Source organism: Molossus molossus, unplaced genomic scaffold (genome assembly GCF_014108415.1).
Source record: "Molossus molossus isolate mMolMol1 unplaced genomic scaffold, mMolMol1.p scaffold_m16_p_21, whole genome shotgun sequence".
In the NCBI taxonomy this organism is placed as follows: domain Eukaryota; kingdom Metazoa; phylum Chordata; class Mammalia; order Chiroptera; family Molossidae; genus Molossus; species Molossus molossus.
The window spans coordinates 9452014-10004787 of record NW_023425357.1 but is presented as its reverse complement, the minus strand read 5'-3'; the positions used below and the strand labels follow the sequence as shown (position 1 = coordinate 10004787).

The following is a 552774-nucleotide window of genomic DNA, read 5'->3' as shown; positions in this document are numbered from 1 at the left end:
AGGGGAAATTAACTCTCTGCGGGGTTGGGGGGTTGGAAGATGGACGATTTGTAACCTGGTGTTAATGCAGTCTCGCTAGCTGGCCAGCCCAGGTGCAATTGAGTGCTTCATTTGCATGCGAATAAGATAAGGTTTGCATGGGTGGACTAATGGGTCCTAGGACTCAAGAATGCCCGTGTTTGTTATCTTTTAGTTTCAACTGTCTTTTTCCACTGTAAAAAGCACGAGATAAAACTAGGCTGTATAGTCTACAGAGAAGCCATCTCAAGGAAATAATTTACATAAATCCACTTGAAACTATAACCTGGGGGTACCAATCTGCAAATAAATGGGACGGCATCCTAAGATCTGGAGCATTTGCTGCCTTGCAAAGCTCCCCCTACACTCCAAGTGCTTGTAGTTTCGTTGCGTTGCACAGATCCGGCAGGCCGGGAGACGGCAAATCTCTAGGCTCTTTAGGGCATGGGCATTTGGTTTGGTTTGGTTTGTATACGTATCCGAATGCAATCCTTAATCAATACAGATACAAGTCACAAGTGCCCCATTTTCCCAGAGGAGAGGACCTGGTTGTCCACCATTGGTGTAAATCTGTAGGGGAAATTCTATATGTGGAAGAGACGCAGAAAGAGCATGATTCAGAGGAGAGATGGCAGCGAAGGAAGCCGGGATTGGAGGCACACTCAGTGGGTGGGGGAGGGGCCCAAAGCCAGGCAGCACAGAGCCAGGCGGTGGGGTGCCACTGGCCCTTGCTGGCTTTGGAGGTGGAAAGGGACCATGAGCCTCTAGAAGCTAGAAAAGGCCAGAAAATAGACTCCCCTCTGAAGCCCCCAGAAAATCATGCAGCCCTGAGGACACCTTGGTTTTGGCCCAAGGAGACCCACTTCTGACCTCCAGAACAGTCCGAGGACAAATTTCTGTTGTTTTCAGCCATTACATCTGTGGTAATTTCTAATAGCAGCAACAGGAAACTAATATAGAGGATGAGGAAGAATTCACAGAAGGGAAGTTGCATCTCCTGCGGCCTGGCACGCAAATACCCCCCATGAAGGATTTCCATCTTCAGACTCCTCAGGACACCCAACGCCTGGGCCTCTGACCTCCTGCTTGTTGAGAAGGTCAGTCAGGTCAGCCACATGGGCAAGGCTCAGCCCCAGCATTGGCTGCTCGGCTCCAGGGTTTGGGGGGACTCTGTTCAACTCGACCTCACACGAGGAGAACCCACGTGTCTGTTTCCTCTTCTCTGTGCCAGACTCTGCTTGTCAAACCCCAATATCTGTTCTCTCCTTTCTTCAGTAACAGGATTCTATGGCTGCCGAGCATAAAATCTACATTTCTCAGGTTCCCTTGCAGCTAGGTATGGCCATGTGACTAATTCCAGGCCAACAGGGTGTGAGCGGGAGTGAGATACAAAATCCTCAGGTCTTGTCCTTAAAGGGAGAGGATTCCCCTCCTCTGATCACATAGGCTGGAGAAAGGTATGGAGGTAGGAGCCACCTGGGATCAGGTGGATGAGGGCAGCTCAGAGCCAAGTTAGAGAGAGCCTGGACCACCACACCAGGTAGACAGTTACCTGAGAGAGAGGCTCCTCTGCTGTTTCGGGTACTCTTACTTAGGGACTCTGTTCTACCCAGCTCCTACCAAATCCTAATAGAATCCCCACCTCCAAAATGGCAGTATTTCAAGAGTAAGTCTCTGAGCCCGTGTGGCTCAGTGGCTGAGCGTCAACCCATGCACTAAGGTAGCCGGTTCCATTCCCGGTCAGGACACATGCCCAGGTTATGGGCCCAGGCTCAAGTGGGGGGCATGCAGGAGGTGGCCAATCGATGTTCTCTCTCGTCAATGTTTCTATCTTTCCCTCTCTCTTCCTCTTCCTGTAAAAATGAATAAAGAAAACAAAATTTTTTTGAAGAGTAAGCTCTCTGAGCCTGACTGCCTGCTAACTTGGTACCTGCTCTTATAGACTAAACTGTGTCCCCCAAAATTCATGTTGAAGCCCTAACCCCCAGTACTACTGTATTTGGAGATAAAACCTTTAAAGAGGTCATGAAAGTTAAGTGAGTTCTGACTCCGGTTGGTGGTGGGCCGGTTAGAGCCAGAATCCACTGGAGAAGAGAGATCTGGGTCTTGGGCGCCCTGTGCGCCCTCCCAGATGTGGCCCTGGGAACACCTCTGGAACATCTGCCGCAGACCCCTGAGCATCAGGTGGGCCTGGATTTGGACACTCTCAGTAGGAGTGGTTACAGGCTGGTGGGACCATGAAAAGATGACGCTAGATGGTTGATTGATCCTCTAGTTCAACTTCATTCCTAGATAGAAGCTGGATTCATCTGATACCTGAGAAATAAAATTTCAGGAGACCGAAACTGGATCTGAGTTCCTTTCGCGAAACTTCTTTCCCAGCCTTGAAACACTTGGTGCTGTTAAGTCCTACATATACAGTAAATGACAACATGTTTCTCTTATGTATGAAGATGTAAATGATTCTTCCAATTAAAGGTAGAGCAATCCGGCCGGTTGGCTCAGTTGGTTGGAGCATCGTCCCATACACCAAAAGGTTGTGGGTTTGATCCCTGGTCGGGGCACACATGGGAGGCAACTTCTCACATCAATGTCTCTCTCTCTCTTTCTCTCTCCTTTCCTCTCTCTCTCTACAAATCAATATAAACATATCCTCAGGTGAGGATTTTTTTTAAAAAGATGGAAGCTGACTTTTCTCACCAGAAATGGTTTATAAAGTCAACTTGCAAAAATATAACAGGTGAGCCCGGCGGTGAGGCTCAGTGGTTGAGCATCGACCCATGCACCAGGAGGTTTCTCTCAGATGGATATTTCTCTCTCTCTCTCTCTCTCCCACTCTGTCTAAAAAAAAAGAAAATTTTTTTAAATATATATCAAATGTGAGAAAAAGTTACAGGAGGTCCTAATGCAATAAGACTGGTTTCGCTCAGCTAGGAGGCGCTGTCTGCCAGCCCAGGGGAGCGGCCTCAGGAGAAACCAGCCCTGCCAACCCCGCGATGGGGCATTTCCAGCCTCCAGAACTGTGAGAAGAGAAATACCTGTGCTTTAAACACCAAGCCTGTGGTCCCTTGCTATGGCAGCCCTGGCTGACCAACGCAGGCTCCTCCTACCACAGCCCCAGGAAACGGGGTGACCAAAGGGGTTTTTTTCTATAAAACCAGAATTAAGTATAACAATAATAGCCCTGGCCAGTTTGGCTCAGCGGTTAGAGCATCAGCCTGTGGTCCAGAGAGTCCCGGGTTCGGTTCCCTCTAAGGGCACGTATCTCAGTTGCAGTTTGTCCCCGGCCCTGGTTGGGTCGTGCAGGTGGCAGCCACTCGATACTCTATGTGTCCCTTTCACATCGATGTTTCTCTCTCTCTCTCTCTCTCTCTCTCTCCCTCTCTCTCTCTCTCTCTCCCTCCCTCCCTCCCTCCCACTCTATCTGAACAACAACAAAAAAAAAAAAATGGAAAAAATGTCCTCGGTGCCCTGGCCGGTTTGGCTCAGCGGTTAGAGCGTCGGCCTGCGGTCCTGAGAGACCCGGGTTCGGTTCCCGCTAAGGGCGCGTACTTCGGTTGCAGTTTTTCCCCGGCCCTGGTCGGTTGTGTGGGTGGCAGCCACTCGATGTGTTCCTTTCACGTCGATGTTTCTCTCTCTCTCTCTGTTCCTCTCTCTCCTTCCCACTCTACCTGAACAAAAAATGGAAAAATGTCCTAGGGTGAGGATAAAAAAAATAAAATAAAAATGGAAAAAAAAAAATTTGAAAAAAAAAAAAAAAATGTCCTCGGGTGAGGATAAAAAAATTAATATAATAATAATAACAATAATAGTAGCTCCAGTGAGAAAGCCTGGCGTCTGTGCCAGAATTTCTTGAATTCTCACAATCGCCTTGGAAGGCTGGGACTGTTATAGCCCCATTTTGCAGATGGAGAAATGGAGGCTCAGAGAGCTGAAGTGACTACCCGAGGTCACACACCAAGTATAAGGAAAGACCGGCACTGCAGTCAGAATGAGCTGGGTTGTGCTGCAGTAACAACCCCACAATCTCCGTGGCTTAAACCATCAAAGATGGATTTCTTGCTCATGCTACTTGTTTATCTCAGGTAGGCAGGTGTGACCAGGGTCAGGAGAGCTCTGGTTCACATCTACTCATTCAGAAGCCAAGCTGACAGAGCCTGTCACTGGGCGGGCAAGGGAGGGACCATGGCAAATCAAGCACAGGCTTTTCAAGGCACCCAGAAGTGACACGCCTACTTGAATTTCATTGGCCAAAGCAAGTCACATGGTGCACTCTCCTGTCAAGAGGGCTGGGCAAGTGCAATCCTACCATGTACCAGGGATGAGAATTGAAATATATATGAACAGCCCAATCAATACACCATTGGGATTCACACCAGAGCCCATGCTCTCAACCACTATGCTTTCCTGAGAGAAACTCCCAGGCATGGCCGCCTTCCTCCATGCATTTGTTCAATGACTCATTCACTCATGGGGCAGGTGCTAGGCCAGGGTGTTGGGGGTGCCAGGGGGAAGAAGTACTCGGAGCCAAAAGATACATAGAATGAAACATTGATAGAATTTGGTCCCGGATTAGCTGTGAGGGATTGGGGAGAGGGGTGTGTCATGCATGTGTCCCTTCTTCAATGCAACAAATTTATTGACCACCTGCTATGCGCAGCTGTTCTGGGCTCTGAGGAGACAGCTGTAAACACAGAGGCCCAGTGTCTGCCCCAGTGACAGTGAGGGAGGGAGGTGCCCATGTTTCAGGCCTGTGCAGCCGGGTGGACTCTCTGGCACCTAGAAGGGTGAAGAAAGGGGCAAAGGCTGGGAACAGGAGCATGGACAGCAGGCCTCACACAGCCAGGAGTCCCGTCCCAGGGTCTGCACGGTCCTCTGCTGCCCCTTCCTGGCTCCACGTTGTCTCCAGACCTGTCTGCAAGTCCGGCAACAAAAACAGACCCATAGCCCTTTCGGTGTGGCTCAGTGGTTGAGCGTCGACCCATGCACCAGGAGGTCGCCGGTTCGATTTGCAGTCAGGGCACATGCCCAGGTTGTGGGCCCAATCCTCGGTGGGGGACATGCAGGAGGCGGCCAATCAATGTTCTCTCTCATTGATGTTTCTCTCTCTCTCCCCCTCTCCCTTCCTCTCTCTCTAAAATCAATAAATAAATACAAATTTAAAAAAAACAACAACAAAAAAAACCAGACCCAATTAACCCAAACCCCAACCAGTGATAAAAGGTGATGTTTCTGAAGTGACCGTGATGCAGGGCACAACATAGCTGTCACATGTGATATCCCAGGGAAGCTAATGTTAAGAAAGAGAATAAAGCAGGTTCTGAGAAAGCTGAGGTACTGAAGTCAGGGAACCCCCCAAGCATCTGCTTTGTGCGACAGGATGGCAGGGGGCAGTGGTGAGGTTCACACTGCAAAAGGACCCGGCTTGCAAGAAATTAAGACACACCTCCACCCAAACGCGTGTGCACAGATGCTCACAGCAGCATTGCTCATAACAGCCGACAGGTGGAAACAGTCCAAACACACGCCCTTCAGCGGAGGAAAGGAGAAACACAATGTGGTCTATCCAGACCGTGAAATATTATTGAGCCATGAAAAAGGAATGGAGCTTGGGCCACGCTACAACAGGATGAACCTTGAGAACACTGGGTTAGGTGAAGGAGTCAGACACAAACGGCCACATACGGAGGATTCCACACAAATGAAACGTCCAGAACAGGCAAATCCCTAGAGACAGAACGCAGGCTGGAGGTTCCCAGGGGCCGCGAGAGAGGAGTGGGAAGCTAATGAGTACAAGGTTTCTCTTGAGGATGACGGGAAGGTTCTAAGATTTTTTTTGGTGCCCTGGCCGGTGAGCTCAGTTGGTTGGGGGGCATCCCTCTCACCAAGAGGAGGACTGCAGGCTTGACCCCCAGTAGGGGGCGTGCGCAGGCAGCCTATGGGTGTGTCTCTCTGTCCCTCTCCCTTCCTTTCTCTCTAAAATAATAAAAACATATATATATATATATTTTTTTTTATCCTCACCCGAGGACATTTTTCCATTTTTTGTTCAGGTAGAGTGGGAGGGAGAGAGAGGAACAGAGAGAGAGAGAGAAACATCCATGTGAAAGGAACACATCGAGTGGCTGCCACCCGCACAACCGACCGGGGCTGGGGATAAACCGCAACCGAGGTACATGCCCTTAGCTGGAACCGAACCCGGGTTTCTCAGGACCGCAGACCGATGCTCTAACCGCTGAGCCAAACCGGCCAGGGCTAAAAACATATTTTTTTTTTTTTTTATCCTCACCCGAGGACATTTTTCGATATTTTGTTCAGATAGAGTGAGAGGGAGAGAGAGAGAGAGAAACATCGATGTGAAAGGAACACACCGAGTGGCTGCCACCCACACGACCCAACCAGGGCCGGGGACAAACTGCAACCAAGGTACGTGCCCTTAGCGGGAACCGAACCCGGGTCTCTCCGGACTGCAGGCCAACGCTCTAACCGCTGAGCCAAACCGGCCAAGGCTAAAAACATATTTTTTAAAATAATAATAAAAATAGCCCTGGCCAGTTTGGCTCAACGGTTGAGCGTCAGCCTGGGACCAGAGAGTCCCGGGTTCGGTTCCCGCTAGGGGCACATACCACACACACAAAAAAATAAATAATAATAATAATAATAATAAAATTGATTGTGGTGATAGTTTCACAACCCTACGAATATGCCAAAACCATTGAACTGCGTACTTAAAAAGGGTGAAGTATATGGTATGTGAATTATATCCCAATAAAACTGCGGGTTTGTTTCTTTTTTAATATGGAACGCTTCATGAATTTGCATATCATCCCTGCACAGGGGCCATGCTACTATGCTAATCTTCTCTGTATGTTTCTATTTTAATGTATGTATGGTTTTTGTTTTGTTTTTTTAAAAGAATGAAGAGGGCGGGGTTTGGGACGCCAGTCTGGAGCTCAGTTCCACATGTTAGCAGGAGATGGCAGCTGAAGACGCAGGTCCAAGGTGTGGGTGGGACTGGGGACACAGGTCCGAGGTGTGGAGGGGGGGACTGGGACAGTAAACGTGAGTGTGCCCTGCTTCACGGTCGCTCCGGAAATGTCCTGTTATCACTGCTTGGGGTTTGGGCTTATTGCGTCTGTTTTGGTTGCCAGACTTGCAGACAGGACTGGAGACAACATGGGTCCAGGAGGGGGCAGCAGAGGACCGTGCAGACCCTCGGACGGGACTCCTGGCTGCGTGAGGCCCGCTGTCCATGCACCTGTCCCCAGCCTCTGCCCCTTTCTTCACCCTTCTAGGTACCAGAGAGTCCACCCGGCTGCACAGGCCTGAAACATGGGCACCTCCCTCCCTCACTGTCACTGGGGCAGACGCTGGAACCTGCCGCCTAGGTCTCCTGAATTCAGTGTCCCCTGGTCACCACAGCCCCACCCTGGGCCAAGCTGTTCCCCCCAATCCTCTCTCCAGCATCCTACCTGATCTCCTGCCCCCTGCCGTCCTCCCACCACAAGGCAATCCAAGACATCTTTCTAAAGCCCAAACTCAATGCTACCCTTTCCTACTCAGAACCGTCCATGGCTCCCCTGTGCCCCAAAAGTCTAGACTTCTCGCCCTGGCCGGTTTGGCTCAACAGTCAAAGTGTTGGCCTGTGGACCAAAGGGTCACGGGTTTGCTTTCCCCTCAAGGGCATTTACCTGAGTTGCTGGTTTGATCTCGGCCCTGGTTGGGGTCATGCAGGAGGCAACCAAAGGATGTGTCTCTGTCACATCAATGTTTCTCTCTCTCTCCCTCCTTCCCTTCCACTCTATCTAAAAACCAATGAAAAAATATCCTCAGGTGAGGATTAACAACAACAACAACAAAGTCCAGACTTCTCACTACAACCTTCAACTCCCTGCAAGTCCTGGCTCCTGGGGTCCCCTCAGCCTCACCTCTCAGCAACCCCTGACCCTCACCTCCACCCTGTGGTCTATGGTCCACTGAACTGAACTTCCAAGCCCTTGCACATTCTGTTCCCTCTGCCTAGAGCATGTCCCCAGGCACACCACTCCACCCTATCTCCAGGTTTCAGCTTAGACACCTCTTCCTCCAGGAAGCCCTCCAAGACCCCCAAGCTGGGTCAGGTCTCCCCTGAGTTCATCCACCTCAGCCCTGCCCTCTCTGGCTTGTTACTGTCTGAAGACAGGTTTGTCTCCCCACTGGATTGTGAGCCCTGGGAGAGCAGGGCCTGTCTTGGTCACCAATGGGTCCCAACACCACCCAGAATGGGGCAGGCACAGGGTAGGGGCTCAAGAAATGTATGGGACTAAGTGAATGTGTGTCGATTCTCATTGTCTAGATCCTTCTCTTCCTGTATGTAGCAGCCTCCATTCATTCACTGACAAACGTTTATTGAGCAACTACTGTACACCAAGCTTTGCTGATTGAACTCAATGGGGCACCAGAGACATGAGGAGAAACCAGACCAGCTCCTGCACCCAGGAAACTTGCAGTCTAGTGGGGCAGGCCACCTGGGACCCATGTAATAATAACTAATAATAAATATTTATTGAGCATGTGCTCTATACACCATGCACTGTGCTAGGTGCTGTACATTTATTTACTTTTATCCTTGCAACAGCTTTGTGAAGGAAGAACTCTATTATCGCCATTTTACAGATGAGGAAACCGAGTCAGGGTGTACATGGACAAACTGAGAATGGAACCCAAGTCTTTCTAACACCCAAGCTTTCTCTTCTGCTTGTTCCATTCTGAAAAGAAGAAGGGCCAAGATGTAACCTACCGCCGCAGACGACGCTGGGGTCTGCGTGTCGGGGCAGAGGGCTCTGCCGTCCATCAGAGGGCGCGAAGGAGCGCACACGGCGCTATCACAGAGGGTGGGATTTCAGGCGTGGGGCTGTGTTGGGCCCAAGGAAGAGACCAGTGTCCTTGGCTGGCACTAGGACCTTCCAGGAGCCCTCGCTCTGCCCACCAGAGGTCACTGCCTGCCACCACCACCCCCTTCCTTTGAGTCCTTGGGCACCACTAGATTCTCAGGGCTGTGGCTCCTTATTTTGCAAATGAGGAAGTGGCTGTGTGGGGAAGGAAGTAGGCTGGGCCGTGACCAAGAGTGATTATGATTCATGGGGAAAACCCTTCCCTCCGGAGTCCAGCCCCTTCGTGAGCAAAGGGCAGCGCCCTCTGGACGCCGCTGGGTCAAGTACAGGTAGACGGGCCATGAATGGGGTGTAGGCCCTTTCCTGGACGCGGGGGAGGGTGAGTCTGAATTGAGGTGTTCCTCGGAAGATTTAGTTGGAGGAAAGCAGTCCCAAAAAGTCGAAATAGTGAACCTTTTTTTTTTTAAATCCTCACCTGAGGATATTTTTCCATTTATCTTCAGATACAGCAGGAGGGAGAGAGGGAGAGAGAAAGAGAGAGAGAAACATCGATGTGAGAAGGACACATCAAGTGGTTGCCTCCCGCATGACCCCAACCAGGGCCGGGGACAAACCTCAACCAAGGTATGTGCCCTTGGCCAGAATTGAACCCAGGACTCTTTGGTCTGAGGGCCAACACTAACCGCTGAGCCAAACCAGCCAGAACGTGAACTTTTTTTTTTTTTAATCTTTATTGGTTTGAGAGAGAGAGAAAGGGAAAGGGAGGGAGAGATAGAAACATAGAAGAGAAAGAACATCGAATGGCCGCCTCCTGCATGCCCTCCATGGGGGATCAGGCCCACAACCCGGGCGTGTGCCCTGATGGGGAATCGAACCAGCAACCTCTTGGTGAATGGGTTGATGCTCAACCACTGAGCCACACCGCACAAGCATAATATTGAACCATTTTGAAGTGCTGACGTGAGGAAACTTTCCAGCACGGTAAATATTCTAAAACTAGATTTCGGTGATGGCTGCCCAAGAGGAATTTTCTGGGATGGAAATCATGCCCCAGTAAAGCTGATAAAGAGATTATGATATTTTTTTTTTTTTTTTTGTTCGGGTAGAGCGGGAGGGAGAGAGAGGAACAGAGAGAGAGAGAGAAACATCGATGTGAAAGGGACACATCGAGTGGCTGCCACCCCCAGGGCCGGGGACAAACTGCAACCGAGGTACGCGCCCCTAGCGGGAACCGAACCCAGGTCTCTCAGGACCGCAGGCCGACGCTCTAACCGCTGAGCCAAACCGGCCAGGGCGAGATTATGATATTTATGAGACAGTTGGAAATTTGAAAACTGACTGGGTATTTGAAGATACTAAAGAATTGTTCATGCCCTGGCCAGTTTGGTTCAGCGGTTGAGTGTTGGCCTGAGGGCCAGGGAAGTCCTGGGTTCGGTTCCTGCTAGGGGCACGTACCACAAAAAAAAAAAAAAGAGTTGTTCATTGTTGCCCGGCTGGTGTGGCTCACTGGTTGAGCATGGACCCATGCACCAAGAAGTTGCTGGTTTGATTCCCAGTCAGGACACATGCCCAGGTTGTGGGCCCGATCCTCAGTTGAGGGCATGCAGGAGGTGGCCAATTGATGTTCTCTCTCATCGACGTTTCTATCTCTCTCTCCCTCTCCCTTCCTCTCTCTCTAAAACCAATAAAGAAAGACATTTTTAAAAAAAGAATTGTTTATTGTTTTCTTTTCACTTTTTAGGTGAAATAATGACACGTGAGTGTGGATTTTTGGTTTTTGTTTTTGTTAATCTTCACTGAAGATATTTTTTCCATTGGTTTTTTTCTTACAGAGAGTGGAAAGAAGGGAGGGAGGAGGAGAGAGACAGAGAGAAACATTGATGTGAGAGAGATACATCAAATGGTTCTCTCCCACATGAACCCTGACCAGGGCTGGGGATTGAACCTGCAACCCAGGTACCTGCCCTTGACCGGGAATCAAAACCACGATGCTTCAGTTCATGGATGCATGCTCTAACCACTGAGCAACACCAGCCAGGGCTGTGAGTGTGCTTTTTCCATGAGTCCTTATCTATTAGAGATACAGGCTGACGTATTGATGAATAAAATAATATAATGGCTGGAATTTGCTTTCAAATAACATGGGAGGGGCAGGGTGGGAAAGGAGAGACAAGATGCTCTCTCTGTAATCACCTTCCACTGTCCCCCTCCAAACTCAGCTCCAGCCACACCAGCCTCCTTGCTGTCCTCACACTCACCAAAGACCTTCCTGCCTCAGGGCCTTTGCACTTGCTACGCCTTCTGCCAAAATCCCTCTTCCCTGAGATGTTCACCTCCTTCAGGTCTCAGCTCAACACCACCTCCTCAGAAGGGCCCTCCCTGACCTCCCTAGTTACAAGAGCAACCCTGCCACTCCCGATCCTCTTGCCCTATTTTATTTTTATAGCACTAATCTCTCCCTGACATGATACGCTGTATCAGTTGTTTGGTTATTGCTCATCTCCCTCCAATAGGATTTAGCCCCACAGGGAAGGAATGTTGCCTGTATCCTTGACACAACCTGGCAGATAGTCCGCACTCAATAAATATTTGCTAAACGATTGAATGGCTTGGAAAAACCCAGGTGAATGAGGTGAGAGGGGGAGAGGGAAGGGGGAAGAGATGGATACCCACACCAAGGGAAGTGTCTGTGCAAAGGTCTGAGGCTTGCTCCTGCAGACCTTTGTCCCCTCTTGCACAGTGGTCTAGGTGCTCTTCCCAGGGTGAGGAGTTAAGGAGGCTGCTCTTGGGGAGACCGAGCCCACGGGCGAGCCCAGACCTTGCCAGGCAGCACAGGAAACCACACCCTGAGGTCAGATCCAGGAGTAAATATTGCAGCACCCTGACGGAGATAAGGGGAGGAGAGGGTGGGGTTCAGAAACCTGCTAGCCAACCCCTCAGCTTCCAGGTCTCTGCCCAGGGAGGACAGGACAGAGTCCTGCCACAGCGCACAGGCCCCCATATCTAACAAATATTTAGTCTGGTAGGTGGGGCCTTGGCCAGTGGACTGAATGAGGAGGCCCCAGGCAGCCTCTGGCTCCCTAACAAACGGATGAGGTGGCTGGTGAGATAAGAGGGACTGGAGTGGGGGTCGTGGATAAAACAGGGTCAGAGAACCTTGTCCCCAGCTGGTCATGTGGAGAGAAGACCTACGCACTCCAACCTCTTGAGGCAATGGCCCTGAGCTTCAGTCTCCTTGTCTGTCAAATAGGCTCTAGCCTCACTGGCCTCACACTTTCCAAAACACTCCTGCCTCAGGGCCTTTGCACTTGCTGTTTCCTCTGCCAAGAATGCTCTTTCCCCAGAATCAGCATGAATCCCTTCTTGAGTCTCAGGGAAAAGTGAAGCTAGAGAATACATAAAATGGAGTTATTTTAACCCAGCTGCTAAAACTATTAACGTTATGAAGGTCGAGACACAAGGAAAGACTCCATTCTTGTTTTAACTAGCCTGGGAACTTCAACTTTTTTGAACATTCCAGTCCTGCTTGAGTGCCTGGACCTCCAGGTAGCCCTCTAATTGTCCCCTGAAGGAGTCGCATACCCAGGCCACCTGACACCTATCATTCAGGTCTCCTGCCCCTGTGTTCCAGACTACCTGAATCTGACTGGTCGCCGCCTGGATCATCACCAGGGCCGTGGATGCAGGACTGATGGTTCTCGAGAGAGCACTTTTATTTGCTGTAGGAACTTCTCCCTTTTCTCTCTTCTTCAGGAGACTTCTGGGTTTTCACCCAGCTGTGTTTCCAGATTGCAAATTCCAGGACCCTTGAATAAATCTCTATCCTGGATTTCCATCAAAGCCTCCAGATTCTTTTTGAGTTTGCTCAACAAGTCTCTACTCCAATGTCACCTCCCGCACCACCTTCTGAGTCCCAGCACCAGCCACTCGGCCTCCCCTGCGGGGCGGGCGTTGTTGTCTGTCCTATTTAAGGCTGAGGCCCAGCACCCAGCACAGTGTAGGTTCTCAATAAATGCTTGTTGAAAGGTGAATGAACAGTGGTGTCCGCATACAAGTGCCCACCACGCGCCTGCTCTCCTCCACCCTCAGGGGACCCCCTCGAGAGGTCAGTGTCATGATCACTTCCCACCCACTTCACAGAGAGACAAGGGACCCTGCCCAGTTTCCTGGTCTACTTTCAGCCCGACTCCGGGCCTGGCACATAGTAGGTGCTCAAGAAACGGCAGCTGTCTGTTAGACCGAGCATCTGGGCTCATGTCCAGGAGCACCAGAGGAGGGTGCAGGGAGGTGGGGAGGGCGGAGGACAGCAGAGCAGGGTCGGCGTGCCGCTGGGGTGATAGGGAGCCATGGCGGAGTCTGGACACGAGCCGGGTTCCGCCCTAAGCCACTTGGAGCCAAGGGCTTGTCATGCTCCTCAGCCAAATCACCAGAAACCAGGGCGTCCCTGGAGACGCCAGTCTCTGTGAGTCATCTACACCTGGTGTCCAGTTCCACAAACACTCCCTGTGCCCAACCCTGGGCTGGGCAGTACCAGGGACACAGTGGTGACCACACAGCCCTGGTCCTGCCCTCCCAGGACACACAGTCCAGCTAGGGAGACAGACCCATCACCCTGACAGTGAGAACTCAGGGGGATCAGGGTTGGAAATGGGGGTCCCAGGCCACACTTAACCCAGCCTGAGAGTCCAGGAGGGCTTCCTGCAGGAGGAGAAGGTGCTAGGCAGGTGATGAAGCAGTAGAGGGAAGCAGGGGGACATGCTGAGTGGAGGGAGCGCAAGTGAGACAAAATAACTGGAGCAGAAAGTTCCGGAAGGAAGGGGTATCCCAGGAGGCTGTGCACCATGGTGAGGGGGGAGGGGCAGGACCACAGAGGAGCTGGGCGGGAAAGTTGGACAAGAGGCAGGAGGTACCTGGACCAGGGCAGGGCCCCCAGGGAGGGAGAGAAAGGCACTTTAGGGCGCAGGTGCCTTAAATGGTGTGTTGAGGAGGTGGGAGGAGGCGTCAGGGACGAGGCCTGGGTCTCTCTGTCCTAGTGACAGTGGACGGTGGCGCCATCCCCGATAAGAGGACGGGGAGCAGGAGCAGATCTGGGGAAGATGCCAAGGTCAGTTTGGGACGAGGTGAGTGAGAGGTGCCCAGGGACGTGGCGGAGGGGGGGCATCCTGAATGACACCAGGATGAGGTCCCAGGGCTCAGGGAAGGGGGCTGGGCCAGGACAGAGAAGGGTGAGGTGAGGTCACAGGCGGGGTGGGGAGAGTAGGAGGTACCATGTCACCGCACCTCTCACTCCCCCCATCGGAGCCCCGCCCCGCAAGGGCAGCTCAGGACAGGGCTCTGGAGGAACAAACCGGGACAGGTGAGCCACCGCGTGGGCCCTGCCCAGAAGCCGGCCAGGGGCCTCGGCTGGACTGAGACCCAGAAGCCGTCAAGACATCGATAATAACGCGTCTCTGATCATACTGTCAGGAACGCTCTCCCCCAGGTCCTCCCCAGTCCCCTCCCCCACCTCTGCCCAGCATCACCTTCCTAGAGACACCCTCCCCCTCCCCAGTATCCGCCCTTGCTCCCGTTTAAAAATTGAAAACCCCCTTCCTGGCTTTAGTTTTCTAGACATCATTGATCTCCACTCAACATGGAAGGGATTTTGTGTTATATTGGCTTACCCCACGAATGTCAGCCCACGGGGGCAGGGGCCACCGCTGCCAGAGCCCAGGACAGTGCCCGGCGGGCAGGAGAAGCTCATTTACTATTTGCTGAATACATGAATGAGGGGTGTATGGAGCGTCTGCTCTGTGCCCAGCATTGTTGTAAGTACTTAATTCGCACAGCAACCCTAGCAGAGGGGTGCTGTCATCGTTCCCATTTTACAGACGAGGAAGCTGAGGCCCAGTGGGCTCCATAACTTGCCCAGAGGCATGGAGGTAGGGGACAGTGGCGTTAGGGCCAGGCCTGCAGTTGGGGTAGCAGTCCCAACAACCAGACCTGGCCGTGGGGCCCACCACTGCCAGGCGCCGGCCGAACCCCTGGAGTGTAGCATCTTGCCTATGGCTCTCGCCGCCCTGCGCAGGGTCCGTCATGTCCCCGTCCTGCGCCGGAGGCCAAGCCGCACAGCCCCGAAGACTATGCAGCCACCCGGCCTCGTGTCTTTGTGTGGCTTCCAAACGGAGCAGGGTTCAAATCCCCTCTCCCTGCAGCAACTCTGGCAAGTCAGAGCCCCTGCCCGGTGCCTCAGTTTCCCCACCTGTAAATGAATGGAGGTTCTAGCAGTGCCCACCTCACAGGACATCCACTGAGTTGACAGCGAAGGTCACCGCCAGCAGTGAGCCTGGGAAGACGGCAGCCTCTGTGCCTAGTTTTGTTCCTCAGTGACCCCTAAGCTCAGCAGAGAGGCCAGGGCCTGGGCCCTGGGTAAGAACCGCCCTAAAATCTTCCCCCGCGTCCCCCTCCTCCCTGGCGACCTGGTTCTTCTCCTGGTACCAAACCCAGGCCCTGGGCACAAAGAAGGTTAGGCAGTGCCCCAGGAGGCCTGGCCAGGTCGTGGCCCCTGGCCCGTGCCTGCCACGCCAGCTCTGGTACCCAAACAGGGCCCCAGATCCTTGGTGACTCGATCCCTCCAAATTCAGGTGATCTCCCCCGGCTCCAAATCACCGAACCCTCCCAGGTCCTGCGCCAGACGGAGCCAAGCCCCAACCAAGAAGGGCCTCGGAGCATTGGGACACCAACGCCGCGGTCTCCAAGAGCCAGGTTTGGGGCAAAATATGGCACTGACCGGGTGCAGCTGGCTCCTCCTCAGCGGTGAGCAAGAACGGTGCCCCCCAGAACCTCAGCCCCCCATTGCCTCAGGGAGGGAGGGGCTCCCCAGCCGGGAGAGGGAAGGTGTGAGCAGAAGTCCAGCATGCTGAGTAGGGAGGGCAGCTCCCTTCACCCAGGCTCAGTTTGCTCTTCCAAGAAGCCCCAGCATGGGCTGGTCCGGGGACAGCCCCCAGAGAGGTAGGCAGGGTGGACTTTGGAGATTTCTAAGACCGGAGCATGAGCTTGGGCAAGGCAGCCGTGGTGAGGGTCTCATTCACGTGGCAAACCCTGCCTGAGGTCTGGAAAGAGAAGTGGGGTGCGTTCTAACCAGCAGCTCTGCCCCTCCCTGAGGACATGGCTTTGGGCAGTGGCCTTCTCCTTCTCAGCCTCAGTTTCCTCCTCTGTGAAATGGGCCTCACTCGCAGGGTCGTTTGAAGGTCATCGTAAGCAGCATTGCTGTGTACTCTGCAGCCAGAGCTGTTCTAAATGCTTTCCTTGTGTTAACAAGCTCACTGTGGAGGAGGCCCACTCGGGACCCGCACTTCACAGAAGAGAAAGCTGAGGCTCAGAGAAGTGAAGTCACGGCCCAGGGTCACACAGCCAGGAAGTGGCAGGGACCCAGAGCCCTCACTCCTAGCCATGCCCTGCCAGCCTGGAAAGCCCCGCAAACCAGGCCAGGCCTGTGTGGACTTCTTACACGAGCAACGCCACGGTCCCTTCCAGGGAAACACGCCGTTCAGACCCGAGCAGCCCTGACCAGCTAGTCGGGTTTGGAGCTCATTTGTCGGGTTAAGAAGAAAAGGGGTGGAGGGTAGTAATTATGGGGAGGCAAAGGAAGAACGCTGGACTGGGAGTCAGGGCCGAGGGTCTGGAGGAGCCGGCTTGACCTTGTAAGACTCGGTTTGGTGACTCTCACTGCAACGTCCCGTGGGCTGAGTGTGGTTATGCGCCTGGCAAAGCCTCATGCTAGGTCCTTGGCACAGCCCATCAAATCCAATTCTCAGAACACGCACCCCCTCCCCAGGACAGACTCTGCACCCGGTTAATATTTATTGAGCACTTACGGCATACCAGGAACAGACATGCCGGGAGCCCACGTCTCCTCCCCCATCAGATGGGGGACCAGCCAAGCCTGCCTCATCCCACCCCTCTGGCTCTTTTTCCTCAGCCGTGTTCCTGAGCACAGGGGCCGAGATCTCTATCACCCCCGAGCCTGACCAGCCAGCTGAAGGGGACAACATCACATTGGCTGTCCACGGGCTTGCGGGGGAGCTGCTTGCCTACAACTGGTATGCGGGGCCCACGCTCAGCCTGGCCTACCTGGTGGCCAGCTATATCGTAAGCACAGGCGATGAGACCCCTGGTCCGGCCCACACGGGGCGGGAGGCTGTGCGCCCCGACGGCAGCCTGGACATTCAGGGCGTCCTGCCTGGGCACTCGGGCACCTACATCCTTCAGACTCTCAACAGGCAGCTTCAGACGGAGGTGGGCTACGGACACCTGCGGGTCTATGGTGAGACACCCCCCAGCCCCGCTCTTCCCGTGCCTTCCCACCTCCTTTCCAGTCCCTCTTAAAAAAGGAAAAAGAAAAAAAAACTCTAAAAAGTTTTAAAACCATAAAAAAGGCCTAAAACAACATTAAAATGTTCACCTCCTTCAGGATGGCTTCCAGTATTAGACCTGCCTTTTATCCCATTCTTCGCCACTCTGGCTGGGGTTACAGGGGCACCACCAGGTCCAGCCATGCCCCTTGCCTGGGAAGGGGGAGGCCCTGGGAGCAGGGGGTGCCCGGCGCCCTCCCCCTCTGTCTCTTGCCCCACAGAGATCCTGGCCCAGCCCGTGGTCATGGCCAACAGCACGGAGCTGGTGGAGCACCGAGACACCCTGCGTCTGCTGTGCAGCAGCCCCAGCCCTGCGGAGGTCCGGTGGTTCTTCAACGGCGAGGCCCTGCCCATTGCCATCCGCCTGGGCCTGTCCCCCGACGGCCGGCTGCTGACCCGGCATGGCATCCGGAGGGAGGAGGCCGGAGCCTACCAGTGTGAGGTCTGGAACCCGGTCAGTGTCAGCCGCAGCGAGCCCATCAACCTGACCGTGTACTGTGAGTCCTCCTGGCCCCACCCGAGACACCCAGTGCCCAAACCTCACAGATGGGGAAACTGAGGCCGAGAGAGGGCACCCAAGGGCATACTGTGTGTCAGTAGGTGTCCCAGGGTTAGGAAACAGGAGACCTTCTTAAATAAATGTGCTTGCCCCATGTTCTAGGACTAACGACACTTTTTAAATGGAATCACCCTCCAGTTCGAAGCAATGCCTGTAGGGAAGGGACAGTAGTGGCCGGTTTCTGAAAGGGAGGCAGGAAGTGAGTGGTGGATCAGGAAGGGGAAGAAACTAAATCACTACCAAAGCGCGGAGGGCTTGCCAGGGGCCGCCGGTGTGTGCCAGGGAAATGAACCACCGGGTACTCGAGGGCCGGTGATGCGGAAAGACCTAAACCCTGCCCTGGCCGGTTTGGCTCAGCGGTTAGAGCGTCGGCCTGCGGTCCGGAGAGACCCGGGTTCGGTTCCCGCTAAGGGCGCGTACCTCGGTTGCAGTTTGTCCCCGGCCCTGGTCGGTTGTGCGGGTGGCAGCCACTCGATGTGTTCCTTTCACATCGATGTTTCTCTCTCTCTCTCTGTTCCTCTCTCTCCCCTCCACTCAACCTAAACAAAAAATGGAAAAATGTCCTCGGGTGAGGATTAAAAAAAAAAAAAAAAAAAAAAAAAAAAAAAGACCTAAACCCTAAGGCCCTGCGCCCAAGGAACTCTGGATTTGAGAAGCACTGAATTCTAGACTCTGAGCATCCCGGTAACTTTAGAAGCAGAGATTCTTAGACTCTTAGAATCTAAGCCTAACACCTTCGAGCCACCCGATCCTAGAATCTTAGAAACATAGGCTTCTAGAATCTTCCATCACCCTCGGAGCCTTAGAATCCTCGGCTTGGCCTGGCTTATCAGAAACCAATCGCTTAGACCTGCTCGTTTGCCCCTGGAGCCGTAGATTTCAAAAACACCTTGAAATTTCGCCTGGCTCAACACCCTCTTTTTACAGAAGAGAACCTGAAGTCCCCTGAGAGGGACACCTGGAGCCAGTTAGAGATCCCTGTGGGATCCGGAGAGGCCAGAGCCCTTTTTCCCTCCACTAGGCCCAGACGTTCCCAGGGGTCCGGCCTGGTGGAATGAAAGCCAGGGGTGCCCACCTCTCCTCCCCTCTCTCTCTCCTGCCCCCTTTCTCTCGCCCGCGCCCCACAGTTGGCCCAGAACGAGTGGCCATCCTCCAGGGCTCCACCGCCCGCACGGGCTGCACCATCAAAGTGGACTTCAACACGTCCCTCACCCTGTGGTGCGTGTCCCGGTCCTGCCCAGAGCCCGAGTACGTGTGGGCCTTCAACGGGCGGGCCCTAAAGAACAGCCAGGACCACCTCAACATCAGCAGCATGACAGCCGCCCAGGAGGGCACGTACACGTGTATTGCTAAGAACCCCAAGACCCTGCTGTCCGGATCGGCCTCCGTGGTGGTCAAGCTCACTGGTGAGTCACCCAGCCTGGCCACCGCCCCTCCCCACGGAGCCCCGGTGGACTGTAAAGGTTTGGCTGCTCCACCAGCTGGGAGGCCACCATTTACCCAGCGAAGGATGGGAAAGGGAGAGATTCTCAACCTATTTGTTGGCCAAGCCACAAAGTGGCATGTAGGGTGGCCCCCTCTTCATCCAGGTGACGAAAGGAGACAGTTCATCCCATCGCCTGGAAAACAAACGACAAGCCTGACTCTCTTCCTTGAGAAAGAGGCCACGTGGCAGAGTGGGCAAACATCCAGATGCCCCTTCGTGTGGTGCCTCATTCTTCATTCAGTTGCCAGTTGTTAAGGGGCTTGACCCCACTCCCTGCCACACAGGCAGCTGAATTTCTGGGTGGGAGGCAGATTATCTGGCCCAGATGATGGTGTGTGCACACACTGGGCCGTGCACACACACGTGCGCGCGCACACACACACACACACACTTGAAAAATCACAGCCAATTGTTGGCAAATGGAAAAACACAGCTGGGGAGGCATTGTCTCACCCTTGTCCTTAAACGACCTGGGGGCTGGGGGGGTGCAGTCACAGCTGGTGTTTTCAGAGCCATCAGGAACCTCAGGGGACATTTTCTCATCCCCTGGGGAATGGTGGCTTTGAACATTAGAGTCCGATTAATTTCGCCTTGGTTCCCTTCCAAATAGCCACCATCCCCTGGGGACAGTGGGAACAGTCCTCCCCTCCCTCCTCCTCCCTTCTTCTCCTCTCCTTTCTCCTCCTCCCCTCCCTCCTACTAACAGGCTGGGTCTCATCCAAAGGGTGGATCCTCTTTCACCCAAAGCAGAAATGACATCCCCGGAGGTAAGTGTTCCTCCTGTCCCATCCCACCTGGGCCCCGGCAGCTGGTCTTGGCAGGAGACAGGGGGTGGACCAGATGACCTCAGGGGCTGCCCCCAAGCCCTGCCTGTGGGGGTATCCAAGCTGTGCAGGTATGTGCAGGGAGTGGGTACAGTGCTCCCAAACGACCTCCTGAACTGTCAGCAACCCTGTGGCAGGTGCCAGGAAAGAGACAGAGGAAAAGGAGACATCACCCTTCCCCCAGCTGGGGGAGCCGCTGATCTGATGGAGGACACATGGTCTCTGCCCTTAAAGAAATGGCCCTGGAACAGAGAAGCAGGGTCTCCTCTTTCAAGGAGCTGCTAGTCAGACAGAAGAGGCCATGGGTTTTCAAGTAGTGATGGAGGAGACTCAGTGAGCTTCTGATCAGAGGGAGGAAACAGTCCACACTTAGGGCAATTTTCTGTTCTGATGGGAGAGACATGGTCTTGAGGAGACATAGCTCTTTGATTTATTTATTTTTGAGAATTCCTAGTCTGATGGGGGAGACACCTTTGGGGTACTCCCAATCTGATGGGGGAGTATAGGCCTCCCACTTTCTAGGAATTTCTGGTATAATGTTCCAATTCAGCCTCTGGGGTTCCCAGCCTGATTGGAAAGACCTAACCCAATAATCTAGAATTTCCAATCTGATGGAGGAGACATGGCCTCCAATCCCCTGGAATCTCTGGAATCATTCAACCTGATGGGAAACTACAGCCCCCCATTCTGAAGTCTCTCAGTCTGACAGAAAAGGCCCCCACAGTCTAGAATTTCCAATCTGATGGGGGAGACATGGCCCCCACATTCTAGAATTTCCAATCTGATGGGGGAGACATGGCCCCCACATTCTAGAATTTCCAATCCGATGGGGGAGACACGGTCCCCCATATTCTAGAATTTCCAATCTGCTGGGGAGACATGGCCCCCACAGTCTAGAATTTCCAATCTGATGGGGAGACATGGTCCCCACATTCTAGAATTTCTAATCTAATGGGGGAGACACGGTCCCCCATATTCTAGAATTTCCAATCTGATGGGGGAGACATGGCCCCCATATTCTGAGAATTTTCAATCTAACGGGGGAGACACGGTCCCCCATATTCTAGAATTTCCAAACAGATAGGGGAGACATGGCCCCTATACTTTGGGAATTTCTAATCTGATGGAGGAGACACCGCCCGATTCTCTAGGGTCTTGCACTTTCATGGGAGAAATATCCCCCAAAGCCTGGAAATTTTTAGTCTAATGGGGGAGAGATGGCCCCACCCCCCGGGGCCTCCCAGTCTGATGGGGGAAGACATGAATCCTTGGTGGGCATTGTCGGGACTAAAACTCTTCGCCACTATCACAGTAGTCACCTTCTTCCTCTGTCTCCTTCCTAGAACCCTGCTTGAGGGGACACCAGCCCGCGGGGGGAGGCCTAGATGAGCCAGCTGGGGGCAGGAAGGAGACACTGTGCCCATTGCGCCCGGCTGACCCGCTTCCTTCACTCTCTCCGCAGCGGCCGCAGTTGCCATGTCCATCGTGCCTGTGCCGACCAAGCCGATGGAGGGCCAGGACGTGACACTGACCGTCCAGGGCTACCCCAAGGACCTGCTGGTCTACGCCTGGTACCGCGGGCCTGCCTCCGAGCCCAATCGGCTGCTCAGCCAGCTGCCGTCGGGGAACTGGATCGCAGGCCCGGCGCACACAGGCCGGGAGGTGGGCTTCGCCAACTGCTCGCTGCTGGTGCAGAAGCTGAACCTCACGGACGCCGGCCGCTACACGCTCAAGACGGTCACACTGCAGGGCAAGACTGAGTCGCTAGAACTGGAGCTGCAGGTGGCCCGTGAGTGTGTGGGAGGGTTGGAGGGAGCCTCTTTGCAGACAGGGGCTCCCAAAAGAGGACTTTGACTCTTCCATAAGGCTAGGGGACATAGGTCAAGATGGATATGCCTTCCAACCAGACTGCTAAAAGGGACCTCGCCTCCTCCATCTGACTCGGGTGTTTCCAGATGAGCTCTTCTGCCTCTTCTGTCAAAATAATGACCTAGACCAGGGGTCCAGGGGCCTCCTCTATCAGACTGTGGGCGACTGAAGGGGGCCTGCTCTCTCATACAAGAGGTACACCAGACTGAACGTTTAAGGGGACATAGCCTGCAGGGCAAGGCATCCTCTTTCCCACACACGAGTGGACCCTAAAACATACAAGATATTGCTTCTACCAGCCTATTGGAGAAATAGGCTTATGATAGATAGGAGTTTACTTCCCCCATCAAACTAGAGACACAGAGTCAGGGTGAATCTTGCCTCCTTCTTCGGACCGTCATCCTAGACCATGGGGATCATGTCTCATCCTTTGTTTCACAGTGTGAATGGGGACAGGATTCCTTCGAGCAGAGGGTGGAATTTATCTCTCAAACTGAAATAGGAATAACCTACTCCACTGCGATGGAGGTTTCTGGGTGGTGAGAATCGTGTCTCCTCTATCAGACTGGGAATTCCCAGATGTTGGGGACTACAACTCCCAGTTAGATGGGGAATGCCCAGAAGTTGGGAACAATGTCTCTTCCATCAGACTGAGAGCTCCCAGGTGTTGGGGACCGTGTCTCCCCATCAGACTGGGAGCTCCCAGAGTCAGGGACCAACCATGTCTCCCCCATCAGACTGGGAGCTCCCAGAGTCAGGGACCGTGTCTCCTCCATCAGACTGGGAGCTCCCAGAGTCAGGGACCATGTCTCCTCCATCAGACTGGGAGCTCCCAGAGTCAGGGACCAACCATGTCTCCTCCATCAGACTGGGAGCTCCCAGAGTCAGGGACCAACCATGTCTCCTCCATCAGACTGGGAGCTCCCAGAGTCAGGGACCACATCTCCTCCATCAGACTGGGAGCTCCCAGAGTCAGCGACCAACCATGTCTCCTCCATCAGACTGGGAGCTCCCAGAGTCAGGGACCAACCATGTCTCCTCCATCAGACTGGGAGCTCTCAGAGTCAGGGACCAACCATGTCTCCTCCATCAGACTGGGAGCTCCCAGAGTCAGGGACCATGTCTCCTCCATCAGACTGGGAGCTCCCAGAGTCAGGGACCATGCCTACCCCAGCAGACTAGCATCTCCAGAGGTCTGACAGACCATGTCCTAGAAGCAGGGCCAGGTTTCACCCATTAGACCAGGAACTCAGACAGTATAGACTAGGTTATTTCTCAGGCTGGAGTCTTGCCTCCCCCATCAAACCAGACACTCTCAGAAGCCATATCCCTGAGTCAGGGACAGTGTCTCCCTCCCTCAGACTTGAAGCGTCCAGGACCAGGGACTCAATCACTGGCAGGCACCCCTAGACCTCCTCTTTCATCCACTCTCTCATCAAGCCCTGGTTTTCTGGGTCAGTGTTGGGGGAAGAATGCTGTCCAATGACAGCCCCCCCCCCCCAGTGAAGCCCTGCGATTCCCTCTCACCTGTCTCTCTCCTCACAGTCAAACTCCCTCCCTCGCACGAGGACCAAGGCCACGTTCCTGAACCTGAACCTGGCACAGGCTGAGCGTGGGGAGGGTGGGGCCGCCGGGAGGCTGGGGGCGGGCAGGGCAGCAGAGGGGTGGGGGCACTGGGGACCTGGTCCTCTACCGCCCTGATGGCCTCCTCTGTCCCTTTGCCCCATCCTCCCCCACAGCCCTGGAGTAGCAGCCTGGCCCTGGAGCCCTCCAGCGAGAAGAGATCTTCACGCCATCCTCCCCGTCTCCCCCGGAGTGGAAGATCGCCATGGTCTTGGTCGTCTGTTCTCCTGCTTCCACAATAGAGTTAGAGCCGACAGGGCCCTACTCCTTCACTGAGCTGTCGGAGAGCCACAGAGGCCATAAACGTCCTGGTTAACACAAGTGTGTCAGCCTCTCCTTCCACCATCGCCAATCCTGCCGTTTCCTGGTAGCCTCCTGCTTCCTTGCTCACCCCAGATTGGCGTCAGTCTGTGTGCGTGCGTGCACAGGGCTGCCCGAGGCACAGGGCTGCAAGCCCCCACTGCTCAGTGTCAGAACCCAGGCCCTTTCCACGTCTCCCCAGTATATCTGAGGGTCTTGCTTCCCAGTGGGCCAAAGACTGCCCCTTCCTTGGACACCAAACAGCGCAGGGCTCTGTAGGACACGCCTCCCCCGTGCTATACTTTACTCTGTCACCTGAACCCTGAAGCAAAGCTGCTTCTGCACAGGACAGGCAGTGACCACATTTTTCAAGAAGAATTCCATCACCTTCTGGCCCTCATCCATTTAACTAAAGATGCCCCCTTAGTGTCCTCCATTGTCCTGGGATCCCCCATCCACCCAGCATCACTCTAAAACATCAGCAGCACAACCCTAAAAAACTCCCTCCTCCTCTAGCCACAAAAAAAAAAAGATCCTGTGAATAAATGAATGTAAACAGGGCAGGGGCTGAGTGAGGAGTGGGGTTAGGGGAGTGGGTGTCAGAGAGAGTGTGTCTTTTAACTCCTCTCATTAGCAGGGTCTGAGCCACAGGCTCCACCCAGCCAAGATGCTCCACTAAAGAGAAACTCTTGATGTTGGTCAGAAGTGGTGATGGGGTAGAAAGAGAGGTTTGGGTAGGAATGAAAAGGCCTAGCAGAGAAATTTCCCAGAAACTTTCTAAGGATGACTGTTGAGTTGGGACAGTGGGTGATGAAAGACCCCCAAAATGAGTTATAAAACCTGGGTCATAATCTCACATTTGCCATGGATTCACTAGATGCTCAGTTTGTCCAGAATATAGACTTTGGGTAGAGTTTCCCAAACCATTTTTATTAGCCTCGGAGCTCTATCTTCAAATGCAAGTATACATGGTAAGTCAATATATTATTTGAAATAGCAATGCAATAAAAGTAGATATCAGTTTAAAAGCTATAACCTTCTCTCCCCCAAAATTTCCACACACTTGAAAACAACTTCTTAAATTCAAATAATATTTAAATTATAGAGACCATTAAAATGCAAAATATCAACCAGAATCAAATGGCAGTGAAAACATTATATATAGAAATCTGTGGGATATGGCCAAAGCCACACTTGAAGGGGGAATGATAGCCTTAAATGCTTAAATGCATTGAAAGTAATAAAAGAAAAGAACTTGAAAGCAACCCAAATAAGCTTTCCACTCAAGAAACTAGAAAAAGTCCACGAAATAAATCAAAGAAAAAAGGTAAGAAATTGAAAACGATAAAAGCAAAAATGGGCGAAATATAAAACAAAATTAAAGTTGGTCAATAAAACTTAAAGCTGATTTTTTGAAAATTCCAATGAAATAGATAAATATTTGCAAGGGTGATGACAGACAGAGGAGACTAATATATAAAATAAAAGAGAAGCTGCTCTGGTTGAAGTAGAGGGTTTTTCTGTCCCAGGTTAGGTGCTCATTAAATATATACCGAGGGAAGAAAGTGGGGCGGGTTTGTGAATTGCTCCCTAGCAGCTACTCCCTTCTCTTCGTCCATGATGGCAGGCACAGCCTCCCATGAAAAAAGCTGAAAATGTCAGGTACTCACTTTCCCAGACTGCTTCACAGCTACATGTGGCCATGTGACCAATTCTGGCCAATGAAGAAAAGAGGGAGCCAAAAGTCCTGTCCACTAACTCTGTCCCCTGCCAAAGGGCACTAAGAATTTGGAAGCTATTACCTAAATCAGTGGTCTCCAATATGAGGTTTCCAGGCAACCACACACCTAGGAACTGAAAATGGATTTGACCTCATACTCTTATTCCCAACACTATTCAGCCCCAAATGGGAAATAACATCCATATTCTCCCCCACCCTTCCAAGTTCACATGAGTCAGTGACATAAGTAGGGCTAGAGCCTGGATGTATCAGTTAGAATTTCTTTTTAGTGGCCAAAAGAAGAGACTGGAAATAACACAACACGAGCAACAAAGAGAAAATTAATATAAGATAAAAGAGAAACTGGTATTATATGTAAGAGTAGCTTGCACGGATAGAAGATTGCTTCTCTCTCACATAAAAAAAGTGCTCATAAACAAATTGTTAAGAACTGGAATGGTGGCTCCGTGGAGTAATTAGGGACACAGTTCTTTCTATCTTTCTGCTCTATAGTTCTTAGCTTGGGGCTTCCATTCTCATCATCACCTCGTGGTCCAAGATGGCTGCAGGAGCTGCAGCTGCCTCATCCATGTTCCAAGCAGGGAGCAGAAAGAAGGGGACAAAGGGCAACAAGAGCCCCACACCAGTTTATGGACTGTGCCCTTTTTTTTTTTTCCCTCACCCGAGGACACTTTAGCATTTTTTGTTCAGATAGAATGGGAGGGAGAGAAAGGAAGAGAAAGAGAAACATCGATGTGAAAGGGACACATTGAGTGGTTGCCACCCGCATGACCAACCAGGGCCCGGGACAAACTGCAACCGAGGTACGTGCCCTTAGAGGGAACCGAACCTGGGTCTCTCTGGACCACAGGTTGATGCTCTAAACACTAAGCCAAACCAGCCAGGGCTGGACTGTGCCCTTTTTAAGGAACCTTTCTCAAAGTCCCATCCTACATCTTCCACTTACATCTAATTGGCCAGCTCTTAGTCACGTGTTGACCCCATCTGCAAGGGAAGCTGGGAAATAGAGTCTATTCTCTGGGTACACTGCTGCCCCAAAGAACAGCAGGGTCCTGCTACCAAGACAGAAAGAATGGATCCCTAGTGGGCAGAACTACCTCCCAAGCTGGACAAAACACCTTTTCTCACCTACGCCCAGTGGGAAGGAGCCACAGCCCCGGTAGCAGGGACCTGGGAAAGACTGTGGTTGTATTCAGCTGGGCCTTGCTTTGTGCACTGCAGAATGAGGCCAGGGGGAGGGGTGCAGGGAGCGAAGGAAGAGGCGGCTCAGGTTTCTGGGTCAAGCCAGATCCTGTGTCCTTAGGGTGTAGTGGCTCAGATGTCCCCAGAACCAAGTCTCCCATCTCTCTAGGCATCTCTGGGCTCCTTGACTGGATCCTCCAGGCTGTCCAGTTCCCTCTTTTCCCAGGCCAACAATAGCTACAAAATAAGAGTAGCTCCTGTATCCCAGACATTGATTTGGTCAGGCACTATCTCAACGAATTCCTACAACAACCCTTCTAAGTACTTACTGACAGTCCCTCCATTTCACAGGGAGGAAACTGAGGCACAGTTCCCACAGCTGCTGTGGGGAGGCACTGGCTCAAGGCTCGGAGCCCAGAGAGAGCTGAGCTGGCCACTCATAGCTGTGCATACATTGCTTTGCTCACCCGTAAAAACAAGATAATAATAGCACCCACCTCCTAGGACTGTTGAAAAGATTTAATGAGTCAGTACAGCAAAGAATCTAGCACGCATGTGCTTGGTAAAGGCCTTTGACCCCCAGTGAGGTGTCTGTTAGCTTTTGGCAAGAGGCAGATGGAAAAGCCAAAATCGACCATTTTTCTGCAACGCCGTCTTCCTGGGTGACTTCATCAACCCTACGGCACAGGCTTGCCTCATTTCGTGTAGTACGTGATGTTCTTGAAAATTGTGATTGTTGAAAATGCCTTACCAGAAAAAGATAATAAATGTGTATGAGACTTTGCCTTCAGGACATTAATCATCTCAGGTTCAGGGGTGATATGCTCTCCACACAGATTCTCTACCTCGCTCCTCACTGCCCTCCCACCCCCGCCTCCGCCCCCAGTCTCCTAGCTGCTTACTGAAAATACTCAGGGCTGCCTGGCCAGCGTGGCTCAGTTGGCTGAGCATCATCTGTGCACCAGGAGGTTGCTGGTTCAATACCCCAGTTGCAGGCTGGCTCCCCAGTCAGGGGCATGCAGGAGGTGGCCAATGTTTCTATCTCTCCTTCCCTCTCCCTTCCTCTCTCTGAAATAAAAAAAAAATTTTTTTTAAGTATTTTAAAATAAAAATACACAGTACCCAGAAAACCTGCTTCTCCAGAGAAGAGACCTGAAAACTGAATTCTTAAAATAAATAGCCTGGGTGATTTTTGTCAGCTGGGAAGTTGGGGGACCCAGATGCAGGGCCAGGAATTAGCCCAGAGAGGGCAGGAACTGGCCCAGCATCACACAGCAGTTTTCAGACTAAGGGCTGAGATTCCACCAGCCACGGTTAGGAGCTTGTCTGGGCCTCCAGGGCAGACTCTGCCTTTCTCTGCCCCATTCCTCCCCCCTCCCCCTTAGATGCCTTTTCTCAAGTAACCCTTCTGCAGGGGGGAGGGCAGGGAGTAGGGGCAGGAATGACCTTGAGGCCAGAACACACAATGGTCCAGTCACTGTCTGGAGCCCTGCCAGGGAGAGGAAGGAAATCTGCCTTGTTTTTCTCCCCAGGGCTGGAATGTTGATTGAGGATGGAGAGAGGGGAGGAGAGAGAGGGAGGAGGAGGAGGAGGGCGAGAGAGGGAGAGGAGAAGGTAGAAAGTGGATAAAATGAGTAGGAAGGAGGAGGTAAGGAAAGAGGAGGAGGGATGAGAGGGAGAAGGAGGAGGAGAAGACAGAGAAGGGGGCGCCTGGCACCAGGGTGGCAAGGCCAGACTTTGGAAACCACACAGGGGGTCTGGTCAGCTCCAGCCAGTCCTGACACACAGTGAAGGGTCCAGAGAGGGCATCCCAGTCGCCCTAAGATTGCACAGGACCAGGGCAGCCAAAAGGTCTCACCTGTGCTGCTCACAGGCAGGAGCCCCCTGAGTTCCCACAGTGACCTTCAGAAGCAGGTGCCAGCCCAACCATTCCTCAGAAAAGGAAATTGAGCCCCCCCCCCAATAAGGTCACATTTCTGAAATTATCTCCCCTTTGGATCACAGTCCATACCCTTCTTTCACTCCACTCCAGCCACACTGGCCTTCTGGCTATTGTTTGGACAAAAGCAAGTCCTGCCTCGGGGCCTTTGCACTAGCCTTTCCCTTTGCCGAGAATGTTCTTCCCCTAGATACCTGAATCTCTCCACTCAGGTCTCTGCTCAAATGTCTGGCCTTGTTCTTCACAACACTTATGACAAACCCAACTATATTATATCTTCCTCTCTTCACTTCTCCGCCAGACTGAGAACTCCGTGAAGCAGGTATTGTATTTCTTTTATTCACTACTGATGTATCTATCACTTAAATCAGTGCTTGGGACACAGTAGGTGCTCAGTGTAAAAAAAGTAGTAGTAAGGATAAGGAGACTCGCTCTCCCAGCTAACAAAACATATTTTAGAACTATTATATTATTTGTAGACTACTGCGTAACACACTCAACAGCTTTATCTCACAGTTTCTGTGAGTCAAGAATCCAGGAGTAGCTTAGCTGAGTGGTTCTGGCTCAGGGTGTCTCATGAGGGTACAGTTAAGACGTGTAGGAGGCAGCTGGGCTATAGTCATCTAAAGGCTTGGCTGGGTCCAGCCGGTGTGGCTCAGTGGTTGAGCATCAACTCATGCACCAAGAGGTCCCCGGTTTGATTCCCGGTCAGGGCACATGCCCAGGTTGTGGGCCTGATCCCCAGTGGGGGGCATGCAGGAGGCGGCCAATTGATGTTCTCTCTCATCGATGTTTCTGTCTCTCTCTCTCCTCACTTCCTCTCTCTGTAAAATCAATAAAGGAAAAAAAATAAAATAAAGGCTTGCTGGGGCTAGAGGACCCACTTCCTGACCACTCACATGGCTGTCAGCAGGAGGTCTTTGTTCCTGCCACATGGACCTCTCCACAGAGTGTCCTCATGACCAGGCAGCTGATTTTTCCTGAGCAAGTGATTTAAAGGGAGAGGGAGGAGGAAGCCACAATGCCTTTTATGCCTTATCTGAGAAGTCACAGACTGTCCTTTTCACCATATTCTATTTGCTAGAAGCAAGTTACTATGTCCAGCCACATCTGAGGGGCGGGAAATTTGTCTCCACCTATGGAGAGGAGGATTGTTGAGGAAGTTGTGGACATACGTGAAAACCACCGCAGCCCAGCCGGTGTGGCTCAGTTGCTTGGGCGTCGTCCTGTGCACGGGGAGGTTCCATTCTGAGTCAGGGCACATGTCCAGGTTGCAGGCTCGCTGATCCCCAGTAGGGGGCGTGCAGGAGGCAGCCAATGGATGGTTCTCTCCCATCAATGTTTCTCTCTCCCTCTCCCTTCCTCTCTCTGATATCAATAAAAACATATTCAAACCACCACAGCTATACCAATTAAAACAAAAGAACCAACAGGAAGACAGTGGATGTCAGAGAGTGTCCTTGTCAGACCGGGTGGCCACGACAAAGTACACAGCCAGAGTGACTTAAACAACAGAAACTTATTTCTCACGGTCCTGGAGGCTGCGAATGCCGGCAAGGTGTGTCATTCGAGACCTCTTGTGGCTTGCAGGTGGCTGCCATCTCAGCATGTGTTCACACGTCCTCTTTGTGGCTTCACAGGGACAGAGAGAGAGCAAGCTCTCTGGTGTCTCTTCTTACAAGGACCCCAATCCAATCTGATCTGGTCCCCACCCCCTGGACTTCATTTACGCTTAATTACCTTCCTATAGGCCCTATCTCCAGACACAGGCAAATTGGGGGCCAGGGCTTTAGCATATGGATTGGGGGGGGGGGGGGTTAGTAAACACATTCAGTTCATAATAAGGGACAACACAAGAGCAGAATCACTGCCTGCACCCCCAGCTCCAAGAACAGTGCCAGGCAAGCAATCGGTGCTCAATAAACACTTGATAAGTAATGCATGAATGGATGAATGGATGAATGGACGAACGAATGAATGAGAAATACCTGTTGAGTGTGTACCCTAAGCAGGTACTGTATAAAGTCATGGGCGCACATATACTGACCCACACAGCTGGGTCCCTAGCCTCCTGGAGCCCACAGCCCAGAGTGGAGGACAGAGGCTAACAGGCCAGTAGACAAAGTCATTACATTACAAAGTGTTGTGATGCCCTGACAGAAAAGTGTGGGTTCTAAAAGAGAAACAACGGAGCGTGAAATTTGCTAATCCTCACCCGAGGATATTTTTCCCATTCATTCTTAGATAGAGTGGAGGCAGGGAAGGGGAGAGAGAGAGAGAGAGAGAGAGAGAGAGAGAGAGAGAAGCATTAATGTGAGAGACACATCGATTGGCTGCCTCCCAGGTGAAGAGCATGAAATTTAGGTGGAGACTCCAAAGCAGCCTCCCAGAGGGGTAAAATTTAAGCTATGTATTAGTTCCCTGTAGCTGCTATGACAAATGCCACACACTTCTTGGCTTAAGAGAGCAGAAATGTATTCTCTTACGGTTCTGGAAATCAGGGGTCCGAGATGAGGCTTACAGGGCTCAAATCAAGGTGCCAACAGGCTGGTTCCTTCTGGAAGCTCCAGGGGAAAATCTGTTCCTTGCCTCTTCCAGCTTCCAGCAGCTGCCGGCACTCCTTGGCTTGTGGCTGCATCACTCCAATCTCTGCTTCTCTCTCACCTCACCTTCTCCTCTGTGGTCGAACCTCCCTCTGCTTCCTTCTCACAAGGACACTTGGAATGACATGTAGGGCCCACCCAGATAATACAGGGTCATCTCCCTATGTCAGGATCCTAAAGTTCATCACAACTGTAGAGTCCCTTTTGTTATACATGGTAACATTCGCAGGTTCTGGGGACTCAGACTTGGATGTGGGGGACATTGTTCAGATCCGCAAGGTGAGACTTGAAAGATCAGAGGAGCTGGGTGGAAAGTTGGCAGGGAAAAGCATTTCAAAGAGGGCACAGAATGTGCAAAGTCCAGGAGGCAGGGAAGCAGGTTCAAGGCCCATGTGGCTGGAGTGGGGGAAGCAAGTGGAGAGTGGAGGAGGTGAGGACAAGTGGGGGCAGGGATCCTGCAGGGCCTTGTGGGCCACGATGAAGACTTTGGCTGTCACCTCAAGTGAGGTGGGAGCCACAGGAGGTCTCTGGGCCGCATGCGCAAAGGCCCAGGGCTCTATCTTGGGTTCTAACAGGATCCCTCCGACCAAATGTTGGAAGAGACTGTTGGGGGCAGATGTAAGAGCAGAGAATGCAGCAAGGAGGTGACAGCAGTAGGGACAGGAGGTGATGGCAGCTGGACCGGGGTGGTGGCCGCAGAAGGTGGGAGAGATTTTGAAGGCACAGCTGAGAGCATTTGCTGAGGGACACAAGGCAGCAGGAAGGCAGAGGTCAAGGGGTGTCTGAGCTCTGGGCCTGTACTGGCACAGGATGGAGCTGCGTCCCTGAGGCTGCAGGGCCTGGCTCTGGGGGAAGCTGGCAGCCAGTGCGGACTGTGGTTTTCACCCACCTCCAGGGGCCCCTTATCCTCTCCCCCAACTTCCCCTCACGCCTGGGTGGAGCCAGTCTTGTTTGCTTCCCCCTGGTTATCCGTTTTATGATGGGGAAGGCTGGTTTTCCCCTAACCCAGCCGACACCTCTTCCCTCTGCCTGTCCCTGACCCTCCCGCTTTGGGAAGCCCCGAGCTGGCCTCCTAAAATGTCCCAGCAGGATGGGGCCCTTGCTGCCTGTTCACCCAGCCAGATGGGCCCCGAAAGGGGAAGTGGGTCACCCGCAGTCACCCGGCATGTGGTCAGCTGAGGACTTCAGGGTCTCATCTCCTCGATGCCCCACCACAGCCCTGGGAAGCTGGGGAGGAACGACCATTCTTTCCACATTTCACACGAGAAAAATGGGGCTCCGGGAGAGGCCTCACCCAAGACATTCCTCAAATAGGGAAGTCGAGGCTTAATCCCAGGTCCTGACGGGGGTGTCTCTGCGGTTAGCTCTGAGGAGAAAGCAGAAGGTCAGCAGAACCCAGCCCTGTCCTCCCTGAGCCCATTATCACAGACAGTGACAACCCAGCATGGTCAGGGCTGAGATGTAGGAGCCCAGGAGACTGGGTAGGGGAACGCCTGATCTAGCTGGCAGGGAGGGCTTCCTGGAAGAGGGGACTCCTTGAGAAGAGGAGTGGGGATCAATTGGTGCAAATGTTTCAGGAAGAGGGACCAGTATGTGCAAAGGTTAAGTGGGAACTTGGGGGCTTCTCAATCTGACTGCATCTCTTCCCTGATTAAACTCTCCTTTGGTTGCCCTTGTAAACTCTTTAGCTTGACAGTCGTTCATTTATTCATTCAAAGAAATAATCCATGGAGTATGTTAGTGTCGGGCCCTACAACAGCCCCTCAGAACTGTGACCTTGACCAAGGGAGTCAGACCGGGGCTGTGGAAAAGGAGGCATCTACTCTGAGACCTGCAGGAAGACTGAGAGATTTGGGGAAGAGACAGGGAAAGGGGAACAGCCTGTGCAAAGGCCTAAAGGTAAGTTCTGAGAATGACTTGCTCCAGAAACAGCTCACTGCTCAGCTGAACCACAGGAGAGGATAGAGGCCAGCCTTGTGGCCTGTGTGTGTACTTTCTAACAAGGCACTGGGGAGCCACAGAAAGGTGTGTGCAGAGGAGAGGCAGGGGTAGGCTTGTGAGTCGGAAAAACACCTCCAGCTCTGGTTGCCACATGGAGGATGAGTGTAGCGAAGCCACAGATTCACAGATGGGTTTGGGGGTGGAGAGTGAAGGGGGGACTTGCATGCAGGTCTTCTGGGATCTCCGCTCTCCTTCCGCTCTGGACGGGAGGCCTGGCCTACAGCAACCACTAGGGGGTGCCAGTGCACCACCAGCCAGGCGTGAGCACCGTACCCTCTGCCTCTCTGCCCTTTGGTTCTGGCCCCTCTGGAGCTGGGATTTCAAGCGTGCAGGGTCTCTCTGACTCTGGGGCTCAGGAAAGAGCTGGCTGGGCTGCAAGGGATGTTCTTCATCTCTGGTCACCTTGGAAGCTCAGATAGGAGCTCCTTACCTCTCCCAACAGACTGGAAATCCAAACCAGAGACTCGTTTTCCATCCATGGAGCTGGCACTTCTTATCTTTTCTGTCCCACTTGGGAAACCCTGTCTCCCCCATCAGACTTGGTGAGGGCTCCTTATGGCCTCCATCAGACTGGGGCTACTTGTCTCCCCCATCAGACTTGGTGAGGGCTCCTTATGGCCTCCATCAGACTGGGGCTACTTGTCCCCCCCATCAGACTGGGGAAACTTTTGTCTCCTCGTCAGACAAGAGGGAAAGTTTCCTCCACCCTAGCAAAGTTTCGGGGGTCCTTCTTCCGCCCATGGAAGGAGCCTCCCCTGGTTTACCAAGAGGGAAACTGAGGTATGGGGGAGCAAAACAGCATGGCCCTGGAAAGCATGTTCCCCTTCCGCCTGTGTCCCCATCCACACCTGCCCCCCACCCTCCTGCACCCTGGGTAACTCCCCTGTGGCACTCAGAGTAGGGGAATTCTGCCCAGCGGGCCTCTGCGTGCTTGTTGCTGGTGGCCCAGGGTTAAAGTCCTTAGCTGGGCTTGGGGCTCAGGGCGGGGAGGGAGTGAGGGGTGGCGGCCTTACCCCGCCCGGGGACTCCCAGGAGGTCAAGCCCTCGAGTCTAGGAGGGTGAGGCATGGGCTGGGCCCACGTCCCTTCCTCTCACAGAGAGGTGGGGTGTGGGTTTGGATTTCTCGACTTCAGTTCCTGACTTGTGGCCTGGGACCCAGAAACCGGCCGCCTCGCCAAGCCTCAGTTTCCCCAGCTGTCAGGAGTAGGCAGCATGGAGGTGTCAAGGCCCTGGAGTCAGACTGAGTTCACCTCTTTGGGCTCCAGTTTCCCCAGCTGTGAAACAGGAACACTGCTCTGTGTGGTTGTGAAGACGCGCCGAGTTCACACAGGAGAAACCCTTGGACAGGGGCCGACAGGGGCCTTGGAAGTCAGCGTGGCCCCTACCATCTCCCTCCCCTCAGGGTTGCCTCCTAAATCTCCGAAACTGACCCGCTTCCCTTCTGCACCTGTGCTCCTAACCCGAGCCACCTGCTCTCTTGCTGGGCAGCTGGTCTTCCTACACAGCCAGAGGGGTCTTTTTAAAACTCAACCTCTGGCCCTGGCTGGTTTGGCTCAGCGGTTAAAGCGTCCACCTGCGGTCCGGAGAGACCCGGGTTCGGTTCCCGCTAAGGGCATGTACCTCGGTTGCAGTTTGTCCCCGGCCCTGGTTGGTTGTGCGGGTGGCAACCACTCGATGTGTCCCTTTCACATCGATGTTTCCCTCTCTCTCTCTTCCTCTCTCTCCCTCCCACTCTGTCTGTACAAAAAATGGAAAAATGTCCTCGGATGAGAATTAAAACTCAACCTCTGCCCGGCCTGTGTGGCTCAGTGGTTGAGTGTCAACCCAGGCACCAAGCGGTCCCCGGTTCGATTCCTGGTCAGGGCACATGCCCAGGTTGTGGGCCCGATCCCCAGTGCGGGGCATGCAAGAGGCGGCCGATTGATGTTCTTTCTCATCGATGTTTCTATCCCTCTCTCCTTCTCCCTCCCTCTCTCTCTGAAATCAATAAAGAAAAAGAATAATAAAACTCAACCCTGCCCTGGCCGCTGTTGCTCAATGGTTAGAGCATCGGCCCGCACACCAAAGGGTCACTGGTTTGATTCCCAGTTAAGGGCACATATCAGGTTGCAGATTGGATCTCTGGCCTTAGGGTACATGCAGGTCGCAAGCAATTGATGTGTCTCTCTCACATGAACGTCTCTCTCCCTTTCTCTCTCTCTCTCTCTCTCTCCCCCCTCTATCTAAACAGTCAATGGAAAAATATCCTCAGGTGAGAGGATTAACAACAGATAAAGCACCCAAGGACTGTGCCACAGGCCAGGGGCACTGCGCGGCCTGACCACTGCTGGTCTCCACCACCCTCTCTGTTTTTCTAACAGACCCTGTGCTCCCTCCTCCAAACAGGCCCTCGCCTCCTTCGGGTCTCAGCTCACACAGCAGGGCCCTCAGGGTGTCTTCCCTGATCTCTACAAACCAGGCCTGATTCTCTCATTCCTCCCCGTCCTGCTTCCCTATACAGTCGTCCCTCGCCACTTTGCGCTTCGACTTTCGCGGTTTTTTTCAAATATATTCATTAAAAAGTTGATTGAGACAGTGAAAATGACACAGCGCGTGCTCGTTTGTCTGAGTCCATTATACACCCCTGTATTACAATTAAAATTAAAATGACTGTACGTTTGGACTGTAGGCCTATGTATTCGAGCACCCCAGGAATCCTTCACCGCCGGGGCAACCACTAGAGTCTGGAATGGACTAACCGCGATAAACGAGGGACGACTGTACCTCTCTGCTTAACCCCTACCATGGATAGAAGTAAGATCTGCTAGAGTGACCGTCTTCAAAATAGCCTCTGAATTCAGCCATTTCTCATCTCAACTCCCCCCGTGGGTTCAGCCACCATGGCATCACCTACAGCCTGGACCATTGTGGTCACCTCCTCCCTGGGCTCCCAGCCTCCATCCCTACCCCCACATGCAGCCAGAGAGACCAGTTAAAACTTAAGTCAGACCACAGCCCTCCCCTGTTCAGAACCCTCCATGGCTCCCATCTCCTTCTGAGTAAACGCCAAAGTCCCTGTAGTGGCCCACAAGACCCGCATGATCCCCTCAACATGCACCCCAATCTCCTGCTTACTCACTCTGCTCCAGCCATGTTGGACTCACACAGCCAGTACAAACCACCTCAGGACCTTTGCACATGCTGCTCCTGTGGCCTCCAACACTCTTCCCCAAATGTCCACATGCTCCTTCTCTTACCTCCTTCACCTCTCTGCCCAAGGGGCTTCCCTTGGCCACCAGATTCTTTTTAAAAGGTTTTACACCACTCCCCATCACCCTGGCCGGTTTGGCTCAGTGGTTGGAGCATCGGCCTGTGAACCAGAGAGTCCCGGGTTTGGTTCCTGCTAGGAGCACATACCAAAAAAACCCCCACAAAAAACACTCCCCATCCTCCTCCCCTCAGTCCCTCACTAGCTTTATTTTTCTCCACAGCAAATATGTGACACTGTCTCTATTTCCCTTGTCTTACTGACATTCAGCCTCCAGAACTGCCCTCTGACTTCCCAAGGGAAGAATCTTATTTGTTCACCATCAGAAGAAAGGCTGAAATATCTGTTGGCAGAGCAAACGGGTTGCAGGTGTTTATTTTGGAGAGGTGAGACGTTCCCAAGTTTCAAAATCGAAAAAGCACAAAATGCTTAGCCCCTTCCCGGTCCTGCTCCCATCTCCTAGTTTCGCTCCTGGTTTATTGTTTTATTAATTTTTTTTCTTTATTGGTTTTAGAGAGAGAGGAGGGAGGGAGAGAGATAGAAACATCGATGAGAGAGAACATCGATTGGCTGCCCCCTGCATGCCCCCCCCCCCCCTGGGGATCAGGCCCACAACCTGGGCATGTGCACTGACCGGGAATTGAACCAGCGACCTCTTGGTGCATGGGTCGACGCTCAGCCACTGAGCCACACAGCCAGACTCGCTCATGAAATAGTCTATCGTGAACAAGGAAACATGTCCACACATTCCTTCCCCGTCCCTCTATGCCAATGACAGCTCTCTCCTCCTGTTCTGTATTCCCCTCAGCAGTGCATCTGGGAGAACACACCACATCAGCCAGGAAGTCCTTCCTCATTCTTCTTCTTCTTTTTTTTAAAATTAAGAACTCTTTTTTTTTTTTTTAAATATGCTTTTATTGATTTTTTAGAGAGAGAGAGAGATAGAAACATCGATGTGAGAGAGAAACATCAATCAGCTGCCTCCTGCACGCCCCCTACTAGGGATCCAGCCCACAACCCAGGCATGTGCCCTGACCAGGAATCGAACCCGGACCTCTCAATCCATGGGGCGATGCTCTATCCACTGAGCCCCATCGTCTGGGCTCTTCTTTTTTTTTTTTTAATATTCACCCAAGAATAAGTTTGTATTGATTTTAGAGAAGAAGAAGAAGGAAGAGAGAGAGAGAGAAACATCAATGTGAGAGAGACAACACGGATCAGTTGCCTCCCACACGCACTCTGACCAAGGATCTAACCTGAAACCTAGGTATGTGCCCTGACCTAGAATGGAACCCGCAACATTCTGTTGTACAAGACAACGCTCCAACCAACTGAGTCACCTGGCCAGTGCTCATTCCTTTTTTTTTTTAAGCAGCTGCTTGCCTGATGACTAAGGTGGAGAGAGCGTCTGTCGCCATCTGTTTTTTCAGGAGCGGTGTGACTTGGTGGCCCAGAGCTCAGACCCGTCTTGCTGACGTAGACACATGGCAGCTTTGCAACCACACGCTGCTGGTGGGAATGCAAACCGGAGTAGCCGCCTTGGCAAATAGTTGGCCCATTTCCCCTGAGGTTAAACATACACTCCTCACATGACCAGGCAATTTCATTACTGGGTATTTACCCAGAGAAACAGGCCTCTGGTCACACAAAAGCGTGTCCGAGCTTGTTGACAGCACCTCTGTTCAGAATCGCCAACTGGAAAGAACACAGACATTTCCAACTGGTAGATGGATAAGCGAAGCGTGGTCCACCCACACCGTGGAACATTACACACCAACGAAGAGCAACAAGCTACACGACAGCACAAACACATACAACAGAACGACACACACAACAGCACGGACACACACGACAGGACAGGCACACACAACAGGACAGACACACACAGCAGCACGACACACACGACAGCACGGATACACTGCAAATGCATGAAGCCAAGTGAAAGACCAGAATCAAAAGACGAAGTTAGGCCCTGGCCGGTTTGGCTCAGCAGTTAGAGCGTCGGCCTGTGGTCCAGAGAGACCCGGGTTTGGTTCCCGCTAAGGGCACGTACCTCGGTTGCAGTTTGTCCCCGGCCCTGGTTGGGGTCGTGCGGATGGCAACCACTCGATGTGTCCCTTTCACAGCGATGTTTCTTTCTCTCTCTGTCCCTCCCACTCTATCTGAACAAAAAATGGAAAAATGTCTCCGGGTGAGGATAAAAAATAAATAAAATAAAAAATAATAAAAACAAAAACAGATGAGTGGCTGCCAGGGACTGGGAATATGGGAGGGTTTGACTGCAAAGCAGCACAGGGGTAATATGGAGAGATGGACAAATTCTCCGTCTTGATTGTGACATGATTATATGACTCTAAACTTTTATCAGAACTCATCCAGAGTACACACTTAAAATGGGTGTGTTTTATTGTATGTACATTATACCTCAATAACTTGATTTTTAAAATCGTATCTCCCCTTGCTTTTCCCGGCCCTGTGACCTTAGGCAAAGCCCCTAACCTCTGTGCCTCGGATAAAGGAGAGATGGGGCAGGAGGGAATGCGCATGCACGGTGGTGGCTGAGGTCTCGGCTACACAGAAACTTTTACAAACCAAACAGAAGTGCTCTGTGAGCCTTCAGGGTGGAGCTGGTGACAGAGACCTGAGCTGCTGCCAATGGCTTCAGTGTCTCAGGAGGGCAGGTTCCGGGCTGAGCACTGTCAGGCCTTACCTGGGTCCCTTTGAACCACTGAGCACCCCTTTGTTGACCTAGAAAAGCAAGTAGAGCCATCCCTGGGTCCCAAAGGGATGGCCTCAGGGGGCACAATTCAGAGCATTGTAAGCGAGCCTTTTTCAAAAGTCAGATGGGCCTGACAGACCGGGTCCCTGAGGTCTCAGCTGTTTGGGACAGTGCCTGGTTATACACAGCAATGACAACCCAGGGCCTGCCCTCACAGGTTCCCACACAGGGGAGCCTGGGCTGCCCCCAGATGGTGACATTCAAGAAAGGTTGAGGAGCTCTGGCCAGTTTGGCTCAGCGGTTAGAGCATCGGCCTGCGGTCCGGAGAGACCCGGGTTCGGTTCCCGCTAAGGGCATGTACTTCGGTTGCAGTTTGTCCCCGGCCCTGGTTGGTCGTGCGGGTGGCAGCCGCTCGATGTGTCCCTTTCACATCGATGTTTCCCTCTCTCTCTCTCTCTCTTCCTCTCTCTCCCTCCCACTCTATCTGTGCAAAAAATGGAAAAATGTCCTCGGGTGAGGATTAAAAAAAAAAAAAAAGAAAGGTTGAGGAACCCAGAGGGGGACACCTGACCCAGCCTATGAGGAGAAATCCGGGAGGGCTTCCTGGGGGAGAGGCTGCCAGAGCTGAGACCTGATATGTTTATTTAACACCTACTGTGTGCTCTGACTTGGATCTCAGAGATGAGACATGTGTTTGAGGCTGAAGTTACAGTGGTGTGTGTGTGGGAGAGACACTGCTGGAAGCAGGGATGTGGGTGGGGACAGAGCAGCGGGAGATAAGGCAGGAGAGAGGTGGTATCTAGTGCAGGGCTTGCAGGCAGGAGCCTGGACTTTCTCCCGCTGACTACTCCAGCTTCCTCAGATTCCATCCCCTGCGCAGGAAGGACGAATGGGAGGAGGCCAGGGGAGCAAGGGGGGCGAGGCAGCTCCTGAGGGTGTGAAGACAGAGGCCTTGATTCTCAGGCCGGCCAGAGACCCGGCTCACCCAGTGGGCCTTCCTCGTTTCCACAGCTTCAAGGCAGCGAGTCTTGGGTTTGCCAAGGGTGCATTTTATTCCTCTCCAGTTCCCAAGACTGTCCAACCCGATCAATCGTCATTTCTTAAATTTCATTAGCCTTTGCTCTTAAAGTTCTACAATTATAAGCGTCTTTGATCCTTTGATTCGAGGACTCATTCATCCAGTAAATATTTATTGAGCCTTTATCCTGTTTTAGGTGCCAAGGATACAGAAAAGAACAAAATGGATGAAATTCCTACCTTAAGGAAAACCATGTTTATTGAGTATTCACTACATGCCCAGCTCTGTTCTAGGTGTGAACATGTCACTCGTTAGATCCAGTCACTAGTCTTGTATTAATCCCATTACACAAATGAGGAAACGGAGGCACGGGCTTCCATAACGTCTTGTTTCTAAAAGTCTGGGACTCTAGAATTCCTTGCCCCTAAGAGTCTAAGGCTCTAGAACAGCAGTTCTCAACCTGTGGGTCGCGACCCCTTTGGGGGTTGAACAACCCTTTCACAGGGGTCACCTAAGACATAACAGTAGCAACATTACAGTTATGAAGTAGCAACAAAAATAATTTTATGGTTGGGGGTCGCCACAACATGAGGAACTGTATTACAACATGAGGAACTGTATTAAAAGGCCGCGGCAGTAGGAAGGTTGAGAACCACTGTTCTAGGATATTTTGTTCTAGAGATTCTGTCACGCTTGGATTCAAGTGGACAAGGGACACAGAGAAAATGCTCAGCCACATTACTGAGCCAGGAATTGCAAGTTAGAACCACCATGAGATTTGTGCTCACAGACAGATGACTCATATTTTAAGTCTGGCCAGACCCAGTGCTGGCAAAAATGTGAGGCAAATAGAACTCCCAGCAAACCTTGGAGATGGGAGTGAAAATTGGTGCAGCCAGATGGGAAAGTTGGCCACTTCTTCCACAGCTGGACATGTACCCACCCTTCGCGCCAACAGGTCTACTCTTGGATAATGCAGAAAATCATGCTCACAGGCACCAGGAGATGCATTGTGCAAAAGAGTCAGAAACTGGAAACCGCTCAAGTGCCCATCAACAGGAGAATGCATTAATAAACGGTGGTATATCCAGGTGGCGGAATAGTATACAGCCACAAAAATGGAGACACTCCAGTAGATGCTGGAATATGAATGGACTCCAGCAGCATAAAATTGAGTGGAAGAAGCCAGATCCACGAGATTGCACTATAGGACTCTCTTTATTAGAAACTCAAAAGTGTGGTGGTCAGGCGTGTCTTCATAGGTAGAAAAAGTATAAAGAAAAGCCATGAAAGCATTAAAAAATATGGGTTTCCTTGAGAGGAAGGAAAGAGGTGCGATTTGAAAAAGGTGTGGCACCTGGCTGGGTAGCTCAGTTGGTTAAAGTATCATCCTGTTATGCTAAGGTTTCGGGTTCGATCCCTATCAGGGCACATACATGAATCAACCAATGAATGTATAAATAAGTGGAACAACAAATTGATGTTTTTCTTTTACTCTCTCTAAAATCAATAAATTAAAAAAATGTTTAAAAAGAGCCCTGGGCCCGGCCAGTGTGGCTCAGTGGTTGAGCGTCAACCCATGCATCAAGAGGTTGCTGGTTCTATTCCCGGTCAGGGCACATGCCCAGGTTGTGGGCCCGATCCCCAGTGCGGGGCATGCAGGAGGCAGCCAATTGATGTTCTCTCTCATCGCTGTTTCCATCTCTCTCTCCCTCTCCCTTCCTCTCCCTCTCAAATCAAGAAAGAAAAAAAGAAGAGCCCTGGCTGATTTGGCTCAGCGATTAGAACGTTGGCCCACAGACTAATGAGTCGCAGGTTTGATTCTGGCCAAGGGCATGTACCTCACTTGCAGGTCAGTCCCCGGCCCTGGTCGGGGTCACGCGGGAGGCAACCAGTCGATGTGTCTCTCTCGCATCGATGTTTCTCTCTCTCTCTCTCCCACTCTGATGATAACTAGAAAATATCCTCAGGTGAGAATTTAAAATAATATATTTTTTTTAAAGAAAAGAAAAGAAAGAGGTGTGAAGGGTTCCTGAGGAACGGGCGACACTCTTTATCCAAACCTAACTGTTCCTTTTCCAATAGCTGGCGAAATGGAGCCTTACATTTTCACGCAGTTCTCCACTTACAGTTCATGACTTTCAACCAGAGCTTTGGCCCCACGGTTCCACCTCTTTGTTCCTCGGGTGGCGGGTTCTCCAGGGGCCGCGTTCCCGAGCCGGGGCCTGGAGAGGAGCCTCTGGGATCTGAAACACAAAACACAACTTGATTTTCCCAGAAGTGAGTAAATGTGCTGTGACTGTGTGACCACAGGAGGCGGGGGTGACAAGTTCAGAGGTGGGTAATGCCCAACCACCGCCACCGCCTCCCGGGGAGTCCGCAGTCAGAGGTCCCCTTCATCCGTCTCTCACCAGCCGGGCCAGAGCCAGGCCCCTGGGCACCAGCTCACCAGGGACGTGCAGACGGAGCCTGCCCAGGGTGGTGCAGCTGGGAGGGGGCAGTGCAGGGGCTGCGCTGACTGTCACCCCGATTCCAAGGGATGGGTACTTAGGACACGCCCACCTGGTCCTCCCTCTTGTGAGAAGGTGTTGGAGGGCAGGGATGGCCCTGAGTGGGACCGTGGTTGGGGACAGGGGAGGTGAGACCAGTGTGACCCAGGCTCAAATGAGGAAGGGCCTGGCGTAACCTCAGCTTTCCCAGGAGCCCAGGGGACTTTTGCATCTGTATTTTTAGGCTCTGGTGGCCGTGGCGGAGGTTGTGGCCTCGGGCTGGGGAGGTGCCGACTTCCAGGGAAGAGACTGGCTTTTCAGGTAAGGTGCTGTCCCTGCCACTGGGATGGGCTCTGCACTCTAGGTCACCGGGGAGGCTTGGCCCGTCTCAGGGAGGGACCGGGCCGATGGCGGAGGCACACTTCCCCAACTTCAGGCTCCTGCGAAGGCAGAGGGCACCGGCTAGCTCCTGAGCCCTTCGAAGCTCACACTCACTACTGGGGACAAGATCATGTCACTCTCACAGCGCCCCCAGAGTGATGACTAATCCCAGCTACACAACTTGGTGAGCTAGTCTGACGGAGGAGGCAGGCCCCAGACTCTCCCTCGGGGAACTTCAGCATGATGGTGGAGGCATGCCCCCATCTCCAGGAAGCTTGGTCTCGTCTAATACTCATCCACGTGTCCCCTGGGAGAGGGCAAAGTTGTCCCCTTCGGCTGAGAACCCCTGTCCCAGACACGTGAGGGAAGCGTGCGGCCCATTCTGCAGGGACCTCAGCCAGCGGGAGGCACACCCCAGCCACCCACCCAGGGGGAGTTCCAAGTTCCAAGTCCAGGTGGGAGAGGCATCACCCACTGTTGGAAATATCTAATCTGTGGAGAGGACACGCCCTCGTTCTCAGGGAGCATCTGATGCGATGCTGGAGGAAGACACAGGTGGAACCTGTAAGGAACTCCCACAGGGAAGGCAGTGGTCGAGCTCAGGGCCCTTCCAGTCCGATGGCCAGGCCTTCCTCCCACCCCGGGGAAGCTCTGGTCTGATGAGGGAGGCTGCCTCTGTCTCACACATTCTCCCTCCTCCCCCGCTGACCGCTGACCGAATGAGCAGGCAGGGGCTCCCCCTCCTCACCTCCGAGTGTATCCTAGAATCGGGGAAGTTCTCTAGGAGGACACCAGTTTCCCAGCCCCGGGACTTCCCTTTCTCAGCCCAAGACCAGGGCCACAGGGTATCAGATATGCCCACCCTGCAGATACCTGCTCCCCTCCCACCCCTGACCCGCCCCCTCATGGCAGTCACAGTGGGGCCCCTACCAGGCCTGGTGGGGGCTTCCCATGCCTGACCTCACCCGTGCCCACCTCACTGACCAGACTCAGAGGGCCAAGCCCTTGCCAGCGGCTGCACAGTTACAAACGGGCAGCATGGAAGGTAGACCCAGGCTCATCTCCCTCCTCACGGACGAGCACCATGTGTCTGTGCCAGGCTGCTGTGCCAAAGGCGTTTTTTTTAAAAAATCCTCACCCAAGAATATTTTTCTATTTATCTTCAGATAGAGTGAGAGGGAGAGGAGAGAGAGAGAGAGAAACATCAATAGGGTGAGAGGGACACATCGACTGGTGGCCTCCCGCACAACCTCAACCAGGGCCGAGGATGAACTGCAACCGAGGTACGTGCCCCTGACCGGAATCGAACCCAAGACTCTTTGGTCCACAGGCCAACGCTCTAACGGCTGAGCCAAACCGGCCAGGGCTAAAGGCTTTATTGCTGACTCACTGGATCCTTTCCATCATCATGTTATTATCCTCATGGCTCAGAGGGGGAAACTGAGGCCCAGAGAGATCAGCTGCGAAGCCACCCAGACAGAGCCGATACTCACACACAGGTTGTCCGACTTCAACAGCCATTGTTGCAGGTCGGATCCTCCAGAAAGCAGATGCTCAGGTGAGTTACAAGGGCAGTAGGTGCCTTGGCCGGTTTGGCTCAGCGGTTGGAGCGTCGGCCTTCGGTCTGGAGAGACCCGGGTTCGGTTCCCGCTAAAGGCACGTACCTCGGTTGCAGTTTGTCACCCGCCCCGGTTGGGTCCTGCGGGTGGCGACCACTCGGTGTGTCCCTTTCACATCGATGTTTCTCTCTCTCCTCCCACCCCCTATCTGAACAAATTATCAAGAAAATGTCCTAGGGTAAGGATTAAAAAAAAGAGGGCAGTAGGTTTGCCAGGAGCAACACATGAGAAAGGGAAAGGGTGAGCAGGATGGGGTGGCAGGACCATCAGGCCATGATGCCCGCTCAAGGGGGGAGCCCCTAAAGCAGAGACTACCCATTAGAGGAATTTCACAGGAGGCAGAAGCTCCAGGCCTCCTACCCCATCTGGCTCAGTCAGTGCCAGAGGCTGTCCAGGAGACGTGTCCCCGCCAGCTGACCTAGCCCTTGAAGGAGCCATGTGGTGGAAGGCTGTCGGGCATCCCCACCACTAGCAGCTGGGACAACAGTCTTTTGTTGGCGGGGGATCCAAGCGGTGGACCTCAGTGGCAGTCACGCTCATCTCTAGATTAATAATTGTAATTGTTTAGCCCTGGCCGGTTTGGCTCAGTGGTTAGAGCGTCGGCCTGCGGTCCAGAGATACCCGGGTTCGGTTCCCACTGGGGGCACGTACCTTGGTTGCAGTTTGTCCCCGGCCCTGGTTGGGGTTGTGTGGGTGGCAACCACTTGATGTGTCTCTCTCACATCAATGTTTCTCTCTCTCTTCCTCCTTCTCTCCCTCCCGCTCTGTCGGAAGATAAATGCAAAATAATAATAATAATAACAATAATAATAATAAAAAATGGTAATTGTTTAAAAATACTATCTTCCATTTACTGAGAACTCATTCTGTGCCAGCCTGGGCTGTGTGGTAACTCCTCTGACACTCACACAACCCCATGAGGCATGCACTATTTTTTCTCCCGTTTTATAGATGAAACTGAGGCTCCGAGAGGATAACTCACTTGCCGTTAGTCATAAAGTTGGTAAGCGACAGAGCTGGGACTCAAACCCACATAATTAGACAGTGAGCCCCATTTACACATGAGGACACTGAGGCCCAGCATTATACTGCCTGACTGTCCACCATCACCTTGCTGGGACCCTCTGTCCTACACTTGACCTTCCCAAACAGCCCCCCCAACCCCGCCTCTGCCTCCCACTGCATCAGCCCTCTCTGGTCGAGACAATGCCTGGGGGTGGGGGAGAGGGTATCCAGTCTCCAAGCAGGATGTTGCAATCCTCTGACTCAGCATTGTGCGTGCAGACCCAGCAAGAAGGAGAAAGGGGAAGATTAAGTCTTGGCCTAGTCCCCAAGTGGGCTGATCCTGCTTGGTATCAGGGGTATCAGCAGCTGCCAAGGCCCCAGGGTGGGGAGGAACCAGGAGGTGCAACCCATGCTCCAGGAAGCTGGCCTGTACTCACCCCTGGGAGTGGAGTAGGGGCCGCCGTGGGGAGCAGAGCTGTCTGCAGACCCAGACTGGTCTTCCAGCACAGAGCCCAGATGGGAGGCTGTGTGACCTTGGACTCATCCCTCCCCATCGGGGCTCCCAGTGTCTGTCTTCCTGTCTGTGAAATGTCCGTGCTCTCCCTGAGCCTGTCTGGTCTTCCTCTGTCCTCTCCTACTGCGATACTCCATCTGTCTCCTCCACCCTCGCTGTGCCTAGGAGTGTGGACCACGCTAATCCACAAAGGCGCTCCTGGACACAGGCCTTTGCCTCAGTTCCCCCATCTAAACCATTCCTTCCCAGGGAATAAGGGTCTAGAATTGAGCTGGGAGGGAAGGCCTATAGTCTCTGCGACTAATAATTACCCCTCCCAATTCATCAGGTGCTGCAAATAGGGTGCTGGGGTCATGAAGACCTGGCTTAAAGTCTGGGCCCTTGTAGTCTGACCCCAGGCAATGACCTCACTCCGCGTGCTTGTTTCCTTCTCTGTAAGATGGGGATTTTAGTTACATTTTCCTCACAAAGTGTCAAGAGGATTAAGTGGGCCAATTCCTACTGGGAGTTGGGCCCAGAGTGAATAGGACCATCTTATGTCATCTCTGGGCCGAAAAGGGTAACAAAGAAGGCCTGCCCCGCTGGGTCCAGTCAGGCTATGTGGAGACAAGAATGGCTATCATTCATTCATTCATTCATTCATTCATTCCGCACACCTGGTCTCACTTCATCTGCTCAACAATCATGGGAGGCAGGAGCTGTTATCATCTCCAACTACAGTCATAACGGAGGCAGAGAGAGGGAAAGCCACCTATCCAAGGTCACACAGCAAACACATGGCAGAGCCAGGGCTCAAACCCATGTCTCTAAGCCCATCATGTTGAATCCAGCTTCAATGAAATGAGTCATGCTGTTGAAAATTTTGGTTAATTGATGATAATAATAATTATTATTCCTATGGCTATAAGAGGAACAATAGCAGCTGCATTGAACTGAGCACTTTCTCTCCTTCGGGCCCTGGAGGATGGAAGCATCCTTTTCTTGACTGAATCTGTCTTATACATCAGGTAGCTGAGGCTCTATAAGGTTAAGTCCCTAAGCTAATGAAAAGTGGGAGACAGGATTTGCACCCAGATCTCAGCCAGAAGCAAAGCAGGACAAGGCCCAGCCTTAATCTCTCCTCATAAAAGGGAAAACGTAGACCCCACGAGCAAGAACGCTGCCCCAGGCCCACGGCCGTCTAGCTGGGACTTCCTTTCCCTCTTGTGACCTTGAACAGGTCCCATCTTGGCCGTTCTTTCCCCAGGGGGCTTGGGGAGAGGATGAGGGGGAAAGAAGCAGTCAGATGGGAGAAGATGGGAACAGGTACAAAAGGCAGCCTGAATAAGGGAAAGTGGTTAGACACCAAGCAGGTCTTCCGGGCCTTCTCTGGGAAGTTTCTGGGACTCATCCAGGGGCTGCCCCTGCCAGCAGGGGGCCTCCACAACTCAAGGCCCAGAGAGGGGAGACCCTAGTCCTCCCCCCCTGGGGCACAGGGAGTCAGGGGGGAAAGGAGGGGGTAGCCATCCTGGTTGCACATCCTCCATTCCCGACACTGAGGGAGGCGGCTGTGGGAGCTGGGACTTTCCTGAGCAGCAGAAGATTCTGGGAAATTAGAGACAGCTACAGGGCGGGGCTGACTCCAGGCCTCTCTTTTCTTCCCTCCCCTGAGTCCCTGATGGTTCCCTAAGCCAGCGTTTCTTCCCTCACCCCCAGCGAGGCTCTCCCCCAACTGCTCCTCCTCCCATAGACCCTGCCTTCCACCCTCAGACCCTCTCCAAATCTCCTCTTCCCTCTCACCCAATCTCCTCACTTGCTCCTTCTCAGACTTTCTCGGACCATGCCCCCTCCCTCGGACCCTCACCCCTCCCTCAGACCCTCTCCCCTCCCTCTGACCATGTCCCCTCTTGATTCCATTTACTTCTCTCTCAGACCTGTCTTTCTCCTTCAGATCTTCCTCCTTCTGACTCTTCTATCCCTCATCCATTCTCAGACTGGGAACCCCCAGCACCCTCTCCCTCAGCCCCCCAAGTCCCACTCTGGACGAAATGCAGACGTCTCCCTCCCCAGTCCTGCCTGGGCCCAGAGCCATTGCTCCACCTGAGTAGAAGGACCTTGGGTGTCCTTCCAACCCTACCTCCTAGGGTCACCACCTTGATGAATTCCACCCCTCTAAGGCTCAGTTCCCCTTTTCTATACTGTGGGGACATGTGCTACATCCCACCCCTCTCCTGTGTTTCACGGGCCCCAGAGGTGAAGTCTGGGTGGGCAGGGACAACAGCACCCAGACTTCCAACCTCTCCTCTTGTAGCCCCCACAATACTGAGAGACACGGGTTGACATCAGCCCCATTTGCCAGAAGAACAAACTGAGTCTCAAGAGGACTTATCTGAGGTCCAGGAAACAAGGAGTGAAGGTGGCATGTGAACTCAGGTCTTGCCCCGAGGTGTTCCCCATTACAGGGGGTGAGAGGGAGATCCAGAGAGAGACAGAAGGAGGTCAGGCCTCTCTGTCCACAGCTGCTCCGGGTTAGTGATCCACTGGGGTGGAGCCCCTGTCCTGGGCAAAGTCTCTTCTTGGGGACCAGGGCCCCACACTCAATTTTGGGGTCCAGGAGAGACACTGCCTGGGAAACAGATACACAGACTTATGGGGAGACAAAAAGAGATGGGGCAGCCCAGCCAATGTGGCTCAGTGGTTGAGGTTCGACCCATGCACCAAGAGGTAGGTCACCGGTTTGATTCCGGGTCATGGCATATGCCCAGGTTGTGGGCCCAATCCCCAGTGGAGGGCATGCAGGAGGCGGCCAGTCAATGTTCTCTCTCATCGGTGTTTCTATCTCTCTCTCCCTCTCGCTTCCTCTCTCTAAAATCAATAAAGAAAAAATAATTTTAAAAAAGAGAGAGATGGGGCAGTCTGCAGACAGGAAGAGGGAGAGAGCTGCAGAGACATGGGGAGAAGCGCAGACCCGGGGTGCAGCCCCTATTCCCTCGCGCCCCCCCCCCCCCCCTGCAAGTCCCCAAAGCCTCCCTCCTGGCCTCCTGCAGCTCAGTGACCCGGACTCAACCCCAGCGGCGGCCCCGCCCCCAGGGAAATCCGGGAAAGCCCCGAGCCGCTGGGGCCCCGCCCTGGGGTGGGGAGAAGGGCAGCAGGGGAGGGGACCGGGAAGAAGCCCGCCTTCGCCCCTCCCTCTCCAGCTCCAGCTTGCCTCTGAGTCACGTCCCCCAACCCGCCGGGCCTGTTCCTCACCCATCAACCCCACCCCGACCTGGGCGGGGGACTTGGGGAAGAAGGGGAAGCCAGACTCCCCCCCACCCCCCACCCCACACACACACCCTGGACTTTGATCGCTCGGAATCTAGTCTGTGTCTCTGCGCCTCTCGCTATCTGTCTCTCTTTACCTTGGTCTCACGATCGTCTACGCCTTGTCGCCACGTCTCTTTCTGTGTTTTCAGGATTCCCGGTGCCCGGCAGCACCAGCTGGGTGCAGGGACGTCGCGGGGACAGACACAGTCAACGTTTCTCTGAGCACCCCACTGCACTCCACCCCCCCCCCCCAGCGAAGTCCAGACCCCCCACTGCGGAGGCACACGGGAGGCACACGGGGGGCACACGGGGTGGGGGCGGGGCAGGCAGCGGGATGGTGCTTGGCGCCTGCGGACCGTCCCGGCCCTGAGCGGAGCGAGTCTTTTCGTTCTCACAAAGGAGGAAACGGCTCCGAGAAGGGAAGTGCGTGGTCAAGGTCACTCGGCGAGGAAGTGGGAGTCGGGACTCGAACTCGCACCCTAGCGACCCCCGGGAGTTATGGAATTGCTTCCCCTGGGGAGAAACAGGAGCAGACAGCACTCGAGAGGCAACACGATTGTGAGACGCAGAGACAGTAGACAGACAGGACAGATAGAGATAGAGGTAGAGAGGGAGAGACACCGAGAGAAACTCAGAGACATCTCTCCGCACCGGAGAGACAGAGACAGCCAGAGTTACAGAGACTGAGATACAGAGATAGAGGCATAGCCAGAAAGACAAAAAACACAGAGACAGCGACTGAGCGAGGCCTGCAGCCGCGGGGGTGGGGACCCCCAGTCCCCGACCCCGCCTCCTTCCCGCCCCCACCCCACTCGCAGCCCAGGCCCAGCCGCCTAGGGCGCCGCGGGGCCAAGAGGGGCGGGCGCGGGGCGCGGCTCAGGCGGGGCGCGCGGCGGGCTGCTCCGCGGGGCAACGGGAGCGGCATCGGGTCCAGGAAACCCCTGGAGCGGACGGGTGGCCCCGGGGGGGGGGGGCTGGGGGCGTGGAGGCGAGCTGCCGGCACCGCCCCGGCTGACAAAAGTCCCTTCAGTTCAGCCCGCAGCAGGGGAAGTCCCGGCGCCTTGCTCAACCTCCCTCGGTGCCGCCGAGCCGAGCTGAGCCGAGCCGCGCTCCGGCCGCCCGCTCGGCCGCCGTCCCCGGCGGCCCCATGCCCCGATGCCCCGCGGGGGCCATGGACCAGGGGCCCGTGGACCTGAGCACCCGGCCCAAGGCCGCCGGACTCCCGGGCGCCGCGCTGCCGCTCCGTAAGCGCCCGCTCCGCCCGCCCTCCCCGGAGCCCGCCGCCCCCCGCTGCGCTGCGGGCCCCTTTGTCACCCAGGATCCCCTATTTGGTGGCTCCAACACGCCGGCGATCCCCGCGCCCCGCCAAGGCCTGGCCCGGCCAGAGGCTCTTTACTACCAGGGTGAGTGTCTCTCTCTGGTCAAGGTCGGGTTGGGGACCAGCAGGGCACTGGGTCACCAGAGCCGGGCCATAGCTCAGACAGAAGTATAGGGGGTTCCTGGGAGCTGAGGGGACAGAGGTAGACGCCAAGGTCCCAAAACACAGATATGGGGCCCCTGAGAAGCTAGGGGCAGGCCCTGAGGTCCCAGGGGTACAGATATGGGAGCATCAGGGAGCAATGCCTTGGGACAGAGACATGGAGGTTCTAGGAAGCCGAGTGTCAGGGAGCTCTGAGGAACCTAGCCTAGGGTCCGAATGCCACAGATATGGGGACCCAGGGGACAGTGCCTAGCAGATTTGGGGTCTCAGGGAATCAAGGAGGCAGAGGCAGAAGTCTCAGGAACCCAGAATTGCAAACTCTTAAGAACCCAGATAATCTAGGGTTTTGGGGAATCAGTGCTCTGGCCCAAGAAACAGTTTTTTGGCATCCAAATATGTGGGGGTCAAAGGAAGCCAGGGGAATAGAGACAGATATTAGGGATCCCAGGGCATCGAAATCTCAGGATCCAAGGCATCAGGGGACTTTGGGAATTAGGAGAACAGAGTTAGAGTTCTGAGCACCCATGTCTGGGATCACAGGGATTCAAGGAAACAGACCCAGATACCAGGGTCCGAATGAGCCACCAGGACAGGGACCCAGCATTCTAGGCACCCAGTTATGTGTGTTTACCAGGGATCAGGGTTTCATCTGGGGTCACAAGACCAGGTGGTATTAGAGGGCTTGGGGACTGTGGATTCTAATAATAGGGGACAGCACTGGGGAAATCTGGGACTCAAGAATTTAGGACCAGGATGAAGGATTCAGGGACTCTTCAGGCAGAAGGCCTCAGGACACAAAGGCCTGGTACTGGAGGTACAGGGACCAGGAAACCTGGAAGCATTCAGGAATGAGGGTCCCCAAAGATCAGGAGATGACAGAGAAGGCCAAACACCATTCTCTCCATCCTGTCTCCATCCCTGATCTCAAGGAATGGGCATCCCCTGCCATAGCTGTGCCCACCTCACCATCCCGAGTGGCCCCCAAAGTGGCAGAGCCCATGCCTAGTGCCTCCAGACCTTTGCCCAGTTTCGGCACCTTCCACCTAATCAGGGTACAGCCTCAAGCTGTGCATCAGGAAACTGGCCACTGGCATCCCCTTTCCCATTCCCGGGGTGAGAACCTAGGCCTCAGTTTTCCCCATCTACGTGCTGAGTAGATATGGATTTTCCTGCTGCCAAGGTCCCCCTTCCAACAGTGTGATCTGAACAGGCTTCCACAGACTTCAACAGCTCTGGCATCACCTCCCCTCCTGTCCCACCCATCTTCCCAGATGGTCCAGGTATTCATCCCACACCCCACACCCAGCGCTTCATCCTGTCTTTGTCTCCTTAAGACACAGATTCACTCAGCAAACAGGCCCCAAGGTCCCCTGCTGGGTGATGATGGGGTTCAGTACTTGAGGGACTGCCTAGCAGGAGATGGGAGTCAGAGACATGAAAAGTACCTCGAGAGTGACCAGGGCTGAAGGGCATGGATGGGGAGGGGAGTTGTGGGAGCCCAGAGGAGGGACTTAGAAAGGGGCTTTGTCTTGAGCCTTCTGGACCCAGTATGAGATGCAAAAGGGACCTGGGAAGTAAGGCTGGTGACAGTGCAGGAGCAAAGGCCTGGAGGTGGGGAGAGGGTTGAAGATCTGTGGGCTCACCCATGTCTTTTCTCTACCCAGGACCTTTACTGCCGCTGTACCCCACCCCGACCATGGGTTCCCCCTTTCCTCTGCTGAGCCTGCCTCCACCCCTGTACCCCATGGTGTGTTCAATGGAACACCCCTTGTCAGCTGACATTGCCATGGCCACCCGTGCAGATGAGGACGGAGACACGTGAGTACTGGTCCCCTGTTAGTGGGGAGTGGGAATGGGGAGGCCAGTTCTCCACCAGCCTCACCCACCACAACACAGGTGCACTCAGCTTGGCCTCTCTAGTTGACTCGGCTGCTGGCCGTGTGACCAAGCAAGGCCCATTCCCTCTCGCAGCCTCGGTTTCCTCTTCTGAAAAATGGTTGCCCTAAGAGCACTGGCCTCCCAGCACTCTTTTTTTTTTTTTTTTAATTCTCATTTATTTTTTAATCCTGTGTGTGTGTGTGTGTGTGTGTGTGTGTGTGTGGTATGTGCCCCTAGCGGGAACCAAACCTGGGACTCTCTGGTCCGCAGGCCAATACTCAACCGCTGAGCCAAACTGGCCAGGGCCCAGTACTCTTTTGGGAGCAAGGGGCTTCAAGTTCTTTATCACACCCCCAAAATTAGAAAGACATTTCACCGATTGACTTATTATACAAATTGTACGTGTTCAGCTCCTACTACTGAGCCTGGTAGAATGTGAGTGCTCAATAGGTATTAATTAATAGCATTATTGTTTTCATTTTATATTAAACCTAGCACAAACACACACATATAAACCAGAAATAAAAAATGTACCAAGCCCTGGCCTGTTTGGCTCAGCAGTTGGAGCATCGCCTGCAGACCAGAGTCCCGGGTTCGGTTCCTGCTAGGGGCACGTACCAAAAAAAAAAATGTATCAAACAAAACAATACTCACCCTTAGTACGTGGAATCTACTTTAGTGGGTTTTTTAAAAAATATGGTTTTACTGATTTTAGAAAGAAAGGGAGAAGGAACCATCGCAGACTGGCTGCCTCCTGCACGCCGCTGCCTCCTGCACGCCTCCTACTGGGAATCCAGCTACAACCTGGGCATGTGCCCTGACCAGGAATTGAACCAGCGACCTCTTGGTCCATGGGATGATGCTCAACCAACTGAGCCACACCAGCCTGACTACTTTAGTGTTTCCTATTCTAGTGTATTTCATTGTTTCGTGGTTATAACCCAGTAAATCAATTTGACGATCCTTTAAATTGATTTCACAAATCCCATGGTTTTATCACCTACTCTTGAAGCTGCTGAGAAACCTGCACAGCAGGGTTTAGCCCTCTGCCTAGCACATAGGAAGCACTCAACACACTTGACCACCATGCTTATAATTCTGTTGACCTCAGTTTGAATCTCAGCTGGCCACTTTCTCACCGCTCTCTGCCTCAGTTTCCCCCTGTCAAAACAGGAACCATAAATGTGCAAGGGTCTCTGTGAGGCGGAAATGAGATGATTTCTATAAAGCGCTTCTCTGGGAATTGGTTTGGGGACTGCAAACCACAGGTAGGGGCGGATTGAACCTGCCTGTGTCTGCAGGGGTGGGGGGGGGTGCTCCACTACTGGCCAACTGCTGGATGTGAAGGTGACTTCACATCCCTGAGCCTCAGTTTTCCTACCGGGAAACCCACAGCTCACAACAGCATCTATTACAGTAAGGAATCAGTGCAACGGCGGACACGCACACAGTGCATGGAACAGGGCCCAGCGCACAGTAGGTGCTCAATACATGTGGGTGGATGTTGTTGGAACAGAGCTCCCCAGGCAGTTGTGGGTCATGTGTGCACCCAAGCAGGAGAAAGTGTCTGAGATATATAAAGGGCTCCATAAAGCTAGTTTCCTCCCTCTCTGGCTACCTCTGGGGTCATGTGAAATAGATTTAATGTGTATCTGCCCCCAGGGGTGAGTTGTTTGTAGCCTGTGCAAACAGGGTGCAGAAGGAGACCTAGCACCCCAGTCTTTAGCCCCGTGCCCCACCCGCCGTTCCCCGCCCTCCCCCGCGCTCTCCATCTCCCGCCTCTCCCCCCTCTGCCCCAAAGCAAACACTTCTGCCTCAGCTGCTTGTCCGGGGAAATCCCTTCCCGCAGAACTTGACCGCAGCCCAGCTGCTCTGCCTCCCCCACGTCAGCACCCGTCACTCACTCGCAGCCTCCCCCTCCCGGCTCTCCCTCTAACCTTAACCCCTTCCGCTGGCGCTGAGTCTTTACCGGAATGGGCAGCTGGCACGGGGGAGGGGGGCATGCTAAGTCTGGGTCCCCAAAGCTGCAAAGCTTGGTTGGGAGCCTAGACTTCTAGGGATTCAGGGAGCAAGAATGTCAGGGCATCTGGACCCCCGTGAGGTCGGGCACTGGCCAGCTGGAAATCTAGGTCTCCAAGAGGGGCGGAGGGGCAATGAGTCCCAGAGAGCAGAGTTTGGGGTACTGCGTGGAACAGGATGCGGGGCACCTTGGGGATCTCAGAGGGACTGGAAAACCCGAATCAGCAAAGAGGTGGGGTCCCAAGAGACCTTGAGGTGGATGCTGGGATGTGGGGGACGAGGAGCCATCTGGAGTCTGAGCCCTGAATGGTGGTGATCCAGAGTGGCCACCGGGCTAGAAGACTTGGGGTCTTCCCCCCAGAAAAAGCGAGGTCTCTTTGTGTTGGGCTCCCCCTCTACCCCATTCGAGGATGGAAGTGGGGGTACCGGGGGTGACCAGGGTAGATCCCCGGCGAGACAGGCTTCCCTCCCCCGGGAACAGGAAGCGGAGCCCCGCCCAACAGACCTGTTACTGGAAGTCCGAGGGCAGGGCCGCCCCTCCCGTCCCCACTTCCTCCAGCCCCGCCCCACCCCCTGCGGCCCGCGCATTTATGGGAACTCAGGCCTGGACGGTTTCTCTGAAATCATTCGCTCCCTCTGCCCTCGATTAACCCCGCCCGCCCGGAGAGGGACCCAGGCGGGCGTCCCGAGAGAAGCAGGGAAGTAAGGGACCCCTTCCCAGGGGGTCCAAGTTCAGTCCCTTCCCCAACATTTCTTTTTTAAATTGGGCTTCCAAGGATCAGAGTTCAGGTTCAGAGTCTGCATAATCTCCTCCTGGGAAGTGGATTACAATTCACAGAAGAGAAAACAGAGGCTCAGAAGGGACACGTGACTTTGCCCCAGCACCCACAGCTAGGGACAAGGACAAATCAATTTGCAACCCTGGCCTCCTTAGCCACCCTAGGCCCTCTGGGCTGCAGGATTTCTCCATCCCAAGCCAAGCACCTAGGGAGCTGGTTTAAAGTGTGGGTCAGGCCCTGGCCGGTGGCTCAGCGGTTAGAGCATCGGCCTGCTGACCAAAGAGTTGAAGGTTCAATTCTGGTCAAGGGCACCTTGGTTGTGATTCAATCCCCCGCCCTGGTCATGGATGTGCGGGCGGCAACCAATCGATGTGTCTCTCTCACATCAATGTTTCTCTCTCTCTCTCTCTCCCTCCCTTCCTCCCTCCCACGCTATCTGAAGATAAATAGAAAAATATCCTCAGGTGAGGAGTTTAAAAAAAAAAGGTCCAGGATGCATTTTGCACAGCTGAGAGGCCCTGGTCCTTAAGCAGACAGTGGTGGGTGAGAAAGCAGTTGATTCAGTAAATGGACTTGAAGGAAATGTTGTGCGGGCTATGTGCTAATGTCCCCGACCCTGAGCAATAGGCATTGGCCCATGCACAGTCACCCCAAATTGAAATGGCCCTGGGAAGCTGGCAGGAAGTTTATGGATAGACGGAGGGAGAAGTTGAGCTGTTGTGTAGTCCCACAGGGGATGTGGCAGCTGGAGTGGCCTTCGAAGTTGAGGCCAGAAGGCTGGGCCCACTATGCTACTGCATGTTGGCTACTCCACCCAAGCAAACAGTGCTTTTCATCGGAGGGTAATTCCCAGAGAATGTCGAGAGCTGACAACCTGCCCAGAAGCGGGAGGAATGAGGCCTTCAGTCCAGAAGGGGAGATCTAGGTTGCACAGCCCAAACTCTAGAACAATGGCCTCATCCCAGCTTGTCCCACCTCCCTTTTGGGCAAAACTCCCTCCACACAGATACTCTTGCGGCCAATCATGATGTGGAGTCACAATTAACAGGGACCTTAATGGCATCCCCACTCATTTCACAGATGAGAAAACTGTGGCCCACAAAGGAGTGGGAACATGGTCACCAGCTTCAAGGATGGCCAAGGATCACTGAGATGGGTTCATTTATTCAGCACATATTTACAGAGCACCTGCTCAGCCCTGTACATTGGGCAGTGACCAAAGCAAACAGAACGCCCTGCCCTGATGGAGGAGTTGGCCTTCTAGTGGGGGGATTCAGACAAGAAACAAGTAAATTGTACAATGTCAGGTGATGATGTGGAGAAAACTTAAGCAGGGTAAGGGGGAGGAGGAGCAAGCTGCTGCCCTGCCATTTTAGCAGAGGCCCTGCAGGTATCTGGGGGAAGAGTGCTCCAGGCAGAGGGAACAGCCAGTGCAAAGGCCCTGGGAGGCAAGCATGCTTGTTATGTTTGAGTGACAGCAAGGAGGCTAATGGCAGAGTAAGGAAAGCAGGTGGAGATGAAGTCAAAGGGATTGAAGAAGGGGAGACAACCCACAGAGCTTGTGGGTCATGTGAGGACTTGGCCTTTACTCTGAGGGTTCTGAGCAGAAGAGGGGGGCATGACCTGACTTAGGGTCTAATAGGGTCCCTCTGGCTGCTACACGGGTACAGACAGTGGGGCCATGGTGGAAGCAAGGAAGCCAGTGAGGAGACAGTCCAGGAGGAAGATGATAGTGGCTGAATCAGGACAGAGGGAGTGGAGGGTGGGAGAAATGATTGGATTGTGGAGATGCTTCCAAAGTATCCAGCACATATGGGAGTTAGCACTGCTAAGAGAGTGGGAGAGGTGACCAGTCCCTAACATCTGTGACCCTGACCCCCAGGCCACTCCACATTGCCGTGGTGCAGGGCAATCTGCCAGTTGTGCATCGCCTAGTCAGCCTCTTCCAGCATGGGGGTCGGGAGCTGGACACCTACAACAACCTCCGGCAGGTGAGCCTGGGGGCCTGGGCCTGGACTCGGGTCTGAGGGAGGAGGGGCCTGGGGGCTCAGACTTCCAGGTCCTAGGGGAGGAAGGGCTCTTGAATCTGAGGGAGGAGGTGTTCCAGATTTCTGGTTCCTGAGTAAGACTGCAGCTGGGGTTCAAGACTGGGAAATTCTGAGGGAGGCAGGGCTGGGACGCAGGGCAGGGCACGGATCCCTTACTTTCTCTGTTCCCCAGACACCACTACACTTGGCTGTGATCACAACTTTGCCATTTGTGGTCCGGCTACTGGTGATGGCTGGTGCCAGCCCCATGGCACTGGACCGCCATGGCCAGACGGCAGCCCACTTGGCGTGCGAGCACCGCAGCCCGACCTGCCTGCGGGCCCTGCTGGACAGCGCGGCCCCAGGCACCATAGACCTGGAGGCCCGCAATTACGACGGTAAGCACCGACCCGGCGCACAGTGGGGCCCACAGGACCTGGAGTCCTTCTGGGGCTGCAGAGTCCCAAGCTCATGTTTGACTGAGTCTCCCTCTCCTTCAGGGCTCACTGCCCTGCACGTGGCTGTGAACACCGAGTGCCACGAAGCAGTGCTGCTCTTGCTGGAGCGGGGTGCAGACATCGACGCGGTGGTGAGCCGGGGAGCGCGGGCCCGGGATGGGGCCAAGAGGGGCGGAGCCCACAGAGGGAGGGGCTGGAGTGGGAGCGCGCCCGCGTGCGTGGGAGGGGCTGGAGGGCTCTAACACCATTGAGACGCAGGATCCGGCGGGCCGCCGGCTCTTTGGTCAGAGCTTGGAGAGACTCAGGACCTTCCCTCCCTCCTGCCGCAGGACATCAAGAGCGGCCGCTCGCCACTCATCCACGCCGTGGAAAACAACAGCCTGAGCATGGTGCAGCTGCTGCTGCAGGTGGGTACGGCCCTGCCCTTGGCCTCTCGCCCACTCTTTCTTCTGGCACCAACCCACCGTCGCCCCGGTCCTTCCAGCTCTGACCCTTCCTTCTAGGCCTTATTCTGGCAACTCGATGACTTGACTCCTTGGCTGCAAACTTGTCCTGGGTCCTCTCCTAGTCTTCTCCCGGCCCCTAAACGGCTCCGGCCCCGTCCAGAGAGAGCCTTGCTGACCCTGCTTTCCGCCTTGGCCCTGTCCCTGCGCTGTCCTTCCGCCCAGACTCGACCCCGGACCCTTCCCTTCTCTGACTCCGCCCGTACTCCGGCTGGACCTCGGAGTCTAGCTGTTCGACCCAGCGCCGCCCGCCCTGGATTCTAGCTTCCATCCTTCTATCACCCCATCCCTGGGCCGGGATGGTTCTGGATGGTTCTGGACCATTCCGGCCCCGCCCCTTCCTGGGCACACCCCTGTCGCCCCAGACCTGCCTGGGTCGGGGCGGACAGTGGCGGTCCTGACCCGCTCCTTCCACCCCCGCAGCACGGCGCCAACGTGAACGCTCAGATGTACTCGGGCAGCTCGGCGCTGCACTCGGCGTCTGGCCGCGGGCTCCTCCCGCTGGTGCGCACGCTCGTCCGCAGCGGCGCGGACAGCGGCCTCAAGAACTGTCACAACGACACGCCGCTCATGGTGGCGCGCAGCCGCCGGGTGAGTGTGCGCGCTGGTGGGGTGCGGGGCTTGGGGGCGTCTGGTCCCGAGTGCGGGTCCGTGGATGTGTGTGTGCAAGGGAGCAGGGGTGTGCGTGTGCGTCTGTGCCGGGGCGTGGAGGCGAGTGGGTGAGTGCGTGGGTATGAGGCCCAGAAAGGAGGAGAGACTGAGGCACAAAGAGAGGAAGCGACGCGCACTTTGAAAGAGACCATGCTCACTGACAGACCCCAGGAGCAAGCCCAGACGGAGAGAGGGAGTGGACTGGTGGTGACCCCCATCCTCCTACAGGTCATCGACATCCTGAGGGGGAAGGCCACTCGGCCTGCTCCTGCATCGCAGCCAGAGCCCTCCCCTGACCGGAGCGCCACCACCTCCCCTGAAAGCAGCAGCCGCCTCAGCTCCAATGGTGAGAAGCCAGCTCCCGGCCTCCAGCCCCCCAGCTACCTCCTTCCTCAGAACTTTCCAGGTCTGGGCCCCCTTCAGAATCCAGGAGTCGGGCCCGGTCCTCTTCTCTCTGGATCTAGTCTCTCACTGCCCTTACCCCTCTCTCTTCTTTCCACAGGTCTTCTCTCAGCATCGCCATCCTCCTCACCCTCCCAGTCTCCCCCCAAGGACCCTCCTGGATTTCCCATGGCTCCCACCAACTTCTTCCTTCCTCCCTCATCTCCACCTGCCTTCCTGCCCTTTGCTGGGGTCCTCCAAGCCCCTGGCCGGCCGGTGCCCCCCTCCCCAGCTCCAGGAGGCAGCTGAGAGGGATGGGGGGGGGCAGATCTTGGACTCATGAGGAGGGACCTCCCTGCCCTGTGGAGTCAACCCTCCTGGAAACTGTGAAGATCTCACTCTGCCCCCCCCCCCCCATCTTTGGAACCAGGATTTGCACAGAGGCACATTTACCCCCTGTTTTGAACACACATGTTCCCCCCTCTCGCCTCCCCCCCAGGATTCTTTCCTCTGTTATTCTCAGGCACCAGTCTCCTGTCTGGACTTCCACTCAATCATGTATTTCCTTCTCTCTCGCTGGTGGACCCAGGGAACAGCCACGCCCCTGCCCTCTGTCATGAGGAGGGAGGGGCGGGCTGTTGTGGGGCACTTACAACATGTAAATTATAAGTCATTTTGGTAGGGTTTCTTTTGTAATAAACTATTTTTGTAACATAGCCCCGGCTTGGCTAGACCTCTTTCATGAGGAGGCCTGGAGGAAGTGTGTCTGTGTGTGCACACACCTGTGTGCCGTATCCAGCTGGCTCCACGCGTGCCCTGAGTCGCAGACTGATGACGACGTGTGGGTGACGCTAGGACTTTCGGTGTGTTTGAGTGTGCCGTCATTTTGTCACCGCGCCATTGTTTCTGGGGAATGACATAATGTGTGACATCTTCCAGGAGACCCTGTTAGATTCCATAGTGACCCTGGGTGTGTGGGTGTGGGTGTGTGTTCATTTTCCAGGAGTGCCACAGCTGACAGTGGTGCGGCACTCCGGTTGTCTCTGGATCTCTCTGTGTGTAGCATTAGTGAGGCCTGTGGTCATCGTGTGATTGTTTCTATGTGACTGCCTCACTTGGTGTGTCACATTTTACTCAGCGGCTCCAGGCCCCCCTGACATACCATGTCTGTGGCTGGACTCTGCATTCATCTCTTGTGAATCAATCAAGGTCGCGTTCATTTCCTGTTGCCACTGTGAAACAGCACCACAAACGTGGTGGTTTAAAACAACACAGATGTATTCTCTCACTCTTCTGGAGGTCAGAGTGCCAAGTCAGTTTCACTGGGCCAAAGTCCAGGTGTCGGCAGGGCTGGTTCCTTCGGGAAGCTGTAGGGGAGAGGCGGTTCCCTTGCGTTCTGCAGCTTCTGGGGACTGCCTGCATCCCTTGGCTCATGGCCCCTTCCTTGTGCCTACAACCCTGTGCTTCCATCTGGACGTCTACTCTGACCTCCTGCCTCCCTCTTAGGAGGACCCTGTGATTACATTGGGTCCACCCAGGATAATCTCATCTCAAGATCCTTAACCTCATCATGTGTGCAAAGTCCCTTTATTTTTTTATTTATTTTATTTTTTTATCCTCACCCGAGGACATTTTTCCATTTTTTGCACAGATAGAGTGGGAGGGAGAGAGAGGAAGAGAGAGAGAGAGAGAGAAACATCGACGTGAAAGAGGCACATCGAGTGGCTGCCACCCGCACGACCAACCAGGGCCGGGGACAAACTGCAACCGAGGTACATGCCCTTAGCGGAAACGAACCCAGGTCTCTCCGGACCGCAGGCTGATGCTCTAACCGCTGAGCCAAACCGGCCAGGGCGCAAAGTCCCTTTACCATGTAAAGTGACATCACAGATTCCAGGGATTAGGATGAGGATATCATTGGAAATCTTTATTCAGCTTACCCCAGGCTTCAATCAGAGAATCAACATTATTGACCTTCAGGAAGGGCAGATGGATGTACAGTGGGGACAGCAAGGACAAGCTGGAGCCCCGGAGGGAGGACAGAACCCCGTCAGTCCCCATCACCTCCACCCCTGAAAAAAGGGTTGCCCTTTGGGAGAAGCTGATGACCTTGGTCCCATTGTAGTGGTCTTCATGAGTGACTATATGTTCCTGTGATGGCGATGTTTTTCTTTCGTCTGGGGACCTCAACTGGGCCCTTGGGTCTTTGTGTGTCTCGGCACTTGTGAACATCTTTCTGGGAGGCACTGTTGGGTCCGTGAATGGCTGAGTGTACGTGTGTGAAGATGCGTACACACAGCCATGCACACCCACTTCCGGGCCAGCTCTGACCGGGTGACCTGTATTCACTTGGCCCTCCTGACTTCGGTGGCCATGCATCTTGGTGCGTCTCTGTGACCATGTACCTGCGTTTCTGACCCTGTCTCTGGGCTATGATGTCCCTAGAGCTGCCTGACTTGGAAGGTTTATGGGCTTCCTGTGACTGCCATGACAAATGACCACTAACTCGGTGACTAAAAAACATAAATGTATTCTCTCATGGTTTTGGAGGCCAGAAGTCCCAAATCAAGGTGTGGGTAGGGCCACACTCTCTCCAAAGGCTCTAGGGGACAATTCTTTTTTTTTTTTTTATTTACTTATTTATTTTTAATCCTCACCTGAGGATATGTTTTTGTTAATTTTTTTTTTTTATCCTCACCAGAGGACCTTTTTGCATTTATCTTCAGATAGAGCGGGAGGGAGGGAGAAAGAGAGAGAGAGAAACATCGATGTAAGATACATCTACTGGTTGCCACCCACACGGCCCCAACTGGGCCCGGGACAAACCGCAACTCAGGTACGTGCCCTTAGCAGGAACCGAACCCAGGACTCTGGTCTGCAGGCTGACACTCTAACTGCTGAGCCAAACTGGCCAGGGCTGTTTTTGTTGATTTTCAGAGAGAGAGAGAGAAAAACATCAATCAGTTGCCTCCCACACACACCCTGACCAGGGATCAAACCTGCAACCTAGGTATGTGCCCTGACCTAGAATCAAACCCGGGATGACGCTCCAACCAACTGAGCCTCTGGGCTAGGGCTAGGAGAATTATTTCTCTCCTGCCAGTTTCTGATGGTTCCAACCCTTTCTCAGCCTGTGGCTGCATCGCTCCAATCTCTGTCTCCGTCTTCACACGGCCTTCTCCTCTGTGGTCTGTGTCTCCTCTTCTGTCTCTGATAAAGACACTTATCATTGGGTTTAGGGTTCACCTGAGTAATTCAAGATGATCCCATCTCAAGATCCTTATCTTTTTTTATTTTTTAGAGAGAGGAAGGAAGAGGGAGAGAGAAACACCAAAGTGAGAGAGAAACACTGATCAGTTGCCTCCTGCATGAGCCCTGACAGGGAATTGAACCTGCGACCTTTTGTGTACAAGATGACGCTCCAACCAACTAAGCCACACCAGCCGGGGGCAAGATCCTTATCTTAATTACATCTGCAAAGACCCCTTTTCAAAATAAGGTCACATTCACAGGTTCTGGGGACATATCTTTGTGGGGGGCCACCATCGAACCCACTACAGAGGGTGACTGTTGGGCCCTGCAAACCTGTGTGTGAGAACTTCCCGCGTGGTAATCCTACCACACGGGTGAGGTCTTGTGCAATGACTGTCTCTCCTGCAGAACTGAGCTCCCGAGGGCAGTGCAGGGCCTCCTTTGCGGCTGCTGCCCTTCCCACAGCCGCCAGCACACCGCCTGGCACGGAGCAGACGCTTGAGAAGTCACGGCGAAATAAACATCAATCTCTCCCCACTGCATTCGGGTGTCTGCGATTCTCTGTAGTGGAGACCGGTCCCCTGTCATACTGTGTGACCAATTTGAGGATATGAACAGAAATGCAAATATTAGCAGCTACTGACTGACCAGGGAGGGCGTCCATATTCCAGATGAGAAAACTGAGGCTGAGAGCAAGTCTTTTGTCCAAGCCCCAGTTTGCTGCCTTCGGGACCCATGCTCATTATCATTGGGCCCTCCTGCCTCTCAGGAAGGTTGTATGTGGTTGTGTCTATTATTTTCAGTGTGTGCATGCGAAAGTACAAGCAGATGCACACATGTGAGCTACTGGAAAAGGTGTAAATAACAGCCGGGCGTGTCAGCACTGGAGTCAGAACTGAGTTCAAGTCCTGCCTCCTGGCTCCCAGCTGTGTGACCTTGATCAGGTGACTTTACAGCTCTGAACCTCATTGCCTCATCTATAAAAATGAAGACACAATAATAGCATCTACCTTGTAGTGTTGTTGTGAGGATTAAACTTGAATGAATTGTGTCTAGTGCTTATAACTGGGCATGGTTCTGAGAAAGAAGTTGATACATAGGAATTGCTGTTCTTATCGTCTGGGAATTGTCTTTTGAGGACACAGAGGGGAAAAAGTAGAGATGATGGGACCTAGTCTTTGTTCTGATTGGAAAATGGGATAATAAGGCCCAATCTAGGTGTACATGTTATAACAAAATGTGTACATCCTGCTGTCAAAACAAAAACTAAAAATATTGTGACTTAAATGAGATGGACATTAATTTTTCTCTCGTGTAAAGACCTAGTTTACAGCCAGGCCTGAAATAGTAGCTTGATAATGTCAAATACCCAGGTTTCTTCTACCTTGTTCTTCTGTCTTCACCTCAAACTTCCTTCCACCATGTGGTCCAAAATGGCTGCTCCAGTTCCCACCATCACATCCACATTCCAACCATTGGGAAGAAGAAAAAAGAAAGTCAGTCGTATGCCCCTTTATGGCTACAACCCAGAAGTCATACCCATCACATTTTATTGGCTAAAATTTAGTCATGGGGCTATGTCTATCACGAAGGAGGCTGGGAAATGTAGTTTTATCTGGGCAACATGTACTCAGCTAAAAGTACATGAGGTTCCGCTAAAAAATAGAAAAGGGGAGCCCTGGCCGGTTTGGAGCAGTTAGAGCATCGGCCCACGGACCAGAGAGACCCAGGTTTGGTTCCCACTAAGGGCACGTACCTCAGTTGCAGTTTGTCCCCGTCCCCACCAGGGCCGTGTGGGTGGCAGCCGCTCAATGTGTTTCTCTCATATCGATGTTTCTCTCTCTTTCTTCCTCCCTCCCTCCCTCCCGCTCTATCTGAAGATAAATGCAAAAATGTCCTCAGGTGAGGATAAAAAACAAAAAAGGGAGAGATAGTTATTGAGAGACAACAGTGTATCTGTCACACCAGGGCTCTGCCACCAAATGGCTATGTGACCCTTGGGCAAAGTGACTTGACTGCCCTGAACCTTCATTTCCTCATCTGAAATAATATTCACCTTTCAGTGTTGATGGGCTGATGAGCATTTAATGAGACTATAGGTACCAAGTGCTTAGCACAGGACCTGGCCATTATCACCTGGAATGTGTGTTAGGAGTTTCCTTGTACCTGTGGGTCCGGGCTGTAGGTGATAAGCTTGTTTGTTTGTGAGAAACTAGCCCCAGGTTCAAGAGCTGAACCCAGCACTGACCTTGGTTAAGTTACTTCTCTAAAACAAAGAATCTGGCTTCTCCACACATGGAAATCCCCTCTCTGCCTTCAGACCTTGGGACTGGGCGTGTATCCTTCCACACCCACCCCCCTCCCCCCAGAGAAAGGCAGACTCCAAGGAAGGGGGAGGAGGTTCATATTTAGGGTCTCCAGCCCCCCAGCCCTAGCAGAATTAAGCACCCATCCTTAACCAATGCCACCAAGACAGTTCTCATCTGTGACGGCTATAGCTTTCTAAAGCTAGAAGTTGTATTTTCAATGCATTTCTCAGGGGGCCCCAACACTTGTTGCAAAGTTTCACTTGTTATCAGCACCCTGGGTAAACCCAGACACTCAGTCAGAGAATGTCTCTTCCAGGTGTATGCATCACTACAAGTCTTAAATGTTGGCATGTTAAAAAACAAAAAACCATTTTAAGAGCCTTGGAGCTAAACTGAACACATCTGCTGGTTAGGTATGTTGCAGACCCGTGTAAGCCACCACTCATTTTATTTATGTATTTATTTTTTAATTTATTTTTTTTCTTTATTGATTTGAGAGAGAGAGAGGAAGGAAGAGGGAGAGATAGAAACATCCATGAGAGAGAACATCGACTGGCCGCCTCCTGCACGCCCCCCACTGGGGATCAGGCTTACAACCGGGGCATGTGCCCTGACCAGGAATCGAACTGGCGACCTCTTGGTGCATGGGTCAACGCTCAGCCGCCGAGCCACACCAGCAGGACCATTTTATTTTATTTTTTAAATATGCCCTGGCCAGTTTGGCTCGACGGTTGGAGCGTTGGCCTGCAGACCAGAGAGACCTAGGTTCATTTCCCTCTAAGGGCATGTACTTCAGTTGCCGTTTGTCCCTGGCCCCAGTTGGGGTTGTGTGGGTGGCAGCCACTCGATGTGTCCCTTTCACATCGATGTTTCTCTCTCTCTCTTCCTTTCTCTCCCTCCCACTCTATCACGTGGATGTTTCTCTCTCTCTTCCTCCTTCTCTCCCTCCCACTCTATCTGAAGATAAATGCAAAAGGAATGTTCTCAGGTGAGGATAAAAAATATATATAGCCCTAGCCAGTTTGGCTCAGAGGTTAGAGCATCAGCCCGTGGACCAGAGAGTCCCGGGTTCGGTTTCCGCTAGGGGCACGTACCTTGGCTGCAGTTTGTCCCCGGCCGGGGTTGGGGTCGTGTGGGTGGCAGCCACTTGATGTGTCTCTCTCACATCGATGTTTCTCTCTCTCTCTCCCTTGCCCTCTGTCTGAGGATCAATGCAAGAATGTCCTAGGGTGAGTATAAAAAATATATATATATACGTTTTGGTTGCCCTGACCGGTTTTGCTCAGCGGTTAGAGCATCAGCCCAAGGACCAGGGAGTCACGGTTCGATTTTGGTCAAGGCACACGCCTCCAGTTGCAGTTTGGCCCCCAGCCCTGGTCCGGGTCATGCAGGAGGCAACCAATTGATGTCTCTCTATCACATCAATGTTTTTTTCTCTTGCTCTCTCTCTCTCCCTCCCACTCTATCTGAAAATAAATGGAAAAATATCCTCAGGTGAGGATTAAAATGTGTCTGTGTGTGTGTGTGTTCACTGATTTTAGAGAGAAGGCAGGAGAGGGAGACAGAAATATCCATTGGTTGCCTCCTGCACACCCCCTGCTGGAGATCAAGCCCAGAATCTAATTACAGGAAATATCAGACAAACACAAATCTAGAGGGACATCTTACAAAGGAACTGGCCTGTAATGTTAAAAAATGTCAACTTCACCTGGCCAGCATGGATCAGTGGACTGAGTGTCCTCCCATGGACTGAGGGGTCCTGGTTCCATTCCCAGTCAGGGCACATGCACAGGTTTCAGGCTTGATCCCCAGTAGGGGGCGTGCAGGAGGCAGCACATAGATATTTCTACCTCTCTCTCCCTTCCTCTCTAAAAAAAAAAGTCAGTATCAATAGAAACATTTTCTGCCCTTGCTGGTTTGGCTCAGCGGTAAGAGCGTCGTCCCGCGAACCAGAGTTTTGGTTCGGTTCCCAATAAGGGCACGTACCTCGGTTGCAGTTTGTCCCCCACCCCGGTTGGAGTCCTGTGGGTGGCAACCAGTGGATGTGTCTCTCTGACATCGATGTTTCTCTCTCTCTTCCCCCCTCTCTTCCTCCCACTCTATCTGAAGATAAATGCAAAAATGTCCTCAGGTGAGGATTTAAAAAAAACACATTTTCTTTTTTTTTTTTTTAATCCTCACCCGAGGACATTTTTCCATCTTCTATTCAGGTAGAGTGGAAGGGAGAGAGAGGAAGAGAGAGAGAGAGAGAAACATCGATGTGAAAGGAACACATCGAGTGGCTGCCACCCGCACAACCAACCAGGGCCGGGGACAAACTGCAACCGAGGTACGCGCCCTTAGCGGGAACCGAACCCGGGTCTCTCAGGACCGCAGGCCGACACTCTAACCGCTGAGCCAAACCGGCCAGGGCAAAAAAACACATTTTCTTAAAAAATGTCAACTTTATGAACCACAAAGGAGGGCCGAGTAACTGTATCAGACATGATCTCAGATTGGATACTGGACTGGAAAAAATGTTTTGCTAAAAAGGATAGTTTGGGGACAGCAGGTGATTTGCCTATAGACTGTGTTATATGCCAGTGTTGTATCACCGTGAAATGTTCTGCTTTTGGTAACTGTACTGTGACTGTGTAAGAGAATGTCCATAAACGTGGAAATGCACACCAAAGTGTTCAGATGCAAAGGGGCATAATGTCTGAAACACTCTCCAATGGTTGGGGGGTGGAGAAGAGAGAAAGGGCCGGTGGTAAAGCAAATAGGCAAACTTAACAATTGATGAACGTGGATGAAGGGTATACAGAAGCCTTGGTCTTATTCTTGCAATTTTTCTGTAAGTTTAAAATGATTCGAAAAAAATGATTGCAAATTAAAAGTAATGGTTCTAAGGCTCTGTGTTTCTGAGAGTATCCAGTCTGTGCTTGCACCTGTGGTCAGTTTGGGGCGCTGGGAGGGTGAATTTGCTGTTTTAGACACTACCTTGGGTAATCCTGGCTGGTTTGGCTGAGTGGTTAGAGCGTCAGCCTACGGTCCAGAGAGACCTGGGTTCGGTTCCCGCTAAGGGCACGTACCTCGGTTGCAGTTTGTCCCCAGCCCTGGTTGGGTTGTGTGGGTGGCAGCCACTCGATGTGTCCCTTCCACGTCAATGTTTCTCTTTCTCTCTCTCTCTCTCACCCCCCCCCCCACTCTATCTGAACAAAATATCAAAAAATGTCCTTGGGCGAGGATAAAAAAAAATTCAATAGACACTGCCTTGGGATGTGACCATGGACCTGGGGTGTGGCCAGAGTCTCAGAGGCGTGGTTGGAATGAGGGGCAGGCCATATCCTGCGGGGAGTTCAGAACCTCGGGGTGTGGCCAGATTCTCAGAAGTGTGGCTAGAGTTTGGGTCATGGCTAGAGCGTGGGTCAAGGCCTGAGAAACTCCGTTCCCAAGGGAGGAATTAAGTCTGTACTTAGAGCGCCCTCTTGCGGCTACTGTGGGGTTTGGCCTGCCTTTTAAAATTAAATTAAATTAATTTATTTTTATTTATTTATTATTTATTTTATTTTTTGGTACGTGCCCCTAGCGGGAACCGAACCCAGGACTCTGGTCCGCAGGCCGACGCTCCAACCGCTGAGCCAAACCGGCCAGGGAAAATTTATTTATACACATTCTTTGACAAACACTGTATACATTTGAGTGCCTCTCCCCTTTCTATCCTCCAGAAGAGAGGCCTGAATATAGAAGTGGTCGTAGATTGTTGGGTATCATATTTTCCTACCCCCTTTTTATTTGCAGCTTTATTATTATTATTATTATTATTTGTAATCCTCACCCGAGGACATTTTTGCATTTATCTTCAGACAGAGCAAGAGGGAGAGAGGGAGGAAGAGAGAGAGAGCAACATCGACGTGAAAGGGACACATGGAGTGGTAGCCACCCACGCAATCCAACCCCGGCAGGGACAAACTGCAACCAAGATACGTGCCCTTAGTGGGAACTGAACCCAGGACTCTCTGGTCCACAGGCCAACGCTCTAACCGCTGAGCCAAACCAGCCAGGGTTATTATTTTTGTATATATACTGTATATATATATATACGTATATATATGCAGTATTTATACAAAAATATAAATATATATATACATATATGTGTGTGTATATATACACACACACATACATATATATTATTTTAAACCTCACGCGAGGATATGTTTTTATTGATTTGAGAGGGAGAGAGAGAGGGAAACGTCGATGTGAGAGAGAAACGTTGATTTGTTGCAATTGCCTCCCACCCGCACCCAGACCCAGGATAGAACTGCAACCTAGTATGTGCTCTGACTGGGAATCGAATCCACAACCTTTTGTTGTATGGGACAACGTTTCAACAAAATGAGCCACCCGGTCAGGTCCTGGCCTGTCCTTTTTTGAAACAGTGTTATTGAGATTGTCCATATACCCAGCAATTTAACTATTTAAGGTGTACAATTCAATGATTTTAGTAAGATCAAAGAGTTGTGCGATCATCACCACAGTCAATTTTAAAACATTTCTTAACCCAGCCCCTTTCAGCCTTAGGCAACCCTGAATATACTTTCTGTTGCTATAGATTTGCCTATTCTGGACATTTTATATAAATTGAATCATACAGCATGTGGTCTTTCATGACTGGCTTCTTTCACTTAGCATAATGTATTTGAGGTTCATTCACATTTTAGTATGTTATTTGTAATTTATTTTTTTAATGTTTTTATTGATTTTTTAGAGAGAGAGAGAAACGGTGATGTGAGAGAGAAACATCAATTGGCTGCCTCCTGCACGCCCCCCACTGGGGATCCAGCCCACAGCCGGGGCATGTGCCCTGACTGGGAATCAAACTGGGACTTCTCAGTCCATGGCTCAATCCACTGAGCCACGCCGGCCAGGCAGTAATCCATTCATTTTAATGGCTGAATAATATTCCACTGTATGGGTGTACTGCATTTAATTTATCTATTTATCAGTTGATGAAGAGTTAGGAGTTTTCACACATCTTTGTGTGGATATGTTTTCTGTTTTCTAGGATATATATGCACAGGAGTGGGATGGCTGGGTCAGATGGCAATTCTCTGTTCCACCTTCTGAGGAACCACCAGACTGGTTTCCAAAGCAGCTGCACCGTTTTACATTCTCACCAGCAGTGTGTCAGGATTCCAGCTTCTCCACAGCCTCTCCAATACTTATTATTGACTGTCTTTTTTATTATAGCCTCCCCTAGTGGGTGTGACGTGGGGTCTCACTGTGGTTTGGATTAGTATTTCCCTAACGGATGATGCTAAGTATCTTTTCCTATCACACACTTCTTTTGTATCCACTATGCAACCATATGAACTGTTAACCATTTTGCCACATTTGATTCAGATTTTTTAAATTACAGCACGAATGATGTTGTTGAAGTCCCAGTGTACCCTCTGAGTCCATCCTCTTTCCTCTCCATACCCTGCACTGAATGCTCAGCCTTCCCACACACATTGTCATACTACTGTCATACATACGTGCCCCCAGATAATTGAAGGCATTGGTTTGCAGGTTTTCAAACTTGGTATAAATGACATCGTGCTGTGTTCATTCTTCTACACTTGCCCCCCCCCCCCCCCCATGTATTAGTTTCGTAGGTCTGCTGTAGCAAAGGACCACAAACTGAGTGACTTAAACAACAGAAATGTGTGCCCTCACAATTCTGGAGACTCGGAACCCAAACTCAAGTTGTGAGCAGGGCTATGCTCCTTCTGAAGGCTCTAGGGGAGAATCCTCCCTGGCCTCTTCCTAGCTCCTGGTGTCTGCTGGCAATCCGTGGCATTCCGTGGCTTATAAACCCATCATTCCAACGTCTGTCTCCATCATCATCATCACCTGGTTTTCTCCCTGTGAATGTACCTGAGTCTGTGTCCAAATGTCCAGTCATATTGGGTTTAGATCTACCATGATTCAGCATGACCTCATCTAAATTTGGTTACACCTGCAAAACCTCTATTTCTAAATAAGGTCACATTTACAGAGGACATGAATGGGTGGGGTTGGGGCACTATTCAACCTAGTACACTCATCATTGTTTTTACAATTCATGCTTTCAGTATGTGTGTCCAGTTCATTCATTTGAACTGTGTGGGAGTGTTTTGTGAGACTATATCACAATTTATTCATCCTTTCTCCTGGTGATGGACACCTACCTTGTTTCCAGTTTTCTCCATTTCCTACAAGGCTGCAATTAACATCCTGGAACACGTCTCTTGGAGTTTCTTAGGTCAATAGTTTTCAGTCTGCCCAACAAGGTCCATTAGTGGGTTGTGAAATCAATTTAGTGGGTTGTGCAAGTAACTTTCCCTTTAATGAAATGGAATTACACAGAATGGAAGATAGTAGAGTACATGCTCCTAGTCGGGGTAAGTTACCCTGGGCAACTGTTTCGGGTGCATAATATCCCGATGCGAGCAAAAGTGTTTACAAGCCGCATCCGTGAAGGAGCCACAGGCTTGCCCTGTCAAAGGTCTGATGGATCCTACCAAAGTGCTCGCCAATGTAATTTGTCCGTTTCCACTTCCATCAGCTCTTCGTCAACACTTGGCAGAGTAAAAAAGTTTCCTATTTTCTGGAGGGGGAAACTGAGGTCGATCCAGAGAGGGCAGCAACGCAAGGACCTGGGAGGCCGACCCGGCCATCCTGAGTACAAAGACCCCGTCTCCACTTAGTCTAAGGTGCCATGTCCAACATTCCTCCAGTTAATGATTCTCGGGTTCTAAGAGATGGGGGTGGGGCCTGAACTCTCATTCTAAACTCTCTCCCCCGCCCTCCCCCTCAAAGGAATTTTGAAAATTCAGTGAGAAAATGTAATGTTTGACGTACAGGTCTCGACAGTGAGTGTTCAATCCATGCTAGCCATTACTGTTATTCTCTGATTGGAAATTCTCTAGGTAGGTGCCCGTCCGCGATGGGAACTCGTGCACGAGCAGGTGTCCGCCTGCACGTCCAGGGGCGTGGCCTGGAGCGGGGGGCGGAGAGACGGCAGCGCCACAGCGCCCCCGGTGGCCGCGCCGCGCTCCGCCGGGACTGGGCACCTGCCACCGGTAGCGCAGGTTCCGGAGAAAACCACGCCCCCGGCGCGGAACAGCCTGGTTTCCCGCAGGCCCGTAGGAACCCAGGAATTAAGTCGCCAAATTCTTGCTCACTCAGACACCTTCCACCCAAACCCTGCTCCTGAGGGACTCAGGGGTCTGACCGCGCTGTCTTCCTTCTCGGACACACAGGGATCGCACTAGCTCCCTGACCTTTCCTCCTAGGAAGTTCAGCTCATAGACCTTTAATCCCATGCCACGATCGAAACCTTCACCTGACCCAGGAGTGCTACGTCCCAGCCCCATCTCCCTGCAGAGTCCAGATAGGACCCAGACCTACCCCCGCCCCCAGCAGAAGTCCGGGTCTCCCCACCCGCCCCTCCTCCACTTCAACCTTGGGGCTCAGGCACCCTTCCCGCAACTCCCTCCCACTCAGGAATCACTTCCTACCAACAGCCACCGAAGCCACCCTATCGGCTGGCCTTTGGGGATCAAACTTCCGAACACTATCTCGAGGGAACCCAGGTGCCAGAGCCGCGGACCCCGCCCTCTTTGGGGAAGCTGGTACCTGCTGTCCCCTCCTCGGTTCTCCAGGGCCCGCCCTCACCTGATCTGGGCAGGGCCGCGCCTCTCACCGCAGCGCCCGTCCCTCCCAAGGCACCCGAGCAACCCATGGCTGCGGCTGCGTCCCCACGGGGGTGGCACTGGGGAGAGTCCCGCTCGCTAGGCCGGGCGGTGAAGCTGCTGCAACGCCTGGAGGAGCAATGCGGGGACCCCCGGCTCACCTCGGGTCCCCCGTCGCTGCGGGACTTGTTGCCCAACACCGCGAAGCTGCTGCAAGCGGTGGCCCACGCCCGGCGGGCGGCCGGCAGAGGCGGTCCCGAGAGTCCCGGGGGTGCCGAGGAATTTCTCACCATCTACCTCTCCAACCTGGAGGCCAAGAGCAGGCAGGTGGCAGCACTCCTGCCACCCCGGGGCCAAAAATGTGCCAAGGACGAGCTGTTCCGAGAGGGATCCATACTCAGGTGAGTAGTCCTTGTCGCCCCACCCCCGATAAAGGTGGGGTCACCAGGGAGGCCCAGGTCATACCCCCACCTTCCTCCCTCAGACCCGGGAGTCCAGGCCCCCAGCCCTCCTCCCTCAGACCCGGGAGTCCAGGCCCCCAGCCCTCCTCCCTCAGACCCAGGAGTCCAGGCCCCCAGCCCCTCCTCCCTCAGACCCAGGAGTGCAGACCCCTGGCCCCTCCTCCCTCAGACCAGGAGTCCAGGTCCCCTAGAAGCTCACTGGGGGGCGGTATAACACCTCTGAGAACCACTGTTCTAGATTCAATGGGTTCTAGAAACTAGGAAGCTTGGAGGCTTAGTGAGAGTCTAAGTGGGTGTTTAGAGCCACCAGGGGCCTGGCCACTATTTGAAGGAAATTCTAGCCCAGCACTCTCCACTAAAACCTAATGCAAGCCACACGTGTAGGTTTTCACTTTCTAGTAGACATAGTATTCACAATATCCAAAATATTATCATCTTAACTTGTAATCAATATAAAGCCATGATTAATGAGATCATTCACGTTTTTATTTCTTTTGCACTGTTTCTGAGACCTTATATTTCCCATTTGGAGCTGGTCCAATTTCTCAATTGGACCAGCCGCAGGTGAATAATGGCTGCATATTAGACTCTGGGAAGAAAGGCTGCTTAGAAATCGTCAGGGGTGGCCCTGTAGAAGGTATCAGGAATCCTACAGACTGGTCCAAGGAGGTTATTAATATAAAATAAGAGCCCCTTCACCAGCCGGTGTGGCTCAGTGGTTGAGCGTCCACTCAGGCACCAAGAGGTCATGGGGTTGGATTCTGATCAGGGCAAATCCCCAGTAGGGGGCGTGCAGGAGGCAGCCAATCATGTTTCTCTCTCATGGATGTTTGGATGTTTCTGTCTGTCTCTCTCGCTCTAAAAAAAAGAAAATCAATAAAAACATATTTTTAAAAAATAAAATAAGGGCCCTGGCCGGTGTTCTCAATGGTTAGAGCATCAGCCTGTACACCAGAGTCATAGGTTCAATTCCCAGCCAAGGGTATAAACCTGGGTTGCAGGTTTGATCCCCACCCTGTCTGGAGCACATGTAAGAGGCAACCAATCAATGTGTCCCTCTCCTCCTCCCTCCCTCCCTCCCTTCCACTCTCTCTAAAATTCAATGGAAAAAATATCCTCCGTTGAGGATTAACAAAAAATAATAATGTGCACTGAGTCTCAACTGTATGCTAGGTGTGCTGGGCATTTTGTGTGCTTGTAAGAATCCTTGTCACTCCCCCTCTGAGAGAGGGACTGTACTTATGCCCATTTCACAGTCGGGGAAACTGAGGCTTAGGGGGGAATAAATGAACTTGCCAAAAATTACAGAGCTGAGCATCAGAGCTACCCTCTGCTGCTTCCCACATCCCGAGTAGTACCTCAGGGAGGCAGCGGGCAGGAGAAAGCCCAGGCCACCACCCAGTGCTGCTCAAACTAGAGGCAGGCTCGGAGCACGACCTGCACACAGACACCCCGAATGCCCTCAGCGCCAGCGGTCCCTGCGGCCCGGCCCGCGAGGTGCGGCTTCTCCTCTGGGTGAGGCTTCTCCTCTGGGCCCCGTGGCTGCAGGCGGAGCCTAGGATCTGTGCACAGGAGGATGAGGATACTGGCCGCACCTCCTTTCCTTCCCAGAGGATGAAACTGAGGCTCTGAGAGGGGAGGTGTCAGGGCTGCAGCAGACCGTGTAGGAATAGACTTTGCCCTGCACCGCAGTATCAGAAAGTCTGGGGCCCCTGGGTGTTCACCGCAGAGGGTGGAGGTGTCGGAACCCCATGGTTCGGCCAGATGCTCAGAGCCTATCCCCACAGGCGACAGCTGGCCAAGCTGGCCCTTATCTTCAGCCACATGTACTCGGAGCTGAACGCACTGTTCCCTGGGGGACAGTACTGTGGACACACATACCAGCTCACCAAGACTGAAGCCCACACCTTCTGGAGAGAGCACTGTGGAGCCCGGTGAGTGAGCATCTGTCCCAGGAGCCTCTGGAGCCGCATCCTGCCCCTGCCAGGGGACCCAGGAGTCCTGGTCCCCAGCCCTTCCTCCCTCGGACCCTGAAGTCCAGGCCCCAGCTGCTTCCTTCCTAGATGTCCTCCATCCTAGGCTCCCAAAGGCCTCACCTGTACCCCTCTGGCACCCCTCTACCCAGGTGTGTGCTGCCCTGGGCTGAGTTTGAGTCTCTCCTGTACGCCTGCCACCCCATGGAGTCAGGCCCCGCCGCCCTCGCCTTGCGCTCCACCATCGACCTCACCTGCAGTGGCCACGTGTCCATCTTCGAATTTGACATCTTCACCAGACTCTTCCAGGTCAGGGAAGGCAAGGCTGGGGGCCCAGACTTGGGTCCTGTGGGTGGAGGGGGCTGGGGGCCTGGACTCCTGGGTCCTGGGGAATAAGAGTCTGGAGTCTTTTGTGTAAAAGAGAGATTCCTGAGGCCCACTGTGGTATGAGCAAGGTGGCTAGGTTCTTGGACCCTAGGAAGCACTCAGAGAGGGGGCTGTTCCATTGGCCCATCCCTGACCCACGCATCACCCTCTCCAGCCATGGCCAACACTCCTCAAGAACTGGCAGCTTCTGGCGGTTAATCACCCGGGCTACATGGCCTTCCTCACCTACGACGAGGTCCGAGAACGTCTGCAGGCCTGCAGGGACAAGCCAGGCAGGTAAAGGGCGGGCCTCAGGAGGGGGAGGCTGCCAAGGGGTCTGGGCTCTTGGTTCTGGGCTGAGGGGTAGTAGAAACCCAGACACCCTTCATAGATAACAAGAACTGAAGAACTGAGGTGCCAGAGATCCCAGAGAGTAGAAAACTCAGAGGTAGGACGTTGAGTGCGCCCCACCACCTCGCCTCTTCTCCTAAGATCTTCTGGGCCTTCCCACAAGCCAGGAGCTAAGGGGACAATACCTGGTCTGGCAAGGGGCTTGGAAACCCCGCTCCAAGATAAGTTCTGTTTCTGATAGATCAGAGCCCACGCTGTACCATTTATTAAATATTTTCATGGCAATTCTCACTCTTGCTAGGGTAGGAGACTGGGAACCAGACACCTGAGTCCTGAAATTATTTCAAGCCAGGAACTTTGAGCTGTTGGGTTCCTGCAGAGGGTTAAGAATGGAGGGACTGCCCAGCCGGTGTGGCTCAATGGTTGAGCATCAACCCATGCACCCAGAGGTCACTGGTTCGATTCCCAGTCAGGGCACATGCCCAGGTTGTGGGCCCGATCCCCAGTGGGGGGCATGCAGGAGGCAGCCAATTGATGTTCTCTCTCATCGATGTTTCTATCTCTCTCTCCCTCTCCCTTCCTTTCTCTCTAAAATCAATAAAGAAAAAGAAATAAAAAAAAATAAAAAACAAGAGTTGAGGGGCTGAGCTCCCTGGAACACCAAGAAGTCAAGGGAATAGGAGGTCAGATTCATGAGTCTTCTTCGCAGTGCTGGGGGGCAGGACCCCCAGGACAGCAAGTGTATTAGCACTTTTCCAGTTACACTGCAAACTGGTTTAAAGGGAAAGAAAAAGGGATGAATTAACACATAATTGAAGAGACCAGGTGTTTTTTTCAGGCTTCAGGCAGAGCTGGATCCAGGTGCTCACATGCGATAATCAAGAATCAAGTCCTATTCATGCCGTCTCTGCTTTCATCTGTGTTAGCTTCGTTCAGACATGGGCTCTGCTGATGGATTCTAGAATCCCCAGCTGTATACCCTACCACCTTAGTGAAGACTTAGACACTGGATCCCCAACAATGTAAGGGACTGTTGTCCCAGAAGGGACAGTGGTGACTACTCTCTCCACCCGCAACTTCCCTGTGTGTTCCTCCAGCTACATCTTCCGACCCAGCTGCACTCGCCCGGGACAGTGGGCCATCGGACACGTGACCTCAGATGGCAATATCCGGCAGACCATCCCTCAGAACAAAACCCTGTGCAAGGCACTCCTGGAAGGACAAAAGGAAGGCTTGTGAGTCCCCATCCTGGAGGGGTGAGGGTCTGCCGACTGCACTTCGCACAGGGGACATCACAAACTTGCAATACTGCAGTGTTCCAGCAGGTGGCAGATGAGGGTCTTGAGAAAGGAGCACCTTTTCTAGTTCCACAAAGCTGGGCCAGCAGCAGTTCCCAGAAGGGAGTGAAGAGTTGAGCACAACCCATGTGTGGCTCCATTCCTTGCAATTTCCCTCCGAGCTTTTGGTTCTGGGTATCCATATCGCGTTCTGGAATCCAGACTGATAGAGCAGAAGGAGAACTGGGCAAACAGCTGGGCTGGTGGTTTTCCTTCCGTAAGACTGGCAGCCCCTCTCTCTGAGAAGCTGCCTTGGGTAGGAAAGGAGGGGGGAATGGTAGGTGAGGTTCCCAAGCTCCACCCTGGACCTTTAACCAGAGCCTCCTTGGCAGTCATACGTGTATGATACAATAGGAGATACATAACTGTGCAGCCGGTTCTCCTTACCCGCGGTGGTTCTGTCCTACAAAGTCTCACTGGGTTAAGAACACTGAGCCCTTGCTCCCTGGGAAGTACAAGGTCAGGCTGCTGCAAGACTACTGGTCACATTTCTGTAACCTTTCTGTGTGTTTCTGTTTAATTATTTATTTTCTTTTTTTATTTTTATTTTGTAATCCTCACCCGAGGACATTTTTCCATTTTTTTTTGTTCAGATAGAGTGGGAGGGGGAGAGAGGAAGAGAGCGAGAGAGAGAGAGAAAGAGAGAGAGAAACATCGATGTGAAAGGGACACATCGAGTGACTACCACCCGCACGACCAATCAGAGCCAGGGACAAACTGCCACCGAGGTACGTGCCCTTAGCGGGAACCGAACCCAGGTCTCTTTGGACCGCAGGCCAACGCTCTAACCGCTGAGCCAAACCGGTCAGGGCTGTGTGTTTCTGTTTAAAGACACCTTATGTAATATAAATTATTGATTCATTAACACTGAACACACAGCCAACTTTAAACTGTGCCTGGGGCATTTTAAACAGCAAAATCACCCAAAATGTGAGAAGCGTGACATAAATAGACAGCAAAAAGGACACGGGTTTACAGTATGAGAGTTTGGAACAAGGTGGCCACGTGTGGCCTCGTTCATCCCCACCTGGCACCATCCGTGTTGGGCTCCTCATATTTTTTGCCACTGTGAGCATATCATTGAACGATCACCGAAGTCCCAGGGATATTGACTTGGGGATTATAAATACATTTGAACGCACAGGTAAATTTGCCAATACAGAATCCATGAATAATAAAAATCTATTGTGTGTGTCTGTGTGTGTGTATATATATATATACACACACACAGACACACATATTATATTGCTCTTTGACAACCGAGGAAACTGAGGCACAGAGAGTCAGAACCACTCACCCACTTCACACAGCTACTGAGCTGCCGAGCGGGGATTGAAGCCAGAGAGCTAGGCTCAAGATATGGGCCCTTCCCCACTATAATGCCCTGAGTTCCAGGTCAGATCTCCTGGAGAAGAGCACTCCAGAGTTAAAGTAAGTGTGAACAGGTTTAAGCTTCCTGCCACACACACACACACACACACACACACACACACCATCACCACCACCACCACTTCATAGTTGGGAAAAGCAAAGCCCTGCGAGGGGAGGGGACACCAGCTCCGTCCACCCCACAGCGAGGCGGCTTCCCGGGTCTGACCCTGATCCTAGCTGTTCCCTCTTATTGGGCGCTTACGTGCGGAGGAGGGTGCTGCTGTTTCGTGAGCACTGTCTTATTTCATCCTTACCACCCATTTTTACCCTAAGCGTGATTAGGTCCATTTGACAGGAGGAAAAACTGAGGCCAGAGAGGGAAAGTTGCCCAGCCCAGGACACACAGTGTGTTTGTGGGAGAGCCGCCCCTGTGTGTGGGCCCAGCTCAGACAGAGCCATCAGCTTCAGGGGACTTCTGACCCCATTGTTGGTCTAAAGGTGCAGCTGTGACCTGGGTGAGAGACCCACAGGGTGCCAAGCCTTCTTCTCGGCTGTGCTGGAGCCCAGTGCTCGGACCTGCCCGCAGCCCTGGCCCGCGTCCCTCTGTCTCTGTGTGGCCTGGGCAGTCGCCTCTCCCTCACTGGGTCTCGGTCACCAGCTATGAAGCAAGAAGTAGCTTAGGTGTCCAGGAGGGTCCTTGTAGCCACACCAGTCTAAGACTCTAGGTTTTGGTCGCTCCAGGAATCTGTGACTGAGATGCTGTCATGCTCAGGCGACATTCTGGGAGGACAAGGCCTGGATTTTGATCACTTTCCTGGTTCTCATTCATCTTGATCCATGTTCCCAGAGCTTGAGTCACCTAGGTTACGAGTACCCATCTGTGGGGGTCTGAGGAGACATGGCCCTGCCCTAGTGGTTTGAGGGGACACAGCTTGCCCTAGAGAGTGTCAATTTGAGGACAGAGGGAGAAAAATATCCCCAGGCCAGCAAGAGATTTGGAGCAACTGCTCATTCAGGAGCTCTGGGCCCCGTGATGGGGGTGGGGGAGTCGTTGTTAGTGGGGGGGGGCAGGCGGGGCCCCCTTCGTAGCCCTCTCTTCCCTCCTGCAGCTACCTCTACCCAGATGGGAAGAACCACAACCCAGACCTGACTGAGCTCTGCCACCTAGAGTCCCATGAATACATCCATGTGTCAGAGGTGAAGCCTGGGCCTGTGCCCCCTCTCCCCTGGCCCTGCCCTGCTCCCGCCCCCCCACCCCGCACCCACACTCGGCTCAGGAATTCCTTCACACCGAGTCAGGCCCTGGCATCCCCAGGGGTTTGTGCTGCCATGATGGCCATGTCACCTGAGGTGAATCACTCGGCCTCTGTTCCTTCTCTGGAAAATACAGCTCCTCCTGCCTCTTCCCCAGGGGTTTTCATGGGGATTAAACCGGGGAGTGACACTCCCAAGGTCATCAGAGCGGGGAGTGCGCTTGAGCATCCCCAGCCCTGTGTGCAGTCTGCACACTTACCCGTGGGCGGGAGAGAAATGACAAATCATTTCTTTAACTGGGAGTATATCCCACACAATATTTGGGATATACTTATAGCAAAAATGTTATTTTTTGTGTATCTGAAAGTCAGGTGTAACAGAGTGTTTTTTGCTGTTGTTTTGTTTTCTAAATCCTCACCCGAGGACATTTTTCCATTTACCTTAAGATAGAATGGGTGGGGGAGGGGAGGGGGAGAGAGAGAGAGAGAGAGGGAGAAACATTGACATGAGAGAGACACATCATTCCGCTGCCTCCCTCATGACCTCGACCAGGGCCGGGGACTGAACCACAGCCAAGGTACGTGCCCTGAACCAGATGCTCTAACCGCTGAGCCAAACTGGCCAGGGCTGTTGTTGTTTTTTTAATCCTCACCGAGGATTGATTATTTTTTTGGAGAGGAAGAGAGAGAGAGATCCCATATGTGCCCCAACTGGGGGGTCGAACCTGCCACCTACATATGTGCCCTGATCGGGAGTTGAACCCAAAACCTTTTGGTATACGGGCGACGCTCCAACCAACTGAGCCACCTGCCAGGGCGCATCCTGTCATTTTAGTTGCTAAATCTGACAACCCCGAGAGCAGTCCGCCCCAGAGAACACATCGCATAAGACCAGGTACCTGTAGGAGGCAGCAGACACATGGCCTGGACCTTGGGAGAGGGTTGGGGCTGGCGCCAAGGTTTGGGACTTCCTTTCTGTAGCCTGACCTGTATCCCCGGGGCTGTCACCACCCTTCCTGCCTCCCCATCTTCTCGCCTTCCAGGAGCAGCGGCAGCTGTACAGGGCCATGAACTCCACGTTCGAGCTCTGTAAGATCTGCGCAGAGAGCAAGAAGGATGTGATGATCAAGCCCTGTGGGCACCTGCTGTGCAGCCGCTGCCTGGACACCTGGCAGGTGGGTCTGCCCGGTCTCCCCTCTCTATGGCCCGAGGTACGTGCCCTGAACCAGATGCTCTAATCGCTGAGCCAAACCAGTGTTGTTGTTTTTTTAATCTTCACCGAGGATTATTTTTTTGGAGAGGAAGAGAGAGAGAGATCCCATATGTGCCCCAACTGGGGGGGTCGAAGCTGCCACCTACATATGTACCCTGATCGGGAGTTGAACCCAAAACCTTTTGGTATACAGGCGACGCTCCAACCAACTGAGCCCTCAAGGATCAGATGTGGAAACTGAGGCTCAGGGTCACTCAGGAGCAAGGGCCAGGAACCCACCTGTCTGTGTATCTGTCACTTTTACTTCTTCCCCGGCTACATTATTCGTGGAAAGAGCTCCTAGGTTCCCTCGGCAGGCGATCTGGGGCGGTGGCTGCCCCCTCTCAGCCTTAGCCTCAGTCTCTGGAGAAGGGAGCTGAGGGCAGGAACCTCCCAGGGCCACCGTGAGGGTCCAAACCCCGAAACCCTCAGGAAAGGCCCCCCCCCAGGGCAGGACGCTGTGGCCCAGGTGACCTCAAGCTTTCTGACTGTGACGTAAATACCTGACTTTCAGCTTTTGATTGCTGAGTCATCCATTTCAAAGACATCCATCTCCAATAAACAGATGGTCACGTGTAGGACAGCTTCTAGCTAAATGAGTAGATAAGGAACAAGGCTGCCCTCACCTTTAGAAAGCCCTGCGTCATCTGCTTAAGGGACCTATGCTTTTCCCTTTCACCTTGATTCCCGATCCTGTGCTTTGGTATTGTTTTTTTTTATTTTATTTTGTTTCCTTTATTGATTTTAGAGAGAGAGGAAGCAAGAGAGGGATAGAAACACCGATGAGAGAGAACATCGACTGGCTGCCTCCTGCACGCCCCCCACTGGGGATTAGGCCCACTACCTGGGCATGGGCCCTGATCAGGAATTGAACCTGCGACCTCTTGGTGCATGGGTCAATGCTCAACCACTGAGCCACACAGGCCAGACTATTATTGTTTTTTTAATCCTCACCCGAGGATATATTTTTTAAATTATTGATTTGAGAGAGAGAAACAAACATCAATTGGTTGCCTCCATTTCCACCAACCAGGGATCGAACCTGCAACCCAGGTATGTGCCCTGACCAAGAATTGAACCCAAAACCCTTTCTGTGTACAGGGCAATTCTCCAACCAATTGAGCCACCCTGACAGAGCCGTTTCTGTGCTTTAAATTCACCAATAAAAAGTGAACCCATGAGCCCTGGCCAGTTTGGCTCAGCGGTTAGAGCGTCCACCTGCGGTCCGGAGAGACCCGGGTTCGGTTCCCGCTAAGGGCACGAACCCCGGTTGCAGTTTGTCCCCGGCCCTGGTTGGTCGTGCGGGTGGCAGCCATTCGATGTGTCCCTTTCACATCGATGTTTCCTTCTCTCCCTCTTCCTCTCTCTCCCTCCCACTCTGTCTGTACAAAAAATGGAAAAATGTCCTCGGATGAGGATTAAAAAAAAAAAAAAAAAAGTGAACCCATGAAACCCTAAGCACCCCACTTGGCCCCTAATAAAGGCAGAGCCCAGGTCCACGCACCCGCCCCGCTTCTCTCTCTGCGACCTCGCTGTGTGGCCGTGGGTGTGACGCGTACCCTCCAGCATATGAGCGATCAATCTTGTTCTTCCAAGTTCCCTGAAGATGTTCGCTGGGGTGTATCCTGTGACCATAAGAAGGACCGCCAGGCTGCTCTGGCCACAGCGCTGGCCCCGGTGTTGGTGGGGGGATGTCTCTGGGGGCCTTCCTCCCCATAGCATCACTATCGATGGCTGGAGCCCATGCGCTGGCTCCACTGGGCTCCCCATTTGTGTGCCCCCTGGCCTCGGGCTCTGGTCCAGTTGCTGTTTCCCATCCTGCATCTTTCTCCCCTTCTCCCTCTCTCCTCCTCCCTCTCTCTCTCCCCATGGGCCTCCCTCTGTCTGTCCTCCCATCATTCTGCTGGAGATGAAGGCCCTTGTAGACCCAGGGGACTTGGAGAAGAACAGGGAGACCCTGACCTTTCCCCACCACCCCAACAGCAATCGGACAGCCACACCTGCCCCTTCTGCCGCGGCAAGATCAAGGGACAAGATGTCGTGCATATCCATCAATTCCAAGCGAAGCCAGTGGAACCCAGGGCCACTGCTGAGGACCCAAGGAACAGCAGTGACCAGAAGCACAGAGAGGAGGAGCTGGGGCAGGTAAGCAGGGCCAGGCAGGAGCTGAAACTAAAATTCCTGGGTCTGAGGGAAGAGGGCCGGGGGCCTGGACTCCTGGTCTGAGGAAGGAGGGCTGGGGGCCTGGACTCCTGGATCTGAGGGAGGAGGGCCGGGGGCCTGCACTCCTGGATCTGAGGGAGGAGGGCCGGGGGCCTGCACTCCATGTCTGAGGGAGGAGGGGCTGGGGGCCTGGACTCCAGGTCTGAGGGGGGAGGGCTGGGGGCCTGGATTCCTGGGTCTGAGGGAGGAGGGCTGGGGGCCTGGACTCCTGGGTCTGAGGGGGGAGGGCTGGGGGCCTGGACTCCTGGGTCTGAGGGAGGAGGGGCTGGGGGCCTGCACTCCAGGTCTGAGGGAGGAGGGACTGGGGGCCTGGACTCCTGGTCTGAGGGAGGAGGGCTGGGGGCCTGCACTCCAGGTCTGAGGGAGGAGGGGCTGGGGGCCTGGACTCCTGGTCTGAGGGAGGAGGGCCGGAGGCCTGGACTCCTGGTCTGAGGGAGGAGGGCTGGGGGCCTGCACTCCAGGTCTGAGGGAGGAGGGGCTGGGGGCCTGCACTCCAGGTCTGAGGGAGGAGGGGCTGGGGGCCTGCACTCCCGGGTCTGAGGGAGGAGGGGCTGGGGGCCTGGACTCCTGGGTCTGAGGGAGGAGGGGCTGGGGGCCTGGACTCCCGGGTCTGAGGGAAGAGGCTGGGGGCCTGCACTCCAGGGTCTGAGGGAGGTGGGGGCTGGTAACAGGATTCTGGGGTTCTAGGGGCCTGGACTTTGGCTTCCCTGAGGGTCTGGGGCTGTGGCTCTCTCCAATCTGAACCCTCCTGAGGGTTAGGACTCTGTCTTATTCTCCATTGTATCTCCAGTGTCTAGAACAGTGTCTGAACGCTGGGACGCCAGGCAGGAGGACATGTGGCTGAGAATGTCTCCACCCTCTGTCTCCCCAGGTGGTCCCCTCAGCTCCCCCACTGCCCCCTCACCTGGATCTGTCGCCTGAACATCCCAGAAGTAAAGGCCAGCTGCAGGTGGTGAGTCAGGCCCTGGTCTGAGATGGGCAGCTCGGGTCTCTTTAAACCACAGGGTCCCTGGTCTAGCTAGGCACTCGGGGTGCCAGGCCGCACACTCCTTCTCTGAACCGGTTTACAAGGTGGTGTGTCATCCGACATCCACACCTCTGAGGCCTGTCCTCTCGTGCTGTTCCTTACTCATTCCCCATCACTGGTTTCTGGTTCTCCTCCCTGCATCCCCGGCATGTCCTGCCCCAGGGCCTTTGCAGAATTGTTCCTGGATCTCCTTTATCCAGGCTCACTTTCTCATCCTCTCCTCAAGGAGAGCTTCGGTGACCACCCTGTTGAAAACAGTTCCCTGGTCCTTCCAAGCTCCTGCCCGCTGCATTTTCTTTTCATCACATGGCAGAGAGGACGGTTTCTATTATTTTCTGTTTTTGTTTTTTTTTTATCCTCACCCGAGGACATTTTTCCATTTTTTGCTCAGGTAGAGTGGGAGGGAGAGAGAGGAACAGAGAGAGAGAGAGAGAAACATCGATGTGAAAGGAACACATCGAGTGACTGCCACCCACACAACCGACCAGGGCTGGGGACAAACTGCAACCGAGGTACGCGCCCCTAGCGGGAACCGAACCCGGGTCTCTCAGGACTGCAGGCCGATGCTCTAACCGCTGAACCAAACCGGCCAGGGCCATTTTTCCATTTTTTGTTCAGATTGAGTGGGAGGGAGAGAGAGAGAGAGAGAAACATCGACGGGAAAGGGACACATCGAGTGGCCGCCACCCGCATGACCCAACCAGGGCCTGGGACAAACTGTAACCGAGGTACGTGCCCTTAGCAGAAACCGAACCCGGGTCTCTCTGGACCGCAGGCCGACGCTCTAACCACTGAGCCAAACTGGCCAGGGCTCTATTGTTTTCTGTAACCATCAGCAGTGTCACTGTCCTGAGGATTTAGGTCTTTGCCTTCTTCTCATTGTCCCACCAGAGTCCAGAACAGTCCCTGACACATAGTAGGTGTGCAATAAATAGATGTTGAAGGAATCAGTTGAGCTGAGTCTTCCCAACAGCCCTATAAAGTTAAAAATGTTCCTATCCTGCCCTGGCCGGTTTGGCTCAGCGGTTAGAGCATCGGCCCGTGGACCAATGAGTCGTGGGTTCGATTCCAGTCAAGGGCCTGTACCTCAGTTGCGATTCGTCCCCAGCCCTGGTTGGGGTCGTGCGGGAGGCAGCCACTCGATGTATCCCTTTCGCGTCAATGTTTCTCTCTCTCTCTCTTCCTCTCTCTCCCTCCCACTCTACTCATATCTCAGAGGAAAAAAGCCCAGGGAGGTGAGTGCAGCTGCCCAAACCCACACAGCCTAGGAGAGGAAAAGCCAGAGTTAGGGGCCTTATACTCGGCTGCTTATGTTCTAAGGGAGCTCCAGCCTTGCTCTCTCTCCCCCCACCCCGCACCTCCCCGCCAGGGTTTTCCGAGACCCTGGCACACTGCAGAGGGGCAGCTCTCCGATCTCTGCTAGCATCTCAGACTGAGTACACACAGATTCAATCAATACAGCGACTTCAAACAAACAATGCAGGAAGTCCGGTAGCATTATTCAACCACAGCAAACAAGAGAGCCAGCAGGAAGGGAGGGGGGGGTGATGGTGAGATCAGCCAGGGAAGCTAAAAACAGATCCCGACCTGCAGCCAAAAGCAAATGGAAACATTAGGAGGCACTCAGGCGGCTCCCTGAGGACAACGAGGGGGCACAGCCAGAACGGCAGGCCGAGGGGCACTGCTGGCCACATGGCCGCCCGTCCGCCTCGGCGGTGCCCTCCACCCACCTGGCATGCCCTTTCCTCTTCTCCCCAAACCCTGCCTGATCAAAGTCCAGGCGACTGCTACTCCTTCATTCTTCAAAGCACTGCAGGAGACACAGCCTGGTGATTTCCCAGCAAAGTGACTGTCATAGCGAGAATAGTTCATGTGTGTATCACTTTGCTTGATGATGACTGGCACTGCTTTGTTAAAAAATACTTCTTATGTCCGGCCGGTGTGGCTCAGTGGCTGAGCGTCGACCCATGAACCAGGAGGTCACCAGTTGAGTCCCGGTCAGGGCACCTGCCCAGGTTGTGGGCCCGATCCCCAGTGTGGGGCATGCAGGAGGCAGCCAATCGATGTTCTCTCTCATCGATGTTTCTATCTCTCTCTCCCTCTCCCTTCCCCTCTCTCTAAAGTCAATAAAGAAAAATAATTTGTTTTAATATTTCTTATTAAAGTAGAGTTGACACACAGTGTTGTCTCACTTTCAGCTGTACAATGCTGATATACCTTAATGCGGTGACCACACAAAGTCTGGTGACCATCTGTCACCATGCAAAGTGATAACAATATTATTGACTATATCCCCTGAGCGGTACCTGGCACTGCTTTTTAATGTATTCATTTAATTGTCATGACAACCCAGTGAGATGGGTACTGTTATGATCCCTGTTATACAGAGAGGACACTGAGGCTCAGAGATCTCAAGGTCACCCCACTCGAGGGTGACGGTCAGAACTGAGACCAAGGGCCCTGGCTCTAGATTCCAGAGCCCGTCCTCTACTTGTGTGGGCCTCGATTCCCTTGTCTGTAAAATGGGTGTGATGCCAGCTCCCGCCATGTGGGGCTGTGTTAATGGTCAGGTCACAGTGGTTTGCATATGATGCTCCCATACAACACATGTCTCGATCTGAGAAACCCATCTCTAGGAGGGTGCCACCATCCTTCAGCAGTACCCTGGCACCTGGCTGACCACTAGGGACCTCTCCATGCTCAGTGTCTCCACGTGGAGAATGAGGACCAGCCTGGCCTGGGCCCCACAAGTGTGTATGGGCTCAGCAAGATTGGGTATCTGTAACCTGAGTCAGATCCCCCACCCCGAACTCGCAGGAGCTCCCCAAGGCACCAAGAATTAAAGGCAACATCTTCTCCAGGGCCCACAAGACCTGAGGATCTAACCCTGTCTCTCCAATGACCTTCTACCACCATCCCACAATTCCTTTGCAGCAACGGTGGACCCTTGCTGTTTTGTTTTTGTTTTTATTCCTCACCCAAGGATATTTTTCTGTTTATCATCAGATAGAGTGGGAAGGACAGAGAGAGAGACAGAGAGAAACGTCGATGTGATAGAGCCACATTGACTGGTTGCCTCTCGCAAGACCCGACCAGGGCCAGGGATGAACAGCAACCGAGGTACGTGCCCTTGACCAGAATCAAACCCATGACTCATTGGTCCGTGGGCTGACGCTCTAACCGCTGAGCCAAACCGGCCAGGGCAAGGACCCTTGCTGTTTGAACAGGGCCAGCAAGTCCAACACCCGCCCCAGGGCCTCTCCCCATAGCCTTCTTCTTCTTTTCTTTTTTTTTTATCCTCACCTGAGGACATTTTTCCATTTTTTGTTCAGATAGAGTGGGAGGGAGAGAGAGGAAGAGAGAGAGAGAGAGAAACATTGACGTGAAGGGACACATCGAGTGGCTGCCACCCGCACGACCAACCAGGGCCGGGGACAAACTGCAACCGAGGTACGTGCCCTTAGCGGGAACCGAACCTGGGTCTGTCTGGACCGCAGGCCGACGCTCTAACCGCTGAGCCAAACCAGCCAGGGCCCCATAGCCTTCTTGTTCTCAGGCTTCTGCTCATTGTCCCCTCCTCCAAGAGGTCTTCCCCAGCGCCCCTCACGTCTGGTCACCTACACACATACACTCCCCTACTCCAGGTCTCTGAAGGACATCTAACCCTGCGACATTTCCTTCATGCACTGATTCCCCATGGTAAGCCTCTTGCTCAGTAGACTGTCAGCTCCGTGAGGAGAAAGCTTCTTTTTTTAGTCTTTCTTTTTTGTTAAGCCTCACCTGAGGATATTTTTTTCCATTCATTTTTAGAGAGACGGAGAGGGAGGGAGAGGGAGAGAGAAACATCAATGTGAGAGAGACACATTGATTGGTTGCTTCCTGCACGAGCCCCAACCGGGGCTGCGGATTGGACCTGCAACCCAGGTATGTGCCCTTGACCGGGAATCAAACCCACGATCCTTTGGTGTGTGGGCCAATGTTCTAATCATGGAGCCACATCAGCCAGGGTAGAGAAGAGAGTTTTTTGTCTGTGTGGTTCATGATCGTCTCTTCAGAGACCAGAGAAGTGCTTGACACACTATAGATGCTCAGGAAATATTTCTGGAATAAATGAATGGGCCAGAGGGATGGATGGATGGATGGATGGATGGATGGATGCATAAGTAGAGGAAGGAGGGAAGGGAGAGACAGAGAGAGGGTGTGTAAGTGGATGAATGAATGAATCAGTGGATGGGTAGATGGATGGATGATGGATGGATGATGGGTAGATGGATGGATGATGGATGGATAGGTTTGTGGGTAGGTGGATGGATTGAAGGGTGTGTGTGTGTAGATAGATGGACAAACAATTTAAAACTTCTTCCTACTTAAGCCAGAGGTGTTAGGGGAAGACAGCGTGGGCTAGAACAAGACCCTCTCATACCCTCCCTGCCCCCCACTGTGCTGCCTCTGTCCAAGCCTGTGACATAAAGCACAGTGGCAGCTCGGTTGTAACATTTCTTAATCTCCTCCTCTCCAGGAGCCTCCGGCCTTGCCCAAACTTCGGGCCCCTCTTATTTTGCCAAGAATTAGGACTCTAGCCTCAGCCTCATGGGAAATCACCCTCCGGCCCCAGGCCAGGGAAGGAGCCACAGAGTAAGTGGAGAGGGCAGCTGGGGTCCCTGACTCCTGGGTCTGAGGGAAGAGGGCATAGGGTTGGAAGGGAAACACTGGTCCTAAGAAAGTTACAGCCCCCCTTCAAACTCTCCCCGTTACAGAAACTCCTGAAGGGAAATCCACCCCTCCAGCTGCCCCTGTGGGGCCCACGGTTGCTGCCCAGGCCTGGAGGCCAGGTGAGTCCCCCTCCTGCCGAGGTTCCCTCTCTTGGCCTCCCACCGCACCCTACCTGGATTTGATATTATCCGAATCACCTCTTTTTCCGCCTCACAGGGCACCAAGATCTACTGCTAAAGGGAGCCTGCTGGAAGGGGTTTGTGAAGCAGAAATAAACTACCAAGCCTGGTCTGTCCTCTGGTGTGTGGAGGAAGGGCGTAGCGGCCACTAGGGGGCAGCTTGGCATCAGGAACATGCAGGGGCCAAGCCCTGAGCCCCACCTCATTAACCCCCGGGGTCTGGGATCAGAGGGCCAAGAAGGGGGGACCCAGCTCCTCTGGATCCAGGAGTCCAGGTGCCCAGCCCCTCCCTCAGCCCCAGGAGTCTGCACCCCCAGCCCCTCCCTCAGCCCCAGGAGTCTGCACCCCCAGCCCCTCCCTCAGCCCCAGGAGTCTGCACCCCCAGCCCCTCCCTCAGCCCCAGGAGTCTGCACCCCCAGCCCCTCCCTCAGCCCCAGGAGTCTGCACCCCCAGCCTCCTCCCTCAGCCCCAGGAGTCTGCACCCCAGCCCCTCCCTCAGCCCCAGGAGTCTGCACCCCCAGCCCCTCCCTCAGCCCCAGGAGTCTGCACCCCCAGCCCCTCCCTCAGCCCCAGGAGTCTGCACCCCCAGCCCCTCCCTCAGCCCCAGGAGTCTGCACCCCCAGCCCCTCCCTCAGCCCCAGGAGTCTGCACCCCCAGCCCCTCCCTCAGCCCCAGGAGTCTGCACCCCCAGCCCTCCCTCAGCCCCAGGAGTCTGCACCCCAGCCCCTCCCTCAGCCCCAGGAGTCTGCACCCCAGCCCCTCCCTCAGCCCAGAGTCTGCCCCCCAGCTCCTCCCTCAGCCCCAGGAGTCTGCACCCCCAGCCCCTCCCTCAGCCCCAGGAGTCTGCACCCCCAGCCTCCTCCCTCAGCCCCAGGAGTCTGCACCCCCAGCCCCTCCCTCAGCCCCAGGAGTCTGCACCCCCAGCCCCTCCCTCAGCCCCAGGAGTCTGCACCCCCAGCCTCCTCCCTCAGCCCCAGGAGTCTGCACCCCAGCCTCCTCCCTCAGCCCCAGGAGCCCAGAGCCTCAAGTTCTCAGAGAATTAGGCAGCCAACCCCATTTCCCCATCATAGCAAAAAAATTCATGCAACCAGACCCAGGCATCCAAGTTCTAAGTCCCCTGGTCAAAAAGACCCCACAATTCCTTGAGAGTTGTGTGCCTAGTCTTGCCACATCTGTTCTCATCCCTCTCTTCAGTCCTCTCTGGGACCCTTCTCCCAGTTTAACAGTGACTTTCAGCCCAAATCAAGCTGAGAAAGTGTCTCTCACCTCAGCATGGAAGCAAACCTCCCTCCACTTAGGTTTAAAGCAGTTCGCATCCCCTGAGCCCCTGCCCTGTGCCCAGCCCCGGGACGCCCTTGGGCTCACAATCTGGTGGAAGAGACTGACCTGTCCCCAGAGGGGTGATCCAGAGTGGACAGGGTTAGGATGGGGGAGCCCAGAACAGGCAGCTGACCCAGCCGGGGAGGTCAAGGAGGGCTGCAGGAGGAAGGGCCATCCAAGCTGAGATGGAAAAGATGAGGAGAAGGTGTTCCAGTGGAAATAGAGCCGGAAGCCTGCATCACAGATTTAGTTTCAAGCACCAGAAACAGCCTCTGGGCAGAAAGGAAATGGATGGAGAGCACTTGGGATCACTCACAGAATTCTGGAAGCGATCAGAGCACCAGAACTGGAAAGTGAGCAGCAACCCTGGCAGCTGGCCTCAAACCATGGCCCAGCCACGATCATGCTACCAAACCGGTCGGATGAGGATACACTGGTGACCACTGGACACTTGTCATCTCGCCTCTGCTGCCCCAGAAGCAGGCTGTGTCTGCTAGCTGTTGCTCAGAACAGATGACGCTGCAATTTATTGATGAACAGTAATCATTATTACCTATCATGGGTGCTGTGGGCCAGGATGTGGGGAAGAGCTTGCCTGGGTGGTTCTGGCTCAGGGTGCAATCAAGTGGTGCTTGGGGCAGGGCGGCCGGGGCTGGACAGCATCCCTCTGCTGTCTCCGGCCTCTCCATCTGCCCTCACACTTGTGAGTTTGTGCTTCCCCACAACATGGCTGCCTCCAGGTAGTCGGCCTGCTTCTGTGGTGGCTGAAGGTATCATGGACAGTGTTCCAGTGACCCAGGCAGAAGCTACGTGGCTTTTCTACCTAATCCTGGGAGTCCCATAGTCATTTCTGCCACATTCCATTGGTTACATGTGAGTCACACAACTGCACAGATTTTTTTTTTCCTTTATTGATTTTAGAGAGTAAGGAAGGCAGAGGGAAAGAGAGATAAAAACATTGATGAGCGAGAACATCGATTGGCCGCCTCCTACATGCCCCCCACTGGGGTTGGGACCCACAACCTGGGCATGTGCCTTGACCGGAAATCGAACCGGACTTATTGGTGCATGGGTCGATGCTCGACCACTGAGCCACACCGGCTGGGCTGCACAGATTTAAGGGGAGGGGACATAGACCCCACTTGGTGGAGTGTCAAGGTCAGATATTAGAAGAGCAGGTAGATGCCCTGGCTGGTTTGGCTCAGAGGTTAGAGCATCAGCCTGTGGACCAAAGAGTTGCAAGTTCAATTTCGGCCAAGGGCACATATCTCAGTTGCAGTTCATCCTCAGCCTTGTGTGGGAGGCAACCAATTGATGTGTCCCTCACATCGGTGTTTCTCTCTCTCTCTCTCTCTCTCTCTCTCTCTCTCTCTCTCTCTCTCTCTTTCTCTCTCTCCCTCCCTCCCTCCCTCCCTCCCTCCTTCCCACTCCATCTGCAAATAAATGGAAAAATATCCTCAGGTGAGGATTTAAGAAAGAAAAGAAAGGGAAGGGAAAGGAAGGGAATGGAAGGGAAGAGAAAAAAGAAAAGAAAAGGAAAGGAAAGGAAAGGAAAGGAAAGGAAAGGAAAGAAAAGAAAAGAAAAGAAAAGAAAAGAAAAGAAAAGAAAAGAAAAGAAAAGAAAAGAAAAGAAAAGAATAGCAGGTAGGATGAGAGATACAGTTGCAGCCATCTTCAGAAAATAGAATTTGTCCCAGCTGCCATGGTGGGAATAGATTCGCCAGTCTCTGCTTCTTGGATATGATTGGCTCCTGATTCCCAAGTAGAGTAGGATTTGCCAAGGTCACCTTAGCACCAACAGATGCAGAAAGGCAAACGCATCCCTGTTGGCTTCAACAGAGGGCAACGGGCTTTCAGACAGCAAGGATTTATTCTAACTGTGGGAAGGGAGGGTGCAGATACTAGCTAATCACCACCCCAAGTCCACTACAGTCCACCCCTTTGAACACTCAATATCAATGTGTACCCTTTGTTCTATGTTTCCATTCTATTCTTATCTAAACTCCCTAAACAACTAACTCTTGTCCAACCAAGAATGCATTCATACTGCCCCCCAAGACAACACAAATTCTCAGCAGTCAATTTTCCAGATGCCAGTCTGGAATCATTGGGAAACAGCTGTCAGCTTTGAAATGTGTCATGATGCTGTATTCCACCAGCTGTGAACTAGTTTTAAAGTTAATTGTCACAAAAAAAGAAAAAAGAAAAAAACAATAAAGTTCATCGTCACAGCCCTGGCCGGTTTGGCTCAGCGGTAGAGCGTCAGCCTGTGGACCAATGAGTCCCGGGTTCAGTTCCGGCCAAGGGCACGTACCTCAGTTGCAGTTCATCCCCAGCCCTGGTCCGGGTGATGCAGGAGGCAACCAGTTGATGGGTCTCTCATGTGGGTGTTTCTCCCTTTCTCCCTTTCTCTCCCTCTCTCTCCTTCCCACTCTATCTGAAGATAAATAGAAAAATATCCTTGGGTGAGGATTAAAAAAAAAAAAAGTTAACTGTCACACGTGTAAAATAATGGATAAAGGTGGAGAAAAGATAAGGCTTGTTCCTTAAAATGTATAAGCACATGCACATGAGACAACACAGATGGAACTGGAAAGTTAATTTATTGAATTTTTGCTCAGCTCCTCACGCCAAACACTGTCCTAGGCACTGGAGAAAAAGTGGTGAAAAAAAACACTTGGAGCCACAAAAGTATGTGGCCCTGGTAAGTGCTGTGGAAGAAAAATGCAAAATGAGGGGAATAAGGAGTGGCTGGGAAAGCAGGAATTGCTATTTTAGGTAAGGAGATCAAGGGAAGCTATTTGACAGATGATGTTGACTAGAGATTTGAAGCAATTATATGGGAAAAGAATGTCCCGGCAGCAGGAAAAGCAAGTGCAAAGGCCCTGAGGCTGGAACATGCCTAGCGGTGGAGGAACTGCATCGAAACCAAGAGAGCAATATGGCAAAAGCAGAGCTAGCAAGTGGTAAGAGAGAGGAAGAGGGGGTCAGGGAGGTACCAAGGACCAGATCGAGGGCCTGTGAGCTGGGAAGTGGGAACTGCTTTTACTCAGTGAAAGGAGTCAGGGGAGGAGTCTCAGACAAGAGCTATGTGAGTTGATTCACACTTTAATGGCTGTTTTGTGGGAATAAATTATAGGGGACAAATACACATGATGTCATGGTACTAGTTCCTGCAAGTCTGCCGGGGCTGTGCCTAGTATTTATAACTTTGGTCCTTCAAACACACTCCATCCCAGACCCCCCTGGCCTAGAACCTCAACTGGTTGGGTTCTTAAGGAAAAGTGGAAGGGGCTGGCTGATGAGGTCAGGGTCCAGCCCAAGCAGTAGGTGCCCAGGCCAGGGCAGAAGTGCTGGGAACTGGGTGTCTGGGGTCACAATGTGTGAGGTTGTCTGGGAGTGCGACTGCATTTGTCCACGAGTGAGTTTCTATCATCCAGTTCAAGTGGGGTCTGCGCAGGAGCCTGTGCGCTCCTGAGTTTGAGTCTTGCAAACCTTACCTGAGTGCCTGCTCTGCTGGGGACGCAACAGTGCCCAAGAAGGTTCTGGGCCTTACCCTCATGAACTCACAGTCCAGTGGGGGTGGGGCGGCCTGTCCCTAGATAGGGACGACCCAGTGTGCAGGACTGCGGATGGGGAGCTCTAGGGGCTTTGGGAGCCCAGAGGGGACACCTGACCCAGCCGAGGTGGGGGGATGTTACTGGAAATTAGGGAGGACGTCCTGGAGGAGGGAATGGTGCGGCAGATACTGAAAGGTCACCTCTGCTGGTTTAACAATTGCTCTTCTGTATCACTGATGGATAAAGGAGCTTTGCCCAGTCTGACTCCCAGGTGGACCTGTAACCTGAGCCTTCCTTCTGTGTCTGATGGGCAAAGCCCAGTCTTACCAGTGAATCCCCCCATTCTGACCACTACCCAGGGCTTAATTTCTCCCTGGTAACCAGTGACCTCACCTGACCCTCAACTGCTCAGGCAGCAGTCGGGATTTTGTCCCTATCAGGCCTGGCTCGTGAGGAACCTGGGCGCTCCAAGCGGTGATCCTCAGTGTGGCCAGTGATCTCCTCCTGACCCAGAGGCCTGCTCCTTCCCCTTCCCTCAGGTGCCCGCCCCCCTCCCCTCTCCCCTCTCCCCTCACCTGCTGCTGCCAGCCCGCTTCTCCTCCCCTCCGCCCTAGGTGCGAGGGAGTGAAGGGAAGAGGGAGGGAAGAAGGAGGGCGGCATTCCTGGGATTCCCTGGATGGGGGAAGAGAGACAAGGCCCTACTGGGGAGAGCCAAAGTGAGAGGCGCTCACTCACCCACCCTGGAGATCATTAAATATGAGATTAAACTGAAGGGTTCCAAGCCAGCGGTCAGACAGGAAAGCAGCTTGGAGCACTGGCCACAAGAGAGGGCCTCCCGGGGCATACTGGGAGAAGCAGTTCTAGGCCACTGGTCAGGCTGGGCGCTGCTGGTTGTGCTGGGGTCAGCTGGGTCAAACACACAAGGCCCCTGGGCAGGAGGGGGAGCGGTGGTATGGCAAGGTCCGAGCTGAAAGCACACTGGCTGGACTGGTCGGGCAAGCCAAGAGCCTCGGGTGCTGGGGTGCTGCTGGGGTGCGGGTCAGCAAGGGCGACAGCCTGGGGCTACGGGCAGAGGGAGCACCGCTGGGGGCAGAGTGCTGGGAGGTCCTCTCCCGGCAGTGGGAGGTCCTGGCCCTGAGCCCAGGTTTGGGGGGACCAGGGGGGCCGGGAGGGCGGGGCGGGGCGGGGCTTGGGGCGGGGCCTCCTCCTCCCAGCCTGGCAGCGACCGCCCAACCGCAGCTGGGGCTTAGTTGCTGCAGCCACCGCTGTGGACATGGAGCCCCGGGACGCCCGGGCCGAGATGCGCAGGGCCCCGCGGCTGCTGGTGCTGGTACCGCTGCTCCTGCTGGGGGCGCTCCCAGGTATGCTCGGGCCCAGAGCAGAGCTCGATGAGGGACGGCTTCTGGGGTTCCCCAGGGACTGAAGGGGAAAGGGAATTTTCCCCAGCCCAGGAAACCAAACCTGGGGACCGCGGGAAGGTGGGATCTGGGAGCGTGGGGCGCGTCCCTCCCAACGAGAGATCAGGGGACAGCCAGACGGAGGAGCTGGATACACCACAGCAGTGGTTTAGAGACCACCTGAGAAGTCAGGGCCCCCTCCACATTCAAACATAGGAGCGGGCCCTCCGCCCCTTCCTCTCTCAGCCCCTGGATCTGGGTCCTGGGACCCCTGCTCCCTCAGACCTAGGGGTCCAGGCCTCCAGTGGCTGGAATAGCTTCCTCCAGGACCCAGGAGACCAAAAGCGCAGGGTTACCCTCCTGTAAGAGTCTCAAGTTTTGAGAGGGCCGGGACCCTATGGCTAGAAACCAGTCAGTCACAGGCATTTGAGGGTTTCAGGGCCCAGACGCTAAAGAGCCCGCCTCCCTCACCTCCCTCGGGCTCCAGCCTGCACAGTGACAGTGGAACAAAGTGTCTCCAAGTGACAGTGCCCCCTTCCCAGGGCCCCAGATTAATGCACACACCTGCGTGGTGGTGGGCGGGGAGGAGGCCCTGAGGGCTGGCAGCAGAAGGACAGAGAGGAGAGGGACAGAGGGACGGGGAAGAGAGGGTGATCCTTCTGTCAGCCCTTGCTCTCTGCTGCTCAGCCCCAGCCCCAGGCAGCAGCCTGGCCCCCACGCTCCCTCCTCTGGGACAGGCCTGGGCCAGAGGTGGGTGCCTGGGAGTCCAGGCCCCTGGCAAAGCATGGCAAATAGTAGGTCTCCAGGGGGCAGGGATGGGCCAGGCTGGGCGGGGAAGGGAAGGGAGGTTCTAAGAACTGAGAGCTGATGCCAGGGCGCCAGCCCAGAGGGTGAGAGAGCATGTTTCTTGATGAGAGCGGCTCTATCTGCCAGGATCTTGGGACAAGACTCCAGGCCCAACCTCCTACTCCCCCAGGACCCAAAAGTGCAGACCCTCAGTCCTTCCTCCCTCAGACCAGGAGTTCAGGCCCCCAGCTCCCTCTTCCCTCAGACCAGGAACCTGGGCCCCCAGCTCCCTTCACCCCAGGATCCAGGATGCAGGGCCTCAATCCTGTCCTGTCCCGAGGTGACACACCTTACTCCTTTTCCCCCCTTATTTTTCCCCACTCTTCAAAGAGGCAGGGGGGCCTCCGGGGGAGTAGGGGGCTCTGGCACCAGGCCGGGCATGCCTGAGCCAGCCCGTCCCTCCCACATTCCTGAAACCTGCCCAGCCCTGTCCCCCCTCACCACCCCCACACACCCATCCTACCTCAGCTCCAGGGCCTGCCACAGCCCACAGCCCCCCTCAGCCCCCCACTCATGAGGGAGAGGCCAAGAGGCTGAGAGAGATGGAGAGAGGCAGAGACGGTAGAACCAAGAGATGGAGCCCCAGGATGAGAGACACACAGGCAGAGATGGAGACATTTAGCCCATGTCACTGTGTGCCAGGCCCTACACAGGGTGCTGGAGGCAAAGGGATGAGCCAGCCCTGGCCCTGCCCTTAAAGAGTGTTTGGTCTAGTGGGAAAAGCAGGGACAGGTGCAGTGTTACCCCCGAGGATGGAATGGGGGCCACTAGGCCCCTGTGTGGCCCAAGGGAGGAGTCTTTAATTCTGCAAGTGAAGGCAGAGATGGAGAGAAATGCTGATAGGGTCTGAGTTCAGAGACACTGATGTGAGAGATGGAGGAAACAGGAGCTGCTGAGTCTAAGGGAGGAGGGACTGGGGGCCTGGACTCCTGGGTCTGAGGGAGGAGGGTTGGGAGCCTGGACCCCTGGGTCTGAGGGAGGAGGGCTGGGGGCCTGGACTCCTGGGTCTGAGGGAGGAGGGCTGGAGGCCTGGACTCCTGGTCTGAGGGAGGAGGTGCTGGGGGCCTGGACTCCTGGGTCTGAGGGAGGAGGGCTGGGGGCCCGGACCCCTGGGTCTGAGAGAGGAGGGCTGGGGGGCCGGACTCCTGGTCTGAGGGAGGAGGGCTGGGGGCCTGGACTCCTGGGTCTGAGGGAGGAGGGCTGGGGGCCCAGACCCCTGGGTCTGAGGGAGGAGGGCTGGGGGCCCGGACCCCTGGGTCTGAGGGAGGAGGGCTGGGGGGCCTGGACTCCTGGTCTGAGGGAGGAGGGCTGGGGCCCGGACTCCTGGTCTGAGGGAGGAGGGCTGGGGGCCTGGACTCCTGGGTCTGAGGGAGGAGGGCTGGGGGCCCGGACTCCTGGTCTGAGTGAGGAGGGCTGGGGGCCTGGACTCCTTTGTCCTGGGGAAAGAGGGGCTCTGTCTGGAGTGCTCTCCCTATTGGTGGCAGTGGGCAAGAGCTCAATTGCTCTCCTGCAGGTGGCCAGGCTGAGATGCAGGTGTCTGTGCCCCCCCTGGTGGAGGTGATGAAGGGGGAGCCCGCCACCCTGGACTGCACCCCTTTGGGGGTCAATAACCAGTTCCAGCTGAAATGGTTCCTGGTGAGAGCTTCGGGCTGGGGACCAGGGGGTCATGGAAGGGGGGTCTGAAAGTCAGGGCCCAGTGAGGCTGCAAACATTCATTCCTTTATCAGAATCTGAAGGGCCCTAAGAGCGCCACCTAGCTGCCTTTCCATTGACAGCTGGGGAAATCGAGGCCCAGCAAAGACAAGGCATTCAGGTTCCGCTGGTGTCTGCGCCCAGCTGAGGCTAGTCCTCCAAAGTGCTGGCTGGAGAGAGAGAACATCCAGAGACTGACACCAAGAAAGCAAGCCTCGGGTTAAGAAGCAGAGGGACAGGGTGGAAGAGGGAGATGGGAACAGAGGAAGGTGGAGAAAGAGGGAGCCAGAGAAAGGAAAATGTGACGGCAGATAAGAAACAGGGGCAGGAGGGAGTGGAGAGGGCCAGAGGGGCCAGAGAGAGAAAACAAGAAGAGACAGAGCCACAGAGCAGCAGAAAGACAGGGACATGGAAAGAGAGAGACGCCGAGAAGGGTGGCTGGGCAGCCCCAAGCTGAGGCCCTCCCCACCCACAGACCGAACGCTCTGGGGCCCGCTCTGGGGCCCGGACGCTCCTGGCAGAGGTCCAAGTGCAGGGCTCTAAGATCCAGCCCAAGGTGCACAACCCTGCGAACCGCAGCCCCCCATACGAGCTGGAAGGCCAGGGGCGCCTGGTGCTGGCGGAGGCCCAGGTGAGCGACCAGCGGGACTATGTGTGTGTGGTGACGACAGGGGCAGCGAGCACCGCAGAGGCCACCGTGAGGCTCCAGGTATTTGGTGAGTGTCTGTGGACACCCCGAGGAAGGGTGTGGGGCAGGGAAGAGCCCGGGAAGGGGGTCCTGACAGTAACATCTCCCCCATAGCAAAACCAGAGACCACCGACGTCTCCCCCAACAGAGGGACTCTGTCTGTGATGGATGACATTGCCCAGGAGGTACCTCGGACTGACTTTGATTCCAGGGTCCTAAGGGAACAGAGGGTTGGGGAGGCCTAGAATCATGGGTCGTAAGATTGGAGGGGGCAGGGGTGCCAGACTCCTGCATCCCGGGGGAGGAGAGGCTGGGAGCCCAGAATCCTGGATCTGAGTGGGGAGAACTTCTGAGGGAACAGGGGAACCAGAGTTCAGAGTCCTGGCTCCAAGCCCAGGGCCATGCCCGTGTCTGCCTCAGATCGCCACCTGCCAAAGCCGCAACGGGAACCCAGCCCCCCAGATCCAGTGGTACCGGAATGGGCAGCCCCTGCAGGTGCCCATGGAGGTGAACTCAAGTGAGCGGCAGGAGCCCAGCTGGATGGGGGTGGGTGGGGTGGTGGTCGAGGCTGGCTGACGGCCCCCCTCACCCCCTCTCCCCCAGACAGCTACATGACCAGCCGCACAGTGCGAGAGGCCTCTGGCCTGCAGTCTCTCACCAGCACCCTCTACCTGCGGCTGCACAAGGAGGACCGGGACGCCAGCTTCCACTGCTCAGCGAACTACAGCCTGCCCCAGGGCCGGTATGGCCGCCTGGACAGCCCTGCCTTCAGCCTCACCCTGCACTGTGAGTCCACACTGGCCCGACGCCCCGACCTTGGCCCCACAGCCTGGCCCTCCATCCCCTACCTTATGCTGAAATGTGACCTCAAGGAGTAGTACGAGCCCCACCTGACTTCCGAGCCCCGCAGAGCACTCTAAACTCCACGGAGCTTAACGACCACACGTTGTACTGCATCTCCCTGTACCGAAGTGGGTCCCCGGATCTCACACTGACCTGTCCCCACTGCCCTTCCCCTTAGATCCCACGGAGCACGTGCAGTTCTGGGTGGACAGCCCGTCCACCACAGACGGCTGGGTCCGTGAGGGCGACTCCGTCCAGCTGATCTGCCGTGGGGACGGCAGCCCCATGCCGGAGTACACGTTCTACCGCCTTCAGGTGACCCACCGACCTCCGTGACACACTGACCTGCACCAATGTCTAACATCTTCCCTGGTGGCCCTGGCTTAGCAAGGAACCTAGCCAGGAGCTAACAGGACTTCTGGCCCCTGGTTTGCGAGAGTCCTGACTTAGCGCAACACCTGGCCTGGGAGACCTCTGGCCTAGCCAGACCTCTGCCCCTTACTTGAGTGGGCTCTGACCCGACACGACACTAACCTGGAGCCCCTGACCTCTCAAGATGCCTGGCTCTGACGGAGAGGCTCCTGACCAGGGTGCCTTCTGAGCCGGGTTCCTCATCCCTGGTCACCCAGGACAAGGAGGAAGTGCTGAAAACAGACCTCGAGGGGAACTTGACCCTGGAGAGCGTGCAGCGCGGCCAGAGCGGAACCTACGGCTGCAGGGTCGAAGACTATGACGCCGCAGAGGACGCTGAGCTCTCCAAGACCCTGGAGCTGCGCGTGGCCTGTGAGCGCCCTGGGGGAGCCTGGAGGGGGGTCCTGGCGCTGGCAGCCCACATCCCTTCACCCCCAGTCCTGCATGCAAATTTACAGTCCCTGCTTTGGTCCAGAGGCCTCCCTGAGGACCCTGTCCCAGCCCCCTCCAAACTCCCACACCAGGCAGCTGGAGAGCCCTTTCCAAAGCACAAACCTGACCTTCTCCTGCTCCAGTGGCTCCCCAGTGGCCTCTGGGAAGGCCCAGGTACCGCACCACGGCCTTCGAGGCCCGCCTGTTTGGTGTCACCTGTGGGTGACCCTTTTCCCCACCAAGGCATTATCCTCATCACACCCACATGTCTCTCATTCCCATGATAACTCCTCAGCCTTCTGCCATCCACTCCTGACCAGTCTCTTGGGTCCCCATTTTCCAAAAAGCCTTCTCAGTCCACTAGCCCCCCAAGCCCTGTGCAAAGGCTCTGCTCCTCCTCGGCAGTCCTTTCGTCTCCAGATCCTGTGCCACATGTTGGCGACACACCAGTCCCCACTTTCACAGAGCTCCCGGCCCGGTAGGGGTGACATATGGCAAACGCTCAACGAGACACTTTGGGGTAGCAATCCTACATCTGCAGGGACTAATGCAGAACGATGAATAAGGAATTGGCTGGGCAAGCAAGGAATAGTTGGGGGGGGGGGTGTTGACAGGCTGCATCCCCAGGAAGCAGATTCTGACTTGGAGATTTGCAGGCAGGAAGTGTATGGGGAGTGCCTTGGCATCTACTCTACTAACGGTGGGGAGGAGAAGGAAGCAGGACGGGGCAGAGGAAAAAGTGAGGCTGCATTCTAAGGAGGCCTTGGTTGGCCCCACAGGGCACTTGGAAACTGGGATGATCCCAGATGGGGTGAAGGGGCCTGGCTTTTGTACCCTCCCCCCATCAACCAGTCATTGGCTGTTTGGCTGCCTGAGGAAGGGGGCATGACCTTGAGCGAGGGGCTCCCTGCAGCTGAGGCAGTTCCCAGAAAGGGCTGACAGCTGAGGGCTGACAGCTGATAGCCCTCAACAGCTGAAGGGGAGATCTGAGTGTGCACACTAGGGGGTTAGGGAAGCCTCTCTGAGAAGAGGACATTTGAGTAAGAAACCATAGAATGGAAGCAGAAATGCAAAGAGCCAGAAGAAGAGCACTCCAGGTAGAGGGAACAGCAAGTGCAAAGGTCCTGAGGCAGGACCCAACTTGGTGTACTAGAGAAAAACAGGAAGAGAGCAGGGTAGCTGGAGCTCAGGGAGCAAGGAAGGAGGGCGGGAGATGAGATTGAAGAGGTGGGCGGGGGTCAGACCAGGCAGGGTCTTTTGGCTTTGTCAAGGAATTTGGCCTCTATGCCAGGGGTACTGGGGAACCACTGAAGGATTTTAAGCAGAGGGAAGGGCTGACCAGTGTGTTTTGAAAAGACCCCTCTAGTTGTGCCGTTGAGAGAACCAGAGTCGTGCCCAGCAGGGAGGCCGGTGAGGAAGTGACTGCAGTGGTCGTGGTCGTTGGACTGGTGTCCAGAGATGGACAGAAGTGGAAGGGTCCATTTTGAGGGCAAAACAGAGGAGGACCTGATGAATGAATGGGCAGTGGGGAGGAGAAGGCAAAGATCTGGGCGTGAGCAAAGGGTTTAGATGGTAAGTGAGAGGAACACTTCACACCTGCAAGGTTTCCCATTGACCTTGGCCCAGACGTCAGCGCTGGAGGAAAGTGGTCCAGGTGGGCGCGGCCTTTAGAGTTAGACTCCCCGATGTGGGTTCAAAACTTGGCCTGGATGGCAGGGTGGAGAATTCATGGAGATAAGGAGAATGAGGAAGAACGCTTGGCATTCCCTGCTGACTAGGGTGCATTCATGGCTGCACCCGCAAAAGCCCTCGAGTGCCCCTAACCAACTTGGTGAGGGTGTGGGAAGGTGACAGTCTGTACCCTCCTTCAGACCTGGACCCCATTGAGCTCAGCGACGGGGAAGAACTCTCCTTACTCTTGGGCAGCAAAGTAGCCACGTCCTGCTCCGTGCAAGGCCTGCCGGCCCCTGCTCTACGCTGGACCAAGGTGAGAGGGAAGGAAGACCCCCGCCGTGGGACCCGCTCCCTCATCACCTCCTCCCCTTCTCTCACCTGGCCTCTCACCCCCTGCCCTGCCCTGCCCTGCCCTGCAGGACTCGGTGCCCCTGGTGGATGGCCCCACACTCTCACTCAGCTCCGTCACCTTCGATTCGGCTGGCACCTACATATGTGAGGCCTACATGCCCACCGTGCCCCTCCTCAGTCGCACCCAGAACCTCAAGCTGCTGGTCGAAGGTTTGGGGGTAGGGGCAGGCTGGGATGGGGACGAGGAGTGGGGGGCCAGGGCCAGCGGGCAGGGACCATGGCTGGTCACTCTGTCTCCTACTCTAGTCCTCTGCACCCGCTTCTCTTTCCTGTTCTCTTCTTTCCCCAGTGTGCCTCCTGCTCACTCCCTGCGTCCTCGCCACCCACAGGGTCCCCCGAGTTGAGGCATGAGGAGACTCAGAGGGCACAGGGCAGCTGGAGAGAAGGAGATGAAGTCAAGCTGGTCTGCTCTGCCCGCGGCTACCCAGAGCCCAAACTCACCTGGAGCGCAAAGGGTGACAGTGTAAGGGACCCTCCCCTCCACCCCGAACCCTCTGGGACCCAGGTGTCCTACCCAAACCCCCAGGGGACGCTGCTCCCTCACTGTGTCCCCTCTCCTACTCCCTGAGGGAATGGACATCACCTCTGCCCTCACCCCAGCCCTTGAGCCTATGGGCTGGGCCTGACCCAAGTCTCCACAGTCCACAGAGCCGGTCCCCGGAGGGCAGGGCTGGGTGAGCAGCTCCCTGACCCTGAAGGTGACCAACGCCATGAGCCAAAATGGCGTCTCCTGTGAGGCCTCCAACCTCCATGGGAGCACCCACCACGTCTTCCACTTCGGCCCCCGTGAGTAACCGTGGTGGTGGGCCAGGAGCCACGGGGCAGGGGGAGCCGCGGGCCAAGCTCCTCCTCCTCTGTCTCGCCCGCAGTGGCCCCCGAGGCCTCCCAGGCGGGGATAGTTGTCATGGCCGTGGCCATCAGCGTGGGCATCCTGCTTCTGGTCGTTGCTGCCTTCTACTGCATGAGACGCAAGGGGCGCCCCGGCTGCTGCCGCAAGAGGGAAAAGGGGGCTCCGTGAGTGGTCTTGCAACCTCAGAACTGACCTCTGTAACCCAACCCCATCCCTAGGTCTGACCTCGGCCCCAAACCCAGCCCGCGACCAACCCCACTCGCATCCTGTCCTCAACCCAAACCCAAATGCAATGCAGTCCCATCCCCAACCTCAAACCTAGTGCATAGCCGTCCTCCCCGCATCTTCATCACCAACTACAGCAACCCCATCCAGCCCATACCGTCCTCAGAACCACCCCAAGCCCAAATTAACCCCACCCCTAATCTCTCCAACCCTAATCTCATCCCCTCCTCCAATCCCAACCCTAACAACCATCATCAAACCCAACTTAACCCCATATGCACCCCAGTCTCCTCTCCAACCCTCATCTCACCCTCATCCCCACCTCCAACCCCATCTCCAGTCCCAATCCTCCCCTCATCTCCAAACCCATCCCCTCTAACCGCCTCTCCAACCCCAACCGTATCCCCATCCTCAACCTCGACATAATCGGCCCATCTCAAACCTAACCACACCCCTAACTCCCTGAACTCAGGAACTCCAACTTCTTCCCCAATCCCAACCTCTCCCCAACCACATCTCAGCTCCAACTCATAACCAGCACCAACTATATCCCCATCCCCCGGTCCCCCCCAACCCAACCATCCCCATTTAACCTCACCTCCAACCCCAGCCACACGGTCACCCTCAACTCCAATCCATAGCCATCCCAAACCCACCTCCAGAACTGACCCCAACTACAATACCATCTCCAACTCCAGCAGCATCTCTGACCCTACTCATCCCTAACCCCAATGCCATGACCATCCCTACCCCGTTCCCACCCCTACCCCATTCCCACCCGCCCTCCAAGACTATCTCCATCCAACACAACCCCATCCCCAGTTCCTTCCCCAGCCAGGAGGGACCACCTTCACCATCCTGCCTCTTCTCCCCAGGCCAGCTGGGGAACCAGAGCTGAGCCACTCGGGGTCCCAGAGGCCAGAGCAGACAGGCCTTCTGGGAGGTGCCTCTGGAGGAGCCAAGCGTGGCAGTGGGGGCTTTGGAGATGAGGTGGGTGAGGGCCTGGGCACCCTGGTGAGAAGGGGACCCATTGAGGGTGGAGCAGCCTCCCTGCGCACAGGCTGACCTCTCCATCTTCCCCCCAGTGCTAAGCCTGAGGACCTCCAAGAGACAGTCATTGGACCCAACCTGGAGTTGCGGCATCAGAGAACCAGCCCTGCTCACGCCTTGCCCGCCCCCGCCTTTTCCCGGCCTTCCCTCTTCCCTCTGGCCCTCCCTTCCTTCCTCTGCCGGCAGGGCAGGGACCTACAGACACTGCTGGGAGGGAGGCGGGGAGGGTACGCTCATGGGTGGGAGGGAGCCTTCCTCCAGGGAGTATGACTCTCCCAGGCCCCAGAATAGCTTCTGGACCCAAGCCCAGGGCCTGGCCTGGGACAAGGCTCCGAGGGTCGGCTGGCCGAGGCTATTTTTACCTCCGGCCTCCATTGCTGGTCCCCCCACCTGACGTCCTGCTGCATAGTCTGACACTGGATCCCCACCCCTGCTCCGCCCCCTCATCATGGACACTGGAGTCTGGAATAAATGCTGTCTGTCACGTCGACACCTTCTTGTGACCAGAGCCTCTGGGGGATGAGACAGGATGGAGTACAGGTGATGCTCCCTCCCTGCTGCCCCTCCGCCCCTGGAAGACCTGGGAGATATCTGACGTCGTGGAGAGAGAAATGAGAGAGAGCAGAGGCTGACCCGGCTGGCCCAGGATGGACGAGAGAGATGCCTGGGGTCCAGAGGGCGCTGGGCATGGCCCCTGAAGACCAGTGCCTGCTTGGCGAGTGGGGTGCTGTCCCCTTAAGTAAAAGTTCCTAGGCTCTCTTGCCCGTGCCCCAGAGGGAATTGAAGCTGTAAAAGGAAAAACTCTCCGAGGGTAGAATGCATGGAATTAGAGATAGTGCTGCCTCCTCTGGGTATAACCTCATTCCTGCAGCTGGGGGAGGAGGGCTGGCCTGGAGGGACCCACACGGAGGGACCTTCATCAGGGAGAAGAGACCAGGGACAGCCAGGCCAGCTCGAGAGACTCCCTGAGGTAGAGGAGGAGTTCGGAGGAGGGGCAGAAAGACCTGGGTGTGGGGCAGAGCAGGGATGGACTGGGGCAGCTCAGAGAGAGCCCTAGAGTCAGACAGACAGAAAGAGTTCGGAAGAAGCAGAGACCGTCAAAAAGAGACCCAGAGAAACAGAAAGAATGGGGATGCAAGGAGATAATAATGGTCAGAAAAAATGTTCAAAGCTGCCCAGAAGCAATGGTGGAGGTGGGCGTGTGTGACCCCGAGCCCACCAAATGGCAATAAATCACACTTGGGCCCGTGGAAAGCTGCGGGGAGGAGCGCGGGTGACCATCCCTGCGCAATGCACACACGGGGAGGTCTCCACGCTCAGAAGCGTCTCATCGCATCAAGTGACTTCACCTCACTGTTCTGTTTGCTCAGCCACCAAATGGACAAAGTGGAATCTTGGGGCCACCGGAAACTGATGAGAGGCCATGGAAACCTCCTGGTAGGTGATAGAGCAGCCTGCCCTGAGGTCCCGGAACAGAAGAGCTCACCAGTCTGATTCAGGCATTCAAATCAGTTTAAGACAAATGCAAGAAGCAAAAAGAGATGAGCCAGGTTAACACACTTAGTTCGGGGCACAAGTGATCAAAGGTCCTAGCCACCTGAGTTTCGGGGTGTGCACGGCTTTGTGTCCATCTCTGTCACTCCATGGTATGATTTCGACCCCCAGAGTGAAAGGTGAGGCACAGGGTTCTGCACCTGGAAGGTGCCAGGGTCACGCCAGGGATAAATGCGCCTGGTTTTGACCTGCATGACTTGGGCACAGGACCATGGAACAGAGCTGGGGTCACCAACAGGGAAGCACCTTAAGGACTCGTGGAACCCGGGGCTACTGGATCCTCCCATCCTTCCCATGTTTAGCTCACATTCTTAACATGTCTAACAGGCCTCATGAGTTGCTTCTTAATATCCGTCCTTGTTTCATGTCTCTGTTGTGTGGCTTTATTGTTTTCTCTATGACAGAATTGAATCTTCTTTAAAATATATATATATATATATATATATATAGACACACACAGAGGGTCATAGTGTGATTGGGAGAATTTGATGAGACAACAGTGGAAAGTGTTTAATACAAAGCCTGGCACAGAGTATGTGCTCAGTACATGTTTAGTAGTAGTAGTAGTAGTATCCAAAGGTAAAGGAAGGACAGAGAGAAAAGCAAAATAGGGTCCCTTGTTCCAGGGAAGGGACCAGGTGGTGAGGGATCCCATTCTAAGAGCAGACATTGGTGAGAGGGGATTTGGGGAGCTGGAGGGGTAGTGAACAGATGTCTGGAGGAAGGGGAGAAAGGGGACTCCAGGGAGGAAGGGGTTCTCCTTCAGCACCTGATCCTCAAGTTAATGAAGGGAAGGTCCTGGCTCTCCTCCCAGGAGGGCATACATTTGCATTTGGTTCCTCATCTGCATAGCATCCCAGGAAATTTGCATGCAGATGGCAGCCTGAGCCCTCCTCAGTCTAACCCCTACTTCCACCTTGGCTGAGGGTCTGGGGAGAGGGGAGAGGGGGAGGGGTAAACTACAGGATCTGGGGCTCCAGGAAGTAAAGGCAAATTTAGAGTAGACTCCCCTTGCTCATCAGCCTTCTGTGGCTCCCTATTGCTCTCAGGAGCATGAGCCACCTGGCATTCAGGACCTTCTAAGATGTTGCTCCGCATACGCATCCACTTCTCCCTCTCTCACATATGTCCCCACCTCGTGCCTTTGTGACTTTACCATTCCCCTCACCTGGAATGCCCTCGCCGTTTTCCCCTGCTGTAGCAAAGTTTGCCTGTGCTTCAAAGCTTGCGCATCTTGAAGGATTCTGAAAAGTGTTCCCTCCCCTTTCCCTGCCCTTGGAACTTTACAAGAGTCTGTACCTCTTCTGAACTTCTATAGATTTTATTAGTAAGAATATGTTTGGATGCCCAGCCAGTATGGCTCAGTGGTTGAGCGTCGACCCAGGCACCAAGAGGTTGCTGGTTCAATTCCCGATCAGGACACATGCCCAGGTTGTGGGCCTGATCCCCAGTAGGGGGCATGCAGGAGGCGGCCAATTGATGTTCTCTCTCATCGATGTTTCTATCTCTCTTTCCCTCTCTCTTCCTCTCTCTCTAAAATCAATAAAGGGAAAAAAATTTTTTTAAAAAAGAATATGTTTGGTTGCAAATGACAGAGAAAAAAAGAGAGAGAGAGAAATTTGTGTAAGTGAAAAGGAAAAGTTATTCACTCATAAAACCAGGAATATCAAAGGCTGACTACCTTCAGGCATAGCTGGATCCAGGGGCTCAAAAAGTCATCAGAAAGCTGTCCTTTTCCATTTCTCAGCTCTACTGTTCTCCATGCACAGGCAGGATCTTTCGTCTCCAGTACCCTCCATAGGACCAAATTTCTACCCTACCAACTTAGCAAACCCCTTCTAAAAGGGGGTGTCCCTTTCCTACTAGTTCTAGCAAAAGCCTCAGGGCTAATTCTCATTGGTGAGGAATGGGTCCTACACCCTCAACCCTGGACCAATCCTTGTGGCCAGGGGATCAAATGCTCTGATTGGCCAGGACTGGATCAGGCTCACTCTGAACCATAAGGACTGAGTGTAGGGATTCCCAATAAGAAAATTGGCCCTGACCGGTTTGGCTCAGCAGTTGAAGCGTTTGCCTGCGGACCAGCAAGTCCCGAGTTCGGTTCCCGCTAGGGGCACGTACCAAAAAAAAAAAATCATCCAATAACAAAACTGGAGGGACTGCAGAAGGGGAACTGAAACAGGGAAAGAGGTTGCTGGGCTGGTAAAATACAGTCGACCCTTAGACAACATGGGGGTTACGGGCGCTGACCTGTGCAGTACACATTTGCACATATCTACAACTTGGCACCAACTCCACAGCTCCTTCAGGAGGCCTTTGGCCCTGTGCCCCAACATCCTCGTGGTTATGACTCTTCAGTGCCTGCCATGCCTTGATTTGTTGATACTGGAAGTTGGCTCCCTAGGCATGAGACCCACCCAGTCCTTTATCAACAAACATAGCAGTATTCGGCTTTATACATGCGAGCTGGGGGGGTGGGGGGGAGTGAAACTCCAGCCTACCCTCCTGAGGCTTGCCTCCTGGGCTCACCTGTGCCCACAAAGAACAGCCAGGGGAGCTGAGCCAGGAGGAGACTGGGTCCAAGGGGGCCTTCCTGGAAGAAAACTCTTGGAAACTAGTTATTTTGCTCAAGGGAGAAACGGGGGCCAAGAATTTTACAAAGCAAGTTAGTAGCAAAGCTGGCACTCAAACCTAGGGACCCTGTGGTAGGCAGTTAGACAGACATGAGCAGAGCAAGGACGATGGGCCCCGGGTGCCTAGCGAGGGGGCACAGCTGGGAAAACAAGGACCTCACCCTCAGAATAACTTTTCCTCCCCTTTCATATCGCTGGTTATGCAGTTTGACCCCCTGACTTTTCCTCCCTAAAGACAACATCTAGGCCTCAGTTGTACTGCAGCTCCAAGCCCAGAAAAGAAGCAACACCAGGCAAGCAAAGCCACACTGCCTCAGGACCGGCTGCATTGACTAATGACACTCCCCTCCGCCCCGCCCTGGTGCTGACCAATCAGTAGAGACCAGGTCCCTGAAAGAGCACACCTGGAAAACTGATGAATATTCTGCTGGAACCCTCCCGAGACCTCCCCTGAGATTCCCACCTGCAAGAGCGGAAATAAACTCTCAAGACAAAGGACCCAGCACTGTGCTCTCCCTCTGGGGAGCCTGCGCCTCCAGCCATTTCCTTCCCCCATAGGACATAGCTCCTAAACTCTAAGAGATCCTCTGAGACTTGCTACCAGGGGACCAGCTGGGCCTGGGCTAACCCCCTGAACCTGTCCCCAAGGCCCCTTTTTCTCTGACTTCCCACTGAGCCAAAGCAGCCCCGCCTGGGCTCTCCTGTTGCTTCTACGCTGGGCCCTTCCTTGTTTCACTGTCCTCAGCGTGCTTTTGCTGCGGACAATAAATTCTTGCTTGCTTTGCTGCACTCTGTCTCTTGACTGAATTTTATGTTTCAAGAAGACAGGGACTGAAGTCTCGTCGTCGTCTCGCTGGTACAGTCCTGGCCCCCGACTGGGGAGAGAAGGACAGAAAGATCTAGAGCACATTTATTATGCACCTACTTGTCCAGCCGACCTCATACCAGGTTATGCCAAGCCTGAGATACACATTATCTGGAGGTCCCAGGCTGCACTTCCTTGGTGGGTAGCTTGGGGGCGAATAACCACTGTGTGCTCGGTGTACCTTTCAGTGAAATGGGGATCATGAGAGTGTCACCTTCAAGGGGCTCTTGTGAGAAATTAACAAAGAGAAGTCAGTCAGTTCTGGATCTGCCAGTTTGTAACTCTGTAACTTTGGGCTAAGTCACTTCATCTCTCTGTGCCTCAATTTTCTTATCACTTAGGGTGCTGCATGGGTTATATGGACTGAGTACACAAACCAGTAGCTGGCACATAGTAAGTGCCAAATACATTTATTAATAGTATTAATACCAAGACTTGAATACTGGTCAAAAAGAGTCTCCAGTACTTGAGACCTTGCCCTTCTGGGAGGAAAGTTCAGGTGTATGGCGGGTGGCGGAGGAGGGCAAGTCTAAGGGGTCCTCTTTGCTAGGAAGCTCCCAAGTGTCTGCTCCCAGCCAATCAGCTTAGCGCCTCCTCGCCCTGGAGAAACTGGAACGGAGGGGTTGCAGGCGCTCAGTGGCACCCCCTCCCTCGCCCTCCTGCTTCCCGCTCTCACCCGACACTCTAGGAGGCCTCACCAGCTCCTGCGGGCAGCCCAAGGAATGTGAAGAGGTAGGTGGGGTTGACGAGGAGCAGGAGCCGCCAGAGAGAGACAAAGGGGCAGAGTCACAGCGAGAGACACGAAGACGCGAGGAGGCTGGGAAGATAGAGAAGTGGGACAAGGACACGGGGAGGGGCAGGCAGTGTCTGCAGGCCGGACCCTAGCCCAGTTCAGCAGAGAAAGAAAAGCGCGGGGGCCGGTCTGTGCTGCCCCCTGGCGGGCGGGCGCAGTAAGGAGGCGGTGCGGACCAGACGTAGGAGGACTGGGAGATGCACCGAGGGAGGAACAGAAAACAGAGACCGGGGCAGAGACATCGAAGGAGACACAGAGAAAAACCAGAGACGCTGAAAGAAAGACACAGTGACACACACAGAGACAGGGGCAGAGAAAGGCATTGAAAGAGACAGAGACACCGAGGCAGAGACACAGACACAGAGACAGAGTCAAAGGGATGGAAAGAGACACGGGGACCAAGTGAAACATGAACAATGGCAGAAAGACAAAGAGAGTCCAGAAACACAAAGAGACACCAATACGTTAGAAATGAAAGGCTCAGAGACAGAGAAATATAGAGATGGAGGAGACCCAAAGATAGTGAGACACAAAGACGCACTAAGAGAAACAGAAACCTAGAAAGAAACGATGCAGCGACTCCCAGAGTCCGAACTAAAAATGAGAAAGACAAGAGGATACGCTGAGAAGCCCCCAAACGCGAAACCGACCCACCGAGAGGGGCGAGAACAGAAACCGAGAGGCAGGATGCAGGTGGGATCTTGGCGCGAGGGCGGGGCTTCAGAGGGGCGAGCCTATGAGAAGCCACCTGCCTCACGCAGGTGTGACAAGAGGGCGGGGACTAACTGAGAAGAAGGCGGGTTTAGAGCTTTCGATGGGGCTGGGGCTGGGCGTCCGGCTCTTCGGGAGAAGAACCAACCCAGAGAGGATGGGCGGGGGCGTGGCATCGCGGAGTTGGGGCGGGGCACGGAGACGGCCGTGAGCTCCGAAGTGGGCACGGCGTGACCTTAGTGGAGCCGCCAGTGGACAGGAAATGAGGCTCGGGGTGGGGGGTGGGGCTCCCCAGGAGAAGGGGCGCGATGAGAACTCAACGGGTGGGCCTTGAACACTAGCGAGGGTAGAGGGAGGTCTGGGGGATGGGCGAGCATAGAATCCCGGAGGGGGCGAACAAGGAATCCTGGGGAGTGGCAGGTGTAGAATCTCGGAAGGGGGCGGGCACCGAATGCCGGAGGGCAGGGCGTGTAGAATCATGGGAAGGGGCGGGGAAAGCGGGGAGGGCCGGGCGCTAGAATCCCGGGGAGGGACTACATGGAATCCCAGGAGGGGGCGGGGCCGGAGCCCAAGATGGCTTGGCAGGGGGGGATAGGGAAGGGGGTGGGTCCTGTGACGTCAGCGAGTCCGAACAGCTCGAAAGAAGCTAGGGGCCGGGGGCAAGGAGCTGGGAGAGCCGAGACGGAGATCAAAGCCGGGAGAGAAGAACGCAGCGGGAACCGGCCGGGAGCCGGAGCCCCCCAGGCACCCGCTGGCTCGCCCAGACGATTGGTACACGCAGAGTGGCCCACAGGCTCCCGCGCGTCCCCAGTCGCTCCCCGGGCCCCCGATGGCCCGGGCCGCAGCCCTCCCGCTGTCGAGGTCGTCGCCGACACTGCCGCTGCTGTCGCTGCTGCTGCTGCTGCTGCTGCTCCGAGAAACCGGTGAGAGACCGTAGACGCCCCCCTCCCCGCGCGGACCCAACCCCTCCCCACCTCCTGAGTGGGGGAGCCGGAGCACCTTTCCCCACCCCTCCCCCAGTTCACCGAGCCCCCGTCTCTCGCGCCCTCTCCCGACTGGCCCCACCGGCTCCGACCCCACACACCCCATTCTCTCTCTGAGACTCCGACCCTTACCTCTCTGCCTCCCTCTCATCCTAATCCCCACTCCCCCACCTATGCCGGACTTCCGTTACCCCGACCCTTCCCCAGACGGACGCCGAACGGGTTAAATCCGAGGCCGCTCGCCCCGTCCCCACCCCGCGCGGTTCAGTTAATCTGGGTCTGGATATCCGTCTCCGCTTCCCCCCTCAGGAATGTCTCCCACTCCCCCCCAGCGGGAGGGTCGCGAGGACGAGGCGAGACATCCCCCCGCCCCCCATTTTTGTTTTCCCAGGGTTGGGCCTCTGAGGCCCGGGGAGTGTTGAGGGCTGGGGGCCAGATGTGGAGGTCCTCCAGAGGGGTGGGGAGCTCTACTTTCGGTCCCTTCGGGAGACGAGGATGAGAGTTGGGGCGACCTGGGGAGGGGCCTCAGGGAGCTGAAGCCTCTGACTCCCGGGCTCCAGAAAAATTAGGGGCTGGGGGCCGGTCTCCTGGATCCCAGGTAGAATGAAGGCTAGGGGCTATGTCTACTGTGTTCTGGTAAAACTGGGGGCAGGAGCTCGAATCTGTGGGTTCCAGATTAATTATGAGCAGGGGACTCTGTCTTCTGGTCCCCAGGTAGAATCGGGGTGTGCAAGAGGCCCTAGATCGTGGGCTTCAGATTTCATTGGGGGCTATAGGTGTCCTCAGGTCCAAATATGAATATGGGCAGGGGCCCTGCCTTTGGGGTTCTAGATTTAATCGAGGGCCAGGGGTTGTTTGGAAGCTGGAGGTTCGGTCGGCTGGGCGGACTGGGAGGTGGGATAAGAGGCCGAGTCTCCCAGGCTGGGAATTTTTCCTTTTTTGTGAGCGGTCGTCAGGGACGTTCCTGAGAAAGTTTATCCGGTTTCACTTTCACTGAGCCGGAGCCGATACCGGCGGGCACTCTCCTGGCTCCCGGTTCCGGACTCCTGAGTTTCGGGACCTTATCTTTCCTCTCGTAGCGCCTTTGTCCTCCGAGCCTCTGCGGGAGGTGGAAGCGAGGAGACGCCGCCCTAATCCCCCGAACCTCCCTCTGCTTAGCCCCGCAGCCCCCTCCGGTTTCCCACCCCCAGCCCCGGTGGGGGAGGGGCGAGGCCCCCTGGGAAGGGCGGGGCTGGGAGGAAACAGGTGAAGCCGGCTGTGGCCCCGCCCCTTGCTGGTGACCCGGCTCTTTTTATTCCCATTTAGACGCTCTCAATTCAGGGTTTCCTGAGGGTTTTGCCCAAGGCGATCTTGGAGGAACCTTGAGTCACCTCTCTAACCTCATTTTCCCCAGCATGTCTCTGAGTTGTCTCCCAGCCTTGACCTGAGCTGGGTACTGCCTTTTCCATTCCCTGCCTCTCCCTTCTGGGGAAATGCTCAGACTTTGAGGCCGGCCTTGACTTGGTGCTGAATCTCATGGAATGCTCTAGATCGGCCTAGGAGACAGGTTTTGCTCCTGTTTCCATTTTGCAGATGAGGAAATAAGGCTTAGAAAGGGCAAGCCACCCTCCCAGGCTCCACAGCCAGCCCCACCCTGAGAAGCCAGACTTCAGACTTCAGAGCCTTTCTTGGCCCTGCTCTACTGGGTGGGCTCCAGAAAGTGCCCCCAAGCCTCCATTTCCTCCTTTGTAAAATGGATCACATTCCTTCCTATCAGGGCCACTGCGAGGATTCAGAGGTCCCACTGATCCCTTGTGAAAGCTCTTAGCACCTGGGGAGGGAGCCTTTTCCCCTTTCTTGACCCTTTATCCTTGTGCCTTTGCCCACTGCTATCTTTCTCTCTCTGTTCCTCTCCCTCCTTCCCTTTCTCTCCCTCTCCCCTTCTTTCCTTCTTTTCTCTCCCTCTCTTCCCCACTTCATTTCTCTGTGCTCTGTCCCTCATCTGTCTTCATCTCAGAGTTCTTTCTGTCTTCCTTTCTCTCCATCTCGCTGTCTCCTTTCTTCCCGTCTCTGTTTACCTGTTTCCTTCCCCTTGGCCTGCAGGAATGAGGGTGCTGCCTGGGCCTCCTGCTGGGTCTGCTCCCTCCCCAGTCCGCCCAGCTTTCACTGCCCATCCTTGTCAGCCAGGCCGCCCCACAGTCGTGGAGGGGGATGGGAGCAGAGGGGACTACAGGCCTGCTGTCTCTTCTCATTAGGGAAGGGAGACTGGCAAAGGGGGTGCATCTGCTCACACACTGGGGAGAGGAGAGGGATGCATGGAAAAGAGGAAGATCCAGGGATGGGGACAGAAACCAACAGAGGGAAGGCAACAGACACAGATTTAAGGATGGGGTTAGAGACACAGGAATGGGGCCAAGAGACAGGGGAAAGGATTGGGCAGAAGAGCACTGGGTGGGACAGAGAAAGGCAGGGGGAAGGGAGCTGGACAGAGACCCCAGGAAAAAGGCAAAATAATCTAAGGAGAAAGACTTAGAAGTTTGGTGATAGGCAGGGAGACCAAAAGAACCCCTTTGTGACTGATGGCGATGGTATGGCACTGAGAGGTCAGGGCACAGGCTCCTCAAGGCCAGCAATGTGTGGGGGCCACAGGGAGTGATGGACATGGGAGGGACAGGGAGTTGGGCATGCAGGCCAGCTCCCCTGCCCCCGCCTGGGATGCTGTTACATTTTTAATGTCACTGAGATAACAGAGAAATGAAGCAGGAGGGGGAGGAGAAAAGGGGACCTAGTGATGGCCAAGGCAGAAAAAAGTATGTCAGAGATGTGAAGAGACATGGGGAGACCCAGGAGGAAGGGAGATCCCAGGGTCTTAGACAGACAAACAGAGACCCTGAGGATGTGGACCAGAAAACCTGGAGCGATTTGAGACCCAGGGAATCCATGCACAGCCAGATTCCAGAGACTAGAAGACCCAGAGCTAGGAATACTGGGACCACAGATGTCAGAGATACAGAGGAGAGAATATGGGAACAGCTAAGGAATGTGGGTATCTTGGGTTAGTGAAAATGTTCTGAAATCGATGGTGCCTATGATGGAGACACGGGGTGTCAAGCCGCTGCGGAAAGGGCAGGCAGGTGCAGAGACCCAGGCTGAGCCATACAGCCGCGTATCCTGACTAATGTTCACCTCCCAGACTATCTCCCGGATGTCCGATGTGGGGGTGGGCACTGTGATTAATGCAATTAATTAATTAACGAGGTGGCTGAGGCAGCAGCTGAAGCCAGTGCTCAGAGCGCACATGCTAGCCTTCTAGGTAGGGCCTGCTGGAATCTGGACGCGCCCTGTGGGAGGGGTGGGTCACCCTGGGGCTTTCTAAGTCCGGAGGGAGTAAGCCAAGCCCTGTGGAGCCAGCCAAGTAGGAGCCCAGTCTCAGACCCTGAAGGCCAGAACCCTAGCACCTTCGCCCTCCAGGGTTCCATAAGTCACTGTGTCCCCTCCTCTCTGCCTTGATCTACCCTTCCCTGGAACTCAGGGTCTCAGGCTCTGTGTCTCCCCCCACAAAGTTTGCCCCTGGCTTATACGATGTGCCCCACTCTGCCACCATAGGAAGCCTGTAGGCCAGGCCACAGAGAAAGGAAGTGTGTCTGGGGAGCCAGCTGACACCTCATGAAGCTGTCAGCAGTCCGACATCCTCAGGGAAGCCAGTGTTCCCATGGTTTCCATGGCCACTCTCCCCCGATGTGGGGCTGGCCATGTCCCGGCCAAGGTCAGAGCATGGGCACACGCCCAGCAGGCCAGCTATCCTCTTGGCTGTATTTCCCCTGACTCCACCTGAAACGAAAAACATCAGGGTATCGGCCCACACCCTGTCCCCTCACTCCACAGCCTGTCAGCATTGATGTCTTCCCAACCATTCCAACACCTGAATGTGTTCCGGTCCAGTTCGTCCTCCACCCCCTACACTGGTCCAGGTGCTTCTTCTTCCCCTGGGTCCCAGCCCCACTCCATTCAGAGGTCTCTTTCTTTCTAAAGCCCAAACCTAACCTTGTTTCCCCCTGACTCTAACACTCTATGGCTCCCCATTGCCCTCAAGAAAAATCCCAAGCTTCTACTCAACCTTAGCCTGTGTGACCTAGGATACTGTTGATTTCCCATCCTTATCTCATTTATTCATTCAGCACATTCTTGGAGCTCCTGGGGTATGCTGGGCACTGTGCTAGGTTCTAGGGACGCCGCAGAAAACAAGACACAGTACGAAGATCCCTGCCTCCTGGCACTGATACTCTAGTGGAGAAGATACATCAGGTGCTAGAGGAAAAATAAAGTTTTATTATCGTTAGAGTGGTAGAGACCTGAAGGAAGCGAGCTTCCCAGGATCAGGGAACAGTACGTGCAGAGTCCCTGAGGTGGGACTGCCTGACAAGTTTGAGCGACAGGGAGGAGGCCAGTGTGGCTGGAGCAGAGTGAGCCAAGGGGAGAGGGTGGCAGATGAGGTCAGAAAGAGCTCAGGCCACGTGGGGCCTTGTGGGCCACTGTAAAGCTTTTTGTTTCTGAGGGGAGGAGGGGCTGGATCTGCTGTGGCTTCTAACAGGACCCCTCTGGCTGCTATGGGAACAGATTGTGCAATTGCCATTCTCCCTGGGGGGAATGACCCAGGAGGTAGGTGACAGGGTTAGACCCGGATGTGTGCGGTGAGGAGGTCAGATGTGGTCTGCTTGTTGATGTGTTTTGAAGAGGGAACTGACAAGGTTTCCTGACGGATTGCTTGTGGGCTGAGAGAGGGAGAGAGGACTCGGGTAACTCCAAACCTCTGACCCTAACCCTTTTATTGAAGTGGAAATGCTCAAAAAGCGGACTGTTAATACACAGGGACTGAGCCATCCTGGTCATTCATTCAGAATCAGAAACTTAGAATGGGAACCTTCTAGCAGCAGGGTCTTAGAACCTAGTGAGGGAGGGGTGAGGCGTGTGGCCCTCTGGGACAGAGTCTTGGGGGTGGACACTACATGAGGAGTTTGCTTCACCAGAAGCTAAAAGTGGGTTGTTGGGTTTTTTTTGTTTTGTTTTGTTAATCCTCACCTGAGGATATTTTTCCATTGATTTTTAGAGAGAGTGGAAGGGAAGGAGGGAGGGGGAGAGAGAGAAACATTGATGTGAGAGAGACACATCTATTGTTTGCCTTCGGGGGCGGGGATTAAACCTGCAACCCAGGTACTTGTCCTTGATTGGAATCGAACCTGAGTCCACAGCCAGGCCAACTCTCTAACTGTGGGGAACCAAACTGGCCAAGGCTGGTTGTTGTTGTTGTTGTTTTTTATTATCCTCACCTGAGGACATTTTTCTGTTTTTTTGTTCAGATAGAGCGGGAGGGAGAGAGAGAGAGAAACATCGACATGAAAGGGACACATCGAGTGGTTGCCATCTGCACGACCCAACCAGGGCCGGGGACAAACTGCAACCGAAGTACGTGCCGTTAGCGGGAACCAAACCCAGGTCTCTCTGGACCGCAGGCCGATGCTCTAACCGCTGAGCCAAACCGGCCAGAGCTGTTGTTGTTTTTTAGTCCTCTGGAGCTGACAGTGCTGAGACCCACCCTAGGTGTGGCAGAGCAGCCTCCCTTAGAAGAGAGATGGAAACATCTTGCAATCATAGGGACCCAAAGACAGGTGTGGGGTTCTGTGGGCCTCGAGCTCAGTTTCCCTTGGAAAGTAGTTGGGTCCTCTCCTCCAGGAAGCCCTCCCAGCCTCCCTCAGATGGGTCAGGCTCTTGCTCTGGGTTCTTCCCTCACCCCACCCCCATCCCCTTCAGTCTTTACAGCATCCTTAGTGATGACTGTTTGTACAATATTTGTCTTGCCCACTGGAATGTCAACTCCTGGAGGATAAGCACCGGACTTGGCCTGGCACAGGCTGCCGGCACAGAGGCTGATACTTAGTCAACAGTGTTTATTGAGCATCTACTACTTGCCAGGTTCTGGTGTAGGCTGTGGGGATACAGGAGGAACAAGACTGACAAATGCCTGTCTTCAGGGCTGACTGTAACACCCAGGGCCTGTTTGTTGAGTCGCTATTTGGATTTGCATAGATGGGAAAGGTGGGCTGGGGAGAAGATTCTCCCAGGTTCTGTTTTCTCCCCTTCCCTAAATCCCCCAGCTCTACACCAACTCTCAAGTCTTGACTTCTGCATCTTTTTATCCACAGCTTTTCTCCAGGACCTTTTGCTATCTGATAATCCATTTCTGTCCGGCTGCATCCTAAGCCAAGTCATTCTCCAACTGAGGGACCCTCAGTGGCTCCCACTTGCCTCAAAGAGAAAGCTTAGCTCCTTGGACACACCCTACTTTGCTCTCTGTAGCTCACCGGGCTGGATGTTTTTTCCTGACTGCCTTCTCACCCAGCTAGAAAGGGGCAGAGCCTTTGGGGCCCTTGTCCCACATTCTGCCTCCGGGGGCCAGGTGGGCAAAGGGTCCTGGCACGTGAGGGAAGAGGGCGGCCCCGGCTCAGCTCCACCCAGCTGTATCCCCCACCACGTCCTTTTTTGTCTGGATTTTGACATTTAATCTCCTGACCCTGTGTGCTGCTGGTTCAGTGTGAGACAGTGCTGCGAGGGCCAGAAGGCAAGGCCGGAGAGCGACAGCTGACCGCCTGCGCTGGACTCAGCCAGGCTGCCCCGCGCTCGCCGAGCGCCCGGGGAGACAGTCATTGTGTGTATTTCACAGAAAACCATTCTGTGCAAGCAGCTTAAGTGTCCCTGTTTTACAGATGTAGGAACTTAGGTTCAGTAGGAACTTGTTCAGAAACAAGGTCACGTGCCTGAAAAGAGCCAGAGGGAAGGCCAATGACCTGCTGAGTCCTACACTCTTGAGTCCATAGTGCTGCCCCTCCAGAGGGGAGCAGCCCCGTCTCCCGAGGTGGCACCCTTGGGTTTGAGCTGTGGATGTGTGGGGCTATTTAATGAGATTGTGTGTGTATCACACGATGGCCTTCACTGATAGCTTCTTTCCAAAAGTCCCTGGGACACTGGCCCCACCCAAGAGGCTGCCTTTTGCCCTGTCATTAGGGTCACCTATTATTGTGCCCTGGGTTTCTGTGTGAGGCCAGAGGCTAGGTCACAGAGAGCTGAGCGGCAGGTGCCCCTTGAGAGCTAGGTGTGTGCCCTTGGCCTTGCCTCAAGGCTGAGTGTCAAGGGCCACTTGAAATTATACTTAGCTGGCTGTGTTTATTTAACAAGCAGTGGTCTCGCACTTCCTGTGACCTTGAGCCAAGTGCTCTACAAATATTCCTAAAAGCTTGTAACAACGCTTAGGAGGTGGACACAGTTATTATCCTCGTTTTATAGCTGAGGAAACTGAGTCACAGGGAGGTTAAATGACTTGCCCAAGATCACACAGCCAACAAGCGACATGGTCAGGTTCTGAACTCAGGCAGCCTGTACCCTCAGTCACCATGCTGTACTGCTGGCACAGCAGAGAGACATTTGCCTTTTCTCTCCCTCTCTCCTTTCCTCCCTCCCTCTTTTCCCTCCCTTCCTCTCTCTCTAAAATCAGTTTTTTAAAAAGTTTTTTTTAAAAAGAGAAAACAGCTCTGGCCGGTTAACAGCTCAGTGGTTAGAGCATCGGCTTACGGACCCGAGAATCCTGGGTTCGGTTCCCGCTAAGGGCACGTACCTCGGTTGCGGTTTGTCCCCGGCCCTGGTTGGGGTTGTGTGGGTGGCAACCACTTGATGTGTCTCTCTCACATCGATGTTTCTCTCTCTCTTCCTCCCACCCTCCCTCCTGCTCTATCTGAAGATAAATGCAAAAGTGTCCTCGGATGAGGATAAAAATAAGTAAAATAAAAGGTAAGCTGAGAAATAAAAACATGCAGCTCGGCTGGTGTAGCTCATTGATTGAGCACCACGCACCTAGAGGTCACCGGTTTGATTCCCGGTCAGGGTACATGCCCGGGTTGTGGGCCAAATCCCCAGTGAGGGGCATGCAGGAGGCGACCAATCAGTGTTCTCTCTCATGGATGTTTCTATCTCTCTCTCCCTCTCCCTTCCTCTCTCTAAAATCAATAAAGAAAAACAAATGTATATTAAAAAATAAATAAAAGCCTACATTCACACAAAAATTTGTACTCAAATGTTCACAGCAGCTTTATTCACAATCACCCACAACTAGAAACAACACAAATGTCCATCAACTGAACAGATAAAAACAAAATGTGATATATCCAGACAGTGGAATATTATTTGGCCATGGAAAGGAATCAAGTACTGACATGCTAAAGTGTGGATGAACCTTGAAAACACTATGCTGAATTAAATAAACCAGTCACAGAAGGCCACGTGTTTACATGAAATGTCCAGAATAGGGCAATTTATAGGGACAGAAAGTACACTAGTAATTGCTAGGGGCTGAGGGGAGGGGGAAACATAGTTTAATGGATACAGCAATTTCTGTGGTGGATTATAAAAATGTACTAGCCCTGGCTGGTGTTGCTTAGAGTGTCAGCAGACTGAAGGGTTGCAGGTTCCATTCCCGATCAAGGGCACATACCTGGGTTGCATATTCGTTCCTTGGCCCCAGTTGGGGCGTGTGCAGGAGGCAACCAATCAATGTATCACTCTCACACTGATGTTTCTCTCTCTGCCTCTCTCTCTCCCCCATCCCTTCCTTCTACTCTCTAAAAATCAATGGAAAAAATATCCCTGGGTGAGGATTAACAACAACAAAAAGTCCTAAAATTGATTATAGCAATAGATTTACAAATCTTGTGACTACAGGAAAAGCCACTGAATTGTACTTTTTTTTTTTTTAATCCTCACCCAAGGTCATTTTTCCATTTTTTTGTTCAGATAGAGTGGGAGAGAAAGAGAAACATTGAGGTGAAAGGGACACATCGAGTGGCTGCCTCCTGCACGACCCCAACCTAGGCCAGGGATGAATCGCAACCGAGGTACATGCCCTTGACTGGAATTGAACCTGGGACTTGGGCCGACACTCTACCGCTGAGCCAAACCAGCCAGGGCGATTTGCACACTTTTTTTTTTAACCTCACTCGAGGACATTTTTGCATTTATCTTCAGACAGAGCGGGAGAGAGAGAGGGATGAAGAGAGAGAGAGAAACATCAATGCGAGAGAGACACATCGACTGGTCACCACCCACATGACCCCAACCAGGGCCGGGGACAAACTGCAACCGAGGTATATACCCTTAGCAAGAACTGAACCCGGGCCTCTCTGGACCACAGGCTGACTGACGCTCTAACGGCTGAGCCAAACTGGCCAGGGCTGAATTGCACACTTTTAATGGATGAATGGGAATTATATCTCAATAAGCCTAGGCTGAAAAATAAGACAGGTTAGGCTTTATAGTAAAGTAAGGGAAAGTATGTTACTGTGTAGAAAAAGTTGAAGACAACCGTTACAGTTCAAATTTTTTAAAAGTTAATTTTGTGACAGGTTTTTTAAAAATTTCATTTTAGAGAATTATTTTCCTTCCAACATTTGATAATGAAAAATTTCAAACGTATACATATGAGTTGTAAGAACGCTCCCCCCACCCGCGACTACCCTTGACCGTGGGTCACATTTGCTTCATCGCTTTTTCTCTTTTTCTTTTTAGAAGGTTGGTATATCTCTTTTAAGAAGATTTTTAAAAATGTGTATTTAGCATTAGAGCTGAGGGTGTGTGTGGATGGAGCTTCATCGCTTTTTCTTTTTTGAATTTTTTGTTTCCTTTTCTTTATTGATTTGAGAGAGAGAGGAAGGGAGTGGGAGACAGAGATAGAAACATCGATGAGAGAGAACATCGACTGGCCGCCTCCTGCATGCCCCCCACTGGGGATCAGGCCCACAACCTGGGCATGTGTCCTGACCAGGAATCAAACCAGTGACCTCTTGATGCATGAGTCAACCCTCTACCACTGAGCCACACCGGCCAGGCTCATTGCTTTTTCTATACCTTTTTTTGATTTTTGCTAAAAAAAAACAAAAAAAAAAACCATTTGGGAGTACGTTGTAGACATGACATTTCAACCCTGTGTATTCTAAGAAAAAAGAATACTGCATAACCATAATTTATTTATAACATCTAAAAATATTAACAGTAATTTCATAATAATATGTAACATAGTCTAGACTCAAATGTCCCTAGTTTTCTCAAAATATCTTTTCTGTTTGCTCGTTTTGGAATCAGAACTTCTAGAAGGCTCGAGCATGGTGTTTCCCCACGGGGCCCCCTCAGTGACGGCCCACCCCACCTGGAGGTGTCTGGGTTCTCTCCCCAATACCTACCTCTCTCTCTGCTCTCTCCTCAGGAGCCCAGAATGGGCCAGTTGGCATGCCGCCCGAGGTGCGGGGCCGCCTGGGGGACTCGGTGCAGCTGCCGTGCTACCTACAGTCACATGGGCCTAAAGGCAACATCTCACAGGTGACGTGGCAACGCCTGGACCCGTCCGGGGCCATCCAGAGTGTGGCCGCCTTTCACCCTTCACATGGTCTCAGCTTCCCCAGCTCGCAGTATGGCAAGGAGCGGCTGTCCTTCGTCACACTGGGGCAGAACCCTGGGGCCATGCGGGACGCCACGCTGGCCCTCCAGGGGCTGAGAGTGGAGGATGAGGGCAACTACTCCTGCGAGTTTGCCACCTTCCCCCAGGGCACCAGTCGTGGGGTGACCTGGCTCAGAATCATAGGTGAGTGGGGGGGCAGGGAGGTGGGAGGGGCACGGTGTGGGAGAGCCGCCTGGCTGGTCTACTTCTCTCTCCTCAGTCTTCAGTCAACTGGCAGATGGTCATTAAGCAAATACTATTTGCCAGGCGTTGTTCTGCCAGTTGGGAATACAGCAGGCCACAGGGCGCTCAACAGACATTGAGTACCTACTGTGTGCCGGGAAGTATTCTAGGTGCTAGGGATAAAGCAATGATAGGCAGAGTTCCCTGTCCTCCTGGAACTTATACTCCAATAAGGGGCTGCCAGAGAGTAAATACAAATAAGAAAAAGAAGAGTAAGTCGGATGGTTATAGGTGCTATGGAAGTTGTGGGGGAGCAGGTTACAGTTTTAGCTAGGGTGGTCTGGTGATACTTGAATGAGGTAAAGGAGCCCTGCAGGTCTGTCTAAGAGAAGAGAGTTCAGGCAGAGGGAATAACAAGAGCAAAGGCCCTGAGGCAGGGTGCATCTGGACAGTCTGCGGAAGAGCAAAGAAGTCTGTGTGGCTGGAGATGCATGAATCGGGGAAGGAGGGAGGGACAAGGTTAAGGAGATGATGAATCATGGATGGCCTCATAGACCACGTGAAGACTTTGGCTTTAGATCTAGGAGAGCAAGAGCTATGGAAAATTCTGAGCACAGAAAGGTGTGATCTCCCTTGGATTTTCCCAGACGTCTTCTGGTTGCATGTGGGGGGCAAAGGGTGAAGCTGGGAGACCTCATAGGAGGTGACTGCATAAGTCTAGGTCAGAGGTGATGACCACTAAACCAAGGTAGAAGCAGTGGAGGGGGTTGAGAAATATTTTAGAGGTAAAGCCAGAGGATGATTTTTTCTTTAAAAATTTTTTTTGTTTCTTTATTGATGTTAGAGAGAGGAAGGGAGAGGGAGAGAGAGAGAAACATCAATGAGAGAGAACATCGATTGGCCTCCTCATGCATGCCCCCACTGGGATCAGGCCCACAACCTGGGCATGTGTCCTGACTGGGAATCGAACCGGTGACCTCTTGGTGCATGGGTTGATGCTCAACCACTGAGCCACACCAGCCGGGCCCCAATGGCCTTATTTAGATAGAATGTGCAGGGAAAGCCTCTCAGCCATGTCCTGAAGTAGAAGGCCACCCATGGGCGTGCAGCCAAGAGCAGAGGAATGGATGTGCAAGCAGGGGAACAGCATGTGCAAAAGCCGGGACATGAGAGTGAGTTTGGCATGTTCCCGGAACAGAAAGGGAACTGGGAGGCTGACAGCAAGTGCCTGAGTGACCCTGAACAAAGCAGTGACCCTGAACAAGCAAGTGCCTGAGTGACCCTGAACAAAGCTGTGACCCTGAACAAAACAGGGCCGGACTGCATGGGCCTCATAGGCCAAGGCAAGGAGGCTGGACTTCATCCAGAGCCATCGGAGGGGTTTAGACCACAAAAGCACCCTGATCACATTGCTGACTTCATTAGAAGATAAAATTGGGGGCATTAAAGGGGGAGGCAAAGGTAGATGGAAGCTAGGAGACCAGACTGGGGAAGGCATTGGCTTGGAAGGGGAGACGCGGTGGAGGCGGGTAGACAGAAGTGCGTGGAATAGAGGCTCCTTGTGGGAGATAGTAGGCGCTTGTCCCTGGATTGAGGGGGGAGGATAGGAAGGACTAGCAGGCTTCTGGCTCCATCAGGAGGGTGACTGGCACAGCTACTTCGTGAGCGGAATGGGGCAGAATCAGGGGAGGCCTTTTTTTTTTTACAAAGGATGCCAATTCTTGCTAAATCTTGGCATTCCCCTGGAATCTTACCTTTTCCTAGCAACTTCCCAGAAGCCATGTCACCCTGGACACTGTATTTTCCCCTCTCAGCCCCAGAGCCCTACTTCGTACAGTTCCCGGGTAAACACTTCTCTTTTTGAGAAGCTGGAACCACAGTTGTTTCGCGTAATTCAAAGCACAGCCCTTTTCTCCCTGCCCTTCGCAAAGGTTTCCGTTGTGTAATCATTTGTTCTGTGCAGGAGATACCTAGAGGGCACCTGCTGGGGCAGGAATGCAGGACAGCCAAGCCTCTGCTTTCTTTTTTTTTTTAATATGTTTTTATTGATTTTTTTTTTAGAGAGAGGAAAAGGGAGAGAGAGATGGAAACATCCATGTGAGAGAGACACATCGATCAGCTGCCTCCTGCATGCCCCCCACTGGGGATCGAGCCTGCAACCCAGGCATGTGCCCTGACCGGGAATCCAACCGGGACCTCTCAGTCCATGGGAGGACGCTCCATCCACTGAGCCACACCGGCCGGGTGAGCCTCTTTCTTGGAGGGAACAGGTGATGCGAGTGATTGCCACTATCACGGGAGAGCCAGGTGTCTGGAAAGTTCCCTTGAGGAAGTGAGGTTGGGATCTGGAGAAGGAGGAAGAGCACGACAAGGAGAAAGGAATCCAGAACATTCCAGGCATAGGGTTGCAGCACGTAGGAGCGGGGCGGGCGTGGGGGGCTGGAGTTCCCGGAGCTGTCAGAGGACAGATGGGAGGGTGATCAGGGGAGGTGAGAGGCCCATTGGAGGCTCTGTGGTGGTCAGCGGAGAAAGGGGGAGAAGAGGAAAGGAGGGGAAGGAAGGCTATGCCGTGTTACGAAGCTGGCCGGTGTGGCTCAGTGGTTGAGCGTCGAGCCATGCACCGAGAGGTCGCTGTTTCGATTCCTGGTCAGGACACATGCCCAGGTTGTGGGCTGATCCCCAGTGGGGGGCGTGCGGGAGGCGGCCAGTCAATGTTCTCTCTCATCGATATTTCTCTCTCTCTCTCTCCCTCTCATTTCCTTCTCTCTAAAAATCAATAAAGGGGAAAAAAAATTTTTTTTAAAGAAGCTCAGGAAATACCCAAATGGAGAGGTCCAGAAAGCAACTAGAGATGTGAATCAGAACTCGGGACAGTCTGATTATGGATACACAGCCATAACTATTGGTTGGCATTGTTCCTCAGGGAGGTTTTTAAATAATTTTTCTTTATTGATTTTAGAGAGAGAGTAAGGGAGAGGGATACAAACATCGATGAGAGAGAACATCGATTGATCGCCTCCTGCATGCCCCCCACTGGGGATGGGCCCACAACCTGGGCATGTGCCCTGACCGGGAATTGAACCGGTGACCTCTTGGTGTGTGGGTCAGTGCTCAACCACTGAGCCACACTGGCCGGGCATCAGGGAGGTTTTTATTCCTCCTAATATTTTTCCATGTTTTCCAAGAGGATGGGTGAAAGGGGCAAAAAAAAGTTCCGAGCTTCAGGTTTCTTCTTGCCTCATCCCACTTCTGCCAACACAGTCTCACGTTGGTCACGGGAGAAGTAGGCCTTTCAGCTGGACTTCTGAACCACATTATTCTGCTCTGCTTTGCTTTTTAAATCCAGCCTCTTCCAGGCTCTTGGACACTCCCTGCTTTTCTAGCAGAGCAGAAAAGATGATAATGGCTGTGTAATATAATGGCTAGCGCTTAGGTAGAACAGTGAGTTCAGTTTATTTGGATATCAATTCATTTAGTCCACACAACAATTCTATGGAGTGGGTACTTTTGTTATCCCCACTTTATAAAAGAGGAAAATGAGGTACGGAGTTGGGAAATTACTTGTGCCCAAAGCCACAAAGTCGCTAAGCAGCAGAGCTGGGATGTGAACCCCGGCATTAGGGGCTCCACTGCTTGGCTCCGCTGCTGATGTGTTTGTTGAATGACTGCAGGTGAGCAGTGACCACTCCTTTTGTTCTCCTCCCAGCCGAGCCTGAGAACCACGCGGAAACACAGGAGGTCACACTCGGCTCGGATTATGTGGCTGTGGCTCGCTGTGTCTCCTCAAGGGGCCGCCCACCCGCCAAAATCTCCTGGTTATCGCCCCTGAATGGGGAGGCCAAAGAGACCGAGGTGCCTGATTCCCCGCCCGGCACAGTCACTGTCACCAGTCGCTACACTTTGGTGCCCTCGAGCCAAGCAGATGGTGTCAAGATCACCTGCAAAGTGGAGCACGAGGCCTTGGAGGAGCCCGCCCTGCTGCCTGTGACCCTCTCTGTGCACTGTGAGTGCCTCGGGGTTGACTGCACCTCTCCTGCTGTCTACACTGGCTTCCCTAGGGCACTGTCTACACTGTCTCTCAGTGTTGTCTTCCTTGGCCTGGGCCTCGCTCTGCACTGCCTGCCTGCCCCTTGTCAGTACTTCTACACCGGCCCCCCAGGCGACATCCGCACACTACCCCCCTCACTGTCTATATCAGCCACTCTGAGCCTACACCGCCTAACCTAACGCTGTCTACACACACACCCCCATTCACACTGTTTCTATTGACTCTCCTGGGGTCTCTACACCAACCTCTGCCTCCCAAAATGATTCCCATCAGCCCCACTGGGCCCTCTCAGTACTGACCCCTTCCAGTACATTCTTTGCCAGCTCTTCCCAACACTGCGCACACCGACACCCCAATACTACCCTAGAGGTTCCCCAGCACTCTTCCCACTGGACCCATCTTTTGGTCACCCTCCAAATACACCCCATTCTGCAACACTGTTTACTACTCCCCGGGCAGTGTGTCTGTTAAACCAAGGTTTAGTCCCCTTATTCACTCCGCGGGTGGAAATAGCACATGTTATCTATAGGGGCTCCCTCAGGTACTGCCTGTGCTGAAAAATCTTTCTCAAGTTGATCCAAGCAGTGGCCCTGGACAGTGTTCCTATATGGCCCAGGTGGGTTTGCCCCTGACAGCTTCCATGGGTTCACCTTCTGCCGACCATTCCGTTTCTATAGGATTCCATCCATCTGCTTACCTGTTACCCCCTTTGGGATTCTCCCATCTCTGAGCCAATCCCCCATTTCCTCCAGACCCCCCCGAGGTCTCCATCTCTGGCTATGATGACAACTGGTACCTCGGCCGTAGCGAGACTACCCTGAACTGTGATGTCCGCAGCAACCCGAAGCCCACAAGCTATACCTGGAGCACGTGAGTCTGCGTGGACCTGGATTACTGGGTCTGTGGGAGGAGGGGCTGGAGGCCTGAACCGCGAGTCCTCCGAAAGGAGGGAGCTGGCAGTGTGGGGTCTCCAGAAGTAAGTTTTACGTCCCTGGAGCTTGGCTCCTGAGGCCTGTGCTCCTCTGTGGACCCTGCTGTCCCCTTCATGTGACCTCCACATCCTCCAGGACTTCAGGCACCTTACCAGCCTCGGCAAAAGCCCAGGGCCCCCAGCTGATGATTCACTCAGTGGACAGGCTGGTCAACACCACCTTCATCTGCTCCGTCGACAACGCTGTGGGCAGAGGCCGTGCTGAGCAGGTGGTCCTCGTGCGAGGTGAGCGGGTCTTGGGGGCAGCATGTAATGACCGGGTCTGCACCCCAGGTGTTCCTCTTTGGCTCTGGGGCTGCGTTGGGGAAGGCTGTGCCGCCGGCTGGGGCAGGGATCCAGACCCGCCTCGCTGTTGGAAGAGGAGAGCAGTATGGCTTTTCTCTCTGGCCCCCAGGGGGGCCTGGATTGGGGTGCCAGGGTAGGTGTTGGCAGAGGAGTTTAGGGGGTTGAGGCCTGTGCTGGGAGCTGCCTGGGAAGAGTCCTCAGGAAGAGTCGCAGTGATGGCGCCCGGGCTTCAGCCAGGGAGACAGGCGCATGGGATCCACACCGAACTAACAGTTGGAGAGAGGCAAGTCGGGTAGCGGGACAGACACAGAAACAAACACCAGCGCCTTACGGCCAGTGCTGGTTGTTGCCATCCGGAGCCCCTTCCTGTGTCCGTTGGACCGTTTGTTTCTGGAGTTGGTACTTGGGAGACGGTGACTGATGGTGGTGAAATGGGTCAGTGGGTGGAAGGTTCTCCGAGTCCCCTTGATGTGCACTCAGAATCACAGACCCCAAGATATGGCCAGAGAGGGAGAGAACGAAGGCAAACTGCGCCTGTGCACAGCTGATGGAGGTGGAGTTGGGATCACAGCTGGACACCCACACACCTAGAGGGAGGCAGGGACGCACCCTGTGACTCAGACACAGACGGACCCCACGGCTGGGAGCAGAGTCCCCTCACGTCAGAGCCACGGCCGCTGGACCCACATCTACAGATACACCCTGTGCTTCGAGATGCACTGGAACCAAAACAGACTCACCCATAAAGTAACCCACATACTGCATTGTCACCCCGACACCCCCCAAGCAGGCAGGGGCACCAGCCGGGACACTGAGCCAAACCAGATAACACCCAGCCAGAGCCCGAGAGACGCCACATGTGCCTGGGAAGACCCAATCGGAAACGCGCTCCCAGCATGACTCTGTGACACCCTATGCAAACACACAGCTCGGGAACAGTGGCCTGGCCCCCTCAGAAACATGACCACAGACAGACGTGAAGACAGACAAGAAACAGTCGGAAGCAGACCCCCTTACTGGGACTGTCTTATACCAAACACAACATCTAGAAAGACGCCCAAATGACAACAGGCCCCTCTTCAGGAATACAGACACTCGCCAGGGAGATGTGACGGACCCACTCAGAAACGGTCACACACAACCACTCAGACAACTGGCCACACAAACACGCACACCTGAAGGGAGACAGGCGGCAGACGTGCCGGGGGAGGGGAAGGGATTTGGGGAATGGACAACTCGCACACGATGACATCATCACTCATAGATATTGAGAAACGACAGCCTCGGGGTGCGCACCTTTAGAAATTCCAGAAACCTCGTTATAGAGAGTCTCTTTCAACAAATTGTCATCTGATTACTATTTGGTGAGGTTTCCTCTTGACCAGACTTTCTCCTTGATGACCGGAACACAAGACACAGTCCCCGCCCTTGAAGGCACACCCAGAGGTCAGCTCCACCCATTCAGCAAGGCACCCAACTGGAAATACACCCTGAACCTCTACCTCAGAAACACACTCAAGAAACAGGTCCCCACCCACACTGAAAACATCCCCCCCCAAAACCCACAGACAATCCCCAGGGCTGGCCACCACGGGGAACACCCCGGTTCCAGAGTCCAGCCCTGGCCGGTGTTCACGCGGTGAAACACATTCTCAGAGGCCTGGCAGGACCTGGGGCTGGGGGATGTACACACAGTCACAGCCCCAGAGAAAGACTGGAAAGATGCCCCGTCCCCCTGACTATCCCAAAGGTAACCATAGGCCCACATGCAGTCACAAACATGGTAAAACGCAGCTACAGGAAGATGCCAACAGAAACAGGGACAGCAGTCCAGACCCCAGCGGTGAGATTGCCGATGGGTAGCTTGGCCCACAGCGAAAACTCCCGCCCCTGCTGTCTCTCCCCGAGGGTTTCAGGGACACACCACATTCCCCCAGCACGCAGACCCAGACATGCTGTCATCTGCTTGGTTTGGGGTTCACGCCAGTGCAAACGTGGTACACAGGCCACACCACAGGCTAGACGTCACTTCAGGGAGACTGGAGAACTTTCAGCCTGTGGGCATGTGAACACTCACCTGCCGTCACGCAAGCTCCAGAAACACGTTCCAATGCGCTCAAGCCGGTTTCTAGCCACTATGGAGGAAGGGCCCCCACCTAGTGTCCAGGGAGAGACATTTCTCCCCAAAAAAGGTTCACAAAATAGTACTTACCCCTCCTATTTGAGGTACACTCTTTCTAGTTGTTTTTTTTACTGCTGCTTGCGAGTCACTAAACTGATTTGACAGCCTGCTGAGTTGTGACACCGTTTTGAAAACACCCAGAAACATGTCCTCAGGGCCTGAGGCTGCCCCTCCTGTGTGCAGAGGTGGGCGGGGGTCTGTCAAGTGGCCCTTGCATGCAGGGGGTGGGGAAGGGAGAGTGGAATGTGGTTCCCACTGCATCTTGTCTGTCCCTGGTGTGGGGCCCAGCCCTCCCTGGCTTCCTTTTCACCTCCACCCGCCCCCCAGCCTCCCCACCACAGCTCCACTGCAGGGAGCACTAGGGGGCGAAGGGACAGAAGGCTTCGTGAGCCCCATTTTCCACACTGGGGATGGGTGGCCCTGACAGGAGGCAGGCTACCCCCAGACCAGGTGCTCCCAGCGCTCCAAGGGAGGATCCTCCGGAGGCCCCTGGTCCTCTCGGGTCCTGCTCTCAAGTGCAAAGAGCTTTGGAGTCAGCCTCCTGCTCACACCCATCTCCCTCTGGCTAGCTGGATCCACCCCAAGATTCCGTGACCCTGACCTCATTGCTCTCATCCTCATGGGGTCGCAAACTCACATGCCTGCTGGGTCCTGGCAAGTGACCTGGTGGCCAGGTGTGGAACTCTGTTCCCTTCCTGGTCACCAGCCTTCACTCAGCCGCAGCCCATCACTAGGCAGAGGACAGGACGAGACCTTGATGTTGCCAGATTTGTTTTTTGTTTTTCCTCCTAAATGGAATCTGGAATTTTCGGGGAAATCACCTGGTTTCTGAAATGTTGGCTAGCGGGTGTAAGGAATCTTCTGGGGGCCGCCAGCTGGCAACCCCTCAGTGTGCAGAGCGCCCAGCCTGTAGTGAAGACTGAATGAGTTCTCCCTGCCCCTCCCCCGCCATTGTGCCTAGTCAGAGTCCTCTCCCTGATTCCTGTCACTGCCCCGCTATGTCCTCCCAGATGTATCCTCTTGACCTCGTGTCTCCCTTTCTCTCTCTCTCACCCCTTCTTCTCTCTCCTCAGACACCCCCCGGGCCTCTCCCCAAGACAAGGGTCCAATGGTATGGGGGGCCGTGGGGGGGACACTGCTGGTGCTGCTGCTTCTGGCTGGGGGGTCCTTGGCCTTCATCCTGCTGAGGGTGAGGAGGAGGAAGAGCCCTGGAGGAGGAGCAGGAGAAGAAGGACGAGACAGCGGCCGAGGAGCCTATGATCAGAAAACTCAAGTGTTTGAGAATGGGGGCCCCGTCTTCTGGACCACGACAGCCCCCGGTCCCCTGAGGCCGGATGGCAAGGACACGGAGGACTACGAGGGGGAGGAGGAGAAGGCAGAGAAAGGCCTCATGTTGCCTCCATCCCCGGCACTTGAGGACGACATGGAGTCCCAGCTGGACGGCTCCCTCATCTCCCGGCGGGCGGTTTATGTGTGACCCCCGAGACAGACAGAAAGACAGAGACAGAGCCTACCAGTGCCAGCCAAGGGTTCCAGACTGGTTGGACTCGTTTGTCTGGGTGACACTGGAGCTCAAATGCTACCTCCCACTTTCCTGGGATTCAGAGGGAGGTGGAATATCACACACTGGACTTATGTCTACAGGGCTGCGTGGGGGAGGGGAAGGAGGACCCCCAGAGAACCCCCCCAGAGACTTGTTTCTGGCTCTGGCCTGCCCCAGCCCCTGCCCTGTGACACTCAGGAGTTAATAAACACATTGGAGGAAAACATCGGGGGTGTCTTGTAATACACTGGACCCCCTTCTTGGGGGGGTAGGAAAGCTGAACTGGGCTCCAGGGAGTGGGAGCCTGGTGGGGCTAGACTTGGGGAGGCTGGGGGGCTCCTACCATTTGGGTCCTTGAAGGACACTGGATGCTGAGACCAAGGCTAGTGGGACTGGGATCTGGGCTTAGAGGCTGGAGTGCTTGGACTCGGACTGAGGCCGCCTTCCCGGATTCAGTGGCCTGACTTCGAGAGCCAGGCTGGGATCCTGGACGCCAGGGCCCTTGCAGGGGGTGTTGCAGTCTGATTCTGTGGGAGCAGCTCACACCCAACCTGCCCAAGGTTGCTTGGGAGGGAGGACTGCCCTGCATTCTCCTCGCCCCAGGCTGCAGGGCAGGTGGGAATATGAGCAACCAGGAAAGTCCCACCTCTCCACGCCATGAAGTGGCCTTTCCCAGCCTCCTTCCTCTTCCTTTTTTCCTGGGGGCTCAGCTAGAGGGAATTTTCAGTGATTCAGAGGCAGGGGCTGAAGTTCTGTATCCCCCCCTGATCCCAGCAACCAGAGCATCTCTCTACCCCAAGCTGAGAGATGGGGAAGTGGGAGGGGCAGGGGTAAATCCCAGCCCCATGGCCCTGCTGTGGGCTTGGTCTCTGCTCCTGAGGCTGGCACGAAACTCAGTAGGCTGAGCTCCACTGCCCAGCCTGAGAGGGCTTGATGAGTTTACTTCTTCTACCAGTTTTGACTTCCACTTAACTGCTGGGGACTCACCAGTGACCCAGGCAGACCTGGCCCTCTCCTCCCAGACATGCAGTCAGTAAGGAGGGCTGGAATAACAGTAATTTTAGGGTGGCTGGGTGTGGACTGAGCAGAAATTACTCTGTTGTTCTGCGCTCAAGCCCTCCGTAGAAGGCCAGGCCGTGGAACAGGAAGTGTGGAAATCGGACAGTCCAGGGATCCAGACGTGGTTCTTCTGGGGGACTTGATCTCATCTGCAAGAGTGGGCTTCATGGAAGGGTGAAGCCTGTGGGCGGGGCTTGTGCACACGTTATTTCCTCTGGTTGTTTATTGTCTGTACCACCCCCTGCAACTCCCAGTCCCTTCTCCCCACCATGGGAAGGTAGTGTCAAGAGGGCAGGGCGTGAATTTTGTCAGTCTGGCATACAGTAGGTCCTGAGTGTCCATGCCCGCCCCTCCTTACACATCTAGCAAAACCAACCTGCCTGCCCCTTGGAACTCACAGCCTAGTGTGGAAATTGGCAAATATCCAAGTAATTGCTCCAATAACAACTTTAGGAAGTGCAGACTCTACACAGGAGAGGCGCAGGGGGCCATGCACATCTCTGAAGTCATTTCCTGTTGGCTTGGAGAAGCTCTGCTCCTCTGCCCAGGATGACCCCGTTCCTGTAATGACAGGTTATGATCCCAATCCCAGAATGCCCCAATTCTCTGCCTTTTAGCGCTACTTCCCTCCCACCACTTCCCTTCCCTCATCTCCCGTGCACCCCCTCGTCACTCTGCCCCTTCCTTAAAAAGGACACAAAGCTTTCTCTTCAGGGCCTTTGCACTGGCTGTCATCTCTGCCCAGAATGTTCTCATTCTCATGGCTCAACCCCTACAGCGACTTCAGGTCTTTGCTCTAATAACACCTTGCAGTAAGACTCTCCGACTACCTGCTCTGTCACTTCCTGTCACCTTCTGCACTATGTAGGTTTTGTTTGTTTAAAGATTTATTTTGTTGCCCAGCCGGTGTGGCTCAGCAGTTGAGTGTTGACCTGTGCACCAGGAGGTTGCCAGTTCAATTCTCGGTCAGGGCACATGCCCAGGTTGCAGGCCTGATCCCCAGTAGGGGGCATGCAGGAGGCGGCCAATCGATGTTCTCTCTCATCAATGTTTCTATCTCTCCTTCTCCCTTCCTCTCTCTCTAAAATCAATAAAGGAAAAAAAAATTTTTTAAAGATTTTTTTATTGACTTTTAGAGAAAGAGGAAGGGAGAGGGAGAGAGAAACGTCTTTGTGAGAGCCAAACATCAAATTGGCTGTCTCCTGCACGCCCCTTACTGGGGATTGAGCCTGCAACCTTTCGGTGTGTGGGAGGACACCCGACCCACTGAGCCGCACCAGCCAGGCCCGCTGTGTAGTTTTATCCTACACTACTTACTGCCACCTGGCAGATTAGCTATGACTGTTGTTTCTGTACTACTGGTTTCCCTGTCCAATTAGAACGTAAGTTCCATGGGAGTAGGGGCTTTTTTATGTTTTGTCCACCACTCCATCCCACAAAAAATGCTCAGTAAGGGTAAGCTGAATGAAAGACTATCCCCTGCCATTGAGGTAGGCAGGTGGGTGATGACTTGGGGAAGAGGGCTGGGAGTAAGGAGCTGTGGCTTCATCCTGGAGACCCCCTTACACTGTCCCTATTCTTGCAGAGTCCCCCAACACAGCAGGCGCAGGGGCCACAGGTGGCATCATCGGGGGCATCATCGCTGCCATCATTGCTACCGCTGTGGCCGCCACGGGCATCCTCATCTGCCGGCAGCAGCGGAAGGAACAGAGGTTGCAGGGGCCAGAGGAGGAAGATGAGTGAGTGATGGGCACTGAGCAGTGTGGGTGGGGGAGGGGTCCCAGAACTGGGGAGCCTGGGGTGGAGATGAAGGTAGAAGAAAATCATCTGTAATGGCTGTGTGAAACAGAGACACCCAAAATAACTATGACTTAAATAAGGTGGAGAGGAGAGTTTATTTCTGTTTCATACAGCATGGGTATGACAGCTCTGCTTTGTGAAATGATCAGAGCCCAGGCTCCTGCAATCTTGTTGCTCCACCATTGCTCACATTTCAAGATGATTCCCCACTCTTTTATCATTATCTACATACTTGACAACCAGACATGGCTATCCTGGCTTCAAAGCCCCCATTCCTGCCAGAGGGAAAAGGAAATAGAAATAGAGGGTATTCAGCTGCCCTTTAAGAGAACCCATTACTTCTTACTTCGATGGCCAGAATATGTCACATGGCTGTAGCAGCAGGGCAAGCTGGGAAATGTAGTCTTTATTATGGGTGGCCATGTGCCCAGCTAAAATCTTTATTAGTATGAGAAAGAAGGAGCCTGGTTATTGGGGAAAACTAGCCACACTTCTCTGTATAGAGCACTTGTTATGTGCCAGACTTGACAATATACATTTGACATATGTAACCTTAATGAAACCTCACATCCATTTATTGATTTAACAAGTATTCAAAAAGTACCCACTTAGGGCCAGGCCCTGGAGGTTAGGAATGCAGTGATGAGACAAACATTTAAAAAATGTCTACACACATAAATGTATCATGGAAACATAAATTCTTACAGAGACCTAGTGATAACCATTTCATGAAAGGGGAAACAGGTTCAGAGAGTTGAAATTACTTGCTGAAATTCATCCAGCAAGTCAGCGTTTTGGGGGCAAAATGGTTCTGAAATAACACTACTCAGTGTTGGGGGTGGTGTTATGGGAACACTTGTTAAAAATGCATATTCCTGGATTTACATCTAACCTACTAAATCAGAACTTTTACAGGAAAGGTTCACAATCTATATAACAAGTTCCCTAAGATATTCTAATACATAAGAAAGTGTATGAATCACTGTCTTAATCATCTAGTCATCACAAAACAACTTGTGATTGATTTCCTCTCCTGTGCCCAGCCCAGCGCTGAGACCCGATTGTCCTTGAGATGGCCCTGGCCCTGCCCTCCTGGGGTTCACAGTCTGGAAGAGACAGACCGTCCCCAGGCAGTGATGGTCCAGCATGACCAGAGATGAGCTAGGGGACCTGTTAGAGCTGTGAGAGGTCAGAGGGTCATGGAAGGCCTCCTGGAGGAGATATCTAAGTTGGGTATTGAAGGCAGAGTAAGCACCCATCATTATTATGTATACAGGATGCTCTGATCTGTGGGTATGTAGAATAAGGGAACTTAACATCATTTAGAGGATAGGAAAGCACTGCATTCATTTATTCTTTTAACAAATAGTTCTGAATTCTTTTTTTTTTTTTTTACTTTTTTTTTTTATCCTCACCCGAGGACATTTTTCCATTTTTTGCACAGATAGAGTGGGAGGGAGAGAGAGGAAGAGAGAGAGAGAGAGAGAAACATCGACGTGAAAGAGGCACATCGAGTGGCTGCCACCCGCACGACCAACCAGGGCCGGGGACAAACTGCAACCGAGGTACGTGCCCTTAGCGGGAACCGAACCCGGGTCTCTCCGGACCGCAGGCCGATGCTCTAACCGCTGAGCCAAACCGGCCAGGGCTAGTTCTGAATTCTTTATAGTGGATTCTGGGAAGCACTGTATTTAATAAAGATCTCATTTTCTCCCTCACATTGCTCACAGTTGGATGCAGTCATTGAATGACATCAGAAATAACATTTCAAATACAAACTCAGTCAAGTGCCCTGAGAGGGAGGTACACAGCTAGATGTGACCATATAACAGGAGATCCTGATCCTCCTAGAGAATCAGGGAGGCCTCCTGGAAGAAGAAGATTCATAGGATGTGTAGCAGTTGGTTGGGCAAGGGGAACAGGGGTGGTGGAAAGGGATGTCAGGCAGAGGGAAGAGCTTGTGCAGTGGCCCTAGGTAGGAGGACTTCTTGGGTCTGAGCCTCCACTTGACCTGCCTCCTACTCCACAGCCTGGAGGGACCTCCCTCATACAAGCCACCAGCCCCAAAGACAAAGTTGGAGGAGCCAGAGATGGTAAGCCCTTTGCCTGGAGCCCAGGCCGCCCCCACGTCCGTACCCACCTTTCCCCACTAAAGCCAGGGTTGGGAGGAGGGAGCTGAGGAAAGAGGCTGGCCGTGCGGGAGTCCTGATCTGACCCACCCCTCCTACTGCAGCCCTCCCAGCTCTTCACTCTGGGGGCCTCAGAGCACAGCCCACTCAAGACCCCCTACTTTGATGCTGGCGTCTCACGTGCTGAGCAGGTAGGAGCTCCGGTAAGATGGGGCTGGGTTCAGGATCTGAGTTTAAGGACCAGGGGCAGTTCCTGACATAAGAGGTTAAGGACTAAAGGTCACAACTTAAATTCAGGGCTATATCTCTAGTCAGAGCTTACCGCATCCTGATGTGTTTAGAATCCAGTGGGGGAGGTCATGACTGAAAAAATCCAAGGACATGAGGTTAGAGTTTTTTTTTTTTTTTTGGTACATGCCCCTAGTGGGAACCGAACCCAGGACTCTCTGGTCCACAGGCCGACACACCAACTGCTGAGCCAAACCGTCCAGGGCATGAGATTAGAGTTTAAAGTCACTCAGTCAATGAAGATTGGTTGAACATCTACATTTCCTAGATACTGTAGGACAAGACATATAGTCCCTTTAGCAGTCTACTGGAGGTCAGGGGTCAGATATTGAGGTTGTGACTAGACAAGGTTTAAGGGGCTATTTCAGGCTTAAGGTTAAGTTGTTGAGGTCAAGATTGAAGTCATGGGTCAGGAATCAAAAGACAAAGTAGAGACCCAGGATTGACAGGGTGAGGTCCATGCTCTGGGCTTTGAATTGGGGACAAACCATATGATTGTCCTAGTGCATTATTGACCCAGGTGACAAGGGGCAAGATTGGGTCTGGTTGGCATGGGGAGATGGTTTTGGAGTCAAGGGGCATACTGGAATTCTATGTCATGCTTAGGAGGTAACCTTGGGCTCCTGTTCCCTCCCTGCCTCCAGGATATGCCTCGGTACCATGAGCTGCCCACCTTGGAAGAGCGGTCGGGGCCCCTACTTCTGGGGCCCACGAACCTGGGACCCCCCATCCTGGTGCCTCCCGGGCCGCCTATTGTGGAGAGGGTTTCCCTGGACCTAGAGGACATGGATGATGATGAGGAAGACTACCTGGACAAGATCAACCCCATCTATGACGCCCTATCCTACTCTAGCCCCTCTGATTCCTACCAGGGCAAAGGCTTTGTCATGTCTCGGGCCATGTATGTGTGAGCTGTCATGGTCCTGGCCTCTTACCTCTCACTCTTTGATCCCTCAACTTTCTGCCAGGAATCTAGTATCTCCTGACTTCTGGTCAAGTCACTGTCAGTGAACACATGGATCTTATCTATGACTTCTACCTTGGTGGCTCCACTGTGACCTCTAATCCATGATCTCTGACCCAGAGAAACCAGCCATGACGATGCAAACCTGGGACCCTTATCTCATGAGTTGAAGTGGGGTGGTTGTTTCTGCACAATCTCTGACCCAAGGACTCCTAAGACTGTGACCTTAATTAACTCTCATGTTCCACCTTCTCCAATCTCCAATCAAATTCCAAAGAAGACCCTAGACCTTTAATGTATCCTCAGGCAGTAAACTCCCAATAGCTCTGCCAGGTTTGATGTTGGGGGGCAGGCACCCTGCTGCTCAGACCTGAGCCCTCCAGGCAGCAGAGCCCCCCTTACCCCCTCCCCACCCTGTCCGTTCCCCAATGTTGGGAGGGAGGGGAATCCCCAGCCCAAGGCATAGCTTCTCCATTTCCTTCCTGCAGGCAGGAGTCACAGGGTCCAGACCCTTCCCTGAGTCCCCACTTGCCCACTGTCTTCAGGGAATTAAGCCCCAGTCCAGGACTAGATAGGGTGAGCGTTGTGCAGAGTGTGCCTTGCTGGCCCCAGCCTTGAGAGAAGAATTTCCTGTTACGTTGAAGACTACTAAGTCCTTTTACTGCTGCCCAGTGGGATGGGACCCAAACATCTCCCTGGAGGGAGGAGGGGTCACCTGAGTTGGAGTGGGGAATCTGATACTGTTTTGTAAAAGGGCATTTCCTACAAATATGAATTTATACTTTGACCAGGTCTCAACTTGTGTTTTCTGTGGGATGTGAAGGGGAGGAGGGTAGAACATGATGGGTAATGAATAGGGGGCTCAAGGCTTAAGGGAATCAGTAGACAAAGTCAAGATGGGTTACAGACAAAAACAAAAGAGCCAAAAATATGAAAAACTAATCATTAAGTGAGGGGATAATGAGCAAAAATGCATAAACAAAAAGCCGTAATGATGGGTAATGGACAGAGGGAGGAATCCAGGACAGGATGGTTGATAAAAAGGAAACAGTGCAACAGTCTAATGGGTAATGGACAGAAATAGAAGAGAGATATAAATGATAGTGATTAAGTACGAGGGACTCAGGTTTAATGGATAAATGGCAAGTAAGAATAGGCCAAAGGCAAAATTATGAATAACGTATTAAGACCTCAGGACAGGATGGGTTAATAGATCTGGATGAATGAGCCAGAGGCAGAGATGAATAATGGAGAAATAGGGGCCACGGCATGCTGGGTAATAGACCCAAAACATGATGGTTAATTAAAGAAGGGCTAGAAGAACGACAGAAGTGAACAGGCAGAAATGTGCTAAAAGTAGTTTAGACAACGAAGCTGAAATGAATGGGGCTGGGGCATGCTGGGTAATGGGATAGGAATGAATGGGCCAAAGATAGAAGCCGCGGTGACGCAGGTAGACGGTGTGGGGAGCTGGGGACAGAGGCATGATGGGTAACGAGAGTGGTGAATCTATGGCAACTGTCGCGTTAAACGGGTAAAGGGCATTGTGGGTAACAAGAAGCAGGAGAGGGTTCACACAACCAGTTAGGATTCTCCCTAGGCACTGTGGGAAGGACCACCACTTCCGGTCTTCTGTCGCTAACTCGGGACTGGGGACTGCCCCTCTGCCGCGGTGCCTGGTGGGACGCGAGGCCTGACCTTGCTGCCTAGCAGCCTCTGCCGCGCAACCTACCTTTACCCGTGTCCCTCGACCCTGGCACGTTAGCCAATAAGCGCACCAGACTGATTATGTCACCAGGGTCGGGCCCTCTGCCTGCCGGAGCCAATCAGAATGCTGCAAGGACCAAAACCGGCCAATTATCTTGGCAACTTCGTCGCGGGGCAAAGTCGAAAGAGGGGCGCCCTCTGAAGAGGGGCGGAGGCGACGAGTTAGTGGGCGTTGCAAAGTACTCAGCAAAAACCAATGGTAGGTGAGCACTAGAACCCGCGGCGTAGCGAACCAATAGGCATGGATTCCACGAGTCAATGGTCAGGACGGGGAGGTGTGCCTTAAGCTGCTTGAGAATGGGAGCCAATAAAAAGGGACGCTCCAAAGAAGTGGGTGGAGTTTTCATCCATGGTTCCAATAGTAGGGCCAGGCCCTGAAACTGGTGGGCGGAACCTAGGACACGCTGAACCAATAGGTTAGACGGGGCGGGGCGACGGTGGTGGCGGCGGCAGCAGTGGGTTCGGTTGCGCGTGGCGCACGGGGTGGGAGCGGAGCCCAGGCCGGGAACAGGCGCTGCCGCTAGTGAGAACCGGGGCCAGGAACGGGGCGGGGGTTGGCTGGGGACTGGGTCCAGAGCGCGCGGGCCCTGACCTCCGCCCTCTGACCTTTTCCCTCGCAGGCGACCATGGGGAACGTGTTGGCCGCTAGCTCGCCGCCCGCAGGGCCACCGCCGCCGCCTGCGCCCGCCCTCGTGGGACTGCCGCCGCCTCCTCCCTCTCCTCCGGGCTTTACGCTGCCGCCGCTCGGGGGCGGCCTGGGTGCTGGGGCTGGTGCGGGTAGAGGTTCGGAACGGACCCCCGGGACTGCGGCCGCCAGCGCCGCAGGAACCGCGGATGATGGGGCCTGCGGCTGCCTACCCAACCCGGGCACGTTCGAGGAGTGCCACCGGAAGTGCAAGGGTGAGGGGCGAGGGACCTGGCGGGGGTGTGAAGGCCGGTATCTTGGGGAAACGGGTAGTACATTGAGGCAACCTTGGGAATTGGCACCGACTTTTGGAGTTATTTAACAGCGTTAGGAGTTGACGTTGGGATCGGATGGTGGAACGTTGTACTTGGGGCTTAGAACGATGGGATCAAATGGTGGAACCTCGTGTTGGAATGGCATAGGAGGAGAGAAAAGCTTTAGGGACCTCAGGAGCCCCAGGGATTAGCCAAGCCACCCTCCTCATATGATCAGCAAAGAAACTGAGGCCCAAGGTCACAGTGTCAGCAAGGGTCTTGTGGGTTTGGAACCCCCTAAGCTTCTGCATTCTGGCTTGGAATAATCGTGACAGCAAAAGTGGTGGAGATTTACTGAGTACTGTTCCAGGTTGCAGTGTAGGTTAACTCGTTAAATCTTTGCATTGTTTCTATGTGTTAAGGGTCGTCTTACAGATGACAAGTTTAACATAGATAAAGTAACTTACCTAAAGACACACAGTAGTAGGCGGTGGCACTGGGATTTAAACGCAGGCAAAGGCTCTGGTCTTGGCCCCATCCATTAGGCTATACTGCCATTTTGCTGGTTGGGATACTTTGTGGGATATTCTGCTGTGGGTCCTTGAAGAAGGGAAAGCTAGGATGAGAAGTGTGTGTATGTGTGTGTGAGACAGCATTTCTCTTCTTCAGAGCTGTTTCCTATTCAGATGGAAGGTGTGAAGCTCACAGTCAACAAAGGGTTGAGTAACCATTTCCAGGTGAGCCTTCCTGCCTCCAGAGGTCATCTCAGCCAGCCCCTGCATCTTTGCACACAACCTCCTTACCCCTCCCTAAAGAGCTGGAGTCCTTGGTAATTGAAAAGACTCAGAGACACAGTGCCAGGCTGAGTTCTCAGTGGGGGCCAGTGGTAGTATTTAGGAACCCAGAATCCAGAGATACCTATCCCCAAAAAACATCCAGGTAGAAGTGTAGAGCCAGATATGTAGTCCTACCCCCAGCACATTCTTTCTCTAAGTCTCTAATCTAGTCAGACCACACTTCCAAGTCTATACTCCCTGCCCAGCCCAGAGGTGCCTGTCTTTGCCTCCTGGATAGGGAAGCCCAATAGGCAAATATCCTCTGTCCCAGGCCGGAGAGGAGCTGTGCCGGAGGTGGGCTCAGCTGGGTTTATGGGGGTGTGGCCTACAGCCTCATCCCCACATCCCTCCTTCTTTCAGGTGAACCACACAGTAGCTCTCAGCACAATCGGGGAGTCCAACTACCACTTCGGGGTCACGTATGTGGGGACAAAGCAGCTGAGTCCCACAGAGGTGAGGTTCCTCTTGTCATTTCATTCATTGTGTCGTTCTTCTAACAGATAGGTAGCCAAACAGCAGAAGGCTTTGTCAGTAGCAGGCCAGAGCTGCTGAGGGTGTGTTGTGAGGGGGGACTTGGTCTCTCCAAGGTGCATTGGAACATTCCCTCCTTCTGAACCCCTGCTCTCTGCCCAGTCCTGTGCTGTGGGAGGCTTTGGATGCCAAACTAGGCATTTGGACTTTCTCTAGGGGGCACTGGAGAGCCATGGAAAGATTTGAACTAGGAAGGTCATGGTCAGGTTTATGCCTTAGAAATGTCTTTTAGGATGCAGACTAGGTTAGGGGAGTGGGGGCAAAACTGGAGGCCTGGAAGGAGACTGGGGCAGGACATAGGTGGAGTTGGGAAACTGAGTTAGTTAACTATTTCTATTCAATAAATTATTCAACAAACCTTCATTGTACCCCCATTCTGCGCCCGGCTCTGTGCTGGGGATATAGCAGTTACTGAAACAGCTGTGGGGTTCACAGTCTAGTGGAGAGAGGGGACAGGTCTGTTCCTGGAGAGTAACAGTCCAAGGTGGGCAGGACTGAAATGGAGGAACCCAAAGGCTACGGGAGCCCAGAGGGGAGCCTAATTCGGCCTAGGTGGTCAGGAAGGGCTTCCTGGAAGGGGAGACCTCAGCCTGAAGCTTTCTGATTCTCCGCTTTTTGCCTGGGCCTATCACTTATGTATTTCCATGTGCTAGACCTCTAATCTCTCCCCTTACTCTTTGCTTCACAGGCGTTCCCTGTGTTGGTGGGTGACATGGACAATAGTGGCAGCCTCAACGCTCAGGTCATTCACCAGCTGGGCCCCGGCCTCAGGTCCAAGATGGCCATCCAGGTGAGCAGGAGTTGAGTCGGCTGTTCCACTGGCCACCCTGAGCGCCAGGCTGCCCTCACACCTCTCGTCCTTCCCCACAGACCCAGCAGTCGAAGTTTGTGAACTGGCAGGTAGACGGGGAATACCGGGGTTCTGACTTCACAGCGGCCGTCACCCTGGGGAACCCAGATGTCCTGGTGGGTTCAGGTAAGAGGCACAGAGCTTGGGGGGGTGTCATACTCCAGCCCCAGCTTTGCCAGAAAGTTCAGCCTCTTCTCTGTACCTCCTTCCTACCATCCAGAAAGTGGGCATGGGCAGGAAGGTTTTGGAAACATCAGGCTTCGTGAGTGAGAAAGCAGGTTCAAACCCCGGCTCTGCCACTGGCTTAATTTACAATTGAAGGCAGGTTCCAGCGCCTCTGGGGGGGCCTCAGTTTTCTCTGTAAAGTTGGGCCGCCTTACGGTGTCATTGAGTAGGTCATGTAAGTTTATGTGTGTGAAAAGCTTCATAGGGGGTCAAACTTGTGATGGTGGGTCCCGAGGAAATGAGCTGCTCTTATTCCTTGTGGGGCTCTGGTGTTGTTTGAGAGCACAGAACAGATTCCAGGGTGGCAGGTTCCACGTGCAGCTGGGGAGGAGACAATAGTCTGAGATATGGAAGTTGGCGAGGAAAATTACTGTTTGTGTTGGTTGGGGGCAGGAACTGTTGGACTCTGTCTGTATTTATAGATCCTCCATTGTGTGTGTGTGTGTGTGTGTGTGTGTGTGTGTGTGTGTGATGTTGTTTTGTTATTTATTTTGTTTCTGGGTGTCTGCCTTTGATCTCTCTACATTTACATAATGAGTTTTTAGTGATCGTGTACGTGTATACTCTCTAGGCACAGAAGATAAGGGCCCGAACAAAGGAGAGTTAAATCTGCCCTCTGGGAGCTTCCGTTTTAGTGGAGGCAGGCCCAGGTAAAGCAGAACATAAAGAAATGATGTCGTGCCCTGGCTGGTGTGGCTTGGTTGGTTGGGCATCGGCCCATGCACCAGAAGTTCACCGGTTCAATTCTGGTCAGAGTACCTTCCCGGGTTGCGGTTTGATCTCCGGTGAGGGCTGTTTGGGAGGTGGCCAATCAGTGCTTCACTGTCACATCGATGTTTCTCTCGCTCTCGCTTTTGCTGCCTTCCTCTCTCTAAAAATCAATTTAAAATTCTTTAAAAAAAGAAAAAGAAGAGAGCCATGGACTGAAGGGTTGTGGGTTTGATTCCTAGTTAAGGGCACGCGCCTGGATCGCAGGTTTGACCCCTAGCCCCGGTTGGAGTTGTGCAGGAGGCAGCCAATCAGTGTGTCTCTCTCACATCAGTGTTTCTCTCTCCTTCTCTCCTTACCTGCCTTCCACTCTATCTAAAAACCAATGGAAAAATATGCCAAGAAGATATATGGGAAAAGAGCTCTTCAGCCAGAGGAAATATCAAGCGCAAAGGCACTGGGGCAGGACCGTTTATTGGAACTTCAAGGAAGAGAATGGGTATAATGGATGAAGAAGGAGGGTTAGTGTGAGTGATAGAAGTCAGAGGAGTCAAGGTGCCAATCACAGGAGGCTTTGTGGAAGTTCGGTCTTGACTCAGTGTGTTGGGCCACTGGCGGAGGCATTTGATAGGGACAAGATCTGACTTTGCTTCTGACAGGATCCCTTGTGCTAACATGTGAAGAACAGATACAAAGGGACTCGCAACAGGGGCAGTAGAGGGGATGCGAAGTGGTTGAATCTGTGTACTTCGAAGATAGAGCTGATGGCATTTGCTAGTAGATTGGATATGGGGGATAAACGAGAGGAATCCAGATGGCTCCTGGGCTGAAGCTGGAAGGATGGAGTTGTTGACTCCTGCATTTGCCATCTTGGAGAGCAGGCTCTTGGGCAGTGAGTACTGAGTGTGTTTATGGAGACAGGAAGCCAGAAGCCTTTGGTAGGCTAAGGAACTTCTCGGAGGATGTATTACCTTTTTTGAGCCTCCAAAGGAAGAGGAGGGGCTAGTAGCCCTGGCTGGAGGAGGCCAGCAGCTGAAAAGGGGAGGAGAAGGGAGGGGGAAGGGTCATGTCATAGTCCTGGAGCCAGGGGAAGCTGGGTATGAGAGGCCTCCTAGGTGAATCTTTGTCCATTGGGGGAATGAGGGCCTTGGGCAGGAAGAAACATTGTCTCTCCCTTTCTGACCTCTGAAGGTATTGCCCCCTCTGCTCACACACTCACTACAGTTGGGCCATGTGGGTTTTTCTGACACTTCCTGGAGTGCTATGTTCTTTTCTACCCCAGGACCTTTTCACATGCTGTTGCTACTGCTTAGAATTCTTCTCTGGTTTGGACATGGCTGAATGAGTCTCTGGGCACAAGTCACCCTCACTAAATGACCTCCCGTGACTATAGTGTGCACGTGTTTGTGGTCTCGCCTCATCTTGTTCCATAGTCTTTGTAGCACTTGCCTCTGAAATTGTCTCACTCTTTACCGTCTGTCTGACTTCTACGCTAGGATGTCAGCTCCTTCAGGCTAGGAGCTTACCTGCTTGCTCACCGCTGTATGCCCAGCGCCTGGAACCTTGCTGGGGTCAGAGTAGTTGCTCAGAAAACTGAGCAAAGGCGAGAGCAGTGTGACGGCAGGTCCCACCCTTTCCCTCTGCCCTTTGTCAGACCCGAAGCATGTGCTTTGCATCGTGTCCTTCGTTCAGTCATTCTGGGCACTGGACCCTCTATCATTTCTGTGGGGACAGGTGCTGCCATTGTCCCCATCTCATGGAGGCCCAGAGAGGGGAAGTGGCAAGTCAGACTCCAGAGTCCATGCTCTCTGTGGTATTGGGCAGCCCCCACCCCCACCCCACCCCATCCCCGCCGGCATCGTCCTTTTGTGCTCTCCAGCACTGGCCGCCAGGTCACTGCTGAGCACACAAGTCAATTTACCACCGACAGCTTAGACTCAGGACCCTGGTGGCTGCACCCCCCAGCCTCCGTTTCCTCATCTGTCACAAGGGCACAGTAGCAGTGACCACCTCTCGCTAGGGGGTTCAGTGGGAGCACGTCTTCAGCACCAGGCTCCAGGCCACATGTGTAGGTCGGGCTCACTCTGCATTGTGTCTCTGTGCCACCCCACTGTTTTTATGCCCCCCTCCCATTTTACAGAGGAGAAAACTGGGGCATCGGGGTGAAATCAGTCACCTAGAATTACCCAGTGAGGAAGCAGAGGAGTTGGGATTTGAACCGTGGCCTCATTCAAGGGCCCGTGTTCTTAGCTGGTTCCCTCCCTGTGGCCTTGGCTCACCTGGAGCCGCTGCTCCATTCTGAGCACCTGGTGTGTGCAGCCCTGGGCAGGGTGCTGCTGGGACACAGCAAGGACCGAGACAGCCCTCCTGTCCTCACAGGGCTCCTGGGCTGAGGGAGAGGCGTTTCCCTTGAAACAGATGACCGTACAGTGACTTCGTTACTATTTTGAGAAATCCTTCTCAGGAAAAGTCCAGGTTGCTGTGAGAACTTATAATGGGGGCCCCTGTCTCACCTGGAGTGACAGAGACAGTGTCTGTGAAGTGGCATGTCTGTCCGAGGGAGGCTGAAGACAGGGTAGCACTCAGGAAAGGGCACTGCATGGGGCGGGGGGATGTGTGCAGAAACAGGTCCTGTCTGGCCCGGGCCAAGAACCACCTTCCCTCAGGTGCTGCCCCTACCTGAGCACTTGCCCCTGGTGTCTGCAACTCCTGCCCTAGGTGATTCCCGGGGTGCTCCAGCCAAGCAGGGGAAAGGTCCGGGGGTGGAAACTAAACCTGCCCCTGCCCAGCAGGTTTGGGAGGAGGATCAGGAGACACGACTTCTCTCCCAGGTCCGTGGCTCTGCCCCTTGCCCGAGGCCTGCTCTTTGCTCTCACAGACCTGACCCACTTTCTCACGGGGTCTGGACTCACTGGGTACTTCATGGCTGCTGCAGATCCTGCAGAGTGAATGGCCCCAGATGAGAGCTGCTGGTCTCAACAAAGCCCGGCTAGGGAACTCAGGCCATGGCGGGGCGGGGCTGGCTCGGTGCTGGGTAAGGAGATAGGGATGTGGAAGGGGTGAGATGTTCAAGAGAAGGGAGGTGAATCCTGTGCAGCGAGTTGTGCATCTCTGGAAGAGTGTCCTGGGCCACGGCCGGGGCCCAGGGTATATGCTTGGGGAGCAGAGCGGGGGCTATGGCAGGGAAGGAGCCAGATTCCCTGGGGCGGGGCGCGTGGGGACTGGGAGAGAGACTTCAGCAGTGGAGACCACACTTGATTTGAGTTCCCATAGATTCCTGCGTTCTTGCTGATGCAGGAGTCTGGTGGAAGTGGGTGACCGGGGCGGGTGAGTGCCAGAGTCCTATGGGGATAGTGGCATGCTGGAGAGAAGTAGCCAAATCCACGAGATGTGTGGGTGCAGATATTTAGTTGGCCAGACTAAACAGAGGGAAGGGAACACCGGGCAGGGGGACAGTGTGTGCTGGGGCCCTAGGGGCAGAGAGCACCGTGTGTCCCTGCAGCCTGGAGGCACGTGTGGCCGGCTGGGTTATGGGAAGAGGGAGTGGCTCTATTTGGAAGCTAGGGCAGAGCCACATGGGGAGCCACGGCAGGTTCGGAACAGGGGGAGAACAGGGTTGAGTTTGTGCTTTAGCAGGATCCCTCTGTAAGTTGCTGGGGGAGCAGGGGCAAGGCAGGCCCAGGAGATAAGAGGAGGGATAGTTGGAGAGATGTTCAGGCAGTTGGCAGAGCTGAGAGGCCAGTGAGTTTAATTCCCTTTGTGATTCTAGACATTCACTTTTCCTTCTATGGGCCTCAGTTTCCCTCAGTTGATTGAGTAGGTAGTCCTGGCCAGAGGTGTGCTGGTAATAGTTTAACAGCTGGCTCCAGGGGTTGATCGTTATCATCTGTTTGGAAGAAGAAATGCACATAGTGGCTCGCGTGAGCCCAGAGTGACCAGCTCCAGCCCACTGGGGCCTGCCCGTGGACACTTAGCCTCCCTTAGCCCCCCCTTAGCCCCACTGGCAGCCCTCTCCTAGGTGTGCCACTCACCGATTGTGCCCCTCATTTCTGCCCTGCTCTCTCAGCTAGTCTGCGTCTGTGCGTCTGTTTTTCTTTTTTCTTTCTTTTTTTTGTAATCCTCACCTGAGGACATTTTCGCACTTATCTTCGGATAGAGCAGGAGGGACAAAGGGAGGAAAAGAGAGAGAGAAACATCGATGTGAGAGAGACACATCAAGTGGTCACCACCCACATGACCCCAGTCGAGGCCGGGGACAAACTGCAACCGAGGTACGTGCCCTTGGCAGGAACCGAACCCAGGTCTCTCTGCTCTGTGGGCCAACACTCTAACCGCTGAGCCAGAGTGGCCAAGGCGTGTGCATCTGTTTTTTCTTTGAGAAGCACCAGCATGCTCCATTCTGTCCCTATCTCTGCTCAGTCTTGGTGGGTTTCTCTCCAGAGAATCTTAACATTTATCTTTGCCCTGTTTCTTTTTGTTGTTATTAATCCTCACCTGAGGATATTTTTTCCATTGATTTTTAGAGAGGGAGGGAGGGAGTGGGAGACAGAAACATGAGTATGAGAGAGATACATTTGTTGGTTGCCTTCTCCGTGCTCCCTGGGCCAGGGATTGAACCTGCAACCCGGGTACATGCCCTTTACCAGGAATCAAACCTGTGATCCTTTGGTGGGAGGGCCAGTGCTCTAACCGCTGAGCAGCACCAGCCAGAGCTGCCCTCTCTTCCTCATTCTGCTTCCCTGACTCTCCATAGGCATCTTTTGTCTGTTTCCCTGCCACTCCCTCTGCATCTCCCACCACGTCTCCCCCTGGTTCTTCCCCTCCTACAGGATCACATTTGTGGGGTCTACTCTCCTGGGCTCCAAAGACAGGATGAATGAGTCTCAGCCTAGTGACGGAGAGGCATCTGCTAGCAAACACTCAGGGGGCTTCCGGGCACCTCGAGGGCCAGAGGCTCAGTCCTAGCGATCGCTGAGCGCCGGGCACACACTCTGCTCACAGCTACTTCTTGAGGCTCACTTTCAGAGAAGTGACCCCAGTGGCCCACAGTTACTCTGCTGGCGAGTGGTGGGGCTGCAGTGCCCTCTCGCACCCGGAGGTGTGCTCTCCCTGGCCCTCCCCTCCTGCCTCTCCCAGCGGCAGAGTGGCTCACACACATTTTGTGACCACGGGTGAGTGACAACTCTCTCAGCCTCCTCTGTAAATGGTGGTGATCGAATGCCGGCTACACCGGGGTTGTGCAGACCGGATGAGGTCCCACGGGGTCTGAGAGGCTGACCTCATAGCCCTGTGAACTCTCCATCTAGAAGTGGGTGTGAGGGGCCTGAGGGCAGGTCCTGAGCCTCCGGCAGGGGCCAGCCTTCCAGGCTGCCTGGAGCACGTGTCTGGCCTGACATCCCGGCCGGGCAGAAACTGACTACCAAACCCAGGTAACACCTGCCCTCTCACCCACAGGAATCCTCGTGGCCCACTACCTCCAGAGTATCACGCCGTGTCTGGCCCTGGGCGGAGAGCTGGTCTACCACCGGCGGCCCGGGGAGGAGGGCACTGTCATGTCTCTAGCTGGGAAATACACATGTGAGCCTGGGGCCCAAGGGCAGGAGTGGGGGCTGGGATTCAGACCCCTGCGTCTGAGAAAGGAGGGATCTAGGGGCCTGGATTCCTGGGTCTAAGGAAGAGGGGGACCTGGGTTGCTAAGTCCCCTTGGTAACCTCTCCCCACCCCCCACCCTGCTGTCTTACAGTGAACAACTGGTTGGCGACAGTAACGTTGGGCCAGGCAGGCATGCATGCGACATACTACCACAAAGCCAGTGACCAGGTGAGCTGGTCCAGAGACCGGCTGCGAGGGCGCACCTCAGGCATGGGTTGCCAGGGGCTGTGTGGCCGGGAGTCCAGTCTGGGAAGCTGACTCTGTTGCCCTGGCCCCTCCAGCTGCAGGTAGGCGTGGAGTTTGAGGCCAGCACAAGGATGCAAGACACGAGTGTCTCCTTCGGGTACCAGCTGGACTTGCCCAAGGCCAACCTCCTCTTCAAAGGTACAGGCCTCAGTTTCCCCACATGGCAAACAGACCAGAGGTGACGCGGCTCCGATAGGGTGTAGGCCAAAGGAGATGGTGCTGGGCATCGTGCTGGGATTCTTGAGGGCCTCCAGATCACCTGGGAACGCCTGTTAAGGTGGGAGCCTGGGCCTGAGCTTCGCCCCTACCACGTTCCTCCCCAGCCCGCAGCCCGCTCCCTTGTTTGCACTCGACCCACGTGGAGCCCATCCGCCCCACCCCACTCATCTCACATCAGTGGAAAGGAGGCTCCTGGAGGTGGCACAGTCACTAGCAGGCCCAGAACCTCCTCCCAGGCTGGCTGCCTCCAGTCCTGGTGTCCAGTCTGAAGTCTTTCTTAGACCTCAGTGGCTCTCGGGTTTGGGAGGTATGAAAACCACCCCACAGGCCGCTTTAGTCAGCCTCGGGCAGGGCTGCTACCCACAGAGATGAGGCCCGGGGTTTCTTCGCCTCTGGCCTTGGCCCTTGCTCTGCTAGCAGAGGCCGGGTTGGGGTTGCTGCTCTGCTCCCAGGAAGTGAGGGAGCCTCCCTCCCATGAGGGGATGGCACCAGGCAGGTGCACATCTGTCATCTCTGGCAGACGAGCCCGAAGGACAGTTCAGCCTTTCATCCAGCAGACACTGAGCACCCGCTGTGTCCAGCCTCGTGCCGAGGGCGCTGGGACAAACTGTCCTCAGGGATCACACTAGGAAAGACAGACACATCCCCAGAGAGCAAGGACCTGGGGTGGACAGGACTGGGATAGGGGATCCCCTGGGGTGGCAGAGGGCTCCCTGGAGGGGAGGGCTCACTGAGCTGAGGGGAAACAAGCCGGTTACTCCTAGGGCTGAAGTACTTGGGGTACAGGAAGAGGTTTCTGGGAACAGCATGGTCACAGGTCTGGAAGCCTGCAGACTGGCTGGTGGTGTCTGATGTGGCCTGGAGTACGACTCCACGAGACTGGGAAGCTGGCACACGGCTCTCAGCGCAGCTGTCTGCCCACAGGCTCCGTGGACAGCAACTGGATCGTGGGCGCCTCACTGGAGAAGAAGCTGCCGCCCCTGCCCCTGACGCTGGCCCTCGGGGCCTTCCTGAATCACCGGAAGAACAAGTTCCAGTGCGGCTTTGGCCTCACCATTGGCTGAGCCCCTCCTGGCCCCTGCCTCCCACTCCTTCCCTCCTTGAGATCCCCCTCCCCCTCCCCCTGGCACGGAGAGGAGACCTAAGCGCCCCTCCCTCTTCCTTCCCTCCCTCCTTGGTGGTCAGGGGGGGGCAGCAGAAAGGAGGGGACCCATCGCCCCAGCAGCTGAGGAGGAGTTCTGGAACCACGGGCACCTCAGGATTCGGAGCACCAGGGACTGTGTGCCCAGTGGGCCTGGGGTCAGAAGGGGTTCTGGAATCGAGGGGCACGCCAGATTCTGAGCGCCAGGGGCAGAGGCGGCTAGACAACCTCAGGGAGGTGTTGAGGCGTCTCCACCTTCCAAAGGGCCTTGGCCCCGCCCCAAGGGGCAATAAGAAGAGGAGCATCCCCATCCCCATCTGCCCCCGCCCACTTTCCCATCCACTCCTCGGTATAAATCATGTTTATAAGTTATGGAAGATCTGGGACATTTTACAGAAAAAAAACAAACAAAAAATATACATGAAAAAAAATGAAATCAAAGGCCTGGTTTTCCTACCAGTCTGTTCCCCTTTTTGTTCATTCCATTCAGCCTGATCTTCCCACAGTGGCCAGTAGGGGGTGCCACAGGGCTGGAATTCGGAAGGGTGACCTGGAAAGGGAGTCGTTCCAGGCTTGGAGAAGGGAAGAGCCTTTCCTGGGATCACAGCCTCCCTGGGACATCACAGGCCTTCCCTGTCTGGTAGGGTGCGGTCTTGTGGTCACTGGCTCTAGCTGGACCTGGCCCAGGTCGCTGCAGGGGACTTCACGCCTGCGGAGCTGAAGCAACAGGATGGGGCTATCTTAGTGCCGGGGTGGGAGCTGCAGAGGGTGCTCCAGGAGCTTTCCAGGTTCAACAGAAAAGGGCACCTGCCCTGGCCGGTTTGGCTCAGCAGAGTGTCAGCCCACGGACCAGACAAAAATAGGGCAGTGTGTGCTGGGGTGAATTAGGGCTTCTGCTAGGGAGGTCGGACCTTCCAGAATTCTCATGAAGGATACAAGCACCTGGAAAGATTTCAGAATCACTGTGCCTGCCCTGGGAGAACTTGAGTTTAGGGCTCCTGGGCCAGGGGGAGGAGTGGAGGCTGGGTCACCGGTGTCTCAGGTATCTGATGCTGGGGAGTAGGGGAGATCAGTTGGTCCGCCTAGGGCTCAGGTAAACACCCCTGGCTCCTCCCTGTGGGAACTGAAACCCTGCCTGCCACCCACAACCTCCCCAGGGTCTGGGAAGGGAAGCTGCTGGGTAGAAATGAACCCTTACAGCCTGGAGAAGCCATGATACTCTCCCTGCCGGCACCTTCTGAGACCAAAGAAACAGCCTGGCTGCGGTTGAGGCCCCCTTCCTGGGACCAGGACTTGGCCTCCCCTGACCCCCTGGGATCCAATCCTAACTCTAGTTCTTCCTGTGTGGCCTCCCCACCCACCTCGACTCAACCTCCTGAAACAACAGCTGGATTCATGAAACAGCTGCTAGGGAGGTGACAGTGGCAGGGCTCGTGGCCAGTTGCAGCAGTTAGTTCTAATACAAGGCCCGCTGTGCCAAGGTTGTTCTCTGCATCACACAAGGAGGTCAGCAGGTTCTCCAGTAACGTTTTGTTCGTCATTTCCTCATAATATTGATGAGACACTGTAGGAACTTAACTCTTCTTTACATCAATTGGCCCCTGATAAAATTGCTTTGGTTAAACATTTTGCCACAGTTCCAAGGACCATCTACCGATGAGGTTAAATGAGGACTTACTGTAGCTTCTTGCATCACTGAACGATGGTGTAAGGGCAGCTGTTTCCCCCGTTTTGTGAACCAGAAACTGGATGTTCAGAGAGGCTTGGTCCTTTGCCCAAGGTCACACAGCTGGCAGCAGACAGAGCTCAGATTCAGGCTGGGTGGTGTGGTTCCAGAGTCCCCAGTCCTAACCAGGCAGCAGGAGCGCTCCCAGCCCTGTGGAAGGCAGGCTATTCGGCAGCTCCTGGAATCTGCAATGCTTGTTCTGGACTTTGACTCACAAATATGGCCAGGGGCTCAGAGAGGCGTTCATCTGTGCCCAAGGTCACAGTCAACGGGAGCTAAGGCTAAGACCCAGGGTTCACTCTCAAAGCCCAGGTAGGCTTTTAGATGTCCTGCGCTGTCCCCACCCCTCCCATCTCATGTCTGCCAGCAGCTCCCTTCTCCCTCAGGCCCAGGATTTCAGGCCCCCAGCCTCCTCCCCAGAATGTATTCATCCAGAGGCTGTTCTCAGTGGCTGACTTCCCCTTCCATGCCCAGCGCCCCAGAATAGAGGAGGGTGCCTGAGGGTGAGATGTCACCTCCCCTCATGGGGGCTGGGGGCATCACAGGGCCTCCAAGCCCCACCCCCTTCCCCCTCCTTGCTGTGTGAAGGGGGAGAACAGCCCACCTCGTGACTGGGGGCTGGCCCAGCTCGCCCTAGCCCTGAAGGAATGGGCGGGGCAGGGGGAGCCCTATAATTGGAGGAGTCTGGGATCCCGGAGTCCTACTCAGCCAGAGCAGCGAAGGACCAGTTGCCCAGCAGCCGGTGAGAATTCTGGCAGAGACCAGTCTAGGGGCTCTATGGGGGACAAGCTGGGGAGGAGGTGACCGTCCTATGCCTAAGAACAAAAGCAGGAGCTGGGGAGGAGACCAGAGGCTGGGACTGGACCTTGGGATAGGGATGGGGGACACAGGGGCATTCTGAATCAGCTAGAAGGGCTAGAAGGTGGGATGGGGGGAGAATCTGGCCTGTGGAAGAACCAGATGAGCCATAGCAAGACCCCACAAATTGTCACCCACTTATTAAGCACCCACTGGGTGTCCCCTTCGTCCTCAGATCTCTAATTGGAGGCTGGGGGTAGGGGTAGGTAGCTAGAAGGAGGACTTTTAAATTATTAAATTAGATAATATGTGAAAGATGGAGCTTGGGTGTGAAGTTGGAGCTTAGAATGTGCAGGTAGAGCAAGAAATGCAAGACTGGAATTTAGAACACCCAGTTGGGGCTCACTTGGAACTCAGGGAGAAGGGGTGAGTGGAATTTAAACCCTGAGAGAGGGGGTTGGAATTGTGGTCAGGAGGCCAGACCTGGAGGACCCGGAGATGAGATAGGAGAGGACAATGTGGGAGTTAGACAATGGAGGGGGCTGCTAGGTAAATGTTTGTGATGGGATTACGATGATGCAGATCTGGGGCTAAGTGAGGCCTGGAAGGCCAGGACCCAGTGGGTGGGGCTCTGAGTGGGAGGAGTCCCCACTGGCTATTGATTGACAGTTTCTCCCTGCCCCAGACTGACCTCGCTGAAGATGAAGGTTCTGTGGGCCGCTTTGGTGCTGGCACTCCTGACAGGTATGGGTGGTGCTTCATCAGGCTTCCTGCCCCTCCCTCTCCCATCCTCACCTCTACCCCCTGACCCCTTCTATCCCTGTGTCCCTTCTGCTGGTCTCTCTCCTTCAGAGGAAGCCAAGCCCTCTTCTGACACACTGGCTCTGAGCAGCTGTGTTACTCTCTCAGGGCCTCAGTTTTCCCATCTTTAAGATGGGAGTTATAACAGTTTCCAATGAATTACTGTCCGGCAGGTGGTGAGCACTACATACATAAGAGTCCGCTGCAAATATCTTTGTTCTCCATCACTCCAGTGCGGAGTACACACAGCCACTCAGTACATGCTTGTCCACCCCACCCCCACCCCCACCCCCCGCCCATCATTGCTCTAAAGAAGCACACGGGCATTTCTGGAGCATCTACTGTGTGCCTGAAGAGAGCAGAGACCTTGACGGCCATGCACTTGCTCCGTGCAGGATGCCTGGCCGATGTGGAGGAGGTGAAGGAGGAGGTGAAGGTGGTGCAGGAGCCAGAATGGTGGCAGGCCAACCAGCCCTGGGAGCAGGCGCTGGGCCGCTTGTGGGATTACCTGCGCTGGGTACAGACGATGTCTAACAAAGTACAGGAGGACCTGCTCGGCACCCAGGTCACTGAGGAGCTGACGTGAGTGTCCCCGCCCTGGCCCTGACCCTCCTGGTGTGCAGTTCCTCCCAGACCCTCAGCTTCCTGGCCTGGAATTGGGGGGCCTGTTCATTTCTTACTTCTTTCCCTTTGAACTGCTGGCTTTACCTTTCTGATTCTTTCTCAGCTCTTCCAATCTCTGGTTTGTTCCTTTCTGCCTGCCAACATCGTTCTAGCTCATCCGCTCATCTCTGCTTCCGTCTCGGTCTCCGCCCGGCCTCTCTCTTTTGGGTCTCTCTGTCTCTGTCCCCATCTTCCCTTCTCCCACCCCATATTTCACCCTTTTCCTGTCTGCGTGTACACGCTCCCACCGGCCTCCCCGCCCGCAGGATGCTGATGGAGGAGACCATAAAGGAGGTGAAAATGTACAAGGAGGATCTGGAGAAGCAGCTGGGCCCGGTGACCCAGGAGGGTCGCAGCCGCCTGACCAAGGAGCTGCAGGCGGCGCAGGCCCGGCTGGAGTCCGACATGGAGGACGTGCGCACCCGCCTGGTCCAGTACCGCAGCGAGGTGCAGACCATGCTGGGCCAGAACTCCGACGACGTGCGGGCCCGCCTGGCCTCCCAGCTGCGCAAGCTGCGCAAACGGCTGCTCCGCGACGCCGAGGAGCTGCAGAAGCGCCTGGCCCTCTACCAAGCCGGGGCCCGCGAGGGCGCGGAGCGCGGGGCCAGCATCATCCGTGAGCGCCTCTTGCCGGTCCTGGAGGAGAGCCACGTGCGGGCCGTCACCGCCAGCCAGCCGCTGCGGGAGCGGCTGGAGGCCTGGGGCCAGCAGCTGCGGGGCAAGCTGGAGATGGTGGGCAGCCGGGCCCGCGACCGCCTGGACGAAGTGCGCGATCAGATGGAAGAGTTGCAGGCCAAGGTGGAGGAGCAGACCAACCAGATGCGCCTGCAGGCCGAAGCCTTCCAGGCCCGCCTCAAGAACTGGTTCGAGCCCCTGGTGCAAGGCATGCAGACCCAGTGGGACGAGCTGGTGGCGAAGATGCAGAGCACCTTGGGCACCAGCGCCGCGGAGGTGCCCATCGAGAATCAATGAGTGCTGGCCATGCCTCCTGGTGGACCCCGCTCCTGCCACCTCGGCGCCCCTGCCTCGCCAGCCAGCGGGGCCCTGGCCCTGCCCCCACTGCCTCCCCGGCAGGCCCCGGCTTAATAAAGGTTCAGCAAACTTCACCGCAGCGCCAGGGCGTCCGATTGTGATTCCTCACTGCCGCGGCCTCAGTTTCCCCTTCCCCACACATGGTTCTCCGTCCTGTCCCCTCTGACTGTGTGTCTGTTTCTTGATCTCCTCTTTTATCTGTCAGTCTCTTCTTCCTTCTGGCCCTTTCTGAGGTTTTCACCTTTCTCAGTCTCTGCCCCTCACTCTCCTCCGCCTCTCCGTTCTGTCCCTGAGATGCGGTTCTGGAACAAATCCACCCCTGGGTTAAATCCTGCAGTTGCCCTCCCTACCCTGGGTGAGAGCAACCTCTCTGAGCCTGGGTTTGTCAGCCTCATCACACCTGCTTCGTGGAGTCGTCGGGACTCAAAAGACCAGAGGCCACTGCTACTGTTACACCATTTTAATTTTTCCCTACACATTATTCTCTTCCCCTTTCTCCATCCAGTCTTACCCGATTCTGCCTCCTTCCCTCTCCTGGCCTCTGTCCTGTTCTCCGTGAGAGGCTTCATTTTCTGGCTTCCTGTTCTCCTCCACCTCTTCCTTTTCACCCTGACCCCTCAGCGTCTCTTGCCCCAAGCCAGTCTCTTGGTCTTTTCCCTCCCTCTTCCATGAGGGTTTGTCCCCCTCCACCACTGTGGTTCACTGAGCCCTCTGCCTTTCTCCTTCCCTCTGGGTTCACAAGTCCCTTCACTCTGTCCCCATTCTTGTTCCTTCTCTCCTGGTCGCTGGGTCCTAGCTGGAAGAGACGGGAAAGGAACCTCTATCTGCACAGCCCGCCGGAGTCCGGGGCTGGGAGACTGAGTTGGGGGTTAACAGGGGTGAGGGTTAAAGCCCCGGATAAAGCTGCAGGTGCCTCCTCTCCCACTCCCCCGGTTCTCAGAGGAGGGGAGCAGCGTTCCCACCACAAGGGACAGGCCAGTGCTTGAGCTTGTGTCTGCAGGGGGCCTGCATTTCTTGACCCACTGAGTGGGGGAGGGAAGGGTCAGTGGGCTCAGAAGCAGGGGGCCTTGTCCCCGCCAAGTCAGTACTATGTGCCCTGGAGCTTGGTCCGAACCCTCTCAGAGCCTCAGTTTCCCCAGATGGCAATGAGGGAGGCAACATCCGTTTCCCACTTGAAGAGACGCATTTTGAATTCTCGTGCATTAAGACAGCAGGGGTGGTCCCACCTCACTGCAGCCCCCCCCCCTCCTGTGGGTTCTACGGAGGTGGGACAGGGCCGAGGTGGGACAGGGGGGGAAGGAGTTTAGGGAAACAGGCTGGCAGGGGGTGCTGTGGGCGGAGACTGACCCCAGCAGGAATCTGGAGAGACAGCCTGGAGTCTGGGAAGGGGAGGGACAAAGAGCACCCCCACACTTAGCCCCTCACTGAGCCTTTGAATGTTCTTGGCAGAGTCTCAATGTCCCCATCTATAACCGAAAACCCTATGGCTGAGGCGAGGATGAGACGGAAAAAGCAACGTCTTTCTGTTCTTTTGGGGGCAGAAGAGGAAGGGAGCAGACGTTCTGGTGGACGTCTGGGGAATGCTGGGCTCGCGAGGAAAGCAGATGTCTGGACAGACAGCTGGGGGCTGACAGCGACCGAGGCTGCTGAGCTGGCCAGAAGGGTGTTGCAATCTTGCCAGGGTCAGGTCTGTGCATCTCTTTCACAACCATCCCTCCTCACCCCGAGGCTGACACGTGGTTGTGGGGGCACAAGGCCAGCCAACCTAGAGTGTGGGGCCCGGGGCCACCCTCCCTTGAGCTGCCAGGGGTCACTGGCGGTCAAAGGCAGCCAAGAAGTAGGGAAGAAGCGTTGGACTCCAGCCCCGGGGGAAAGATGTAGTGCTGGGAGGGGGGCAGGGGAGGCTTGGTGCCAGGAGGGGCCTGAGAGGGAGAAGAACAGATGGAGTGTTCCCAGGGGCCCTGGAGGCTGAGAGAGCGCTGGGGCAATGGGAGGGTGTGGGGCCTGGTGGAATTCACGAAGGAGAACGAGCTCAGTGCACACGTGCGCACACACACATGCACACGCACATGCACACGGGGAGCCTTGCAGATGAGGGTATGTGGTTTAGACAGGCTGAAAGACCCGTCCCCAAAAGGGGAGTTGGGGACTTTGAAGTTAAGACCCCAGAGAGCGCCCAGAGAAGCCCGAGAGGTTGCCTGACGCAAGGAGAGGGGAAGCCAGAGGGCTAGTCTGATGTGAGAATGAGGGGGCGTGGGTGGGCCCCAGGACGGAGAGCAAGAGTTGTTTGAGCGGAAGAGACTTGCTAAGAGGGAGGACGGGATGGAAGAGGTGACCTGGGGACACAATGTGAACGGAGTTACTAAGTAACAGAGTTACTGAAAGACCCCTGGTGCTGGGAGACCAAGTTAAGCAGGAGTCGGGCAAGAAGCCCAGCTGAGGCCCCAGCGGTGGGGAGATTTGGAGGGAAGGGTAATGAACAGCAAGAGTTTCAGGTAAGGGACTTGCCTGTGCCCTACCTGACCCCCACCCCCACCAGCCAGAGATGTAAGAGGAAAAGGTGGGTGGTACAGGGAGGCAAGTACCAGGGGAGGATCAGGGGGAGGTAGATTAATGCCCCGCCCACACGCCAGCTGATAAAGGCCAGGCCAGGCTGCCACCTGCCACCCCTGCTGTCCAGCAACTGATTCAGGTTGGTGCCCCAGTGGGACCCTCCACACCACCAAGAGCACAAAAAGGGGGTGGAGGAACCTGGGGGAGGGAGGAGGGTGCCACTGATCACCCCTCCCCCCACCTGTCTGCCTCCAGCGTGCCCCTCCAGCTCAACCATGAGGCTCACCCTGTCGCTCCCCGTCCTGGTGGTGCTCCTGGCGGTGGTTTTGGAAGGTAAAAGTGGGTGGGACGGGAGAACCTGGGACTTTGAGACTTTGGAGCATGAAGCTGGCTATGGACCTGGGGTCCAGGCTTAGAGAACCCTTGAGAGCTCTGGGGCCCCGCCTGTGCCCTGGTCCCTCTTGCCCACTGATCACCCCCACTACCATGCGGCCAGGTGGGTTCTCAGGGTTCTCTCAAAGGCAGTCCAGCAGGTGGCAATACTCAGCACCTTGAACATCATCTAGTGGCTCCAGGAACCTCCCGCTCCCAACTCTATGATCCCCAAGAATCACATCTAAGGGTCTCCTTTTCCAACCCTGGAAGCTCATCCAAGGGCTCCCAATGCTGAAATTATTGCACGTCTGCCTCTCTTCTGAGCAGGCCCAGCTCCAGCTCAGGCTGAACTAAGCATCCCAGATAGTGTGAAAAATTTTGGAAGCACCGTGGAGAAGAAGATCCTGGATGCCGTTGACCACATCAAAAAGAGCGACTTGCCTAAGAAGACCTGGTTAGTACCCTTTCCAGGGCCTGGGAGTGCGGGGATGTATCAGTTAACAGACTGAAAACCAACAAAATCCCTGTGGTCACACAGCTGGATCTCAGGGTGCTCAGATTTGGGGGACAAGTTCCCTGACTCCCCCATCCAGCCACACTGTAGAGATGGTGCTGCTGGTGGTGAAGGATCCAAGCTTGGGGCTCGGACAGACCTGGGTCTATAGGCTGGCAAAGACTCACTACTTCCTATGTGATCATGAGCCTCAGTCTCCTCATCTGTAAAATGGATAGTTTTGAGGGGAAGAAGTAAACTAGAGTACATGCATAGTGCCTAGAACATTATAAATGCTCGGCACTGTATTTAACCAACATTGGCTCCAGTTGGTGAGTTAGAGAATCATTTATTCATAAACAAATATATATATATATTTTTTTATCCTCACCCGAGGACATTTTTCCATTTTTTGTACAGATAGAGTGGGAGGGAGAGAGAGGAAGGGAGAGAGAGAGAGAAACATCGATGTGAAGGGACACATCGAGTGGCTGCCACCCGCACGACCAACCAAGGCCGGGGACAAACTGCAACCGAAGTACGTGCCCTTAGCGGGAACCGAACCCGGGTCTCTCCGGACCGCAGGCCGACCCTCTAACCGCTGAGCCAAACTGGCCAGGGCCATAAACAAATATTTATTGAGCATCTGCTATACTCCAGGAACTGTTCCAATGTGGGGAATAATAGTGAGGAACAAGATGAAGTCCCAGCCCACAGAGATCTGACCACAGAGATAAACCACAGAGCTTATATGCATGTGTGCCTAACCAATGGACATGAACAACAAAGCCGGGGACGGGACGGGGGGGCCAGGGCAAGGGTGGGGGGAATAGACAATAAATCACTGAATTCCCAGGATTAGCCCAGATACAGCTAAGCACTGAGAAAATAAACAGGCTGGGTGTAAATGACCAAGGACTGGAGAGGGGCTTTGGCAGACTTGGTGACTGGGTCTTTTCTGAAGAGATAACACTTTATTTTTTATTTATTTTTTTTTTTACTTTTTATTTTATTTTTGTTACAGATGTTTCTCCTTTTTTTACCCCATTGACACCCTCCTCCCCATCCCCCCCGCCCCGTCCCCAGCTTTGTTGTCCATGTCCATTGGTTATGCACACATGCATATAAGTTCTGTGGTTTATCTCTTCCCTCCCCCCACAGCCCCCTCTTCTGCGGGTTGTCAGTCTGTACCCTACTTCCACGCAAGAGATAACACTTTAAATTGAGATCAGCCTTGGCTGGTAGTTCAGTTGGTTAGTATCATCCTGATAAGCCGAGGTTTTGAGTTTGATCCCCGGTCAAGGCACATACAAGAATTGACAGCCCTGGCCGGTTTGGTTCAGCTGCTAGAGCGTCGGCCTGCGGTCCAGAGGGACCGGGTTTGGTTCCCGCTAAGGGCACGTACCTCGGTTGCAGTTTGTCCCCGGTTCTGGTTGGTTGTGTGGGTGGCGGCCTCTCGATGTGTCCCTTTCACGTCGATGTTTCTCTCTCTCTCTTCCTCTCTCTCCCTCCCACTCTGTCTGAACAGAAAATGGAAAAATGTCCTCAGGTGAGGATTAAAAAAAAAAAAAAAAAAAAAGAATTGACAAAAATTGCCCTGGCCGGTTTGGCTCAGCGGTTGGAGTGTCAGTCCGCAAGAGAGTCCCGGGTTTGGTTCCCGCTAAGAGCATGTACAAAAAAAAAGAATTGACAAAGGAATGCATAAATAAGTGGAACAAATCTATGTCTCTCTCTCTCTCAAATCAATGGTTAAATAACTAAATTTTTTAATGAATTAAAAATTATTTTAAAAATTAGAGATCCAAAGATTAGGAAAATCCAGCCAGGCTGAGAAATTTGGGAATGTTCCCTGTAGAGGGTGAGTGCAAAGGCCCTGAGGCAGGAAAAACTGAAGATCATCAAAAAGTAGGTGGCATTCCCTGCTAAAGGAACAGCTCAGGCAAGGGCAGGAGGTTCTGGAAAGTGCCCTTGAATGAATAGGGGACAACTAGGGCATGAGCAGGCTTAAAGAGAGGCTTGATAGCAAGAGATGGCAAGCCTTGAAAGCCAGGCCAAGGCAAAGCGTTCTGACGCTAAGGAGCTCCGATGCATCTGGGAAACTGAGGTGCAGAAGTGAAGTTGGGCCACCCAGCCGCGGGCTCCTCCTCATTCCACAGATGGGGGCAGGGGGAGCCCTAGCAGGATTTGGGCCTCCCAGGGGAGGCAAAACACAATGACACCCCTCCTCCTCCCCTCCCCCACCCCTCCCTCCCTCCCCCATCTCTCCCTACAGGACCTGGATTTCAGAGACATTCAGCAAAGCAAGGGACAAATTAAAAACTACCTTCTCCTAAACACCAGGAGGGCTGCCCCTTTCCTCTATGTCTGTGCCTCAGGAGGGGCTCTAATTTCCCACACCCCTGGCCCCTGTGCCACATGTCTCCTTATGCCACATGTCTCCCCCCTACCCCCAATAAAAATACTACAGAGAATTCTGACTGCTTCTTTCCTGTGGGGCAGGGGCTATAGGACAGGGTGGGGGTTGCACCTTCGAAAAAAGAGAAGCAGAATTCAGATGTATTGCACATTCTCTGTGCTGAGGACTTTGGACTTTGTTATCTCAAAAGAATCAGAACAAGAACTGTTGCCAGCTAGGGCCTGTTAATCCCATGAGAGCACTGAAGTTCAGAGAGGTGAAGTCACTTGTGCAAGGTCACACAGGAAATGGAGAACTGGATGGGACCCAGGCTGGGGCATATAGCTCTTCCCTTGTGGGCTGCCAGACACTGGGATGATCCAGCACCATGCACAGGGTAGGTACTGACATTTTCAATGGATATTGAAGGGAGATACGGAGGAGAGCAGGGGTAGGACATGGGCGAGGGCCCTGAAAGAGACCCATGAAATCCCCACCTTCAAGTCTCAGGGTTGAAGTCCCCTCCTCCAGGAAGCCTTCCTTCACCCCCTGGCTGAGTCAAACAGTTATATCCCAACCCTGCCCAGTCGAGGTTGTCACTGTCTGCTGATGGGCATCTCCCCCACTGGACTGTGAGCCTGAGGAGGACAGGACCACAGCTGTCGTCACCGCCATGTCCCCAGGACAGGGCATAGTGCAGGAGTTCAGTAATATTTGGTGAAACTAAAAGTTCTGAGCCGGCGGAAGATCACATCCACATCAAAGGCCAGTGCAGAGCAAAAGGGCTTTATTGCGTGAGCCTGGGTGCAGGCGGGCTGAGCCAGAAAGGGGTCAGCCTCGAATTAGGGTTGGGGGTGTCGGTTATATACCCTACTTTTAGCTTCCAGCAGTTCCTGCTGATGTAATTCATCTGGCCCGTTGTCCACCTTGCAGTAGGGCTGGCCTGGTATCTCATCTGGCATCTGCTGGGTTATCCATTGCCTTGCAGATAATTCAAATAAACTTTATCCATACTCAACAAAAGGCTGAGCAAATGTCATGCAAGCAACACAATTTCCAGTTTCCCCCTTTGCAAACTTTTTACCTTTACCCTTTAAAACATTACTAACCCTTTTATTCCCACCTCATAACGAAGATAAGAAAGGGAAAGGGGGCAAAGTTTCTCTTTGTCTACTTCCTGCAGGTGTGGGGTCCTCATGGACGCCCAAAAAGAATGTGTTAGATAACTTCTTGGGGCATGGGGTGACAGGGTCCTTTTACCTGTGCTAGCACAATTTGCCCAACTGTCTGGTTGACTAAAATTTGCAGTCGATTTTATACAAACCTAGTAATCAGGCGCAAGAGGCAGGGTCCGAAAAGCAATAGTAAGAAGGCTAATACTAGGGGCCCTATGACGGGGAGTAGCCAGGTTAGTTAAGCAAGGCTGTTTCTATACTTGTCCAGATAGATTGGGCTAGGTGACCCTGACTCAATTATTTTAGCCACTGGGCATTACCTAGAATTCATTGTGTCCTTTCCTCGACCTGTCCAGTCGAGTTAACGTAGAAGCAACAAGACGTATTTGCTATCATGCATACAACCTCCTTCTTTGGCTAGTAAATAATCCAATGCAATGCGATTACCATGCAGGCAAGAGAGTTGAGGGATTTTTTAAAGAAGCTTGAAATCTTCACCGGTGCCTCTACCTATATTTGCCATGGTGGCGGTTATGTTTTTTGCTGCTATGGCATCGTAAGTAATTCCTCCCACGAGTCCCCCAGTGGTACTTGCAGCTGTGACTCCTGCTATGAGGTGTCCGACTCCCCTTTTTTGCCCTATGATGGCCTCTGGGCTCAGGGCCTGATGAGGTTGAATTAGGGATGAGGAAATGGATTAAAGTATTGGCTGGGGTGACATATCCTACTGCCCATTAGCCACCCGGTTTCTCTGGGTTTGGGCATTGAATAGCAATTCCTCTCCTGGGGGCTGAAATGTTTAGTGCACCTAAAAACATCATTCCCTCCGGTAAGCAAAGCGGTCCAGTCATATTTGGGCCTAGGGAGGTGTTTGATAGACCCACAGGAAGGCTCCAATGATCAAACCATGATAGAGGGAGGGGAGGGCTAGTGCCAACACAGAACTGCACCCTGGATACTGACTCATTTCCCTGGTATGATTTTTTCCTTTCAAAAACCGTTTATTGAGGTAAAATGGACACACCACGGGAGTGGCCAGCTTTACGTGTACAATCTGTGGCTTTCAGGAAACTTCCTGAGTTGTGCGACCGTCCCCATCACTGGGCTTTAGAGCATGTCCATCACCTGAACACGACCCCTCATGCCCTGTACCATCATCCCAGAACAGAGCCCCCCCCCACCCCCGCACAGTCCCTGCTCCGCCCACGGCCTGGGGAAAATGCAGGAACTCGGGCCCTTCTCCAGTGAGGAATGACAGCGGCCAGTCAAGCGTGGGTGCTCTCTCGGGTACAGGTGTCCTTTTAAAGTCGCATCATGGCTTCTTGTATGATGAGTTCACTTACTGAAGACGATGGTTTTCTAAAACGAACCGTGCAGGAGGGTGCGGTGGTCGTGTGGAGCAGACCTGTGGGCTGTTTCATGTCTGTTTCTGTCTCGCGGCACAGTGAAGGGTCGTAGCGCAGGTTGGCCTGCAGTTACGACTGGTCACAGGACGCAGGCAGAGACTGGAGACAGGCAGCGTGGCTTCACCGCTGTTGACCGGTATGATTTTTTTGGTATTGCATCAAGTCCCTCTGAGCTTGCACATATGAACTCCCATTGCAGGGGTTAGACACATCATGAATAGTGAGATTACAGACGCCCCTCGTAAGGTTATAGTGAGAGATATTATACATGGTGCTGAGAATCAAGATCAGGGGGCCTTTGCCCTTCTGCTCCATGGGAGGTTTCTGTCCTCCCTGAGCCCCTCTTAGGACACCTGCGTTATCTATTGACAGGTGTACCGCCCCAGTCGAACTCCCCACCTGGCACTGTCCCCAGAACTGATTGTGCCTGGCAGATGCCAGAACCGAGAGCCCCTAGGGGCTTTCCTCCCCTCCCCTCCCCCGCCTCCCTGGTCAATGAAAAAATGATAAGCGTAGTCCTGGCCGGTTTGGCTCAGCGGTTAGAGCGTTGGCCTGCGGTACAGAGAGACCCGGGTTTGGTTCCCGCTAAGGGCACGTACCTCCGTTGCAGTTTGTCCCTGGCCCTGGTTGGGTCGTGCGGGTGGCGGCCACTTGATGTATCCCTTTCACGTTGATGTTTCTTTCTCTCTCTCCCTCCTACTCTATCTGAACAAAATATGGAAAAATGTCCTCGGGTGAGGATTAAAAAACAATGATGAGTATTTCACCTGAGGCCAGCAAGGCCGTCCTGCCCCCTCAGGGGACTGAGGGGCAGCCAGGGGTTTATGTTAGGAGAGGAAGCAGATTCTTTTTTTTTTTTAATCCTCACCCGAGGACGTTTTTCCATTTTTTGTTCAGATAGAGTGGGAGGGAGAGAGAGGAAGAGAGAGAGAGAGAAACATTGAAACTTCGATGTGAAAGGGACACATCGAGTGGCTGCCTCCTGCAGGACACAACCAGGGCTGGGACAAACGGAAGCAGATTCTTGGAGGAGACAAAGAAAAGAATGAGAGTGGTTGGTGGGGACAGGAGTAAAGGTGAAAGTAGCGTGGAGTTTAGATAGAATGTCTCGCCCTAACAAGGGAGGGGGGCAGGCTGGTAACCCTAAAAATGAGTGGTCAAAGATACAAGGGCCAAAAGAACAAGTGAGTGTCTGGGTTACCCTGGGCTGTGACATTTGGCCGCCAATTCCCACAGCTGAAACCCCAAAGTGTTGAAGAGGTCCCCTGACCTTGGGGAGGGCACCGTAGGTTGCCCCGGTGTCAATTAAAAATGAAATTGGGCCCAGCCCGTGTGGCTCGGTTGAGCATCAACCCATGCATCAAGAGGTTGCCATTTCGATTCCCGGTCAGGGCACATGCCCAGGTTGTGGGCCTGATCCCCAGTGGGGGGCATGCAGGAGGCGGCCAATCTATGTTCTCTCTCATCGATGCTTCTATCTCTCCCTCTCCCTTCCTTTCACTCTAAAAATCAATAAAAATTTTTAAACAATGAAATTGAACTACCTGCTACCATCAGAGTTGCCCGAGGTTCGGTGTTCAAGATGACAGTCAGGTCTCCGTTCCTGGGCACCTTCAGACTTCAGCCTCAAGGCCTATCAGATGGACGACTGGATTGTCTGTTCTGCCAGCCCAAGGAGGGATGAGGACCGACTGCGCAGTCTGTCCGCAGTCCGACTTCCAGTGGGGCCCCTCACACTGAGGACATGGCTCAGGCGGTGGTCGGGGGTCGGGGCATTGTCTCACCCAATGGCCAGTCTGATTACACCTACGGCAGGTACCTGGGGGCCCGCTCGCTCTGCTGATCTGTCCCTTGAAGGGGGTTTGCTGACCCCTTTGATTAGTGGGGCTCTGATGGCCGAGGCAAGCATTTGGAATTCTGCTGTTCTTTGCTATTTAGCCTCCTCCTCATGAATATTGAACACCTTAAAGGCTAGATTTAGAAGTTCCCATTGAGGGGTTTGAGGGTCATCTTCAAGTTTTTGTGACTTTCTCCTAATGCCTGGGGCCGACTGAGAGATAAATCTCAGGTTTAAAATGACAGTTCCGCCCTGGCTGGTTTGGCTCAGCAGTTGGAGCGTCGGCCTGCGGTCCAGAGAGACCCGGGTTCGGTTCCTGCTAAGGGCATGTGCCTTGGTTGCAGTTTGTCCCCGGCCCTGGTTGGTCGTGCGGGTGGCAACCATTCGATGTGTCCCTTTCACGTCGATATTTCACTCTCTCTCCCCCCCCTCACTCTATCTGAACAAAAAAATGGAAAAATGTCCTTGGGTGAGGATAAATAAATAAATAAAATGACAGTCCCTTCTGGGCTAGTGGGGTCTAAGTTGGTCTATCTTCTCATAGGCTGTGTAAGGCGGGATAGGAAGGTTGCAGGGTTGTCACTCCTTTCCTGGGTTATTTCAGAGTAAAGGATCCTAGTCTTTTATTTCTTTGGGACAAATCTGAGAGAGAGAAGGGGTCATGAACTCTTGACAGTCCCTTTAGTTCCCACTGCTTCTGTCAGGGGGCATTCTAAAACGGGGGCTGCACCCTGGCCAGTTTGGCCAGTTTGGAGTGTCGGCCTGTGGACCAGAGAGTCCCAGGTTCGGTTCCCACTAGGGGCACGTACCAAAAAAATAAATAAATAAAACGGGGGGCTGCGGTAGGGGACTGATAGTTACCAGATATGGTTCCCGATTGCGTGTGTGAGGGAGTTGGAGGCAGATTAGGAGGTTCAGGGTAGGGTGGGGGCCCACACAAGGGGCTGGAGGAGGAGGGGGTGGAGCGAGATCGCTGGGTCAAAGGAGGAAACAGAAGTTAGTGCGCTGTCTTCAGAGGGACATTTGGAAGGATTAGAGGAACAGGAAGCTTTGGGAGGGGGAGCAAGAATCGCATAAAGAGGGGTGTGATGTGAGTGCAAAGGGGCCTGGATGTAAGGAACCTCAGCCTATTTTCCTTGCCTTTGACAGAAATTGTCTAGGTTGGTAGAATGTCCAAAGTGCCGTTCTCGGGCTATTGTGCCCTGACTGGGGATCGAACCACAACCTTCTGGGGTACGGGACCGCGTTCCAACCAACTGAACGACCCAGCCAAGGCGCACTCCGCTTCTGAAGAGAGCCTCAAACACACACAGTGGGGTCTCTGGGCCGATCACTCGCAAATCACAACCCCCACACCCTCCTAGAGAGCTCTCTGCCCCCAAAACACACGCCCTCCTGCACAGTTGTTTTTGAGCTGCGTCTGAGGTCCACCCTGAACGACCTTCAGCCCGTTCCTGGCCCTGAGGTGGGCAAACATTGCAAGAAGCAAACAGCCCACGCTGACCTTGAAGCTGGGGCAAAGGGTCAGAGACCTCCCTGAAGGCCCACCCCCAGCCTGCCCCAACCTCCCTCTGGCCCTCTAGGATTCGGGCAGGCGGGGTGGTGGGGCAGGGCTGCTCTGGCTTGGTTAGGTCGTGTGAGGTGGCTGGGTTCCAATTCGCCACTTGCTGGTTGAGGAGCCACGTGTAAGTGGCTTTACCCCCACTCTGGCAGCCTCAGTTTCCTCATCTGCAAAATGGGAGTGACAAAGACGCCCACTTCGCAGGGCTGCTGTGAGTTAACCTGCTAAGGTCCTGCGGTTGCGCCAGGTGCTCAGGAAACACAAGTTTAACAAACAGCAGCTGACATTGACCAGCACCTCTGTGGCGTATCCGCACCGCTCACGGCACTTGACCTCACGATCTTCACTTTCCTGGGCAGGTCGTCCATGGCTCCCATTCACCAAGGAAGAAACAGGGCCAGAGAGGTGAAGCACTTGCCCCAGGTCACACAGCCAGAAAGAGGTGGAGCTGGGCTCTGAACCCCTAGCTATGCTGCTTCTCCTAATACAATGCAGGGTGAGTTTCTCTTTTTTGATTATTATCATGGTAAACTATATAACATAAAAGTTAGCATTTTAACCATTCTTAGGTGTACAGCTCAGTGGCCTTAAGTACATTCACCATCAGCACCATCCTTTTCTGGAACTTTTTCATCATCCCAAACAAAACTCTAAGAGGTTTTATTTTGCTGATAATTGTTAGTGAGGAAATCCAAGGAACATGTGTTGAGCACCTACTGTGTGCAGAGCCCACGCTGGGCCGTGGAACAGACGGCATTCTTTGGGGGCCTCTGGGTCAGGACTGTCCTGTGCAGTCGTTCAGATTGGGGCCAAGTGGGGGTTGTCAGATTTTCTACCCCCAAAATACAGGATGCCCCATGAGACTTGAATTTCGGATAAACAACAGATAATTTTTAGTATAATTTTCAAATGTTGAGTGGGACATACTTATACTAGAAATAAAATACATGGTTTATCTGAAATTCCAATGTCACTGGGCACCCTGCAGTTAACCTGGCAACCCTAGACAAGGACTGCAGCCCGTGGTCCCCTGGCTGAGCCCTGTCCCCTGGCTCAGAGCTGGTCCTCCAGGAGAAAAAGGCTCATTTTCTCTCTTTCTTTTTTTTTGTGAATCCTTACCCAAGGATACTTTTCCATTGATTTTAGATAGAGTAGAAGGGAGGAAGGGAGAGCAAGAGAGAGAAACATCAACATGAGAGAGACATGTCAATTGGCTGCCTCCTGCACGACCCCAACCTGGGTCGGGGATCAAACCCGCAACCCAGGTATGTGCCCTTGACTGAGATCAAACTTGAGATCCTTCAGTCCGTGGGTACACACTCTAACCGCTGAGCCAAACCGGCCAGGGCTCATTTTCTTTCTTTTTAAAAATAATTTTCTCTTTTACGTTGGTTTTTTTTTTTTAAGAGAGGAAAAAACATCAATTTGTTGTTCCACTTATTCATTGGTTGATTCTTTTTTTTTTTTCTGTTAATCCTCAACTGAGAATATTTTTTCCCATTGATTTTTACAGAGTGAAAGGGAGGGAGGGAGGGAGACAGAGACACATCAATTGGTTGCTTCTCGCATGCAGCTGGGGATTGAACCTGTAACCCAGGTATGTGCCCTTGACTAAATATCGAACCCATGACCCTCTGGTGTGCGGTCCAACGCTCTAACCACTGACCCACACCAGCCAGGGCCAGTAGTTGATTCTTGTATGTGCCCTGACTGGGGAGCAAACCCACAACCTTGGCGTATTGGAATGCCGCTGTAATCCACTGAGCTACTTGGCCAGGGCAAAAAAGGCTCATTTTCTTTCTGTCTAGTTGCCCCAACCAGATGGTGACAACCTCCTACTATGCACATCTGGAGTTTTCCCTCCCAGGCCTCACCCAGCCTTCAGTTGAACACTGCATGGCAGGTGCTTCGTACCATCCCCATTTCACAGATGAAAACACTGAGGCCGAGAGAGAGAGAGAAGGGGATGTACTTGCCCAGGCCATGCGGGAGGCTGTGTCTGGCCCTATAGCCAAGAGATGTTAGAGAGGAAAGAAATAATCATAAACAGCTGTGATCTATGATCACCTTCCTTGCCAGGCTCTGTGTTAACACCTTTCCTTGTATTATCTCACTGATGTAATGTCCTGCCTGAAGCATGGATTGTGGGCCCATTTTACAGAGCAGGAAATTGAGGCCAGAATTGAGGTCACATGAGGTACAGCCAGGATTTGAACCTGGTTCAGCACAGGAGACTGAAGAAGGGTCTGCCTTCCCCTGTCATGCCAGGTGCTGGGAAAACAGGAAGCAGGGAGGCCAGCAGGGGCGGGAATAGCCTCTGGTTGTCACTGCCATCTGGGTCCCTCTCTCTGAAGTCCCTGCCAAGGGGCGTGGGGAGGTGGCCAGGGGAGGGCTCTGCTTGGTGCAGCCTGCCCCTGCCCCAGCCCTGATTGCTGAGCACAGAGACACAAGCCCCCAGGAATGTTGCTCCCCGGACACAGGCCTCGGGCCCTGCCCTCCCTCTTCCTCTGCGCTGTGGTCCTGGCCTGTGTTGTGGGTGAGAAGGAACGGGGGGGGGGGTGTGGGGACCCCGCAGCAGTGTGAGATGAGTGTGACTGTGATGTGTAGTGCAGTTGGTAGACGTGTGCTCTTTTTTTTTCTTTATTGATTTTAGAGAGAGAGGAAGCGAGAGGGAGAGAGAGATAGAAACATCGATGAGAGAGAACATCAGTTGGCCGCCTCCTGCGTGCCCCCCGCAGGGGATCAGGCCCACAACCTGGGCATGTGCCCTGACCAGAATCGGACCAGTGACACTCAAGCACTGAGCCACACAGGCCGGGCTCTTCATGGGGTCTTTATGGAAAAGCTTTGAGTGTGTCCACGTGAGGGTGTGTGTGCACTGCGAGCACATCTGGGTTGTGCACACGCACTTACAGTTTCAACACGTATATCGTTCCCCACGCCTTCCGCGTGCTCAGTGAGTTCCCACGATAACCCTACCATTACCCATCTACAGAAACTGAGTCTGGAACAGGGTAAGTCCCTGGCCGAGGGCACAGCGCAGGTCATGTGGGGACCTCCGCACCGTGTGGTGGCTGGTGTGGTGGCTGCCCTCTGGGCCAGGCTTTGCCCGGGTGCAGGGGTGCAGCACCGGCAGGGTGTATGGGGAAGTGCAGTGCCCACCAGGACAGCACGGCCTTGCCAGCCTCCATCCCTGGGCGACAGACAGTGGAGGAAGTTCAGTGTGGGGGTCACAGGAGAGCAGGGGGCAGCAAGATCAGCAGTGAAGGAGGCATCGGGGGAGAGACAGGGGTCAGAGTGGTGGGAGAAACTCAGGGAGAGACTCAGGGAGAAACCATAGGCAGGCAGAGGGGAGACAGGAGGGGCCACAGGCCTAGAGGGTGAAAGGGGATGACCAATGGCGGAAGGAGGGCCAGTGCTGAGAGGGACATATAAGGAGGTGAAGGCCGGTGGTGAGAGGACTGGCAAAGGGTTGCCCTTGGCCACCAGGAGCGACAGCGACAGTGTGCAGGGAGGGAGCAGGGTTTGGGGACCCCCGCCTACCCAAGCTGCCCTCTGTCACACCTAGAATGCCTGCAAGCAGTGCCTACAGACTCCCCGAGCCCGAGCCCCCCGCCAGGGCAGGCGACTAGTTCCTGGAGCCTGGTGCGGGACAAGGTGAAGGGGTTGATGGAGCCGCTGGTGACAAAGACCAGAGAGACATGGCAGTGGTTTCGGTGAGTGTATGTGGGAGGGGCTGGGGGCCCAGACTCCTGGATCTGAGGGAGGAGGGCTGGGGCCTGGACTCCTGGATCTGAGGGAGGAGGGGCTGGGGGCCTGGACTCCTGGGTCTGAGGGAGGAGGGGCTGGGGGCCAAGACTCCTGGGTCTGAGGGAGGAGGGGCTGGGGGCCTGGACTCCTGGGTCTGAGGGAGGAGGGGCTGGGGGCCAAGACTCCTGGATCTGAGGGAGGAGGGGCTGGGGGCCTGGACTCCTGGGTCTGAGGGAGGAGGGGCTGGGGGCCTGGACTCCTGGGTCTGAGGGAGGAGGGGCTGGGGGCCTGGAATCCTGTTCTGAGGGAGGAGGGGCTCGGGGCCTGGACTCCTGGGATCTGAGGGGAGGGTGGGGGCCTGGACTCTGGAGTCTGAGGGAGGAGGGCTGGGGGCCTGGACTCTGGGTCTGTGAGGCGGAGGGGCTGGGGGCCCGGACTCCTGGTCTGAGGGAGGAGGGGCTGGGGGCCTGGACTCCTGGGTCTGAGGGAGGAGGGGCTGGGGACCTGGACTCCTGGGTCTGAGGGAGGAGGGGCTGGGGGCCCGGACTCCTGGGTCTGAGGGAGGAGGGAGTGAATGAGGCAAAATTGTGGGGGTAGCTGGGGTCTCAACTGTGACATCCCTCTCCCACAGGGTCCCCACAGCCGTCCGGGGCTTTGTGCAGACCTACTACGAGGACCATCTGAAGGACCTGGGTCCCCGCACCCAGGCCTGGCTCCGCAGCTCCAAGGACAACCTCCTGAACAAGGCCCACAGCCTATGTCCCCAACTTCTTTGTGGGAACAAGGACCAGGGTTAAAGTGTTCAGAGCCTCCACAATAAAGAAATTGTTGTCTGTGTCCCTGTCCCAGTCTGTCCTCAATGAGGCCAGAGATGACCCTCCCATGCACCCCCAGCAGTTAATGAGCAGAGGAAGCAGGAAGTGACACCCAGCAAGGGAGGGGCAGTCAGGGAGTGGGGATGGAGGGGTAGGAGTCAGGGTAGGGGTGGGGGATGACCTCTCCGTCGTCCTGAGACCCCCTTTGGGCTTGTGTGGGGTGGGAGAGTTCGGTCTTCTCAGTTTGGGAATGGAGGGTGGAAGCTGGAGAGGGGGCAGGTTTGGCAAGTCCCCAGAGTGACCCCCTCATTCAGAGCTCTGCCTCTACTTCCCACTCAGTGAAGACCCCAGATCCCATTCCTGGCGGACGCCCAAAGCCCCAACCGCTCCGCAGCCCCCACACAGCCTGCCTCTCTCAGAAGTGAATTTTCAGAGTGGGGCTCTCTGTGGCTTGACCTCAGGGGAAGTCACTGTCCTCTGTGCCCCTACCCCACCCCCTCAGTGGCTCTGTTGGCCTGGACTTTGGCCTAGGCAGCCAGGTGGAGGGTAGGTGGATCCCAGGAACTATAAAGCCTTTCTGTGCTTGGGAGCTGGTGAGGACCGCCTGCCAGAGTCTGGTAAGAGAGGGACCGAAATGGGGGGTGGTCAGCAGGGAGGGAGCCAAGATTGTTAGAGTCCGGATGTCAGAAACACGGAATTTTTTTTTTTTAGGGAGAGAGAGATAAAAACATGGATATGAGAGCATCCATCGGTTGCCTCCTGCACGCCCCCCCACCGGGGATTGAGGCTGCAATCCCAGGCATCTGCCCTGACTGTGGGACCTCTCACTTCTTTTGTTGTTGTTGTTGTTTTTGTTTTGTTTCTTTTGGTACGTGCCCCCGCAGGCCGATGCTCCAACCCCGCAGGCGCTGCTCCAACCATTGAGCCAAACCGGCCAGGGCAGGACCTCTCATTTCTTGGGTCCTTTATTTTTTAGAGAGGGACAGATAGATAGAAACATCAACATCTATGAGAGAGAACATCGATTGGCCGCCTCCTGCATGCCCCCCGCTGGGGATCAGGCCCACAACCTGGGCATGTGTCCTCACAGTAATGGAACCGGCAACCTCTTGGTGCATGGGGGTGCTCAACCACTGAGCCACACCAGCTGGACTAGAAACATGGAATTTAGAATCATAGAACAGTCCGGCCGGTGTGGCTCAGTGGTTGAGCATCGACCCAGGCACCTAGAATTGCAGAGCGGTTGCCCATGTTGGTCCCCCTCCAGGGTCAGTTCCCACCTCGTCACAATGACACAGACTGAATGAGTAAAGTGGGTAGAACAGGGCAGCAGAGACATGCTCATCCAAACAGGGGCCCTTAGCTGGGTCTGTGGCACAGGTCCCTGCACTGACCGGGTCTCAGCCTAAGTGTCACCCCCAGCGGAGGCTTCCAGGCTTCACAACGCACCCTTCCCCCTCGGAGCACTTATCTCCATGGCACACACTCCACTTCCCTCGTTTAATATTTGTTCATTGTTTTTCCCTCTCGTGTCAGCTTCTCACAGGCAGGACCAGAGCTGTGCTTGGCATGAAGTAGATGCTCAAGAAATGCTTCTTGAGCGAAGGAATGGATGTTAGAATCACGACGTTAAAATCAGGAGTAGAATCACAGAATAGTAGACAGGGAGGCCCAAGCCAACGCATGAGGAAGTTGATTTGGGTGGGGATGTAGGAGAGGGGGAGCCCAACCCCCTCCCTTTGAGTTGGGGGGGCAGGAATAGATGCCCCTAGTGGCCCTGCCTGACACCCTCCTCAGTGTTCCAGGTCTTCTGACGCCATGGGCACCCGATACCTCCTGGCTGTGTTTCTCATCCTCCTGGTTTTGGGATTTGGTGAGTGTGGTGGGCAGGGAGGCAGGGCTTCTTCGGGAGGTGGATGAGCCTTAAGCATCTTCCCATCCGAGTTCCTGTCTGGCCCCGTCCCGCCCCCTCCTCTCCTGCCCAGCTTGCTCACTCTGCCCAGGCTGCAGGCCCATCAGCTCTCCTAACCTACTCCCCCCTGCAGAGGTCCAGGGCATCCCTGTGCCACAGCAAGATGAGACCACCAGCTCCACGCTGTTCTCCCAGATGCAGGAATCACTCCTTGGTTACTGGGATACAGCCAAAACAACTGCCCAGGACCTGTACGAGAAGACCTACCTGCCCTCCATGGATGAGAAAATCAGGTATCACCCACCCCCACCCCTCTAACCTCAGACCCAGGAGTCCAGGCCCCCAGCCCCTCCCCACTCAGACCCTCTGTCCTTTTTCCCCAGGGACATGTACAGCAAAAGCACTGCAGCTGTGACCACTTACGCAGGGATTTTTACTGACCAGGTCCTTTCTATGCTGAAGGGAGAACAGTAACAGCTGGGTCCCCAATCACAGTCGAGGGGACAGTCCAGACCCCAGCAATGCCTTGGCTCCCTGACCACCCCCACCCCCACTTCCTAGCAACTCTCAGCATCCTGCTCTGAACTTGAGCCTTCTTATCAATAAAAAAAAAAAAAGCCAAGTTTATTCTCTTTGATGTGGTTGCTTTCCTGAGACCTCAGGGGCTAAGATGGAGGGATTCATTTCGTGCAGCTGCAGCGAACATTTACTGAGCGCCTATTATATGCACCTATGCATGTAGCCCTCACCTGGTCAGGCGGACAGAGAGGTGAATAACAACACTAAATGATAACAAAATTAGAGCCCGTTCTTCATTAAGGTCCTTCTTTCTCATCTGTAGAATGACAAACCATGAACACAGCTAATCTGCAATGGCCTCTAGCAGTGTCCAGGCCCTGGGATGACACTTTAAATGTGCCATCCAGCCCTGGCCAGTGTGGCTCAGTTGGTTGGGTGTCATCCTGTGCACCAAAGGTTGCTGGTGTGATTCCTGCTCAGGGCATGTGTCCGGGCTGTAGGCTCAATCCTGGGTGGAGGCGTACAGGAGGCAGCTGATTGATGTTTCTCTTTCTTTCTCCCTCTCCCTTCCTCTCTCTTTAAAAATCAATTTAAAAACATTTTATTTATTTATTTAAAAAATTTGCCCTGGCCAGTTTGTCTCAGCGGTTGGAGAGTCGGCCTGCGGTACAGAGAGACCCGGGTTCGGTTCCCGCTAAGGGCACATACTTTGGTTGCAGTTCATCTCCAGCCCCAGTTGGGGTCATGTGGGTGGCAGCCAATCGATGTGTCTCTCTCACATTGATGTTTCTCTCTTTCTCTTTCCCCCTCTCTCCCTCCTGCTCTATCTGGAGATAAATGCAAAAATGTCCTTGGGTGAGGATTAAAATAAATAAATAAATACATACATACATACATACATTTTTTTCTTTATTGATTTTAGAGAGGAGAGGAGAGAGAGATAGAAATATCGATGAGAGAGAACATTGATTGGCTGCCTCCTGCATGCCCCCCACTGGGGATTTGGCCCACAACCTGGGCATGTGCCCTAAGTGGGAATCGAACAACAACCTCTTGGTGCATGGGTCAATGCTCAACCACTGAGCCACACTGGCCGGGCAATTTAAAAAACATTAAAAAAAAAAAAATGTGCCACCCATCGCATGGAACTGTCCAACACTCCCGTGACAGAGGGGAGACTGGTGCCCACAAGTCTTGCTGAGCATAGAAAATCAGTGCTCAGGTTGGCTGGGACCCAGGACGATAGACCCGCAAGCGCGGTGCTCCATGACAATTGCTGTACACCCATCTCACATGCGTTTATTGAGACCCTACCAGGCCCTGGGGGTACAGAGACAGCAGGGAAAAGACAGAGGCAGTCCTGTCTTCATGTGCCCCTCAAAAAGCTGTTGATTTGGTCCTGACCCAATTCCATACAGTTTTAGTAATTAAAGATTTGTGGTATGTTTTTAGGTTTTTTTAATTTAAAAAGTATTTTTTATTGATTTTTTTTTTTAGAGAAGAAGAGAGAGGGAGAGAAATATCGATCAGTTGTCTCTCATATGCACCCCGGAGACCAAATCCAGCAACCTGGGCATGTGCCCTGACCAGGAATAGAACTGTGACCTTTTGGTGCACAGGACAACACCCAGCCAACTGAGCAACACTGGCCAGAGCTTAAATTTGTTATTTATTGATTTAAGACACACACACACACACACAGAGAGAGAGAGAGAGAGAGAGAGAGAGAAACCTCGATTTGTTGTTCCATTTATTTATGCATTCATTGGTTGCTTCTTGTATGTGCCCGACTGGGGATTGAACCGGCAACCTTGGCATACCGAGATGACACTCTAGCTGAGCTACCTGGCCAAGGTATTCTTTTCTTATTAGCAACAGGCTTAACATTTCCTAAGCTCTTACTCAAGGCCAGGAGCTGAGGCCACAAATGGAGAGGCTGGGGGGAGGGGTGGCGGAGGATGAGCAAGCCCACCAATGGAGAGGATGGCCTCAGACAGCAGGGTAGGCAATGAGGGAAGGACAGGAAGTGAGATGTCAAGGCCTGGGTGCAGCCGCCTTGGATAGGTGGTAGACTCGGTGCAGGGAGGGCCCCCATGAGGACCTGGCTGGGCTGGTCACAGTGGCAGTGTGGTTGGGGCTGTGGTTGTTGGGGAGTGGGGGACAGGATGGGCCACTCCCTTGGCCTCCAGGTCTGGGTGGGGTGGTTAGTGATTGGGAGGCGGTCTCTGGGCAGTGGGGAACTGCAGGCCCAAAGCACAGGGTGTGCAAATAAGAAGAGCCTCTGCAGTCTGAGAGGGGCCAGTGCTAGAGCCTGTGGGGAGAGGGGCTGGGCACCTGGACTCCTGGATTTTGACAGAGTAGAGGGTGGTCCTAGGGGATGGGACTGTTGAACTCTGACGACCCAGGGCCTGTATTTCTCCTAAGCTGCTTGGTATTAACCTCCAGTCAGCCTTTCGGCACTATTGAGGCGGTTTTCCCAGGTCCTGAGGCTGGGTAGCTGTGAGTCTAATGGAAAACAAGGGCCCTGGGGAGGGGTTGTGGGAAATGTCCCTAAGTCTCCAGGGCCTGGGAAGAGCTAAGGCTGCCAAACCTAGGGGGTGCTGGGGAGGGGGGGACCCTGGAGGAACAATCCCTGCTCTGTCCACTTGTTTCTCACAGACTCAAGCCAAACCAAACCTCTGCCCAGGCCAGTTCTGCTTCCAACCAATCCTGGTGCCCTTCCCAGATTCCTCCTTCCTTTCTCAGGCCCCTACCGTAGTCCTGCTCCCCTCAGGACCCCGTAGTCTCAGGAGTCTGGAACCCCAGATTTCTCCCTCCAACTCAGGAGTCCAGACCCCCAACCTCTTCTGAGGAACCAGAAGTTCAGGTCCCCAGGCCCCCTTCTCCTTTAGAACCTAGTCACAACCTCTGGTTGGTGTTGGGCGTCCCCTAGTGGAAGGCAGAGTGAGTCTGGCCTGAGATTTATTTACCACTAGAAGAAATGGAAGAATTTATTCAGTCACTCAACAGACATGGGGGGAGGGCTTTGCAGGGGTCCTATCTAAGGTTACAGTCTAGCTGAGAGCCTCTAATGTTTCAACATATGAGAGAGGGGAGACAGATTGGGGCATTTTGTTTTGTTTAAAAAAAATTTCTTTATTGATTTTAGAGAGAGAGGAAGGGAGAAGAGAGAGATAGAAACATCGATGACAGAGAACAATTGGCCATCTCCTGCTTGGCCCACAACGTGGGGATTTGGCCCACAACCTGGGCATGTGCTCTGACCGGGAACTGAACCAGTGACCTCTTGGTGCATGGGTTGACGCTCAACCACTTAGCCACACCATCTGGGTCAGATTGGGGCATTTTGTATCTAGAGCTGAGAGCACATAGGGTTACAGTGAAGCTGTAGATTTTTTTTTTTAATTAAAAAAATTTTTTAAAATTGATTTTAGAGAGAGAGGAAGGGAGAGGGAGATAGATAGGGACATTAATGAGAGAGAACATCAATCAGCTGCCTCCTGCATTCCCCACACTGGGGATCAGGCCCACAACCTAGGCATATGCCCTGACTGGGAATCAAACTGGTGACCTCTTGGTGCATGGGTCGATGCTCAACCACTGAGCCACACCAGCCGGGCTGGAAGATTTTGTAAAATGTGTTTTTATTGAATTTTTTGGTTTGTTTTTTGCATTTATCTTTAGACAGAGCAGGAGGGAGAGAGGGGGGAAGAGAGAGAAACATCTATGTGAGAGAGACACATCTACTGGTTGCCACCCACACGACTCCAACCGGGGCTGGAGACAAACTGCAACCGCGTTATGTGCTCTTAGCAGCAACCTAACCTGGGTCTCTCTGGTCTGTGGGCTGACGCTCTAACTGCTGAACCATACTGGCCAGGGCTGTTTTTATTGATTTTTAGAGAGAGAGATAGAAACATCGATTGGCTGCCTCCTGCACGCCCTCTACTGGGGATCAAGCCAGAAACTCCAGAAATCAAACTGGTGACCTCTTGGTGCATGGTTGATGCTTAGCCACTGAACCACACCAGCTGGGTGAAGCTGAAGAAGATTGTTTCAAAGCCCCTCACTTGCCTGGCCTTTCTGTAGACCTCTATTTAAATTTGTATCCTGTGCCGGCTGGTTTGGCTCACTGGTTGAGCGTTGACCCATGCACCAGGAGGTCGCTGGTTTGATTCCCGGTCAGGGCACATGCCCAGGTTGTGGGCCCAATCCCCAGTGGGGGGCATGCAGGAGGTGGCCAATTGATGTTCTCTGGACCGCAGGCCAATGCTCTAACCGCTGAGCCAAACTGGCCAGGGCTAATTGATGTTCTCTCTCATTGATGTTTCTATCTCTCTCTCCCTTCCTCTCTCTAAAATCAATAAAGAAAAATATTTTTAAAGTTTGTATGTGTAATTTTGTACTCCTTTTTAATTTTTAGAGAGAAGGGAGAGAGAGAGAAAGACGGTGAGAGAGAAACGTCAATCAAGTGTCTCCTGCACGCACCCTGACCAGGGATCGAACCCAAAACTCAGGCATGTGTAATAACTGGGAATCTAATCCGCCACCTTTTGGTGCATGGGAGGGATGTACTTTTAAAAAAGAGGCCTGCCCTGGTGGTGTGGCTGTTGGTTGGGTGTTCTCCCGGGCACCAAAAGGTGGTGAGTTCAATTCCCCATAAGGGCACATGCCCAAGTTCAACCCCCAGTGCGGGGCATGCAGGAGGCAGCTGATCGATGTTTCTCACAACCATGTTTCTATCTCTCTCCCTCCCTCCCTTCCACTCTATCTGAAGATAATTGGAAAAATATCTCAGGTGAGGATTAAAAAAAAACACTGGGCCTACAATTTCACAGAATCATTATCACTACCATTATCATCTGTAAGAGGAGGGGACTGGGCAAGAAGTTTTCCAAGATTCCTTCTTGACCTTGTGTTTATCCTCAGAGGTAAGTCATTCACCTCACTCAGAGTGTCATCCTTTTACTCAGCAATCACCCCCTGGGGGGCAGTGCTGGAGGACACAGCAATGCCCAGGGCAAGACACACACCACCACCCCTGACACTGATGACCCAGAGTGGGCAGGGGTGGGGTGAGGGAGTCCAGGGATCTTAAGAGGACTGGGAGGAGGTGCCCCGCCCAGCCTAGGAGACCAAGGAGTGTTTCCTGGAGGTGATATTACTACTGAGCTGAGAGCTAAAGGAACACGGAGAAAGTAGATAGTAAATAATTAATAAGTAATTAGAATCTCCCAGGTAAGGTGTAAGGTTTGCAGTAGCAGCGCATGATGTCGATCACTTACTAAGCTCGAGGCAAGGGGTTAGGTGCTTTAAATGGTGATCTCACTGGGCCTTCCGGGTACTAACATAATGCCTCGTTTAGAGGAAGAAACTGAGGCTTCAAGAAATATGTCACTTGGGGATCATTTAGCCCATCAGTAGTACAACCAGGGTGTAAACCCAGGTCAGATGTCCACCCAATTCATTGAACAGCCGCTGAGAATCGTCTGTCCTCTCTGGGTGGACCCTCGTAATACCCTACCCAAGCCAGGAGTCTCTGAACAAGTATCCAGGCTTGGAGCTGTGGAAAGATACAGAGCTAAGAAAATACGGAGCCCTTGAAACCGAGTCCAGACCTGCAGGCTTTGCTCTAAAAGGAGCGCGGAGAGAACGCGCATGCGCGCTCAAGTGGCGGCCCGAAAGCTAGGGGAGGGGCTGACAGGATCCCATGTGGAGGTGTCGTGGCCGTGAGGACCCTGAAATAGTACTCTGAGTGCACAGGAAGGCTATAACCTAAAGGGGACTTGTCCGGGGTAAAGACTGAATTGGGAAAAGAGGTTAGAGGGCGAGGGTGTTGGCCAAAAGTCCTCCTCTCCGAATCTGGGTACGGTGGCCAGGAAGGTTCCGTTAACGCTGGAGGGGCGTGGCTCGAGCGAAACATTCTGAAGAGTTACGGTGGCCGGGAAAATTCAAGAAACATGGAACGGAAGGAACTCGAAGAATCGGCGAAGTGAAGCGGACAGGACAGCCTCGAAGGCTCATATAACTGGAAGAGGCGGGTTTACTGGAGCGGGCAGAAAGAGTGGAGCCTGTGGGAAGCGCATACGTTGGCCAAGAAATTCCTGGTAGTTCGGAGCAGGTAGCGTGTCCACTAGGTAAAAACAAATAGGGTAATAGGAGAAGGAAGTACGGTGGCTGTTTTGGTGCCTTGATAGCCGGAAGTAGCTCTCTCCAGAGGCGTGGCTGAGGCGCACTTGCCTACGGTGGCCGGCGGGTCGGGCAAAAGGTGAAATCTCGCGCGATCGCACTGGCGCCGTCGGGGACGGGGCGGGGCTGGCGGCGGGGGCGGGGACCCGGAGCGGGAAGATGGCGGCGGCGCAGGAGACGGACGGGGCCGGCAGCGCCGTGGTGGCGGCCGGAGGAGGCGGCTCCGGTCAGGTACGGAGGCCGTGAGGGGCCTGAGGGGTTCTTCCCCAGCTGGGGGGCCTCCCATGGGGCGTGTCTTTCCCCTTTTCGCGGAATCCCATGCATCGGGGGCTCCTTGCCCAGAGGGACCTTGAATACTGGGCCCAGGCGGGGCCGGGCGGCCCTGGAGGCCGGACAGTGCGGGAGCAGGGCCCTGTTGCGCGCCAGGTCCCCTGCACGCTCGCGCCGTGCGGCCACCAGGCTCATTGCTCGAGCCGGAGACAGTGGCGCGGAGGGACACAGACTTGAACCCAGGCTCCCTAGTTCTCGACTCCCTGTTCCAGGCTCCACGGCCGTTCACTGAGTGGTCTGTCGTTCACTCTCCCAGTGCCTGACTTGTGGGCAGTGATCGATTAATTGGGAGTTTTGTATTTCTGGGCGAAGTCAGGTAATCATCGTAAGGGCGGTCACAGGCTGTAGGGGCTGGCGGACCCATTTTACAGGTGGGAATCCAAGGAACAGCGAGACCAAGGCGCTTGCAGGTCACCCAGGTTGGGTTTGGTATTCATTCCATGTAACGGCTACCAGACATCGCTGATCCGGGACAGGGATAGGTGTGCTTTTATCATAAACTAACCCGGTGGGGGCATTTGTTCAGGTGTTGGTGACCTCTGACCCATCACCTCCTCAACTAAACTGAAGCTGCAGAACATGTTAGTTCAGGCAGTCACCCTTCAAGCGTTTAGGGAATCCACGGAGTGACAGACAGCAAGGTGCTGTCAACCCACCCACCGGGATGTCACTAACATGTGGGAGGCAGCACAGGGGAGAGGAGCTCAGGTTGGGATGGGAGAGTGAAGCTGACTTTCTCTGTGACCTTGTGCTAGTTCCTTTCTCTCTTTGGGCCCTTATTTTTCCAGTGGTAAATGGAGGGGTTAGAGGGCCAGCCATGTGATAGGCCACAAAAACGGCTACAGCCATGTCCCTGCCATCAGTGGAGTGGGAGAGAAGACTGACATGGAAAGAATTATAATACTGGATGACTAGGGTGGTGACAAAGTCTGTTCTAGAGACTGAGGGAGCCAAGAGGAGGGGCAAATAATATCACCTGGGAGGACACCTGGATGAGATTTATGGGATAGAGCCCTACACACCTGTAGGGTATCTAGTGTTTTCAACCAGGGCCTGACCCCAGGGGCAGCCTCAGGAAATGTTTGCTGAATTAGCATTGGAATGAAGACTCCCATCTCTGTCTTCAAGGCCTTCCCAGTCTTACCGAGAGGTCTTTCTCCCTTGGAGTTTCTATTGACTACTGGGTATGTGTGTGTGTGTATCTGTTTATGGGGGTGATGGGAGAGACTAGGGCTCAGGTTGCCCTGATTGCCCTGAGCTTCCAGAGACCCCCTCAAACCCCAGTCTTCTCTTATTCAACCTCTGCTTAAAACCTTTCAAGACATTCCTTTGCCTCCAGAATCAAGTACATATTCTTTAGCAGATCAGGGCCTTGCACAATCTGACTTCCTTCAGACTACACGAGGATGTCTCTGCCTCAGCACTTACTGACATTTTGGGTTGGATAATTCTTCAATTTGGAGGTCAGCCCTTGGCCTCTACACACTAGATATCAGTAGCGTACACACCCCTCCCTGGTTGTGACAAACAAAAATGTCTTCAGACATTGATAAATGTCCCCTGCTTGAGAACCACTGGATGAGAGGAGCATCAGCCACTCTGAAGCTCTTATTTTCAGGAGCGTGCCTCGCTATCTCTTCAGCATAGCCTGTGCACATTTCTCCCTTCTTTACCTGGTTGATCTTATTAGTCCTATGCATCTCCGATGTTCTCTCCCCTAGGAAGTCCTCTCTGACCCACGGCCATTCACGGAGTGGTCAGGCTGGGTCAGGGCTCCCATAGCCTGATGGGCTCCTCTGTCCCAAGCCCTGCCCACACTGGGTTGTCACTGTCCATCTGTCTTCTCCACTATCTGGGAGCCTCTGGAGGGCAGAACTGGGACTGTCTTGGTCACCACTGTGTCCCTAACACAGCTCAGTTGAGGACCTGGCACAGAACAGGTACTCAGTGTTTGGGGAATGAATGGATCTTTAGGCTGAGGTGGAATTCCCATGGTGGATCCAAGGTGCTCAGTGAGGACGTGCTGGAAAGCCTGTCTTCACATTCCCAGCCCTGGCCCAGCCTCATGGTCTAAGCTGCTTCCTGGGCCCCTTAGTGAGTGTTTCTGGGGATTGTGTGTGAGATTGGACCTGAGAGTCCAAGAGGAGAAACTGTGTCTTAGTCACTGCTGTGTCCATAGCCACCACCGTCCTCCCTTGGCCTGTGGGGTCTAGACAGACCTTGGCAGTCTCATGCTCCAGCCAGCGCTCCTCCTTCAGCCAGGAGCTGAGACACAGGGCCCACAGATCCAGCATTCATTCCTTCAGTTATTGTGTATTTCGTCCCCACTACAGGCCATGCCACATGCTAATGCTGGAGATACAGCTGCAAACAAAACAGGTCCTGCCCTCTTGGAGCTCATGTTCTATTTGAGGGCTTCAGGGGCGGGGGGAGGAGGGTGAAGAACAGACAGGAACTAACAGTGAATAAGATAAATAGGAAAATATGTAGTGGATCAGATGGTAATAAGTGCCGTGGACAGAAATAAAGCTGAGAGGGGGATAGGAAGTGAAGGGTGGGGAGGAGGGTTGCAATTTAAACAGGATAGTCTGAGAAGGCCTCTCTGAGAAGGTGACATTTGAACAAAGACTTAAAGGAGATGAAGGGAGGCATGTAGATACACGGAGAGGAAAGCCTTTCAAGGTAAAGGGAACAGTCAGTGCAAAGGCCCTGAGGTGGGAAGTGCCTGGTGTTAGGAACACTGAGGAGGCTGGGGTGGCTGGAGCTGGTGAGTAAGGGGAGATAGATGGGATCAAAGAGCAGAGAGGGAGCCAGATCAGGCCCTTGGGGGCCAAGGTAAGGACTTTGCCTTCACTTTGAGGGAAGTGGGAGCCACAGGAGAGCTACCCCCTCCTTTTTTATGTTTTTATTGATTTTTTTAGAGAGAAAGGAAGAGAGAGAGAGAGAGAAACATCGATCTGCTGCCTCCTGCAGGACCCCTCCTGGGGACTGAGCCCAAAACCTGGGCATGTGCCCTGACCAGAAATTGAACCAGAACCTCTCAGTCCATGAAACAACGCTTAATCCACTGAGCCACACTGGCCAGGCGAGGAGAGCCACCTTTTTATGGACGTATACTGTAAGGTTCATAGATACTATAAGGTTCACCTGTTGTCAGTATAGACTTCAGTGGCTTTTAGTACATTTATGCAGCTGTGTGGTACAAACATCACCATAGTCTGGTCTGAGAACACTTGCGCTCTCTCAGAACATTCTCATATTCCTTTTGCAGTCACTTTCTGCCCCTAGCAGTGTTCCTTTTTAGTGCTGAGTAGTATCCCATTGTACAGATATATCACATTTTGTTCATTCATTCGCTAAAGGTAATTTCTAGCTATTATGAATAATGCTGCTATTGATATTTGCATATAAACTTTCGCGTGGACATACGTTCTCATTTCTCTTGGGTAGAGACCCAGGAGTGGGGTTGCTGGTTTGTATTGTTGGTACACATTTCACTTTTTACGCATCAGCCATGGTTTTCCAAGCAGTGGCTTCATTTTTCCCACCAGTGGTATACAACTGTTCCAGTTTCTTCACACCCTCACCTGCACTTGTTGCTGTCCAGCTTATTTTTTTTTTTTATCCTCACCCAAGGACATTTTCCCATTTTTTTGTTCAGGTAGAGTGGGAGGGAGAGAGAGAGAGAGAGAAACATCGATGTGAAAGGAACACATCGAGTGGCTGCCACCCGCACGACCAACCAGGGCCGGGGACAAACTGCAACCGAGGTACATGCCCTTAGCGGGAACCGAACCTGGGTCTCTCGGGACCGCAGGTCGACGCTCTAACAGCTGAGCCAAACTGGCCAGGGCACTGTCCAGCTTTTTGATGCTGGCCATCCTAGTGAAGTGACACCTCATTGCGGTTTTCTTTTTTTTTTTTTGAATCCTCACCTAAGGACACTTTTGCATTTATCTTCAGATAGAACAAGAGAGAGAGGGGGGGGGGGAGAGAGAGAGAAACATTGATGTGAGAGAGACACATCAAGTGGTTGCCACCCACACGACCCCAACTAGGGCCGGGGAAAAACTGCAACTGAGGTACGTGTCCTTAGAGGGAACTGAACCCGGGTCTCTCTGGACCGCGGGTCAACGCTGTAACCACTAAACCAAACTGGCCAGGGCTCATTGCGGTTTTCATTTGCATTCCCAAGGGTAGGTTTCCAGCCAATTTGTACTATTGCGGATAAGAGAACAGACCTGGGAGCCAGCCAGATGTGAGTTCAAATCCTGGCCTGGCCGCAAGCTTCTGTTTCTTGACCCAGCATCAGCTCAGACCTACTGGAAACCCTTACTTGGCTCCCAGGGCTTCCAGGGCTCCCAGTGCTCCCAGGAGCGAGGCCCTGAATGAGGACTGTGACTGTCTGATCTCGCCTGCCCCCTGGCCCACCCCTTCCTCTAAATGTCAAAGACCAGCTCCTTGAGAAGGCCTCCCTGACCTCCCAATCCAAAGGTTGTCACCTCCCCCGCTTATTTCCTCCAGAGCACTTTTCCAGTTCACCATTTTTTTTTTCTGATATTTTGTTCAGATAGAGTGGGAGAGAGAGAGAGAAACATCGACGTGAAAGGGACACATCGAGTGGTTGCCACCCTCACAACCCAACCAGGGCCGGGGACAAACTTCAACCGAGGTACATGCCCTTAGCGGGAACCGAACCCGGGTCTTCCCGGACCGCAGGCCGACACTCTAACCGCTGAGCCAAACCGGCCAGGGCAAGTTTACCATTTTTTAATTATCCTGTTCAGTCTTCTGTAGGCATGTTTCCCTGTAGATCCTGAGCTCTGGGAGAGCAGGCCCAGAGCTGTGTGGACACCACCTGCCCCACTGCCTAGCACAGGGCCTGGCACACAGTGAGTGCTTAGGAGATATTTTTTTCAACACATGAAAGAAATCTTTTCTGAACAAATACATCTGTATTTTCACAATCTGGCCCTTGAGTCAGAGAGAGGAAGAGCCAGAGGGGAAGTGATGTGTGCAAGATCACAAGCCGGGAACTGTGGGACAAGGGGCACAGCCTGGGTCATTTGGACCACAGAGCTCCCACCTCTCACCATGGTGCTGTCCTGCACTGTGGGAGATGACAGGGAAAAGCACTTGCTGGTAAAGGGACAGGGAGTGATAAATGACATGTTTAACAAATACTGGCTTCAGCTCCCTGGCAGGCCCCATCTGGCCAGGGGGCCTCTGTCCCTGGACCTTTGAGGCCAACAGAAGAAGACATTGTAGAGGAGTGAACTTGGGGCTGTGGCAGGGAAGGGCTGAGCAGTGGGCCCCAGAGGAGGTGGATTTGGGTGACCTGGGTTCTGGGGACAAGCCCTTCAAAGAGCATTTGTTGATTCCACAGGTATTTATTGAGCCCCTAATCTACTGGCCCTGGGCTGCGTGATGCGACCACCTGACAGTGACCATGACAGTCCTGTCCTGCCTCTTGAAGGCTGAGGGGTGAGGGGACAGAGCTGGGAGGAAGGAAGAGGGCAGGACCAGGGAGTTAGCAGGTGCAAGGAGAGAGGTGGGAAGAATTTCTCCACCTTGGGCCTTTCCAAACCTGACATGAAGTTCTCTGCTTCTGAGTTTCTGTTTCTGGGTGAAGAGTCTTCTTTTGGGAAGCCCTGCCTGACTCGCTGGCCTGCCCATCCCCCTGTCATCCTGCTGCTGTCGTCCTTCCTGTGAGACAGGTGGCTTAGCCTCCCTTCACCTCCCCTCGCCCGCATGGAGATGTCCGCAGTTCTGGCCTACCGGGTGTGTGTGTGTTTGTGGCACTCCTCCTTGTTGTGGCTCACAGCAGCGTGGCTCGTGCTCTGGTTGCGTTTTTCTGTGTCTGTCTCTCCTGCTGTTTCAGGAGCTTGTGAAGGGGTGGGTGCTGCACAGGGCTGGCCACAGAGGAGGCCTCAGGAACTGTTTGCTCAGGGAAGGGCCATTCAGATAAACCCATGCCTTGCACCTGCCACATGACCCCTTCTGCATTGTCCCCCATAGTCACCTCCGCATCCTTGCTCCCTGGGCTCCGACCCCAGCCCCAGGGAGCAATGAACAGTCCTCAGCATCAGACTGTCTCTCTCACCACCTTTGTTTCTGCACCTGCTGCTTCCCTCATTGCCTCCTCTGCACTGGCGACTTGTATTTTAAGTCTCAGCTCTGCCCTCCCCTCTTCCAGGAAGCCCTCCTTGACCCTCAAGCTGGACCAAGTGCCCCCTCTGTGCTCAGCCCTGTGCCAGGCTTTGGCACAACATGGTGCCTAAGATACACCTGGTGTATCAGGTTGCATTTCCCCCCCTTATCCTGGTCTCTGTTTCCTGCAGGTGACCAGCAATGGCAGCATCGGAAGGGACCTGCCAGCAGAAACCCAGCCCCAGAACCCACCACCCCAGCCAGCACCCAACGCCTGGCAGGTCATCAAAGGTGTGCTGTTCAGGTGAGCAGATGCCACTTTGGTTTTGTTCACTGAAAGAAGTACAAATAAAAGCATAAAGAAGAAAGGAAAGAATCCTTGAGGATGACTGTCATTTCTGTATTGGTGGGGGATCCTTTTTTTTCTGTACGATAGAAGAATTTTTTTAATGTGATAAAATATACCACATTATTAATATTCTAGGGCTGCTGTAATAGCACAAACTGGGCGGCTTAGACAACAGAATTTATTTGTCACAATTCTGGAGACCAGAAGTCCGAGATCAAGGTGTCGGGATGTCTGGTTTCTCCTGAGGTCTCTCTCCTTGGCTTGTAGACGGCCGTCTTCTTTCTGTCTTCACGTGGTCTTTCCTCTGTGTGTGCCTGTGTCCTAATCTCTTCTGATAAGGGCACCAGTCCTATTGGATTAGAGCTCCCTCCAGTGAAGTCACTTAGCCTTAATCACCTTTTTTTTTTTTATGTTTTTATTGATTTTTTAGAGAGAAAGGAAGGGAGAGAGAGAGAGAGAAAAGCATTGAACATCGATGTGAGAGAGAAACATTGATCTGCTGCCTCCTGCAGGCCCCCTACTGGGGATTGAGCCCAAAACCTGGGCATGTGCCCTGACCAGGAATTGAACCAGGACCTCTCAGTCCATGGGAGAACGCTCAATCCACTGAGCCACACTGAGGTACTGAGAGTTAAGACTTCAACCTGTGAATTAGGGGAATACAATTCAGACATGACATACATATTACATGAAATTTACCATTTTAACCATCTTTTCTCTTTTTTTATTAAATTTATTGGGTGACATTGGTTAACGGGACATTTTAACCATTTTGAAGTGTAGCGTCCAGTGGCAGTAAGTATATTGACGTTGTGCAACCATCACAACCATTAATCTCCACAACTTTTTTCCTCTTCCTAAAGTGAAGCTGTGTTCCCATTAAACACTGACTCCTTATTTTCCCCTCTCGCCAACTGCTGGCACTACCTTTCTTCTCTTTGTCTCTATGAATTTGATTATTCCTGGTACCTTTTTTTAAAGATCCTAAGCTGAGGATATTTTCCATTGATTTTAGAGAGAAAGGAAATGGGGGGGGGAGAGGAGAAACATTGATGTGTAAGAGAAACATCAATCAGTTGTCTCCCGTATGCGCCCAACCAGGGATCGAATCCACAACCTTTTTGGTGTATGGGATGATGCTCAATCAACCAAGCCACCCGGCCAGGCTCAATACCTCATTTAGTGGAGTCATACAACCTGTCCTTTTTTTTTTTATCCTCACCTGAGGACATTTTTCCATTTTTTGTTCAGATAGAGTGGGAGGGAGAGAGAGAGAAAAATCGACATGAAAGGGATACATCAAGTGGTTGCCACCCTCACGACCCAACCAGGGCCAGGGACAAACCGCAACCGAGGTACGTGCCCTTAGCGGGAACCGAACCCGGGTATCTCTGGACCGCAGGCCAACACTCCAACCGCTGAACCAAACCGGCCAGGGCCAACCTGTCCTTTTTTGACTGGATGCTGGTGATCTTTTATTTATTTATTTTATTTTTATTTTTTTAACCTCACCCTATTTTTTTATTTATCTTCAGGTAGAGTAGGAGGGGATGGGGGGTGGGAAAGAGAGAGAGAAATACATTGATTGGTTGCCACTGCATGACCCCAACCGGGGCCAGGGACGAATCACAACTGAAGTACATGCCCTTGGCTGGTATTGAACCCAGGTCTCTTTGGTCCATGGGCCGATGCTCTAACCACTGAGCTAAACCGGCCAGGGCACTAGTCATCCTTTTACATGTGGATTCATATGGCCGTTCCCGGGCAGTGTGAGCACAGGGCATGCCTTCTTTTTTTTTTTTTTTTTTTTTATCCTCACCCGAGGATATTTTTCCATTTTTCTGTACAGACAGAGTGGGAGGGAGAGAGAGAAAGAGAGAGAGAGAGAGGGAAACATCGACGTGAAAGGGACACATCGAGTGGCTGCCACCCGCATGACCAACCAGGGCCGGGGACAAACTGCAACCGAGGTACGTGCCCTTAGCGGGAACCGAACCCGGGTCTCTTGGGACCGCAGGCGGACGCTCTAACCGCTGAGCCAAACCGGCCAGGGCTCCATTTTTTTTTTTTTTTTTTTTTGTTCAGATATAGCGGGAGGGAGGGAGGGAGAGGAAGAGAGAGAGAGAGAAACATCGATGTGAAGGGACACATCGAGTGGCTGCCACCCGCACGACCAACCAGGGCCGGGGACTAACTGCAACCGAGGTACGTGCCCTTAGCGGGAACCGAACCCGGGTCTCTCTGTACCGCAGGCCACCGCTCCACCACTGAGCCAAACCGGCCAGGGCAGGGCATGCCTTCTTGAAGCCCTTCTCTGACTGAGGCCCTGGAGAGCGGCTGGGTGGCGGTGGTGGGAATATACCTGGGGATGGGTTCTATCTTTGCCTGTCTAGACCTGGTGACAGGGCTTTTATTTACCTATCTGGAAAATGGACCTTTCTTTTTCTTTCTGGAGAGGCATTTTAGCAAAATGGTCAAGAGACCAGGCCATGCAGTCAGGCAGCCACGTTCTCCCCTTATTAGCTGTAAGGGATTATAGGACATTGTTGTTTTATTATTTTTTTTTTTTTTTATTTTTTATCCTCACCCGAGGACATTTTTCCATTTTTTTTTTTGTTCAGATAGAGCGGGAGGGAGAGAGAGGGAGAGAGAGAGAGAGAGAAACATCTATGTGAAGGGACACATCAAGTGGCTGCCACCCACACGACCAACCAGGGCCGGTGACAAACTGCAACCGAGGTACGTGCCCTTAGCGGGAACCGAACCCGGGTCTTTCTGTACCGCAGGTCGAAGCTCCAACCGCTGAGCCAAACCGGCCAGGGCAGGACATTGTTGTTTTAAAAAAAACCAGTCATCCCGCCCAGCCAGTGTGGCTCAGTGGATTGAGTGTCATCCCATGGACCTAGAGGTCTCAGTTTGATTCCCGGTCAGGGCACATGCCCAGGTTTCGGGCTCAGTCCCCAGTGAGGGGGCGTGCAGGAGTCAGCCAGTCTGTGCTTCTCTCTTTTATATCAATGTTTTTATCTCTCTCTCCCTTCCTCTCTCTCTCAAAAAAATCAACAAAAATATTTAAAGATAAAATAAAATAGTCATCCCCTGGCTAGAATGTTTCCACATGGCCGTGGCCAGATGCAAGAGAGGCTGGGAAGTGGGTCTTTATTTTGGAAAACCAAGCACCCTGCTGAAAAGCATGGGTTCTATTTCTGAGGAAGAATGGGATAGTGATTCAGGGGGAGCAGTGTCTCATCTCTTCCATGTCCTTTTTTTTTGGTATATGCCCCTAGCGGGAATCGAACCCGGGACTCTCTGGTCTGCAGGCTAACGCTCCAAATGCTGAGCCAAACTGGCCAGGGCCCATCTTTTTTTTTTTTTTTTTAATCTTCACCCAAGGATATGTGTATTGATTTTTAGAAAAAGAGGGAGAAAGAGAGAGAGAAATAAATATAGTTGTGAGAGAGAAACATCAGTCGGTTGACCCCCATACGCACCCTGACTGGGGATCAAACCCACAACCTGGTTATGTGGCCCTGACTGGAAATCAAACCCACAACTTTTGGTGTACAGGACAACGCTTCAACCAACTAAGCCACCCAGCCAGGGTTCCATGCCACCTTATTAGTTTTTTCCCCTAAACTTATAACTAATACATGCTTATTGTATAAAATAAAACAATTCAAACAATGCAGAAGAGTATAAAGAATAAAACAAAAATAAGTATAGTCCTGGCCGGTTTTGCTTAGTGGTTAGAGAGTCGGCCCACGGACTGAAGGGTCGCAGGTTTGATTCCTGGGCAAGGGTATCTGGGTTGCAGATTTGGTCACCGGCCCTGGTCTTGGGATGTGTGGGAGGCAACTAATCCATATGTCCCTCTTCCTCCCCACCTCCACCCCTTCCTTCTATTCTCAAAAAAAGAAAAAACCCCAAACCCTTAGAACATATAAAGAGAAACAGCTGAAAGATAGCCCACAATCCTCTCTGCAGCCACTGATCACATTCTGGTGGGGGACAGAGCTGCCTGCCTAGTGTCCTCTGAGAGTGTCATAGGACACTGAAGCTGTGCAGGAAGGCAACTCCGCATTCTTCAGTCAGGACACTTGTAGTCGTTCTTGACATGTACCTCAAGCTTCTTCAGCTGTGGAGCCCCTGTCCCTTCTCCCTTGTTCCTCTTCTCTCCCATGTTCAATAAGGACTTAACGTTTTCTTAAATATCAGTCTTTTTCTTCATGCTTCAAGCAGCTACGAATAGAGATTATTTTTATCTTTCCCCTTCATTTTTACATGAGGCAGCCAATTTTACACAGTTCTGCACCTTGATTTTCTTCATCAGCAATATATCTTAGAAATCTTTCCACATCGGTACATAAAGAACGTCCTTCAGATAGGCATTTTTCATACAGCCACAGTGTGGGCTAACTTCCTTCCTCAGAACCAGGCAGCCCCAAACATCAGTTCAGAGTCTCTCCTGAAGTTCTTAAATGGAATTTAGGCTTTGTTTTGGGGTCTGTGAACTCTCCCAAGTGTCCAGCAGATTGCATTAAAATGGCCTGTTTTTGCCCTGGCTGGTTTGGCTCAGCGGTTAGAGCATTGGCCTGTGGACCAGAGAGTCCCGGGTTCGGTTCCACTAAGGGCACCTACTTCGGTTGCAGTTTGTCCCTGGCCCCAGTTGGGGTTGTGTGGGTGGTAACCAGTCGATGTGTCTCTCTCACATCGATGTTTCTCTCTCTCTCTCCCTCTCTCCCTCCTGCTCTATCTGAAGATAAATGCAAAAATGTCCTCGGGTGAGGATTAAAACAAAAAAAGGCCTGTTTTTGAGAGTAGGCTCCATGATTCTTAGCACATCCTCAGGTTATACCAGTGGTTACCTGGAGACGGGGTGGGATGGGAACTGGGTGGGAGGGAGAGTTTTCACTCTGTGTCTTCATAAATTTAAGTTTTTTTTCCCCCTCAAACCCGAGAAAGTAATATCTATTTAGAGTGGGAGAGAAGATTTAAAGTCTTTTATTTAAAATGTTTTTAAAAAAAATTTTTTTTTGTTTTGTTGATTTTTAGAGAGAGAGGAAGGGAGAGGGAGAGAGAGATAGAAACATCCATGAGAGAGAACATTGATTGACCGCCTCCTGCATGCCCCCCACTGGGGATCGTTCGTACAACCTGGGCATGTGCCCTGACTGGGAATCAAACCGGCAACCTCTTGGTGCATGGGTCGACGCTCAGCCACTGTGTCACACCAGCCAGGTAAAATTTTTTTTTTTTTTCTTTAAAAATATTTTTTTTTGATGTTTTTTTTCTTTATTGATTTTAGAGAGAGAGGAAGGGAGAGGGAGAGAGAGATAGAAACATAGATGAGAGCCCTGGTTGGTTTTGCTCAGCAGTTAGAGCGTTGGCCTATGGTCCAGAGAGGCCCAGATTTGGTTCCCACTAAGGGCACGTACCTCGATTGTGGTTCGTCCCCTGCCCTAGTTGGGTTCATGTGGGTGGCAACCACTCAATGTGTCTCTCTCACGTTGATGTGTCTCTCTCTCCCTCCCTTTCTTTCTCCCACTGAAGATAAATGCAAAAAAGTCCTCGGGTGAGGATAAAAAAATAAAATACATATTTACAGCCCTAGCTAGTGTGACTCAGTTGGTTGGGCGTCATCCTGCTCACTGAATGGTTGCCGGTTAGATTACTGGTCAGGACACCTGCCTAGATTTTGGGCTTGATCCCCCAGTAGGGGGCTTGCAGGAGGCACTGATTAATGTTTCCCTCTCACATTAGTATTTCTCTGTCCCTTTCCCTTCCTCTCTTTAAAAATCAATAAAAATATTAAGACTATATATAGATTCCTATGTAAACTTGATTAAAAAATACATGAAGAGAACGTACATGAGCAGTATATATTCTTGCTATGTCAAGGTTATGTATATATGTAATATACATATAGTTATGTATGTGCCCTGGCCAGTTTGGCTCAGCAGTTGGAGCGTCAGCCTGTGGACCAGAGAGTCCCGGGTTTGGTTCCCACTAGGGGCACATACCAAAAAACAAACATATAGTTATGTATGTGTAACTACATATATGAAACTAATATTGATAATCTTTGTGTATTCACTTATATTAAGCTTTTCCAAGTTGTTTCCAACAGGAGAGTTGGTCTGAATAACCTAACCCATTGCTGCTATCTGCTGCTCCAGTTTTTAGTTGGAGTTTCTGAAATGTTGCTCTCTAAGGTTCTGTGCTTGTAAAACATTGGGCTTCCGGGTTCTTTGGGTTGTCTCACTTTGGGATTCCAGGGGACTGGGACATTACATTTTCTAGGTCTGAGGTTTCGAGGATCCAAGCCCCTGCACCCTGGGGTTACTAGGAGCTCCTGGAGGACTTGGTGTACATGGGGGGGTCTGCATGGAGACCAGGGCAGTGCCAGGCCCCCCACACTAGCAAGCAGTGGCATTTGGGGTCTCTCCCCGGACATAGCCTTGGGGGCATCTTGTCTCTCACCAGCCCTGTGACTGCCTTCTCAGGTACCCTCCATACTTGGTCGCCAGCCCCAGGTCAGGCCCCAGCAGGTGCAAGTCAGGAGGTCAGGTGGATCCATGTCAGAAGGAAAAGGCCTGGGGTCTCACCACCTGCCCTGCTTCCCTCCTCAGGATCTTCATCATCTGGGCCATCAGCAGCTGGTTCCGCCGAGGGCAGGCCCCTCAGGACCAGGTGGGCCCCGGAGGAGCCCCGCGTGTCGCCAGCCGCAACCTGTTCCCTAAAGACACTTTAATGGTAACTGTTGGCTGAGAGGCCAGACAAGGGAGATGAGAGCGCCAGGGAGGGTGTGGGCGAGTCACATGGGTAGCGATCTGGTTCCTGGGTACTGTCAGTTCTGTGAACGGGTCCAGAGTTGAGGAGCTTTGAGTCTCTCCACAACCCATGGAACCTGTCACTCACATGACACCCATAAGGAAAAAGTAAGTTCTTGGTTTTGTGGGGGTTTTATCTCTGGGGACGAGGGACATCCAAGGAGTCACTCAGTTAAAAACTATCTTAACAGGGTCCTTAATGTATTGCATTTCAAAAGTATGTTCAGGCTTTGCAAAGGGAGGTGTGCAGGGGAGGGGAAAGGAAAGGCGAGGCTGAGAAGGGGCGAGGATCAGGCAGAGGCAGGGGGAGGAAGAACCCGGAGCATCTGGGATCAGGAGCATCCAAAGCAAGTGTTGAGATCCCAGAAATTCAGGCTCTTCCCACCTTTGTGGTTCTCTGCAGCTCTGGGATTCCCACTTTCCCAAAATTCTAGTCAGCAGGGTGGCCACTGCTCAGCTGGTCTTGGTCACTGGGCCTTCAGGGCTCTGGACAAAGGTGGCCATGGAGACTTGAGAAAGAAGGGAGTTCTCAGAGGTACGACTTCCCCATGTTCTCGGTAGCCGGCTGACACTCCTGCAGATACCGACTGTGCTGTATCTATAAGCCTGCAGAGCTCTGAGCAGGAAGGCCGTAAGCGGCCGAGAAGGGAGAAGATGGTTCAGGGAGGTCCTGATCCTTTCTTACCCCGAATTCTAGTTGCTAGACTGACCCTTCTTTCATTGTTTTTTGCTCAAAGACATAGATGCAGACCAGGACAGATGTGGTGGGGGTATGAGAAAAGAATATTTATTCCACTAGCTGCTACTCTTCTCTCCCCTAGCTCTCTTTTTTCTCCCTGCAGCAAAGTTACTCATATTAGTGTGCTGAACCCTGCCACAGTTCTTCATCTGCTCTTGATCCGTCCACCTCAGAGGCTCCTAAGAGCAGCCCTAAGCTCCTCCCTTCTCCCAACAGAACCTGCACGTGTACATCTCAGAGCACGAGCACTTTACAGACTTCAACGCCACGTCAGCACTCTTCTGGGAGCAGCATGACCTGGTGTATGGCGACTGGACTAGCGGCGAGAACTCAGATGGCTGCTATGAGCACTTTGCTGAGCTCGACATTCCACAGGTGGGGATAGCTCCCGATTTCCGGCCCCGAGGCTGCCTGACTGCACGGAAGGGCCTTCCCTTAAACCAACTCCCAGCCCTGCAGTCTGGAGTTTAGGCTCCAAGCCTGGCTGTACCCTTAGTTCACGTGCTTTGTGGCCACAGGCAGGTCCCTGAGGTCTCTGGGCCATGGCCTCCCCACATCTCCTTGTGAATGGAGTTGCAATTGGCCTAAGATCCTGCCAGCTACGTCTAGGGTTGTGTGTTTCTGTGTCTGAAACTAGTGAAAGATTAGTAATTGTCCTTGGGGGTGTCCAGTCATCACTAGTTTGTCAGATAGCCCAGTTTGTGATGCCCAGTTTGAAAATACTTAACAGTTAACATTGATTAAGCACTTAACTCTGTGCAGGGCACCAAGCTAGGCCAACTAGTGTGGACCTCCCGGCAACCTTATAAAGTGGGAACTCTTCTCTCCAATGATAAGAACACTGAGTTACAGAGAGATTGAGTGACTTTCCCAAGGTCACACAGCTAGTGAGAGATTTGAACTCAGGCTATCTGGCTCTGGACTCTGGCAGCCCCAGGTTCAAATCCTGCCTCCTCCAAGCAGCCCTTCCTGACTCTCAGGTTCATGCAGCCACCCTCTCTGGGCTCTTCCCAACCAAGCCCTGCCCATGCTGAGGGTTGTCACTACCTGAACATGGGTCTCTTCCCACCATGGGACTGTGAGCCCTGTGAGGGGAAGGCTGGGACTGTCTTGGTAACCACTATGCCCCAGCTCTATTCACCATGGGACTGGTGCAGAATCAGTGAATGTTGAACACTGAATGAATTTGCTGGATCAATGAGGCTGTCGTCTCCTTGAGGCTGCACTTGTTCATTTCTCTTTAGCAGGTCTCCTTGGCCTCCTGAGGGGGGCGGGGGCATGTCTGCTCTTTCTGTCTTGGTCTGTCAGAGTGGCTGGACATGGTGTAGACACGGTCTTTCTGAGGCAGATAGGCTAGCCTGTGCTGATGGCTGGCCCCCACTGAGACTCGCGCCCAGGATCCAGGCCCCTCCCTCCCTGAGGTCCCAGCTAGCCTACGGGGCAGCAAGCCCGGCAACAAAAGCCACCCTCAAGGACTTAGATCTGACCTTCCTTCCCAGCTTTGAGGTGGAAGTGTGTCTCAGTTGCACCTGATTGTAATTTATGGAGGTGACTAAATGATGACATGGAGAAGCCAAAGCCATTGAAAGAAGAATTAATTATGTTTCCTGAGAGGAGGGAGCCACATTGGGAAGCACCGGGTTTGTGCAGGAGAAGGAGCGAGTGGGGAAGCCTAGGCCTGAGCCTTTACTGGGGTTTCCACTGGAAAGACAAGGCAGAGCAGGGAAACAGCTTAGAACTGGCTAGTTTGGGTAACGTCAGAGGGCTCTGGGCTAGAGGAGTGGTCTCTAGTTGTCTGATACCTGGTCCCAGGTGAGTTAGGACAGCTGGTGTGAGAGAGAGGTGGATGAAGGGCGTGGGTGGGGTGTGGACTTAGGATTGCTTGGTTTGCATGGAAAAGGTCTGTTTCAGGGCAGGTGAGTTATTATTTGTAGGAATTACCTCTGCAGGGGCAGTCTCTACCCCATCAGCTAGGTCCCCCAAGATGCTAAAACAGCATAAAATACAAAAAACATGATGAACACAGAGGTGGACTTCAAAGGCAGGGAAATGAGGGGGACACTGTATGGCCAAGCGAATCCAGCTCCACATGAGGAAGGGCGACGTGCCCTTGCCGCCCACCCCTGCCCTAGCAGGTGGCCCGCCTCTGCATGTTCTCTGTATGCGCTGGGAGTGAGCATAGTCCCTGCTGCGGGATAGAAGGTGAAAGGCACAGGCGGAGAGGTGGGGCGCAGATAGTGAGAGGCAGAGCCGCACAGAAGCCACAGACTGGGCTCAGATCCACTCGCTCGCTGCACATTACCTCAGCTATCTGTGGGAGCCCCCGTTGGCCCTTCTGGAAAATGGGGACGATACAACCACTGCATGAAGTCTTCATGTGTACAGGAATGTGAGCCCAGTGGATTAGGCAGTTACCATTTGAAGTACCTGGAGCAGAGTCTGGGACCCTCTGTTTGTTGAATGAATTAAGGTCATTTATTGAGCTCCAACTTTGTCTGAGTGGCATGCTAGGTACTCTGGGATAATCCTGACTGCACTCCTGTGCCTTCATCTCTCATGACCTGTACCCTGTGGGTGGGAACAAGGCTCAGTGAGAGGAAGTGCTAGAACCGGGATTCAAATCCAAGTCTGTCTGATTCCAGTGTTTTTCTCTTAACCACTTAGCTACACTGCCTGCCCAGCCAGCGAACTGGGGAGTGGGGAAGCTGCTGGGGGCATGTGTCATGAGGGGCTTCAGCATTTCCTTCTCCCTGTTGGCCCGCCTTGCAGAGCGTTCAGCAGAACGGCTCCATCTATATCCACGTCTACTTCACCAAGAGTGGCTTCCACCCGGACCCCCGGCAGAAGGCCCTATACCGCCGGCTTGCCACAGTCCACATGTCTCGGAGTAAGTCGATCTCTGCAGCCCAGACCCACAGTCCAGGCAGCCAACAGCCTGGGCGCTCAAAGCCGGTACAGGGTCTCGAATATCAGGTCCACGAGGACGGAGAGGAACCCTGTGCCCAGGGAGGCTGGGATTGGCGAGCCACCATTTGTGCTTCTGTAGACACCCCTCAGGCAGACAGGAGAGCATTGGGCTTACAAGGAGCTGGTGGACAAAGGGACTTTTGAAGGGGATGTGATGGGCCAGCTCCTGTGCAGTACAATGAACCCTTGCTTTTGCAGAGCTCAATTTAACAGACTTCGGATTAAACAGACAGAATTTTCAGTACAAATGTCATATGTGAAAATTAACATCCTATTAATTTAAAAATGCTTTTAACCAAGATTTGCTTATAGTTAAATTAGCAGGTTTTATTTTTTTTTGTTATTGATTCGCTGTTATTTTTTTAAGTACATTTTTAGTGATTTTTTAGAGAGAGAGGGAGAGAGAGATAGAAACATGGATGTGAAAAACATCTATCAGCTGCCTCCTGCTCGCCCCCTACTGGGGATCAAGCCTGTAACCTGGGCATGTGCCCTGACTGGGAATCAAACAGGACCTCTCAGTCCGTGGGATGATGTTCAATCCACTGAGCCACACCGGCAGGCAATTCAGTTATTTTTTTTTTTTATTTTTTATTTTTTTATTTTTTTTTTTTATCCTCATCCGAGGACATTTTTGCATTTTTTGTACAGACAGAGTGGGAGGGAGAGAGAGGAAGAGAGAGAGAGGGAAACATCGATGTGAAAGGGACACATCGAGTGGCTGCCACCCGCACGACCAACCAGGGCCGGGGACAAACTGCAACCGAGGTACATGCCCTTAGCGGGAACCGAACCCGGGTCTCTCCGGACCGCAGGCGGACGCTCTAACCGCTGAGCCAAACCGGCCAGGGCAATTCAGTTATTTTTAACAAATTTTAGTGAATAGGCCGTATGTTCGAAAAAACACTAGTAATTTCACCGACATAAATAAATACTACATATCTACAACTACAGTCTACATATTTAAATCCAAGAGTCACCTCTCATAAACGATATTCAGGGAATGATTAGCACGATCACACCTCATGGGGCGTGGTAATTAGTTCTGTTGTCCCGCACTGTGCCTTTTTGTAGCAGTTTTTTTAATACGTTTTTATTGATTTTTTTATAGAGAGAGGAAGGGGAAAAGAGATAGAAACATCGATGTGAGAGAGAAACAACAATCTGCTGCCTCCTGCATGCTGCCCCCTACTGGGGATTGAGCCTGCAATGCGGGCATGTGCCCTGAGTGGGAATGGAACTGGAACCTCTCGGTCCTGGGATGACACTCAATCCACTGAGCCACACCTGCCCGGCTCTGCAACAGTTCTAACATGTGCTGGTTCATGCCGGCTGATGTTCCAACGTGTGCTAAGCCACACCCCAGCTGTGTGCATGTGTTTATTCATAGTGACTGCTGATTGCACACATTTACTAGACCTATTCAGTATAAATTTAAAATTACAGTAATACATGTAGAAAACTTTTCTGTGAAATGAAACTTTTCATACATAATTTTAATTACACAAACATGTCTACATAAGTAAAAACAGGTTAACTAATTTGTCTGTTTTTTCACATATGCATTTGAAAAACCCACTTTATTATATAACAGACTTGGAGTTTTAATGGACACCCCCTCACCCAGATTAGTCTGTTATATAGAGGTTTTACCGTACCTGGCTTGGTAGACGTAGATGTTCAAGAATAGTCTGAGTGGACGATGGGTTGATGGACACTCTAGAATAGGTGTGGCCCTGGCCGGGTGGCTCAGTTGGTTGGAGCATTCTTCTTACACCAAAAGGGTTTCGGGTTTGATTCCCAGTTAGGACATATAACCTGGGTTGAGGGTTAAATCCCCAGTGGCGGTGTGAATGGGAGGCCACCAATCAATGTTTCTCTCTCATATTGATGTTTCTCGCTCCCCTCTTCCTCTCTCTCTGAAATCAATAAAAACATATGTTCAGATGAGGATTTAAAAAAGAAATTTAGAATAGTCTGTGAATGGACCATGAGTTGATTGGCACTCTAGAATAGTTGTGAATAGACGATGGGTTGATTGACACTCCAGAATAGTCTATGAATGGACAGTGGGTTGATTGATACTCCAGAATAGTCTGAATGGACAGTGGGTTGATTGACACTCTAGAATAGTCTGTGAATGGACAGTGGGTTGATTGACACTCTAGAATAGTCTGAGGATGGAGAGCCGGTGGATTGACACTCCAGAATAGTCTATAACTGGAGGATGGTTTGATTTAATGAGCACAGGGAGCCCGGAGGCCTTTTGAAATTTGTTTCATCCAGTGTGACTTCTAATTGCGTGTATTGGCTCAGCCGGCATGAGCAGGTACTGCACAAATGTGTCATCCTTGAGGTGCCTTGTGGGACAGTGCGATGTCCCAGGTGACCTGTTTGCATGGGCCCTGTGAGCCCTGACTCTCAGACACACACCTCTGAGCAGTGCCCTTCATTTTCAAAGACAGGATGCTGAGGGCCCTGGAACTGGATAAGGTCCCCCATTCTCATTCTCACTGGATGCCCACTGGGAGAATCCTGATTGAGTGAACAAACTCCTGGGTCAGGGATGGCCATTTGAGACTTTTGACACAGCCCTATAACAAAACAGATTTTCTCTGCAAAGGGCATCTTCTTAAATTTTTTTTCTTATTTCTTGTTTCAAGTACAGTTGACCCTTTAACAACACGGGTTAGGGGTGCCAGCTCTCTGCACAGTTGAAAATGTATGTGTAATTTTTTTCCCATTTTTTATTTTGTATGTATAATTTTTTACTCCCAAAACTTAGTTGTTCCTTAATATGTGTGGGAGATTGGTTCCAGGACCCCCAGCAGGTACCAGAATCTGAGGATACTGACATAAATCAGGTCCCTTACATAAAGCGGCATAGATCCATGCATACAGTTGGTTCTCTGCATCTGTGGACTCCCAGCCACAGAGCAAAAACAGTACAGGTGTTTATTTTTAAAAATCCGCATAGACGTTAACCGCACATTTCACACCCATGTTGTTCAAGGGTCAGCTGTATATGGTTTAAAATAAAAATAATCAACAAGAGTGAAACCTATCAGTCCTTTGTCCCCTCATTCCCCTCCTCCCCCAAATCCCACACCCACAGGCAACTGCTTTCAAGTTCATTTACCTGTTTTTTGCTCCTTAATCCCCAAGACTCCCCAAAACAAGTTGATACCTCAGTTTCTTGGTTTTTCAGTTTTAGCTGTATCTCCTGACCTCCTACTCTGGAAAAGGAAATCCCAACATGTTAACATAATTTTGATTAGCATTCAGTATTCACATTACTGAGTGTTACTCTTGTTTACATCTGAACCACACAGTGAGCATAGTTTATTTTTTCTTTCCTGTCCAACTTCTTTTTTTTTTTTAATCCTCACCCGGAGGACATTTTTTGCATTTATCTTCAGATAGAGCAAGGGGGAGAGAGGGAGAAAGAGACAGAGAGAGAAACATCGATGTGAGAGAAACACATTGAGTGGTTGCCACCCACATGACCTCAACCAGGGCCGGGGACAAACTGCAACCAAGGTATGTGCCCTTAGCGGGAACCGAACCCAATACTCTCTGGTCCGCAGGCCGACGCTCTAACCGCTGAGCCAAACCAGCCAGGGCCAACTTCTCATTTTCTGTAAGGTTAATGAGTGTTGGCATTTTTTCTCTAGCTGTTCGTGCCTTTGTCCTGGAGTCCACTGGCTCCTGATTGGCTGTCATAGGACTCTCTCCCAGTGCTTGAGTTGCAGCAGCGAATTTTGCGAGCTCCATTTTGCATTGTTTTCTTGTGCCTGTGGATTTGGTGATGATCCATCCGGCTGTTTTGTGTGTGGTGCGGTAACAGATGTACTTCTGTTTATGTGGTTAGGTCTTTCTTGATTATTCTGGTATAAAAATATACTGGTCCCTGCAGTGGGACCCCATACCAGCGATCTTGGGTGGGATAGTGCAGCGGTGCCAGGTCTAAGTGTTGTACTTTGCAAAAAGTGCTGAAATAACAGGAATTCATTCAGAAACCATTCTGTGCCACAAGAAATAAAAACACCGTGGCTGTGGAATGAGATAGAAATGTAACTTCCGGGATTGGCTGATGTCAGAAATCGGGTGACACTGGCTGTTTGTCAAGAATATGTCAAACCCTGGCCAGGAGGCCCAGTTGATTGGAGTGTCGTCCCCTACACCAGAAGGTTGCAGGTTTGATTACAGGTCAGGGCACATACCTACATTGTGGGTTCAACCCCCAGTCAGGGCGTGTACGGGAGGAGACAACTGATTGATGTTTCTCTTCCACATCCGTGTGTGTGTGTGTGTGTGTGTGTGTGTGTGTGTGTCTCTCTCTCTCTCCCTCTCTCTCTCTCTCTCTCCCTCTGTTCCTCTTCCTCTCTCTAAAAATGAATAAAAACATATCCTTGGGCACAGATTTAAAAAAAAAGATTATGTCGAGCTTGGGCAGGAACTGGGTGGAGGTTGGCAAAGTGGGGGAAGTGAGGACATTTGTAATAGTGTCAACCATAAAAATAAAGTTAAGAGCCTTGGCCAGTTTGGCTCAGCGATTAGAGCGTTGGCCCGCGGACCAAAGAGTCTTGGGTTAGATTCCGGTCAAAGGCACGTACCTTGGTTGTAATTCAGTCCCCAGCCCAGGTTGTGGTCATGCAGGAGGCAACCAATTCATATGTCTCTCTCACATTGATGTTTCTCTCTCTGTCTCTCTCTCTGTCTCTCTCTCTCTGTCTCTCCCTCCTTCTCTGTCTGAAAATAAATGGAATAATATCTTCGGGTGAGGATTTAAAAAAATAAAGTTAAGGGTGGATAAACAAACATTGTGTTGAGGTTGGAGATCAGCTCCTCCTGCTTCAGTCAGGAGACGAAGTCGCCATCATTCTCCCGTTAGTGGAGGGTTGTGCTGTGGAGCCCTTGAGAACGACATAAGTGAAGCTGAAGAGAAAGCTGAAGATACAATAAGACTCACTGCTGAGAAACTTTCAGTGGATGAAGCCTCACAGTTGGTGATATCTCCACTCTGGTGCAATATCCCTATGTGTAGGGACCACAAGAAATAACTTGGAAGGGAAAAGAGTCATTAGCTTAGAGTATGAAACATATCTTAGAATATGAGATGTCTTAGAATATGAAGTAGAAAAGGAAGTCATGCCCGGCCAGTGTGGTTCAGTGGATTGAGCATTGTCCCATGCAGCAAGAAGTCATCGGTTCGATTCCTGGTCAGGGCACGTGCCTGGGTTGCAAGCTTGATCCCCAGTGGGGGGGAGGAGGGGCGTACAGGAGGTATCCAAACAATGTTTCTCTCTCATTAGTGTTTCTTTCTCTTTCCCTTCCTTTCTCTCTAAAACAGCAATAAAACGTATTGTGGAAAAAAGGAAATCAGAAGAATTTGAAGTGACAATAGGCAGAAATGGCCAAACACATAGCAGTTTTCCATAGACTGGCTTAGTTCTAGGCTCAGAAGCAAGCATTGCCATTGCTGTGTCCGCGGCCTGTAGGTTGCGTGCCTCAAAGCTCTGAGCTGGGCTATTGATACTTTATTTTTATTTTATTTTTTTAATTCTCACCCAAGGACATTTTTGCATTTTTATCTTCAGATAGAGTGGGAGGGAGAGAGGGGGGAAGAGAGAGAGAGAAACATCAATGTGAGAGAGACACATTGAGTGATTGCCACTCACACAACCCCAACTGGGGTGGGGACAAACTGCAACCGAGGTACGTGCCCTTAGTGGGAACCGAACCCGGGACTCTGGTCTGCGGGCCAACACTCTAACTGCTGAGTCATACCAGCCAGGGCTAAAACGTTTTTTAAAAGATAATTTTTTTTTGGGTGACTCAGTGATTCCTTATGTGCTGAGTGCTGTTTTTTTTTGTTTGTTTGTTTTTTATCCTCACCCGAGGACATTTTTTCCATCCTTTGTTCTGATAGAGCGGGAGGGAGAGAGAGGAAGAGAGAGAGAGAGAGAAACATCGATGTGAAGGGACACATCGAGTGGCTGCCACCCGCACGACCAACCAGGGCCGGGGACAAACTGCAACCGAGGTACGTGCCCTTAGTGGGAACCGAACCCGGGTCTCTCTGTACCGCAGGCCGACACTCTAACCGCTGAGCCAAACTGGCCAGGGCCTGAGTGCTGTTTTAAGTGCACGTGTCTGGAATGTGTTCTGTGGATGTTCCACCCGCTGCCTTCCATGTAGCAGGATCTGGGAAGGTGTGGGAAGAGGCAAGCTGAGGAGGTGTGGCCTACAGGGCTGTCCCCAAAAGAAGGGTTCATCAGGGGCCTGGGGTCGATGCGCCTGATGCCTCAGAGGCTACCTTGAATATGACCCAGGTGGATAGCTGCTCACTTGCACCCCGTTTATCCTCATTGATGCCATAGTTCTTGTGGTTTTGCCTTTGGTGAATGAGATCCCTGTCACTGTGTGGTGAGGTGGTGTTCACAGTCACTGTGACAGTTGTCGGTGTGGTTTACAAAGTAGAGTCTGCAGCCAGTGGATCTGGAAGGCCCGCCAGGATCACCCAGGCTGCCTCACAGCTGGGGCCCCTTGGGGCTGGCCACCCAATTCCTGGGTGAAGAATGAGAGCGTGAGAGCGGAACAGCCCCCCTCTCCCCAAAGGGCCAGCACCCAGTACTCTAGAGCAGCCCTGTCCCCTAAAGATGTGCCAGCTACTGTGTCATTTTAAGTTTTCTGGTGGCCACATTAAAACAAAAACAAAAGGGAACAACAAAACGAATGTTAGTAATAATTCTGTTGAGGTCAGCATGTTGTCATTTCAATATATGATCAGTATAAAAATGATTGAGATCACTGAGATTATCTTACATCCTTTTCCTTCCTCTGCACTAAGTTTCCAAATCGGGTGTGTTTTGCACTCACCGCACATCTCTGTTTGGGTCAGCCACATTGTCAGTTCCCAGTGGCCTCATGTGGCTAGTGACCCTGTCCTGGCTGCTGCTTCTAGAAGCTTGAACTCCAAGAAAGGTGGCTCGTCCCTCCCACAGAAGCCAGGTCCATTTTGTATTATAATCCCATGTGGGTGCTGCAAAGTTGTAGAACGTCCTCCACCTGAGCCTAAGCCTCTCTCCTGTGCCTTCTCCCCCAGGCCCTCTGGGCCAGGTGGGCACAGCTCCTCCCTCCCCCAGACAGCCTCTCCCAGCAGCGGAGCACATCCCCCCAGAATTTATTCTTCAGAATGCCCATACTTGTGTGTGTCTGCTGCCTCTGGGCATGGGGACACGGTCTCAAACGTGTTAATAATGATAGAAGTGACAGGCTGACATTTGTGTTAACAGTAAGAGCAGCAGGCCCTGGTCGGAAAGCCTAAATCCGTTTCCGGTAACATTTTTGAATGTGAACTTGTGTAGAATCCAGAAGCCTGGAGCCTTGATTCTGAGTGGGTGGGAGGGGTCTGGGCTCAGTGGTTTGTGTGTATGTGACACGCAGGGACGTCTACCTGGCTGAGCTCTGTGAGCAGAGAGCCACTTCACCGTGGTCCTGCCAGGAAGAGGTGGGCTTTTGTCCCCGTTCTTCAGAGGAGAGGCCGAGGCCCAGGGAAGTAACATGGCTCTCCAGTGTCGCTTGGCTTGTGTGAGACAGAGCCAAGACGTGACTCCAGGGCTCCCGCTCTTGGCCAGCTCCCTTCCCATTTCCCCATCTCTCCCTGGCCCTGGGGACAGCCTGGAAAAGTCATAGGAGGGACAGGCTGCATTTTTTCCCAGCATAAGGAAGAGCTGAAAAGTACCCAAGCAGGGTGGAGGTGTAAACAAGCACCAGCGCCTTCCTTCTGGCATGTCGTGGCGTGGTTCAGGGCAGGGTGCAGAGAGCCTATGGCTGGCCAGGCCTCTGCGAGAGGAAGTGAGGTCTGTTCTTGGCTGGGGATTCACAGCCCCGAAGTATTTCTCACAGTGGTGGTCCTAGGCCTTCGCCGGAACTTTCCACAGCTCGCCTGTTTATCTTCATGGATCCCAGTAGACGTCACTGGGCCCAGGCTTGTGCAAGGCATATGTCTGTGTCCAAAATGGGCCCATCCCCTCCTGGGAACAGATAGCAGACAAACCAATGGGCAGGTGAATGGGAGGCAGCAATGGAAATACGAATGGCAGGGAGCATGATGAGGTGGGGGGTAGGATAGGCACGCTCTGTGGAAGAGGGACTTCTAACCAGGCACTTGAAGGGCGAGAAGGAGCCAACCAGGGAGATTCTAGCCATGGTGGATATGTGTTGGGGACAGAGCAGCACAGTTGGTGCATTTGAGGAGAGAGGAGCGAGGTGGGTGAGGGTGGAAGGGGTGAGCTGGGAGGTTGGCAGGGCTTTCAAGCATCGGGACCTGTCTGGGGTTTGGAAGTAGCGGGAGGACAAGATCCAGATACTTGGTTTAAAAGAACTGCCGGCTGCCCTGCAGGGAGGTCATAGGAGGCAAGGGTGGCCACCAGGAGGCTAATGAGGTGACTGGAGTCATCCAGGAGTGGGACACTGGCTGGCTTGGTATGGGGCCCTGGAGACAGGAGTGGTTGATTGGAGGAGCGTGCTGGAGGGGCTCCTAGGACAGGCAGGATGGAACTGGCGTACAGATTCTGGAGCAGGAAGACTCCCATGTTTCTGCCTCGAGCCATTTGGTGGATGTTGGTATCACAGTAAAGTTGGGGAAGTGGGTCTGGATGAGATTTGAAAGGACAACTCAGGCTTGCTGGGTACCGTCATCATCAGTTGGCATTTGGGATTGTAGGGGCCAGGAACCCAGTGAACAGCTCTTGGTAGGCAGAGGTCTGGGGTCTGGATCCCAGGTGCCAGCAGGTCTCATGTCCACTTCCTTTCCCCACCTCCCTCCACAGTGATCAACAAATACAAGCGCCGGCGGTTTCAGAAAACCAAGAACCTGTTGACAGGAGAGACGGAAGCTGACCCAGAAATGATCAAGGTAAAGGAGCAAAGTGGGACATGGGGGCATCGGGTCGATCACAGCCCAACATCCACGCGAGCTCTCATCTGGCACCACCACTGAGCTGCTGTGGGGGCTCGGTCAAGTCTCTTTACCTCTCTGACCCTCTGTTTCCCTCTGGAAATGAGGCTGGGAAGCTGAGCTACCTCTCAGGGAGGAGGATTCCTGGGGGAGGGTGGGTCCCATCACTGTTCCCATTTTCAGATGGGAAGACTCGCCCTCAGTGTCATAGCCAGGAAAGGGCAGGGCAGGATTCACACCCAGACAGAGTGGGGACCGATGATGAGCCTTCACTAGGAATTCTTCCCGAGGGCTGGGGGCACCAGGGTGTTACCTGTGCTGGGTGCCAAGAACCTTCCTCTCTCTGCGAGGGGGTCCCAGGCAGGCGGTCTGTGAGTGTGGAGGCTGCGCGGGGCCCCCTCGCAGCCTAGCACATGGTCCCATCTAGACCTGCAGGCCTGGGTATTCTGCTTTGTCAGGTGGCTGGGGTCCGGGGTTGTTGGGGCTGGCTGGGGAGAGCTCTTGGACAACAGTCACTGTGGTGGTGGTTTATCTGCTGTCACGATTGTCATGGGACCCTTCAAGAGGAAGGGAGCAGGTGGCTCTGAGCCCCACCATCCCCATGTGTCTTCTCAGAGGGCTGAGGACTATGGGCCTGTAGAAGTGATCTCCCACTGGCACCCCAACATCACCATCAACATCGTGGATGACCACACGCCGTGGGTGAAGGGCAGCGTGCCTCCACCCCTGGACCAGTGTGAGGCCCCCAGCCCCCTCAGGCTCCCGACCAGGCCATTTTCTTGTCTCCCAGGTCTCCCTTTACCCAAGCTCCCACCCTGCCCCACCCAGCCCTCCCTAGACACTTGCCTTTCTTCCTCGTCCCTTGTCCTCTGTCTCTGTCGGGGGCCCATCTGAATGTTCCACCTTTGTTCTGGAAGGCGTGAGGGCTCTCCCCACCCTCACGGGTGCCCATGGCTTCAGCCCAGGCTGAGCAGTGCCCCGGTCCCCCATGCCCACAGACGTGAAGTTCGATGCCGTGAGTGGTGACTACTACCCCATCATCTACTTCAACGATTACTGGAACCTGCAGAAGGACTACTACCCCATCAACGAGAGCCTGGCCAGCCTGCCACTCCGGGTCTCCTTCTGCCCGCTCTCGCTCTGGCGCTGGCAGCTCTATGCCGCCCAGAGCACCAAGTCGCCCTGGAACTTCCTGGGTGATGAGCTGTATGAACAGTCAGACGAGGAGCAGGACTCGGTGAAGGTGAGGGTTTGGGGGCTTCCCAGCACCTTCCTGGGCTGCAGGAGGGGAAGGGGAAGTGGGCCAGGCTGGCAACCTGCTAACCTCTGGCCATTGCTTCCCTGATTAGTGTTACAACCTCCCAGGTACCCTCCCTGCCATCAGCCCTGGCTGATGACGGGATCCTGTCTTCAAGGATTCTGTGGTCCTTGTCACAGCTGTTTTGTTTCCTTGGCCAGGCCCTCCAGGTCTGGGCCTCTGTCCCTGCCTCTGTTCTCCTTGACTTTGGGCCCTGACGTGATGTCTCTGCTCCCTGTTATGTGTCCTTGAATATCTCCTGGTGTCACCATCTTTCTCTACCTGTGTCTGTGACCTTGAGACTCAGCTGTACTTACCTACGGTTGTCTTCCGTGTTGGGTTTCTGTTCCTCGCTCCGACTGTCCCTTCATCTTGTCACTCTGCCTCTCTCCCCATCACTCTCTCTCCTCTTCTTTCTCTCTCCGTCACTCGCCCGCCTTTCCATGCCCATCTGTCCATCTCTGGCCAGCGTGTGCTCTCCCTCTCTGAGCAGCCCCAAGGGTCAGGTCTGTGAGTTGGTTCTTCTGGGAGTCCAGAAGGAGAGAGGGGTTGCCTAATAAAGGTACTGCAGCCCCGGCCGGTTTGGCTCAGCGATTGGAGCGTCGGCCTGCGGTCCAGAGAGACCCAGGTTCAGTTCCTGCTAGGGGCATGTACCTCGGTTGCAGTTTGTCCCCGGCCCTGGTTGGTCGTGCGGGTGGTAGCCACTCGATGTGTCTCTTTCACGTCGATGTTTCTCTCTCTCTCTCTCTCTCTCCCTCTCCCCCTTCCTCTTCCTCTCTCTCCCTCCCACTCTATCTGAGCTAAAAATAGAAAATTGTCCTCGGGTGAGTATTAAAAACAAAAAAAATAAAGGTACTGCATCGGTCAGCCCCCCAGCACGGGCATGGCAGTGCTCACAGGTATCTCCCTCCACCCCACCCCCAGGTTGCCCTCCTAGAGACCAACCCTTACCTGCTGGCGCTCACCATCATCGTGTCCATCGTCCACAGTGTCTTTGAGTTCCTGGCCTTCAAGAACGGTAGGGGTGGGACCCTGGGGCCTATGAGAGGCTGTGGGGGGCTGGGATGGAAGGGTGCCTGGCAGGGGATAGGGCCTGCCCCTCCTTCTTTCCCTCCTCCATAGGTCCTCTCCCTACTGGGGGTCTCTCAGCCCCACTCTCCAGAGGCCTAGTGAACTGGTGAGGGTGATGGCCCCAAAACTCCTTGTCCAGAAACTCCCATCCACCGGGCGTGGTGCTGGGGGAGGGGCTGGGCTGGGGAACTCCGAAGCCCAGATCAGGGAAGCCCCAGAGCTGATCCCATCACCCTGCCCAGCAGGTTGCCTGCTGGGAAAGGCCCTTCAGGACTGATTGGACCAGGCCTGTGATGGGAAGGTGACAGCCCGGTCCCCAGAAGGCCCCTGAGTTCCAAAGGCCAACAGTGCTGATGGCCGGGCTTTGAGGGGACTGGCCATGTAGCAGGCACTGTTCTGAGTGCCTCGTTAGTTAGCTTGCTGAGTCCTCACAGCCACAGCCCCATGAGGAAGCCTGTTGTTACCTCCACACTTACGATGAAGAAGCAGAGGCTCAGGGAGGTTAGGCAGCTTGACCCGCAGTCACAGCTACCAACTGGCAGAGCTACAATTTGGACCCAGGCAGCTGGCCCCAGCACCTACGTTCATCCTCTAGGGCCTGCTGGCCATTTCTTGTTCCCTGGAGAACCCCAGTCTGAAGGAGGCCTGCTGCTCCGCAGCCTCTGGAGGTGGCAGCAACAATAAGCATTATTACTATTGAGACAACGTTGTCATGATTAAGAGTTACAGTCTAGAAGACTGTAACATCAGAGCTGGACAGGAAGTGCCAGCCACTGGTAGGGAGTCTATGGCCATGGCTGTGGAGCACTCACTGTGCCTGGCAGGAGCTGGGTCGGCTGGGGTCCCTCTCTTCCTGAAGGGAAATGAAGGCCTAGAGTGGGTGGTCATTCACCCACGGTCATACGTGGGTGTGGGCCCTGGGTGAGCCCAGCTTCACACCCCATGCTTGCTGCCTCCCTGGTGTGGGACAGGACTTGGATTCCCTCGTATGTACCCCACCCCCGAACCCCATCTTCGGACTCATTCTCTTGATCAGGATTGGGGGTTTTTCTGTGAATGTCCCTTTAAATCTCAGAGTCTGATGGGAAGGGGGAAGCCTTCCGAGTGTGCTGGAGCTCCAGAATCAACCAGAGCAGGGTGGTCGGCAGGGCTCAGCCCTCGCTCAGTGAGTGCGAAGCTGGCCCTGTGGGACTCCGGGCTGGCTTTGCCTCGTTCGACAGGCATTGCGGGGTGGCCTCCTGTGGCCGAGGTATTAAACACTCGACCCAGGCAGGGTCAGACGCTGCTTTTGTCCCTGTTTGGCTAACAGGAAAGCCAGGGCTCAGAGAGGGCTGACCTGGGCCCTGCAGGTTGGGTCCAGGAGCAGCACTGGAAGAAACCCCAGTGGGAGACCAGAGCCTGGGCCCTTATGTGTACCCCAGTGTCTGTGGGCCACTTCCCTCACGGTCTCAGGGTGGTGGGCTGGAGGAGATGGTTTTGAAGTGTGTGTACCAAGTTTTCCCAACCAGGGGAGGCAGCTTGGCACCAGGGTGGACAGCCCAGGTCTAGTGTCACAAAGACCTGGCTTCCAGCCAGATTCTGCTAGCCAGGCTGTGGGGCCTCAGGGAAGTGGCTTCTGTGACCAGTGGTGAGCACTTAGGACATGGCAGCAGTCACTTGTCGAGGGACTGCATTCAGGGGCTGGTGTCAGATGTTGGGACTGCAGAGGTCTTTCTTGTCCAGTGCTCCAAGTGGCCCCCGAAAAGCAGAGGTTCCTTATGGGGGTGGGGGTCATGTGTACCCCTTCCCCTTGGGTGACCCAGCACTTCCCCCTGGGGTCTGAGGAGAGTGGGGCCTGAGGGAGCCAAAGGAAGGATTCAACCCAACTCCTTGGCTTCCCCCCAACTCCCGTGCACAGATATCCAGTTCTGGAACAGCCGGCAGTCCCTGGAGGGCCTGTCTGTGCGCTCCGTCTTCTTTGGCGTTTTCCAGTCTTTTGTGGTCCTCCTCTATATCCTGGACAATGAGACCAACTTTGTGGTCCAGGTCAGCGTCTTCATCGGGGTCCTTATTGACCTCTGGAAGATCACCAAGGTCATGGATGTCCGGGTAAGGCTGGGCTGCCATGCTGTTTTGGGAGCTGCCAGGGGTTAAGAGGGGGATTGTCTGGTCAGCCAGACCCTGGAGCTGGTCCCCGGGTGTTTCCCAATGCCTGCCATACTCCTAGGACCAAGGGGATTTTTGCACCAGGGGATTTTTCAGGTCACATTGGGGCAGGGGAACTGGGAACGGTGGGGAAGGGCAGGGAGTGGAACAGGCATGGGGGGCGGGAGCCAGCATAGCAGCTGACCACAGCCTCCCTCCCTGTCCAAAGCTGGACCGGGAGCACAAGGTGGCTGGACTCTTCCCCCGCCCAACCTTCAAAGACAAGTCCACGTATATCGAGTCCTCGACGAAAGTGTATGACGATGTGAGTGTCCTCAAGTGGGTCGCGGGGAGGGTCTCCCATACACTCCTGGGGTACTAGGGGATGGGCAGTCGGTGGGGGGGGGCAGGGCCTCTGCCTGCTGATGGGCCTGCACTTTATGGCCTGTGTCACACCCTCTGGAGTCACCCACCTGCCATGTACACTTCCTGTCTAAATCCAAAGTTCTCAGGGCCACCTGGAAATTCCCCTAGGCTGGCCTGCCAGACCAGGTGTGGGTGGGTGAGGCAGGGGTGCCGGGTGGGGCCCAAGGAGTGGGGTTTCAACCCCACCCTGTGCCCCACAGATGGCATTTCGGTACCTGTCGTGGATCCTCTTCCCACTCCTGGGCTGCTACGCTGTCTACAGCCTTCTATACCTGGAGCACAAGGGCTGGTACTCCTGGGTGCTCAGCATGCTCTACGGCTTCCTGCTGACCTTCGGTGAGCAGGCCTGGGCCACACTCGGCACCCCAGTTAGGGCAGGCGCTTAGCAGATGTTCCCTGTCCCATGCTGGGACAGGACTCAGCAGTAATCAAGTCTTCCTGGCTTGACCCGGCCCTCCAGCACTCAGGGTCCAGTGTGGGAGGCAGACTCATCCCCAGACAGGGACAACCCAAGGTGGGCAGGGATGACACATGGGAGTCGGGAAGGGATGCCTGGTCCAGTCCGGGGGTCAGGGAGGGCTTCCTGGAGGTTGAACAGTGCATTTAAGTCTTTGACCTCAGGGAAACCCACACAGTAAACAGGCAGACAGGCAGCTCACCACATGTGATGAGTGCTGGGGAAGGGTCGAGGTGAGGGGTGCACCTTAGCTGTGGCAGGGAGCCCTCTCTGAGGAGTGACATGCAAATAGGCATGAAAGATGCCAAAGGAGGAAGCCATCCAACGGCGCTGAAGTAGCATGTGCCTTGGGATCGGGAGCAGCAAGGAGGCCATTGTGGTTGGAGGAGAGTAAATGAGGGGAGGGAGGCTGGAAGTGAAGTCAGAAACAGGTTGAGGACTAGGATGTCCCCTCCTCTGCTCACCACCACCACAGGCTTCATCACCATGACACCCCAGCTCTTCATCAACTACAAGCTCAAGTCGGTGGCCCATCTGCCCTGGCGCATGCTCACCTACAAGGCCCTCAACACCTTCATCGATGACCTGTTCGCCTTTGTGATCAAGATGCCTGTTATGTATCGGATCGGCTGCCTGCGGGACGGTGAGGCTTGGTGGGCAGGCAGGCGGGTGGGCAGCGGGAGGCTCCCACTGGAGCTGGGTAGGCACAGACAGGACTTAGGGCCCTGGGCAGAGGGAGGGGGCTTGGCCTAATCTTTGCAGGACCACCCCACCCAGCCCTGATGGTGGGCCAGGCGGGCCCCTTTCCCTCACAGTGACCCCCTCACCCCACCTCTAGATGTGGTCTTCTTCATCTACCTCTACCAACGGTGGATCTACCGCGTCGACCCCACACGGGTGAACGAGTTTGGCATGAGTGGCGAGGCCCCGACAGCAACTGCCCCCATGGCCGAGGCCCCAACAGCAACAGGGGCCCTCCTACCCCCACCCACTCCTGACCCTGCCACAATCACCACCACCACCGGGGAGGAGGCCTCTACACCCATGCCTGCCAAGCCCACCCAGGGGGCCAGCTCTGCCACCGAGTCCCAGGAAGTCCCTCCAAAGCCAGCAGAGGACAAGAAAAGGGATTAACTGTTTCTGGTCATCATCGTCTGCTCCGGCTCCTGGTGACCACTGCCCCTGCCAACCTGGGCCCCTCGCCTCCCCTCCCTATTGCCCTTTCCCTGGACAGATCAGGCCGGGGCAGCAGGAGATGCCCCTTTGGCCAGGGCCCAACGCATGGTGTTGGGCCTGGGGCAGGCCAGGGCACATGGTTTGTGGAGGCGCCATCTGTCTGTCTGTTTCTGTGTTTTAGCCGTCTTGCCCCGCCAGCCCAGCACCATCGGGAATCATGGTGAAGCCGATGCGGCAGTGCCGAGGGGGTGGGCCAGGCGGGGGAAAGGCCAGGGCCCCTCTGTGGGATGCCCACGGCGATCCATCATCTTGTCCCTCGTTCCCTGACCAGCCCCCTCCTCCCAGACCGCCGCCCTTTAACACAGTCTGGATTTAATAAATTCATGTGGGTGTTTAACTTAAACTCAACAACCCCCACCTTGTGCCTTCCTTTCTCTGTTACCTCGGAGAGCAGGTATGTGTGGCTCTCCCAGGTCTGAGAAGGAAACCTGCAGAGTGAAAGACTCGGTAAAGTGGGGACAGTAACCCTCTGGCCAGGCCTCTGTCTTACCGTTCTCTTCCTCCCAGCAGCCCTCTGATGGGACTTCCATAACTGTCCCCATTTCACAGATGGGGAAGTTGTTTGCCATGACCTCATTACATCTATGCTTTTACCCATGAGGCTGCATCTGGCCAGCCGAGGCTCAGCACCTTGCCTGTGCCCACTTACTACCTCCAGGCCTCACGCCACCAGGCAGGACAGGAGCCCAGGCCTGCCTGTGAGCAGACACGAGCTGCTTGATCCATTTTCACCAGGCTCTTCATTCAGCAGGGTCCAGGGACCCTGGACACATGACCTCCCTTCTCTGGAGTCGTGAGCTTGCTTCCCAGAGTTGCAGCGGGGATATGGGGTGAATTATTGCTCAGAATGGGGCTCAGCTATAGTGCTTAGTGTTGTTGGGGTTTCACCAACACCCCAGGGCTACCAGCTCCAAGGACCTAGCCTAGCTCTTAGTGCATGGCTGGTGTGCCTTCCCAACAAGCGGGTGCTGGTGCTATTCACCCACTTTATAGGTGAGTAAACTGAGGCCTCTGGGTGTCTCTGTACTCAGAATGGTTGGAATCCACATTCCCAGATTTACGTATTGGGTGGTGGTCTCATAACATTGCAGGAAGAGGAAGCCTGGGGCTGAGGGCCATGGCCTGTTCCTAGAGGCTTCACCTGCCACCCCACCCTGCAGAGCCAGGGAGAAAATCCATGAGGTCCTGGGAGATGGTGTGCTCATAGCCCCGAGTGTACACCTACATGTGTGTGCACGCACATGTACCGCAGAATTTTCCACCCCTCAGGCAGCCACGGCCCGCTCCACTTCCTTTCATGCTCTACATCATTCCATTGCTCCCAGTGTCCTAGTTGGAAGACCAGGCTCCTCAGCAGGCTAATCAGATGGGCTCCTGACCCTATAATAGGAGCCTCTACACACTCCTTATGAGCCAAGCTCTAGTCTAAGCTATATGTGGTTTATTTTATTAAGTTTAATATTGATGTCCCCATCACCTTACAGACCATTGTTACACCCTCATCTCCACTACTTATTCAGTAGTCTCCACTCCAGTCTCCTTGCTATTCCTGAATGTGCCATGCATGTTCCCACCTCAGGGCCTTTGCACTTGCTGTTCCCTGTGCCTTGAATACTCTTCCCTTGATATCCACATGGATCCTTTACTGTTTTAGCTCTTTACCCAGATGTCATCCCAGACCCTCCCTCCATTTCTTAACCTAAATAGTACCTCCGAACTCAATCCATATATCCTGATTTATTCTGTCAGACCATCATCACCACCAGACATTGTTATTTGCTTAACTATTTTCCATCTGTCTTCCGCTTTTGGATTTCAGTGCCATGATGGGAGGGGCTTTTGTCTTTGATGTTTCTTGCTGTGTCCCCAGCTTTTGGAACAGTGCCTGGCACCATTACACTGTGTGTAATAACTGTAAGTCAAATGTTCACAAGAGCAAATGAGAAAACCCAGAGAAATTAAGGAATTTGTCAGGGTCTCAGAACACAAAGTGCTTAGAACAGTGCCTAGCACATTTAAGAGCTGTGTACAAATGCTGACTACTATTAGTATCATTTTTATTGATTGATTTGAGAGAGAGAGGCATAGATTTTTTTGTTCCACTTATTTATGCATTAATTGGTTGATTCTTGTATGTGCTCTGGGGTTCAAACCCACAGCCTTGGTGAATCAAAATGATACCTTAACCAATTGAACTACCCAGCCATGGCTATCTTACATAACCCTCACAACCATCCTATTATTAGACCCATTTTACAGATCAAGCTCAAAGTGATGAAGTCAGTTGTCCAAGGTCATGCATCTAGTAGGTGGGAGACCCAGGACTTGAACCCAGGCACTCTGATTCTGGCCCCTCAGTCTAACCTCTCTTGCAATGACCTTGTTGTAGGCAGACTACAGCTTGCAAGCCAAATCCAGCCTTTTGTGTAATTAAAATTTTTTTTAATGGTTAAAAAAGTTCAAGAAGAAGATTTTGTTTCACATGAAAGTTATACAAAATTCAAATTTCAATGTCCATATGTTTTACTGGAACACAGCCACACTCATTGTTTCTGTACTGTCTACTGCTTTTGTGCTATGGTAGAGTTGAGCACCGAGACCTGTCAGTCCCTCAGAGCCTAAAGCATATTTGCTATCTGGCCCTCTGCAGTTTTTGTTAATCCTCACCTAAGAATATCTTTTCCATTGGGTTTTTTGTTTTTTTTTTTGTTTTTTTTTACAGAGAGTGGAAGGGAAAGAGGGGAGAGAGAAAAACATCGACGTGAGAGAGATGCATTGATTGGTTGCCTCCCGCAAGCACCCCAACTGGGCCTGGGATGGAACTTGTAACCCAGGTACATGCCCATGACCCATCTGTGGGAGGGCCAACACTCTAACCACTGACCCACACCAGCCAGGGCAAGCCCTTTGCAGTTTTTAAAAAGTTTCTTCAATATTTTGCTGTCTAGTAGTAGTGCTCCACTTGAGCATAAAGGGCTAGGGGCCACACTTTGAGAACTGCTGCTGCCTCTCAGGAGCAGGTACCAGGCCTGGCTTGGTGAGTGCTGTATCCCAATGCCCAGTGCAGCCTCTGACACACAGCAGGTGCTCAATAACTATGTTTAATAATGAAACAATGGCCCTGGCTGCTTTGGCTCAGCGGTTAGAGTGTTGCCCTGCGGTCTGGAGAGACCCAGGTTCGGTTCCCGCTAAGGGCATGTACCTCGGTTGCAGTTTGTCCCCGGCCCTGGTTGGGTCGTCGTGTGGATGGCAACCACTCGATGTGTTCCTTTCACGTCATTGTTTCTCTCCCTCCCACTCTATCTGAACAAAATGTCAAAATAATAATGATGATGATGAAACAATGAGTTGTGGGCCATGGAGATTAAGAGGAGCACTCAAATTTTACATAAACAGATGATTGCACTCTGGTCAGGATACCTGGCATCGAAGTGGGAATCTACTGATCACCCAGTCATTCTGAAGGATGGGAGGCTTAGGCACTATGATTAAACCAAACGACTATCCCTCCTTGAGCCTCAGTCTCCTCTCTGCAAGAATCCTAATTCTATTACATGCCTCTGATGCTAGTGTGAACTATGAAGCCCCCAGGTGAGCACTTCTCTCAAGAGTCAGGCACACAGCTCAGAATGTACATGGGCTACACTCATCATTCCCAGACTGAGTTACTGAGGCTTGGAGCTGTGAGTTCTCTGGGCTATCAGGAAACTTGATGGGGCTGTGGGGAGGAGTGAAATACCTATCCATTCAACATTCAATAAGCATTCATGGGGTACCTACTGTGTTCCAGGCAATGTTTCTGGTGCTAGGGATACAGCAAAGAACAAAACATGTACATCCTAGAACTGACATTCTAGCTTTAAACGTGTACGTATCTCCAATCCCAATTTACAGAAAAGGAGGCATAGAGAAAACATGGTTTCCTAAAGATGGTTATCATTGACAGCTGTAGAGTTCTGGCAACCTCTTGATCCCAAGGCTTCCCTTCCAGCCAGAAAAACAACAGGTTCAAGTTCTGCTGGCAGACCTGGGGTGGAGAGGCGGGCCTCAGTTTCCCCACTTGCTCCATAGGTAGAGCGTGAATGGCTCTAAGCAGGCCTCAGTTGGCTCCGCCAGCAGCGCCGGCCCCTCCCAAGCGCCCAACCTCCTCTTCCCGGCCGGCCCCGCCCCCGAGACCACGTGACGCGTGGGGGTTTTCCCGTTCCCCTTGCGTGACGTCACGACGGGGTGAGAGCCAATGGGCGCCCAGGCCGGCAGCGCCGGGGAATTCCGCCGCCCCGCCCCCTCCCGCCGCTCGCTCGGCCCGGCCCGCCGCCCCCCGCAGCCCCGGGCGCCGCGCGTCCTGCCCGGCCTGCGGCCCCAAGCCTTGCGCTGCTCGCCCGACCCGCGATCGCCCGCCGGACCGTGCTGCCTGGCCGCCCGGCCTGCCCCGCGTGTTTTAGTCTGGGCCGGCCTCCGGGCCGTCCGTCCCCACTGGTCGGGCCATGCCGAGTCGCCGCGTAGCTAGACCGTCCGCTACGCCGGAGCTGGGGGCCTTGGGTAAGCGGGGCCGGGGTTCAGGAGTGGAGCCTGGGGTGGGATCGGTGATGCGAGGGTTCTGAGGGTTCCTACAGGAGTCTAGGGGTTTTGTAGGGAGAGTGTGAGGGCTCGGGGGACACTATATTAGAGGGAAGGAAGGAGGCAGAGGATGGTGACAGGGTCTGGCCCAAGGTAAGAGAGAGGCGTCCCACTACAGAGTGAGGAGGGGGCGGGGCCTGACCCTGAGGCAAAGAAGGGGGCGGGACCCAACGCCAAAAGGGAGGGGCGGGGCCTGACTTGGAGAAGGAAGAGCGGGACCTGCTCCTGAAGGGGGGGCGGGGCTAGATTCAATATGGGCCAGATGGGTACTGGGCCAGACTCAGAGAGGGCATGAAAGGAGGGGCCTGGCTCACAGAGGGGGCGGGCCTCACTTAAAGAAGGAAGCAGGGTTCTACCTCGAGTAAGGGGCAGGGCCGAGGGGCGGGGGGGAGGGGACGAGGGCAGACTCGGAGGGGGCGAAGAAAGAGGCCTGGCTCTGGTGGTGAGAAGAAGGGAGACCTGTTTGGAAAGAAGGGATGGGCCTGACTCAGAGAAGAAAGAGTCGGGGTGCTTGCCCCTGAGAGTAGTGGCAGGGTCTGAGAAGGGAGAAGGGAGCCGGCTTGACAGTCAAAAAGTGAAGGGTCAGGGTCTGACCCCGAGAGAAGGAAGAGCGCGGTGGCTTTCCTCACAGCGGTGGAGAAGGACTCCTGCAGTCCCCACCTTAAGGAAGAGAAAGGGGGGCTGAGTGTGATGAAAGGGTGGGGTGAGTGACAGAAACTAAGGAACCTGTTCCCGACTTAGGGAAGGAGACAGGGCCAGCCTGCGCTAAGGGTGAGGAAGGGGCGGGCCAGGAGAGGAGGAAGGTGAGGCTTGACAGATTCTGTGGGATCTCCATCACCACCTGAGACTTGCCTCCCTCCCTGCAGGGTCCCCGGACCTCTCCTCGCTCTCGCTGGCCGTTTCCAGGACCACGGGTGAGCAGCCCTCCGCAGTTCCTGCCCACCTGCACACTCAGGACAGGGGAGGGGGGAATCCATTGGGCACACCTTTGGGGGTTTCGCCGAGGTCCACCACAGTTTTCCTTGACGGTGTCCCTCCCTGCTCGTCTAGATTGGGGTTCCAGATTCCTCTACCTCCCAGGTGATTAGGAGCTGGACAGGTAAACTAAGCACCTATTCACACTCTAAGAGGAGTCCTCTGTAGAGATCCACATGGTAGTGCAGAGGGTAATAATCACACTTGGGCTTTAGGACTGGGATTTACATGTTGGTGATGCCCACCCCTAACTGCAAATGCCTGCAAGTCACTTCCCCTTTCTGGGCCTCGGTGTTCCTCATCTGTAATATGGGCATAATATCCGTGCCTCCCCCGATTGACAGGATTCAATGAGCTGATGCAGGTGAACTTTTAAAGCAGTTACTGGCATACAGTAAAGGCTCAATACGTGTTAACTGTTAGTGGTGTAATAATAATAACAATTATTATTATTGTTATTATTAGACAGTCTATAAAAGTGGTTCTTAAAACTAATGTGTATCAGAGTCACCCAGAGAGCTTGTTAAAACAGATTGTTGGGCCCCACCTCCAGAGTTTCTCATTCAGTAGGTTTAGGATGGGTTCTGAGAGTTTAAATAAGTTCCCAAGAGATGCTAAGAATCACTAGTCTATGAGGTCCCTCAGCTCGTGCCATCCAAAATTCAGTGTTGCTCAAGGAAATGCAGAATCATAGCCAAATGAAACATCCTCTCATTAATATGCTGAGACTTGGGGGGCAGGGATGAGTCCTGTCACCATGGAAACTCAGTGCCTTCCCCCTCCCCAGTCCCAGGGGGTGTGGCTGGGTCTGAATCTCTCTCTGGAGGTAGTCTTGGGATGGATACCAGGAGTGCTGGCCTGGCTGTGGAGGAGGCTTTGCCGGTTCTCTAACAGACCTGTGAGTTTGGGTGGTAGTGAATGACTAGAGATGGCATTGGGAACAGGTACTGCACAAAAACTGGTTCTGGGCAGGAACAAAGCTAAGACTTTTGTGTCCTGAAACCTAAATCTTTGGTTTCATTTGAGAATAAGTTCTGACGTCATTTATCCAATGACTATTTATTGAGTTCCTGTTCTGTACCTGGCTCTGTGCTAGACAGTGCTGGGAACTCAGAAGTGACTGAAACAGCCTTGGCCCTCCCCTCATGGGATTCCCTATCTAGATGTAGAGACAGACATGTAAACAATAAATTAACCATGGAATTATTAAGTGTGATAAAGGCTGGATATACAGTGGGGATGGGGCAGACATGTTCCTTACTCTGTGGTGCTCAGAGTCTCCAGCAGACAGATATGAATCACTGTAACATAAGATTATGTCAGATTCTAATAGTTCCATGTAAATGATAAAGCTAAGACACTTAACTGTAAGTGACTATAGTGAGGGTTCTGGGGACTATCTTGGATACAGTGGTCAGGGGAGACCTATCTAGGACATGACATTTGGGCAGGGATTTGAAAGAAGAGGAGGAGGCCATGCAAAGAATTGGAGGAAGAACATTATGGCACAGACTAGCCTGTGCAAAGGCCCTGGGGCAAGAAAGACAGAGCTGGCTTTCTGCTCTCAGATCTGCTCAAGCATGGCCCATTGTGGCTGTCCCTGGATGACAGCAAGTCTGTATGGGAGCTTGGGGGTGGTATGGGGTGTTATTTTAGCTGAGCCCTGAATAAGGGGAGGAAGTTCCCAGTATTTCCTGTCTGAAAAGGGATTTTAGATAACAATAATATTAGCTAAGCTTTATGGAGGGCCTAAAGTGGTCAGATCCAGTGCTAAGCAATTTCCCTGTGTGATCCTGAATGCTCACATTAATGCCAGATATAGGAGCTCAGACCTCATTTTATAATTTTTTTTTTATCCTCACCTGAGGACATTTTTCCATTTTTTGTTCAGCTAGAGTGGGAGGGAGAGAGAGAGAGAGAAAAAAAAACATCGAAGTGAAAGGGACACATCGAGTGGCTGCCACCCACACAACCCAACCAGGGCCGGGGACAAACTGCAACCGAGGCACGCGCCCTTAGCAGGAACCGAACCCGGGTCTCTCTGGACCGCAGGCCAATGCTCTAACCACTGAGCCAAACCAGCCAGGGCCAGACCTCATTTTATAGAGAAGAGACTCAGACAAGTTAAGCCACTTGCCCCAGGCCACACAGCATCTGTGTGACTCCACGCTCCATCCTCTGAAACCATGTCTTCCAACATCCCCATTTTATAGACATACCAACTGAGGCCTAGAGATGGGAAGTGGTTTACCCAGTCTATAAAACAGTGTCTCCCAACATCTTGTTCAATAGCAGCCAGCATTTTTATACCACCTGCTATTGTGGCAGTTCTAAGTGCTTCCCAGAGAGGATTAGCTCATTTAATTTTCACAACGGCTCAATGAGGCAGGCATTATTGTGTCCATTTTGCATATGAGGAAACCAAGGCACAAACAGATTAAGTAATGGGCTCAAGGCCCCACAGCTAGCAAGTAGCAGAGCCAGAATTTGAACTGAGGCAGTCCAAAGCTCTCACCATTGTTGCCCAGGGCCTCAGTTTCCCCCTGCAGCCTAAGAGTTCCTTGAGGGCCCAGACAAAGTCTGACTCATCTTTGGGTCCCCAGGTCATTCAGCACAGATGCCTAAGGTTTTTCCAAGTTCAAGTAACTTGAGGTTGTCCTGCCAGTGATCTACAGCATGTCCCTTTTCTCTCCCAGCCTCAATGCCCCCATCTGTCAAGTGAGGGTATCTTCCCCACCCTGCTGACTTCATAGATTGAATAAGATAAGAGGTGCAGGAATACTGCTTTCCAAGGAGCAAAGGTCTGGCTGCCAGGAGCCACTCCCCAAGAGTGGAGGAGGAGGACAGGTCTGGCACGGGGGCTGGTCAGTGTCCGAGGTCAGTGGCCAGCGCAGGCAACCCTGGGTGGGGTGTCAGGCCCCAGCCTGCCCTCGCTTGCTGTGTGACTCTAGGCTCACTTGCTCCCTTTGGGGTTCCCCTTGTCCTGTCTGTGGAATAAAGGGAGGTTAGTTTCTGTTTCTTCATGGCCCCTTCCAGGGCTGAGCTTTCCTGGGGTGGTGATAGGGTTCCCCAGCATTACTGTCACTCCTCCCTCAGGAGGTGGGGGCGAATCCAGGATGGCGCGTGGGCACTGCTGGGGGCCTGGCCTACAGTGCAGAGTGGGCAGCTACCTGGAGGAGGAGAATCGGCCTCCTGGGACCTTCAGACACCAGCCAGTGACCTCTGCAGGTCTAGGGTGGGCTGTAGGGAAGGAGCACCCCCACACTTTGTTTAGAATCTTGGGTGTCCATTTCCCTCTGGTAATAAGACCCGTGGCTTTTCCTCAAATTCCCAACAATACTTTATAATCCCTGGCCTAAATGATTTTTGGGAGGCATTTGAGGGAACCCTGACCCTGGGACCGCAACTTTGGGAGCTAAATGGAAGGTAGCCCAGGAGGGGGAGACAGGGGTTGGGGTTTAGCACCCCTGGGAGTCAGAGCCCAGTTTCCCAGGATGTGGGGAGGGGAAGGGTACCAGGAGAGGATGGGGTTGGGAAATCTGTCTTAAAAATGAAAGTTTTGACCACTTAACTGGACCTTACTTTTTCTCTTTCTCTTCCTTCCACAGATGAATTGGGTGAGTATCACAGGGCAAGTTTGGGGGAGGCTGTGGAGTCCCAAGTGCTCACAGACAGGGAGCTTGGTCTTTGTTGGGGTGTTGAGGGGAGGGTCACGATGTGACTTCTGGGACTGTTGGGGGATTTTAACGGTCATGTTTCCAAGGTATTAGCAGTTTGTGACACTTAGCAAAGACTGTATATGTCAACTACCTTTAGGGTCACTACTATTATTCATTCCTTCAGTGAGTTATACTGAGCACCTGCCACGTGCCAGGCTGTTCTAGGCACTGGGGATTCAGTCATGGACCAAAGTGCCCTTCTGAAGCTCACACTCTAGTGGGGGAGACAGTAGGAAAAGGAATAAATGAACAAGAGAAGGTTAGGCTGGGCTAAGGGCTGTGACGAAAATAAACAGGTAGAGGGAGAGATGGCCTGAGGAAGACCTCAGATGGGGTCTTTCTGAAGAGGTGGCATTTGAGCCAAGACCAGAGGATGAGGAGCCAGTACGGGTCGAATAGGGCGAATAGGGGGGAGTGTGGAGTAGGCAGATGGGGGAGCAAGTCCACTGCCCAGAAGAGGGCCAGGCCCGGTGGGTGCAAGCAACAGAAAGAAAGACTGGATCAGGGTAAGAGGGCCCAGGACAGCAGGGGCCGGTCCACAGCAAGGCTCTGTGCCAGCACAAGGAGTGTGGAGTTTTGTTTTTGTTTCGTTTTTTTTTCTGAGATGAATTCAGTTTGGAGAGGGTTTTATATGGGGAAGGTGTTGACTTTTACTCTAAAGGTGATGGAAGCCACTGGAGGCTTCTGACATACGGGGGAACAGGGTCTGACATAAGATCTCTCTGGCTGTGTGGGGGGGGGGAACAGGAGTGGAGGTTCCGATGGGACACATGGAGGATGGACCACCGGGGTGGAGAAAATTGAGGTAGAGGCAGAAGTTCATGGATGGGACTTGCAGGTGTGGGATCATGAGCAACTAATACAGATAGATGTGCGCCCGCCAAGGTTGAGCACTTGGTGGGTGGTGGTGCTCTTACCGAGGGCAGTGGACCTGAGGGTGCAGGGGAAGAAGAAACCAGCTCCCCCCCTTTCTGTCTTCAAGAACAGCTGGAGGGGCTGCTGGTGGCTATTAGCGGGAAGAAGGGCAGGGTCTTTGGTGTGTTTTGGCGCTGAGGCCTCCGCATTCGGCGCACACAGAACCGTCTAGAAGAAATGAATGGATTGGAAAAGGCGGGAGAGGCCCGGGTCTGGGGGTCATCAAGCCTTTTCTTTTCCAACCGGCGTCACCCCGGTTTTTGCTTCTCCCGCAGAGATCATCGATGAGTACATCAAGGAGAACGGCTTCGGCCTGGAGGTGGCACCGCCGGGCCCGGGAGAGGGGCTGACGCGCCTGGTGTCTCGCGGGACGGCCTCCCTGAGCACCGTCACCCTGGGTCCCGCCGCGCCCCCCGCCACGCCGCCGCCCTGGGGCTGCGCCCTGGGCCGGCTCGGGCCGCCGGCGCCGGGCGCCGGGCCGCGGCCGCACCTGGTCATCATCGAGCAGCCCAAGCAGCGCGGGATGCGCTTCCGCTACGAGTGCGAGGGCCGCTCGGCCGGCAGCATCCTCGGGGAGAGCAGCACGGAGGCCAGCAAGACGCTGCCCGCCATCGAGGTGCGGCCCGGGGCTGGGGCGCTCGCGCTTCCCCGCCCCCACATTCACATGCATGTCTTGCTTTCCCGTATTCGATAGTGGTGGTTATTATTATTGCTGTTGCTGTTGCTGGAGCCGGTGATAACTGTCACCTGACCCCAAATTCAAAAGGGCACTCAGAGAAAGGCCTTCTCCCCGACGTTTCGGCTGGGTTGATCCAGATGATCGTTGCTACAAAGGCAGGGTACCCTCCTGGTTCACACACCAGGTCCCAAGCACCAGAGTGCCTGGGTTGGAATCCCTCTTCAGCCATTTGCTGGCTGTGCAGCCTTGGGCAGGTTACTCAGCCCCTCTGTGTCTCAGTTTCCTCCTCTACAAAATGAGATCGTAATAGTAACCAACCAGCTGGGGTTGTTAGGGGGAGAGAATGAGTTCCCTCCAGCTGGCAAGGGCTCAATAGAGTTGAGCTGCTAGTAGTACTGTATTATCGTCATCATTGTACTTAGGCCTGGCCACTCCGCTCTCAGGAATTCATTGTGTAGCTCTGTCTGCATCTGGGTGCCCAGAGGGATGGACAAGGTTATCCACTGCAGCCTTGTTCGCATGAGAATTGGACGCTTCGATGCTTTCAGCCAGGGACTGGTAAATGCATCCATAAACATCTCCACATCAGAACTTCATGGAGGTGTACCACATATGTGTATATGTGCGCAGATAAATATAAAGACCTCCAGTGAATACGGAAGAAATCTTAAATGAAGACTCCCTTAGGTACTGATGTGGAAGTACCTCCAAGACATATTAATAACCTCTCCCCCAAAATGAAGGCGCAGAAAACTGTCTAGGCTATTATACTACCTTTTGTGTTAAAAGAGGGAAAAATAAGATTTTATATTTGTATTTGCGAGTATGTGCCTAAAGAAACAGTGGGAGGAAAAAAAATTAATAGACATAATTACTTTTGGGCAGCAGTGCTCAATGGATAAGGTGCAGGTAAGATTTTTTAAAACTGTGTACATTTTTTAAAACTGTGTGAATATTTTGTTTCAAATATTTGAGTCATATGATGTGGTTCAAAATGTTCAAAAATATCATGATTTATATTAACAGAATTTAAATTAAATTAAGTTAAAATGAACAAAAGGCCACCAGAAGCTGCGGGCTGGTTTTCCCCCTAGAGGGAACCATTGTTATCAGTATCTCCTGTGTCCTTCCAGAAGTATTTTATGGTTGTACAGGTAAATATATACATACATATATATACCACCCCCCTTTTTGTACATAGAGGGGAGCATAGCATAGACATACAGATGGTCCCAGACTTACCAGATATTTCGACTTACGATATTTTGACTTTGTGATGGGGTGAAATTTATTATATGCATAGTAAATTGCATGAGATATTCCACACTTTATTACAAAATAGGCTTTGTGTTAGATGATTTTTGCCCAGCTGTAGGCTCATGTAAGTGTTCTGAGCACATTTAAGGTCGGCCAGCCAAAGCCGTGATGTTCCGTAGGGTAGGTGTATGAAATGCGTTTTTGACCTAACGATATTTTCAGCTTACACTGGGACGTGTGTCGGGGTGTAACCCCATTGAAAGTCGAGGAGCATCTGTATACGTATACTGTTCCGTGCTGCGCTTTGTTTTTACTTGAGAGTATAGCTCTGGCTGGTGAGACTCAGTTGGCTGGGCATTGTCCTGTGCACTGAAAGGTGTCAGTTATGTTGCCGGTTTGATTCCCACTCAGAGCACATGCCTGGGCTTGATCCCTGGTAGGGGGCATGAAGGAGACAGCTGATCAATGTTTCTCTCTCACATGAATGTTTCTCTCGTCTCTCTGTCCCTCTCTCTCTTCCCCTTTCTCTCTCTCTAAAAATGAATAAATATATCCTTGGGTGAGGATAAAAAAAATATATATGGGTATAAATATAGATAGATACAGTCCTGGTCAGTTGCTCAGTGGTTAGAACGTCGGCCCACAGACCAATGTGTCCTGGGTTCAATTCTGGTCAAGAGCATGTACTTCAGTTGCAGTTTGTCCCCAGCCCTGGTCGGGGTCGTGCGGGAGGCAACCAGTCAATGTGTCTCTCTCACGTCGATGTTTCTCTCTCTCGTTTTCTCTCCCCTTTTCACTCTATCTGAAGATATTTGAAAAATATCCTCAGGTGAAGATTTAAAAAAAAAAGAGCCCTGGCCGGTTTGGCTCAGCGGTTAGAGCATCCACCTGTGGTCCGGAGAGACCCGGGTTCGGTTCCCGCTAAGGGCATGTACCTCGGTTGCAGTTTGTCCTCGGCCCTGGTTGGTCGTGTGGGTGGCAGCCACTCGATGTGTCCCTTTCACATCAATGTTTTCCTCTCTCTCTCTCTTCCTCTCTCTCTCTCCCACTCTATCTGTGCAAAAAATGGAAAAATGTCCTCGGGTGAGGATTAAAAAAAAAAAAAGATAGCTACAGATATAGATATAGATATATCTTAGAGCTGAGCTCACATTGGCATGTGTAAAGTTGCCTTTTTCTCTCTTCCATGGTATCCCCTGTGTGAATGTGTGGTCATTTCTTGTTCAGCCTCCTATTGGTGGGCATTTAGGTTGTTTCCAGTCTCCCACTATTTATTATAATCAGGGCTATAGAGAAGGACACAGTTAATCTATTATTTCCCTCATTTGTGTCACTCAAATAACTTCAGGGAGTGCAATTGCTGGTCAAAGGTAATTTGATGGCTATTGCCCAATTGTCCTCCCTGGGGGTTGTATCCATGACTGTTTTTCCCGGTGGTGTCTGAGGCCTGGTTCCTTGCTCTTCCCCAGTACGGAGTCTTCATGTGCTCCTAAATCTTTTTTTTTTTGGGGGGGTGCCCCTAGCGGGAACTGAACTCAGGACTCTCTGGTCCACAGTCTGATGTTCCAACCACTGAGCCAAACCGGCCAGGGCATGCTCCTGGATCTTTGCCCAAATGTTTGTTTGTTTGTTTATTTATTTTTCTTTATTGCTTTTAGAGAGAGGAAGGGAGAGGGAGAGAGAGATAGAAATATCGATGAGAGAAACATCTGTAACAAAAATTAATTAATAAAAAATAAATAAATTAAAAAAGAAAGAAAGAAAGAAAGAAAGAAAGAAAGAAAGAAAGAAAGAAAGAAAGAAAGAAAGAAACATTGATGAGAGAGAACATCGATTGGTTGCCTCCTGCATGCCCACACCAGGAACTGGGCCCACAACCTGGGCATGTGCCCTGACAAGGAATCGAACTGGCGACCTCTTGGTGCATGAGTCAACACTCAACCACTGAGCCACACCAGTCAGGCCCAAATGTTTATTGAATCTTAATTGTATACTAACCTTTCCACTAGCCCCAGGTCCCAGCCCCAGCTTCTCACTGACCTCCAGCATCTTTCCCAGTCACCAGCTGTCAGTCTCCTCCAAACTTCACCCCCTGCAAGGCAGCCAGAGGAGTCCTGTTCAATCGCATATCTGCTCCTCTGTCCTGCTCAGAACCCTCCCTTGGCTCCCTAGTGTGCCCCTGAGGAAGCCCAAGCCCCTTCCTGGGCCTCCAAGACCTCTCATTGTCTGGTCCATTCCCACCCATCTCCTCTTCACGTGCCACCTTCCTTCTACCTGGAGTGCTTTCCTCGTGCAATCTGGTCACCTCCTACTCACCCAAGAGGCCACAGCCCACCTCAGGAACACCTTCCCTGATTCTGCCACGCCACCAGGCTCGAGCTCCCTCGGGTGAGGTCTCCTGCCTCTCTGTCCTTCTCCCTCTTCCTCAGTGGGGTTTGTACTCATGGCTGTATTTGGGTGATGAGCAGAGCAACCCTGTCCTTCCCCGTAAGTTGGGATTGTAGGGTCAGAAAGACTGGGGTTTGAGTCCTGGCTCCGCCACTTACCAGCTGTGTGAATTGGGACAAGCCCAGTGCTTTTCTTGGCCTTGGTTTCCTCATCTGCGAAATGGAGATGAAACTCCTGCCCACTGATGCTATGAGGACCCTGGCGCACTGCCCCCTTTACACAACTTGATGGCCATAGTTGTTGTTTGATTTGGCTTCAGGCATTGTGGCCAAAAGCAGCCTGTAGTCAGCCAGACATTCTGGTTAAAAGAATGATTTCCTTTGAAATACATATTCTCAGTCACTGCATTTTCAGGAAGGGGGTAAGTGTGGGGCATGGAGGGGCAACCATAGCCCCTTACCTTGGAGCATTGTGTCTGTTTTTCTAATTGATAGGGGATTTCTTTTCAACTTTCTGTCTCAACTTTTTCTTTTGAAACATTTAAACCTACATAAAATAGACAAGAATAGCACAACGAACACCCATCTGCCTTTTGTCACATTTGTTTTATGTTTCTCTCTTTATATAGACATTCATACATTTTAAAAAATGTATTAATTTTAGAAGGAAAAAGGAAGGGGGAGAGAGAGAGAGAGAGAGAGAGAGAGAGAGAAAGAAACATCAGTCTGTTGTTCTATTTATTTATGTATTCATTGGTTGATTCTTGTTTGTGCCCTGACCGGGGATCAAACCCTCAACTTTGGCATATTGGGACGATGCTCTAACCAACTGAGCTAACCGGCCAGGTACAGACATTTATACAGGGAGATTTGAAAGTGAGTCAGAGACATGACAGTACTTCACCCCAAATGTTTTGGTGTGTATCTCTCAAGAATATAATATTTTCCTACAACACAGGACCTATAGAACTACAACACTATCAGCACACTAGAAACTTAATATTTTTTAATATTTATTTTTTTCTTTATTGATATTAGAGAGAGGGGGGAGAATGGAGAGGGAGAGATAGAAACATCGATGAGAGAGAACATCGATTGGCTGCCTTCTGCATGCCCCCCACGGGGGATTGGGCCCACAACCTGGGCACGTGCCCTGACCAGGAATCGAACTGGTGACCTCTTGGTGCATGGGTCGACGGTCAACCACTGAGCCACACCGGCCAGACTAGAAACTTAATATTCATACAAGGATATTATCTAATAATATTATCTAATTATAAGTCCATATTCTAATTATCCAAGTTGCTCCCAAAATATTCTGAATAGCTCCTGTCTTGTTTGCTTGTTTCATAACCAGTCTAGAATCGCGTGTTGCATTGATCAAGTCTTGCTATGGTCTGCATGTTTATGTCCCCCAAATCCATATATTGCAATCCTAACCTCTAAGGTGATGGTATTAGGAGGTGGGGCCTTTGGGGTGATTAGATCATGAGGGTAGAAACCTTTGGGGTGACTAGAAAAGAGGCTCCAGCCCTGGCTGGGTAGCTCTGTTGGTTAGAGCATCATCCCAATATACCAAGGTTGTGAGTTCAATCCCCAGTCAGGGCACATATAGGAATCAACCAGCGAATGCATGAATGAGTGGAACAACAAGTCATTGTCTCCAAAATTAATTTTAAAATATTTATTTATTTATTTACTTACTTATTTACTTTAAAATAGTAACACAGGACCTGTAGAACTACAACACTGTTAGCACACTCTAGAAACTTAATATTCTTTTTCAAAAATTTTTTTCCCTTTATTGATTTTAGAGAGGAAGTGAGAGGGAAAGAGATATAGAAACATTGATGAGAGAGAACACCGATTGGCCGCCTCCTGCATGCCCCCCACTGGGGATCAGGCCCACAACCTGGGCATGTGCCCTGACTGGGAATCGAACTGGTGACCTCTTGGTGCATTGATTAACGCTCAACCACTGAGCCACACTGGCTGGACTATTACTATTTTTTTTTAATCTTTACCCAAGTATGTATTTTTATTGTTTGTAGAGAGAGAGGAAGGGAGAGTGAGAAAAACATCTATGTGAGAGAGAAACATTGATCGGTTGCTTCCATATGCACCCCAACCAGGAATCAAACCCACAACCTTTTTTGGTGCATGGGATGATGCACCAACCAACTGAGCCACTCGGTCTTCTTATAAGGAGACCAGGTAGATTGGATCAGGTCCTATTCTGATGGCCTCTTTAACTTACCTCTTTAAAGGCCTCATCTCCAAATATAGTCACATTCTGAGGGACGAGGGGTTGAGGGTGGGGATTTAAATATGAATTTGGTGGGGGACACAAGTCAGCCCATCACAGGTCGTGACCATCAGGTCTCTCCTTTGTAAAGATGCAGCTTTCCCTTTGTGATTATAAGTTACCTGTGGGCGATACTTGTAGGCTGTATTTTCCCCAATTTTTTGTTTCTTTTGGGCTCGGTGTTGGTTTTGATTTTGGAGAATTTGAACAGTAAATGTCCAACAGTAGGGGATGACCTGTTTCTGACTCTGGACTCGGGAATTTTATCCCCATCTATAAGAACAGGAAACTGAGGCTCAGAGAGGGTGAGTTACTTGCTCAGGGGCACACAGCAAGTTTACTCTAGTAATTATTGACGTGCACTAAGTGCTCCTGTGTGCCAGGTATTTAATGATACCCATCTTACCGTTGAGGCCAGTAAGGCCAGAGAGGGTTAGCATGCAGACAGCCAGTGATCAAGCCTGTTTGGTACCAGGTCTGACTTACTCCAAGGCCTCATGCCTTATCCACAATCTTGGGTGACATCTCAAAGATGAATCCTGAGACTGTTGACCCTGATCTCTTCAGAATCTAATATTACAGCAGGAAACTGGTTAAATGAATGGTTTTAATCCTCTCTGACTCAATGAAATGTATTGACAATATAACCTACCTCTACCCGTAATCATGCCCAAGTCCATAATGCCCTAACATTAGAATGAAGGAGAAATGAGAGGAAAATAGCGTAGCATATATAAGCATATTTTATTTCAGTATGTAAATGCTCGGGCACAGCCCCAGCCAGGGAAGAATAATAAAGGTGGCAGTTGCTTTTGACCTAATTAATGCAGTGGCCACACATGCAGCCTGAGCCAGCCTGGTGGACTTGGTGACTTGAAATTCGGTGTATTTTAAAATGATGGGGAGAATACTATATATTTAAAACAGTGTTAAGTTCAGGCTCTGACCCTTTTAAACAGGTGTTTCACTGACATGAAATGGTGGTGGGAGGTTCAGAAGTCTTACAGGACTTGTGTAGGACTGTCCCTAGTTTGTAGGCTGTGTAGCATCCCAGGTCCTATATACTCCTGGCTGAGTGCCCATAGCCCTGTCAACCAAAATCACACCAATATCCCAAATGTCCACTAGAGGGCAGTATCACCCCATGGAACCTCACGGGTTTACTGTATTTTACAAGCACCAGCTTTAGAAGTTCAGAGCAGGGCCCAGGGGACACCTAACAAAGCCCCAGGGGTCTGAGCCCTGGTTTAAAAGGGTTGGTTTTTAACCACTGCTGCCTGTGGCTGCTGAGCAGAGATTCGACCCATTTGCCGTAACTTCCTTTTCCTTTTTTTTTTTATTTATTTTTTTTTTGTGGTACATGCCCCTAGCAGGAACTGAACCTGGGACTCTCTGGTCCGCAGGCCGATGCTCAACCGCTGAGCCAAACTGGCCAGGGCTTTTTTTTTTTTTTTTTTTTTTTTTTTTTTTTTTTTTTTTTTTATCCTCACCCGAGGATATTTTTCCACTTTTTTGTACAGATAGAGTGGGAGGGAGAGAGAGGAAGGGAGAGACAGACAGAAACATCGACGTGAAGGGACACATCGAGTGGCTGCCACCCGCACGACCAACCAGGGCCGGGGACAAACTGCAACCGAAGTACGTGCCCTTAGCGGGAACCGAACCCGGGTCTCTCCAGACCGCAGGCCGACGCTCTAACCGCTGAGCCAAACTGGCCAGGGCGTAACTTCCTTTTTTCAAAGAGAATCTGGAAATCTGGAGTAATGTGATGTCTCATACTTTTTTCAATGTACATGTAGGCTCCAAATGTTTCCCAATGTTTTTATTTGTTTAGTTATTTTATTTATTTATTTTCTCTAGTTTTAAAGTTTTATTGAGGTATAAATGATATAAAAAGTTGCACTTATTTAATGTATCCATTTGATGAGTTTTGATGGAACATTTTAATCTACAAAAAATTAAAAGAATAGGCAGTGAACAACTAAGTGCCCTTCGCCTACATGCACCAGTTGACATTTTGCCACATTTGCTGTACCTGTCACTCTCTCTCCACACACACAAACACACATTGTGGATTTTTTGCTGAATCATTTGCAAATGAGTTGTAGATATCAAGGTGTCACTTTTAGACCCTTCAGCCTTCAAAGTGCATCTTCTTCAAAGTGCATCTCCTAAGAATAAGCTCCTACACAGCTACAACGCTGTTAGTCCCCCTGGGAAAATTAGCAGTATTCCATAATATCATCCAACAGAGTCCATACTTAAATTGCCCACTGGTCCCCAAATGTCCTTTTCTTTTTTTATCCTCACCCGAGGACATTTTTCCATTTTTTTATTCAGATAGAGTGGGAGGGAGAGAGAGAGGAAGAGAGAGAGAAACATCCACGTGAAAGGGACACATCGAGTGACCACCACCCGCACGACCCAGCCAGGGCTGTGGACAAACTGCAGCCAAGGTACATGCCCTTAGCGGGAACCGAACCCGGGTCTCTGCGGACCGCAGGCTGATGCTCTAACTGCTGAGCCAAACCAGCCAGGGCCCCAAATGTGCTTTATAGTGTTTCTTTCCCATCAATCCAGGACCCAGTCAAGGAGCACATGTTGCATTTGGTGGTCATGTCTCTTTAGTCTCTGTCCTTTTTTGTTTGTTTGTTTATTGATTTTAGAGAGAGAGATAGAAACATCAATGAGAGAGAACATGGATTGACCACCTCCTGCATGCCCCCCATTGGGGATCGGGCCCACAACCTGGGCATGTGTCCTGACCGGGAATCCAACCGGTGACCTCTTGGTGCACCGGTCGATGCTCAACCACTGAGCCACACTGGCTGGGCTAGTCTCTTCTTTTTAAAAAATTGAGTTATATTTAAGTTACAGTTTATCTGAAAATATTAATTTAATAATTAGAATATTAAATTGACAATTAACAGTCAAATTAACCTTGAATTTGAAGTTTAATATTTTATTAAATTTATGTTAACTTTATATATTGTTATATTTCATCTTAATATATATGTTAGGATCAACTCTTAAGCACAGTTTGATAAATCTTTACCTACGTATACACTGTGGAACTACCAGCCAGATCAGAAGACATTGTGTATTTGTTTTCCATTAATCCAACATATGACACCCATCTTTTTTTTTTTGGTATTTCAGGACTTTATATTAGATAATTTTCCCACATAACAAAAATATGCTGTTAGAATGAACCCTTATGTACACATCTCCCAGCGTCGACGGTTATTAACATCTTGCCAATCTAGTTCAGCTTTTCTATGAGTATTTTAAAGCAAATTTCAGATATCACAAAACTTCCCCTATATATATCTCTAATGATAACCCTCATCTCATTAGTACACCTAAAAATAACAACTCCTAACACGGTTCAGTAACAGCCCATGTTCAAATTTCCCCAACTGTTTTATGACACCCATCTTTTTATCATCATTTATGACTCTGCCATTTTTTATCTGGTGACCTGCAATTTGGGTTTGTCTGGTGCTTCCTCTCTATTAGATTCAGGTGACACACTTCCGGAGGGGCTGTCACGGCAGTGACAATGTCTGTCCTTCCCGGCCATGGGGGGCGGGGTGCCCGAGTCATTTGGGCTCAGTATCAGTGATACTGACCTTGATCACCTGGATAAGGTGGTGGACACTGTAAAGGTGCCTTTCTCCCCTTGTCACAAGGATGTCATCCATGGCAGTACTTGGAGACCCGGTATGCATCCAATGTTTGAAAGTCTGAGTGGACCTCTGTGGGCAGCCGTCATGTTGTGAGGCCCCGGGGTGCCAGTTGGAAGTCTCAGGTTTAGGATCTTGAGGGGTCTTTAGTAAATCCCCTTCCATCATCTTGGGGGGAGGGGGGTGGGGAGCTTCCCAGGGAGGCCCCAGGGAGTTTGCGTGGGTGCAGGTATCTACAATGGGACCCCCAAAAGAGCACCTGTCTTCCTGCAGCTCCGGGACTGTGGAGGGCTGCGGGAGGTGGAGGTGACCGCATGCCTGGTGTGGAAGGACTGGCCTCACCGAGTGCACCCCCACAGCCTCGTGGGGAAAGACTGCACCGACGGCGTCTGCAGGGTGCGGCTCCGGCCTCACGTCAGCCCCCGGCACAGGTACCCAGCCCTGACCCCTGACCCCTCGCTCTTGGTTATAGAGATTCTGAGGGGCTGAGGATCATTCAGGGACAAGGCACAGCTTAGCCAGCTTCTCCCTCTTGCATTTCCTAGATGGGGAAACTGAGGCCTGGCGATGATGGAGGGTCTTCCCTAGACCTGGCTCCCTGCCCCACACATTCACATGCAGTACATTTATTCCCATATTGTAGAGGAGGAAACGGAGGCTCTGAGAGGTTGCAGGGGTACAGAGAGCCAGTGCAGAGCTGGGGTCTGACCCCAGACCTGACTTCACTGCAAGGCCCGCTGTTTCTCTCACTTTATAATTTGTATGGTTTAAAAATATATATATATCTTTATTGTTGAAAGTATTACAGATATCCCTTAATTTATGTTTTTAATAATGAAAAAAATTAAAAGGTTCAGAAAGGGTGTGCAGTGCAAAACACATTTACTTCCTTGGGTCTTCCAGGTACCCGTGCCCCTTCCTGGAGGCAATTAAAAATATGCTCTGTGTAGATATATTTTTCTCTCTCTTTATAAATAATAGCAAACATTTGCACCTCATTTTTGTGTTCCAGTACATCTTGGAGATCGTTCCTATCAGAACATTTAGAGCTCCCCTATCCTTTTTACTGGCTGCATAGTATTCCAGTGTGTGTGTGTGTGGAAGCACACAGTGACTTGAGCCAGTCCTCTATTAATGGGCATCTACGATGGTTTCAGTCCCCTGTGGTTCTATGATGAACTGAGCTGCCGTGAATGGCTTGATGTATAGATCATTTCTTCTCTAGGATAAATTCTTAGAAATGAAATTGCTGGCCCCAAGTGTACCTGTGTACTTTTGGTGATCTATACATTTAGTAAGGGCAGGGATTTTTGTCTCTTTTGTTCCCTGCTATATCCTCCAGAGCCTCGCATATGCCTGGCACACAGTAGGTGCTCAGAAAACTTTTGTGGAATGCATGAGTGTGGCCAGACCCTCCGAGGTGTAACTCCTGGCGACTTCCCAGCCCCACCAGCAGTAGGAGAGAGGTGCCTGCTTCTCCACACCCTCACCTGCAGCGGGTATTAGCACATGCTTTGCTCTTTGCTGTTTGGATGAGTTTTTTTAAATTGGCATTGCAGTTGCAATTTTCTTTTTTTTAAACATATATATTTTTTATTGGTTTTTAGAGAGAGAGGAAGGGAGAGGGAGAGAGAGATAGAAATATGGATGTGAGAGAACATTGAGAATGGCTGCCTCCTGCATGCCCCCCACTGGGGATCAGGCCCACAACCTGGGCATGTGCCCTGACCGGGAATCGAACCGGCGACCTCTTGGTGCGTGGGTCAACGCTCAACCACTGAGCCACACCGGCCAGGCGACTTTGCAGTTTTCTTTTGGTTTGGTTTTGATCCTCACCGGAGGACATTTTTGCATTTATCTTCAGATAGAACAGGAGGGAGAGAGAAACATCGATGTGAGAGAGACACATTGACTGGTTGCCACCTGCACGACCCCAACCCGGTCCAGGGACAAACCTCAACCGAGGTATGTGCCTTTAGTGGGAACCAAACCCAGGACTCTCTGGTCCGCGGGCTGACGCTCCAACCGCTGAGCCAAACCAGCCAGGGCCATTGCAGTTTTCTTATAAATGAGGTTTGCCAGTGTTGTCATGTGGTAAAAATAAGGGGCATTCCCAGGTTCTCTCAAGAATCCTGACATCCCTAGAGGGTGTGAACCCCAGACGCCCCCCAAGGCTGGGACCTCTGGGCCTGGGGTACTTCAGCCCCTGAGACTGTGAGCACCAAGGCAAGTAGCATATGCTGGAGCCCTCCTGTGTGTGGGCAGAGCTGCACCTGCGCCCTCGTGACAACCTCCCTTCCCCCCATGCAGCTTTAACAACCTGGGCATCCAGTGTGTGAGGAAGAAGGAGATCGAGGCCGCCATAGAGCGGAAGATCCAGCTGGGAATCGACCCCTACAATGGTGAGTCCAAACCCCGAGCCTCTCTGCCTGCTCCCATCCCCTTGCCGTCCATGGACCCCACCATCTTCTCCAGTCCTCCTCTGTCACCCCTTCCCCACCGGGATCTCTACCCCCACCCTCAGCCTTCGCTCATCTCTTCCACAGCTGGGTCCCTGAAGAACCACCAGGAGGTGGACATGAACGTTGTGAGGATCTGCTTCCAGGCCTCTTACAGGGACCAGCAGGGACAGGTGCGCCAGATGGACCCAGTGCTCTCTGAGCCCGTCTATGACAAGAGTGAGTAGAGGGTGCTGTGTCGTAGGATTGTCCTTGGCCGCAGGTACCAAAAAGCCCCATATACGAAGGCACAAACCAACAGGGAGTTCTTTATTTTACTTATTTATATTTAAATATGTTTTCATTGATTTCAGAGAGAGGAAGGGAGAGGTAGAGAGAGATAGAAATACCCATGAGAGAGAAACATAGATTTGATCGACTGCCTCCTGCACACCCCCTATTGGGGATTGAGCCAGCAACCCCAGCAGACATGTGTGACCAGAATCCAACAGCGACCTCCTGGTGCATGGGACAATGCTCAGCCAACTGAGCCACACCGGCTGGGCGGGAGGGAAGTCTTTATTTTTCTATGTCTCGTTATGAAGTCTGTTCCTATGGATTCAGCTGTTCAGCAGTATTGGGGAACTGGCTCAGCAGCTCTGTGATTCTATGCTTTTCCCTCATGGTCATGAGCTGGCTGCCATAGCTCCTGCCATCATGTCTGTATTCAAAGCATGATGGGCAGTATTGCCCTGTAAAGTGAACAAGCTGTATACTTCCCAGTTGCAGGGGTCAGCATAGCCTATGTAACGTATGGATACAGGGTGTTTTAGTGTTGTGGAAGGTATAACCTGTACCACTGTGCTAGGCTATGCTAGGGAAGTAGCAGCTTGAGTGACAATAGTTCTCTCTGTGATGGAGAAAAGACACATTCCCCAGAATCTCCCTGGTAGATTTCTGCTTAAGTTTTATTGGCCAGACTTGGTCCCATGGTTGCAAGGGAGTCTTGGAAAGAAAACAGTTAAGTTTTCATCTTCTATAGAGGGGTACAGGCATGGAAGAGGGGATTGAGAACAGCTGGGGGTTTAGCCAGCCGACAGTGCCGTGAGCATCAAATGGGGAAGGATATGAATTCAGTCAGGGCTTTTATGGGTGCAAGTGATAGAATCCCAACTCAAATTGGCCGAAGGAGAAATAAAAATGTGTTTGTTCAGTTACCTAAAAACAATCTAGAGGTAGCTTCAGGTCTGACCATATCCGGGTCCCTAGAGATGTCATTAGGGGCCTGTGTCTTTCCTCTCTCAGCTATGCTTCCTCCATGTTAGTCATTCTTGGCAGTGCCCTCCCACGTTGGGGCAAGATGACTTTGTGTAGTTCCAGGCTTATATCCTACCAGCTTGGCACCTCCCCTCCCCCAATAGTTTTGCTCAAAGTCTCAGGGCTGTCTCTGATTGGCCTGGTGTTTGTCATGTTCTCCTCTCTAACCAATCAGCTGTGGCCAGGAGGAGGCAATATTCTGATTGGCCAGGTCTAGGGCACATGCCCACTGCCAAGCTGGGGAGAGGGGCTCAGCCCTACCCAATCCTCATGACTGAGATGTGGGATGGTCCCTCCAAGGAAAATTGAGGGGCAGTTAACAGAAGAAGGGCCAGGACTGGTAGACAGTCAAAACGACAGGTGTCCACTACTGATTTCAGGCCATTAACCCTCACCTAACAGCTGTCTCTGACGCCTGACCCCGCCAACTCTCCCTGAATTCTGAGGGTCTCCCTTTTGCCCAGACACTCACTGGACCTCAGCATGAAGGACTTGCGACTGTCCACTAACCCTCTCGTCTGAGCGGCTTCTTTTCCACCCGGACCATGGGTTCCAGGAGGGTCAGGTGCCCTGGCTTCTCAATTTCCCCCCTCTCCACAGCCCAGGGTGGGCACCCACGGGCTACCTGATAAGGATTTGATGACCGAATTCCTGTTTCCTCATATACCTCTTCCTCATGCTCCTTCCCAGAGTCCACAAACACATCCGAGCTGCGGATCTGCCGAATTAACAAGGAGAGCGGGCCGTGCACAGGCGGCGAGGAGCTGTACCTGTTGTGTGACAAGGTGCAGAAAGGTGAGGGGCCTGGGGCAGCGAGCAGGCGGAGGGGTTCTGGCGGCGTGGGGTAGCCAGGGAGCCCAGGAGGGTGAGAGGGTGAAGAGGAGCTGGTTAACCCAGGGGGCGGGGCGGGGGGCAGGATCCAGAGCTCTGGTTTTGAAGTCAGATGCAGCCGATGGGCTCATTCTCTTACTAAGTCACTCACTCGTTAACGTCCAAAGAAGGAGGGCCATCCAAGCTGGCCCACGCGGGGTGCCAGGCAGGCCACGCAGCCACGAGCTCACTGTCTGGGAGCCTCTAATACAAAAATCGTGAAATTGCACCAATAATTGCTTTATGATGATTGTGATAAGTGCTGCGGATGAAGAAAACGGTGGCCAGGAGAAGCATCTCCTCCATGTCACTCACATCTGTTCAAATGTCCCTTCTTCAAATAAGGATTAAAAAAAAAAACACAAACAACCAACAAATTAAAAAACCTCTGGCCAGCACTGTCTGTGCAAGAGGGCAGGAGGGAGCCTTCCCTTTTATTGTATATATCTTTTCTGCATTCTTTGCATTTTCAGTCATGTTACTCTATTATAAATAACATCACCACCAACAAAAATGAAGAGCTAGGATTTAGCCCTGGCCAGTCTTGCTCAGCGGTTAGAGCGTCGGCCCGCAGACCAGAGAGGCCCGGGTTCGGTTCCGGCTAAGGGCACGTACCTCAGTTGCAGTTTGTTCCCAGCCCCAGTTGGGGTCATGTGGGTGGCAACCACTCAATATGTCTCTCTCGCATCGATGTTTCTCTCTCTTCCCCCCCTCTCCCTCCCACTCTATCTGAAGATAAATAAAATAAAAAAGAAATGTCCTTGGGTGAGGATAAAAAAAAAGAGCTAGGATTTACCTTGCTCTTACTATATGCCAAGCTCTGTTGTAAGCACTTTGCACACATCATTCATTAGATCATCTAATTGCCTAATAGCTCTATGAGTTAGAGCTATTATAATAAGACCCATTTTACAGATAAGGAGACTGAGGCACAGAAAGGTTAAGTAACTGGTTCAAAGTCACACAGGTAGGTAGGTAGAGACAGGATTTGAATCCATTGCTATTCATTCTTCTGGGAGGAAAATAATAAAGAGAGTTGAAAAAAATTCAGGAAGGCCCTGGCTGGTTTGGCTCAGCAGTTAGAGCGTCGGCCTGCAGTCCAGAGAGACCTGAGTTTGGTTCCCGCTAAGGGCACGTACCTCAGTTGCAGTTTGTCCCCGGCCCTGGTTGGTCGTATGGGTGGCAGCCACTCGATGTGTCCCTTTCACGTCGATGTTTCTCTCTTTCTCTCTCTCTCTCTCTCTCTCTCTCTCTCTCTCTCTCTCCCTCCCTCCCTCCCTCCCTCCCTCCCTCCTCCCCTCCCTCCCTTCCACTCTATCTGAACAAAAAATGGAAAAATATCCTCGGGTGAGGATAAAAAAAAGACTCAGGAAGACATGAAAGGTAGTATTTAAAGAAAAATAATACTGAGAAAGGGGATAGAGAAGAATGGCTGGAGGGGTAGTAGTGGGGCACGGATTTACAAGGGAGTGGCCATGGAGGACCCCTCTTGGGAAATGACATTGGAACCATGAATGATCTGTGTGGTCATATGAGGAAGAGTGTTCCAGCACAGGGAACAGCAAGTGCAAAGGCCCTGAGGCAGAAACAGGTGTGGTTGTTGGAAGAACAGCAGGCTGATGGGATAAGAGGGCAGTGAGAGGGGAGGAGAGTGGGAAAACCTGCCACAGCCTCAGGGATCCCCCCATCGTTTCTCAGGTTGTAGGATTATAGAGTTAATGTCTGTGTCCCCCACTGGGTCATAAAGGCAGGGCCAGGCACTGTCTTGGTTAGCAACTGTGTGCCCAGAACCACCCTGTTCAGGGCCAAGCACACATGAGGTTATCAGGAAAAAAACATTTTTTTAAACTAATTATTATTATTAATTTCTTGGCTATAAGAAACTTTTTTTTTTTTATTGATTTTAGAGAGAGAGGAAGGGAGAGAGAGAGAGATAGAAACCGATAAGAGAGAACATCGATTGGTCACCTCCTGCATGCTTCCCACTGGGGATTTGGCCCACAACCTGGGCATGTGCCCTGACCAGGAATCAAATTGGTGACCTCTTGGTGCATGGGTCAATACTCAACCACTGAGTCACACCGGTTGAGTACAAGGTTCACTTTAAATAAAAACAAAAAACATTTTAAGCATTTTTAATTTTTAAAATTATTTATTTTTTAAAATATGTTTTTATTGATCTTTAGAGAGAAAGGGAGAGGGAGAGAGAGAGAAACATTGATTGGCTCTATCCTGCATGCCCCCTATTGGAGATTGAGCCTGCTACCTGGTCATGTGCCCTGACTGGGAATCAAACCGCTGATCCTTTGGTGCATGGGATGACGCCCAACCAATTGAGCCACACCAGCCAGGGCAGTTTTAACATTTTAAAAATATGTTTTTATTGATTTTAGAGAGAGGGGAAGGAAGAGGGAGAGGGAAGAGAGAGAGGGAGAGGGAGAGAGAGAGAGAGAGAGAGAAATGAATGCGAGAGAGAAACATTGATGAGTTGCCTCCTTTTAGTGCACAGGATGATGCTCAGCCAACTGAACCACACCAGCCTGAGCTAAGCATTTCAAAGCATCCAGTTCAGTGGCATTTCATGTATGCCACTACCACCATCCAATTCCAGAACCATTTCATACCTTAGTTAGAAACCCCATTCACATTCTCCACCAAAAGAAAAGAAAAGAAACCCCACACCCATTAGGGGTCACATATTCTGTCCTCCTCCAGCCCCTGGCAACCACGAATCTGTTTTCTGTCTCTGGCTTTGCCTATTCTAGACATTTCATACAAATGGAATTCTATAGTATGTTACCTAATGCGTCTGGCTTCCTTCACTCAGCATTATGTTCTCCAGGTTTATTCCTGTTGTAATGTGTGTTCGTGCTTCATTCCTTTTTTATGGCCAAATAAAATTCCATTGTGCGGCTCTACCATGTTTTGTTTATCCATTCATCTGTCAATGGGCATTTGGGTTGTCATCTTCACCCTCTGGCTATTCTGAATAGTGCTGCTGTGAATGTGCATGTACAAGTCTTTGGTTGCACACCTGTCTTTAATTCTTTGGATCTATACCCAGGAGTGGGAGATTCTTATGACATGTTGGATGAATGAGCGGGTGGTTATTGGGTGGCTCCTTTGTGCTAGGCCCTGTGCCAGGCAGTGCTGGGACAGAGCAGTAGCCGAGACAGGCCTGGGCCAGGCCCTCACTGGCTCTCAGTTCAGTGGAAGTTAGGAAAAGAGCTACAAATGCTCAAAGCGGGAGATGCTGAGAGGGAAGAAGACAAAGTGCTGAGACTGAACAACAGGGAGACCAGACATGGTCTAGGCATCTGGGAAGGCCTCCCAGAGGAAGCAGCATTTGAGCTGAGATCTGAGGAGGGCCAAGGAGATTGTTAGGGGCCTGAAAGTTGGGACCAGGGCAGGGAAACCATTCCAGGTATGGGTGAATAAGTAGAGGCAGGTATGAGTCCTGTCCCATTATCTATTCACTGGCTGATCTCAGGCAGGTGCCTCCCCCACCTGAGCCTCCATTTCCTCATTCCTAAATGAGTCACTGGTAGGATGACATGGGATCCCAACTACCCAGGAGTACACTGCAAAGAGTTAGCATTTACTGAGGATTTTTTTTTAATCCTCATCAGAAGATATTTTTCCATTCATCTTTAGTCAGAGTGGGAGGGAGAGAGAGAGGGAGGAAAAGAGAGAGAGAGAGAGAAACATTGATGTGAGAGAGACACATCAACTGGTTGCCTCCAGCACAACCCTGACCAGGGCTGGGGACCAAACCACAACTGAGATATGTGCCCTTGACCAGAATAGAACCCACGACTCTTTGGTCTGCGGGCCGATGCTCTAACCGCTGAGCAAACCGGCCAGGGCTTACTGAGGACTTTTTTGAGTGCCAGGCCTGGAGTTAGTACTTTGCATAATGCTAATAGGAACACTCATACTTTACATGGACAGAGCACCTATTGTTATATACTAAGCCCTGGTCTAAGCCTCTAACATGAAGGGATTTGCTTAATCCTTTTAGAACCGGAACCCTGTGAAGTAGGTACTATGATTTATCGTCTGTTAAGGTGAGGAAACTTGGCCTAGAGATATCAGATAACTTCCTCAAGCCCTAGCAGAGCTGGTAGTGAAGAACTCTAGCCTGCCTGGATTCTATCTTCGCGCCCCGCTTGCTGGCTGTATGACTTTGGACAAGTGACTTCACCTCTCAGTGCCTTTGCTTCCTCCTCTGTGTAAGGGGCTCCTAAAGGTACCATCTTCATAGGGTTTTTGTGACTTAGAGCAATCTGTGCATGCCTGACACATATAAAGCCTCAGTATGTGGTGTTAGTTTGATGAGAGAGGCAATGCGATAAGACAAGAAGAAGAGGAGCAGGCAGAGTAGCATACTGATTCCTGACTATTCCCTACTGGCTGTGTGGCCTTGGGTAAGTCTTCTAACCTCTCCAAGCCTCAGTTTCTCCATCTTTAAAGTGGGTGTGTTGCCTTGGCCAGCTAGCTCAGTTGGTTGGAGCGTCATCCTGATACACCAAGGTGGCAGGTTTGATCCCCGGTCAGGTCATATACAAGAATCAACCAATGATCCCTGGCTGGTGTGGCTCAGTTAGTTGGGCGTCCACCATCTGGTGCACCAAAAGGTTGCTGGTTTGATTTCTGGTCAGGGCTCCCTGATAAGGGGTGTTCAGGAGGCAGCCGATAGATGTTTCTGTCTCTCCCTTCCTCCCTCTGAAATCTCCCTCTCCCCCCTCCCTTCCTCTCTCTTTAAAATCAATAAAAACATAATGAAGTAAGAATCAAGCAATGAATGCACAAATAATTGGGAACAACAAATCAATGTGTGTGTCTCTCTCCCTTCCTCTCTAAAATCAATAAATACAAATAAAAATTAAAATTAAAAAATATTTTAAGCCCAGCCCAGGGGCACGTACCAAAAAACAAAACAAAACAAAACAAAACAAACATTTTAAGCCCAGCTGGTGTGGCTCAGTGGTTGAGCGTCGACCCATGCAACAAGAGGTCTCTGGTTCGATGCCTGGTTGGGGCACATACCCAGGTTGTGGGCCCGATCCCCAGAAGGGGGCATGCAGGAGGCAGCCAATTGATGTTCTCTTTCTTTTTTTTTTATCCTCGCCCGAGGATATTTTTCCATTTTTTGTTCAGATAGAGCAGGAGGGAGAGAGAGGAAGAGAGAGAGAGAGAAACATCGACGTGAAGGGACACATCGAGTGGCTGCCACCTGCACGACCAACCAGGGCCGGGGACAAACTGCAACCGAAGTACGTGCCCTTAGCGGGAACCGAACCTGGGTCTCTCCGGACCGCAGGCCGACGCTCTAACCGCTGAGCCAAACCGGCCAGGGCTGATGTTCTCTTTCATCAGTGTTTCTATTTCTCTCTCCTCCCTTCCTCTCTCTCTAAAAATTAATAAAGGGGAAAAAATATTTAAAAAAGTAAAGTGGGCGTGTAGAAAAGAATTAACATAGCAGATCTGAGACTTATCCTTTGAAAGGCCTGCTTTCCAGGTTGGCCGTTGGCTGGCTTCCGGGAACTTGTATTTTGGGAGGGTCCCCGCATTCCCTGACTGTAAGAGTGGCTCACTGTGCCTACACTGTATGAGCAACGCGGTGTGTGTGGAACACCTGCTTTCCTTCTGGGAGTCTGCAGTTTTGCTTTGTGCCAGACAGAGGGTGATTAGGTGACCAGCCACCAATAAAAACCCTGGGCTCCCAGTCTCTAAGGAGCTTCCTTGATGGACAGCATTTTGTGTGTGTTGTCACGTTTTGTGACTGGGGGAATTGCCATGTCCTGTGTGACTCCACCGGGAGAGGACTCTGGGAGGCTTGAGCCTGGTTCCTCTGGACTTCGCCCCAGGTACCTTTTCCCTTTCCTGAGGGTGCTTGGTGCCTTTTTGTTGTAATAAATCTTAGCCATGAGCATGGACTATATGCTGAATCCTGGGAGTCTCCTTCATGAAACACTGAATCTGATGATGGTCTTGGGGACCTCTGGCACAGTGGGAATATTAATTCTACCTGCCTTTCGGGTTGTTAAAAGGATTAAATGAGATAATACATAAAAATATGTAGCCCCAGCTGACGTTGCTCAGTGGTTAGAGCAATGGCCTGTGCACTGAAGGGTTGTAGGTTTATTTTCTGGTGCCCGGGTTGCAGGTTTTTTTTTTTTTTTGGTACGTGCCCCTAGCGGGAACCAAACCCCGCACTCTCTGGTCCACAGGCCGACACTCCAACCGCTGAGCCAAACCAGCCAGGGCCTGGGTTGCAGGTTTGATCCTTGGCCCCAGCGACCAATCGATGTGTCTCTCTTACATCAATGTTTCTCTCTCTCCTCTCTTCTCTCTCATTTTTCTCTTCCCCCCTCCCTTCCACTCTCTCTAAAAATCAACGGAAAAAAAATATCCTCAGGTAAGGATTAACAACAACAATGAAATTTATAATGATTGACACACAGTAGGTGCTCAACAGGTTAGCTACCACAATGATTAGTTTTATTCTTGGGAATATTAATATTGATTTGGGGGGAGACTGAGCGAGTTGGGGGCCCAGTGTCCTTGCTCAGCTGATGTCCTTACTTTCCCACAGAGGATATATCAGTGGTGTTCAGCAGAGCCTCCTGGGAAGGCCGGGCTGACTTCTCCCAGGCCGACGTGCACCGCCAGATTGCCATTGTGTTCAAGACACCGCCCTACGAGGACCTGGAGATCGTTGAACCTGTGACAGTCAATGTCTTCCTGCAGCGGCTCACGGATGGGGTCTGCAGTGAGCCTCTGCCCTTCACGTACCTGCCTCGTGACCACGGTAACCACAACAACCCAGGGTGACCCACCACCCCAGAGACCTGGTCTTTGGCCTTGCTTGGGGCAACTCAGAGGGGAAAGGGGAAGAGGCTCAGAGCTGCACAGACTGGGGTTCAAATCCTGGCTCTGCAGCTTACTGGACTTCGGTCTCTCAGAGTCTCTCTCTTGTGCAAAATGGAAATGATAACAGTACTCGCCTCATAGCGTTTGGGAGGATTTAATCATTTCTCTCCCCTCATGAGTCTCGGTCCTATGGAGGCCCATTTCCATACAGTGACAACAGAGTGGACAGGACTAGGAAGAAATTGCTCAGGGGACTCAGATTGCCCAGAGGGGGCACCTGCCCCAGACTTAGGGGTCAAGGAGGGCTTTCTGGAGGAGGGGACAGCTGAGCTGAGGATGGGAGGATGGCTACATCGCTCTCCAGGGAAGGAGTGGGAGTTGAGGAAGAGTGTTTTAAGCGCTAGAATAGTAAATGCAAAGGCCCTGAGGCAGGATGGTGCCTGCAGTGTTCCAAGAACAACAAAGACCAGCCCTGGCTGGTTTGGTTCAGCGGTTAGAGCATCAGCCCACGGACCAGAGAGTCCCAGGTTTGGTTCCCGCTAAGGGCAAGAACCTCGGTTGCAGTTTGTCCGCGGCCCTGGTTGGGGTTGTATGGGTGGCAACCAGTCGATGTGTCTCTCTCACATCGATGTTTCTCTCTCTTCCTCCCTCTCTCTCTCCCTCTCTCCCTCTCTCCCTCCCGCTCTACCTGAAGATGAATGCAAAAATGTCCTCAGGTGAGGATTAAAAAAAACAACAACAACAAAACCCAGTGTGGCTAGAAGTGGATTTGAGATTTATTTTGATTAAGGTGTGGACATCTATTTGTATTGGTTGGCCAAGAACAGCTCAACAATTTCCTAAATGGTCTCTAAAATTAATTCTTAATTGATTTTATTGATGGATTACTCTGTATGTCCCTGATATCTCCTGAACAGACAGCTATGGCGTGGACAAGAAGCGGAAACGGGGGATGCCTGATGTCCTTGGGGAGCTAAACAGCTCTGGTACGTCCCCTCTGCCCCTTCCCATGCCCATCTCCGGGTCCCTGGGAGGAGATGACTGGGGGCTGTCGGGATCCAGGGGTTCTCATCTCCTCATCTCTGCTTTCCCTCAGACCCTCACGGCATCGAGAGCAAGCGGCGGAGGAAAAAGCCAGTCTTCTTGGACCACTTCCTGCCCAGTCACGGCTCAGGTGGGTCCCGGCTCTGTGCCAGCTCCTGCCCTCTGGGGTGGGCTGAGGGTGAGTTGCAGCCCTCCTTTTCTGGCTCCTTCTGGTCCCCCCAAAGCTCCCTCAAGGCCAGTGATACACCACTTAGCCAAGCAACATAAAGTAGGAAGAATACGGACATTGTCCGGAGGCTCTGATCTCCGCTGGACCATCTACTTGCTGTGTGACCTTCGCCAAATTGCTCCACCTCTCAGAGCCTCAGAGGCGCGCCTGAAAAATCTCACCACATACCTACCTCGTTGGCCTTTCAAATTTTAATGTATTCATTTTACAGACACTGTATGACAAGCACATAAGTGCTTTGTGTGTCTTTTCTCATTTGATCTGCACAATCGCCCTGCAAGGTGGGTGCTATCATTCCCCACAACCCCCATTTTACTGGTGAAAAAACTGAAGCTCAGAGAAGCAAAGTCTCTTGTTTAGGTCACACAGTTAGTCTGTGGTGGAGCAGGGAGTTGCATCTGGGCACCTGTGTGGATTAGTGATGATGGGTGAAACAGGTAGCAGAGAACAGGTGGATGAATGGGCGTGGTTGGCAGAGCCTGTCTAGCCCAACCACCTTCTGGCCTCTTCTTCCCTTGCCTTCATCTCAACTCACATGCCAGCCTCCAGTTCCCATGAACTCTAAGCCCTATCTGGTTGCTATCAGAGATCTCCCATCTGCTGACCACTAGCTCTACAAACAGTGTCCCCAACACACCACTGCCCCAGGGCGTCCAGCTTCCTGCCAGCTGCCAATCACTCAGTCAGCCCAGCCTGGACACTCCAGCTAGTCCCACCCTGGAGATTGCAAGTACTACCTGTTGTCCCCCCACCCCCTGCATCTGGTAACTAATGCCCAGGAGCTCCACCCCTAGCAACCACCAATCCTAGACCATTTCATCAATCTTAACTCTCCAATCCCCAAAGCCCCTCCTTATCAGCCATCTGCCATTCATCTACTTCATCATCCCAATTTCCCAATGTCTAAAGTCCCCCTTTCTCATTCTTGGGGCAAAGCCACCCTGGCACTATCGTGTAATGGTTAGATGCATGGCTTTTGGAATTGGACTGGGTTTGAATTCTGAGGCCACAATTTAGCCACTGTGTGATCTGTTTGGGCCTCAGTTTATTCATCTGTCAGCTGGAAACCCTACCTCTCAGGGTCTTTTCTCGAATTTATTGAGGTCATGTCAGTTATTTAGCATAGTGGCTGTTCCCATATATTAGGAACCTGTCAGAAATCAGGGATGCCTCCTGCATTTATTATGATCATGTTTAACTGTATTCACGGCAAAACCCAAAATAACAGGGGCTTCAATAGGACAGAACTTTATTTGTTCTCTCACAGTCCAGAGGTAGGTGGCCCAGAGATGGTTTGGTGGCTACATGATGGCCAGAGTCCCAAACTTCGGCCTTTTCTAATTTGCAGTTTCCATCTCACGGTCCAAATGTCTGCTGTAGCTCCAACCATCATGCCCTCAGTCCAGCCAACAGAACTCAGTTACATGCCCATATCGAGCTGCAAGGGAGGCTGGGAAATAGAGTCCCAGCAGTCCTGTGTTTCTTTCTGAGACAAGCATAATCAGCCTTTGCTGGTGAATTTTGTCTTGTCTCAAAAGCAGAGGCTCTCCTATAATGACACTTGTCATTTTACCTTCCAATTTGGGGACTGGTTACTTCTCACTTGGGCCCCCTGTGGTGTGGATATTTCACTTGTTGGGTTGTCTTTATATTTGGGGGGAGGGCTTTTGAGCCTCTTCTCTTCCCTCATTCTTGGGGAAAGCTCCCCAGCACTGCAGGAGTATTGTTTCAACCCTGGTTCTCTTTGGGATTAAAGGAGGCCACACTGATAACACATTTAGCATGGGACTGGCCATTGGAGTTAGAACTGGGCCAGAAGTTGACTCTAAAGCTCACCATGTTTCCTTCTGTCTCTTCTCATCCCTGCAGGCCCATTCCTCCCACCATCGGCCCTGTTGCCAGACACAGAATTCTTCCCCAGCACCGTGTCCCTCCCTGGCCTGGAGCCCCCTGGCGGGCCGGACCTCCTGGATGATGGCTTTCCCTATGACACCACGACCCCCACGCTCTTCACCATGCTGGACATGTTGCCCCCAGCACCACCACTTGCCAGTGCTGTCACGGGCAATGGTGTTGCAGGGCCCACGGTCGGGGAGCCACCTGGCCCTGAGCCAATGACAATGGACTCATACCAGGCTCCAGTCCCCGGGGACGGGGGGACTGCCAGCCTCGTGGGCAGCAACATGTTCCCCAACCAGTACCGTGAGGCAAGCTTTGGGGGTGGCCTCCTGTCCCCAGGGCCTGAGGCCACGTAGCTCCCTCAGTGCCAGAAGAGAGGCACTGGGTGGGGAGGGAGGCGGAAGGAGCCATGTGAACCCAGCCAGGATGGGCAGTACCCCCATCCCCTTGGGCCACCCTTGGTTAGGTCTCCCCACCTCCTCATCCTTCTGAATCGGACATCTTCTGTGCTGGCAAGGTCTGCAGAGCCAGTTTCCCCTGAGCCCATTTTACAAATGAGAAAACTGAGTCCAGAGAGGAAAAGGGTTTTCTCTCCTATGCACTCAGTCCCCACAACTGGGGACACCTTCTCCTGGACGAGTCTGAAAAGTGTATATATGGGAGGAGGGTGCAGATCCCCAGCCCTCCTTCCCCATGAAGATAGGGGGTAGGATGTTCCCAATAAAGTTTTGAGTTTTGAGCCTTAGGGGTCTCGTCTCTTTTTATTTTTTAGAAGTTTTGATTCATTTATGTTTCCTCCTTATTATTAGTTCCTCCTCAATCTATTCTTATAATCTTTATCTGCCCATTAAGATTCTAAAAATTTTATGTATTTACTTTTTAAAAAAAGCCTCACCTGAGTATATTTTCCCATTTATCTTCAGATAGAGTTGGGGGGGGGCAGGAGAGAAAGAGCGAAAGCTAGAGAGAGAGAAGCAGCAATGTGAGAGAGACACATGGATTGGTTGCGTTGCCTCCCCCACGACCCAACCAGGACCAGAACCGAACCTGCAACTAAGGTACATGCCCTTGACCAGAATTGAACCCGCAACCCTCTGGTCCACGGGTCCACGCTCTAACCGCTGAGCCAAACCGACCAGGGGTGTATTTACTTTTTACTTATTGTTGACATTATTACAGATGTCCCCCATTTTCCCCCTTTACCCACCTCCACCCAGCCCCCGTCTCCCCACCCTCTGGCCTTCACCACACAGTTTGAGTCCGCCGCCTGCAGACTCTGCCCCATGGGCCTCTCCCCGCCCACCCCGAGCCCCGCCCACTCAGGCCCCGCCCCTCACTGTAGCGGAAGCGCGCTCTGCCACGCTCCGCCCCGCTCCCTTCGCGCGGCCTCCCACTTCCGCTTCCTGTGCGGGCCGCGCGCGAGCGTAGCGGAGGCAGACGGCGAGGAGCTGGTGAGTGCAGGCGGTGGCCCCGACGTCCTGGCCTTTGGGCGGCGTCAACCCAGCTTCGCCTTTGCCTCCGCCCCTCCCCAGGCTTCTGTGAGCCTCTGCTCGGCCCCGGCCCTGAGAATCTCACACCCCGCGTCGTCTTCGGCCTTCCGGGCCTCAGGCCGCGCCCGTGCCTGCGCTGTGGGCCGGAACTCGCTGCGCCCGACCCCGCAGCTAGCTACAGGTCCCGCCCCCTTGTCAAAAAAAGACTATGGCCGGAGCCCCCAGGGAGTAGGTGGATAAATGGGGTCTTCGAGCTCTGTCCAAAACCTCGGGCTCCGCCCGTGTCCACGAGCCTTGCCCCTAAACTGAACCCACTCCCTCTCGTCTGCAAGCTCAGCCTTTATTCCTTTTTTCATTCCCCCACCCCCGTTCAGATTCCTTTAGACCTCAGCTCCCTGTAAGGAAAGATAGTACTACCTCGTGTTCCTCCTCTGCCCACAAGCGTCGCGGTCTCCTATCCATGCCCTTCACCTGCCCTCGACCTCCACCTCCACCTCACTACTCTCTTCCCACAGTCTTTCTACTCTTCCTCCCCCTGCCTTCATTCCCCTCCCCCTACGACCCATACCCATCTCCACGGAGGAGCCATTTCAGCACTTCCCTCTCTCTTGAGCTCTAGTCCTGGCTGCTTAGGGTCTGCCTCTAGAGCTTCAAACACTCGCTCCTTCCATTCCAAAAGCTTTCATTCTTGACTCCAGCTTCTTGAACCCAGGACCCCCCTTCCCAGAGGTGGAGGCTCACTCCAGAATCACCTGGGGGGTTTCAGACTGCCCAAGGTCCTGGATCAGAGTTGTCAGGGATACGCCTGAGCATCTGGTGCAGGTGCACGGTTCTGCAGCCTCTCCCTGAAGGGGACATGTAGAATTAGCTCTGTCACCATGACTTTGATTCTGCCCATGTGGTTTCTGCAGCCCGTCTGACACTCCCCTCTTCTCATACTCCAGGTTGAGGCCTCAGGCTTCACCTCTCCACCATGTGGCACGAGGCGCGGAAGCATGAGCGGAAGCTCCGAGGCATGATGGTTGACTACAAGAAGAGGGCAGAGAGGCGGCGGGAGTACTATGAAAAGATTGTAAGTAACCGACCTTTAATCTGGGGTGGGAGCTCCTCAAGAGGGCGGGGCCCTGGTCATCCTGGTAAAATTTGGGCGTGGAAATATGCCGAGAGCTCAGTTTCCTCAGAATATTCAGTCATTTTTGCAGCATAATCATTGGTAAAACCCTGTGGCATTCTGTTTGTTAGCACATACTGTGTTGTTTGGTGTGGCTTCATAGCCCAGCTGGTGTTAGCAGGAAAAAGGAAGGTCTTTGTAGCACTCACAGCAGTCCAGATATGAGACTGGCCACCTCTGGAATGTTGTTTGTCTTGCTTACTGCTGTATTTGCAGTGCCCAGAGCTCAGAGCTCAACCACTTTTGAGGTTTGGCATGGCACCCCACAGGAGTGCCATCAATATTCATTAAGTGAACTCGGGCCACTTCCCTCTCCTGTTTGATGCTTTGATGCTCCAGTTGCTTTTGGAGAATAAACCAAACCCCATCCCATGACTTAAAAGGCCTTTCTGGTCTGTCCTCTACCAGCCTTTCAGCTTCATCCTTGGATAGCTCCGACGTCCATTTCTGCAGCTCTGCTTCCACACTTTGTTCCTGTATTGCCTCCCCTCAGCTGTTTAACTCCTACTTGTCATTGAGACCCCAGCTTGAAATGACACTTGTGTAATAGGTCAGTTTTCCCGTTAGATGATATTTATATAGACATTCCCACTTGCTACTGTATCACTGTCCCAGCTTCCTCCCTGGTCTCCTGGCCTTTAGTCCTGCTTCATCTAACCCACCCACCTCAGAGGGTTCAGAGAGGTCTTTTTAAAGCACAAAGCTGACCCTGTCCCTTCCTTGCTCAGTACTCTTCTGTGGCTCCCTAGTTCCCTTGAGAGAAAACCCAGGCTCCTCAACACAGCCTTTAAAAGTCCCTGCTGGCCCTGGCCGGTTTGGCTCAGCAGTTAGAGCGTAGGCCTGGGGTCCGGAGAGACCCGGGTTCGGTTCCCGCTAAGGGCACGTACCTTGGTTGCAGTTTGTCCCTGGCCCTGGTTGGGTCGTGTGGGTGGCAACCACTTGATGTGTCCTTTTCACGTTGATGTTTCTCCCCCCCCCCCCCCCCATCTGAACAAAATATTGAAAAATGTCCTTGGGTGAGGATAAAAAAAAAAAATCTCTGCTGGTCTGGCTTTCACCCCCCCCTCCAGTCTTATGCCACCTACTCTGCCTTGTTCCTTTGCTCAAGCCATCTGGCCTCCTCACTACTTAGATGACCATCTCTAACACAAAAGATGTATAAAGAGTATAAGTTTGCACTGGCCGGTTTGGCTCAGCAGTAGAGCATCGCCTGCAGACCAGTGAGTCACGGGTTCAATTCTGGCCAAGGGTACGTACCTCAGTTGCGGTTCGTCCAGGCCTTGGTCCCCTAAGAGGCAACCAGTCTATGTGTCCCTCTCATGTTGATATTTCTCTCTCTCTCCCTCCCACTTTATCTGAAGATAAATAGAAAAATATCATCGGGTAAGGATTTTTTTTTTAAAGTATAAGTTTACCTCCCAGAATTATATAGCCCTTTCTGGCCACAGGGCCTTTGCATGAACTTTTCCTGTACTTGGTTAACTGCAACTCATCTGTCAGATCTCAGTCAGTAGGGCAGTTTTTCCTCATCTCCCTCAATCAGTCAGGTATCCTGGTAAGTGCTGTCATAGCTCCCTGTCCTTCCATACATATCTAGCTCTGTAAGCTTGGGGACTAGGTGTATTTGGGTCACGTTTCCATCCCAAGCTCAGGCCCAACAAATACGGTTTGAAAGAATAGATCAACTAAAACTATATAACACTAGCAGTTACCATTTTAATTGATCCTTCTCAGGCACTAGGCTATGTGAGAACAGCTTTGGATATATGGTTTCTTTGAATCCTCAGTCACCTGTAAGGCTGAGGCTGCTGTTACCCTAGGAGAGGAATCTCTGAGAGCTTCTCACTTGCCTTGTGTCACCCATGACATAACTACTGGACTTAAGGAGAGTCCACCTCTGGTGGTGTCAGAATAACTATAACATGACCAGGAAGGCAAGGTCTGTGCTGTCTTGGCCATAACTGAGGCCCCAGCAATGGGCCTGGAACACAGCCAGTGCTTAGAAATGAATAGCTGCCAGTCATTGAAGCCCCATGATGTGCCAGACCCAGTACCCATTACTTTTTTAAAATTCATTTATTGATTTGAGAGAGAGGAGGAGGGGGAGAGAAACATTGATTTTTTGTTCTACTTGTTTATGCATTCATTGGTTGATTCTTGTATGTGCCTTGATTGAGGATCAAACCCATAACCTTGTCATATTGGAGTTAATGCTCTAACCAATTGAGCTACCTGGCCAGGGCTGTGCTAAGCATTTGACATGCGTCTCCTTCCCTTCATCAAGTTCTCACCTCAGCCTAGGAGGTGGTTCTCATTGTCTCCATATTACAGATAAGCAGACTGAGGCCCTGAACGTCATGGCCTACAGTCACATAGCAAGAGGCAGAACTGGCATTCTTCTAACCCAGGCCTTCTGACCTTTGGCCTCTCTTAGCTCTTCACCGGGGCTTTCTACTGCCACAGTAGAAGTTCAGAAAGGTGTAGCAACTTGTCCAAGGTGACACAGCCATGAGGCAACATGCAAAAATGCTTAGGTCCTTCAAGTTTGGAGTCATGGGGCTCTGGGTTCAGATTTTGGCTATTCCACTTACATACTGTGTGACCTGGGATGAGTGACTGTCTCCTGAGCCTGGTTGCCTCTTCTACATGTGAAGTATTGTAACATGTAGAATTAGGTTTGGCTCTGAATAATAGAGACCTAAAACATCAGTGGCTTAAGCAAAATAAAAGTTTATTTCCTTTTCCACATAGATGCCTAGTGGTACCCACTTTTCTGCTCAGGAACCATTTTGTTATTTAGCTGTGCATGGCTTTCCTTCCCAGTATTGTCTCAAGGTCTAAAAGGGCTGCTCAAACTCTGGCTATCATGTCTTCATTCCATCCAGCAGGGAGGGAAAAGGGACCAAGGTGTTTCTGCCATTGTTAAGAAAGTTTCTAGATGTTTGCACATGACATTTCGGCTCATATCCCACTGGCCAGAAAGTAGTCCTGTGGTCACATACAGCTGCAAGGAAGGCTAAGAGGTTCATTCTGGGTGGCCTTGTACCAGAAATATTAGGAGTCCTGTTACTGTTGGAAGAGGGGGATGGATTTTGGTTGCCAGTTAATGGTCTGCTACAAATGTTGGGGACAAGAGCAGTTCTCTCACAGGGTCGTTGGAGTATTCAGTAAGATTGGGCACGTAGACCACTGAGCATGGGCTCGCTCAGGGCAGCTTGCTCAGTCAATGCTAGCTCTTGTTACTGAACTTGTTCTTACCAGGTAGAACTGGCATTGGCATCCAGGTCGATGGATGATGTAGAGGAAAGAGGGATGGAGTTGGGTCTCTCTGAAGGCCTGGGACTTCAGGCTCTCTTTGTTAGCTGGGAGCTCCCTCAGCTTCATTTTCCCCTTGGGACAGTGGTGATTTCCAGCTTCTCTCACTGGGGGTGACAGGGAAGAGCTTCAAAAACAAGAACAGTGGGGTGTCTGTGGGGTGCTTTGTAGTGCAGGCCTGTACAAGTTGTCATTGTCCCCATACATGAACGTGATCAGCATTCGGATCTGAGCCACCAAGCTGTGGAAATGGCAGTGGCTGGGCAGTTGCTGATGGCTGCTGGGGGGGGGGGGGGGGATGGGCTGCTCACACAGGTCTCTCATCTTATTCTCGGACTGAGAGAGAGGAGGCCGTGGGGTGAGATTTGAAGAAGCTGGGGTAAAATGTGGCAGGCCAAGTGGGTGTGTTCTGACAGAGGTAGCTTCTCTGCTTCTGGTTTGTCCTTGGTGCCTGCCCTCTCTCCTTAGTGGACATTGGTTCTGTCATTGTCTACTTTCTTTAATCAGTGGTTTGCATAAAGGAACAATTCCCTGAAGATACAAAAGTGGGAAATAAATAAATATCAGCTCAGGTGTCTTTCCTCCAGAAAGCCCCAAGGCTGAGCCCCTACTTCCCCCGGCTGAGTCAGGCATCCCTCTGGACTCCCCCATCCTGGTGCCGCTCAACTCTAGGTCATCACTGCAGGATAGATCTGTCCCCACATTGGACTTGTGAGCCATGAGGGCAGCACGGGGTCTACACAAAGTATGTAACTGCATAACAGTTGAATGATGAATGAAAAACTTTGTGAATGAACTCCTGACCCCATCTGATCCTGGAGCCAAATAGTCCAAGGTTAAGAATGGATTTTATGCCCTGGCAGGTTTGGCTCAGCAGTTAGAGTGTTGGCTTTTGGATTTTAGGGTTGCGGTTCAATTCCCAGTCAAGGGCACCTACCTTGGTTGTAGGTTCGGTCCCCAGTTGGAGTTGTTTGGGAGGCAGCCAATCAATGTGTCTCTCTCACATCAATGTTTCTCTCTCTTTCCCTTCCCCCTCCCACTGTATCTAAAAATCAGTGGAAAAATACCATTGGGTGAGGATTTTTTTAAAAAGAATGGATTTTAGATATTTTTAATCCTCACCTGATTATGTTTTCATTGATTTTTATTTGTTTATTTATTTAAATATGTTTTTATTGATTTTTTTTAGAGAGATAGGGAGACAGAGATAGAAACATTGATGTGAGAGAGAAACATCAGTCAGCTGCCTCTTGCACTTCCCCCTACTGGGGATCAAACCCAAAACCCAGGCATGTGCCCTGACCAGGAATTCAACCGGGACCTCTCAGTCCATGATGCTCAATCCACTGAACCACACCAGTTGGGCTGATTTTTATTTTTTTGTTGATCCTCACCTGAGGATATTTTTTCCATTGTGAGAGAGACACATGGATTGGTTGCCTCCCGCACATGCTCAGACTGGGCTGGGGATTGAACCTGCAACTCAGGTACCTGCCCTTGACCAGGAATCAAACCCGAGACCCTTTGGTCCACACACAGGCTGACGTTCTACTCACTGACCCACATTAGCCAGGGCTGTTTTTATTGATTTTTAATTTTATTAATTAATTTATTTTTGTTAATCCTCAGTTGCAGATCCTTTTCCATTAATCTCCAGATAGAGTGGAAGAGAGGGAGTTGGGGAGAGGAGAGAGAAACATCGATGTAAGAGAAAAACATCTATTGGTTGCCTCCTGCATGACTCCAACCAGGGCCAGGGATCGAACCTGCAACCCAGGTATGTGCCCTTGACCAGAATCAAACACATGACCTTCATTCTGTGGGCTGACACTCTAACTACTGAGCCAAACTGGTCAGGACTTTATTGATTTTTTTAGAGAGAGAGGAATTCGGGGGCGGGGAGAGAGAGAAACATTGATCAATTGCTTCCCATATGCACCCTGATTGGGAACTGAACTCACAACCTTTTGGTGTATGGATGATGCTCCAGTCAGCTGAGCCATCTGGCCAGAACAGATTTTAAATCTTGGAGAGATATTTGTACACTATGTTCATTGCAGTATTATTCACCAGAGTCAAGATGTGGAAACAACCTCAATGTCCATCTGCTGATGAATGGATAAAGGAAAGGTATATAAACACAATGGAATATTATTCAGCATTAAAAAGGAAGGAAGTCTTGTCACATGCTACAACATGGAAGAACAATGAGGACATTATGCCTAGTGAAATCAGCCAGTCACAAAAAGACAAATACTACAGAATTCCATGTGTATGAGGTACCTAAAGTAGCCACACCATTAGAAAGAGAAAATAGAATGGTAGTTGCCAGGGGTGGGGGGAAGGGAGAAGGAGAGTTATTGCTCATTGGGTATGGAGTGTCAGTTTGGCAGGATGAAAAGTTCTAGAGATGTGTTGCACAACAGGTACATATAGTTAATGGTACTATACTATACACTTAGAAGTGCTGAAGAGGGTAAATTATGTCAGGGTTCACATCCTAATTCTGCTTACTACTAATGTTATCTGAAGCAAGTAGGCCTTATCCCTCTGAGCCTCATCTGGAACATGGGGTCAAGAGTAGTACTTTTCTCCCATGGTTGAGAAGTTTGAGTGAGAAAATGCACATAAAACACTTAGTTCAATGCCTGGCTTTTAGTATGGTTCATTGATTTCCAGAATCTCCCAATAGAGCCAGGCTCTGGATTCAGGTTTTTGGTCTCAAGCCAATGCTTTTTCCCTTCTGTGGTGCCTGCACTGCCAGTGGCTTCCCTGTACCTGCCAAAGTCCATCCTGCAAACAGCATTCCACGAGTCTGGGCTGTGGGAACTGGGCCTTTGGCCTGGAGCAGCCGGACGAGTGTCTGGGGAGTCTTGGCCCTAGGCTTGGCTAGGGGCTGTCACAGTGCTGAGGTGCTGTGTGGCCTAAGGGGAGGAACTGAAGGAGGCAGGTGAGGGGTTGAATTCTAGTAGCGCCATCTCTGCCAGCCCCAGTGGTCTTGGACGTATCACCCCTTGGCTTCTTCAGGTGTGAGATGAGGACAGTAACGGCCCAGTGCCTGGTACTCTGGGTACAGGATAGATAGTGACCCGATACCAGCTCTGCTTCCTCAGCTCCTTGTGGTGGCAGGTGCTCCTGTTCATCTGCTAGCTGGGATTGCAGTGGGAGATGGAGGTAATGAGGAAGTGTAGGGTTTGGAAACTTGATGCTGAAGGTTTTTCCCGGAGGGGCTCAGTCTCCTTATCTGTCAGTGAGGAGTGTTCTGAGCACCTGCTGTGGACCAGGCCTATTCTAGCCATTGAGTATGTGACTGAGCAACACAGAGATCCTGGCCAGGGGGAGGTGACGTTTTAGTGTAGGAGACAGATGATTAGTGAATGTGAGGTGAAACATTGGGTGATGGTAGGTGCTCTGAAGCAAACAATGGGGTTAAGGAGGTAGGGGAAATGAGGGGTTGTGGGGCGAGCTATTTTTTTTTTTAATTCTCACCTGAGGACATTTCTGCATGTGTCTTCAGGTAGAGTGGGAAGGAGAGAGGGGGGAAGAGAGAGAGAGAAACATTGATGTGAGAGAGATACATTGAGTGGCTGCCACCCACACGACCCCAACCGATGCTGGGGACAAACTGCAACCGAGGTACATGCCCTTAGCGGGAACTGAACCTGGAATTCTCTGGTCCATGGGCCAACGCTCTAACCACTGAGCAAAACCAGCCAGGGCTAGGGCGAGCTACAAGGAGATTTGAAAAATGAAGGGGTGTCATGCACAAGACCATTGCAGGTGGAGGGCAGAGCAAGAGCTGAGGTCCTGAGTGAAGCAAGGTCTATCCTGGGTGTGTTCATGGAATGGTGCAGGCTGGGCTGCCTGGAGCAGAGCTGGTGGAGAGCATGTGAGGGCTTGGAGCAGAGGGACTAATAGGTTTTTGCAGAACCCTATGCAAAATGAATCACTTATTTCAAGTGAACAGTTCAGTGGTTTTCAGTATATCCACAGGGATGTGTAACCATCACCACAATCTAATTTTAGAAAATTTCATGACCTTGAAAAGAAATCCTGCACCCATGATCACCATGTGGAAAATGGACTGCAGAGGGTGAGAGTGGTCACAGGGAGTCCTTGAGGAGGCTGCCATGGGGTCCCAGTGAGAGGAGATGCTGGCTGGAGCAGAGCCGGGGTGGCAGTGGGGCTGTGGGCAGGCAGGGGTCAGGTGCTTGGGGAGGTGTTGCTGAAGCTCGGCAAGGATTTAGTGGCTAGCACAGCAGCCTTTTCATGGCTCTCGTGGGGTCCTGTGATGTGGCATGCAGCTGAGCACAGCCAGGGCCCTGCACACAGGTGCTCAGTGGTGCAGCTGCTGCTGCTAGATTTTCTCCTTTCCTGACACTGACGGTGCCTTGGAATTGTGACCTGTACATGAGCGAGGGCTCAGGCCTGAGGGACATAGACTCAGGGACATTCTCCTCCATCTCCTAAACTTTTTTTAAAAAACACCTTTTTGAAGATATAATTCACATACCACACGAGTCACTCATTTCAAGTGAATAGTTCGGTGGTTTTCAGTATATTCACAGGGTTGCGTAACCATCACCACAATCTAATTTTAGAAAATTTCATGACCTTGAAAAGAAATCCTGCACCCATTAGCAGTCACTCATCCCCTTCCCGTCCCCAAACTTCCCAGTCCTGGGTAACCACTAATCTGCTTTCTGTCTCTGGATTTGCATATTCTGGACATTTCATGTAATCGGGATCGTCCAGTGTATGGCCTTTGGTGTCTGACTTTTTTCCCCCAGTGAATGTTCTTGAGGTTCACCCATGTTGCACCGTGGGTCAGTGCTTCGTTCCTTGTTATTGCCACCACATTTTATCTGTCATCTGCTGGTGGCCATTTGGATTGTTTTCCCCTTCTGGCTATTGTGGATGGTGCTGCTGTGAACATTTGTATGCAAGTATTTGCATATCTGTTTTTGGTTCTTTTGGGTTTCTACCTAGGAATGGAATTGTTGGGTCACACGGTTGTTCTTTCTTTACGTATTTGAAGAATCTAATTTCTCCACGTTCTTTTTTTCTTTTTTTAGTATGTGCCCCTAGCGGGAACCGAACCCAGGACTCTCTGGTCTGCAGGCTGACGCTCCAACCGCTGAGCCAAACCCCAAGGGCTTCACATTCTTATCAATACTTACGTTGTCCGTTTCTTTCCATTTTAGTCCTAATGAGTGTGGAGTGGCCTCTCATGGTTCTGATTAGTATTTCCCTGATGACTAGTGACATTGATCATCTTTTCGTGTGGCTTGTCAGTCCTGGTGTCTTGAAGGCTGGTCAAGCCAAAGTGCTCACACCTAGCTCTGAATGCCTTGGGTGGGGGGTGATATATTAAGGAGGGAGGTCTTGGTACTGGCTGTGCAGAAGATTGGGCCAAAGCTCAGAGCCTCTTGCCACCACCTCTAGAGGGAAACTCTTCCCTTGTTCCCCAGAGGTTGGGTAGCCCCTGTTAGTGCCACCACCCTGCCACCCTTGTGCAGGTTAGTTCACCTCTGACGTCAGAGGTGAGCTCGCTGCTGTACTTGGTTGTGTGGGGGTGATGAGGTTTGGAGCTCATTGGAAGATAATTCCTATCCTGTCTGTCCTTGCAGAAGAAGGACCCAGCCCAGTTCCTGCAGGTGCATGGCAGAGCTTGCAAGATACACCTGGATTCTGCAGTTGCCCTGGCCGCAGAGAGCCCTGTTAACATGTAAGACTGAGTTTGGGGGGAGGCCAGGTAATGTTTGTGACCTGGGGTATGGACAGACCTTTGAGGGCTCAGGCAGGCAAGGCTTGACCTGCATGGGAAGGTGATAGTCACTAGCTAGGGAGAGTTGATGGGTTGGGATGGAGGCCTTAGGGTGCAGTGGTGGTTGGAAGACTTAGAGGGGAATGCATCAGAGGCCGAAATGAAGCAGGGAGTAGATGGCCAGAGGAGATGTTTCAAGTGACTGGAGCTTGGCAAGTGGCCCCTAGGACCTGGTTCAAGTTCCTTGCTTTTGCTTGGTCCTAAGAAAAAGGACCACAGTTTCTGTGGGGCTCTACTCAGGCTTCCTCAATTCACGTAGGTTGTAGCATAAGGGACTGAGAGGAGAGGGGTGAGGGTGAGAGCTATGGCATGGGGATTAGAGTGGACTGAGGGCCAGGTTCCCATCCTTGAGGTGGCAGGGAACAGGCACTTTGTGTCCCGGGCAGTGAGGACCCTAAGCTCCTTGCTCCCCTGCTTCCCACTTCAGGATGCCCTGGCAGGGGGACACCAACAACATGATTGACCGCTTTGATGTTCGCGCCCACCTGGACCACATCCCTGACTACACCCCACCACTGCTCACCACCATGTAAGCTGTCTCCCCAAGGGGTTGCCAGCAGGGAGTCTGACCCAGCAGCGCCTCTGCTTTCCCAAGCCCTTGCGGCCACCTTCCTAGAAGGAAGGAGATGTGCAATTAGGGAGCCCCCCAAGACCCCCAGCTTGAGCTGGGCCCCTCATTCCCCCTTTTGCTGGCTGGGGTGGGATGTGCCTTCTCCCTCTGATCTCAAGACCTTGACCTCTACCAAAGCTCCCCAGAACAGGAGTCGGACGAGCGGAAATGTAACTATGAGCGCTACCGAGGCCTGGTGCAGAACGACTTCGCTGGCAGTGAGTGATCTGGGGTGCAGGGAGGTGGTTTGAGGGCCCCTAGAGACTGGAAGACTTCCACAAGTTTGGGAAGAAATTTCCTCCCAGTGCTTTCTACTAAAGGGCTCTTAGTTTGGTCCCAGCTCTGTCCCTCTTAGGGCCTCCTCCTGAATCGGTGCAGGAGATGTCTGCTGAACTAGGTGATCCTGCCGAGGTCAATTCTGCATCCTAGGCCCTCTGACTGTATGGTCTTTTTTCCTAAAAAACTCGGGGGGAAATTGCAGTGACTTGTTTTTCTCTGTGTATTTATTTCTCCTACCTGCATGGGTCGTACTGTGAGCTCTGAAGAGGAAATTGCTCCTTGTTTTGAACAACTAGTTAGGCTGAGTTTGACAGTTTGCCAAGCATTCACATGTGTCCAGTGTTGTCCAAGCAGTCACCATTGCCTTCCAGTGAGAAAATGGAGGTTCAGGGAGACTTCCCCGTTCTCGGCTTGCCCGGGGAGGTTTGGACTCTGGCAGACTTGGGTTTTTATATCTTATTATATCGGCATAACCACCCAGCAAGGTGAGGGTGATGCCGTTTTACAGACAAGGACAGTATCGGTCAGGAGTTGGGGAGACACCATCTCATTACAGATATGCAATTCTCACCCTGCCCATAACCACCACTGCTTCCTGAGAGCCAGCTCCTAACTCTCGAGCTTGCCTCCTGAGAAGGACTTTGAACCTTTCCTTCCCTGGGTTCCCTGTGGAGTTAAGGGGAAGACAGGGCACGTGGATCCCTTAGTCTGGTTGGCTCTCAGTCTCCTAGAGAACAGTGATAATGAGTGTGATGGTTCGGTGAGGGGTGCTTAAAGCCCCAGCATTGAGCCTGGAACAGTTGGCCCTCCCTATGGGTTCACTATTCCCATATTTCTTTGTTTCTAAGATAGACATTTTGGCATCTCTAAAATCAGCGAGGACTTAGAATTAGGAAAACTCATCATTATTGATATTGTTGTAGTTTTTGCCTTCACCCAGGGCCACACGGATTCTTGCGATAGAGGCAGAATTTCCCTTCGTTCTGTCTGACTCTGCATTCATTCATTCCCACAATTCCTGAGCACTTGTTGGGGGTCAGATTATTCTGGGATCAGAGATCTAGTGGAGAAGAGGGCAACAACCATATAATCAGGAAAGTGGGTGTTGATGAAAAACTAGGGTGGGCCTGGCTGGTGTGGCTCAGTGGTTGAGCATCGACCCAGGTACTAAGAGGTTGCCGGTTTGATTCCCGGTCAGGGCACATGCCCAGGTTGTGGGCTGAATCCCCAGTGGGGGGCATGCAGGAGGCAGCCAGTCGATGTTCTCTCCCCTCGATGTTTCCATCTCTCTCTCCCTCTCCTTTCCTCTATAAAATCAATAAAGGAAAAATAAAAAACAACTAAGGTGGGTTTTAGGGCAGAGTGGGTGCTGTTCTCTGAGGTGCTTGACTGAGCAGGGGTCAGTGAAAGGTGGGTGGGAGCTCCCTGATAAGAGGCAGGCCACAGGACCTGGTGTGAGAACAGTCCTGTGGAGGGAAGGAGGCGGATGCTGGAGGAACAGAGAAAGCCTGAATGGCTGGCGCAGGGAGAGCGAGATAGCTCATGTGAGACTGGTCAACCAGACCTCCTCTAGGTTTGTCCACCACGGGCAGGAACCGAGGTGGCTGCTGAAGCCAGGGAAGGCCAGGCCATGTCACCTCCATGCTCGCCTGGCCCATCCACCTCGCTTTATAGATAGAACAGCTGAGGCCCACAGAGGCAAGGGACCAGTGTAAGGTCAGGAAAAGCTCTGGTACATTGCTTAGTCCCCCCAGGTGGGTGTTGTGGGTTGAGCGAGAGCCCTGACAGCCCCAGACCATACTTAATTTAAAAACCACAGAGAGGCATGCAGTGGAGAGGCCTGTGGGGTCCAGGTGACGTCCTGCACTCAGGGTAGGTTTATGGTTCTGAAGGGTCCAGCCAGAGGCCTCCTTAACAGAAAGTAGCGATACGCAAGTAGCAGGTGCTTTCTCTGCCAGTGGTCCCATTTAACAGAAAACAAAACTGAGGCGCACAGTAGTGAAGTCCCTTGATCGGGGTTACATGGTGAATCAGTGGTATAGCCAGGGCCCTCCTGCAGTTCCTGTGTCCCCACCATACACAGTTTCTGATTATCTAGAAATCAGTGACTCTGCTCCTGGCCGGGCTTGGGTTGAACCTGCCCATCTTTCCTCCACTACATTCTTGAAGTCCCAGTGTCCCCGGCCCCCTATGACCGCATGCCTTCTGCCTTGCTGCAGTCTCAGAGGAGCAGTGCTTGTACCAGATCTACATTGATGAGTTGTATGGAGGCCTCCAGAGACCCAGTGAGGACGAGAAGAAGAAGTGAGTAGGGGTCTGGGGCACCGAGGGATTGGGGGAGGCAGGAGGACTGTGAGCCCCACCAGGGCACGGCCTCGTCTGTCCTGTCCACCTTGGTCTCCCCAGAGCTGGTTCCAGTATTCAGCACACAGCAGGCACATGATACATTTGCAGAGGAAGCAGCAGCTGGAGGGGAAAGCTTTGCTGCAAAACCTGTACAATATGTTTTCAGCTTGTGGACCGGTGGGTGTGCAGTTAGGAGAGCAGGCCCTGTGGAGAGATAGGTCTGGGTTTGAATCCTGCCTGTGAGACCGCCCCTCTCTGTCTTGGGGTGCTCTTCTGTAATGTGGGGCTAACAGGAGTCCCCTCTGCTTGGAGTGGTGAGGACTGCGAGAGACGGAGCTTGAAATGTGCTTGTCCTGTGCCTGCTGTGCAGTAAGCCTGCAGTTAGCAGCTGATTGTTACTCTGGAGAGGGATTTCTCAAGGCTGTGTCCCTTGAGGAATGGCTGGGGGGTGTGGGTTCTTACCCTGGAGCAGGGAGGTCCCCAGCTGCCATCTTGGGAGAGCAGCAGTCAGACTGTCTCACTTTTCCACCCTGGTCTGGCCGTACTTGGTCTCTCCATGGTTCGTACACACTGTCCCCTCCTCCAGGGCACCTGTGGCCCACTTGTTCCACAATGGTCCTAGTGCCCTGACTCCTTCCCTCCTGCTGCTGGGGCTGCCTCCTTTGTGAGCCTCACACTTGCTGCTTCCCTTCAGCTAAAGTGTTGTCACTGATGTGACTGATCCTGTGCATGACCCCACCCTTAGGACAAGGCTGGCACTGGGAAGGCATCAGGAAATGTTGACTAAAATCAGCAGCAGACATACACTCGGCCCCTGCTCTATTCTGGGCCACATTGTTATCCAAGATAATCCTGGGCCCTGCCCTTGCAGGACTCATAATCTCAGGAGGGGAGACTGAGCTGTCACTGACAGTGATGACCCAATGTGGGCTGGGCAGGGACTTGACCCTGCCTGGGGGAGGACTTCCTGGAAGGTGGGGTGTTGGAGCTGGTCTTGGTGAAGAGGTTGAAGCTGGTGGGGGGTGGGCACTGAGGGAGAGCACAGGTGAGGGCCTGGAGGCCAGGGCACTGTGCTGCCATGGACCGTGAGAGGCCCTTGTGCAGGGAGCTCGGTGTGCTGCGTCCTCTCCCCTGGGTGCTGCCCTGGCTCACAGGCTCCCTCGTTCCAGGCTGGCGGAGAAGAAGGCTTCCATTGGTTACACCTATGAGGACAGCACGGTGGCCGAGGTAGAGAAGGTGGCAGAGAAGCCAGAGGAGGAGGAGTCACCAGCTGAGGAGGAGAGCAACTCGGACGAAGATGAGGTCATCCCCGACATCGGTGGGGTCCCCTCTCTGCCCTCCCCCTCCTCGCAGCCCCTGGGCATCGTTTTCGTGTCTGGTCCCTCACCCTCTGTGGGGCGCCCTGTGCTCACCATTCCTGTCTCTCCCACCCCCGCTCCAGGGCACTCCAGCCTCCTGCCGTCCTCGCTGCCTCACTTGTGTGCTCCTGTTCCCAGCTTTCCTCTCTGTATCTCCTTTTTCATTTCTAGGACACTGCTTTATGACACTGTCCCCACCTAGGTTCGGGCTCCGTTCTCTTCTACTTGGGTCAGCCTCTGTCTCTCCCTCCCCTTTGTCTCTCTCCTGGAAAACAAGTGGTCATCCAGTTACAGAGGCACTCCTCGTCTCCCACCCTGCCCTTCCCTACCTCAGGACATTGACACAGTCACCCACCGCAGTCACCGTCTCCCTCCTCCTCTCATCCCACCTCTCACTCAGCTGGCTGCTACCTACTCATATATAAGGAAAGTGTCCATCTCACTTCCACTTCCTTATCACGCATCCAGCTCCTAACTGCCTGTGACCGACACCCGTCTCCATCTACCCTCTGTTGGTCCCCAGTCACTCCTCACTCTTCCCTCACTCCCTTCATATGTCTTGCTCATCCATCCCACTGCTTGCTCGTTTGGGCTCTCATCCATCATATCACCGGCCCACGCCACCCCCACCGTTTATTGTGCCTGCCTCTGGCCAAGCCCTGAGCTGGCCTGGGGATACTGAGATGACCTGACTCCCTCCCTGCAGAGGCCTCTGGTCTGGTGGGCGCCCCTACTGTCATCTCCTGGGGCACTGCCTCTTCTCCCCTGTCCTCTGGCTCGACTAGGCCCCTGACAGCCTTTCTCTTGGTGCAGATGTGGAGGTGGACGTGGATGAACTGAACCAGGAGCAGGTGGCAGATCTTAACAAACAGGCCACGACCTATGGCATGGCTGATGGTGACTTTGTCAGGTGAGGACTGCTGGCTGACACCCCGCCTACTCTGGACGTGGTATTTCTGTCATTACCCCTAATACTAATAGCCACCCCATTACTGAGCACTTGCCTGGCCCTGCACTAAGGGCTTTACACACACAGGTTTCTGAGCTTGTGGGCTGGGTCCTTGTAACCCAGTTTAACCTGGGCAGAAATGAAGGTTGAACCCAACTCTACATGACCTGTGGTGATCTGACCCACAATGAAGCTCCCAGGATTCCTGGGCCTGGTGGACAGCACCCTCTAGTGGAATGTCTTTGTTCAGTCATGATTGGCTGGTTGAGCCTCTGCCCTGTGTTGCACCCGGTGCAGATCCCATAGAATGGTCCCAGCTAATCAGGGCAGTGAGTCGGAATCTGAATAACCCCAAATCTGAACACAGTACCTTCTGCCTAGAACCCTCCATGGCTCCCACCTCACTCAGGAGCAATCAGTGCTCTCACTACGGCCACAAGGTCTCACTTAGCTGGTCCTCTGTCCCTCCACCCACACATTCTACCCCTGCCCAGCCTCCATGGCCTTCTTAGTCAAGTGCCAGAGGCCCCATCCACCCTCCAGGCCATCTGTGCTGTTGGCGCTACTGGCATCTGCACAGCTTGCTCCCCGGTTTCTCCTCAGCTGTCACTGTCCCTGTAACTTCCCTGACCCCTACTGAAAGCTGCTGCAGCTTCTACCTGTCCCTGGCACTTCCTTTCCCTCTTTCTTGTTTTATTTCCCCATCAAAGTTTTTACCATCTAGCCTATCATGTGATTCATTTCAGTGGTCATTGGCTGTCTTTCCCCCAGAATATAAGTCCATGAGGATGAGGATTTTTCTGTTTTTCTTTTTTTAATACTGAACCCCAGTACTTAAAACAACACCTGGCATGCAGTAAGTGCTCAGCAGTAGTGTGTGAGAGGCCCCAGGATGGCATGGGACTCCTCACCTTCTGCAGTGACTCTGCCTGTGGCCTTCCCCCTCCTCCCATGTGACCTTCCTCCCTCTTGTGCAGGATGCTTCGGAAAGACAAGGAGGAGGCAGAGGCCATCAAACATGCCAAGGCCCTTGAAGAGGAGAAGGCCATGTACTCGGTGAGGACTGGGCCAGGGTGGGGGCAAGAGTGAGTCTTAGGAAGGGCACATCTCACCAGCCTGATACACATCCTACTCCAGGGCCGACGCTCCCGGCGCCAGCGGAGAGAGTTCCGGGAGAAGCGCCTAAGGGGCCGAAAGATCAGCCCACCCAGGTAGGTTGGGTTCTCCCCTGTGCCTCTGCCCTGCCAGCAGCACTCTTTGAGGCTCTGGGGGAGGGTGCTGGGCTCAGGAAGACTTTGGGGTCAGGCTTGTGACTTCAGGGAGAGTCTTCCTAGTGGGGCAATGAATGGGGAGGGTTTAGAGGTTGGAGTGGGCCTTGAGGGATATGTGGACACCCTGTCTTGCCAACCATTATCACTTTGCTGGACTCATGGCCCCTGCCAGGATCTCCGGGAGCCAGCGGGAGGTGACAAGGGGTGGCTGGGAAAGTCAAGGGGCAGGGGATGCTTGGTTGCTCCCTCACTGTCTGAACTTGGGCAAGTGACTTCCTCTTACAGACTTTAGTTTCCTCCTTTGAAAAAGGGGCACTGTGACCTCCTAGGAGAGGGGCTGTGCCAGTGCCCACATTGAAGTCGTGAGCAGGTTAGGAAGAGGCAGACTGGCATGTGGAGAGCCCTTTCGCCGCAGCCTCTTAGGCCTGGTGGCCCCAGACAAGCCCATACTTTTTGCCACATCCTGTATTCAAGGAGTGTGATTGAGGGTTGCTGTGAGGCTTAAACAAGCTGTTGTGGGTTCAGGGTTTGGTGTATGGTGTGGAAAATGTTCGTTCAAGAGTTGCACTGACTCTTAACATCATCATCACCATAGAGGCAGGCTTGGGACCATATGGCCTGAGTTAGAATCCCAGCTCTTTTATTTATGAGATGTGTGATCTGGGGCAAGTGGCATCTAAGACATGTTAGTTCTAATTTTATCCTCATTAGTAAGCCAGACCCACTTAGCAGAACCAAGGGCAGGTAGTGGGAAGAGGGACACTTCCAGTCTGGGGTCTAGAGGCCAAGCAGGACCAAGACTGAAGTCCTTGTTACCTGGAGTCAGGATAGGTCTGGAGCATTGGTGGGTAGTGTCAAGGTTCAGGCTTCGGATAGACCTAAGGCAAGATAGTTGAAGGTATCAGGGGAGGGCCCATAACCTAACTGACAGTCCCCTTCTTGCTATGCGCAGGGTCTGGTCTTGGATGCTCAGGTTCAGGGGCTGGGCCCAATTTTAATGCCGTCTCAGATCCCAATTTCCCCCTTGTCCCATTCTGTTCTCTCCATAGCTATGCTCGCCGAGACAGCCCCACCTATGACCCCTATAAACGGTGAGTTCCTAGGGGCCCAGGGAACAGCCAGGAAACCACCTAGTGGAGGGGCTGAGGGTTCTACCTTGTAGGATGTCCTGAGCTCACAGACTGAGTGATGTGTTCTGGCGGGGGGGTCTTGGCACCTGATGTCAGTGTGAATCTGAGGTTTTGTTGTTTTTATTGATTTTGGAGAGAGAAGGAGAAACATCGATATGTTGTTCCACTTATTTATGCCTTCATTGTGTGTGCCTTGACCGGGGATCCAACCTGTGACCTTCGTGTATAGGGCCGACACTCCAATCAGCTGAGCTTCCCGGCCAGGGCTGAATCTTTTTGTTTCCCAGAATGTTAGCCTGCTTTCCCAACTTTATTTTTACATATAAACTTCTTAAAAATTTATTTAATTTTTTTATTGATGTTTCGAGCGAGAGGAAGGGAGAAGGAGAGAGAGATAGAAACATAGATGAGAGAGAACATCGATTAACTACCTCCTGCATGCCCCCTGGGGATCGGGCATGTGCCCTGACCAGGAATCGAACCAGTGACCTCTTGGTGCATGGGCCAACGCTTAACCACTGAGCCATACCAGCTGGGTTATGCACTTTTAAAATTTTTTTCTGACTTAATCACAATGAAGTCTTGTGTTAAAAATGACCAAAGATGGCAGTAAGGCATAACTGAGAAATCAAAATTGTCCTTGATCTGAACTCCCAGAGATAAGCAGTAGAACTAATAGGCATGGATGGCCTGGCTCTGCACATGTGTGTCTCCCGGATGTGACAGTGGCTGGGAAGGGGCTTTGAGGGCAAACATACCTCAATCTGATCTATTTCCCTCTTGAAAATGGGGTGGGAGGGACCCATTCTAGGGCTTTGGGGAGGGTATGTGAGGTAAGGCACATTTTGGTGATACAGCGGAGGGTTATCAGTCGCTTCCTTTGTACCACACTGAATGTCTTAGAACTCACTCTCCACACACACACTTGACACATCATGGGGAATCCTTCCACGTTAAACGTGTAGGTCTGTCTGTTCCTCCCTCTTAGCCACACAGTCAGTGCAGTTCTGTCACTCCCTTTCCTGGTTCTTTTGAAAAGGCTGCCTGGTCATGAACCAGATCCTTGGACAGCTCTTTGGCTCTATTCATGGGTGTTGGGTGTCTGGTGTCACTCCATTCTGATGTCTGTGGCTCTGTGGTGCGTGTCCTTAGCTAGCAGATAGGCTTGAGGAGGCTGATGACGGCACCTCCCCTGCTCTGTAGGTCGCCCTCGGAATCGAGCTCCGAGTCTCGCTCCCGCTCCCGCTCCCCGACTCCAGGCCGTGAGGAGAAGATCACCTTCATCACCAGTTTTGGGGGCAGCGATGAGGAGGCAGCTGCAGCAGCAGCCGCTGCAGCAGCATCAGGGGCCACCACAGGGAAGCCTCCCGCACCCCCCCAGCCTGGCGGCCCCGCACCGGGACGTAATGCCAACGCCCGGTCGGTAACGCTCACGCTGCTTGCCCTATGCCCTGGCCACCATGGGGGGACCTGGGGCAGGTGGGCTCTAGGGCCCAGGCCAGTACTGACCTGCCCTCTACCCCGCCTGCAGCCGCCGCTCTTCCTCCTCCTCCTCCTCCTCTTCTGCCACGAGGACCTCCAGCTCCCGTTCCAGCTCCCGCTCCAGCTCCCGCTCTCGCCGTGGTGGGGGCTACTATCGCTCAGGCCGCCACGCACGCTCCCGCTCCCGGTCCTGGTCTCGCTCCCGGTCCCGCTCCCGGCGCTATTCCCGGTCCCGCAGCCGAGGTCGGCGGCACTCAGGTGGGGGCTCCCGAGATGGACACCGCTACTCCCGCTCGCCAGCCCGGCGGGGTGGGTACGGGCCCCGTCGCAGAAGCAGGTATGTGCGGCCTGGTGTGCTTAGGGTGGGGAGGGGCCCTGGGGTCATTGAGACCAGGGAATGCTGGGTTTGCAGGGAAGGTAGGCCCACTCTGTGAGGCAGCTCCAAGCATGGTGACATGGGTGGAGCACCGCTGCCATGCTCAGGGACACAGTGGGGACAGGAGACTGTGCTGCTCTTTTCACAGGGATTTCCAGGCCCAGAGGTGGAGAGGTGCATGGACACTCCAGGGTGTCCTGTGGTTTGCATTTGAACCTGGCCTTGAGAGCTGGGACATTCCCTGGGTAGCGGGCCAGGAAAATCTAGGTGGCCCTTTTCAGAGGAGACAGGGTTTGAAGCGAGCATTGCAGGTGGTGTAGGGAATAAAGCATCTATACTGGGACATCCTTCCCATTCTCTTACCAGTGGGATCAGGGCTGCTTGTGGAGAGGCAGCTCGGCTCAGTGGGTGGGAACGTGGACCTTAGAACAGTTGCCTGGGTATACATTCTGGTCCTGCTAGTGAACTTTCATCTGTGTTTCTTCATCTGTGAATTAGAGATAGTATCCCCTTTGAGTTGTGAATGTGTGACAAGTAAATTCATGAAACTGCTTAGTGCTTATACAGTAGCCTAGCACTGGGCAAGGGCTGTCATTGTCAGCATTATCACTTGTGTTACTGCTGCGTGCATCTCAACAGCAGCTACCTACGGGATCTGGTGGGCCCTAGTGAACTAGCCAGCACATGTTCCATCAGATGGGGTCATTGGCGACTCAGTGACAGGCCTGGTGTTGCCTGGTCTTCTGGTTTCTCAAGAAAAGTTTAGAGTCTGGGTTTTTAAAGGGCAGCTCTTGTTTTTTTCAATATTGCCAACAACTTTGAATTTTGTAAAAACTCAGGACAGCCCCAACAGAATTAGTGTGGGGCCTTGATTTGGCTTGCAGGTCATTCCCTGTAGGCTGACCCGGGGCAACAATAGGAGAAAGGCTGGAGAAGGGCTAGTCACATGCCAAATGCCAGCCTGTCAGGGAGCCCTCCCTGAGGAGTGCGAGGGTCCCAAGCAGAGAGGTCGAGGCTACTCATCCCCAAACCGGGTCTGTAAGGCGTGTGCTGCAGCCTGGTGGGGAGTGGGGCGAGGGGTTGGTCCCCACTGGTGTGAGACCCTGGGTCTTGACAAGAATAAGTATGTGGCTCCTGGGTGCCCAGGGCTGGGCACAGTGTGTAAAGGGGGAGCTGACCAGGCAGGTCCCACCCTCCCAGAGGTCACCTCCCAGCGAGGTAGGTGAATGTGTGTCTAGTTGGTTTTAGGGTAGTTGTATGTAGAAGGTGGTCTCTGTTAAGACAGCGAGGCCAGGGAGCAGCTGGGATTTCTGAGGAAAAGGAGCGGGAGAGAAGTGGAGTCACCCGGACCAGGACCAGCCGCAGGGCCTCGCAGGACTATAGATTCAGAGCTGGGCGTGGGGGCGGGGGCGGGGTGCAAATGGAGTCTCTGGAGCCTCATGTGACCCCTCTCCTGCCCTGCTGTGCCTCCAGGAGCCGCTCCCGCTCAGGGGACTGGTACAGGCGGGGTGGCCGGGGCCCCAGGCACCACAGCAGCAGCCGCAGCCGCAGCCGCAGCCGCAGCAGCTGGTCCCTCAGCCCATCCCGAAGTCGCAGCTTGACTCGGAGCCGCAGCCCTAGCCAGAGCCAGAGCCGAAGCCGCAGCCGAAGCCGCAGCCGCAGCCAGAGTCACTCGCCATCACCCCCAAGGGAGAAGCTGACCAGGCCGGCGTCGTCCCCTGCTGTGGGCGAGAAGCTGAAAAAGTGAGCAGGCGCAGGGCTAGGGGAAGGGGGTTGCCAGCCTGAGGTGGGGGTGGACGTGGCTGTTTTTGACGGGAACTTGCTTCTTCCCTGGCGGGTCTGAGGGGAACAGGGCCCTGACCTGGGAGGGTGGGTCTGAGGAGGGCCTTGCCTTGGGTGATGGGTCAGAGCGAGTCATGGCCCAGGCCTGCGAGATCTGAGAGGGACAGGGTATCTCCCTGGGGGCATCTGAGACCCATGGCCTTGACTCAGGCTGAGGGGAGTGCTGAGGCTCTGTTGGGTCACAGATGTCAGGTGTTATTTCCCCCTCCCAGGACTGAACCTGCCGCTGGTAAAGAGACAGGAGCTGCCAAAGTCAGTAAGAATTTGGAACTCGCCCGTCTAACTCCCGCCAGCAGCAGTGCCCGAGTGCTGGGCCCGGTGGGCCTGCAGGGGGCCCGGGTGGGCCGGGAGATCCAGCCCCGGGGATTGAGGGAGGCTGGAAGGGCTCTGCCCCCACGAAATCCATGACCCCTTCTCCTCCTCGCTGCTCACCAGGGCTCTATCTGTCCCTGGGCCTCCAGACCTTCATGGCAGGTGTCCACAGCCTGTCCTTCCCCACATGCCCCTAAAAGTCCCAAGCTTTTCGATGAGGTGGGTTGTGGGAACTCCGGGACACCCACCCCCTCTCCTGCCTCTTTTACCCCTTCCCCAGCCCAAGCTGACGCCACAGGAGAAGCTGAAGTTGAGGATGCAGAAGGCACTGAACAGGCAGTGTATGTCCCCTATCTGTCCCCCAGGTCTTCCTAGCTCCCTCCTTCCAGCCTGGCCTCGTGGGGCGGCATTCTGGGGAGGGCTGCGTGTGCACACTGCCCTGCTGCCGCCATGCTCAGGGCCTTGGCAGGCTGGTTGATCCTCCGAGCTTGGAGGGCTCTTGAGGTATCCCTCAGCTACCATGTCCCTTTCTCCCCATAGTCAAGGCGGATAAGAAGGCTGCTCAGGAGAAGATGATACAGCAGGAGCATGAACGGCAGGTAAGGGTGGAGTGAGGGGTGGGGCTCGGGTCAGGTGCCAGCTGGGCCAGCCCTCACTGCCATCTCTGCCATCTCTGTCATCTCTGCCTCAGGAGCGGGAAGACGAGCTTCGCGCCATGGCCCGCAAGATCCGTATGAAGTAAGACTGTCCTGCTCCCTGTATCAGGGCCACAGCCACCTGCTTCTGGGAAGCACCCCATCCCCTTCGTTCCCCGCCACCCAGCTTTGAGCGATAGCCCTGCCAGAGCCCTTGCCTGGCCCTGTTTCCTCCCTCCATTCCAGCTTACCTGCCACTGCAGCCCTGCTGCTCTGCCAGCCTCCAGCTCATATTCCCTTTGCTGTTCTCTTGCCCAGCAAGCTCTTCCCCAGGTCCTCATCTGGTCATCTCCCTCACTCCACCTGGGGAATCTCCTCCCTGACCATCCAGTGCACTGCCAAGTGCTCCGTCCTCCAGCCCTGCTCTTTCTGCTTTATAGCACTAACCCTCACCCGGCGTGCAGTCTGTTTGGTTTGCTCGCTTATTGTCGGTGTCCCCACTGAGATGCCTGGTCCGGCTGCTGGCTTGCTGCTGTGTACTTGGCCCCCCAGAACATAAGCCCTCACCCAGGGCCACATTGGAGGCTGTAGTGCTCTGTACTGGCAAGGAGGGAAGTCAGTCAGTGGCAGGGCTGTTTTGCCTGTGACCCATTTCTGTTTCCACCCTGTACTTGTGGTGGGTCCTTGGACAAGCAGTGTAACCTCTGAGCCTGGACTCCTTCCTCTGAGACGGACACAATCATGCTCTCACCTTGGCGGGATCCTGCCATGAGGCTCCCAGTGTGGTGCCTGGCACATAGGAAGGTCCGGTGCCAACACCACTGCTGTTAGTCATTGTCATGGTCGTTATTTATTACACACCTGTTGTGTGTTGGGTTTCCACGGATGCTGTGTGCTTCCATTAGGAGGTGCGGGGCAAAGTGCCGCAAGACTCGGTTTTATCTGTCAGACCTGGGTTCTGATCCTGCTACTCACCATCTGTGGGCCTTTCTCCTATCTTAGTCTCAGTTTGCTCAGCTACTGAATAGGGATGGAATCCTTGTGCCACCTCAGCCAGGAGAGGGTACCCAGTAAATGTTGCCTTCAGGATGGCAAATCCCGGTCATTCTGGTAAAAACCAATTAAGCACTTAGCATGTAAGTCCCTGTGCACTGGGACTGTACCCCGAGTGGAATGGGAGATGATTGAACCATGCACCCTCCTTTCTGTTTGTTCAGCGAGCCTTTCATAGCAAGGCTGACGGATTGGGGTCCTGGCTCTGCCCGGCAAGCATCCCCTCTCGTTCCAATGGGATGGTTTCTAGGATGTCAGAAACACCTGTCCTGGACAGGTGACCCAGCAGCACGGCAGTTCAGTGTTCTGGGCCACGTACTCACCCTTTCCTGGGTCGCCTCCCCTTTTCCCTGCAGGGAGCGGGAACGCCGAGAGAAGGAGAGAGAAGAATGGGAACGCCAGTACAGCCGGCAGAGCCGCTCACCCTCCCCCCGTTACAGTGAGTGTCCCGTGGTCACTGGGCCAGGAGAGCTGGGCTGGAGGCTCTGGGGCATTAAAAAAAGAGAATTGAGCCCAGCCAGTGTGGCTCAGTGGATTGAGCATCATCCCATGCACCGAGATGACCAGTTTGATTCCTGGTCAGGGCACATCCCGGGTTGCGGGCTTGATCCCCAGTAGGGGGCATGCGGGAGGTATTTGATCCAATTGATGTTTCTATTTCTCCCTCTTTCTTTCTCTCTAAAAAACTAATAACATATTTTTAAAACATGTCAAAACTAATTACAAAAAACCATGGGATATTATCATGTTAGTCTTTCATATGTTAAAACTCTTAAGATACACACACACAGTACTGTTTCAGTCACAAGAGAATTGCAGGAGATGGAAGAAATGCTCCTTCCCAGCCTGTTGATGTGGGTGGGCGGCACAGGTTGTGGCCCCATCATTGGACAGACTGGTGGAGCCTCAGCTGAAGATGGCGCCAGAAGTCCAGCCCTGGGCCTGGCCTCTGGCTCCTGGCTCTGGGCATTTGCTTTGTCCTCACCTCCTCCTTCCTTTCTAGGTCGAGAATACAGCTCTTCTCGAAGGTAAGTCAGCCAGACTAGCTCCCTGGGAAATCAGTTGGCCTGTGGCAGGAGATCTGGGCTGCATTCATCCATTTCCACTCTGCACCCTTCAGTTGTAGGGCTGCCTCCTCCTTTGGAAACCTCCCTCCCACCACAGCTGACTCCTGACCATGTAGTCCCAGTGGTCCCCAAGAGTGTAGATGCATGTTGTATACATGTGTACGCATGTGCAGGTCTTGTGGTAGTTGAGCTTGCTGCTCTGGGCACAGGCATAGGGACACTGGTTGCAGGCATAAGACCGCTCACCCGTGTGTGAGTGCATGTGCACCTGCCCAATCCCTCATGGGGCCCCTCCCGTTTTCTTTGCAGGCGCTCAAGGTCCAGATCTCGCAGTCCGCATTATCGACATTAGGCTGAAGCTTCGGGGTTGAGGGGATGGGATAGGGTAAGGGCTCAAGCTGTGATGCTGCTGGTTTTGTTCTCTAATGAAATAAACGTTATTTAATTCCCTTCACGTGCCCTCAGTGTCATCCATGTGCTGGGTGCAGTGCTCCCAAACCCCACTGTCCACCAGCCAGCCGTGCAGGCTGGGGAGGGAACTTAACTGGGTTTAGGGAACAGGCGCCAGCGTTGCCTCTGTGGGAAGCCTGGCTGCATCTAATGCCTGCGGCTCAATGAGGGCAGGGGCTCCATCCAGTAGGAAAAGGGCCCAGCACCCACATGTGGAGGATGGGCCAGGACTTTGCCCAGGGCCTCTGGTGACAGGTCCAGGCCTCTCCCTGCCCTCGCCCACATCGGGAACCGGGAGCACGGCTTTCTGTGCCAGTCCTGCTGTGCCACAGGCACTGGGGGCTGGCCTTTCCCCTCACCCCCTCATTCTAAACCGGTCTGTCCAGCCGTCCACCCCAAGGAGGGGAAGCCTCCCGCCCCACCTCAGATGCCCTGAGAAAGCAAAGTCCACACGTGTATAACTAAAGGGCGGGAGGGTTTATTCACTGCAGGACAAGATCAACAGACAGCAGTGGTACCAGGGACAGCAGGAAGGGAGGGCATTCCTGCCACTCAGGCCTCCCCGCCTGCCTTGGGGTGCTTCTGCCGCAGGTGTTTGTCCAGGGTGGCTCGCAGGCCGAAAGGCACACGGCAGTGGGGGCACTCAAATCGGGCACTGCCAGGCTCCAGGCCGTGCATGCGGCGGTGGCGGTTGAGCTTGCTGCTCTGGGCACAGGCGTAGGGGCAGAACTCGCAGGTGTAGGGCCGCTCCCCGGTGTGTGAGCGCCTGTGCACCGTCAGGTTGCTACTATTGGTGAAACGCTTCCCGCAGAACTCACAGCTGCCCCCAGGCCCATGGCTCTTGCCCACTGGCTTTGGGTTCTTGGGTAACTTCTCTGGGCTCTGGGCGGAGTCAACTCTCTCTTCCTTGATGGCTACTCCCCAGCCGTCCCCACCAGGGCCAGCCTGAGCTCCTCCACCTGGAGCCCCAGGTTCCTGCACACCTGCGGTGGCGGCGGCTCCGGCTCCAGCCCCTGCGCGGCTGCAGGGAAGGGCGCTGGCTGGGGCAGCGGCATGGGCAGCTGGCTCTGGAGGGGCAGCGGCATGGGCAGCTGGCTCTGGAGGGGCGGCTGAGGCCTGTTCCTGACTGGCATTGGCCATGTAGGGGCTCTGAGGCTGCAGCTGCTGGTGGGTCTTCTTGTGGCGGTTGAGCTTGCTGCTCTGGGCACAGGCATAGGGACACTGGTCGCAGGCATAGGGCCGCTCACCCGTGTGTGAGCGCATGTGCACCTTTAGGTTGCTGAAGGAGCTAAGGGTCTTCATGCACACAGGGCAGGTGGGGCTCCGCCGGGGGAGGCTACTCACCCGGGAGCCCTTGGCGTCTACTTCTGGCCCCAGCACTGCTGACATGGCTGCGGCCACCTCTGCCAGGCCCAGCAGCGGGGTCTCTGGGGCCTCGGGTTCCGTTTGGTAGATGGACAGTCCATGGTCCCACTGGGCGTGACGCAGCAGTTTCCAGGCTTTAGTGAATTGTCGGCCACAACGGAGGCAAATCAAGGCCTTCAGGTTCTCAAGTTCTGCAGAGAGATGAGCTGGGTGTTAGTGTGATGGGTAAAAGCCAAAGCTGCCAGGGGACACATTCCATGGGAAACTTACTGTTCCAGGGCCTAAGAACAGTAAGGGGACAGGGAAACTCCCTGTCCTCAGGAAGCTGATGTTCAGGGAGGTGGGTGGATGGACAGGAAGCAAGAAAAATCTGGAGTGGATGATGAGTATGTGAGGGTTATTTCTGTGTGTTTGAAAATCTTCAAGAGGCCCTGGCCAGGATGCTCAGTTGGATAGCGCGTTGTCCCCATATGTCAAGGTTGTGGGTTCGATCTCCAGTTAGGGCACATACAAGAATCAACCAATGAATGCATAAATAAGTGCAACAAGCCAAGTTTCTCTCAATTTTAAAAGAAAAAATCTTTGAGAAAGGGAAAAAAGTTAGAGCAGAGTGAGGGGCGGGGGAGTGCTATTTCAGTGCACTCTGAACTTTCCTTCAGAAAAGACCTACATTTTCCAGACAGGAAAACGGAGGCAAAGACACATTTCCCCAGGGTCATATAGCTTGGAAGGGGTGGACTTGGGGTTTCCATCTATTTGCCTTTATTTTACAAATGCGAGACAGTCTTGGCTTTCCCAGTGCAACACCACTGGTCAAGAGTGCGGTCGGGCTGCAGAGGGTCCACTTGGCCTGACTTCAACCTGACTCTCCTGCCTAGCTGTGGGACCCTAGGCAAGAATAACCCCTCTTGCCCTGGCTGGTGTGGCTTGGTTGAGCATCATCCTGTGCACCAAAAGCTTGCAGGTTACCCTGATTGGGGCGTGTGCAGGAAGGAGGCACCCAATTGATGTGTGTGTCTGTCTCTCCCCCTCCCTCCAACCACTCTCAAAAAAACAACACACACACACACACACACACACAAATCAATGGGGAAAAAAATCCTTGGACGAGGATTAAGAACAACAAAAATCAATAAAAACATATTAAAAAATAGAAATATCCACCTGGTCAGTGTGGCCCAGTGGCTGAGCATTGACCCATGCACCAAGAGATCACCAGTTCGATTCCAGGTCAGGGCATATGCCCAGGTTGTGGGCCTGATTCCCAGTGTGGGGCATGCAGGAGGCGGCCAACTGATGTTCTCTCTCATCGATGTTGCTCTCTCTTCCTCTCCCTTCCCCTCTCTCTGTCTAATATCAATAAAGAAAAAAATATTAAAAAAAAGAAATACCCCTCTCTGAGCCTCAGTTTCTACATTTGCTAGAATATGGGATCCTTCTCCCTTTTAGGGTGTTATGACCTGAAGTGGGGAACAACTGAGAGTTTGGGTCCATGTAAACTCATCACACATTAGCGGGGCTGAGCCTGCAATCCTCCAAGAGTCTCAGCGTTTTGTTCCAGTAATTCCATCACAGCCCCTCCCTGCTCCCACTCAGCAGCAGATTCAATCACAGCTCCTCCTCTCACTACAGGACCCTCCCTGTGGCCCAGCCCTTTCGCAAGAACCTCAGGAGCACATAGGCCGGGGGCTGGGAATCACAGGTTTGAATAAGCCCCACGGCCAGCACTGACCAAAATCTCACCATGTGTCTAGTACCATGTTAAGTTTAATTCCATCCCAAGAGAAGGAACCCAGGTGCCCAGACAGGAGGACCTGGCTCAAAGCAGGGGCTTCCCAGCAAGTAGGGCTGGGACATTCCAAGGGGATGGGGGCAACACCTCCCTTCCAGCTGGCCTCAGTCCACCCCTCCCCCAGGCCACTGTCCTCCCCAGGGTCCCCCCTCCTACCACACTGGTCCAGCCACCTGGCCAGTTATTTCTGGCCAAGGGGAAGGAGAAGTGAAACCAGATTGGGGGGGGGGGGCATGTGTGGCAAATCCCCAGACCAGTCTTCTGGGGCTGGCCACACCCTGTGGGCCACCCTCCTTCCCTGCCCAGCCCCGCCCCCACCCCCTCACCACCACTAGTCCCAGCCCTAGGACAAGGCAGGCCCTGGCCACGCCTAGGCTGCACCCGATGGGGAGACAGAAAAGGGAAGTAGTGCTCACTGCCCCGCCTGTCCAGCTCAGCCCCTTCTCCCACAGGAAGCCGGGCCCTTGAACTTGAGAGGGGGCTGCAACCCAGCTTCACTCACCTGAGCCCGGGCCAGGGCTGGGGCCTCCATAGACCTGACAACCCAGCTGCTTGTGGTCCATGAAAGTAGTGATGGCCTTCAGCGGGAAGGTCTGCAGGCAGCGGCCGCAGGTCAACATATCAGGGTGTTTGTCGGTCCAGGGCTGGCGGTCTGCAGGGAGGAAGCGGGCGGTGAACGTGGGGTGGGGCCAGAACGTGGCTGGGGGTTCCGAGGGAGAGGGGAAACCCGGAGGTCAGAAGGGGGCCAGGACGCAGCCAAGGAAATATGGCACAGGCAGGGGGCAAAGGACAGGGGACGTGGAGAGGCGCCCAGAGGAGGGCGTCCCACTCGAGAGTGAAAGGGGAAGGCAGTGGGGCCCGCGACAGGGGGCTCTTACCGGGGGGATTCGGGAACGGCGGAGTACACGGCGCCCATTCGTTCGGCGAGCCAAGGGCGTGGAGGGGACCGCCGGCGGGCACCCCCAGGTCGGAGGAGTAGCGGGGTTCGCCCTCGAACGTTCCAGGCGCGGGCACTTCCTTTGAAGAATAAGGCTGCAGCCCCGGGGCCTGTAGGGGCCACGGATTTGGCTCGGGCTTCAAGTCGATAACCAGGTCCGGCATCTCCGTCTCGTCGTCTGAGCTGACGGCGGGCGCGGGGTCTACTCGGCGGGGCGTGCAGCCGACCTTACGGCGGGACATGGGTCGCGGTCCGGACGATCTGGCTAGCTGGAGGGCTGGCAGGCGGAAGACGCACGAGCCGTGTGCGTTCAGAGCGAGACGCTCAGGTGAGTGACTGCGGCGACTGGCCGCGAACTTTTACACGTGCTGGCCTGGCCCATGGCTCCGCCCACTGGGGCGGGGCCTGCTGGAAGAAGATGGGGCTGCCCGCAGGGGCCCTGCTGGAGGCCAAACTCAATCAGGTCCGTGCCCGCTGTGTTTGGCTTAGTGACCACACCTTAATGACACAAAGTTCACACAGCCATGCACAGAAACAGCTATTTCAGATCCCGTTTTAGGGCTGGTGAAACTGAGGCACAGGATCCCCACGAAAACCCCCGAGTGAGAAAATGGTAGGGGCCACGTTTCTAACTAGGCGCCTAACAATAATCTGGACTCTTTCAGTAAGTGCATAACAATGCACTGGGCAAACATTTATTGGGCGCCTACTGTGCACCAGGTCCTGTGCTAAGCACTTGGGGTACAGTAGTGAACCAGACAATAATCCCTGGTCTCCCCCAGTTTACTGGTTTGGGGAGATGACTCTCAACAAGATAAATATGTAAAATACAGAGTGCCTTCCAGGGTGACAAGTGTCACCTAGAGCCAAACAAAACTAGGAAGGGTTGTAAAGGGGCAGGGTGATGGGTAGGGGGGCCTCAGTTTTCTCCCCACACCAGGGAAGGGTATGGTGGAATTGAGAGCTGAGGGAGGTATGGGAGGCAGCCGGCCTCTGTGTTCAAGAATAATGAGGGGGACTGAGGGGGACAGTAGAGGGAAGGGGTTGGGGATGGTGATTGAGTTCTGTGAGAAAATGGGGTCAGCTGCAAGAGGGTTTTTGTTTTGTTTTTAATCCTCACCCGAAGACTTTTTTTTTTTTTTTCATTTTTTGTTCAGATAGAGCGTGAGGGAGAGAGAGGAAGAGAGAGAGAGAGAGAAACATCGACGTGAAAGATACACATCAAGTGGCTGCCACCCGCACGACCCAACCAGGGCCTGGGACAAACTGCAACCGAGGTACATGCCCTTAGCGGGAACCGAACCCAGGTCTCTCTGGACCACAGGCAAACGCTCTAACTGCTGAACCAAATTGGCCAGGGCCAAGCGGGTGTTTTGACCATTTGAAAGTCTTGGTTTTTGGAGAGGCGAGCCTTGGAAGGGATTTGAGCAGAAGAGAACTGTGATCATATACGTACCTACTCTGCTCCTACACCTAGAATAGCCATGCAAGCCAAATAGCCATCTGTCTTACCTCCCTCCACTTGGGCCTCCTTGAACTTCCCTCCTCAAAGCAGCTCTTTCAGATCACTGTTTGAAGTGGCATCAACACCCTGCCCCACCCTCCAACCCTTACAAGTTTTCTTTTCTTCCTGGCACGGACCACATCATAACAGAACGGTTTCTTGACTGTCCTCTCCCCCACCCTGTACAAGCCCCGCTGAAGTCAGGGCAGGAGTCTGTCCTCACCCAGAGTTCCCAGCCCAGCACTCTTTTTTATTTATTTATTTATTTGGTAAGTGCCCTTAGCGCGAACTGAACCTGGGACTCTCTGGTCCGCATGTCAACACTCCAACCGCTGAGCCAAACCGGACGGCCAGCCCAGCACTCTTACTAATCTGTGCTGCTCCTGGCCTCAAGGTTCCTTGTTTTGTTATTCAGGTCTCTGTTTGGGCTGAACTGTCCTCCTGAGAACCCCAGGCCCAGGCTGAGGGCCTAGGGCCCAATTGACCAAGGTACCACAAGTAGCCCCACTCTGCTAAAGACTTACACTTACAATCCATGACCTCCATCTGCCCCCAGTCCCCTCCTGTGCCTCAACTTCCCCAGATGTTACCTAAATTGGGTTTTTCACTGCCACCTTCTGACCACACAATTAAAGAAGCTGACCCGCTATCTCACTACCTTTATTTTATTCCCATCAAACCCCGAAGGATCTTGTTGATGTATTCACTCATGTATATACCTTATTTTGCCCCTCCCAGCTCCCCTAGAAAGCAGTTATGAGAGAGCAGGAGCAGTCTGTCTTGTTCACAAACAGAGCCCCTATTCCTTCATAGTTCAGGCAACAAATATGTATGGAGCTCCTGCAATGCGCATGCTTTCGATAGATATTGTCAGGGGGCCTAACTGTGCCAATTAGGCCTTGGGGATCTAGTGGGAAGCAGAGGCCCACAAAGTCCCTGCCTAGTGAAACCGTGTGGAAGAAGTGAATTCTGTCTGAGCCCAGAGCAGCGAGGTTCCTCAGCACCCGGGGACAGTCGGGCTGCCTTTCAGGGCCTGTTTCCCGCTTTGTGAAAGGGGACTTCAGGGAAGGCTGCAAGACAAACCGGCTGCCCCTGCTTTATTCCAAATGCTGCTCTCCAAGGCTTTTTCTGGTGCCTGGCTGCTTAGAGCATGATCTCAAGGTTTCAAGTGAGGGAGGTGGGGTTGGGACTGGAGGAGAGGGTAGGAGTGTGCACGTGTAGGGGAGTGGGGGGAGGGGCAAAGACCAAGCTCTGCCTTTAACCTCTCTTTGAGGCTCAATTTCTTCTTCCATAAAATGGGCATCCTGGACGCCCCGACCCGGCAGGCAGTGTATGAGATCGAAGCGCCGACCACGCCGCCAGCGCCGGGCTGTGCCGGCTTCCCAGCCCGCGAGCCTTTCCGCGACCACGTGGGGCGGTGGCGGCCGCGGCGGAACACAGGCTGGCGACTCGCGGCCCGCCCGAGCCTCTGCAGCTGGGACGCCGGCGGAAGTGGGGCGCCAGCACGCAGACCTCGGTGAGTGCGGGGCGGTGGTGGGCGGCGAGCACCTTCCCTCTCCCCGGCCCTGGCCCGGGGCGCCCACCCGCGGGGCAGTGCTGGGGAAAAGGCAGATCTGCGTCCGCCGCGCCGGCTGCGGTGACGCCCCGGGCCCCGAGCGCCCGCACCGCCGACTCGTGGTTGGGACGCAGGGGACGTTCCCGCGCCGGGGGAGCTGGGGGAGCGTGGAGCCTAACAAGGACGATAACAGTAACAACGGCAGCAGTCAGCAGACCCCGTTCCAGGGGTGGAATCGCGGGCCTAATCCGTGCTGGGAGGTGGGAAGAATGTCCAGCCCTGGGCGGAGTGGGGAGTGGACGCCTGGGGGCCGGGAGGACCTACTTAGTATAAGAAAAGCAGAGCGATGGGTGGTCAGGGAGGAATTGAAAGGAAACTGACCTGCCCAGGGGCTGATGGGGAGGGGAAGAACCTCAGAAGGCCCCATTGAACTAATATGCATCCAGATGGGGCAGCCCATGGGGTGTGGGTGGACATGGCACCACCTTGGTTAACTAGGTCTGGGGGCCTCCTTGTTAACCTGGTAACTCAGCTGGTTCCCCACCGGGCAATTAAAGAGTTGGCTAAACATTTGTCCGCAGATCTGATCCATTCCCATTTTCTTGAAAGTGAGTACTGAGGCCTCAAGGAGGAAAGTCAGTGAGCCTCCTGCCTCTGCTGTTGACCCCAGTGGTGGGCTCTTAAGTCAAACGAATTAGTTTTTCAAGTAGTGGGGGATGGGTTTGAAACCTTTCAGCAGTAAATCCTTGGCTTTGAGACTAAAAGGATAAAGGACTCTAGGGTCTGGTCACCAGGAAGAGTGGATAATGCCTGCTTTTACCTGCTTTTACCTATGTGACCTTTCTCAAGTCGCTTGCTTTTTTCCTGTGTTATTACTTTATTTTCCATTTTTAAAATGTAGCATTAAAGTCATCCAAAATACAGATATAACTGACTCCTTACACATTTTATTCTATCTAAAGTTAGGTATTTTAGCTATGAGATGAAGAAAATCATCCCATTAAAATGGCAACATTTCTGAAAAATGAGTTTCATGTTTATGTGATGGGAAATCAACTCTCCATCTGCCCCCAAAAACTCCTCCAGTCCAGAGCAACAGGAAGACGGCTCACAACCATGGCTAACTTGTGGTGCCCATGCAGAGAAAGGGCCCGAAACATGTTGTGATGTTGTTAAATTTTTGAAACAAGCAACTTCTTTTTTTGTTTTGTTTTAATCGTCCCCTGAGGACATTTTTCCATTTTTTGTTCAGATAGAGTGGGAGGGAGAGAGAAGAGAGAGAGAGAAACATCGATGTGAAAGGGACACCTCGAGTGGCTGCCACCCCCACAAACCAACCAGGGCCGGGGACAAACTGCAACCCAGGTACATGCCCTTAGCGGGAACCGAACCAGGGTCTCTCTGGACCACAGGCCGACGCTCTAACTGCTGAGCCAAATCAACCAGGGCGAAACCAGCAATTTCTTAATTATATAGAATAAGAATACTAAAGAAAAGCGTACTTTTCCTTTTAACCCTTTTATTGTTTTGCCTCTACCCAAGTTACTGAGTACCAAGTAGCTATGAATAGTAAAAACCAACTGATTTAAAGTCCCTGAAATGTGTGCAATTTAGAATTCCCTAATGTACACAATCAGGAGTAGCTTTTTATCAAGACTATGGTGCTGCTGGGTCACCAGCTGTGTCTGTTGTCCTGGGGTTTGGAGTGACTCCTGCTTTGGCATCTCTGGCTGCTGGGTTTCAGTTTGGGGATCTTCCCCATTTCTGGGGCACTCTTCTTTTTTTTCTATATCATCAGACAGAGTGGGAGGGAGGGAGGGAGGGAGAGAGAGAGAGAGAGAGATACATCGATGTGAGAGAGAAACATCGACTGGTTGCCTCTTGCATGACCCCTACCAGGGCTGGGGGGCTGGGGGCGAACCGCAACCGAGGTACATGCCCTTGACCAGAATTGAACCCGCGACTCTTTGGTTGGTGGGCCGATGCTCTAACCGCTGGGCCAAACCGGCCAGGGCTCTGGCACTCTCCTTACTGTTGTTTGCTGCCTTGGCACCCATGATTCCCTGCAGTGGCTGATCGCTTTCAAGGGAGCTGGGCTGGAGTTCATAAACCTGGACTCGCCCTGGGACATGTTGCTTTCCTCTTGTGTTTTTTCAGGATGGTCCTGAACTTTCTTAGCACCGTCTTTCCTGGCCAGAGGGACATCAGCTCATCCTTCAGGGTCTACAGAATCCAGAGCCGGTAGCTCTTTGGTCAAATACTCTTCTATCATCAGGTACTTTTTGTCTGTCTTCCTACCTTGCAAGTTGTCCACAGCCTGCTCCAGCCTTTGCACTTTGTCGAGGATGGTTTCCACTTTCAGCACACCTGGATATTGGGGGTGCCTCCATTTCTTCTGGCTTTGGGGGTGTGGCTTCTGCCAGAGCCGGGCTGGGGGCTGTCTGTCCTCTCTTCTGCAGCCACATTCTTGGGGGACGATCAAACCAGTATTTTCTCGGGTCACACCTTGGCTCCAAACCTCCAAGGGTTCCCTTGTGCTGGCCGAAAAAAAAATGCCATTCTGCGCAGGGCAGGGGCAATGATGTGATCAGTCCCACCTGGGTTTGCTGCCTTTTCCTGCCACTCGCTCCCTTTCCCAGCAAATGATCTGACATCTCCCAGCTCCATTTTCCTCTCAGGAAAATGGGGACCGCACTAGTATGACCAAATCTGTTACCCACCCCTGCCCCCCAATGGAGAGAACAAGGCCCTGCACTGAATTTTGTTTTAGCCAGGGATTTAATTTATTATTATTATTTTTTTTTAATTTTTTTTTTTTTTTTTCAATCCTCACCCGAGGACATTTTTCAATTTTTTTGTTCAGGTAGAGTGGGAGGGAGAGAGAGGAACAGAGAGAGAGAGAGAAACATCGATGTGAAAGGAACACATCGAGTGGCTGCCACCCGCACAACCAACCAGGGCCGGGGACAAACTGCAACCGAGGTACATGCCCTTAGCGGGAACCGAACCCAGGTCTCTCAGGACTGCAGGCCGACGCTCTAACCGCTGAGCCAAACCGGCCAGGGCCCAGGGATTTAATTTAAATGGCCCAGTCCTTAGGGCCACTTGCTTAATTTCTATAAATCCTTTATTAAGTACTAATCCTGGAGACTCTAGGGTGTTTCTCTTAAAACCCTCAAGTGTTAACCTAAGTTGTGGGAAAGCCCTGGGGGGCTGATGATCCTTGATTAAACTAGGAGTGCAGTGGTCAGATAGAAAATGGCTCTGGCTGGTTGGGCTCAGTGGTTAGAGCGGCGGCCTGTGGTCCAGAGAGACCCCGGTTCGGTTCCCGCTAGGGGCACGTACTTCGGTTGCAGTTTGTCCCCGCCCCTGGTTGGGGTCCTGCGGGAGGCAGCCACTCGGTGTGTCCCTTTCACGTCGATGTTTCTCTCTCTCTCTCTCTCTCTCTCTCTCCCTCCCACTCTATCTGAACAAAAATGTAAAAATGTCCTCGGGGTCCTGAGGACCCCGGTGAGAACTTGGGCCTCTACTCTGGATGAGAGGGGAGCCATGGGAGGCTCTAAGCGGAGGGACAGGACCTGACCTTGGTTTCACAGGATCCCTCCGCCTGCTGCACGGAGAATGGACAGTAGGGGACACAGCAGAAGCAGGGAGTCCGGTGAGGAAGGCACCACAGTGGTCCGGATAGATGACGATGGTGCCTGGGATGGGCTGGTAACAGTGGGGTTCAAAAAGTGCTCAGATTAGCCCTGGCCAGTTTGGCTCAGCGAACGTTCTGCCTCTGCCTCCACCTCTTCCCCACTGGCCTTGCTAAGCCTCAGTCACTCTTCCTCGGTCTTTGCATTTGCTGCTTCCGCTGACTGGAAGGCTCCCCCCCAGATCTCCACGTGGCTGGATTCCTTATTTCATTTAGGTCTGTGCTCACTGGCGGCCTTATAGAGAGATCTCCCGTAAACGCCCTGCTTTCTGGAAACCACCCCTTGCCCCCTAGGCTGGGCCAGGCGGTCCCTCTGGGCTCCTGAGGCCCTGGGGCTCCTTCATTCCAGCCCTGCCTACTCGGGGGTCATCACTGTCTAGAGACAAGTTTGTGTCACCCACTGGACAGTGAGCCTATGAAGGCAGGGCCGGGCTGTTCCAGTCACAGCTGTGTCCCCAGCTCCATCCAGTGTGGGTTGGGCACAGAGGAGGCACTCAGATAATGTGGATGGGTGAACCTTTACATTCCTTCAATGAATATTCACGGACCTCCCCCTGTGCCAGGCCCTAAGTGGGGCTAGGGATGGAGTTGTGAAGTCATCAGATGGGTTCCTTCTCTCAAAGGCCGTGTTCTGTGGCAGAACAGACAGCGCATAGGAAAGCAAGTAAACACATGATGTCAGGAGGTGATGGTGCTATGAAGAGAAGATAATGTGGGGTGAAAGGGCTACTGTTTTTCTCCCTGCAGTGGTGGTGTTTGAACAGTGACCTGAGTGAAGTGAGGGAGGAGAGTGAACCACGATTTTTGAAATACACGTATGTCTCCCATGTGGGAGACGGTTCTAGGCAGCAAGAACAGCAAGTGCAAAGGCCCTGAGGCAGGAATGTGCTTGGCATGTTCAAGGACTAACAGTGAGCAAAGGGTGGAGGGCTGAGAGTTGAGGTCAGAGAGGTGATGGGTCCTTGTCGCCTTTGTACGGGCTTTGGCTTTTGCTCTGGATGAGGCAGGAGCCGGGGAGGGCTCTGAGCAGAGGAGGGATGTGATTGGACTCAGTTCTAACAGGTTCTGTCTGACAGCTGTGTGGGGAAGAGACTGAGGGGTGAAGGTGGAGGCAAGGAGACCGTGGAGAAACGACTGCAGTAGTCCAGATGGCAGGTGCTGGTGGCCGGATTGAGGAGGGAGCAGAGTGGGGGGTGGGGAAGTGCTAGATTCTGGATGCGTTTTTGAAGGTGGAGCTGAGAAGCTTTACTGATGGATTGAATGTGGGTAGTAGAGAAAGTGAGGAGTCCGGACACTGGGATATCCTTTATCTGTGATCACCAACCTCCCCGTAGAGATTCTCCCTTCTCCCAATACCCTAGAAGGGCTTTTTTATGCTTCATGTCACAGATGAGGAACTGGAGCAGGGAGGTTGCTGGTAGAGCTGCAGGGACCTGCCCAGAGCCCCCGTAGTGAATCCCAGGCTAGGACTCCCCGTCTCCCCCAATCCACATGCCTGTCTTCCCTCCCAGGTGGAAAGCTGTGACCCCACCCCTTGTTCCTGCATGGCGGAGCTAAGAGTGGGTTTTGCATTTTTAAGTGGTTGGAAAAGTTTTTAAAAATTTTTGTGGTGTATGGAAATACATAAAATTAAAAATTCAGTGTCCGAATAAGTAAGGCTTTATTGGAGCATAGCCATGTTCATTGTTTATGTTTTGTTTTTGGTTTTGTTTTTTTAATCCTCACCCGAGGACATTTTTCCATTTTTTGTTCAGATAGAGTGGGAAGGGGAGAGAGAGAGAGAGAGAGAAAAAACATCGATGTGAAAGGGGCACATCGAGAGGCTGCCTCCTGCACAACCCAACCAGGGCCGAGGACAAACTGCAACCGAGGTACGTGCCCTTCGCGGAAACCAAACCCAGGTCTCTCAGGACCGCAGGCTGACGCTCTAACCGCTGAGCCAAACAGTCTGGGGCACAATCTAACATTTTTTAAGGGACATGGAAGCATTGCAATACATCCCTTCCTTTTTTTTTTTTTGGTACGTGCCCCTAGCGGGAACTGAACCTGGTCTCTCTGGTTCGCAGGCCGATGCTCCAACTGCTGAGCCAAATCGGCCAGGGGATATCTCTTCCTTTTTAAAATTAGAATTTAAAATGTATTTGAATAGCCTGGATGGTGTGGCTCAGTGGTTGAGCATCAACCCATGCACCAGGAGGTCGCCGGTTCAATTCCCGGTTAGGGCACATGCCCAGATTGTGGGCCAGATCCCCAGTGGGGGGCATGCAGGAGGCAGCCAGTCGATGTTCTCTCTTATAGACGTTTCCATCTCTCTCTCCCTAAAATAATTTTTTAAAAAATTAAAAATTTATTTGAATAGGTTATACAAATACATGGGACAGAATTCAAAGAGTACAAAAAGGCAGACAACTCAGAGTCTCCCGGCCCAGGCTCTTCATGGGCAGAAGGACTGAATGACTGGCGTTTGCAGTTTCCTGGATTCTGTCCAACCTTCCTCTCTGAGGCTGTCCTAATCGACACCCGGGCCGCAGGGGATTTGAGGCTGTTCCTCCACAGCTGCACCGACTCAAAGCTTTATCAGCCCTTCCAGTCTTCTCTGATCTGGGAGGTTCGGAATCCTACAGCCTCGGAGCTTTTTTTTAATTTTAATTTTTAATTTAAAAAATGTATATTTTTTCCTTATTGATTTTAGAGAGAAAGAAAAGGAGAGGGAGAGAGAGATAGAAACATCGATGAGAGAGAACATGGATTGGCCACCACCTGCATGCCCCCCACTGGGGATTTGGCCCACAACCTGGGCCTGTGCCCTGACCGGAAACCGAACTAGAACATCTCAGTCCATGGGACAACACTCAACCACAGAGCCACACCGGCCTGGGCAGGGATAAGTTTTTTGTACAGGCTTCAAATTCAGCTCTCTGAACATTCAGAGGTTGAAGAAAAGTAGTTTAAAACACCTTCAAAGATTCATTTCACTACAAAAAGGAACAGACTTTCTTGGATCTGGAGAGATTACTCCTATCAGCAGGGGGTCATGTTGAGCATTCTGCAGACAGAATTGTTTCAAATCTGCAGCCCTGGGAAACCTGGTGGGTGAGGCCGGCCTCTCCAGCTAGAGCTGTTGAACCAGTTTCTTCATAGCGGTGATGCTGGAGGAACCAGACATGGTGCACAGGAGACCTGGGCAGATTTGTCGGTAGTGGGTCGGTCCGTGGTGGGTCCCCAGTTAATCAGTCACTTTAGAGACGAGGGGCCTGAACCCTAGGTCCTTCTCTCTTCCTCCTCCTCCCCGCAAAGCCAGCATTTCTCTATATACAGCCCACATCAAAGCAGTGGTGTTTGTCATATTCCAGGAGAGTGCTAAACATTGTACATTTATTAGGTCATTTAGTCCCCATGACAACCCTGGGTGGTCCTTTTATCCTCCCTGTTTCATAGATGGGGAAACCAAGGCACAGAGCAGTTTAGCAATTTACCCCAGGTCACCCAACAATACTAAGAACTGTAACCAGCTTTTATGGAGAACCTGGTATGTATCAGACCCTGTTGAATCCTGATAACAAGCCGAGGTGGCATTTGGTGCTATTTCTCCATAAAACGGAAGAGGAAACTGTCTCTTGCATGAGGTCACCCAGCTAAGCAGGCCGGGGAGCTTTAACCTCCACTCCATTCATTGGATGGAGCCTGGTTACTGTGCCACTCAGTGTTCCAGGAGCTGAGGGTACATGGGGGGAGGGGGAAAGCAAGGTTGCTACCTGTGATGAGGGAGCCATCTCCTAGGGGAGAAGGACCATAAGCAGAACGATAAATATACGATATGTTTGGAGGGGTCCGAGCTGAAAATGACGAAGCTGGCAGAGGGATGAGTGAGGGGCAGAGGAAGCTTTAAGACTGGGTGGTCAGGGAAGGGGGAAAGGAGATAGACTGGAGGGAACTGCAAGTGCGCGTGCCTGAGAAGGGACTGCAGGCGTGTTCGAGGGCCAGCAGAGAGGCCAGCGTGGCCCCGTGGCGTGGTGTGCCAAGAGGGTCCAGGACACGGAGGCCTTAAGCTACCAGAAGGCTCCAAGCAGATGAGGGATGTGGAGTTTTTTTGTTTTGTTTTTAATTTAAAAAATTGATTGATTTTTAGGAGAGAGAAACATCAGTTTGTTGTTCCACTTATTTGTGGATTCATTGGTTGCTTCTTGTGTGTTCCCTGACCGGAGAGTGAACCCACAACCTTTGCTTATTAGGATGATGCTCTAACCAACTGAGCTACTGGGCCAGGACCTCTTTTATTTATTTATTTATTATTTTTTAAATATATTTTTATTGAATTTTAGAGAGAGAGAGAGAAACATCGATGTAAGAGCGCAGCATCCATCAATCAGCTGCCTCCTGCATGCCTTCGACTAGGGATCAAGCTGACAACTCTGGGCATATACCCTCACCAGGAATCGAACCAGCACCTCTTTGGTGCCTGGGATGATGCCCAACCAACTGAGCCACACTAGCCAGGGCTAGGGATGTGTTCTGACTCAGGTCCCTTTGGCTATGTGAGGACACGGGTAGGAGTGTGAAGGTGGAAGGGTATTTGGGGAACCTATGAGGAGTTGACTTCAATAGTCCAGGCAGGAAGTGATTGATGATTGATGGTGGGTGGACCAAGATGTTGGCAGTTGAAAGAGTAAGTGGTAGGTTTTGAATGTGTGTGTGTGCGTGTGTGTGTGTGTGTGTGTATGTATTTTCAGCTTTTCTTTCTTTTTTTTTAATCCTCACCTGAGGATATTTTTCCATTTATCTTCAGATAGAGTGGGATGGAGGAAGGGGGGGGCGGAAAGAAACATCGATGTGAGAGAGACACCCTGACAAGGGCCTGGGACGAACCGCAACTGAGGTACATGTCCCTGACCGGAATTGAACCCACGACTCTTTGGTCCGTGGGCCAACGCTCTAACTGCTGAGCCAAACTGGCCAGGGCTCAGCTTTTCTTTTAAGATAAAGTCACAAAGTAAACTAGAAGATATTTTATTTTATTTTATTTTATTTTAATCTTCACCTGAGGATATTTTTGCCATTTTTTTGTTCAGAAAGAGTGGGAAGAAGAGAGAGGGAGAGAGAAACATTGATGTGAGATAGAGACACATTGACTGGTTGCCTCCCACACAACCCCAAATAGGGCCAGGGACGAACTGCAACCCAGGTACAAGCCCTTGGCCGAAATCAAACCCTCAACTCTTTGGTCCGCAGGCCAACGCTCTAACCACTGAGCCAAACCGGCCAGGATTTAAAAAAAATTTTTTTTTATTTATTGATTTGAGAGAGAGAGATAAACATCAATTTGTTGTTCTACTTATTTATACATTCATTGGTTGATTCTTGTATGTACTTTGACCAGGGATTGAACCTGAAACCTTGGTGTATCAGGATGATGCTCTAACCAACTGAGCTACCCGGCCAGGGCTTTTTCTTAGCCTTTCTTTTTTTAATCCTCATCCGAGGACATTTCTCCATTTTTGGTTCAGATAGAGTGGAAGGGGGAGAGAGAGAGAGAAACATTGACGTGAAAGGGACACTTCGAGTGGCTGCCACCTGCATGACCCAACCAGGGCTGGGGACAAACTGCAACTGAAGCACGTGCCTTCAGCGGGAACCGAACCTGGGTATCTCTGGACCGCAGGTTGATGCTCTAACCACTGAGCAAAAACTGGCCAGGGCTTCTTAGCCTTTCTTTATCTTTTATGACCTTGCTATTTTTAAAATAATTAGTTCCTGGCGTACAGGGACTGGTGGAAGGATCGTGCAGATTTTAGGAAGGGGAATCAGCTTGGTTTTGGATAGGTTGAGTTGAGGTTCCGTAGACAAGCCTCTGCTCGCCATCCTCCCTCTTTTATCATCCCATCTCCCTTTGTAATGGTTCCTTGTTCTTCTTCATCCAACAGCCTGGACAATGCAGACTCCACTGACCAGTCCTGTGCCTGTGCCTGTGCCTGTGCTCCGGCTCCCCCGGGGTCCTGACGGCTTGAGCCGAGGCTTTGCCCCTGATGGACGTAGGGCCCTCCTGAAGCCAGAGGTTCCTGAAACCCTTGAGTCTTCCCTGGTTCATGAATGTCAGGAATCCCAGGAACAGCAGGCAAGAGCCAACCTTCGGGAGCGCTACCTCCGCAGCCTGCTGGCCATGGTGGGTCGCCAGGTGAGCTTCACTTTGCACGAGGGTGTGCATGTGACTGCCCACTTTGGAGCCACTGATGTGGATGTGGCCAACTTCTATGTGTTGCAGCTGCAGACTCCAATAGGTGTGCAGGCTGAGGCACTGCTCCGGTGTAGTGACATTATTGCATACACCTTCAAGTTATAAAGACATTATTGTTGTCACCTTCTGCCTTAAGCCTAGCCACAGATTCCCAAGCCTCCAACTATTCTGGATATCTGAGCCTCATAGAGTTCGGAACTCCCTTGGAGTTTTGAACCAAGCTCCAAGCAACCATGACTTCTTCAGCCCTCCAGGGTCTAGTCAGTAAAATTCTGCAACCCTACGAGTTCTAGATCCTCTTGAAAGGAATGCTCTACCTCACAGAACTCTAAACTCTACAGAAATGTGGGTCTTGAGCCAGTTCCTGAAGACTCGGGGTGAGGTGGGGAAGGGGGCAAATTGCATTGTAGAAAATTGTTTACTAGAGCTCTGCTGGTGTGGATTGAGCACAGTCGTCCCATGGAGAGAGGTCCCGGTTGGATTCCAGGTGAGGGCACATGTCCCGGTGGTGACTCAATCCCCAGTAAGGGGGTATGCAGGAGGCAGCCTATCGATATTTCTCTCTCACATCGATGTTTCTATCTTTCTCTTCCTTCCTCTCTCTAAAACAATCAATAAAAACATTTATTTTAAAAAAGAAAATTGTTTATTAGAGAAGTTGCAAAGTTCAGCCACCCTGAAGAAATCCCACAATACTACCCGCCTGCCAAAGAACCAATTATTATTACAGGAAAATCCGCCTCCTGTTTTTGTTTTGTTTGTTTTTTAGTGTACCCCACAGGGATGAAACCAGACATAGCCGGTGGGAGGGTAGCTGTCCAGGACTGAATCTCGTGGCGCTGGGCCAAGGAGAGGGAGGAACTTGGGAAAGGTTCGGGGATTGGACTGCCCCAAGCCTCGGGGAGTGGCTGGTGCGACCTGGATACCAGGCTTGGATGATTTGGACTAGATTTATTGGGTGGGCGGGGATGTGCTTAGCAAGGGACTTGCATCGCGCTGGGTTACCGCGGTGCGCTGCTGCCGGGGTGGTGCGGACCGCCCACCACCGCAGATTCGCTACGTCCCCACCCCCAACCCCCGACTCCCCACGTGGGGAAGGGTCAGACCCTGTGCGCGGCGCCATTGAGAAAGGCTAAGGGTTAGGAGTTAGGGTGAAGCTTCACCTTTTCTCCATTTTGCTCCAGCTGTACGGCATGGCCGTCCTATCACTTGCTTAGTCCCGCCACTAGTTTTCCGGCAGATTCGCTTTTAAAAAGTAATTTCTGCCCCCTTTGTAATCCCATCAATTTAAGAATGTAGGTGAAGATTCCACTGAAAATACATGAGATTTGCTTCGTTCCTCTTCAGTCACGAAAGTGCCACGGCCGATGTTGTCGAAGACATGGGGAAAGCCTCAGCTTCCACTCGCCCATTCACAACGCCACCTCTGGCGAGTCACTGGCCTAGCTCTCGAGTTGCCTTGGCAACGATGTCGCTCGCTCCTCCCAAGTCCTCTTTTTTGGTTTTAGCCCCTCCTCCAACCCCGCCCCGCGTTGCTGGGTGGGCTGGGAAAGCCTAGCGAAAGTGCCGAGGCGAATATTAAATAACTGAATTGAGCCGCGGCGGGGGGCGGGGCGTGGGAAGGCGTGAGGGGGCGTGGCTTGAGCTCGTGCTGATTCGCTCCTGGCTTGGTGATCTACCTGCTCCATCGCTCGGTATTTTGGTTGGCAGATTCATCTCCTGCTTTTGGAATTCTTTCCTTCGCCCCACCCCCACCCCCTTTAAAATCCAGGCTATGATATTCCTCATGAACTCATACTTATTTTAGTTTATAAATTTAAATTGTATCTTAGACAACGCAATCCAGATACAGAGAATTCTTGACGAAACTGCAGTCTGCAAATAGAAGGCTACAGACTAGGGGCATAAACTTGGGCTCCAGGTAGAGGATCACTCTGTCAGCATCCATCACCTGTATTCATATATTCAACACAGCTCCTATCACCTTTCACGTTCTCCACCCCTTTACCTCTCTCCTTATCAGTTGACCTAGCCCAGTCAAGCAGGTGTTTGTTTGTTTTTTTTATTTCTATCAACTCCACTCCCTTCTGCAATGCCTGAGCTCGTGACGAATGTGTGCGAGCCTGAACCCCACTTATCCGGATGGAGGCGGGAAGGCGGGTGGGGGCGGCTCAGGTTCGCGCTTGCGCGCTGCTCTGGGAGACGGCGTCCATCTCGCCCCGCCCGTCCTGCGCTGCAGTTCCGGCTCTGCGGATTCAGTGCTCACGTTTCTTTTTCCCGTGGCTCTCGCTGCCTTTTGTTTCCCCACTTCAGCAACCCGTCAGGCAACTCTACCTCCAGATAGCTTAAATTGATTTTCTGGTTTTCTTAGTACACGGTGGACGCACCAGCCTTTAACGAAAGTGCGGCTGCGAACAAGCAGGCGGGTGCGGAGCTCGGGGGTGGCGCGCTCGGGCTCCCGGCGGCGACGACTACGACGACCAGGGAAGCGCACGGAGGCGGCTCCTGAAAGAGCGGCGGAGCCCATGCCCCGGGACGGCGGGCGGGCCCGGAGAGACGAGTCCGGGGCCCGGGGCATGTCCCCGGGGCCCCCGTGAGGCGGCGGCGGCGATGGAGATCCCGCCGCAGGAGGCGCCGCCCGGGCCGGGCGCGGACGGCGACGCCGAGGAGGCCCCCGCCGAGGCCCGGTCTCCCAGTCCCGCATCGTCCCCGGCCGACGGGCGCCTCAAGGCTGCGGCCAAGCGTGTCACGTTCCCCTCCGATGAGGATATCGTGTCCGGAGCGGTGGAGCCCAAAGACCCTTGGAGACACGGTAACTACAGCCCGGGAGAGGGGGCGGGCTCGTGGGGGTCTCGGGAGTCGGTGCAACGCCCAGAACCGAGAAAGTTGTACCTAATGATGATTTAAGGAGGCAGCTGTCAGTCTAGAGCTGGGGGTGGCTGTTGGTTTGGGAAAGTGAAAAGTAGCTGGTTTATGCCCACCCCCCACCCCCGCCTCGAGGGATCCTGAATGTGATCGTTTGATGGCTTGGGAGATTGGGTGGGCTTTAGCCTTTGAGTTCATAGCACCCCCCACCCCAAAGGTTAGAGCTGTCAGAGGAGGGTGAGTAGTCAACACTGGTGCTGCATGGGCAGTTGGAGAATCAGATGGGCCCATGGGGGTGGGAAGAGGTTAAGCTACTTAGTCTACAAGCCTGGGGACAAAGGGTGCCTGCAAAGAGGAAGAGGAATACATCTGGACGGTGGCCCTGGGGGAGTCAGGCAATCCTGGGGTTGGGAAAAGGGAGTCAAGGTAAACTCCCAGAAAAGCAAAGGTGGTGGTCAATTTGGGGGTGGGTGAGATAGTCAGAGGAGGTGTTAGATCTGAGCTTTAAGAAGAAGAAAAGTCACTGCATGCTTCTGACTCCCCCAAAATGAGAAGCAGGATACTGTCAGTCGTTCAGGAGTGGAAGAACTTGGGACCTGGCAATAGAAGGGTCTTTTTTTCCCCCTCTAAGAGTCGGAGAATTGGAATTGCTGGTCAGTAGAAGGTGAGAACATTGAAGAAGTTGGGTGGCTTGAGGTGTTGGGAGAGGAAGCAAGACCATGGATTGTAGGTCCCTGAAAAAGGTCAGGTCAGTGTTGGAACTGAAAGAGCAGCTAGCTGGAGGGCTGGGAAAGTGGTGGATGGCAGTGTGAGTCCATGTCTGTGCTGGAGGTGTCTGCCCGTCTTGCTGGGGTGGAGAGCCCACAATGAGAGGGAGCTGACTGGTGCTGGCTGTGGAGAAGTTGGTCTGTTGGCCCTGTGGAAAGAGGAGGAACTGTTGCTAGTCTGTGGACGGTGGAGGAATTGGTGGCTTTGATGTGAGAGTGAGAAATATGGTAACTGGAAGCTGAACACACAGGGAGCCCGCCATAAATGCCAGTTTGGCTAGTTGCTGTTAAAGAGACGGGTTAATTTAAGATTTGTGGCATTGGGAGCCAGCCAGGTTCTTGGGCTCTAGGCCTCGGGGACAGGTGGTCACTTTTGTGTTGGAGGACTTGGGGGACTGCAGCTGAGGATGGGAAGAGTCCAAATGGGCCCTGGCATGGTATTCAGTCCAAAGAGCTCAGAGCAGGAAGGGGGAAAGACTGGGGGAGGCAGAACCGGGTGGTGAAGAGCAGAGGCTCCAGTTCAAATCCTGACTCCATTTACCATTTCGTGACCTCAGGCTGGTAACCTAATTCCTCTGAGCTTCCGTTTCCCCATATGTAAAGTGGGTGATAATTCCCATGCCACAGGGTTTAAGAGAGGTCGAAATCAGATTGTGTGTGAAAAGTGATTTGCTAGGATGGGCCTTTGTGAAATTGCAGTTATTATTGGTCATTTTAGGGGTGATGTTAGGTGATACCGGTCATTTTAGGGGTCATTCTAGAGGAGTTGGTTCACGGGGTTGGGGCCTGGATGTGTCTGCTTCACAAGCTTCCAGGAAAGGGGCAGAGGTGGGAGTCAGTCAGTGAGCCTGGGGCAAGGGGAAGGGAAGAGGGTTAATTTGTGAGCTAGAGGGTCGTGGTAGGGCAGTTGGAGAGTTTGGCACAGGCTGGGGTAAAATTTCTGGTCTGTAGGTCCTCAGAAGAAAAGCAGCTGTGTGCAACCAGCTTTCTGGCTTTGAGTAAGCCGTTTTTCTCCTTCGAGCCTCCTGTTTCTCTCTCTCTGCAAATGGTGCTAATTTCTGCCGTGAGGTAGTTGTGAGGATTAAATAAGATAACGCTTGTGCACTCCTGCCACATAAACAGCAGCTGCTGTTATCCAGGCAGAATCATTTTTGTTTGTTTGTTTGTTGTGGGCAGTCTTGGAGAGTCTTGAAGGAGTTTGAGGAGAGAGAAGCATGTCATGAAAGGGTCATTGGGAGTCTGGTTGCTGATTGATCTGTGCTGAGTAAGGGGTGGAGAAGATGATCCCTTGCAGGCTGGAGGAGTCTCATTCCTGGACATTTAGAGAGGGACTGCAAGGACTGGCCAGGACTTACTCCGGAGGAGTCAGTGGGTCTCAGATGGAGAGGTGACCATATGGAGAAAGGGGTCTGGAGGAGTTTGTCTGTCTCTGCTGGGGAGAGGGGTTGAGGAGTTGGCCTGGCAGTGAAGGAGTTGGGTGATCTTGGGCTCAGGCAGGAGAGGGGTTCATTGATGAAATGGGTGAGTTTGGACAATGGGATTTGCAGGACAGGAAATTGGAGGGCCTGTCAAAGCTGAGGAGCAGATGGCTAGCCAGCTTCTGTGCCTGGAGGATGGTGGTGGTGTTGGCTGGCCTGGGTCTGAGGGAGGTGGAGGATTGCTGGCTGTAGAAGAGGAAAGTTGGGTCAGGGAGCTACCTAATTGAGAGGCTAAAGGGTCCTGGCTGGGTCCTGCAGGGAGGAGTTGGTTGGTCTTGGAGAAGGGGCGGGAGATTTCTTAGAGTTGGTCTGTAAGCCGTGGGAAAGCACAGAGGGTATCATTTGAGCTGTGGACCTAGTGCAGAGGTTCTCAACCTGTGGGTCACGACCCCTTTGGGGGTCGAACGACCCTTTTGCAGGGGTTGCCTAAGACATAACAGTAGCAAAATTACAGTTATGAAGTGGCAACAAAAATAATTTTATGGTTGGGGGTCACCACCACATGAGGAACTGTATTAAAGGGTCGCAGCATTAGGAGGGTTGAGAACCACTGACCTAGTGGGAAGAGTGATGGAGGAGTCATTCTGGGGCCTGCTGTGGTGACATGATTCCAAGGCCAAGGGTGAGGGAGGAGTTAGTGGGTCTGAATCGGGAGAGAGGTCATTCAGAAGCTGTTCTTCCATCGCAGAGATGGAGAAGGTACCTGGGCCAGGAGGTGCAGGAGCATCCCTGGGCTGGAAGAAAGCGGCCCTAGAGGAATCGGGGCCCCAGCACAGGGTGCCTGTTCAGCAGAGCCTTGCCCTGGCAGGAGAGCTCGGGCCCTGACAGAGCCTCTGGCTGGGGTTGAGGAGGATTGGAAGCGGTGGTCTAGCTGGGTGGGAGCCCAGGGGTTGTCTGCCTGAGGGCAAGAGCCTCATGAGGCCCTGCCAGAGTTGGGGGCTTTCTGGGGGTGAGATGCTATGGAGGAAGGAGATTGTGAGGGAGGGTCCCAGGCCACCCAAAGCACAGAGGGTCCTTCCTGGCTCCCATCTCACATAGTGTTACCGCCCAGCCCAACTCCAGGGGCCTATTTATCTTCTCCATTGTGCTTATGGTTATCAGATGTTATGTGGTATGTTTGTTTTTGTATTGGTGGTCTCTCTCTCCCCCCCCCCCCCGAATGTCCTCAATTCCTCAAAGAACATGCAGTGATTATGGTTGAAAGAGTGCTAGTGGACATGTGTGCAGCCATCCTGAAAGGGTGAGGCTGGGCCAGACCTGGGACCCATCTAGCCAGAGTGTGCTTCCAGGCCTCTAGCAAGGCTCTCATTCTTGCTGAGCTTGTTTGTTTCCTCATCTGTGAAATATTGATCCCTGCCTTGCTGACCCCTAGGATGCCTGAGCGGATGGGATAAACCTCCTCGGTTGCATGTGGATGGAAGTAAAGCTTGGGGAGGAGGTGGGGTGGAAACTGTGAGTGGCAGAGGCTGCCTTAGTACTGCCAGGCTGGGCACATGTGCATTCTGCTCTCAGGGGAGGGGGTTGTGTGTGAAAGTGGGCGCCAGCAGAGAAGGGGCCAGCTGGCTGCACCCTACCCCAACCTGCTCTGGTGGCGGGCCTGTGGTTCCAGCTCTTTTGAGGGCCAAGGCTAGACTTATACAAGGAACCCTTCCAGATCAAACTGCAAGAATAACCCACAGCTCAGCTGTCTTCCTAGTCCCAGGTGCACGCTGTGTGGGGAGACATTGGAGAGCATGTGACACTGACCACAGTCTGGGAGGCTTGTTTCCCCTTCCCTCTAGTCCTGCCAATGACTCATTCCCCACTCACTGACCTCCAGCCCTAGAGTGTGGGAGAGGAATATTGCCCACTGGGAAACTCCTGGTGTGGACTGGAGGTGTCTGCAGGGTGAAGGGGCCCAAACACGCAGCCACCTGAGCTTGAGAGGGGTTGGAGGGGCGGTGGAGGCAGTGGCCATGATGTTCTTAAGTGGGGATCAAAGAGAGTGGAAGTGCCTTACTGTTGTCATTGAAACCTCGGTTGCAAATGTAGTCCTTGAAACTGATTGGAGAGGTAGAAATGCACCTGTCAGTGGTAGAGAGGGGCCCTTCGTTAAAAGTCAGCTCATTTGAGTCCTGGCCACGTGGCTCAGTTGGTTGGAGTGTTATCCCATATACCAAAAGGTTGTGGGTTCGATTCCCAGTCGGAGCACATACTTGGGCTGCGGGTTCGGTTCCTAGTTGGAGCATGTGTGGGAGGTGACTGATCGATGTTTCTCTCCTTCCTCTCTAAAAATCAATAAAAAAAAAAAAGCATATCCTTGGGTGAGGATTAAAAAAAAAGAAAAGAAATTTCAGCTTGTTTGAGCATAAGTGGTGGTGTTGCTGGGAAGTAGGGAATGGGGTCATGGGGGGCAGCTTTGATGCTTTTGCCCAGATTTCCTTCTGGGCCCAACCTCGCCTACTTTGGGCTTTGGTACATGAACTCTGCCATATGACTTTGGGCGATTAACCGTGTGACTTTGGGTGTGATTTTTCTGTCTATAAAATGCAGCTGACAATAGTACCTCCTCACAGGGTGATGGTGACGATTGAGTAAGATAATAGTCCATGAGTGAAAAAGGTGAAGATATTAAGCAGAAATTTAAAAACCTCATAGATAACAGTACGGTGATTACCAGAGGGAAGGGAGGGTGGGGTAGGTAGGAGAAGGTAAAGGGGGCATAACTGGTGATGAAAGGAGACGTAACTTGGGGTGGTGAACACACAGTACAATATACAGACAATGTATTATACAGTTATGCCCCTGAAGCCTATATAATTTTAACCTATGTCACCCCAATAAATTCAATTAAAAAAAAAAAGATAACAGCCCATAGTGAATGCCCAGCAGATGTTTCCCTTGCTTTTCCTGTCATCGCCAGCCCTCTACCCCCAACCGCAGTCCCCAACCCTTAGTGTGCTTCCTGCCTGTGTTGTGTATTTACACCCATATTCCCCCAGCCCACCCCAATGTCTCCCCCATCAGAACTCTGTTGTCCCTCAGGTCTGATCCTGTTTGTTACAAGCTGGGTGACTGTGGGCAAGTTGCCCAACCTCTCTGAGCTGAAACTAAATCAGCTTGTGTTGGCCCACTAGCCTGAGAGGCTTCAAGGGCACCAAAATTCTACACTGAAAGTGTTAGTGCCAGTCTCCCCAGATACCAGCCAATGACTTTGGACAAGTTTCAGCTCCTCCCTGAGCCTTAGTCCCCTCTGTAGAGGGCCCCAACCCTCTGCCCTATTGGGACACAGCCTGGTTGATGGTGCTGCGGTGTGATCGCCTGCTCTGCCAGGCCAGGCCCTTCGCACACTCACACTCAGGCAGGCTGCCCTCCTTCTTTCCACCTCCAACTCTTTATTTGTGTCCGCATCGTATTTCCCTCTTCAAGGGCAAAGACTGTGCACGAGTCACCTCTGTGACCTCAGTCTGGTGCGCAGGAGGGCTTGGGCGCCGGACGGATGGCAGAGGAATGAGGTTTTCCCTCATACTCATTATGGTATTTGGGAGAAAGCTATTTGGCCTAGTTAATCCAGCCTGTGCCAGGGCAGGGGCCCTTCCTCAGAGATCTGCCAGCCAGCTGTGTCACTGTATGGAGCCCCAGAAGAGCATGCAACTCTGGCACACAGTAGGCACTCAGCAAACAGTCATTGAGTGAGGCGGTGGGAGTGCCTGCGTGTTTATGTGTTCTGGGAGTGAGGCATCGTGGCTACCCTTACACTATCGCAGGCATTCGGCTCCAAGAGCATTAAGAACCATGGAGTCAGGTGCCCCTGGCTGGACTGGGCATTAGGGGCCTCTGGGATTAGGGGCCAGGAATCTGTTTCTGCAAAGTTCCCCAGGTGGTTCTGATGGGCAGACTTGACCGTCCTTGTGCTCAGGGTTCCTTATTCAGCTCAGCTGGCCAGCACTCAGCCCCAGGCCTGCCTTTCAGACCTCAGTTCAGGGGTGGCCAGGGTTGACTTCACAGGCTTGTTTTGGAGCAAATTGAAATGTGTAACTTGAGGTTTTGGTAGAAATTCGTGTTGGAAAGGCAACCTGCTGCTGTAGAGCAAAGGAGCCTGGGTTGAAATCCCTGCCCTCTGCATGACCTTAATAGTCACCACGCATCACCTTCCATGTGCCTGCCACTGACCTAAGTGCTGTTTTTTCCAATTTGTACATGAGGAAATGGAGGTATAGAGAGGTGAAGTAACTGACCTGAGGTCACAGAGCCAGGATGTGGTTGAGCTGGGATTCAAACCCGGGCAGTCTGGCTCTGGAGCCTGTGCTCTTCGGCTGCTGCATTCAGTCTGCATGCGGTGTACTTCCTTCATCTATAACCCATAGCCGTCCCCCATTTTATTTTGGTTAATCCTCATCTGAGGATATTTTATTCCATTGATTAAAAATTTTTTTTTCTTTATTGATTTTTAAAGAGAGAGAAAGGTAGAGAGAGAGAGATAGAAACATTGATGACAGAGAACATTGATTGGCCACCTCCTGCACGCCCCCCACCGGGGATTTGGCCCACAACCTGGGCATGTGCCCTGACCGGGAATCGAACCTGTGACCTCTTGATCCATGGTACGACGCTCAACCACTGAGTCATACCGGCCGGGCTTTCCATTGATTTTTAGAGAGAGAGAGAGAAAGAAAGAAACTTCCATGTGAGAGAGACACATCGATTGGTTGCCTTCTGCCTGAGCCCCGACTGGGGCTTAGGGTGGAACCTGCAACCCGGGTACATGCCCTTGGCCAGGAATCAAACCCGTGACCCTTCAGTATGTGGGCTGACACACTAACCACTGAGCAACACCGACCAGGGCAAGCCTATAACCCTTTATAAAATGGAGGTGACCAGGGCAAGCCTATAACCCTTTATAAAATGGAGGTGACAGTTCTGGCCTGGCAGGGTTGAGCAACACAGAGTCAAGGGCCCAGCCCAGTATGCACTTAGGAGGGAGTTTACCGTGGTTCTTTTAAAAAAATTTTTTTTCTTTATTGATTTATAGAGAGAGAGGAAGGGAGAGGGAGAGGGAGAGAGAAACATCCATTGGCAGCCTCCTGCATGCCCCCTGCTGGGGATTTGGCTCACAACCTGGGCATGTGCCCTGACCGGAATTGAACTGGCGACCTCCTGGTGCATGGGTTGATGCTCAACCACTGAGCCAAACCAGCCAGGCCTGTGGTTCTTGCACAGGTGTTCTGAGAGGTCTGTGTCGTGCCATTCCTCTGTCTTCTGCATGAAGTTCTTGTTTTGACCCTTGGCCTGAGTTCTTACTGTGCTGCACAGTGTCTCGTACATGGTAGGTGTTTAGTAGCTCCTGGCTGAATGTATAGTTCTGACTCTCTGACCAACCATTCATTTAGCAAGGTGAGGCCATGCCAGGTGTGGATCGGGGAAGACAGATCTAGTCCCTGCCTCTATAGAGGTCACAGTCAGATGAAGGAGATACACAGTAAACAATTCTAAGTCATGATGCCCGGGACTCTGGTTAGGAAGAGCTCACGGGGTGTATGCAGACGGGCAGGGCAGGGCAAGGCAGGGCAGAGGTAGCTTCCTGGAGGAAGGGCCATCTGGGTCTAAAGAAGTCACAGGGGCCCTGGCCGGTTTGGCTCAGTGGTTAGAACGTCAGCCTGCGGTCCAGAGAGACCCCGGTTCGGTTCCTGCTAAGGACACATACCTCAGTTGCAGTTTGTCCCCGGCCCTGATTGGGTCATGCGGGTGGCAACCACTCGATGTGTTCCTTTCACGTCGATGTTTCTCTCTCTCTCTCTTTCCCCCTCCCACTCTATCTAAACAAAAAATGGAAAAATGTCCTCGGGTGAGGATAAAAAAAAGAAAATAAGTTACAGGAGTTAGCCAGGTGAGGAGCAGTTGGAAGGATGTGCAAAGAGTTGGAAGGATGTGCAAAGTGTTGGAGGTGGAGAGAGTGAGCAAGGTGCTTCCGAGGAACAGAAAAAAGCCAGTCTTATTGGAATGGGGAATCTGGAGGCAAGAGGGTCAGAAGTGAGTCTGGAGAAGGTGAGAAGGGCCTCCTGGGCCTGAGGATGGTGGGAGCCAGCAAAGGGTTTTAAGAAAGGGGATAACTAATGCTTTTTTTAAATCCTCACCTGAGGATATTTTTCTGTTTATTTTCAGATAGAAGGGAGGTAGAGAGAGGGAGAGAAAAGGAAAGAGAGAAACATCGACATGAGAGGGACACGACCCGACCAGGGCCGGGGACCAACCGCAACCAAGGTACATGCCCTTGGCCAGAACCTTCGACTCATTGGTCCGTGGGCTAATGCTCTACCGTTGAGCCGAACTGGCCAGGGCATACCTATCTTTTTTTTTTTTTTTTTTTTCAATTTTTTTTCTTCCTTTATCGATTTTAGAGAGAGGAAGGGAGAGGGAGAGAGAGATAGAAACATCAATGAGAGAGAACATCGATTGGCCGCCTCCTGCATGCCCCCCACTGGGGATCGGGCCCACGACCTGGGCTTGTGCCCTGACTGGGAATTGAACCAGTGACCTCTTGGTGCATGGGTCGACGCTCAACCACTGAGCCACACCAGCTGGACATACCTGATGTTTTTAATAGAACCTTTGGGAGGATGGTATGAAAAGGGTGAGAGCAAGGCTGGGAGACCAGGGAGGTGGCCATGGGCCAGGAGCCTGTAGACTCTGGGCTGTGTGGCTCTGCACTGGCTAATAGCTGACATTTAATTTCATTGATTATTCATTAGGTTTAGCTGAACCTCTTCCCTCCCCTACCCCAGAAGGTTTTGCCTTCACCAGTGTTTTCTATAACACTTCTAAGGTGATGGTTTTTCTCCATCCATCCTTTCCTCCCTTTCCAGCCTAGTCAGTTCATCCTGCCCACTCCCTTGTGAGGTGGTGGGTAGCACGTGATACACCACCTCCTCCATGTGACCTTAGCAGGTGGCTTCATCTGTATGGTCTCTTTAGGTCCCATACTTCCCAGATCCAGAAAGCAATAAAAAACAGGCCCAGCCCTGGCTGGTTTGGCTCAGCCCTTAGAGTGTTGGCCTGTGGACCAAAGGGTTTCAGGTTTGTACCTGGGTTGCAGGTTTAGTCCCCAGCCCCTGGTCAGGGTCGTGCAGGAGGCAACCAATCAATGTGTCTCTCTCACATTGATGTTTCTCTGTCTCCCTCCCTCCCTTCCACTCTCTCTAAAAGTCAATGGGAAAATATCCTCGGGTGAGGATTAACACACACACACACACACACACACACACACACACACACAATACAGGCCCAGACCCTGCTGGGGTCTTTGCGTAATGCATAATATAGGTATCCTGTCACTCTTGTAAAGTCCAGGAAATTCTGAATTTCAGAATATCCCTGTTCCAGGGGTTTCCAGTAGGAGATTTCTCCTTGAATCTATGAAATGGTAGTAACAATAGGCAGCTCGGGGTTCCTGCTTTGGAACCCCCTGGTGCCAGTCACTCACTTCCACTGCCTTGGGGCCTGTTTGTGTGGGGATTGAGGCTTAGTCCCTACCTGGAAAGCAGTTGGAACACTCACTAGCTATTGCAGTCCCTCAGGAAGGACTCGATCAAGTTGAATGAGGACCCACCCCTGCCATGAGCCTGACCTGGCTCCCTCCTCTACTTTTTTTTTTTTATCCTCACCAGAGGACATTTTTGCATTTGTCTTTCAGATAGAGCAGGAGGGAGAGAGGAGGGAAGAGAGAGAGAGAAACATTGATGTGAGAGAGACACATCAACTGGCTGCCACCCACACGACCTCACCCGGGGCTGGGGACAAAGTGCAACCAAGGTATGTGGTACGTGCCCTTAGCGGGAACTGAACCCGGGTCTCTCTGGTCTGTGGGCTGACGCTCTAACCGCTGAGCCAAACTGGCCAGGGCTGGCTCCCTCCTCTATAAGCAGTGACAGTCTCACCTGCCTGGCTGGATGGGATAGGCAAGCACTTGGCCTACGTGTGAATTCAGCTGCATTGACATGGGTATGTCCGGAAACCTCCTGTGCTACATGGTCCTGTGTGTGAGGCCATTTGGACAGACGAGGAGTCTCTTTCAAAGCTTTCTGACTCCCTGGGAGGAGCCAGGCCTTCAAAGCTGGGAGCACACCCAGACGTCAGCATCGGGTAGGCACACTCATCAAGAGTGCCCCAGGTCCTGGATGTCGCTGCCCACCTTGGCCCCGATGCTGCCAGGTTAGGGTGGCCTACTGCATTTAGACAGCTGGAGTAGATTTGGGGCTGAGCCCAGGCGGGGCTGTGGGCTGGAGCTGCCTAGGAAGCTGGGAACTGTGAGGGAGAAGGTGCCCACTGGAATGATAGACATCGTCATGCTTTGGTCATGTTTCCTAGAATTTGGGCAGTTCCATGAAGGCAGGGCCCATCGAAGGTTGGCTCCTCTCAATGTCCCCAGCACCCGTCTGGTGCCCAGCACTCTGAAGGACTTCACATTGGATGGGTTGGCGGTGCATGGAGATGCACAGTAGGCACTCTAAAGTTAGCCTCACCCCTTCCTTACTTCCTGTAGCTGGTGTGGAGCCATTGCCCCAAGGTGGGGGTGCTGGTTTGGAAGTGTCTGCTGACAGCCGCTGGCTCTTGTGACTTGTTTGCCATGTGACTTGCCTGGCGCTCTTCGCCTTTCCAGCAGGAGCTGGGGTGGGGGCCTGCGATATGATGCTCTGGAGGCCTTATTGGATCCCAGCTGGGATGTCCTCCCTGGTCGGGTGGGCGGGCCTCTGTTGGAACCCACTGGGATCAGACTCGTGTGCCACCTTCACGCCCACTCTTCCGTCTCTCCACAGTCTTCCTGTCATGCCAGCTGCCGTCCCCATGTAGCGGGATCGCTGCTTGTGGTGTGTGCAGCCCTCCCCGTGTGCAGAGCACAGCACCTTCACCACTGAGCTCCCTGGGTTCTCAGAGCAGCAGGGCGGTAGGGGCTGCCAGGGTGAAAGCAGCAGGGAAGTGACCCTGCGGAGGGGTCCTGCTTCCAGCCCAGGGTGACGGTGGTGGTGGTGACATTCACAGCCACTGGCAGGGAGCTCTTACCAGACCCGGGCTCCTCACATGCATTTACTCATTTAATCTTCACAGCAGCCAGAGGGGACGAGCCAAGAGTTGGGGTGCCAGAGCCACACAGATAGTACGGGGAGGGGCCATGGTCAAACCGGACAGAATGGTTTTCATCCTCTACTCTGCTCTTTCATAACCACAGGAGAAAACCCACACCCTTGAGCCTGATGGGAGGCCCTTCCCACGTGGCTGTCCTTCCCCTCCCACTCCTGACACACAGATGGTGGTTCCCTCTGCTCAGTGTGCCCTTCGCCAGTCCCCTGCTTTTCCTGACCAACTCCTGCCCATCCTTCCTCCCTGGTCACATGTCACCTTCTTGGCAAGGCCCTCCTCAGTCCCAGAGTGCTGCTGCACTCTCCCAGGTTCCCATGACACCTTTTCACACTGTTGTTGTTTGTTTGGTTCATCTCCCCCCACTGGACCCAGAAACTCCATGAGAGACTGCGTCTTGTCCATCTGGCTCCCTGGAGGAAACAAACCACTGAACAAGCCCAGGCACCTTAGTGACTCCCAGCAAAGTGGTTCTGCTAACGAGCACCTCAGGCTGGGTCCTCAGAAGGTTTAGGGGTCATGAAGAGAGCAGGAGGAAGCTGCCATTTATTGGGTTTGTTTCTTCATTTGTTCCTTACTGACACACACACCTGTTTGCCCCTGCCTCACTCTGTCTGTGCCAGGAAGAGTCCTGGCTACTCTCCCTGCTTTCTGATGCTCCTTCTGCATTCTTGAAAAAGCATACTTCCTACCCTGCCTGAAATCACACTTCATGACCCACTCCCCACTGCCTGCAGTCCAGGGTCCCCGCACCACCTTTGGTTGTCTGGCACCTGCCACCCTCGCTGACCACAGCCTCAGTCAATACAAGTCCCTGTGAGATGCTGGGCTTTAGGTACTAGATAGGCCCTGCCCTCATGCAGCCCGGGCCCAGAAAAGAAGTGTGAAGGGGAGGGGAACACCAAGTCTGCCTCTGGTGTCCCCCTGCCTGTCCTGGTAGACCCCCGAGCTAACCAGCTTGGTCAATTGCAGGAGTGTAGGACTGGGATGCAGACTTCTCTTTGCTTTTGACTTGCTGTGGGTCATAGGCCGAGGCACTGCTCCCTCTGTGCAGCAGGGTGGTATCTGAGGCCCTGACTGGTAGCTTGGTTGGTTGGAGCATCCCGATATGCCAAGGCTGCCCGGTCAGGGCGCGTGTAAGTAGCAACCAGTGGGTGGAACAACAAATCAGTCAGTCTCTCTCTCTCTCTCTCTCTCTCTCTCTCTCTCTCTCTCTCAGATCAATAAATATAAAAGTGGTGTCTGAGGTCTTTCCCACTGTGTGTGTTTTGCTGTCTCTGAATAGGTCACATCCACAATTTAAGGAAGTGATTGGGTCCCAGGACCTCTTCCCCATCATGGGGCGAGGCTAAGAGAGCCCAGTTTCTGATTACTGATCTGCCTTTCTACCTTTGTGACAGGTGACCTGATTCCCTGTCTCCCCAATAGCAAGGTGTGTCACAGGAGGAGGTGGAAGATGTCAGTGGTGTCCAGCCACCCAGTTTAGGTCTCCATCTTCTCTCTCTCTCTGTCTCGCTCCTTCTTTCCCAGGCTTGGGATCCTTGCACCCTACCCCATCTCTCCCCACTGTGATCAAAATGACCAGTAAGTGCTGTGCTCCCCTGGAAAGCTTTCTTGCTGGCTTGGGTTCAGCCCTCAGGATCTGCAGTACTAAGCTTTTCTGGGTTCCCCTGTCCCAGCCCTGCCACTCTGGTTTGTCCCTGTCTGGGGACTGAGCTCTGGGAGCACAGCACTGGGGTCATCTTGGTCACTGCTGTGTCCCCAGTACAGTTCCAGACATAGGGCAGGTGCCTAGTGAGTGTTGTTCCATTAGGATGGAGGTGGGGGATGGGAATGGGCAGATCCCAGAGGCCATGCCCTCTATAGAACCCTGCCTAGAACATGTCTGACAGCACCTGCCCCTATCTGGGCCTGGGGAAGACATCCTAGGCTGGTTTGCCCAGTGGGTGGAGCAGGCATTGGAAGGGCCTCATCTGACTTACTGAGCAACTGCCAGCTGTTGGGTCCAAATGCCTATGCTCTCTGACTCCCCAGCCAAGCAATTCCAGCTCTGGCAGGAGCCCTCCCCATCTCCAGAGTCCGGATCACCAGGGGTGGGGGGGTAACCTCCGTGTTTCACACATGAGGCCTGAGAGGAATGGCCTGGCTCTCAGGCCGGCTCCTGCTGCGCGCTCAGCCACCTCTGGAGTGCTGGGGGCAGGGACAAGCCCCAGAGGAGCGCAGGTGGAGAGACCTGCCTTGTCCCGACTGTGTGATGTGTTTCTTAGTAGAAAGGGTTTAGGCTCTGGGAAAATGGAGATTCCAGTGCCACCCACCACACAGCGGAAGGAGCTTGTGCTTCGGGAGTCTCCGTCTCCGCACACCCTCGTGGAGCTGGTGAGGGCGGCTGGGGGAGAGCAGTCACCTGGAAGCCTTGATGGTTGTGACTGAGGAAAGGATCACTGCCTCCATTCTTCTCTGACTTTAAAAAGTAAGGTCTGTTCATTTAAAAAAAAAAGAAAGTGGGAAGTCTAAAGAAGGGGAAAAAAATTGCCTGTTAATTTCACCATCTGGAATTTTTTCAAAAACAGCTCTTTTGAGATGTAATTCACATACATTTCATTCTTTTGAAGTGTTCAATTCATTGGTTTTTTGTTTTGCAGAGTTGTACATTATCACAATTTTAGAACATTTTCATTGCCCCCAAAAGGAACCTTGCGCTCCTTAGCCATTATCCCCAAGCCCAGCCCCCTCTACTTTCGACCTCAGCAACCACTGATGTGTTCTCTGTTACTTTCGCTTCTGGACATTTCATAGAAATGGGATCATGTGATATGTGGCCTTTCTTGTCTGGCTTCTTTCATTTAGCATGATGTTTTCAGAGTTCATGCACTTATCTGTCCGTCATTTCTTGTTATTACTGAACATATGTTCCATTGTACTGATGCCCGCATTTTACTTACCTGTCCATCCGCTGATGCACATTTGGGCTGTTTCCACTCTAGTTGTTACAAATAGCAACGCTGTGGGTATTAGTGTACACGTTTTTGTGTGGCTATATGTTTTTATTTCTCTGAGTGGAAGTGCCGGGTCATATGGTGATGTTTGAACCATTTGAACAATTGCCAGATGGGTTTCCCAGGCCACCCCTCCCCCCTTAACATTCTCCTCCAGATCCTTGTTGCCTTCTGTCCCTTTGCTTCTAGCCACCCTAGAGGGTATGAAGGGGGATCTCATTGTGGTTGGGATTTGCATTTCCCTGGTGGCTGATGACACTGAGCATCTTTTCATGGGCTTATTGGGCACCTATATTTCTTCGTCTATTCAGATTCTTTGCCCATTTAAAAATTGGATTGTTTGCCTTTTTATTATTGAGTTGTGAGAGTTCTTTAAATTCTAGGTGCAGGCTCTTATCAGAAAGATGATTTGCACTACCTGGAATGTTTTCAACGCTAAATGCCAGAGCATTTTCTTTCCATCTCTTTTCTATGGCTAGATACGCTGCCACAGATAGGTAAAAATAAAACTGGGAGGGTACTGCATTGCATATCCTGTGTTTTCACTTCATTTTTGTATTTTGTACAAAGTACAATTAAAATGCATCACTGAGCCATTGTAATTTGTTCTGGCCATTTCCTTATTGCTGAGCATTGAGGTCCTTTCCAGTTCCCAGTTGCATAAATAATGCACTGACGTTCATCCTCACCCATAAATCTTTATGTTCATCACAGGGCGCTTTCTCTGAAGAAATTCCTAGAAGGTGGTTTTATCAGTTCAGAGGGTAGGAAGGAACTTCACATACCATCTGTGCCTGCCTGGGACCATGAGCCTTGAGCTTGCGTCCTGTCGCTCTTTAAAATGTTTTTATTACTGCTGTATGCCAACAGGGTGATTGCAGGAAAAGTGGTTATCATTTAAAGGAGACACGCACTTACAATGGGAGTGAATGCATATGGTGATGATTACAAAAAACAACAGTGTGTGTGTTGGGTTGAGGAGTAGCTGAAGAGTTACAGATAAGTAGTTAAGGAACCAGTGCCTGATGCTGACAGTTACGGCAAGACTTGGAAGTTCAAAAAGAACATATTTGCCAAAAAGAACTTAACGATGCTCATGACTGATGGTTACCAGCCAGCTGATTCAACAGTAGCCCATGAAGAACAAGTGATGGGGAAAGGTGAGCTCTCAGACATAAAAGGTAAAGCACCCTGGAAAACTATTTTGAAATTGTATTTTAGTTTTTGTCCACAGTTTTATTCTCCTAGGCACTCTGAAAATTGCCTGGGGATCTTTAGTTTACCCGCTAGCTGATAAAGTTACGTTCAGCTGGATTGCAGTTGTGCCTCTTGATATTTTTTTTTTTTTGATATATGCCCCTAGCAGGAACCGAACCCAGGACTCTCTGGTCCACAGGCCGATGCTCCAACTGCTGAGCCAAACCAGCCAGGGCCTGTATCTCTTGATTTAAGAAAATAAAATAAATCACTGAATAATATTTGCATTTGGCTATCTTAATGCCAAGATGGTGTCTTGTTTTAATGAGCATTCCTTTGACTGGTAGTTAACCTGTTTATTGTTAACATGTTACATAATTTTGGGAGTTGTGTTTTTCACACCCTTTGCCTATTTTTGTTTTGGGATTTTTTTATTTTATTTTTTTTTTAATTTTTGTTACAGATGTTTCTCCTTTTCCCCCCACTGATTCCCCCCTCCCCCCCTTCCCCGCCCTGTCCCCAGTTTGTTGTCCATGTCCACTGTTCATGCATACATGCATATAAGTTCTGTGGTTTATCTCTCCCCCATCACCCCCCTCTTTAGGGGATTGTCAGTCTGTACCCCACTTCCGTGTCTCTGCGACTACCCCATTCCTCAGACTGTTATGTTCATTATATTCCACAAATAAGTGAGATCATATGAAACTTGTTTTTCTCTGTTTGGCTTGTTTCACTTAGGATGATACTTCCCAGGTCCCTCCATGTAGTCTCAAAGGATAAGAGATCTTTCTTTTTTACAGCTGCATAGTACTCCATTGTGTATATGTACCACTGCTTTTTTATCCATTCGTCTACTGATGGACACTTGGGCTGTTTCCAGATCTTAGCGATTGTAAATAGTGCTGCTACAAACATGAGGGTACATATATTCTTTCTGATTGGTGTTTCAGGCTTCTTAGGGTATATTCCTAGAAGTGGGATCACTGGGTCAAATGGAAGTTCAATTTTTAATTTTTTGAGGTAACACCATATTGTTTTCCATAGTGGCTGCGCCAGTCTGCATTCCCACCAGCAGTGCACTAGAGTCCCCTTTTCTCCACACCCTCGCCAACACTTGTTGTTTGTGTTTTGGGATCTTTTGTAAGGACTCCTTTGAAAACACTGATTCTTGGAACTTTATTGTACAGATATAATTTCCCTCATTTATTGTTGGCTATGCTGGAAAGTTTGGGGAGGGGAGCAAGATACCTCTTTCCTTCTTGAAAAGAGTTGCTTTCTCCTTTGCTCCTTCACTGGGTCTCCATAGCAGGGTACCTGTCCCAGCCTGAGCAGCTGGGGTGGGGGTGGAAGAGTGCTGGTGGCTGGTGGCTGGTGGCTGGTGGCTGGTCAGAGGGCAGGATCACCACCCTCGTGGCAGTGCCGGGGGATGGGGGGGTGGGGAGGCGCTTTAGTGGCGGCCAGGCCCAGGCAGAGCGACAGAAGGTTACAGAGAGGGTCCCCTGTGAACACAGCTGCAGCCACTGTTTGATGAGAACCAGGCTGAGCAACCTGGTGAAGCTGGTGGGGCCTCATTCTGTGACTCAAAGTCATCTGTCAGTCACTTGCTAAGATTGTGCTCCTTTGCAGAAGGTGGCCGAAGCCAGGGGAGTTCTGTCCAGGTCCCTGGACATATCACTCTGCCACAGCTGCAGAGGCTCAGCGAGACCCAGGAGCTCAGACTCCAGCTCCTCTCACTGCAGGGCCACCACACAGCAGCACCCCATGTGGGAGGGTCCCTTTTATCAAATGCCATCCTCCCCTCTTCCCCCAGGAGCTCCCTGATCCCTATTATCTGGCCCTACAGACTGTGGTCTCCTGCCTCATCTCAGGCATCCCCCTTGATCTCTTGATTTTGCTTCAGCAACCACATGCCAGGCCTCTTTCCTCTGCCTGGGAGGGTTTCCCCAACTTCTGTGTGGCTCCTGATTGTTCACATCCGCTTACTGTCTTGTGCCCCCATCCCCTCCAGAGTAAGCAGCTTGGGAGATGTTCGGCTATTGTGTTCACTGGTGCAGCCCTGGCAAGTAGACTAGTGTCTGGCCCTATAGAAATATTGGAAGAAATGAATGAATTTCTGACTCACCTTTTAGGTCTCAGCCTACTCTTGCAGGTCTTTCCTAACTATTGCCCCCAATCTAAATTTGCATTTCTAAGAGTGTTTTTCACATAATTTGACCTTTTTTTGGTTTTGTTTTTATCTTCACCCAAGGATATGCTTTTATTGAGTTTTTTTTGTTTGTTTGTTTTTTAGAGAGAGAGAAAGAAACTATGTAAGAGAATCAACGATCGGTCGCTTTCCACATGCTCGACCTGGGGTTACCTTTTGGTGTACCGGATGATGCTCCAACTAACTGAGCCACCTGGCCAGGGCTAATTTGACATTTTTATTTGTGTACTTATTTGTCTGCTTTCCTAGAGATTACTCCCCAGGACTGTTCTGTTTTCCATTGTCTGCCCAGCCCAGGTTGTTTGGTCATGAATGAGTAAATATGGCCTTTAGTTCCCAAACAGACCTTCTGAGGGTAAGTGGTGTTACTCACCTTTCACGGGTGAGGAAAAGTGAGGTTGGGCAGTGGGAAATCCCAGGCACCCAATTTCCAACCTGGAGCTTTGGCTAGACCAGTAAATAGCTCACAGTTACTTGATTTTCAAACCAAACTAGATCTCCCCCAGTGCCACTGAGTACAGCTGGCCATCTGGTACCCCTGACTAGAAGCCTGAGGTGGGCAGCCTGAAATAGCCCACCTGCTTCTGGCAAGGCTGGTTGTCCCCTGATGGGCACCAGCTTCCTCAGAGGCCCCCTTCCCTGATCTTGGCCCATTGCCTCCTGGGACTTTGGTGGATGGCAGTGATGGGAAGCAATGAGCCATTGAATGACTTATAGACCTTTTTCAAACACTTCTGTGTTCCCAACCCTGTGCTGGGTCCCTTGCCTGCTTGCTTCATTTGACCCTGACGGTGACCTTCAATTTCCCAGAAGCACTGTCAGCTCTCCTCTGACCCTTTCCTTCTGCTGCAGCACTCATCTCCCTCCCTCTGCTTTTTACATTATTGTTATGAAACTCTTTTCTTGGCCCGGCCGGTGTGGCTCAGTGGTTGAGCGTCGACCCATGCACCAAGAGGTCACCGGTTCGATTCTAGTCAGGCACATGCTCAGGTTGTGGGCCTGATCCCCAGTGGGGGGCATGCAGGAGGCGGCCAGTCGGTGTTCTCTCTCATCAATGTTTTCATCTCTCTCTCCCTCTCCCTTCCTCTCTCTCTGAAATCAATAAAGAAAAAAATGTATATGTTAAAAAACTGTTTTCTTAGCTTATGAACTATGTAAGTAACATTCATGTCAGTTAAAGTGTAATATAATGAAGACGTGGGATAAGAAGGTTAGGGCTAGCTCACTTCCACCTCTGGTGAGGGGCAGAGTACAAGCTTCGTGACTCCCGTCCTGGGTGTTGTGATGGTCATGCCTCAGTGATGTGTTGTTGGGTTTTTTGGTTTTTTTTTTACATTTTATAACCTATGTGTATATGCTGAAAAGTATGGTGTTTAGTTTTGCTTGTTTTTGAGTTTTATAAAAATGGCATTGTGTTCCCAGTTTCATCCACGTAAGTGCTCTAGAATATTCCATTGTATGGCCAGACCTTAGATTGTCCATTGTGCTATTGGTGGGTGTTTGGGCCATTTCCAGCTTCACGATTACAGATTTGTGCAGCTGTGAACTTTCTGGTACACGTTACCTGTAGTATGAGCAAGATTTTCTCCAGGGCACAGACTTGGGAGTGGGATTGTTCCTCTCTTTTACTTGGCTAAGCCCTGCTCGTTCTCCTAGGCTCACCTGCCCACCTTTCTTTCCTTCAGCAGATATCTTCGGAACACCTGCCACATGCCAGATGCAGTTATGTTTCAGGGGTGCAGTGAAAACGAGACTGCTGCAGTCCTAGTGCTTACATGGCCAAGTGGTATTAGGTACCCTCCATGAAGCCCTCCCGACCCCCAGACTGAGTTAGGTGCTCTCTTGGGCTCCCCTACCCCAGCCCTGCCCCCTCGGTGTCATCACTGTGTGGGGATGGGTCTGTCTCCCTCACTGGACTGGGAGCCCTGAGTAGACAGTGACCAGAGCTGTATCCCCAGCATCAGCCACGCAGATGGGTTTGTTGAGTTACTGCTGAGATGCTCACCCTTGAGACAGGTAGGATTAAGAGAAAGAAATGGAATCCAGTATTCAGTACTTGCTGGAGTTCAGCCTGGGCCCCAGGCCCATCTGGCCCAAAGCCCAGCACTTCCCCAAATGGCTGAGCCCACAGGATGCCTGGCCCTGTGACAGATGGAGGAGACACGGCCACTGCCCTCGGCAGTTTGGAGAGGAGGTGCTGCCCAGCTGCTCACTCCACCAGCAGTGTTCAGGGCTGGGGTAGTGGACGGGCAGGGGCACCTCGAGAAGTGTGAGGCCCACCTGGCCCTCTGGGGAGCTACAGTCAGCATGGGTGTGCTTTTGAAGAGGGCGAGACCAGGAGGCTGCGCGAACCCTTGCAAAAAGTGGATGAGACAAGAGTCGTGTGGTCCCAGAGGAGCTGTTGGGACTGTGCAGGGCCACTGCGGGCCTGCAGGTCACAATAGGAACCATAACAGCTGGTGTTTGCAAAGCATACACTGTGTGCGAGGCCCAGTGCTAAGCACTCTAGATGCACCAACTGGTTCTGTCTGCACTGCATCCGAGGAGGTAGCTGGAATTGTTTAGGGAGGAAGGACCATGAGACGCAGAGGGTGAAGTCCAGCTCACCTGGCTAGTTGGTGGTCACCCCTAGGAGCCTGGCCCCTTCCACTCTTCTCTGCATGACAGCGACTAGCAGGCCTGCCCCAGGAGCTTTCCTCCTGTTCCTGTGACTGCACAGCAGAGCTGTGAGCCAGGGCAGCGCCTCCCCTTTGAAGTTGGGTAGACTGAGGAACAGTGTGTGGCCCCCAGTGCCACATCTATGTGTAGAAGCACAGTCAGCCTGGCTGGGCTCCTCTACCTCAAGCCCACACTCCCACCCATGAGACCTCCCCTCGAGGGCTCTGCTCTTTTGTCCCCAAGTCTTCAATCTGCACCCTCAGGCACCCAGCCCTATGTAAACATTTGTGGGCAAACAGGAGTGTGTGTGACCAGTATTTCCAAGCTGGGTGGCAGGGGACAGGTGGGGGCAGCAGACACCAGATGAGACTCCAGCTGGAGCAGATCACTTTGAGACCTTTGCTCATCAGCAGCCTCTCTAGGGTGTTGCTGAGGTGTCAGGCCTGGACCAGCAATGACAGCGGCTGCTGTTGACCAGCACCGCCACCCCCCCCCCCATGCCAGATGCTGTACCTGGGCCACCTCAGTGTTTTTGCGTGTCTGTCTCACAAGCCCCACCTTCCAGATGAGAAGACCCAACCATGGCAAGGTTAGGACCTTCTCCTGTGACGGTCAGAGTCTGTTTAAGACGCAGGGGTGGAGAACGTCTGGCCCATGGTCTGTATACGGTCTGCAAAATCAATACCAGCTAACATCACGTCTCACCAAATTAGCCTAACCAAACAGCAGGATAGTTTTTGTTGGTGGTTTTTGTTGCTCTTGTTGTTGTTAATCCTCATGTGAGGATATTTTTCCACCCGTCTAGATAGGGTAGAAGGGAGGGAAGGAGGGAGAGAGAGAGAGACCTCGACTGGTTGCCTCCTAAACGACCCTGACTGGGGCTGGGAATCGAACCTGCAACCCAGGTATGTGCCCTTAACTGGAATTGAACCTGTGACCCTTCAGTCCAAGGGCTGCGCTGAGCCAAACCAGCCAGGGCTAGCAGGCTAATTTATTTTTGTTTTTGTTTTTAATCCTTACCCGAGGATATTTTTCCATTGATTTTCAAATTGAGTAGGAGGGAGGGGGGTTGGAGAGAGAAACATTGATGTGAGATCGATTGGTTGCCACCTGCATGACCCCAACCAGGGCCAGGATCCAACCACAACTGAGGTACATGCCCTTGACCGGAATCGAACCCGCAACTCTGTGGTCTGCAGGCCAACACGCCAACCTCTGAGCCAAACCGACCAGGGCTAGCAAGCTAATTTTTTTTTTATCCTTACCCAAGGACACTTTTTCCATTTTGTTCAGATAGAGTGGAAGGGAGAGAGAGGAAGATAGAGAGAGAGAAACATCAACGTGAAAGGGACACATCAAGTAGCTGCCACCTACACGACCCAACCAGGGCCGGGACAAACATGCTCTTAGCGGGAACTGAACCTGGGTCTCTCTGGACCGCAGGCTGACGCTCTAACCGCTGAGCCAAACTGGCCAGGGCTAGCAAGGTAATTTTTAAGTTGATAATTTTGTATGGCCCACGAATGATAAAAATATCCAAATGGCCCTTGGCAGAAAAATGGTTCCCCACTGGTCAGGGCCAGAAGCCACATGGAGCCCCACGAGGTAAACGAGGGTGTTCATTGGGAGGACACAGGACCTCTGCCAATTCCGGGGCGTGGGGGAGGTCCTGAATGCCAACAGGAACCAGGACTGGTGCCAGCTCTCCAGGCCACACGCACTGGTGTGGTGTTGTTCTTTCTGTCTGGTCTTGAGCCAAACACACCTGGCCATCCTGGTGGCCAGGACAGGACTCCTCGGTACATGCCCCACATCCTTCCTGTCAAATGGGCTCACCTTGTGGGGGGTGAGGGGCAGTTCTCAGAGAAGGGGGCATGGGCTCTCAGACACTCAAATAGGCACCACCAGACACACCATGCCCTCAACCACCAGGCTGTGCTCTTCCGAGTGGTGAGAAGGTAGATGCACGTCACGAGGCAGAAAATCACCAGCGTCCTCAGATGTACACATCCCTTTGAGGAGCCTCTTCCAGCTGGGGCTCATGGAGACCACAGGGGCCTCCCTCCCTCGCCACACAAACACATCCCAGCAGAAAGCTCTCAGTTAGTGGGACAGTCTTGGACACTTGTGTTCTGTGGGTGTCATTAGTTTCCACTCACCACAGGGTCGATGTGCTTCCGGCAGTCAGTGAGCCAGTGCTGAGCTCTGTGGCAGTCCTTGCTGGGGACTTAGCAGTGGCCAAGGCAGACCTGGTCCTGCGAGAGACCTGGTCCTGGCAAGCAAGAGAGACAGCCAAGCAGCCAGCAGGGCCATTACTGGCGGTTGAAGGGTGTGGAAGGAAATGAGCCAAGGTCTGGGACAAACAGTAAAGTGGCCAGGCTGGCAGGTGGCTTCTTGGCTTAGGTAAGAATACTGAATGCTGTAAATTGCTCCATCGGGAGGGGCCATCCCCCACCCCACACCTGATGAATTGGGCTTTGGAGGAAGTCAGGCCTGCCTTCTGCGTCCTCTCTGTCCTAGCTGTTGCCCTTGGCAAGTGTTCCACCTCCCCAAGCCTCAGTTTTCTCTTCTGGAAATGGTGGGGAAGGGGTATCTGCTCCCCAAGATGATTGTGAATAGAAAGGTGTGATAAAGAGCAAGGACTGCAGCCAGACCGTTTGGGTTAGAGCCCCAGCTCTTCCCTTTACTACTGGCTCTGTGACCTTGGGCAGGCTCCTTCATTCCCCTTATCTCAGTTTCCCTATTTGACGAATCGGGATAATAATCCTACCTCACGGGGTTGTTGAAAGCAATAAATGAGGTGATATATGTAAAATGCTATGTAAGTGTTGGCTACTGTCAGTACTAATAATTTAGAATTAAAAGTTTCCTGTTACACAGCCCTGCCCGGGTGGTATGGTTGAGGCGTCATCTCGTACACCAAAAGATTTGGGGTTTGATTCTGTGTCAGGGCACATACCTAGGCTGCGGGTTTCATCCTCAGTCGGGTTACATATAATAGATGATTCTTTTTCTCTCCTTCTCTCCCTCTCCCTCTCTCCCTCCCTCCCACCCTTCGTATCTCTTTTTAAAAAAATAAAGCATCCCTGTGTGACTCGGGACTCAGGGATTAAGGTCTCGACCTTCCCCTTTATCCAAGAGCACCTACTTATCAGGCTCCTACTGTGGTAAGTCGTATGTGGTCGGCTGCATTCCTTCTGCCCCGAGAGACTTGGAAAGGCTTAAGCATCTTCTGACCGCACGTGTTTCCGTAACAGGATCTTCAGTTGGGCAAGCTCAGAAGGTCAGGATGGGGGGTAGGGTAGAGCAGGCCTCTGGCATCTGCCACCTACGCCCTTCACTGGAGTGAGCAGGGCCTCCCTTGTCCCTGCCTGGGGCCCATGGTCTGAAGGCAGGATTCCTGGCTGGCTGCATGAGCCCAGCCTACCCCCTGCAGCTGGCCATCCTTCCTGAGTCTTGGTATTTTCTTCTCAGGAGGAGGCAGGGAGAAACTCTTCTTACCCAGGAAGCTCCTGGCCTCATGCCCCTCAGTGGGCCAGGGCGGGCACCGGAGCGTGAGCGGAAAGTGCTGGCCATCCCAGCCTCTCCTGAGGAGGCTCCGGATCAGGGATGGGGCGCAGTGCTGCTCTCCCCTCCGTCCTGAGGTTCTCTGGGGAGAAGGGAAGGGCCAGACTGCTTAGTTCACAGAGCGAGTCATCTCATTCATTTATTCACAGCCATTTACTTGCGACACTGCAGTGATGGCCCTAGACCCAGGGAGCCCTTGGTCTCGGACAGAGAGTGAACAAGTAAAATACAGATGGGGGTGCATGCTGTGAGGGGACAGAGATGTGGTGGGGAGTAGTGTGTGTGTGCGTGCACTGCTTTGAAAAGGCAGAGAGTGCTTCTCAGAGCAGGTGACGTTTGAGCTGAGGCCTGAATGACAAGTTAGGAAGAGCTGGGTGAGGGTGGGGTGCAGATATTAGTTGCAGACTTGGAGGCAGGAACAAACAAGGTGGGGGGCGAGGTTGGGGGAGCTGGGAGGCTGCACAAGCAGAGGGTGAGGTGAGCCCATTCCCCCCCTGCAGTTGGGGAGGCCTTGTTCTGGGGATCTGCTGAGTCTCCCTGCACATCCTCCCAGGTTTCCTGTGTATAGCCTTCCCTGGGCCAGCGCCTCCAGAGGTGGAAAACCCAGGGGTGCCATCTGGGGTCTCCTCAGCCCTTCCTACCTGGGCAGGAACAGGCAGAGGGGCCAGAGAGGTCCTGTAGATACGACAGACTGGCTGGAGTGGAGCGTGGCAGACCCCTTCTCTTTGAGGGAAGCTGTTTCTCGAGCGGCACCTGGCATTGCTGTGGCTCAGGAACAGACCAGACCCGGCCTTTGGTGGCATCGTGGTGGTTGATGGGACAGTGTTGGGGAAGGTGCCATTTCCCAGCTATTTTCAGCCCCTTGTGATCTGTGCACTCCCTCCATCCCTTTGAGTTACTGAAAGGCTGATGGGGCTGGAGGGAGTCTGAGAGGTGGTTCATTGGGAAGAAGAACTCGTTCTTCAAAATGAAGAATGTCCCTTCATTTTTCCTAAAGAGTCATAGGCAGAGGTTTCTCTGAACTTGCTGAGTGGCTAGAAGTCCCCGCCTGGGCCCTCGCGTCCTGGCAAGGCTGTTGCTTCCCTGCCCTCTGTCTGGGCTGTGTCACTGCCCTCATTCTATGGCCATGCCTCCTGGCACCCAGCTGCTGTCCCCCAGAGTACCCCATGGGAACAGGGGGTATACTGCCCTATGCCAGGTCCCTGGAGGAGCTCCCAGCCTGGCAGGGAAAGGGTCCCGCAGGGGTGCTGGGCTGGGAGGCTCAGGGCCTCGAGTTGTAACTGCCGTGGGCGAGGGCACCTGTCCTGGCAGGTGAGTAGCTCCGAAGCTGACTTTGGAGTCTCAGGTAGGAGACTGACTCTAAAGGCCGTAGTGGCCTAGCAGTGAGAGGACGTCCCCTGGAGTGTGTGACCCATGTGGTCGCTCAGGCAATGCTATGTGCCTGCACCACCCTTTCTTTGTCTTAGATCGAGGGCCCAGTCGTGTTCCCTTCCCAGGGGTGCTGTGAGGCTTCAGTGAACCCGGGCACACGTAGGGGCTGCCTGAGGTGATCGCTCCATAAATGTAAGCTGTCCATGGGGTCCCTGCAGAATATGGGGACACTGCCATCACCAGACTTGTGCTGGTAGCCCCAGATTTCTGCCCCTCCTACCATGTGCCTCAGGATTCTCCTTTAACCACCCTCCTTCTAACTGTCCTGTCCCTTGGGGTGTGGGTGTGAGGCCCACATTCATCTTCCTTCCTTCCTTCTTCCTTCTCCGCTTTGTTGTGAACCTGCTGGGCCAGACCCTAGGGAGCCACCCAGGCTGGGCCTGCCTTTGTAATCAGGTTGTCATGAAAGGCCAGCATTGGCCTAACCCCAGCTGACAGCCACAGCGTGAGCCGGACTTCCCTCCCAGTCCAGATGTGGCTTCTGTGCCCCTGTGAGCCACCAGCTCTGAGCAACTGCTCTTTTTCCACATAACGTTTTGTTGTGGACATTTTCAGATATATACAGAAGTTGAGTGTAATGAACTTGATGAACCCACTTCCCAGCTTTGATCATGATCAATATGTGGCCAATCTTCATTCTCCATGCTGCCCCACCCCATTCTTTTGCAGCACGTCCTAGATATCATTTCACCCATATATTTTTCTGAGTTGCTTCTGAAATAGTGGGGACACACAGCCCCAAGCCAGCCACCTTCTGTCCTGTGCTGTTATCTCCCCAGGCCTAGGACGAGACCACCGGGAAGATGGCCAGGTTGAGGCTGTGCTCTCCGTGTCCCTGCATGTGGCGGTTGGCTGTGTGCTGTGCTTGGAGAAGAGCACAGCCTCTCCCTGGCACCCCACTTGAAGAAGTCCGCCACCCTGGGAGGTGGCTTGGGCTACCCGGAAGCTCAGTGAAGTGCCTGGGGCCTTCTGCCTGATTCCTGGGCTTCACCCTGTGTTAGTTAGCTGTTTAACAACAAGCACAAGTTTTCCTTTTCCCCTTTATTTCATAATAGGTGGCATCTCCAAACACACTGTTCTGCACCTTGCTTTTTCCATGTAATGTATCTTGGCTTTTGTTCCCTCTTGGCTCAGAGAGAGAGTGTCCTCATTTTCTGTGGCCACAGAGTTCCAGTGCCAGGGGAACTGGGGCTCACTGACTGCTCCCAGTCGATGGGTATTGGTGTCTGCATTTGCAACAATGCTGTAATGAATAAGCTTATAGATCTATACTTTGGCAGCTTTGCAAGTATATCTTAGGATAGGTCTCCAGGAATAGAATGGATGGAGCAAAGTGGGGGGGAGCGTATGTATTAATTTGTTTTTTGAATTTTGACTGGTATTGCCAAATTACCTTTGAAAGGGGTTGTTCTGATGGGTGCATACACCAGTGGCTGGAGGGCACGCAGGCCCCCCAGCAGCATGCTCTGTCCGGCCTGTGGGCGGCAGCCTGCCTGGTAGGTGAAGAATGGAATGTGGGCAGACTTTCGCTCGAGTTGCATTTCTCTTAACTCTGAGAATCACCAGAATCACCGAGTGTTTGAGAATTCAGAGCCCCAGGTTTTTGCCTTGGGGAATGGACTTAAAGAGGCCCTCTTAGAGGTTGGAATGCGGAATGAGATGGGCCCCCACAGGGAAGGGCCCCTTCAGCTGGAGGAAGCCGTGGTGGAGAATCCAGGATGTGGGGAATGGCAGGTGGATGAAGAACAGATCTGCCTCTGCTTTCAGCTGGAAGAGCCCTTGGGCAGGTCACTTTCCTTTCCCAAGCCTCCTCTGGAAAGCAGGTTGATCATCCTTACTAAGCTCTGAGGACCGTGAGGGGGGCGGAAGTGAGGCCAGGTTTATAAATCACCTAGTCTGGCGGTGGGCACAGTGATGGCTCCGCAGAGCACCCAGGAGGCCCCTCAGCACTATGTGTTCCTTTCCCCTCCTCTGCTGAGAGAAACCTGCGGGTGGAGGGAGGCATGGAAAGGGGCAGTGTTTGGAAATGCAGGGCAGTGGCAGGGGGATGGGGTCAGAAGCACAGACCTGGAGTCAAATCACCCACTCTGGGCTGAGGGTCTTTGCTCCTCGGGCCTGTCTCCTACATGTGAGGCATGTGATCTTGGTCTCAGGCCCAGGAACGAAGCCCTGAAGGATCTGCAGCACAGGAGCATGTCACCAGGCAGGTGTACTGGGCCTGGGATGGGCGGGAACCAGGCAGCTGGGCAGCGTATGGTAAGGAGTTCCCCAGATACAGGAAGGAGGCTAGAGCCTGGGAATGCCTCCCCCACCCTGGGAAAACTGACCCCCACCTCCAAGAGTTCTCTAGGCAAAGACCCGAGGGAGGGGGTTGGAGGTGGCCAGGGACAGAGGTGAACAGCTTGTGTATTGGGTGCTCTGTGGCTGCCCACCAGGATTGGCTATGGAAAGCTAGGCTGCAGTACTCTTGGAATGCCCTTCCAGTAAAGATACTCCCATGAGAAGCCTGGTCTCAGGAAACCAGATGGCTTGGGCCTTCTGTGGCCTCTGAGGGCCTTTCAGAGCCTGGTTCTGTACCTGGAGCAGCCTGGGAAAAGGCTTGGAGGTGGGAAGAAGATCTGCATGGGAGCAGCACAGAGACCGCACGCAGAGCTTGTGTCTGCAGAGGTGGTGGGGCCTTGGGCTTTGTGAGTGCACTGTGCCTCCTCCCCTTATCAGGCCCCAGGAGACTTCTTTGCACTGCTCTGTCCCTCTCCTGTCCCCCGCCCCTACCTGTGGGGCAGCCCAGGCCATGGAAGGATGTGTGTGGGTGGCACTGTGGGAGTGCAGGGAGGATCCAGCACACGAGGAAGTTGCATGGAAGGCATTTTTCTGGACTAAGTGTGCCCTTCCATGACCTCGTTATGTGCACATCCTCAGGGTCTGACTGTGGGGTACCCAGGAGAGAAGGTACCTGCCCTGAGTTCCCCTAGCTGGCCTAGGTGGAGATGAGGTCTCAGATGCCTGTCCTGTAGGCTCCTGAGACTCTTCACCCCACCCTCTCTTCACTCTGTTAACTAATGTTTATAAGTACCTACTGTGCACCCAATATATACCCTTCTCGTGATATTTCATAGAACAAAAACACTAAAACCCCTTCCCTCATTGTAACCCAAGCACACAGATAAATTATAACAAAGTATAGAAATGATCCCTGAAAGTATAGTCTTTTTTTTATCCTCACTCGAGGACACATTTTTTCATTTTTTGTTCAGGTAGAGTGGGAGGGAGAGAGAAGAACAGAGGGAGAGAGAGAGAAACATCGATGTGAAAGGAACACATCGAGTGGCTGCCACCCGCACGACCAACCAGGGCCGGGGACAAACTGCAACTGAGGTACGCGCCCTTAGCGGGAACCGAACCCGGGTCTCTCAGGACCACAGGCCAACGCTCTAACCGCTGAGCCAAACCGGCCAGGGCCCTGAAAGTATAGTCTTAATAAAGCTTAATGTTAGGCCCTGGCCAGTTTGGCTCAGTGGTTAGAACATTGGCTCGAAGAACAAGTGGTCACGGGTTTTATTCCTGGGCAAGGGCATGTAGCTGGGCTGCAGGTTTGATCCCTGGCCCTGGTTGGGGCTACCAGGGCCATGTGCAGGGCAGCCAATCAATGTGTCTCTCTCACATCTATGTTTCTCCCTTCCTCTCTCTCTCTCCCTCCCTCTCTCCTTTCCTCCCTTTCTCCCTTCCTCCCTCCCTCCCTCTCTCCCACTCTATCTAAAGATCAATGGAAAAATATCCTTAGGTAAGGATTAAAAAAAAAAATTAAAGCTTCGTGTTAGGTGGTGAGAAGCGCCACAGAGAATGAATGGCGTGGAGTACAGGGATGGACGTTGACAACGGGGCTGTTTTATTAAGGTGGGCAGGGAAGGCCTCTGAAGAGGCGACATGGAGTGGAGGCCTGTCGGCAGCGAGCAGGGAGCGGTGGGGATATGAGGCAGAAGAGCATTCTGAGCAGAAGGGGAGATTGTCACCAACACGGATTGGTTGGGGACCTTGACTACTGTAGCCCCTGAGCCAGGTCTGCCCTCACACCTCCTGTACCTCTAGGATGACACCCCCCATCTCGGGCTCTGTGACGGGCCCGCCCACCAGCCTCCTTGCTCACCTCCCTCCTCTCATACCCCTGGTCACTCCCGATTGTGTGCTCACTGCCCAAGTGCATGGGGCTGTCTTCACTCCTGTACTTTGTGCATGAGGTTCCCTCTGCCCAAGCAGGCCTTCTCCCTGTGCTGTCTCGCTTTCAGGACCTTCTCTAGCCACTCCCTTCCCACAGAGAAACCCCAGCCTGCTGGTCCTCCCCTCCTGTGCGTTCCCTCCCCCTCTCCGCTGTGGCCTTGGGATGCTGCCCCCCCACAGCTTCTGGGTTTGTCTTCCTGGCCACGCAGAGGGCTCTGGACAGGGCCAGGGAATAGGTGGCTGATAATTGGGGGGGCTTTGGATTTGGGGAGAGGGCTGTCCCAGGGTGAGAGTACACCAGGCTGACTCTGAGCCACACACACTGTCCCTTGTAACTGTGGTGGTCCTCGGGAGGGTGGCTCTGCCGAGGGGCAGGGCCAGCTCCCAGATCCTGAAAACCCCAAGGGAAACACAAATCCCTGTCCTAATATTAGAGAAGGCTGTGTTTCTAGGCCTCTAGGCCCCCAAACCTAGCTGTCCAGCCTGAAGGAACAAGGGCCTGACGACCTCAGGGCACCAAGGTGGGCAGGGACATTCATGGCCTTGACCCCCACCCAGTCCCCCACCCCACCCCTTCCCAACTGCGTGACTTTAGGAGAGAGTGTTGGGAGAGACTTCCCCCTCTGCACAGGGGGTAGTGGGCTGAGATCTCTGCTCTGCAGGATTCTGATGAGGATTCAAGACTCAGCAACAAAGTTCCTGGCAGAATGCCTGACAGGGAATCGGGTGAAATACAGAGCAGTTCTGTGTAGGGAGCGCCCTGAATTTCAGCTTATGTTTCACAAAATGATTAATTTATGGCAGGGTCTGGGCCCTGAATCCCTCTTGCCTCCCTCCAGGCTTCCTCGTCCAGTGGGTTTCTCGGGCCAAGCCTCCACATGGGACAGGCGGGACCCCCTGGTCAGAACACCCTGTTTAATTCCAAGGACTAGTACAGTGGCCAGCCATGAGCTCCACTGTCTGTCTGTCACTCCTTCACCCTGTGTTGGTGCCTTCTCTGTGCCTGGCCCCCTACTGGGCAGTGTTGGGAACACAGCTTGGACCACAAACCCTAGGCTGTCATCCCAGGGCTCCCAGTCCAGCAGGGAGACAGACTGGTCTCCAGACAGTGACAACTCAGACTGGGCAGTGCTGAGATGGGGGAGCCAAGAGGTGGGGTCCTGACCTAGCTGGGGGTCAGGGAGGGCGGCCTGGAGAAGGAACCTGAGCTGAGTTGAAATGGGAGAGTGTAATCGTAAGGGGAGGAAGAGTGGGGGTACAGTGAAGCACAGGGCTGTCTGGGAAAGGGAAGAGTTGGGGGCGTGGCTAAAGCACAGCCCCAGGATGGGGAGAAAAAAGTTCATGGACAAGGTTTGAGACCTGGCTCCCTCCTGACCGCCTTGTCTTAGTGCAGTCCAGACTGTGCACATTGCCCTCAGGGCTTCCACAATTGTCTGCCTACCCCTCTTCCCAGACAAGCACCCTTGGAGGACAGAGCCCAGGTCAGAGCCACCCCTGTCCCCCTAGTGGTGACACAGAGCTTGGCATGCCATAGGCCTCGGGAGATGTTCACGGAATGAACAGCAAGATGGTACCTAAACTGGAATTCTGCTGGATTAGAAGCCTAACTCATAGCGGCTGACGCAAAGAGGGAATTTGTTGACTATGGACCTGAGGAGTCCTGAATAGTTTGGTTTCAGGCCTGGCTGCATCCGGGATCTCAAACAGTGTCATCGAGATTGTCTCCCTTAACCTCTGGGTCAGCTTCCTTCTTGGGAGGTTCCCCTCCTGGTGGATGCCAGGTTAACTGCCAGCAGCTTCCAAAATGGGAGGCCACTGTAACCACCCCTGAAAGAAGAGAACTTTTCTTTCCTGGAAGTCCGGCATGGGACCGGGGACAACTGTGGCCCGTTCTACAGCGTCAGCTTCCTGTCCTCCACCAGTCACTCCTGGAACCTTTGGGGAAGAGGGCAGGGAGTGGAGGTAACACGAATGGCCCCACCTGGGGTTCTGGGGTGGCACCATGTGGGAGGTGAGGGGACCAGTGCTGGTTCACCCACGGTGGGCGGAAGGGGGAGCGGCCCAGTTGGCTCTTTCACAGGTAGCCCGGCAGAGGCAGCACTCACTACTGGGGCGGACTGTGCACCTGCCGAGGAGTCAGCCTGTGGGGCTGCTGCGGTTGCAGGCTTCAGCCCCCTACCCCCTGGCTTCCCTGTGCCTTGTTCTCTCTGAACCAGCCTTCCACCCTGAGGTGTGAGCCCACAAGGCCTGGTTAGGGGGTGATGGTGTTCCACAGACCTTGTCCTGCAGGAAAGAGCCCCAAGAGCCAGGTCCCCCAGTCCCGCGTGGAGAGATGCCTTTCCGCATAGGCCGGGTCACCCACCTGTCTCAAGACTCTCAGTTTCCTGTCACGTAGGTGATAGTGATCGAGCACCTTCATGGGTTGGGCAGAGTGGTGGCAACAACTGGAGCAAACAGTGGGTGGGCAGCCAGGCCGAGCGAAGTTAAGGCTCCATACTGTGAGGTAGTGGGGACGGGATTAGAGCCCAGGTCCCCTAACTTGGGCCACTCACACTTTCAAACCCAGCACTGCGGGGCACAGGGCCCTGCTGTTGCCAGCAGTTTGTGTGTGGACAGGGGCACAGTCTGCTGCGCATAGACCTGCTTTGCTGCACCCTTGCCGTGGCTCCCCGGGCTAGAGGATGCTGGGAAATGCCGCAACAGGTGTTTGCTTTCTTTGTTGGAATGATGTCAGTAATACCTACATCCATCCTGTCTGTTCGTTTCACCTCCACCTGCTGTCCACATTCATCTGCCTGCACTGGCGTTTCTAAGGCTTGAACCAGACTCATGCTCACCTCTCTCCTGCCCTGCCCCACCCCCATCCTAATGGGTGCCAAGTCCTCTGCCCAAATCCTCTGGAATTGGAGCCTCTTGTTAGTACAGTCACCAGGCTTTGAGGTCAGGGGGACCCAGGCATGGTGGGATGAGGGCTGGGGAAGTTGATTTTTCTTAACTAGATGTATGAATTTTTTGAGTAGGTAATACCTACATATACCTCATTATTCAAAGATATAAAAAGGTATATAGAGAAAAGGAAGTTTTGGGGGTCTGGGGGGAGGAAGGTGGAGGAGGGTAAAAGAGGGATAAATGGTGATGGAACTCCATTGTGTTGACCTGGGGTGGTGAACACACAATACAGTATACAGGTGGTGTGTTGTAGAACTGTGCACTTGAAACCTGTACAGTTTTGTTAACCAGTGTCACCCCAACAAATTTCATAAAGAGAATAAAAAGAAAAGAAAAGGCAGTTTCTGTCCCCTACCACCCTTAACTTTCCCAGCTTCCCTTCCTGAAAACAGCCACCCAGTTTCTTGTATGTCCTTCCAGAAATGTTGGGGACCGCCCAATAAACTGCAGGCCAAGCTGGTTGCCTGTCTTTATAAAGTCTTATTTGAACATGTCCATGCTCCTTTAAACAAAGGCTGCTTTCCTGCTACAGCGGCAGAGTTGAGCTGTGACAGAGGCTGTGTGCCCTACAAAGCCTGACCTGTTCGCTGTCCAGCCCCTGAGGAACATGTTGTGACCTAGTCAGACAGAACAGCTGTGTGTGTGTAAGTCGAGTCGGACCTGGGTACTTTAGTCTTACCCCCTGTCACCTCTGTGAGCCTAGACCCTGAGTGGAGGATAATAAAGGATGGTCCTTGGGGTGGCTGAGGGGCTTTTGTGGGGCACAGCCAGCAGGGTGCCGAGCAGGGGACTGGGCCATGGTGGCGTGGTTGGTGTTAATGGCTGTTTTCCACAGCTCAGGCTCCCAGCCTATTAGCTGGGCCTTTCTCTGCCCTGCCTCAGGGTGTCAGCAATGGAAGGGCACTTTCAGGGAACACTGCACTCGTCACTTCTGCGGTGCTAATCCCGATGGCCTTCCTGTTGGGGAACACAGTGGACTCCTCCCCAGGTCTCCAGAGGAGCCCCATTCCTACAGAATGCAATCTTCCCCAGACCTCCAGTAGCTCCTGTTGCTGCTCTGCGCCCAACCCATTGGCTCCAGTCTCACACAGAGCAGCCCTCACCTCCGCTGCACCCCATCACACCTACCTCCCAGGGCCCCTGCCCACTGCTCTATTTGTATCTGTCTCATCTGTGTCCCCCAGTAGCTGTTGTAGTCCTGCTGTGAGAGCTGGCCCCCTTCCCTCTTTGTCCTTCCTTCCCTACCACCCCCACTCCCACTGTTGCTTCCTGGTTTTTGACTCCCACTTGGATGGATGACTGTATCTGTCTCCCCCAGCTCCTCGCTGGCAGGGAGGGCCTGAGTCATCGCTGCCCCCTGGTGTCCAACCTGTCCTTGCATCTCGTGGGTGCCTTTGCACCTGTGTGCAAAGACGACAGACCTCCCTCTCTGCCTGTCACCCGATGCCCGGCATCCGGTTTCTCTCTGCCCCTTTGTGAGGGCCTCAGCAGGTGGGAGGGCGAGGCAGGCTGTTTGCTCCATAGCCTCTTCCTGGGAAACGTGCCAGCTGCTGGGGCAGCCTGGGGCCCTGCCTGCCAGCTGCCCCACAGCAAGGCCTCCCCAGAACTCACACCATCCCCTTGACCCCACCCAGAGTCCGGGGGTTCCCTTCCTCTTCCTCTGCCCCGGACCCCTCTCTCCCCCTCAGGCTAGTCACGGTCTTACAGAATAAAGCCATGCTCTGGTTTCAGAGCAAGTTTCAGGTCTGGGTGTGTGTTCCAGTCCTCCTGCTCCTGGCTTTGTGACGTTGGGCAGACAGCTTGTCCTCTCTGAGCTTGGCTCCCCAATCTCATAGGACCAAGGAGCTAGCTAAATGAAACTGCATGGAAAGTTCTAGCATTGTGCCTTACTCAGAGTTAAGTCTTCTGCCAAATCAGATCCAGCACTGTGCTGTCGGTGCCAGCGTCTTAGTGGTGTCCCCATGTCCTTATCTCCTGAGACCCTCAGGTGTCCCTTTCAGGGGAGGGAAGAGATCAGTTCGATCGGTTATCAGTCTCACCAGGACAAGGGTTGGGATTTGGGTCTCTTTACCTCTGCACATCCCGTCCCCTCTCCCTCACACACTGCTGTCCCCTCTGACCACTGAACTCCAGCCCCCGCTGAAGTCACCCCTCAGACTTGGGAATTGAGCAAATACATTCGAACCCTGACCTGAGGCAGACAAACGAGTGTCTACCTCACACACCCATGTGTCCGCCTGGGTGCTTCTCAGGCCTGTCCTGAGTCTGCCTCCAGTGGGGGAGAAACACGCCCGTAATGGCTGGCGTTTAGTGAGCACTCCAGAGAGTGTGCCAAGCCCTGTTCTGAGGGACACTGGATTCGCCTGAGTTACACTCATCCCCGTTTTAGGGAGAAGGTGATTGAGGCCCAGAGGTTAAAAATCACTTTGTTCAGAGTCTGAATTTAATTTGGGAGCCAGGATCCAACCCCCAGCACTCTGGCTCCACAGCCTGTATTCTTAGCTGCTTTACAAGACCCCGTCCGGGTGTGGGCTTGAGAGGCCCATCTGAGGCTGCAGTATGGGAGGGGGGGAGAGCTCAGGCCAGGGCTGGGGGACCACTGCATCACCACGCTGCATCACCACGCAGCACCCTGCCCTTTGCAGCCTGGCCCTGGGCTCCGCCTGGCCTCTCAGCCCTGCCTGTCGCCTCAGGGCTTCGTTCCCTTGCATTTCAGTCCCCGACATCAGACCTTCCCAGTGTTTTCCCGTGATCACTTCATCACATCACAGATGAACAAGTGTGTACAGGGGCCGCCTGAGCTGCTCCTCACCGCACCAGCTTACATAGTCCTTGGATGGTGCCTGGCACAGCGTGAGTGCTATATATATATATATATATATATATATATATATATATATATTTTTAATCCTCATTTGAGGATATTTTTGTATTTATCTTCAGAGTAGGAGGGAGGGAAAGAGAGAGAGAAACATCGGCATAAGAGGGACATATCAACTGGTTTCCTCCCGCATGACCCTAACCAGGGCTGGGAACGAACCGCAACCGAGGTACGTGCCCTTGACCGGAATCAAACCCGCGACTCTGGTCCGCTGGCCGACACTCTAACCGCTGAGCCAAACTGGCCAGGGCTTAAATTGATTCATATTTTTAAAATAAGTTTTAATTGATTTTAGAAAGAGGAAGGGAGAGAGAAATTGAAACATGGATGAGAGAAACATCGATTGACTGCCTCCTGCGCACCCCCTACTGGGGATCGAGCCCACAACCTGGGCATGTGCCCTGACTGGGAATCTAGCCGGTGACCTCTTGGTGCATGGGACCATGTTCAGCCAACTGAGCAACACTGGCTGGGCTGGCTCATTTTTTTATTTGAGTATATTTTGTCTCATTCCCAGAGGATAACATGCGGAATGCTGGTTTTGCTATATGGTAGTTCTTTTTCTTAATATATGAATGAAATACACATACTTCGTGATTACTGTAAGGTCATTCCCGAGCCATCTGACGCTTGTGCACCCCCACCGATGATGTGGCAATGCTCAGGGTAAGCTCATGATGCTGTTGGGAAAATCGAGGCAGGACGGGGTGCACTCAGGCTGCTGAGCCGCGCTGCAGTGCACTGACGGAGCCCCACTTCTGTTCCCTGGGTGTCTCCCCAGCACTGCGCCCGCCTCCAAAGTGCCTCAGGCATCTGAGGAAAGGGACAACATGTACTTCCTCTTGTCAGCAGGGGGCACCCATCCCCTTCTCTGAATATGTCTACCCTTCTACCCCCCTGTCCTCAGTTTCCCCTTCTGTAAATGGGTGGTCAGGTTTGGTCTCTTTGTGTGAAGCTGTGCTTTTACCCAATCCCAGTAGGTGCCCCACTGAAGGGATGGTCAGATGGCAGCTGTGGGTGGTGTGGAGGCGGCCAGCTGAACACCTCAAGGATCAATCGCAGTTTGAGAAGTTGCTTAGGCGTCATTTGTTCCCAGTATAGAACTGCTAGTGATGATCCCACTAGCAGTTCCTACTCCATCCTCACACGACCTTACCAGGCTACCCAGCCCAGGGCCTTTGTATGGAAGCCAGTGTATGTAGGGGAAGGTTTGTTCCCTTTGGCTGTCTGATACTAAAGCCTGTCGACCCCTTCTTGGAGTGATGATTTTTAAAGGCAAAGAGTAAAATAGGATTGCAAAGGATACCAGTTAAAATACAGTTAGCTAGCCCTGGCCGGTTTGGCTCAGCGGTTAGAGCGTCGGCCTGCGGTCTGGAGAGACCCGGGTTCAGTTCCCGCTAAGGGCATGTACTTTGGTTGCAGTTTGTCCCCAGCCCTGGTTGGTCGTGCGGGTGGCAGCCACTCGATGTGTCCCTTCACGTCGATGTTTCTATCTCTCTCTCTCTTCCTCTCTCTCCCTCCCACTCTATCTGTACAAAAAATGAAAAATATCCTCGGGTGAGGATTAAAAAAAAAAAAAATACAGTTAGCTAAATTTATAAAAATTGTGATCTGGCATTTATGCTCTTCCATATTGACACAAAATAACAGGAGACTGCAGCAGCTCCAATGACCACCGTTCCAAAGTAGTGACGAGCATTCTAAAGCTGCAGTAACACACATCTGTCGTGTGTCTTGATGACAGTCACAGGGTCTGCTAAACACTATTTTTCTCTCTTTTTGCCTGTGTTAAAAGAAGGAAATGCTGCCCTGGCCGGTTTGGCTCAGCGGTTAAAGTGTCGGCTTGCGGTCCGGAGAGACCTGGGTTCGGTTCCCGCTAAGGGCATGTACCTCGGTTGCAGTTTGTCCCCGGCCCTGGTTGGTTGTGCGGGTGGCGGCCACTTGATGTGTCCCTTTCACATCGATGTTTCTCTCTCTCTCTCTCCCTCCTGCTCTATCTGAACAAAGAATGAAAAAGTGTCCTCGGGTGAGGATAAGAAAAAAAATTTAAAAAAAAAAGAAGAAGGAAATGCTAAATTTTAATTCAGTTCAGTTAGTGAAAATAATAAGGCAATATTTCCCCTCTCAAGTTCATAGACCCCCCCCCCCAAGAGTCATGGACCCTGCTTGGCTGGACTCCTTGAGGCATCTGCCTTCTGGGCAGGGCCAGCTGCAGTTTTCCCCAGAGCTGGGGCACCAGGCACATGGCAGAGAGTCCCTCTCGTCTGCAGGAGGACAGCTGGCACCCAGAAGGCGGCGCATGGCCTGCAGCTCCCCCACCCAAGGAGGAAGTGAGGGGCAGAGGACCTCTGGGGAGGCTGGGGTCTTTCTTGACTTCTTACCTCCAGGACAATGGTTCCAACCTCCCCATCCCTCCCAGCACAGTGGCGAGAGAGTTCTGGAACAAGTGTTCCACTCTGCCCTGCACCAGCTGCCTGGCCCTGGGGATTCAGCTTTCCTTTCCTGGACCTTGGCTTCCTGCCCTAGGAAACAGGGTAATGATTGATGAGATCGGGGTGCAGGGCCCCTGGCAAGAGCATTGCCTGGGGGAGAATTCGCTTGGAGCTGCTTACCTGGAATCTGCAGGGGCTCCTACTGCCCCGCAAGGGCCAGGCCAGGGCGAGGGCAGGCTGAGGAGGGCTGCCAGAGGCCCCCTTCCCGCCCCCTTCCCTGTCCACTCCATTCTGCATTCTGCTGGCCCCAAGAGCACTCTACACCCTGTCGTCGTCCGTGGTCCCCCCCTTCCCCTACTCAGAGCCTTTCCTTCCTGTCTTCCTGGTCACCTTGGGGCAAAATCCAAGATCTAATAGCTAAAAACGGAAATCAATACAAATGTCTCACTACCTGGTGAATGGTACATCAGACAGTTACTTCACAGCACTGTATAAAGGGGCCCAAACTCAAAATCCTTCTGCTCTGTGAAAGAAGCCACAAAGGCCACTGCTGCTTAGCTTCATTTTTTTTTTTTAATCCTCACCCAAGGATATTTGTCTGTTGGTCTTCAGATAGAGTGGGAGGGGGAGAGAGGAAGAGAAAGGGAGAGAGAGAAACATCGACATGAGAGAGACACATCAACTGGTTGCCTCCTGCAAGACCCCGACCAGGGCCGGGGACGAACCGAAACTGAGGTATGTGCCCTTGACCATAATTGGACCTGCGACTCTTTGGTCCACTACTGCCGATCCTCTACTGCTGAGCCAAACCGGCCACGGCTAGCTCCATTTTTATTAACTGTCTGGAAACGGCACATCTGTGCAGCCAGAAAGGGCAGGCTCCCTCCCCTGTAGTGGTGGGCCTTGGACTGCACAAGGCCCCTTTGCCCAGCCCTGGGAGCTGTCGGGGAAGGTTTGGCTGCTGAGGGTGTTTCAGGAGGGGGGATTCTCAGAGCCCCCATGGCATTGCAGTGAGGAGCTGAGTTTGAAACCTGGTTCTGTCACTTATCAGCTGTGTGACCTTGGGCGAGATGCTTCACCTCTTTGAGCTCAGCTTCTTCGTAGGGCTGGAGTAAAGATTTATTCTCTCATCTGTGAAAACAAAACGAAAGCATCAAACACCTGCTTGGGCCTGACCCTGGGCTGGCCTGTGTTGGGGAACAGTGGCGACCAAGACAGCCCCAGCCCTGCCCTTGTGGGGCTCCTAGTCTAGTGGGGGAGACAGCTGACAAGTAGAACATTGTGTGATATTGATTGTGTATTGTTTATGTGAACTTGCTCAAGGAGACATGGGGAGTGTGGAGGGTGGGGTAACTTGGTTTGAGAGCACCCAGGGGCACCTCCCCAGGACAGCAGTGGCAGCAAGGGCCCTCGACGGGAGGACGGAGCTCGGTGGGTTGTTGGAAGGGGCATTTTATAGTGGAGGCCGAGAGGGGAAAGGGGCCCAGAATGTGGAGTCACAGGCTGGGGTCCTCTGTGCCCACAGCCCAGAACGTGACTGTGGACGAGGTCATCGGCGCGTACAAGCAGGCCTGTCAGAAGCTGAACTGCAGACAGATCCCCAAGCTCCTCAGGCAGCTCCAGGTATGCCAGCAGGGGAGGGGCAAGGGGGGCTCCCTGGGTGAAGCTGTGCTCCCCCCACCTCCCAGCAGCCGCCGGGCCTGCTCACCTAGCCAAGGGCGCATGTACATACACACATCTTGGAAATCCTCTGTTCAGCTGTAAAAGTAATCAGGCTCCTCATGAATATTTAAACAGTAGAGAGAATTGTGTAAAGTAAGAATTTCAAGTATCTGTCACTCCCCAGAGAAGTTCTGTTCCCCAGGGGAAAGCCATGTATACAATATTTATTCTTTATTTTTTAGTCCTCACAGGAGAATGTTTTCCCATTTTTTATCTTCAGATAGAGTGAGAGAGGGAGAGAAACATCGATATGAGAGACACATCAACTAGTTGCCTCCCGTGACCCTGACCAGGGTCGGGGACCAAACTGCAACTGAGGTACAATATACTACAGACATAAAAAGCAAAATCCACTTCTTGCCCAAGTGCCATTCCCCAGGAGTCCCTTGCTGTTGGCAGTTTGGGGTTTTGTCCTCTGGCCTGTCCTGGGCATTTGTAAGATGGCAGGTCACCATCCAGAGGTGCAGACAGGAGGATAATCTCTCTCTTTTTTTAAATTTATTTTTCTTTATTGATTTTAGAGAGAGAGGAAGGGAGAGGGAGAGAGAGATAGAAACATCGATGAGAGAGAACATTGATTGGCCCCCCGCTGGGGATCAGGCCCACAGCCTGGGCATGTGCCCTGACCGGGAATTGAACCAACGACCTCTTGGTGCATGGGTTGACACTCAGCCACTGAGCCGCACCAGCCGGGTGGGTGGTCTCTCTCTTTACATGACGAGGATGTTACCTGTGACGTGCACCCACCCCCAGCCATCACCTGCAGGTGCCTTCTCCGTGGTCCACCAGCCTGGCCAAATTGGTAAAGCACTGTAGTGCCCTCCGGAATGTTCCCAGCTTGCTGGTTACTAGGGCTGTTGCTCCCTCAGACAGCACTGTTGGGAGCAGTCATGTTGGCCGCCCATCCCTGTGCACCTGGGGTGGGGTTTCCATGGGGGATTCCAGAAGGTCCTGTCAGGTCCAGAAAAGGATGGTTACTCAGTGTGGTGGACAGGAGTGTGGGCCTTACCTTCTTGTCTGCACACAGGTTCATCACAGCATCTGCCCTGTGGGTTGGTATGTGTGGAGCCCAGAGAACAGGGCCTGGCACCCGTGGGAGGGGGCCGGGAAGACCTCTGTCCAGTGCCTTTACTCCTCTTCGCTGAATGCTCACTGTGGGCCAGGCCTGGTACCCTGCCTTCACCCCAGGCCGCGTGGGCCTGACTGTCGGCTTTCCCGGCCTCAGTGCCTGCCTCACAGCCTTTGCACTGGCTGTTCCCTCTGCCTGAAACGCTCCCCCAGAGACACCCAGGGCCCACTGCCTCGCTCCATTCAGCTGGGGCAGAGGGGCTGTGCCCAGGCCTGCCTGGCCCTGAGTCCTGTGGGTGAGGACCTGCACCCCTCCACCCCCACCCCTGGACACTGCCTCACCTCAGAAATAGCAGAGCCAGATGGAGCCCCAGCGGCCCACTGTCAGGGTCCAGCCTGACCCCTCCGGGTGCTTCCCGCTTTAACCACCACCCATTCTGCTTTACCAGGAGTTCACGGACCTCGGGCACCGTATTGACTGTCTGGACCTGAAAGGTGTGTGTCTGTCTGGACAGCGGCCGGGAGCCCTTAGGTAGTGGGCAGGGCCGAGCTTCCCTGGAGGTGGGTCCGCGGGCAGAATGTGGGCCTGGGCCTGCTTGGGGTCAGTGGGTCCTTACCAGAAAAGTTTCGCTGGGGCAGGAGCTGGGCCTGAGAGAGGTGCGGGGGGCAGGGTCCCTTCCTCCATCCCGTGGCCTGGAGCCCCCTCTTGCACCCAGCGCCCACCGCACACAGAGGCCAGCTCACGCGCACACGGCGCGCCATCTCCTCCCAGGTGAGAAGCTCGACTACAAGGCCTGCGAGGCCCTGGAAGAGGTCTTCAAGAGGCTGCAGTTCAAGGTCGTGGATCTGGAGCAGACGAACCTGGACGAAGATGTGAGCAGCTTCTGACACCACCCTTACCTGCTTCCTGAGCTCCCTGGCTCGTTAGAGGTTTGGGGGGGCTGGGGCACTGCAAGAGGAGGGACCCCCCCCTTGGACAAAAGCTGGGCAGGGCCTCTTGAGGGTCAGAACAGGGAGACATCCACTGTGAGCAGAATGGATGGAAGAATGTTAGGACTCCGGGGCAGAGCCCAGAGGGGGATCTCACAGACCCACCCAAAGGTAGGGGCTTTATAAGCAAGGGAGAGACTTGGGGAGCCAAGCCTGAGGGGAGGCTTGTGGCCATCTGGAGCCTGTCCAGGAGTGTCCCATCCCCCCACTTCATCACATTGTCTGCAGGGGAGGGACCTGAGAAACTTATTTTTTTAATTTTTGGAGAGGGGGGATGGGAGAGAAACATCAATATGAGAGATACATAGATCGGTTGCCTCCCATACGCACCCTGACCAGGGATCAAATCCACAAGCAAGGTATGTGCCCTGACTGGGAATCAAACCCACAAGCTTCCAGTAATGGGAAGATGCTCCAGCCGAGTCACCCAGCCAGGGCAGGTTTGAGAAACTTCTGAAAGCAGCCTCCCCCACTAGTCCTACGTATCCTCACCTCCCAGACTTGGAGGTCACCAGGAACCCAGGATTGTGGGCCCCAGGCCTAGAGAGCCAGGAGAGCCAGGGACAAGGATCCTGGAGAACTGAGGCTCAGTTCAGGGAGGCCAGAGGCCTGTCCGGCTCATGGCACATGGGTCCTATGGGCACGAAAGAGGAAGCAGACTGGCATTTTCGGGATATGGGAAGGGTCAGCTCCTGTGACCCAGAGGTGCCAGAGCAGTGTCAGGAGTCAGCTACCTCCTGGCCTCCCCTGCAGGCTGGACCTGAGGTTGAGCCCCATTGTCTCTGCCCCAGGGTGCCTCGGCCCTGTTTGACATGATCGAGTACTACGAGTCCGCCACCCACCTCAACATCTCCTTCAACAAGCACATCGGCACCCGGGGCTGGCAGGCCGCTGCCCACATGATGCGCAAGGTGGGCGCCTCCTCCTGCAACCTCTCCAGGCTGGGGGGAGCTCAGGCACCGAGGGGTCCAGGTGCTTTTTCAGGCACCCAGCCCTTTAGGTGTGTCAAGCCCCCATTTCCAGGCCCCTCGAGAAAGTGGTACTAAGAGGTGCCCTGCCCCCGGCCCACCCTGGCCCGTCTCCTCCTCTCCTCTCTCCTCCACTTACCCTTACTGCCCTCACTGTATCCCTTTGGAGGCATTCGTGGTCACCACCCCCCTGGTACTCACGGGAATCAGGGATTTCAGCTGTCACCAGCCCCAGCTCACTCATGGGGACCCCAGGCCAGGCCTTCCAGCACCAGCCAGTTTCCTCAGCTCTAAAACCTCATGGCCCTGTTCTCTGGGGCTTGGGGTGGGAGGTCCTCCAGGGCAGGGAGGGCTGGGGCCGGCCTGACCCAGCCCTGCTCCTGCCCCAACAGACCAGCTGCCTGCAGTACCTGGACGCCCGAAACACACCCCTGCTGGACCACTCGGCACCCTTCGTGGCCCGCGCCCTCCGTATCCGCAGCAGCCTTGCGGTGCTGCACCTGGAGAACGCCAGCCTGTCGGGGCGGCCCCTCATGCTGCTCGGTGAGCCCCAGGCCGGGACGCTGGGTGGTGAAGTGCAGCCCACTTTGGGGGTTGCTGTTGGCTGGGGTTTTTTGGGCCTGGCCAGTCAGGAGCCCTCCTCTCCCCAGCCACGGCCCTGAAGATGAACATGAACCTTCGGGAGCTGTACCTGGCCGACAACAAGCTCAACGGCCTGCAGGACTCGGCCCAGCTGGGCAACCTGCTCAAGTTCAACTGCTCCCTTCAGATCCTGGACCTCCGGAACAACCACGTGCTGGACTCAGGTGTGCATGAAGCTCACCCACCCCTATTCTGGTCACCCAGCACCCGCTGTGCCCAGCCAGGTGCTCCATGGTGCTCTGCTCTGCTCATGGGGCTCACAGCCCAGTAGGGAACACAGACCACCCCCAGGCAGTGAGAATCAGACTGGGCAGGGCTGGGCTGCGGGACTCCAGAGGGTTACCCCCCAGTCCAGGGGGTCAGGGAGGGTGTCCTGGAGGAGGGGACAGCTCAGTGGAGACCTGCAGGATGAGGTGAGATATTGAACAAGTAATTAAAGTAATTACAATTTAGGAGAAGTGCCCTGAAGGAAACGAGGTTGTTAGGATAAAAAGTCAACCGCAGGCTCTTTAAGGTGCAGTGAGGGGACCTCTAGGTGGCGATGTGGAGGCTGAGAACAGAACCCACTGGCTTAAAACCCTGGGAAAAATCCAGGCAGAGGGCAGCAGATGCGCAGGCCCTGAAGTAGGAAAGAGCTGGTTGGGTGTTGGGGGAAACCCCAGTGAGCCAGAGGTGGAGGGGAAGAGAAGTATCAGCAGGAGGAATTCGGTTTCCTCCTAGGGGAGGGTGGCTGTAGCCTGGTTCACTATTGGACAGAGTCCTGGCCTTAGTGTGAAGTGGAGGGGACCAGGCAGAGTAGGACGTGAGGCCAGTGCCTTCCCCCGGGTGCCAGGCCCAGACACCACATTTACTGATACCTACTCCATGCCAGGCCTGTGGCCTCCGGGCTCCCAGATGTGAGACCTCTACCCTCGGGAAAGACACAGCCAAGATAAACTAGTGGAGTATTGACTCTGTCGGTGGTGGGATGTGCTCTGGAGAAAAATAAAGCAGTGGTGGTGGGCTGAGCTGGCTGGCCGGCTGTTTGGGGAGAGGGTGATAGTTGAGCAGAGATCTAGGCAGAGAGGGAAGAATGTTCCTGGCTCAGGGGTCAGGGAGCTGTGTGTGCCCACTAAGGCAGGGGTGTCACAGCAGGAGGTCGCAGGGCCGCAGCCTATGGGGCTGGACAGACCAAGGGGAGAGTGGAGCCCCCGAGGGTCCTACATTCCTTTTCCCCGGGGGAAGCGCAGACCACAGACGGGACTTACCCATGGGCCTCCCCCAGGTCTGGCCTACATCTGTGAGGGCCTCAAGGAGCAGCGGAAGGGGCTGGTGACCCTGGTGCTGTGGAACAACCAGCTCACACACACAGGCATGGCTTTCCTGGGCATGACGCTGGTGAGTGCGGCCGGGAGGGTCCCCACCCCAGCTCTTGGCATGGCTCTCAGCCTTGTCCACCGTGCGACCTCAGGCACAGTTCAGCTCTCCTCTCAGCCCCGACGGCCCTTCCTTAGCTCCTGCACCATCTTTTCCCTGAGGAGAGAGGCCCTTCCATCGCTGTTTTTTACATCCAGCGCCATAGCCTAGCACAGACCTTTTGCACAAGGTGAAAATGTTTTGCGTAGTAAGTTAGTATTTCTAGAAGCCTTCAGTATGTCTTAAACCTTTTTATTACTTAGAATTTAAAGCAAGCCCACGGGGTACAAAGGCTCAAACCCAGGTGGAGAGTTCCCCGTGGCCAGGCCTCTGCCAGAGTCCTCTGGTTGCTGGCAGGAGCAGAGGGCGTGGGGAGTGGACAAGGCAGCTGGCACCAGGGAGACTTCTAGGTCCACGGGGAACGTGGCCTTAAGCAGGAATGTGCTGACACCCAGCCCAGCTGCACTGCCCGGGACGCACGGGTTTGCTTCTTTCCCGACTGGCCTTCAGGCCTCTTCCCCCTGTCACGTGCCTCCCCTGCAGCCGCACACACAGAGCCTGGAGACACTGAACCTGGGCCACAACCCCGTTGGGAACGAGGGCGTGCGCAACCTCAAGAACGGCCTCATCGGCAACCGCAGTGTGCTGCGCCTCGGCCTGGCCTCCACCAAGCTCACCTGCGAGGGTAGGGTGCGGGCAGGTGAAGGGGGCCGGGCCGGGGGGTGGCCAGCTGGGCGTGGGCCCGTGGCCAGCCCCTGCGGTCCCCCTCCCAGGCGCGGTGGCTGTGGCGGAGTTCATCGCCGAGAGCCCCCGCCTCCTGAGACTGGACCTCCGGGAGAACGAGATCAAGACGGGCGGGCTCATGGCACTGTCGTTGGCCCTCAAGGTGAACCACTCCCTGCTGCGCCTGGACCTTGACCGTGAGCCCAAGAAGGAGGCGGTGAGCGGGCTCTCCCCTGCAGCTGGTTGTGGGCAGGCGGGGGTGGGCCCGGCCTGCGGTGACCACAGGACCCGCTTCAGGGACAGGCCACTCAGAGCCCTAGCCAGGCCTGCTCTGCCCACAGGTGAAGAGCTTCATAGAGACGCAGAAGGCGCTGCTCGCCGAGATCCAGAACGGCTGCAAGCGCAACTTCGTTCTGGCGCGGGAGCGGGAGGAGGAGGGGCAGCGGCTGCAGCTGTCTGCCTCCATGCCAGAGATCATGGTCACCGAGCCCCAGCCTGACGAGCCTGGGGACGAGCCTGCTGCCCAGGCTCAGGAGAATGGGGACCCGGCACCTGGGCCCGGCCTGGACTCAGACTCAGACTCAGACTCCGAGGGGGAGGAGGGGGAGGAAGAGGATGGGGAGAGGGCTGCAGTCCCCTGCCCCACCCCGGTGCCCCCCACGGACTCCCTGGGCTCTGGGGACAGGAGCCCCCCAGGCAGCCCTTCCTCCCCCACTGAGCAGCGCATTTCCGTGTCCAGCCCGGGCCGAGGCCACAAAGTGTTCGTGGTGACTCGGGTGGAGAGCCCACCTGAGAGCGCGGAGCTCCCTGCGCCGCCCTCTCCTTGTGCCCCCGCCCCTCCTGCCTTGTCTTCCCCCTCCACCTCGCCTGCCCTGCCATCAGCGGAGGCCCTCAGCACTCGGGACCCAGGGTCATCGGAGCCTCAGCCTCAGCCAGAGCCGCCTCCCGCAGGGCCAGCGCTGCCCAATGGCCTGAAGCCTGAGTTTGCCCTCGCGCTGCCCCCAGAGCCCCCCCCGGGGCCTGAGGCCAAGGCGGGCAGCTGTGGGCTGGAGCATGGTGAGAGGAGCTCTGGGGCAGGGCAACGGGGCCAGGGGCGGTGGGGCCCTGCCCGGTAGTGGGCCTCAGGTTTCCCTAAAATGGCCCTTGTCGGGACAGGCCTTCGGTCCCCACCTTGCTTCTCTTGGATCCTGGGAGCTGTCCCGGGGGTGGGACATGTATGTGTGTAGACTGGAGTCTGATGATCTCAGTGGTTCCCTGGCCCTGTGCTGCCCTGAGGGCCTGGCTTGGGCAGTGCTGGCGGGGGGAGGGCTGCCATCCCCCTCCCTGACGGGCAGCCCACCTATCCCCCCATGCAGAGCTGAGCTGCTCCAAGAATGAGAAGGAGCTCGAGGAGCTGCTTCTGGAAGCCAGTCAGGAATCTGGGCAGGAGACACTGTGACACTTTAGGTGAGATGAGGGCCAGGGGCCTGGGGAGCCAGTGATAGAGGCCCTGGCTCTGACAGGCACCCCCCAATCTCTTCTCTCCAAGTTCCTTTTTTTCCGGTCGGTCTTCAAATGAGCTGAGGCCAGAGCCATGAGAACCTGCTCACTCTCACCCCCAGCCTTCCTGAGGCCTGGGACGCCAGGGGTGTGGGGGCCTTCCTGGGGACCTCCACCCCCCACAGCAACACTACACGGGGTGCAGGAGCTACAGGGAGTGGCCCTCCCCATCCTGACTTGAGCACTTCTATTTATATGTCCAGCATCCGAAGCCTGAGACTGGAGGGAGGAGGATGGGGAGGAGGAGTCTCCAAGGTCATCAGCCCCAAAGCCGGCTGACTTCTGGAGGGGCTTGTTGGGCCAGGCTTGCCCTGTGGAGGGCAGGAGTCCTGGGTGGTGGAGGGATGCCCCCCAACCCCATGGCCTAGGTGCAGAACAAGGCAGGAGGCGTGGTGTGGGGGTGGTGACTTATGGTGGTGGTTGAACTTTGTAGAGCAGCCCCAGACAGGGTGAGGTCCGGGTGGGTGGGGGGAGATGGGGGCAGAGGATCAGAGCTTTCTTTTTCTTAAGTGCAATAAATCTATCAGGGAGCTGGGTGGGAGCAGCCAGGGTTCCAGAGACCCTACTGTCCCAGCCACTTGAAGCTGCGCCCTGAGAGGCACTACAACCCTGGAGGGGGGCGGGCAGAGGGGGGGGTGACTCCTGTCGGTGCAACTCTGTCCACACCTTTTCTAATAAACCAGAGCTGGGTTCACTTTTTGCCTGTTCTCTGCTTGTGCTCATCCTGGTGGGGGTTCTGGGCACAGGGATGGGTGAAGGCAGGGGCCAGGCAGCTCTGGCTCTGGACATCCCTGGGCCACGTGGCAGTGGTCCCCCAAAGGAACCAGGAGGCTGCCCCTCCTGTGCGTGTCCACATTCTCGTGTCTAACACAGCTCTCTCACGTCCAGTCCACTTTATTCTCGCCTTACTTCAGAGGGAAGCAACCCCCAAATATTCTTTAGCTTCTGGTCCAGGTTCTCAGGGTGACAGTATGGTGCTGGGTTCAGAGGTCTCTCCTCTGCCCAGTCACCTAGGGCTCAAGGAGAAGCAGACACCAACCTGTCCGTGTTGAACTGGACATTCTGAGGGCAGTGTACCCGGGGCACAAGTAGTGTCCTGGAGCCCACTGGGCATCCTGCTTCCCGTTGGCAAGACATGCTAAGGGTACAGCCGGAGGACTGGGCATTTCTGGGAAATTGGAGCTTCACCCTTCAGAAAACAGGAGAACCAGCCACGGGGAAAGACCTTTGCACCCATTCTTTCCCACGTGGGAGGCTGACACGGTGGGTAGAGGCAGTGCAAAGACCACAAGAATCAGTGTCACTGACCAGGAGCCCCAGACCCACTCAGCTCCTGCACATACCCAGGGGTCAGTCCCCAGTGGCCTGGTGTCTGTAGTGGCTCTTGAGTCATCGGCTGCTGTGTCCTGATTTAGGCAAGGGGCTCAGGAAAGCGTGAACCTCGCCCCTAGCACCTGCTCCAGTCACCCCATGGGCATCTGGGGCAGCAGACACCTGCGCAGGTCCTGGTTCTGCGCTGTGGGCCCCTGTGCACGGTAGGGGTAGGACGGGCCCCGCAGGCTGTCCCGCCTGCAGCCCTTGGTGGGGTGGGAGTGTGGGATTTGCTTCAAGAGGCCGAGGAGCCACATGGTCAGTCCTTTGCCAGGTAGGGTCTGTCAGGACAGCCCCACCCCTACAGCTAACTGGCCTGTGGTCACTTCTAGCTGCTGCTCAGGAATCAGCTCCTGTGGGAGCTTGTGGCTCTTTGCTGCATGGTAGGTGCTCACCACCCCCTTTGTGACCTCTGCCTCCGCCTCCAGGCTGGGCTGGGGGGCAGGGGGCCTCAGCTCACCTGTCTCTCGTGTGATCCTGTTCCCAGGCTTGTACTAAATTTAGCTTAGGGTGAGGAATTCCGTCTTTCCAACCTTTCAGGGTTGAAATGTGCCCCCACCTCTCCGCAGCCACACAGAAAGATATGTGAAATCCTGACACTCAGGACCTCAGAATGGGACCTTTGGAAACGGGTCTTTATATAGAGATAATCAAGTTAAAACAAGGTCATAAGGTGGGCCCAAATCCAGTATGACTGGTGTCCTTAGAAGGGGAAACAGACAGACGGGTGTGCACGGCAGGAAGATGCTGTGAAGGCACAGAGAAGGCCATGTGAAGATGGAGGACTGAGAAGTGGCAGCTATAGCCAAGGGACACCAGGTTGTCAGCAAAGTGCTAGAAGCTGCAAGAGGCTGAGAAAGACACCCCTGCAGGTTCCCAGGGGCACGCGGCTCTGCGGGCATGTTGATTCCGCCCGTATTCACTGGGAGAATGCGTTTCTCTTCTCAGCCACCCAGTTTGTGGGACTGTGACAAGCCCCAGGAGATGAACAGACCAACTCTCAGGGCTCCTAATTTTCCAGCTTTTGGAAATTTCGCTTTGCCTTCAGCCACCCAAGCATCACCATAGCTCATTGTGAAGACGCAGGAGTGTTTCAGTGCTCGGCCAGATGCTGTATCCAATCTTAACGATCTCGGTGCCCTGATCAGTTTGTTTTCACCCACATGGGTGTTCGGGATGGTGGGCAGCTCTTCTCCACAAAATGACTCATGCATCTAGCCCCCCACCCCACCCCACCCCCATCTTGTGGCTCTGCGACCCACTGGGGCCTCAGGGTTCCCGCATCCAGCAGGCAGATAGGGGAGGAGAGTGAAGGCAAACCTGCTCCCTAACCGTTGCCACGGCCAGACAAGGACCGGACAAGGACGCGCGTCACTTCCACTCTTTCTCAGTGAGAACTAGCGCCTGGCCTCACCTGGGAGCAGGTTTCAGCAAAAGCTCTACATGATAGAGGGGACCGAGAATCCTGGTGGACAGTGAGCCATCTCGGGCACACCTAGCCACTCTGACATCCTATTTTGGTTTAGTTTATTTTTTTTACAGCCTCCCAAAGCTCGGGCTTTGGCAGGCACACAGCTGGAGTCTAAGATCAGTGGGTAATAGTTTGACCACTGCTCGGCACCGCAGAACAGGTCTGCAGCTTCTTCCTGGAGCTGGAGGTCCTCAGTCCCACCCCACCCCCCTTCCCGCCAGCCAAGGCTTGTCCTGTTTCCTGCAGCGCCCCCTCCTGACGCCAGTCTGTTTTCCACCTGAACTCCAGGTGGTAAGAAACAGCAGTCCAAGTCATACTGGCTTAAGGGAGGCAAAAGAGAAGGGACATACACACTAGCTGGTGTGGCTCCGTGGCTGAGCGTTGTCCCATTTACCAAGAGGTTGCTGGTTTGATTCCCAGTCAGGCACACGCCCAGGTTGCAGGCTCGATCCCCAGTGGGGGGCACACAGGAGGCTGCCCATTGATGTTTCTCCCTCTCCTTTCCTCTCTAAAAATCAATTAAAAAAAAAAATTTTTAGCCCTGGCCAGTTTGGCTCAGCAGTTAGAGCGTCGGCCCACGGACCGAAGAGTCTCAGGTTCGGTTCCTGCTAAGGGCACGTGCCTAGGTTGCGGTTTGTCCCCAGCTCCAGTTGGTTGTGTGGGTGGCAACCAGTTGATGTGTCTCTCTCTCTTCCTCCCTCTCTCCCTTCCACTCTATCTGAAGATAAATGCAAAAATGTCCTCTGGTGAGGATAAAAAAATTTAAAGAGAAGGGACATATAGTGGCTCCAGTAGCATGTCAGGGAGACACTGGTCGAATGGTGTCATGAGGACCTGTGTGTTTCCCTCCAAGGGGGCTTCATTCTTGGGCGGGCTCCCCCTGCCGTTGAAACACCTGTCCCAGCAGGTCCAGCCTAGCTATGCCAGCATTCAAAACAGCACCTCAGTCCGGCCCCAGTGGCTCATTGGTTGAGCGTCGACCCATGCACCAAGAGGTCACCAGTTTGATTCCAGGTCAGGGCACATGCCCAGGTTGTGGGCCCGATCCCCAGTGGGGGGCATGCAGGAGGCGGCCAGCCGACGTTCTGTCTCATCGATGTTTCTATCTCTCCCTCTCCCTCTCTAAAATTAGTAAAGAAAAAATATTTTAAAAAACAAAGACAAAAAAAACCCCCAGCACCTCAGTCCTGGCCTCACCTATGAAAGTCACAGTCTGGCTCTGCCCTGTGTCCACATTAGCACTATCCCTGGCCAGGGGCACTGGGGTGCTGTGCCCAGCCTTGGAGATAAGGAATGAGGTCAGTACCCCCATCAGGCTGCATGGCTTGAGGGTGGGCACCTTCAAAGAGTTCCAGGCTCCCTCTGGGACTGCCCCTCAGCCCTCAGGGCCCTGGCTCAGAAGTCATACTATGTTGGTCCTCCCTCCAGACCTGGACTGGGCCAGGCACACCCCAGGCCTGAGCATGTGGCTCTGTGACCAGTGAGGAACAGGAAGCTGCCCCGAGGAGTGACGCCCCATCCTACGTCTCTCCCACTGGAGAGACAGGAAAGTGTCCCACATGGGCAGAGTCCAGCCCTAGGATAACCCTTATCTCGACCTGGCTCCGGCTCCAACTCTGTCCTGCATATGCCCCCAGCTTGGCTCAACTTCCCTGACCTCATGAAGGGGCTCATCAAGTGGCCCTGAAATGACCCTAAGGCAGCCTTCCCTGGACAGTGGTTGCCTCAGACACTGTCCTCGGAGAGCCAGCTCCTGCCCTGCCCACAGAGGTGCAGGCTTGGGTATGGAGACAAGGACCTGGATCCCCTAAGGCCTGGGTGTTCTCCCTCACCTGAGTCAATGTGGCAAATCCGTCCATCATGTCCCTGCCCAGGCCTCGCCCACCACCCCCACAGCCCCTCCTGCCCTGGGGATGCCAGCCATGAGGCTACCAGCAGACGCTGCTGACTCCCTGGAGAGAAAATGGGCTTGGCAGAACAGGGCAGGCCTGGTCCCGTTCTTGCCGAGCCAGGGAAACCAGGGCCTAAAGACCAAGGGCTTTCACCCCTTCATTTATTGCACTTGAACTCAGTTCTTCAGTGGTCCTTCGGCCCCTTTCGAATACTGGCACTATTGACAACTGCCAGGAGCCCTCACTGGCTCAGATTCACTTGGGGAACGTGGCCATCACGGGCCTCATTCCCAACACTAGACCCTGGGCCTTGAGCCTAGTCTGGGCCCCTACATGTGTCCTCATCTAGGCAGAAGGGGAGCTGTTACCCGCTTCTGCCCCCAGAGTCCTTCATTCAAGGCACCACCCCTAGGCTGCATTCCTGAAGCACAGGAGTCAGTCCACGGGTCTCGGCTTACTCCTGTGCGTCAAGTCTCGGGGGTGGGAGGTTTCGTTGGTCTGTTCAGGGTTGTGCCCCGCTGCCGCCGGGTGGCTTCGTTGGTCTGTTCAGGGTTGTGCCCCGCTGCCGCCGGGTGGCCCGATCGGCCCACCCCGGGGGCTTGGTTAGCTCTGCTGGCGGCACCGGCAGCCCGAGGGGCGTGGTTGGCTCCGTTGCCAGCGCGGGCCGCCCCGGGGGAGTGGTTGGCTCTGTGGGCAGCGCCGGGGGCGTCGCCCGCTGGGGACTTGGGCGGGCTGGGCGGCTTGAGTGTTCTGACCGCCCGGAGGAGGCCCATGCGGCGGCGGATGGAATGGTCCAGGTTGACTGTGCAGCGCAGCAGGCTCTGCGCCTCAGCCACGGTGAAGGGAAAGTCGGCACTCAGGAAGCGCTGAAAGAGCTCGGGATCACCGTCCAGGTCGAGCACGTTCTGCAGCGCCTTGGTCATGGTGTGCAGCTCGCGGCTGTTATCGCAGAACACGTCCCAGAGGCGCGCGCGGGCGTCTGGTGCGCCCCCGGCCTGCTGCCGGTCCTCCAGGCACTGCAGCGCCCAGCTGAGGCGGCAGGGCCACTGGTTGGCAAGCACGACCCAGGCCACGGCCTGGCGCGGGGTGGGGCCCACGAAGTCCCGCTGCTGCTGTTGCAGCAGGCGCAAGGTGATGGGCACGGTGTTGACGATGCGCCGCATGGACACCACGTTGTCGGGCACAAACTCATACAGGCAGTCGCGCTCGTCATGCAGGCAGAAGAGCGCCTCCTGGATGCGGCGCGCCGCCTCGGCGTCGATGCGGCTCTGCATGCGCCGGGCCCCCTCCTGCATCTCCACGGCCAGCAGCTGCACGCCCTCGCCGCCGCCCGGGCTCAGGGGCTGCAGCTGGCGCGTCATCTCGCGGTACAGCAGGTCGTCGCGGCTCTGCACGGCGTCGTGCAGGAACTGCAGCTTGGTGCGGCGGCCCATGATGGGCACGGAGAAGGGCAGCGTGACCGTGCGGTTGAGGAAGAGGTAGCCATTGTCGGCCGTGCCCTTCATGGAGCCAGCGCTCTCAAGGCACGCGGCCAGGATGCTGGGGTCCACCACCAGGATGAAGATGAACGGCGCGTGGCTGTCGGACAACAGCGTGTTGATGGCGTTGAGCACGCCCACCACGTGCTCGGAGTAGCACGTGTCCAGCCCGGTGACCTCGAGCACGATGCGCAGTCTGCACCGCTGGTAGACTTCCAGGAAGCACAGGAAGTCGGTGAGCAGCTCCACTTCCTTTTTCACCTCGCACATGAAACCCAGCTGGCTGCCGAATTTCTCCTGCGACACTAGCCGCTCTATCTTTTTGCGCTGGCTCACGAACAGGTGCTTGCCCACCGAGTACACGGCCATGAGCAGGCCTGAGCCCGAAATCGTGGTGGCCGCGCCACCGAACACCCGCAGCACGTTGCTGTTGGCCCCACCGTGGCCCGGCGCGTGGGCGCCCAGCGACAAGTAGAGCAGGGCCACGCCGAGACCCAGCGCCGCCAGCAAGGCCACCAGCGCCAGGCACACGCGGCGCCGGCAGTGCCACTCGCGCTGGCAGAAGCCCGCCGTCGTGGTCGGCTTGTTGCCCAGCACCGAGTACAAACTGAAGGGCAGCGCGCCGTAGTGGTGGCGGATGCCCTCGCACAGCGTGGTCACCAGGCCGGCCCACAGCTTGTCGGAGCCCTCGTACTGCCAGGCGCTGAAGCGGATGAAGAGGAACTTCACGTTCTTGCGCCGCAGGTGCACCTCAGTAATGACCGGCTGCAGGAACACCAGGTACCACAGCAGCTGCGGGAAGCCCCAGCCGCGCACGGCCCGCGTGCGCCACTGCACGCGCTGCAGCAACTCGGCCTCGCGCTGACTCGCCTCCTGCTGCATCAGCGCTGTGGAGACCCAGGGAGCGGGAGTCGGTCTCGGGCCGGGGGCGGGGCTCGCCCGGGGGCGGGGCTCGCCTGGGGGCGGGGCCTAGACATTAGCCCGGGCCTGGAGGAAGAAGCCAGGATAGACGCAGAAAGTGCGGAAGGAAAGGCTTGGACCCGGCTTGGACCCAGGAAGGTCAGAGGGCAAGGCCCAGGAGGGTCAGGGGTGAACATGAGTACAGCCCCCAGAGGAAGAGGAAGGGAGAGTGCAGGGAAGGCTCTAAAGAGTGAAAAAATGGATGCGAGGTTCCGATGAAGAGAAATACTGAGCAGCAGGGGTACAGCCTTGATCTGATTTTCCCGCCTTACTGTTCCTCCTCCTCCAGCTCTCAGCCCAGCTCAGCTGTCTCCTCCTCCGGGGAGCCCTCTCTAATTCCCAGACTGGATAAGGCACCCCCTGGATCTTCCCACCACTTCCCTCTAAGTCGTCTCACCCACTTTGAGTTGTCACTGAGGACAAGTGTGTTTCCCTCTCTGGACGGTGAGCCCTTGAAGGGCAGGACCCTGGTTGTCTTGGTCAGCAAGGAAGTGCCGGCGGAATGTTTGGCTGGGGCAGGGTCTGTCTGCTATGAGGTCAGTGAATGAATGACTGGGAATGTGTCCACCACCTAGCGCAGAGTAGGTGCTCCATATGCCCTTTCCTTCGTCCTTATAGCCAAACCTTTTCTCCTCCCCCGACCCTGTGTGTTAGTTACACCAGGACAACATAGGGCAGACAAGGGCTTGTTCATTAGGTGCTCACCATTCCTAGGCACATGGAGGTGAGTCACCTCCAGCCCATCTGGCCACAACTGGGGCTGGGGTCTGAGCGCCAGCAGGGTTTGAACCAGGTTCAAGCTGCTGCGGATCCTGATCAGGTTTCAGCTCATCTTCCGTTAACACCTACCTGCTAGGGCCCTGGTGGGCACCAGGCCAGGAGCCACAGCTGAGGAGAAGAGATGGGTCTGGGGGGCAGGAGCCTCCAGCCTCAGTGAGGAACCTGGGCTTCCTCCCGAGGGTGCTAGGGAGCCATAGAAGGCTTTTTGAGCAGGGAAGTGACAGGGATAGGTATGTATTTTAGAAAGAGTCCTCGGAATGCATTTGACAAGAGGAGGGCAGGGGGTGAGCCTGGAGGCTAGAAGGCCAGAGAGGAAACCAGCAGGGATCCGGGGGCAGAGGCTGTGGGCATAGGGAGGAACCTGGTTAAAGCTGAGTTATGGGCATCTGGACTGAGGCAGGATGGCCTCAGGGGCGAGTGGATCTTGGGGAAACATGGGGTTGAGCAGGGATCCCCAACGCACACAGATCCTCACCTGTGATCTTGTCCAGCATCAGGTGCAGGCGACAGCCAAAGGGGGCGTAGAAACCGACAGTCACAGGCACAGGCACATGGCAGAGGGTCTTGGCCAGGCAGCTGCAGTAGACATCATCCTCTGTCAGGATATCTGGGGGCCAGGGTTGGGGAAGGGGCAGAGGAGGGGAAACCGAGTCAATGAGGCTGGCTGGGCACCACCCTCCTCCACCACCACTACCCTCTAGATCACCAGCTCTCAGCCCCTCCCTGCACCAGCAGCCCCCTCCCAGAGATGACTCAGGTCAAACCTCCGGTGGATGGAGGTTTCTGAGGACACAGGCAGCCCCTTCCTCCAGGGCCCAATGTGTCCCTCTGGGCCGCCCAGGATGAGCTGACCCCTGATTTACCAGGCAAAGTCTGGGAGGCGGGACTCCCCTGGCCTAGCTAATTTGGCCACCCTGGCCCTACCCCACCAGGCTCAGCCACCAGCCCATGGTCCCCTGGGGAAATCCCCTGGCCCTTTTTTGGGACCCGAGGCCCTCAGATGCTTAAGACACCGCTTTCCACGCTCCTGCCTGCTCTGCTACCCTGGCTTCCGTGTGGGCGGGGCCCCGTGACCCAGGCTCTTCTGTTTCCTGTCCACCCCTAACCCCGATCTCGCTCCCTCTCCATGACCCCGTGCCTACGGTCACTCATGCTGCCCTGAGACCGGGCAGACCTGCCTTCTGGTCCTGGCCCTGTCACTTCTCGGCATGACCTGGGTAGAATGATGTCTCTGGGAGTGGGGTGGCAGTGACACTGGGGGCACGGGTACCAAAGGGCCAATGCTGGGCCTGCAGGCTCAGCTGGAAGGGTCGGAGGAGGACGTGGGACAAGGTCAGCTGAGGTGGTGGCCAGGACAGATCTACTCCCACTCTTCCTGATAGCCGGGTACCTCTCCTCACTGAACTTCTAGTCTGTGTGTGAATTGGACGTCATGGCGCAGAGGTTCCGGTGACAAGGCTGTTTCTGACCTGCGGCCCTAGTCCCTGCTCAGCTGTTGCTCTGCTCTGTTCTCTCCGAGGTCGGGCCACCAGCACCTTTGTCCTGGACTCCTGCGTCCGCCCTCGCCGCCCACAGTCCACTCTCCTGGTACACCCTGAGTCAGCTCCCGTCCCTTCCACCCCGAGAGCCCTCTCCCTGTCCCTGCACTCCCCCACCGTCCCCCACCGTCCCCCAGAGTCTGCGTTTGCTGGTCCTGCTGCCACTCAGGAGAACTGTCCCATTTTTGCTCAAATGTCATCTTAATGACGACGCTGTTTAGGTTGAACATCGTGGTGCTTGCTCCCCACTCCTCTCCTGCTGCATCTCCCCCAGTGCGCTGCGCTTCTAAACTTCCTACCTGTCTTGTTTCCTGTACCTGCCCCCAATCTATAGAACGTTCTCCGGGAGGGTAGGGTCTGTCTGCCCCGCTTCCTCCCCCCAGCCCCCCAACCGAGCTGGCTGGATCCCTCCCTTGCTGCCTTGCTCTCTCCATCCCCCAGGCCACCCCCTACCTCTGCGGCAGCTGCTCACTTGACCATCTCCCCCACACCAGAGCTGCCCAGGGAGCTGGTGCTCGTCGCCCCTGCCCCATGTCCTTTGTGGCCTATAGGGCCGGGGGCGGGGGGAGGGGGGACAGTGGGACAGAAAGCAGAGCAAGGGAGTCAGCAAGAGTCAGCCCGGCCCCTGGCCAGCCCGGGATGGAGGCCCCGTGGGCAGGCCCTGCCTGGAAGCCTTGGATCCCAACAGATGAAGCAGAGTAGCCACCCCGAGGCGCAGGGTCAGGGACAGGAGCCCTCTCAGATAGGGACCAGAGAGAGGGATGAGGGCAGGCTCCCGGCCCAGGAGGAAGAAGGCGGCAGGGACAGAACCCCCAGGAGGGCTGGGTGAGCACCGGAGCTGTAGGAGGTGAAGGGGCCGCAGGCGGCCGGGGCAGGCAGGGGCCGGGCGTCAGTGGGCCTGCTGGGCTGCAGGAGGGTGCCGGTTTCGGAGGACAGGGCTGGGCCGCTGCTGGCCATGGCGGGTGCCATGGTGGATGCAGGGGGCAGCTGGGGGGCGCTGGCTGGTCCCATGGGGACAGTGGTGGTTGTAGGTGGCCCCTTCTGGGCACTGGGAACGGAGCAGAACCGCTGCCGCAGGGGGCTAGGAGGTGGGGGCTGGGGCTCCTGCTGCTGCTGCCGCTGCTGCTGCAGAATAGGGAGCTGGGGGCCCCAGCGACAGCCCCCAACACCCCCCTGGTGGCTGTAGCATGCTAGCTGCCACTGAACGTTGGGGGACAGCTGACAGGGCCTGTGGGCTTGAGGGGCCGCTGGGTCATGGCAACACGGGTGACAGCATCCTGGAAGGAAGGAAGTGGGGGTGACTGGGCCTGGGCCCTGACTCCCGGGCCACTGCAGCAACCAGGTCTTCGTGGAGGCTGGGCTGGTCCTCAGCTAAGGCCCAGGAGAAGCCCGAGAACATGCGGAGTGAGGGCTCCGTGCCCCGCAGGGCTGGGGGGGGACGTGCAGGGGCCTGGGCTTTAGCTGGGCAAGGGGCTGGGGAGGGGATGACACCCAGAGTCCCTGCCACCCCAAATTCCTTGGTCCCTCAGAGTCCCCAGGGGGTAACAGAAGAATCCATGAGGAGCTGGTCTGGTGGGTCCAGAGGCCAGGGTGATGGGAGGTGGAGGTGGAGAGGGGACAGCGCAGGGACTGGGGTGGGGGGAGGGGGGAGGGGCCTACACCCAGACTCAGGCCAGACTGGTGGGAAGGGGGCTGCCCTGAGAGGCGCAGGTCACCTCAGGAAGCTGGCCCCCACTTTATACACACGCTCAGTTGGGGGTCGCTTTCCTGTCCTTCCCTCCCGCCACACTGCTTCCCCGGGTTGAGGGGCAGCCCCACAGGCCTGGCGACTGGAGGAAGAATTCTTCCCACACCAGGGAGGGGCAGGCCAGGTGGCCTCCTCTGCCGACCCCCCCCACCCTCCCCCACCCCCCCGCCGACGCTCCCAGCGCTGGTCCCAGGTCTGCGGTCCCTGCGTGGCCCCATGTGCTGGTGTGTCCCTGCCAGGACCCCCCTAAACTGAACCCTTACCTTTTTGGTGCCCCAATTCTGGGTCCAAGAAGTAGCTCTCGGTGGGGGCTGGGGGGGCCAGGGCGCCCTTGGCAAAGTGGACGGTATACTGCTGGTGCATGGTGGCCAGGAGCTGCTCCAGGGCCGGAGCGACAGGAGGGGCTCAGGGCCCAGCCTCTTTGGGCACCAGCAGCAAGAGCCCAGGACAACCGCCTGTGACCTAGGACAGGTGAGAGACCCATCCCAGATGTTGGGTCCCAGGTCACCTAGGTGGGGCAGGGGTGCTCTTCAGAGTAAAAGTGAGAGGTCAGGCCCGGGGGAGGCGAGGGGTGGTCAGATGGGGGAAGAAGGAGAGAGGTTGGAGGGGCTAATTTGGGGTGGGTGAAATTTCCAGGGTGATTGGGCATCTGGGTGTCCCTGGGACGATGGGGTGCTGAGCAGATGTGGGCTGGGGAAACTGGGCAGCTGGTGGGTGTCTGAGTGAAGTCCGGGGGCACCTAGGCATTGGGGGGGTGTGCTGTGAGAAGTGGGGGCTGACGATGTTGGGAGGACAGAACCCAGTGCCTGAGGGCTGGGGGGCAGGGAGCATCGAATGGCTAAATCCCAGGGCTGGGTCCATTTGGAGGCTGAATGGGGGGCTGGAGGGAGGGGGAGTTTCAGGGGAGAAATGAAAGTGGGGAGAGGCTCAACAAACTCAGGGTAAGATGGGCGCCCTGGATTTAAAATGTGAGGCACCAGAAACACAAGGGAGGGAGGGATGCTGTTTGGGGAGCAGGACAGGTGAAGCCGAGGGCAGAGGAATTGGAGTGGTGAGAGTTGGGGCCCCATGAGGGTTGGGGGCCAGGCATGTGGCCCCTGCCCACTGCCCCTCAGCCTGGGGTCCCCCGTACCTGATGGCGGTCCCGGCCTTGAGGCCCCAGCTCCCTGTCCGGCCACTGAGCTGCTATGCCAGCCCGGCCACCAGCCAGCAGCACAGGCCCAACTGGTGAGAGAGAGGCGGTGCTGGGAGCTGAGCTGCCTGACCGGTTCGCCCGCCCAGTCCCCTCCCCTTCTCCCCAGCTTGGTGGTGCTCTGCTCTCGAGGACTCTGGAGGGACTGCCCCTGCTCAGCACCTGAGGTCCAGGGGGAGATGCCGACCACGGGGCTTCTCCAGGCTCTGTGGGGGCAGCGTCCGGGCACTGCCGCTGTGGGAGGGGCGGAAGCTGGGGCAGGGATTGAGTCCAGGCCAAGCCAGATGCAAACCCGGGTTCAGATGCCAGTTCCTCCAGCATCCAGCTGTGTGACCTTGGGCAAGTGACTTCATCTCTCTGAGCCTGGGCTTCCTCATTGCTGAGCGGGGCAGCATGGTGCCTGCCTCTCGTGTGGAGTGATGGCAGCCCCTAATCTGCCAGGGCCTGCCTGACCCATTTTCCAGGCTGCTCTGAATGCTTCTAGGTAATGACCACGCCAGCACGCTATGACGGCTGCCAGCGGCCTCACATGGTGTACGTGCCTTTCGTACACCAACCCCTCTTCATCGTCACGCCTTGGGGTGGGGGTGATGCCCACTTTATAGTCCCTTTCGGGGTCCCACGGAGGCAGGGCAGGAGGAAAGCGGGACCCGTGGTTTGTGCTCAGGCTCTGCGTCCTGCCTGCAGGGGCTCCTTGGGGACATTCCCCCAGAGGTGAGGGCCCTGCTGGGACTGACAAGGGGCCCGGCACTGCGGGTGCCCCTCTGCTCTCCAGGGTCTGCTCCCCGCACGACGGAACAGCGGCTGCCTGATGGGGACGAGGAGGCAGTCACGGAACAGTACCCAGGACAAGGGGGTTCAGGACAGAGGACACCCTCTAGGGAGTGACCAAACACTGCCCCTTCCCTCTGCCTGAGCCTGGCTGTCTTCCCGCAGGCCTTCTAGTTGCTTCTCCAGGAAGGGCTTCCTCCTGTCCTCCCCCAATTCTGGACTCTGTCTGAATTGGGGGTGAGTCTGTGGGGGAACCTCCAGGGTGGGCCCCTCAGCTCCTTTGAGGCAGGTCTGGGCCAGTCCCCACTCCAGCCGCCCGCACGCTGGTTGAGCTGAGTAATTGTGATTCACCCGGGAGCCTCTGTGCGGGGCAGGGCAGCACTGGCGGAGGGGTCACCCAAATAAACACCCCGTGAGCCAAGGCCACCTAGGAGTCCACCGGGCGGGTGGGCGGGTGACTGCGCCAAGAGGTGGGGTGGCCACCTGCCATCCACGAGGGAACAGGAGTTTGGGGGTGGCTGAGGGCAGGGCAGCCAGGCAGGGAACGGCATGTGCAAAGGCACAGGGGCAGGCCAGGGAATGCGTGTGTGTGGGCTGGGGAAGGCAGGGCCGCTGTCGGCACAGGACTCTACAGGGGCCGAGGGGCCCACCTTCCGGGGGTGTTTGGGTCTCACCCCAGCCTCAGTGGGCAGCTCCGAGTGGAGGTCCTCACCCACGCTGGGCAGCAGCGGCGGGGCCTGGGCAGTGCTGGTGTGTGACGCTGCAGGTGCTGTGTGAGCGGGGAGGGAGGGCGGGCAGGGGCCGCTGTGCCGGGATGACCTGTCTGCCAGGCATGTGAAGTGTGTACAGTGTGCGAGTGGGAGGGTGGAATGAGGGCCTGCCCCCCTCCATCCATTCTCACCCTTGGCCACGTGCCCTCTGGGCACCCTTGGCACTACTCTCCAGGGCAAGGGCCATCCTGTGGACCCCGCCGGGCAGAGGACAACCCCACACTTGATGCTGGTGGGGTGGCCATGTTCAGGGACACTCTACCAGATGTGCCAGCCCCGGAACTCGGGACTGGGGGCTCAAGGGGGCCCAGAGAGGGAGGTGATGAGGAGCCACACGGGGTGTTCTGCCCCCCGCCTACCACAGGCCCTGTGACACAGTCACTTTACAGATGCCCGTCCCCCCCGAGCTCAGAGAGTGACCCGTCATCCACTCTGAATGTGTCTCCACACACAGAACTTTATTGAGCAGCTGCCGTACAGAATGAGCCATGTGTCCAACGGGGTCTCTCCACACCAGGCCCGATGGCGGCGGGGACCACCCTGCTCCGGGATGCCCCCACCTCCCTGTGGCGTCCATTAGTCGAGCGCATGTGACGCCCCGAAGTGGCTGGACACCCTGCCCTGCTCGTCGCCCCGAGCCCGGGGTCCGCCAGCAGCAGCCCGGGGTCCGCGGGCAGGGCCTCCTCAGGCTCGCTGGATCGCCACCTGGAACCTACCTGCAAGAGAAGCGCTGGCCTTGGCTCAGGCTGGGATCTGAGGGGAGGGGCGCAAAGCTCTGGCCCTGCGCCAACAGCCTGGGCGGCCTCCCTGTTCAAAGTGGGCGATGCTCCCACCCAGCTGGCCTGCATCCCAGGGCTGTGTGACCGGGGGCAGGAAAGCCAAGCACGCAGGGAAGGGCCTGGTACCGGCTTCTGTGGCATGTATTGCCCAGGTCCGAGCCACGTGGGCTGCCGGGTCCCCCATGGGTGAGCCTGGGGGCCCAGCACAGGGAAGAACCCCCGGGGAGGGAGAATGGAGGGTTGGGTGCAGGCTGCCCCGGGTAGGAAGGGCTTTAGCCCATCTGGTGGGAGCCCCGGAGGCCAGAACACCCCTTCGCGCAGGCTACGCGTCCCGCGGGGTCTGGCTGCACCTGGAGCCCCCGTTTGGAGACGTGTGTGTTTCCCTGGGTTCCTGTGCTGGGAAGAACGTTCAGCTCCACTAGCCCAGGCCATCCTGGAGGGCTCTCTCCAGGCAGGGGACCTCGGGGCAGGCTGCCCCTGCTGTGTGGCCTGGCACATGAATGACTTAAGCTCTTGGAGTCTCACGTTTCTCACCTAAAAATGTGGCTCAGTGGTCTGGCCCATGGAGTAGACCAGGGAGCTCTGGGAGCCCCCCCACACTCAGGGATGACAGCGGGCCCCCACTCCCACGACTCACAGGCTGGCAGGGCTGTCGCGGAGGCGGTGACCAGGCTCTTGATGCCCAGGGTGCTGAGGGTGCCGCGGAGGAGGCCGCAGGTGAAGGCCAGGAACTGGGGACGGGGCAGGAGCACAGTCACTGTGGGAAAAGGGAAGGCCAACACCCAGGACGAGGACCACGATGGGCTTCCGGCTTCACAGTGGGGCCAAGCCCTCGGTGGGGAGAGGCCTGCCGTGTGGGGATGGGTAAGTAGAAGTGGAGTGTGGGTGTCCCAGCACCCCCTACCTTGGGTGCTTCCTCCAGATACTGCAGGCCCGAGCCCATGCGCGCGAGCAGGGGGAAACTGTTGTCCTGTAGCACGTAGATGCCCTGGGGCAGAGGAGAGGCTGTGGGGGCTCAGGCTGTGCCTGTGCCATTGTAGTGGGGGAGGGGAACGCAGGACTCTGGAAGGATGATCCTTCCCTCAAAACCCTGTAGCCTTGGCCGGTGGCTCAGTTGATTGGAGTGTCCCATACACTGATAGGTCGTGGGTTCAATTCCCAGTCAGGGCACATACCCAGTCCCCAGCTCTGGTCAGCGTGGGGGCGCATGCAGGAGGCAACCCATTGATGCTTCTCTCACATCGATATTTCTCTCTCCCTCTCTCTTGCTCCCTTCCCCTTGCTCTAAAAATGAATGAAAATGTCCTCAGGTGAAGGATTAACAACAAAAGCCACCCCGTAGTCAGGGCCCCATTCTTCAGAGCTGCTGAGGGCCCCAGGCTTCCTGGGCCCGAGTCACAGGGGGTGTGGTGTGCTGCCTGCCCCTCTGGCTGTGACATCTGGGGTCAAAGGCAGACCTGCTTCCCCGGGCCGGCACAGGTTGGACTAATGGGAACTCGGACCAGGTTGGGACAGGCACTGTCACGTGGGGTGAGCCTGCCACCCGCGGGGCCTGCTGGCTCTGGGGCCGAATCCTGGCAGGCTCATGGAACTGGCAATACTGCAGCCTCCGCAGGGAGGGGGCGATGGCTGAGGGTAAGCCAGTCCCCTCCCCCTCTGCCGGGAGCTGGGAGCCAGAGCCGGGAGCCGGGAGCCGGGAGCAGGGAGCAGGGAGCAGGGAGCAGGGAGCAGGCGGGCACACACCTGGTGGTTGGTTCGGAGGCTGTCTATCTGCTTCTGGAACATGGCCACCCACAGGTCTTTGCACAGGAACTTGAGCATGTCCAGCTCCTCCCTGAAGGCTTGCATCTCCCGGGGCAGCCTGGGAGCAGTGGCAGACACTTGGGTCAGGCCAGGCCAGGGTGCGGGAGTCCAGGGTGTGCGTGTGGGGAAAGGGGGAGCCAGGCTGGGTTCTCACATGGAGCAATGCAACCTCCCACTCGGGTCCCCCTGGGGTGAGAAAGCACAGGAGGGGCCGCTCTCACCTCTCACCCAGGGCTTGGCCCACGCGGAAGCCGATGCTCTCCAGGACCAACAGGCTCATCTTCTGTCCCTGCAAGGCCAGGGAAGAGGCTCAGGCACTCGGCCACCTCCAAAGGGAGCCACCAGTGTAGCAGCTGCGAGGGAACCGGCCCTGTCTCCAGTTCAGCACCGCCTGGCCAGGACGGGCTCAGGGCTTGGGCCTTGGCAGACCCCATCAGCCCTCAGGGCCAGCTCGCCCTTTCTCCAAGAAAAAGGGGGTATTTCTCACACTCAGCTCTTTCCCGAGGGCAACCCTCATCCCTGTGAGCATAACTCCCCAGGAGGCAGCACTCCCGATCGCCCCAGAAGCTCAAGGTGACCTGTCCAAGGGCTCATGCGGCAGCAAGGCATGGGCCTGGCCAGCAGGGGGTTGTAAGAATCAACTGTGATCATCCCGTCTTAAAATATCAGCCAAGAACCCTGGGAAGGATAGAAGGGGCCCTGGGGAGGGGGCTGCTCCCTCGGGTGCTGGGGAGTTGGTGGCGGCCAGGGGCACTGTGGAGGGCAGGCAGGGTCTCCCCGTGGGGAGGGCCAAACTGTGACTCTCATTTGGGGTGACCTGGAGAGAGCTGAGGGAGGTGTCGATATAAGAAATGTCCAAACCTGTAGTGAATTTTTGAGTTTATTTGAGCCAAACTGATAATCCCCAGGAAGTAAAATCTCAGTGGACTGAGAAAGTGCTCTGGCGAAGGGCATTTCTGCAGCTTATTTTGTACATACAATCAGAGGAGGAGGCAGAAGGAGGGTTACATGAAATCTGTGGGTGGCAGGTTTAGGGAGTGGGAGAAAGTGGGGGGGCAGGTGGAATTTCTGCAATTGGATAAAAAGTAAAATGGAGACACACTTTCTTTTTTAGATAGAGTGGGAGGGTAAAAGGGGGGGGAGAGAGAGAGAGAGAATCACCGACGTAAGACATATCGATTGGCTGCCTCCCACAGGACCCTGACTGGGAACGGAACCCGCAACTCTCTGGTCCATGGGCTGACGCTCTAACCACTGAGCCAGACTGGCCAGGGCAACACATACTTCTTTTACCGTGGTGGGTACAGGACAGTTAACATCTACAGCAGAGACGGTATTGGGGGAACAAGACGCAGAGGGGTCTGTGGTCTCTGCTCTGGTGGGGTGGGTGTGCCCTGAGGGCTCCTCCGATATCTCAAAGGCATGTTGCCTTAGATGCAGAAAGACAACAGACAGGCTCACTTAAGGCAGAGACTGACCTTTGTCAAGGACTCTGGGCCCAGGATGTGACTGCCCGCCGCAATGCGCTTAGTAGGGAAGGTCTATGTTCAGACCGTTCCGTGTGGTTACTTTCGGCCTCTTAGTCAGTCAGGTTGTCACACAAGCCTCCTCTGAGCTTCTGAGTTTACTAAGTGGCCCCTTTTCATCCAGAGGAGGTCGGTTGGGGCATCAGAAATACCACGCTGGCCTGTGGCATGAGGCCCCGAGCTTGGAGCAAGTCGGGCAGAGCCAAGGTAGGGCAGAACCTTGGCAGAGAGGCAGCTGGCTCCTCTCAGGAGGCTGCCGTCCCAGGCCTGAGCCCTCCAACCCTGCCCCAACCACCCCCCCCCCACCTTCCTTGGGAAGGACTTCCCAGTCTTCTCTCCAGGCCCAGGCTACCAGAGCCCCTGCGGGGCAAATGGGACTTTTCTGCTTAGAACCAGCCAGAGATGATGTCCCGGCCTCCTCAGCAGGCCTCGCACAGCCTTCTGGGACCCAACCACCCCTCCCCCCCATGACACACACTTCCACTCACGTTCCCGCTGCCGGACTCCTGCAAGCCTCCTGTCGCCCCTCCCAGGGTAGGTCTGCAGTCCCTGCCCCGCCACTGCACTGTCACTGAGTGGGGACACAGCCCTGTGAGGGCAGGGACCAGGCTGAGCCTCAGCAGCCAGCACAGGCCTTGGCACTGGGAGGGGGGAGCTTGAGAAACAGACGCCGAGCAGGGAAGGGTTGGACTCACAGCACACGGTGTGCGGGTTCCTTACAAACCCGCCGGCCTAATTGTAACAACCCCATAGGGCAGGCTGTACTTCATCTAAAATGGGCTCAGAGGGGTGGGATGAACCTTGCCACAGGCACCCTTGGGTCTTTCACACCAGAGCAAGTCTGTCTCTCAAGTCTAAGTGGCCAGGACAGCTGTCCTGGCCCCAGTGTGGTGGCAAGGGCCAAGGCCCGCCTGGTGGGGAGGCCGAAGCAGAGGTCACCTGAATTTCCAAGCAAGGTGACCTCTCTGCTGCCAGGCCACCTGGCACCCAGGCCCTTGCCCACCGTTCTCTGCTCCACCTGGAGAACCAGGCCTGGGTGACGACACAGCTCCTGTTGGGCCACGGTGTGGGTGGCGAGCTCACTGGCACCGCCTGCCAGGTTGCCCGCAGGCCCAGAGGGCCAGGCACACAGGGAGGACTGGGGGGGGGGGTGTGTGTGATGACTAATGACGTTTGGGAGACAAGCTGGGCCTGAGAGATCGAGTAAGGGGGTGAGGGGACTGGTGCCCGGTGAGGATCAGCCCCTAACCCCTACCAGCTGTGGGACTAGGCAGTGGCTAACAGCCCTGTGCCTCAGTTTCCTCACGTGTAAAGAGAGGACGGTGTTAACAGTACCCCTTCCCGGGCTCCTTATGGGGTTAAAGGAGTTGACAGACCCAGAGCTCCAGGCTGGGCTCAGGAAGCGTCACCACCAGTCAGCCACAGGCCCTGCACCTGCCAACCTGGGTGATGGGGGGTGAGGCCCGGGCCGGAGGAATCCCCCGCAGGAGGGGCTCTGCTCTGGGGGTGATGTGTCTGAGCACCTAGGACACTGCCCAACCCATGTCCCCTCCCTTCTAGAAGTCTGCTCCTGGAGGAGGCAGGGGACCAGCTCCACACTGAGCGAGCGCGTCTGTGTTCCGAAGGCCTCCCCAGCGTGACGGGAGAGCCCAGGACCCCCCGGTTCTGAGGGTGTGCGCCAAGACAAGAAGGCAGGACAAAGCTTGGAGAAGGCAGCTTAGGCCACTGTCAACAAGGGACAGTGATGGGAGGTGGGGAGCGGAGGGCCCTGCAGACCAGGCTGAGGAGGGTGTGTTCTCCCTGTGTGACAGGTGCTGCCTGAATGGTCTTAATGAGGGACAGATGGAGGGTGACAGACAGTCCCTGCCCCACGGAGTCCTAGCGGGGAGCCGCGAGGACTGTTACAATCACTGGGCGGTGCCGGGAAGCCAAGGCTGAGGGAAGGGTTAAGCAGTGCAGGGAGCGGGTGGGAAGGTGCCCCAGGTCACAGCCAGGACAGCGGGCGGCCCTGAGAGGAGACAGCCAGAGAGTCAGCAGGGTCCTCAGCCAGGCTGAGGGGGTCCAGAAAGGTTTCCACCGATTTTTTCCCTTCAGTGAGCTTCAGACGGCCTGGGTTTGACTCCTGGCCCCCCAGCTACAGGAGGCGCGGACTGGGCAGGCTCCCCCATGCCCCCCCCCCCCCGCGCCTCGGTCCCCAGGGAACTGGGCTGACAGTCCCCACTCACAGCAGTGCTGCAACAGCTCCATCACTGGCTACTGCCACTGCGGGGCCTCCGCACGGGCCAATCCAGTATCTGGGCCAATTAGGCATCTGCCGACCTGCACACTGGGTGTGGTGGGTGTGGAATCACCAGCAAGGGAGGGGAAGGAGAAACGGGAAGGGAAGGGCCGAGGATGAGCAGGGGAAGAAAGGGAGGAGGAGGGAGGAAGGAAGAAGCCGGTTCACCTGCCTGTGTCACAACCTGTCCCCAACTTTGTGGAGTTCCGCCCGTGTCCCTGAAAAGGCTCCTCAGAGATTAGGGGTTTATCATTACTCCCAGGGAAGGCAAGGCCGACTCCCTCGTTTATCGAATCCTCTGGAACCCGCCCAGAGCCAGTGCGCGTCTGGGCTCCCACGCCTGCCCGGCTGTTTACACAGCAGCCCCCCGAGAGGAAACGGGGTCGTCGGGATCAGAGGGGAGCCCTTCGGAGCAGCCTTATCAGTGTCGCACCAAGGCAGCCACCGCACAGCACGGGTGCTAGGAGGAAGGGACAATCAGACAACGGGAAGCTCTTGGAAATGAGAAAGATGGTGGCCAAAGTAAACATCTGTTAACACAGGGGCTGAAAAATAGACACATCTGTAAGGCAGATAAAGCTCCCAATTTTGCAGAAAAAAATCGGAGGCAGGAAAAATAAGAGAAAAGTTGTAAGACATGCAGAAAAGACTCAGAAAGGTGACACTCCTCTGAGTGGTGAAAAGACACGAGCAGAACAAGGCGGGGAAAGGAATAACCAGAGAGCCCTGGCTGGGTGGCTCAGTGGGTCGGAGCATTGTCCTGGGCACCGGAAGGTCATGGCTTTGATTCCTGGTCAGGGCACATACCTGGGTTGTGGGTTCGATCCCTGGTCGGAGCGTGTATAGGAGGCAACTGATCGACGTTTCTCTCTCACATTGATGTCTCTCTTTCTCTCTCTCCCTTCCTCTCTAAAAATCAATAAAAACATCCTCGGGCCCTGGCCAGTGTAGCTCAGTGGTTAAAGTGTCAGCCGCGCATGAAAAAGTTGCAGGTTTGATTCCCAGTCAAGGGCATGTACCTGGGTTGCAGGTTCAATCCCTGGCCCCAGTCAGGGCATGTGCAGGAAGCAACCAATCGATGTGTGTGTGTGTCTCTCTCTCTCACCCTCCCTCTCTCCCTTCTACTCTCTCTAAAAAAATCAATGGAAAAAAATATCCTCAGGTGAGGATTAATAAAAAACAAAAAGTACCCTCCAGTGAGGATTTAAAGAAAGAATCAGAGAGAAGAGAAAAATGTGCTGAGCTGAGGGAAGATTCAAGTGTTCACTCAGGAGGGCCGAGCTCCCAGCAGCAGAATGGAAGCCAGCAAACCAAACCCCCATCCCACCCCATCCTCAGCACTTGACTCAGAGGACAGCCGGGAGAACATTCTGGAATGCGCAGGCGGGGAGCTGGGTGGGGGCCATATGCCTGGCTTCCCGTGTCCTCACCTGCCAGGCCCCTGGTTCTTTGTGAGGTTTGGCCCCACCTGCGGAACCACTCCGGTCAGGCCCAGGCAGAGGACCAGGGAAGAGCAGCCCAGGTTCCTGTCTTAACAAAAGCACAGGGAGAGCCCGGCCGGTGTGGCTCAGTGGCTGAGCAGCGACCCATACACCAAGAGGTCGCTGGTTCAATTCCCGGTCAGGACACATGCCCAGGTTGTGGGCCAAATCCCCAGTGGGGGGCATGCAGGAGGCGGACAACTGATGTTCTCTCTCATCGATGTTTCTATCCCTCTCCCTCTCCCTCTCCCTTCCTCTCTCTCTAAAATCAATAAAGAAAAAAATTTTTTTTAAAAAAACACAAAAGCACAGGAAGCGGGGACAAGTTCTCAGCCCCTTAGCAGTGGCTGGCCCCAGAAGACCCAAAAGAAGTACGAAGCGGACGAGAATGAGTGAGCAGGGACAAGCCAGCACACCTCCCACCCTGCTGCCCTGGGCGTCTCCCCACAATCCCACCATCTCCCCCTCCACTCCCGGAGCTCGCCCAATACCACCTCCACCTCTATCTCTACCGCTGGCACGACCTCCCCTCTGCCCTGGGCTCCTGCAGCAGCTCCGTCCAGTCTCATCCATGTAGCCAGGGAGGTCTTCCTAAAATAACCTGAACCCAGCACACCTCAGTGTAAACCTGCGGACAGAGCCCCCGTCTCCCCAGGTCCCCAGGGGGCACACAGAGACCCCGCAGCTGGCTCCCCATCTCAGCGGCACTGCGCTCCCTACAGGGCTCTGCCAGGAGCCTGGGGGCGGCTGGTTTTGCAGGCTGTAGCCTGATAGTGCCAGATGCTACACGGACCCCAGGCCCTCCTGAGAAGGGCACTCACTGGGCCTGGCTGGATGAAGGCCTGGGACGCAGGGCTGTTCCTGGGCCACCTGCCAGGGCTCACAGTAGCAGATGACAGCTCATGACCCGCGTCCACAGGCATTCACTTTGCTCACAGGCTCCCCTTATCTTCAAGGCTTCTGAGGTAGAGAAACCACAGCCTCCTCCTGCTGAGAACAAAGGCCCTTTGACCTGGCTCCTCTGGCCAGTCTTCCATTCCACCTGTAACCAGTCAGGAGAATCCATTCAACAGCAACAAGTACCCAGGCAGGATATGAAGATCACAAAAGCCCTAAAGAATGACTGTGGCTCCTGGGTGTCTGTGCTGTGGCGACAGGTGGAGCCACCATCCCTGTCCTCAAGTTCTGCAGCTGGTGAATGGGCAGGCCGGATGCCACAGACAAGTTTTGGAGCCGCACGTCTGAGCCCTGGTCCCTGTCCAGCACCTCAGTCCCTCCTCTGTAAAACAGGATGAGAACATCCACCCGGAGGACTCTTCTGAGGACGACATCCGATAAAATACTGTGCCAGGGACACTGTAAGAACCCAAGAAACAGGAGGCCTGCATTTGGTTCAGACAAGACACTTGATGGACCAGAGAGAAGGAACAGAGAAAGGAGCGGCTGGGAGTGAACGAGGACTATGAGAAAACAGCAGTTTCCATGACATGGGGCTCCCAGGTCGCAAGGATGTGGGGACACTGCCAGAGTTCTCACCCTTGGCTGAGCCTGGAGCTGCCCAGGTCACTTCCCAGCCCTGCTCTGCGACAACCTCTGGTGTGGGACCCCAGCTCTGGAATTCCAGTGGCCGCGAGTAGAGGGCCACTGGTTCTCGGGTGCTCCAAAAGCCCCGTGGGGGAGCAAACCTGGGCCACCCAGTGTTTCCCACACCTGCTCGACCACAGAGACCCGTTAAGATCCTCCAGGAGCGTGTCAGGGAGAACACAGTGTGGGAAATGCAGGCCAGGGTTCACGGCACTGGCTTTGGAGGCGGGTGGCCTAGTTCCATTCCTGTCCCTGCCACTGGAGAGCAAGCACTCTGTCCGTCAGAGCCTCTGTTTCTTCATCTGCAAAGTGGGAGCATCATGCCGACCTCTGCGTGTTGTTAGGAAGATCACACAAAATCAAGAGTGTAAGCTCATAGGAAACACTGGTAGGTGCTGTTTTTGGTCACACTACCAAACAAACCTCAGTCCCCACCCCACCGTCCTCGGCAACAGGGCCTGTACCCAGTTCCTCAGCAAATTCACTCAGAGGACCTACTATGTGCAAAAGGCCTGCTATGCGGTGATCAACACAGACCTGCTCCCAGCCCACACAGCACAGTCTGGCAGAGGGGACGGATGTGAATAAAAGGGTGATACCTATACATAATTCAAACATATATTTAATGAGGGTGATAAGGGCTGCCAAGGAAAAACTGGGGAGGGGGCTGCAAGAATGTAACAAGGACAACACCTGACTTCTAGAGGTTCAAGGGAGGCCTCTCTGAAGAAGGGGTAATAGGCGTGAACACAGTGAAGCTATGACAGGTGAAATGAGCTGGGAGCTGAGGGATGAGGCTGGGACAGGGCCGAAGAAGAAGGAGCCTAGACTAAGGCAGGAAAGGGGGCATGATGGGAAATACTTAGAGAGCAGTATGGGCAGGGCCTGGTTGAGGGCTTAGAGGTGATGGAGAAAAGGCAGATGTAAGAAACTACTGAGTTTCTGGTTTAAAAGCCAGGACGGATGGGCTGCACCCCTTACCCCCAACACACAGGCCAATGCATACTCCCTCTCCCATGCTTTATTTTCCACATAGCATTTTCCCAATGTATTACATATTTGACTCACTTATCTTGTCTGTCTCGCCCCACTACAACATAAGCTCCAAGAGGGCAAGGACTTGTATATGGTTCACAGAGTCAACAGCAGGGCCTGGTACCTCGCAGGTTTTAGTTGTTTGTTGAATGAATAAACTCTGAAGAAACTATGTTGACATCATAACATGCAACACCCTCATTAGTTTGGCTCAGCAGTTAAAGAGTGTTGGCCCAGAGACCAATGAGCTGTGGGTTCAATTCCGGTCAAGGGCAGTTTGTCCCAGGCCCTGGTGGGGTCATGTGGGAGGCAACCAATCAATGTGACTCTATCACATCAATGTTTCTCTCTGTCTCTGTCTCTCTATCCCCCTCCCACTCTATCTGATAAGTAGAAAAATATCCTTGGGTGAGGAATAGAAAAATAATAATAATAAAAATGTCTTGATGATCATCACAGTAAGAATAATAATGAAAAAAGTGAACACAGGCCTGGCCAGTGTGGCTCAGCAGTTAGAGCATTGGCTTGCAGACCGAAGGGTTGTGGGTTCAATTTCCAGTCCCAGTTGGGGTTGTATGGGAGGTAACCAATCAATGTGTCTCTCTTACATCGATGTTTCTCTTTCTCTCCCCCTCCCTCCCTTCCACTCTAAAAATCAACGGAAAAATATCCTTGGGTGAGGATTTAAAAAAGATAAAAAAGTGAGCACAGCCCCCATTTATTAAGCACCCACTCTGTCCCCCATCCTTTCTTCTTGGTAAAAGATTTTGCAACAAGAGCATCCAGGTGTTGAGGGCTGATTATGTACTAGACATTGCACTAAGAGCTTTAATGACTGAGCTGGTTTATATTTCATAAAGATCAACTTCCAAAATGCTAAGCATGCTCCTACCTCTGAGCTACCTCTTCCTGGCATGCCTCCTGCCCCTTATTCCTGGGGCTTGCTTCCTTTCTTTGCTTCAGAAATGCTCTCCTCCATAATCTACCACGCCGTACCTTTTCTTTTCCGATTTTACGTGTTTTCTTTATGGAACTGTTCACTAGCTGGCGGCATACATCTTATTTATTGTTTGACAACCCTACTAAAATATAAGCTTCGCGAGGACACTGGGACAGTGCCTGGGATATAACAGGCGTTCAATAAGTGTTTGTTGCATGGATAAATGTCCCACTCTGAGACTTTGGTGCTGTTATGATGCCCATTTTATAAAGGAAGAAACTGAGGCACAAAGAGACTGAATCACTGACTCTCACACCTAGTGAGTGACGCTGGCGGGATTCAACCCAGAAGTCCTCAGTACATAGCTGATAATGATAATAGTAATTATTATAATTACTGCCCCTTATTCGGTGCCAGGCTTTGAGCTCAGAGCTGTACCCCGAGCTCTCTCGCTCAAGTCGAAGTAACCCGCGAGGCCGGCCCGGGGATCTCCACTTTACAGAGGAAGAAGCCAGCGCCCCAGGTCGCCCAGCGAGGCAGGGGCGGGGCTGGAGTTCGACCCGAGCTGCGGCCGCGCTCTCCGTGCTCCGCGTGACCTCTATCCCGCCGTCCCGCCGCGGCCTGCGCCTCCTCTCCCACCCCGGGGCCCGGCGCTCACCCCCGGGCCGAGGTCGGGGTCGGGTGCCTGCGCCCATAGCTCCGCCACCATCTCCTTGTGTAGAAGCTCGAACAGAACCACGTCCACCATTCTTCGGCCTCGCGCGCTTAACTACCACCGCGCGCTTCGTGCTCTCATTGGCCGGGCTGAACTAGCTCCGCCTCCTGCTTCTAGACGCGAGCCCGCCCACTCGCGCTCCCACTGGTCTTCCAGACTAGCTCCGCCCCCTCCCCCGGGCTCACGCGGGGCGCGCGTGAACTTGGGAGGCCGCTCTCAGTTTTTGGGTCCTCCAGCATAGCCATTGGCCGAATCAATGATTACACGTGACCTAACTCGTTTTTGTTAAATCCCTATTTGTCCACTCGCTTCGCTGTACAACCCGGAAGCGCAGATAAAACGCTTCTTTATTGATCATACTTCTTTACACCCGCCCTCCAAGTTGGGCCTGAGGGCGGCTTGCTGCCGCCTGGTTGGTAGCCGAGCGGCCTACGTGATTGGCCAACGCCCGCCGAACCTGCTTTCCTATTGGTTGGGGCTGCCACCTCCTCCCTCGGTACCGACAACAACCTTCCGCTGGCTAGCGCCCCGCAGGCTCCGAGCTTCCTCGACCCGGTAAGGTCTTCGGCGGTAGCGCTACCCCCACCCCCACTAGTGAGTGCACCCTCCCGAGTCCGGCTGGGCTGTCACACCTATGACCGTGGCACAGGTCCCTGAGCAGTTCCAGGAGCCCGTGTGCTTCCGGATGTGGCCTCTGCTAGGAGCCAAAATAAGAAAGAGCCCAGTTTGTGACTCTGAGCTGCGGCCTGAGTCTTGATCGAGCTAGTCCCCAGTTTCCTTATCAGTACACTGGACAGGCTGGGGTCCAGTAGCCCCGATCATCGCCGACAGGGATGATGAGCCCCGTTGACAGCAGAGGAAACTGAGACCCAGGCAAGGGAAGCAGATGGCCCAAATCGCTCAGATAGCGCCGGGGCTGGGAATCCGGAACTGCGCCTTTTAGCCACCGCCGGGCGCCCGCCTCTCACGCCGCCACTCCGCCCCTCTTCTCCCTAGCTCGGCGCCATGGCGTCTCAGGGCCGCCGGCGGAGGCCTCCGCGAAAGCCCGGGACGGTGGTGCGCGGAGAGGCGGCCGAGACAGACTCGGAGCTCTCCGCGTCCTCGTCGGAGGAGGAGGAGCTGTACCTCGGACCCTCGGGCCCGACGCGCGGCCGCCCCACCGGGCTGCGGGTGGCCGGGGAAGCCGCGGAGACCGACTCGGACCCGGAACCGGAACCGACGGCCGCGCCGAGGGACCTGCCGCCACTTGTGGTGCAGCGGGAAACGGCCGGGGAGGCGTGGGGTACGGAGGAGGCCCCGGCGCCCGCCCCCGCGCGCTCGCTGCTGCAGCTCAGGCTGGCGGAGAGCCAGGTGCGCCTGGACCACGACGTAGCGGCCGCCGTGAGCGGCGTGTACCGCCGCGCGGGCCGCGATGTGGCCGCCCTGGCCGGTAGACTGGCGGCCGCCCAGGCGGCGGGGTTGGCAGCCGCCCACAGTGTGCGCCTGGCGCGGGGGGACCTCTGCGCGCTGGCCGAGCGATTGGATATCGTGGCCGGCTGCTGCCTGCTGCCTGACATCCGCGGCGTGCCCGGGACCGAGCCCGAGCAAGACCCAGGACCGCGGGCCTAGCCATGACCCACTCCCAGCCTAACCCTGGGACCTGGTTCCGTACCCTGCATAGCCCCCTCCCATCTTGCTGTCACCCTCAGGGCCAACCCCACCCCCTGGATAAGGTAGTGTGTGTGTTTGGGGGGTGGGTGTAATGGTGCTCAGCCGCTCCCCCACCCCCTTGCATCTGGTTACTCCCCTTCCTGGTTCCTCCCCAACCGTGTCTGAGGCTTGGCTCCAGCCCGTGGGTAACTGGCCGCTTCTTGATCTGTCTCCATCCTGAAGGCTCACTGTGCCCCACCTTTCCTTGCGCTCTGCCTCTCTAAGTTTGGTGTTTGTTCCCAGGGGCTGATGCTGCTGCTTCCCACAGGAGCTCTGGCATCTGTTGGTTGGGGCTGCCACCGTCCTCTCTGTGCAGACACCGCTCTTCCGCTGGGTAGCTCATCTTGCAGGCTCTGAGCTTCCTGGCACCTGCCTTTACCACCTCGACTCTGCCTCCACTTCTAGCTACACTTCTGGAATTTTGTCTGCCTGGGCTGGACCCTTTTTCTGCTCCCCAGGGCTGGCCCTGATTCCAACTCCTGGTTTTAGTCCTTGCTCTGCCATCTCCTGGCCCCTCCTCATGTGAATCTCTTCCCCGTTGGCCTGATCTTGTCTCCTGGGTCCAGTTTTACCCTTAGGATTGGTTTTGCTTTTTTATCCTTTTCCTATGCTGCGCATACTACCTGCCTGATCCTAGGTTCTGGAAACCGCCTATGGTTTCCATCATCAGGCCCAAGATGAGGCCCCCTCCTGACCCAAGGTGGCACGTTGTGCCTGAGCTCCAGATACAAAATGGGCCTCCTGACTCTCCAGGTGGGTAGTGGCACCCTTCAGGCACTTTAGCTCACTACACACTGCCCTGGTACTTTGGGTGCAATATGATGCCAATTTGCAGAGAAAGATCACACACTTGGTGTTTGGTCACTGTGTTGACCCCTGGATGCTAAGAGGACTTGGATATCTTTTTCTTCGTCTCGCCCCAGCCCTAGTCCCTCATTCATTCTTCTCCCCACTCTTTTATCCCAACCTGAAGCTGAGGTCTGAGTCCCCAGGATGGAGAAATGTGCGAGTGTTCTGTGGCAGACTCATTAAAATGCAAAACATTTACTGAAATGATCAGTTCCTCTTGTCCCCACACCTTTGCTGGGAGTGGGTTAGTTAGTGATTTCTTTAAGAATGGGGGTCCCAAGAGAGAGGTCCTTCCTGCCTGGCTTATTGAAGGTGAAGCTATAGCTGGAAATGAGGGCCCTGGTTTTTTGTTTGTTTGTTTGTTTTTGGCCTGGTTCTGCATTTATTTATATTTTGTTAACTCAACATACACTTATTTACTGGGCACCTGTTCTGTGTCCTGTGCTGGGCACAGGAGATGCAATAGCCAGTGTGGGTCCTCGCCAAGCTCAGCCCACTGGGAGAGACAGACATTAATAAAATATTCTCATAACTAAATGGATAGTTTTATTTTCATTTACTTATTTATGTATTTTTTTTTTTTTTTTTTTTTATCCTCACCCGACGACATTTTTTCCATTTTTTGTTCAGATAGAGCGGGAAGGAGAGAGAGGAAGAGAGAGAGAGAGAAACAGCGATGTGAAGGGACACATCGAGTGGCTGCCACCCGCACGACCAACCAGGGCCGGGGACAAACTGCAACCGAGGTACGTGCCCTTAGCGGGAACCGAACCCGGGTCTCTCTGTACCGCAGGCCAACGCTCCAACCGCTGAGCCAAACCGGCCAGGGCCTTATTTATGTATTTTTAAATCCTCACCTGAGGATATTTTTCTGTTTATCTCCAGACAGAGTGGGAGAGAGAGAGAAAGAGAGAGACTTCGATGTGAGAGAAAAATTGGTTGCCTCCTGCACAACCCTGACCAGGAGACCGAACCGCAACTGAGGTACGTGCCCTTGACCAGAATGGAACCCAAGACTCTTTGGTCCGAGGGCTGACATTCTACCGCTGAGCCAAACCGGCCAAGGCCTAAATGGATAGTTTTAATAATTACGATTCATAATTTAGTTTAAAATTTTCTGGCACAATCATTAGTGTCATAAAGAGGTACAGGAGTTTTGTGAGGATGTAACAGATCTGGCTGACCTTGTCTGGGGATGAGACCAGGGAAGCCAGATGGCTTTGCTAGAGAAGCGATACGTGGGTTTGAGCTGAACCCTGAAGGTGCAAATATGTGAAAGGAGTTGTAGGCAGGAGGGATAGTATATGCAAAAGCCCCGAGTCAGAAGGGATTGTAACCTATTTAAGTAACAGAAGGCAAATAAAGGTTTAGCATGGTCAGCAAGAATAATAATCTATTGGCGGCAGTGACCGGCTGCCCTTAGAGATTTACATAGCTTCTTTTTGTTTTGGGGAGAGTGAGAGACAATTGACTCAAGGTGTTTTGGGGTAGAAGCTACAAAGTCTAAGCTTTAAGAACTTGGGGAGACTAGCAACATCCCTGAGGAATGAGAGTCTATGTTAATCGTCTCCTCTGAGGCCCTGCCTGGGTAGCTCAGTTGGTTAGAGTGTCGCCCTGCCCCAATACATCAAGGTTGTCTGTTCGATCCCAGGTCAGGGCACATGTAAGAATCAACCAATGAATGCAAAATGAGTGGAACAACAAACTGATGTTTTTCTCTCTCTCTAAAATCAATCAATTAAATTTTTTTTTTTTTTTTTTTATGAAGGACTCGGAGGATCCTGGGGTCTAGAAAGATTGTTATTTGAGCTTTCCTTTTTTCGAAGTGTGGGGCAATTGTTTACCCAATGTCCGGGCTTCTGACAGCATCTCACTGGTCTTAAGACAAATAAGTAAGCCCGGACAGTGTGGCTCAGTGGTTGAACACCGACCCACGCACCAAGAGGTCACCTGTTTGGTTCCCGGTCAGGGCACATGCCCAGGTTGTGGGCCCGATCCCCAGTAGGGAGCATGCAGGGGGCGGCCAATTGATATTCTCTCTCATCGATGTTTCCATCTCTCTCCCTCTCTAAAATCAATAAAGAAAAACAACAACAACAGACAAATAGGTAAGGCTCTGCTCTGCAGTTGGCTTGGTGAGAAAAGTGGGTAGATTTACAGTCAACTTTGTTTTTCTAAAGACTCAACTTGCAAGGTGGGGACTGTTGATTTTAATTCTCTTTTCCTCCTGAAGTATCGAGAAGCAGTTTCTGTAATAACACTGAGACATTATCTAGCCTAGCCAACCACACTATTTTGGATTTGTCTTTGTATGAGGGAGAAGATGTCCAACCGTCGACATAAGAAACATCCAAACCCCCCTGGCCAGTTTAGCTCAGCAGTTAAAGTGTCAGCCCGTGGACCAAAGGGTTTCAGGGCACGTACGTGGGTTGCAGGTTCCATCGCTGGCCCTGGTTGGGGTTGTGCAGAAAGCAACCAATTGATGTGTCTCTCTCACATAACATTGATGTTTCTCTCTCTCGTTCTCCACTTCTTTCTTCTTTCCATTCTATCTAAAAATTAATGGGAAAATATTCTCAGGCGAGGATTAACAAAAACAAAAATTAAAATGCATCAAAGACCTGACATAGAGCTAAAACTATATAACTTTTCTAGAAGAGAAAACAGTATTCACAAATCATACATCTGATAGGAGATTGATGTTCAGAGTATATAAAGAACTCCCAGCCCTGGCAAGTGTGGCTCAGTGTGTTGGGCGCCCTCGCATGCACCTAGAGGTCACCGGTTCGATTCCCCAGTAGAGGGCGTGGTTCTCTGATGTTTCTCTCCTTCTCCCTCTCTAAAATCAATAAAACATATTAAAACAAAACAAAAAACCTTCTACAACTCAACAACAACAAAAAAAACAACCCAATTCAAATATGGGCAAAAGATTTGAGTAGAAATTTATCTCTCCCTTCCACTCTGTCTTAACAAAAAATGGAAAAAATGTCCTGGGGTGAGGATAAATAAATAAAAGAGTTAGTATGGTACATTTAATGTTGTGTAAACTCTAATGAGGCTCCCACCAGCTGCATAGGTGAGTTCACTGACCCAAGCAAAGGTCACCTGTGGGTGCGCTTTCCCCAGCCCTGTGGGAGGAGCACGGGGCTTTCACTGGACCTGCAAGGTAGAGGCGGGGTGGCCTTCAGGCCCAGTGTGACCTAAATAGATCGTAAAGAGGGCGGTGCTAGGGCTGGTGGGCGTGGCTCGTCATCTAGAATAATGAATGGGGCTTGGCCCTGGCCGGTTTGGCTCAGCGGTTACAGCCTCAGCCTGCGGTCCTGAGAGGCCTGGGTTCGGTTCCCACTAAGGACACGTACCTCCGTTGCAGTTTGTCCCCGGCCTGGTTGGGTCTTGCGGGTGGCAATCAGTCGATGTTTCTCTCTCTCTCTCTCTCTCTCTCTCTCTCTCTCTCTCTCTCTCTCTCTCTCTCCCCCTCCCACTCTATCTGAACAAAAAAAAAAAGGAGTGAGGATAAAAAAAATAAAGAATGGGGCTTGGCTAGAGTGAGGGGCGTGGCCGAATGCTTGCAATGTGGGAGGGGTTAACGGAGCAGGCAAGGCGAGCGAGGGTTGAAATAGCCGCACAGAAAGGCAACCTCCTAGATTGGGCCCTAGGTCTGGTGACTTAAAAGGGCTGGTGACTTAAAAGGGCGGCGATGGAGTCGGAAGGCGACACGCTGAGAGCGCTGAGAGTGCTGGGGGCGGTTCCTACCGTGTGCCTGCTGCTGTGGGCGGCTGGAGGGTGGGCGGCACAGTCTTTGCGGACTTGCTGCCCAGGTACCCCGGGGTGCCCCTTGGCCCAGGCTCACGCAGCTGGGCAGGTGAGAGGCAAGGCCTCTGTGTCAGGCGGGTAATGATGGGGGCCGCTGGAACGGGGACAGGTGACAAGTGGAGGCCCTCAATCAGGGCAGAGGGGAGTTCTGGAAGCAAGAGAAATGAAGGCAGGGTCGACCAGGGAGGAATGAAGTCCCCGAAACTGTACAGGTGAGGGGAGCAGGTGTCAGAGACTGGGGAGAGGGATCAGGACAAGAACGATGTGGGCCTGGTCTCAGTGAGAGGGGCTGAGGGTGGGCTGGGGCAAAGTGTCAGGCTGCCCCTCTGCTCCTCCTCCTCTCCAGTGGTGACAGGAGCCACCAATGGCCTATGCACAGGAGGTGAGCCAGAGCTTGGAGCCTTGTGGGTGGTGGGAGCTTCCCCTGTTTGCCTGTTGTCAGCTGCCCCTACTAGGCTGAGAATAGTGTACTCGATCTGGTTCCCTCAGACAGACTCTGCTTCAGGAAGCCTTCCCTCTGCTCCCCAGCCTGGGGGCACGTGTTTACAGTGGGCTTCTGCAGTCTCTTGACACTTCCCCCATCATCACCCTGATTCATGTACTCAAAACATATTTATTGACCACCTCTATTGCCAGGCATCTTCCAGATATTGGGGGGAAACAGTGAACAAAATAGATGCCCTCATAGAGCTTATGTTCTCTAGATCAGTGGTTCTCAACCTTCCTAATGCTGCGACCCTTTGATAACCATACAATTATTTTTGTTGCTACTTCATAACTGTGATATTGCTACTGTTATGAATCGCCATTGGAAATATGTTTTCCGATGGTCTTAGGTGACCACTGTGAAAGGGTCCTTCGACCCCCAAAGGGGTCATGACCTACAGGTTGAGAACTGCTGCTCTAGAGTGAGGGGAGACAGGTATTTTAAAAAAAGATGAATAAATAATATGTGTGTCGCCCTGTCCGGTTTGGTTCAGCGGTTAGAGCGTCGGCCTGCGGTCCTGAGAGACCTGGGTTCAGTTCCCGCTAAGGACATGTACCTCGGTTGCAGTTTGTCCCCGGCCCTGGTCGGTTGTGCGGGTGGCAACCACTCGATGTGTCCTTTCACGTCAATGTTTCTCTCTGTTCCTCTCTCTCCCTCCCACTCTACCTGAATAAAAAATGGAAAAATGTCCTCGGGTGAGAATAAAAACAATAATAATAATAATAATAAAAATAATAAGTGTGTCAAATGGCTGTAAAGGGTTAAGGAGAGAAATAAATTACAAAAGGAGAACAAGGAGCCCTGGGGATGTGCAGCTTCCAATGTTTATATAATGTGATCAAAGAAGGTGTCACTGAGAAGGTAACATTGAGAAAAGATCTAAAGGAGGTGAGGGTCATATGGATAATTGAGAAAGGGGTTTCCAGGTAGAAGAAACAGCCAGTGCAAAGGCCCGGGAATAGGGAGCATTGTTACTGAATTGCAGAGGGTCTGTCCACTTGACCAAACATTAAACACTGACTTGTGCAGTGGAGAAATTAAATCAGTTCATTGGCAGGGCACCAAGCCAGGAGAACGATGAGCTATAGCTCAAAATCTGAACTCCCTGATAGTTTTTCATCAAGGATGTTTAAGAGCAAAGATTGAGGGTTTGGGGTTAGGAGTTAGGGGTTAGGGATCGGGGGGCAAAGCTGATTGGTTGTTTTTTGTGCAAGCTTCAGTGGTTTTCCTTAGTCTCATTAATTCAGTTCCTAAGGGCATCTTGTCTGGTGTCTTCCTCACTGTGGTTGATCTAACTAGGTTGAAGAACCAAGATTCTGCAAGATATCTCATAATTGGCACTAATGTTATCTTTAAAGCAAAAGGCAAACATTAATCATCTTGTGACCATTGTTATTGTTTAAGCTATCACTGTTTGGGGCTTACCTATCTGTATTTTCTATTATCTCAAGCAATGTGTACTTTAAGCATTTTTCCTGAAACTTGATTTACAGGCAGGCCTCTAGGACATGACTAACATAACTTATTAATCTTTGACTGCAAGCTACGTGACAACCAAAGCTCTTGAATCATTTAGTTAAAGCCTATACCTGGATCTCTACTCTATGATCCAATACCTAAACATGCTTACTGTTGACTTCAGTTTCAGCATTGCTGTTGGAGAAACAGGTGGCCACTGTGATTGCATTAGAGGGAGGGGAGAGGGGAACAGTAGGGGATGCCATTTCAGGGCAGATCATGATGAATCTGGTGTATTATTGTGGAGACTTTAATATTTACTGAGATGAGATCCCAGGAGCGTTCTGAACAGAAGAGGGATATGATCCTGCAGGAGGTGAGGGTGAAAACAGGGAGATCAGCTAAGAGGCTCTTGCAAAATCCAAGCAAGACATGATGGCTACTTAGACCAGGGTGATAACACTGGAGGTAAGAAGTACTTGGATTCTAGATTGATTTTGAACCTAGAGAAAGAAAAGATTTATGGAAAACACTGGATGTGAGTTATGACTCCAAACTTTTGACCTTGTAGCCTGAAACCTTGATAAACTCACTTCTTAATTATTATAGCTTTTTTTTTTTTTTTTTTTCATATTTCTTGGGATTTTCTATGTAGACAATCATGCCATCTGTGGATAGAGACCATTTTATTCAATCTGGTTTTTTTTTGTTTTTGTTTTTTTTGTGGTACATGCCCCTAGCGGGAACTGAACCCGGGACTCTCTGGTCTGTAGGCCGACGCTCAACCGCTGAGCCAAACTGGCTGGGGCGTCAATCTGTATATTTTTTATTTCTTTTTCTTGTCTTATTACACTGGCTAGGAAATTCAATATAATGTTGAGCAAGTGGTCATAGTGAACATCCTTGCCTTCTTTCTGATCTTAGGGGGAAAGCTTTCAGTCTTTAACCATTAAGTGTAATGTTAGCTGTAGGTTTTATTTATATATGTATTTATGTGCCCTTTACAAGGTTAAGGAAGTTTCCTCTATACCTTGGTTGTTGAGAGGTTTTATTATTATTATTATTATTATTATGAATGGGTATTGACTTTTGTTGAATAATTTTTCTGTGTTTATTGAGATGATCATATGACTTTTTTCTTTAGTCTGTTTATATGGTAAATTACATTGATTGCTTTTTCAGATATTGAACCAACCTTGAATTCATGATATAAAACTCACTTGGTCATCATCTATTATCCTTCTTTTTTTTTTTAATCCTTACCCGAGGACATTTTTCCATTTTTTGTTCAGATAGAGTGGGAGGGAGAGAGAGAGAGAAACACCGATGTGAAAGGGACACATTGAGTAGCTGCCACCTGCACGACCAACCAGGGCCGAGGACAAACTGCAACCGAGGTATGTGCCCTTAGCAGGAACCGAACCCGGGTCTCTCTGGACCGCAGGCCGACGCTCTAACCGCTGAGCAAAACCGGCCAGGGCTCTATTATCCTTTTTATACACATAGCTGGATTTGATTTACCAATATTTTGTTGAAGATCTTTGTGTCCAAGTTTATGAGGGATATTGGTTTGTAGTTTTCTCTTCTTGTAATATCTTTGGTTTATGGTATGAGAGTAATGCTGGCCTCATAAAATAAATTACCACAAGAGTGTTCACCAGAACACCTCAAACAACGGAGCTGCGATTACTGAGACGGGGTTGAGCTGAGGGAGGAACAAGGGTTGCTGGGAAACAGACAGGAGTTTAGTTTTGGCCATTTTAAGTTTGAGATACAGTTAGGTGTCCAAGCTGAGAAGTGTGTTGTTGGGTGTGCCACTCTGGAGTTCAGAGGGAACGTCCAGGTGGGGATAGACATTTAAGCCTGATCAGCATCTCAGTGCCATTTAAAGTCACAAGACTAGAGGAGATGACCATGGGAATGGGTGTAGGTGGAGAAGAGGAGCACATTCTGAATCACCCCAAGGTGCTCCCTGGAGCACCCGTAATTAAGAGGTACAGAAGACGAGGAGGAACGAGAAATGAAACAGAGGAAAACCAGGGATGGAGGAGAGGCCTTACAAGCCAGGTAAGGAACGTTGCCAGGGGGAGGGGTGATCTATATATCAGTTGCTGCTGGGGGGTGCTGGGAATATGGCAATGGCTTTACCAACATGGAAGTCATTGGTGACCAAAGTGGTTTGGGTGACATGGTGAGGGCAGGAGCCCGACTGGAGTGGGTACGAGAGGATATGAAAGGAGAACCAGTAGAGATAGTCCTTTCTCTGAATGTTGAGTGAAGGCAGGCAGGATGGTAAGAGACAGGGCATTGTCTGCCAGCCCCGTGGGGGAGGGCTCACCAAGGAACTACGGCCTCCACCAGCATGTCTCTCTGGGAGAAAGCTGCCTCTCCAGCTCACACCCTGATGCCAAACAACTCAGTTCTTCCCCGTATGTTTCTGGTGCCTTCCAAGTTGCCTCCCTACACTGGAGCCCAGAGGGAGCCAGTCCAAGTAAGTCTGAGCGCGGGCCCTTTAAGAGGAGCTGCCTGGGACTCCAGAAGCCTCAGCCTCCCTCAGCCTCAATTCCCACTGGTTTTTCCAGCCAGAAGTGATGGGGATTTTCTTCCTGACACTGGAACTCTGAGTTGGGAGCCTGGTGTGAGACAGGGACCCCTCACTCCTTGGAGAGGGTCTTCACAGCCCAGGTAACCCTTCTGTTTTGTTTGTTTCTTTATTGATTTTTTTAGAGAGAAAGGGAGAGAGTGAGAGAGGAACATCGATGAGAGAGAACATCGATTGGCCGCCTCCTGCATGCCCCCCACTGGGGATTTGGCCCACAACCTGGGCATGTGCTCTGACTGGGAATCAAACCGGTGACCTCTTGGTGCATGGGTCGTGCATGGGTCGATGCTTAACCAGTGAGCCACATGGGCTGGGCTCCCTCCTGATTTTTATTCACCACGTGGGGGTGTGGGACCAGCCCATCCGAGCCTCTGCCCCTCCTACCTGTCTTGATGTGGCTTCTTTAAATTTTTTTTCTTTATTGATTTTTTTTTTTTTTTTTTTTTTTTTGAGAGAGAGGAAGGGAGAGGGAGAGAGAGATAGAAACATCAATGAGAGAAAACATCAACTGGCCGCCTCCTGCATGCCCCCTACTGGGGATTTGGCCCACAACCTGGGCATGTGCCCTGACCGGGAATCGAACCAGCGACCTCTTGGTGCATGGGTCGATGCTCAACCACTGAGCCACACCGGCCAGGCACTTCTTTAATTTCATAGTTGTGGGACTTCCATTCAGCTCGATTTCAAGTGGTTCTGAATGATAGTTGTTCTGTAGTTTAATTGTCCTTTTGATGAGGTTGTGGGAGGAGGCGATACCACGTTTACCTGCGCCACCATCTTGACTGGAAGTCCTAAGGTTGGAATTTCTTATTTCTGCAAAAAACCCCATTGGGATTTTGATAGGGACCGCATTGAATCTGTAGACATTTTGGGTAGTTTTGTCACATTAACAGTATTGTCTTGGAAACCATGAGCATAGGATGTCTTTCCATTTATTCGGGTTTTGTTTCATTTCTTTCAGCAATGGGTTTCAGTTTGCAGCCCCGCAGCCCCGCAGCAGGGAAGGGTGGTGTCGGCTGGCACGCACCTCCACCTCAGCCCGAACAGCTAATGCTTTCCAAGCACTTTCCCTGGGCCAGCACCTGTGCCACCTCCTCACTGAGCCCTCCCAGCCTGCTCCCCAGGCTGCTGTCAGGGCCTGGGGTGTACAGGTGGGGTCCTGTCACCTGTTGGATGGGGGACTTTGGCTGCGTTCCTTCCCCTGGCTGGGCCTCTGTTTCCAAATCTGCAAGCTCGCTGAGAAGGGGCAGTGAGGGAAAACCTGGGAGCGTGGGACTTGAGGTGCAGTAAGTGTGAAATTATCGCAGCTGTTAGGACCCTTTCCCCCATTTTACAAAAGTGGAAACTGAGGCTCTGGGTAAGGTCAGAGCTTCTCAGGTCAGAACCAGGAAATATCTGCAAATCCTGAAAAGAACACAGCCAAGCGCAGACGAATACACCTTGAATGAAACGCCTACAAACTACACGTTGTGATTCCTCAGTTCTCTCTGTACCAGTGACGCTGAAAGTGTCCTTTTAGGAGCTGAAGTGAGGAGGTACGTCCTCTGGATGTCTCACCTTGTCCTGGGCAAAGACAGCTCAAGCAGTTCTGTAGAGAGAGACAAGAAGCACAGCCCAGAGAGGGTCAGCTTCCTGCCCCGGGTCACACAGCCCCTGGGCTCCAAGGATCCTGAGTTCCCACCTTCAGAGTTCAAATGTGCATGAGGTTCCACCCCAGCCCCAGTGCTGACCCCTGGCTGCCTCCTCCTTCTGACTTCTCAGGGGCAGAAAAACATGCCAGGAAGCATACATCACAGGCTGTCCAACTGGGCCGGAGGGGCAGGGGTCAGCAGGGAGGTGACCTGAAGGTCTCCATGGGGACTAGGATCCGGCAGGGCTGGGGGTGAGAGGCTGGAACTTTTCCCACCCTGAGATTTTCCTGCGTCAACCCAGGAGGGCGCCCTGGATGCCACTGGCCCTGCCCCCAACCTCCTTCCTCTCTTGACACAGCTTCCCGGCTCTGGATGGATGGGGAGGGAGGGCCAAGGTGAACTGCCAGGCCCAGGAAAGGAGAGGCACTTGAGACTGACAGAGTGAAGGACCCTGGCTGAGTGTCCTCCGGGGGCTGGCTGCAGAGTCACGCAGCCTGGGGGTCCGCTGGGCCTCAGTCTCCACTGCGCTGCCCAGGAGTTGGACCCTAGCCCGGCCTTGGGTGTGTGAGAAGCCCTTGGCCCTGGGCCCTGCCCTCTGGTCCTTCCTCCCCCCACACACTGGGGACTCAGCCCTTCCTTGTGTTAAATAGAAACCTCTTTATTCTAAGTATCGTACATTCCTTAATACATTGGATTGGGGCCAGACCTTGAGGTGAGGGGAAGGAGGGGCTGGGATATTTCTGTAGAGCCTTCCAGGCCGCCACCACACACTGGGCTGGGGAGCCGGTGCTGGGAACATGTCCCCTGGCCTTGGGCGAGTCCTTGCTCCCTCTGACCCGTTTCTCTTCTGTACAGCAAGTCTGGGAGCGAGAAGGCCTCTGAGGACCTCTCCATCGCAGGGGTCTGTGGTCCCAGGCAGGGTCGGGGGGACGGTGTATCAGCAGCAAAGATGGGGCACCGAGGAGGAGGCTGGGAGAGTCTCAGCGCTGGGCCCGGGGCCCTGGTGGAGATAGAGGCCGAAGCCTGGGCAGCCGGGCCAGACTGGGCCTGGCCAGCCCCGAGACTGGGAGGCAGCACAGGAGGAGAGGGAGGCTGAGGCAGCAAGGCGGCCGGGGCACAGGGATGTCCGCGAAGAAGGCGCGGTCCTGAGGCGACAGCAGGGCTTCCCCCTCCGGCAGCTCCAGGTCCCGGGCCACGGCCAGGATCTCCTGGCGGGCCGCTGTGTTTCGCAGGCCGCGGATGTCGAGGAGGGCGGCCACGTGCTTCTGCCTGGACACGTAGGAAGGGACAGTGCATGGGGGTTCGGGGCCCCAGACACACCCCTGCCCGCCTGTGGACCCCGCCTGCTTCATGTGCAACCAGAACCTGCCTCTTCCCCCTCCAGATTCCTCCTTCGTCCCCAGTCCCCTCCAGTCCCTCCCTCTCACCAGCCGCCTCAAAGCCCAAATCCCTCTCTTCACACCAGCCCCTCTCCAGCTCCCCGTGCCAGCCCCTCTCCAGAACTTCACTTCCAGCCCTTTCCAAACCCTCCCCTTCACAATACACACCTCACCTCCAAACCCAGTCTCAGCTATTGAGTGTTTGTATGAATTTTTTTCTTTATTGACTTTAGAGAGAGAAGAAGTAGAGGGAGAGAGAGATAGAAACATCGATGAGAGAGAACATGGATTGGCCGCCTCCTGCATGCCCCCCACTGGGGATCAGCCCACAACCTGGGCATGTGCCTGACCAGGAATCCAACCGGTGACCTCTTGGTGCGTGGGTCGACGCTCAGCCACTGAGCCACACCGGCCGGGCTCAGCTACTGATTAAAATAACCTTCAATCCTCAGCCGCAACTTAGCTCAGGCAGCTCCCAGGTTTCCGCTCTGGCGCCCCCACATTGTTAAGCTCTGGCATCCAGAGCAACACTGAACTTGATCCTCAGTGTCACCTCCAGCAGCCCAGGGTCCCGCCTGAACCCTCGCCTTGCCTGGGCCAGCTCTGGAAGTTTCTCATCTCCGAAGCTCCAGAAGCCTCATCCAAAACTTCACTCAACATAGATCCCATTCTAGAAACTTCATCCCCAAATTTGGCCTTGGAACCCGCACTCACTTCACCCCCGACCCATTCCCAAATTCCAGCTCAACCAAAACTCCACGCGGGGACGAAGATCCACACTGGGGACCTACTTCAGCTGGAAGTGTCCTACCCCACACGGCGGACCCTCCCTTCTCCCCACCCCAGCTCCAGGCTGCGATCCAAAAATCAGCTCTGAGACCTCCGCCGTATTTCAACTAGAGATGCTGAACCCCACACTCGTTTCCAGAACTTTCCTTCCAAACAGTTCTTCCAAACTTCCCTTCAATCCAGCTCAGTGCCTAGACCTTCCCACGTCCCTTGGAATCCCTGCAGCTCCAAAACTCTCATCCAGAATATGGCTCAAGCCCTGGCTCGTGTGGCTCAGTGAGTAGAACGCCGGCCTGTGCACCGAAGGGTCTCGGGTTTGATTCCCTGTCAAGGGCACATGCCTGGGTTGCAGGTTCCATCCCACCAGCAACCAATCAATGTGTCTCTCTCACAGCTATGTTTCTCTCCTCTCCACCCTCCCTTCTTCTCTCCCCCCCACCCCCTCTTCCTCTCTCCTCGCCCCCACCCTCCCCTCCACTCTTTCTAAAAATCAATGGAAAAAAATATCCTCAGGTGAGGATTAACAAAATGTGGTTTAAGAACCTCCCAGATCACTCCGGTCAGTGTGGCTCAGTGGTCGAGCATTGACCCCTGCACCAAAAGGTCACTGGTTCAATTCCCAGTCAGGGCACATGTCCAGGTTGTGGGCCTGATCCCCAGTGGGGGGCATGCAGGAGGCAGCCAATCATATTCTCTCTCTTTGATGTTTCTATCTCTCTCTCCCTTTCCCTTTCTCTCTCTCTAAAATCAATAAAAAAAAAAAAAAAAAAGGAACCTCCCAGCTCAGGTGAATTCCAAAACACAGCCCCAAACTCAGCATTGGAACTGCCCCTCCCAGCCCGGCTTGAGCCCGCTCAAACTGAGCTTCAGCTTAGGATTCAAGGTCAGAACCCCCCATCCAGCAGAAACGCCGGGTTGCCCAGCCCCATGAGATCCAGGGCTCTGTGCCTTCCCCAGGACATGAGTTCTGCACCCAGAATCAGAACAGTCCATCCCAAATCAGTCCCAGAACCCTCACCCTCAACCCCTAGCCCTCAACCCCGGAACCTAACCCCTGAGATACACTCCCTGTCGCTGTGGGCTTTCGTCTCTCTGTGTGCAGAGAGGTACCCCTGCCACCGCCATTCAGGTGGACAGGTGGCAGTGTGGTGTGGTGGCCAGGTGGGCCAGCTTTAGAGACAACCTGCTGCCTGGGTTCAACCTCAGCTTTGCCACTTGCTACTTGGTTTCAGCCCACCTCAGTGGCGCCAAGTACTTAGAATGGCCCTGCCCTTTACGTACAGAGGGGTTATGTAAGATGCTTTCTTCGATCGGACATAGGACTCAAACAAGAACTGGTATTGCTACTATTGTCCCCATTGATGATGATGATGATCTGATTTCGCAATCTCATGAAAAGAGTACTATTATCCCCCTGGAACAGATGAGGAAACTAAAGGTCAGAGAGGACCACAGAGAAAGGAAATGGTCCACCAGGATCTGAACGGCGCCTGCCGCTGTGGCAGTGCGTGTGTGCCCGTGTGCCCGTGCCTGTCCCCGTGTCCCCCGCGGCTCCTCTGCTGGGCCGGCCCTTCCTGCCGCCGCCGGGCGGCCCCGAGCCCCCCTGCCCTGCGCTTCCTGTGCTTGCCTGTTTGTTTCCGAGCCCTGGTGGCTGCGGCAGCGACAGCGGCGGCGGCAGTCGAAGGAGGGAAATCGTATTAATAATGCCCTGGTTCCAGCAGGAAACGGCAGTCAGACACGCTCACCGCCTCCCTCCCTCACCCCAGAGGCAGGAAACGCCGGGACGGATGCCAAGGCCCTCCAGAGACCTCGGCCTGGCTGTGGCATGGGGCTGGGAGCGCTCACCTGATGTCTGGGTAGTCCCGAACCAGCACCCCCACCTCCACCTGGATGCTGGGCGTGTCTTCCAGCTGCAGGACTTCAGCCAAGTGGGGCACCACAGCATCCAGCCAGGAGGCCTGCGACTCCTGCAGGACAAGGTCCGGGACTCATGCTCTCCCCGAAAAGACCTCCTCCCCAAACCATGCCCTCCCAAGGCGGGCCCCTCCTGGCCTCAGTTTCCTTAGCTGTAAAACCGGGCAGAGAGTAGACTGTGGTCAGAGGTTATCTGGACCGTTTGGAACTTTGAAGAAATATCCGTAATAGAACCTATTCCCAGCTCTGCAGATAATTTTGGGCACCCCTCGGAATCTAGTCCAAATTGGCAAACCTGGGGGTGGGGGTGGGGACTGGATAACGTCCACAAGGGATCGCTCTGCATGCTCAATAACATTTGCAGGGGGGGGCGGGGAGTATTTTTCTGTCTCAAGGACTCCACACTCCTGGAATTGTGGCTGATGCGGCCTTTCTGGGCTGCTGGTTACGACTGGGTATACAAGTAAGAGTTGGTGATTTCAAATCCCTGGGTTTGGGAACCTAAGATTCTGAGTCCTGCATTTGGCTCCTGCCTCAGAGCTCAGAGTAACAGCTGGTGTTGAAGGAGTCTCCGCCCTGCCAGGCAGGGGCCTCAGCACCTAACGGGACACAACTGGTGTGGCCCCCAACAGTGCATCGGAACCACCGTTCCCGGGCGCGAGGCCAGCTGTCGCCGTGAGAAAGCTGGTTTTGCCCGCGGAGGGCAAGGATCGGGGTGTTACCGGTTGCTGTGGACTGAAAGTTGGGTGAAGGTCTTATTCGAAGCCCCCGCCCAGCCATCGGGTCGGTGATAGCGGAGCCCTCGCCCCCGGGCGCACTGACCAGCCGCCTGAACAGCCTCTGGAGCTGCGCCGCGTCCTCCCGGAGCCTCCCGGCCACGCGGCTGCGGGTCCGCGCCGAGCCGCAGCGCAGGCGCCCGCGGAGCAGGGGCTTCACGTACTCCACCAGCGCCCTCCGGTGCAGCTCCGCCACCAGCGCCTGGGGGCCCGGGAGACGCCGTGACCTCGTGTCCCCGCTTCCCACCCAGAGCGCCCCACGGGAACCCCTGCCCTGCCCGCAGGGCACCGGCTCCCGCCCAGGCCCCGCCCCGCCGCAGGGCGACCCCTGTCCTGTCTGATGATACCCTCCTCTGCCCCTAAGCAGCTCGTCACCCCTGCGGCCCCCAAAGGGTGCCCCACCCCCACCTTCTCCCCATTCTCCGGAGTTCCACTTCCCAGTCTCCACCCCGTCTGCACCCGTCCGAAGCCCACACCTGCGGACACGCCTCCCCGCAGGTCCCAGGCAGAGCGCCACCTAGCTCACCCCGAGAGAGCTGCTCCCTACCTTCAAGGGGTCTCCCCCCCTGAGCCTCCAGCTCCCCACCCAGCCCCAGCAGGCGCACCTGGTAAGGCTCATCCTGCATCCGGCGCAGGGCCAGAGCCTGGGCGCCCAATGTGCCCACGATGCCATCCAGGGCCTCCGGGCTGCTCAGCCACTTTCTGCGCATCAGCTTGTTGAAGTGTGGCTGGGAGGGACAGAGTGGAAGAAGGGTCACAGCTGCCCTCTCTGCCACTCTTTCTCTTCACTTACTAATCCAACATATGTTCCCAAACCGCTCTGAGCTAAACCAGCCCACAAGCCAGTGCCTGAGATAGCCCTAGCCCTGCCTTCTTGGGGATCAGAGTCCAGGGAGGGAGACAGACCCTGTCCCCAGACAGTGATGACCCCGAGTGTGCAGAGCTGGGAGCCCAGGCAGGGGTTTAGGAAGCTCAGAAAGGATGCCTGAGTCAGCAGAGTCCAGGAGGGCTTCCTGGAGGAGAAGATGACAGAGCTCAGGCCCTGGCCACGGTCACTGTTAGCCAGATGGAACAGGGAGTGGCTCAACAGGAGGGAAGTGTGAGGAAGGTTCCAGATGGCCTTGCTGGTCAGAGGACCAGAAAGGTCAGTGTGGCTGGCAAGACCGTCTATGTAATTCTTGGGGCCCAGTGCAAGTGAAAATGGAGATTCATTCAAAAATTATTAAAAACTTCAAGACAGAAACAGGAGAGAATTAAACCAAGCTCAGTTCCTTCTAAGTAGTGGGGCCCTGTGTGACTGCTCAGATCTCTAGGTCCCTAAGGCCACAACTGGTGACCGGACAGTGTGGTCAGGGGTGCAGCAGGACACACAGGGCTTCCTGGGCTGGATGAGGAATCCCAGCTTTCTCCTGAGGGCACTGGGGAGCCATGGCAGGTTCTGAGCAGAAAGGGGAGAAGGCTCGTCCAGCCAGTGTGGCTCAGTGGTTGAGCGTTGACCCATGCACCAAGAGGTCACCGGTTCAATTCCCGGTCAGGACACATGCCCAGGTTGTGGGCCCGATCCCCAGCGGGGGGCATGCAGGAAGTGGCCAATTGATGTTCTCTCCCATTGGTGTTTCTCTCTCTCTCTCCCTCTCATTTCCTCTCTCTCTAAAATCAATAAAGGGAAAAAAATTTTTAAAAAAAGAAGGGGAAGAGGGTCAGGTTTGTGGTTCATGGAGCTTGAGAGAAGGGGGCAAGACTGAGGCAGAAATCAGGAAGGAGGCTGGATGGAGGGGAAAGGGGGGAAGACAGGGATCAAGAGGAAAAAGAAGTTATGATCATAGGATGCAGTGAGTGACCACCTGTGGGGGGAGGGGCGGGAGGCATCTGGAGATGCAGGGTAGGAGGAGTGAGGGGAGACACAGGAGTCTGGATGGACACCCCAAGGGTGAGGCACCCAGAGACCTCCGGGGTTGGTGTCCATGGGGGCCTGAAGCAGGTTCTTGTCCCACTCAGCCCTGCACCCTGTTTCTGCTCTCTCATCCTATAGCAGCCCGGTTTTCTGAACCTCCAAAAATGGGGCCAGTGGGCTTTTACTGAAAATCAGTGAGAGCCCTGGCCAGTTTGGCTCAGCGGTTAGAGCATCCGACCGCGATCCAGAGAGACCCGGGTTCGGTTCCCGCTAAGGGCACGTACCTCGGGTTGCCGTTTGTCCCCAGCACGGGTTGGGGTCGTGTGGGTGGCAGCCAGTCGATGTGTCTCTCTCACATCGATGTTTGTCTCTCTCTCTTCCTCCCTCTCTCCCTCCAGCTCTATCTGAAGATGAATGCAAAAATGTCCCCGGGTGAGGATAAAAAAAAAAAGAAAGAAAATCGGTGCAAATGAAATGAGCTGACATTGTTGGTACCGCGCCTGGCTCAGGACACATTACTGTTGCTATAAAGTCTGTCCATTATGAAGATAATGTTGGCCAAGACCCACGGGCCAGACCCGAGCTAAGCATTGTATGGCCACAGTCCCATCGCTTCGCCTGGAATTCCTGTGCCCTCTGTCTAAACAGAGGCCTGGAAAGGACCAACAGTGTACCCAAGGCCTGGAACAAAGACTGGACACCCTTCCCAGCACTCCCAAACCCCCAACTTACTTCCATTCACACACTTCTTTGTTTAGTCACTCAACAAACACTCTCTGAGTCTTCCTGTGGGCCCAACCCTGGGTGGGCCACTGGGGACACAGAGAACACTTGGGGACACAGCACAGAACGAGACAAGCGCTCGCTGGTCACAAGCACGTCAGGGGAACCTACATGCTGATGTGACGTGTGACGCTATTCAGTGACTGTTCCTCGCGTCAGGTATAAAACTGGCGTTGCGGTTACGTTTGCTCAGAGAGGGCCCCTGGTCTTCGGGAGAAGCGGTTGACGGATGGTGGGAGGTGTCAGGGGTCTGCTGGGAAAGCATCCAGCAGGCAGGAGGAGTGGGGAGCCCAGCACCCGGAGCTGACTTGCTGGAGCTGGTGACAAGCCCACAGGAGGTCACTCTGTCATTCTGCCTGTTTTTGTGTATGTTTGAAATTTTCCATAATAATAAGTTATTTTAGGAACATTCCAACAAATCCTTGCTCTTGATAAACTAACATTCCAGAGAGAGGAGACAGATTTTTTTGTTTTGTTTTTTATCCTCACCCGAGGACATTTTTGTATTTATCTTCAGATAGAGCGGGAGGGAGAGAGGGAGGAAGAGAGAGAAACATCGACGTGGGAGACACATCGAGTGGCTGCCACCCACACGACCCCAACCGGGGTGGGGACAAACTGCAACCGAGGTACCTGCCCTTAGCGGGAACCGAACCCGGGACTCTCTGGTCTGTGGGCTGACACTCTAACCGCTGAGACAAACTGGCCAGGGCGAGACAAATTTTTTTTTTTTTTTAAAAAGGAAAAAATATACAGCATGGCAGGTGGTATTTTGGTGACACATAGAGCAAGGAGTGAGAAAGGGAGTCTATTTTATTTTATTTTTAACTTTTATTTATTGATTTGAGAGAGAGAGAGAAACATCGATTTATTGTTTTATTATTTATGCATTCATTGGTTGATTTTTTTTTTTTAATCCTCATCAGTGGACATTTTTCCATTGATTTTTTTTTTTATCCTCATTTTTCCATTTTTTGTTCAGGTAGAGTGGGAGGGAGAGAGAGGAACAGAGAGAGAGAGAGAAACATTGATGTGAAAGGGACACATCAAGTGGCTGCCACCCGCACAACTGACCAGAGCCGGGGACAAACTGCAACCGAGGTACATGCCCTTAGTGGGAACCGAACCCGGGTCTCTCAGGACCGCAGGCCGACGCTTTAACCGCTGAGCCAAACCAGCCAGGGCTCCATTGATTTTTAAATAAAGTGGAAGAAAAGGAGGGAGAGAGAGACAGAGAAACATCGATGTGAGAGAGACACATCGATTGGTTACCTCTCTCGCAACCTCAATGGGGACCAGGGGTTGAACCCGTAACCAAGGTACGTGCCCCTGACCAGGAATTGAACCCGTGACTCTGGTCCATGGGCCGATGTTCTAACCACTTAGCCAAACTGGCCAGGGCCATTGGTTGATTCTTGAATGTGCCCTGACCGGGCATCAAACCTGCAACCTTGGCGCATGGAGATGATGCTCCAACCAACTGAGCTACCCAGCCAGGGTGGGAGTCTGTTTATTTATTATTTATTTTATTTTATTTTTTTATCCTTATCTAAGGACATTTTTCCATTTTTTCTTTAGATAGAGTGGGAGGGAGAGAGAGGAAGAGAGACAGAGAGAGAGAAAAACATTGATGTGAGAGAGACACATCGAGTGGCTGCCACCTGCACGACCCAACTAGGGCCGGAGACAAACTGCAACCGAGGTACATGCCCTTAGCGGGAACCGAACCCGGGTCTCTCTGGACCGCAGGCCGATGCTCTAACCGCTGAGCCAAACCGGCCAGGGCGGGAGTCTGTTTACATAGGACAGTCAGGGAAGGGCGGTCTCACTGAAAGGTGATATCTGCGTCAAGACTTCGAAGAGGTGAGAGGGAGCATTGTGGCCACTGGCGGGGAGAGTGGTCCAGGCAGAGAGAACACAGTGCAAAGGCAGAGGCTGGCCTGGGCCTGTCTGGCAGGAGCTGCAGGAAGCGCTGTCGCTGGAGTGGCCGCAGGGGGAAGGGAGGAGTGAGGGTAGAGGGGGAAGGAGCAGACTGTGCAGGGCTCGGGGTCACGGCAAACACTTGGGCTTTTGCCCTGAGTGAGCTGTGAGCCATGGAAGCTTCTGAACAGAGGCGGGACACGATCTGATGTACAACATGGATGGGACACGCGTTACAACCATGCGCCTCAACCACACAGCTCTCAGGCTCCTTCCCTGTTTTCCCACCGCCCTCCCCACATGCTCTCACCCACCTCCAGGGCTGGACGTGCACAGGAGCCCGGTGAAGGTGAACAGGGCTCTAGGGTCTAGAAAAGGCTGGGCAGGCATTTGGTGGCCCTCGATGGGGAGGGGCTCCACCCAGTCCCTGAGGCCCCTCCTGCGGGTGGCTCTCTGTCCTCACCTTGAACATATCTTCCCACCTCTTCCTTCCTATATCCCCCTTTGTCCCCCAAATGGCCAGACGTGGCCATCACCCCACCCCTGCTTCCCAAACACTGAGTCATGGGCTGAAAGGAACAGGGATGAGGGGGAGGTATGCCCCCTGTCCCGGCAGGGCCCGCCCAGCCCTCCGCCTCACTCACCTGCAGCTCCTGGAACAGGAGGTCAACCAGCACCCGGTGGCAGAGCCGGGTCACACGGTCCAGAGCGCTGACTGCTGCTTCCCGGGCCGGCTCACTTTCGGGGGGCCCCACCCGAGCCAGGCGCTCTGCCAGGGCCCTGTGGGGATCAGCGAAGCCAAATGTCAGGGAGCCCCAACATTCAGCCCAACTGCCTGGACCTGTGTCCCTCCTTAGATGACCCTATTTTGTGGGCAACAGGGATGACAGGTCAGATGGGGTGCTGGGGAAAGTCGGGCTCAGGGGACAGTCTGGGGGCTGAGAAATATTGGGGGAATCTGAGAGACTGAGGGGTTGGGGGGCTCTGGGGAGTGAATGGGAGCCCAGAGGGTGTTGTGGGAGGAAAGGAGTCTCTCTGGGTCTGTTCCTCTCAGTGAGAGTGGGCAGGTCTCCATTCTCAAAGTTTGTGATTCTAGACATCGATGATTCTAAAAGTCTACCCTTCTCACTTCCTGCCACCGTAACAGTCAACCACCCTCCAAAGCTCCGGGAAGGTCTGGGACAATCTGGCATTTCTGCCCAAATCCCAGCAGCCTCTGCGGGAGTGAACCCCTGCGTCCCAGGGCTCACAGGAGTTGACAGATGTGCCAGGTGTTTCTCTGCAAAAGAGAGGAGCCAGCCCAGGCTGGTGGCTCCGTTGGTTGGAGCATTGTCCCCCAACACCAAATGGGGCCGGGTTTGATTCCGGATCAGGGCACAGACCCAGGTTGTAGGTTCCATTGGGGGAGGGGTTGTCAGGGTGCGATAGGATGATGTTTCTCTCTCTCTCTCTCTCCCTCCCTCCCTCTCTCTGAAATCAATTTTTTAAAAATAGAGTGGAGCCAACTATCCATCCAGGGGGGACAGATCAAATAGACCCTGTCATATCCAAGAAGTGGAACACAGTTCAGACATGAAATGGGAACGCGGGCCTCTTTGGGAGCTGGCAGAGAGGTCTCCGAGCATTAAAGGGAAAGGGGCAGAGTGTGTTTTATATTCCGCCATTTATATTTTCAAAATAATTTTTTTCTTTATTGATTTTAGAGCGAGAGGAGGGGAGAGGGAGAGATAGAAACATCGATGAGAGAGAACATGATTGGCCGCCTCCTGCATGCCCCCCACTGGGGATTTGGCCCACAACCTGGACATGTGCCCTGACCAGGAATCGAACCGGTGACCCCTTGGTGCATGGGTCAATGCTCAACCACTGAGCCACACCGGCTGGGCCATTTATATTTTTTTTTAAAAAGAAAAAGAATAATGTGTATGCATATATTTAAATGTATTTGCATGTATATGTAGGAGATATGCATGTATCTGCAGATGTATGAAGCATATACAGTATATACATCTATATGCACTGAATTATATCTATTTGCCGGTAAATATATCACATATCCCTGCGAAGATGTGGGAGACACTAGCAATAACTGGTCACCTCTAAGTGGGGGCGGGGGGAAGAAGGGTGGGCAGGATTTTCCCTGTTTTAAGTTACTAAAAAAGGAGAGGAAGATGAAAAGGTAAATAAAAATCTGTACTTCTCAGAGCATGTGAGTCTGGCGTTCAGGTTTCTAGAATTCTAACACGCCAGTGTTCTGATGACGCCCTAATTCTGGTTCTTTCTAGGAGTCCCAGGCTTTACGTTTCTAAGGTCCTAGGTACACGCCTCTCTGCGCTCCCTGCCCCGGATGTGGGCACCCCAGTTCAGCTTGTGCCCCGGAAATGCCCCTCGTCCCCAACGCTGTGGGTGCTCTCACCTCAAGGGGGGGCCGCAGTTGACCAGGGTGATGGTCCTGCTGATGTAAGTGTCCAGTGGCAGCTCCCGGACGGCTGGGTTTTCGTGGAACCGCTCCACGCGCTGCTGGAAGCTGTGGGGGGGGCGGTGAGGGCGGCAGATGGAACACTGCTGGCTGGGGTCCCTTGCTGGGCACTCGCCCTGCAGAGCCTGTGACCCCGCTGAGGCTCCCCCGCCATCCTGCCTTTTTCTCCCCTTTCATCTCTCCTCCCTGTGGCCTCTGGGCCCCGCGCACCCCCCATACCTCTGCAGGAACTCTGCCAGCCCCCTCAGGCAGCAGTGGGCCATCCGCTCCCCGAAGCCCTGGCTGATGCAGGGCGCTCGCTCCGTGTGCTCCTCCAGGAGCTGCGGGTCCCAGGGGGAAGGGGGGAGGGCGTGAGCAGTGGGTGAGGCCAGCGTCCCCACCGGGCACTGTCCCCGCTGATTCTCTTTCCTCTTCCCCACCCCCTACCTCACACACGTCCTGGGCCAGGTTGCTGGGCCGGTCCTCCGAGCTCCCCCAGAGCTCCTCGTCCTCCTGCAGCGCCCGAAGCAGGGCTGCCCCAGTCTGAGCCTGCAGTGGGGAGTGTGGGAGGCAGGGGTCAGGGGTACTGGGGAGCCTCTCCCTCGCTTTCTCCCACTGTGATCCCCACACCTTCGCCGAGCAGGTCTGGATTCTACCAGTGAGCTCCTCAAAGATACACTGGGGAGGAAGGCTGGACCAGGAAACCTCCCCAGCCCTTTGCATTGCCAAGGCTAGGATTGGGGGCTTCATATTAAGAGTCTGGTTTTAAGCTTCCTCCATCTACTACCCAGAGGGTTTAAGGGTCAACTCTCATTATTTCATGGCCTTAGGACTCTGCTCTCAGGTTTATTTATTAAAATAAAATAAATAAATAATTCATGCAAGATTGTCAGATTCTGGGGTTCAAATTCCCAGGGTCTGGGATTGTACGTTAACCCATCTCTGATTCTCTGGTCCAATGTTGTCTTCAACTCAGTGACTCTGAGAACCTAGACATGTTCAAGTCTAAGATTCTGGGCTCTCAAGTTGCAAAGATTCTGATTTTGGTGGCTGAGGCAGGACTGGCCTTCAGATAGGAACCCCCGTGGCCAGGCCAGGTGTTTTTGGCCGGGCCATTCTGCTCCAGCCAGTCGTCAACCAGTTTACTATCAGCCCTGCCGATACGCAGAGATGCCTTGACCCTCCTGTGAGTCTCTGGGTCCAGGACGTGACGTTCTGTGACTGACTTTCTCTTGCTCTAAGATTTGAATGTCTGGATGCATCGAACCTTTACTGAGCGTCTCTGTGCCCAGCTGGCTGCTTAGAATACAGCACTAAATGCAACACAGGAGTGATCAGTGTGGATTTTCATTTCTACGTCTTTTGGACAGAACTCAGAAGTCCACCAAAGGAAAAGGGAGGTGAAAATATCAGCAGCTGGAGGGGAAGGCCCCCAAACCCAATGTGCCCCCTCCCTCACTGCATTGCCCCCCTTCCCTTCCGAATCACCCATGCCAAGTCTCAGGTACCTTCACATCCGTGAGACATTCATCCTCCAAGCCTCGCACGGTGCCAGGTGACAGAAGGGACCCAAGTTCCCCATTCTCCAGGGCGACCATGTCCACCAGCCCCAAGACTTCCCTGAGGGTGTGTGGGGGAGATAAGGGACAGGAAGATCTGTGAGAGGTGGGGCAGAGCAGCTGACCTCTCCCCATCCCCTCACACCCAGTATGACCCTGGGCCACTCTCTTCCTCTCTCGGGGCCAACTTTGCTCATCCTTCAAAGGAAGTCTCTGCAATTGTGGCTCCCCTGGTCCCAGCTCTGAGTCAGCTCCCTGAGAGGCGATGTCTGGGCAAGACTTATAGGCATCAAGTCCAAGCTTGACTACTTGGCACGCAAGGTCTTACCCGTGATCCCTTCACCATACAGAAGCTCTTTTCACCCCCAAAGTCTCCCCTCCAGCTCCCCTCCTGGTCCCTAACCCCCATCTGGCCTTGGAGGCCTCTCCAGTTCATCCCTCACTCCCTGCTTCAGCAGCCTGCGTGCCCTGGCCTGTGCCATCCCACCACCCTCCCCACCACCCACACACACCAGGCTTTCATGGCATCTCCTCAGCCTGCAGTACCACTGTCTCCCTACAGATCAGACAACTCATTCCCACCATTTAGGAAGCTTTCCAGACTCCCTCTCCTGCCTCTCTCTCTCTCTCTCTCTCTCTCTCTCTCTCTCATGGATGGTGTGAGCGTGTCATTAACACATTTTCCCAAATGGGATCTCGGGGGTGGCTGTCAGGAGCTATCGCCTTCCCATCCTTCTAGGGAAAGCATCCAGATTTTGTCTGAGGAACCACCCACCTCCTTCACTCTCTAGCCTGTGGTTTGGGTGTGGCCAACTCCTTTTTCCCAGGAGTGGGGAGGTGACCCAGTCCTGGCTAATCACCATATTCCATCCCCCAGCCACAAGAATGGGTGTGTTCTAGATTCAAAGACTTGATAGTTATAAGATTCTAGGACTGGGGGGGTGGGGGTGGGGTAATGGTGCCAGGCTCTAGATGCTAAAATTACAGAACTGACCCGGGGGCCAACAGTGCTACAGCCCTCAGACTGACGGATCAACAGCGTCATGATTCTAGGATCCAAAGAGGGGATGAGGCTAAGGTTTAGGGTTGGAAGGCTCGTTGGTACCAAGAGTCTAGTTTGGAAGCCTCATCAATTCTCCCGTTCTGGGATTAGAAGTCAACAGTGTTAATGCCCACGGAGCTAAAGAGGGAGCCGAGTCAGGGTTCTAGAATCCGAAGGGTCAATAGTGCCAAGATTTGAAGACAACCAGGGTCAGTGGCGTTTTGGTTCTAGGCCTGGAAGGGTCCAACGTGCTGAGGTTCTAGAATGGGAGGGATCCGTGTTCTACGTTCTAGCACCGGGAGAGTAGCCGGCGCTGATTCTGGGATTGTCACTGTCACGAGTGACGAAGACGGGAAGCGTCAAGGGTGTTAAGGCTGTAGAATGGAAGGGTCAGCCCGCTGGTACTAAGATTAAAGTTCTGGGGGCTGGACAGGCCAGGGGGGGGCTGGGCGTTCTGCACGGTCGGAGGGCTGCAGCGGGTCCCAGGCGGCGGCTCTGCGGCGCATGCTCACCTGGGGTACACCTGGTGGTGCCAGTGCAGCAGCGCGTAGCGGTCGGCGAGCGGCAGCCTCCGGCGGGCGGCGGCGCCCACCCAGTCGGCCAGCGCGCCGTGGTAGCCGCGCAAGTAGACGCCGAAGGCGCCCAAGCCCGCGGGGTAGGCGGGCACCAGGCGGCCCCGCACCACGCCCATGTCCTCGAGCAGCCGCGCCCGCAGCGCCTCCAGCTGCGCCGCCAGGCCCCCGGGGGCCCCGGGTGTCGCCGCCTCCAGGCGCTCCCGCGCCGCGCGCGCCACGGCTTCGGCCCAGCGGGCGCGCAGCTTGCGGGCCGCCCCGGGCCCCCGGCGCCCGTCCGCCGCCTCCTCCTGCAGCAGCACCTGGCCCAGCTGCGCCACGGCGCCCGCCCCGGCGCCCACGCCCGGCCCGGGGCCCGCCAGCGTCTCGCGCACCAGCGCCCACAGCTCGCGCTGCAGGGCCTCGTACAGCAGCGCCACGTCCCGCGCGCGGCGGCCCCCGCCTGCGCCCTCCACCTTGGGCGGCCCGGGCGCGCCGCCCCCCGACGACGCCAGCTCCTCGGCCTCCAGCTCCAAGATGTGCTCGTCGGCCCTCGCGAGCTCGCGCTGCTGGATCAGACTCAGGATTTCCAGCACTGTGGGCACAAAGCGGGAGTCAGGGGAGGAAGGCGGGCAGGGCCGGGGCAGCGGCGGGGGCGGCGGGGAGAGGGGGGGAGGAAGGGTTTGGAGCGGAGAGGAGTCGGGGGCGGTTCGGGAGCAGGGGGCGGAGAGGAGGGTATCAGAAGAGGGGGTTCGGAGAGGGAGAAGGTGGGCAGAGGAAGTTGAGGGCTGGTGGGGGAGGATGGAAGAGCAGGGACAGAAGTGGAGGAGGGGGTCAAGAAAGAGGGTGAGGGAACTGGAGAAAGGAGACGGCCGGGAACAGAAGGGAGAAATGAAAGGGGGGTTTGGGGAGGGGAGGGAGGGGGAGGAGGGATGGACGAGGAGGCAAAGGAGGGTGCGGACAGGAGAGGTCAGGGAGGGAAGAAAGGGGTTGGGATGGAAGTCGGTGTCTGGATACGGGAAGTAGGTTAAAGGACTAGATAGAGGGAGTCACCTTAGTAAGAGGATTGGAGGGGGGAGTCAGAGGAAGTGGGGATAAGGGGTTGAGGAAGAAGAAAGAGGGCTAGGGCATGAGGTAAGGGGTCAGAGTATGGAAGAGGAATCGGAGTGGGTTAGGGAGTGGGGAGATCAGGGGAGTCGGAGGGTGAGGACAGAAAGGGCATCAGGGCCAGAGAACGTAGGGTGGCTGAAGGAGAGGCCAAGGGATGGAGGGAGCCCTGGACCAGTGGGCGGGGTGGAGGCTGGGACCCGGGGAGAGGATATCAAAGCCAGAGATGGGTCTCTCGGGGGTAAGGACAACTGTGGGGTGATCTGGCACGCCGATGAGTTCAGACTCCCCTAAGAGAGGGAAGTCGTGGGGCTGGGAGGCCTCTGAAAGAAGACAGAGGGAGGGTCCCAGTGGCCCAGGGTTACCCCCAACACCTCCAACCCCCCTCCACTTCCTCCCTGGCAGAGAAACTATTTCCTGGCCGGCGCTATTTCTGCCCATCCGTTTCCAGAAGGCGGGGGCTCCAGTCACCCCCTTCTCACCTCCCTGCAGTGCCTCCCAGTCCCCAGGGAGCAGGGGCTGAAATAGCCTCTGGCCAGGATGTGGAGGGCATCAGAGGACGCAGAGAGGGCTCTCCGGAGGTCCCTGCTGCTGGGGCAGCACGGGCTGCCTGTGGGGTGGGGGTTAGGAGCTGAGATGGGGGGTGGAGGAGATAGAGACCAGGTTGGGGGTGGGGTCGAGTGAAGGTGGGGATTGGGACAGGGTTGGGGATTCAGATGGAGATGAAGGTGGGAGTTGGGATGAGGGAGTTTAGGATTAGGGTAGGGTGGGGTTGAAATCTGTAGAGGGGGATGGGAAAGGAATTGAGAACTATATCTGGGGATTGGGTAGGAATGAGGTTGGAGATGTGGGTGGAGATGAGTTTCGGTGAGAGTTGAGAATGGGAAGATGGTAGAGATGGGTATGAGTTTGAAGGTGAAGTTTGAACATGGGTTGGGATTGTGAATGGATGAAGTTGAAGGTAGAGGTTGGGAATGTGTTTAGGATGGGGACTCAGGATGGGGTGGAGATGGGATTAAGATGGAAAGAGGAGGCTGAGTTCGGGTTGGGGCTGAAAATGGGGGCTGGGGAGGGGCTAGGACTGAAGGAGGAAGTTGGGGCAGGAATGGGGTTGGAGGTGGAGGGGGAGATGGACCTGGTGTTGGGGGTTAGGAGTGAGAATGAAGAGGGGAAAGGGTTGAAGTTGTACTTGGGGGATGGGATTGGCGTAGAGAAATGGGCCAAGGGATGGGGCTGGACCAGTTGGCCATTGCCATGGTGTTGGGCAGTGATGAGGCTAAAGATGGCCTTTGGAGAAAGTGATAGGTTGGGGATAAGCATGTGATATGTAAGGTGGAGATTACCACTGGAGTTGGAATCAATCAATATGGAGTAAAACCCAGAAAGGCATTAAGGAGGACATGGGGCTTGGGATAGGACTGGGGTCGAGGATACAGATGGTGGTGTTACGAGCTGATTGCTCCCCCTCACAAAAACCAAGTGAAGTCCCAACCCCCAGGACCTCAGAAGGGGACCTGATTTGGAAATAGCGTCTCTACAAAGGTAATCAAGTTAAACCGAGGTCATAAAGTGGGTCCTAATCCAGGATGACTAGTGTCCTTATAACAAGGGGAAATTTGGACACCAAGACAGACACGCGCAGAAGGAGGGTGATACGAAGAGTCCAGGAGAGAAGGCCATGTGAACATAGGGCACTGGACTGATGGCGCCACAAGCCAGGGGACACCGAGGACTGTCAGCAAAGCGCCAGAAGCTGGAAGAGGCCAGGGAGGATCCCTCTATACGTCTCAAGGGGGCACTTTGATTTTGGACTTCTCCAGACTGCGAGAGAAGACATCTTTATAGTTTTAAGCCCCTGGTTGTCAGGCTTCATTATGGCAGACCCAGGAAAGTGACACGGTGGAGGTAGGTTTGGGGCGATGCAGTCAGGAGATTAATGTAGATGCTGGCATGGGGCTGAGTTTGAAGAGGAAGCTTGGACATGGATTGAGGTGGGGATGAAGTGGAAGATGGGGCTGAGGCACTTGGGATGGGAACGGAGTTAGGGATGAGGGTCAGAGCGGGACGGAAGAGGCGAAAGGACAGGGTCAAGGAGGAGGTTGTGGTGGGGCTGGAGTGTGCGGCTGGGGATGGGAACAGGGTGGACTGGAGGTTAGGGGGGGCAGAGCTCAAGGCCAAACGCGGATACTTTGGAAGAAGATGGGACTGAGGTCGAATCTGAGGGTGTGGAGGAAAAGAGGGTTGAAACTGGGGAAAGGGAGGGGGTCAGAGGCGATGAGATGAAAGTTGGTGATTCAGTTGTCGCTGGAAATGGGGGTGAGATTGAAGAGGGCTGGACTAGGGGTGGGCGTGGCCATGGGGTGGACCCTGGGGCTCGGTGCCCCATCAGGGCTGTCCTTGTCCTTGGAGGCTGGCAGGGGCGGGCTGGAAATGGGCACTGTGATTCGCCCAGGCCTGGGTCAGGACTCACCTGACAAGGGCTCCTTCATCTTTGGTGGCTCTGGGACCTTGGGTGGAGGCTCTGGAGCCGCCTCGCCAGCAGGCACCACCCTCTCGGCCAGCGAGGCCCGCCGGGGCTTGGGCCCGCGCCCCAGTCTCAGGAAGGCCAGCCTCCTGGCGGCATCCCCGGTGGCCTCCTCATCACCCTGGGCTCGGGTCCCCTGAAACCTGGCCAGGAGGCCAAAGTCTGCTGAGCTCCTGCGTATGCCCGGTGTCAGCACGCGGCCCAGGAACGAGCGGGCCTGCCCGTTGCCGGGGCTGCCTGCCCGCCGGCCGGGGTTCCAGCCCAGTCGGAAGGTGGCCAGGCCTGCCAGCTTCTCCAGGGTGGCGCGGCGGCCGCATGATGTTCCGTTGGGCAGGGTCCCCAGCCGCCCAGCCTCCTCTTCTTCCAGCCCCGGAACTTCCTCAAAGGGGTTCCCAGAGGTCCTCCGGGGCAGGGTCCCTGCCCGGGGCACCTTAGAATCTGCGCTCCCTAGACTCTTCAGGATGGGCATTTTGACAGGCGAGAGACCTGGGGGAAAAGCATATGGACCGTGAATGGTGCTGACGACAGTGGATACCCACAATCCCCCTGTGTGCCCAGGGCTTCGGGGCACCCGTGCCAGGCACTGGGCTGAGCACTCACTGCTGCCTTGAATCCTCGCAATCCCACAAGGTGAGCCTATTACTGTGCCCATTTTACAGATGTCACAGCTCAGAAGGACAAAGACACTTGCCTTACGTCCCACAGCGATTCAGGGGCAGAGGCGGGATGCGCACCCAGAGGTCGGCACTCAGACCCTTCCCCTCCCTCCCTCCGCCCTGGCATGTTTGTCATCTTAGTTGACCCTCACGCTCCATGAAGAAACAGGCTCAGAGAGGGGAAGGGTCTCTCTCAAGGTGGCACAGCGGCAAAGAGCAGAGACGGCTTGGGACCCCAAGTCCCACCATTATCCAGGTCACACACCGGCGCACCTGCCTCATCTCCCCTGTCCAGTCAGTACCCTGTCACCTCTACCCAGTTCATTCCTCCAGCAGAACTTCCTGGGGAAGCACAATGGGCAGAGCCATAGACAGAGAGATGAGTGGTTGCCAGGGGCTGGGAGACAGGGCCGGGGGAGTGACTGTTTACTGGATACAGTTTCCTTTTAAGGGGATGAAAGTGTTCTGGAACTAGACAGAGGCGATGGTTGGCAACACTGTGAATGCACTAGCTAGACGCCACTGAACAGTAGTACACTTTAAAGTGGCTACTGTGGCCCTGGCCGGGTAGCTCAACTGGTTACAGCGTCGTCCCGATATGCCAAGGTTGTGGGTTCAATCCCTGGTAAGAGCACCTCTCTCTCTCTCTCTCCCCCTCTCCCTTCCTTTCTCTAAAGTCAATGAAAAGATTAGGCTTTTAATAAAATCAAAATAAATTGGTTAATATGGTGAATTTTGTTATGTGTATTTACCACAGGGGGGAAAACAAACAAAACGTCCTAGGCGTTTGCTATGGCTGGGCCCTGTGCCGTCACTGGGGACAGCAGTGGCCAAGGAAGCTCCAGGCTCTGTCCTCACGGGGCTTGAAGCTTCCTGCCCATTTCATTTCCTCAGTCCCCCATTTCCCTCCCTTTCCATGGTCCCTACCCTGGTCCAAGTCCCTACCTGCTTCCCTGCCTTCTCTCTGTCTCCAGACTCTAATCATAGCCTCTCCAGTCCACCTTTGAGGGTCTTGTTAAAGCACAAACCTGCCCCTTCCCTTCTCTTAACCTTCCATGGCTCCCCAGTGCCCTTGGGACAAAATTCAGGCCCCTCCAGCTGTGCCCCTCACCAGTGCTATCCCAAACTCCTCTGGGTTTCAGCATCTATTGATCTTTTCTTTTTTAATCCTCACCCAAGGATATTTTTCTATTTATCATCAGACAGAGCGGGAGGGAGAGGGAGAGAGAGAGAAACATCGATGTGAGAGAGACACATCGACTGGTTGCCTCCCGCATGACCTGACCAGGGCTAGGGACGAACCACAACCGAGGTATGTGCCCTTGACTGGCATCGAACCCACGACTCACTGGTCCTCCGGCAGATGCTCTAACTGCTGAGCCAAACCAAGGCTCTATTGCTCTTTTCACATGGAAACTTGTTCTCCATGCTCCACTCATGTTTTAGGACTCAGCCCCAACCCACCCCTCTTCCGGGAAGCCCTCCCTGATGCCCAGCCTGGGTCAGATGCCCCCTCAGGACTCCCCCTCCTTCACACCAGCCCACTGGGCGTCATTGTCTGGGGCTGACTCAGTGTTCCCCACTGGACTGTGAGCCCCAAGAAGGCAGGGTCAGAGCTCTCTCTGTCACCACTGTGTCCTCAGCTCCCAGGGCAGGCATTTGGGGAATGAATGAGTGATAAACAGGAAATGAAAGAAGGAGGCAAAGTCTTCATCCCTTGTGGGGAAGAAGAATTGATGAGTCAAGCTGAGAGGTCAGTAAGGAGCAGGCCACAGATGACCTCCAGTGCGTGACCGGAGACCCAGCCTTTCTTCCGGGGGCCCTGGGGAGCCATGGGAGGGTGCCTTTTAAAATGATGAAATAGCCCGAACGTTCAGTCAAGTACAGAGGAAAACCTCAATGAGCAGCTCTGTGCCTACAGTCCTAGCTGCCTCTAAGCAAACGTTGGCTCCATCTGTTCTTTTTTTTTTTTTAATCCTCACCCGAGGACATTTTTCCATTTTTTGTTCAGACAGAGTGGGAGGGGAAGGGAGAGAGAGAAAAACATCGACGTGAAAGGGACACATCGAGTGGCTGCCACCCGCACGACCAACCAGGGCCGGGGACAAACTGCAACCGAGGTACATGCCCTTAGCGGGAACCGAACCCGGGTCTCTCTGGACCACAGGCCAATTCTCTAACCGCTGAGCCGAACTGGCCAGGGCTGTTCTTTTTTTTTTAAGAGTCAAGTGTTACAAATGCACTGACCCCCAACTGCCTGATCCTGCTCGCCCCAGCCCTCTCCCAAGACAAGCTGCTTCTGGAGTGTCCACGCAACTTTTACCCCGAACCCACAGAGTTGTGCCCAGAACTAATCACACGTCATTTTATGTGGTTTCAAACTCTCTATAAATGCTATCATTCTACATGGGTCCTGCGATCCGTTTTTTGGGGGGCCTGTCTCTGTGGCTCCAGCGGGTTATTTCGTGCTGCGTACTATTCCACTGCGTGACTTGGCACAATTGTGTCGAGTATCAGATGGTCACGCGCTCTCCTCCTGCAGGACACGTGGGCTGTTCTGAGCTGGGTCTGAGCAGGCGAGGGATGGGGTCAGGACCGGGCAGCCTGATGCTGAAGGACCTGAGCTGGGGGGACTGTGGCCCTTTCCTGGTGGGGAGCTTCCTTCTCGCCTCCCGACTTCAGTCTCTAGACATCAGCTGTCCTTTCCCAAGCCTCTATGCCTAGAAACACCCTCCCAGCCTCCAAGTCTTCATTGTCCCTTGTCCCCTAGGGAGGCAGTCACCATGACAACCCCTTGCCTGGAGCCCCCATGGCTGAAGGCGATCGATGCCACCCCCCAGACACACACCCTCTTCACACCCTGATTTCTCTGTCTTTCGTCTTCCAAACAGGTTTCTTCTATGTACCTCACCCCCAAAATGGCTCCACCATCCCCCAGAACTGGCTCCACTATCCCCCCAACTCTACCACCCCGTCAAAATGAGAGGCTCCAATGTCCCTCCAGTAGAAGCCAACACCGCCCAAGCTAGATTGGACATACCCCCACTGGCTTCCATATCCACCCCCAAACCGGATCCAGTACCCCAAACCAACATCCTCAGACCTGGCTGCAACATTTTCCCAAAACTCGCCCCGACGTCTTTCCCCTTCCTGGCTCCAACACCTCCCTCTGCAAACGGGCTCCCACATCCTGCCCCCTCCAGCCCCCTGTCTGCCTCCTGGTGCCAGGCCCCTGACTCACTTCCGAGGCATCCCCAAGCCCCCAGCCCCCGGCTCCCGCAGGATGTCTCGGCCACCAGAGCTTCCCTCTGTGGGCTCCTCCTCCTTTTCCTCGCTCCAGCCTTTCCCCAAAGACCCAAACCTCCGCAGACCGCCCGACCTGTTTGCAGAAGTGCTCGCCTGGCCTCCGGTCCCCAGGGCCTGCGCCAGAGTAATTACCTACAAGTTATGCGTCCAAGTCTGACCCTGACCAACACAGTCCCGGACCAGCCTGGCCTGCTCCAAGTTCATCCACATCTTCACTCCCAACCCGTCCCCATCACCTCCTGCTCCATCTCCATCCCAACCCTTGCCCCTGTCCCATCTCCAAGACCCCACCTCTTGAAGACAGAGTGAAACGCCCATCCCTCCCTGGCTTCGGTCTTCCATCTGAACCAGGAGGACGTCGGACCCAACCACATCTCACCTCTTCTGCCTGAGTGGCTCCAAGCTCTCCACTGCCTCGCAGCCTCTCTGGATCCCCAGTCTCCCCTGCACCCTCCTCCTGCTGCCATCTCTCCCTGACCTCTCCCTGGTACCCTGCCCAGGTCAGCCCCCAGATTCTCTCCTTGCCCTCAGCTTCTCCTGGCTTCAGGACACATCCTTTCTCGAACCTTGGTCCAGCCCAACTCTGGGCTGTGCCTTGTTCCTGGAGGGCCGTGAATCCTGCCCTTTCCCCAGCGCCCCAGCGCCTCACCTCTGTCCTCGGTGCCTTGTTCCTCTGTCCCTGCTGCTGTCCTGTCCTGAGGCTACTTCTGCCAGGACTGCTAAGAGCTTGGATCTGAGGAGGGGGGGTGAGAGGAGGTCAATTTCCTGTCAGGAAACCCCTCCCTCTTTGGGGCCACCCTCCCTCTCTGGGGCCAGGGGTAGGAAGAACTCGTTATCTGTCTGTCCTATTAGGCCAGGCTGTGGTTAGGCCCACTTCAGCCGGAATTAGCACCCCCACCCAGCCTGCTCTTCACGCCTCCCAAGGTGACAACACCATCCTGGGCGCCTGGGGAGACACCCCCTGCTGGACGCTGGCCCTAAGCTCTGTCTTGGTTCTCTGCTAGGAGGGGAGGACAAGGAGGAAAGTTCTGCGGGGCCCAGATGCCAGGATTGGCGGCCTAAATGTTGGCACTGGGCATGGCTTTAGGAATGGGGCTGTTTTCCTAAAAGCCTCTGTTCTCAGGTCTCTGCACGGCCCCCTGCAGCCAAAGCATTTCTGCTCTCCTGCACTCTCCCCCGCCCCCCATCAGGGCCAGGGCTCTGATTGGTCCGTTCCTCCATCGATCGCACCTTCCACAGTCAGAACCAATCAAACTCCTCTGTCTCCCCTGTAGATTCTCTGACTCCCACTCGAATGTAAATTCGAAGCAGAAGGTTCAGGTGTTCATCTTCATGTCCCTAGACGTGTGCCTGGCACAGAGTAGGTGCTCAGTAAAGATTTATTAACCGAATGCACAAGTGGGGGTAGGTCAGAGCGGAAGTTGAGGATGGAGGTGGCGGGTGCAGTTGGGGTTGGGAATGAGTTGGGTGTTGGGTGAGGTTAGATGCAGGATAGGTTACTTTTAAGGCTGAGTTTTAGGCTTAGGAGGCTTTTCAGGGGCTCAGGCGCAGTGTCCCAGGTGTTGGGCTAGGATGAGTGATCACTTGCCTGGTTAAAGTTGGGGTTGGGGTCAGCATTACAGTCAGGGGCTGGGCTCAGGGCTCACGGCTCCCCTTCCAGCCCCAGCCGCGAGGATCCCATAGACAAGTAGGCTAGGAGAAGCAGGCCAGGGGTTAAGATTTCAAAGTCTGAAGGCCTCTGTCCAAGGATTGGGTTTGTCAGACAATGGACACTGCGGTAGGAGCTGTTTGGGTGGTCAAGAGGGAAGAGTTTTGTTTTGTCCTCCCCAGGTCAGTGTGGACCTGTGGTGATCAGAGGTGGCCCAGGCTGGGACGAAGTGGCCTGTTAGAGGCTGCGATCACTGTCAGATTTTCCTCTCACTTTTTTAAATTTAATCTTTATTAAGATGTAATTTGCAGGCCATAAAATTCAACTTTTTAAAGTGTACAGTTCAGTGTGTTTCAATATAGTCACAATGTTGTGGCAACCACCACCACAATCTAATTACAGAATATTTTCATTACCCCAAAAAGAAACCCTAGTGCCCTGGTTTGTGCACCTGCTCGGCTGTCATCCCATGCACAGAAAGGTCGCAGGTTCGATTCCCGGTCAGGGCACATGCCGGGTTGCAGTCTTGATCCCTGTTAGGGGCATGTGGGAGGCAGCTGATTGATGTTGCCCTCTCACATCAATGTTTCTTTCTGTCTTCGAAAATCAATAAAAACTAAAAAAAGAAATCCTTATAGCCCATTAGCCTCCCCTCTCCTCCCAGCCCCGTGGATTAACCCCTCTGGCCATCCCACATAAATGAAATCATACAATAGGTGGTCATTTTGTGTGTTGTGCTTCTTTCTTTAAGCACACTGTTTCCATCCATAGTGTAGCCTCATCTTTAAGCCTCAGTCTCCTCATCTGGGAAATGGAGTGGGAACAGTAGTAGGATCAAGAGCCAGGGTGGGACCTTACCTGTCTAGGAAGGTGATCTTCTGCCCTCGTGTGGTGCATGGAAGAACTGCAGCTCTCTGTGTCAGGTTTGGGAAGGGATTCAGGGTGACTCAGCTCCCCCAACTCATCCCGAAGACTCCACACCTCACCCAGCAAAGCCCTGGTGATCTCAAAGCTTCTAAACCATCTTGAACTCTTCTTTCTCTGCCTCCCATCATCCCTGAGACTCTCGGGCCCCATTTGCTGAATAATAATAGTAATGTTGCCCACTTATGAAGTTCTAATAGGTTCCCATGTGCAGCACTTTACCTATATAGTCTCATTAATGTATTGCAGATTGAGGTTACTATTATTATTGTTGTTCGAGGACAGGTACCCACAATGATTAAGAGACCAAGTTCTGGAGTTTGGAGGCCCTTGGGTTCAAATCCCAGCCCTGCGGTTGACCAGCTGTGTAATGAGCATCTGATTTTTCTCCTTAGGGTCTCTGTTTTCTCATCTGTAAATGGGATTCATAATGATTGTTCAACCTCATGGGGTGCAGAAAGGATAAAGCCCTCAGCCTGGCACAGAGGGAGCCTCTCTGTAGCTGATAGTATCCACCAGGGATGTGCTGGTAAATGCTTAACACCCAGATCTCTAGGGGGTGGTGGTGGGGAGCCTCAATTTGTAGCCTTTACCAATTTCCATGGTGTAAATGTTCTCACCATGGCTAATTTCAAGGTGACATAACTGAAAGTGTTTATTTGTAGGGAGGATGCTCAGTAGCCCTTTCACTATGCAGATATGATAGATGTAAATGACCTCAGGATCACAGATAAAAGTAAAATAATTGGGATGTGGTGAGTTTATTACCTTTATTTTAAATATTATTTATTTATTTTTATATTTTATTCCTCACCCGAGGATACTTTTCCATTTATTATCAGATAGAGTGGGAGGGAAGGAGAGAGAGACAGAGAGAAACATCAATGTGATAGAGCCACATTGACTGGTTGCCTCATTGGTCCAAGGCCCGACACTCTAACTGCTGAGCCAAACTGGCCAGGGCAATATAATTTATTTAATTGTATGTTTGCATAATTTAATTTTTAATAATGACTGTTCAACGATCAATTCCAAAATTCCTGAGACTTTCACAATCAGCTCACGCAAGCCAGCTCCATCATACTGCTATCATCGCACCCGTTCTTTAGAAAGGGAAAGTGAGGCTCAGGAAGGTCAGACAGGCCCGTCTGGTGTGGCTCAGAGGTTGAGCGATGATCCATGCACCAGGAGGGCGCCAGTTGATCCTGATCAGGGCACATGCCCAGGTTGTGGGCCTGATCCCCAGTGTGGGGCATGCAGGAGGTAGCCAATCGATGTTCTCACTCTCATCAATGTTTCTATCTCTCTCTCTCCCTCTCCCTTCCTCTCTCTCTAAAATCAATCAAAAAAATGTTTAAGAAAAAAAAAAGTCAGACAGGGGCAGGGCATGGACCCCAGCCAAGGGCTGTGTGATTCTGGGGCCAGGACTATGCAACACCCCTCTTTCGTTCCTCCCATGCTGGTCTCGGGGTCATGGGTGGTCCTCACACACTATGTGACCTCAGCGAAGCCCTTGCCCTCTGTGGTCTCACCCATCCCCAGGTGTCTGAGTCTGCAGGTTCCCTTGCACCTGCTTCGGCCCTGCCAGGAAGGTAACATGTGGACCCTCCCCCTGTCTTTATAGACTGGGAACAGAGGCCCAAACAGGCAAATACTTGCCCTGAGTGACACAGATGGGCAGATAGAGTCCTCAGACCCTGGCTGGGGTGCAGAGTGGAGACTGCTGCCCACAGCCTTGTGGTCTGGAGTTTTCTGGGAGGTCACTCCTCTGCAGTGGCTCCGCCCAGAACACCATCCGTCCAGCACCTTAACCCTGTGTCCCCAAGAGCTTCCTGGGCCCCGTGACTAGGGAGGGAGTGAACAGTGCCATCTGCCTGGTTCTTGCCTGGGGGGGAGGGGGGGCTTCTCTGCCTCTTCTCTTTATCTCCATTCTCTCCACCGGTCTTTGCGATAGTGTGTGTTCCTCTTTGTCCCTTTCTGTCTCTCCCTCTGTCTCCATGCGTGGGTCTTGCCGTCTTTGTCTCTCTGTGTCTCTGTTCTCTCTTTGTACCTCAGTCTCTTTGTGTGTGTGTGTGTGTGTGCGCGCGCGCGTGTATATGTGTGTGTGTTGTGTGCGCCTCTTTCCCTCCGTCTTCCCCTCTTTCTTCCTCTTTTCGTGTCTATCTCTGCGTCTCTCAATGTCTTTCTCTGCGTCGCTGGCGCTCTGCCTTGGCGCTTCTCGCCCCTTCTTTTCCGGTGAGTCTCGCCTCTCCTGTGAGAACATGCTCACCACCAACGCGCTCAGACCTGCCTCCGCCCCCGGAGCCCCCGGCCCGCCCCGACCTGCGCCTTTAAGGCCCGGCGGTAGGGGGCGGGGTCTCGGCGGCCACGCCCTGCCCGCCCCTCCCCCTGACGTCCCTTCCTCCCCGGCCCCTCCGCCGCCTCCCTCCGCCGCCGCCCGGGCCGGCTCCGCGCCCCCTCCCCGGCCCCCGCCCGCCTGCCCGCTGCCCGCTGCCCCTATGGCGCCCTGGGTCCCCACTGCGGGGGGCCACTAGGACCCTCGGTGTCCTCTTCCCTCCCCCTAGCTGCCCCCTCTTCCGCGGCGTGAACCCGGGTGTTCACGGCACCCAGCTTTTGAGCTCGCGTCCTCAGACCGGCGGGGGGGGAGGGGAAGAGGGGACCCCGGCACCCCTGCCCCCCCCCACCCGGCCGCTCAGTCCCCCGGGACCCGGAGAAAATGTCTTCGCGGACGGCGCTGGCCCCGGGCAACGATCGGAACTCGGACACGGTGAGTAGGGCCCGGCCCCTGGGGCGCCCCGGGCGGTTCTGGCCGCCGAACCCCTCGCCCTGCTGTGCGCCCCGCGCGCGACCCTTACCCTCTCTCCCGGCCCTGCCGGGCTCGCCACCTCCCGACCCTCGCCCGCACTTCAGGACTTTCCACCTCCCCCACTCCAGCCCAGCCCGACCTCGGGGGGCGCCCCTCTCTCGGGACCCCTCTCTCGTCCCTCTGCAGACCGCTTCCGCTTGGGTCTCTTCCCTCCAGGAAGCCCCCTCCCCTGCCTTCCAGGAGCCCCTCCCTTCTCCGGTGTGTTCATAAGCCCCTTCCCCTTCAGGCCGCCCTCCTCCGACCATTGGCCCCCACCCGGATTTGCAGGACTCCTGACCCCAAGGCCCAGCCCTGGTCCTCGCAGGAAGGCCTGGCCCGGTGCTGCCTCTGGCTCCGGCCTTTCCGGCCGGATCTGGGTGCCGGGCTCCCCAGGAGCCCCCCTCCTCTCATTCCCAGCCCTCCGCCTTTCCCGGCGCTGGTGGGCACCCCTCACAGGAAGCCGGTTTCCACCTTTCCTGGGCCCAGGGCCCTTTCCAGCTTGTTCAAGGTCTTTCCACTTCCAGGCCTGGGCTCCATCTTCCAAGCAGCCCTGTCCCTGGATTTGCAGCACCCCATGTCCCCCCCAGACGCTCCTGGACCCTCTCTGGTCTCTTCCTCTCCCAGGAAGCCTTGGCCTCCAACTTTCAGGCCCCCAGCTCAGTCCTGGATTTCTAGGCCCTGGACTAGTCTGATTCCAGGCCTCATCCTCCCTGTGTCAACTCCTCAGCTTCAGGCAAGCCCCCGATCCCTTGAGTCCCCCTTTGTCCAGGCCCTTCCTACAGGGCACCATCTCTTCCCCTAGATCTCCAGGCCTCTATCCTTCCCCCTGCCTCAGGGCCTCCCTCTTCCTGGCAGGAGTCTGGCCTCCCAGGGAAGGAAGCCCCCTCCTCAGCTTGGGAGATCTTCCCCAGCTCACACGGCCTGACCCCAGATTCTCCATCCAGAAGACTCCTGGACTCCGAGCCTCTGGCCTTACCCTGGCTCTCAGCTCTCTTCTCTTATCTTCTGGAAGCCTTCTTTCTTCCCAAGTTTCTTGGCCCCTTGACCCCCACAGGCTCAGCCTTTATTCCTCTGGGCTGCCCTTGGCCCAGGACTTGCAGGCTCCAGACCTTTCTCTGGTTCCAAGGGCAGCTCCTACCAAACCCCTTCTCTAATTTTAGGAGTTTCCTCAAGACCCAAGCCCCTGGCCCAGGGATCCTTGGCCCCTGATTTCCACTGCCCCATGGCTTGAACCTCTCCTATTGTCCCCAGGCCCCCCTATTTCTATACCACAGCCCAGAACAATCCTGGAGGGACCCTCCTCCCCATTTCCCTGGTTTCTGATTGCTCTCAGCGCTTCGAAAGACCCTCCCATCAACCAATGCCAGACTCTCCCAGCTGAGGTCTTTGTCCCTTTCCCCCAGGCCTTCTGCCGGGTCCCTGCTCCCCCAGCCTCTCTCACCCCTGATCCCCACCAGATTGATCGATGCTCCTTCATCTTGCAGGACCCTCCTTCACAGAGATCACCACTACCACTGCCCTCCATCATACTGTAGACCAGACTCTGATTTGGAGTCTCTGATAAGATACCCTCCACCCAGCCACCGCCCTAGTCACTGCAAAAAGTGCCAGGGAGCCCACAGGCCTGGGTTCAAATGCTAGCTCTGCCAGCAGGTTTGCACTGTGCCCTCAGAGTGCTGGTTCCCCTTTCTGAGACTCAGCTGCCTGCCCTGGAAAATGGGGATGAACACTTGAATCTCTCAGGATTACTTGGGATGAAACGGGTAAAGCCTGGCACACAGGGCGCGCTCCGCACGTGTTCACACTATTGTGACTGTGGAAATGAGTCAGATGGCCGTGGATCCTCAGCCCAGGGCTGTCAGAGTTGTTGCATGAGCTTACAGATCCGCTTCCTGCTCAGAGCCTCGGTTTCTTTTTTTTTTATTTAATTTTTATTTATTGATTTGAAAGAAAGAAACATTGATTTGTTGTTTGACTTATTTATGCATTCATTGGTTGCTTCTTGTACGTGCCCTGACCAGGGATCAAACCCGCAACCTTGGCATATTGGGATGATGTTCTAACCAACTGAGCCACCCGGCCAGGGCTGAGTCTCAGTTTCTTTATCTCTCTGTGGGGTTGGTGATAGTACCTCCCTGTTAGGGATGTTTTAAGGAACCAAGGAGATTATGTGAGTAAGATGCACAGGGTCAGGCATATTATAGCTATTATTAATTATTGTCATTACTTTGATTATTCAGATAAGCATGGGTTCAAGTCTAGTTTCTATCCCTCCCTAGTTGTGTGACCTCAGGCAAGTGACCTCACCTCTCTGAACCTCAGTTTGCTCATCTGTAAAATGGGGCTCGTACAAGCACTTCCTCTTCCTTTTGTTGTCCAGATTTGTGCATAGTAGGGATTTGGGGAGATCTAATTCCCTTCTCCCTTCTCCCCCCAACTCTAGTGTGTAAGAGTTGTTTGTCAGTCCTGGCTGGGGTCACCGCTCTCCCTGTGGAATCTGAGGTTGCAGCCCCCTCTCCTGCCACCTGGTTACCATGTTGATAGCCATGTAGGGTCATGCTACCCCACCCCAAGTTCCAGGCCCCCCACCCTCCAGCCTCTCTGGAGGTTCCCTAGCAACAGGCCCAGTGTTGGGGCGCCAGCCGGCGGGAGGGAGCTGGGCCAGCTGGTGGTGCCAGCCAATTTTAGCTCCCACCCCCGGCCCCTGGGGGCTTTGTCACCCACTGCCCCAGCTGCCCCTTTCAGGGGTCCCTCAGCCACGCTGCTTGCAGTGGGGTGCCAGCCCACACCCAGTTGGCTCTCCTGGTGCTACTTGATGGGGATTCTTCTCCAAGCTGTTATCTCAGTGGGGATCAGGGACCTTCTCGCCAGGATCTCCACCCTGCCCAGCCCCTGCCACCAGGAGACCTTGGGTTGTGAGTAGCTCAGTGGGATGTGGGAAAGAGCTCAGCACCCAGGAGTCTGCAGGCCCAGGTTCGAATCCCAGGCCCTCTGCTCCACCTGCCCTGTGATCGAGATCAAGGTACTGATCCTATCTCAGTCCCTGTCTGGACAGTGCAGATCCTAATTGGACCCACACTGGAGGCCAGGACTTCAGCAGGGTGGTTCTTTCTGCCCCGTGTGGGAAACATATTTCTGCTTCTTGCATGACCTTGACAAGGCACCTTCTCTCCCCAGGCCCCCGTGTCTCCCCGGGAGCACGAGGATGCAGGTGCTGTCCTCTTGGGAGTGAAACGTAGATGAAGTGTGTACTGGCCCAGGACGTGCCCCCTAGTAAAAGCTGCTTAATAAAAACAATATGGCAGCGTGAGACCCATGGTGTGCCGATGGGGAACTGTCTGGGCTCAGATCCCAGCTCTGGGCCTCAGTTTCCCTGCGTGTAAAATGGGGATCATGGTACATGAATGGCCAGTACTCATTAAATATCGGTCATCATCGCTGTTAAGTGGCCTGGCAGATTCCCTGCAAGGAGAACCCCGGCCCTCATCGCGTTGCTTACCTGTCCTCTCTCTTCCTCAGCTCTCTGAGCAGGGCACAGGGTCTGCATAGAGCCATCTTGACCGGCCCCAGTGGCTGCCTCTGTCGCCTGTGCCCTGGGCCCCAGCCCTGAAAGGGAGGCACAGTCCCTGGGGCTCACAATCAGGACAGGGCAGCCTGGAGCAGGCAGGTGACCTGCGGGGAGACAGACAGGACTCAGGAACAGAATGTTGGGTTCAGATAGGAGCGACGTCGGGGGAGACAATGGGTCAAGGCTCGAATGGAGCCACAGTGTTTCATGGGTGCGTGGGGGGCGGAGAGGGAGCAGGGATATTTTCAAGGAGTGTAACAGTGGGGCTAGAATGACGTCGGGGCGAAATAAAAGACTGTTGGTGACTGTGTTTGGAGTTGAATCTGAGATCGGAAGAAATTATTATGGGCACTAAACTGGGAATAAAATAAGTGACATTTGGGTTTGGAATAGAATTTGGGGACTGGACTGGGGACAGTGATGGAGAAAACAGGATCTTGGAGGCAGTGAGGGATGGGTAGGGTGTTGAGAGCAGGTTGGAGTCAATGTTGATTGGGATTGAGGGCTGCAGCATTAGGAATAAAATATGGAGCGGATGGAGGTCCCAGTGATTAGCAAGGAAGTTGGGAGTAGACGGACTGCAGGGACGGCTGAAGAAGAGGCCTCATGTCTGGGGACCTGGATGCTGCAGAGTGTCTTTGTTCTTAGAGGCATCTTTTTGTAAAGAGAGATGGGAGACCCAAAGGCATCTTGCTTCTCCCTGGCCTGGGCTTAAAAAGTGGCCGTGGTTGGAGTTAGCCACCCTGGTTCCACTGAAGGTGGGATCCAGTGCTGCCCACCGCTCACGCTCCGTCTCCCCCTCCCAGCATGGCACCTTGGGCAGCGGCCGCTCCTCGGACAAGGGGCCGTCCTGGTCCAGCCGCTCCCTGGGTGCCCGCTGCCGGAACTCCATCGCCTCCTGTCCTGAGGAGCAGCCCCACGTGGGCAACTACCGCTTGCTGAGGACCATCGGGAAGGGCAACTTCGCCAAAGTCAAGCTGGCCCGGCACATCCTCACCGGCCGGGAGGTGAGTGACGGCGAGGGCGCGGCTCTCGGCCAAGTCCTGTAGCACTGGTGCTTGTGGGTGTGGGGCGCCCTGGGCTTGGCCCTCGTTTTCCTTTGTGTCCTCAGGTAAACCCCTGCCTCTCTCTGGGACAGATCAGAACATCTCACATTTTCCCAGAACAACCCAAGTAGAAGAGAACCAATTTTAGGCATCTCTGAAATTGTCAGGAAATCTCGAACCATAGGCAGAGCCGTGTTTGTGTGTCTGGGGATTCGTGCGGCTTTTGTGTCTAACCCTGGGCCACCTCTCTGTTTTAGTGGTGGGCTTGGATTCCACCGAATCTTCCAGTGATCTTGAGGAGAACACAAGGTTCATTCGCGTTCACAGTTACACTGTCCCTACCTCCCCTTCCAGAGCGGGCGTATGTCCGGAGCATGGCAACATTATAGCAGAAAGGGCCTGCGCAGACGTGGAACCATGGCCCCTAGATGTGACACCTCTCACACAGCGGGAAAGATGGTGGGTGGGTTCGTGACTCCTCCACACCGCCTTCAGCTTAGAGCAAATGACGAGTGATTTCTCCTGCCTTGGATGAACCCTCTCCTCCCCGCTGTTATGAGCTACACACAAAAGACACCAGGTCCCAGTGGTTTTATGGGCAAATTCTACCAAACATGCCCATTTTATGCCAGTACTTCCAGAGACTAAAGAAGGAGGTTCCGCCGCCCAACTGATGTTCAGTGCTGGTTCGACAATGACCGCGAAAGCAGCTAAGAAATACATGCGTGGGCTAGCCTTACATGGAATGTAGGTACAAAAATCAGAGAAAGCCGTGTGATCCCAAACCCGGGTTCATCCCAGGAATGCACAGTTCTTTTTAGATTCACAATTTATTCATGTATTTTGCCACATTCACAGATTCAAGGAGAGAAACCATATGATCGTCTTGGTACTGGCGTGGCAAAGCGCTTGGCAAAAACCCACTCTTGAGAATACGAGGAAAGCCAGGGGACCCTCTCCCCCACAAAGAACATGTCGTTCCCCTTGCGTGGATCTTGAACATGATTCCGAGGGGTCTGAGAGGACCGGCTTCTAAGGAAATGGGTCCTCCCAGGGGAAGAAGTCTAATCCAGTGGATCTGGGGGTGGTTAAGGGTGACCCCCAAACCCTTTATAAAAACTATAGACTTAAAGCTGGTAAAACTTATGGTGCTCTACCCCAAGTGTAATTCAAAATAAAATCAAAACTACAAGATAAATAGAAGGAGAGTTCAATAACATTCTGATTCTACAACTCCCATTATGACGACCTCAGAGCTTGCGCGCTGTCTTCTATATGTATATGTAAATGTACACATGTGTGTATGTGTATATACATACACTTAAGTTTTAAGTGTTTAAGAGGTAGACTCCATCAGGCTGCATAAGTTCAAATCCCAGCCTCCAAACTTATTAGCCACAGAACCTCAGCCAAGTAACCGAATGGCTCTGTGCCTCAGTTTCCCATTTGTAAAACTGCGATAACTGACGCTTATCTCACAGGGGTGTTGTGAGGACTGAGAGAGTTTGTAATGCACGAAGACCAGGGCCTGGCACATGTGACTGGTCGGTAAATGTTAGTTACAGTTGTTATTTGTTGTTCCACAGTTTGTGCATTTAAAACAAAGAAGTGATGGATGAATGGTCTCGGTCACCCTTACCCACTCACACAGGCCCCACTGCAGAATAGGGAGTTTTATTTATTTATTTTATTTTATTTTATTTTATTTTATTTTATTTTATTTTATTTTTTTAATCCTCACCCGAGGATATTTTTCTATTTATCTTCAGATAGAGTAGGAGGGAGGGAGAGAGAGAGAGAGAAACATCGATGTGAGAGAGGCACATCGATTTGCTGCCTCCCACATGCCCTTGACCGGAATCGAACCCGCAACTCATTAGTCCACAAGCCGATGCTCTAACTGCTGAGCCAAACGGGCCAGGGCGGGAATCTTTTATTTATAAAAATAAGGGTAGCAGAGGACATGATGGGAACAGTACGTGCAAAGGTCCTGAGGCCCAAATCCCCATCCACTAGGAATGGCCCAGTTTGGGGGTATTCTGTGAGGGGACAAAGGAAGGACGCCCCTGGTGATCTTGGCCTTTCCGCCCTCCCTCCTTTCACCTCCAGGTTGCCATCAAGATCATCGATAAAACCCAGCTGAACCCCAGCAGCCTGCAGAAGGTGAGGCCCAGGAGAGGGAGCAACACGGGAGTAAGGTTGGGAAAAGGGCCCTCAAAACCACCACCCTCATCTCTCTTCCTTCCCTCCAGCTGTTCCGAGAAGTTCGTATCATGAAGGGCCTGAACCACCCCAACATCGGTGAGGAGGGCGGGGAGTGGGCTTGGAGGCTCCCCGCCAGGGCACTTGGGAAAGGACAGTCGGAACACTGGAAAACAGGCAGTTATAATAGACCTGTTTTCTCAGGGCAGTATCTCTGCTCACTGGCTCTGTGACCTTGGCCAAGTCACTTAACCTCTCTGAGCGTCAGTTTCCTCCTCTGCAGTGGGGGTGATAAGAGGGCCTCCATCAAGGTCATTGTGAGGATTGGATGAGATTGTGCTGGCAAAACACCTAGTTCAGAGTTCAGCTGTGGGAGTGGCCTGTCTGTCGTTATCAGTAGCAACCATTGTCATGGTCATTATCATCAGGCAGAGGAGAGAGAGGACTCTACCGAGAGAAGCAGGATTGGGCCTGGCCTGGATGTGGCTGCACCATGTATTCATCCTTTGTTCCTTTACTCAGTAAATATTTATTGAGTGGCCACTACGTGCCCGACACTGGGGACACAGCAGTGGAGAAAACAGGCACAAGTCCCTGACCTCCTGGAGCTGAGCTAACATTCTTGTGAGAGAAAATAGAAGGGGTTGTGAAGTGGGGCCGAGGAGTGGAAAATCTTGCCATCAGTAGGGAGCCATTGAGTGTTCTTGAGTGGGGTACTATGGTTCAGCACAGCCACATAGTTACTGAGCCACATAGCTATAGGTGGAGGGTATGGGGGTGTCTTCCTGCATAACCCCCACCCTGGTCATTGCAGTGAAGCTCTTTGAGGTGATCGAGACCGAGAAGACGCTGTACCTGGTGATGGAATACGCAAGTGCTGGTGAGGCCCCTCCCCTCCCCGCCCTGTCCGCTGCGCCCCCACACCCACCCTCACCCCCTTGGCCTCTGCCCTGCAGGAGAAGTATTTGACTACCTCGTGTCGCACGGCCGCATGAAGGAGAAGGAAGCTCGAGCCAAGTTCCGACAGGTTGGGGTTCGGCTGCGGGCAGGGCTGGGAAGGATGCCTGCGTCGGGGTGGGTCTGGATAGTCCTATGACGGGGGCGTGGCTTAGGTCTGGGGGAGGGCGAAGGTAGAGAGTAGGGTATCCATGAGTGTGCAGGTGCCCAGGTGGGAGGCTATCCAGATGTAGGTGTGCAGGTGCCCGGGTGGGAGGCTATCCAGATGTAGGTGTGCAGGTGCCCAGTTCAGCGGGTGAGAGGCAGGCGGAAAGGTGCCAGGTGTGCGGGTGTCGGGTATATGGGTGTAAGGGTGTGCCCAGTGTGCAGGAGTGTGGCTAAAAGGACCTGGAGTTGCCAGGGTGCCAAGGTGTGAGTGTAGGAGTGTGAATTTGAAGATGTGTGGGAAGTTGGTATGTGGGTGCCAGGTAGATATGTGGGTGAAAGTGTTTATGGCAGCTGAGTGTATGGGTGAGGGGGGCCCAGGTGGAGGTATGGAAGTTTGTGGGTAAGGGGACATGCAGGGGCCTGGGTGTCCAGGTGTGTGGGTAAGAGGGCCCGTGGTTTCGGGTGTGTGGCAGGTGTGCACAGGTGTGTAGACGGGAGGGGCACAGGTATAGGTGTATAGGTTGGTGAACAAGAGTGTATGTGCAAAGATGTCCAGGTGGGTAAGGTGTGTCGCTGACCAGGTGTGTGGCAATGAGGTGTATGTCATAGGGCATGCAGGTGTGAGGGTGTTGAGAGGTTGGGAACGAAGACATGCAGGTGTGCGGGTGCCCAAGGTGTGGGTAAGAGGGAATATAGGTGTGAGGGTGCCCGGTAGCTAAGTGTTTAGCAGGTGTGAGGTCTGGTGGGTAAAGGGATCTGAGTAAGGGTGTCAGTCCATGACTCCTAGCAGCCCTGAGGCAGCTATCTGGGGTGTGGGGAGCTTCCGCCCTGGTGGGGCCATGGGTCCATCTACAGGTGTGTGACATTCTTATGCGTGTGTCCAGATGTGGAAGTCAGGAGGGGGCTAGTGCTCAAGTCCTGGTTCCAGTGTCCCTAATATCTGGTTGTGAAGGTGTCTGGGTGTCCGAGTGGAGGTGTGTGTGTGTAGGTCTCCCAGCATTCCTGCTGTGACTGAAGCTGGGAGTGAGGCCCCAGCACCCCGGCCTGGGCCTAGGGGAGGCCTGGGGTCCAGGGGCTGGGTTCTGAGTGGGCTCACGGGGTCCCGGAGGGAAGCTAAGGGGTTTGAGGGCCATAAGTAACTGACCCTCCCTCTTCTCCTCCCAGATTGTATCGGCTGTGCACTACTGTCACCAGAAAAACATTGTACACAGGGACCTGAAGGTGAGCCCCCCACTGTGAGCTCCCAGCTCGGCTTACCTGCAGTCCCCCGGGTTCTCCTGTACCCTCCACCACATTCCGCCCTTTTCCCCACATGCTCCTCCCTCCGTGCCCAGGCCCCTTGACTTTTTCCCAAGCCTTTTGTGGCGAAAGCAAGGCCAGCAGACGGGGAGCGAGTCAGGGTTGCGACAGGAGGAGCGAACAAAGGGGAAGAAACAAAGTGTCCAAGAACTGCCCGGACAAGGACAGGGACAGGGACAGGGACTCTGTCACTCTCAGAGCCCCCAGGGCCTGGGCGTCCTCAGACTTTAGAATATTCAGGAATCTTTGAGAAGTGAGATCTCAGAGCCCGGAGCCACCCTGCCCCCATGGTCTGAGTCTCCCAGGCATCTTGGAAATTGAGAAGGACCTTTTGTGAGAACCCTCGAGGCCGGCACCCGCGGGAAGGACTCAGCTGCTGAGCAGGGGCAGCCCCCTCGAGTAGCTCCTGGTCTTGGGGTCCCTGTCCCACACCTCCCACCAAGAGAACCTCGCATCTCGGGACTTCTCATCTCAGGTCAGAGAGGGAAACGTTTGTCTGCCTCTAATCAAGTGGCCTGGACCGATCGCTTGAGCACCTCTGTGTGCCAGGCCCTGTGCTTCAAGGAACTGCTTCTCGAGGTTCTTCCGTGAGGGCCCCGGTTTGTCTGCGTGTTTTCCATTCTCAACCCAGTGTAGACAGGTACTTCTGTAAAGTGCAATAAAAATGAAATGAAAACATGTACAAAATACAAAAAAATTATTATTAGATTCAGAAAAACATAAAAGTCCACTGCCAAATAGCTGTAGACGTTTCTAAATACCTCCTCTCTCTGTGCTGCCCTGATGTCCCCTCACTACCCTCAGAGGAAGCACCTCTGAGTGCCCTGTAAGGGTAACAAAGATTGTGAAAATCAGCCCAGAGGAGGCACGCCCCCTGGTGGAGGGTCCTGGAAGTGGCTAAAAGGGATTTCAGGATCTGGTTAGTGCACCAGTGGGGACCAACCACGGGGATCAACCCAGACGTGGAGCTGGAGGTGGGCTGTGGATCCTCAAATGCCACAAATGTCACCTGTGAGCTAGACTGAGGTTTAGGGAAGACCTCTCTGATGTGTGTGTCTTTGTGGGTTTTATCCCCCTGTTGGGTCAGAGGTGGGTGGGGAAGGGTGCTACCAAACTACAGCAGGAGGTAGGGAAACCATGAGGAAGCCAGCGATGCTGGTGGCCTGGGCCAGGGAAGGGCCGTGGTTGGGATGGGCCACACTTTGAAGGGTGGGTATTGTGTGTTGAGCTTCGGTCATAAAGCCGGGAGAGGCAGGGTGCTGAGGCTCCTTCCACGCTCAGGCTGTGGAGGCCAGGCCTCTTTAGCTTTTTTTTCTTTTTGTATTATCCTCACCCGAGGACATTTTTCCATTTTTTGTTCAGGTAGAGTAGGAGGGGGAGAGAGGAACAGAGAGAGAGAGAAACATCGATGTGAAAGGGACACATCGAGTGGCTGCCACCCGCACGACTGACCAGAGCCGGGGACAAACTGCAACCGAGGTACGTGCCCTTAGCGGGAACCGAACCCGGGCCTCTCAGGACCGCAGGCCAACGCTCTAACCGCTGAGCCAAACCAGCCAGGGCGGCCAGGCCTCTTTTGGATGCCAGCTCTGCCACTTGCTGTGGACATGAGGTGACCTCCCTGGGCCTCGGTTTCCTCCCCTGTGAAATGGCTTTTATAAGAACACATGCCCCCAAAGACAGACCAAACCTCTTAACAATATGAAAAATGTATTGAGTGCTGGCTGCATCCCATGCACTGTGGTAGGTGCTTATGCTCAACCCCCCAGCCGCCTATGAAGCAGGTACTATGATCACCCTCACTAACACATAGGGAAACTGAGGCACAGAGAGGTCTGGTAACCCACCCAAAGTGATGCAGAGTGGTGGAGCTGGGATTCGACGCCGAGATTCTCCCAGGATCTGCACTCTTAGCCCTGTGTTATGCAGCCACTCAAAACAGATGCTAGTCCACGAAGCCCAGTACACAGTAGGTGTGAAATAAATACTAGATAAAATGGTTGTTTTCATTTTTATGGGCAGTCAGTCCTCACTTTTCTTTCTGCTGGGTAAACTGAGGCTTAGAGGACAGGAGATGGCCTGAGGACCCTCAGCTCTGCGGACCAGGCGGGGCGATAACAGCTAACTTTATATAGCACTTAATGGGTCCAGAGTATTGTTCTAGGCCTTCTATACAGAGTAACACGTTTAATTCTCAAACAGCCCTGTGAGGTGGGGATTATGATTACCCCCATCCTATGGATGAGGAAACCAAGTCCCAGAGAGGTAAAGCCCTGCCCAGGGTCACACAGGGAGAAAGGGACTGAGCCACAGTCAGCCCCGGTGGGCCAGCTCCAGAGCCCGTGCTCCTGTGCATGCGCATCTACCCTCTGCCCTCTCCTCCTTCCCTCCCAGGCCGAGAACCTCTTGCTGGATGCTGAGGCCAACATCAAGATTGCCGACTTTGGCTTCAGCAACGAGTTCACGCTGGGCTCGAAGCTGGACACGTTCTGCGGGAGCCCCCCGTATGCCGCCCCGGAGCTGTTCCAGGGCAAGAAGTACGACGGGCCAGAGGTGGACATCTGGAGCCTGGGTGTCATCCTTTACACCCTCGTCAGCGGCTCCTTGCCCTTCGATGGGCACAACCTCAAGGTGCTGGGCGGGACTGGCGAGGGGGCTTACTCTCCTGGGGAGGAGCTTTCTGGGCCTCGTCCCCAGTACAGCTCCTGTGCAGAGGGGTGGGGCGGGCTTGAGGTCATAGGGCAAGAGAGGGGTCAGGCAGGACCCATGTGGCCAGCCCAAGTGGACCATGCGTATGTCGGGGTTCAGGGCCTGGGCTTTGCAGCTGGCAGGCTGGGGTTCAAATCCCGGTTTACTCAGTACATGTTTATTGCCCACCGTCCGTGAGTCAGGCTGTCTTAGTTTTGCGCATACTATGTGAACTAGGGAAGCAGAAGCCTGGCCTTCACACGTGCTACACCGTGGGCCGTCCTCGAAAACACGCTGAGTGGGAAAAGCCAGTCACGAAAGGCCACACGTCGTATGATTTCGCTTTTATGAAATGTCCAGAATAGGCAAACCCACAGAAATAGGAAGCAGATTAGTGTTTGCCTAAGTCTAGGGGAGGATGGGGAAGTTGGAGAACAGGGTTTCTTTTGGGGTGATGAAATGGTCTGAAATTGATTGTGGTGATGATTGCACAACTCGGAGTATACTAAAGACTACTGAATTGTGCGCTTAGAACAAAAGAGAAATCCTGCCTTCACGGACCAACATTCCAGCAGCAGAGCCAGGCCGAAAACCAAATAAATAAGCACAGTCTATTATTTCAGATGCTGGCCAGTGGCACAGGGGAAAATCCATGGAAGGGGTGGGAAGTGTGGGGTGAGTTTCAGTGCTGTGGTTTTCTTTTCTCTTTGAACTTTTTATTCTGAAACGTTGCTTGTCTCCAGAAAAGTTGCAGGACTAGAGCAGATTTCAGGAGATGCGCCAGTCGCTAGCATTTGGCCACATTTGTCGCATCTGTAAATGCTCGTGGTGTATCATTGCCATCCTTGTTATTGATGGAATATTTGGGAGTCAGTTGCCGATATGGTGTTCTTTGTCCCTAAAAGGCGACATACAGCAGGTATCTCCCGGGACCGGGGCATTTCCCGTCCACCTTCACACAGGAGATCCAGCAACGATGCGCCCTGGCTTCTAACCCATGGTCTCTACTCAGATTTCACCGGTCGTCCCAAGAATATCCTTGGTGGCTCTTTCTCCCACTCCAGCATCCCCTTGGCTCCCACGTGGCATTCACTTGGCTTGTCTCTTTATTTATTCATTTATTTATTTAATATTTTTTAATTGATTTTAGAGAGAGAAGAAGGGGGGGGAGAGAGAGAGATAGAAACATCGATGGGAGAGAAACATCAGTCGTCCACCCCCTGCATGCCCTCCGTTGGGGATTGAGCCTGAAACCTGGGCATGTGCCCTGACCAGGAATCGAACCAGTGACCCCTTGGTCCATGGGTCGATACTCAACCATTGAGTGACACCGGCCTAGCTTGGCCTGTCTCTCTCTTTTTTTTTTTTATCCTCACCCAAGGACACTTTTCCATTTTTTTGTTCAGAGAGTGGGAGAGAGAGAGGAACAGAGAGAGAGAGAGAAACATCGACGTGAAAGGAACACATCGAGTGGCCGCCACCCACACAACCCAACCAGAGCCAGGGACAAACTGCAACCGAGGTACGTGCCCTTAGCGGGAACCGAACCCGGGTCTCTCGGGACCGCAGGCTGATGCTCTAACCGCTGAGCAAAACCAGCCAGGGCTTGGCCTGTCTCTTTAGTCTCCTTCCATCTGGATCAGTTCCTGCGCCTTTCTTTTTTTTTTTTTTTTTTTCCTGTGGTACATGCCCCTAGCAGGAACCGAACCTGGGACTCTCTGGTCCACAGGCCAACGCTCAACCACTGAGCCAAAATGGCCAGGGCTCCTCCGCCTTTCTTTATCCTTCCTGACGGCGTAGTTGTCGAGGTCAGGCCACTTATCTTGCAGAAGCTCCCTCCGTGGTTGCCCAGTGTGTTCTCACAATTGGATCCGGTGGGGATGCCACAGTAGAAGTGTCCAGCCCTACTCAACGTGGCCCATGAGGAACGTTCAGGAGGTCAGGGAAGTCCTTGCTGAGGACAGGCCATCAGAGCAGCGACCTGCATGAGGAGGACGGAGACCCTTCTTCACAGGGTCTTGGCTAAGCAGCTGGCCCTGCTGAGCTTCAGTCTCGCTCTGCTCAGTGAGGACCGGAAGGCCATGTAGCAGTGATCCGAGGACTCGCTGAGATAAGGCAGGGAGTGCTCGCTACCACTGGATAATCCTGCCGGGCCGGTGTGGCCCAGTGACCGAGCATCTTCCCATGGACTGAGAGGTTGCTGGTTCAATTCCCAGGCAGGGCACATGCCCGGATTGGGGGCTCGATCCCCAGTAGGGGGCGTGCAGGAGGCAGCCGATTGATGTTTCTCTCATTGATGTTTCTATCTCTCCTTCCTCTCTCTCTAAAAATCAAATAAAAAACATTAAAAAAAAAAAAAAAGAATTCTGATCCCCAAGCATGAAGTCCAGAGACCTTTTCAAGGGACTAGGCCAGCGTTTCACCTGCCCTTGTCACCTTGCTGGGCAGAGGAGACACACAGCTGGGGACAAGTCCCAACTCTGTCATTTCCTTGCTGAATGACCTTGGATACGTCCCTTTCTGAACCTCAATTTCCCCAGGTGGGGACATAAAGAATATCCACTTACACCCCTGGTCAGTGTGACTTGGTTGGTTGAACGTTGTCCTGTGCACCGATAGGTCCCTGGTTCGATTCCTGGTCAGGGCACATGCCCAGGTTGCAGACTTGATCCCCAGCAGGGGGTGTGCAGGACGCAGCCAATTGATGTTTTTCTCTCTCATCGATGTTCCTCTTTCTTCTTCTTCCTTCTCTGTCTAAAATATCAATAAAAACATTTTTAGAAAATATCTACTTATAGCCACACTGGCTGTATAAAGCCTTCACCGGGACCTGGCATCTGGCCACGGTGTCACGCTCAGGGCAGCTCTGGTGGGGGTGGCAGTGGCCCGACGGCTGCTTCTCACTATGCTGTGACAGGTGGTGTGGTGCAGTGGTTACACAGCACAGGCTTCGGAGCCCGGCTGCCTGGGCTGGACCCCGGCCCTGCCACGTTCTGGCTGTGCCATCCCAGGGCAAGTGACTTAAGCTCTCTAGGCCTCAGTTTCCTCATCTGGAAAGGGGGCATCGTAACCCTGCTTCACAGCACTGTCGCGAGCACGTGATATGCAGAAAGCGCTTAGAACACAGCCGCACGCAGGTGAGTGCCCTGGGAGCCTTCCTGTGACTATGAAATACTCACAGCCCTTTGGCTGGACGTCTGCAGACCCAGGAGGCTGCCAGGCACTGCCTCTTCCAGCCCAGCCCCGGGCAGACGGCTGACCCGAGACCTTCCCCTCGCTCACCCCGCCTCCGTGTTCTCTCCCCTCAGCTCTTTATTCAGGATGGAAGGGGCTCTCCCCGGTCCTCCAGACCACGGAGTGTGGGATTTATTTTCTCCTGCGCTGCCTTGGCTGGGTAGCTCAGCTGGTTAGAGCATCGTCCCAATACACCAGGGTTGCGGGTTCGATCCCCAGTAAGGGCACATACAAGAATCAGCCAGTGAATGTATAAATAAGTGGAACAACAAATAGATATTTCTCTCTCTCTCCCCCCTTCCTCTCTCTCTCTCAAATCAGTCTTTCAATAAATAAAAATGTTAAACAGATCAGCATAGAAATGAGAGCTCGCCCCTTGAGACTACCAGGGCCTCAGCCCTTCAGAAGGGGAAGATGTGTGTGTGTGGGGGGGGGGATGAGGGATGGAGGGGTGTGGGCATTTTATAAACCTGGTATTTAAATAGCGCTTGCTCTGGGCCTGGCACCGTGCTAGGCACGCCTATAAACTCACAGCCTGGCCTGTGAAATGGGTGCTGGGACCCCTTTTTACAGATAAAGAGACTGAGCCCAGAGGCTAACTCCCCTGCCACCTCCCCTCTGACCTGGCTTACAGAATTCACTTTTGCTCTAAGATTTCCTTTGAATAAGTTATATAGCTTTAAACTAGTATATATATTTTTGAAAGTTGCTGCATTTAGAACAATATTCCCATTTTACAGATGGGAAACTGAGGTCAGGAGAGTGGGGGCTTCACCCACCTCCTTCAGGGCGGGGACTCAGGGCTCCTGTCACCTCTGTCCCCGGATTGGGACAGAGCTGAGTGTGGGGGGGATGGGTGGGGAGGCAGGGCAGACCCCTCCCCCAGTAACCCCGTCCCCTCAGGAGCTGCGGGAACGAGTCCTCAGAGGGAAGTACCGGGTCCCTTTCTACATGTCAACGGACTGCGAGAGCATCCTGAGGAGATTTTTGGTGCTGAACCCAGCTAAACGCTGTACTCTCGAGGTAAGCGCCCAGCCCCCACCCCGCCCTGGCCACGCCCCTCCCGCTGCGCGCACCTGCCCTCAGCCCCGCCCACCTGCCGAAGGTTTGCTGTTGGAAGGTGGGCGGAGCCAGACACCCCAGTAAAAGGCTCCCAGACCCAGCCTGACGCACCCCCCACACGACAGCCTCGCCCACTCCCCGTAATGGCGCCAGTAATTAGCTAATGAGCTTCTAGGATGATTACAGGGTGCTGGGGACCCAGATGATGTGGGGGTGGGAGGGCGGCATCAGGCGGCTCCAGCAGGGGTTGGGGATGGGGCAAGGAGGTGCTAGCTCTCAGGAAGCCCTCAGTTCTGGGGTGTTAGGCCTTGGAGGTGGGAACTTGTATTTTTCCTGGCTTCTTGTGACATCTGTCTTCCCCCTTCCCTGTCCTGCTCCGATTCCTGCAGCAAATCATGAAAGATAAATGGATCAATATCGGCTATGAGGGGGAGGAGTTGAAGCCATACACAGAGCCCGAGGAGGACTTCGGGGACACCAAGCGAATCGGTGAGGGTCAGGGAGCCGGGTGTCCCAGCTTCCCAGAGCCACGGGGCCCCCTTGCGTGAGTGCGTCAGAGAAGTTTGCAAGGCAGTTAAGGAGAGCAGAGAGGTCTAGGCTCGGTCCCTGTGCTGCTCCTTTCTAGCTGTGGCCCTGGGCCAGTGGCTTCTCTTCTCAGGGTGTCTGTCCCCTCATCTGTAAAGTGGCATATTCATGGAACCTGTCCTGTGGGGTTTATGAATATTAAATCAGTTACTCTACATACAGCACTTTATACTAGGCATGTAATAAGTGCTGACGTGTGTAGCTTTGACTTTTTGTTTGTTAGTTAATCCTCACCCAAGGATATTTTTTCCATTGATTTTTTTGGAGGGGGTGGGGAGAGACAGAAACATCAGTGTGAGAGACATATTGATTGGTTGCCTCCCACATGCACCCTGACTGGGGCTGGGGAATTGAATCTGCAACCCAGGTGTGTGCCCTTGACCGGGAATTGAACCTGAGACCCTCAGTCTGCGGGCTGACACTAACCACCGAGCCACACCGGTCAGGCAGCTTTTGACTATATTAAAACACGAAACGACATCACAGATCACTTCCAGAGAGCTTGGGCACAGGTCATCGGTAATCTGCACGTTTGGGGAAAGCCCCCACCTTGGCACATGCCTCACCTCCCATTCCTTTGGTCCCGATCCCAACAGCCCAGAACCTTCAAACACTTGACCCCTAAAGCATTCGCCCTGGAGGAGCCCCGTAGGGACCATCTGGTAACCCTCCATTCTACAGCTGAGGAAACGGAGGCCACCGTCAGAGGTGGCTGCCTTATTCAGGACGTTCCCGGTTGCAAGTAACAGAAAACCCAAACCATTCTAGCTTAAACCAAATAATAATAAGAGGTTGAACCACATGAATTGCCATTTTTATAGCTTAAAAATTGTCAGTACCAGCAATTTAATATGGTTTCACCTAATAGTGATGTCATTCACTTAACTAAAAAGGCCAAGGAATGTCAGCCTTCAGACACAGCTGGATCCGGGCGCTCAGAGACAGTTGTTGGGAATCTTCTAAGTGGTGGCTCTGCTTTTTCCCCAGGCAGCCCTCCCCACCCAGGAGCAAGCTGGTAACAGCATATCCTAGTGGCCTGAACATCTCATCAGGAAGAGAGCCTCTTCCTAATGTCACACTAAAAGCGCTAGACTGGTGCCCATTGGCTACCCCCGAACCAGTCAGTTTGGCCCCAGGGATAGAATGCTCTGATTGGCCAGACCTGCGTCATATGCCTGCCCTTGGGCTTTGAGCAGGCAGGCATTGGCTAAGTGAGCTGAGTGGGAAGGGCATGTCCTGCCAGGGAAAATCAGGTTGCTCCTGGCAGATGGGGGAGTGGGGACTGGACAGGCCAAAGGGCAGGCATTGCTAAGGTGGAAAAGAAGGGGCTGGGGAGACTGAACTTCCTCTCCATCCCCCTGTCTCAGAGGTGATGGTGGGTATGGGCTACACGCGGGAAGAAATCAAAGAGGCCTTGACCAGCCAGAAGTACAACGAAGTGACCGCCACCTACCTCCTGCTGGGCAGGAAGACTGAGGTCAGAAGGCGCCAGGGGCATCTGGGATGCGCGATGCCTGGGGTGGAGGGGCTTCTGGGGCAGAGGGAACGTGGGGCTGAGGTTCCTCGTCTGTCGTCCTCCTGCAGGAGGGTGGGGACCGGGGCGCTCCAGCGCTGGCCCTAGCAAGGGTGCGGGCGCCCAGCGACACCACCAACGGAACAAGCTCCGGCAAAGGCACCAGCCACAGCAAAGGGCAGCGGAGCTCCTCCACCTACCACCGCCAGCGCAGGCATAGTGACTTCTGTGAGTATGGCCCACGCCCACCCACCATCCCGGTTCTCTGGCTAGCAAGCAACAGAAGCCCACTCGAGCCCATTGCATTGAAGAGAGGTCTTTCTTTTTTTTTAACCTCACCTGAGGACCTTTTTGCATTTTTCTTCAGATAGAGCTGGAGGGAGAGAGAGAGAGAGAAACATTGATGTGAGAGAGACACATCAACTGGTTGCCACCCACATGACCCCAACTGGGCCGGGGACAAACTGCAACCAAGGTACATGCCCTTAAGACAGTGGTTCTCAACCTTCCTAATGCTGCAACCTTTTATTTATTTATATTTTTTTTATCCTCACCCAAGGACATTTTTGCGTGTATCTTCAGATAGAGCAGGAAGGAGAGAGAGAGAGAGAAACAGCGATGCGAGAGAGACACATCGAGTGGTTGCCACCCACAAGACCCCAACCGGGGCTGGGGACAGACTGCAACTGAGGTACGTGTCCTTAGCAGGAACCGAACCCGGAACTCTCTGGTCCGCAGGCCAATGCTCTAACCACTGAGCCAAACCGGCCAGGGCATCCTTTTAATATAGTTCCTCATGTTGTGGTGACCCCCAACCATAGATTATTTTCGTTGCTACCTCATAACTGTAATTTTGCTTCTGTTATGAATCGCCATCGGAAATAGGTGTTTTCCGATGGTCTTAGGTGACCCCTGTGAAAGGGTCATTCGACCCCCAAAGGGGTCACAACCCACAGGTTTAGAACCGCTGCCATAGTGGGAACCGAACCCGGATCTCTCTGGTCTGCCGGCCGACGCTGTAACCGCTGAGCCAAACCGGCCAGGGTGAGAGGACTTTCTTATAAGGATGCAAGAACATTGCGTGGAACTCGGAGGCAGGAATGCACAGCCAGTCTCGGGGAAGGATCAGAAACTGGAAAACCAGCCAGACCCAGAGCAGACGTTGTCTGTGTCCTGCTTCGTTTCTGTTCATTTGGTTTTTCCTCTCTCTCACTTATCTCACCTCATGTTTTTCCCAGTCTCTTAGTTTCTTACATCTCTGTTTTAGAGACCAGCTCAAGTTGTCCCTGGAAATCTCATTAGTCCACTCGTCAGGGATAGAGCTCTAATATCAGGGTCTCGTGGGATTAATCCACTGTGATTGGAACAACAGGAAGATGCATTGTACAAAGTGGCTGCTGAGAGCTTGCCCTCTGGTGTCTTCTCCTCAATGAAATGATGGGAAGCCCTTCCTTACTAGTGGAAAGGGACTGGGCAGACACCTAATTGTATCCCACATTCTATAACTGAAAGCTATCTCATCCCCACAGAAAACAGACAACACCACCACAGATTAGGCATGGAAACTTCCAAAGGTCTCTTACCTACACCCTTGTCAAATGTTAATCCTCTCTACTGTTTTTTTGTTGTTGTTGTTAATCCTCACCTGAGGGTATTTTATCCATTGATTTTCAGAGAGAGTAGAAGGGAGGGAGGGAGGGAGGGAGGGAGGGAGGGGGGGAAGATGAGACAGAGAGATTCATGTGAGAGAGACATCGATTGGTTGCCTCCCATGTGTGCCCTCACTGGGGCCAAGTACCTGCAACCCAGATATGTGCCCTTGACTGGAAATCAAACCCAAGACCCTTTGGCCCACGGGCGGATGCTCTAACCACTGAACAACCACCCAGGGCCCCAAGATGTAAGGGACCAGATTTGTTTGTTTTTTAAATTAAAATAGTCACGTGTTTCCAAATTTGATAGTACGCAAAGGGTAGACAGTAAAATAATTTTTGTTCAACACAGTTCTATGAGCCCCCCGCCCCCACCCCATTCTCCTTGGAGGTAGCTACTGTTACAGGTTTTACATAAATTCTTTTAAAGAGGTTTCATTTATAAATATATAAAGAGGTAGATATGAAAAGGAGAAACAAGGGAGAATTATAAAGATATGGGTACTATATTAACACATTAATGTACTATAAAGATAACATTCTACCCTTTTGATACAGATACTGTCGGCCCTTGTTTATCGTGGTTAATCAGTCCCAGACTCTACCACGATAAATGAATTTCCGTGAAGTAGGATTCTTTACTTATATACAGTCGTCCCTCGCCACTTATCGCTTTGACTTTTGTGGCTTCACTCTATCGCGGTTTTTTCACGAAAAAGGAAATATAAATACATATGTAGATAGGCACTTTCCTCTTTGTTATACAAATGATAGCACACTGTAGACCTGCTTTGCAGTCTGTCTTAAAGATCACTCTATTGTGCCCCGGCCGGTTTGGCTCAGCAGTTGGAGCGTCGGCCCCCAGACGAAAGAGTCTTGGATTCAATTCCAGTCAAGTGCATGAACCTCGGTTTCAGTTCCTCCTCGGCCCTGGGCGGGGTCATGGGGGAGGCAACCAGTCGATGTGTCTCTCTCACCTTGATGTTTCTCTCTCTCTCTCCCTCCTTCCCACTCTATTTGAAGATAAATGGGAAAATGTCCTCGTGTGAGGATTAAAAAAAGAAAGATGACTTATTGTTACATGAAGAGCTTTCTCATTCTTAATGGCTGCATAGTATTCCATTGTGTGGAAATATCTTGACTTATGTAGCTCTTGCCCTATTAAGAGGCTTTGGGCTATTCCCAGTCTTTGGGCCTTAAAAGGGAAGAATGATTTGATGCATAACCTACCTCCACACACATCATGTCACTCGTGGGCGCTTCAGGGTCAGTATATGTTCTTGGGTCATTTCCACAGACACTGTCCAGATGGCCTATGCAGAGATTGTGGCCTATGCACAAAAGTCTGAGGTTCCCAGGATCACCCAGAGTAGGTTTTGGCTTTTCAGGTGACACCATCCCTAACTGTCCCCTCCTTCCTCCAGGTGGCCCATCCCCTGCACCCCTGCACCCCAAGCGCAGCCCAACCAGCACAGGGGAGGCGGAGCTGAAGGAGGAGCGCCTGCCAAGCCGGAAGGCGAGCTGCAGCACGGCGGGCAGCGGGAGCCGAGGGCTGCCCCCCTCCAGCCCGATGGTCAGCAGCGCCCACAACCCCAACAAGGCAGAGATCCCAGAGCGGCGGAAGGACAGCACGAGCACCCCTGTGAGTGGCCGGGCTGGGGGGCAGGGTCGGGGTGTGACTGCCCAAGGCCCAGCGACAGATGCTTCTGGGCTCAGATTTTTCAGACTTCGGCGTTTCCCATCCTGTTCCCCAGACCACCGCACTGGACTCCTTGTTACATCCGTTCACTCGTTTCATTCGTTCAGCAGACATTCACTGAGCACTCGCTCTGTCTGGTCTCCTGCTTGGTGCTCATGTGTTCGTTAGCACTCCATGTCTGAGAGGAGCACACGGTGAGCTTGGGCAGGAGGCATTTCATACAGGGAATTAGGTGTGGTGCTTACAAAGTTGCAGGAAGGGCTGGAAGAGCAGGCAAAAGACTAGACCTGTGGGAAGGACACCTGTCACAGCAGACCAGACCCAACAACAGAGCTGCCGCCTCTGAGGCCACCTCTAGCACTGTTGAATTCAAGGACACACAGTCACGACTGCATGTAAGACTCAAGAACTTCATCCTCGACCAAAAGGGCCTCTTGACACCCAGAGGCCTGGAGAATGGGCACCAGGGCCCTGCTGAGGCCGAGACCCTCATGACCTGGCCTGTTCTAGCAGAAGACAGAGGAAGGGGTGGCTACTACCCCCTTCCTCCTTCCGGGTCTTCATGAGTGCAGAGATTGGCAGAACCCACTCCTGTCCAGAACCTGGGCTGCAGAGGAGTCTGAGGAGTGTCGTATTTGACTTTTACTGCTTCTGCAGCTCCCTAGGGTGGTATGGTGCAGGCTGAGGGAACCAGAATACCCTCAACATGGGGAGACAAGGGAGGAGGCAGGTTATAGGAAAGGATCAGGACTCTGAAGCTATATTGACCAAAGTTTGCATTATATTGATGAGCTGTGTGTCCTTGAGCAACTGACTTTACCTCTCTGAGCTTCAAAACTCACCCTGCGAAATGAGCTCATTAAAAAACTTGGGTCAGCCCTGACCGGTTTGGCTCAGTGGTTGGAGCATTGGCCTGCGGTCCCGAGAGACCAGGGTTCGGTTCCCGCTAAGGGCGTGTACCTCGGTTGCAGTTTGTCCCCTGCCCTGGTTGGTCGTGCAGGTGGCAGCCACTCGATGTGTCCCTTTCACGTCAATGTTTCTCTCTCTTTCTCTCCCTCCCACTCTATCCGAACAAAAAAAAATGGAAAAATGTCCTCGGGTGAGGATAAAAAAAAACTTGGGTCATTGTGAGATGAGAATCTTGAACATAAAGTACTTCACACAGTGTCTGGCTCAGTAAGCACTCACTGGGAGCTATTGTTATTGTTCAAACAAACCTACAGCTTAAGAAGCTAGAAAAGGAACAGAACAGCAAATTAGCCCCCAAAAAAGGTAGAAGGAAGAAAATAATAGATGAGAAGTCAATAAAGGGAAACAGAAGTACACTAGAGAAAATCATTCACATTCAACAAGCCAAAAACTGGTCCTTTAAAAAATTGATAAAAGCACTGTACCCCTAGCAAGACTGATTAGGAAAAAAGAGAGTAAACATGAATTACTAATATCAGAATGAAAAAGAGAACTACTCTATGTATTGACATAAAAGGATAGTAGAAGGTAGTAGGAAGTACTTGAAGCCAATGCATTTGACCACTTAGATGAAATGGACAAAGGCCTTTAAAGACACAGTGTGTCATCTCTGCTCAGTGTTCCTTCTCCAGTGAGGCATCCCTGATGACCTCCCATCCCAGATCATATCATTCTGTTTAATTTTCTTGTTATTGTTAATCCTCACCTGAAGATATTTTGCCATTGATTTTTAGATAGAATGAACCCGGCTGGTGTGGCTCAGTAGATTGAGTGTTGTCCCATGGACTGAAATGTCCGGGTTTGATTCCCAGTCAGGGCACATGCCTGGGTTGTGTGCTCGATCCCCAGTAGGGGGCGTGCAGGAGGCAGCTGATTGATGTTTCTCTCCCCCCCTCCCCCCAATTCTACCTGAAGGTAAATGAAAAAGAAGTATCCTTGGGTGAGGACTAAGAAATAAAAAATAAACACACAGTGAATTAAAACTGACACTAAAAGAAACAGAAAACCTGAACAGTCTTATATTCTTGTTAAAGAGACTGACTCCATAATTTAGAACTTTCCCACAAAGAAAATTCCAGACCCAAATGGCTCTAAACTGGTGGAATTCTTCCACACATTGAAAGAAAAAAAGACCAGTTTTAGAGAAACTACCCAATATTTTTTGAAAAAGGGATCACGCCCAGCTGGTGTGGCTCAGCAGTTGAGCGTCAACCCATGCACCAAGAGATCGCTGGTTCAATTCCCCGTCAGGTCACATGCCCAGGTTGTGAGCCAAATCCCCAGTGGGGGACATGCAGGAGGTGGCCAATCGATGTTTCCATCTCTCTCTCTCTTCCTCTCTAAAATCAATAAAGAAAAAAAAATTTTTTTTTGCCTGGTCGGTGTGGCTCAGTGGCTGAGCATCTACCCATGCACCAAGAGGTCGCCAATTCAGTTCCCGGTCAGGGCACATGCCCAGGTTGTGGGCCTGATCCCTAGTGGGGGGCATGCAGGAGGTAGCTAATCGATGTTCTCTCTCATCAATGTTTCTGGCTCTCTCTCTTTCTCTCTCTAAAATCAATAAAGAAATTAAAATTTTTTTTTTAATTTTAAAAAAGGGATCACTTCCCAGTACAGTTTATGAGGCGACATAATCCTGATGTAGCCCTGTCCTCGGAGAGCTCACAGTTCTGTGCGAGATAGGGACGTATGTGTGAACAGATGTTGAGAGTACAGAGTGATCCAGGCTGCGTTGGGGAGGCCAGAGGAGGCGCCTGCTCAGCCTGGGGCGGGGGTGGGGGTAGATTACGAAGTGACACCTCAGATGTACTTAGCAGTGAGTCAGGGTGGAGGTAGGAGGAATATCCAAGCAGATGAGAAGTCTGTGCAAAGGCGAAGAGGAGAGACACCATGTGGCATGAATATGTTTTTAAAAGTTTGAGGGACTGTACCAAGGGGAGGGAGATGGACAAGGCTGTCCCCTGGGACCTTCCCTGACCCTTCTTCTCAGCTCCAGTGGCCCCCTGTGACTCTTAGCCTGGATTGCTGGCATGTCCCATGAACCTTGCGTCTGGTTCCTTTAGCCCAGAGTAAACCATTAGTGTACACACAGGCCTCTGCCCTGTTCATAATGAGGGAGGCCAGAGATGGTCACAGTGAGGAGTGAAGGGGTGTCCCTTCATCCCCTCACTCCCCTCCTGGCCATTCTCCCACAGAACAACCTCCCTCCCAGCATGATGACCCGCAGAAACACCTACGTTTGCACAGAACGCCCCGGGGCTGAGCGCCCGTCCCTGTTGCCAAATGGCAAAGAAAACAGGTATGGAGGGGGCAGCAATGGAGAAGGGGGAGTGGGGAGCAGGGAACGGGATGAGGTGAGCAGGGCCCCCCTTGATTTAAGATGATAGATGTTGGGGGACGGGATGCCATGGGGACTGGGGAATGTATGTACCTGAACTTCCTTTGGCAGAATCTACCCACGTCCTCCCCCGCCCAGGCCCCCCTGAAAATCCTGCCCCCTTAATTAATGAATCAGTCATCAGCACAGGGAAGCAGTCTCTGCCTACGAACCTGAGAGATCTGAGTTGATTTTTTTTTGAATGATCCATTTTTAGAACTTAGAAGCCCCAGAATGTCACAGCTTTCACATCCTCTGGTTGGCTTGTTTTCAAACTTGTTTGCTCAAGTCTGTTCAGTCTCTTTCAGCTGGCAAGTGAGGGAAACCAGTGCAGACCAGCTGGAGCATAAAAGGGGAATGAATTTGTTCATGGCAGAGTTCAAGTCCAGGAGTGGGGCAGCGGGGGGAAGGGGGGGTGATTTCAGGATAATGACACTCCTGCCCACCAGGACTGTAGGGATATAAAAATAATAATTCATCAAGCAGTAACCATGTGCCAGGCCTCTGCCTTAGCTGGTTGAATGCCCCTAACTCTCTGAGGTGGGTAGACCTTGGTTTCTCCATTTTACAGCTGAGGACACGTGAGACAGAAAGTAAACTGCCCGAGTCCCCACAGCTGGATCCTAGACTGACCCTAGGATCTATTTGTAACCACTGTTGTGCTAGGCCTTCTGGTTCTAGTCAAGTGACAGTTAGATTATACACTCAGCTGCCCCAAGAAACAAAGAGGCCCCATGTTTTCAGCTTAAAGAAGATGGAGGTTTAGTCCTCTGTGGTGCAGTCATCCAGAGTTAGGCAGGGTCCTCCAAGGACCCAGATTGATTCTGCCAGTCTCGATCTGAGGCTCCAGCTCTGGGTCTTGGGCTGCTGCAGCAGTTGCCACCATTTCCCAACCAGCCAGAAGGGCAGGAAGAAAGTAGAGGGTAAGCAGCATTCTTTTTAGATCCATAAATAGTACCAAGCACTTTGCTTATATCCTATTGGCCAGACCATGGTCACATGGCCACCCCTAGCTGCAAGGGAAGCTGGGAAATGTAGTCTCTGGCTGGGTGGCCATGTGCAGTCAGTGCTCAGACTCTGATTAGAGGTTTGATTACTATAGAAAAACAAGGATGGCTTCTGGGGGGTGAGGTAGTGGCATCTGGCATAGTGAGGGTTCTCTCTTTGAGATCCAGGATGGTGCTGGGGTCCCTGGAGGATGGAGATTGGAGGTCTGGCCCCTGCTCTCAGGACTGGGAGGGTTTGAGGGGCTGGAGGAGGGTCCTGGGACAGTGGAGCTGCCACTGCCCACACAGCATCTTGAGAGAGTTAGAAAGAGGGTCCCTTCCTCTTTATTTTCACCTATTGAACAATTGTTATAGTGAATATAGGTACCTTTGACGTATGTACCTATTTCTTTCTGAAATTTGGATAGTGAAAGTTGAGATGGCAAAGTTGATTTGGTTCCTGAGGTTTGGGTGGCAAATAACAAAGGATTCATCAAAAAACATATCTGAGTCGCCCTGGCTGGTTTGGCTTAGCGGTTAGAGCATCGGCCTGTGGTTCCTAGAGACCCGGGTTCGGTTCCCACTAGGGGCACGTACCTCAGTTGCAGTTTGTCCCTGGCCCTGGTTGGGTCGTGCGGGTGGCAGCCATTCATTGTGTCCCTTTCATGTCGATGTTTCTCTCTCTCTCTCCCTCCCTCCCACTCTATCTGAACACAAAATGGAAAAATGTCCTCGGGTGAGGATAAAAAAAAAAAACATATCTGAATCTATTCCATAGCTGAGCTTGGAGAAAGGAGAGTTGGGATAGGGCAGTTTGGAGGCATGTCCCTCAAAAGGGACAGCTGAGGAATGACAGGAGTGCAGGACAGTACGCAGCTTTCGCAGCTTGCCCTGTCTCTGAGCTCTGGGTTGGGTGACGTTTCTGGTCTCAGGACAGTGAAGAATCAGAGGGACTGGGGACTTGGCCTGCCTCAGGGTCCTGCTCTGACTTGTTCCTTTCTGCCCCCAGCTCGGGTACCCCACGGGTGCCTCCTGCCTCCCCTTCCAGTCACAGCCTGGCTCCCCCATCTGGGGAGCGGAGTCGCCTAGCACGGGGCTCCACAATCCGTAGCACCTTCCACGGTGGCCAGGTCCGGGACCGGAGGGCAGGGGGAGGGGGAGGCGGGGGCGTGCAGAATGGGCCCCCTGCCTCTCCCACACTGGCCCACGAGGCCACACCCCTGCCCACTGGGCGGTCCCGCCCCACCACCAACCTCTTCACCAAGCTGACCTCCAAACTGACCCGAAGGTGAGTCCCATGGGACATGGGGGACGGGTCAGGGTGGGGGGTTGATGGGGCCTAACCTGTCTTCTACTCAACTCTGCCTCCTTTACCTCGACATCACCTCCTCCTCCTCCTCTTCCTCCTCCATCACCCTTCACTCCCTCCTCACACTGCAGGGTTACCCTCGATCCCTCTAAACGGCAGAACTCTAACCGCTGCGTTTCGGGCGCCTCTTTGCCCCAGGGATCCAAGATCAGTAAGTCCTGTCCACCCTCTGCTCTCACTGGCTCTGCCTCCGTCTGCATGTCTGAGCTGTGTGTGCAGGCCTGGGGGAGGGGGCTCTGGGAGTGGGAGAGGGGGTCTGTATGTGGGGTCATTTACTCGTTTAATAAACAGTGGTCTGGCCTCTGGAGCCAGACTCTTGTGGTTCAGACCCCAGCTCTGATGAGTGACCTTAAACAAGTCGCTGGACCCCTCTGGGCCTCACTTTTCTCTTCTGTAAAATGGGGATAGTAGTAACAGTAGCTCCCTCATAGGGTTGCTGTGCGGACTAGATGAGGTGATATATGGACTGCAGAATGTCGCCTTGGAAAATGCTCTAATGTCTGCCATTATTATTCATTGAGCACCTGCTGTGTGCCTGGCACCATTCTGAGCTCGGAGTAGAGTGAACAAGATGTACTTTGCCAAGCACTGCCCAGGCAGAGCCAACTTTCTGCGACCCAGACAGCAAGCAGTAAATACGTGAAATGTATAGACTATCGAGTAGTGAGAAGTGCTAAGGAGAAAACTAGGTCAGGGAAGGGAGTAGGAAATGGAGGTGCAGTTTGAAATGGGGCAGGCCTCACTGAGGAGGTGTCACTGGAGCAAAGCCTGAGGAAGGGGTGTGTGTGTGTGTTGCCCCTTCTATATGTGGGTGTATGTCTCTGCCCACCCCCCACTTTCTTTTGTCTTCCAATTCTTCAGTCTCTTTCCTCCGACCTGCACTAACCATTTCAGAATGGGCTTCCATCCTGGGCATGGGAAGGGAGATCAGATCCTGACTCTGGGCCCTCCCCTGCCCAGCTCCAGCCAGCAGGGAGGAACAGTGGCCAAGGCAGGGGCTGCCCAGAGTCGGAGGCAGTGGGTTGGGGGAGGGGACTCCCTATATGGATTAAACACTCTGGCCCCCTCCCCTCCTCTAGGGTCTCAGACGAACCTGAGAGAATCGGGGGACCTGAGGTCACAAGGTGAGTGCATGTGCCTAGCCCTGCCTGCCACACCAGCCCCTCCCCCACTCCCTCCTGGTTCTTAGATGGGACCTGAGCCTCATCCTTTAAGACAGTGGTTCTCCACCTTCCTAATGCCGCAACCCTTTAATACAGTTCCTCGTGTTGTGGTGACCCCCACCCATAAAATTATTTTCGTTGCCACTTCATAACTGTAATTTTGCTACTGTTATGAATCGCCATCAGAAATACGTGTTTTCGCCCTGGCCAGTTTGGCTCAGCGGTTAGAGTGTCGGCCTGCGGTCCGGAGAGACTCGGGTTCGGTTCCCGCTAAGGGCACGTACTTCGGTTGCAGTTTGTCCCCGGCCCTGGTTGGTCGTGCGGGTGGCAGCCACTCGATGTGTCCCTTCACGTCGATGTTTCTCTCTCTCTCTCCTTCCTCTCTCTCCCTCCCACTCTATCTGTACAAAAAATGGAAAATATCCTCGGGTGAGGATAAAAAAAAAAAAAAGGAGAAATACGTGTTTTCCAATGGTCTTAGGCGACCCCTGTGAAAGGGTTGTTCGACCTCCAAAGGGGTCGCGACCCACAGGTTGAGAACCACTGCTTTAAGGCCAGCTCCCTGAAATGCCCCTGTGACCCTTATTTCCACCCCATCCCTGAGCTCCTTCTCTTGGCATTCTTTAATACGTTCAGCCTCTGTCATCTATCAGCAGCTCCTCCCCTGTTGACACCTCTTTCTCCTCTCATCCAGTAAGACCCAATGCTGGCTGGCAGCTCTGGGCCAGCCGGTGGCAAACATTATCCATATAGCCCTGGGTAGAAAATAGTTTAGACTTTGAGGGTCTGACAGTCTCTTTGATGCTTATTTGGCTCTGTGATTACAGCATAAAAAGCAGTTATAACACAAATGGGGGTGGCTGTGTTCCAGTAAAACTACCTGGAGTGCGCCCTGGCCGGTGTGGCTCAGTGGTTGGAGTGTCGGCCTGCGGACCGGAGTCCTGGGTTCGGTTCCCACTAGGGGCACGTACCAAAAAAAAAAAGTCCTCGGGTGAGGATTTAAAACAAAAAATACTACCTGTAGTGTGAGGAGGAAAGCAGGCCGCACTGTACTTTGCCAAGCCCTGCTTTAGTTCCACACACCACGTTAGAGACCCCGGTGGAAGTGAAGAGCTGCTCCAGCAGTTCCAACAAAGTCCCAGGACTGACTCTCATTGGCTGGGACTTGGTCACATGTTTAACCTGTAGCCTGAGGGGTGGAGCACTCTGATTAGTCAGATGTGGTCATGTGCTCACCCTTGAGCCAATCACAGGAGCTGGGGAGGTGGAATGCTCTCATTGGCCAGAATTGAGTCATGTGCTCACCCTTGGCGCTGAGAGGCAGAGTCAGCCCCACCTAAACCGGAAAGACTAGATCTGTGCTTCTCGGAAGGGGCACCCTTGGTACCCGAGGCAGAACGATTCGTTGTGCAGGGCCCTCTTGCCCATTGCAGAGCATGTATGGTCCCTGATCCTGCCCCTGTACAGTCTAATAAATGCCCAAGGGGCTCTCATCCTAGGACATTGTGACAATCAGAAAGCTCCCAGAAATTTCCAAGTTCCCTTTGGGGGATGGTGCTGCTTCTAGTTGAGAAGCCCTGGTCTAGAGTAGGGAAGGTTGGTCCTCCACGGGAAAAGTGTTCTTACCAGACGGATGTTTTAGTTAAGAAACACGCCCAGATGCTAGAGCAGAGACCCCAAAATACAGACAGGAATACATTTCTCTTTCATACAAACCACGTGGCCAGGCTAGGCTGGCAGGGCCACTCTGTTCCACGAGGTCATTCAGGTTGCCAGGTTCTTGCATCACCAGCCCGTAGAGCCCTGTTGCATCTTCACAGTGAGGCTGGTTCATGCCGCAAGTGATCCAGCTCACAGGACGTGGGCACGAGGGGCCAGGGCACGCAGTGTCCTCTGAGGAGGTGATGCGTGTGGAGTTGCACACATGTCACTCCCACTTACATCCTGGAATTTGGAGACAAGGCAAGGCCTGGCTGCAGGGGAGGCTGGGAAATGTAGTCCCCAGCTGGGCAGCTGTATGGGCAGCTGTATGTCCAGCTGAAACTTTGTCACTGGGGTTAGGAGGAGACAGGTTCAGAGGGCACACCTAGGAGTCTGTCCTGAAGAGGAACCGTGAGTTACCTTTCTCTCCTCTCCCATCGGTGACCTCTCATGTCTTCCCACCTCAGTTGCCATCTACCTTGGGATCAAACGGAAACCGCCCCCCGGCTGCTCCGATTCCCCTGGAGTGTGAAGCTGACCAGCTCGCGCCCGCCTGAGGCCCTGATGGCAGCTCTGCGCCAGGCCACCGCGGCCGCCCGCTGCCGCTGCCGCCAGCCACAGCCGTTCCTGCTGGCCTGCCTGCACGGGGGTGCGGGCGGGCCCGAGCCCCTGTCCCACTTCGAGGTGGAAGTCTGCCAGCTGCCCCGGCCAGGCCTGCGGGGAGTTCTCTTCCGCCGCGTGGCGGGCACTGCCCTAGCCTTCCGCACCCTCGTCACCCGCATCTCCAACGACCTCGAGCTCTGAGCCACCACGGCCCTGGGTCACATCCTCCTCCTCGTCCCCTTCACTTCTACAGGAGGGAAAGGGGTCAGGGAGGGGTCCTCCCTTTGTCATCCCCTCAGTTGCCCTGAATTGGATTTGGGGACAAAGACTGTCTCCTCTGCTGTTCCCCGGGGATGCTCGGCATGAGAGAAGAGTGAGCGGGCTCAGCACGGGGAGCTGGCACCTTCCTGGAGCCTCCAGCCAGGCCTGCCCCTCCTTGCCCTGCTGTGGGGCACCTGAGGAGACTGTGGGGGCAGGGCAGGGGCAGGAAGGGACACTGAGGATACTTTTTCATTCCTCCCAACAGTTCAAGAATTAGGCCCTGGGCAGGGGCAAGAAGAGCTGCTGAGCCTAAAGACTGGAGAATTTGGGGGGCTGGGAGTGGGGGATCAGAGAGGCAGATTCCTTCCCTTTCCCTGCCCCTCATGCTCGAACCCCCCTCCCTGCCCCAGGCTGGTGCGGGGCACTTTGTACAAATCCTTGTAAATACCCCCACACCCTCCCCTCTGCAGAGATCTCTCGAGGAGCTGCCGCTGTCACCTCCGGTTTTTAAGTTATTACATCCCCACCCTCCTGTCAGCCCCCTCACCTGCAGCCTGTCGTCCAATAAACTTAGGAGAGGCCCCCTCCCCCACGCTGTCCCTGGGGTTTTCCTTCCCTGCCCTCGCCTACAAGTGAGATGAAGAAGAGGGGCGTGACTTTGGGCCAGTGGTTTCTCCTTTCTGGGCCTCGGTCTTCTCATCTGCAGAATGAGAGGTGGGGTGTGCCGGTCGAGGATGATTGTGGAAGAGGGCAGGACAGAACTCGGCCTCATCCACGAGGCTCCCCGCTCCTGTGCGAGAACCCCACTCATCCACTCAAACGCCCACCCACACGTTATACTGGACTCTACACCACTTCTTCTCCAGTCGTACATTTATTCAATAAACAGTCATTGACCGGTGCCTACTCCGTGCCGGGCCCAGTGCTGGACATGGAGACAGAAGGAGCCCTATCTGCAGGGGACATGGGTTAGGACACAAACGCTAAAGAAACCATGGCTTTGGGGAGCCCAGAAGAGAAAGGAGGTGGGGAAAGGCACTACAGAGAAACTGATGCCAGAGCTGGGCTTTGAAGGATGAGTAGGAGTTGGCCAGGTATTGTGTATGCCCTGGACAAAAGCCTGGAAACGGGGATGCATTGTATATCTTCAGAGAACTGGGTAATTTCAGTGTGGCTGCTATGTTGGGGGTGGGTAGGGAGTTAGCAAGAGAAATGCTGAAATAGGACTAATAATCCATCTACACTTAAGCCTAAAGCTGTTTGTTTGCTTATGTTATTTACTAGTCCAGGGGTCCCTGACTTGAGGAATGGCTGGGTCCAGGCAGCAGGCCACCTCGTTTCTGCTTTTTTTTCCAGTGTGGGTTTCATTCTAGTTGTATCCAGTAGACACTCCCTGATGGCAAAGTTTCAACTTTCATCCCTCCAGCTTAGTTCCTGCACTAGAAGGTTCCTCATGGCCAGCTGCCAGCGAAAGTTCCAAGACAGCATGATTGGCCTAGATAGGTCATGTGACCACCCCTGAACCAATCGCTGAGACAGGTGGCCAGGGCTGTCCCTACAGCTACACTTAAAGGGGGGTTCCCCAAAGGAAAGTCAAGGACTCCTGAACAGGTCGATGAAATCTAACAGACAAGCAGTTGAGGACTGTCCGGCACAGGAAGGCAGATCTTGTGAGCCAGTGACCAACCTGGGTGTATATCCCAGGACAAGAGCCTTGGAGGGTTTTATGCAGAGAAGAGCCTTAACTGTCCCTCAGTTGCCCATTTGGGGCATGGTAGTTTCAACCCTTGTGTTCCTCGTGAGGCTGATAGGAAAGTCACGTGAGAAATAAAGGGTGGTAAAGACTGATCAGTGTTGAAAAATCATGGGCTGGGCAGAACAGCATTCCTGTCCTATGACAGAGGCCAGAACAGTAAACTGCTGAAAGGTGTTTATAGTTGAGAGCCCAGAAAAATGGGGAGTGGAGGTGGGGGTCCAGCTCTGTGCTGGGGACACCATGGTTACAAAGACTGCCCCGCCCCTGCGCTCAGGGTCACAGTCCAGTGAAGGAGGCAACTGTGTCCTCAGAGCTGATGCAGCCTGGGCAGGGCTGGAATGGGAAGTCCAGAAGGGTTACCTGCCCTAGCCAGGGAGGGCTTCCTGAAAGGAGCAATTAGCTAGACATGGGGCGGGGCTGTGTGGTGTGTGTTCTAGGTAGAACAGCATGTATAATTGATTGGCTGGGAAGCAAGAGAATATAGGTTCTTTAGCAAATGGCATCTGACTCGGGTGAGAGAGGAAGCTGGAGATATTGTCAGGGCCTTGAAGGTAGAGAGGGCCTGGACCTTCTTCCAAGGGCAGTTGGGAGCCATGGTGAGGTTGTGAGCAAGAGAGAAGCAGGGACAGTTTTGTGCTGTGAAGGGAGGGAGGGAGACAGATCAGAAGAGTAAGGAAGAGGTAGGGGCAGGACCAAAGGTGGGGAGAGAACGGGTAGATTTAAGGCTTATGAGGCAAAATGGGCAAGATGGGCATGGTGGCTGCCAGACACCTGGACTGTGGATTTGACTGGTTCAGCCTGTACCCACTGCAGTGTCTGTGGTCTGTGTGGCTTCTGGGAGTGGAGCTGGCATTAGTTACAGGGTCTTCAGCAAGGACATCCCGGCATCTGACAGGCCCTGCGTAGCTAGACCTTTGGGATTGATCTTAACCTTCCTATTTCAGTAATCTCTCTGGGAATTCTTGGGGAGTCCGTGGGCCTCAATTTCCCCTTCTTGCTCCTCCTGGGACCAAGCTCTCCAAAAGGCCAATTTCTAAAGACCACAGGGATGCTCTGACCCCAGCCCTTGCTGAAGGAGGAAACGGCTTGGGCAGAGACATGAAAGTGGGAATTGTGCCCTGGCCAGTTGCTCAGTGGTTAGAGCATCGGCCCTTGGACCAGTAAGTCACTGGTTCGATTCCAGTGAAGGGCACGTACCTCGGTTGCGGTTGGGCCCTGATTGGGTCGCGCAGGCGGCAACCAGTCGATGTGGCTCTATCACATTGATGTTTCTCTCTGTCTCTCTCTCTCCCTCCCGCCCACTCTAGCTAATGATAAATTAAAAAAATATTCTCGGGTGAGGAATAAAAAATAAATAAACAAAGTGAGAATTGCAGGGTGTGAGGGGTCAGAGCATAGAGAGGAACAGTGGGAAAAGAACTGAAAAGATGAGCCTCAGCAAGTGGTATGCATTAGTTTGATTTTGAAGAGTCACAAACAATAGGATGTGTTTTAGATGTGGGAGCTCCGGCAGTCTTGAGCAACGTGAGGTTGAAAAGACTGGTAGCAACTGCAGAGGGATACAGTCAGACCTCACAGAAGGCCAGTGAGAAGCATAACGAGGTGCATGTGCTGAGATGCACATGAGGTCTCAGACTGAGAGCCTGTGGGCCAAATCCAAGTCTCAGACACAGCCTGCGGGGCTCCCACGGGGACCCTGTATTTGAGATCTGAGCCGAGTGTGATCAGGAGTCCAGGTTGGGAAGGGTCCAAGCTTGGCTATATGACACTGGGCCCCATCTCTCTGGGTTTCAGATTCCCCATAGAACCTTATAATTTTTGGATTACACTCTGTACCCTAATTTTGCCTCATTATAGAGATGGAATTAAACCTGCCTAGAGAGGGTAAACCACTTCGAGGTCACACAGCGGCCAATTACAAGTCCATCCTCCTCAATAACTAGAGCACACAAAGTTAAGGCCACCATTGCTTTTATTTGTTGCTTTGAGTGGAGAAAAAAGCATGAGCTCCAGAGGCGTGGGACGCTCTGGGAAGAGTGGAGGATGTGAGGGAGGTTCTTCACTGGCCAGAACCCACAGGATGGAGCCCCTTGGTTGAAACTCCGGTTGGAATTGGAACTCCAGGAACGGTGGATAGAGCCCGGGGGTGACCGAACCATTACAGGTGAGCCTCCGCGGGCAAGGGGAGGGGCAAAGGGTCAAGGGGCGTGTCTCCAGTGGGCCGGGCCTTCCCTTTGGCTGGGGCTCCAGCAGGCGGCGTGGGCAGGCTGGGCGTCTACTTCTGGGCGGGGATCATGTCGTCAATGGACTGGCCCTTTTCCAGCTTCTTCTCCATCTCCACCATGAGCTTCACACCGTCCACCACCAGCTGCACTTGTTCTACCTCGGACGAGCCCAGCCGATCGGCGTTGGACACGTCGAACACTGAGCCCACGGCAGCTGTGTCCACACCACCTGCGGGAGCAGAAAGCAAGGGCACGAAGAGGGAGCAGAGGTTCAGGAGCGGGCCGGACTCCGCCCCGCGCTAACCCGCCCGCCGAGAGTACTGAGGGCCTGCTGTGTAACACGTGCCCGCAGAGCCTCCTAAATGGCAGTATTCGGGGGCCCACATCCCCGGCTTTAGTTACTCACCCCTCTACTACCCAACAAGAAAATAGAGCATGGTGGGCAAGAGAGCGAGCTCTGGAGCCGGACTGAGTGGGACCCAAGCCTGACCATCTGCCCCTTGACAGCTGGGAAACTGAGGCCCGCAGAGGGCCGGGGACACACAATGTGTGTTATAATACCATGATAATACCATATTGACCCCAATGAGGTAAGGCGTTTTGATGCCCATTTTTAGAAGAAGAAACTGAGGTTCAGAGAGCCAGTCTTGCCGAACCCCAGAACTCACGGGGATCCCCCCTCCCTGTCCACCACCACCGAAAAAGGCCCGCGCCCAACGTCGCGGAGCGGGGAGGCGGGGCGCACCTGTGCCCCGCTTCTGCAGGCGCAGACGGCTTAGGATCTCCTCGAACTTGGGATGCTTGCTCAGGTGTGCCAGCTTTACGTGCACGCCTCCGCGCAGCCCGGTGCCCAGGTTGGATGGGCAGGTGAGCACGTAGCCCAGGTGCTCGTTCCACATGAAGGGGTGGCCGGCTTTCTTGAAGATCTCCTCAATCTGAGGTAGGGCGACAGAACCAGGGGTCAGCGCCAGCGGGCGCCCCCAAGTACACCCCAAATCCGGACGGAGTTTGAAGGGACACGGGCTTGAGGATGTGCGTGGGGGCGGGGCTCTGAGAGGGAGCGACAGGGAAACGGGAGGGATGAGAGTCGAGGGGAAGGGACCCCGACACAGATGACAGCAGGATTTGGAGAGGGCGGAGCTTGGGAACGTGTGGGGCTATTGAGGGCGGGGCTTGAGTGTAGGGGTGGAGCCTGGATTCCCCAGAAGGCGGGCCTTTGGAAGAGGGTTGGGCCGTCTGAAGGGGCGGGGCTTGGGCAGTATAATGAGGAGTCAGGTTGCCAGTGGGCGTGACCTTGGAAAGCGGTTGGGAGTGTCTGGGGAGGTGGTTGGTGTTGGAGGTGGGGCCGGGCCCTGAGGGGTGGGGCCTTGGAAGTGGGTGGGGCGTTCGGGATGGAGTCAGGAGTCAAGAGTCGGTCGCCAGAGGCAGGCACCCACCTTCTGCAGCCCCACGCAGAAGCGGCGGAAAACCTCCTTCATGTTGCCTCCTTTCTCCATGGAGATGACTCGGAGATGATCCTCCTCGTTCACCCACACCAGGAAGCTCTTGTTGTCATTGTGCCTAGGATGCGGTGCAGCAAGAGGCCAAGGAATCAGCTCCGCGGGAACCCCATTTCCCGCCCCCTCGCAAACACATCCCCGCCTTTGAGGGCAGCGGCTGAGGGGCAGGAGGTGGTGGCATCTGCTTCAGAATCGCAGACGCTTACACTTGCAGACTAACGTCGCAGGGTCTGTGAAATCTCGAATCCTGGGAACAAGGACTTTTAGGGTCTCAAGTCTTTGAACAGCATTAATTTATAGACTCTGAGAACCTCAGAATCAGAATCTTGGAGTCAAGATTGATAAATATTGGAAATCCTACATCTGGTCTCTGGACCAAAGAATCTTCCTATCATATAGGGACAGCTCAGAAACAGTCTTAGAACCTTAAAACTTCCGGATCTGGAAATGTTTGAAACCATGGAATCACAGAATCTGAAATTAGTGGAATCTTAGAACCTAAAAAATCTTTAAAATCTTGAAACCTTAGAATCATCCTATCTGTAAATATTGGAACCTACGCTCTCCAGGTCATTTGAAACCTAGGTTCTTGAAACCTTTTTAAATCTTTGAATATCAGAATCAGGGATTCAAAGATTTATAGAAAACCTAACTCGCAACAGTAGTTAGTAATAAAGCTCGTACTCATAGCGTACTTACTATATAGCAGACACTATTTTCAATACTTTAGATATATGAACTCATTAATCCTCACAAGAATCCCAACAGCTATGAATTATTGTAACCTCTGCTTTATAGATGGGGAAACTGGGGCAGAGAAACGTTAAATAATGTGCTCAAGGTCACACAGCTAGTCAGTGGCAGCACTGGGATTTGAACCCAGGGAGTCTCATTCAAGTCTAAGTTCCTAACTGCCACATCTCTGGTCCAAGTTTCCCAAAATGTGACACACAGACCACAGGGTTGGCAGGGGTGAAGGGGGAGATCACTTTCTGGTTCTTGAAAACATAATTACTTATGGTCTTGACTTTGGTGGAGGAATGAGGAGGATCATGGGGGACCTGGAGGAGGCTGGAGGGAGGGGAGATCTTGGGACGGGGTGGGGCGTCTCACCAGATGCCACGGGCATCGGGCCAGTCCCGAGCCATGCCTGAGGCCAGTAGCAGTGGGGACACGGGCTTGTCAAACAGAAAGTGGTCGTCGATGAGCTGCTGCTGCTCCTGTTCTGTCATGCTCTTCAGAGGGTAGTATTTCCCCTTGAACTCGCCTGTCAGGCTGTTGAGAGCTGAGAAGCCACACGAAGAAATGGTCAGCAGCCTGTCCCTCCTGAAGTGGGGTGTGGAGGCCCCAGGGACCCCACATTGCTGCCCCTAACAGGCTTCGGCCTTGGCCCTGTGTATGTCCAAAAGATGCCAGAATACTTTGTCTAAACCCAAATGCATGACCCCCCAAATGTGCTCCTTCCCTGTCTACGCAGGCCACGTCAGGTGTTCAAGCCAGAAAACATGATTCTCCCCTTCCCTGGACCCTCACATCCAGCCCACCTGCGAGCATTAGTGCGCTGGGGTCCGCTCCGACTGACTGGCAAGACAGACAGTCTTGGGAATTTGGGGAGCCATCAGTAAAAATGATTATAAAATAGTACATATAGTACTTGTATATACTCATATGTATAATAAATATGTAATGTGTGCCCTGGCCGGTTTGGATCAGCGGTTAGAGCATCAGCCCGCAGTCCAGAGAGACCTGGGTTTGGTTCCCACTAAGGACACGTACCTCGGTTGCAGTTTGTCCCCAGCCCTGGTTGGGTCGTGCAGGTGGCAGCCACTCGATGTGACCCTTTCACGTCGATGTTTCTCTCTCTCTCTTCTTCTCTCTCCCTCCCACTCTATCTGAACAAAAAACGGGGGAAAAAAATGTCCTCGAGTGAGGATAAAAAAAAAGTGTAATGTGTCTAATGAGTATATTTGTATATATGTATATTTATATAATTTGTAATTATTTATTTATATACATTATTTGTATCATATACTATGTGTTATATATCATATACCATATACTACATTATTAAGAACAAATTATGTAATCTTATAAATTAAATAAATTATATTTAAAACAAAAGCAGTACTCAAAACTATCACTTCCTAATTATTTTATAATATTTACTATTATCTACTATTATCTATGTCCTTGAAATTATCTTCATCTATTGTAGCTGTGTGGCAGAAATACTATAGGATGATGTGCTACTGTGCATCTTTTCCCATCTCTGTATGATGTCATGTCATAGCTTAAAATTGGCCTTGGTAGGAGAATTTACACCACAGAAATTGGCAGTAGCTGCAAATCAGGGCTGGTTTTTTGTTTTTTGTTTTTATCCTCACCCGAGGACATTTTTCCATTTTTTGTTCAGATAGAGTGGGAGGGAGAAAGAGGAAGAGAGAGAGAGAGAGAGAAACATCGACGTGAAAGGGACACATTGAGTGGTTGCCACCTGCATGACCAACCAGGGCTGGTGACAAACCGCAACCGAGATACGCGCCCTTTGTGGGAACCGAACCCAGGTCTCTCTGGACCACAGACCGACGCTCTAACTGCTGAGCCAAACCGGCCAGGGCAGGGTTGGTTTTTTTGAGAGCCAGTTGTTAAATGTTTATGAGAACAACATGAGTTCTGATGGTTCAACCTCCAAAACCTACTCTTTCTCCCATTCCACTGCTATCCCTCACCCTCACCTGGACCACTGTGGTTGCCCCCTCGTGGGCTCTCTGCTCCTACTTTTGCACACAGTCTGTGCCCCACTCAGCAGCCAGAGGGCTCCACGTAAGTCTAAACCTGTCCTCCTCTGCTCACCACCCTTCCATGGCTTCTGCCTCCCTCAGAGTCAAAGCCAAAGCCTTCCTGATAGCCCACAAGGCTCTGCCCAACCTGACCACCCATACCCCTCTGCCTTCATTGCCTCGCCCACTCAGCTCCAGCCACAATGATTTCCTTGCTATTCCTTCCCACCTCAGGTCCTTTGCACTTGCTGTTCTACCTGCTAGAATTCTCCCCAAGGTAGGCTCCTTCTTATCAATCAGGTCTAAACTTCTTCTTTGTAAGGTAGCTCCCCAACCCCGTACACCCAGTCATTCTCTGCCACACCCCTTGTTTCTTGGCTTCATGGCATTGATCTTGTTCTTCTGTTAGTTCCTGTGTTCCTCTCATCTCCCCCCCGGCTGACAGCTCTGGGACAGCAGTGACTGGTCCGTCTTGTTCATCTCGGGAGCTTCAGCTCCCCACACAGGACCAGATCGACCATAAATATTTGTTGGCTGGAAGGATGGGTGGTTTCAGGACACCGGCACAATTAGGTCTGCATGGATAAGCTCAGGGTATCTCAAGACTTAACACCCCCGCCCCCACTTCCACCGGGAGGGATGCTACCATCTGTCACTCATCAGGCACCGTGATTTGCCAAGTAACTTCCATGGTTTAGGAAGTGGGGATCCAAGGGGACCCAGAGATCTTCCCGTGGAGGAACAGAGGCAGAGCTGGGTGACCCCACAGAGGGCAGTGTGGGGGCTCTCACCTTCCACAGAGAGTTTCTCCACGGCCCGGCGCTCGCCTCGGGAGCAGTGGGGGGGCAGCGTGTAACCCTTGATGCTTCGGCCGGTGCGGACACGGCTGCTGAGCACATAGTTGGGGTCCAGGTCGTCTCCACCCTGGAGGGCCGGTGGGATGTGAGACCCTCCCAGTGCCCCCAGTGCCCTCTGGCTCCCTGCTGCTTCCTTTGGCTCCTCCTTCTTCCCCACGGGACTCTCACCCACCTCCCTCCCTGGCTCTGTCTCTTCTGCTTCTGTCTCTCCCGTCTCTCTCTCCATCTCTGTCTCTCCCCCATCTCTGACTCTGTCCATCCTCTTTGTTTCTCCTGTTCTACACGTCTGTTTTGTGCTTGCCTTCTCTCTCTCCCTCCCTCCTATCTCTGTCTCTGTCTGTGCTCTCTCTGTGTTCCTCTCCATCTCTGTTTATCTCTGCATCCTTCTGAGTACCCTTCCGACCCCTGTCCTCTCTCTGTCTCTCCTCCCTTCTCTGTCTCTGTCCACCGCTGTCCTCCCTCTCTCCTCCTCATCCCTCTGCCCTCCCTCCTCCACCCCCTCCCTCCCCGCCCTCCCCTGGGCAGCCGACCTTGAGGTTCTCATGGTTGAGGTCAGTCTTGTGCTTGTCGGTGGGTTTGTAGCCCCCGTGCCGGTCCTGGATGATGGGGTCAAAGAGGTCCTTGAACACCGAGTAGGACTCCTCATCACCAGCCACACAGCCCACGGTCATGATGAAGGGGTGACCTGGGGGTTGGGGTGGGGTTAAAAGTGCTGGTCCCCAGCAAGGAAGGCCGGGGCTCCTGGGTACAATGTAGACGACATGTGCGTGTGCACGTGTGTGCATGTGTGCGTGTGTGCACGCGAGTGTGTCAGCGGTGTCCCTTCAAGACCTCTGGGTCAGAACTGAGGAGGGTTGGTAAAAACAGGGAGGGAAGGTTGGGAGGAGTCAGTGGCACCCGGGGTGAGGGAAGAAGCTGGGGGCAGGGCACAGAAGGAAGTCTCAGGGGGCCAGTTACAAGGTACTAAAAATACCACCACTTCAGAGTTCCCCAAATCATGGCATCTTCCCCTAGGGTGTTCCAGAACCTTAGACTATCAGCTTCCATGCATAATAACAGACTTGCAGGACCCTCTTTCCTCCCAGATGGGGACGCAGTGGCCCCTCCCCCTGGCCGTTGTCCTTGGAGAAGGAACCTCAGCACCAGTAACACCCCAGTCAGAAGCTGGGCGCTCACTTTGTGCTGGGCATGGCTCTGATGTGTGCCCCATGTTTTAGGTAAGGAAACTGAGGCCCAGGGAGATTAAAGGACTTTTGGGGGGGAGTCTCACATTGCACTCGTGTACAGTTTATCAAGTGGCTTGCCATGTCCCAGGTCCTGCCCCAAGTCCTTCCCACACACAGACTCGTTTATTTCTCATAACACCTCGTGAGTATGGTTCCCACTTCACAGATGGGAAAACCGAGGCCTGGGAAGGTAGGATTGAGCCCCGGCAGGTAGCCTCCAAAGCACCCCCCCTTCTGGTCCCTGTGAGGCTCCACCAGGAAGCTTACCTGGGTTGTCCACACCTGTCTGGATCACATCGTCCAGGGTGAAGCCAGACGGCGTCTCCTTGTCCCGCAGCTTCTTGTAGAGGTCAAGGGTCAGCACCTTGGCCATGTGGTTGTTGTGCTTGGTGAGGTCCGGGAACTCATCCTCGGGCTTGTAGTTCAGCTTGTACTTGTTGTGGGTGTTACCGAACGGCATGGTGGCGGCGTGGGGGGCCTGGTGGGAAGAGGAGGAGGGGAAGGTGAGCTGGCCTGCAGCAGAGACCAGCCAGGGGACCCACAGCGGGGCTTTGCAGCCAGGCGGGCCTGAGGGTCAGTCCTGACTCCTGTGCTGTGTGACTTGCAGCAAGGAGGCTCCCTCTCTGAGCTGCTCTGTCTTGACAGGATGCAGCAGGAGTCTTGGGTTAGAATCCACATCTTGACAGGTGACCCTGGACTAATAACCTTGCTAGAGACTCAGTTTCTCCAGCTGGAAAATGGAACGGGGAGCCCTCAGGCTGCAGTAGTAATTATGGCATAGATAAGAATGTAGGTGCTAGCCCTGGCTCATCCTTTAGAGCGTCACCTATAGACCAGAGTCTCGGGTTCAACTCCGGTCAAGAACATGTACTTCATGGTTCGATCCCCAGCCCTGGTTGGGGTCGTGCAGGAGGCAACCAATTGATGTGTCTCTCTCACATCTCTCTCTCTCACATCTCTCTCTCTCTCTCTCTCTCTCTCTCTCTCTCCCTCCCTCCCTCTCTCCCTCCCTCCCTCCCTCCCTCCCTCCCTCCCACTCTATCTGAAAGTCAATGGAAAAATATACTTGGGTGAGGATTTCCTTTTAAAAGAGGAAGAAGAAGAATGTAGGTTCTAGAATCAGATAGCCTGGGTTTGAATCTCAGCTCTGCCACTTACAAGCTGTGTGACCCTGGGCAAGTTACTTAACCTCTCTGTGCCTCATCTGTAAAATGGAGATGATAATAGCACCTCATGAAGATCTTGAGAGGATTAAAGGAGTTAATGTATGTAAAAGCACTTGGAATAATGCCTGCCACACACTAAGCCTTATTTTGCTCGGCTATCATTATTGTTGTTGACATTGTTTTAAAGGTCTGCGTGGGGAGCTGGTGAGAAGGTGGAGGGTGTTGCTGGGTTGCTGGGAATGAGTGTGAGCAGAGAAGGGACAGTCTCTAGCGGAAGGTCCTTGGGTGCTTAGTCAAGGGCCGAGGGGCAGGGTGGAGGGCGGGCCGGGCACTTCTACAGGCTGACAACTCTCCCGCAGGGCTCAGTTGGGAAGAAAAACTCAGCCTCTGCCGCTGACAAAACTCGGTTCAAATTTCACCTCTGCCATTTCCCCGCTGTGTGACCCCAGGCCAGCTGCTCAGCCCCTCTGAGCCTCTGTCACCTGTGAGCTAAGCCTTCCCCAGGGGGCTGCCAGGAGGATTCTTGGAGCTCAGGCATGTGGCCCGCGGAGCTTCGGCCCCAGCGTGGTGCTGTCCTAGGGGGGTGGCTGCTATTACTGTTGTTATTAGTTTTGTTCTCAAGACCCAGAAAAGAAGGATCCTTCGGCAGCCGTGGTAGGGTGGACACGCTCCCATCTCCAAGGATGGCAAGCAGATAGGATGGTGGAAATACTGGGACCAGAGTAAGCTGAAGGCTGAGGCATCAGGTCAATGGGGGCAGGAACCCACGAAAGAGTTATTTTTGTTGTTAATCCTCACTGAACGATATTTTTTCCATTGATTTTTAGAGAGTAGAAAGGAGAGAGGGAGAGAGAGAGAAACATCCAAGTGAGAGAGGCACATCCATTGGTTGCCTCCCACACATGCCTCGACCAGGGCCAGGGATTGAACCTGCAACCCAGGTGTGTGCCCTTGAGCAGGAATCGAACCCACGACCCTTTGGTGCATGGGCTGACGCTCTGACCACTGAACCACACCGTCCAGGACTCATGAAAGATCTTTGGAGCTGCTGTCCAGGGTTGGAGATTATTTTTAGAGTCTGGAAGTCTCCCCCCCACCCAGCTGCCACCCCCCTCTACACTCCCCACATTCCAGGGGCTCGACTTGCACCAAGTCAGCAGGCCGGAGACAGGTGGGCCAGGGTGGCCGGGAGGACACGCATCCAGGCCTCAGGGCTCAAGGGCTTCCAGCCCACAAACCCGCTCAGTGCCAGGAGCAGGCACTGGGGCTAAGTGGGTGAGCCCAAGAGACAGGAACAAAAATAGCCCCAGAGCCACACACACATGTCACCATGGGCCCCAGATCACACACCATAAACAGTCACACACGCACAACTCCAAGTTCAGGGACACACCCGGGATACACGCACCCATGCAGGAGCCACTGAAAGGCAGCCACAAAGTTGCACTGCTGTGAGACACACCAGGAACCCACATGGTCACACGTCCAAAGGCCCTGCGGCGCCTGCTCTTACAGACCCTGACAGGTGATACGCAGACACCTCCCACGGCTTGTGGCGCCCGGTTCTGGTGACAAACCATCAGGAGCACAGGCCAGGCCCACAGCCCCTCGCAGGGGGCAGTCAGCAGCTGTCTCCCCAGGACCCAGCGCCACAGAGACCACAAGTCATAGCAGGGATTGGGGGCTCACAGGTGGAGGGGACTCCCAGACTCAGGGTCAACCTTCCCACACACTGACCCGCCGTGGGGGGCAGACATGCAAGACAGCCAGGCTGGCCTCCCGCACCCGTGGGGGCCCCACTCCGGCCCCTCCCCGATTCCTGCCGAGGGCGGTACCTGTGGCCGTGCTAAAAGGCTGTCTGTGTCCTGCAGGCACTGCTGACCCAAAGCAAGAGCCTGCAGCCCTGGCCTTATATAGGTGGGGCCTGGGCTGTGCTATTGGCTGGGAGGGGCTGTCGCCCAGAGAGGGGGGCGGAGGGCAGCTGAGCCTCTCACCTCCCTGCCCGGGCACTGTGCCCACCCTGAACCCAGGCATGCCTTGCGCCCAGCCCCACGGCCTTCTATGGGCCTCCCAGGGCAGGTCCACTAAGCTGATCCTCTGACCAAGTGCTGAGTCGGGCTGGCAGGAACAGCTGGACCCCCGCCAGGGACACAGGACAGTTGCAGGAACTGTCCCAGGCACGTAGAAGCCACCCTTCCCTGGCCCTCTGCAAGGCCACCAGCCCCCTCCTGTGCCCAGGCCCCTCCTCAGCCCCCCGCGGCCTTGACCTGAGCCTGCCCCCGGGGAAACCTTGCAGTGCCCACCGGAGCCCAGGCACCCAGCTTCCCAGAGGAGGGAACAGGACCAGAAAGCCTGTGCGACTCGCCTGCGGTCACCCCACTCTGGGGAGCCTGCAACCAAAGCCGAGGGGGGAGCTTGGGGCAGCCCCAGGAAGCCTGCCCGAGAGACACTCTCCTCCTGGGGTGTGTGGGGGCGGGGCGGGTGGAAACTGAGGTCCGACTGAGGTTAGGTTCAAACGCAAGGCCAGGGTTGGAAGCCGTGGTCACCCTCCCCACGCTGGCCCGTCTGGTGACAGTGACGCAGGGAGATTTCCGCTGGAGGGGACAGGGAAGGACTCGCCCAGGACGAGAGTTTATTTTTAGAGCGTTTGGCCGCCTCCTCTGCAGGCCGGGACCCCGGGGCGGGCGCGGGGATGCGGGGCGCGGGGCAGGTGCTGGGGGGTGGGGTCGCCACGTGTCCTGGGTAATTATAACCAGGCATCGGGTGTCCCGGGGCCTCGCCTCCTTACAAGGGCAGCCACTGCCCCGGGGGCCGTCCCACTCCCAGAGGGAGGTGGCCACGGGCCAGATCTCCCATCCACACCCCACAAACATCTGGGCGGGGCAGGCGCTCCAGGCACCTCGACTGTGATTGGACCTCAAGGATGAAGAGGGGGGTCTGTGGAAGTGGGGGAGGCACCGAGGGAGCTGCCTCCTCCGTCTGGAAGGTGCCAAGATTGCAGGTCCAGCCAGGGCGCAACTGCAGGGAGATGTCGAGGAGGAGGAGAACGTTCCCTTTCCTCTGGGGTTCCTCCCTCCTCTCCGCCTCTCCTCAGATTCGGGTGGGGAGGGGGGTGCTTAGAAAACTTTCTTTGAGGCCCGGACCCTGAGCTCTCCACCCACCAGTCCCTTCCCAGCAAAGTTAGAGTGGCTAAGGTGTCCTTCATGGCTAGGGAAACAGGCCCACAAGACTAAAAGGAACTGGTCTGGAATATTTATTGAGCACTTACTGGGGACACAGAAGAAAACAGCCCAAACGCCTGCCCTCGTGGAGGTGACATTTTAGTGACAGTGAACAAGTAAATATAAGTCAGGGGCAAAGGGGCTTCGAAGGAAAATGAAAGAGGGTCAAGGATGAGTGATGGCACCACAGGGGAGGGGAGGTCAGGCCTCTCCAGGGAGGTGACATCTGTGCAGAGACCTGAGGGAAAAAGGGAGCCAGCCAAGTGGGAAACCTGGAAGGGAAACAGCAGGTGCAAAGGCCCTGAGGTGGGAGTGGGTTCTATTTGAGAGACAGGGAGGGGGTGCAGGGCTGGAGCAGATGGGCAGAGGGGATAGTGGGAGGAAGAACATGAAGCTGGAGAGGGAGCAGGCGCAGACCTGTGGGGCCCTAGGGGCTGTGGAGGAGTTTCCATCCCACTGTAATGGGAACCACTGAGGGCCCAGCAGGGGAGAGACGGGAGCCAACCACGTCACACAACTGGTGGGTGGCACAGCCCAGCACCTCCCCATCCCCCGCCCCTAATAATCCCTTATGGGAACATTTGACATTCTTTTTGGCCACACAGTTTCGGAAGTCCTTTCTATGTTTGGGGAGATACTCACCCTATGACAGCTTTCTTTGGAGAAGCCAAACATGTCTGAAAATCAGTGTCCCAGAATCCTCTGCAGTAATAGTCCACTCATAAGGCTCCGAGAGGTTAAGTTACTTGCTCAAGGTCACACAGCTGGGAAGGAGCAGAGCTGGGAGTCAAAAAGGCACAGGGCTACAAAGAGTGAGTTCAGGCTTTGGTGAAAATCATTTCCAGGTCTCTCTCAAGGTCAGACTCTACTGTCAACCCAGAGTCGCTTTCCAGGTCTTCAGGCCCTGATAATTTGTACCAACTTCCCCATGCCCCCTTTATCACCCAGCAGTCTGGCTTCAGGGTCCAAGCACTATATGTGTGTTAATCAATGCAATTCCCCAACAGTTTTATGAAGTGGGTACTGTAAATATTACAAATCGGGAACATGAAGCCCAGAGAAGTCAAGTCATTTGTCCAAAGTCACACAGCTAAGCAGTAGCAGAACCAGGCTAGATGAGGTAGTTAGTCCCTGAGATTGTATTCATAATCTTTTCCAGATCCCACATCTTCCTGCTGAAGACCCATTTTACAGAGAATGAAGACTGAGGCTGAAAAAGGGTAAGGGAGTTGCTCAAGCTCACAGCCAGTATTCTGGAATTCGAGAGCCTGCATGCTTCCCTTCATCCTCGAGGCTCTGGCACTGCAGAGTAACCCTGCTCCCACTCTGTTTCCTACCATCTTCCCTGTTCCTATCTCTGCCCTGAGGATGTGGCTGCCACATTCAGGGGAGACTCTGGGGGGCAGCACTCCACCCCCATGGCCCACCAAAATGCTCTCCTCCCCCACCTCCAAAATTTCTCTCCCAATCTTGGTAGTCTGTGCTGCCAACTGATTCAAGGAAGACAAGTCCCAGAGGAGAGAGTTAAGGACTTGCCCACTCCTTCTTGTTCTTGGAGAGCAAGGCCAGGCCTGCTGAAGCTCTGTAATTAACCGGCTGTCAGGCCCATGTGGTGGTGGGGAGGCGAAGACAGGCAAGTAGGGTAGTCTTTCATGACTCCCCTCCTACCCTGCCCAGTTCCTCCAAACCAATCTTTATCAATTTAGATATACATTGTCCTCTAGGTGTTGCTTTAGTTGCATCTCAGTTTTTGTTTCATTTTGTTTGGTTTGGTTGTTTTCCATTCTGTTATTCTGTTTTCCATTCTGTTTATTATTTACATTGAAAATGTTAGCCCGGCCAGTGTGGCTCAGTGGATTGAGTGTCATCCCATGGACTGAGAGGTCCCGGTTCAATTCCCGGTCAGAGCACATGCCCAGATTATGGGCTTGATCCCCAGTAGGGGGTGTGCAGAAGGCAGCAATAGATATTTCTCTCTCACATCAATGTTTCTATCTCTCTCTCCCTTCTTCTCTCTCTAAAAAAGCAATAAAAACATATTTAGAAAAAAGAAAACGTTATATTTGGAATGAATGGATGGTCATATTTATTTATATTTTAGTTCCTTGAGGTTACTTTATATTGAGGTATAACTATTCACTGTAGTGCCCTAATCTTTTTTTTTTTTTTTTTTTAAATCCTCATCCGAGGACATTTTTCCATTTTTTGTACAGACAGAGTGGGAGGAAGAGAGAGAGAGGGAAACATCGATGTGAAAGGGACACATGGAGTGGCTGCCACCCGCACGACCAACCAGGGCCGGGGACAAACTGCAACCGAGGTACCTGCCCTTAGCGGGAACCGAACCCGGGTCTCTCCAGACCGCAGGCGGACGCTCTAACCGCTGAGCCAAACCGGCCAGGGCTGTAGTGCCCTAATCTTAAGATCAATGCACTTTATATATATGTACACCCGAGTAACCACCACCAAGACCAAGATGGAGACTATTTCCAGCTCCCCAGAAAGCTCTCTCATGCTGCCTCCCAATCCACGTTCCCTCTCTTTTCCAAAGGAACCACTTTTAACACCATATATTAGCTTTGCCTATTAGTGAACTTTATATACATAGAGTCATACGGGATGCCCTCTCTTTGGTTGGATTTCTTTTGACCAACATCCTGTCTATTGAGATTTATTCATATTATCACATGCAGCAATAGACTGTTCTTTAGCAGGTTTTGCTATGTAGTAGTTTGATTACTGGTTACTTCTAAATACTTTCTACCCTGGCCGGTTTGGCTCAGCGGTTAGATCGTCAGTCCGCGGTCCAGAGAGACCCGGGTTCGGTTCCCGCTAAGGGCACGTAGCTCGGTTGCAGTTTGTCCCCGGCCCTGGTTGGTCGTGCAGGTGGCAGCTACTCGATGTGTCCCTTTCACATCGATGTTTCTCTCTCTCTCTCTCCCTCCCACTCTTATCTGAACAAAAAATGGAAAAATGTCCTCGGGTGAGGATTAAAACAAAACAAAATAAATACTTTCTAATTTCTGTTATGATTTCTTCTTTGTCTTATGAATGGCTTTTTTAAAATCTTTTTTAAATTTTGTATAAATATATTTTTTCTTTATTAATTTTTAGAGAGAGAAGGAGGGAAAGAGAGATAGAAATGCCGATGACAGAGAACATTGATTGGCCGCCTCCTGCATGCCCCTCATTGGGGATCAGGCCCACAACCTGGACATGTGCCCTGACTGGGAATCGAACCGACGACCTCTTGGTGCATGGGTCAACACTCAGCCACTGAGACATACTGGCTGGGCTTTTAAAAAATCTTTTTATTCATGGATAAAAGATGAGACATCACCCAAGGGAATAATATGCAGCTGTTAAAAAGAGTAAAGCTATATGTACTACTTTGGAACAACTGCCAAGTGTCTTAGTCCTTCTGGGGTGCTATAACACAGACCGAGGGGCCCATAAACAATAGAGGTGTGCTGCTTACAGTCTGGAGCCTGGAAGCCCAAGGTCAGGGTGCCAGCAGTCAGGTAAGAGCCTTCCTCTTGATTGCAGACATCATTACCCTCGTGCGCAGAAGGGACAAGGAGCTCTCTGGGGTCCCTTTTGTCAGGGCACGAATCCCACTCATGAGGGCTTCACCCTTATGACCTAATCACCCCCTACCGGCTCCACCTCCTAATACCATCACCTTTCGGGGTTAGGATTTCAACTTGTGAATTTTGGGGGGACGCAAACATTCAGGCCACAGCACCAAGATATCTTGCTGAGCAGGGAAAAATATATACCTATTGCCACAAAAATACCGTGAAACACTCCACCTCCAAACGCAGTAGCTTAGAAGCGGATGTGGTGGGAGGCTCTGTTCCAGACCGCTGCAAACAAAACAGGCCAAAGATGGGCTTAGGCTAAGCCCCATGTCACCAAGACGTAACTTAATGACAGGCTGGCTCTCCCAGAAATGGAATCTTAAACCAGCCAGTCAGGAATCGCCCGATCAGCACTAGGGAGGTCATCTGCCCGACCGACTCCTGTCACCTCTGAAAGCAACGATTTTCAACCTTTTCCCTCTTGTAGCACGAAGACTAATTACTACAATTCCACAGCACACCCAAAAATAGACTTTTTACCAACCTGACCAAAAAAAGGTATAATTTTGATTCATTCACACCAGATGGCTATTGTTGTGTTGGCTGATGTCATTTTTTTTATTTGACAATCCCAGGGAAAAGAGGTCAGTGCCCCTGACTGAACGGTCAGGTGTGGCATGTTTTATCAGTTCTTATGGCACACCCGTGGAAAATTGCTGTTCTAAAGAAAAGTGACTTTGCTTGCCCGGCTGCTGTGGCTCAGTGATTGAGAGTTGAGCCATGTACGAAGAGGTCGCCAGTTCGATTCCTGGTCAGGACACATGCCCAGGTGGGGGGCATGCAGGAGGTGGCCAATCAATGTTCCCTCTCATCGGTGTTTCTATCTCTCTCTCCCTCTCCCTTCCTCTCTCTCTAATATCAATAAAGAAAAAAAGGGGGGGGGGGAGCCTGGCTGGATTGCTCAGTTAGTTGGAGAGTTATCCCGTACACCAAAAGGTTTTGGATTTGATTCCTGGTCAGGGCACATACCTAGGTTGAAGATTCAATCCCCAGTTGGAGCACATATGGGAGGCAACCAGTCAGTGTCTCTCTCTCTCTCTCCCCCCCCTTCTTCCCTCTCTAAAATCAATAAACATATCCTCAGGCAAGGATATTAAATAAACGGGGGAGAGCTTTTTTATTTTTAGTCCTCACTTGAGGATATTTTTCTATTTATCTTCAGATAGAGTGGGAGGGAGAGAGAGAGAAACATAGATGTGAGAGAAACACGTTGACTGGTTGCCTCCCGCACGACCCCGACCAGGGCCAGGGATGAACCGCAACTGAGGTACGTGCCCTTGACCGGAATCGAAACCCCAACTCATTGGTCTGCAGGTTGATGCTCTAACTGCTGAGCCAAACCGGCCAGGGCAAGGGGGAAAGCTTTTGGAAATAAAATAGAAAAGCTCCCAACCCATCCACCCATTTTTCTGACATGGCAAATTGAAGCCTTAAATAATCAGATGAGGGTTTTATTTTATTATTATTATTTTTTAATCCTCACCCGAGGACATTTTTTTTGCATTTATCTTCAGACAGAGCAGGAGGAAGAGAGAGAAAAACATCTACGTGAGACACATCGAGTGGTCGCCACCCTCACAACCCCAACTGGGCCTGGGGATAAACCGCAACCCAGGTACGCGCCCCCAGTGGGAACCGAACCCAGGACTCTCTGGTCTGTAGGCCGACGCTCTAACTGCTGAGCCAAACCGGCCAGGGCAGATGAGGGTTTTGAGTGCCTTCTTGGCTATGGTCTTGGGCAAAGAATTTCTTCTCTCTGAGCCTTAGTTTCTCCCTCTTTATATGGGGCCAGTAATAGTACCTACCTCAGGTGATAGCTGTATGGATTCAGGGGCTCTGCTACTCCTTGGCTGTGTGAGCTTAGACAAGTCACATGACCTCTCTGTGCCTCATCTTCTCCTCCTGTGGAATGGGGATAATCATAGCACCTTTCAGGTTGATGTGACGATTAATAGAGTTAATTTATAAGACTTCACCTAGGGCCCATCCTGGGTAAGAACTTAATACACTCCAGCCCTCATCGGTGTGCAAAAGTGCTTGGCGCAGGCAGGGCTGGCTTAAAGAGACGGTCACCCTAGTTAACATTTTCTTCTTTCAGCCTTTGTCTCATTTACCATTCACCACTGTGCTGTGTAGTGAGCGTGATCATCCCCTTTTACAGATGAGGAAATAGGTGCTCAGAAAAGCCCCAGGTTACATGGAAAGGAAACAGCAGCAGTAGGATCTGAACTCAGATCTACCTGGGTCCAACTCCCTCCTACAGGCCCTGACCCACACCCACACACTAGTGTTTGCCATGGGCTACTCTGAGCTAAACCTTTTAAGGGGATTATTCATGAATCCCCACAACAGCTTCAAGAGTAGGTTACCCTTGTGAGTCCCATGCTAGACTAGAAACCTTAAGGACCAGAGAGGTTAGTTCCTGGCTCAGGGGTCATACAGTCAGCAAATGACCGAGTCCCTGCACTTCCCCCTAGTAAGGGGGTGGCAGATCCAGAACCATCATCCAGTGACCTGAGACCAAAAGAATTGGGGTCGGAGGCTCACTTACCTCTTCCCCCTAAAAATAATCTGGAGAAGTTAGCGCTTGAATTTGAGGTTTTTTTCCATCATTCAATCAACACCCACTCTCCAAGTGCCTTCTCTGTGTTCTGCCTGTTAGCACTGGGGACCAGTGTGGGAGACGATGACCCACAGTGGTCCGGGCTGGGACCTGGGAGCCCAGAAGGCTGCAGGAGCCCAGAAGGGACGTTTCATGCAGCCTGGGGAGCATCAGAGAAAGCTCAGAGGAGGGAGCATTTGCGCTGGGGCTTGGAGAACAGGTGCACAGCTGCTCAGGCGTCTGCAGCCTGGTCCACGTGCGAGGCGCGCCCTCTGCTGGATATATTCTGTAGTGCAGAGACTGGGCTGCTGCAGAGGTTGGAGAGAGCTTGTGTTGAACTCAGTTCTATGATGCTAGAACCTGTGAGGCCAGTTTTGGCCAATTTACGTTTCTAGGACTTGATTCAGTCAGCCAGTCACTCAACAAACATTTATTGAGCACCTACTTTGCGCTAGTGCTAAAGATACAGTGCTGTCCCTGGTGGCCCGTAGCTCAGCTGGTTAGAGTGTAGTCCAGATAGGCCAGGAATTCAGATTCCATCCTCGGTCAGGGCACATGAAAGAACCAGCCAATCAATACACAAATAAGTGGATCAACAAATCGACATTTCCCTCTCTTTCTCTCCCCCTTCCTCTCTCTCTAAAATCAATCAATAAAAAAAAAAATTAAAATAGCCCTGGCTGGTTTGGCTCAGCGGTTGGAGCATTGGCCTGCGGACCAGGGAGTCCTGGGTTTGGTTCCTGCTAGGGGCACATACCAAAAAAATAAATTAAAATTAAAATTAAATAAAATAAAAAGATACAGTGCAGACCATACAGAGCTCTGTCTTCAGGAGCTGACATTCTAGTTCAGAGAACCAAGAATATAATACGTAATCAGTAACTAATATTTGCCACGTTTCCTATCTTTTTTTTTTATATTTATTGTTGAATGTATTACAGATGTTCCTCACTTTTCCCCCATTGACCCCCTCCTCCCCACTCCTGCCTTTTCCCACACTGTTGTCTGTGTCCATTGGTTATGCATATATGCATATAAGTTCTTTGGTTTATTTCTTCCCACCCCCTAACCCCCCTTCCCTTTGAGATTTGTCAGTCTAGCAACCAATTTGTACTTCTTAATCCCTTCACCCATTTTCCCAACCCCCCTCCCATCTGGCAACCAACAAAATGTTCTCTGTATCTATGAGAATGTTTCTGTTCTGCTTGTTCATTTTGTTTGTAGATTCGATTGTTGATAGCTATGTATTCATTGCCATTTTGTTTGTTCATATATTTCATCTTTTTCTTCAAAAAGACCCTTCAGCATTTCATATAATAATGGTTTGGTGGAGATGAACTCCTTTAGCTTTTTCTTGTCTGGGAAACTCTTTATATGGCCATCGATTCTAAATGACAGCTTTGCAGGATACAGTAATCTTGGTTATAGGTTCTTGCTTTTCATCACTCTGAATATTTCTTGCCATTCCCTTCTAGCTTGCAAAGTTTCTTTTGAGAAATCAGCTGACAGTCTTATGGAAACTCCCTTGTAGGTAACTAAATGCTTTTCTCTCGCTGCTTTTAAGAGTCTCTCTTTGTCTTGAGCCTTTTGCATTTTGATGATGATGTGTCTTGGTGTGGGCCCCTTGGGGTTCATCTTGTTTGGGATTTTCTGTGCTTCCTGGACTTGTATGTCTGTTTCCTTCACCAAGTTAGGGAAGTTTTCTGCCATTATTGTTTCAAATAGGTTTCGATTTCTTGTTCTCTCTCTTCTCCTTCTGGCACCCCCAAGATGCGAATGTTGGCAGGCTTGAAATTGTCCCAGAGGCTCCTTATACTATCCTCATTTTTTTGGATTCTTTTTTCTTTTTGCTGTTCTGAGTGGGTGTTTTTTGCTTCCTTATATTCCAAATCGATGGTTTGCTTCTTGGCTTTACCTACTCTATTATTGAAGCTGTGTAAATTATTCTTTATTTCAGTTAGTGCCTCCTTCATTTCTGACTGTGCATCCTTCATTTCTGACTGCTCCTTTTTTGTGCTCTTGAGACCCTCACTAAGTTTGCTGAGGTTCTCACTAAGTTCATTGAGCATCCTTATAAGCAGTATTTTGAACTCAGCATCTGTTAGGTTGCTTATCTCCATTTTGCTTAGTTCTTTTCCTGGGGTTTTGTTCTGTTCTTTCATTTGGGACCTGTTTCTTTATCTCCTCATTTTGGCTGCCTCCCTGTGTTTGTTTCTGTGTATTACTTAATGAGAGGTATGGGGCTAGCTGAGAGCAAATGCTGCTTGTTTGAAAGAATTTAGGAAAACCTACAGCAGGATCCAAGACAGGCCAATCCTAAGGTTAAGCAACTGGCAACAGCTTGGGTGGGCCTGAAAGTTGGGTGGGGCGGGGCCTCAGGGAATCACCAGGGCAGGGCAATCAGTCAGGAGCTGGAGTCCCAGATATGGTGGCTGTCTGCCGCCCCAGGGAAGGGCTCCCCAAAGGAACAAAGGCCTCTGACAACAGGTTTGTCCCTGAGAAAGCCCCCTCTCCAGCCCTCCAATGCCAAACAGCTCAGTTCTTCCCTGTGTGTCTCTGGTGCCCCTGGAGCTGCCTCCCCTCCAAGCTTAGAGGGAGTGAGTCTGATAAGTCCATGCTCGGGCCCTTTAAGAGGAGCTGCCTGGGGCTCCAGCTGCTTCAGCCTCCCTGAGCCTCAGTTCCCGCTGGTTTTTCCAGCCAGAAGTTATGGGGATTCTCTTCCCGGCACTGGAACCCCAAACAGGACATCTGGTGTGGGACGGGGACCCCTCAGTCCTCAGGAAGGACCTTCCCAGCCGAGGTGTCCTCCTGATTTGTATCCACCACACTTGGGTGTGGGACCAGCCCGTCCGCCCCTGCCCCTCCTACCAGTCTCCATGTGGCTGCTGCTTTAATCCCGTAGTTGTAGGACTGCCATTCAGCTCGATTTCAGGCGGTTCTGAATGATGGTTGTTCTGTAGTTTAGTTGTAACTTTGATGTGGTTGTGGGAGGACGCGATACCGCGTTTACCTGGCCGCCATCTTGACCGGAAGTCCTGTTTCCTATCTATTAAGTCATCCAATCCTCACAGGCTTTGACTATCCCCATTTTACAGATTAGGAAAACCGAAGCACAGGGAGGTTAAATTACTTGCCAAAATGCCTGCAGGGCTAAGTGCTGGAAGGAGATGTGAACCCAGAGCCCAAATGTTATTTATATTTATTATTATTATTATTATTCCTCACCTGAGGATATTTTTCCATTGATTTTTAGATAGAGTGGAAGAGAGAGAGAGGGAGGGAGAAACATCAGCCCGCACCTGCCACCCAGGTACCTGCCCTTGGCCCTTCCGTTTGTGGGCCGACGCTCTAATCGCTGAACCAGACTGGTCAGGGCCAGACCCCAAATTTTAGCCATTGCATGACCTCACCAATAATGTGATGTCACACAACGATGTGATATATTACCTAAAATAACTTTAGGCTCTGAAAAGTTCGTGAACCCAATCCAGAAGGAAAATGAGGCAGTGTTTCGGTGGGAGGGTGTCATTGAGAAGGGGCAGTCAGGGACGGCCTCTCGGAAGAAGCCGCCTTTGAGAGGAGACCCGACAAATGGTGAAATCCGTGATAAGAGCGACCCAAGCAGGAGGCACAGCCAAGGCAAAGGCCCAGCAGCTGAACCTGCCAGAACGGCCGTGGGTCTGGGATTTAGTTTCCAAGATTCCGAGTTCTTACGGTTCTGGCTTCGCGAGGCCCCGGGTTCCAGGCCTCGTGCACGCTGGACTGATCCTCAGCTTCGACACCCACGGGGGCTCCGGGCTCCGCGGCCGACGCGCTGCAATTCCCTCCGGGCCCTAGCCGCCAGCCTAAACTTTCCCCCGGCGGTGGGCAGGGCCGGCCTCACCTGCGGGGGCGGGGCTCCTGGCCGCCCCGCCCCTTAGGGACCCGCCCACGGCCTGGGACGCGGGGCACAGCTGGGAGCCGCGGGGCGTGCGCGACTTTGGGACGCGGTCGGGCGCAGCGCAGCGGAGTGGATCCCGGAGCCGGCGCGGTCAGGTGGGCGCCGGGAGTGCGGGGCGGGGGTCCCCGGGGCCGCGAGGATGGAGGTGGGGGCAGAGGGTGAGAGCTGGGCCTGGGGCACCCCTAGGCCCGCTGGCCTGGCAACGAGGACCTGCCTGGGGGCCCCTGGACGCCCCCTGCCCCGCCTGTGGGCTCCCCCGGCTCTGGAGGCCCAGCTGGGGCCGCGCCCCCTCCCCCGTGCGCAGGTAAACAGGAGCGAGGGCGGGGCTTAGGAAAGGGAGGGGGACCCTTGTGACCGCTGCGTAGAAGCTGGGGTGCCCGGGGCTGGGCAGGCCGGCCAGGGGTAAGTTGTGTGGTTGTGGAGTGCTGGCCATGGTGGAGACCTGTTGCTTGTGAGTGTACGGGGATAGTGTGTGCGTGTGTATGAGAGAGGGTGTCTGAAGTGTGTGATGGTGTAGGAAGCTCAGGTGTGTGCAGAGATGGTGTCAGGCTGTGGGTATGGGTGTGGAGGGAGATGGACTATTCGTGTGACCCTGAGAGGGTGCACCATGACTGTGTGAATGATGTGGAAACCAATTCAGTGGTGTGAAATTGTGGGCTACCTCTGACGGCATGGGTAATGTCGTACGGGTGTGTGGCTGTGTGCATGGGAGGGAGTTGAACTGTTCATGGGATTAGGTGTGAGTGTGATCAAGAGGTTGCATGGCTGTAGTTGTCTTTCTGTCTGTATGATGGGGGAGTGGCAGGGAGGTGGGCAATGTAACAGGACGGCTGTGTGGGGTGTGACGCTGTCATTGTCAGCTGTCTGGTTGGGGACACAGGGCGGAGCCCATGAAGGGGAGTTTGCTGCCTGGGGGACTGTGTGATGTGGGAGCTGGTGTGCATCAGGGAAACTGCTCCAGTGCTGTGCAGCTGTGTGTGTCTCCGTGGCTGTTACTGTGGTCATCGGTTGGACTGTGGGTGGTGCAGGCAAGGCTGTGTCTAGAGCCTGAGATTGTGCATGAAGTTGTGGGTGGTTGTATAAATCGGCAAAATTGTGTGACTATTGGGTGTGGTTGTCAGATGGCTGTCCAACTTATGTGGTTGTGTTTGACTGTAGGGGGCTTGTGTGTGAGGTGTGAGACCAAGGATGGTGTAACATCCCTACACACATATATACATATAGAAAGGGGCTGATGCACAAACATACACAGAGAGAGATGAGGTGATGGGAGCTGCTTGCGGTGTAAAACCCACGGGATCACACGCTGCCCTTGCTGCGCATCTAAGTGTATATGATTGTGAACCTGTGAGCAGGTGCAGAAACCGCGGGGCTGCTCATGGTGGGTGCGCGCAGTGTCTTGAGCGACGATTGCCTGAGAGGGTGTGTGCACGAGCGGTGGCCCTGCCCCGGGTGTCTCCACAGCCGTCTGTGGTCTGGGCCCCCACTCGTGGCAGCATTACTGAGTGAGTTGAGGGGCTGTTTGTGCGCCTGTGTTTGGAGCTCTGTATGTGTAGCTGTGTGGCTGCCTGTGCAGGTGTGCAAATCTCTGGCTGGCCCGGAAGGGGCTGGGGAGCACTGGAGGAAGCGGGGAAGGTCGTGACAGGTCCATCAGCTGGGGGCACATGCTGGGAGGAGGCGCTGGGCATGCAGCGGAGACCCGGCTGCGTGGGGGGCTGCGCAAGTGGGAGAGGGCGTGTGTCATGAGCATAAGTGCAAGAAGACAGTCTGAATGTGAGACATTTGCAATTTGGTTACATTTTCGTGGGTGAGAGAATATTTCTGTGTGTGTTGTGTGTTGACTTTTATTTCTGAAAGAAAAATATACCTGGGCGTTGGGTTGTATTTCCAAGAGCGGAGTGTGTGAGTGTGTCTGCCTGAGTCAGTGTGTTGCATTAGGTTGTGCTTTGAAGGGAAAGTGTGGATGTGTATGTGAGTGTATTGAGTTTTATATTTTTAGAGGAGGAAGAGTATGTCCAGAATGTGTTGTATTTCTGAGAGGGGATTGTGTCTTACATTGTATTTCTAAGAATCCCTTCTGAGGTGTGCATTGAGGTGTATTTCTGAGAGGAGTGTGTTTGTGTGCAAGCGTGTATATGAGGGCTCCAAGGCACCACCGACTGTGTCGTTGACTTTGTCACTCACATACAACCATATGAAGTCCCACGTGTAAGACCCCCATCATGATCTGGGTCTCAAACCCTCAACTGTCACATGGCCAGTGACATCCAAGAGCCACACCTGTCACACGTGTGTCCCAACACGCCTTGGGCTGGCTGGGCCTGTCTGCAATGGAGGGCGGAGCCCCTTTTCCCTCAGGGTCTGTCAGCTCCCCAGGCCCCAGGAGCCCACCCCTGGGGTCCCTCTCACTGACCTCCCCATCTAGAGGCCTCCTCTGCTTCCGACACCCCAGCCCCTTGGCCCTCTCCTCCAGTCCCACCTCCCAGCCCCAGCGGTCTGACTGGTTCCCAACAAAAACACCCTAAGAATGAGCTCACAGAGTGGCTGCCGCCTCCACACACCCCACCCCACACACCCAGCAGAGGAAGGTGCCTCCAGTTCCAGGCCACACAGCCAGGAGGTCTGGGCCAGGGTACCCCTGGGGTGGCGAGGGCTGACCAGGTGAGCTGGGGCAGGTGGGGGGCCACAGACCAGCTGTTTGCCCTCTTTTGGTTAGTCATACATGGGGCTTTGGAGTTGTTCCCGGGGCGGAGAACGGGCAAAGATAGACTAGAACGTTCCCAGTGGAGGGCTGGCTGGGATGGGTGTGGGACAGGGTGCCGGCTGGGAGGAGGGTACGAGGCAGAGGGCAGCCTGGGAGGCTGGAGGGAAGATAACAGGAGGCGTCCTGCTGCTGGAACGGCTGGGGGCTGAGGGGCTGGCTTGCCTGGCCTTGGCAATCATTCCCCAATCCCGCTGCCCCCCAGGACCAGCAATGTCTGTGCAGGTGGCAGCCCCCGGAAGTGTGGGGCTGGGCCCAGAGCGCCTGAGCCCGGAGGAGCTGGTGCGGCAGACACGACAGGTGGTGCAGGGGCTGGAGGCCCTCCGTGCAGAGCACCGTGGCCTGGCCGGGCACCTGGCAGAGGCCCTGGCAGGACAGGGCGCGGTGGCTGGCTTGGAACTATTGGAAGAAAAGCAGCAGGTGGTGAGCCACTCGCTGGAAGCCATCGAGCTGGGGCTGGGCGAGGCCCAGGTATGAGGGGTCCAGCCCCGGGGGGGACACTCAGACCTCGGGGGAGGCCCAGGGAGGACGGGCCCAGGTATGCAGGGGGGTAAGCCTGCAGTAGGTGAGACCTAGGGAGCCAGGTCTGGGAGGGAAAGGCTCAAGCCAGAGATGGGGTCCCTGGGTAGCACTGGGGGGCCCTTGAGTGTGGCAGGTACCACTAAAGCAGATGGGATCCTTCTATAGAACTGTGGGTCTTGGGGAGTCTTTGGGGTACATGGGTGGGACATGCAGTCTCGGCATAATGTGTGCGCCTGGGTGAGTTGGGTATGTCCTGGGGGCCTCCGTGTCCTTGGAGTTACACTGGAGGGCGCTCTGCAGAATCTGGGGAACGGGGATAGAATAGGAATGCCCTGACTCGATGAGGCCTTGGGCTGGGGCAAGGGCTGTCTGGCAGGGTAGGGACCAGGCCCCTGACTCCTGCAGGTGCTGTTGGCCCTGTCGGCGCATGTGGGCGCCCTGGAGGCTGAGAAGCAGCGGCTGCGAGCCCAGGCCCGGAGGCTGGCCCAGGAGAACACATGGCTGAGGGAGGAGCTGGAGGAGACGCAGCGGCGACTGAGGGCCAGTGAGGAGTCCGTGGCCCAGCTGGAGGAGGAGAAGAGCCACCTGGAGTTCCTGGGGCAGCTGCGGCAGTATGACCTACCCGCGGAGGGCCAGGTGCTGTGGGACCAGGCGCAGTGGGGGTCATGATGCACTAGGGGCCCCGACCCTTTTTAGATACCCCATGGCCCCCAACCCTCCATGGAGCTCAGGGCCCTAGGTCCTCAAAGAACCCCCACAAGCCACTAGACTTTTGCAGAGGCCTCAGCTGTTCCACAAAAGCCCCAGATCCTCCCCAAGCCCTCAGGAGACTCCTGAGGGGCCTGACCACCACCTCCCTCAAACTTGGAGATCCAGGAACTCCCAACCCTCGCGACTCCCCGCCTTCCTGTCCTCTCCGCAGCAGCCTGAGTCCCCCCCTCGCCGAGACAGCCTGGCCTCCCTGTTCCCCAGTGAAGAGGAGGAAAGGAAAGGTGGGTGAGGGGGAACACGTGACTGTGGGGAGCTCGGCTGTGGAGGATGAGAGGCTGAGCTGGGGAGGGACAGCTGCCTCCCAGGGTCTCTGAGCAGGGCCGGGGGAGGTTAGGGCAACGGTCAGGACGGTGAAGCAGGTGGCTGTGGGGGTGGTGACAGTGGGCAGGTGAAGCTGGAAGGTGTGGGACCAGGCAGGTAGATGCCTGTGTTCACACCCCGTGGGCCCAGGGCCCAGTTGGACAGTGAGGCAGCTGTAGCCCTGGGGTGCACGTGCCCCCGTGTGAGGCTGGAGAGGTAGGAGGCCCGCAGTGACTAGGCACCTGCCACCCCCAGGTCCTGAGGCGGCGGGCGCTGCAGCGGCTCAGCAGGGTGGCTACGAGATCCCGGCGCGCCTTCGGACCCTGCACAACCTCGTGATCCAGTACGCGGGGCAGGGCCGCTACGAGGTGGCTGTGCCGCTGTGCCGCCAGGCCTTGGAGGACCTGGAGCGCAGCTCAGGCCACTGCCACCCTGACGTGGCCACCATGCTCAACATCCTGGCACTGGTGTACCGGTGAGGGCTGCGGCTGGCCACGGCTGGAGGGGCAGGGAGGGCGGGAATCGCTGTGGGGTGGAAGAGGGGGACCCCTGGTGTCCTGTTCTGCGTGGGGTATAGGGATGGTGGTGAGGAGGGGGACAGAGATCTGGGGAGGCCACTTGGACCCAGGCAAAGAGGAGTCAGGAAGTGTGGGTGACAGACCCCAACAGATTGGGTATGATACCTGGGGTGGCCAGAGGCTTGTCAGTGATCTGGAGGTGCTAGACTTAGGAGGTATGGGGAGACCCGGAAGGGGTGCCACCCATGCCTAGTTCGGCCAGGTCCCTGAACCTGCTGGGATCAGCCCGGCCCCTGCTACCCCACCCTGGCTGACCCCTGCACCCCTGCGCGCCCCACAGGGACCAGAACAAGTACAAAGAAGCCACAGACCTTCTCCACGATGCCCTGCAGATCCGAGAGCAGACACTGGGCCCTGACCACCTCGCAGTGAGTGGGGGCCCAGGAGGACGGGAGGGCCGGGGGCTGTGCCTTCCTACCCCTGACCTGCCTCCCCTGACCCCACAGGTGGCTGCCACCCTGAACAACCTGGCTGTCCTCTACGGAAAGCGTGGGCGGTACCGGGAGGCGGAGCCCCTTTGCCAGCGTGCCCTGGAGATCCGTGAGAAGGTCCTGCCCTGCCCAGCGGAGTCCCCTCCATTCGATCTTAACTCCTGACTGACTTCTCTTATACCTCACTCACATGCCCCCAACCTCCTCCCTGATCTACCCATTTGACCTTGCATCCCAAGGTCAAGGCGGTTTCTGGACCACCATGACCTCTGACCTGATAAATCTCCAGTTTGGTGTAATGTCTGCCCTCCAGCCCGACCTCATGTAATTCCCTCCTTTGTCCTGAATTCCCTAACTTGGGACCCCTGTTATGGCTGCTGGCATCAGGTAGCCTGCCAATCCTGGATGACCCCAATGACCTGTGACCCCATGACCCCATGACCCCTAGATCTTGGGCACCGACCACCCGGATGTGGCCAAGCAGCTCAACAACCTGGCCCTGCTCTGCCAGAACCAGGGAAAGTTCGAGGAGATGGAGCGGCACTATGCGCGAGCCCTGAGCATTTATGAGGCCCTGGGCGGGCCCCATGACCCAAATGTGGCCAAGACAAAGAACAACCTGGTGAGGGTGCTGGGGGCCAGGGGTGGGGGTGGGGATGCCAGAGGCCCGGAGCACCCCCTCTGCCAGGCCTTTGGAGAAGGGGTTCCCTGAGACTCAGCTTCGCAGCGGGGCCCTGACTGCTCGGCACAGAGGTGTCAGGAAACCAGCCGGTGGTGGTGGTAGCCAAAGAACAGCCCCATGAAAGACGCTGGGGACTGGCCGGGAGCGGGTGACAGCATCCGATGTTTATTGGCTCTAGCTCCTCTGCTTAATGCGTTCCCTGCACCATCCGTTTCTTAAAGGACCCTGTGAGGCAGGTGTTCCCCCATTTTGCAGATGAGGAAACTAAGGCACAATGAGGTTGCATCAGTGGGCCAAGGTAGAGCAGGAAACGGGCTGAGCCAGGAAGTCCCTAGCCCTGGGTCGCCTAGGCAGGGACAGCAGGGTCAGGCTCCAGGCTCTGCTGCAGGCTGAGGCCAGGAGTGGGTGGGGGCGGGGGATGTGCCTGGGTGCAGTGCTGAGCCGCGCTCAGCCAGGCCGTGCCCTCCTGCAGGCCTCAGCCTACCTGAAACAGAACAAGTACCAGCAAGCAGAAGAGCTTTACAAAGAAATCCTCAGCAGGGAGGACCTGCCTGCCCCTCTGGGTGAGCCCCCAGCCCCTCCCCTCCCCCACAGGTGGCTTCTCAGTGTCCCCACCACAATGTCCCCCATCTGTTCTCCAGGAACCCCCAACACAGGCACAGCTGGTGATGCAGAGCAGGTGAGGGTGGGCTTGGCTTCAGCTTCCAGGGTGGGACGGGCTGGCAGGGTGTGGGGACTGACTGGTGTCCCTGGGCCTCTCCAGACCCTTCGTCGGAGCAGCTCGTTCTCCAAGCTCCGCGAGTCTATCCGGCGTGGAAGTGAGAAGTTGGTCTCCCGACTCAGAGGCGAGGGGGCGGCGGGAGCAGCCGGGTGAGTGTTGCATCAGGTCAGTGAAGAGTCCTCATAGCTGCAGCTCCTCCCCTCATCCTGCTCAAGAGCCTTCCATGGCTCCCATCTCCCCTGTGACACACAATCAAACCCAGTGCTGGAGAGGTCTTCCCAGGGTGGGAGCCAGGCACCTGGGACTCACTCGTGTCGTCTGCAGGATGAAGAGAGCTGTGTCACTCAACACGCTGCACATGGATGGTGCAAGGGCTGCTGGGACCCAGGTGAGCAGCAGACACGGGCACCTAAGTCATGGGTGGAGTAGGAGGCCATGCTGACAGGCCCAGAACACAGAATGGATGGGTTTTACTTGGGGGTCAAGGTAGGGAATGGACTTGTGGGGACAGAAGGAGCAATACAGCCCCTGCGGTGGACAAGCTGGCAGCCAGGCTGCGGGGGTGGCTCCAGTAGCAGGTGGGCAGCTGCGTCTTGCTCCTCACCCACCCTTCAGCCATCCCTCGTGCCTGTTCCCAGTTCCCCAACCAGCACCTGAGTGAGGCCTCTCGGGCCTTCAGCGCCAGCACCCAGGACCTGGGCCCCCGCTAATGTCAACCGGACCGCATGGCCGCAGTTCTCGGGGACAGGGTGGGCACAGGGGAGTCCTTTCGTCTCCCTGCGTGGCGCCCCACCACTTGGGGACACCAGGTATATGGGGCTGCCCTCTCCTGTGATTAAAGGCTGTAGATTTGGCTGCCAGGAGTGTCTGCCTGAGGTCTCTTTCCTGCAAGGACCTTCCAGCGCCTCCCTGAAGCCCCCTCCCCCAGCCCTGCCCACACCTTGCGCTACAGCTGCTGTGCAATCTGCTCGATCCTCCGCAGCGTCTCCTCCGACTCCAGCTGCTCCAGGCTGAGCAGGGACAGGCCCAGCTGATCCTCCTGGAGGCAGGGACAGAGGGAGGGGTCAGGCCAGGGGCTGGGAGACTGTGGCTGTGCTTCCTCACACGCCCCCACGAGGAGAGGGGGGTCCTCGGTGACCGAGGTGGCTCACAGGGCTACAGGACAGCACACCTGAATTTGGAAACACCCCTGAGATGCAGAGCATACTATCCCCATAGACACAAGACAGGCCAGGAGGAGGGAGGTGGCAGCCACACAGCTGTGTCCAGGCTGGAGAAGGATCAGCCTTCCGGAGGCTCTGCCTGCCTGCTCACCCCGTTCTCTCGCCCTTCCTCCTCGGGGCTCCCACGCGCCTGCTCGTCTACTGTAGACACACGCTGGCGTCCGTAGCCCTCGACTCCCACCAGTTCCCAGGCCGGGTGTGTGGGCGCACACAGACCTCTCCTTGTCAAGGGCAGGCTGGGGTTAGGGCGGGGAGAAAGCCAGGAGAGCTTCCCGGAGGAGGAGCTTAGGTTGGGAGGCTGAAGGGAAGTCGGGGCGGGCCAACTCCACTCACCCTGTGGAATGGCTGTGCCATCTGCCTCAGGAAATACTTGGCCACCTGGACCCCCTCGTCCACCGTCAGGTTGAGGTTGGCGTCCGTGAGGTGCTCCTGGATCCAGCGGGGCAGCTTCCCCCGCTTGTCCGCCCCGGCGTACCGCTTTGAGCAGGAGCATGGGGGAGAGGAAAGGTGTCAGGACCCTGGGGCGGGGGCGGGGGCCCCCTGGACGACTGGGGGAACAGCCAGGTGGCGGGGCCCCTGAACCCGCACCTTGTCGGCGAAGACCATGAGGCCATAGTCCGTCTTGCCCCTGATGGCCCGACCCACACACTGGGCCGCATGGCGCATGGCATCGAAGGTGAGAAAGTCCTTCTCTCGGATCTGGAACTGGTCGCGCAGGTATTCCAGCCGTGCCTGTGGGAGATGATCCCTGACTGCCTGTCCCTCTGCATTCAGCCTCTTCCCCGCACAAGTCCTAGCAGGAGGGCCCGAGAGAGGCCCTGAAACGCCACGTCCCCGGAGCGGCTCACCTTGAGGATGCGGCTCTGGGTGTAGACGTAGGGGACACCGAACATGATGACGGCCCTCCCAAAGTGGTGCACTGCGTGGGCAGGGGTGTCGGTTACTGATGAGACCAGCAGGAAAGAGCACCCTCGTGCAGCCCAGGACTGAGAAGAGGGGATGTGCCTGAGGGCCCCACCGGCCCCAGGAACGGGCTGTGAGCGGGCCCCTGGGAGAGCAGAGATGGCTGAGCTCCGGGACGGCGCTTGGGAAGGGGAGAGCCTCATCTACTCACCAAAGTCGATTCCCTCGGACACTTTTCCTCGAGCCACTGACAGCAGGATGGCCCCACGGCCGTTCTCGCAGGCCTGGGGCGGGGAGGCCAGGACAGAGCTGTGACCCTTGGACCTGTCCCCTTTGGCCCATCTCTGGCCGCTGTGTCAGCACCCCCACCCCACCTCACCTCCTGGTACTTCTCCAGGGCGACACTGGTCTCAGCCCCGTCTTGGGTCTCGATGAAGAGTAGCTTGTTCCTCTGGATGTTTTCAAGGATGCCCTGGGGAAGGACACTGGGCGGGTCAGGGTGCGGGAGGCAGGAGGAGGATTAAGCTCACAGGTGTCCTGGCTAAACTCAGCTCTGCCCCCGGTTCCCAGGCAACAGACCACTTCTCTCCCCAGCGGAGACGGGCAGGGAGGGGGGTGGCACTGGCCAGCCTCACTTCTTTCGGAAAACCCTGTGATCCTGGCAGGGAACCGATCCCCACAACCCCCCTCTCGAACAAGTGGGGCAGGCACGTGACCCAGGACAGCCAACCGGGACACCTCCTGCCCAGGCAGTGACTGGAGATGCTGAGGAGCCAGGCAGAGCTGCTCAGAGGCTGCCCGGAGGTTCCTTATGTGACACCGTAAGAGAGACATGTGACCCAGGACAGACACACCGGTGGGACAGAGCAGAGGGTCACATTCAGTGGGGAGAGCTCTTTTCCGTACATGGGGCTGCAGCAACTAACTTTCCATATGGGGAAAAATGAACCTTGACCTCCACCTCACACCACACACAGAGATGAACTCGAGGTACTCACAGACCTCGGCTGGAAAGCTAGAACTACAGAGCTTTCTGGAAGGAAGCATAGGAGACCACCTTCGTGACCTTGGGGTAGGCAGAGGTTTCTTAACCAGGACACACAAGGCGCTCAGGACGTGGGCGCAGGTGGCCAGCAGCCGCCTCTCCCACTGTGTGGAAGGAGCCTGTCTGAGGACAAAACTGAGGTCTTGGCCATGAGTGAATGAGGGTCCCACCCCCACCTTCCCTGGGGTCTGGCTTAGCCAAGTTCACTTATCTCAGCCCAAAGCAGGGCTTGCTTCCACCGACCCCGAGAGCTGGGCCATGGCGCACCTGGAGGCAGGGAGGACAGAGGGGCCCGCCCCACACCCTGCCCAGACCTGGCCCACATGCTCCCCAGTGCACTCTCTGCCCAGAGTCTCTGTCCAGTCTTTTTGTTTGGTTAATCCTCACCCAAGGATATGTTTTCCATTGATTTTTAGAGAGCGGGAGGAAGGGAGGGAGGGAAGAAAAGAGAGAAGCACCGATGTGAGGAAGACACCAGCTGGCTGCCTCCCACGTGTGCCCCGACTAGGCCAGGGATTGAACCTGAGACCCTTCGGTCCATGGGCCGACACTCTAACCACTGAGCCAAGCAGGCCAGGGCTCTCTGTCCAGTCTTAATTCTCCAGAACCTTCCTCTAACAGCACAGCACGCCTGCTACTGTGTCTCCATGTCGAGCCACATATGCTAAGGGGGGGAGCACAGTCACAGTGGTAACCCCAAAAAGAGCAGCAAGGGAACAAGGAACCAAGAAGGCAGGGTGTGATTATTTCTCCTGAAGGGGACACCTTTGAGGAAGGGCCCACAGAGGTGTTAATGTCTCAGTCTTACCCTGGAGGTGGGGGAGGGCACAGGGTGTACACTATTTATTGTTTAAACTCTTCATATATGCCTTATACACTCTCCTGTCACCTATGACACATGTCACCATTTGCAGCACAAGTGAAGCCAACACAGAGGGGCAGAGCCAAGATCTGAGAAGCAAGGGGCCTCCTGGGTGTGGACAGCTGGGGCGGTGGGCGTACCTGCTCATACCACGAGGCCACGGCGCTCTCCATGTACTGGTAGCTGGTGAAGAAGGCCACGATGCCATCGGGGACCACGGCAGACATCTCCAGCAGGAGGTTCCCATAGTTCCGGATCACCGCTGTGAGGGGGCAGACGTTGGACCCTCTGCTGGCCCAGGTCCTCTTCCCTGCTCCCTATCAGCGTTCCTGTCTAATGCCTGGTCTTGAACTTGGGGTTCCTAGAAACCCCAATGAGCTATTTGTAGGATTCACACACACATTCCACTTCTCCTTGCAGGCCGGTGGGACAGCACCGCCTGCCCCCTAAAGTTAGGCCAGGTGACTTGCCATGGCCAGTGAAATGCATGCAGGGTGGCTGTGTGTCACTTCCAGGTGAGCACCTTTGTGAGCCAGTGCACAGTTCACCAGGATCCCTCCTGTCACATCTCACTGCAGGGATGTGTCCAATGGTGGAAGGTCCCAGAGAGGCAGTACTGGGCAGGCCCCCACCAATCCATAGTGCGGGTATTGTGGGCAAGTGGCAGCCTCTGTGTGAAGCCAGTGTGACTTGGGAGTATTTGTTACTGCAGCAAGACATAAACCATACTGACTGCTAAACCTCCCCTCTCGGAACCCAAACAAACCACCCCCATGGGCAGCATACCAATATCATCCCTGGTCTCAAATTTGGAGCTGATGGCCACCTGATCGTTGCCGCGGCCGATGATCTGGAGAACAGGAAACATCATAATAAGTTAAGTGGCCCCAACCGCCCTGACGTGTGAGTGCCGGTTGCCAGCTAGTGGTGTGCTATGCTTCTGTAGACACGGTGTCATTGAATGAACCCTCAGCCACCCTGTTCTCTGTACCACACAGAAGAATGACCTAAGGCTCAGCAAAGGTGAGTCGCCTGCCCAAGGTCACCTGGCAAATAAACAGCAGAGACGAGAATGAACCCAAGTGTGCCTGTGTTCTCAACCAGCAAGTGTACTCCAGCCAGCCCCAGCCTGCGGCCAGTCTGTTCCAGGAGAGCGCTCCTCACCGTGACCTTGACAGCCGCTGGTGCAGCCCCACCGGCCCCTCACAAAACCATGCTGCACCGGCTCACAACCCCTGGGACACAACTCCCGAAACCGCAGCACTCTGGGAAGCCCAGATATGTAAGTCTGTCACAAACCGAGTAGCGAAACCTGCCCGCCCTGAATCTATCAGTCCTGACTGGTCTCCCTTTCTGACCCTGCACAGTGTTTCGCTGCTGGAATACTCATGACTGCCAGAGGCTGCTGCTCCGCCCGCCCACCCGTGGGGAGTGTTGCACAGCACAGGCCCCGTTTCAAAGTCAGGAAAATTCTCTGCCTTGGCCGGTTTTGCTCAGTGGTTAGAGCGTCAGCCTGCGGTCCAGAGAGACTTGGGTTCGGTTCCTGCTGGGGGCGCGTACCTTGGTTGTGTCGTGCGGGTGGCAACCACTCAATGTGTCCCTTTCATGTCAATGTTTCTCTCTCTCTCTCTTCCTCTCTCTCCCTCCCACTCTATCTGAACAAAAAATGGGAAGGTGTCCTTGGATGAGGATAAAAAAATAAAATAAAAAACAAATTCAGGAAAATTCTCAATTCTCAAACACCTAGCCCAAGAGCTTCAGATGAAGGACCGAGGGCCCGTGTTGTGAGGCCCAATTTACAGAGGAGGCTGACACACAGCAGAAGGGTCCCTTACCAAGGTCACAGCCAGACAACTGGCAAAGCCACGTTAGCCAAGAGCCCGGCCCTGGGCCACATAAGCATTTCATACCCGTGAGCTCACTCTCCTCTCCCCCTCCTTGGGAGGTCACAGAGGCGGCATCCCCATTTTACAGATGAGGAACCGAGACTGGAGAGCATGCGCACAGGGAGTAGTAGCGTCAAGCCCAGGTCCGTCTGAGCCCGGAGTCTGAGCCCTGAGCTGCACGGCTCTCCTCCTGAGCAGTGAGGGAACAGAGGGAGGAAGGACAGCCCCTCACTTCCATCTTCCCGCCCCGTCACCCAACCCTCTCCCACGCACCATGGGGCACAGGCAGACCCGGGCCAGTGTCATGGTGAAGGTTGCCATGGTGACAGGATGGAAGTCCAGGATCTTGGGGTAGATGTCCAGTGGGGATAGCGTCTGTAGCGGGGACAACGGGAGGGATCTCAGAAGGACTGGGCAGGAACCAGGAGCCACACAGGAGGGCTGGGGGCCGGGGGCAGAGAAGGTCCTCACCCCAGAGGTGATGATGACAGACTGGAAGCGCTCGAAGACGGGTTTGATGGCCAGCGAGGCGTCCATGCAGCTGTGGGAAGCAGACGAGGGTGGTAAAGGCCAGGCCAGCGGGGCTGAGCCCCGTAGTCCATTCACGCCCTGCTGGGGTCAGGTCTCACCTGAAGTGCAGGATGGGGTTGGCAATGGTTGGGGTCCTGTCGTCAAAGGGCTCGATGATGATGGTGAAACCTACAGGGAGCCGGGGAGAATGCTGGGGTGCCAGTGATAACCGTGCTCACTCGCCCAGTCCCCACCCCCACAGTGAAAGGGACCAGCCAACTGCAGCCCAAGCCTAAAGCCCAGGCATCTGAGTCCAAAATACACCCCAGCCTGACAGCTTTTCCCCAACACCCATGCAAACATTCATGGAGGATCCCGTCTCTCCCAGGGCACAAGGGCCCGGCCTGCTACTCCAGCCTCTCCCGTGACCTTCCATCAAAGCCATCAGGAGGCCGTCAGCTCTGCCTCCACAGTCGGTCTGCAATCTCACCACTTCCCCACCCCTTCCCGGTCAGCTGCCATCACCTCCTGCCTAAACCACTAGGGCTGCCTCCTCACTGCCTCCCAGTGCCCACCCTGCTCCTGCACAGCACAGAGGGACTCTGAATCCCGAGGCAGGTCACACCCCTTCCCTGCTCAACAGTCCCTCACAGCCCCCGCACCACCCCCGCCCCCTCCCCGGGTCCAGAATCATCCATGGGACCTTGCCCTTCCGGCTCCATTTCCTCCTTGCTCACGGGTCTCCTGCCTGACTCGCGAGAACCACCAGGCTCAGCCCACCACAGGGCCTTTGGACTTGCTGGCCCCACTGCCTGGAGAGCTTCCCAAAGTGGCTAGGTCCGTTTGGTCATATGGGACTCAGCTCAAACGTCAGCTCCTCGGAAATGCCTTCCCTGGCCACCAGGCCACTGCAGGTCTGCTCCCACCTGGCGACCCACTTGTTTCTCAGGAAAATGGTCACTTTCTGAACTGTCTTCTTTGTTTGTGTGTCTTTGCTACCATTCTTTCCCTCTAGAATGTAAGTTCCAAGAGGTCAGGAATAAGGTCTTTCTTGGTTCCTGAAGCTTCCCCAGGGCTGGGCCTGGCTTGTTAGTTGAACAAATAGATAAATGAATTCACATACTTAATTTCACTTAGTAAAAAAACAAACAAAACAGTCAAGTCCTCCGTGCCCAGCCCTGTGCCAGAGACACAGCAGAGATCAGCTCCGGACCTGCCCCCTCAGGGCTCACAGTTAACTGATGGGGACACAGACCTGTCCCCAGACAGTGACTACCCAAAGTGGCAGGGCTGGGACGGGAGAGCCCAGAAGAGGGGGCTAGACACAGCCTGAAAGTCAGAGAGGGCTTCCTGGAGGAAGGGACATCTCTACTAAGCCAGGAACTGAAGGATGAGGGGAGGACGGGGAAGGTATTCCAGGTAGAAGAAAGTATAAGAAAGTGGGGAGGAGAAGAGAAGGAGCCTGGGAGGGAAGACAGCAGGAGACAGAGAAGTGGGTGCGGGAGGAATCGTCCAGTGGGACTTGCAGCTGCTGGGCCCAGGGGTGGGGAGCGGATCCTCCGTCCTCCCGCCGAGGCCCAGCCCAGCGGAGGACATTAGGCAGGCCTGACCTGGTTTCCTGGATAGAGGAGTAATCCCCGGGGATCAGACTGAGCACTGGGCCAGCTTAAAGCTGAGGAAGGGGAGGGAATGCTGACCAATAAAGGCGATAAAGCCTCCGGAGCGCTTCCCCTCTCCCTGGCAAGCTGGAGATCTGAGCACCACCCTCAATGCCTCCCCCGGCGCCAAGTCCTGGCTTCTACCTCCCACATCGCTCTCCAATTCCTCCCTTTCTCTCGTCTGGCCCTGGTTCAGGCTCCATCTATCCTGCCCCCAGTCCCTGTGGGAAGAATCCTTCTAAAGTACAAATCTGCCCCGCCCCTCCCTTGCTCAGAACCTGCCATGGCTCCCCAGTGCCAACAGGAACAGAACAACCAAGTCCTTACCCCGCCCTAAGTGGGAGCTGACCCCACAGAACTCTGGCCTCATCTCATCGCATCTCCAGGCCCATCCTTCCCCAGCATGCAGCCAGAGGGAGCCTCTGAAAGCACCGATCGGAGCCCGAGGCTCGCTCACTCAAAACTGTTGGTGTCTCCCCAGTGCCCTTAAAGCCCAAACTCCTGCACCCTACGAGGTCCCGAGTATTCGAGTCCTGCAGACAACCCTCCAGACCCCACTGGGATCCTGATTCCAGCTGCCAGGGGGCCCAGCGGCAGGACCAGGTGCACTTACCCTTGGCATAGGTGCTGACCAGGGTGGCAAAGTTAGCCAAGAGGGTGAGGGGGGAGAAGTCAGCGAGGTCGGCGATCTCCAAGGTATGCAGCAGGGAGCGGAGGCGTTCGGCACAGAATCTGGTAGGGAGGCCAGACAATTAGGGGGTGATGGAAAGTCCAGACAGGCCCAGCAGCCCCTCCTCCGCTGTCAGAGCACATGGCCACGCGTCACCTCCACAGTGACAGCAGGGTCTGGGGCGGTCTCAGTCACCTGTGTCTACACACTGTACACCAGGCAGAGCCGAATGCACGCCACACATGGTCACACAATCTCATACGTAGGTTCTCAGTCCAAGTAGGAGAGCCACAGCCACACCCAGAACCTCAGGCGCGTGAATCCTGCATGGCCACACAGTCATACACGTACGTGCACCAGAACCTCGGCCCGTCTCAGTCACACGTGGCCACCCTGGTGACACAAAAAGCATCCGAGTCCCACATGCTCACACACCCTTGCAGTCTCACACACTGCCACACTCCATCGGTACTGATGGAGGGGAGCGGGGCGGGACTAGGGTAGAAAGTGACATGGTGCCGAGCCAACCCGAGTGGTTGCTGGGCCCACGGAGACCCTTTGGGAGACGGGGACAGAAGGGCAGCCGCTTGTCCATTTCTGTGTCTTTCCCTTACACGCTGCTTGTTGCAGACTGAATCGTGCACCCTCCCAAAATTCATATATTGAAGCCCTAACCTCGAGTAGGGCCTGTAGGAGGTAACAGAGGCTAAGTGAGGTCATGGGATGGGGTCTTCATTTGACAGGACTGGTATCCTAAGAGGAGGAAGACGCCAGAGCTCTCGGAATGGGCACAGGAAAGGCCACAGGAGGGTGCGGCGAGGAGGCCACTGTCTGCAGGCTGGAGAGGCCCCACCAGAGACCGGATCTGCCAGCACCTTGCTCGCAGACTTCCAGTCTCCAGGACTGTGCGGTAGTTTGTCGCGGCAACCTGAGCAGACTCGTGTGCTGCTCCCCACAGGCTTCTTGCCGATGCCACGGATATGATATCGGGGTTCCCAGAGCTCACAGTAAGTGAGCCACGGACACTGACAGTCGGGCTTGACGCTCTCACCCCTGGGACAGACAGGCCGTGGAGCAGGACCATCTGGCCCCAGGTCTAAAACCTGCCCCTTGCTCTGACTCAGTAGTTGGAGCGTCAGCCTGTGCACCGAGGGCTTGTGGGTTTGATTCCCAGTCAAGGGCATGTACCTGGGTTGCAGGTTCGATCCTTGACCCCAGTCAGGGCACATGCAGGGGGCAACGGATTGATGTGTCTCTCTCACATCACTGCCCACCCTCCCACTTCCACTCTATCTAAAAATCAATGGAAAAAATATCCTCAGTGAGGAGTAACGAAACAGAAAAAACCTGCCTCCTGCATGTCATTTCTTCAAGTGTCTTCTGTACCACCCACCCCAACTCTGGGCTGGATCGGGTATTCCCTCCGGGCTCTCCCATTCCGGCCCTCCCGCTCAGGTTCGTCCCTGTCTGGAGAGGGGTCTGTCTCCCCACTGCAGTGTGAGCCCAGAGGGCAGGGCCAGGGCTGTCTCAGTCACCACTGTGTCCCTAGCACAAAGCAGGCCCTCGGGGAACATGTGTTGGGTGGCTAGGATCCCACCTCTGCCCTCACAAGCCTCCCATCTGGGGGGAGACGGGAGGCCACACTGAGGGCTGCCCCACCCGCAGAGGCGGAGCAGCCCCCACAGGCCTGGTTTTGCACAATGACCCCACGCAGTGCCACTCACACAGCACCGGGCAAGGGCCTCCCCACCCGGGCCCACAGCGTCCTCATCTCAGCATAGGGCACCACAGTGGTTCCAGAGGCCCGGAACGTAGTGCTCAGCCCACTGGCAGCCCTGAAGACAGGGTGGGTACCTACGTCACTGCTTCCTCATTCAGCCACCGCAGAAAGCTGCGTGTAAAGGAGACGACCCCCTACCCATTTTACAAGGAGGAGACTGAAGTTCGGAGACCGATGACTTATCCAAAACAGTGGAGGAAAAGTAACAGGAGGCCCCATTCTCCCGCCAGATTCGTTCTCTTGCCCTCAGGCTTAGGGCTGGGAGGGGGGGGGGGCAGTGAGAGGCCCTGGTCCAGGGGGTCTGGGGCATTTCTCCCAAGCTCTCACCCTGCTGAGTCTTGTCAGGGGCCCCTCCTTAGGGCCGCTCTCTCCCCTGCTTGTGGCCGGGCGTGGAAATACCTCTGAGCTCCTCCAAGTACCCCTGTTGGCTCCTCTGCCCTGCCCATCCCCCTGCAAACAGTGTCTCCATCAAACTCTCTTCGGGTCAAGTCTCCGATCGAGCCATGTGCTGCCTGCCAGGCCCCTGCCCAACACAGGGACCTCGGACCAGCTCCGACCTTGTCCCTGGACCTGCACGCACCTCTGCGCCCCACTCCTCACTTACTGCTGACATTGGCAACATGGTGGCTCCGGGCCACAGGTGCGGGGGACAAGGCTGCCAGCAGGGACCCCCCGCCGCCCCCGGCTGTGTGGGGCCGCACCTGAGGGGCTTGCGCCCGATGCACACGCGCTGGGCCAGGCCGCTCAGGAAGGCCGGAGGGCTCTCCTGCACCACGTGCTGCACGCGCAGCCGCCACTTGACGTACTCCAGCAGCCGCCGCAGGAAGCCCAGGAAGTGCTCGGCCGTGCGGATGGAGCCCGGCACCGCCTCTGCGGGGAGAAGGGGTCAGCCGCCACGCCGTGGCTCTCACAGTGGGACAGGGCAGTAGGGCAGGGAGCCGGCCGAGGTGGGGCAGCAGCTCACCCTGCAGCACCTCATCCGGCAGCACGGGGTTGGCCAGGTGGGCATCAGTCTCCCGGGCGACACTGGCCTCTCGCAACCCCTCCACGAGGCGCCGGTACTCGTCCCGCAGACGCTGCTCATCTGTCTCCTTGATCCTGTGGGGAGACGGGGTGTAGGAAGAGCGGGGACACTTGAGGGGATACTGGGACAGGGCTGGTGTCCCTGGAGGCACGTCTGGCAGAGAACAGGGGCTCAGAAGAGGCAGAGGCTAGATGGCAGGGGCTAGGTGGGCACCAGGGTCTCCCAGCCGCCCACATCCCCACCTGAGCACTGTCTTCTGCAGGGTCTCCAGGTTGCCCTGGCATCTGTCCAGGGTCCGGCGGGTGAGGTTGACACTCATGGAGTCGATGCAGACATTGTCTAGAGAGGAGTGGGGAGAGGGCCGAGCTCAGGCGGGCAGACTGGGGGCAGCATGAGGGGCTGGCATAGCCCCCCGGCCCCTCCTCACCGATGTTGTGGGCCTCGTCAAAGACCACGACAGCCTTGCGGGCCAGCTCCTTGGACACCAGGTCTGCGATCTTGGGGTCCAGGAGGTAGTGGTAGCTGTAAACCACCACGTTGGCGTGCAGGATCTGGGGGGCAAGGAGGGGAGGGTTACCCTAGCCTGAGCCACCCCCAGCATCTGAACCCTGCTACTGCCCACACTTCCACGTCACTTCCTCACAGGCCCACAAATGGGAGACAAGGACAGACAGACAAGACAGGCAGGCAGAGGAGAGGCAAGGAAAGACAGACACAGGCAAGACACAAAAACAAGCAAGTTGATAGAGACAGACAGACAGAGACACAGAACCATAAGGGAGATACAGGCAGACAGACAGACACAGGCAGTCAAATAGGCAGGCAGCCTGTAATCCTCACACATGCCCTCTGCCCACCCCCTGCCGGCCTCCTCACCGAGTAGCGGGCAAGGAAGTATGGGCACCAGCCCTGGCGCCGCCCCACAGCCTTCAGGTCATCCAGGTTGTAGATGCCAGCAGGGAGGGGCGCCTGGCGCCCGTGAATGTCAAATTCCTGGGGCAGGGCGAGAGGGTGAGGGGGTCAAGGGAGGTGGGCTGTCACAAGCTGTCTGGCCCGCCCTCCCTTAGCCCTGTCCTGCCAGGCACCTCGTAGAAACGGCAGTGGGGCAGGCTGGTGTCCCGCTGGTACTGCGCCCGCACGTAGGAGGCTGTGAGGCTGTGGCATTTTCCATCGACGTCCTTCCCAAAGCGCAGGGGCGTTACCTGGGGAGCAGGCCGGGGGGTGTGCATCTCAGCCCTGAACAGGCCGAAAAGCCCAACCACTGCTGAACCCAGGGCTCTACGCCTCATGACTGGGTGGGATGGGAGGCTGCCCTGTCTGGGGTGAGACTAGGGGATTTCTGGAAAACTCAAACCTCAACCTGTCTCAATAACAAACAGTTAAGACACTTGGGAACTTAGTGCAGTGATGCAAGAGTGGCAAAATTGTTACTTTTAAATCATTATTTTTAAAACATTAAGCCCTATGCCCTGGCCAGAGATGTTCAATGGTTAGAGCATCAGCCTGAGCACCAAAGGGTCAAGGGCACACACCTGGGTTGCAGGCTCAGCTCGATACCTGGCCCCGGATGGGGTACGTATGGGAGACAACCAACTGATGTGTCTCTCTCACCTCTCTCTCTCTCTCTCTCTCCCCCTCCTCCTTTTTTCTCTCTTCCTCCCTCCCTCCCTCCCTTCCACTCTCTCTAAAAAGCAATGAAAAATAGTATCATCGGGTGAGGATTAACAAAAACGTTAAGCCCTATATGCAATGAAGTATCATTCAACCATGAAAAAGGAAACATTTGTGACAACATGGATGGACCTTCAGGGCATTATGCTATGTGAAATAAGTCACACAGAGAAAGACAAATTACATATGACCTCACTTATATAAAGAATCTTAAAAAGAAAAAAAAGAAAAAAGAAACAACCAAGCTCATAATTACAGAGAAGAGATTGGTGGTTGCCAGAAGTGGGGTTGGGGGTGGGTGACCTGGGTGAAGGGGATCAAAAGGTATAAAATAAATAAGTCATGGGGGTGGAATGTACAGAATGGTGACTGTAGCTAATGCTGTATTGTATATTTGAAAGCTGCTAAGAGAATAGATCTTAAAAGTTTACATCACAAGAAAAACTTTTTTTATTGATTTTTTAGAGAGAGAGAAACATCGAGTGGCTGCCTCCTGCATGCCCCCTACTGGGGATCGAGCCTGCAACCCAGGCATGTGCCCTGACGGGGAATCAACCGGGACCTCTCAGTCCATGAGACAACACTCAATCCACTGAGCCACGCCAGCCAGACCATTTATCCTCATTTTACAAAAACGAAAACTGAGGCCCAGACTGCAGAAATCACCTATCTAAGAACAGGCAACTAATAAGTTTCAGACCAGGAAACCACACCTGCTAAACTCTAGAAAGTGCCTTTTTTTTTTTTTATCCTCACCCGAGGACATTTTTCGATATTTTGTTCAGATAGAGTGGGAGGGAGAGTGTGAGAGAGAAACATCGGCGTGAAAGGGACACATCGAGTGGTTGCCACCCGCAAGACCCAACCAGGGCCGGGGACAAACCACAACCGAGGTATGTGCCCTTAGCGGGAACCGAACCCGGGTCTCTCCGGACCGCAGGCCGATGCTCTAACCACTGAGCAAAACCGGCCAGGGCTAGGAAGTGCCTTTTCAACCTCTCCCAGGCTGGGGGGAAAGTAGGAAGGCTCCCCAGAGGAGGTATGCTCGCCTCAGCCATGAACAATAAATCGAATTTGACAAGTGAGAGGAGAATTCTGTGCATGGCCCCATATCTCCCTGAGAGGTCTGGTCTGAAGACTAAAACTCCTAGTTAGATGGGAGAGTTTCCTCAATCCTGGGGCTTAGGGCAAGGGGAGGAATGGGCGCTCACCTCAGGATGAATACACAAGTTCTTCCGAGAGCTCAGAGCCAGCCCCAAAAAGGGCAGCTTCTCGCCTTCCTGCTTCTCATAGAAGTTGAGCAACTTCCGAAGCTCTTCAATCACCTGTACCAGTCGAGGAGGGAGGGGACACCTGGCCTCACTGAAAGCACAGGCTCCTGCCCAGCCAGGCTCCTGCCCAGCCAGGCCCCAGGCCCTTCTTCAACTTCCCAAACACCCCACCCCGAGCTGTGATGGCAATCACCAGGGGGACCAGTGAGGTCCAGGAAAAGTAGGGGAGCACAAGGATTGGCCCCAGCTCACCTTCTCAATCTCAGGCACCGTCCTTGAGCAGTAGATGAGTTTAGTCACCTCCAGCGGATACGCCTGCCAATAAAAATGGGCTCAGCCCTGTCTGGCCCCTGGCCCCCTTCCCCCTCCACAGGCCCAATGGGTCACTTACCCGCTGATATGCCATGATCAGGGCCAACAGGGACACTGTCTTCCCAGTGCCTGAGGGCATCTCCAGGACTCCATGACCCTGCGTGTTGGGAGTGAGAGGAACAAGACACAGGCTCTCAGAACTTCAGGGCACAAACTCTGGGGACCCCCCCCCCCAGAATGCCACCATCTTGGAATAGCAGGACAACATAGCTATTGCAAGTCTGTGCCCCAGGAGCAGTGGGTTTGAACTCCACTTCTGCCACCTCTTTGAGTGGTCTTTGGCTAGTGCCTTCTGGCCTCAGTATCCTGGTCTCTAAAATGGGCCTAATACACTCTAATGAGAAACTGGAGGTTAAACATTTGGCATAGTATCTGATATATCATGAGCCCCTTTTCTTTTAATTTAGCAAAGCCTTCCACTTTGTGCCTGGCAGTATTTCTAAGTGTCTCACATCAGAGTTTGTCAACTTTGGCTCTAGTGACATTTGGGGATGGGATGATACTTGGTTGTGGAGGGCTGTTCTGCGCAAGGTAAGATGTTTAGCAGCATCCGTGGCCTCCACCTACTAGATGCCAGTAGCACCCGCACTCTACCAGTATGCCAATCAGGAATGTCTCCAGACATTACTGAATGTCTTTTGGGAGGTCAAAATCCTCCCCCGTTGAGAACCGCTACCTTACTTAGCCAGTTAACTCATGTAACCCTCACATTAACCTCTGAGGTAGGTACTATTACCACACCCGTTATGCAGAGGTGAAAACTACTGAACAGGGAGGTTAAGCGGGTTACCCAAGGGCACACAGCTGTGGGTCCAGGACTACAACTCGGGTAGCAGACCCCAAATTCTACATATTCCTAACCACGGAGCAGCTCCGCCTTTGATACATGTCAGCTGCTGCCACTGTTGACTATTATTATTTTAGATAACAGGAGGTTTGGGAGTGTGGGCTTTCCAAGGACCTCGGGTTTCTAGCTACACCTCCTGCATTCTCAGTCTTCGCCGGAGCGGCACCCCATCTGTCAGGTGGGCAGCGGCGGGTGGGACGCACGCACCTTGGCATCCAGCGTGCGTTTGAGCTCCAGCATGTAGGAGAACTGCTCGGGGTAGATGTAGTCGTACGGGAAGTAGACCAGCAGCCCGTCCACGTTGAGCCTGGCGGCGGGGGCTGTCCGGTCAGGTCCGCGTCCCCTCAGCCCCTCTCCAGCCCCCACACTTCCCAGTCGTCGAGCCGAGAGTTTACCTGCCGGGCCTGGCCCGCCCGCCCCCCGGATATCCCCCAGTTCCCCAGGAGCCTCAGGGTGCCCTCAGCATCTCCTCGTTGCCCATCCCCGTACCGCACCGTAGGTCCCTGCGGCTATCCCCACTCCACCCCTTCAGTTGCCCCTCGTCCCGCAGGGGCCCCGAGCGCGCCCACCGGTCCCCCCATCTTCCAGGACCCCGCGCCCGTTAGCGAGCCGCAAACCCCAGCCCCTCTCACTTCATGGCGCCGTCCGTGGCTAGAAGCAGCGTCAACCCGCCCCCCTCATGAATATTCAGTGAGGCAGGATCCGTGGGGCGTCCTCGAGGCGCCGCTCCACCTTCCTCACAGCGCCATTGGCTGATCCTGCCCGTCACTCCACTGGGTTGGAGCCAGTCGGGATAATGCGCGTGCGCACGGCAATGCGAGGGCGGGGTCCCGGGAGAGGCTGTGCCAGAGGCGTCGCTGAGGATCGCCGAGGACCAAGAACTAAACATGGAAGGAAGAGAACCGAGAGAATCGATATCATTCATTCGGATTCGGTCTTCTCGCATCCGCCCAGATTATCTGAGTAGCCAAGAGAGTCTGGGGGAAATGACAGGGATATTGGGTCCCCTTCAGGGCCCACGAGTTAGGAATGGTTTCACCATACCAGATAAACATGCACTTATACAATAACTGCTGTGTTCTAAACTTCTCTGGGATAAATAACTCCTCTCATTATTGAGCTCCTACTAGTCGCCAGATACTGTCTTAACCCGTCAGTAATAAAAAGGCACTGTGTTTTGATGGTTAAATTGTGTACTCTGGAACCAGGATGCCTGGGTTCAAATCCTGTGTGACCTTGGTCAAATTACTTAACTTCTCTGGTGTTGCATTTTCTTATCTGCGAAGTAGGAAAAATTAGGTTATCTATAGTGTAGAGGACACTTAAACTAGCCCACATAAAGCAGTTAAAAGTGGGTTTAGAGAGGTCTCTGTTCGATTCCCGGTCAGGGCACATGACCGGGTTGCGGGCTCGATTACCAGTAGGGGGCGTGCAGGAGGCAGCCGAACGATGTATGTCTTTCACATGGACGTTTCAATCTCTCCCCTCCTCTCTTTCTAAAAAATCAATAATAAAAAACATTTTTTAAAAACTGGGTTTAGCACATACTAAGCATTCAATAAATGTGTTAGTTTCGAAAATAGCTAGGGGCATCTACTGTGTGCCTGACCTGGTACTAGGCCCTCGGTTACTATTTCCTTCATAATCACCTCACTTTCATTCATTCACTGATCATATATTCCCTGAGCCCCTGCTCTGTGCACACCCTGTAGAGGGTGTTGAAAGGCACACAACAGTGACCATCTGAGACAGCCTCAGCCATGGCCTCTAGGGGCTCAGATTTCAGTGGGGAAAACAGTGCAGGGCTGGGATGGGGGGTAGGCTGGGAAGCAGCACTTGATCAAGCTGTAAAGCCTTGGGCAAGTTTTTCTCTGAGACTCAGTTTCCTCACCTCTAAAGTGGAGATAATGTTACTTACACCAACCAATGGCATTCATTATACAGTCATACAAACGAAACTATAATTCCAAAGCTAGACAAAGGCTCTGAAAATAGGTCGTAGGGAGCTAGAACTCATAACGGTGGTGGTGATGGGCAGGAGTTGAGCCAGTTAAGGAGGTCACTGGCTTGACCCTGAGCCTTACGGGAAGGAACACTTGATGGGAACAGCTAGACACAGAGATGCTCCTTGCAGTACAGTGTACAGGAGAACAAACTGGGAAGGGCAAACACACATGACGTCAGATGGTTGGGAATGCGCCGTGATGATGCCTTCTGTTTAGGAAGAGTTGGTGCCCTCCACATCCCATTCCAGCCCCATCTTGCTGCTTACTCCTGGTGTTCTCTTTGCCTGTATGTCATCTCCCCCAAACTTACCCTGCCTCTCACCTACCTCTCACCTTCAAGTCTCAAAGAGACATCCCCTCCTCCAGGAAACCCTTCCTCACCCCCAGGCTGAATCAAGCACTTTCTCAGGGCACTCCAATCCCAGCCCTGGTTACTCCATTAAAGTGGGGGAGGGGGGAAAGGAGGGAGGATGTCTTCAAACCGAGAATGCAATAAGATGAAATTGAGCATTGGATTTACATGGGCTGGGCACTGTGCTAAGCATCCTGTCACCTGCCTGACATCATTTCCCACTGTTCTCTTTCTTGCACACTCCTCCCAGCCACACCTGGCCTCCGGGCCCCTCCACCCAGGCACCTGCTTAGTCAGCTAATCTGGATAACAACTTACTCCCAGTGTAATGTTGGGAGAACAACTGCATTTATTATCTTACGGTTTCTGTAGGTCAGGAATTGAATAGAGCTGCAGTCATCCAGCTCAACTTGGAAACAATCCACCACTAAGCTCACCAGGTGGTTGCTGGCAGGATTCATTTCCTTGCTGGGAGCCCCCTCAGGTCCCTGGCACCGGGGCACCTCTGAGGGCAGCTGGTTTTATCCAAGTGAGGGAGCAAGAAGAACCAAAGAGCGATGCAAAGATGGAAGTCACTGTCTTTTATACCTGATGTCAGAAGGAACTGCCCATCACTTTTGCTGTATTCCATTCCTTAGGACACATCACTACACCCAGCCCATGCTCAGGGGAGGGGTTACTCCAGGTGTGAATGCAGGAGGCAGGATGGTTGGGAGCCATCTCTGAATGACTGCCTCCTGCCTCCTCCTGGCCTTTGCAGTAGCTCCTGTCTGGAAGCCTCTTTCCCAGATCTCTGCATGGCTTCCTCCCTCAAGCCTTCCTCAAAGGTCCTTTCCTCTCTGAGGCCTTTCCTGACCACTTTATTTAAATTGTAATATTCTGCCCGGCCAGTATGGCTCAGTGGTTGAGCATCAACCCATGCACCAAGAGGTTCCCAGTTCGATTCCCGGTCAGGGCACATACCCATGTTGTGGGCCCGATCCCCAGTGGGGGGCATGCAGGAGGAGGCCAATCGATGTTCTCTCTCATGTCGATGTTTCTCTCTCTCTTTCTCCCTCTCTCCCTCCCGCTCCATCTGAAGATAAATGCAAAAATGTCCTCGGGTGAGGATTAAAAAAAAAATGCATGTTGTTTCTAGCCACCAAATTCGGGGCCATTTCTCACAGGAGCCATAGGAAACAAATACACATCCCAATATGTTCCAGTATAGTCATGTGCTGTGTCAACCACTAACCACATACACGACGGTGGTCCCACAAGATTATAATGAAGCTGAACCATTTCTATCACCTAGTGACGTCATAGCCGTCTTAACATTGCAGCCCGCACATTGTTCATGTTTGTGGTGATGCTGGTGTAAACACACCCACTGTGCCGCCAGTCACACAAAAGTAGAGTCCAGGACATCATACTTGATAATGATAATCAATGACTATGGTACTGGTTTGTGTATTTACTATACCGTACTTTTTATTATTTTAGAGTGTACTTTTTCTACTTAAAAAAAAGAGTTTGCTGTAAAACAGTATGTCGTGTTACACTCACAGCAGCCTCATACCTCTCATTACTGTGTCTCTTGATGGTATCACTTTCTCTTTGTGCTTGATTTAATCTCGTGTTGCTTTGTACAGTCACGTGCTGTACAGGCTTGTAGCCTGGCTGCAATAGACTATGCCATATAACCTCAGTATGTAGTAGGCTAGACCATCTAGGTTTGTGCTCTGTGATGTTTTTACAACAGCGAAATCGCCTAATGTCACATTTCTCAGAATGTATCCCCGTCCTTAAGTGGTACAGAGAAAACGGTGAGCTCTCAGGAATCTGCTGCAGGTTCGTTCCACTGGAAGAGAAACCAAATCATTTATGAGTTGATCATTTTTCTTCTTCTTCTTTTTTTAATCCTTACCTGAGAATATTTTTCTATTTATCTTCAGATAGAGTGAGAGGGAGAGAGAGAGAGAGAGGGAGAGAGAGGGAAACATCAACATGAGAGGGACACATCAACTGGTTGCCTCCTGCACGACCCCAACCAGGACTGTGGACAAACCACAACCGAGGTACGTGCCCTTGACTGGAATCGAACCCGTGACTCATTGGTCCATAGGCCGACGCTCTAACTGCTGAGCCAAACCAACCAGGGCTAGTTGAGTTGATAATTTTTAATGTAAAATAGTGGATACACAGGAGATTTTTTTCATTAATCTCTACTTTTGTAGAATTTAGAAAAATTTCAGAAAATTTTAATATTAACCGTACACTCAGGCCCAGCCGGTGTGGCTTAGTGGTTGAGCATCGACCCATGCACCAGTTCGATTCCTGGTCAGGGCACATGCCCAGGTTGTGGGCCAGATCCCCAGTGGGGAGTATGCAGGAGGTAGCCAATTGATGTTCTCTCTCATCGATGTTTCTCTCTCTCCCTCTCCCTTCCTCTTTCTCTAAAAGCAATAAATAAAATAAAATAATTTTTTAAAAAACCAGTACACTCAGTTCCCTGTTTACATCTCAATGCTTAAAAAATTAAACATCACAAATATAAATAAGTCCCTCTGAGCATGTTTTCTGATCCCTTTCACTCTCAATGCATGTAAAGAGAAGCATTATCCAGAATTTAGCAATTTTTATTCTCTTCCTTTAGCAGGCTTCTACTATTAAAATAATCACCTCATTTCACATTCTTTGTGGTTTTTAAAAGTTTACTTTATTTAAACTAAAAAATAAACAATTTATCCATTTCTGTTTATTAAGGACAATTTCATATAGACACAAGTTGAGAGAATAATGTAATGAGGTTCCACAAACACTAAGCTTCATCAATTTTCCACTCAGATGTCACTTCATCTACACCCAGGCACATGCCCTCCCATTGTAACTGGAACCCAAGTTTGGCTGCCAACACCACAAAAACCAAACTCCTGAGACAGATGCTGGTGAAAAAGGAAAGGGGTTTAATTCAAGTGCTGGTAACTTGAGGAGATGAGGGACTCTTGTCACAAAGCCCATCTCCCCATCTCAGTGCAGGCAGAGGTTTTTATAAGGAGGGAGAGGGACAGCAGAACAAAGAAATCAAGGCGAAGGGATTGAGAGGTTCTCTATGTGCAGATCAGCACAGTCCATTCCTATAAGGACCTCAAAACTGGTCAGGGATGGTCCAGTGTGCGTCATCCTGGTTTTACAGTTGAAGGTCAGCAAATCTCCTGGAACTGGGATGACTGAAGGTCGGAGTCTGTATCTTCTGAAGTTAGTTCCTAGGATCCTTATACAAACATGCTGTTTATCTACAAGCTGCATATTAGCCAGAGTCAGCATTTACAGAAACAATGTCAAAAGAATGGTGGGGTGGGTTACAATCCCCACTGTTACAACACCAGTCAATTATTTTAAAGCAAATTCCAGATATCATATAACTTCATCCGTATTTCAGAAGGTATCCCTGAAAGTAAAGACTCCTTGTAAAAACATAACCACAATATCATTAATACCCCTCAAAAATAGTACTAATAATTGCTTAATATCACCAAAGGTCAAGCAGTGTTTAAATTTGAGGGCAGGGACTTCTGTCTCCTCTTTCCCTTGGTCTCCTTTGCTACCTCACATGGGAAAAAGGACTTTGCAAATGTGATTTAATTAAGGATCTTGAGATGAGATCATCCTGGATTATTTGGATGGGTCCAATGTCACCAGAGGGATCCTTATAAGTGAAAGAGGGAGGCAGGAGAGTCAGAGAGATGTGACAATGAAAGCAAGAGATGGAGATGCAAGTACTGGCTTTCAAGATAGAACGGGCCACAAGCCAAGGAGTGCAGGCAGCTCCCAGAAGCTGGAAAAGGCAAAGACAAGTCATCCTAGAGTCACTAGTGGCTAGTGTGACAGGAACTGAATCCTTAATTTTTAGTTACTTTTAATTAATGTAAATTCATTTATTTATTTATTTTACTTTTAAATTTTTTAAAAATTGATTTTAGAGCCCTGGCCGGTTTTGCTCAGTGGTTAGAGCGTCGGTCTGTGGGCCAGAGAGACCGGGGTTCGGTTCCCGCATGTACCTCGGTTGCGGTTTGTCCTCGGCCCTGGTTGGGTCGTGCAGGTGGCAACCACTTGATGTGTCCCTTTCATGTTGATGTTTCTCTCTCTCTCTCTCTCTCTCTCCCCCCCCCACCCTCCCTCCCTCTCACTCTATCTGAACAAGAAATAAAAAAATGTCCTCGGGTGAGGATTAAAAAATAAATTGATTTTAGAGAGGAAGGGAGAGAGAGAAATGTCGATGTGAGAGAAACATAGATTGGTCCCCTTCTGCTCTTGCCCCAACCAGGAATAGAACCCACAACCTGAGTTTGTGCCCTGACTGGGAATTGAACCCACCACCTTTTGGTGTATGAGACAGCACTTCAACCAACTGAGCCACACCAGCCAGGGCAATTAATGTAAATTGAAATAGTTACATGAGGTTGGTGGTGATTGTATTGGACAACAGACAATGACAATGATGTAGCTCTACAATTTGTCAAAAACTATACGGAAGAGACAGATGCTTACACGTCGTCAAAAATCTTTAAGCAGCAGTTTATAAAATAAAGAAGTGGGACAGGCCCTGGCCAGGCAGCTCATTTGGTTAGAGCATTGTCTGATATGCCAAGGTTGCAGGCTCGATCCCCGGTCCGGGCACACCTAAGAATCAACCAGTGAATGCATAAATAAGTGGAACAACAAACCAATGTTTCTCTCCCCCCGCCCCACTTCCTCTCTCTGTAAAATCAATTGAAAAAGAATTAAAAGTGGGGCAGAAGCAAAGGAAACTCACTCTTCAGGGTCGTACCCTCAACAAGGTCACATGGATTTCCAACAGATGAAGCCCTTTTGGAAATGATCTCACAATCCATTTCACAGGAGGAAAAAATCCACCATGAGAACCAGCAGACCCAACAAATCACAGAAGTGATGGCCCCGAATGTCAGATGACTGAATGATCAGACATACACTATAAAATTACTATGCTTAAAATGCATAAAGATATGAAAGAAGAATTCCAAACAGGAAAAAAGATCAAGGCACTACCAAAAATACAAAGCAAGCATATTTGAAAGAGGAAGGATTGGATTTACATAAGGGACATCCCTTCGAAAGAGGTCACTTTAAGACTGCTTTGCCAAAAATAGTAATAGTGACTTGGAATGGAATCCAAAGAGAAGGAAGTCAATTTCTGTGCAAACTACCTTTATTTATAAAGAAAAACGTCCCAATTTTGTTGTAAAACCAGTACTGTGTGAAGGCACTTGGTGGGGAGAGCAGGGTTAGGAATCCTGGTAGAGACCCGTGTGCCTCACCTGGTCCCCTGTCCCTGCTCCAAGGCTGCTGGGAGAAATGCAGGCAGAGGTGACTCCCAGGTAAAGCCACTGGACGTGACCCATCCCTTTGGGATGGTGGCTTGGCTTACTGTGTGGGGCTTGGGGAAGGGCTGGCAGCAGGGGTAGGGGGCACTTTGGACGGGATCTGATTTGGCAGATGGGGGGTGTCTCTCTTGACCCCCGTGGTTCCCAGCCCCACAATGACCTCCCACAGCTAAGGCAGGTTTCTAAACTTAAGGCTGAGGTTCTCCTTCTCCCGTGGGCTTCCAGGAAAGCAGAGAGCTGGTGGCAAGGATCCCAACCCTGCTAGGCTTGGCGCAGGGAGGTGCAGCAGGAGGTCTGGAGCGAAGGCAAAGCTGCTTCCTCCTGTCTCCCTTGAAAAATGTCCTCTCCAGCTAGACCTTATTCCTCTGAGCCTTCACCCTGGGGAAGAGCTGAGGGAAGACAAAAGTTTCAGACACCAGGAGCTCCCATCCCCTCATTCCACCCCCAAACCGTTTGGAGTCACCTACCCACCCCAACTCGAGACTGTCTCCATCATCTCATTTCTTCCTAATGACTGTCTCAGCATCTCCCAAATCTCCCTGAAGTCCCCAGAGTTCCCTGTCGCCTTCAGGCACCACATGGAGCCTCCCAGGCGGCAGCCTGGTTAACGAGATGGAATGTTCTGAGTCTCCCACACTGCCTCTGCCTCCCACGGGGCTGTCTGGGTGGGACCCACCACCATCCATCCCCAAATCAAAAGAATCTCCCTCTCTGTTAGATATAATGGGATCTTCCTGATCTCCCCCACAAACCTGGTAGAATCTCCCTCGAGTCTACCATAATTTTATTAATGGGTTTTTTCTCACCCTGCCCAGTTCAGTGTAATAAAAGTGTCCTCACCTGTAATATAACAGAACCCTTTAACTTTTCCACCAGCACTAAAATGTTAATTTTTTAAATCTCTCCTTCTGGTTAAAATACATTCTTTACTTCTCATTAATATAATAAGGATGATAATAAAATTATTTGAGCACGAACCAATCCAATAACCAGTGAGGCAGTATTGGTTCGTACCCCACGAAGTATAAGAGGCTCTCCCTAACCTCCCCCATCACTATAATGGGCGTTTCCTCGCCTCCCCAGGCCAGCATGGGCTTTCTGACCCCCACCTCCCGCTATGTAATGCACTGACCCTCTTGCTTCTCCTTTTCCCGTGGGATCTCCCTTTTCCCCAAACAGCCACCCAGAGGCCCCACAATCTCCCTTCTGGCTCACCCCGAAGTAGTTCCGGGGCACGTAGCCCTCCTGGCCGTGCAGCGTGGCCCACCACCAGTCTGTCTCCTCTGGCCCGTCCCTCCGCAGCACCGTGACCGACTCGCCCTCGCGGAAGGACAGCTCGTCCCCGAACTCGGCGCTGTAGTCCCAGAGGGCGTACACCACCCCGCTGTACATCAGCCCCATGCTCTGCTCCACGTCTGAAACCCAAACGGCAGGGGTCGTGAGGGCCGGGGCCAGGGGGGCAGGAACACTCGGGGACGGGCCCTGGGATTTGGCGCCTTCCCTAGTGGGGCATGAGCCACCTGAGCTGGAGTCAGCTGCTGAGACTGGCCGTCTCTAAAATTGGAGGACGTTGGGGTGCAACAAGCTGGGCCAACTCCTGAGGCAGGGTCAGAGGGTCCCCATTTCCTCTTGTACATGTTTAAGTCCCCTGTCAATTCCAGAGGTACGGTCGTCTGCACCCCCCACTTAGGTGGTACAGTCTCCACAGAGAACTCAGCCCCGCCTTCGGATGGTACAGCCCTACTCCACCTCCCCCTAAGGGGTCCCATTTCCTAATTTCCATAGGATGCAGTCGACCCTGGTTCACCTCCCCCAAGTGATCACGTTTCCAAAAAGTATGTAATAACGTCTCCAGATGGTACAGCCCACCCAAACCCTCCCCCACATAGCCCATCATGATGCCCCCCTTTTTAAAAATATTTTTTCTTGCCCTGGCCGGTTTGGCTCAGTGGTTAGAGCGTGGGCCTGCTGTCCAGAGTAGACCCGGGTTCGGTTCCCGCTAAGGACATGTACCTTGGTTGCAGTTTGTCCCCGGCCCTGGTTGGGCCATGCAGGTGGCAACCACTCGATGTGTCCCTTTCACATTGATGTTTCTCTCTCTCTCTATCCCTCCCACTCAATCTGAACAAAAAGTGGAAAAATGTCCTCGGATGAGGATAAAAAAATAAAAATAAATAAAAATATGTTTTTCTTTATTCATTTTAGAGAGAGAGGAAGGGAGAGGGAGAGAGATAGAAACATCGATGAGAGCCCTGGCCAGTTTGGCTCAACAGTTGGAGCATCGGCCTGCGGACTAGAGAGTCCCAGGTTCGGTTCCCGCTAGGGGCACGTACCAAAAAAATGAATGAATGAATGAATAAATAATAAGAAAGAAAAAGAAACATAGATGAGAAAGAAAAATGGATTGGTTGCCTCCTACATGCTCCCCACTGGGAATCAGGCCCACAACCTGGGCATGTGCCCTGACCGGGAATCCAACTGGCAACCTCTTGGTGCATGGGTGGACGCTCAACCAGTGAGCCACATGGGCCTCGCCACCATGATCCCCTCTTTAACGGTTTAGTACTCGTGTTCCAATTTCTTTTCCCTTCCCGGCTGGTGTGCTGTCCAATCTGCACCCTCACAGAACTCTCCATGTTTGAGACAGGTGGGACAGTACACTACCCGTGGCAAAGCTGTAATGGCCCAACCCCCTCCCCAAAGGCAACAGCCCTTCCTCTTCAATGAACAGCCTACTTCCCCACAGTGGTCAAATGGTACAGCCTACCTAGTTCTTCCCATCACCTGGTTAGGGGATGTGGCCCCCCCTCCTGGAGGAATATGGTACAGCCTCATGTCTCCCCACAAGTGGAAGAGTCCCCAGGTCCCGCAGAGCCCATGGCCTGCTCACCAGCCAGCTGTGTGGCACTGTATCTCCCACAGGCAGCACAGCCCCTGCCAGCCCCATCTATGCCAAGTAGATGGTCTAGTTGGAAGGTCCAGCTCCCAACCCCCGCAGGTGAGAAAGCAGATGAACTTGGAAATCACAACCACTTTTCTCCCCACAGGTGTCCAGCTTGTAGGGCACAGCCCCCACGATCCCCCCTCCCTCAAAAGTAGCACACTCTGCTCTCCCCACCCCCTGCTTGCACCCGTTAGGGGGGCAGGATGGGACAGTCACCCTCCCTGGCACTTTGTCCATCCTGCCGCCCCCTCTTAAGCTACCTGTGCCACATAGTTGGAACAGCCCCCAAGTCCTCTCGGTAGTCTGCCACCTCCCCCCCCCCTCCCCGCCTGCAGGCCCAGCCCTGCCTCGCACCTGCCAGGTAAGTGGCGCAGTCGGCATAACCCTCGCGGTAAGGGTCGCACTTCTCGATGGCAGTAGCGCCGTCACTGAGCGTGGTGGCGAAGATGGCCGCGCCGTGCTGCACTAGGGCCGTGCAGATGGCCGTGTCGTTGCACGACGCCGCGCAGTGCAACGGTGTCCTAGACGTGGGAGGCAGGGGTGAGCGGCCGCCCCCGCCCCCGCCCCCCGCGCCCCTCCCCGCCCCGCCCCCGCCCCCGCGCAACCCCGGCTCCGCAGCGCCGCCTCCGCCCAAGCCCGCCCAGCGCGGTCGGGGCTCACCAGCCGTGGCTGTCGGGGGAGTTGACGTTGGCTCCCGCCGCGATGAGAAAGTCCACGATGGGGTAGTTGGCGCCGCAGATGGCGTTGTGCAGGGCGGTGATGCCCTCCTCATTGGGCTGACTCGGGTCATTCATCTGGGCGGGCCCGGAGACGAGGCTCAGTACCGGCCGCCCTCCCGCGTTCCCGCGTTCGCGCCCCAGCCGCCCGCCAGCCCCGCGGCCCCGCGGCGCTCACCTCCTTCACCGCCTGCTGCACCACGTCCAGCTCCCCCGTCAGCGCGGCGTCCAGCAGCAGCACCAGCGGGTTGAGGCGCGCGCGCCGGGCCTTGCGCGGGGAGCCTGCCTTCCGCAGCACCGAGCGCATCTCCTGGGCGGGCGACAGGGCGCGGGGCTTCAGTGACTTCCAGAAGATTGGAAGGAAATACTCAAAACATAAGTCACGGTTCTCTCTGAGTGCTGTGATTTTGACCTCTTTAGTCTTATCTACTTTCTCCAAGTTTCTATGGTGTTTGGGTGGTCCTTTCTAATGGACAGAGTCATTGAAAATATAAATCTGTAGAACAACATATCAGTGCACTAATCTGTGACTTTGATTCAAATGATGTCTTTAATTTCCAGTTTTAGTGACTTTAAGAATCAGTAATTAGCCCTGGCCCACGTGGCTCAGTTGACTGGAGTTTGGTCCTGTACACCTTGGGTTTGATTCCTGGTCAGGGCACATACCCAGGTTTTGGGTTTGATCCCAGGTTGGGGTGCCTGTTGGAGGCAACAGATTAATGTTTCTTTCTCATATTGATGTCCCCCCCCCCAATCAATTTAAAAAAAAAAAGAATCAGTAATTGTGCACCTAAAACATATATAATTTTGTTAACCAGTGTCACTCTAATAAATTTAATGAAAAGAAAAAAAAATTAAAAATTAAAAAAAGAATCAGTAATAACCATGGTCTGTGTTACTTTTGATTCCTAAAACCCGATTCTTCACATCTTCAGTGCTCTAGGTTTCGGGAATGTCACTGTTCTAGGATTGTAGTACCAGGGCTGAATTTTTGAATTCTGTGAGTTTTCAAGTTTCTCTGTGGCCAGTATTTTGTGATTCTATAACGAGGTAACTGAATCATTTCAAGACCCTGCCATTCTTCCAATCCTCAGTCTCAACAGTTCTTGGTTCCACCCTCAGGAGGGTCTGGGAGTTGGCATTTTCCGATGCCCCCACTTCTTTTCTGGGAATTGTTCCCCTTCCTCTGTCTCCCCACAAGATCAGCAGGAGGTCATCCCCTGGCCACATAACAACAGTAATGGCAGCTAACAGTTAAGTGCCAGGCACCATTCTAAGCAATATGTTACTATATTTAACCCCCACAGCAGCCCTGTGGTTATTCTCATGCCCATTTTATAGATGAGAAAACTGAAGCCCAGAGAGGTTAAGTGTTTTGTCCAAGGTTGCACAGCTGGTTGGTGCTGTGGAGCTGGTATTTGAACCCAGGCCACCTTGCTTGACACTTAACCACAACAGCTACAGCCTCAGAAGCCAGAAACTTGCTCTTGAAAATCTGAATGGAAGAAGCTCCCGTGGAGTCAGAGGACCCCATGGGCTTGAACTAAGAGGTCATTTTTAGCCAGAGCTGGCTGGACTATTTCTTGCCATGGCACTGGCTTGTTGAGGTGTAAGAGGAGAGTGCAGATCTCCAGAGAAGGTGGACACAGGAGCCTGTGTGGCAGCCAGGGAGTGAAATGGTGACTGCTTGATTCAGACAGGATTTTCAGGTCCCAGATAAACCCTCTGTCTGCCAAGGCACGTCATTTCCAGGCTATAAGACTCCACGATTCCTAGCCCTGACCAGGTAGCTCAGGTGGCTAGAGCGTTGTCCCGATATACCAAGTTTGTGGCTTCCATCCCGGTCAGGGCACATACAGGGATCAATCAAGGAATGCATAAATAAGTGCCTGATGCCTCTCTAGCTCTCTCTCTCTTTCTCTTCCTCTTTCTCTCTAAAATCAATGAACAAAACACACAAAAACTCCAGGATTCTTGAAAGGATGCCCTGGCAGGAACAGAAGGGTATTGGAGAGGAACAGGGAAAGTCTGGCCAAGATGTCTGGATGCTCCTCCAAGTCTTCGTCCTTTCTTTTGAACATGGGCACATTAGATTAAAAACTACATTTCTGCCCTGGCTGCTGTGGCTCACTGGTTAGATCTATGGCCTACACATGGAGGGGTCAAGGGTTCAATTCCTGGTCAAGGGCATGTACCTGGATTGTAGGTTCTACCCCTGGCCAAAGACAACCAATCGATGTGTCTCTCTCACATTGATGTTCCTTTCTTTCTCTCTCTCTCCCCACCCCTTCCACTCTCTCTAAAAGTCAATGGAAAACATATCCTCAGGTGAGGATTAACAAAATAAAGAAATAAAAACTACATTTCCCAGCCTCCCTTGGAGCTGGGTTCCTAGCTGATGAGATGCGGCAGATGTGATATGTGCAATTTCCATGTTCTGTTCTAAAAGGGAAAAGGCATTTCCCATGTGCTAATATGCCTCACTTTCCTCCTATAATACTTACCATGCTCTGCAGCTGCTCTGGTGGGCTGCTCTGGGGCGGGGCCGGGGGTGGTATGGGAGCTGGTGGGGCCGGAGCAGGGGGTCCTGCCCTGGTCTCGGATCCCTCAATGATAGAGGACAGTTCAGGCTCAGGCCCTCCAGGCCCACCATGACGATGGAAGAGGCGGCTGATGATCTGCTGGTACTGCTTCTTGTGGGTTGGGGGCAGGGCTACAGCAGGGCTCTGTTCCATGGAACCCCTTCGTTTGAGGGGCCTTGGAATCTCTGCCAGCACCCGTGCCACCTCCTCCAGCTCGGGCACTGACTGTGCCTCAGGTGGCAGCGCTGGCTGCAGCCGCGTGGGGCTGAGGGGCCGAGTTACAGTGCCTTCATCGGCATCGCCAGCCCCCAGCACTGGTGCCAGCAGCCCCTCCAGCTCTGGTTCAGGCTCCAGCTCAGCAGGAGCTTTGGGGGTGCCTAGAAGGAACAAGAGCCAAATCAGAGGAGGCCTTCTCAGGAGACACCCAAGACTCCCTCCTCACAACTTCCAAAACCTTGCAAGCAGTACCTGTTTTGCTGTGTGACCTCAGGGCAGTTTCTTAGTCTCTCTGGGCAACACTTTTGCTGTGACTAATATACAATGATGACATCTCCCATTTATTAAATATTTAGCATGTAACTGATGCTTTACATGCCTGTCTTATTGAATTCTCATAGCATTATCCTCTGAGGTAGATTTGTCTATCATCTCCTTATTACAGAAAGGGAAACTGAGTCTTAGAGAAAATCAGTTGCCCAATGACATAGTTGGGATTTGAACTCAGTTCTATCTGACTCCATATTCCTACCACTATGATAGATTTGACGTTCTAAGATTCTAAGAATTTCCTCTCCTAACATGTCAGGCAGAAAACTCTTGTTGGGACTAGAATTCTGGTCTTGATGGTCTGTCTTATTCTTCTCTATCAAAGCTTTTTTGTTTTTTCCTTTTTAACCCTCACCTGAGGATATTTTTCCATTGATTTTCAGACAGAGGGGAGGGAGGGAGGGAAAGAGAGAGAGAGAGAAACATTGATGTGAAAGACACATTGATTGGTTGCCTTCCACATGACCCCAATCAGAGCCAAGGATCAAACTGCAACTGAAGTCTGTGCCCTTGACTGGGAATCGAACCCATGACTCTTTGGTCCACACGCTGATGCTCTAAACTCTGAGGCAAACCAGCCAGGGCTCTATCAGAGCTTTTAAAGCAGGTAGAAATAATGTTCACTTCTATACATTATTATACATTGAATGCCCATCAGAACATGTATAGTAGATAGTATTAACCTCTCTTCACAGATAAGAAAACAGAAGTTCAGGTAGGTTAACTAATTTATCCTGAGTCACACAGCAAGTCAGTGGTGGAGAGGGGCTCAAAACCCAATCTACTTCACTCCAGGCCCTGCACTGGTCTCATAGTAGAAAATAATTATTATAATGACTGTGATAGCTATAAGCTTACCATACATCAGGCCCTATTTTTAAAAATGTATATGAATTAGCCCTGGCACATTTGGCTCAGCGGTTAGAGCAATGGTCTGTGGACCAATGAGTCATGGGTTGGATTCTAGTCAAGGACATGTACCTCGGTTGCGATTCATCCCTGGACCTGGTTGTGGTTGAGTGGGAGGCAGCCGGTCAATATGTCTCTCTCACATCGATGTTTCTCTCTTTCTCCCTCTCTCTCCCACTCTATCTGAAGATAAATGGAAAAATATCCTCGAGTGAGGATTTAAAAATTTTTTTAATGAATTAAATAATCTAATATCATATCCCAATAAGATAGGTTCTATCATCATCTTTTACACTCAAGGAAATCGAGGTTCAGAGAGGTTAAGTGACTTGCCCAGGTCACTCAGCAGGCAGGCTGACTCCAGGGTCCATGCTTAACCATCATGCTGTCTGTCCCTAGCTCCCCAGCAAATTCCCAAGCCTATCTGGCCTAGCTCTCTGCAGGGACAGGGTCTGAAAACAGGTGTTTGACTGCGATGACTCCCTCTGCTTGTCTGGTCCCCAGTCATTGACCTCCCTTCACCAAGCCCTCTGTAAGCCCCATTGCTGACTCACCTTCACTCCAAGTCTGTTGGGGGATCTGGGGTGCTGGGGCAGGGGTTTGAGGCTGGGGATGTGGTTGTGACTGGGGCTGTGGGGGCAGCTGGGGCTGTGGTTGGGTCTGGGGCTGGAGTAGCAGCTGGGGTTGGGGGGGTGCCTGGGGCTGGGGAGGCATCTTGGGTAGAGGAGCTCGGGAGAAGATGGGGGAGCCAGGGAACATCGTCCTGCTGGCCCCCTGCTCCCAGAAGGCGTTTTGCAGCTTAAATATCATGCTGAGGGGGATGGGGCGCTGGCGGGGGGCACCACGGGGCTGGGGGGTGGAAGGAGGTATGGGGATGCGGCTGACAGGCTGCCAGCTTCTGGGCAAAGTGCCTGATGGCCCCGCGGAGCCCAGCGATCGGCGGTAGCTGCCCACATCAGAACGCCTGTCATTGGCCAGAGGGGAGACCTTGTAATTTCGGGGCAAGGTGGCGCTGGTGAGGTTGTCCTGGGGGAGAAAGAGGGAAGGAGGGAAGGAAGAAGGAGCTCAGGTGGGAGGAAGATAAGAGTAAGGGAAGGATAAGGGAGGGGAGGGCAAAAGATGAGGAGGGAGAGGAGATGAGGGAAGCCGGAGAAAGTAAGGGAAGGAGGACAGGGAGGGATTTGAAATCTAGGATAAAGAAGGAAGAGCTTGGGGAGGTGCACGGAAAATGGGGGCACAGTCTGAAGGGGAAGACTAGCCCTGACCCCGGCCCCGCCCTTGCCCACCAGCTCCCTCGCCAAGCTTCTCCTGCCCCTCACCTTGCCGGTGGTCCCCAGCCCATCCAGGCTGCTCTCTCTCCAAGGTAACAGCTGCAGGCCCGGTGAGGAGGGTCTCGCGAAAACGTCCAGGCCTATGAGGGGTAATCATTAGGGTCTGGGGGCCGCCTTTCCAGCTCCTCCACTCCCCCGGCCTCGGCCTCCCATTACTGACGTTCGTAGCTAGCTGTGTGTGAAGACTTCTTCTCGTACGCCACGTCCAGATCCGACTCGTTCCAGGCTTTGGGAGGCCGCCGTCGCAGCATTAGGTCGTCTGGGGAGAGATGGCGAATGAGGATGCGAGGCCGGTCCCAGGTCCCGCACCTCTCCCGCCCTCCAAATTCGGCCCCCTGGTTCACCTTGAGCGCGCAGAGGCGGGGCGAAGGCGCTGCTCCCCGCGCCCAACAGGGGGGTCCCAAAGGCGGCCGGCGCGTCGTAGGCGGCAGGGGGGCGCGGCGAGGGCCCGCGCTCCGGGAAGAAGACCTGGGGCCCCTCGGCTAGGGGGCTGCCACGGGGGGAGCCGGCGCGGGCCAGTAATTCGAAGGGTGTGGGGGGTCCCTGCTGGCGTAACGGGCCCGTGCTGGGCCGTGGGGAAGGTGCTCGGCCAAGGGAGCCGCCTGCGCCTTCGAAGGCGCGGGGCCTGGGCGAGGGCGCGCGGTCCAGGCTGCCGTAGGCGTCGGGCTGCAAGTAGAGCGGGGTGCGCGGTGATGATGGCCGGCCCTTAGGAGACAGCGAGCTGTAGGGGAGCAGAGTCGGGGCGCTCTCGGAGCGTCCGAACGGGGTGTCCGCGCTGTCGCTGGTCGCCTTCCGGGAGGACCCGCGGCTGCCAAAGGGATCTGGGACTGGGCTGGAGCTGTACCGGGACAGCTAGGGAGAGACAGGTACATTGAGGAGTGAAAGGACACATTAGTAGAGGGTTGGGAGGAGGTCAAAAGAGGTGATCGAAAATCATCAACCCAGGGGGGTTGAACAGGGCCTGGAGATTCAGGCATAGAGAGCCCAGTGGGGGGTGTTGGGGAGAGCCCTGAAATCAGGGCTGAGGCTAGCCCACACAGCGTTTGAGCTACTTAGAAAAGGGCCACCTTGCTTCCGAGGGTCCTGTGAGGTGTCCACGTCCACTGGTCCCCTCTTTAAAGTGTCCTTAAATAACTCACAACCCACACAGCCCTACGGAGCAGCCTTGCCTGAACTGCAGGCGGAAAGAAGCTGGCTTTGGGGGTCAGGGCGGGGACCGGGCGAGTGGGCTCACCCTAGTGGGGGCTCCAGCCTGAGAGCCCGGTGGCGTCGGCGAGTCTGACCACAGCGACTCCAGCTGCTTGGTCAGTTCGTCCACCTTGGCCGCCGCCGTGTCCAGCTCCATCTGTTTCAAGTCCATGTGCTTCATGGCCAGGGCTGGGCGGGCGGGCGGGAGCGGTGGTAAGGACCGGGACCTCCGGGCAGGGGCCCGCCCCCGCCCCCAGGACCCCGCCCCCTAGCCCAGCTCACACTGGAAGTTCAGGTCCAGAAAGTCCCCGGAGCTCTGGAAGGCCTCGCTGTCCATGGTGCCGGCTGCAGCGGGGCGCCTGCGTTGTGGGGGAGAACTTCTCAGACTCCGCCCCTCCGGACCCCGTCTGCAGGGAGGCTGGGGCTGTGGGGGCGGACAGGGCCTTTGCTCTGCTGCGCCCCTCACCTCTCCCGACTAGGAAATTCCAACTCCTTCAAAACTGTCCTGGAAGACTCCGGACAATCCACTCTCTTTACGTGACTCTCCGTCCATCTCTCTATCTCAGCCCTAATAAGATTTGAATCATTCCTTCAGCAATTGATCCATTGACCACCTACTATGTGCCAGGAATTATAGTGAACACAGGATGCAATAAGAACTATCAAGAGCCTGGCCGGGTAGTTCAGTTGGTTAGAGCGCCGTCCCAATACACCAAGGTTTCAGGTTTGAACCCCTGTCAAGGCACATGCAAGAATCAACCAGCCCTGGCCGGTCTGGCTCAGCGGTTAGAGAGTTGGTCCGCGGACCAAAGAGCATGTACCAAGAGTCAACCAATAAATGCATGCATGAGTGGAACAACCAAATGATGTTTCTCTCTCTCTTCCTCACTCTCTAAAAATCAACATTCTGACCAAGGGCATGTACCTCAGTTGCAGTTTGTCCCTGGCCCCAGTTGGGGAAGTGCAGGAGGCAACCAATCTATGTGTCTCTCTCACATCGATGTTTCTCTTCTCCTCCCCCTCCCTCTCTCAATCACTCCCTCCCACTTCATCTGAAGATAAATGGAAAAATATCGGATTTTTAAAAAAATCAACCAATGGCCTTGGCTGGTGTGGCTCAGTGGTTGGAGCATTGGCCTGCACACCAAAGTGTCACAGGTTCGATTCCCACTCAAGGGCATGTACCTCAGGTTTAATCACTGGCCCTGGTTGGGGTGCATGCGGGAGGTAACCAATAGATGTGTTCTCTCACACGGATGTTTCTCTCCCTCTCTCTCTCTCCCCCTCCCTCCTTCCCTTCTACTTTCTCTAAAAAGCAATTAAAAAAAAAAAAAAAAGAATCAACCAATGAATACCTAAATAAACAAATGGAACAAATTGATGTTTCTCTTTCTCACTCTCTCCTCTCTCTCCCTCTCAAATCAATAAATAAAAGGAAAAAAAAAAAACAAAAAAGAATAAGCAGCCTGGCCGGTGTGGCTCAGTGGTTGAGCATTGACCCATGCACCAGTAGGTCACTGGTTCGATTCCTAGTCAGGGCACATGCCCAGGTTGTGGGCCCGATCCCCAGTGGGGTGCATACAGAAGGTGGCCAATTGATGTTTTCCCTCATTATCTCTCGCTCTCTCTCTCCTTTCTCTCTAAAAATCAATAAAGAAAAAGAAAAAAAGAAAAAAAAGGAATAACTAACTGTCAAGCCCTGGCTGAGTAGCTGAGTTGGTTAGAGCATCATCCTGATACACCAAGGTTGTGGGTTCAATCCCTGGCCAGGGCATAGACAAGAGTCAACCAATGAATGCATGCATGAGTGGAACAACCAATTGATGTTTCTCTCTCTCTTCCTCGCTCTCTCTAAAAATCAACAACAACAACAATAATAATAACAAAGAACAACAATGCCCTAGCTGGTGTGGCTCAGAGGTTAGAATGTCAGCCCATGCACTAAAAGGTCTCGAATTCAATTCCCAGTCAAGGGCATGTACCTGGGTTGCAGGTTTGATCCCCAGCCTCAGTTGGGATGAGTAGGATAGGCAACCAATCAATGTGCCTCTCTCAAATCGATGTTTCTCTCTCTCTCTCCCCCTTCACTCTCTCTAAAACAACAACAGAAAGAAAAACTATTAATTACTGAATGCCTACTAGGGACCAGGAGACACTATGCTAGATGCTGAGGATATTGTTTTAAATTTTTATTTATTGATTTTGAGAGAAAGAGAGAGAAACACCTACCTTTTGCTCCATGCATCTACACATCCATTGGTTGATTCTTCAACGTTGGCATATGGGGATAATGCTCTAACCAACTGAGCAACCTGGCCAGGGGAGGATATTTTTAAAAATAATAATTGTGGTGGCCCTGGCTGGGTAGCTCAGTTGGTTAGAGCGTTGTCCCCTTACCCTAAGGTTTCGGGTTGGATCCCCAGTCAGGGCACATATAAGAATCAACCAATGAATGCATTAAGTGGAATAACAAGTTGATGTTGCGCTCTCTCTCTCTCTCAAATCAATCAATAAAATAATAATAATTGTGTTGCCTACTGTGTGCCAGGACATGTGTTAGTTGCTTGATATAGGCTAGTTGATTGATATAATAAAATAAAACAATCGTTTAGTGATGAGCCACCGCCTCCTACAATGGTGCCAACTGCTTTGCACCCAGTACCTCGTTCTGTGGTCAAATCAGCACAGCGAGCAAGAAATCGGGGCTCAGAAACATTGGTTCAAGTCACCCTGCAAGAAGTCCACAGCACTAGGTTTCACACCTGGATCCACCTTGTTATTTTGGGTCATCTCCAGGAGACTGGACGAGTCCCAGAGAACAGGAATCACTCAGCTTCCTCTCCCCGGAGTCCCCACCCAGAGACCTAGTTCGCAGGAACCCAGTGTTCACAGGAAGAACAGGGAAGTGGCTAGGGGAATCTGGGCTGCTGTGGCCATCAGCCCAGCGGATGGGAGCCAGGCCAGCAGAAACCGGTCAGGCCAGCATTATCCCCATCCCTACAGCAGCTGCCACGCCCACCCACCCTGCCACTTCCCCAGGCTTCACCAACAGCTTAGCTTTGGCGGTTCAGGTTCAGGCGTGGGCAGCAGGGCCGGCCGGGGCATGCTGATCCCGGCCTCTGTCTGAGAAGCCTCAGGACAGAACCTGTCGGGACTAGTGGCTCGTTTGGGTGTGCTGGGAGTGTATATACCTTGGGCAACGAGTGCCCTCCACTCCTTGGGCCTCAGTTTCCCCAGAAGTGAAATCAGCTGTTCTCAGGGGCCTCTTCAATATCTCAGAGGCCTAGATTCTGAAACTGTAAGGACCTTGAGATTGTTCTAGAGCCAAAAACCCTCAGCTTGAGAGTCTAATGTTCAAAAGTTCTGAGTCCAAGGTTCTATCTTTGGAACATTCTAGAGTACTCCAATTTGGCTAGCCTGGCTTTCTCCATCTTCCCGCAACGCGTTCCGTCTATCCCAGGATCACCCTGTCCTAAATGCCTAGGTGACAGTGGTATAGTGCAGTGGATAAGAGCACAGTGAGGGAGCCAGACTTCCAGGGCTCTGATCTGGTGGCCCCACTGTCCCACCCTGACAAGTGTCTCGGTTTCCTGATCTGTAAAATGAGGAGAAACAGCAGTCTATCTCGGAGGACTGTTGTGAGAATCCAACTGGCCAGAAGGTGCAAGGGAAATTAAGGTTCTGAGAATTGAGGCCTCAGACAGCAGGGACAAGAGTCAAAATTCGGGTCTGTTAGAATCTGAGATACACAGGAAACGCTCTGTTAAAACATAAAAATTGAACAATTCACTGCAGCCTCCAGTGCCAGCATTCTGGCAGCGTGCGGTTCTTTGGGGGATTTCATGATTTCCAAATTTCTAAGACTCTCAGATCCCATGCTGACAACTTCTGGCTCAGAGGAAATGCCTAGGCTGGGCGTGGGGCCCACCCGACACCGGTGCGGGCGGAAGGACTGTCCGGCCGCCAGGGGGCGCTCCGGCTCGCCGCCCGACCCCAGCCCAGCGGGAGGACAGCGCCTGAGCTCAGACCCCGGGAATGCACCGCGGGTCCGGGCAGGTGTGCAGAACCTCCCGCGGCAGAGGAGCGGGGGCCGGGCGGGACGCGAGGGCGGCGCGGGCGGCGCCTCTGCTCCCAGGCCCTTGCCCTCCACCTAGGTCCTCTCCAACCCTAGCTCCCGCTTCTCTCCTCCACTCCACCCCAGCTCTTTTCCAGGACTCCTTTGCACTCCAGCCAGCTTCTTTGGTTGAAGAATCCGGGCGCGGGCTTCCAGAGGAATCATCCTCAGTAGGAACCGATCAGAGCGCCAGGCTGGCCTAGGAATACCCAGGTTGTAATCCTACAGCTCTGTGAGGACAGAGTGACGCTGGGAGAGGCCCCCATCTCTCTGAGACTTTGTTTCCTCCTCTGGAGACAGCTGTGGAATGAGCTAGGACCTTCCCTTTTCTAAGCCTCTACCTTGGACTAGTCATTTAGCTTCTCTGTGCCTCAGTTTCCTCGTGTGTATAATGGGGGGATTAATACCTTCACCTCAAAGGGGTGTGAGGCTTGAGTGACACAATTTATGTACAGTGTTTAGAACAGTACGAGGCGCCAAATAAAGTTCACACATATAGGATTCTTAATTACCGTTTTCCTTTGCTGATCGTTAAGATAACACAGGGTCTGGCACTGAGTGAGAGCTCAGTACCCAAAATAATATCCCAGCCCCCAAAGAGCCCTTTTGACTCTTTCTGAGATTCTAAAAGCCCTGCATTTGGACCTCTGGAGTCTTGACTTCCTGAGCCCTAAATTCTCCATGTACACTCCTGAGTTCTGGTTAAGGGTCATCCACAATAATTTAAGCACAGAGGCATGATGAGCCCTGGAAGGTTCCAGGCAGAAGGTGGCAAAAGCCCAGGGTGTTGGCTGTGCCTGCTCTCCAGCCTGTTTTCCCACTGGAGTAGAGAGAAGTCATTCCCTGGGGTGGGGTCAGCAAACCTCATTGGAAGTGACACTTTAAATAGTTGCCTGAGACAATAGGAACAATCGGTCTACCTGCCAACCCAAAGCCTGGCATGCTGTGAGCTCTGTCTTGGCAACCATGATTATTATTTTTAATGTCATGGCAGGCTATTACCAAATGTCCTTCAAGACCAGACTTTCAGGAAGTTCTTCCCTCTCTCATCAGAGCCCCTTGCCTCCCTCATCCCCTTGTTTAATCCCTTCCTGTGACATTTGGGGGAGGAGGGAAGGAGGAGACAGACAGAGGGAGGTGCAGGGCCCTGCCCTCCCCCTGCTTCAAGGACAGACACACACCTCCAGAATTAGCCTCTATCCCTCCCTTATCTCCCACGATACCTCAGGTCAGACACATGGGGGTGGAGGTGACATTTCTCACCTTGGGGTCAGGGCGAGTAGCCCTAGGGGGAAAAGGTTCGTCAGAAAATCTAGTGGGAGTGGATGGAATTCCACACCCCACAGAGCTGCAAAGGGAGGGGGATGCCAAATCGCCCCCTCAACTCTGACCTCTCAGCCTTGGTCTACCCTCATCCTCTCTGCGTCATGACTGTGTAGTGCCCAGCATGCAAGCCTTCCAGAATCCAACCCCACTTTCTGGAATTCTGCCCTGGGTTCTACCTAGAATGTCCGCCCTCTGCAAACCCCAGTTGTTTCCCACCTCCATGGGGCAATCGGAGGCACCACGCCCGCGCCAGGGGGCGCCCTGGGGCGGAGGTCCCTTCTCTGGTTAGGCAGGTCTGACGCCTCGGTTAATGACATGTTGGGGTTCGCGCAGCGGCACAGAGGAGGTTGGAGAGCTGCCCCAGTCTTCCCACCCCCAGCCCCCACCCCAGAGCAAGAAAGTTAGGGGAAGCGCCGGGACACAGCCTCCAGAGGGACCCCGGGTATTTGTCTTGCTCCATTTCAGGGATCCAGGTTCCACTATCTCCACCCCACCCCTAATTCTTCTCGGAGACCTACAGGCTCGGTGGAGAAGGCAGCAGGAGGGCGGTAGGGATAGCCGCCCATTCCAGAGCCCCAGCCGTCCGAGCTTCCCATTTCTGCCCAAGACTCAGGCATCTCCTACCCAGGGTTCCGAGAGCCCCCAATTCAAGGGACTCAGGAGTCCCAGGTCCAAGGCGTCCGGGTCCTCCATTCTAAGAATTCAGGCATCCGGGCCCCCTTTCCTTCTGCCCAGTAAATCAAGTATCCAAGTTCTCTCCTTCCAAGGACCCTGGCGTCTGCGCACCCCCGATTCTGCGCTGGGACTGGCGTCTGGGTCCCCTCCCAGTCCTCCCAGGGACGCGGGTGTCGGCTCCTCCAGAGCCGCTGGACCCCAGGGAAGTGGAACTCACGGATCCGGGGCCGATCCTGGCACCAGGGGTCTTCCTCGGGCTCCGGCTCCGGCTCCGGCTGCGGGGAGCGGAGGACGGGGCGGGGCAGGCTCAGGGAACAGGTTAGACAACGTGACTCCGGCTGGAGGGAGGCGGGTCCCGGAGGGGAGGGGGAATCGGGGTCCCCTCGAGCACCTTGGGACTTGTAGTCCCGGAGGAGCAGGGCGCAGACTGAACCACGCCCACTCGGAGTCAGCCGAAGTCCATTTTACAGACAGGAAGGGTGAGGCCCAGAAGCCTAGGGCTAGTTGGCCACGGAAATAGAGTCCAGGCTCCTACCTCTCTGTGGCTGCGAGAGACAGACTCCTGAATCCCTGCCCTAGCCCTCCAGGTTCAGTTAAGGGGTAGAAGGTTAGAACCCGAGGGAGACTCACACGCTCCGCCCCTAGGGCGAGTAGAGGGCCTCGCTAAATCAGTATTCCCCTCAGGTCTCTGAGCCTCAGTCTCCCCATCGATAAAAAGGACAGGTTGGATCTTTATAGGATTTCCCAGCAACAGCGCCCGAGGCTGGGACTGCAATCCTAGCAGCGTCCACAACGTTGGTCTGGCGCTTCCCCGCCTCGAGTCCTCTGGGAACTGTAGTCCCGTAGCCCGCAGGGCGACGCCTGGGTGTCTCGCCCACGCGCGGGAACTGTCTGGGATCCCAGGCGGAGGGAACGCATCCGCTGACCCTCCCTCGGCTCTGGGAAGCCGCTCGCTCCCTGAAAAGAGGGGCACCCCAATTCAGGAATAGGATCCGAAATCTGGGCAGAGGGGGCAGGAAGAGGCGCTGACACACCGGCCAGGAATGCAGTTGGGTCACACTGTCTGGCCGCTGTCTCGCGGCTCTGCCCGCCACCCCACGCGGTGCGGTCCCTGTCAGAAGGGGCGTGGACGCGTCCCCCAAGGCTGGACCCACGTGCCGCTGTTTACACGCGCCCCGGGTCCGGAAAGGGGCTCTGGTCTACTCCCTCTCCCTTCCTCAAAGCCTTCGGGAATGTGCCCCACGCACGAGACTAAATCCTCCAGGACATCTACCCGTCTTCGTTGGACCCACAAGCCCTACCCCTCAGTCCGGACGGCCCCACGCGTGTCCGGCTTCAGAGCCTGGAAGCTCCGCCCAGGGACCCACAGGCTCCGCCCCCTTGATTTCCCGCTCCCCCGAAGTCCAGAAGCCCCGCCCCTGTCTGGTACTTCACGCCCTCCGGAGGAATTACCCTATTTCCTCCATTTTCCCACCCCTCCCACTCAAGTTCTGAACTTCCGAGGCTTCCGGGCCTCCCTAGGAGGGGCTGTAACACTGAAAGCGCAGCCATGCCAACCAAGACTCTTACCTATCTCTTTAAGAATTTCAGAACAATCGATCTTCCTGTCTCTTTAAGAGTTAGGTCCTAACAATGTGGCTGCCCCTTTAAGACGACGTTGGAGCAAATAAAGTCTGAGAAACTAAGGGGGATGCCCGCTGGGACCTGGTGGGACTCTACCTCCCGCCAGACATGAGTCAGCTGCTCTCGGGAGCCGATTTCCAAGAAAACAGATTTTCCTTGGTTGTCTGCTCCACGCTAAAGGACATTTCTCCCAGTTCTGTTCGTAAGGCGAGCGGGCTCGGAGCGAAACCTCCGCGCTCCGGCGCCACTTGGGCGCTCCCAGTGAGGCCCCGCCCCCTCGGTTCCACGTGGTCGGCGGCGGGGCCAGAGCGGCTCTGGCTGCGGGTCTGTGGAGTCGTGCGTAGCGGGATGGCAGGGACCCAGTCCGACGGTGAGTTGCTTCAGGACCGGCCCGACGGGGTGCAGGGAGCTGGCTGGAGGGAGGAGGAAGGGGTGCCCAGGAGCGGCCGGATGGTAAAAGGGACATTTCCGGAAACACGACCTGCGAAAAGCACGCCCTGTGGAACTCGGGGAGTGGAGGGAGTTCGGACGGAGAAAGGATATCTTGGTGGGGAGCAGAGAACCCCAAGGGGTTGAATCAGTGGAGGTAGGTCTCCGCAGAAACGACCTTCGAAGAGGAGACAGAGGCGCAGGAGGTGGGGGTGGGCATTGGGGCGTTCAAGAGGTTGGGACCAATGGACCGATAGGCGCCCTGGAGTATTGGACTGGCAAGAAAGTGTCGACAGACCCTCGTTTCCCCTTCTACAGGTGCTGCTCGGTTCTCTTGTCCCCCCAACTTTACCGCATCACCCCCAGCCTCAGAGCCCACTCGTTTCTCCGTGGAGGCGCTGGCGGGTCCAGATACGGAACTGTGGCTTATCCAGGCTCCTGTAGATTTCGCTCCAGACTGGTAAGTGGTCCCACATCACCTCCCTGGAATACTCCCCACTGCAATGGTTGATCTTGGGGAAATTTTAGAGTGGCTTGCTCCAAAGAACCTAGAAAATGCTGCTGCTCAGCTCCTTTCTCCTGTGCCACTAAAATAATCTGACCAAGCTTCTGCTCTCCTCCTTTCTTCCTTCAGCCTCAATGGGCGGCTGGTGCCTCTCTCTGGCTCACAGATTGTGAAGGGCAAAGTGGCAGGCAAGCGACACCGCTACCAGGTCCTCAGCAGCAGCGGCTCCCAGGCTGGAGAAGCAACCCTGCTGGCTCCCTCAGCAGAGGCAGGAGGTGGACTCACCTGTGCCCCGGCTCCCAAGGGCAGCCTAAGGATCTTAGAGGGTCCCCAAGAATCCCTATCAGGGATCCTGCTGCAGCCCATTCCCAAGAGCCCTCCACCACAGATACCCCCTGGCCTGAGGCCTCGGTTCTGTGCCTTTGGAGGCAGCCCACCAGTCACAGGGCCTGGGTCAGCCTTGGCACTGAGGTCACCGGCCTCAGGAAGGAGGAAAAAGAAGAGGCATGTGCCTGAGGCCTCCATTCCTCAGGAGGCAGTGAATGGGCATGGGACCCTGGAGGTGGACATAGCTTCGGGGTTCCCAGAGGAGGATGTGGGGAAGAAGAAGAAGAAGAAAAAGCAGCATCCGAATGAACTGGAGGTGATGAAGCCAGTGTCAACAGAGCCCACAGCAGAAGTTTCGGAACCTCTGGGAGTGCAGTTCCCATCCACCAGCAAGAAGAAAAAGAAACCTAAAGAAACAGAAATGGGGGTGCTGGAACCAGAAGAAAAGATTGTGGAGCTGGAACTCATGGTTAAAACTGAGCCTCTGCAAGAGACGGTCCTATCCCCGACCAAGAAGAGGAAGAGACAAAAGGGGACAGAAGGGACAGAGCCAGTGGAGGGGATGCGAGTTGAGTCTCAGCTACAGGTAAAGGAGGAGCCACAGGAGGACACCATCCCACTGCTGTCCTCAAAGAAGAAGAAAAAAGGAAAGGGGTACAAAGTGCTGATGGAGCCAGGGACTGAGGCTATAGAGCCAGAGATAAGAACTCTGGAGCTCCAAGGGGACATGGCGGAGCCTGAGCTGCCACATGAAGTTGAGCCACAGTCTGAGGCAGCTCTAGCATCCACCAAAAAGAGGAAGAAAAAAAAAGAGCAAAATATGATGATAGAGCCACAGACTGAAGTAGTGGAGCCCCAGGAAGAGGTGATGGCACCAGAGCTGCCAGGGGACCTTGAGCCTCAAGCAGCCCTAGCATCCACCAAGAAGAAGAAGAAAGAAAGAAGGCACAAAGCAACAGAGCCAGGGACTGGCCCAGAAGGTGAGATGATGGAGCCTGAGGCCAGGGCAGAGCCGGCGTCCACCAAGAAGATGAAGAAGTGGGCCCAGGAAAGGGGGGTGCCAGAGACAGCATCCCAGGAGGAGAAACCAGAGCCGCTACTGAATCCAGAGTCTGGGGAGGTGGCTCCCCAGAGACAGGAGAAGAAGAGGAAAAAGAAGTTGCAGCAGGATCCTGCATAGTCTCCTCCAGGGAAACTGACAACTGCTAAGAAAAGCTGAGGTGGCCACCTGGGCCATCAGAAGGTGACAGCAGAGAAGAACCCCTTCCGGTGGTTGTACCAATACACCAGCAGGAGCCTGGACTGGGAAAATGCTTTATTACTACACAGAGGGCCTCCTTGGCAGCTGAGGTCATCGGGGCACTTTCAAGAAGGGTTCATGTAGGACATCATACAGCCTGCGGGCCTAGGCGGGGAGAAGGAAAGGAACGGTCATTAAATGAGCCATTTGTTTGGTACATTCAGAGTGGGCTTTGGTTCTTTTTCTCCCAGGCTGGCTGAGGTTGGGCTAGTCCCCACCCTCTCTGGGCCTCAGTGTTCTCCATCTATAGGAGAGGCACTGTGGGACTTCTGAAACCTTAAAACTTTGGGATCTGGAGTCCCATTTATTTGGGGCCCCCTCCTGCCCCTACCCCTAAGCCCATTCCCAGAGTTCTTACCTTCTGGGGCCCCAGGCCCGGGCACAAGGCCAGATCTTCCCGAGATGCAGCTATGAGCTGTTCCAGAGACTGAGGAAGGTGGGAGCGAAGGGTCAGCTAACCAAGCTGACCGAGGGTCTGAGATATTCTCAGAAGGAAGTGAAGTCCTGTGGGAGGGTGGGGGGGCAGAGGGTGGGAGGGGAAGGGGGCGCTTGTGTGGGAATAGAAATGCCTGCAGGGTCACAGGAATCCTTCCTTACCCCAAAAGTAGTCAAGAGGGTCTGACTGTCCGTTTTATTGACTGACTTCACGGTGGTCAGACATTCGGTGACCTGGAAGGGGAAGAGGAGGCAGAGGGGTGTTGCGAGGAGAAAGGAGAGCAGACAGCCCGCGAGGGCAGCGCTGGGTTACTGCTGTCCAAAACTGCCTTGCATGCAGGGGGTGCTCAATAAATGCCTTCTTTTTTTTTTTTCCTGATTAAAAGATCATCTCAGCCCTGGCCAGTTTGCTCAGTGGTTAGAGCATCAGCCTGCGGTCCAGAGAGACCCAGGTTCGGTTCCCACTAATGGCGCGTACCTCAGTTGCTGTTTGTCCCCTGGTTGGGTCGTGCAGGTGGCAACTACTCAATGTGTCCCTTTCATATCGATGTGTCTCTCTCTGTCTCTCTCAATCTATCTGAACAAAAAATAGAAAAATGTCCTCGGGTGAGGATAATTAAAAAAAAGATCATCTCAGAGTGATCTCCAAGTAGCTGAGAGGGTGTTGGTCACCCAATGAGAAGACAAATGCCACTTATCTTGAGCTGGTTCTGCCCAGGGGAAGACTGTAGGAGCTGTGTTCAAAAGCAGGCCCCACTGCTTACTCCCTGTGAGATCCTGGGCACAGGAGTCTACCTCTTTGGGCCTCCATTTCCAGGCAAAGGGGTCCTAGTAGTACCCACCTCAGAGGTGGCTGCAGGCATCCACCGTTACTCTATCACCGGAGCCCAGATTCAACAGTTCATTCAGCAGATATTCCCTGAGTACCCACTGAGAGCTGGTTAGTGCTGGGGACACAGCTGGCACCAAGACAGCCCTGGCTCTGCCCTCCTGGGGCTCCCAGGACAGTGTGGGAGACGAGTAAGTTCCAGACAGTGGCAACTCATGGGCCTGGATGGAGGAGGCCAGTGGGGGCACTTGACCTGGCCTGGGGATCAGGGAGGGCTTCCTGGAGAAGGGAGTATCAGGGCTCAGATGCGAAAGACGAGATCAGGCAGATGGCAGAGGAAACAGAATGGGCACGTACATAGAGTAACTGTGTAGGCCTGAGAGAAGGGACAGAGAATGGGAGGGCAGGGGGCAGGCAGGGCTGCCGGGCCCAGACAGGCAGGGCCTGATAGAGCCCAGTGAGAAAGCCAGGCTTTCCCTGAGGGTACTGGGGAGCCATGGGAGAGTTCTGGGCTGGGGAGGGCAGGATCAGGTTTGTGCTTAGGAAGTCAGGAAGTCCCCCTTCGCTGTGTTCAAGTGGGAGAGGGGAGACTGGAAGCTGAGGGTGGGGTTGGGAAGGAGAGGCATGAGGAGATCAGAACTGAAGCTCAGAACACCCAAGAAGGAGCTGGGGGGAGGCCTGGGCAGCGGGGTGACGTGGCCTTACCCGGGAGACGAAGTCCTGCTCCACCTTCTCCATCAGGAGGTCTGCCGGCTTCTGCTCATAGGCCTTGTAGGTCTCCAGGTACCGCCCGGCCTCCTCGGGGCTAGGGTGAGAGGACATGCGGGTCAGCCAGGGTGAGGAGGGGTCATGTTTTAGATTCATATCATTATGGTAGTAGTAATTGCTGATACAAACAATGCCAAACTCTAATATATAGAAAAATGAACATTCTCGGCCTCCTAAATGTCTGCTGGGTAGCATCCCCTGCTGGACGTGTCTTTACCCATCTTTTCTGGCTAAAAGCCAGAGCTTGGGACCCTGACCCGTTGGATTGAGGGCCATCTTCCCATTTGAGTGACCCTGGGTCAGTGATTCTAACCTCTCTGGGCCTCAGTTTCCTTATCTGTAAAGTGGAGTGAATGACAGAAGTGTGACAATTAAGTGAGTCAAGGCTCTGTAAGTGCCTGGCACTTATAAGGCTGTTTAAGAACTGTCAGCTATTCTGGAAGGGAAGTCGGCGCCTGGAGCCTTTGCACCGGGTTTGACAGACAAGAAAATCAGAACTACTGTTTATTTCCAACCACAGAAAGACAACCTCATGAGCAGTCAGCTTCCGGCCACCAAGAAAATCAGCTTCGGAAAATTTATATAAAGCCCACCTTCCCGCTGGCTGGGTAGCTCAGTTGGTTAGAGCGTGGTTCTGATAATGCCAAGGTTGTGGGTTCGATCCCCAATCAGGGCACATATAAGAATCAACCAATGAATGCATAAATACACGGAACAACAAACTGATGTCTCTCTCGCTCTCCTTCTCTCTCTAAAATCCATCAATCAATAAATTTAAAAAAAATAAAATAAAGCCCACCTTCAAAAGGAAAGCTCAGGATGCTGACTGCTGAATCTTTTACAGCAACAAACATTTAATAATCACCATTAATTTTCGCAATAGGCACTATTCTTATGACATGTAATTAACTTTCCAGGTAGTGGAAACAGCTCAGTCATAACAAAGGTCAATATGTGTGCAGAGTAAAGCACATAACTGAACTTTATTAGCACCAGGAAAATGCCTTTTTCCTCTGGAACATGAAAATAGGGAATTGGTCGAAGTAAAGAAAGTATTTGTCTTGAGTAGCAGTTCTCAACCTGTGAGTGGCGACCCCTTTGGCGGTTGAACGACCCTTTCACAGGGGTCCCCTAAGACCATCGGAAAACAAAATTACAGTTATGAAGTAGCAATGAAAATAATTTTATGGTTGGGGGTCACCACAACATGAGGAACTGTATTAAAGGGTCGTGGCATCAGGAAGGTGGAGAACCACTGTTCTTGAGGCATTTTCTTAGCCTTCAAAATCTAGCTAGTAAATATTTGTTGGTTAAATGTTGATTTAAATTTTTGAAAGAAACATTCACTTTTCTAATTCTATAGTTTTCCATAAAATAGCTTTGCTGCTTTTCTCTCAATGCAGCAGGTGTTATTTTTGTAATTAGCATTCGTTCAGGACACACACGTTAGCACACTTTATCCAGTTCCACAATTCGCTTTCTTTTTTATTTTTTTTATTATTATTTTTTTAACCCTCACCCGAGGACATTTTTTCATATTTTGTTCAGATAGAGTGGGAGGGAGAGAGAGAGAGAGAAACATCAACATGAAAGGGACACATCGAGTGGTTGCCAGGGCCGGGGATAAACTGCAACCGAGGTACGTGCCCTTAGCGGGAACTGAACCCGGGTCTCTCTGGACCACAGGCCGACGCTCTAACCACTGAGCAAAACCGACCAGGGCTTGCTTTCTTTTTTAAAAAAATTTTTTCCCTTTATTGATTTTTAGAGAGAGGCAGTGAGAGGGAGAGAGAGACAAACATCAATGAGAGAGAACATCAATTGGCCACCTCCTGCATGCCCCCCACTGGGGATCATTTTTGCACTCTGCAATATAATCAGATGTTTTTCCACGTTAGAAGACAGAGCTCAATCCCATTTATTTAATGGTTGCAAAACATCCCACAGTTTGAAGTAAAGACAGGAAACAGTCCCCATGGGGAGCATAGCTGTGCACCAGTCACTGTCCTAAGCCCACTATATTCACAAGCTTCTGGGCTGCCCCGTGAGAGTCTGTAAGGCAGAGGGGAAAACAGACCAGCGGAGCTGTCTCACCCAGCCAGGCTCTTCACACTCGGCTACTTCCCACAAAAACAGTGATTTTTACACTTGCTTTTGTTTTAATATACAACTAATACATATATACATACATAACAGTACAGAGGTACACACCTGGAGGGAGTGCACAAAACTACAAATACACTTTGGCCTAAAAAACCCATTCCTGCCCTGGCCAGTTTGGCTCAGTGGTTAGAGCGTTGGCCTGCGGTCCAGAGAGACCCAGGTTCAGTTCCCGCTAAGGGCACGTACCTCGGTTGCAGTTTGTCCCCGGCCCTGGTTGGGTCGTGCGGGTGGCAACCACTCGATGTGTTCCTTTCACGTCAATGTTTCTCTCTCTCTCTCTCTCCCTCCCACTCTATCTGAACAAAATATCAAAAAATGTCCTCGGGTGAGGACTAAAAAATAAAATAAATAAAAAACCCATTCCTGGGGTTCAGGATAGAAGTAGGAGTGTTGGTGGGAACTATAGAAGACAGAGCCTGCCGCCCTGGCTGGTGTTGCTCAGTTGGTTGAGCATCGTCCTGTGCACTAAGAGGTCGCTGGTTTGATTCCCTGTTAGGGCACATGCCCAGGTTGCGGGCAGCTAATCGATGTTTCTCTCTCACACCCATATTTTTCTCTCTCCCTCTCCCTTCCTCTCTCTCTGTAATCAATCAACAAATAAAAAATTTTTTAAAAGACAGACTCGCCCTGACCAGTTTGGCACAGCGGTTAGAGCAGGTTAGAGCATAGGCCAGCGGTCCAGAGAGACCCGGGTTCAGTTTCCGCTAAGGGCACGTACCTCGGTTGCAGTTTGTCCCCCGCCCCAGGTGGGGTAGTATGGGTGGCAGCCACTCGATGTGTCTCTCTCACATGGATGTGTGTGTCTCTCTCTCTTCCTCCCTCTCTCCCTCTCTCCCTCTTGCTCTATCTGAAGATGAATGCAAAAGTGTCCTCAGGTGAGGATAAAAAAAAATTTTTTTTTAAATAAAATAAAACAAAAGACAGAGACTTCCAAATGTCCACCAGTAGGGAGTTAACCTGGTCCATCAACACAATGGAATATTCAGCAGCTGAAAAAGAGTGTGGATCTAGACAATGGGATATTCAGTGATTAAAAATGAGTTACCACCCTGGCTGATTTGGCTCAGCAGTTAGAGCATCAGCCTGCAGACCAAAGGGTCGAGGGTTCTATTCCCAGTCAAGGGCATGTACCTGGGTTGCAGGTTTGAACCCCAGCCCTGGTTGGGGTCATGCAGGAGGCAGCCAATCGATGTGTCTCTCTCACTCTCACATTGATGTTTCTCTCTCTTTCCCTCTTTCTCTTTCTCTCTCTATCTCTCTCATCTAAAAATCAAGCCCTGGCCGGTTTTGCTCAGCAATTAAAGCGTCGGCCTGTGGTCCAAAGAAACCCGGGTTTGGTTCCCGCTAAGGGCACCTACCTTGGTTGCAGTTTGTCCCCGGCCCTGGTTGGGTCGTGCGGGTGGCAACCACTCGATGTGTCCCTTTCACATCGATGTTTCTCTCTCTCTCTCTCTCCCTCCCACTCTATCTGAACAAAAAATGGAAAAAGTGTCCTCGGGTGAGGATTAAAAAAATTAATTAAATTAAATAAATAAATAAAAATCAATAGAAGCCCAGCCGGTGTGGCTCACTGGTTGAGTGTTGACCCATGCACCAAGAGGTTGCCAGTTCGATTCCAGGTCAGGGCACATGTCCAGGTTGTGGGCCCGATGTTCTCTCTAATTGATGTTTCTATCTTTCTCTCCCTCTCCTTTCCTCTCTCTCTAAAATCAATAAAACACAACTATTTTTAAAATAAAAATCAACAGAAAACTGTCCTTAGGTGAGGATTAACAGAAAAAGAAAAAAAAGTTACCAAGTCACAAAAAGACAGTGAAGGGATCTTAAAAGCATATTGCTAAGAGGAAGAAGCCAATGTGAAGAGGCCACTATGAGATAATATAAAATCTAGACTGGTTCCTGGCACAGAACTCCTGAAACTCTCGTAAATTCTTAAGTGGTAGAGCAGTAGGAGCATCTTTTGTTCTAACGAGGTGATGCTGAATGGGCTTGTGGATGGGGCTGGTCACCAGAAAGTCCAAGTCATGATGAGAAGCTTGCAAGTTTCTGTCCCACCCCCACCCTCCAGGGCCGGAGAAGGGCTGGAAAGGAGTTAATGATTGATCATGCTTACATGAAGAAGCCTGCACAATATCTCACTAGTACGGGGTTCAGAGAGCTTCCATGCTGGTGAACACATCTACACGGGGAGGGTGACTCACACTATCTCTATGGGGACAAACATTCCTATACTCGGGATCCTCCCACACCTCGCCCTGTGTATCTCTCTATCTGGCTGTTCATCTCTATCCTTTATTATGTCCTGTAATAGATTTTAAACAGCCCTAGTCCGGTGGTTCAGTTAGTTGGAGCGTCATCCCGTACACCAAAGGTTACGGGTTCGATCCCAGTTGAGGTGCGCACGGTAGGCAGCTGATCAATGTTTCTCTCACATTGATATTTCTTTCTCTCTCTCTCTCTCTCTGTCTCTCTCTCTCTCTCTCCCTTCCTCTATAAAATTCAATGGAAAAAATATCCTCCAGTAAGGATTAACAACAACCAAAAAAAGAATGGAGACTGTAAAGATCAGTAGCTGCCAGGGCATGGGGGAGGGAGGAGGGACAAGGCAGAGCACAGGGGACTTTTAGGACAATGAAACTATTCTGTAGCTACAGGAATTATGGACACACATCATACCTTTGTGAAGACCTACAGAATGTACAACACAATTATAACAGATGTACCACACTAGTTAATACAAGAGAAATGGTATGTGGGAACTTTGTACTTTCTTTCTTTCTTTTATTTTTTTTTATTTTTTTTTATGGCATCTACTTTTTAAAAAATTGGTTTAGCCCGGCTGGTGTGGCTCAGTGGTTGAGCATCAACCCATGCACCAGGAGGTCGCTGGTTCCATTCCCTGTCAGGTCACAAGCCCAGGTTGTGGGCCAGGTTCCCAGTGGGGGACATGCAGGAGGTGGCCGATCCATGTTCTTTCTCATTGATGTTTCCATCTCTCTCCCTCCCCCTTCCTCTCTCTCTAAAGTCAATAAAGAAAAAAAAATTAAATAGAATAAATAAATAAATTTAAAAAATTGATTTAAAGAGGAAAGGAAAGGAAAGAGAAAGAAAAAGAGAAAGAGAGAGAGAAACATTGATTGGTTACCTACTACACACACCCCAACTGGGGATGGAACCTGCAACCCGGGCATGTGCTCCAATCAGGATCAAACCCACCACCCTGGTGCATGGGATGATGCTCCAACCAACTGAGCCACCCCATCCAGGGAAGAACTCTGTACTGTCTGATCAGTTTTTCTATAAACTTGAAACTGCTCTTAAAAATAAAGTGTATTAAATTTTTAATGTGTACACTATATTGGAATACTATACAGCTGTAAAAAGAAAATGAGGCTGCTCTCTATATTGACATGGAAAAGACCTCCACATAGTGACAACACAAAGCACAGAACAGTATACAGATAGTGCCCGACTTAACGACGGTTCGACTTCTGATTTATCAACTTTACGATGCTGTGGAAGTGATACACACTCGGTAGGAACCAGCCAGGCTAAGCCATGATGCTCTGTAGGTTAGTGTACTAAATGCACTTCACCTTACAATATTTTCTTTTTTTTATAAGTTTCATTGAGTTTTTTAAAGAGAGAGGAAGGGAGAGGGAGAGAGAGATAGAAACATCGATATGAGAGAGAAATACTGATCAGCTGCCTCCTGCATGCCCCTACTAAGAAGGATCAAGCCCGAAACCCAGGCATGTGCCCTGACCAGAAATTGAACTGCTGACCTCTTGGTCCATAGGTTGATGCTCAACCACTGAGCCACACCAGCTGGGCTCACCTTATGATATTTTCAATTTACAATGGGTTTATTGGGCTGTTACCCCATCATAAACCTAGCAGCATCTGTATGTAGTATGGTTACTTCTAAGAAAGGAAGAAAACTGAGATGTTTTTGCACATGCTGCTTGTGTTTTATATATAGTAGAAGGAAACCAAGAAACCAACAACAGTGGTTACGTGTGGGGTGAGGGGAGTAGGAGGGAAGGGGTAGAGGAGACTTCTCTGTATGGGTTTCAAGTGTACAGTTCTATAATACCTCATCTGTATATTGCACTGGGTGTTCAACACCCAAAGTCAAATCTCCTTCTGTCACCATATAAATGACCCCCTGTACCCATTACTACCTCCCTGTTTTAACAGCCAATCACGTCTCCTGCCAACCACACTTGCCAGTGCTTGTTTCATATTATTCATCTTGATATTTTCACCAATAATTGTCAAATTATTATTGGTGAAAAACAACACCTCATTTTTCAAGATTTACTTTTTTCCTGATAAACTATATTATGTTTGGTTAATTTTCCATGTATTTTTGGCCACCTGTATTAAGACTTTTAAAAAATTGGGCCACCTTTTTACCTTTTTCTTATTGGCTTAGGAGGTTCTTTTTTTTTTCATCCTTACCTGAGGACCTTTTTGCACTTATCTTGAGATAGAGCAGGAGGGAGAGAAGGAGGAAGGGAGAGAGAGAAACATCGATGTGAGAGAGACACATCCAGCGGTCACCACCCACACAACCTCAACCGGGGCCGGGGACAAACCGCCACTGAGGTACGTGCCCTTAGCGGGAACCGAACCCGGGTATCTCTGGTCTGGGGGCCGGCGCTCTAACCGCTGAGCCACACCGGCCAGGGCGACTTTGGAGGTTCTTTATAAATATTTAAATATATTCATATGAATATAAACATTTAGCCCTGGCCGGTGTGGCTCAGTTGGTTGGACTGTCCTCCCATATACCAGAAGGTGGTGGGTTCGATTCCCAGTTGGGCACATACTCAGTTTGCAGATTCAATCCCCTGTTGGTGCACATGCAAGAGGCAACTGATTGATGTTTCTCTCTCTCTCCTTTTGGTGCACAGGACGATGCTCAACTAACTGAGCCACACCGGCCAGGATACTGTAATTTAAAAAAATCACTTGTCAGGATTTACATTTCGGTTATGATATGAGGAAGGGATTCTTTTTTCCCAATTGAAGAACCAATCTAAATGATCTTTAAAGACCTAGATGTGGAATTAATTATTCAGCAAGATTTCATGTCTCTTTTTTTCATCCTTACCCAAGGACATTTTTCCATTTATTGTTCAGATAGAGTGGGAGGGAGAGAGAGAGAGAGAGAAACATCGACGTGAAAGGGACACATCGAGAGGTTGCCACTCGCACAACCCAACCAGGGCCGGGGACAAACTGCAACCGAGGTACGTGCCCTTAGCGGGAACCGAACCCAGGTCTCTCTGGACCCTAGGCCGACGCTCTAACCGCTGAGCCAAACCGGCCAGGCCTCATGTCTAACTCTTAAGTGCCTAGTATGGTCCCGTGAATTTGATCTACGCTACCTGGGATTTGTGCCTACATCCCTGCCAGAAAAATATTAGGACCCAATTTGACAGATGAAGAAATTGAGGCCAGAGAGAGGCAGTGCCTGGACCAGGCTCACACAGAGCCCATGGGAGGAGAAGGGAAGCATTGGGAAGGTTGGCAAGAGGGAAATGCCTCTCAGGATAGAGCCTGACCGGGGCGGGGGCCTCCATCTCACCTCCAGGCAAGGACCAGGGTGCAGTCTGCCAGGATGCATATCTTAGCCAGCTCCTTCAGGGCATACTGAGGATCTTTCTGGATGGAGAAGAAAATCAGAATGAGATCTGGGAGAAAGCAAGGAATTATAGTCTTGAAAACACAGTAGCTTAGGGTGCCAGGAGCCTTCCACTCAGCTGACACTCCCTAAGCTCCCACTGTGTGCCTGGCCTGTGCGAGGCAGTACCAGGATCCAGCGGTCACTGAGACAGCCCTGGTTCTGTCCTCCTAGGGCTTATAGCCTGAAGAGGGGACAGACCTACCCCAGACAGTGATGACCCAGAGTGGCTAGGGCTGGGGGGAGGAGCCAGAGGAGCACAGGACCTGTGTGAGGATTCAAGGAGAGCTTTCTGGAGAAGAGGACATCTGAGCTGAGACCTTAAGAAGGATGAAGTAGCCCTGACCAGTTTGGCTCAGCGGTTAGAGCGTCGGCCCGCGCACCAGAGAGGCCCGGGTTCGGTTCTCGCTAAGGGCATGTGCCTCAGTTGTGGTTTGTCCCTGGCCCTGGTTGGGGTCATGTGGGTGGCAGCCCCTCAATGTGTCTCTCACATCAATGTTTTGCTCTCTCTTCCCCTCTCCCTCCTTCCTGCTCTATCTGAAGATAGATGCAAGAATGTCCTCGGGTGAAGATAAAAAAAAAAAGAAGGATGAAGTAAAGGCCGCAAAGGAGAGCAGAAAAGGGAATCTCAGACACAGGGGAGAGCATGTGCAAGGATAAGAGGAAAAAGAGGGCTAGAGGAATTGCAGTTCACTCAATATGGGATGGAGGATGTGAAAGACGGGTTTTTAAAAACTGACTTTAGCCCGGCCAGCGTGGCTCAGTTGGTTAAGCATCATCCCATGCACTGCAAGGTCGCAGGTTCGATTCCCTATCAGGGCACACACCCGCGTTACAGGTTCCATCCCAGATCGGGGTGTGTACTGGAGGCAACTGATCAGTGTTTCTCTCTCAAACATATTTTTTAAAATAATAAAATTGGAGAGAGAGAAGAAGGGAGGGAAGAGATAGAGAGAGAAACATCAATTTGTTGTTCCATTTACTGATACTTTTCTTGGTTGATTCTTCTTGGATGTACCCTGACCAGGGATCAAACCCACTACCTTGGCATATCAGGACGACACTCTAACCAACTGAGCTACTCGGCCAGTGCAAAAGGAAGGGTTTTCACACACAAGCTTAGACCTGAGCCCAGGGAGTCGGCCGAGGGTTAGGACACCCAGGGCCTCAGGGCCATGGAGAGCACTGGGAAGCTATTTAGGGATTGGAACACCAGACCTGTGCTGTAGGAAGACCCCTCTGGCTGCTATAAGGATGGGGGGGGGGTCAAACTTGGAGGCCAGGAGACAAGGGAAGAGGCTGGCACAGGGATCCAGGCAGGAGAGGGGGCCTGGATCGGGCCAGGCTGTGAGGATAGAGGAGATAAAACAGATTCAAGAAATACTTCGGTGGCAGAGTGCTGGGATTAGTTAAGGCAGATTTGGGGAAGGAGGAAATGGATAATTCTACCCTCCCACCTCCTTGCCAACACAGGGTATCAACCTCAGTTGTGAAAAATGATTCCTCACTGAGGTTTCAGCTTGCATTTTGCCTAGGAAGGGAGTCAACAGTCCACTCTGCTACAGCCCAGCGCTCCCCATTTCACAGGTGGGGACAGTGAGGCTGGCGGGGGGGCGGGGGGCCCTGCTTACCACGTCCACCTGGATGAGCAGGACCCGCAGGGCGAAGTTCTTCCCCAGGCTCTGCAGCCGCTCGTGGATGTAGTCCGGGTGCAGGTTGTGGTAGCGGAGGCTGGGGGCAGGGAGAGGAAGGGCTTGGGAGGCCTGTGCCCCGAGTTCCCGGGAGCCCTTCTGCACTCTCACCGAAATGCAGAGAGCTTGGACACCTTGCCAGGAGCTGAGGCTCAGACAGGGTAAGTGACTTCACCCTTGCAGGAAGGGGCACAGAGGGCAGCAGGGCTGCCTGGCTCTGGCTCCCTGGAAGGTTGGCCCCAGGGTCTTCACTGAGGAAGGGAGGAGACTCGGGCTTCAGGGAGAGAAGCAGACCAGTGCCCTAAAGAGTGTGACCGGAACACCCGGCCAGTGGGGCTCAGTGGTTGAGCATTGACCCATGCATTAAGAGGTCACTGGTTCAATTCCTGGTCAGGGCACATGCCCAGGTTGTGGGCCCGATCCCCAGTGGGGGGCATGCAGGAGGCGGCCAATCAATGTTCTCTCTCATCAATGTTTCTGTGTCTCTCTCCCTCTCCCTTTGTCTCTCTCTAAAATCAATAAAGAAAAAAAATATTTTTTTAAGTGTGACCGGGGGACACCACGCAGCTGGTCTTGGGAAGCAGGGACCATCCTAAGACTGTCGGCTTTAACCTCAGAGAACCCGGGGGGGCGGGGGGGGCACTTCTCCACCAGGGTTCATCTCTGCCCAAGGAGCTGCCAGCTCTCACACTCTGCAGGGAGGGCAGGAACTGAGACGTTTCACTTCCCCTTCTGGCTCTGTCTGGAGAGGGACCTCAGGTTTAACAGGGATGGAGGTTAGAGAAATCCTGGCTCCTGTCTCCTTCAGTCCTCGATGTTGGAGTCACTCAGTCTGGGATGTGAGTGACTGGCCCCCAGCTTGCTCAGACCCAGGATTCCGGGCCCATTGCTCTTGTCCCTCTGGGCAGCCCCAGGCCCAGCCCTCTTCCTCCCACACCTAGGCCCAGGAGTGGGAGATCTCCCGTGGAACAGCCCAGAACACCAGAGCACACACTCCCACCCTGTCCTGGAGGCGGGACGCCCCCAGAGCTCACCTGAGGAAGAGGGCACAGGTGCTCTGACCCAGCACGTAGTCAGGGACCACGTCGCCAAATTCCCAGGGAACATTGCGCACAAACTTCAGCACAGGGTTGCCCCTCTGGGGAGGGAGGAAGAGCCAAAGCCATTATCAGGGATGATCCCAGAACCACTGCCACCTCAGGGCCCCCGCGCCCCCACCTCTCTCAGCACCTCTCTGCCTGCCTCCTGCCCTGCTCCTGGGTCTCGCAGCTTTGCTCTCCTCCTCTCCCCAGACTCCTCCCCGTGAGCCTAGAATGTCCTTGGCACTCCAGCTCTGGTCTAGGCCCCTCTCCCTAGCCCCAGGCCTGAACGAAAAGGTCCCTGGGTCTGTCTGCAGCTCAGCCTTCTCCTCCAGCCCAATTTGTGTGTCTTGTGGCCTGCTGGACACTTCCCCCTGGATGTCTACCTCCCTGTGTCCAAACTGTCCTCAGCATCTGCCCCCACGCCTCTTCTTCCTCCTCCTCTTCCTGGCCTCATCATCCAGAGACCCAGGCTTGGTCATGGACACTTCCTTCTCCTCCTCCTCCTCCAGGTAAGCATCCGCCATGAATGTTCGCCCCTCCACTGCCAGCACCGCTGTCCAGGCCCCCACGCTGCCTCCTGGTCTCCTGCCTCAGTGGTGTCCCTCACTGGCCACCCTCCAAACAGTACCCAGAAGGATGGTCCTAAAGTACAAACCTACTCCTCCCCTGCTCTAAACCCTGCTGTGGCTCCCCAGTGCCTTCAGGAGGAAGCCTCACATGGCCCCACATGCCAGGCCCCCCATAGCCTGGCATCTTCTCAGCAGGTTCCTCTCACATTCTACCCTGAACATACCCTGTAGCACAAAACTGAAATTCTCTGAGCAAGTCAAGCTCTAATCCATCCAACAAATATTTCTTGAGCACCAACTGTGTGTCCAGGTGCTAGGGATATAGCAGTGACCAAGACAGACAAAGATCCCTGCTCTCATGGGGGACACAGACATTAAACAAAATAATCTCAGGGATGAATGTGTAATTGCCCAGTGAGGAATTTGGTTCTAAGAAGAGACTGGGACCTGCCCTCATGGTGGAGTGTGGGTTGTCAGAGCAGCTGGAGTGGGAAGGGTCTACAGTGGTCCCAACTTCCACAGGCCCTTGGACCATTGGACCTAAGACAGTTGGGAGCCATAGAAAGGCTATGAGCAAGGGAGGGGCAGGATCCTTTTGTAATTTGTAAAGGATATGATCAAAAGCAAATTCACGCCTAGCTGGTGTGGCTCACTGGACTGAGCATCCTCCCATGGACTGAGAGGTCCCAGTTCGATTCCCGGTCAGGGCATATGCCAGGGTGCGGCTCTATCCCCAGTAGGGGGTATGCAGGAGGTGACTGCTCAATGTTTCTATCTCTCCCTTACTCTCTCTCTAAAAAAATCAATAAAAACATTTTAAAAAAAGAAAAAGCAAATTCACTTGCCCGAGATCACACAGCTACTGTGTAGCAGAGCAGGATTTGAACTTGGGTCTGTGTTCAATAAATAGGTTTTTAATAAAGGAACAAAACCGGGGACAGGAAATGTAACTGCACTACCATAATCACACCCCTAACAAGAACAGTTGGCCTGTTGTGGACTGAATGCGTGTGTTCCACCAAAATTGAAGTCCTAACCCCCAATGTAATGGTATTAGGAGGTGAGGTGATTAGGTCAAATGGGTGAAGTCCTCATGAAGGGAACTAGTGATCTTATAAAAGAGACCTCACCCGTTCCTTCTCCATGAGGACACAGTGAGAAGACAGCCCTCTATGAACCTCACCAGACACCAATTTCACCAGTGCCTTGATCTTGAACTTCCCAGCCTCCAAAACTGTGAGAAATAACTCCAAACTGTTTGTTGTCTGTGGTATTTTTGTTATAGCAAAATAAGACATAGGACAGCATCAATCCACACACAGTAGTTGAATGAATGAATGAATCAATCAATCAATGAACAGCACTGCTGAGAGTACAATGGCTTGAACTAAGACCTCCTTCCACTGCCTACCAGAAAGTCATGCCTATTACTGTTTTCCCACCAAAACTTCAAAGCCCCTCTTCTCCATCCCCCTCCTCACCTGCCGAGGGCTCACAATGATGCTGTTAGATTTTGTCCCTGTTTTGGGAGCCTGGTTGGGGGTCTCTCCTGCCTGGGGTTCTGGCCCCTCAGGGTGTGTGGCTCCAGCCCCTCCTGCAGGTCCGGAGATGGCATACTCAGCATAGGTCTGAGGGGTCGCCTGAGCTGAGGTCTCTATTGTGGGATGGCTCCGACTGGATCTAAATAAGGGCTTGGCCTGTGGGGAGAAAGGGGGGATCAAAATTGGAATCTAGCTACTTCTCCTCAATCCTTGGCCTGTATCCAGTTCCCAGCCACCATCTTCTCTTCCTGAGACCACTGTCATCATCTCCTCACCAGCTCCCTGCCTAACCCTCACCCCCCACTGTCTGTTTCCCACACTGTCATATCATGTCTGCCCTCAGCTCATAGCCTGATTCAGAGAAAAGACAAAGCTGTCACCACAGCCCGCAAGACTCTAGAAGATCCGTCCCTGCCCCTTGCCTCAGGGACCTCCCCTCCCACCTCTTCCTCCTTGCTTTCTCTACTCCAGCCCCACTGGCCTTCTTGCTGCCCTCAAATTTGTCAGGCTCTCTCTGACCTCAGAGCCTTTGCACTCTATCATTTATTCATGTCTCGCCAAGGTGTCACCTCCTCAAAGAGGCAGACCCTTGACCGTCCTACCTAAGGCAGCACCTCTCCCCCTATTATCACCCTATTATCCTTAGCCCACTTTCTTTTTTTCACAGTACATAAGCAGCAGCCAGTACTCAGCACCAGCCAGCTGTTTTCCTGTGAGAACGAGGTCTCAGTGTTGCCAGACCCTTCGATTTACCAAGAGATGGCAAAAGTGTCTGCTTTTTAAAAATTGCAAAGCCTTCCAATTCTTAAATGTCAGCAAGAAAGTCATGCCTTGCAGGGTGCCGGCCACTAAAACACATCCCGGGGCCACTCGTTCGTTGCCAGTGTGCAGCCTCTGCCTTAGCCCTCTCTTAGAACTACCCTGACATTCTACCCATAGAGAAACCGAGCCGGACAGCGAAGGACTGGCCTCCCGAGGTGACCCAGGCTCCCACATTTCCTAACCCACATTGAAGCCCCGCAGGCCCCTTCCCATCCCCCTTCCTCCACAACCCCACCCCATCCCCCCAGCGGTCCCCCGTCTCTCTGTCCTACCCCAGCAGGAGGGACCTCATCCTCGTCCAGTGGTATGAGGAATTTCTTTCTTGTGGGTGGCCCAGCCGGCTGCCGCACTCCCCCTTCCTCCATCCCTAGGTTCTTCTAGGGCCTATAAATGAAGATGCGGCGGGAGCAAGTGAGACATCAGCGTCTGCATTTCCATCCCCCCCCCCCCCAGCAGAAACCGCCACTCACAGCCATTCCCCCGCCCCTCCAAATCCCAGGTCTGCACAGCATCAAGTTGCAAACACCCAGCGCCCCAGGTTCTACAAAGTCCCGCCCGGCGGGAGCCTCTACCTGCGGATCGCCCCGCCCCACAAGGCCCCTCGTTCGACTCGTCCCGCCCTCACCGTTCCCCGCCTTTCCAGTGCGGGGCTCAGCCGCTGTCCCCTCCTTCCGTCCGCCCCGCCCCAGGGCTCTCACCTGGATGCTCGTCCCTCCCTCCCTCTTGTCCATCTCTGACATACCAACTATTGATTGGCTTCCGCGGCTGCCAATCGTCACCAGTGGTCTCCACCCCTCTTCCTCCATACCCCGCACCCTGCCGCCCTTCTCGCTCCGGGCCAGCAGTCTCGGTGCCGGTAGGACTCACCTCCTCGCCCCGAGAGCCTGGGAAAAGACCGACGCGGCCAGAGCGTCCCCAGGCTCGCTGCACTTCCGGCCTCTCTAGCCCGCGAGCCCGCCCTCACCGTTCCCCCAGAGAGCCGTCCCCGCTCAGCTCTCTATGGTCGTGGAGGACTGCGGAGGTTTGGGCTGCAGAGAGCCATTGGTCTTTGGGCCTGAGTGTCTCTGGTTGCCAAGCAGATCAATTTCAATGTCCTGATTGAGCGCCTCTTGTGTGCCTGAGCTCGGGACAGGGTTCAGTGAAGAGGAGATGGTGGAAGATCAAACTAGGTCCCTTCTCTCTGTACAGCCTTGGGTTTGAATTCCAGCTATGCCATTGACTTGGCCTAAATTTCCCCATGCATTCTTTTATTCCACATATACCCCCCAAACGCCTTCTCTGTTCCTGGCCCTGAGCCGGGCAGCACTGGTGACACACCGGTGACTAACGATAGCCCCGCACTACTCCCCTGGAACTCGCAGTCCAGTGGGAAAGACAAACCAGGTTCCAAACAGTGACGACCCAGAGTGGGCAGGGCTGAGAAAGGAGACCCCAGTGGGCCGGGGCAGAGTGTGTGTGGGTGGGTGTGTGGGGGAGGAACCTAATTCAGTTGGAAGGTCAAAAAAGGCTTCCTGGAGGAAGGGACATCTGAGCAGAGACCAGGTTGATGAGTTATAGTATTAGTCATTTCCTGAAAGGATAGTATCACGCTGTTCTAACTTGCAACTCTCTGATTACTAAGGAGAGAGAACATGTTTTTTTGTGAGTTTATTGGCCTTATATATTTTGTCAGTTGTGAATTGCCTGCTCATATCCTTTGCCCATTTTTTAAATGGGGTTTAATGCCTTTTTTATTACTATTAATTTGTAGGAGTACTTTATGGTTTCCGATTCTTAGTTATATATCTTTCAAATATTTCCTTCTATTGGCACTTTGTATTTTGACTGTTAATTTAGTTTTGTCACACATAAGTTCTTAGTGTTTATTTGTACCTATTTATCGATCTGTTCCATCCTGACTTTTGCTTTTGGTGTATTGTTTAAGAGGCCTGCCATAACCCAAGGTCATGAGTATATTCTATCATTTCTTTTAAGACTTTCTTAGTTTTATTTTGTCTTTTACCCATACAATACTCATTAGAAAATAATCTAAGGCAGAATTTATTATGGATGTAGCCAATTGTCCTGATACCATTTATTTTAAAAGCCAATTCTTTCCCCAGTTTTATTTTTATTTTTTAAATGTTTTTATTGATTTTAGAGAGACAGGAAAGGAGAGGGAGAGAGAGAGAAACATCGAAGATCAGGCAACTTTAGCAATACCTAGAGAGGAGATCAAAAGGGCCATCTTGCACAGAATGACGTTCTACCAGCTGAGCCACAACCAGCCAGGGCCTTTCCCCAGTTTTAATATCGTGTAACACACACACACACACACACACACACACGTATGTTTTATTGATCTCTATACTGTTTCTTGCCAACATCCCATACTGTTTAATTCTTTTATTTTGATATGTTTTGTTATTTTATGAGGCAAGTTCCCCCTCTGTTCAGTTTCACATCTGTCTCTACCATTCTTGTACGTTGTTGTGTTTTTTTTTTTTGGATGGGTTTTAGCAGCTGCTTTTCTAGTTCCATGAAAAATCCCACTGGGATTGAGACTGGAATTGCATTGAATCAATAGGTTAATTATAAAAAGATTGATACCTTTTTCATATCCATGAAATCCACTGATTCCAGCTTTTGTTAGGAGCCTATTGTAAAAGATGTTTTTTAGCCCAGCCAGGGTGGCTCACTGGTTGAACATTGACCAATGCACCCAGAGGTCCCTGGTTCAATTCCTGGTCAGGGCACATGCCCACGTTGTGAGCCAAATCCCCAGTGGGAGGCATGCAGGAGGCGGCCAGTTGATGTTCTCTCTCATCAGTGTTTCTACTCTCTCTCCCCCCACCCTCTAAAATCAATAAAGGAAAAATATTTTTTAAACGTTTTCTAATTAATTTGTATTTATACCATTAATGCATGAATATATTTTTATATTAGTTTCCTAGGATTGCTGTAACAAAGTACCAAGAGCTGGGTGGCTTAAACATCAGAAATGTATTGTCTCCCGGTTCTGGAGGCTAGAAGTCCAAGGTCACGGGGTTGGCAAGGCCACACTCCCTCTGACCGCGCTGGGGAAGGCTCTGTTCCAGGCCTCTCTCCCAGGGTCTGCAGCCTTCGGTGTTCCTGGGCTTCTGGTGGCAGTCTTCTCCCTGCGTCTCTTCCTCTCATCTGCCCTCTGCGTGTGTCTGTCTGTGTGTCCAAATGTCTCTGTTTTGTAAGGATAGCAGTCATATTGGATTAGGGCTGACCCTAAGGACCTCATTTTAAGTTCATTATCTCTGTATCTTTGTGAGGTTAGGACTTCAATATATCTTTTTTTTTTTTTTTTTAATCCTCATCCGAGGACATTTTTCCACTTTTTGTACAGACAGAGTGGGAGGGAGAGAGAGGAGGAGAGAGAGAGGGAAACATCGATGTGAAAGGGACACATCGAGTGGCTGCCACCCGCATGACCAACCAGGGCCAGGGACAAACTGCAACCAAGGTACATGCCCTTAGCCGGAACTGAACCCGGGCCTCTCCGGACCGCAGGCGGACGCTCTAACCGCTGAGCAAACCGGCCAGGGCTCAATATATCTTTTTGAGGGGATACAATCCAATCCATAACAATTCTGTTACTTTTTATAACCTTCTTCCCTCTGAATTCAGTTGACTTCTTGCTAGGTAGGGTGCATTCTCTTCTATTCTTTCACAGACCAGTGTGGATAGTACCTCTCTGAGTCTTGCTCATTCAAAAATATCTTTATTTCACCCTCACAGTTAGAATCTCAAATTCTGGGTTCCTAGTCATTTTTCTTGCAAAATTAGAAAATATTGGTCCTCCGTCTCCCTACTTCTGGCACGCTGATGAGAAGTCTACCATCCCCCGATTCTTCTTCCCACATGAGCAGTGTCATCACTGGGTGTAATTTCCCCCAGGGTCATGTATTTATGCCAGCAATTCAACTCCTGTATGTGTATCAGTTTGCTCATCTCTGAAATGGGGATAATAATAGTATAGTTATTACGAGGATAGAATGAGTTACGTGTAAAGTGGCTAAAACTGTACTTGGCATGGTGCTATATTCGGATTTGTCTTATAAATAAAACAGCCCTGACCAAGTCCTGGCAGGCAGAAGCTATTGTAGCCATTGCTATATCACAGTGGCCCTGCCCAGCGCCTGGCACCCAGGAGCTGCCAACCTGGATGTTGTATAAAGGAATATAAGACAGAAGCCAAGCCCTAAGGCAAGCAACTTCACCACTGGGAGCCCCAGTTTCCCCATCTATAACTGCTAAAGTGGTCAGGATTCAATGAGACCACAGAGACCTGTCTTGAGACGGACCAGTTCACTCATTCCTTGAATTGATTATGTATTGGGCACCTTCTGTGTGCCAGGAACTTTGTGAGCAAATCAGACCAGGTCTCTGACCTGTGGAGTTGACACTCATGGGGGTCATAAACCACAAAAAGGAAACACACACATAAGTTTCAGACGGCCATCCATGCCATGAAGAAAATAAAACACAATGCTGTGAAGCAGGCGACCAGGGAGGGGGCCACACAGTCACAGGAAGGAGGGCTCTATAAGTAATAAATATTGCCACCAGCTAGATTACCATCAAAACGCAGTAGCCCCTCCCCCCTTATCTATGGTTGTGCTTTCTGGTAGTTTCAGTTACCTGCATTCCACTGCGGTCCAAAACATTAAATGGAAAATTTCCGAAATGAACAATTTATAAGTTTTAAATTGCACACCGTTCTGAGTAGCATGATGAAAACTTGCACTGTCCTGCTCCGTCCCGCCCGGACATGAGTCATTCCTTTGTCCCGGTGTCCATATTGTGTGTGCTCCCCACCCCTTAGTCACTTAGTGGCCGGTTCCGTTATCAGATCGACTATGATTATCACAGGGCTTGTGTTCAAGTCACCCTGATTTTCCTTAATCATGGCCCCAGAGTGCAAGAATAGTGATGCTCGAGGACATTTTTCCACTTTTTGTTCAGGTAGAGTGGGAAAGAGAGAGAGAGACAGACAGACATTGATATGAAAGGGACACACTGAGTGGCCGCCACTCCCACGACCCAACCAGGCCAGGGACAAACTGCAACCGGGGTACCCGCCCTTAGCGGGAACCCAGGTCTCTCTGGACCGCAGGCCGACGCTCTAACCGCTGAACCAAACCGGCCAGGGCGTCACATAACTTTTATTACAGTATATTGTTCTAGTTCTATTTTATTAGTTATTGCTAATCTCTTACTGTGCCCAGTTTAAACTTTATCATAGGTATGTATAGGAAACAACTTAGTACTTATAGAGTTGGGTACTATCCACCTTTTAGCCATTTACTGGGGATCTTGGACTATTCGCGCTGCCCCCAGGTGGGGGCTACTATAGATTGAGTACTTAATATGAACTACGGCCTCACAATAACCTTCCCCTTAGGTCTCATTCGTTCATTTGACGAATGAGGAAAATCAGCCCTGGCGACACAGAGAAGGACCATAGAAATGTGTCTTTGAATCCAAGGGCATAGAGTGTTTTAGGAGTACAGCCTGGCCGGGACTCGGTTTCTCCCGTTGGGAAGAACTGCCAAACAAACCTGCAGCTCGTGTCTTTTCCTCCAGGGGGCGACGGCGTCCCACGAGAGGCTTTTTGGTGCAGGGACCTCGAAAGTGGCTCTGCCAGGACCCACGCGGGACCAGACTCCCCGGAAAGCGGCGTGTTTCGCTTCTGATTGTTTTTTATTTCGCAAAAGTGCAGCAAAGACCCCACTGCGTTGCGGTTAATGTAACTCTGCACCTACATTAGTTAACTCTGTCTACGTTAGTTAGGGCAGGGGAAGTTGCGCTCGGTTCTACATTATCTGTAAGTTTGAGTTTTCGGATCCTGGATTCGAGTCTTCCCGCTCCCAGAGTTGACAGTTCGAATCTTCCAGAGGTCGGCACTCAGATTCCGCGTCCTCCTCGCCAAGGTTCCAAGTTCAGACTCCAGCTACACGACCCAAGTTCCCTGGCGACTCCTGAGTGCAGCCCCTGCTCCACTCCCAAACCTTCCCTAACCCGTAGGATGGAGCATATGGGGACCCCGACTCCCAGCTACGTCCCAGGGGTCCTGGGCAGGGTGCGGAGAGACGCCGGGCCGAAAGCTCTGGAAGCGGGGGCGCGGCCGAGGCGCAGTGACCGGGCCGGTGTCCCATCCCGCCTCTAAACTTAGCCGCGGTGACGCGCGGCCGGGCGATCGCCGATCGCTGCGGGGCCAGGGACGCAGAGGGGGGGACCGAGCGGAGGGTGGCGGCTCCGCTCCGCGAGCCTCTATTTATAGTGCCTGGAGCCCGAAATAGCGCGGAGTGGAGCGGCCCGGATGACGCGGGAGCCTTGGGGGCTGACTCACCGGCCACCGGCCCCGGCCCCGGCCCCGAGGGGCTGCCCCCAGATGCGGGCAGTAGAAGCGCCAGGCCCCGAACCCGCGCCCTCCCGGGCACCTCTTCTGCTGAAACGTCCCAAGTTTCTATCTGTCACCACTGTGGATGGATATAGAGCAAAAGAGAGGATCTGCAGCATGACAGACTGAGGTTAGATTGGAGGTGGGATTTCCCTCAAAGAACTCAGAATCTAGGAACTAATTTATACAAGAATAGAGGTTGGGAAGGAGGAGATGAACCAGATAGACATATCCATATCTCACCAGCAACGGGATAGAGGTGTCCTGGCAGAGGAATGGACACAATAATCTGGCCAGTTGCCAGGCCAGAACATATCCCCCTCCTCACTTGCCATAGCTCCTTGCATGTTATTCCCACTCTCTAGAATGCCCTCCCCTGCCTATTCAGTCTTAAGAACTCATGCTCTCCAGAGACCTGGACTGGGAACCCCATTAGGATAGGACCAGGCCCTTCTCAGTCATCACCATGTCCCCAGCACTGCCCAGCACAAGACAGGTCTCTGGAGAAGTTAATTGCATGAATAAAAAGTGTTGGTAATAAAAGAAAATTAAGTTTCCCAAATTATAATAGTAATGTTTATTGTATGCCACATGCCAGGCGTCATTCTGAGAATTATCTCCTGTGAGTCTCCCTACAACCCTAAGAGGTAGGTGTTTTTATTGTTTTCAAATCATCATCACCATGACAGAGATGCAAAAACTGAGGCTTCGAGGTCACCTTGCTGGTAGTCAGAACTGTCTCTTGAACCAGGTCACCTGGCCCCAAAGGTGTTCAGTTCCCAGGACATTGTCTCTAAGCTCTAGAGAACCCGAAACTAAAGAGAGATTTTTAAAGTGGGGTCCACAGAACCAGGCTGGGGTGGGGGGCTGTCCCCAGCACTCCTTCAAGAGGTCCAGGAGGTCATGAGGGCAAAATGATGATCATAATGAGATTAAGACACTTTCCTGCCGTTCTCACTCACTATTTCCTCAGTGTGCGGCGCAGCCTGCGCACTATCAGACCAAATGCAGAAGCAGGTGTGCGGACTCAGCTGTCTTCTGTTGAGCCAGATATTAATTTGCCAAAACTCCTACATTTTTTGTAATGAAAAATATGGTTTTAAAATTAAAACTATATGACTTATGTTAACATGAAATTGGTTTATTATTTATTTTTATTTATTTATTAGTTTGTTCATTTATTTATTTTCCGCACGTGCCCCTAGCGGGAACCTAACCCAGGACTCTCTGGTCCGCAGGCCAACGCTCCAACCGCTGAGCCAAACTGGCCAGGGCTGTTATTATTTTTAAATGATGGGAATATTTCTGAACTATATTAGTTTTAGCTTGCAATACAGTGAATGTCGACAGATTTTTTTTTTTGAATCTTTGCTTATATCAGTTTTACTTTTAGCACTCAAAATCACATGATAAACCAACTTTGACATTCAAAAATTAGTCTATAACACTTCTTCAAAACAAATGAGAATAGTGAACATTCCCAGATTCAAACAATTTTTAGAAGTTTTGTTTTTGAAAAAGACATGATTAAAATGAGCATAAGACATGTTACAAAATGCTGTCTATATACATTTCTTGTCTCTCTAAGAGAAACAAGATATTTTATTTAAGGTTTATGGAAGAAGAGAGCATTCTTGTCTCTTGATGATACTTCAATTTCTCAACAGACAGCATCCGTGGCTAGCAGCACTCATGGTCTGGACCCTTAGGACATGTATCTGCAGTCTGGATGTGGCTGCTTTTTTTTAATTCCGTAGTTGTAGGACTTCCATTCTTGATTTCAGGCGGTTTTGAATGATGGTTGTTCTGTAGTTTAGTTGTAACTTTGATGTGGTTGTGGGAGGACGTGATACCGCGTTTACCTACCCGCCATCCTGACCGGCAATGTCGACAGATTTAATCCACATCTACAAAACTCTGTGGAGCCTCAATAATTTTTAAGAATATGAGACCCTGTGACTAAAAAGTCTAAGAATCGCCCTGGCCGGTTTGGCTCAGCAGTTAGAGCATCAGCCTGGGATCCAGAGAGACCCAGGTTCGGTTCCCACTAAGGGCACGTACCTGGGTTGCAGTTTGTCCCTGGCCCTGGTTGGGTCGTGTGAGTGACAACAACTCGATGTGTCCCTTTCACGTCTATGTTTCTCTCTCTCTTTCTCTCTTCCTCTCTCTCCCTCCCACTCTATCTGAACAAAATATCAAAAAAATGTCCTAGGTGCCCTGGCCAGTTTGGCTCAGCGGTTAAAGAGTCGACCCACGGACCAGAGAGTCCCGGGTTCAGTTCCCGCTAAGGGCATGTACTTCGACTGCAGTTTGTCCCTGCCCCTGGTTAGGGTCCTGTGGGTGGCAGCCAGTTGGTCGATGTGTCTCTCTCACATTGATGTTTCTCTCTCTCTCTCTCTCTCTCTCTCTCTCTCTCTCTCTCTCTCTTTCCCCTCTCCCTCCTGCTGTATCCCAGATAAATGCAGAAATGTCCTCGGATGAGGATAAAAAAAAAATGTCCTGGGTGAGGATGGGGAAAAAAAAAAGAATCAACCAATGAATGCATAAATAAGTGGAACAACAAATCAACCTCAACCTCTTTCTATCTCTCCCTCTCTCTCAATTTAATTTTGTAATAAAAGAAGCCCTGGCCAGTGTGGTTCAGTGGTTAGAGCATCAGCCTGCCCACTGAAGGGTCGTGGGCTCCATTCCTGGTCAAGGGCATATACCTGAGTTGCAGATTCTATCCCTGGCCCCTGGTCTGGGTGTGTGTGGGAGGCAACCAATGGATGTATCTCTCTCACATAGATGTTTCTCTCTCTCCCCCTCCCTGCCTCCCTTCCACTGTCTCTAAAACTCAATGAAAAAAAAAAAATCCTTGGATGAGGATTAACAACAATAGAAAAGATGTACAGATGACTGAAGGGAGAGTTTTCAAAGTAGTGGGAACAGTTGTGCAAAGGTCCTGTGGTAGAAAATTGCTAGGTGAGTTTGGGAAACATAAGGAAGGCCTGTGTAGCTGGAACACAGGGAGTGAGGGAAAGTGTGACAAGAAATAAAGCTGGGCAGTCAAGGGACCAGATCACATAAGGCCTTGAAGGCTGTGGTAACTATTTTGTAAGTTTTGTTTATAATTTATTTATTTATTTTATTGATTATAGAGGGGAGGGAAGAGAGAGCGAAAGAGAGAAAGATTGATTTGTTGTTTCACTTGTTTATGCATTCATTGGTTGATTCTTGAATGTGCCCTGATGGGGGATCCAACCCAGAACCTTGGTGTATCAGGATGATGCTCTAACCAACTGAGCCACCTGGCCAGGGCCAGCTATGGTAAGTATTGTGGACTTTATTCTGAGTGGAGAAAGGACGGTAGGGGGATGAGGACGGAAGCAGGAAGCCCATGGAGGAAGCGAATGCAGTTGTCCAGGGAAGATCCGATGGCAGCCTGGTGAAGGGTGATGGGGAATCAAGAAGAATGCTTAGGTTTGAGGGACTGGCAGTAACCTGAACCAGAAAAGCAGACTGGGGAAGAAGGCTGAGATTTCTGATGGAGTCCCTTAGGGTTGGAGACACCTTTGAGAAATTTCAGTAGGAATGTCAAGTAGACAGGAGGGAGCTGGGGGCTCAAGATTGAAATCTGAGAGTCACCAATGTACATGCAGTTGATACTTTTCTAGTTTATTTACTCAGTTTATTTATATTATAATTTCTAGTTGACTAATGCTATTAAATATTGTTGGTTGATGGCTGGCCAGTATGGCTCAGTGGATTGAATGTCAGTCCCATGAACTGAGAGGTTCTGGTTTGATTCCAGGTCAGGGCACATGCCAGGGTTTCAGGCTCGATCCCCAGTAGGGGGCATGTGAGAGGCTGCCGATAGATGTTTCTCTCTCGCTCGCTCCCTTCCTGTCTCTCTAAAAAAATCAATAAAAACATATTAAAAAAAAAATATATATATATATATATATATATATATATATATATATAGTTGGTTGACCTTCTAACAAACAATATGGCCAAATTCTCATATTAAAATAGTCTGGCCCTGGCCAGTTTGGCTCAGTGGTTGAGCGTCGGCTTGCAGACCAGAGAGTCCTGGGTTCGGTTCCCACTAGGGGCACGTACCACTAAAAAAAAAAATAGTCTGTTGAATCTCTTAGATTTCCCTTGAAAATGATCCTAATGGCAGTTTTATCTCTTCTTGCCTTCTGATGTTTACATTGCCAATTATTTTTCTTGTCTTATAGAATTTGCAAAGACTTCCAGGACTATGTCAAACAGTAAAGTTGATCAGTTCTCATATACTCCATATCACGACCTTCTGAGATAACTTATCTCCTTATTGCCATTTTATTTTATTTTATTTTAAAGTTTTCAATTTTTGTTGTTGTTAATCCTCACCAGATGATTTTTTTTTTTCCCATTGATTTTTAGAGACAGTGGAAGAGAAGGGGTGGGGAGGAGGAGGAGGAAGAGGAGGAGGAGGAGGAGGAGGAGGAGGAGGAGGAGGAGGAGGAGGAGAGAAAGGGAAACATTGATGTGAAAGAGACACATTGATTGGTTGCCTCCAGCACGCTCCCTAGCCAGGGCCAGGGATCAAACCTGCAACTCAGGTTCGTGCCCGAGACCCTTCAGTGCAATTGCTGATGCTCTATCCACTGAGCTGCACCAGCCAGGGAGAAGTTCTGAATTTTTTTTTTTTTTTGTCCTCACCCGAGGACATTTTTTTTACATTTGTCAGGAGAGAGAGAAGGAGGAAGAGAGAAACATCGATGTGAGAGAGACACATCAACTGGCTGCCACCCACACGGCCCCATCTGGGGCTGGGGACAAACTGCAACCGAGGTACGTGCCCCTAGCGGGAACCGAACCCGGGTCTCTCTGGCCCACGGGCTGACACTCTAACCGCTGAGCCAAACTGGCCAGGGCAAGTTCTGAATTTTTAAAATAAAATTTATTGATTGATTCTAGAGAGAAAGGGAGGGAGGGAGGGAGGGAGGGAGAGAGAAAAAGAGATCAATTTGTTGTTCCACTTATTTATGCATTCATCGATTGATTCTTGTACGTGCCCTGACCAGGGATCCACCCCAAAACCTTGGCATATTGGGATGATGTTCTGACCAATTGAACTACCTGGCCAGGGCTGCATTCTATATTATCTATTGATTTATTTTGTTGATCCTCACTCAAGGATATTTTTTCATTGATTTTTTTAGATAGAGAGAGAGAGAAACATGGATGTATCATATTGATTGGCCGCCTCCTGCATGACCCCGACCAGGCTGGGGATTGAGACTGCAACCCAGGTACATGCCCTTGACTGGGGATCAAACCCACGACCCTTCAGTCTGAGGGCTGACATTCTAACCGCTGAGCCAAACAGGCCAGGGTTGCATTCTATATTATTTTATTTTATTTTTTGCATTTATCTTCAGATAGAGCAGGAGGGAGAGAGAGAGTGAGAAACATCAGTGTGAGAGACACATCGACTGGCTGCCACCCACACGACCCCAACCGGGGCCGGGGCCAAACTGCAACTGAGGTGCATGCCCTTAGCGAGAACCAAACCCAGGACTCTCTGGTCCCCAGGCCGACGCTCTAACTGCTGAGCCAAACTGGCCAGGGCGCATTCTATATTATTTTAATGGGCAAAATATCCCACAAGTTTCCACAGTGATCCCTGAATCTCAGATGAGTTTCTGGCGGCCTGAGGTCTGGTTTTATAAAAATGTTTTTACTGATTTTTTTTTAATGCTTCTCCCCCCCTTTATTGATTTTAGAGAGAGAGAGGGAGAGGGAGACAGAAACATCAATGAGAGAGAACATTGATTGGCCGCCTCCTGCATGTCCCCCACCAGGCCCACAACGCGGGCATGTGTCCTGACTAGGAATCGAACGGAGACTTTTGGTGCATGGGTCCTCTCTCAACCACTGAGCCACACCAGCCGGACATGATTTTTTTTTTTAATCCTCACCCAAGGACACCTTTTCCATTTTTTGTTCAGCTAGAGTGGGAGGGGGAGACAGAGAGAGAGAGAGAGAAAGAAACATCGATGTGAAAGGGACCACATTGAGTGGCTGCCACCTGCATGACCCAACCAGGGCTGGGGACAAACTGCAACCGAAGTACATGCCCTTAGCGGGAACTGAACCCAGGTCTCTCCGGACCGCAGGCCAATGATCTAACTACTGAGCCAAACTGGCCAGGGCAGACATGATTTTTTTTTTTACAGAGAGGGGAAGGGAGAGGGAGAGAGAAACATTGATGTAAGAGAGAAACACCAATAGTTGCTCGCCCCCCACATACTGGCTCACACCCCGACCTGGGATCAAAACCGCCACCTGGGTATGTACTCTAATTGGGAATTGAACTGGCTACTTTACAGGAGGACGCCCAACCAACTGAGCCACACCAGCCAGGGCCTGAGGTCTGGTCGTTTTTTGTTTTTTTTTTATGGTAAATGGAATTTATTTATTTATTTATTTATTTATTTATTTTTTATTTTTGTCCATTTTTATTTTATTTTATTTTTTTATGAATTTTTTATTTATTTTTTTGTTACAGATATTTTACCTTTTTACCCCATTGGCACCCCCTACCCCACCTCCGCCCCGTCCCCGGCTTAGTTGTCCATGTCCATTGGTCATGCATACATGCATAGAAGTTCTGTGGTTTATCTCTTCCCACCCCCCCACCCCCCCTGAGGTCTGGTCTTGACTCCACCCTCTTTCCAAACCTCAGTTTCCTCCTGTGATATGGCATCTGAGAGCCACAGAAACAGCCTTCAGGGTGGAGGAGATAGGCCCCCAAACAGATGCTCTTCCTTTGCTGATGACCACAACTTGGTGGCTTCGGACAACAGAAATGTACTCTCTCATAGTTCTGGAGGAAATCAAGGTGTCAGCAGGGCCACACGCCCTCTGAAGGTTCTAGGGGAGGACCAGGCCTGGCCTCTTCCAGCTTGTGGTAGCTTCAGGGGTTCCTGGGCTTTTGGCTTCATCAGTCCAGTTTCTGCCTTAATGTTCACACTGCCTTCTCCTGTGTGTGTGTGTGTGTGTGTGTGTGTGTGTGTGTGATCACCATCTGCCTTTCTCTTTTTTAAAAAAATAATTTTATCCCTGGTCGGTTAGAGCATCGGCCTGCAGTCCCGAGAGACCCGGGTTCGGTTCCCACTAAGGGCATGTACCTCGGTTGCAGTTTGTCCCCGGCCCTGGTTGGGTCGTGCAGGTGGCAACCACTCGATGTGTCCCTTTCACATCGATGTTTCTCTCTCTCTCTCTCTTCCTCTCTCTCCCTCCCACTCTACCTGAACAAAAAATATCCTAGGGTGAGGATAAAAAAATAATAATAATAATTTAATGTATTTATTTTTATCCTCACACGATGACATTGTTGCATTTATCTTCAGATAGAGTGGGAGGGAAGGAGAGAGGGAGGAAGAGAGAGAGAAACATCGATGTGAGAGAGACATCGAATGGTTGCCACCCACATGACCCCAACCGGGCCAGGGACAAACTGCAACCGAGGTATGTGCCCTTAGCAGGAACCGAACCAGGAACTCTCTGGTTTATCGGCTGATGCTCTAACCGCTGAGCCAAACCGGCCAGGGCTATTTATTTATTTTTTAATCCTCACCTGAGGATATTTTTCCATTTATCTTCAGATAGAGTGGAAGGGAGAGAGAGAGGGAGAGAAAGGGAGAGAGAAAGAAACATGGACATGAGAGGGACACATCAGCTGGTTGCCTCCCACAGGGCCCCTGACCAGGGCGGGGGACCAACCGCAACTGAGGTACATGCCCTTGACCGGAATCCAACCCGTGGGCCAGCGCTCTAACCGCTGAGCCAAGCCGGCTAGGGTCTGCCTTTCTCTTGTAAAGGCACTTACCATTGGGTTTAGGGCTCGCTCGAATAATCCAGGTCTCATCTCGAGATCCTTGCCTTAATTACATCTGCAAAAACCCTTTCCCCAAATCAGCTCACATTCACAGGTCTCAGGTGGACATATCTTAGGAGGGGAGGGGCATGCCATTTAACCCACTACACAGATGAAAACAGAAAAACGAAAATAGGAAAATATGTGGCAGAGTTTAGATTGGAAAGTAACCACAGCTTTGCGATTGCACACGCCCATTCCAGCACAGAGGGTGTGCACGCTGCCCCTGGAGAACCCAGAGCGGTCTGTACGTGCACACGTGGCTGCCAGAGGCTGTGCGTGCTCCCAGTCTGCGGGACATCTCCGCTTGGAGGAGGGGAAGTCTTGAAGGGGGTTTTTCATTCTTCAACTGTTAGTGTGAATTTAAGAGATTTTCTCCTTTATAAAACTCCAAATATTAAAATTCAACACTCATACAGCTCTTAATAAATGCTATCCTGCTCTAAGTATTTAATATCTGTGACTTCATTTGCTCATCAAAAAATAGCTTCCTGCCCTGGTTGGGTTGCTCAGTTGGTTAGAGCGTCCACCCCATATGCCAAGGTTTCGGGTTCAATCCCCGGTCAGGGCACATACAAGAGTCAACCAATGAATGCATAAATAAGCGGAACAACAAATCAATGTTTCTCTCTCTCTCAATCAATCATTTTAAAAAATTTATTGAGAGAGAAACATTGATCAGTTGCCTCGCATATGTGCCCCGACTGGGAATCAAACCCAAAAACCTGGCTTTGTGCCCTGACTGGGAATTGAGCCACACTGGCCAGGGCTGGAATATATATGGAATATATATATATATATATATATATATCTTGGGGGGGTGCTACCAGGATGTTTCTCTCTCACCCTCCCTCCCTCCCACTCCTTGGAATATATATTTTTATTCACAAATTACCTACATGTGTGCCTCTATTGAGAATGTTATAAAATAAAAACTTACCAAACTGAGACAAACACTCAGCATAATTGGATGAGCCAGGTGGTGTGAGGTCATGATTTCAAATCCTGACTCTGTCCCCTCCTTCACCTATGATCCCCTTTGCTGAGTCATGTGTCCCCAGCGAGTCTCAGTTGCTTCATCCAGAAACTGGGAGTGCTTGTTCCTATCCTCTGAGCATTCTGGGGGACTCCATGAGACCGCGCATGCAAAGGGCCAGCACACAGTGCCCAGCAGAGAATAAGCGACACCGACCAGGTTTCTTGAGAGGAGGGGGCCTGGCTTAGGTGGAGGGAGCCATGAAAGGTTTCTCAGCGGAGGGGATGGTTGAGATGGACCTTGAAGGACTGAGAAATGTTCACCTGGTGGAGAAGGATGAGCAAGGTATTTCAGAGAGAGGAAACCAACGGTTCAAGTTCCAGAGGCATGCCAGAGCACGAGGCATTTGGGAAAAGACATATCGTTCAGGTATTATTTCAGGACAGATTGAAAATGTGTTGAGGAGAGGGTAGAGGTGGCAAGAGATGAGGTTGAAGAAGGCAGCAGTATTCAGGTTAGAGAGGGCCTTGTAGGTCTGGGGACTGGAGCACTGGGGAGCCATGGCAGGTGCTAAACAAGGGAAAGACCTAACGGGGGCAGGTTTGTGGTTTAGCAAGATCTTTCTAGAGAAGTGGTGAGACTGGCAGGAGACATGAAGTGGGGATAGGGTATGAAGTATGGAGGGGAAGGAGGGAGAACCTATGAAATCTTTAAAAGATAGACTGGAGGAATCACCACCAAGCTAGGAACCAGGGAGATGGTTGAGACGACCCCAAGACCATGCAGGATCTCATCTTGGTGGTGCAGACACTCCTGCAACAGATGCAAGATAAATTTCAGACCATGTCCAACCAGATCATTGGAAGAATTGATGACATGAGTAATCACATTGATGACCTGGAGAAAAACATTGCAGACCTCATGACACAGGCTGGGGTGGAAGAACTGGAAGGTGAAAATAAGATACCTGCTACTGCCTGGCTGGTGTGGCTCAGTGGTCGAGCTTCGACCCATGCACCAAGAGGTCACTGGTTCGATTCCCAGTCAGGGCACTTGCCCAGGTTGTGGGCCTGATCCCCAGTGAGGGGCATGCAGGAGGCAGCCAATGTTTCTCTCTCTCTTTCTCTCTCTCTCTCTCTCTCTCTCTCTGGAAAAAAAAAAAAAAGATACCTGCTACTGCTACACAGAGGAGTTGGAGGTTGCTAATTTACACTGGAATCTGGAACATTGTTTTTACAAGCCAAGAGAAGACCAAATGGCTTTTTGCAATTAATTACTATGTTGCAAAGTGTGCATTCTTCTTATCATATACTATACAGTTAGTTGATAGAGTGATTTCCTCCACCCCCAGTTTCTTGAACATGGTAATTTCACATCTTGAATCTTAGTCAGTTGTGCTATTAAATATGAAACACTAAACTTTGATGGTTCCTGCAAAAAGAGACAGACAGATAGACTGGAAAGGAGTGATGAGCTATGGGAGGTCAGTGAAGGAAGACATCCAGGATGAGGCCCAGGCCTTTGGTCCAGAGAACAGCATCAGTGTGGGACTATGCCTAAACTGGAGAGCCGAGAGGAAGAGGCACGGGAAGAAAGTTGTTGAAGTTAGGGTGACATCCTGTGGGACACCCAGGGGGAGGCATCCAACGTCTGCTTGACACTTGGGTCTAGAGTGCAGAAGAGGTGGTGGGACTGAGACTGGGAGGCCTTCCACTGTCAGTGGAAGATGCAGTAGGGTAACCTTACCATCAGGCAGCGACGACTGTGGAAAGTTGCCCTGCTCAAAAGAGCAGCTTAGAGCCCTGGCAGGTTTGGCTCTGCGGTTGGAGCACAGGCCTGCAGACCAGAGAGTCCCGGGTTCGGTTTCCGCTAGGGGCACATACCAAAAAAAAAAAAGAGCAGCCTAGGTATCCAGGTTCTTACCCCAGTCCATGCCTGGGGACACAGAGTTGAGTAAATCCGGTGCCTGCCCAGTGGGGGAGCCTAGATGCACACAAGTAGTTCATGCCTTCATAGGGTCATAGGGGCAGTGTGTGATGACTGGGGTCTTCAAGGGGTACAGTGATCCATTCTCAAGGGTCTAGGGGCAGGGGAAAGTGTCAGGACCAGTTCTGAGGGGGCTTTGCAGAGGAATGTGAATTAATTAGGAGTCTCTCAGCTTCAAGTGCAAACTTATTTAGGGAAATGTGTTGGCTCACGTTAAACAAAAAAAAAGGTCATGAAGTAAACCTATGGACTTCAGTCATAGCTTGATCCAGGAGCTCAAAGATAATATGAAGTCACTGTTCAATCTCTGGGTTCCATATTTCCCTGATATTTTCTCAGGAAGATTTCCTCGAGGTAGCAAAGATGACGCCAGCAGCTCTGCACCACACCTTACCCTGCTAGTGACTCCAGGGGGAACAAAGGTCCTGACCAATGCTTCTATCACCCACAGGCCCAAATGGGTCACATGCCTACCCTTGAATCAATCACTGTCATCAGAAGACAGAACTGGAATGATCTGATTGGCTGGGCCTGCGTCATGTACCCTTCCCTTCCGCATGCCAAGAGGGAAGTGAGGTGGGGAAACAGAGTTCTGGGCCCCAGCCTGAAATAAACACAGAGATAATGGGGCTTGGTAACAGTACCCCACCGCCTAGGTTTAGGGTGAGGATTCAGTCAAACGAGACACATGAGGCATTTAGCAGACTGCTCTGCACTGAGTAGTTGCTAGATAAATGGTAGCTATTATTATTATTATTATTATTATTTTATCCTCACCCGAGGACATTTTTTCCATTTTTTGTTCAGGTAGAGTGGGAGGGAGAGAGAGACAGAAAGAGAGAGAGAGAAAGAGAAAGAAACATCAACGTGAAAGGGACACATAGATGTGAAAGGGACACATCAAGTGGCTGCCACCCGCAGGACCAACCAGGGCAGGGGACAAACTGCAACCGAGGTACATGCCCTTAGAGGGAACTGAACCTGGGTCTCTCTGGACCACAGGCCTACGCTCTAACCACTGAGCCAAACCGGCCAGGACTGGTAGCTATTATTTTTTAAATAGTAATCAATTTATGAATGGTGTCTATATGCTGGAAAAGAATGAACCCCTGGGAACAGGATGGGACCAACCTGAAGCTGAACAATCCCAAAGTGGATGCTCATGCAATCTACATTCTGCAAGCCTAGTCCCCAACTGGCTCCTCTCCAGGCTTCTGCCTCTGTGAAAATGGGGTGAAGGGTTGAATTAAACCAAAAGGTCTTTTTAGATGCCTGATCTCGTCACTCAGGTTACAGTTAAGTGTCACCTCCTCAGAGAAAGACCTTCCCTGACTACTCTTACCAAATATCCCCTTTATTTTAATATATCATCTAATTTTACTTTCCCTTCAGTGCTTGTCACGATCTGAAATAACCTTATACATTTACTGTCTGTCTCCCCCATTAGAACTTCAGCACCACAAGGGCAGACATCTCTGTCCAGTTCTCTGCTGTGTCCCCATCACCTGGCACGCCATCAACCCTCAACAAAGATTTGTTGAATGAGGAGATAAATACTACTAATAAAATGAAATATCTAGTTTCCTGATAGGTAGTGAGTTCTCCATTAAGGGAGATGTCCAAGTTGAAGCTGAACGATCGTACCTTACAATTGAGGCTGCCAAGCCCCAACCAGTTCCTCTTCCGGCCTCAGTTTCCTCATTTGGAAAATAGGTGGGGAGGGGTTGTGGGGCCGGGACTGGACTCTTGGCCCAGCTCCTGCCTGCGATCCCCGCGGGTGCCACCAGGGGACGCCTCTGCCCCGAAGTCGGCCGCAGCCTCTGGAGCCCGGTGGACGCGTCCCAACGTTCCTGGAATATTCCGAGCGCCGCGGGCTTCCAGGCGCCCAGGAACTTGGGGGGCTGGAGCGGATGCGAGGTGTCCGGAGCCAGCGATCGGCGCTCCTCGCGGTGCAGGGGGGCGGCGGGCGGCTGTGACTCAGGCGCGCGCCCCCGGTCCCCAGTTCTCGCGAGGGGGCGCGCACAGCTTCGGGAACCCGCGCGGCGCCGGCTCCATTTTTACCCGATCGCTGCTAAAAATAGTGGCCTCACTCGGAGCGGAGCCCGAAATAGCGGCCCCCAGATAAGGCAGGACGACTCAGCGCTTCCGGGGAGCGGAAGGGGAGACCGCGTGGGGCGGCGGGGAGTGGGGCTGGACCCAGCCGGCCCCACCGCGTCCCGGCTCTCGCCGCGACCCCAACCCGCCCCCCAAACCTGTCACCTGCCTTGCCTCACCCCCGCCTCCCGGCCCTCATCCCAGTCCCTTGTCCCCGCCCACTGTCCCCTTCCCTATCCTAATGTTCATTTCCAGCCCCGTTCCTCCACGCACACCACGATGTCCCTGGCCTACCTAACCCGAAGCCCTGTCCCTATTCTCCCTCCCCACCCACAGCATCAATCTCCTGCCTTTAGGAATCTGTCCCCACCTCCTCCCAGCCTTCAGCCCATCCTCTAGGAGGGGAGGCAGGGAGGTCACACGAACAGGTCACAAAACCAGCAAGCAGAGGGCTGGGAGGGAGGCTCTGACTTCTTGGTTGTTTCTTTAGTGGACCGGGTGGGCTTAGGTCTGGGTCTGGGCCAGTTTCCTCATCCTGTGACCAGCCTCGGGATTCAGCCTGGGGTCTGGGTTGGGGCTAAGGCTCGGGACAGATACATGTCTGCCATACTAAGGTGGAGGTCTCTGGGTCACCAGAGCCAGGGCCCAGCCTGGCACCCACGGTTTAGTTCCCAATCCCAA

At 53.4% G+C, this 552774-nt stretch overlaps 27 protein-coding genes, 1 non-coding gene and 3 pseudogenes across 46 annotated transcripts; 21 read left to right on the top strand and 10 right to left on the bottom strand.

Annotated features, from left to right (window-relative positions):
• Positions 1 to 6810: 6810 nt before the first annotated feature.
• Positions 6811 to 6909, bottom strand: LOC118639648 (annotated as a pseudogene).
• An 8648-nt stretch (positions 6910 to 15557) lies between these two features.
• Positions 15558 to 23632, top strand: CEACAM16 (CEA cell adhesion molecule 16, tectorial membrane component). 2 transcript variants are annotated; one of them, XM_036275543.1, is made up of 6 exons: positions 15558 to 15686; positions 16852 to 17196; positions 17506 to 17781; positions 18971 to 19249; positions 21616 to 21942; positions 23568 to 23632. In XM_036275543.1, the coding sequence occupies exons 1-6, from the start codon at positions 15650 to 15652 to the stop codon at positions 23630 to 23632; spliced, it is 1329 nt and encodes a 442-aa protein (XP_036131436.1). In that variant the 5' UTR covers positions 15558 to 15649. The 2 variants fall into 2 exon arrangements, with proteins under 2 accessions (XP_036131436.1, XP_036131435.1); XM_036275542.1 differs by lacking the exon at positions 23568 to 23632 and adding an exon at positions 22464 to 22561 and having other exon boundaries at positions 15559 to 15686.
• Positions 23633 to 50737: 27105 nt separating this feature from the next.
• BCL3 (BCL3 transcription coactivator) lies at positions 50738 to 60580 on the top strand. The gene is made up of 9 exons (XM_036276024.1): positions 50738 to 51091; positions 52833 to 52986; positions 57727 to 57835; positions 58065 to 58269; positions 58372 to 58460; positions 58659 to 58736; positions 59256 to 59423; positions 59712 to 59829; positions 59986 to 60580. Exons 1-9 carry the CDS (start codon positions 50836 to 50838, stop codon positions 60171 to 60173), a joined length of 1365 nt encoding a protein of 454 aa, XP_036131917.1. The 5' UTR covers positions 50738 to 50835; the 3' UTR covers positions 60174 to 60580.
• Positions 60581 to 73170: 12590 nt separating this feature from the next.
• Positions 73171 to 89686, top strand: CBLC (Cbl proto-oncogene C). Its single transcript, XM_036275020.1, has 11 exons — positions 73171 to 73523; positions 75371 to 75517; positions 75709 to 75865; positions 76098 to 76219; positions 77371 to 77508; positions 80091 to 80178; positions 81278 to 81409; positions 83470 to 83631; positions 84581 to 84661; positions 89494 to 89568; positions 89666 to 89686. The coding sequence occupies exons 1-11, from the start codon at positions 73171 to 73173 to the stop codon at positions 89684 to 89686; spliced, it is 1476 nt and encodes a 491-aa protein (XP_036130913.1).
• A 6086-nt stretch (positions 89687 to 95772) lies between these two features.
• On the top strand, positions 95773 to 105519 carry BCAM (basal cell adhesion molecule (Lutheran blood group)). Its single transcript, XM_036274910.1, has 15 exons — positions 95773 to 95869; positions 98265 to 98386; positions 98919 to 99159; positions 99246 to 99316; positions 99552 to 99648; positions 99735 to 99917; positions 100153 to 100289; positions 100604 to 100757; positions 102689 to 102804; positions 102911 to 103052; positions 103232 to 103365; positions 103544 to 103688; positions 103772 to 103916; positions 104853 to 104967; positions 105063 to 105519. Exons 1-15 carry the CDS (start codon positions 95782 to 95784, stop codon positions 105066 to 105068), a joined length of 1896 nt encoding a protein of 631 aa, XP_036130803.1. The 5' UTR covers positions 95773 to 95781; the 3' UTR covers positions 105069 to 105519.
• Positions 105520 to 112224: 6705 nt separating this feature from the next.
• On the top strand, positions 112225 to 139302 carry NECTIN2 (nectin cell adhesion molecule 2). 3 transcript variants are annotated; one of them, XM_036274846.1, is made up of 9 exons: positions 112225 to 112506; positions 122849 to 123223; positions 126969 to 127265; positions 128063 to 128180; positions 128378 to 128526; positions 134956 to 135109; positions 137200 to 137263; positions 137404 to 137490; positions 138232 to 139302. In XM_036274846.1, exons 1-9 carry the CDS (start codon positions 112413 to 112415, stop codon positions 138496 to 138498), a joined length of 1605 nt encoding a protein of 534 aa, XP_036130739.1. In that variant the 5' UTR covers positions 112225 to 112412; the 3' UTR covers positions 138499 to 139302. The 3 variants fall into 3 exon arrangements, with proteins under 3 accessions (XP_036130739.1, XP_036130737.1, XP_036130740.1); XM_036274844.1 differs by having other exon boundaries at positions 137404 to 137502; XM_036274847.1 differs by lacking the exons at positions 134956 to 135109; positions 137200 to 137263; positions 137404 to 137490; positions 138232 to 139302 and adding an exon at positions 131842 to 132511.
• Positions 139303 to 140766: 1464 nt separating this feature from the next.
• Positions 140767 to 152088, top strand: TOMM40 (translocase of outer mitochondrial membrane 40). Its single transcript, XM_036274792.1, has 10 exons — positions 140767 to 140841; positions 140939 to 141218; positions 141927 to 141994; positions 142454 to 142546; positions 143313 to 143414; positions 143495 to 143600; positions 149862 to 149984; positions 150151 to 150227; positions 150341 to 150443; positions 151449 to 152088. The coding sequence occupies exons 2-10, from the start codon at positions 140945 to 140947 to the stop codon at positions 151586 to 151588; spliced, it is 1086 nt and encodes a 361-aa protein (XP_036130685.1). The 5' UTR covers positions 140767 to 140841; positions 140939 to 140944; the 3' UTR covers positions 151589 to 152088.
• A 1977-nt stretch (positions 152089 to 154065) lies between these two features.
• APOE (apolipoprotein E) lies at positions 154066 to 156764 on the top strand. The gene is made up of 4 exons (XM_036275332.1): positions 154066 to 154133; positions 154875 to 154933; positions 155386 to 155572; positions 155920 to 156764. Exons 2-4 carry the CDS (start codon positions 154891 to 154893, stop codon positions 156623 to 156625), a joined length of 936 nt encoding a protein of 311 aa, XP_036131225.1. The 5' UTR covers positions 154066 to 154133; positions 154875 to 154890; the 3' UTR covers positions 156626 to 156764.
• Positions 156765 to 159326: 2562 nt separating this feature from the next.
• On the top strand, positions 159327 to 162523 carry APOC1 (apolipoprotein C1). Its single transcript, XM_036275985.1, has 4 exons — positions 159327 to 159377; positions 159494 to 159571; positions 159941 to 160067; positions 162379 to 162523. Exons 2-4 carry the CDS (start codon positions 159514 to 159516, stop codon positions 162437 to 162439), a joined length of 246 nt encoding a protein of 81 aa, XP_036131878.1. The 5' UTR covers positions 159327 to 159377; positions 159494 to 159513; the 3' UTR covers positions 162440 to 162523.
• Positions 162524 to 170940: 8417 nt separating this feature from the next.
• On the top strand, positions 170941 to 173027 carry APOC4 (apolipoprotein C4). The gene is made up of 3 exons (XM_036273849.1): positions 170941 to 171016; positions 172049 to 172196; positions 172862 to 173027. Exons 1-3 carry the CDS (start codon positions 170941 to 170943, stop codon positions 173025 to 173027), a joined length of 390 nt encoding a protein of 129 aa, XP_036129742.1.
• Positions 173028 to 174863: 1836 nt separating this feature from the next.
• Positions 174864 to 175431, top strand: APOC2 (apolipoprotein C2). Its single transcript, XM_036276081.1, has 3 exons — positions 174864 to 174918; positions 175091 to 175250; positions 175341 to 175431. Exons 1-3 carry the CDS (start codon positions 174864 to 174866, stop codon positions 175429 to 175431), a joined length of 306 nt encoding a protein of 101 aa, XP_036131974.1.
• Positions 175432 to 181814: 6383 nt separating this feature from the next.
• CLPTM1 (CLPTM1 regulator of GABA type A receptor forward trafficking) lies at positions 181815 to 214951 on the top strand. The gene is made up of 14 exons (XM_036275215.1): positions 181815 to 181896; positions 188337 to 188449; positions 195121 to 195244; positions 196277 to 196435; positions 198830 to 198947; positions 207865 to 207950; positions 208608 to 208728; positions 208991 to 209235; positions 210214 to 210307; positions 212258 to 212448; positions 212714 to 212809; positions 213111 to 213246; positions 213843 to 214010; positions 214206 to 214951. Exons 1-14 carry the CDS (start codon positions 181825 to 181827, stop codon positions 214499 to 214501), a joined length of 2019 nt encoding a protein of 672 aa, XP_036131108.1. The 5' UTR covers positions 181815 to 181824; the 3' UTR covers positions 214502 to 214951.
• LOC118638740 lies at positions 201404 to 203959 on the top strand (annotated as a pseudogene).
• A 4083-nt stretch (positions 214952 to 219034) lies between the features above and the next one.
• Positions 219035 to 250551, top strand: RELB (RELB proto-oncogene, NF-kB subunit). Its single transcript, XM_036276049.1, has 12 exons — positions 219035 to 219142; positions 220087 to 220134; positions 223804 to 223812; positions 225105 to 225445; positions 235417 to 235574; positions 237454 to 237545; positions 237690 to 237821; positions 239589 to 239693; positions 246367 to 246582; positions 247562 to 247630; positions 247741 to 247818; positions 249787 to 250551. The coding sequence occupies exons 1-12, from the start codon at positions 219088 to 219090 to the stop codon at positions 250170 to 250172; spliced, it is 1689 nt and encodes a 562-aa protein (XP_036131942.1). The 5' UTR covers positions 219035 to 219087; the 3' UTR covers positions 250173 to 250551.
• Positions 250552 to 251198: 647 nt separating this feature from the next.
• LOC118639061 (CLK4 associating serine/arginine rich protein) lies at positions 251199 to 276783 on the top strand. 2 transcript variants are annotated; one of them, XM_036275255.1, is made up of 21 exons: positions 251199 to 251267; positions 252251 to 252378; positions 261423 to 261520; positions 262047 to 262148; positions 262368 to 262447; positions 264728 to 264812; positions 266024 to 266172; positions 267026 to 267122; positions 268139 to 268217; positions 268299 to 268372; positions 269482 to 269523; positions 270766 to 270981; positions 271094 to 271381; positions 272894 to 273163; positions 273475 to 273514; positions 273855 to 273915; positions 274115 to 274173; positions 274266 to 274312; positions 275619 to 275701; positions 276266 to 276290; positions 276639 to 276783. In XM_036275255.1, exons 2-21 carry the CDS (start codon positions 252280 to 252282, stop codon positions 276679 to 276681), a joined length of 2037 nt encoding a protein of 678 aa, XP_036131148.1. In that variant the 5' UTR covers positions 251199 to 251267; positions 252251 to 252279; the 3' UTR covers positions 276682 to 276783. The 2 variants fall into 2 exon arrangements, 1 of the variants encoding a protein (XP_036131148.1); XR_004961142.1 differs by having other exon boundaries at positions 251208 to 251267; positions 273475 to 273518.
• Positions 276784 to 277249: 466 nt separating this feature from the next.
• Positions 277250 to 281226, bottom strand: ZNF296 (zinc finger protein 296). Its single transcript, XM_036275498.1, has 3 exons — positions 280815 to 281226; positions 280439 to 280588; positions 277250 to 278335 (listed from the first exon to the last, which is right to left on the bottom strand). Exons 1-3 carry the CDS (start codon positions 281113 to 281115, stop codon positions 277332 to 277334), a joined length of 1455 nt encoding a protein of 484 aa, XP_036131391.1. The 5' UTR covers positions 281116 to 281226; the 3' UTR covers positions 277250 to 277331.
• Positions 281227 to 283853: 2627 nt separating this feature from the next.
• Positions 283854 to 294418, top strand: GEMIN7 (gem nuclear organelle associated protein 7). Of its 4 annotated transcripts, none has more exons than XM_036275242.1 (4): positions 283854 to 283893; positions 286090 to 286207; positions 287529 to 287590; positions 293551 to 294418. In XM_036275242.1, the coding sequence occupies exons 3-4, from the start codon at positions 287554 to 287556 to the stop codon at positions 293964 to 293966; spliced, it is 453 nt and encodes a 150-aa protein (XP_036131135.1). In that variant the 5' UTR covers positions 283854 to 283893; positions 286090 to 286207; positions 287529 to 287553; the 3' UTR covers positions 293967 to 294418. The 4 variants fall into 4 exon arrangements, with proteins under 4 accessions (XP_036131135.1, XP_036131139.1, XP_036131137.1 ...); XM_036275244.1 differs by lacking the exon at positions 283854 to 283893 and adding an exon at positions 284100 to 284192; XM_036275246.1 differs by lacking the exon at positions 287529 to 287590.
• LOC118639056 lies at positions 290605 to 290795 on the bottom strand (annotated as a pseudogene).
• On the top strand, positions 293682 to 344359 carry PPP1R37 (protein phosphatase 1 regulatory subunit 37). 3 transcript variants are annotated; one of them, XM_036275240.1, is made up of 14 exons: positions 293682 to 293789; positions 296233 to 296673; positions 336140 to 336237; positions 337854 to 337899; positions 338177 to 338277; positions 339186 to 339305; positions 339755 to 339905; positions 340013 to 340168; positions 341269 to 341381; positions 341943 to 342084; positions 342173 to 342339; positions 342464 to 343178; positions 343478 to 343568; positions 343651 to 344359. In XM_036275240.1, exons 2-13 carry the CDS (start codon positions 296472 to 296474, stop codon positions 343558 to 343560), a joined length of 2094 nt encoding a protein of 697 aa, XP_036131133.1. In that variant the 5' UTR covers positions 293682 to 293789; positions 296233 to 296471; the 3' UTR covers positions 343561 to 343568; positions 343651 to 344359. The 3 variants fall into 3 exon arrangements, with proteins under 3 accessions (XP_036131133.1, XP_036131132.1, XP_036131134.1); XM_036275239.1 differs by having other exon boundaries at positions 293711 to 293801; XM_036275241.1 differs by lacking the exon at positions 293682 to 293789 and adding an exon at positions 295871 to 295906.
• A 4503-nt stretch (positions 344360 to 348862) lies between these two features.
• Positions 348863 to 355261, bottom strand: NKPD1 (NTPase KAP family P-loop domain containing 1). Its single transcript, XM_036275018.1, has 4 exons — positions 355162 to 355261; positions 353985 to 354428; positions 352089 to 352220; positions 348863 to 350760 (listed from the first exon to the last, which is right to left on the bottom strand). The coding sequence occupies exons 1-4, from the start codon at positions 355259 to 355261 to the stop codon at positions 348863 to 348865; spliced, it is 2574 nt and encodes an 857-aa protein (XP_036130911.1).
• Positions 355262 to 358286: 3025 nt separating this feature from the next.
• TRAPPC6A (trafficking protein particle complex 6A) lies at positions 358287 to 369805 on the bottom strand. Its single transcript, XM_036275541.1, has 6 exons — positions 369716 to 369805; positions 360435 to 360502; positions 360154 to 360271; positions 359315 to 359398; positions 359048 to 359141; positions 358287 to 358347 (listed from the first exon to the last, which is right to left on the bottom strand). The coding sequence occupies exons 1-6, from the start codon at positions 369803 to 369805 to the stop codon at positions 358316 to 358318; spliced, it is 486 nt and encodes a 161-aa protein (XP_036131434.1). The 3' UTR covers positions 358287 to 358315.
• A 476-nt stretch (positions 369806 to 370281) lies between these two features.
• Positions 370282 to 372831, top strand: BLOC1S3 (biogenesis of lysosomal organelles complex 1 subunit 3). The gene is made up of 2 exons (XM_036275113.1): positions 370282 to 370327; positions 370769 to 372831. Exon 2 carries the CDS (start codon positions 370778 to 370780, stop codon positions 371378 to 371380), a length of 603 nt encoding a protein of 200 aa, XP_036131006.1. The 5' UTR covers positions 370282 to 370327; positions 370769 to 370777; the 3' UTR covers positions 371381 to 372831.
• A 10339-nt stretch (positions 372832 to 383170) lies between these two features.
• EXOC3L2 (exocyst complex component 3 like 2) lies at positions 383171 to 405727 on the bottom strand. The gene is made up of 12 exons (XM_036275448.1): positions 405612 to 405727; positions 400947 to 401486; positions 397331 to 397964; positions 395726 to 395837; positions 394665 to 394766; positions 394458 to 394558; positions 394176 to 394286; positions 392404 to 392539; positions 387768 to 387890; positions 387209 to 387364; positions 386318 to 386439; positions 383171 to 383573 (listed from the first exon to the last, which is right to left on the bottom strand). Exons 2-12 carry the CDS (start codon positions 401467 to 401469, stop codon positions 383285 to 383287), a joined length of 2409 nt encoding a protein of 802 aa, XP_036131341.1. The 5' UTR covers positions 401470 to 401486; positions 405612 to 405727; the 3' UTR covers positions 383171 to 383284.
• A 4204-nt stretch (positions 405728 to 409931) lies between these two features.
• On the top strand, positions 409932 to 443072 carry MARK4 (microtubule affinity regulating kinase 4). Of its 2 annotated transcripts, XM_036275311.1 has the most exons (18): positions 409932 to 410301; positions 414754 to 414954; positions 417103 to 417156; positions 417246 to 417294; positions 418010 to 418075; positions 418152 to 418222; positions 419464 to 419520; positions 421993 to 422229; positions 426424 to 426543; positions 426972 to 427071; positions 428535 to 428644; positions 428752 to 428908; positions 431757 to 431974; positions 435196 to 435299; positions 437373 to 437651; positions 437804 to 437883; positions 438812 to 438856; positions 441064 to 443072. In XM_036275311.1, exons 1-18 carry the CDS (start codon positions 410251 to 410253, stop codon positions 441126 to 441128), a joined length of 2064 nt encoding a protein of 687 aa, XP_036131204.1. In that variant the 5' UTR covers positions 409932 to 410250; the 3' UTR covers positions 441129 to 443072. The 2 variants fall into 2 exon arrangements, with proteins under 2 accessions (XP_036131204.1, XP_036131203.1); XM_036275310.1 differs by lacking the exon at positions 437804 to 437883.
• A 2098-nt stretch (positions 443073 to 445170) lies between these two features.
• CKM (creatine kinase, M-type) lies at positions 445171 to 454871 on the bottom strand. The gene is made up of 8 exons (XM_036274855.1): positions 454805 to 454871; positions 452071 to 452281; positions 451108 to 451262; positions 450512 to 450644; positions 448054 to 448225; positions 446878 to 447001; positions 446187 to 446376; positions 445171 to 445670 (listed from the first exon to the last, which is right to left on the bottom strand). The coding sequence occupies exons 2-8, from the start codon at positions 452261 to 452263 to the stop codon at positions 445492 to 445494; spliced, it is 1146 nt and encodes a 381-aa protein (XP_036130748.1). The 5' UTR covers positions 452264 to 452281; positions 454805 to 454871; the 3' UTR covers positions 445171 to 445491.
• An 11521-nt stretch (positions 454872 to 466392) lies between these two features.
• On the top strand, positions 466393 to 473974 carry KLC3 (kinesin light chain 3). Of its 4 annotated transcripts, none has more exons than XM_036275104.1 (13): positions 466393 to 466468; positions 469340 to 469605; positions 470062 to 470292; positions 470582 to 470648; positions 470983 to 471202; positions 471586 to 471673; positions 471752 to 471853; positions 472185 to 472358; positions 472891 to 472981; positions 473060 to 473097; positions 473182 to 473288; positions 473464 to 473527; positions 473778 to 473974. In XM_036275104.1, exons 2-13 carry the CDS (start codon positions 469348 to 469350, stop codon positions 473847 to 473849), a joined length of 1512 nt encoding a protein of 503 aa, XP_036130997.1. In that variant the 5' UTR covers positions 466393 to 466468; positions 469340 to 469347; the 3' UTR covers positions 473850 to 473974. The 4 variants fall into 4 exon arrangements, with proteins under 4 accessions (XP_036130997.1, XP_036130995.1, XP_036130998.1 ...); XM_036275102.1 differs by having other exon boundaries at positions 470579 to 470648; XM_036275105.1 differs by having other exon boundaries at positions 470579 to 470648; positions 473755 to 473862.
• Positions 473021 to 489524, bottom strand: ERCC2 (ERCC excision repair 2, TFIIH core complex helicase subunit). 4 transcript variants are annotated; one of them, XM_036275097.1, is made up of 24 exons: positions 489494 to 489524; positions 489069 to 489168; positions 488034 to 488111; positions 487895 to 487957; positions 487583 to 487696; positions 485786 to 485902; positions 485577 to 485693; positions 485128 to 485251; positions 484943 to 485039; positions 484641 to 484774; positions 484378 to 484546; positions 481840 to 481958; positions 479688 to 479757; positions 479530 to 479599; positions 479332 to 479433; positions 477959 to 478022; positions 477313 to 477434; positions 475645 to 475737; positions 475477 to 475549; positions 475211 to 475281; positions 474951 to 475094; positions 474696 to 474839; positions 474080 to 474178; positions 473021 to 473457 (listed from the first exon to the last, which is right to left on the bottom strand). In XM_036275097.1, the coding sequence occupies exons 1-23, from the start codon at positions 489496 to 489498 to the stop codon at positions 474086 to 474088; spliced, it is 2283 nt and encodes a 760-aa protein (XP_036130990.1). In that variant the 5' UTR covers positions 489499 to 489524; the 3' UTR covers positions 473021 to 473457; positions 474080 to 474085. The 4 variants fall into 4 exon arrangements, with proteins under 4 accessions (XP_036130990.1, XP_036130991.1, XP_036130994.1 ...); XM_036275098.1 differs by having other exon boundaries at positions 473021 to 473378; XM_036275101.1 differs by lacking the exon at positions 489494 to 489524 and adding an exon at positions 489431 to 489469.
• Positions 489525 to 495950: 6426 nt separating this feature from the next.
• On the bottom strand, positions 495951 to 513203 carry PPP1R13L (protein phosphatase 1 regulatory subunit 13 like). The gene is made up of 13 exons (XM_036274962.1): positions 513152 to 513203; positions 507102 to 507178; positions 506866 to 507008; positions 505976 to 506483; positions 505792 to 505890; positions 505620 to 505711; positions 504855 to 505326; positions 502768 to 503222; positions 500442 to 500573; positions 500208 to 500341; positions 499902 to 500068; positions 497819 to 498018; positions 495951 to 496992 (listed from the first exon to the last, which is right to left on the bottom strand). The coding sequence occupies exons 2-13, from the start codon at positions 507154 to 507156 to the stop codon at positions 496954 to 496956; spliced, it is 2496 nt and encodes an 831-aa protein (XP_036130855.1). The 5' UTR covers positions 507157 to 507178; positions 513152 to 513203; the 3' UTR covers positions 495951 to 496953.
• Positions 513204 to 514850: 1647 nt separating this feature from the next.
• Positions 514851 to 517239, top strand: POLR1G (RNA polymerase I subunit G). Its single transcript, XM_036275965.1, has 3 exons — positions 514851 to 514927; positions 515305 to 515446; positions 515621 to 517239. The coding sequence occupies exons 1-3, from the start codon at positions 514906 to 514908 to the stop codon at positions 516996 to 516998; spliced, it is 1542 nt and encodes a 513-aa protein (XP_036131858.1). The 5' UTR covers positions 514851 to 514905; the 3' UTR covers positions 516999 to 517239.
• ERCC1 (ERCC excision repair 1, endonuclease non-catalytic subunit) lies at positions 517116 to 551743 on the bottom strand. Of its 3 annotated transcripts, none has more exons than XM_036275967.1 (10): positions 551644 to 551743; positions 532983 to 533094; positions 531829 to 532044; positions 529731 to 529834; positions 528637 to 528736; positions 526910 to 526986; positions 519088 to 519187; positions 517716 to 517787; positions 517477 to 517545; positions 517116 to 517223 (listed from the first exon to the last, which is right to left on the bottom strand). In XM_036275967.1, the coding sequence occupies exons 2-10, from the start codon at positions 533073 to 533075 to the stop codon at positions 517170 to 517172; spliced, it is 885 nt and encodes a 294-aa protein (XP_036131860.1). In that variant the 5' UTR covers positions 533076 to 533094; positions 551644 to 551743; the 3' UTR covers positions 517116 to 517169. The 3 variants fall into 3 exon arrangements, with proteins under 3 accessions (XP_036131860.1, XP_036131861.1, XP_036131859.1); XM_036275968.1 differs by lacking the exon at positions 551644 to 551743 and adding an exon at positions 533578 to 533598; XM_036275966.1 differs by lacking the exon at positions 551644 to 551743 and adding an exon at positions 533453 to 533588.
• On the top strand, positions 519753 to 519826 carry TRNAI-GAU. Its single transcript has one exon. It is a non-coding gene; the product is annotated as a tRNA-Ile (tRNA).
• Positions 551744 to 552774: the final 1031 nt, after the last annotated feature.

Bases quoted from the DNA above. Each gene is read 5' to 3' on its own strand.
- BCL3 (XM_036276024.1), top strand. From the start codon at position 50,836: ATGCCCCGATGCCCCGCGGGGGCCATGGACCAGGGGCCCGTGGACCTG. The intron at 58,461-58,658 runs GTGAGCCGGGGA...CTCCTGCCGCAG, and splicing joins GTGCAGACATCGACGCGGTG to GACATCAAGAGCGGCCGCTC. The intron at 59,424-59,711 runs GTGAGTGTGCGC...ATCCTCCTACAG, and splicing joins TGGTGGCGCGCAGCCGCCGG to GTCATCGACATCCTGAGGGG.
- TOMM40 (XM_036274792.1), top strand. From the start codon at position 140,945: ATGGGGAACGTGTTGGCCGCTAGCTCGCCGCCCGCAGGGCCACCGCCG. The intron at 142,547-143,312 runs GTGAGGTTCCTC...TTTGCTTCACAG, and splicing joins AGCAGCTGAGTCCCACAGAG to GCGTTCCCTGTGTTGGTGGG. The intron at 143,415-143,494 runs GTGAGCAGGAGT...CCTTCCCCACAG, and splicing joins GGTCCAAGATGGCCATCCAG to ACCCAGCAGTCGAAGTTTGT.
- APOE (XM_036275332.1), top strand. From the start codon at position 154,891: ATGAAGGTTCTGTGGGCCGCTTTGGTGCTGGCACTCCTGACAG. The intron at 154,934-155,385 runs GTATGGGTGGTG...TGCTCCGTGCAG, and splicing joins GGTGCTGGCACTCCTGACAG to GATGCCTGGCCGATGTGGAG. The intron at 155,573-155,919 runs GTGAGTGTCCCC...CCCCGCCCGCAG, and splicing joins CAGGTCACTGAGGAGCTGAC to GATGCTGATGGAGGAGACCA.
- PPP1R37 (XM_036275240.1), top strand. From the start codon at position 296,472: ATGGAGATCCCGCCGCAGGAGGCGCCGCCCGGGCCGGGCGCGGACGGC. The intron at 296,674-336,139 runs GTAACTACAGCC...CTGTGCCCACAG, and splicing joins CAAAGACCCTTGGAGACACG to CCCAGAACGTGACTGTGGAC. The intron at 342,340-342,463 runs GTGAGCGGGCTC...CTCTGCCCACAG, and splicing joins GTGAGCCCAAGAAGGAGGCG to GTGAAGAGCTTCATAGAGAC.
- MARK4 (XM_036275310.1), top strand. From the start codon at position 410,251: ATGTCTTCGCGGACGGCGCTGGCCCCGGGCAACGATCGGAACTCGGAC. The intron at 418,076-418,151 runs GTGAGGCCCCTC...TCTGCCCTGCAG, and splicing joins GATGGAATACGCAAGTGCTG to GAGAAGTATTTGACTACCTC. The intron at 428,645-428,751 runs GTCAGAAGGCGC...GTCCTCCTGCAG, and splicing joins TGCTGGGCAGGAAGACTGAG to GAGGGTGGGGACCGGGGCGC.
- CLPTM1 (XM_036275215.1), top strand. From the start codon at position 181,825: ATGGCGGCGGCGCAGGAGACGGACGGGGCCGGCAGCGCCGTGGTGGCG. The intron at 198,948-207,864 runs GTAAGTCGATCT...CTCCCTCCACAG, and splicing joins CACAGTCCACATGTCTCGGA to TGATCAACAAATACAAGCGC. The intron at 207,951-208,607 runs GTAAAGGAGCAA...GTGTCTTCTCAG, and splicing joins CTGACCCAGAAATGATCAAG to AGGGCTGAGGACTATGGGCC.
- BCAM (XM_036274910.1), top strand. From the start codon at position 95,782: ATGGAGCCCCGGGACGCCCGGGCCGAGATGCGCAGGGCCCCGCGGCTG. The intron at 100,758-102,688 runs GTGAGCGCCCTG...ACCCTCCTTCAG, and splicing joins CCTGGAGCTGCGCGTGGCCT to ACCTGGACCCCATTGAGCTC. The intron at 103,053-103,231 runs GTTTGGGGGTAG...CGCCACCCACAG, and splicing joins CCTCAAGCTGCTGGTCGAAG to GGTCCCCCGAGTTGAGGCAT.
- APOC4 (XM_036273849.1), top strand. From the start codon at position 170,941: ATGTTGCTCCCCGGACACAGGCCTCGGGCCCTGCCCTCCCTCTTCCTC. The intron at 171,017-172,048 runs GTGAGAAGGAAC...TGTCACACCTAG, and splicing joins GGTCCTGGCCTGTGTTGTGG to AATGCCTGCAAGCAGTGCCT. The intron at 172,197-172,861 runs GTGAGTGTATGT...CCTCTCCCACAG, and splicing joins GAGACATGGCAGTGGTTTCG to GGTCCCCACAGCCGTCCGGG.
- BLOC1S3 (XM_036275113.1), top strand. From the start codon at position 370,778: ATGGCGTCTCAGGGCCGCCGGCGGAGGCCTCCGCGAAAGCCCGGGACG.
- APOC2 (XM_036276081.1), top strand. From the start codon at position 174,864: ATGGGCACCCGATACCTCCTGGCTGTGTTTCTCATCCTCCTGGTTTTG. The intron at 174,919-175,090 runs GTGAGTGTGGTG...TCCCCCCTGCAG, and splicing joins CCTCCTGGTTTTGGGATTTG to AGGTCCAGGGCATCCCTGTG. The intron at 175,251-175,340 runs GTATCACCCACC...CTTTTTCCCCAG, and splicing joins TCCATGGATGAGAAAATCAG to GGACATGTACAGCAAAAGCA.
- LOC118639061 (XM_036275255.1), top strand. From the start codon at position 252,280: ATGTGGCACGAGGCGCGGAAGCATGAGCGGAAGCTCCGAGGCATGATG. The intron at 261,521-262,046 runs GTAAGACTGAGT...TTCCCACTTCAG, and splicing joins GCAGAGAGCCCTGTTAACAT to GATGCCCTGGCAGGGGGACA. The intron at 275,702-276,265 runs GTGAGTGTCCCG...CTTCCTTTCTAG, and splicing joins CTCACCCTCCCCCCGTTACA to GTCGAGAATACAGCTCTTCT.
- KLC3 (XM_036275102.1), top strand. From the start codon at position 469,348: ATGTCTGTGCAGGTGGCAGCCCCCGGAAGTGTGGGGCTGGGCCCAGAG. The intron at 470,293-470,578 runs GTGCTGTGGGAC...TCCTCTCCGCAG, and splicing joins ACCTACCCGCGGAGGGCCAG to CAGCCTGAGTCCCCCCCTCG. The intron at 473,289-473,463 runs GTGAGTGTTGCA...TGTCGTCTGCAG, and splicing joins GGGGCGGCGGGAGCAGCCGG to GATGAAGAGAGCTGTGTCAC.
- TRAPPC6A (XM_036275541.1), bottom strand. From the start codon at position 369,805: ATGGTGGACGTGGTTCTGTTCGAGCTTCTACACAAGGAGATGGTGGCG. The intron at 360,272-360,434 runs GTGAGAGCGGCC...CACTGCTCCCAG, and splicing joins GGCCAAGCCCTGGGTGAGAG to GCTGCCCCGGGAGATGCAAG. The intron at 359,142-359,314 runs GTAGGGGGTGCT...CCCCGTCCCCAG, and splicing joins ATCTGGAGGAAGCACCCAAG to TTCCTGGCCTTCACCTGCGG.
- CKM (XM_036274855.1), bottom strand. From the start codon at position 452,263: ATGCCGTTCGGTAACACCCACAACAAGTACAAGCTGAACTACAAGCCC. The intron at 451,263-452,070 runs GTAAGCTTCCTG...CCCAACCCCCAG, and splicing joins GACAGGTGTGGACAACCCAG to GTCACCCCTTCATCATGACC. The intron at 450,645-451,107 runs GTCGGCTGCCCA...CCGGCCCTCCAG, and splicing joins TCAACCATGAGAACCTCAAG to GGTGGAGACGACCTGGACCC.
- ZNF296 (XM_036275498.1), bottom strand. From the start codon at position 281,115: ATGTCCCGCCGTAAGGTCGGCTGCACGCCCCGCCGAGTAGACCCCGCG. The intron at 280,589-280,814 runs GTAAGAGCCCCC...TCCTCCCTGCAG, and splicing joins GCCGTTCCCGAATCCCCCCG to ACCGCCAGCCCTGGACCGAC. The intron at 278,336-280,438 runs GTGAGTGAAGCT...ATCTCTCTGCAG, and splicing joins CAGCCCTGGCCCGGGCTCAG to AACTTGAGAACCTGAAGGCC.
- APOC1 (XM_036275985.1), top strand. From the start codon at position 159,514: ATGAGGCTCACCCTGTCGCTCCCCGTCCTGGTGGTGCTCCTGGCGGTG. The intron at 159,572-159,940 runs GTAAAAGTGGGT...TCTTCTGAGCAG, and splicing joins CCTGGCGGTGGTTTTGGAAG to GCCCAGCTCCAGCTCAGGCT. The intron at 160,068-162,378 runs GTTAGTACCCTT...CTCTCCCTACAG, and splicing joins GACTTGCCTAAGAAGACCTG to GACCTGGATTTCAGAGACAT.
- PPP1R13L (XM_036274962.1), bottom strand. From the start codon at position 507,156: ATGGACAGCGAGGCCTTCCAGAGCTCCGGGGACTTTCTGGACCTGAAC. The intron at 503,223-504,854 runs GTGAGTCAGCAA...TGTTCCTTCTAG, and splicing joins CCAACAGACTTGGAGTGAAG to GCACCCCCAAAGCTCCTGCT. The intron at 500,069-500,207 runs GTGAGCCCCGAC...TCCCACGTCTAG, and splicing joins TCCCCCGACAGCCACGGCTG to GACACCGTTGCACTGCGCGG.
- EXOC3L2 (XM_036275448.1), bottom strand. From the start codon at position 401,469: ATGCCCATCCTGAAGAGTCTAGGGAGCGCAGATTCTAAGGTGCCCCGG. The intron at 394,559-394,664 runs GTAGGGGGTGGG...TGGGACCCGCAG, and splicing joins TGGCCCAGGACGTGTGTGAG to CTCCTGGAGGAGCACACGGA. The intron at 383,574-386,317 runs GTGAGCGCTCCC...CTACGTGTCCAG, and splicing joins CGGGACTACCCAGACATCAG to GCAGAAGCACGTGGCCGCCC.
- POLR1G (XM_036275965.1), top strand. From the start codon at position 514,906: ATGGCAGGGACCCAGTCCGACG. The intron at 514,928-515,304 runs GTGAGTTGCTTC...CCCCTTCTACAG, and splicing joins GGCAGGGACCCAGTCCGACG to GTGCTGCTCGGTTCTCTTGT. The intron at 515,447-515,620 runs GTAAGTGGTCCC...TTCTTCCTTCAG, and splicing joins GTAGATTTCGCTCCAGACTG to CCTCAATGGGCGGCTGGTGC.
- CEACAM16 (XM_036275543.1), top strand. From the start codon at position 15,650: ATGGCACTGACCGGGTGCAGCTGGCTCCTCCTCAGCG. The intron at 17,197-17,505 runs GTGAGACACCCC...CTTGCCCCACAG, and splicing joins CGGACACCTGCGGGTCTATG to AGATCCTGGCCCAGCCCGTG. The intron at 21,943-23,567 runs GTGAGTGTGTGG...CTCTCCTCACAG, and splicing joins ACTGGAGCTGCAGGTGGCCC to TCAAACTCCCTCCCTCGCAC.
- RELB (XM_036276049.1), top strand. From the start codon at position 219,088: ATGCCGAGTCGCCGCGTAGCTAGACCGTCCGCTACGCCGGAGCTGGGG. The intron at 219,143-220,086 runs GTAAGCGGGGCC...CCCTCCCTGCAG, and splicing joins GCCGGAGCTGGGGGCCTTGG to GGTCCCCGGACCTCTCCTCG. The intron at 237,822-239,588 runs GTGAGTAGAGGG...GCTCCTTCCCAG, and splicing joins TGAGCCCGTCTATGACAAGA to AGTCCACAAACACATCCGAG.
- CBLC (XM_036275020.1), top strand. From the start codon at position 73,171: ATGGCTGCGGCTGCGTCCCCACGGGGGTGGCACTGGGGAGAGTCCCGC. The intron at 76,220-77,370 runs GTAAAGGGCGGG...GTGTTCCTCCAG, and splicing joins TGCAGGGACAAGCCAGGCAG to CTACATCTTCCGACCCAGCT. The intron at 81,410-83,469 runs GTGGGTCTGCCC...CCACCCCAACAG, and splicing joins GCTGCCTGGACACCTGGCAG to CAATCGGACAGCCACACCTG.
- NKPD1 (XM_036275018.1), bottom strand. From the start codon at position 355,261: ATGCACCAGCAGTATACCGTCCACTTTGCCAAGGGCGCCCTGGCCCCC. The intron at 354,429-355,161 runs GTAAGGGTTCAG...CCTTCCTTCCAG, and splicing joins AGAATTGGGGCACCAAAAAG to GATGCTGTCACCCGTGTTGC. The intron at 352,221-353,984 runs GTGCTCACCCAG...CCTGGCCCCCAG, and splicing joins CTTCACCTCCTACAGCTCCG to ATATCCTGACAGAGGATGAT.
- GEMIN7 (XM_036275242.1), top strand. From the start codon at position 287,554: ATGGACAGTAGGGGACACAGCAGAAGCAGGGAGTCCG. The intron at 287,591-293,550 runs GTGAGGAAGGCA...TTCATCCAACAG, and splicing joins CAGCAGAAGCAGGGAGTCCG to CCTGGACAATGCAGACTCCA.
- ERCC1 (XM_036275967.1), bottom strand. From the start codon at position 533,075: ATGGAGGAAGGGGGAGTGCGGCAGCCGGCTGGGCCACCCACAAGAAAG. The intron at 526,987-528,636 runs GTAAGCAGGGCC...TTCTCCATCCAG, and splicing joins TGCTCATCCAGGTGGACGTG to AAAGATCCTCAGTATGCCCT. The intron at 517,788-519,087 runs GTAAGGCCACGT...TTCCCCTTCCAG, and splicing joins AGCAGGACTTCGTCTCCCGG to GTCACCGAATGTCTGACCAC.
- NECTIN2 (XM_036274844.1), top strand. From the start codon at position 112,413: ATGGCCCGGGCCGCAGCCCTCCCGCTGTCGAGGTCGTCGCCGACACTG. The intron at 128,527-134,955 runs GTGAGCGGGTCT...CTATTCTTGCAG, and splicing joins GCAGGTGGTCCTCGTGCGAG to AGTCCCCCAACACAGCAGGC. The intron at 137,264-137,403 runs GTAAGCCCTTTG...CTCCTACTGCAG, and splicing joins AGTTGGAGGAGCCAGAGATG to CCCTCCCAGCTCTTCACTCT.
- ERCC2 (XM_036275097.1), bottom strand. The intron at 485,903-487,582 runs GTGAGCGCCCAT...CCTGCTCCCCAG, and splicing joins ACTTGTGTATTCATCCTGAG to GTAACGCCCCTGCGCTTTGG. The intron at 479,600-479,687 runs GTGAGACCTGAC...TGCTTCCCACAG, and splicing joins AACCCCATCCTGCACTTCAG to CTGCATGGACGCCTCGCTGG.